Here is a 509,144-nt window from a genome sequence, read left to right as displayed (position 1 = left end):
AATGCTCAAATATGCGGAAGAGAGTAAGTAGGTAGTGTCGAGGCTGGGTTAGTAACATTTTAAAAGGATATCATCGGCGTAGAGCGAGATCCACTCTTCGTGTTCTGTCCCTCTGCCCGCTGTTAATCCTCTTATGCCTGGGTGGGCTTTGACTATACAGGCTAACAGCTCCAGTGTTAGGGGTGTCCGTTTTCCCCACTGATATTCACCCTGTCTGGTGCTCCGTTCTACTGGGAACTCAGCCGACATTGTTCCATTGACCCGAACTCTTGCCTGAGGGGACTTGTAGAACAGCTCGATCCAAGCCAGGAATCTTGGCCCGAACCCAAACCTTCTTAGTGTCTGCCACATGAACGGCCAGTGAAAAGCATCAAATGCCTTTTTGGCGTCAAGTGATAATAGTAGGCGAGGGTCCTGTCTGTCCTTAATCTTATCTAGCCAGTTTGCTAGACGACGCAGGTTAAACCTTTTCGCACTTTTGAGCATGGATCCCGACTGGTTGGGGTGCATGAGGGAGGTGATAACTGGTATCAATCTGTTCGCTAAGATATTTGGCATATCTTAGCTTCTACATTTAGCAGCGAGATTGGTCGGTAGGACCAGCATTCCGTAGAGGGTTTATGAATTCCCACCACTGTAGTGCTGCAGAGGTCAGGGGGAAGTATACCCTCTGCCGGTACGGCCAGATACATCTCAAGTAAATGTGGGATTAACAGGCGGGAATTCGCCTTCAAGAATTCCGCTGGCAGGCCGTTAGGCCCCGGGGTCTTCTCTGTTTTTTCTTTACTTATAGCCTCTGCAACTTCCTCTAATGTGAGCTCCTCGTCTAGGGTTTCCCGATCTTCCTGTGACAGGGTGGAGAGGTCTATCTCTCGGAGATAGTTGAGAATTTGTGATTCCTCTGCCAGTGCTCTGGCTTGGTAGAGGTCAGCGTAGTAACTTACGAAGGCGTCTGCTATGTCTTGAGCCGCAGTAAGGATGTCTCCACCCCTATGTATAACAGTCACCCACTTGGATTCCATCTCTTTTTTGACCACCCAAGCCAAGAGCCTCCCCGCCCTGTCTCCCGCCTCATACAAGCAATGGTGTGTGGCTAGGAGTCGCGCCCTTGCCTCTCGTTGTGCCAGTGCTTGGCACTCTCTACGGGTAACTGCTATCTGGCATATAGCGGAGTGGTCGGTGGTTTTGTCGATGCCCTTCTGCAGCTCCTGGTGCCTATTTTCAAAGGCAACAATCTCTTGTGATTCTCTCTCTTGCGTTTATGCGCAATTGCATTTTGTGCTCTGTCCCGTAGCACGGGTTTGAAGGCTTCCCAGAGGACCACTGCTGACGACACGGAGCCGTCGTTTTTGCGGAAGTATAGATCGGAGTCGAACCCGAGTTCACTTGTTGTCGTTGTGTCCTGGAGATCCCATGCATTGAGCCTCCACCCATTTGGCGTTCCTCAGGGTTTTCCTCCCACTGAGAGCGATGAGGGAAGTGTTATGATAAGCCCCTTGCCAAATATTCCACTTTGTTCACTATCCCCAATTCTACCACTGGGGTGAAGAGGTAGTCCAACCTGGAGAACACCTTGTGTGCACCGGAAAAGTATGAATATGCGCGCTCGGTGGGGTGATGTCGGCGCCAAATATCTAATAGCCCTAAGGTGTGTATGAATTCGGCTAATGGTGTGTTCCCTCATTGTCCAGCTGTCACCCCGTGCGGTCAATGGAAAGGTCTGCTACGTCATTGAAATCTCCCCCCATTGTGTGTAATGGGGAGCCCGAGTCTAGGAGGATCTCTGTTACTTTATTCAGCCTCTGTTGCTGCAATTGTGGGGGTGCGTAAACGCAGATTAGTGTGAGGTCTCTGCGCCCTCAAGTACCTTGTACCGCCACAAACGAGCCATTTGGCGCTTCCCAAGTTTTGTGGTTGTGAAAGGGTGTAGTTTTCCTAATAAGTATAGCCACTCCACTGGAACCCGAGGAGAATCCTGCGTGTGCTAAAGTAGTGTACGTGCCTCTCCCAAGAAAGGCGCAGTGCACACCCCCTCACCCCCCCCCCCCCCCCACCACCACCCCTCAGGAGTAAGTTAACAAATGAAAAACAAAAAAGGGTGTTTTTTGGTATCTGGGAGGCCTGGACCTAGGTCCCTATTGACCGTATTAAATAAGTCTCAAAAGGCACCTAGAGCTTTCTTACTGTCGGTTTGGCATCCGACATGCCTCAACCTTCTTTGTTTCCATCCTGTGTTGCTGGTCTGGGAGCATCTCCAGTGGCGCCCTCTGTGTTTAGCTCCTCCAGGCGCGTGATCTTTTGCATAAGCAGATGATTGCTGTCCGTTTCTTCCGAGCGTTCTTGGTCTGACAGGACTGGAGTGGCTTGTCTTTGGGGCAACTCCTTGCCGATGCTGTCCCTGCTTTGGTCTGTGTCGGCCCGTCATCCATGGCTGAGGTGTGAACCCTCTCTTCTAGACTCCTCTCGAGTCTCCGTGGTGTGCCTCGTTGTCACTTGGTCATCCGGCCTGGGCGACGTTTGATTTTTACTCTTTGCTCTTTAGGCCTTACTGTAGCCTCCATGGTAAGAAGTTGAGACTCTGTCAGTTACTTTCTCTGTGTCGCTGGGGGACCTTCCTCTATCCAGGTTCATGCCTCTTCTGCTGTCTGAAAGAAGAGTATTTTACCCTGGACTATGACTAAGTTCCACAGGGGAGAGCAACATGTATTGGATGGGAAGGCCCCTCAGCTTTTCCTTAATGGAGTCAAAGGTTCTTCTTTGTTTCTGGGCTTCTCGCAAATAGTCCGGAAAGACTTTTATTTTAGGGTTCGCCTATCGGACTTCCCTCTATGCGTCTCATCTTGCGTAGTATCAGGTCCCGATCTTGGTAATTTAAGAATTGTGCAATCAGAGGCCGGGGGGGGGGTTGAATTGAGAATCCTGTGAGCTCACATGGCAGGTTGAGAACTGAGCTTTTGGGGAGGTTTCTTTGAGCCAGTTGTATAGAAAGCTTCCTGCGTCTGTCTCCACTATTCCCTCCGGAAAACCTATAGAGCGTAGGTTGTTCCTGTCTGTGCAATTCTCGGCGTCATCCACTTTGTTATGTTATGTTAACCCGGTCTTATAAAGCGCACATCTACTCTACTGAGTGTCCCGGCGCTGGGTGAGTGTGACTGAACAAGACCGGAAAGGATAGTGTGCAGAGCAGAAAATGTTAAGTTATTGCTGAAACAGCCATGTTTTGAGGGCTTTTCTGAAAGGAAGAAGACCCTGAAGAAGTCTCACAGCAAGTGGCAGATCATTCCATAGTTTAGCCACTCTTAGCCGGAAGGAGCGGCCTCCAATTCGAGAGTATTTCACCATCTGAATACAAACTAACGCCAATGAAGCGGAGCGAAGAGAGCGTTGGGTATAATAAATTTAAACTCTCTTCCTCAGGTAGGGGGCACCATACCCTTGTAAGGCCTTAAAAGCCGGCACCAAGGCCTTAAACTGTGTCCGCTTTCCATGCGATCTTTCACGGAGGCTGTCAGGTTTGTAACTTCCATGCGCAGGATATGAGTTATGTCTTCCACCTCCGATAGACATTGCTCTGCTAGTCATACTTTCTCGGATACATTGCAAAGGTCTTGCCGTATTCGGGTAGGTCTGTGCGTACTTCTGCTATCCTTCACTCTAGTACTTCTCTGGATGATTGTAATGACAGCAGGAGGGTCGCATTGTCTGGGATGGGCGCAGGGTCGCCCTTTGCCCCAGGGGATGGGACCACCACTTTTGTCCATTTTGCCCTGTCCTTGGAGCTTTGGCTCCTTGTCTATGGCCATTGAATGTGGATGCACCACAGGGGTTCTGTGCTGCAAGAGAGTGGCTGTGTCATGCCTGGGTGAGGTAATAGGCTGTAGCCGCTGTCCCACTTACCCCTTTTGTGTGGGCGATCCCACACTGTTGCTTTAAATGTGTCCGGTGAGGTATCCAGATGTAGCTTCGGAAGCAGTCTTCTGTATGTAGGTCCTGCAACGGGTGAACTGCCCTGGCTTTGCTTCACCAGTAGTTTGCAATTTCTGACGGCCGCCTAGTCTTTCGTGCTACGGCGCTGTATCCCACCCTCGTGTGGAATTCGCTCAATCTGGGGCTATATACTAGCCCAGTGGGTTTTGCTGGAGCCCTCAATTTGTCGCACTCTTTCCTGCAAGTACGTCCTGCTCCTCCAGGGTCTCTCTGTCTCCTTCGCCGCTGTACAGCTCTCGCACCTCTACCTGTGATGTAATCATGTGTGTATCCGCTCTAGGGGGCAGCTCCACACCTGAGCACGGCCTTTCTTCAACTGCTCAGCTCGGCACTGTCGAGGTCCTGTATGCTGATGTGCGTGACAGCCGGTGTTCAGTACGTTATCTCGGGGCCCACCAAGAGTTGGGACAAAACGCTTTCATCGTGGGCCTTACATTGCTTGTGATGTAGCGCTTAGAAGGTTGAAAATCGTAGGGGTGCGTTATATTCACTGTTAGTCGGCACCCGCATATAATCAAATGTGTACTCAGGTATTTTGTGTGCAATGTATTAAAAATTGTATAACCTATGTCGATTTCAATAGAAGTGTTAGCTATGTACAAGCATCTTATGTATATATTGAAGCAATGCATAGAGCTTAGTCCCTTGAACAATGTGATGTTAAAACGTGTAGATTAGAATTCGTGTCTGTAGACTGTTTAGTTTGACCACACATGAAAGAAAGACGTAAATGTCTATACTGTGATTTAAACCTGCTTGTGTAACCAAAGTAGTGGCCAGAATTCGCATATATCGTTGAGGCGAAAGGCCTGGTATTTTCTTATGTTAGCCAAGGGCAATAGGCCAAAAAGGATTTATTCCAGTAAAGGTTTTAGGCTGTAGTAAATTGCAAGTTAAAAGATGTGAAGTATGTCTGCCTTGCATGATCTCACCCCAGGTGCAAGGACAGTTGCTCGTTAGTAGAGAAGCTCTTTGTTCACAAATTGACTTATGTAGAAAAAGCCAGACATGGGAGTGCATTGGAATGTGCCAATCGTAACTCCTAGTGCGGATGGCGTCTGGGACTCAAGGCCAAGCGATGGACGATGGAACTGGACAGCGCTCTGTGGAAAATTACTGAAAGTCGACCCCGCAGAAGAGGAGGCGCAAAGGGCGTGTTCTGAGATTTGGGGTTCTGTATTAGGGACAGCGCCCCGAGGGTGGAGGCAGATCAGAGCGGCCCTGAGCAGAGGAAGGCTAGGCGAAGAGATAGAGGGGGCAACTTAGACCAAGCTCTCTAAGTGAAGACTTCTTAGGAAGTTTCACTCTGACACCTTTTACTCGATTGAGGGTCTTGGGGATTGCTAAGTAGGGATGTCATCTGGTACAGAGTAGGGACAGAGATGGTATGGTCCAGTGTCCCTAATATCGACATTGGCTTGGTAGTTTTCTACCTCATGCTTTTAGAAATTGTGCTTTTAATTATTTTTAGCCTTATGCGGATTCTTCGTAGAGTAGCATTTGTGTTAGTGCCTATGTACTTGTTGTGCCTCGTATTGAGGACTCTGTATCTTCAAATCTTTATGCGGATAATAAAAGCCAGAGAGCCAAGAGATTAAGTTTAGCGTCCTTGATTATGGCAAATTGTGGACAGTAATTTTGATAATTGTGTTTATTCCCTCTACGCTATTGGGCAAGTAAAAAGTTCCATCCGACCAGAGTGGGTTCTAGTAGATAATTGCGAGATACTAAAATGGGCCGGAGCAGTTGGTAGCAGAAACGGATGGTTACTTCCGATAGCGAGGGACGATTAGATTAGATAAGGATAAGTGATCCTCGAGGCCCAAGAGACGATAAGTGATGCTGAATCATCAGATGGCGAGCAGCAGACGGCAGCGGATGAGCATCGACGGCGAGTAGCAGCGTGGCCGAAAGCAGCAGTTCCAGGAGTGAGTATGAAAAGGAGATGTTGTAGATTGCGGTGTTGATTTGTTGTGTGATGTCTTGCGGAGTTGATGTGTATGTCGTGTGGTTGTGAGATCAGGCTGTGAGCGCGCGCAGCCCGGGAATTGTGGTGTAGAAGACACCTGAGATAGATTTTGTTGATCACCCAAAGGAGATCGTGAGGTACCATCGATCACCTGGACCGAGATAGGGGGAGCGAACGTGTGTGTGTATGGCAACTTAACGCTGGTCGTGGGTTGTTGTGTGCGGATCGGAGTGTTAGTAACCTATCAGTGGCGATCTGTCTGGCCGGACGGGGGCAGACGGGCGCCAAACGAGGTCAACAAGGTCGAGAGACTGTGGACGAACAGTCAGAGGCTGTGGACGGACAGCCAGAGAAGTAACTTAATTGGTTATTTCAGTGTATGAATGGGACGAGAGCAAGCGTGAAACGTGTTTGGAGAAGGGAACTGCTGCGAACGGAGGAAGGTGACGTCAGAGGGTGTCGCGCTGTGATAGGCCGGTTGGTGTGAGTCGCGCTGTTATTGGAGGATTTAAGAACAAGAAGTAAACAGAGCGTGAGATCGAATTCGCGCATCATGAAGTGTCTCAGGGTTTTGCGAGAATTGTGTAGAGGCGATAAACATGTGGTCGTGCGAGAGGGAGAAGAAGCCCCTCCTGAGGACACCCCAGCACATTACATGGCGAAGAATGTGGGGTTACATACTATAGTTTGGATTGAGAATTGGCACAAGATTACACAAGGTGAAGGGGAATTAGCTTTCCCGAGGTATGGCTCATTTAGACTAGCAGTGCTGTACCAACTGAAGACGGTGATGGGGTCCTTAAGACCCTTGCCAAGACCGGCACAGTTCGAAGCATTACATGCGTGGATTAGAGCAGCGCATGATAAGGAAAAGGGAAGAAGTCAGGAGAGGATGAGGAAGTCGATTAGGGCATTTCAGGATGCCAAGTGGGACGCAGCGGAGAAAAGATGGAGAGTGCAGACAATTGAGGAAGAGAAATTGTATCCCGTGCTGATAGACTCGACGGGGATAAGGCATGTGAAGGCACAGGAAGAGGAGAGTGACTCCGACGATGGGGTATTGCAAAGACTGTTAGACGAGAGACCACCTCCTTATAATCCGGACGAAGAGGATGATAGGTGGGGTGAGAGGGGAGAAACTAGAAGGGTAACGATCCAACCCGAGACCCGAGTAGAAGGGTTGGTTTCGTTTGAAACAGCGAGTTCACAGGGTCAGTCTGAGGCTAGTGGGAGGATTGAAAGAGAGATGAGGTTACCGGATGCATTGAGGGTACCGGTCACCATTGGACCGATTGTGTCGATATACAGTCCGGAATCAGAGGAAAGAGAGAGGTCAGAACGAGTGGCAGAAAGAACGAGGAGAGAAAGCGGAGAAAGTGGGTTGGAAGGGGCAACGGCCCGACCTCCAAGCCCTGTACAATGGAGTACACCATTAGCAGCGGTGTCAGATACATCTAGGGGCGAAGAGGACCAGAGATCGGAGAGGCCGAGGACTCTGATGGAGTCGAGATCAGATTTAAGGTCATGGGTACCGTCGGAGAGGCACCTGAACAGGAATGTGGGTCAAGCAGAGAAAACTCGAGATGACTTTAAGAGTTATTCTGCTCCCATAGAAACACCAGAAGAGAGGAGAGGGAAGGAACCGGAATGCGAATATGACGAGGGACGTGGAGCAAGTTGTCAGGTGTTGAAAGGAGCCTTAAAGGCAGGGATGATAGACATAGTAAGGCTCAAGGCAGAGGTAGATGAAATTATATATGGAAGTCTACCTCTTGAGAGGATAGTATCTTACAATCCAGATGAGCTGTTTTTCGTGGCGAAAGATGTGACGCGGAAAGCCCGAATGGCACACGAGAAATTGAGGGGATTGGCGAAGGAATATGATGTGGATTTATCCAGGACTAGGGTGTTGCAAGGAAGCCATAGGATGCATTATACTGAGCGAGAGTTGGAGGAGAAGAGGGTTGTTGGATTGAGGTCACATGCCAGAGAACTGGTCCTAGCCATGCGGCCATGGCTGACGCTGGATAAATGGGAAGAGAAATGGTCAAAGAAAAAGACCTCTAGGGGAGCGGAAGGAGGGACCCCGGGTGAAGGGTTGTTACTAGCAAAGACCTTTCCCCTGAGGGAAGTGGCGAATGGAGGGTATGTGCATGTACCATGGAGCAGGGGGGATTTGACATCATTTACGAATGATTTTCCCAGGCTCAGGGAGAAGCCTGCAGTGTGGTACAAGCAAGTTGAGCGTTTTGTTAAGATTTCGAAGGTATTGTGGATAGACCTGAACACCTTATTTGATATTGTGGTTCCAGGAGATCTGTGGAACGCATGTAAAATTGCTGTTGATTGGCCGGACTATGAGCCTGAGAGGAATATGATTACAAATGGTCCGTCGCCTGCGGTGATGAGGCTGTATGAGAAAGTAATTACCTGGTTGAAATCGAAGGTTTCACCCCAAGACATTGATTGGGTGAAAATAGACAGGACGGTGCAGGAGCCTAAAGAGACAGTACACGAGTTTTATGAGAGACTTTTGAAGGCTTTTAAGCAATACAGTGGCCTAGATGAGCTGGAAACGAAGGATATGGGACAGTTTGTGTCTAAGTTCGTGCTGGGTTTGAAGCCCGAGGTTAGTCTCATGATACAGCAGCATTTAATTTGTTGGCAGAATAAACCCGTAGATGAAATCTTGCGGTACGCCAGGTACTGCACGGATGAGATTGAGTCGAAACACAAGAAGATGAAGGATAACCTATTGCTCATTCAGATGCAAGCTGCTCCGGGACCGCCGAATGGGGGTCCAATGGTAAGGAGACAGGGAAACTACCAGACAGGGAATCAGAACGTGCAGGGTCAGGGAAGGCCGAGGCCCGTAGACCCTAGGACAGGCATAGATGTAGCAATACTGAAAAAGACGACAGCTTGTCACCAGTGTCACCAGGTGGGACACTGGAGGCGCGAGTGTCCCTTGAACCCTTATAATCAGCCACAGATGGAGGGAGGAATGGGTCAGGTCCCTGGGGCGGAACAGGTACAGACGGTGACTGTACCGAGAATGATGCAAGGGGGGACCGGCATCTCGCAAGTGCAGGTTCCCCAGCCACCCAGAATACAGAACATACAGCAGGGAGCTCGAACTTATTTACAGATGCCCATGTTTGAAGTAAGCGAGGAGAAAGATGTGGATTTGCTGGCCCAGTTGAGTTTAGGCCAGGACGATGATTGCATACTTAGGGCTATTCTAGAGGTGGATCAGAGAGGACCCTTCGTGGAAGCAGAACTAGACGGACACCCTACTACCTTTTTGGTTGATACGGGGGCTACCAGGTCAACTATAAGATCAGCAGTAGTCCCGGGTGTAGCCCTTTCTGGAGAAAGCATACAAGTGGTTGGAGTAGCGAACAAAAGGCTAGTTAGCCCCTTGACAGAACCGATTCCAGTCAGGATAGGAAACTTTAGGGATCGACATCAGTTCGTGGTGTGCGATTCTAGTCCTGTTTGTTTGTTGGGGAGAGACTTATTGTGCAAGCTCAATTGCACAATTTACTGTACCCCGAAAGGAGTAGAGGTGCAGACAAGGGATGAGGATGCGACCTTTAAGGTTGCAAATCAGTGGGTGTGCGTGGAAATGTACCCAGCTTTGACGGTGGAGGAGCTTCCACAGGATTTGAGGGAATCAGTATCGGCTGACGTGTGGGACCTAAGTGGAGAGGAGATTGGCTTAGTCAGGGGAGTGGAACCAGTGAAGATTCAGGTTAAGCCAAACGTGGAATTCCCGAGAACACCTCAGTATAAATTATCCCCTGAAACGATTGCTGGGATCAAACCTGTGATCGAGTCTATGATTAGGCAGGGAATACTGGTGGAGATTATGGGTAGTCCATGTAATTCGCCCATTATGGGATTGCAGAAACCAAGTGGGAAGTTCAGGATAGTGCAAGACCTGCGGAAAATAAACGACATAGTCGTTCCATGTTGTCCAGTGGTACCGAATCCATCTGTGATACTGTTCCAGATCCCATGTGAAGCTGGATGGTTCACGGTGATTGACTTGTGTCAAGCATTTTTTTCGATTCCCCTACACGAAGAGAGCAGATTTCTTTTTGCATTTAGACTAGAAAATCGGATATTAACGTGGTGTCGTATCCCACAGGGGTATACGGAGAGCCCATCGATTTTTAATCAGCTCCTAAAGAAGAATCTCGAAAGTCTTGTGTTGCCGCGAAATTCTGTTTTGGTGCAATACATTGACGACCTGCTTGTTGCGTCAGAAACAGAAGACGCTTGCAGGACTGATACAATTGCGTTGCTGAATTTCTTGGGAGAAAATGGTCACAAGGTGTCTCCAAGCAAGTTGCAATACTGTTTACCTGAGGTACAGTATTTGGGGCACAGAATCGAAAAGGGTAAAAGGAAGGTGTCTCCAGATCGCATTGATGCGATTCTAAGAATGCCAGTTCCCTCGACGCAGAGGGAAGTTAGAATGTTTTTGGGAATGATGGGCTATTGTCGCCAGTGGATCCCAAACTTTTCCTTTGAAGCGAAGCCTTTACAGCGGCTGACGCGAAAGGATGTAAGTGATCCGGTACCATGGGACGACGACTGTTTGAAATCATTTCTGAGGCTGAGAGAAGCCTTATGTAGCGCTCCTGCGTTGGGAATGCCGGATTACAACAAGGCATTTGCATTGTTCTGCTGCGAAAGAGAAGGTTGCGCATTAGCAGTGTTAACTCAGAATCATGGAGGTGTCCGTAGACCAGTTGCCTATTTCTCAGCTACTTTAGATCCAGTAGCTTCTGCGTTGCCCGGATGTCTCAGATCCGTTGCGGCAACAGGTGTCAGCATCGAGAGATGTGAGAGCATTGTGATGGGTCATCCTCTTACTGTACATGTGCCACATTCTGTTGAATTGTTAATGACTAGGACTAAAACGCAGCACCTCACGAACAATAGGTTGACTCGGTATGAGCAAGTTATCCTTGCAGCCGATAATGTGACATTGAAGAGGTGTGCTGTTTTAAATCCTGCTACACTGTTACCTGTTCCCAAAATAGATGATAATGAAGATTGTGAGGACCATGATTGTCTCGACGTTACGGAACTATGCACCAAACCGAGACCTGACATTGTCGATGAACCACTCCCAGTTTCGGACGAGATTTTCTTTGTGGACGGTTCATGTTTAAGAGACAGTGTCGGTCGACTGAGAGCAGCGTTTGCTGTATGCACCATCACGGGTGTGGTTGAAGCCGCTTGTTTAGAAGGAGTACACTCCGCGCAGGTGGCCGAGCTCATTGCTTTGACTCGTGCCTGTTTGGCAGCTGAGAAGATCCGTGTAACGATTTACACGGACAGCCAATATGGGTTTGGTGTGGTTCATGACTTCGGACAGCTATGGTCCCAGAGAGGGTTTATGACGTCGTCAGGTTCACCCATAAGAAATGGTGACCATGTACGAAAATTGCTTGAGGCATTGCGAGGCCCTGATGAAATTGCCGTTGTTAAATGTGCTGCACATACGAAGGGGAATGATTTTGTTTCGTTGGGTAACAATTATGCTGATGAAGTAGCTCGGTTTTGTGCAGAGCAGGGATGCAATTTTACGGGGACTCACATTGAAGAAACTGAGAAGGAATTGGTGTATGATCAAATGTTAGCAATGGCAGACTCATGGGAAGAATTGAAACAGCTTCAGGAAGGGGTTTCTGATCAGGAGCGAGACAGTTGGATACGAGCTGGACGTGAGAAAGGAGATGTGGATATATGGGTTTCGAATGATGGACGAGCAGTGTTGCCGGAAAGTTTGTTGAACCCCATGGCGAGGCTGATACATGGTGCTGTGCATCTTGGGAGAGACGCAATGATGAGAGTGTTTCGTCAGACCTGGTACAACCCAAAGTTTCGGGCAGTGGCTGAAACCGTGTGCCAGAGGTGTGTTACGTGTCAACAGATGAATGTAGGAAAGAGGACAGCTGTGACGTTGAGCCACATAGGGAGGTCAGGAGGACCTTTCAATAGGATGCAGCTGGATTTTGTTGAAATGCCGAAGTGTAATGGTTTGAGGTACATATTAGTCATAGTATGTGTCTTTTCCAGGTGGGTGGAGGCATACCCTACACGTAGATGTGACACGCTCACAGTAGCAAAACTACTATTGAGAGAACTCATTCCAAGGTACGGGTTCCCGACGTCCTTTGAATCGGACAGAGGAACTCATTTCCATAGCGAAGTTATGAAGTTGCTTTGTGCTGCCCTGAATATAGATCAGAGACTACATTGTAGCTAGAGACCAGAAGCTTCAGGGATAGTGGAGCAGGTGAATGGAACTTTGAAGGCTCGGATGGCGAAAGTATGTTCGTCTACGTCTCTGAAGTGGCCTGATGCATTACCCTTGGTCCTTATGAGCCTCCGAAGTGTGCCTGATAGAAGAACTGGGTTGTCTCCCCATGAAATCCTCATGGGAAGAGTGATGTGTTTGCCTGCAATACCTGCCACTGCTCTGATAAATATCACTGATGATATGATCCTGGACTATTGTAAAGGCCTTGCTGACGTGGTCCGTTCTGTGTCTCAGCAGGTGAAGACAGCAACGGTTCCAGCTGCGAGTGACTTGTGCCACGACCTGTGTCCAGGCGACTGGGTCCTAGTTCGCAAGCACGTGAGGAAGAGTTGCTTGGATGCAAGGTGGCGCGGCCCATTTCAAGTGATCCTCATCACGAACACAGCAGTTAAGTGTGGAGGTTTACCGAACTGGGTGCATGCTTCCCATACCCGTAGAGTTCCAGCACCCTTAGAAGATACAGCCCCTCTCGAGATCGAAAGTCCAGCTGAGCCGATAGAATCACCTGAGAGGGCCAGTCAAGCTGTAAGGGTTGCTGAAGCGGCTGATGGTGCACTGAATCGAGTTGGGGAAGGACGTGAAGGAAGTACTGACCCAGAAACAGGCGAAGGAGAAAGAGGTGCAGTGGGTAGTACGGAATCGAGTTCTGCCGAAGAGGAGGAGATCAGTGCACAGGGTATCGAAGGGAAGACCGGAGGTGCCACCGAAGCAGAAAGGGTTTGGCCCGCAAGACAGAACCGGGTAAACCTGAGGTCGGTACCGGACACAGATCTTGCACCAGTTTCGGAGGAGCCAGAAGAAGAATCAGGCGACGAGGAGTATCCTCAAGGTGTGAGAAGATCAAATAGAACAAGAGTGCCAAGTCGGAAGTACGCTTCACCAGAGTGGGCATATCAAGTGACTGATGCCAGGGTTACCGAGCACGGGAAGATTGAGGTCGATGACATTGGTCAACAGTGTCCCGCTCCAGAGAGTGGAAGTGTTGTTGAAAGTTCCGGGATTGGAGATCGAAGGAATTCTGACAATTCATATTCCGAGTCCGCCTTTCCTGAGTGTCATTCGAGGTATGATCTTGGACAATTTGGAGTTCCCGACGTTCACTACCGTGCCAGACCCACAAGAACTGATCATTCTTAAGCTCGAAATATTGCAGGGAGTCCTGGAACTGTTGGGACCAGCAGTTATGTTGGACTGATTTGAGAGGGTTGCAAGCAGAGAAGAAGATAACCTAGACCCGAGCGGAAGAAGAACAAATTTAGGGATTTTTTCCGTTATAGAACGAAGAAAGGTTAGGGAGGTTTGCCTAAGTTCACGAAAGAGACATTAATGAGAAAGAGACTTACCTTTCCAGAGACTGTATTGGACACTGAGTATATTCCGAAGATGGCAGATCCTGCAAACACACATCGTAGGGCTAAATGGATAATAGGCACATTGATAGGAGTTGTGATAGTCACCATATTTGCAGTAGTGATAAGTTCGTACATGGTGGCTCACAGGCAAGAGGGAAAGGTTCAGGGAGCACCCACACCTATTACCCCAGAACAGAGAGGTGTCAGTATCAGAGAGCAGGGAACATCGAAATTGAGGGATGATCGCAGACTCCACATGGATTTGTCGAGGTGTGATTTTAAGCTTAACGCGTATGCAAAGCTGCTGTATGAGTATGTTGATGCGATGGATGTGAAAGATTGCTATGTGTGTATGCAGTTGCCTGCTTCAGTGGATGAAGGTATCAAGTATCATCATCTCCCATTGACATATGGGATTTCTTGTAGTTTATTGCTCAGTCTATTTTATGACAGGAGGCAGTTCGAGTATTTCTTTTCGAATTTTGATACGGTACTTCCTGAAGTTCCAGCAATAAAGCATTTGAACAAATACGATTATTATAAGAAAGAGGACAGACTCCTGAAGTATTTTAGACCGACTGTGAAGTTGGATACGGCGCATGCTCACAGGAATAACCTGACATGTGCGTTATCTGAGACGGAGAAGAAATTCATTGATCAAGTAGAGGACAGGTATAGAAAGTTGACCCAGACACGACACACCGGAGATAGTCCAGTAGATTGGACAGAGGAGGAGAGGGTTCACAGGTCAAAGGGAAGTTATGGACCAATAGCGTTAGATGAAGTGCAGAGAGGGAATTTGTGTATTGGACGGCCTCAATCGGCCACGGAGAAGGTTGCAGTAGGACATAGCACCTGTTCACAGACTTTCACTCTGGACGCTTCTGTTAAGGGCTTTATGCAAGGTCCAGTAGAAGTGATTCCGACAGTGTATTATGTCTGTGGGAAGAATGCTTATGTCAGGCTACCCGCGAATTGGTATGGCATATGCTATTTGGCTATCATATTCCCGAAGATTTATCACACAGAGGACTTGGAGTTGTTAGAGACGAAGCGACATTCTAGAAGACGGAGGGCTGCAAACGCAGGTGCAGTGATTGGGGACATATACGGAGCAATGATACCTAGTATGGGTGTGGTGTTGAATGACGTGAAGATCAGGAGGTTGGCGACTGTAGTTGATGAGTTGTCAATGAATACGGCGAGGTCGCTGTTGTTGGTGGCTGGAGAGATGTTGTCGATACGAAATATGGTTATGCAGAATCGCCTTGCGTTAGACGTGTTATTAGCCAAAGAAGGCGGAGTCTGCAAATTATTGAAGGTTCAAGAATGCTGCACATATATTCCAGACAACACGAAGGAGATAGGGAAGTACATAGATAACATCACAACTATTCACAAGGAGATTATGGACTTGACGGAGGAGAATGTATGGGAGAAGATTGGAAAAGGATTTGGAAGAGTGGGAACGTGGTTTGCGAATTTGGGAAGAGGATTTCTTGGATCAGTGCTGAAGCCAATTATCATTGCTGTAGTTTGCGTGATTTGTTTGTGGGGATGCGTGAAAGCATGGAAGTGGTATCAAGGAGGCAAGGTTGAGAGAGCTCTTAGGGCAAACGAGAAGAGGGTGGCGAAGCTCCAGGAGCAGCAATATGAGAGTCTTAAAAGAATGGAGGGAATTTGACATGGCGGAGCCATGACTAGTACGGTTTAAATCAGTTCTGAAAAGGGGATTGTAGTGGTGTGATGACAGATGTCATCAAAGGGGGGAACTGATGTAGCGCTTAGAAGGTTGAAAATCGTAGGGGTGCGTTATATTCACTGTTAGTCGGCACCCGCATATAATCAAATGTGTACTCAGGTATTTTGTGTGCAATGTATTAAAAATTGTATAACCTATGTCGATTTCAATAGAAGTGTTAGCTATGTACAAGCATCTTATGTATATATTGAAGCAATGCATAGAGCTTAGTCCCTTGAACAATGTGATGTTAAAACGTGTAGATTAGAATTCGTGTCTGTAGACTGTTTAGTTTGACCACACATGAAAGAAAGACGTAAATGTCAATACTGTGATTTAAACCTGCTTGTGTAACCAAAGTAGTGGCCAGAATTCGCATATATCGTTGAGGCGAAAGGCCTGGTATTTTCTTATGTTAGCCAAGGGCAATAGGCCAAAAAGGATTTATTCCAGTAAAGGTTTTAGGCTGTAGTAAATTGCAAGTTAAAAGATGTGAAGTATGTCTGCCTTGCATGATCTCACCCCAGGTGCAAGGACAGTTGCTCGTTAGTAGAGAAGCTCTTTGTTCACAAATTGACTTATGTAGAAAAAGCCAGACATGGGAGTGCATTGGAATGTGCCAATCATAACTCCTAGTGCGGATGGCGTCTGGGACTCAAGGCCAAGCGATGGACGATGGAACTGGACAGCGCTCTGTGGAAAATTACTGAAAGTCGACCCCGCAGAAGAGGAGGCGCAAAGGGCGTGTTCTGAGATTTGGGGTTCTGTATTAGGGACAGCGCCCCGAGGGTGGAGGCAGATCAGAGCGGCCCTGAGCAGAGGAAGGCTAGGCGAAGAGATAGAGGGGGCAACTTAGACCAAGCTCTCTAAGTGAAGACTTCTTAGGAAGTTTCACTCTGACACCTTTTACTCGATTGAGGGTCTTGGGGATTGCGAAGTAGGGATGTCATCTAGTACAGAGTAGGGACAGAGATGGTATGGTCCAGTGTCCCTAATATCGACATTGGCTTGGTAGTTTTCTACCTCATGCTTTTAGAAATTGTGCTTTTAATTATTTTTAGCCGTATGCGGATTCTTCGTAGAGTAGCATTTGTGTTAGTGCCTATGTACTTGTTGTGCCTCGTATTGAGGACTCTGTATCTTCAAATCTTTATGCTGATAATAAAAGCCAGAGAGCCAAGAGATTAAGTTTCGCGTCCTTGATTATGGCAAATTGTGGACAGTAATTTTGATAATTGTGTTTATTCCCTCTACGCTATTGGGCAAGTAAAAAGTTCCATCCGACCAGAGTGGGTTCTAGTAGATAATTGCGAGATACTAAAATGGGCCGGAGCACTTGTATGCTTTGGATTGCCTGGTGTCTCATTTTTGCTCTGGTCTGATCTTCCCCCCTTAGGCCGTCCTCCGCTCCCACAGTGCTTCCTAGTGTTTCTTAGTTCCCACTTCTGTGTTCTGCTGCCCGGCCCTTCCCCCGCTGTCACTGCAACCCGGTGCGGGCCCTGGGTGGTGTGAGTTACTCCGGGGTGCGTGGGCACCATTGCTCTGGCCGCCTTCTCTGTTGTGTGCCACGGACTTCCGGCCGCACCTATCAGGCAGGTGGTGTATGGGGTCGCCAGATGTTAGTTCTGCTTCCTCGCTCCGTTGCCGCCCCTGGATGAAGGGCGAGGCTGTGGCCGTGAGCCTGCGGGCGTGCAGTTTCCCCAGCTCCGATCGGCATGGCCACCTCTCCCTATTGCGGGGGGGCCGGGGGTTTAATGGTGCGATTAGACCGGTGTAGAGGGGCTCTGTAGTATGTACTATTATTGGTAAGTGTGTCTCTTTAAATGCATGTGTGCATCTTTAATGTATTGTAGCTTTTTAAATGTGTTTTCCATTCTATGTTCGATCTCAGAGTTGTAATGGAATGTTGCACGTTCTGCAGCGAGTCAGTTTCCTCCTGACAGCTGTTCGTGGTAGACGTGCTCATTTATTGGAATAAATTTACTTTCCTGGATTTAATCTAATTTGCTTCACTGGAGATTACCACATTCTCCTATGCTTGTCACCCTCCTGGAAAGGTTCGGCATGCCCACCTGGGTAGCGGTTCCCCAGGTTTACATCGCTAGTGTGGGCACGCTCTGCCGTTGGCCGCCGCCATTTTAAGATCTCAGTTTCAGGTTTCGGAGCAGTTTCAATACAAGCTGACTTTTTCCTTAGGTGCTTCAGTTGCTGGTTCGCTTGGTTGCTTTCGGTTTACTTTTCCTCACTCTCCTGCTCTGGAATAAAGTCCGGATGGTATTTGGAAGACAGGATTTGATCAGTATTAGTGTCTGGTTGTCAGATCCTCTGGGCCGCGTGTCTACTCAGCGATCACGCTGGCCACGCACCCTCCCACCACCCCCCCCCCCCCCCCTTCCCCAAATGATTGCATTTGTGAGAAAGTGCTGTTCAGGCCAAGTCTGTGCAGAGGCCTTTCTCACAGTGGGATCCACTTGTTTCACTTTTCGCCACATGAATCAGGGTTCCTGGACAAACATGTCTGAGTTTAGTCCCTTTTGTAAGAGAGCCTTTCCTCCCACCTTTATGGGTCCACATGGTGCCCTACTTGATCTTCCTTAGAACCTCCTCCTGGGGTTATGGTTTTGGTGCTGATCAAAGAAAGAGGTGAGGAATGAAAAATTGTCTAGCAAGCGCGACAAAGAATTTTCAATTCTATTAAGGACACGGAGGCGAGGATTATGCTTCTCTTTGCTTTACTGCAAAACACAGCAGCCAATAAAAACAACTTTAAACTCCAGCATACCCCGGAAGTACAACCCCCTCCAGTAGTATGCCCCAATCACTGTCAGTACTTTAGTATATAAAGTCCGAATCACGACATCACTTCCTCTTTCTTTGCATGAAAATTCTTAACACAGTCCACCAACTTGACCGTTGAACACTGGACCACCGATTTCCCCATCGACGTGCGTCCAAACTTGAACTTCGAACTTCCTCTCCGGAAAGTCAAGTCAAGTCAGAGAATTTATATAGCGCACTACATACCCAGAGGGTCTCAAGGCGCTTAGGGAGGGGTGGGGGATTACTTGTCAAATAGCCACGTTTTAAGTTGCTTTCTGAATGCTAGGTGGTTCTGGGTAAGGCGAAGGTAAGTGGGAAGTGAGTTCCAGGTTTTAGCTGCTAGGTAGGAGAAGGATCTACCTCCCATGGTGGTTTTGTTGATGCGAGGTACAGTGGCGAGGGCTTGGTTGGAAGATCGTAGTTGCCGGGGGGGGGGGGGGGGGGTGTAGAAGGACAGTCGTGTGTTGAGGCATTCTGGTCCGATTTCGTAGAGTGCTTTGTGTGCGTGGGTTAGGAGCCGGAAAGTGATCCTCTTATTGACGGGAAGCCAGTGGAGGTTTTTCAGGTGACCAGAGATGTGTTCTTTACGCGGGATGTCTAATATGATCCTGGCTGAGGCGTTTTGGATTCGTTGGAGTTTTTTCTGGAGTTTAGCGGTAGTACCGGCGTAGAGGGTGTTTCCATAGTCCAGTCGGCTCGTGACCAGAGCGTGGGTGACCGTTTTCCTAGTTTCGATGGAGATCCAACTAAATGTTTTTTTGAGCATGCGCAGAATGTTGAAGCAGGATGAGGAGACGGCGTTGACTTGTCTGTTCATTGAAAGTGAGGAATCCAGGATGACGCCTAGGTTCCGTGCGTGGTCTGTCGGGATGGGTGCTTTTCCAAGGGCTTCTGGCCACCAAGAGTCGTCCCATGCGGAGGGGGATGTACCTAAAATGAGGACTTCTGTTTTATCTGAGTTCAGTTTCAGACGGCTGTGCTTCATCCATTCGGCAACTTCTTTCATTCCTTCGTGAAGGTTAGTTTTGGCGGTGCTAGGGTCATTGGTGAGTGATAGGATCAGTTGAGTGTCATCCGCGTCATCTGTCCTCTGCCAAGATGAGTTGTCTCCCTGATGAGCCGTATCATCCTCGCCGATGCAAAACTCCAGAACCTCAAGGTTGCTCGGTCTGTTCTCCTGAAATGGAAACTGACATCGTAACGTCCATACAAAAAAGACGTTGAAGGCAATGTATAGGATTACCGGGTGGGTACAACATTATAGCCAATACACAATAATGCCATCATTACAACTGCTTGGGTGGGATAATCCTCGCCTCCGTGTCCTTAATAGAATTGAAAATTCTTTGTCGTGCTTGCTAGACAATTTTTCATTCTATGGCAGTCCACGGAGGCTCCGATTATGCTAGTTTAAAGTTGATTCACCACCACCGAAGCTACATCCACAATAGGTTTATGATAAAACGTTTTGAATGTGGAGTCAGCCGACCAGTCCGCCACAGTCATGATGTCTTGCAACCGGGAACCCGCCCCAAAAGACTTAGAGGCCATAGCTCCCCTAACGGAATGAGCTCCAAAAATGGAAACATCCACCCCCGCAAGACCCAGTAACCAAGTGACCCACCTGGCCAGAGTTGCAGATGTGACCGGGCGAAAAGGTCGCTGAAGAGCAATTAACAATTGTCCTGATACATCAGATCTAAATTCCCTAGTACAATCTTCATAAACCTTCAAACACTTGACCACACACAATTTGCTGTGATGAGGAAATGCAGGATATGTAATACACTGAGAATGCGTCTTAGTACGTCTGGAAATCGTAAAGGAAACTCCCGAAGGAGTAAATACTCTACCTGCCAAATCCAATGCTCGCACATCCGACACTCGTCTACAAGAGATTAGACACAGTAGAACTGTCAATTTTGCCGATAATTCTTTCCTAGACAGGGCTTCATTATTCGGCCAGTTCCTCAAAAAACGCAAAACCACCGAAACGTCCTAAAGTACGGTGTACTTGGGTTGAGGAGGGTTCACTAACCGAATCCCTCGCACCACCTTGCAAACCAAAGGGTGTTCCCCCACCGGTCTGCCCTCCACATGCGGATGGCCCGCTGAAATAGCCGATCTAAAGTTATTCACCGTCCGGTATGCCAAACCGGATTTGGCTAATTCTGACAAAAAATTCACGATTAGATGAATATCGGATCCCACGGGATCACTCTGTCGCTCACCACACCAACTAACCCATCGCTTCCAAGCCGATTCATATCGCTTGTGTGTGGAGGGTGCCCAAGCCTGGGATAAGAAAAAGAGAGTGTCTTGCGAAACTCCCGGTACCTGCCAGCGACGCCTGAAAGTCTCCAGGCCATGAGAACCAACTGGTTCTGCAACACTAACGGGTGGCGAAGCCCCTGAGGATCCGTGAGAATGTCCGGAAACGACCGAAGACGCACCGGAGGCGCACAGACCAAGGTCAAGGCGGTTGGAAACCATGCTTGCGCTTTCCAACAAGGAGTAACCAGGACTAGTTCCGCTTTCTGTCTGCGAGTGTGAGCCAACACTCTCGGGATCATGGCAAATGGTGGAAAGGCATATAGAATGCCCGTCGTCCACGAATGAAGAAAGGCGTCCGAGCCGACCGCTAGAGGGTCCGGCCGCCAACTGTAGAACCGTGGAAGCTGACTGTTGAGTCTGGACGCAAACAGGTCCAACACACAAGGTCCCCATTTGAGATTCAACGCTTCGAAACTGCTGGGATGCAGCTTCCAATCGCTGCTGTCCCGCAAATGTCGTGAATTCCAATCGGCAATCACGTTGGATGACCCGGGAATATATTCCGCCGTCACCACCAGACGATGGTCCAGGCAATAATGCCAGAAGTCCTTGGCTATCTCTGCCAAGAGACGAGATCGGGTCCCTCCGAGTCGATTTATGTATCTCACCGCGGACACATTGTCCATGCGTAGTAGAATGCAACAAGACATCTTCTGCGGGGCCAGAGTTCGAATCGCAAACGCTCCCGCCAGAAGTTCCAAGCAGTTGATATGTAATTTCAGCTCCTCCTGAGACCAACGACCCCCTGTCTCCATGGTCCCGCACCGCGCTCCCCAGCCCCAGCGACTCGCATCTGACTCTATCACTACATCCGGGCTGGAGGAGAAAATGGCTCTGCCGTTCCAGGCATCCATATGGTCTAACCACCAATTGATCTCCGTACGATCCTCCGCTGAAAGGGCTATCTGTTGCGCATACGAGAGACCCTTGCGTAGATGCAAAATCTTCAATCTCTGAAGGGCCCTGTAATGCAAGGGACCCGGGAATATCGCCTGAATGGACGCGGCCAACAGGCCTACGAGGCGAGCCAGTGTCCGTAATGATATTGTCGGAGAGGCAAGCGCTCTCCTCAATTCCTTCCTGATTGCCACTCTCTTCCTCAAGGGAAGAAGTAACTGGCACGTGAGAGAGTTGATCTGAAAGCCCAAAAAATCCATCGATTGCGATGGAGTCAGAACCGACTTCTCTAGATTCAAAAGGAAACCCAGTTCCTGCAACAGTCGGAGCGTCCAAGACAGGTGACTCATCAAGAGTTCTCTCGACTGTGCCATAATAAGAATGTCGTCGAGGTAAATTATCAGACGTACCCCTCGTTCTCTCAACCATTGGACCACCGGTCTCATGAGTTTGGTGAAACACCAAGGGGCGGAAGACAGACCAAAGGGCATCGCGGAAAACTCGAACCACTGGTCGCGCCAGAGAAACTGGAGAAACCTTCTGTGTGGCGGGAAAATAGGAACCGCCAGATAGGCGTCCTTCAGATCTAAGCGAACGAGCCAATCCTGTTCTAGAAGTATGTCCCTCAGTAAATGGATTCCCTCCATCTTGAAGTGGCGATACACCACCCAAGCGTTGAACTCCCTGAGATTCAACACTAAGCGAAACCCTTTGTCCTTCTTCGGGACCAAGAAAATCGTGCTTACAAAACCCCGAGGATGGGGGAATAGACCTCACTATCGCACCCTTTTGGAGTAGTGCTTCCACTTCCCTGTCGATAAAACTCTGTTCTTGTAGGGAAAAATGTAGGGAGCCGGGCACCTGACTCTGAGTCGGAGTGGCGTAGAACTCTATGTGGAAGCCCTGCACTGTTTGTAACACCCAGGGATTGACCGTAATCTCTTGCCACCTGTGAAGGAACAACGCAATGCGACCTCCCACCATGCATTCTGTGGTATTCAAAATCGTTACCTGAATAGGAGCTATCTCCGGAATTTTGTTGTCCTCTGTAGGCTCCTCTGTGGCCTCGACCTCGTCCACCCCTATTGCGGGAGGGGTAAAACTGCGACTTCTGACCACCTCTGCCTCTTTGTTCCGCACCTCGGGAGGTCTGGTTATAACCTCGGCCGGACCCTCGACCTCTAGCGCGTCCGGCCCTATCAAAAACACCAGTGTGGGACACCTTCTTGATATTAGCCTGCGCCTTGTCTAGGGCTGAGAACGTGGCCACGTATTTGCCCATCTCCTTGACAAATTTGTCGCCAAACAGCATGCCATTGGCCAAGGAACCCGGTTCGGTCGTGGCCATCTCCGCTAATTGAGAGTCTATTCTCATTAAGAAGGAGCGCCTCCTTTCTGTTGACAGCGCCACATTGGCATTACCTAAAAAGCACAGGGCCCGCTGAGCCCACTCCATAATATCAGAAGTGTCCAATGGAACGTTCTGGTTTTTAGCGTTGACCGCCGCATCTAATAGTTTAGTAAGGGGCCCCGAAACATCCAGCAGTTTATCCTGGCACCCCCGCCAGGCTCTATCCAACCCCTTTTTCGGGTCTTTTGCGAATTTTCGCATAAACGTAGCCATATTAGGGTCTAACTCTGGCGTGTCCGCCACTTTGCCAGTCAGCGATGGTCTCAGACATTCCGATCTTAAGGTGGCGCGCACCTCCTTCTCGAAACCCTGCCGTAAGTTTACCCCCACATAATGGGCCACTTCCGGACAGGGAACCCACTCAGAGGATCGCGGATGAATAAGACTCTGAGGGTCAAATAATAGATTTTTAGGGGCCTGGCTGTCATCCGCCTTATAAGCTGTATGTTTCACCTTTTTTGTTTTCTTTTTGGGCCTCACCGACTCCACCTCCGAGTCAGAGGTGTTAGTAGTAGATGGAAATGATTCATCCGTGGTATAAGCAGCCATGGATCCATGGTCTTTCATAACATTTTTTGCCATCCGCGCCAATACTTTGGCCGAAGACTGCAAAGTGCCAGCGTCACTATGCTGAGTCTTCATTTTCCTCTTGCCATACTTAAGGAGGAGTTTAGTAAAAGGTTTGAGGGCTTTTATCAAAGCCTTGTTAACCGAACCCTGGACGTGGGTATCCAGGGCTTCAACCAAATTCTCCTCCAAGTTTTCAGGTTCCTCATAGTCCTCATAATTATCACACTCTACCCACTGATCCTCCTCTTCGGCGTAGTACGCCATTGCGTGAAGCAGAGAGGGTTGGAGGAGATTCACGGGGGGGAGTAGCCCAGGGGTCTGTCAGAACCTGTTCACTAACAAGTGCACCAAAAAAGCAACCTATACTAAAGGTTCTGAGCCAAAGTCAAGGTGGAAGGAGAAACCCCAGTAAACTCCCCTAGAGCAAGGCTCTATTCCGGTCACACGCTCCGGTAAGTGTTCAGAATATGAGGCCAGAGATGGGTGCAGTCCTTGTGCTCTGTGCGCGAGGAGCCGTTACTTCAAAAGAGATGAAAACGAGTTCTCGCGCGCAGGCACAGCGTCCGGGGCAACGACGCGACCGCTCTCTGAGCACGAGCGTGTCGTGTCTGCCTCCTCCTTCTCCACCGCCCCCTAACGCTCGGAACAAGTCAGCGACGCGCGCGCGCGCTGCGAGACACAACGTCCTCAGCGGGACCGGAGCCGATAACGTATGCTTCGGGACCGATCCGCCGATCACGCTACAAGCTATCACACCGTCAACACAAACCTGAAATATAAACCATTAGCGACAAATATCATTCCAACAAATATTTCCCCACAATCTACCAGAACGATAAAAGGTAAGGAAAAACACTTATCTGCTGCTGCAGCAGCAGCAAAGAAAGAGGAAGTGATGTCGTGATTCGGACTTTATATACTAAAGTACTGACAGTGATTGGGGCATACTACTGGAGGGGGTTGTACTTCCGGAGTATGCTGGAGTTTAAAGTTGTTTTTATTGGCTGCTGTGTTTTGCAGTAAAGCAAAGAGAAGCATAATCGGAGCCTCCGTGGACTGCCATAGAATCTGCATCTAGAAATATCCATCAGAAGAATAAGTTAATTACCTTTGGTAACATTGTTTCTAGTGGGTCTACTCTCGCTGCAGATTTCTCACACATCCCACCCATCACCCTCTCACTGAGTCTGATGTACATGTAACAAGGATTCAAGTTAGTTGTGTGGATTGCTTCTTTGTCAATCTCGTCTTTGCCTCTCAGGAGGTGGAAAAACTATGGGCACTGATGCCAGGGTTGTGCCTTGTACGGCTCGGTGATGTTACATCTGCAGATGAACTGAAGTTGTGTTGGAGCTGCTGCGTCACCTGATGGCACGTGAGAGCTATTACAACTTTTCTGAATTTGGATTGGCATCTGGAGGATATTCAAGATGTGAGGAACCTGCAGCTAGATAGTTTCCACAATTTTACCGCAGGTATCTTAATTTATTCTTCTCCCTAAAGGTGAGCCATTTATGATTAAGCATCTTCCATAAGCATTGTATTCCATGTATTAGAGTTGGAGTTAAAGAGTTTCACTCTACTAAATTGCTCAAAAGAACGTACAAATTGTGTAGAGAATTTTTAGTGTATAATAGGACTGCATCATCAGTATATAACAATACCCTGTTTTTTTTAATAGCTAGAGCTTCTCGAGAGCTAGGCTTATAGATAAAACATCTGTGGAAACTAGGTATCTGAAAGATCATTTATGAATTTGTAAACAGTATTGGGTGTATCAAACAGCTCTGCCTCAGCTGTTTTCTCACTAAGAATGATTTAAGTGCTTTCATTTTATCATACATTAACCCAGTCTGGTAGCTCTGTGAGCTAATGCTTCCTCTCCATAGATCTGTATGTGGCTTAATGAACACAGGTCAGAGTTCTGACGGGTCGACTCAGCCTTTCGCCCTTTTGAGATTGACAAAATGATGTCCATTGAGCTGGGTAAAAGTAATCATTCACTTTATCTAGCAGTAGCATCAAGAGACCTTCTGGGGGTGAAGATGTTCTTCACAGATTCAGCGGTCACTATTTGAACTATAAAGATATGAGCCATTCAACATACTTCTGATATTCAGGTACAGTTCATTGACAACCTTTAAATGACCCTTAAAACATGATTGAAGGCCACTTTAAGATTTAAAAAGCTTAGGAACAATCACCCGTACTTGTAACATAGTTCATCATCCGATGAATACTTCTAACCACAGATGCCTCACATTAGAATATCCCCCAGGCACCAGTCTGGATCCAGAGCCTTTAAAGCAGTATGCCCTATCACTGCTAGGTGGTGTTGCGTGACTTCGCGTTGACTTCATATTAGCGCCACCCTAGCATGCTAACGTCAGTTAATTTCTTTCCATGTCTTCAAACAGATCTGGTGCTCTTCTCCTTACTTTGTCGGTCTTCTAACAACTTAAAAAAAAAACATATTCATAGCATGTTAGGGAAACCAAGTCCCCACCTAAAATGACAAGCTTCAAGTCATGCCATTATTGCACGAAACAGATGTCATTCACGGACCCGTACAAGGTGTGCCTTTGCTGTTTGGGCTTCAGTATAACTCCAAGTTATGTGACAATTGCACCCTAATGCACCTGGAGGCAGTCAGAGACTGGGAGGCAGAGTTGTGCACCTCTCAACACAAGCAGTTGCAACCTCCGTGCAGACCCCACTCTGGTTCTAAGTCACTGGTCTGGTCTCGGTTCTGGGGCCACTCTCAATCATTCCACCACCCAATTAAAGTCCACTGGGAAGTTCAACTCCAATTGCAAATGTAAGAAAGCAAGGTGGGAGTCAACGCCATTCGGCAACTCTGACTCCAAAGAGAGGTGGCAAGAGCATCAAGGTATAATTTGTAGATGCGGACCTAAAGTGAACTAAAGCTCACTGCTACTACAAGAGTCCTTTTGGACACTTGTTCATCATTTGCGACGCCGGATCTGTTTGGAACTGCCTACAATGACCCAATATGTGACTTTGCCCTGAGGAAGCCTGTAATAAGAAGAAACACATTGGTTACGCTTATCTCTATTCCGTGATGAAGAATTTCATTGAAGAGTAACAAAAACAAGCAAAGGACCTACTCGTCTAATTGCCTCTTGGAGTTCTAAGTGCGAATTCTTTCATATGTACTCTGTTTTGTTGCCACTCAATTGTGTCTAAATATATTGAATGTATGACCAACTGGTATCTAGTCATTAGAGGTGGGCATCATGCGCTTGATACAATGAACACTGCTGGTAGTGTGGTAAGGCGTCCCCTAGCTGCCAATATTTGCTCAATTTCCATTGAGAAAGGACTGAATGTTACAGAGAAATGGTGAGAATTTGAGACATTAACCAATGACTAAAACCTGATAAATTTCCAGTGACTGATATACATTGAATGATTACCAGGATGGGTCAAAAAGGAAGACGTAGTTCATTTACGAATAGGTACATCTCTGTAATTATTCCATAAATATGTGTTGTTTGCCTAATTGTTCTTGTGACAATATGTTGAATAATTTTGAATTTTAGAATTGTGACTCATGCTAACAGTATATTACCCTCACAGTTTGGGCATTATCTGTGATATTTATGACTAGAAATAATTGAGCAGACCCTAAAATATGATCCTTAAAGTCTGATTAATGTTCCCATCTAACCAATCATGGACCCCTTCTAACACAGATAAGGATATCAACTGATTGGCACTCATCTGCGTCCTTGCCACACCAGACTACATCAACTTGGCTAGCATTGTCTCCACCCACACGCGTTCCAATAAGGAGTTTACAATTTTACGTCGTGCCAGATTGAGTTCTGGATGTGTTCCATGCCTTTGCAGTTGCTCCGTGCAGACCGCCATTTACACTGACGTTTTGCCTGTAGAACGCATGCCGCTTTCCTAGCCTCGGTGTCGAGGCCGCCGGTGAATCAATCAATCAATCAAGGCATTTGTAAAGCGCACTACATATCTGCGAGGGTCTCAAGGCGCTGGGGGGGGAGCTGCTACTGTTCGAGGAGACAGGTCTTGAGGAGTCTTCTGAAGGTCAGAAGGTCTTCCGCAGGCGAATGGGAAGGGTGTTCCATGTCTTGGCGGCGAGGTGGGAGAATGATCTGCCGCTGGCGGTCACTCTTCGGATGCGGGGAACGGTGGAGAGGGCGCGGTCTGCGGAGCGGAGCGGAGCTGGCAGGTGGGGGTGTAGAGGCTGAGTCGGCGGTTGAGGTACGTTGGACCAGTGTTGTGGAGTGCCTTGTGTGCGTGGATGAGGAGTTTGACGGTTATCCTCTTGTTGACAGGGAGCCAGTGCGAGTTTCTCAGGTGGGGTGTGATGTGGCTGCAGCGAGGGATGTCGAGGATCAGGCGTGCGGAGGTGTTCTGGATGCGTTTAAGCCGTTTCAGGAGTTTAGCCGGGGCTCCTGCGTAGAGTGCGTTTCCGTAGTCCAGTCTACTGCTGACAAGGGCCTGGGTGACTGTCCTTGTTTCAGTGGGGATCCACTTGAAGATCCTGTGAAGCATGCGGAGGGTGTTGAAGCAGCAGGAGGAGGAGACGGCGTTGACCTGCTTCGTCATGGAGAGGGTGGAGTCGAGGGTGACCCCTAGGTTGCGTGCGTGGTCGGTGGGTGTTCCTAATGCAGTCGGCCACCAGGAGTCGTCCCAGGCCGAGGGGGTGGATCTGAGGATGAGGACCTCCATCTTGTCCGAGTTCAGCTTCAGTCGGCTGTTACTCATCCAGTCGGCGACTGCCTTCATTCCTTCGTGGAGGTTGGTTTTGGCGGTGTGGGGGTCCTTGGTGAGGGAGAGGATCAGCTGGGTGCCGTCGGCGTAGGAGATGATGTTGAATTTGTGCCGTCGTGCGATATGGGCGAGTGGTGCCATGTAGACGTTGAACAACGTTGGGCTGAGGGATGAGCCTTGGGGTACGCCACAGATGATCTCAGTGGCTTTGGAGCAGAAGGGGGGAGGCGGACGCTCTGTGTTCTGCCGGAGAGGAAGGAGGTGGTCCAGTCCAGGGCCTTCTCTTGGATTCCAGAGTCGTAGAGGCGTGTTCATAGTGTGCGGTGGCAGACCGTGTTGAAGGCGGTTGACAGGTCCAGGAGGATGAGGGCCGCGGTTCTCCGTTGTCTAGCAGGGTCCTGAGGTCATCGGTGGCGGCGATGAGGGCAGTTTCGGTGCTGTGGTTGCTGCGGAACCCGGACTTCAACCAGTAAGGGATTCGCACACGTAGAAAGGCAGTCCTGGTTTGCTTTTCTTCCCACGATCCTCGCATGAATTGCAGCTTTGTAAAATTTATGAAGGCAGTGGACAAAAAGATGCCAAAAATTAACTTATAACGGTCCCTGTATCACTGACTCAACACTGCTTGTCGACTGACATTATTGACCATACGAACTCATGAGGAAAACAAAGAAAGAAGAAATAACCCTACTAACATGAAGCATGCAAATTTTATTCTGTTTTTACCTAGAATTGTCATTTTTGTATTTTTATCATACCTGTTCTTAATCAACTTTGTACAGCAATGGTTTTAAGTAACTATGCTAATAAAATTACTTACTTACGGACTGGGACAGGTCCAGGATGCTGTTCTCCTCGAGGAAGCTGGTCAGTTGTTTGTTGACGGCCTTTTAGATGATCTTTGCCGGGAACGGGAACAGGGAGATGGGTCGGTAGTTCTTGAGGTCCTTGGGGTCTGCCTTGGGTTTCTTCAGTAAGGCGTTGATCTCTGCGTGCTTCCAGCTCTCCGGGAAGGTCGCTGTCTCGAAGGAGATGTTTATGGTTTTCCGGAGATGGCGTGCGATGATGCTGCTGGCTTTGTTGAAGATGTGGTGTGGGCAGGGGTCTTCCGGGGATCCGGAGTGGACGGTGTTCATGATCTTGATGGTGTCGTCATCGTTGATGTTGGTCCAGGCGATCAGGCGGTTGGTGCGGGTGGTGGTCATGGGAGCGGGGGTCTCAGTTGTTGCCGGGGTGGTGACGGCGTTAAAGCTGTCATGGATGTCTGCGATTTTGCAATGGAAGAAGGTGGCCAGCAAGTCGCACAGGTCTTGTGAGGGTGGGATGTCGTTGGTGTTGGAGCTGGGGTTGGAGAGTTCCTTCACGATGTTGAAGAGCTCTTTGCTGTTGTGTGCGTTGTTGTCTAGGCGGTCTTTGAAGGAGGTCTTTTTGGTGGATCTGATGAGGTGGTGGTGTCTGCGGGTGGCGTTCTTGTGGGCTGTGTAGCTTTCCAGTGTTCGTTCACGGATCCAGTTTTTTTCAAGTTTTCGGCAGGTTCGCTTGGAGGCCTGGAGGTCTTCGGTGAACCAGCTGGCTTTCCTGCTAGTGTGGGTGTTGGAGGGCTTCTTGAGCAGGGCGGGGGTGTTGGCGCAGTCGTTGATCCACTGTTTGAGGTTGCGAGCGGCGGTGTCGGGCTCGGTCGGATCTGCAGGTGGGCTCCGGGCGCGGGCGGTGGAAAGCTGGTCCTCGGTGACTTTGCTCCAGCAGCGGTGCGGCATCTGTTGGGTGCGGTGGTGCGTGGTGGGTTTCCGGAAGGTGAAGTGGATGCAGCGGTGATCGGTCCAGTGGAGCTCAGTGGTGTGGTTGAAGGAGACGTGGGAGCTTGCGGAGAAGATGGGGTCAAGCGTGTGGCCGGCGGAGTGGGTGGGTGTAGTGACGAGTTGTCTGAGTCTGAGGTTGGCGAGGTTGCCGACCAGGGTGGATGAGTTGGTGTCGTGATTGTTGTTCTCGAGGTGGAAGTTCAGGTTCCCGAGGAAGATGTAGTCCGTGGAGGTGAGGGCGTGTGTGCTGACGAGGTCGGTGATGGAGTCGCTGAACTGTGCTCGTGGTCGGGGGGGTCTCTAGATGAGGGTTCCTCTGGAGGTGGTGTTGGGATCGGTGTGAATCTGGAAGTGCAGGTGTTCGGAGGTGCTGAGGGTGTCATCGGTGTTGGTTGAGACTTTGAGAGAGTTCCTGTGGACGATGGTGATTAGTCCTCCTACTCCATTGGTGCGGTCCCTGTGGGTGATCTTATAGCCTTCCAGGACGGCTATGACGACGTCGGGTGCCGAGGCGGGGTTCAGCAAGGTCTCTGTCAGGAAGGCGACGTCTGGGGTGTTGGGAATCCAGTAGGTCCCAGAGTTCCATGGCGTGTTTGCGTGCGGAGCGGGTGTTGAGAAGGATGCATCTGAGGTGGTTAGGTTCTTTGGTAGGTGGGTTGGCGGGCCGGATGCTGGTGAAGCTGCAGTTCCGGCAGGAGAAGGGTCCTTGGGTGCGCTTCAGGTGGCCAGGCAGCAGGTGCGTGATCGTCCAGTGTAGAGTGCGTGGAGGGGGCTGAAGTCGTAGCAGAGGCGGGCGTCGTGGCGATCGCGGGGGCCAGGGGTCCTGGCGCTGGGCGCGGTCCAGGCACAGACGGGCTTGCCTTAGGCACGCCCGCTGCGCGCGGCCGGCATATATGGGGAGGTGGGAGGGAGGAGCAGCTGGGAGGCGGGAGGCAGGGGCAGCGAATGGGCAGTCAAGGGGGCGGGGCCTCAGGGGACACAGCGGCAGGAGCGGTGGGGGAACGACAAAAGATACAGAAAGCAAAAACAGGCACAGTCACAGGGGCAACATAAGGAACAGAAGGCAAAGAGGGCACAGAGTCACAGGGGCAACGAAAGGAACAGGAGGCAAAACGGGCAGGGAAACTCGGGGACAGCTGGGGGAGCAGAAAAAAAGAAATGGGCACAGACCAAGTACAGGCAGCGGGGGGGAAACAGACAACAGCAGTCACAGACACTGAGTAACAATAAAGGCTATACAATGAACAGAAAGATACTAGCCTACGGCCTACCACTGGCCACCAGGAATGAGGCGCAGGTGGTGGCCTTCGGGTGGTGGAGGGCCTCGAACTTCCTCGGCAGCTGGGGCAGGGACACAGGCCATGCTGTCCGGAGGGGGAGCGACCTACCTGGTAGGGTCAAGGGTCGCTCTCTTCACCGCGCAGCAGCCGGCATATATGGGGAGGTGGGAGGGAGGAGCAGCTGGGAGGCGTGAGGCAGAAGCAGCGAATGGGCAGTCAGGGGGGCGGGACCGCAGGGGACGCAGCGGCAGGAGCGGTGGGGGAACGAGGAAAGGAACAGAAAGCAAAAACAGGCACAGAGTCACAGGGGCAAAGTAAGGAACAGAAAGCAAAACGGGCAGAGGGGCAACGAAAGGAACAGAAGGCAAGACGGACACAGAGTCACAGGGGCAACGTAAGGAACAGAAAGCAAAACGGGCAGAGGGGCAACGTAAGGAACAGAAAGCAAAACGGGCAGAGAGGCAACGAAAGGAACAGAAGGCAAAAAGGGCACAGAGTCACAGGGGCAACGAAAGGAACAGAAGGCAAAGAGGGCACAAAGTCACAGGGGCAACGAAAGGAACAGGAGGCAAAACGGGAAGAGAAACACGGGGACAGCGGGGGGAACAGAAGAAAAGAAACGGGCACAGACCAAGTACAGGCAGCGGGGGAAACAGACAACAGCAGTCACAGACACTGAGTAACAATAAAGGTAATACAATGAACAGAAGGAGATACTAACCTACGGCCTACCACCGGCCACCAGGGATGAGGCGCAGGTGGTGGCCTGCGGGTGGTGAAGGGCCTCGAACTTCCTCAGCAGCGGCAGCTGGGGCAGGGACACACAGGCGGTGCTGTGCGGAGGGGGAGCGACTTACCTGGTCGGGTCAAGGGTCGCTCTCCTCACCGCGCAGCGGCCGGCATATATAGGGAGGTGGGAGGGAGGAGCAGCTGGGAGGCAGGGGCAGCGAATGGGCAGTCAGGGGGGCAGGGCCGCAGGGGACGCAGCGGCGGGAGTGGTGGGGGAACGACGAAAGGAACAGAAAGCAAAAACGGGCAATACAATGAACAGAAGGAGATACTAACCTACGGCCTACCACTGGCCATCAGGGATGAGGTGCAGGTGGTGGCCTGCGGGTGGTGGAGGGCCTCAAACTTCCTCAGCAGCGGCAGGGACACACAGGTGGTGCTGTGCGGAGGGGGAGCGACCTACCTGGTAGGGTCAAGGGTCACAAAGGAACGCAAAGCTCAGTCAACGTCTTCGCGCTGTTATCGACGTACTACGCTATCTCCCTGACTGAGGAAGGGCTGAGCAAAGACATCACAGATTGCATGTTTGTGATTATCCTGCCCTCGCTCCATTAGAGCGGGAATCACTCTTTTGCGGGCATTATTTCAATAGTCATCAAAGAGCGCCCCAAACTGAGCCTTCAGCCACAAGACTCGGCGGTATACAGACTACACTCTGACATGATTTTTACAAATTATTCGTTTTTCGTAACAAAGAATCATGATTTTCTTACCTTTGCTAATGACAGGTTGCTATATTGTACCCCTGAGTGAGTATAATTATCTGTTTCACTTCTATGTTCATCAATATGGGTATCAATCACCATTTAAGATAATGAGACCTGTGCACATTTGCATACACCTTAAGCTAATGATGGAGCAGGAAAAACAAAATTTTGTATACCTCCTCTATTTTGCATGAAATTAATTACGTAATCATTCTAAGTATTAACTTGTACTAACTAGTGTGAAATGGCATGACTAATCAACCTTTGCACCTTGATAAACACGAGATTCACATGGGACTAAAATGCTAATTGCATGGCAGACAATTAAAATAAATAACTGTGGTACGCAAACTAACCTTAGAATGTGATGAAACAGAGAATTGCACGATTCATTTTGCTTTTATGATGGTTTGTGCTTCCAGTGTTGCAGAATGGTGAGTATTATTGCTTTAAATGTTGCTACAAGCTAGGAAAATACTAATATATATTGGGATTAGCGTGGACTAACATTAGAATCTTCATTTCTATATTTTAATTACTGTTATGTTTGTTTTTGCTTAAGTTGGCTTTCGGGCCTACTAGGTCGCAGTACTTAAGATGGAATCCTGAAGATGCCACCGTCATGTGAGCGCGATGTCTACTGCGCAGAAGCGGATGGCTCTGGAGATCTCCAAGCGACCTCCAACATGAACCAGAGTGTTCAAGGATAGGAACGTTGAGGACTGCCAAAATAGAGGATGGTGCGAACGATCGAGGGTACAAAGAAGGACCTGTAGAAGAAGGCTTGCATGTTGTTACTTCAGAACTTTTTGCCTGTGAATTACCAAAAATAAAACAATTGAGAAATGTCATGCCCAGTCTTATGGGAAACAGGCAAACCTGGAAACATTTGGGAGACTTGCAAGTTGAAATTGGTTTAGCCAATCAGAACACTTCCTACCCCTAAATTGTTGCACATTGACCTAAAAGTAAGGAGAAAAAAGGTATAAAAAGTCCATGATCTGGCAGAGGGGGGTCGTTTATTCTTTGGTTGATTCGTTGGTTCTTTAGAATGACCATCTTTGGCGTGGGGACTGCGTCGAACTGAAGGAGATTTCCTGGTTTACCTGAGTTTTCTTTTAATGCAAGAGGACGATTCCAGCTGAAGGGTTTTGATTATTGCTGCTGGTTGACGGGTTCTTCTGAAGATTGTCCCAGAGACTGCAATAATATTCTGGGTGGTCGGAAGGTCGCCAATGTTCAAAATTCGGTAAATATAAATGGTATGTAACATTTTATGCTAAAGATCAAAAGATTGGAGGTCTCTTAAATAGATGAATTATTTGACCTGTAACCCTGAACATGCTAATGCAGAGTGAACTAAATTAGATAAACAAAAATTGGATTAATAAGAAGTTAGTTTGTGATTCTTTAATAAGGTATTGAAAGTTAACCGAATGTTTCCGAAACTTTGATTGTGTTTTAGCTGGTTCTAAATCACCATCAACCAGTCCAACTAATTGGTCCATCGACAAAGTGGTGGAATGCCTTGATGTCAAAGTTAGGATTCTATAGGTGCAGATGTATATAATGTAAAGGAATTACCCCCGATAGGTAACAAGGTACCCCCACATGTCCAGCGCTTCTTTTTCCTCCTGTGCACAGATTCTAGTGAGACGTGTTGGTGTTATGGGCCCCACCAATGAATGAATGTATGAATGAGTTAGTTTGGTGATGAGTCTGTGACATAGGGGGAATATGTAAATGTGCCATTTTCCGCTGGAGCAGTTTTCTGGTAGCAGGGAACGGTTATTCTTGGCTAGTTTGGTGATTATTGATTTATGTTCTAACACTTTGTGTTGAGTTGTGTTGCGTTTTATGGCGTCAAATTGTTTGAAAGACTTCCAGGAAGTAGGAAGTTGGTTGCCCTGTATGTAGACGGGGAAATGTGTGGCAAGTGAAGTCGCACAATGCATTGTTTGGTTTCAAGTGGATAACATCGTCGTGTGTTATCGGTAGGGACATTTTCCGTATGAATGTGTGTGGGTGAAATAGCAACAGGTTCTCGCGTGAAACTCTGGCCTTAATTCTCAGGAGCATTCGAGTCTCCACATGTGTTTTATCCCCAGAGAAATGGTTAGCCTTTTTGCTTGTTAGAAGGGTAAGGTAGAGGGAAGTGCTACTTTATCGGGAAAACTGAATAATTCTGTGGTGGGGTAGAGGTAAGTGCTGCCTACTGGAAATACAGAATTCTTGTGTCTAAATGAACAAAACTATCTCTTTGGTTTAGCGAAACGGGCAATGGTGGTGTTTTTATGTTGTTACTAACAGATCTGATTGAAGAAAACGTAAGAAAAAAGTTTGCCGATAAAATTTGTAAAGGAGGGGTCAGCAGAAGCAGGAGTAGCAAGAAAAGCTGACGTCAGAAAGACCGCGCTGGGATTGGCCAGCCGTAGAGAGACGAAGCTTTCACGGATTGGTGCGTTGGTGTGAGCCGCGCTAGGAGTGAAGAATTTGCCAGTGTGACGTAGACACCCCGGATTGGTGCATTAGTGTGAGTCGCGCTGGGATTGGAGAACTTTTGGGGTGACTTAGACGCACAGGATTGGTGCGTTAGTGTTAAGCGCGCTGGGATTGGTGAGCATACGGAATAGTCGCAAGGGAAGTGATTTGAAAAGTCTAGTGATTCAGAACTAGGAAAAAATAAAAATGATGTACTACGAGCCACCTGAGAAAGAGAAAATATCATGGTTTGGGAAAATTAAAAATCTATTTAAAAGGGATAACCCGATTGTGACTAGGGAAGGACAGATACTTCCTCCACCGAAATCGCCTTCATCTTTTAAGGTAGCGAAATATGGGTACCATACATGTATTTGGTTAGAGAATTAGGCAAAGTATACAAAATAGGATGGAGTTCTAGCGTTTCCAGAAAGTGGTTCGTTTAGTTTGGCTGTATTAAGAAACTTAAGAGAAAGAATGATGAGGTTAGAACCGAGACCTAGACCTACTCAGTTTGAGGCTTTGACGGAGTGGGAAGAAGAGATGTATGAAAGGGAACAGCATCGGAGTGGAAGAAGGTATAATTACATGTTTGGTAGACTGTGTAGGCAGGAAAGTCAAGATGACAGAATGAGAAGATGGCGGAAAGCAAATATGACTGATGGTATATTTCCTTTGAGAAATACTGAAAAGACAAGTGGCAGAAAGTGTACAGAAAAGAGAAACAATACAGGGTCAGAAGGTTGTAAATATGGTGTGAGTGAACCGAAGGATGAAGTGCTAGAGGACATGTTTTATAAAAATCCTCCCCCGTATCAACCAAATTCTACATTGCTGATGCCGAGTGCGCCGGTAAAAGAAACCATGCTAAATAAAAACATTGAGCAAACGCCACCCGATTTGGGAAATTTGTATCCATTTAGAGAATCTGAAATGCCACAACCCGTTAGGACTGGAAATGAAAATTCAGTTGAACTAGCAAGAACTACTCTGGAATTAACTGAGAAAATTGGAGAATTAACCAAAAATATGGAAGCAGTGACCGTACCTGTAACTATAGGGCCGGTGATGCCTGTCTTTGATAAACAGAAAGATAGTGAGCATTGTTTAACGGTTCCCTACAATTGCGGTAGACAAATCGAGACAGAAAGAAGTGGATCTGGAGAAAATGCATAGAAAAATATGGCAGGAACATCAGGTTTAAGTACTCCTAAAAATTTGACTGTAAATCAAAGTCCAGCAAGTAAGACTCTGATGACAATAGAATCAGCAACAGAAACCCCAGAGAGAAATACAGATAGAATAAGTAGTGAGACAACCCCTGTAGGTCCCACTTCTGAAGAATTAAGTGATTGGTTAAGAAGTTTACAGCGAAAAGATACAGAACCTCAACCTTTAGATGTGGCAAAATTAAAGGTAACTTTGGAAGATTTAATAGTACGGACTATTCCAACTGAAAAATTAAAAGCATATCAGGATGAGGAGCTAATGTTCCTCTGCAAAAGTATAACTTGGAGAGTGAGGAATTTGCATGAGAAACTGGAAGAGACAGCGAGTGAAATGGGTATTGACTTTGAGAAAATAAGATCATTACAGAAACCATATAGGGTAGATTTTTCTGAAAAGGATATTGAAAATCTGAATACTGCGGAGAGATTGACTCAAATTAAAGAACTGATTGCCTTGTTAAGGAAATGGGGTGATGTAGATAGGTGGGAAAGTAGATGGTTCCGAAAGAGAGAGGATACGACAGATAAGGCTTTTTCGGCATTTCCGGTAAGAGAAAAGGAGCCAGTAGTAACTGAATGTCCCATGAGGGAGATCCCAGGATGGGGTTATGTGTCTGTTCCCTGGACTAGGCAGGATATTTTGTCATTTACCAATGATTTTCCGAGGTTAAGAGAAAAACCAGTTGAATGGTACCGACAGGTCGAAAGATTTGTTAAACTGTCGAAAGTGTTGTGGATAGATCTGAATGGTCTTTTTGATATAATTGTACCTGCAGATTTATGGGCAGAATGTAAAATTACAATAGGTTGGCCAACTCAAGAGTGCCCTAGGGATCCTAAGACGGGAGCCCCTGTTCCGGAGGTAATGAGGAAATATGAACAGGTAATTACCTTTTTGAAAAATAAAGTGCCGCCAAAAGAAACTGATTGGGTAAAAATTGACAGAACTCACCAAGAGGTTAAAGAATCTGTTCATGCTTACTATGAAAGGTTACTGTTAGCCTTTAAGCAATACAGTGGAGATGAGAAATTAAGTGAGAAGGACTTAAGTCATTTTGTATATCGATTTGTCTATGGTTTAAGACCGGAGGTAAGCGAAATGATCAAACAACATACAGTGGATTGGCAGAATAAAAAGATAGATGAAGTGTTACGACATGCAAAATATTTTAGTGATGAAATCGAAGCTAAACAACGTAAACTGAAAGAGAAGGCAATGTGGGCACAAGTTAAGGTAGCGGAGAGACAAGAAGCCCAGCTGATTGAGCAAGCTAATGGCATGGGCCAAGCTAGACAAAAACCTAATATTGGAAAAGGAAAGTGACAAATCAGCCTAGAGGAAGCTAAAAAGAAATGGCCATGTCATAATTGCGGAAAATTAGGGCATTGTAAATCAGAGTGTAAATTGCCCCCAAGTGCTAATGGTGATAATGCATCATTGAATCCACAGGTGCAGAATGAGGTGAGTTGTCAACCGCTGCGACAGCAGCAGGTTGTTATCCAACAGTGTCAGGTGCCAAAGCCACCTTTTCCACAGAGCGTAAATCCTCAGAGATACAGTAATGAGACAGGATTCTACACCGAGGAACAGGTAACGAAGCTACCGCGCGCTAGTGCTGTTTCGCAGTATTGGCTGCAGCGCGATGAGAGTGAGTCAGAAGAGAGTTATTAACGGTGCCTAGGAGAGGAAGAGGAGTGCGTACTTGGCGCAACTCTAGAGGTAGACCAGACAGGACCTTTTGTGGATGGAAAGGTAAATGATGAAAATATTACTTTCCTAGTGGATACTGGGGCTACTCGTTCAACTGTTAGATCAGCTGACGTTAAAAATCTTCCTCTCTCTGGTTACACAATCCAAGTAGTTGGAGTTTCAAATAGACAGATAAAGACTTATCTTACCGATCCCATTAAAGTTAAAATAGGGAAATTCACCGACATGCATCGATTTGTCGTGTGTGATACTAGCCCTTTAAATCTGTTAGGGAGAGATTTGTTGTGCAAAATGAATTGCATTATTTTCTGTACCCCTGCTGGCATAGCTTTTGAAACTCCTGATGAGGATGCCCTGTATAGAATGACAATGGCAAACTTAGAACCTGAAACTACTGAGGTATTTGTTGCATTTGATCCGGAGAAATTGCCTCAGGAATTGAAGAAAACAGTAAAACCCGAAGTATGGGATTTCACAGGAGAAGATATGAAATTGATGAACAGAGTAGATCCTGTGAAAATAACTGTAAAAGAAGGAGTAAACTACCCGAATATTCCTCAGTATAAACTGACACCAGAAATAATTGCAGGATTAACACCTGTAAAAAAACAAGATGATTGAACAAGGAATTTTGAGAGAAATAATGAGTAGTCGATGTAATTCTCCGATCATGGGTTTAAAGAAGCCCAATGGGACTTTCAGGATAGTGCAAGAGTTGAGAAAAGTGAATAAAATCGTTGTTCCATGCTGTCCTATTGTACCGAACCCCTCGGTAATCCTATATCAGATTCCCCATGATGCGGAATGGTACACAGTCATCGACCTGTGTCATGCTTTCTTTTCTATCCCATTGCACCCCGATAGCCAACAAATGTTAGCGTTCCGGTTTGGCGAACGTACTTTGGAATGGTGCCATATCCCACAGGGGTATACAGAAAGTCCATCGATATTTAATCAGATTCTAAAGTCCTTAGAAGATTTGAAGATGCCCGAAAGTTCAGTGCTCGTGCAATACATCGATGACCTATTGGTGGCATCGAAGACGCGAGAGGCATGTGTGGTGGACACAGTTGCACTGTTGAATCATTTGGCAGATGGAGGACTCAAAGTATCCCCATCAAAATTAAAATTTTGTAAGAAGGAAGTACAATACTTAGGTCATAAGATTGAAAAGGGCCTGAGGAAAGTGACTGCAGACAGGATCAGAATAATAAAAGGAATGAGAGCACCAATGACTCAGAGAGAAGTGAGAATGTTTCTTGGGATGGTGGGATATTGTCGCCAGTGGATCAGCAACTTTTCGCTGATTGCGAAACCCTTGGTACGCTATACAAAAAGTGATGTGAAAGATCCCCTTGAACTGAATAAAGAGGAGATGGAAGCTTTTAGACAACTGAGAGACAGTTTGTGTGAAGCACCAGCTCTTGGAATACCTGATTACAAAAAGGAATTAGATTTCTATTGCAGTGAGAGAGATGGATGTGCACACTCTGTGCTAGTACAAAGACATGGAAAACTAAGACGACCGGTTGCATACTTTTCGGTTGTACTAGATCCCATAGCCGTAGCTTTGCCTGGTTGCTTGAAAGCAGTGGCTGCTACATGTAAGAGTTTGGAACAGAGTGAAGGAATTGTGATGGGATATCCTGTGAGTGTGTTTGTTCCCCATGATGTTGCGATCCTTTTGACAAGGAGCCAAACTCAATTTATGACGCATAGTCGTCTAACTAAATATGAAAAGTTCATTCTGGGTGCTACAAATGTGAGCCTTGTGAGATACCTTAATGTAAATCCATCGACATTGCTACCCGATGCTGTGAATGTAGAAGTGAAGGATGATGTGGATCATGACTGCTTGGAAGTGCTTGATTTTTGCACTAAGCCGCGTCCGGACATAAAAGATGTGCCTCTGAAAGAAAGTGACTATGTGATGTTTGTGGATGGGTCATGTCTGAGAACTGGAGAGGGAATTTTGAGTGCTGCATATGCTGTATGTACTGTAGCGGCTGTGTTGGAAGCATCTTGCCTGAAAGGAGTCAAATCAGCTCAAGTTGCTGAATTGTTTGCACTGATCCGAGCATGCAAGTTGAGAAAGAACCTACGAGTCACTGTGGTTACTGATAGTCAGTATGGGTTTGGAGTGGTGCATGATTTTGGACAGATCTGGTCCCAAAGAGGTTTCCTGACGTCGAGTGGAACTCCAATCAGAAATGCTGAAGTGGTTGGAAAATTGCTTGAGGCGATACAGCTGCCTAAGCAAGTCGCAGTTATAAAATGTGCGGCACATTCAAGGGGCACAGACTACGTGTCTGCAGGCAATGAATTTGCGAATGACATAGCGCAGTATTGTGCGCGGAATCAAAATTCCTTAAACCGGAATCGGGAAAAGGAAATGAACTCATGTCCCTTGCTTTTTACTAACACTGTAAGTACATGGGATGAGGAGAGGCAGTTACAGGAAGAGGCAGGAGAAGAGGAAAAGAAACAGTGGATAAAATCAGGATGTGCACCACGTGAGGTAGACAGAGTTTGGGTTTATCGTGATGGAAGACCGGTAATGCCTGATAGCATGATCTCTACCATGGCACGGATGTACCATGGGCAGGCTCACATAGGTAGAGCTACCATGATTAGACTTTTCAAACAGACCTGGCATAATGCCAAGTTCCGGCTTGTAGCTGAAAGCCTTTGTCAAAGATGCCTTATATGTCAGCAATATAATCCAGGAATAAAACGGGTGGTGAGTTTAGGAACTATAGGACGGGAGGGAGGTCCTTTCACCAGAATGCAGATTGATTTCATTGAAATGCCCCTGTGTAATCGGCTAAGATATATCTTAGTAATCGTTTATCTGTTTTCACGTTGGGTGGAGGCTTACCCGACTAGAAGGAGTGATGGAGTTACTGTAGCGAAACTTCTATTGAGGGAGTTCATTTCTAGGTTTGGTTTCCCAGTAACGATTGATTCAGATAGAGGAAAGCATTTCCAAAATGAAATTATAAAATTGATTTGTGAAGCATTGAATGTACAACAGAAACTACATTGTGCCTATCGCCCAGAGGCTTCTGGAGTAGTGGAACAAATGAATGGCACCATTAAAAACAGATTGGGAAAAATGTGTTTGGCCACAGGTCTAAAATGCCCAGATGTCTTGCCTCTTGTGCTCATGACTATTAGGTCGATTCCTGATAGGAGCACCGGTCTGAGCCCCCATGAAAGTATAATGGGTAGAGCAATGAGACATGTTTTCATTCCTGTCAACAAACTACTGCCTATATCTGATGACTTCGTTTTGGATTATTGCAAGGGTTGGCTGATACCGTTCATTCTGTGTTTCATCAGGTTGGACCAGATGCAACCACCCTTGAAAAGTAGTCAGCTCATGACTTAAGTCCTGGAGAATGGGTACGAATCAAAGTACATAGAAGGAGAAATTGTCTGGTTCCACGCTGGGGGAAACTACGTCAAGTGATTCTGACCACAACGACTGCTGTGAAGTGTGCCAAGGTAAACAATTGGATTCATGCTAGTCACACTCTTCGAGCCCCTGGTCCTATAAATAGACCTGAAGAAGAATATTTGGAAGAGTCTCAAACCAGTTCTGAGTCAGAATCAGAAGAAACAAGAACAAAACACGAGAACGGGAGAAGCGGATTTGAGCCAAGTTGCGGAGCAGGAGAATATACCACTAAGGAGACGACTGGAAATTTCCGATACTAGCTCCGAATCAGAGACGGAACAGGTGGGAATACAAGAAAGGATAAAAGAAAATATTGAAGAAACTGAACAAGTAATTTTTGATAAAGAAGCACCATGTACAAGCACAAGAGAAATTCTGCCTGAAATCATAGAAATAGAACGTGAGAAATTAGATACAGAGAGAGAGGTGAGGGTAAGATTATTGCGGAAGACTCCCGAGGAGGTGTAGGGACGACACACATCCAGGTAGAAAAAGGGACAGTTAGTCAGCAGGAAGATTGCGTGGAAGAAACACGAGGAGGGATAAACGTAGATAGTGAACCTGAGGTCCTGAGAACAAAATCTAAAGAAAGTAAAAGTCAGACCAATACGGAATATGAAGAGAGTGAAGAAGAAAGCCAAGGAGGAAGAACTTTGAGGAAAAGAGCTTGGAAAACGGAGTGAGGAGAGAAGGGAAAAAAGTTGAAGAGGCCATCGAGAGAAGAGATTTGGCCTAATAAACTTAAAAGATTGAGATACCGACTAACAAGAATAAAATCTTCTAATGCTGAACAAGTGAATGAAGTGTCTAGTCAAGAGAAATCAGAAGACACTGATCAGGCACACTTGAAAGGAGCAAAGAGCATAAAGAAACCAAACCAGAAGTACAATTCACCAGAGTGGACGTATGTGGCAATTCCTGATATACAAGAGGAAGCAGATAGCCAAGAAAGTTTAGGAGTGACTGTGCAGGAAGTGGTTGAAGAAGAAGAAGATTCGGAAATCCTGAGAGTTATCTTAACTGATATCAGAGAAGAGACAGATGATCAGGAAGTTCTGAACCAAGATTGTGAAAACAGATACAAAGACAATCCATGCACGGATTGAAATGACAAAGAAAGATGCAAGGAGTTAAAACGCCGGACAAGGCACGTGACTGAAAGAACCAAGTAGGCAATCGAAGCCTCAGGTTTAGACAAAAATAAATTGTGAATAAAAAGAGGCTAAGTCAAAAGACACTGATCATTTCCGAATTGGCAAACACAGAAGGTAGGAAACCTACATGTGTGTTTCTCCGAAGATGGTGTAAAATGTGTTTTTGTTGTACAGGATTACTAATGCTTGTATGGATCATATTAGCAATAACGGTTTCATTTAGAGTAACATTTGAAGAGGTAGAAAAGCACATCGAGAACAGGACTAATAGAGGAGAGATTGATGATACTCCTGTTACTAAAGTGATAGATAGAACAGATTTTTACAAGGATAAGTCTATAAATGATTTCTCTAATAATGTTTTTTCAAAGTTGCTGTGCGAATATGTAAAGACTATGGAAGTTAGAGATTGTTATGTTTGTATGCAGTTACCTGCATCTGTGTCAGAGGTGTCACCTATCATCACCTTCCTTTGACCTATGGGATAACTTGTAGTGTGTTAGCAAGTTTGCTCAAAGGGAAATTAGAATACTATTATAATAATGAAGATAATGTTCTCACAGATACCTGTAGTCCCCGAACTCAACAAGGTGATTCCTGGTAGAATTTTAGGTGAATTTTTCTTAGAAACACGAGAATTAACTTTAGAAGAAGTGTTTAAGAATAATCTTACTTGTAGTCTGAGAACAGAAGAAAAAACATTCCTGAACATGGTAGAGGAGAGGAGAATTAAGATGCAAAGAAAAGTGTCTGGGGAAAAGATGGAAACAACATTTTGGGATGCTGAAAAAGAAAACCATTTATGATAATTACTTTGTAGGTGCAAGTGAATGCCATGACTTATATAAAATCATGGGAGGATGGGGATTTAAAGGAGGAAATTATCCGGTATTCCCTGGAATATATTACATCTGTGGGAACAGGGCTTATTATAGGTTACCGGACCACTGGTATGGTACATGCTACCTAGGCTTGGTCTTCCCAAAAATATTTCATGTGGGAAGGGGAGAGGACGGTTTGCATGAAATAGGTAGACAACTAACACGTAGAAGGAGGGAGAGTTGTTCAGAAATTATAGGCATATCCACAAGCGATGTGTACAAGTCTTCTTTTATTGTTCTTGAGTACGACAATTCCCAGCAACAAGTGAATAACAGGCCTACACGTGTTTCGTCTGTACCACAATAGGTATGCAGACATTTTCAAGGCTGGAAAAATGAAAATATACATCAGTAGTGAGACTTAAAAAGCAAGTAATGAGCATGTGAATACTAAAATAAAAAGAATATTCTAAACCCATATATAAGGTTTGGAAGAACAATGGTGAACAGTAAAAACAGTAAAAATTGAAAAGTGAAAAAGTCCCAGTATAAAATGAGAAGAGATAGAGGTGATATGTAATATAATAATGGTGACAAAAAGAGCCAAAGTAAAGGAAGAGCCAAGACACACCTAGCACTGTGAACAAATACATAAGAAAACCTTGTGTAGGGTGGAAAGTGAAGCAGGTATCAGACGGGCTATAGTATAGTAGAACAGCGAAAAAAACCCTGCCACCTCAAGTGGTAAGAGAAAGGAAGCAAATGTAGCAGTAGAGATAAGCCTGATAATATAGGTAGAGAATGGTAAGAAAGAAGAATAAAGTTGCGCCAAAGTAACACGCACCAAATTGATCAGTAGTAGAAAACCGCAAAAAGTCAGTAGTCTTGCAGAATAAGGTGATGCGTCAGAACCTAAGGAGGAATGAGTAAAAATAAACAAGAAGAACTAGCATAAGAGACTAATAAAACCAGTAAAGTAGCTGTACAGGAAACCGTATCTAAGACCAACAGGTAGTAACCAGAGAAGCTGGTAGAGAATGGAGAAAGTATAATAATAATAAGGTTCGGTGGATCCTGAAAAATAAAATAAATAAATCAAGGATCCATGGTAAGGTAGACTCATGACAAGTAGTATTGAAAAATATCTAATAAGAAAATAAAAAGTAACGCATAAGGTGTCACATATAGACAACCTATAGCTGGTTACCGGAGAGTAACACACAAGAAAGGTAGTGTGTGCAAAGTGTGACAAATAATCACAGTGGTAAAGACAGGAAAATGAAATACTGGTAGAAAAAAACATCGAAAATGGACGGGAGCACAATAGCGATAACCATTAACCGAACGTAGTGAGCCAGACACATCAGAATAGTCTCTTAAGCACTATTTGGAAATATAAAGTGTTGATAATGCGAGAAATCAGAACCTGAAAAAATAATAGGTGATTTGTGTAAGAAAGAGACCAGTATGTGAAAAAACACAGTAAGTGGCTGAGGTGTATAGAAGCAAAACACTAACCAAAATGTTCAAAATAAATAGTATGGCTTGAAAAGTTCTCGTACGGTGGGTCCTTGCTGAGGTACTGATGCAAGTGGAAATAACAGTAGAGTGAAGCATATGATAATGAGTCAGCAATCTACAAGGAAAAATAAAATAAAAAATCCTGGTGTTAGCGTGATCCGTAATTAAAGGCAATAAATAGAAGGGTAGAAAATGAGAATTGGCGCAAGGGGGGTTGAAGAAATGAGCTCCAAGAGAATCAAGTATAAGCAAAGCACCACATACCTGTAGAAGTCAAAAGAAAGGCGAAACAGTTCTTCACAAATAGTGATTAGAAGAGGGAAGACCACGCCATGATAAGCCGGCTCCCTAAAGGTACACAATAAAAAATAAAGAAATCTAAGCTCCAAAGTAACGAACGTACTGAGCACGTAAAGTGTCAAAAACAAAGAAAAAAGCCAGTAAAAAACTGAAGCCAGCATGTACAGTATGTAACACCACGTACATTCAACGTAAAAGGCTGTAGTCACCAAGAGCGCTAAACCAAGTCCCACTCTTAAATAAAGCGAGAAAAATGCGTAAATCACGTGTGGACGTTACCACGTGAGCAAGACGCCCAATAGTGCAAGTAAGTAAAGGCCTGAGCGGAAAAATAGGGCGCCATCTTAAGATGGTGTTGAATATAAAGAGCACATAGTAATGAGAAACGATGTGGTGAATTACCTAAATAACAAGCATATAACGCTAGAAACGTAGTCCAGCGAAAATATATCAGAGGACCTGAACAGTGTCTCAGAAATGGTGAAAGCTAGACCCCCAACGGTGCAAAAAAGTAAGAACCTGAGCGGAAAAGTAGGGCGCCATATTAGGATGGTCTATAAATGTAAAAAGCACATAATAAGCCGCTAAAAAAGTTTTTTATAGTCCAGCGAAAACTAGTAAAAAGATCACAACAATATTGCAAGAAGTGGTGAAAACTGACATGAGAATATTACAAAAAAAGAAGAGGAACAAGGATAGAGGGTATAAGGCAAGATTATATAGCTAGGAAAAACAGATAGATGCAAAGAAATAAAGTGAAGGAATAACATATGTTTACAATGACATTGAGAATGAAAATGTCTCACAGTGCACAAATATCAGACATATCAGTATACAAAAACGAAGATAACAATTATAATAGGATATACAACATCAAGTCAAACAAATGATAATAAATAATAGTGTGCAGAGATTGTAATAGACATATAGGGACCAGAACCAAAATGTATAACAAACTCAACTCCCTTGTTGAAAGATGACAAATGACAGTTTGGCAGATACAGAACTGGAATACAGGAATTAGAGCAAATATAGAATGAGGATCAATCTCTTAGGAAAACATGCAGATCTCTATCTACGTTGAGTCCCATGTCAACTGATCTAAGTCTAATGAGCCATTGAGCCTCCAGTTTTCTTAGTCTAGAGACTCTATCACCACCTCGAGGATCTACGGAGACAGTTGCAATGCCATGGAATCTAATATTGAGTTTCTCTACACATGGGTGCATAGTGTTGTAGTGAACCGCCAGGGGATAGTCTCGGTTATTATTCCGAATGGCCCTAACATGCTCTTGAATCCTTTCTTTGAGGGGTCTGATGGTGCTCCCAACATATATGAGGTCACATTGGCAGATAATGCAGTAGACTACGAATTTGGTGTTGCAGTTGATAAACTCAACAATCTTATGAGATTGATTAGTATTGTATTTAAAGGTTTTCGTGTTGTTACAGGCGAATTGACAAATATTACAAAGCGAACATCTGTAAAACCCATTGGGTTTAGCTGGTAACCAGTTATGTCGTTGGTGTGCTGTTAGGTCTGAGGTGGTTGTGCTGAGAATATTCCTAAGAGTTCTGCCTCTTTGATATGTGACAAAAGGTTTCTGCTTAATGAATGAAACTAGATCACTGTCTAGTTGTAATAGGTGCCAATGTTTGTGCAGGAGTTTGTAAATGTCATTGATGGAGGAATGAAATTGAGTAATAAAAGCCACATGAGTGGTTTTTGTTGCACGTTTATGAGTAGCTTTAGGTTTAAGAAGTGCTGTCCTCTGGGTTCTATTAATCCTAGTGTGAGCACATTCAAGTATTCTGCGGTCATAGCCCCGAATCAAAAATCTCTTTTTAAGTTTCACAATCTCGTCTTGAAAGGACAAGTCCTGGCTGCAATTCCGGCGGAGACGAGTCATTTCTCCGAACGGGATGGCCCTGATTTGAGAGTATGGATGTGAACTAGTGGCGTGTAGCAGAGAATTGCAAGCAATAGTTTTGCGAAATAGTTTGGATTGTAGTAGACCTTCTTGAACAAATAGTGTCACGTCAAGAAAGTCAATGTGATCATTACTGGAAGTATGTGTGAAATTAAGATTATATGTATTATTGTTCAAGTGCAGAATAAAGTCATGTAGACTACACTCAGTGCCATGCCAGATCATAAGGATATCGTCAATATAACGACCCCAATACATTATACTGTCAGTAAGTCCAATTGGGCATGTGTTCCATATGTGATGTTGCTCGAAAAAACCCATATAAATATTCGCAAATGACAAGGAAAATTTAGCCCCCATCGCTACACCTGAATGTTGTTTATACCATTTGTCTTGAAATTTGAAAAAATTGTTTTCTAGTGTCAAGTTTGTCAGTTCTAGTATCATTTTGGTGTGATCATAAAGTGTAGCGTCCCGTTTGGAAAGATAGTATGTAAGAGCCATTCAGGACTCAGGACATGTGGAACAGTGTCCTGAGTCCTGAATGGCAGTGACCCCAAGTCTGTGGCAGTGGCCACAGCACAAGACTCCCTTCGATCAGTGAGGCATAATCCCATATCGCAGGCCTGCGACTCGTGGTGCCACTAACCCTGTGCGCCATGAGTGACCGTCATCCTCCGGCAGTACATCGTTGGTGTCTGAGCCTGTTACCTGGGGATTGTCATCAGCAATGGACAGGTACGGATTTGGTGTCTGGACAGGGTCTGTGTCATTCATATCCGCTATGTTGCCGGACACAGCTGGGCCCGTGTCGGCTGCTGTGCATCGGGGGCCAGTAGCCCTGTGAGACTCGAGTCAATCCCCCTTGTAGTTTTGACATTGCATTTCTGAGTGCCTGATGACTGTTGGAGTTGTTGCCAGCATCAGCTACTCCCTGAGGGCTTACTTACACTCACCCCACACACAGCCAGCACAGGCGTCACTGTATTAGTGGGCCTGACATCACATCCTGCCGAACCAAGTATTGACTCTTTTCTCCCTGCACTGTCACAGGTGATCAAAGATATGCACTCTGCCCTTGGATGATAACACCCCTCCGAGACCCGAACACACCCGCTCAGAGGCAGTACAATGCGGCCCACATACGCACCAGGGGCATCATTGAATGCACATTTGGCATGTTGAAGTCACGTTTCAGGTGCCTGGACGGCACAGATGGAAAGCTCCTGTACAGCCCGGACATCGTGTGTAAGATGATCGTTGCATGTTGTGTGTTGCACAACATCTGTGTTTGCACCAATGCCCCATGGATCCCAGTTCCAGAGGTACCGGACGATGATGGTGACGATGGGGCAGGTGGCCCACATCCCACTGCAGCTGCGGCAGGAATGGCCCGTAGGAACACCATCATTGACACTTCTCTTGAGCACGTCACATTGTGGCCGTCCATGGCAATCATGGGACAATAGAAGATGTCCAATTGCACTGCATGTGTGATTAAAACATATTTGCAGGTTACAGGTTGTACTTGTACATTGTCATGTTACATTTTCCTGCGGTTTCAGGTGTGATTTGCCAGGTTGTGCACATTTGCGGAACCAGTGTGTTCTGCGTTTAGTTGTGGAGGGGTTGCTGTTTGTACCGGGATGTTGTCAATGTCGAGGTGCACTTCTGCTTATGTGCGTATGCTGCACGGTGGGGGAGTCGCTCCTGCGGCTCTGATTTGTCTGCCACTGGTCTCTTTCATGCGGTGTGCCTGTCGGTTCTGTTCTTCCACGGTGCTTGGATGTTGTGGTGTACATGTTGTCCTCTCAGTCGGTCAGGGTGCATCCGTGGTACTCCGCTGTTGATGTATTTTGTTCTGTGGCATTTTCCGTATGCTGTTCTTGTGCTTTTTCCCCGCATTACGTGTGAGTATTGCTGCCCTCGCGCTGGTTGTCACTGTTTTCTTATCGCGCTTTGGCCCATCGCAGGTTTTATCTCCGTCGAGGTGGTTGTATCGTGGGCATTGGCCGCGGTTTCGGCAAACTATCGCATGGGGCCACTTTGTTGTGAATTACACATTGACAAAGGGTTATTTTCTCGCTATAGGCTGTGATGTTGAGAGTTGCGTTAAGCTACTCTTGCGGTAGTTATCACACGTTCTTGTGAATATACCCCACTGTATTTTAACTCGAGAACATTCACTGTGCCATTGTCATACAAACAAACATACATCACATAGCATGCAGGACTAAGTACAATTTCCTTTGTCTAAATTATGCTTAAACGTTTTTGATATTATTGTGGAAACTGCCTGTTATGTTTTTTACAGTAAAATACATCCTTGCATCCATTTTGGGTGTAAAATAGGGCAAAATTGCTTGTGACAAGAAAAAAAAAGCAGCTTTGCGTTCTGTTCATTTTGCTCGCACAATAGGATTTTTATACAAACGAAATCTCAATTCCTCTATGTCACGTAATGGCAAAAACTCTCTGGCATTTCACATCACAAGAGTAATGCGACATGCCAGAAATTATGTGTGATTACATCAGCATAATCAATATTTCACCTGGACCTAAATGCCATAGACCACAGGGTGGGAGTAAGGACCAAGTTACGTGATCTGCAACTGATTTTACAGCAGAGAGACACATGTACTGTCTCCTTCAGGGGTCAAAAGGCCATGTGAAGAATCCTGTCTCTGTACATAGCTTTTTTAAAGTTTGGTTGGATTCTGTCTCCGTTAAGCTGGTTTCTTGCTATTTTATGCCTCCAATCACGTTTTAAAGTTTTAGGAGCTGCACTGTACGTTTCCTTTTTAAGTGTTGTATATTATTACAGCAAAATTAATAATCAACAAAATACAATAATTTGAAGGGTTTGAGTAGGATGCAAACACAGAACAAAACAATACATGTATGGTATATGTACAGAAAGCTTGGTTCTATTACAATCATAAAAAGTCTTAAAAGGATGTGATAAAATAGGGGAAAGGGCCACACAAAGGGAAAAAATAGGGTAAACTAATGCAAAGAACATAATGGTCTGTACTGGTTTAGAGCACATCACTAATATTGAGAGAATACCCTCAAATCAATGCCTTCCACACATTTGTGATAAATCATAGAGATCAAAATCGTTTACCTACATAACAGCAGATCAGGTCCCTCATTGACTTAGCAGCTTACAACACTACAATACTCGACTCCACTCTCCTATCCTACTACTCCCTTTGACAAACTACTCTGCTCTACAACACTCTGCTTTACACCACTCCACAACTCTATGCCACTCCACTCAACTCTGCACTACTCCATAAAACTACAGTTTACAACACTACACACCACACCACTCTCCTTTACCCCACTAACTTTTAGACATGCTGAACAGCATCCACGTTGCGGTGCGATACAGATAAAACATAATGACAAAGCCAATAGCTCTTGCACAGGCACTGCTTTTTTAGCACTGTTACACACCCTGTCCGAAAAATCAACATATCCTCCATATCAGAAAAAAAATCTAGTCATGATAGCCCCTGAGTTTCTATTTGAAGGGTGTCTGTAAGCTAAAGAGGGAGTCTATCGGATCTGAAATAACCATTATAACATTACATATTACATGCTGGGTGTAGGAAGCTGACTCTCTATATAGTGCACTAAAACGAAGTACACTGTGTAGAGAGTCCAGGTAACCCTTATTGGTTTACAGGGGCTTGCTTTACCAATTCCAAAGTGCTCTCTTAGTGGGAGTGTGGGCGAGCGTCTTTAGGTGTATCAGAGAGGAGTGTTGAGCATTTGTTGTACACCCACATTCAACAAGCATTAAAAATGCAATAGGTCTCTCCTTTTATTAAGTTAAAGCCATTTGCTTTGCTATACAATACCATTAGCAAAGCAAATGGCTTTAATTTAATCAAAGACATTTGCATTCCCTTATTTGCCCCATGCAAATAAGTGAGTGGTCTCTTGAGATAGCGTGTGTGTTACATGTGCCCCAGTGCTATCAGTGTTACAGAAGTGTCCCTTCGCTAATACCAAAGTGCACTGGGGGCACACATGCCCATTGCGCCCCCAGTGCACTTTGTATAATACTGCCTCAATTGTCCAGAACAACTAATTTGTGGGAAGGTAAAAATAAAAAAGATGAATTTTATTATAAACATTATTTGCTTATTCCCAAGCTATTTAAATCTCAATTTGGTTGTTATGAAAGGGTATTTCGTTTGAATACATTGGGCTGAATCACGCAGAAGGCACCAGTGCTGGTACAACTGTGCACCAACATTCCTAGATTACAAAGTTTTCACTAGTCACAGTGACATTTCACATTGACTTTTACATCACCTCATACGGGCAAACAAAATTTGCTTTGAGTGCTATAAAAAAACTACATTTTGCACAGGTTGTTTGCTCCAAATATTGATGCAAAAGTCCACCAGCATTAGTGCAAACCCTGTAATCTGAAAACATTTGTGAAATCTATTTAAAGTGGCCACTCTTCTTATTAAAACTGGAAGAATCCTTCACTGTTTTAAGCACCGTGCACTGTTATAAATGGCCAAAAAAGGATACAGATAAAATAAAGTGTAAACAAGAATAATGAATTGCTCCTTCTTTTCTTCTCCAACGCATTGCTGCTGCACACAACACTCAGGAGGGAAACGCGAACGAACTAGAGGCTGTGAACATATTTAGTAATTTATTACACAAATGCTTTTTTCGCTTTAGAAAGATTGTCCTAAGCCTTCCCACTTCATTGCTGAGAAAACACTGCTCGTTATGTAATGCTCTGCTACTTCTGTGAATGGACGGCTTTCCTCAGGGCAGACACTGAAGCACTCAGCTACTTACTTAGTTATATTTGTTACATAAAGGTGAGACAGACTCTGGCTTGGATCAAGCAGCAAACCAAATCACAGTTTCTTCACATAAAGGACAACTACCAATCCAGTTTTTCCCTAGCTCCTGGTGGCCAGTCATGAATAGTTAAGAGGACTACACTTGTGAGGTCACATTGCACATCAGATATGTTCTTCTGATGTCTGTCGGACAAAAGCTAGTATATCTCAGCGGTACTGCCACAGACCTGATTTCAAAGGCTTTTTTGTACCTATTGGGGATCTAATTTTTTACAAACATAGATTATAGTGTTTTCTTTGTGCTTCCTATATTGTTGGAATTCTATATCTTTCCAACCCTCTTGGTGTTCTTCTATTTCCTCACAGCATGTCACTTCTTTAAAAAGGCTCAAACATATCTTTGATTGTTCAATGTTTTTAACAGAATTCTGTCCCTGGCTGTCAATGGCACCTTTAAAGTCAATCTCAATTTCGATTATGAAATTACATTTGGGAAAAATGATTCCCTGCTGTTCATTCACACGATATGGAAAGTCACAGAGGAGTTCCATGAACATTTAGAGGAATGAGGTTACAAAATAACAGGAAGGCGTAGACCTTAGGCTGAATGGAGTCCTCGTACAGTAACCTTCTGGCAGGCTTCCTCAAGGAAAACGTGCACTTCCGGTGGCCACAGAAAGCACATTAGACGGTTTGTCTGCAGTGTGCACTTCTGCCCCCTCGCCTCATTACCGCGGGTGAAATGCCGGGAGCCAGCAGTCACGGCTAACAAATGGAAGTGTCATAATAACTCAAACTGTGACTGACAGCAGAAGGCCAAGCAACGATAATTCACCGGAGAGGTTAAAACATTGCCATCAAACCACCGTCTGTCAGCCACACTGCACTGCCTAATGTATGAGCTGTCATAACAGAACCATATCCCATGTACTTATGTACAGCAGTAAACGGGTTTGTGCAGTCAACACAGCCGCGCAACAAAACACCCATTCTATTGATTCCCACTAGTAACCATTATCTGTTTAGCTGCCGTTTTATGAGCTGCAGTGGGCCTTTATTCCAGCAAGTTCTCCTCGTTTAAAGGGGCTGTGATGTTTTTTTGATTTCTAGTGAGTTCATATTTTTATTTACACAAAGCTTTTGCTGAAAAGTCAGAGCTGTCACGTTCTGCATTTTGTGAGTGTGTTTTTTAATCCGGTCTGACGGGTAACAGCCCATCACGCAGCTCTGTGTGTTGATATTAACTGAAGGGAGGCACGGCTGCTCTTCAGTGGAAAAAACATCCCTTGGCAGGGCGTGGTGTATAGATCTCTTTGTAATCATGTGGGGCGACGCGGTAGTTAACAGTATTGAGTAGTGTTTGGAAAACAGAACCGAGAGAAAAGATTGAGCACTTTAACCCTTTCATACAAATACAACACAAAGCATAGAAATACGTTTAAAAAAAAGCAAGTCACCTTTAAAACAAGCGCTCGCATGGGGATCTCTTGTCTTTATGGGGCCATGTGTTTTGAACACATGGCCCCATAAAGATAAGAAAGCTTTCACGACGCACGGAAGGCAAATGGGACGGCTCAAAAAGCCAAAAGTAAACGTCACGAAGAGCTCTTTTCCAATGGCTGGCCACCGTTTAGCATAAACGGTGACGCCAGCCAATGGAAAAGAGGGGCGGGGCTTAAAGCCCTTTACAGAAAATACCCAAAACGTTAAATTTCGCCAGCGAGTCTGCGCATGTGCGCAGCCCACGCTAACCGAGACCTAATAAATGGGACACACACTCAAAGAAATCCTACACCAATTTATAAAAATAATACAGATTTTTATATTATTTTAGGCAACAAGATCTTCGTGATCGGGTAAGTACTTTTTTAGATTGTTTTTCAGCATTTAAATAGACAATATTGTATTTGCGGTAATGTTAACCAGTGGGAGAAAACTTACACTGCATATAGCCACTTGTCAGCGACTTACAGGACTGTTCTTCTGGACTTAAAGTAAGTAGAGGCTAAGGCAGCATCAACAGGTCATTCACCTCAGTCGGCTCTGGGGTGTCCGGATGCAGAGGTGATTTTCAGTGTTGGTTGCCTTTTTTTAAGTCAACGGGAAAAGTACCTGGAAGTAAGATGCTGCAAGTAGGGACTGGGGGGGACAGTCCGGTTGAACCAAAAGGGGGGCTCAGGTCTTGAGGGTCTCTATGTCCGAGGGACACCATAAGTTCACCTGTACTCAGGCTGGGGGGCTCGTGTGCAGTGTTGCTTTGTCCGGCAGAGTCGCAATGCGGAAGACTCTTGCGGTTGTCGGTTCCCCTGCAAAAGAGTCTGCAGGTGGGGACTGGGGGACCAGTCCGGCTAAACTTAAAGGGGGTTCAGCTCTTCAGGGTCTCAGGACCCTGTAGGCACCCTCGGTTCACTTGTCTTCGAGCTGTTGGGTTTGGGTGCAGAGGTGCTTTGAGGTGTCAGGTCGCGGTGGTCAGAGACTCTTACTTCATGGATCGACCTGGAGATGGGGATCAAAACAGGACAGCTGGACCACTTGGTGCTGACATCTCTTGTCGATTGGTCAGTTCTTGTATGGTCAGTGTCTGGATTGGATCACCAACAAGTCTTGGCTACTGCAAGGTGTCCGGTACCCCAGGTATTGGTGCTGGAGGGCTCCTGGAGGATCTAGCGTCTCGTTAGTAGCTGTAGAAACAGGGTTAACCTAGGTGCATGGAACACTTCCTCCTGGGTGGTTGCTGCGTCGGAGAGTCCGGTGGTCAGCAGTCCGGTAAACCGGAGCTTGCGTTTCAGTGCCTGCATGATGCAGGGAAGTAGCTCTGCACTTCCACAGGGGTGATGCTGGCTGTTTTTCAAGGGGCTGGCAGTCCTCACAGGCTTTTGGAGGTTGCACAGCAGCAGGAAGAGTCGTCACAACTGTCGAGAGCAGCACACAGGCTGGCAGGGTTGGCTTCAAGTCAGTCACGGGTTCTCAGTTCTTGCTTCTTTCAGCTCTTCTTTGTCCTTTTACTTGAGGCAGTTGATTCTGCTTTTCTGGTGCCAGGGGCTCCCCTAAATACTAGATTTAGGGGCATTAAGGGAAGTGAAGTGTTGTAGCCAATGGGCTACTTACCCTTGGGGTCACTACCCCCCTCCCTATGTGACCACTTCCTGCAAGGAGTGGGCATAAACCTGTCCCAGAGTTCCTCGTTCCACCAAAAATAATGAGATGGAACCCTTCCTTCGTTGAGCATATCAGGTAGTCCACCATAGGGATGTGACTAGCCAGTGTGTGCAACACGCCTACTGCATAGCTAATTCCCTGCCTGGCCTGGTGCCAAATGGTCCTCAGGGCATGGGGTGGCATTGTCCAGGTCTGGAGGAAGCCGGGTTGCACATCCAAGGTGGAAGAAGCTTTGAGACCTCTGGCCTTGATATGCAGATCCACTAGGATGAGGAGGTGATAACACCTCTGGTCAGAACAGGCATTGTTCCTGACCTCATGAAAGCATGGGCTGTCACCCCTCAGGGTTAGAAACTCGTCTGTGGTGGCAGCCTGGATAGGCCCAGTCTGCCAGCACACTAGAGGACTCGTAGGTTTCAGGGACACCTCTAAGGTGCATTGTGGGTGCATGTCATAATAAATCCAATTCTGGAATCAGTATGGATTTATTAGGACAAGGTGTTTGATACCAAACAGCATAGTTTTCAGTGAAGCCATTATGTAGCTCAGTAACTCGCAATGACCAGTGCCCAGTACATATCTTAACATGGCTTCCTTGTTCACTTACAAATGCTAATAATCTGGACTAGACATCACAGGGGCATATCTGCTCATGCAGACATGTCCTTACATTGGATATAACGCTCCCTGCCTTAGGGCTGTAAAGCCTGCTGTCGGGGCGGTGACTTACATATATGATATGCAGTGACTTGGGCATGGCACACAGGGGTGTATGCCATGTCATGTTTTCACTATGGTTTGCACCATGTCGCGCAGTCTGCATGCAAATTGAATGGCGTGGGGTCCCTTAGAGTGGCATAAGACATGCTGCAGCCCTTAGGGACCCTCTGTGGTACCCCTGCCCTAGGTAGGAGGGGGTACCATTTACTAGGGACTTGACAAGGGTGCTACAGTGTGGGCCAATTGTATCAGTGTACCTTCTTTAGGGAAAGAGCATTAGCACCGGGCCTGGTTAGCAGGCTTCCACTGCACTTCTAGTTGAAAACTTTGCTATTGGTGAGCAAAAAGTGAGGGTGACCATGACAAAAAGGGACACTTTCCTGCGCTGGGAAGTATACCTCTATGGTTGTGACACGCTTCTCAACCATTATGCTGTACTTTGAGGGCATGCCCTGCCAAACTCAGCACAGAAAAGACATGCTCCACTTAGGGGCAATGTGTGAAGTGTTTATGGAGCATCAAAACAGTAATAAAGTCCAAATGCAAAACAATAAAAACCCCAAACCAAATTAGAAAAATAAAGGAAAATTCAGTAAACAAATGATATTAAAAAAAGCCAATAGGGGAACCAGAGATATGCATTTTGAAAAGTTTAAGTAAAAATAGCTTCAAGAAGCACGAGGTGCCAATGATCGCGGTAGACCGGGAACTAAGTGCCATTTGAAGCTGGCTGCAATGAAACACAAGTCAGATACACCAACCAGGTTAATCGTGATCAAAAGTTTTACCTTCTGACTTTAGTCCAGGACCTCAGGGGAGACTTAGCAATTCACAGGGTGTCAGGTAAAGGCCAAACAGCAGGGTCCAGTTGTTACTGATCTGGTAGTTGCAAGCAAAGGCGTCTTCGTAGCTTGTTGTGCCCCTCTAGCCTTAACATGAGGTCGACTGTATGACACTTGGAGTCCATTTCTCTATACTGGGTAGAAGAGAAAACAGGCCTGAAACAGGCCCAGTCTTTTCGGGGATCTTCTCAGGTCGCTGGGAGCAGGCTCAGTCATCTTCTGATCTTCCTCATGTCCAGGAGTGTTCTGAAGTTAGTGCATCTATGCCCATTTAGGTCAGCCTATTGTTTGCTCCTGGGAAGCATGTCACACCTTTTCAAATGCTAATTGCTAGCTGGCAGAAGTGTGAGAGCACATGTAAACAGCATTCCAGAGATTTTAGGCACAGAAAATGTACTTTTAAAAAGTACACCTTTCTTAATATTTAACAAAAACCTGGATTTTTCTTTTCAAGAACAACCTTTATTGGCATTTTTTTACCCACAATATGACCAAAAACAATGGTGCATGTGTATACAGTGGGAAATAGTATTGACATTCATAAGCAATATTATGCATTTTATGTGAAAAAAAGGAGGAAGAAACAAAACCAGACACAATGAAAAAAACGGCTGCGTTTCAGAAGGTGGGAGTATTGTCCTAAGGAAATGTCCAAGTCTCCATCCGCTATTCAGATGATACAATCTCATCAGCAATTCAGTAGCAATGTACATACACCTCTGTTAATTGTGGGGCAGAACCTCCAAATCTAACGGTGTGGGCTGTGATGGCGTTACCAAAAGAACTCCTCTGAAATCCGCCCAGCGATGCCATATGCGGGTGTGTTTGTGGGGGCAGCCACGAGCTTTGAAGACTGGTTCCTCCAACTCCATGCAGAAGTCCAACCCACACTTCCATACCCCCAATGGGGGTGGGGATGGTGCCTTCCATAATTGGAGGTATTTGTAAAACTGGGTATGTGGGATGGAGTATTCTTTTTAAAGGTCTGTGGAGGATTTGAGAGATGGACCCTGGAGAACGTCTGGTAGTGTAGAGATACCAATTTGGTCCCAACCCCGGAACCCTTGTAACTGTAGCAGCTGGGGAAGAAGACGATTGCACCCTAGCGGGCCGTGCCTGTCAGACGATTCAGCCAACCTATACTGTGAAGAGACTGTCGCCATAGCGCCAATACCACAGTGTTAACCAGGGGAAGAGCTTGGAGACTAGCACAGCCTTACAAGAATTTATAGAGTGATGGATCGCCTAGTAGCCATCGCTCTAGCGTGTAGACCGGTTCGTCTCTGGGGCAATACCACCAATCATTAAGCACCTGTAAGTGAGAAGCGGCGTAGTAAGACTGGATGTCGGCGGTCGCAATGCCCTCACAGTAGGTAGAGAGGAAACCTGTATGGAGCGCAATTCTGATCGCTACTCCACCCCAAAGAAACTCATTAAGCATAATGTTCAGCTGCCTAAACAATGTCTGTGAGATCGGGTAGGGGTGGTTGTGTAATTGATATAAAAGCCGGGGAAGGGTTATCATTTTTAAAACGGCCGAGCCGCGGTACAAGGATTAGGGCAAACCCGCCCACGACTTCAGCTCTACTTTGACTCTAGCGAGAACTGTATCAATGTTGTGTGCTCTTGATATCTCCTGTTGGTTGGTTATAAAGACCAAAGGAAATGATGGACGGAGTGTTGAACATTGCAAGCACTCACCCCCAGTCAACTGATCTGGGTTTAATCCATCACCGTTCTTTAGCCCACTCTGCCACCCCAGTTTAGACATGGCCATATGCAAATCAGTCTGACCCTGTGCCTCAGGGGAACAGTCCAGCCCGAACTGCCAAGCCATGTCTTCCCTGGACCGGAAACAAGCTTCCTAGGACCTAGGATGACTCTTTCTTTGATGCCACACACAGCACAACAAATGAGAAAGAGTTTTATTTTAGTTTCCATGCATAACAAAACAGTGCACCAGAATTGGCTAAAAAGTCAATAGCATTCTTCATTAACACAGAAGATTGTAAAGATGCTTTCAGCATACCATCTAACAAGTGGCACAAGGAAGCACTTCAGCTCAGGTATCGATTTTGACAGGTCAATTTTTTCATATATGTAGCTGAATTATTGCAAATACAAACAATATCACTTCAATCTTTGTTGAACTTTCTAAGAACTTTTTGCAACAGCATTCCAAGTGGCACTGCGTTCCATGTTTTCCAAAAGTTTGGTGTCATGTTTTCACCACCATTCCAGACACTTGGCGGCACTACTCTTTTCACATACACTTGTCACTACACCTTGCAATGAATGCTTAAAGTCTGGGGTGTTTGGCAATTCACCTACTATCAATACTGACTCGCTAGAAAAGGGGGCTGATGTAACAAAGGGTTTCACCCATTCTCTGTCTGTGGGTAAATGTGATGGTACATATTGGGAAAGATTCTTATAAAACCAGCCATTTTACCTATCAGTGAAAGAATCCCTGAATCTCTAGTTTATAAAATAAATAAGACCTAAAACCTGCTTCTAAACCATGCATCTTTAGACCAAAGCCGCCTAAACTGAAAAAGCAAAAGGAAGAAGAAACAATAATTTTGTGACATCCCTAAACAACAAAACACAAGCAGAATACTGTTAGCCCAGTCTATCTTCCTGCTGCCTTGTATAACAAAGTTACATTGTATTGGCCCCTTCAAGAAGAAATAAAAATGACACTTTCACTCACCTTTTCCTTTCTTTGAATGGCATTTAGTTTGTGGTTACTAAGGTTTTTTTTCAGTGTTTATATGTTTACACAGGTGAGGGCTATTTTCCTTTCGGTGGGGTTTTATCAGTTATTATAGGTTTAAACCTAAAACAGGATAGCCTATCTATACAGGAGTTTCCCGGACTTATCGCCCCACTGATATATTCTGCTTTGTGTAGCAAGCCATACCCCGCGCCTCATCCATCAACATGTTATGATCCTGCTGCTGGAACAAGCGCAGCTGCCAGTGTGCCACAGCCCCGTCTTCACCATGGGCTTGACGTTCCGTGGCCATAATTTTTGCTTCTAGCTGAATAAGCGACTGTCTGCTTTCAGTGGTACAAAAACTAATACCAACTTCGCGCAGCGTGGGCTTCATAGCCTCCCAGAAAGTACTAGCCGAGGTCACTGACCCCTCATTATGGGAGATGTAGTCTGAAAGCGTGCAATGGAGTTGAGCTCGGTATGTCGGGTTCTGTAAATTCCAGGTCGAAAGCCGCCACCTGAAAGGGGGCCGGTCCGGGCCTATCAGAAGATGAATGCCACAGGCGAATGGTCCGGCAAAGCCAGAGGTAGAATCGTCGCTGCGGGTACCCGATGAACATGTATGCCTGGCAAAAATATATAATCAAGCCTCGAGTATGATGTGCGGGAGAAGTAGGTGTAGCTAGCCTCCGTGGGTTTATGTACCCACCATGTATCAACCATCCCACCATGTTCACTAGGGTCCATTGTTTAGTATCTGGGTCCCGACGATCGCCCCTGCAGGTTGCCATCTATCTATCTATGACTGGAGACATGACATCATTCCAATCACCACGAGTTCCCCCGGCAGAGAACCCTACACCCCCACCAGGTGGTCCAGAAAGCTCTGACCGAGGGGCGGGGGCGTAAACACTGCCAAACACCATGTACTCCCCATCCACTGTCCAATGCACGAAGATATAACGACCGTGTATATCAGCCCATTTCTGGATTAGTGTGAAGGCAACCCTATGATGAATCAAAGTGGCAACATGGCTAGAAGCCCTAGTAAATCCCGCATGGAAGGCATGGGGGAATCCGCATGGGGATAGACAGGGGGCCCTAGTACCAAGCATGTTTGTCCCCTACAACAGAAGAACATCAGCACCAATGTGCTTGGCCTGTCGTAGGACTGCCCCTCCCCCCTTGATCTTATCCTGCATGCCTCTAGTGTTCTAGCTCACTATGTGAAGTTGCCCCGAGGAGAGTACTGTAGGTTCTACTGCCATTGTATTGTGATGAGGTGAATCATTGTGTCAAACAAACCTGGACTAAAGAATTCTAATGGTTTTTTTGCTACGCAGCACTTAACTAAGAGAACGAGGCAAACCAGAACATAGACAACAACCCCCCCTCCCTTCCCACCCCAATACCTCAAAACAGCAGAAGTATCTGCAGCAGGAAGTAATGCATCCCACCCCCAACAGGGGAGCCGGTGCAGCCTTTCCAATGGATCCTCATAGTCCCTAAAGTGTCCCAAGTCCTACTGAGGGGATTGGAGCAAACCCATGCAATCGGCTCATACTACACCTGTACACCAGTGTATAGATAAGAGAAGCACCCAGGCTACCCTTCTTAGGGGTCCGAACAATAAAGATCACAACATTATTCTTGGAGGGCGGCATGGTCTCTGGATCTTGTTCATTGTTTTTGGATCGCCATGTAGATCTGGATCTGTGGTGTCTTTTGTCTTTGGGTTTCGGCTGCGTGCAGCCTGGATCACCTGTCAAGGAGTCAGAGTCTCTATGTGGTGGAGAGTGTGGTTTAACAGGTCGTCGTTCGTCCATCCAGACAAAAGCCTCCTCCGGGGTGTCAAAACAAATGGTGCGAGAGTTGAAAACTACTCTCAGGTGGGCCGGGTATAGAGGCATATAAGGGATTTTGAGGACTCGCAGCTGTGCCTTGGTAGCGGTAAACGACTGGCGTTGTTGTTGGACTATTTTAGTATAGTCTGGAAAGATCATGATTCGGTGAGATTCGTATGTAAGATCTGCCTTAAGCTGTGCCTGCTGTAGAATCACATCACGATCATGGAAATTCAGGATTCGTGCGATCATGGACCGCGATACGGCACCTGGCGGAGCTTTGACTGCAGGACCCTATGGGCATGCTTGATCACAAAGCCATTTTTTTTTTTTACCATTTCATTAAGTCTTTATTTCGATTAAAATAATCATGAAAGACAAGTCATACAAGAAAGCTAAAAAGAGACTTTCTGAGTAAAAACACAGTGCCATATGAATAATCAAAACCAAATATCAAATCAGTAATTAATACAGTGTGTATATCAGATGAAAATAATTAACATCCAAGGACCACTATAAAACCATGTAAGTACAAAAATACAATATAAAACCAATTAATCATATAGCTAAAAATGTATTAATTTAATAAACCGTACTGAAGTTAGAACACATTGTTGTGGCCACAGCTAGGCCTGCTTTTCTCCTAGTTTTTTGCAGCGAATAAGCCATGCCCATCTTAGGAATTTAGCCACAGCTACAACTATAGGAACATCAATAGATGTCCGCAAAATCCTTAATGCCACCATGGCCGATATAGTACCCATGTTCATACAAATTGGTTTGAGCCATTTGAGCCTGGGGGATTTGTAAGCCGGGCACGCCAACAGGAAATGGGATATGGATTCCAACGAGGCTGGACAGAAGGGACAATGGTCAGACCCATTCAACCGCCAATTGGAAGTAAAGGCATTGATTTTGAGTGAACCAACCCTAAACTGGTGGTATAGTTTTCTATCCACCGGTCTGAAATGATATCCCAGTATGCTTCAAATACAAAATCCTGTTTGAGCATCAGATAGTCCGAGGATAAGGTAGACCTAGTGGAAGAGAAAAAATACTTGTTCTTGACCATATCCCAATAGGCGGCCTTGAGTTCCTTATTGGACGGAAATGGATTTTCATCGGGGTGCGTCCACAAGCCACTCATCCCCATCCCACACAGGGAGTTTTTTACATCCTGTAACCATTTAATCTTCTCAGTACAGCAAACCCCCCTGAAATCCATAAGGGATTTCGCATATTGGGAAAGCTCAGGAGTAACCCAAAGACGCCGCCAAAACGCTATTGGTCTAAAGCTAGCTAAATCCTCGATTCGAAAGCAACCCAGATCCAAAAAGAGTGGCAATAGTGGAGTGGATTGCGGGAGACTCGTGATAGCTCTGACGAATTTATTCTGGGCTAGTGCCAAGGTGGAAATGTTCTCGAAACCCCATAATTCTGCTCCATAAAGAATTGAGGTAATAACCTTGGTATTATATAACTTTAAAACAGGGGCCATAGGCTTGGTAAATGAAAGCTTGTGTTCTTTAACAAGGGCTCCTGCCAGCTGGGCATGTTTCAAAGCTAAGAGATCAATATGTGGTTTCCAGCTAAGTTTCTTACCCAGAGTAATCCCCAGGTATGCAAAAGCTTCGGTCTGTTCTAAAAGGGCATTGTTCATGAATACAGAGCTTTGAATGGTCTTATGATGATGAAAGACCATAAACTTGGTCTTGTCCACATTAACCACAAGCCCATGATCGCGGCAGAACTCCTCAAACCTGAACAATGCAGCCTGTAGTCCCTTCTGCGTCTTGGATAGGATCAGGGTATCGTCCGCGAACATGAGCAGAGGCATCCTAAGCCCCCCCCAGGCTAGGGGCGTCCGTGTGATATGTGGAATAGTATTGAACCACCCTGTTAATAAACAGGGAGAACAATGTCGGCGCCAGGACGCATCCTTGGCGCACACCCTTTAGGACGGGGAAACTAGCTGTAATCTCTCCCTTTGAGTCCCATCGCACCTGAGCATAATTCATATTGTGCAACTTAATTATCAAGGCTAATAGCTCCTGGGGCATCCCTACTTCCAAAAAGGCGTGCCACATCTTGTTACGAGGCACCAGATCAAAAGCAGACTTAAGGTCAATAAATGCTGCATATAGGGACCATCCTCCTATAATGACTACCTTCCAGTATATCATAGTGAACCTAAAAACCTGGTCAATGGTGCTGTTAAAAGGGCGAAAGCCTGCCTGCAACGGTGACAAAATCTCATTCCCCTCAATCCACGCTTGGATTCGACAAAGGACCAATCTAGCGATTATTTTCTGCATAGAGTCAATGAGGCTAATCAGCCTATAGTTGGCAGGAGATGAGTGATCACCCTTTTTATATATCGGTAATATAATAGCTCCAGACCAGGTATCGGGGAGAGGTGCACCACCGGCTATGGCATTGGCTATGTATGTAATATATTTGACCCAATTCTCTTTGTCATTGTGGAACAAATCAGCCAGTATACAGTCCGGACCAGGAGCCCTCCCTTTAGGCAACAAAGAGAGCACATTCTCAACCTCGAGGTTGTCAAACAGTAAGGTGTTAGGCGTTAAACCTGGTAGCTGGTAAATATCAATGGTATTTGCATTAGAGAATTGGGCTTTAAAGAACTCAACCCACGAGTCAGGTGCTACATGGTTCACTGGTATATGTGGTGTCCCGTTACTACCCCACTTGACTAACTGCCAAAATGTAGTCATGTCTCTCTCAAGACTAGCATCAAGTAGGTCGAGCCAACGTTTTTCATCCCAATCCTTCTTAGCTACTTTTAGAGCTGCTTTGTACCTGGACCTAGCCAATCTTACCATGCCCACATTTCTTGATCTAATAGCTTTTGTTAACTCCTGATATGACTCTCTACAAGGCTTATTATACCAGGTAGTCATCTTGGCACTTGGATTACTTTTCCTAGAGTTACATTTGATAAAAAATGGTTTTAGACTAGTAAATAGTTCCCTATGTACAATCGGAGCAGTGCGATTCATGGCCTCCTGAGAGTGACAACTATTAAGAATAGCAACCGAGTGGTCAACAATAGACTTTATCTCAAGATCCCCCTCTCTTTCGATAAGCCTGGCCCATCTAACTCTTCTTTCATCATTCGTGACAGTGGCTTCCACTAGGTCGTGTGCCTCAGCCATATTGGGATTGACTATTAAGCTTGATGCCAATAAAGATAGTACTAGTGGGTCATGATCACTTTCGGCCCGCTCAACGACCGTCATGTCATGTAAGTGTACCCAAAAATCGACACTAACAAGGATGTAATCTATCCTACTTGATCTTAGGCCGTTATTATAAGTAGGTGCACCCCTCCGATCCGACTGGGTCCTTCCATTTGCTGCCCTTACTCCCTTCTCCAGACACACCCCTTAAGCTGCAAAGCAGCTTCAGTCCATTTTTTAATTGGTCTGAGTTCTAAGGAGGGGATCTTCCATTGGGAGTCCTCGTCGGAGGTTAGATTACCATCCTCAAAGCCAAGGGGTTCAAAACAACAATTAAAATCCCCACTATGATCAAATGGTGCCCCACTTTCCAACTGTCTAGAAACCTATCAAGGATTTCGACAGTCTCAGATCGCCTGCCCCCCGGTTGGCCTCTTGCATAGATGTTAATTAGCAAAATATCCCTAGCATGGCCCGAGCATAAACAAAGGGCCAAGATATTGGGGCTGTCAATAAATACATCCTTGACAGTGTAGCTCGCTTGTTGTCTCACCCAGCATGTTAAACCGCCCAAAGGCCTCCCCTTTCGCCCCCCTAGTGCTGGTTTAAAAAAGTTAAGAAACCCAGGGTGATGGACTTGATCCATGGCCCATGTCTCCTGAAATACCCGGATATCATGCTGATCATTGAAAGTTGACCAGTCACTGGATTCAGTTTTGGGCAAAAGCCCCGTGATGTTCCAGGAGCCCAATGAAAGGCCCACAGCCCCGTCTGCCTGCATAGGCCGTAATACATGCCCATCAAAAGAATCTCTGGTTGGGGAACCTTGTTCGAATCCCCCGTCCCCCTCTGTTGGGGTTGCTATAGTTGTTATAGGACCCCCCTCATAGCCGAGTCAATCATTACTATCCAGAGTAGAGAGGGCATCGAATCGATTACTCACGGGCACTAAAAGTTCAAACAACCCGTGTGATTGAGGAGCCCCTCTCGTATTAACACCACTAGGTTCAATGGTGGGTTGGTAAAAGAAGCCCAATGGTAATACGGAAATGGAATCCCTTACAGCGCGATGCCCTGCCCTCGACAAGATGTATTGTACCAGGCTTGGTGATCCAAAACTCAGGACCACACAATCCCCCCTAAACATTTTCTGAGACTTCCCCACCCAAGGAACCCTGCGCACCATTTTAAATTCGGTAAACAAATCTGTTGTTAGTCCAGTTCTTAAACTAAGAAAGTGTAGGGCCTTGTTGCGTGGGGTGGACCAGTTTTCCCTTGCCTGTGGTCCGAGCTCCGGGACATTACCCAAAACAACATTATAAGGGGGGGCCTCTGGTGGTAGGTGTAAAGAAGTTGGTGGGTAGAGTGTCTCTGTTGGCGAATGGTGGAATGATTGCAATCTACCCAATCTCTGAGCCTGAGGGGCTAGGGGGACACCATGTGGGTCAGGACCACCTACAATTGGGGGGTTTGAATGGTTATTAGCCGAGGCTTCAGTGGAAGAATTAGTTATAGTATTTGCAAGCCGCTCTCTTTGCTGACACCCCCCAGTCGATTGTAGTCCACCCGCCCATCCCTTGGTTGGACATTATGACTTGGTAGTGTAATGTGGTTGGATGGGGGATTTCTAAGGGACCCTTGCTCTATTTTAGTGAGTCTGTCTTCAATTGAAGCCAATTTCATCAACACAGGGTCAATTAGAAAAGACATTTTCTGCAATAGTAGTTTGCTAAAATCTTTCTTACTGCAGTATTCTGGGTCGGAAGTAGCGTCAGCAATGGAACAATCACTAGGGGGTTGCTGGCACACCCCAGCCCCCTAAGTGGGAGCCTTCCGAGTTATACCTCCAGTCTGGTAAGATTGTGTTTTGACTAGGGCACGAGCTTTCTTTTTCTTTGGTAGAGGTTCTCCCCCTACTCCCACCAACCCCAGCTTAGATTGTTTAGCTTTCCGACCCCTACTAGTAACAGGAGAGACTATGTGAGAAATATCTGGACTAACTGGGGTGGAATCAGGTGGCACCGATGGGACGGGAGTGACCTGTCTCTGCAAGCCTATAGGAGCATCTATAGGGGCGTTAGTTTGGATTGGCAAGATGGAAGGGGCAGAGTTACCTTGACCTACTGGTGCTTGGGGTTCTAACGATAGCCTGCGCTCCGTAAGTTGTATCTCGTGCATGAGCGCAGATTCAGCCCTAGTTAGAAACGCATCAAGGGTTCCGACTACTCTGCCCCCTACCCCCGATTTTCGTTTCCCCAAGAGACTAACCCCAACTGGGGGCATGGTGACCCGGAATGAAGCTAAACTGCCCCACCTAGTAAGATACCTAGTATAGGTGGGTTAGCTTAGCTCAGCCTCTTCCGAGCTACCGCCGAGCAGCGACCCACGCCGTGATGGAAGAGGCAGTGCTTCAGCGCAGATGACACACCTCCCTCTCGCTTGCGTCAGCTGAAATAGTCGGGGGATACTCAGGGGGTTTAAATCCTATCCCAGGGTGTCAGAAAAATGACAATAAATTGCTGCCGGCCTTTAACCCCTGGGACCTCGACCCACCAATGTTTTTACAGCAGCGGTAAAAAGGGTCACACCTCGCTGTGTCGATAGAGCTGTACTCCGTCCACAAGTCTCTTGATACAACAATCGGGTCAGTAGCAACAAGCGCAATTGTCAGCTGAAGTCAACATATAAAGAGGACTAATCCAACCATATAAGGAAATCACCCCTACCAACAGGGAGCCTAAAGCAGCATCTAGCCACAAAGCTATAGTGACTAGTCGACCGATCAAAGGCTCACCTCGGGTGCCTCTAGATGCCAACCAAGAGCCCTGGCCCAGCCCAGCCTCTTCCGGGCCCTTGGCCCGGCCCCGCATTGTGGGCTTGCGCTATTTAGCGCTGCAGTCAGGAAGCTCCTCCCTCCTGGAGGAGGCGCTGGATACACAGGTTGCTGTTGGAACAGGTAGTCCCCACCGGAGGCAAGAGTTAGTGGCGTTGTGATCACAAAGCACGAAGAGAGGAGGTCGCCCGGGATGCATGAGGGGAGCCAGTTTGTGAGGAACTTCCCTGCATCATTTCTTTCTCAATTTTCAGGGAAGCCCACAAAGCGGAGATTGTTTCTTCTTGCCCCTCCCTCTGCATCTTCCACCCGCATGGCCAGGCCCTTGGTCAGCTGCTCCAGGGCGTTAACTTTACGTTGTAATGTGGACACCGCGTCTTCAACCCCAGAGACCCTGGTCTATGTTTCGGTTATGCGGTCGACTGCGTTGCAAAGGTCCTGGAGCAGGAGGGTGACCTCAGACCCACTGCACCAATCTGTGTCTCCAGGATCTGACTGCACAGTGATGGCCTTCAGGAGGGCGGCATTATCTGGTAAGCTAGGTGAGGCATCAGGACCGTCCGTGTGCTGTGCCGTCGTGGCCATGAAGCGATCCAGGGTGCTCTGCTTCGGGCGGAGCCTTATGATTTTTCTTTAGACATGATGGGCTGTCAGTGTCTTGAAAATCTGTGTAGCAATCTCCTATTGTATATTTGACACTACAGCACTCTCTGTCGGCCACTCCAGCAGAGCACGCTGCTCCTGCACCGCATATCAATACGGCCTGGGACTGTGCAGCTTATCACAGGGCCGCAGCCACTGAAGGCTGCCGATGTCTCAGCCCAGGGGCCCGAGCGCCCCCACCGGTTGCCCCTGCCGTAGACCTCTGAGCAATTCCCAGTCAATCTGTGTACCTTCCCAGTCGAGCCCTCAGCTCAGCACCATCAGCCAGGTCCAGAAGGAGGCCACCCCCAGTATCTCTCTGCAGGCCGGAGCCCCGAACGAAGAGTAAGAGAGGCCGCCCACCTGCCGCAAGCCGCACCGGAGCCTGGTCCGGCTACCTTCGTGACCGGGAGCACAATCCCCCCCCTTAACAGGCGCCTCACCTGGATGTGTAGGAGACTCCCCGATGTAGCAGTCTAGTTGTTCCCATTAAGACTGCCCCCATGGCCCGGAAGCATCTGCACACTTTGTATCACTCTCTGGCCAGGCATGGCCAGAGAGCTTAAATAAACGGGCGGAGGTCGCACGGGACTTCCGGCCCATACTGTGAACTATGTGTATGCCTCGTCAATTCAGGGTCCCGCTTTATATACGCAGATGCTGCATGTAGCACAGTATTACATTGGCGACGGAGGGTGGGCGCCTTTGCCCAGCGAATGCTGTCTCCCTACCTCCGTATGCTCCTGACCGGCACCGACGTCCAAGCGCCTGCTCCCCGCACAGAAGATCGCTGCACTCCAGGTACCCGGCGGATGTCTGTGTGTTTGCCCGCTGCCTCCACCGAGCAAGTGTAAGCACGGATGCGACGCTGCCTACATCACGCGCATCAGCTTGCTGAAGCCGTCTGGCTATCCTGCTGCAACATTGCCTGCATCGCGCGCACACACGCATCGTCATACCCAGGCCCTCTGACTGCTCCTCTCTACCATGCCAGGTCATGTCAAGTCAACCCACCTGCTGGTCCCTTTAAGATTGCCCCATGGCCCGGAAGCATCTGCACACTATGTATCACTCTCTGGCTTAAATAAACAGGTGGAGGTCGCATGGGACTTCCGGCCCATACTGTGAACTATGTGTATGCCTCGTCAATTCAGGGTCCCGCTTTATATACGCAGATGCTGCATGTAGCACAGTATTACACCCGAGGAGGCTGTCCCAGACGCCACCGGTAGGGCCGCGGTCCTGTCCCACTGCTCCAGACAGCTCAATTTACAGGCCCCAGTGCTGCTCCAGACCCAGACTGCCAACTACACATGGGCCCAATGGGGTCGCAGGCCCCATCTTGTTACGGGTAGGGTGCCACCACCGATCCCCCTGATGAGCCGTTCCAGACGATCGGACAGCCGGTCCGGCCGTGGGGACATTCTAAAAAAGTCCCCGGCTCCGCATCACGCTTCAGGCCGCAGATTGTTCACCAGTCCACAGCCGCCTGCAGTCGCAGCCCCTGCAACGGGCCCCACTCTTGTTGCTGCGTCGACTCTGGCCTCGTCGCATCTATCCAGGAGGGCCTCTGGAGTTTTCAGGGATGGCTGTTCACCCCTTCTATCAATAAAGTGCCCTGGGTCCGCCGGTCTCTGGCCGAATACACCGGTCAGGCCCCGGCAATCCAGACGGCAGCTGGCCCGGCCTACACTCCGGGGCCCTGGAACCGGACCGTTCGTCATCTCCGGAGTTCACCGGGTACAGGCTACCGTCGCAGCGGCGATCCCAGGAAGATGTTGGATAGGATTATGCAGGATTATTGAAAGGCCGACGGAGCTCTCTCAGCGCACGTCCGCCATGATGGGCTACTTTGGCTCAGCCCCGTTGAATTAGATTTTTAATACATATTAAAAAGATTTGGGTTTGTTCGAAGCTGTTTTGTAACCGAAATTTTCATTATTAAATGTAATTCTGAATCTGAAAATGTAATAATGTAACACGCTCCCTGCTGTATGGGCAATAAGGCCTTTATAGGGAGTCACATGAATATTTAAAAGGATGGTTTTGACAGGTCAAAAGGGCTTATTGGTTTAATTTACAGTTTAAAACTGCAACAGCTAGGCTGCAAATTTTAGGCCTGCAGTCATGTTTGCACGGTCACTCTATTAGGATGCACAATGGGTGCTGCAGTTCACTCAGGACATTAACGTTACAGGCCCTTTTACCCTTTGTACCATATACTAAGGACTTACAGCCAAGTTAAAAATGCCACTCAGTTGTATATAATTTCATTATGTTGAAAGGGGGAGCACAGGAACTTTACCTTTGGTTAGCAGGGGTAAAGTGCACAACGTTCTACAACCAGCAACAACACTTAATGCAAAAATTTGGGTTTACACCTGACAAATCATAGCCAATTACTACAGCCTCAAATGATAGTAAATATCTGTGCCCAACCCTTCTTAAAATGTGAACAATGTTACTCACAGATTGTTTGACTTTTAAATTTGAATTATGGTTAACAAAGATTTCCTGCTAGCTTAATTTTCTTCTATCTTACAGCATCTGTTTTTGTTTTATGTAATTGGTAATGATATATTGACTGAAACCAACTGGGTATGTGTCAGGAACACAATCGAAGCAATCAGAACTAGCTCTGATGGCATGAAATCTCCTAACTCAAAGAAATAACCTTTCTAGAAATAATAGAGATCATCTTCAAGAATTTTGTTCAAAAACATACTGAAAATCTTGGCTGCAAGCCTGAGAGACTTTCAAAATAGTGGACGCAAGTATGGAGCACTTCAAGGTGTGGTCTAGTTGTTTTATTTCAAGCGCGAGCAGCTTAAAAAGTTTAATATGCATGTGCAAGGTTCGCGCTGCACACTTCAAACATTTACCTGAAAAGAACAGCGTCTCCTTATAGCGCATCTTCCAAACTTATATTTTTAGAGTAAAAGCCTTTCATCAGCATTCCTCATTTGTCCCCATTTTCGGAGTTCTTTCCAGTCAGTGTGCGTTGAATACGAAGTTAAGAAGACAAGACTGATCAATGATGAAACAGCAAGTCAATAAGACAGTTTATCGTTATTAAAGAAACTTTTTTTCAGAGGAAAAGCTTAATCGCCACTGTAGGAGAGTAGGGTCTGCTATCCTATGGTCACCCCAAATTTTTGCTTTTTGCTTCACTGGTTTTTGACATATTGAGGCTGTGGGCCTGCCAATCAGACCCCCAGCCTGCTGTTCTCTCTACTAAATTAAAACTATGCACCCTAGGTGCATAACCAATTGGAAGTGGATCACCCTGTCAGCCCCTGTACCAGTGTACACTAGGTACCCAGGGCATTGGTGTACCCAAGGCCTGCCAGGGGCTGAAGCATGTATTATGCCACCCCAGGCTTGGCCTAACAATCTGACACAACTGGCTGATCACTCAGCTGGGGTAAGTTGGTGTAATCACCTCTTACTTAGGTGTAGTATACCTATACATAACCTTAAATGGGACACATGTTAACCTATAAGTCACTCCTATGGCAGGCCTTAACAATCCTGAAGGCAGAGTGCTTGGTTCCATGTGAGATGGTGCTCTAGCATGAGCTGAGCCTGTCTGCAGTGGTCGGAACAACTTCCTTCTACTGTTTCCAGATATCGTCATACCATATACTCTTAAGTGCATTATGAACCTCGCGGTTAAATGCTATCTTTGGTTTGGCTTTATCAAAACATGTCGAGTGAGGTGTCATACGAATTGGAATACTAACCCCCTCGCCAATTCTGGCGACGGGGTTAACATTCCACCCTTCTAGAGGGGCACGACATGTACAGTACCTGAAACCCGGGTAAAATCAGACATAGCCTCAGCTCCACAAAATGGATGCTGCCACCACAGACACAAGTCTGCCCTCCTGCTGCTGGGAGTCCTTCCAGCTTGGGAGGTGTGGACAAAGGGTTTCCTGCCAGGGGAGGTGCATGCACCACCCCAGACAGGATTGTGTGTATTGGTCAGGTAGGGCTTGAAAGAAACCAGACATGCCTGTGGCTCACAAGGAGCCTCGGTGCATATGCCAGTTCAAACCGGTCCTGGGGCACACCAGTCCCGGGCCTGGGGCGAGCTGGACAAAGGATTGGGGGTGTAATCACCCCCCTTCCTGGTCCCACCCATAGGGAGGGACCTAGCAGGTAGTCCGGCCCCTAGAATCCGCTTAAAGGTAGGAGCTGTGTCCTAAGACTTCAGACATCCTGGAATCAACTTGAAACTAAGAAGAAGACGGGAACTTCGACATTCTGCTGCACAGAAGACTGAAGGAAATCTCCCCTGTGGTCAGGGAGTGACCACCTTGCTAACGCAAGCACCATCCAGAGAATCAATGTCTGCTTTGCCGCCGCCTCCCGCTGGAGCCCGAGCCCAGAGACTGACAAGACCTGGACCTCCATTCTTCTCACCGCCCGATCCACAGTCCCTGAAAAGAGGAGACCCGTGGAGGCACCGAGACACGTGGAACCAGCCATCTTGAAACGACCACGACAAGCTGACAAGTGCAACAACCGAGGCTCCCTCCAAGTTGTGCTTTGGGATCTGAGAAGCCATACCCTCGAGCAGCATCTGCACCAAAGGTGAGCCCTCCAGCATCTCCATGATCTGCGTGGGGCCCTTCTGCATTTTGCCACTTGACGCGCCTAACCGGTTGCTGGCCTGCTGGCTAGTAGCCATCTTGGCGACGAACTTTACAAAATACACCACTGGTCTGGTTGCTCCAGACTGGCCCTTGCTCCCCTCCAAAGGAGCAGTCCCTCTGACCTTGCTGGCCAGAACCATCAGCTTATTTCATCTCCTACAACAATTGCTTTTGCCAAGGCTTGTTTGCTTCGATCAAGTCGCCGACACCGCCGACAGCGAGAGCCTGCGTGGGACAGCTCGTGAACTGACTCCTGGACGCCGTTGACCTCCAGGGACCACGTGGCTGCAGAGACAAGCTACACCTTTCTTTCTGTTTGCACCCGACATTGCCTGGTACCCACCTGGTGCCACGCTGGTCACTGGCTATTGACTGTGAACACTGTCCCCTCTGCTTACAGGTCTTCAACATCTCCGATCCACTCTTGGATCCACCGCATCTCTCCCGGACCGACCGCCTGCAGCATCTTTGTCTTCAGGCTCCACGGAACAGATAGAAGAAACCCGACGCACTTCGAGGCCTATGCACCCGCTTCCTGTGGGTGAGGTAAAGCTGGCACTCCTGTGCCCAAGTGTAGTATTACATCTCTAGTGCCTGTGTTCCAAATCTTGAGTTCCTAGTCCATCCGGAAGATCCTCTTTGCAGTAACTTTGTACTTTTTACGCACCCATTGAAACCTATGGGAGCACGCGTGTGACTATTTGCTCTGCACACGCCACCCGTGGACCTCCTGGTCACTAACTGAAGTTAGCTCCTTGTAGGCCCAGCGATTCTAGAGGCCCTAGGCCTTTACCCTTTTCTGTTCGTGATACTTATACCACTATTTTAGTATATGGTTTGAGCGGCCACCAGGGCCTATCCATATAAAGTGCAACTTCTGTGTATTCTACTGTAATCTTGTTTGACGATTTGTGCTCCTGTGCTCATAAAGAGACTAGGGGTTACTTTGAGAAATAAATACATATATATTTTGAATATATATCTGTGTGGTGTCCTTTCATTGGTATAAAAGGGGGTTGCATTTGGTAAAACAGCTGGCTTAACACGCTTCACGAGTTTAGCCTCAAAGACTGCTTAGCCCACGCTACCACTAGGGCAGCTAGTCCGAAAAGGTTGACTTACAACCACACCATAAGGGTTGCTTGGCATGGTACAAGGTGATCACTTTAACTAGTGAGCATCATATACCAGGCCAACTTCTCACATTGGTGAGCAGCGGTTGGATTTGAGCTTGCTGTGTTTTACCATTGTAATCTCTTGGTTACCAATTGAAAGATCACATAGGTACCTGTAGGTACATATAAAACAAGATTAGATATACATAAGTTCTACTGAACTTAGTTGTTGTAGAGCAAAGGGAGTAGCACACCCTGACTACAACTACTAGATAGGTTTAGTAGGTAAACCGAAGTGTAGGTAGATTGCAACACATCCACCCACACTTAAGAGCAATGGCTGGGGCAGAGGGGTCCACTGTACCCATCTCTGTTGAGAGTGACCCCCAGAGGGCACCATCCATCTTTGCTACCCTTAATCAGAATGAGCTCAGGCATTTGGCAACTCTTAGAGGCCTTAAACAGCCCAAGAACCCTACCTCTGCTGAGCTCAGAGAACTCTTGCAAAATGATGAAAATCAGAGAGAGCTCAAGAAAGCTTCCCAGTTAGCCCCCTTAGGGTCAGGAACAGGAGGCCCCCCTTCTGAAGATCTCACAGAAGTACCCCTTTCCAATAGCCATCCCTTAGATGAGAACCATACTACAGAGGAGGAAAGTGGGGAGGATACAGAAAGTAGTGATGATGAAGGGAGAACTAGCCCAGTGCCAAGTGTTATACTTGGCCCAGCTAAACTAAGGCTATTGGGGACTGACAATGGGATCATCCCATTGGATCTCCCCAGTGGACTTAACCAGGGGCTTGGGAGGCAAAGGAATCGCTCAGGTGACTCTAATGCTTCTCATGCCTCTAGAGGCTCTCAAGGTCACTCCAGGAAAAGGATGACCACCCCTCAGAGGAGGGAACATGAGGCCAGAATGCAGGAAGCCCAGCTGAGGATCAGGAAGCAGGAGCTAGAAGTAGCCCTGATGGAAGAAAAACTGAACAAGGCTAGGCAACCTAGAGAGAGTGGGTCTATACCCACGGGTGGCAGCATTGTCCCTAAGGACAAAGATAGGGTCTTTGATAATAGGAACCTGTCTAAGGTTGTGCCCCCCTACAAAAGTGGGGATGACATCCACAAATGGATAACTGCTCTTGAGAGAGCCTGCAAAGTACAGCAGGTTCCTGAAGACCAGTGGGCAGCAATCCTCTGGCTCTCCTTTGAAGGAAGAGGCAGAGACAGACTCCTCACTGTTAGAGAAGAGGATGTCAGAAACTACAGAGTCCTGAAGAGTGTTCTGGTTGATGGGTTAGGCTTAACCACTGAACAGTACAGGTAATGTTCAGAGACACCCAAAAGACACAGACTCAGGACTGGTCTGAATATGTTGAATGTGCCACTAAGGCTTTGGAGGGTTGGTTGCTGGGAAGTAAGGTATCTGATTTTACAGGATTGTATAATTTGATGATGAGAGAACAGATTTTAAATAACTGTCAAAACCAGCAACTGCATCAACACTTGGTTGACTGTGATCTGACCTCTCCCCAAGAATTGGGAAAGAAGGCAGACAAATGGGTCAGTACCAGGGTTAAGCAAAAGAACCAGAACCAGGGCCAAGGGGGTGATCAGAAGAAAACAGACCAAAAGGGTGGAGATCAGAAACCTAAAGACCAGAAGTCTTCAACAGGGCCCCAAACTACTGCTAAGGAGGGTGGGTCCCAACAGTCCAAAAAGAAGAAAGAAGGTCAAAAGAAACCCTGGTGCAATCATTGCAAAAATACAACTCACTGGACTAGTGATTGCAAAAAGGGTGGAGCCCCCAACACTGTTGCCCCTAAGGCACCTGCTCCCAGTACTACTGTTAGCAGTGTTGGTCCCCAGACAAAGGGTGTAGTGGGAATCACTATGGGAACTGAAGGAGATTCTGACTTAGACAGAACCCTGACACAGGCAGTCTTGATCTGTGATGGGGACATTGATGTGTCCCTGACTGTGAGCCCCAGTAACCTGGGCAAGTACAGACAGACTCCTTTAATTAATGAAAAAGTGGCTCAAGCCTACAGGGACACATGTGCCAGTGTCACTATGGTGACACCAGGCTTTGTGGACCCTGGACAGTACATACCAGGTGAGAATTACCTGGTGAGCAATGCCAGCAATGCCACTACTTCACATAGTGTGGCAGTTGTTAACTTCTCATGGGGAGGGGTAACTGGCCTCAAAAGGGTTGTGGTTAGTGCAGACCTCCCAGTAGAATGTTTGTTGGGCAATGACCTAGAGAGTTCTCTATGGTCAGAAGTGGAGTACAGGACTCATGCAGAGATGTTAGGTATATCATCACATGTCCTTGCTGTGACCAGGTCACAGGCCAAAAAGTGCCTCACTGAACCTCAGGTCTTGGATCCTGGAACAATGGACCAAGCACCTACCAAGAAGAAGAACAGGAGGGTCAAGGCTGTGCCTTTCCCCCTGCCTCAGAGTGATGATCAGCCTTCCCAGGAAGCTGATCTAGAGGACCCTGAAGGAACTGTCCCTGAAGAGCTTGAACCTGATCAGGTTGAGTTTCTGGGGACAGGGGGACCTTCAAGGGCTGACTTGAGGCAGGCTCAGTTATCCTGTCCCTCTCTTGAACCCCTCAGACAGCTGGCTGCTGCTGAGGCTGCTGGGAATGCTCAAGGTACCCATAAAGTGTATTGGGATGAAGGGCTCCTTTATTCAGAGGCTAGAGACCCCAAGCCTGGTGCTACCAGGAGGTTGGTTATACCTCTGCAATTTAGGGGCTTCCTTCTTACCTTGGCCCATGATATTCCTTTAGCAGGACACTTAGGCCAGAATAAGACTTGGGACAGGCTTGTCCCTCACTTTCACTGGCCTCATATGAATGAAGATACAAAGGAGTTTTGTCGCTCCTGTGTGACCTGCCAAGCCAGTGGCAAATCAGGTGGCACAACAAAGGCCCCCCTAATACCACTACCTGTGGTGGGGGTCCCCTTTGAAAGAGTGGGAATAGACATAGTGGGTCCCATGGATCCTCCCACTGCATCTGGGCACAGATTTATACTGGTGGTAGTGGATCATGCCACCAGGTATCCAGAGGCAATTCCCATTAGGACCACTACAGCTCCTGTTGTGGCCAGGGCCCTGCTGGGAGTATTCTCCAGAATGGGGTTTCCTAAGGAGGTAGTATCTGACAGAGGTACCAACTTTATGTCAGGATACTTGACAGCTATGTGGAAGGAATGTGGTGTCAACTACAAGTTCACCACCCCTTATCACCCACAATGCAATGGGCTTGTTGAGAGATTCAACAAGACCCTAAAGGGTATGATCAAAGGATTACCTGAAAAGCTCAGGCGAAGATGGGACATCCTTCTACCCTGCCTTCTGTTTGCTTACAGAGAGGTCCCACAAAAAGGAGTTGGCTACAGCCCCTTTGAATTGTTGTTTGGGCACCCTGTAAGAGGCCCACTGTGTTTAGTGAAGGAAGGATGGGAGTTACCTCTCAAAAAGCCTAAGCAAGACATAGTGGACTATGTACTTGGTCTCCGCTCCAGGATGGCTGAGTATATGGAGAAGGCATCCAAAAACCTTGAGGCAAGCCAGGCCTTACAGAAAGCTTGGCATGACCAAAAGGCTGTCTTGGTTGAGTTTCAGCCAGGACAGAAGGTATGGGTGTTGGAGCCAGTGGCCCCAGCAGCACTCCAAGACAAATGGTCTGGACCCCATACAATCCTGGAAAAGAAGGGAGAGGTCACCTACTTGGTGGACCTAGGAACTCCCAGGAGTCCCCACAGGGTACTCCATGTTAACAGGCTTAAAGCATATGTTGACAGGGCAGACATGGGCTTGCTCATGGCTACAGATGAGGGACAGGAGGAAGAGAGTGACCCTCTCCCAGACCTGTTGTCTCAGAACCCTGAAGATGGCTCAGTTGAAGGAGTGACCCTTGGAGGCAACCTCACTGCCCATCAGCAGACTGAATGTAGACAGGTTCTACAATCATTTTCACATATGTTTTCCTTAATACCTAGTCAAACTGACTGGTGTACCCATGTGGTGGACACTGGTGACAGTCTGCCTGTAAAGAACAAGCTTTACAGACAACCTGACCACGTCAGGGACTGTATAAAGGCTGAGGTACATAAAATGCTGGAATTAGGTGTCATTGAACCCTCAGAGAGCCCCTGGGCTAGCCCAGTGGTTCTGGTCCCCAAACCTCACACCAAAGATGGCAAGAGAGAGATGAGGTTCTGTGTGGACTACAGGGGTCTCAATGCTGTCACCAGGACAGATGCACACCCTATTCCAAGGGCAGATGAGCTCATAGACAAACTAGCTTCTGCTAAGTTTTTGAGCACATTTGACTTAACAGCTGGCTATTGGCAAATCAGATTAGCTGAGGAGTCTAAGTCCAAAACAGCATTCTCAACCCCAGGTGGGCACTTCCAGTTTGTGGTGATGCCCTTTGGTCTGAAGAATGCACCTGCCACCTTCCAAAGGCTGGTGAACCAAGTCCTTACTGGGTTGGATGACTTTTGCGCAGCATATCTTGATGACATTGCTGTCTTTAGCTCCACCTGGGAGGATCACCTGATCCACCTGAAGAAGGCTCTTGAGGCTCTGCAAAGGGCAGGCTTATATATTTGGGCCACCTTGTAGGTGGAGGCCAAGTTCAACCACTGGAGAGTAATATACAATCCATCAAGGACTGGTCCCCTCCAACCACCCAGACTCAAGTTCGAGCTTTCTTGGGCTTGACTGGGTACTACAGGAAGTTTGTTAAGAACTATGGGTCCATTGTGACTCCTCTTAATGATCTGACATCCAAGAAGATGCCCAAAAAGGTTCAGTGGACAGTAAGCTGTCAAAAGGCATTTGATGACCTGAAGGAGGCCATGTGCTCTGCACCTATACTGAAAAGTCCTGACTACTCCAAAGAGTTTATTGTCCAAACAGATGCTTCTGAGTTGGGTGTGGGAGCTGTGCTGTCACAACTTAATGTAGATGGTCAAGACCAACCCATTGCTTTTATTAGCAGAAGGTTGACCCCCAGAGAGAAGAATTGGTCAGCTATTGAGAGGGAGGCCTTTGCTGTGGTGTGGGCCCTGAAGAAGCTGAGGCCATACTTGTTTGGCACTCACTTCAAGATTCAGACCGACCATAAGCCCCTCTTATGGCTAAATCAGATGAAGGGTGAAAACCCCAAACTGCTTAGGTGGTCCATTTCCCTACAGGGGATGGACTTTACAGTGGAGCACCGGCCAGGTACTGACCATGGGAATGCAGATGGTCTCTCCAGGTACTTCCACTTAGGACATGAAGACGAGACTGGTCAAGGCTAGTTTAATGTCCCAGCGTTTGGGGGGGGGTTGTGTAGGAGAGTAGGGTCTGCTATCCTATGGTCACCCCAAATTTTTGCTTTTTGCTTCACTGGTTTTTGACATATTGAGGCTGTGGGCCTGCCAATCAGACCCCCAGCCTGCTCCTTCTCTCTACTAAATTAAAACTATGCACCCTAGGTGCATAACCAATTGGAAGTGGATCACCCTGTCAGCCCCTGTACCAGTGTACACTAGGTACCCAGGGCATTGGTGTACCCAAGGCCTGCCAGGGGCTGAAGCATGTATTATGCCACCCCAGGCTTGGCCTAACAATCTGACACAACTGGCTGATCACTCAGCTGGGGTAAGTTGGTGTAATCACCTCTTACTTAGGTGTAGTATACCTATACCTAACCTTAAATGGGACACATGTTAACCTATAAGTCACTCCTATGGCAGGCCTTAACAATCCTGAAGGCAGAGTGCTTGGTTCCATGTGAGATGGTGCTCTAGCATGAGCTGAGCCTGTCTGCAGTGGTCGGAACAACTTCCTTCTACTGTTTCCAGATATCGTCATACCATATACTCTTAAGTGCATTATGAACCTCGCGGTTAAATGCTATCTTTGGTTTGGCTTTATCAAAACATGTCGAGTGAGGTGTCATACAAATTGGAATACTAACCCCTCGCCAATTCTGGCGACGGGGTTAGCATTCCACCCTTCTAGAGGGACACGACATGTACAGTACCTGAAACCCGGGTAAAATCAGACATAGCCTCAGCTCCACAAAATGGATGCTGCCACCACAGACACAAGTCTGCCCTCCTGCTGCTGGGAGTCCTTCCAGCTTGGGAGGTGTGGACAAAGGGTTTCCTGCCAGGGGAGGTGCATGCACCACCCCAGACAGGATTTTGTGTATTGGTCAGGAAGGGCTTGAAAGAAAACAGACATGCCTGTGGCTCACAAGGAGCCTCGGTGCATATGCCAGTTCAAACCGGTCCTGGGGCACACCAGTCCCGGGCCTGGGGTGAGCTGGACAAAGGATTGGGGGTGTAATCACCCCCCTTCCTGGTCCCACCCATAGGGAGGGACCTAGCAGGTAGTCCGGCCCCTAGAATCCGCTTAAAGGTAGGAGCTGTGTCCTAAGACTTCAGACATCCTGGAATCAACTTGAAACTAAGAAGAAGACGGGAACTTCGACATTCTGCTGCACAGAAGACTGAAGGAAATCTCCCCTGTGGTCAGGGAGTGACCACCTTGCTAACGCAAGCACCATCCAGCGAATCAACGTCTGCTTTGCCGCCGCCTCCCGCTGGAGCCCGAGCCCAGAGACTGACAAGACCTGGACCTCCAGACCTCTCACCGCCCGATCCACAGTCCCTGAAAAGAGGAGACCCGTGGAGGCACCGAGACACGTGGAGCCAGCCATCTTGAAACGACCACGACAAGCTGACAAGTGCAACAACCGAGGCTCCCTCCAAGTTGTGCTTTGGGATCTGAGAAGCCATACCCTCGAGCAGCATCTGCACCAAAGGTGAGCCCTCCAGCATCTCCACGATCTGCGTGGGGCCCTTCTGCATTTTGCCACTCGACGCGCCTAACCGGTTGCTGGCCCGCTGGCTAGTAGCCATCTTGGCGACGAACTTTACAAAATACACCGCTGGTCTGATTGCTCCAGACTGGCCCTTGCTCCCCTCCAAAGGAGCAGTCCCTCTGACCTTGCTGGCCAGAACCATCAGCTTTATTTCATCTCCTACAACAATTGCTTTTGCCAAGGCTTGTTTGCTTCGATCAAGTCGCCGACACAGCCGACAGCGAGAGCCTGCGTGGGACAGCTCGTGAACTGACTCCTGGACGTCGTTGACCTCCAGGGACCACGTGGCTGCAGAGACAAGCTACACCTTTCTTTCTGTTTGCACCCGACATTGCCTGGTACCCACCTGGTGCCACGCTGGTCACTGGCTATTGACTGTGAACACTGTCCCCTCTGCTTACAGGTCTTCAACATCTCCGATCCACTCTTGGATCCACCGCATCTCTCCCGGACCGACCGCCTGCAGCATCTTTGTCTTCAGGCTCCACGGAACAGATAGAAGAAACCCGACGCACTTCGAGGCCTATGCACCCGCTTCCTGTGGGTGAGGTAAAGCTGGCACTCCTGTGCCCAAGTGTAGTATTACATCTCTAGTGCCTGTGTTCCAAATCTTGAGTTCCTAGTCCATCCGGAAGATCCTCTTTGCAGTAACTTTGTACTTTTTACGCACCCATTGAAACCTATGGGAGCACGCGTGTGACTATTTGCTCTGCACACGCCACCCGTGGACCTCCTGGTCACTAACTGAAGTTAGCTCCTTGTAGGCCCAGCGATTCTAGAGGCCCTAGGCCTTTTCCCTTTTCTGTTCGTGATACTTATACCACTATTTTAGTATATGGTTTGAGCGGCCACCAGGGCCTATCCATATAAAGTGCAACTTCTGTGTATTCTACTGTAATCTTGTTTGACGATTTGTGCTCCTGTGCTCATAAAGAGACTAGGGGTTACTTTGAGAAATAAATACATATATATTTTGAATATATATCTGTGTGGTGTCCTTTCATTGGTATAAAAGGGGGTTGCATTTGGTAAAACAGCTGGCTTAACACGCTTCACGAGTTTAGCCTCAAAGACTGCTTAGCCTACGCTACCACTAGGGCAGCTAGTCCGAAAAGGTTGACTTACAACCACACCATAAGGGTTGCTTGGCATGGTACAAGGTGATCACTTTAACTAGTGAGCATCATATACCAGGCCAACTTCTCACAGCCACCATCATCGCATCAAGCATTGAACAGTGTTCCCCTCTGAGACACTGGTTACCTGGGGCTGCCTCAGGTGGAGTTTCAGAGTCCTGGTTGCTGTTCTTGACCACCGGGAACGGCGCGGCCCAGCATCGCCACGATAGGGGCCGCAGGTGAGCCTAAGGTCAAGCCCATTGGGCTTGTTGGGTGCGCGCCATCGCCCCTAGATCGGCTTTGCGTTGTTTAGCCTGGGGGCCCTCTCTGCTCTTGCTGCCTCTCATTACACCCCGCAGCCTCTCTATGCGTGTTCCACGGGGACAATGGGTCGCTCAGACTCCAAGCAACACAGATTGACCTTCAGCCAAGCAAAACCTGCCAAGGACACTGGCTCCCACTCTGTCGGGGAGGAGATGGCGGACCACGACATGGATAACACTACGGCCAGTGACATGACTGCCATCCTGGCGGAGCTCAAATCCGGCTTCCGGGCAATGGATTCCCGTTTCAATGCGCTTGCTGGACGCATGGACCGGTTGGAGGAGTGCTTAGGTCGTCAGGGGCGAGGATAGATGGGGCTGAGGAGCCGATCTGGGGGCTTGAGGACAGTAGCTCTACCATGCTGAAATAGCTGGACAAAATGGAGCGCGTTTTGAAGCAAGTTGCAATGAAAAATGAGGACCTTGAGGCCACGTCCAGATTAAATACCTTACACATAGCTGGTATCGTAGAGATCACCAACATGGGACATCCAGTTGTCTTCATCGAGCATCGCCTTTCAGAATTATTTGACTGCTCCAGCTTCTCCCACATGTTTACGGTGGATCGGGTCCACCGGTCCCTCGGGCCTCCCCCCCCCCAGAGGGGGCCCCTCCTCGGTTCATCATTGCCCGCTTCCTAAATTGCAGGGACACCGCCCACCACCTGGCCAGTGAGAGGGGGAGCTCTCCGTTATCAGAGTGCTAACATCTCCTTCTACCCGGACTTTACTCCCTTGGTGCAAGATGCCCGCCGTAAATTTAGTGACGTATAGAACTCACTTAAACAACTGGGCATTGGATACGCAATGCTCTACCCAGCATGCCTGGGCGTTAAGACGAAGGGAAAACTCACATCTTCGATGCCCGTCAAATGTCTCTGTTTTTTGCAAATCTCTGCGGGCCAAGTCTCCCTAACCCGGACCCTCTGACACTGACAAGACTGGAGGTGCGGGATGCTCGCGGTATGCCACTCCTGACTGCTTCTTTCCGGTGTGACTGCTCCGCTCCGGCCTGTTCACTGCAGGATAGCCATGTTCCTGCTGGTACTCCGGTGCCATTTACAACCTGCGCTCTTCTTTTCTTATTCTTTGTGTTCTCTGCAATTCATGGCTCAGTATAATTGCGACAGATTAAGCTCTATCCTTGCATGCCAATTTCTTTGTATTGGGGCCACTGACTGCCGTGTTGTCGCAATGCCCTCCATGGTGTCTACCACTAACTGGTTGTTGGGTTTTTGTTGTTTTTTTGGTTTGGCTCAATGGGATTCGCTGGACACCTTACGTTTTAGTGTGTGTGGGGGGGGAGGGGTATTCGTGTTTAGACTTAGAGTTTTTTTTTTTTTACCTTTCTCCGTCTCTCTGACCAACACCTCATACGTTTCATTTATATGTATTGCTATGCCACACTAACATGCTCTCTTTGAGGCAAGGTCATGCCCCCCCATCAGGGTAACAGGCCACTTGACCTCTCCTTTATCACCTGGAACATCCAGGAATTAACATCCCCAGGAAGGTGAAACAAGTTATGTCCTACCTGAACAGGCATGGAATCAGATTTGCCTTTCTGCAGGAGACTCATCTGCCTCTCATGACAGACTGCCCGCTCTCCATGCCGTGGGGTACACAGCTACTTTTCCTGCTAGAGTTCCTACTCCCAGGGCACCTGCATCCTTATACACAAAAACGTCCCTTTTACTATTCAATCTAGTTACTTAGTCTTGGAGGGCTGATATGTCCTTCTTCAGGGAATCCTTGCAGAGAAACGGGTAATGCTGCTAAAATATTTATGCCCCCAATGTGGACGACCCTGACTTTTTCCACGACCTTTCTGCGCATATGGACTGTGTGGAGGTGGACTATGTAGTGCTGGGGGAGACCTGAATATGCCGATATGCGCTTGTGTTGACTCTACCAATGTGCATCCTAGCGGTAAGCACCGGGCTTCACTGCGGTACTTAGCTGATACCCACATTTTCTTTAGCGCTTGCCGCTCTCGCCACCCCTCCACTTCCGGATTTACATTTTATTCTGCTCCCCACTTAGTCTGGACCAGGTTGGATAATTGGCGGCTCTCGGCCAATGTTGACCCTTGGCTGCAAGAGATCGTGGTCTTACCGTGTACTCTGTCAGACCATAGCCCAGTTCTTCTCCGGCTGCAGGTTCCCTATGGGTGCAAGGTGGAACACACTTGGAGGCTTCCGAGCGAGTCCCTTAGTGATCCAGTGCTCCAAGGGGAGGTGCTCACAGCCATAACTGACTATTTTGAGCTGAATGTCTTGTCGGTAGAAACACAGACTACGCTATGGGAAGCCTTCAAGGTGTTCATTCGCGGAGAATTTATCTTTAAACGTATGGGTATGCTGCGTGACATATGCACACAATTGCACAGTATTGAATCCACCTAACAAGACATTGATGAAACAGCTGCCGCGTGTGAAGACCCCTGTTTAGGTCATCACTCTACCCTATTGACGGAATTTCGGGATCTTGCGGACAGAGATCGCCTACACAGGGACGCATGTCAGGGCTTGCCAATTATGGGCAGGGTGAGTGTCCAGGCTATACTCTTGCTAGACTTATGAGACCCAATCACTCCCCAAAAAAATACATCACTGAGCAAATCTCGGAGTCAGGACAACGAGTGTCCGGCCACGAGAAAGTTGTGGCGGAGCTTTATCAGTATTATTTGAATTTATACTCTTCGTGAGTCACGAACCTCCCTCTGAAATATCTTTTCGAGGAGGTGGCGATGGTCTGGCTTTCGGGTGGTCAACGCCAATTCTGTGCTGAACCCATCACCGTCAAGGAGGTCTCCTTGGCCATTCATTCATTTGATGTCTCGAAGGCACCTGTTTCAGACGGCCTGATGAGTGCTTTCTACAAGACCTATAAGCAAATTCTAGCCCCTCATCTCCTAGCGCTATACAATGAATCTCAAGCTACTGGCATTCTATCCTGGAAAAGACCTACTATTATGCCCTATCTCTCCTGAACCTCAACAACAAGATATTGGCTGAAGTCCTCACCACAAGATTATCCCACCTGTATGTTTCAGCAATGTACAGCACCGTTCTACTGCCCTTAATCTGCACACCATATTTACTGTGCTCAATAGGTTCGCGCCATCCACTCTTGCGGTTATGGCGCTGTTGGATGCTGAGAAAGCCTTCTGGAATGACCTTTTTTTTAGAGTAATTCTGGGTGTTGGAAAGTAGGATCTGCTTTTATGGATAACCCAACTTTTTACCTGATGCTCTGCTGGGTCTGACTGCGATACTGCTAACCAGGACCCCCGTCTATATGCTTTCTCCCCTGAATTGGTTATGGTAAGTACTTCGGTACATCCCAGATTGGATATGGTCAAACCTTATAAGTCCCTAGCATTTGGTACTGAGGTGCCTAGGGCATAGGTACACCAGGGGTCCGTCATGGGCTGAAACATGTATTATGCCACCCATGGGAGATCACTAAAACTGTAACTACAGGTCTGCCGTTGCAGCCTGTGTAAGCTGGTGCTAGCACCACTTACGACAGATGTAGGTTTTCCTATATCTGCGGTCACTGCACTTAAAACCTACAAGTCATCATTAAGGCAGGCCTTTCAATCTTGAAGACAGGGTGCTCGGTTTTAAGTGTGAGGGTGCCCCTGCATGAGCAGGACACCCCTACAACTTTCAGACTCCATTTTCCCGGGTTGTGAGTGCATAAGCCATTACGATACATAGAGTGACCATGCGTTATTATGCGCTGATGATCTCTAGACTGGCTGTAACAAACCCGTCATGTTTGGTATCAAACATGTTGGTCATACTCCCACACAGGTATGATTCCATGCAATGTAAAGCTCCTCCGGGAGGCCCTCAGTGCTCCTGGTACCAGTCTTCTAGACCCAGACAGCACAACATGGATGCTACCGGCCAGAGACACGAATCTGCCCTCCTACTCCTGAGCCAAGCTCGAGAAGGGGAAGGCAGAACAATAGGTATCCTGTCACAGGGAGGTGTGACCACCTTCCGGACAGGGTTTAGTTTATTGGGGCCTGGTAGGAGCGCTTGCCAGTGCCACTCAGTCTGCTTGAGGGGCACATTCTGATGGATACATCTGCCTGTGGATTCCTCACTTTTTGAATTACCCCTGCGCCAGCATTCTGCAGAAACCTTTTCTAGTTCTCCCACGTCGACGATGACATCACAATGGCACGGCTCTGCTCGCGACTCCGTATGACGTCACCGGAGCCACAAGTAGACCTCATCGGCGTGCTGACGTCAGTTCCCTTTTTTCCGCGCCGTCGACGGGTAACGGTCTTCTGGGACTCAACATTTTCTTGAGTTACTTTGTAATTTGCTGTTTCCCTTTGTGTAGCAGGGCTATGGCGACATCGAAGAAGTCGGGTTTCAAGCCCTGCAGAGAGTGTGGGGGTCATATGTCTATTACTGACCCTCATGAAGACTGTTTGTGGTGTCTTTCTTCGGACCACGACGTCGGAGACTGCTCCTGTTGTCGGAAGATGAATCCGAAGGCTTTGAAGGAGCATGAGGCTAAGCTTTTAATGGAAAGGGCTGAAAAGGAGAAGAGTGGCCGTAAGAGATCGCAGTCAAAATCGAAATCGTCGACCTCGCATGCTTCGAAGTCGAGGAAACATAAGAAGAAGAGAAGGCACGGTTGCCAACGTCGTTCATGGAAGTATAGAGTTTGGAAGACGCTGTCTCCGGCTTTGCGACGTCGTTCTAAGGACTTCATCTTGCCATCGCCTTCTCCTCAGGCGACTCCGGCTCGCTCTCAGACGCCGAGGAGTTCTCCGGCGCAGTCACCAACGTTGAGGGGTTCTCCGGTGCCAAGGTCATCTCCGGCGCCAAGAGATTCACAGGGGCCTAGGTCATCTTCTCCTGTACCTGCGACCTCACTTGTTTTGGGTCCAATGGCCCCGATGCCAACTCGGCCTTGAGTGGATTCAGATTCGGCTCCTTATCCACCCTTTCCTGGATCCGGGTTGGATCCTTCTTCATTTTCCTAATGCGATGTATGGCATGTTTGCCAGAGCAGCTTACCCTACCGGTGCACCCTCGGGCCCCATGGGTACGCTTACTTACAATCTGGGCGTTCCACAGCAATATGCTCAGGCACCTTTCATGCCCTTTATGCTGATGGCGCCGTCCTGGCAGTTTCTGGCCCCAAGGTTCTCAAAGCCGTTTTCTCAGTCTCCGGCGCCATCTGGTGGACCTTCTTCCTCTTGGCTTCGTCGGTGCTGCCTTCATCGGAGGCTCTTCCATCGACGCCGGTGTTTCCGACGCCGTGCTGGGTGCCAGTCCCGAAGTTGCGATCAAGAATAGAGGCCCAAAGTCTGTTGGAAGAGGAAGCATTTCAGTGGGAGGAAGCCGAAGAAGGTAAAATTGATGAGACTGTGATTTGTTTGAAGGCCTACAAGAGGCGAGTGGTCTGGACACTTCCCCAGAGTGGTAGCTTTCATCACCTAAGGCCTCTCCTTCTCATGATGTGGCGCCTTATCATGCTGTGATCAGGAAGGCTGCTCAACTTTTAGACCTTCAATTGCCCACAGCTGAGTTCAGGCCTAATATTCTTACGGAAGTTTTATATTCCCCATCTTCTGTGATTGAGCCTCTTTTACCTTTTAATGAGGCTTTGACTGAGCCAGGTCTTGAAGTGTGGCGGAAGCCCTTTTCTGCTCCTGTTGTTTCAAGGTCGGTGGCAAGGAGGTACAGGCCTGCTCCTGGTGATCCTGCTTTTATTACTGCACATCCTTCACCGGAAAGTTTAGTTGTGCAGGCTTCCTGTTCTAAGCAGTCGACGGGATCATTTCCTCAGGCTCCTGCAGACAGAGACAAAATTGGAACAGTCTGCCAAGAAGGTCTTCTTTTCCTCCAGTATGGCGTTGTAGTCCACCAATGCTATGTACTTGTTGGGGATGTATATTCACGTCCTAATGGATTCGGCCAAGCAGTTGGCTCCCGAATTACTGGATGGTGATCATGGCCCCTTTTTAGAGGTACTGGCGGATACGCAGGCTGCAGCTCGTCAGGTCATCCAGTCTGGTCTGGATACTGCTGATTTGGTGGCCAGGGTGATGGGTTCCTCTATTGACACCAGGAGGCAGGCCTGGTTCAGGTCTTCTGGATTTTCACCGGATGTGCAAGCTACTCTCCTCGATCTGCCGTTCGATGGGTCCAAGTTGTTTGGAGACAAGGCTGATTCCGCACTGCAGAGGTTTAAAGATGAATGCAAAAACAACAGTTAATGGACAGAATGCAGAACAATGTCATTCATTCACCCCAGTACAGAGCTGGGCATAAATCCATCGTTTTTTTGCTCACCATGCCATTCCAGTTTGAACCCAGCCATATGCAAATCAGTCTTGACCCTGTGCCTCATGGGAACAGTCCAGCCCAAACTGCCAAGCCAAGTCCTCCCTGGACTGGAAACAAGCATCCTAGGACCGGTTTCGGGGTTTCACCCCTCTTCAGCCAGGATAGCTTGATTCCAGTGGCATGGAGAGCACAGGGCATATGGCTGGGTCCAAACTGGGGTGGCATAGTGGGCATAAGAACAATGGATTTAATCCAGATCTTTTAACTGGGGGAGAATGTTCGCATTGTCAGCATTCCGTCCATCATTTGTTTACTGTAACACTTTTCGCCCTAAGTGGAATGGGTATGCCCAGACGTGGGTCCCTTGCTCACTGTGCCACTGGATTCAAGCTAGCCTGGCTGAAGAAGGGTGACATATCCTGAAACCGGTCCCAGGATGCTTGTTTCTGGTCCAGGGAGGACCGGGCCTGGCAGTTCGGTCTGGACTGTTCCCATGAGGCACAGGGTCAAGACTGATTTGCATATAGCTGGGTCCAAACTGGGGTGGCATAGTGGGCATAAGAACGATGGATTTAACCCAGATCTTTTGACTGGGGGAGAATGTTTGCATTGTCAGCATTCCGTCCGTCATTTGTTTGCTGAGGTTTAAAAACAGTAGAGCCACTGCAAAATCATTGGGTCTTCTGTATCAAACCAGGGGTTTTGGTTATAAAAGATACCGTGGTTCTGGTAAGGCGGCTTCCTTTTGTGGCCGGCAGCAGACTCAACAGCAACAGCAGCAGAATCCTCTGTACAGATCTTACAGAGGCAAGGGCGGTGGTCGTCTGCGAGGTGCATCCTGTCAACTCTCCTCCTCTTCTTCCTCTCCTGCCCCCACCGCTGGTGCCACAGGAAAGCAGCTTTAGATCCCCCATCTTGGAGCATGCTGGTCCTGTAGGGGGTCGGGTGTCCCATTTTCATCTAGATTGGGAATCTATCACTTCAGACCTTTGGGTTTTGAATCTTGTGGAAAATGGGTACACCCTTCCCTTCCGGGAGTTGCCTCCTCCTTACCATCCTCGCCAGGGCTGCTGTTCAGAGGATCATTTGTTGCTTCTGCAGCAGGAAGTTCTTGCCTTATTGCAGAAAGGTGCGATAGAGGTGGTTCCAGAGCAGGAAAGGGGTCAGGGATGCTACTCCCGGTATTTCCCGATTCCCAAGAAGGATGGCAGATTAAGGCCTATCCTGAACCTCAGGGCCTTGAATTTTTGTCTCAAACAGGAAAAAAACAAGATGTTGACCCTAGCTCAGGTTCTTCAAGCACTGCAACAGGAGGACTGGATGGTGTTGATCGACTTGTAGGATGCTTATTTTCACATCCCCATCCTGAAGTCGCACAGGAAGTATCTCCGTTTTACGGTGGGGTCTCAGCACTACCAGTTTGCAGTCCTTCTGTTCAGTCTTACTTCCTCACCTCGAGTTTTCACAAAGGAGATGGCGGTGGTAGCAGCTCATCTCAGAAAGTCGCGGATTCCGGTTTTCCCCTATCTGGACGGCTGGCTGCTCAAAGCAAAGTCACCGGAGATGGTGCTTCATCATCTCCTCGTGACAGCACGGCTGCTGTTTGGCTTGGGCTTTTCGATAAATGTGCCTAATTCTCACCTGGTGCCCTCACAGCGCAACCTGTTCATAAGGGCAGTACTGGACATGGTTGTGTGTCGAGATTTCCCGTCTCCGCAGACGATTCTCGACATTCAAGAGAGGATTCCTTTGTTTCACGATGGAGCGGTTGTTCCAGTCCTGAAGGTTCTATGCCTCCTCGGTCTGTTCGCTTCCTGCATTCTGTTGGTCAATTATGCACGCTGGTACATGAGGGCTCTCCAGTGGTGCCTCCGCAGGCAGTGGTATCAGCACAACGGAGCTGTCAGGGAGACGGTCAGAATCTCCAGAGACACTGCAGCGGAGCCGTCTTGATGGAGTGTGGAGAGCAATCTGTCTCAAGGGAAGCTCTTTTATCTTCCTCCACCGGTGGCCACAGTGATTACGGATGTCTCCACTCTAGGGTGGGGTGCTCATCTGGGGGATCTGGAGATCAAAGGCCTTTGGTCTCTGGAGGAAAGGTTGTTTCATATCAACCTTATGGAACTGCCGGCGATCCGTTTAGCTCTCAAGGCCTTTCTTCCCTCCTTTCGCGGTCAGTCGGTTCAGGTCCTGATGGACAACACTACTGCGATGTGGTATATAAACAAACAGGGAGGGGTAGGGTTGTGTCGTCTCTGCAGAGAGTCTCTGCGACTCTGATCCTGGGATCAGGACCATCAGATTTGTGTTACGGCAAATCATCTGGCAGGAGTGCTAAATGTTCGTGCGGACAGTCTCAGTCAGCGCTTTTCGGCCGATCACGAGTGGCGGCTTCATCCGGAGGTGGCCCTTCTCATCTTCAGGATGTGGGGATTTCCTCGGTTGGACGTCTTTGCCACTCGCGAGAACGTGCACTGCCTGTCGTTCTGCAGTCTCCAGTTTCCGATGCAGGGCGTGTTGGGGGGACGCGTTTCAGTTGGATTGGGGTTCTCAGCTTCTTTACGCCTTTCCTACCATACCATTGTTTCCTCAGGTTCTGAGGAAGATTCGCCAAGACTAGGCCCAAGTCATATAGATCACCCCGGATTGGCCAAGAAGGGTGTGGTACACAGATCTACTTCATCTCTCCTCCACCCTTCGCTGAGTCTCACTCTAAGGGCAGATCTCTCGCAGTCGCAGAGGCAGGTTCTACACCCCTCCACATCCAGAGCCTGCACCTTCATGCCTGGAGATTGAACGGGGCAACCTGAGTTCTTTCTCTCTCCCACCAGATGTGGTGGACGTTATTTTATCTTCCAGGAGACACTCCACCAAATCTATTTATTCCTCCAGGTGGTCCAAATTTGTGAAATGGTGTAGAGAGAGGTCCATTGATTCTTTAAAGGCCTGTTTGTCTGATGTGCTGAGTTTCTCTCTTTTCTTGGCTCACCAGGGTTGTGCTGTGGCCACTATAAAGGGTTATTTGTTGACTTTCCTTTGTTTGCCGGACCAGACGTCTTTATTTAAATCTCCAGTTGTTATGAGGTTCATTAAGGGCCTCACCAATAGGTTTCCCCGCACTCCCTTCATTATGCCTCAGTGGGATGTAAATTGTGTGTTCAGTTTCCTTATGGGTTCCCCGTTTGAGCCTTTTCATAGTTGTCCGTTGAGGCTTCTCTCTTTCAAAACAGTCTTTCTGATCGCTATTACCTCGGCCAGGAAGGTAAGTGAGCTTCAGGCTCTTAGTTCCAAACCTCCGTTTTTAACCATTAATGCAGACAAGATGGTTCTCAGGACCAGGGCTGCTTTCCTGCCTAAGGTGGTTACTCCTTTCCATCTAGGGCAATTCATTACCTTACATACCTTCTATCCTCCCCCTCACGCTTCCAAGGAGGAGGAGAGCCTTAATCGCCTGGATCCTAAGAGAGCTGTCAGTTTCTACCTGGACAGAACCAAGGATCTGAGACTGGACGATCAGCTCTCAGTGGGCTACGTTGGACGAATGAAGGGCAAGGCTGTTCTCAAGCGGACTCTATCCAGATGGATCATCTTGGGCATCAAGATCTGCTAAACCTTGGCCAAGAAGGAACTGCCTGAAGATATTAGAGCTCATTTCACCAGAGCTAAGTCTCCTTCTGCTTTGGCTAGAGGTGTTCCTGTTGTTGACGTTTGTAAGGCAGCAACTTGGGCCTCCATCCACACCTTTGCGAAGCATTACTGCTTGGATTCGGAGGGATGGCCATTTTGCATGCTCTGTGCTGCAGGATTTTTTGGTATGAGTTGGTGGACACCCTTCTCCGGGAGTGGGACTGCTGTGGGATTCAATTGAAAAGGTGAGGAATTCACAGGAGATGTATCCATCAGAAGAACCAGTTACTTACCTTCGGTAACGTTTTTTCTGGTGGATACAGTATCTGCCTGTGGATACAGTATTTGCCTGTGGAATCCTCACAGACCCACCCTCCGCCCCGTTGTCCCACTTTCGAATACTAAGAGTTTTACTTTATTTGACATGGTTGTTTCTCTATGTCTTTTGATTGCCTTGTTATTGGTGTTTAGGAAATGCTTTGTTTCTTTAGCTTTTCCTATTTCTCTTTATGCTGTCTGTATTTATGTATATCGGTCCACCCGTTCACCTCGGAGGCACGGAAAAAATGGGTGGAACTGACGTCAGCACGCCAATGAGGTCTACTTGTTGCTCCAGTGACGTCATACGGAGTCGCAAGCGGAGCCGTGCCATTGTGATGTCCTTGTCGACGTAAGAGAGCTAGAAAAAAGTTTCTGTGGAATGCTGGCGTGGGGGTAATTCAAAAGGTTAGGAATTCACAGGCAGATACTGTATCCACCAGAAAAAGCGTTACCAAAGGTAAGTAACTTCTTCTTTGTGCATAGTCCGGTTCAACCCAGCCGTTGGCTCCCTCTCTGGCACGAAACTGGACAAGGGACATGGGAGTATCCTCCCCACTGTCAGACCCCTCCCCTGGGAGGAAACCCTGAATTGTCCCAACCCTTTCCTTAGGGTACTTAAGGGTTTACCTTTAGGTGGGTCCCTAGATTCGTTGTAGGACAAGATTCATTTCAAGACCCCACTTCTTCGACCGTCTGGGTACTCTGGACTTTGCTAGACCTTGCTCTGGGCTCCGAGACTGCAACTGGGAAGACTCCTGCTGCTCCTGGTTCCGTCGTCCTTCAAGTTTGCTGCATCTTCTGTGCCCCTGCTCCATACAGGAACCTTGCAAGGCCAGTGGACATCCAAGACACCTGAATGAATCTCCTTTGAAGTGAAGGAGTCACTTCCCTGCATCTGCAGGCACTGCAACAAGTCAGCTGATCCAGAACTCCCACGGACTCCGAAAGGCTCAGCAACCGAGGTGGTCTCACCAAGTTTGAGGCCGGTATCCTTCGTCAGAGCCGCAGGAACCAAACCCCTGTGCACCCCTTCGACTTGCCGTTGCAAAAGCTTGTTGGCTTTCTTCATCCAAGATCTTCGGGCCCCAATCTGCCCCAACATCAAGCATCCCCTAGATCTTCATCCTCACCGCATCACTTGCACCATGGGCCTGCATCTTTGGTGAGCTGCTTGAGGTCCTTTTGAGACTCCAGTGCCTCCGGCCTTCGGGTTCTCTTGGGGGTCTTCTTTGATTTCGGCGGGCTCCCCCGATTGCTCGGGGTCTGCTCCACTCCCCTGCTTGTGGTGAGTCACCTGGACCCTGCTGGTCCCAACACTGCACCTTCTTTGCTTTCCACAGTTTGTGGTTGCCAAGGCTTGTTGGTGCTCCCGACAGACACCGACCCCTCAACTACATTGGACATGGGACAGCTCGTGAACGGCTCCTGGTCTTCTACAGGTTCGCCTGGTCCTCACAGCGGCAGCCCCAAGGTCATAGTCCACTCTCCTGCACCACCCGACACCGGTGGGCATTCGTCTTCCGTGCCTCCTGGTCATTCCTGAGTAGCATAGACTCTGTCTCCTCAGCTTGCAGGTACTTCTCATCTTGAATCCACCTTTGGGTTCCATAGGAAACTTTCACCTTCTCCTGCAGCGGCATCTTCCTGAAGTCCTCCATTGGATTAGCTGGCGGTTTCCGAAGCCACTTCACACCTATGCACCTGGCTTCCCTGGTGTAGGTATCCTGGTTCCCAGGGTATCCACGGGTGGGGTGGCTCTCCAACCTTCTATCTTCCATGGGGTTTCTTCAGGGTCCACTGGGAAGGGTCCTTCTTTAAAATTGCAGCTGCGACTTACCCATTGACTTGTATTGAGCCCACGGTCATGTTCCCACTCAGCACACGGCCTCCATGGGGTTCCTGGTTACTTACTTCAGGTGGTTTCTCGGGTCCCTGGTACTTCTATGTCTTCTGGGTACAGTCTTGACTTGAGTCGTGGTTCGCATACCACTATTTTAGTATATGGTTTGGTCTCCCCCTGGCGTCCACTGTGTATCTGTGCTAATTACCTGTTCTGTTTCCAAAGTATTGTGTATGTCTCGGGACAGGAGATATTTATATATTAGTGAGGGTCATAATAAATACTTATTTTTATAAATATAGTGTGTCGTTCTTTTCCACACCTGGACTGCTCTCCACAGCTACCACTTAGAGAGCTTTCTAAGATTGTCTAAGACCACTAAAATCACCATAAGAGATGTCTGGATCAGTGCAGGGTGTTCACTTACATAAGTGTGTACCATATACTAAGCCAGATTCTCCCACTGGGCAAACAGGGCATTCCTCAGATTTCCATCCTGCTGTGGAACCTCCCATGCTTGACATACCCTTTATGGACTGGTTAATCTTTCGAAGGCTCCATAATATATTGCATTCTTTACTTCCTTCTTTCCCACTGCCCCCTGAGGAGTTCCTCCCTTTGATGCTCGTTGTGACAGACGCAGATCGACTTGTCTCCCGCTTAAGCACCACTTGCATCTCCCTCAAACCAGATCCCACCGTTAGGGTCCGCCAGGATTGGGTGAATGAACTCGTGTCCCTCTTACCGAAAAAAATTTGGTTGTATTGCTGCTCGCCAATTAGATATGTCTCAGGAAACTACAGGCACAAACTACTGCATTTCCAATTTCTCCATTGTACTCATCTCTCTCCCTCCGATGTTGTTAAATTTGATCCCAGCAGATCTGACAGATGCGTAAAATGCCATGCCCCTGGTGCTGATTTCATCCATCTAACCTGGATATGCCCTGCAATACACGGCTCTGCACGTCTCGACCACGGTGGAGGTAGAGCTCTCACTGTCCCCTCTTCTAGCACTTATGGGTTATACCAGACATATTCCGCGCCCTGTGCGCTGCTTAGTTTCCATGTGCCTCCTTCTGGCTAAGCGAGATAACGCTTCATTGGGGTGGCACCCGCTCAACTGCCTGGCTCCGGAGCTTCTCCTATTACAAACTACCTAGCGAAGATTATGCAGACCTACAACCCCCATCATCCCCCCCCAAACGTATCTGGGGACCTCTACGCAATTACCATAGCACATAAGAACCTGATTCCACACCATAATACTGGCTCCCTTCTGTCTTCGCAGGACTACCCCCTTGACTATCTCCCTTTCCTGTTTTCCCCTGGGGTTCATTCAGTCCCTGGCATGACTGTCTCATGATTTTTGTTCCTATTCATATTATGGACATTGATTGTGTTTTTTAACTATATCATGGTGTACTAGTATGGCTGACTTCATTTTGGAGATGTACTTGCAAGCAATATTGCACTCTTTTTCTTTTCCTGTTCTTTTTAGGCCTCGCCTAGCAGCGTGCATGTGCTACTTGGAAAAAGATATTTAGCCATCGATGCAGCTTTTGCCCTAAAAACGTGCACGAGTTTCATTGCCTTCAATGGCAATGCGTGCACGTCTGGCGATTCCCTTGCGAGAGCGAGCTTGACACCATGTTTGTAATTAACTTACAAACACATGGTGCCCCTGGCTCGCTCCCGCTTTGTGTGCTCTTGCACTCCCCCCAACCCTCCCACTTGTAGCACGCGCTTGTTTAAGCAGAAACTGTCAATGAAAGCAAATGTTTTCTCACTCACCCCTAGCGTGCGCAGTCAGGTAATTATTGGGGACAAACGCATGTGAAATAGTCATACTTAAAAAAAAATGCGAACGATGTCCTAGATCTGCCGAGCGACAACAGAATTTCTTAATGGTTTCTGTGGTTCTTGGGTTTGACAAAACTTTATCAGCCATCTGCAGCCAGAAGCCCGTTTTCATATCAGGCTGTTTAAGCGGAAAAGCAGCAGACTGCGTAAAAGTGGCTGTTGCAAGGAGCACGGCAACAGCGCGAGGTAATTATTTTTATTAGAGAGGCAAATTATAGGCCGCGGCGACAGCACTCAGTGCGAGCCCGCGGCATTCTGCGCATTACGAAGAGGAGGCCGAGCCGGCGACCTCGTCCACCTGCGAGGGCCGCCCGTCCACGCTTCCGTAAATGTCCAGTTTTCCCCCATAGTTCTTTGTATGTTTCTAAGTGCTCGTTTGGCACATTAAGGCACTGACGCATAGGAAGATTAAGTGGGTAGCAAAGAGACTCCAAGAGGCCCATACCTGCGTGGCAATTGGAACCAACCCAGGCTTTTCAGATAACTGCACGGTGCATTTTGGGATTTGTAGTTTAGCCTTTTACATAGGTAAACATCGTCTCAAAATAGAAGCATTCACGGTACTTTTGGGTAAGAAGCTATTCTTCCCTGAAGATGGCACGCATTACGTGGGGCCTCTTGCAGCTATAATTGTGTCAAGACTCAGGACGGTATGCAGAGTACGAAAGTCATGTCTCTTGCTTTCACAGTCTGAAATATATCCACCACGTTTCATTGCAAACATTAGGTGTCCTCACAGAATACAATCATCTTATGAGCACTCTGGTATGAACTGTCTGCTGGTAAAACACCTGACCCTGGTCACAGGGCTCTTTAAGTTTCCCAGGCCCATGCATGAGTAGCTAATCCAGTCCGGGTTTGTGCTTTGCATTCTGGTTCTTTTCATGGTGATTTTATAATGGGATGAAGCTTGACTGGATGAGTGACTCATGCATGGACTAATAAAGTTGGGAGATCTGAGGTTGTGGGTAGTCTGCCTTAGCAAGGAAACGGAAGGGTTAAGTGGAGATCCTTGTCTAGGGTCAGTCCATAAATAGCATCACCAGCTGTCAAATCCTGTTCAAGGCACCACAGTCTAGGCAGTAGTTACTGGGCCACAGCTGTGGTGGTTGAGGTAGTTTCTCTGGTGCCGTGGGGTCCATCCTACTATGGCTCTGCAAAGTACACCCCTTCCACAAGTGGCTCTCGGGGTAGCGAGTACGAGCACTCTAGGGCTTCACAGGGAGATAGTGTGGGGTTCAGAAACAGAGAACGCTCACAGTCAAGTAAGAGACCAATTAATTGTCGAGCCCAGCGTCTGTATTTTGGTTAAAAAATAGTCCTTTAATATCACAGCAAAACGGAGTACTCCACAATTAGATGGGGTTACAACTACAAGGCTAACAATCTCACTCACAGGGTTTTAGTTAAGCACTACAACATCTAGGGTACCCTTCTCGCAGCTCAGCTGTGTCCACCAATGTCTATGATGACTACCCAAAGATTCGGTCTCAGGGAAGATTAGGCACCGGTGCAAATATACTAAGACCTCACCCCACTGGCAGGTAACCAATAGAGAAATTAGAACAGTTACTTAGCCCAAAGAGTTCTCACTGGTAAAGGTAACTTCCTAAGGCTTGAATATTAGTGAATTAGTGCCACAATCTTTCAGTCTTTTGAAGACTAGCTCAGCAGAGACGTGGCTTGGGTGGAAGTGAATCGCACACTTGTCAGGTCGCATCATTGGCATATACTTCGGTGCAGGGCACAAGTCTTCAAAAACAGAAGTAGGGGGAATAACCGAATTAATCAGTATGCAGGTGGCATCACGGCGCGACACATCACGGTGCGTGAGGCGCGTGATATCACACGAAGTGGCATCTCAAGAAGTGATATCAGATCTTAAGCCCTCACATATATGTTTAGGAGGTCTATCATGAGTACATTTTGAGTATACTCGCAAACCCTCCTGATTTAGGCAGAAGATTCACACTTGTAAGCTTCACATGAACCAATTTTACCTTTTGTCAGCGTAAAGCTTCCTCCACCCATAGCGCTTTAAAAGGCAAAATAGTGATATTTAACTTATTACAACACCTCCTCCGGGCTAGTAAGTGCTATATAAATGCTATGTATTTTGTGCAAATACTGGGAAAGATCAACACGTGATATTCTTACAGAGCATGCATATCTCCTAAACAGGGAACTGAACAAAGTGAAAAGCTGCCTCTCAAGTATATGTGAAGTGCTAACAAGGTGTGAGCCTTTGTTTCCCCTCTGCTGCATTTGCTTCTAGGTGTGAGGCTCCTGACTGCTGCCAGCCAGGAGACTCGAACAAAAGGAGGTCTGATGAACCCTCAAATTCTGCCTTTCTTATGGGCCCAGCTGAAGTCAGAAATAAGAGAATCCCATACCCTCCCTGCCTGCACGTTGTTGCCGATGAAAAGCAGTTATCAACATGCAGGCGCTGCTGAAAGTGTCCCGGTGTTTGGAACGAATTCAGCATCTTTTTCAGTGAGGGCCCAACTTCTTGGCAGGGTGGACGGTGTCCACCCTGTGAAAAAAGTGGGTGGACACCATCCTCCCGCGTGTACCCCCGACCCGTGCCCTGCTCCGGTGCCACTTAATGGCAGCAGTGGCCTAGCTTATGACAGGTCGCTGAGTGGATCAAGGTGGCAGACTAGATCAATAGGTGCTCATCTTCTGCAGTTGCAAACTTCAGGCTGGGGTAATGTCTTCCAGTTTGGCAGCAACAAGGGCTCCCTAAGGGAATGTGCCACACATCAGCAGTGGCAAACCCCGTCCTCAGACACTCTGCAAGAGTGCTGGACAAGATGCTACTGTTAGGTTTAAAGTTTCTTTGCGCAGTTTGCGACATGAATTATGCTCTGAGTGATCAGAGAGCCGATCACAAATCAGTTCAGTCAAAAGACGCCCTCACTTTGCAGTCAGCTTCTTCTGGGTGCTGCTCTACATGCTGGGAACACTGCTGGGCTAGAGTAATTCCTCGGTTAAGAAGAACTTGGAACTAAGTGCAGTGGCATGAGTCCCACTTTAAGACACATTTTCCAATTGGGGCAGGTGGATCCACTGTCTAAGATTCTGGAACCAGGTTGCTGTGTTTCCCCTTCAAATTTTATTTCCTGGTTGTACTAGACACACAATCTTTGTGTAAAGTGGTTGCTCTATCCATAGATTGTGATTGATGATCCAAGCAAGAGTATCCACAACAATTAAGTGTGAAGTTACTGTAACTGGTTGTCATGAACCTTCCTGGAGTAGCGTTAGGTGGGGTCCTACTGGGGAACTTACAAAAGCTATTCCAATAAAAAGGGGAGTTTGCCAGGGGTGTGTACTGGCACCGACTTTATTTTCCCTGTTTGTTAATGATATTCCGTCATACATGGAGTGTAGTGACAATGATTCACCAAGACTAGGGGGCGAACGGGTTTCGTCCCTTCTGTTCGCAGATGATACCATTCTAATCTCCCAAACACCACGGGGCCTTCAAAAGTTATTAGATAGGTTTCAGTTGTATTGTTCCTCGAAGGGCTTAGAAATTAATACTAAAAAAACGAAATATATGGCACTGAGCCCACATAGAAATTTTAAGAAAAATCTAATGTTAAACGGACATAAGTATGATTATGTGCAGAATTTTATTTATTTAGGTGTCTCTATAGATTCTTCTTTAGCATGGAGATCACAGCTAGAAAAGAATAAAATAGTCTTTAAACAAAACTGTCTCCCAATTCTCAAGAGACATAAAAAATTCTTGTACAAGGCTGTGACCCCGGCCCTAGAGATTTTCAAGTATAAAGTTCAACTAGCGGTATTATATGGGGCAGAACTATGGGGACCTGCATGTAGAAATACATTTGAAAGCCTTGAGAACAAGTTCCTTAGGGGGTTGTTAAAAATATCTACTAATACCCCATTGACACCCCTTCTTCTGGATCTAAACTTGAAACGAACAGATCAACACGCAATATTAAGACCATTATTGCTGTGGGTTAGACTGTGGACGACTCCCGAATTACTTGACTACAAGAAAGGCCTGAAAGAAGTTATGGATCTCGATAGTTGTAACAAAGTTTATTGGTTCAAGCATGTTAGAAATTGGTTTGGCATGATCGGATTAGCCCATTTTTGGAATGATCCTGAGGCTATGAACTCGTGCTCTAGGAAAATTGTTAAATTATCCTTTTGGTCATACGTGAGCTACGAGTCAGTGTATATAAGAATCCATGGACCACTAACTGAAATTTTTTTATTGTTTAAGGATGTAGCATCTTTCGAACCCTTTCTAGACGAGATTCATCCGCCATTATCAAAAACTTTGTACCTAAAATTTAGATATGGTACACTTAGAACGAAGGCGCTTGAAAAAAGCTGGGCAAAATCAGGAAGTGATCCTTGTACTTCATGTACCCATGGTACTAAGGAAGATGACCTACATATACTTCTATTTTGCTCCAGCTATGCAATACCAAGGAAAAAGTGGATAGTGCCGCTTTGTCTTAAAATTGGTTCAAGATCCTACAAGGAGGCTGGCAGAATTCTAAAAACCGATACTAGCCAGGTGATAGTTTTTGGAGTTAGTAGATTTCTTCTCGCTGCAAACTTTACTAGAACAAAGTTGGGCTTACTTTTTTTTAAAAAAGGGGAAAAAATATATATAAACGCACAACTATTGTTCACTAGATATCTCCAAAATGACCACGACAATCAAACATTTAAATCGCATGTTTAATTACCCAACCATGAGGATGTTGTTGTTGTTTTTATGAACTTTTTTATAAAAATGCCCTAGCGGTTAGTGATTTAATACTATTTTAATAGTTTTTAAATTGTATTTATTATTAACTATATTTTTAACTATTGTAAATTTTCGCCCAGGTAAAATGTGTTGATAAAGAATTCTGTAATTAGATATTGTGTACTCGGATGCAATGGATACATATGAATAGGTTAGCTTAATTGATCCTCTTACTCTTTTTTGAGCTAGTAAATGTTAAATTGTTAGAATAACAAATGTTTTTTTATTGTATCTTTTATGATGCTAATGCGTCGAAATAAAGATTTAAATGAATGAATTCCTGGAGTAGCAATCAGGGAGAGGCAAAAGGGCAGGCCCTGAATAGAAACTTCCCTGTCTTTAACAGATTCTGTGGGCTCACCACTTCTCCATCACCTTTCACCAAATGGCAGTGCTGAGGAAGGATTAATCGGCAAGCTTTTGCTAAAAGGTCCTCAAAGAATTTCTACAGGTAACACTCTCTCCATCCTCTCTCACTTCAGTGTCTTGGTCTCCACCATGAAGCCTGAGGAATGCAAGCAATATATTTCCAGCATCTGGGAAGCTGTAGCCACTTGCCAACTTGTTATATATGAATCCCTCTGGGCCCAGCAAACATAAATTGGCGACCTTAACACCAGGTCCTCTCCCATTGTAATCTCCTGTTGGGCTCCTAAATGCCATAATGGCTGTTGCTGGGCCTTTATTGAACACACTGATAGCCTCAAATCAAAGCCATTCTTCAAGAACTGCAGGACAGCATACAATGGGCAATCAAAATGATAAATATCTCTATTTCCACCAGTTCTGAAAAGATGATAATGTGTCTACAAAATCGAGGGAAAGCTGGATTGTTGAATCTGGATAGTTAGTTTATCTATTATTATTAATTATTTTTTATATTATCTATTTGTTTTTTATTTCACAATCCAGGCCCCCTAGGGCAGACTATCTTTTTACAAAGCAGAAGGCATATTTACAAAAAACAACAAGCATTGGCATAGCCAATAGGTCTCGCATTTGGGACCTTTTAAGTGTTTAGCCATGCAACAGTTGGTGTTGTTGCACCAAGGTAATTCTGCTGCATTACTAAATACTTATACAGTCCAAAAAGCGAGACCTATTGGCTATGCCAATGCTTGTTCTTTCTTACTCCTTTCTCTTCTTGAAAATCAATTAAGACATTTAAAAAAAAAAAACATTCATCAGAATAAAAAGGTTTTGCTATAGAGAATACAGCACGCTTATTGTTATACATGATATAAATGTTACACAGTTAAGCAGACTTTAGAGTTTAGATTTAGAAATGTATTGTAGTATAACTATGTTTTGTATTTAGTTCTAGATTACAGAATCACACACTAGCGAATTCATTCAGACGTTAATATAAGATGGTGATAGAATCAGAACATCCTGGATGCGACTGAGATCCCTGAGGCACTCTCTCATCTTCCATTTTCCCCCTAATGTTATGCTACAACAAATTACCTTAATTTTGGCATGTGCAGTGGTGGTGGGGCATTGAGAATTATCTTCTGCTCCTCTGGAATTCACTTGCACATGGTTGGTTTCACACTAAGAGTTGGAACTAAATGCAATAACTAGACTCTCTGAAATTGGGGATGGTGTATTGGGGCCCAGAGATGTTCACCTGCGCTTTGTCAACTCCTCCCTTTCAATATTACATATTATTGATATTGGCTTAACAAAGCTAGATTGTTGGACTACAGTATACCACAACCCTTTTTAGGTCGAGGACTACCGGTCTGCCGAAGGCAGAACTGGAAGTCGGAGATTTAATGTTTCCTAGAGTGGCTATTTAGCCCGCCTCTCTTTTTGCTTCTCCTCCATTGGCTGGCTTCCTAAACGGAGGCCAGCCATTGGAGGAGAGAGCCGTCCCTCCAAATAGGCTCCGTCTTTTTCAGATTCGGGGGCGTGTTTCTTGCTGTTCTTTCCACTTTTTAGCAACGCCCTTTTTAGGCGTGTTTTTCTCTCCTCCTGCCAATGGCAAGAGGAGAGAAAAAGAAACACGCCCCCGAATCTGAAACCGCCGCTGCGTTTCTCCGAGGCATTTCTGCTTTGCCTCGGAGAAAGGCAGTGGTGTACTTGCCTTTTGCTCTGCCTTGTTCCTGTGGTCCCAGCGTTCCCAGCGTGTATAGATCATCTCGGGGGCGCCCGAGGGCTTCAGAGCGCGTCTCCCGGAGAGCGAAAACAGTCCCAAGTGCCATCTTCCTTCAGACCCCGCAGGGTAGCAGGGAGGCCTACAGAGTTGCGCCCCGGCAGTCGCTGCAGCCACCACCAGAGTCCCCTACTTCTACGCGCCGCGTCATCACCAGGGAGCGCGACAATGACCCCAGGCCGGACGTGCTACAGACCCTCTAGATGTCAAAATCCGGGGGGCAGAAAGGTCTCAGCCCGGAGTGATGCAAAAGCAGATAGGAGATCAGGGGGGGACCTCCACCACCCGTCCGCACCTGCTCCTCGTAGCGCCAGATCACCCAGCGGGCCAGAACGCCAGGAACGGATCACGCGTCACTCCGGTCCTCCGCGAGCGAGAGGGGCACACCTCCCCATCATCGAGGCGCTCACTGGAGGCAGGATCAAAGGCAGGTTCCGCTGGAAGGCGCCTCGCAGCTCTGTTACTATCGGCGTTTGGGCATCGGAGATGGCATTCTCGTGTCCCCTGGGTCGCTCTAAATCCGCAGCTGCCCTCGGTTGTCTCCCGCGGAAGGAGCCCCGGGGCGAGAAGGTTGAATTAGCCCACCTATGCCTTCACCAGTGTCAGGGAGCGCCAGCTGTACCTCCTCTGATAGCCGCCGCTCCTCCGCCTCTGCTCTAGGCTCGCGCGCCCCGCTGTCGGCAGGGAGTACCCGCCATACCTCCTCTGGTAGCCGCCCCGCCTCCGCTATAGGCCTTCGCGCCTCACTGTCAGCAGGAAGCGGGTCGGGCAAGGCGCCATCTTGTTGAAAGGCCCGCTGCACACCACGGCTTAATATGCAAATTTCGGAGCACCCGCTCAAATCTGTGGGTCTCGCCGCTCACCATCAGTCCCCAGGAGTCTCCGACACAGGTAGGAGTGGATGGCATTAGTCAACCAGCCCCCAAATGTGGCTTTGAAACAGACCTATACTGAACATGGTCATGTCTTGTGGGTAGCACCGCTGCTCCTCTCCGAGAATGCCACACCGCAACCTGGTTACAAAACACGCATGGATTTTCTAAAACGAGACTTATCCCCGCATTAGTCTGTATTTGAACATGCATATGGTAATAGCGTCACTATCTGATTTGTACATTGGCTCAAAGTTTTCCATCTAAACCGACTTTTGCACTATACTACACTCTTTCTCACTAACTCTCTACCTCACTCTCTAACTCACTACTCAACTCTCTCTTTCTCAAAGCAACACAATATCACTACCACAGTAACTATCTCTCACTCTAACACACTACTTAGAAACTTCACTCTCTCTCTATCTCACTACCTCACTCTATCACTACATCACTATCTATTTCTATCTCACTACCTCACTATATCACAACACACTCTCTCAAAACTTCACTACATCACTCTCTCACTACCTCGCAAATTCACTCTCTCTTTCTAACTCACTAATTCACTCTCTCACTACCTCACTCTCTCTCTCTCAAATACACTAAGTCACTTACACTCACTCTTTCACTACATCACTCTATCTCACTACTTCACTACATCACTCTGTTTCTATCTTAATACCTCACAACATCCCTCACTACCTCACTCTCTCTTTCACTACCTCAATCTTTCGCTCTCACAACATCACTCACTGTTTCTATCTCACTACGTCAGAAAATACCTCACTCACTAACTCACTCTTTCACTACCTCACTCTCTATCTACCTCACTCTCTCACTACCTCACTCTCTCTTTCAATACCTCACTCTCTCTCTATCTCACTACCTCACTCTCTCTCTGCTAATGCAATAGGTATCACATATGCAAAAAAAACTAATGCCAATAGAAATGACAATGCCATTTATTTAGGGATACAAAAATGATAAACAAATAATGAGCAATACCAATAGCTCTACCTATAATATTGCCGAGACCATTGCATTGTAAATGCTTGTTACATCTGTGCCTTAGACAGAATACCAGGCAGGAAGTAGGAATTGGAATACAGACTCTTGATTCTTTGTATACCAGCATTAATAGGGGAAGTTCAATGTGGACTTCTGGCCATACAGTGAGTTGCTCTACAATCTCCATCCTTGGAACAAACATACCTGCTGAACAATTTTATTGTTAAGTAATCTCCACACAGCTCTATTAGGGGTTGCTTTCATCACACAGTCTTCCCATACATTTGTTTGTTTTCCTATGTGGGAAGGACAAGAGAGCAGAAAAAAAATGCATTTACTTTTTAAAGCAAGTAGGTCAGGATTTCCTGCAATATAAAGTGATCTTTAGAGTTGCCATTTCTTGCTATCGGCGACCCTTCCTATCCATGTACAAAACAATAACAGCGCCATTTCAGCTTTCCCAAATCCAGGATTACTTCCTTAAAGCTTTTTAAACTTTTAAAGAGCTAAAGCCCCCTTGAAACATCACTTCCTCTGAACTTGATTCTCCCACAGTATTAATTAACTGTATTATTTTGACTGAAGGACGCCATCCTCCTTAAATGTTAAGAGCTAGTGGAAATACCGAGAATGGGAAGAATAATTTAAACTATGCTTTTTTCTTGCATAACATGATCTTTTTCTCAAACTGTGCAGTTCCTGCCACAAAATAGTTATGTTATCCTGGGACAGAGACTTGCATTATACATGGAACATGTCTTTTGGGCTGTGGGCAATGAAGCTAGGACTAGATCCAATCTCAGCTCCCGGCAATGAACAAGACAATATGTATCTGATATTTCCACCACTATACAACCGGTGGGATTGGACTTTGGAACCAGCATTGCAGTTGTGTCAGTTGTTATAGGCAAATTTCCTCCTGTTCTTAAAAAGTGATCATACATCACCTAAAAAAGCAGAAACAAACTGAGAACCATTTTCATAGCAAGGAAATCTTTAATCACATTAAAAAGTACAAAATTATCTCTTCTTGAGGTTAATTCTCTCAGAATTACTGTCTTTTTGATTTTAAACTTGCATTAAACAGTAAGAAATATTCAGTAGTTAAAAGCTCCGATTGAAGATTGAAGAGAGCATCACGGCAGTCCCTGGTACCGGGCCTCCTGCACTTGTCCCTCCCATGGGGGGAGTGAGATTGACAGCTCTGAGAATTCATATTGCCAAGACAGCTGTGGTCCCAAATCCTTCATCACACAAACTGTGGCTTCTTTTTGGAGGCTGCCTTGCTAGCCAAGTCCTTGGCTTTCTCTTTTGCTGCCAGTGCGGTTTCTCTGGCTTTCCCAGTTGCTTCTTTTGCTGTTTCCACTAGGGTTTTTGATGGAGATTCCCCTGCAATGAACATGGCAATAAAGTGACTTCAATAACTTCAGAAACATCACATTAACTAACAGCAGCACAATCCCACACAAACTAAACTCCTCTTTCTAATGCATCAGATTCAATTCAAGCATGGCCTGAAATTAGTCACCCTGGTGACAACAAGTGTGATTTGATCCCAGGAATCAATCTTCCCAACATGATACTGGAGGAAAATTCACCAAGGAGTAATCTGACAATCCAGGACTCCATGTAGATAAAAACCAAACTATTGAGAATATAAGATCTTTGAATGCAAATAATGTAATACTGATGATTTGAATTTGATGCTATATTATAAGAGAGTCTAAAGGCCTGATACTGAAATATTAAATGAAAATTACAGTCTAATCTCAATGCTTATATTGTGAAACTTGTCATCTGGACTAAAATGAACTTTTCCAACTGGAATCCATGAATCCCCGTAACCTGCATTAAGGTAAAGCGGGCAACATTCCATCTCGATTCTTGTATGTGCCCAGAGTGAGTAGGTCTGAGCTTGATTATACTTTTGCAGTCTGAGCATTATATAAAAGTGAGTCTAGCATCATACTGATCACACACTTCCACAGCATGAGCTCATACTACCAATCTGTGGAGACTGGAAAATGTGGCCACATGAACGTGATATTTCCTTTCTATATGCTAGCAACGATGTTTAATGATTTAGAAACTAATATAAAGACTGATGACTGAAAACAGAGTTGTTAGAACGTACAACTGGCCCTTGGGCTAGGCCAATCAGGTACTTTGAGGTATGGCAAAAATATTTGCTTAAAAAAATGTGAACACTTTATTATTGAATTAAACATAAGCACATGAAATACATGAAAGCAAGATAAACTTTGCAGTTCAGCTACCCATATCAGTTTTACTCTGACTGGGGCTCTACAGTCGGGTGTAGCTTGGCTCCAATGGCACAGCGAGCACAGGACCCACAACTGACTGAGCATACCCATGCCAATTAGAGCAGTACTTCAAAACACACAAAATGTGATGGGAGGAATTATTGCAATTTGTCTAACCACTTGCAATCAGTGCAAAACTGGTCTTGGGTTGCTTGTTTTTCCCAGTTCAGGGAGGACCTGGCCTGGCAGTTTGGGATGATTTGTTCCTATTGCAGCAGGGTCAAGACTGATTGGCATGTGGCTGTGTTCAAACTGAGGTGGCATGTTAAGCAAAATAAAACTAGGCTGGAATGCTACCAAGTTATTGCAAGTATCCTCCTATCACCTTTTGTGTGTTTAGTTAATTGAAAAGTCAGCTCTTCGGCTTCTTGCGGAATTCAAGAAGCAAGGAGGATACTCTAATGTGGAGTGGGAGGTTGTTCCGTGCTTTAGGAGCAATGTAAGAAAACACCCACCCTCCTGATCTGGTTCTATGAATGTGTGTGAGTAGTAGTCTGGCAGAAGGGAGATGTCTCAGTGGATGCTGGAAGGGGAAATGCAATTGTTCAGGTAGGTAAGGCCAAAGTTGTGTAGTACGTTGAATGTGTGCGAAGACTTTGAAATTAGCATATTTATGTATCGGGAGCCACTTGAGCTCCCCGAGGTGTAGTGTGAGTTCTGTGTGGGAGATCGAGGAGGGGTTTGGTGGCTGAGTTCTGGGTGGTTTGTAGCCTTCTGGTGAGTTGCTTGGTGATCTCGCCATAGAGGGTTTTCACATAGTTCAACTTACTGGTGACTAGGGCATGACTGTTAAGAAACTGTTACTATCTGCACTTCTGTTTATCTCTGTTACACTTTGTAAACTACTTATCACCTCACCCCATTCTTCCTCCGTCTTTTCCACAAAATTGTATTTACTACAATACTTGCATATGTACTTTACAGCCATGAGGAAGTCAATGAGACGAAACGCGTCAGTCCATTCCTACTAAAGGGGTTTTCGAGAACTATTGTATCAACATTTGGTTGTCTTTTGTGACATTGTGAATTGGACCTAGATCCAATTCATTCATTGTGGACTGTTTACTTCATACTTCTTTTACTTGTATTTACCCATTTGGTTTGCTCCAGGCTATTTTCCAGTTTCAGTGAGTGAGACATTGCACCCTTTTAGTAGCAAAGGTGCTTTATGACGAGGCACCATTATGAATGTATTTCTGTATCACTACAGTTGAATTCTCTTTTTTATTGCTTGAATACTAATGAGGATGTGTGGGTAACTGTACCCAGTGCTACCATTTGTAAAGTTGACATCACTACTCTGTGCTTCCCCAACAATAACGCCATATTACCTTTATGGTTTAGAAATATTTTAACATAGTCCAGCAGTGCCAACATCTGAGAGGGTTTCAGCCTACACGCAATCATTTCACAGTGGGTTACAAACGAAAACTTGAAGTTTCTGGCAATGCCCAAATACTCTTATGAAAGGTGTAAGAAGCCCCCTTTGGGGTGCCACATCTCCTACAGGCAGAGGTTTTCTGCCAGTCCCAATTTATAAACTGTTTTACATATACAATATATCCTATTCAGAAACCTAAAGTAGGCGAGCAAAAGCATTTCCTTAATATATATACTTCAAACATAATTCCAATTTTGATAAACTATATGATCAAATTAAAGAAAGAAATTAAAGAAAGAAATTCCAATCATGAAAATAAGTTGTTCTAGTATAAATGTTTATGCCAACAAAACAAAGGAAGTAATGGAGGTTACCCAAGGCAACAGTGTTTAGATATTCAGGCAACTGAGGTTACGGGCAAAATGTGAATATCTTTCCCTTATGTGCAGGCTTGCTAGAATAGGAGAGCTGTATGAATAGTTTTTTTTTCCTGGGAGCCTAAAGACAACAGAGGCCCCCAAATGCCAGCACAGTTTTGAATGATGCTGGAAAAAAATATTATCTAATTCAACAACTACAGACATTATGCTACTGTGGCCTTTTTAAAGATGTATGACAGACTTTCCGGCAGGAACACTGTTATTGGTCTATGATTCTAAAGTAAGGGTTCCAATAATGCTTTTTTCCTGTAAAAGGAGTATTTATATCCCTATTTTTAAACCAGCAATGACCTTCAAGATAATAGTACCAAGCCATTGGCTGTTGAAAAAACATGGTTTATAAAAAGGGGGAAAAGGGATTTCAAAAGAGTGGAGGAAAAGCAAGCAAAAATCTCAAAACTGTACTTAAATTGAGTATTTTCAATCTATAAATGGAATGGTTTATTTTGTAAATAGTTTTCAATCAGGAAATTCTGAACAATATTTAAAGAGAACAAGGTAGTTTAAAAGAAAATGCTTGCTGAGACCTAATGTACTTTCCACAAGACTCCGAACTGGAGCATGCGCCAACCAGTTTGTCCTTTGCAGTAGCCCAAGGAGCAGATTTATAGCTCTATGGAGAAGAGGCATCAACTTTTCAAGCACGCAAATTACACCTTCTGCCCGAGAAGCCAGCTGAATGGGAGCTTTAGCCAGCTCTTCCCCAGCACAATAAAAGCGGCGTTCTAGTGCAATATGTGGATTGTGGCAGTCAGGGGTTTAATCTTCCATTTTAAAAATTCGAGATCGGTCGGTTAAGAAAAAGCAGAGCCAGTTTAAAACCAGGCCCGGGGTTCCAAACCTTTGTCCTAACAGGGAGAAAAACTACGTAAAATAATAGTCTCAAACAAGACTCTGAGGTCTGGAACTTGAGAGGCATAAGTCACCACTATCCAAGAGCAGTAAACCTGAATGATTTTTAGAGGTGCAGTTTTTATGCAGGTGTCATACTCTGAGGACCTACTGAAGAGAGATGAGCAAGTATTCAGTGTTGATATAGTTGGTTTCTTGTAAGGAGTCCCATTTTTTCACTGTCTCATACAACAATGAGACATTGAGGACAGGATGGTAGATGGACAGCACCTTTTTGTTGAGACTTTTTTTTTTTAGTAGTGGAAAGATTTGTCCACATTGCAGGGTGCTTCGGAAGATACCCTTTTCAGGTGATCCACTCCTAATTTTGCAACAAGTATGAGCAAATCTAGTTAAGTTATCTTTGATAATATTTTATGGCGACGGACAAACATTCCCCTAGTATTTAGCGTTTCCGAAGTTATTGATTTGGTGTTGTAGGTCGTGGAATGCAGTCTATTTCAGATTATAAGACCTTGCTGCTTCAATCTTCTAGGAACTCTCTTCATTTGATTGTGGAGGTATTGCGAATAGATTTGCTAGTGGAAAGGATGTTAAAATGGATACATTGAAACAGCACTTTGAGTGGGTTTGCTGACTAATCTATTTGTGTTTCTAAAAGCTGGCTTTAGTTACAGTGTAGTGGTTATTGCCTTTATTTTTTCTCTCAACGATTTGATTTTTGTGGAAAATAATGCGAATTAGGACAGTCGCAAGGCATTTAGAAGCTTGCAGATCTCTCACCTGTTAGGAGTTTGGTTAATTGGAGACATATGGTTGGGACGGTTTCTGTCACTGTTTTTTCAATTTCAAATGAGTTATCTGCCATATACCTCTTTGACATGTGGGCAAAGGGGGGGCAGCAGGGGGTTGCTCTTCCAAGATAAGTAAACATTATAATGGCTAAAACAGGATTGTGAGTTCCATCACTCAGGTTGAACTCAAAGGGTTTTAGATTTCAGAGCAGGACCCCAACATGTCTTTCCACAACACTTAGAGCACAACTCAATATGCTGATGGCAGATTCTATTCGATCGTACTAAAGTATAGTTGCAGCAACTGTTGAATATTTTGGAAGCCTATAATGAACACAACACAATGTTCCAAATTTAAAGATAATGATTTTGAATAGTAAATAGTTTAAATACAGCAGGTTTATAACAAGACAACAAATTAAGGGAGCAAAAATGTATTGTAAATCACTATTTAATTGTGAATTATTTAGTAGAACCCCTACTGAATGGTAGCCAAATATTAGACCACAAACACAAATGTAAAATCTGTTATGGCGTGTTCACATGGAAAGACTAATTTCATGTTAGTTAAGATCCAATCTGAGTGATTTCTATGTAAACGTATTTGAGATTGTTAAGGCATTCTATTATGTAACCCAACGACTGTGATGCTGTTTGAAAGGTTTCTGTCAGTGCATCATCCCCGAAGGGTATGAGCCCAATTTTTCAATATTTTTATTGATACAAGAAATTTGAAAAGCTTGCGAGCCATGTGAACAAAATCTAGAAATATTATGTATGAATTATTTTGTTTCTTGTAAGAGTTATGAAACAGTAGTTTAAAGTATGTGGAATCAGAATAGTAAAGGAAGCCTATTTTTATTCTAAGAAATGTGTTTTAAAATTTTACATTTTCCAATGTATAACTATTAGTGAGTGATATTCTTTAAAAAAAAAGTGCATGTTAATTTACATTTTTGTAATACATATATTATGTTAAATAGCGGATTCTCTTCAAGCCAAACTCCCTAGTACCCTTCAAATTTCACTCCAATATTTGAGATTTAGCTGGTACGACCCCAACTGCCAGCAGAGGCCACTAAAGAAAAAGCCATCAGTCATCCCTAAATTTCAGCGCAAAATGGTTGGAGGTAGGTTCTTTTGCAGCTGCTTCTATTTGTAATGTACTACTATGTTTACCAAAATTTCTGAAAACCTGGTTGTTTCCTGGCAAGGTTTCCTTTTCAGTTTCTGTTCCCTTTCTGTGTCTTGATGATCATTTCTCTTTAGCCCCAAGATAGTTTGGGTAAACATCAAAACTACACTAAATAACTGAATATGCAAAAAGTATTTAATTCATTATTCATGTTCACCTATGAAGAATCCACAGAAAGGGCGGAACAGTAATCCAAGAAATATCAGATGCCCTGCAATTGGCTGCTATTTTAACCACCGTCTTGCTCAAAGAACCAGAGTACTACGTCATTAAAAGATAAATTCACCCCCTCCCCCACCAGTGGTAAGCATTGAACCTCTGTCCGCTCCATAAAGCTGTAAATAGAAGCACTTTAACATACCTTGCATTTTTGCCAAAATGTATTCATATCCTTTCATAGCCTTGTGAACGTTGCTCTTGAATCTTGCAAGACCGAATTCCTGCAAACCGTGAATCAAAAGAATTAAGCATAGATCACATACAGAGCATTTAGAGCAGTGAGTCACATGGTTAACTGTTTCTCAGTATCTTAACACTCTGTATAGCAGCCAATCTATTCCTACTTCTAACTGCATAATAACATGTCCACATCAACTATTAAGTAATAACTTAATCTTCTGGGAGGTAGGTTTAAGTAGTCCCAAATACATTCTTAAGAAATGCTCAGCTCACCTATGTATTGTCTAGTCTCCGGACAAAAATAAGAGTGTTTGACAAATGTTTTGAGTCCGGAGTAGTATTTCTGCTCATCTCCTATAGTGGGCTTTTTGCAACTAGGGTACGTAATGCCGATTTTGTCAGTTTTAGCGAAACTAAAAACCACTGGTTTCATACAAAGAAACTGTTAGCAACTAAGGTAAGAATTTAGAATGGTGAAGTTGTGTTTTTTTTGTATGTTTGCGCCACAGGAACTTTGTTTAAATGAAGTGTGGGAAAGTGCTGCTTTTCAACATGGTCCCCCCCACTTTATGCTTGGTATCTGATGCAATTTTGACTGTAGTGCACTGGGTTCCTGCTAACCAGGTCCCCAGTGCCCTTTCCCGAAAACAAGGTAACTGTTCGATTGTACCCCAACTGCCAAGACCTTTAGCACCTTTGCAAGTCTCTAGTAAATGGTGGGTACTAAAGTATGTATTGTGCCACCCTAAGGGACCGACCACCAAACTCGTGCAGACTGCCTTTGCAGGCTGCATGAAAAGGTGCAAACAAATGTGAAAACACGACATGGCACATACCCTGTGTGCCATGCCCACAGACACTGCATGCAGTATATGCAAGTCATCCCTGCAGCACGACTTATAGCCCTATGGCAGTGTGGATTATACTACATGTGAGGACATATCTGCATGAACAGCTATGCCCCTGTGCTTTCTAGTTCAATCACTAGATAGTACAAGTGAACAGGGAAGCCATTTTAAGTATATGTACTGGGCACTGGTCATTGCGAGTTCCCCAGCTACATGATGGCTTTACTGAAACCTATGGTGTTTGGTATCAAACACTGTGTCTTGATAAATCCATAAGGATTCCAGTAGTGGATTTATCAAAACATGCACCCAGAGGGCACCTTAGAGATGCCCCCTGAAAACCTACTAGCCTCTGTTGGCTGACTGGTATTGTCCAGCCTGCTACCACAGACATGTTTCTGACTCCCCTGCAGGTGAGAGCCCACCTTGACCGAGGCCAGAAACAATGCCTGCTCTGGAGGAAGGTGTTCACATCTTCTCCAGCAGGATGGCTAGTGATTTAGCGTATCAATACCAGGAGCTTCAAAGCCTTGCCGCCTTTGATATGCGACATGGGCTTCCCCCAGACCTGGGAGAGGCCACCTCCTGCCCCGAGGCCCATTTGGCACCAGGACAGAAGGGAAATTAGCTTTGCGTGTTGCACCACCAGGTTAGTTACACCCCTAAGGTGGGCTGCCTGATGTACTCCACGAGAGAAGGATTCCACCATCTTGTTTTTGCTGGAATTAGGACCTTGGGATAGGGTTATGCCCACTTCCTACAGGAAGGTGTCATATAGGGGGATATAGTGACCCCAAGGGTAAGTAGCCCATTGGCTACTGGCATTCACTCCCCTTAACGTCCCATAATTCCCTATTTAGGTGGCCCCATGACTCCAGGAACTCCGATTCGACGGACCTTAAAAGAAGAATGACAAAGAAGAGATGAAGAACATGAGAACTGAGGACTAGCTGTGGAGTTTGGCACTAATTCCTGCCTCCCTGCTCCTGTCCCGAATATTGCCCAGACTGGACTCGTCCAGCAGCTGTGCATCTTCCAAAAGCCTCGATAAGCAGCCAGCACTTTGGCAACCAGCCAGCATCTCCTTTGAAGTGAAGGAGCCACTTGCCTGCAGGCACTGACCACAACATCCGATACACCATCAGCTGACCACGGGGTCTACCATGCAGCAGTCACCCAGGAAGAGGTCAACGTGCTCCAGAAGGTCAGATCTGTCACTCCGCCAAATTTGGAGACACCAGGGCCCTCTGGAGCCACCCTGCACCAATACCCAGGGTTCTGGAGCCTTTTGGGAGCACCAAGGCTTGCTTGTGTTCAGTCCGAACACCACCACCAGCAAAATCGACCTGCACGTCGAGGGCCTTCACCAGAGGCCAGTTCCATGCCAGAAGTGGTTTTACTGTGTCTCGCCCCCTTCTGCATGTGCACTGAGAACCGTGGGAGCCTCAAACTTGATGATTCACCAGACAAAACACCTATACCCGAGCCCACGAGCCTGAGCCCATTAAAAACTGGCAGTTTATTTGTGTCCCTGTGACCCCCTTACTTTGGGTTTTGCCAGACTGGTTCCCCATTCCCTCCTTTCAGCCTCTTTTCTACAGGTACTTTTCCCATTAACTACAGAGTGTAGCATCCGTGGCTACCACTGCTGAAAGCACCTCTACACCCGGACACCCCAGGGCAGGTAAAACTGAATTCTTGGTGCTTTCTTGGACCTTGGCCCCTTCTCACCTTACTAAGTCCAGAAGAACATTCCAGTAAGGTGTTAGCAAGTGACTATGCTTCAAATCTGACATCTGTCATTTTCTACTGTCTAATTTGATAGCGTCTAAAGTACTTACCCAATTATAAAGTAAAAAATTATTTACAAATGTTATTTTTTTCTAAATTGGTCTCAAGCTTCTTGATTGTGTCATTTATTGACTCTTTGTGTACAACAAATGCGTATCACTACCCTGTGACAAGCCTAAACTGCTCGCCCACGCTGCCACAAAAGACAGCATTTGAGATTATTAATTTAAGCCCTGTACGCCATAAGCCTTGTCTGGACATTCTACATAGTGTACCTCATTTTGGTACACTGCTTAAACAGCCATCTTCCTACATGGAGTGTTAGTGTGTGCCATCGAGTAAGTGTGTGTGCGATTGGTTAGCAGGGCCAAGAAGTCATGGCTTACTCCATGCAGTGGATATACAGAATAAATAGAAACATTCATTAAAATCAGTGTCCATCAGTGCTTTATCTCCATAAAAATGTATTGGACATTTATTTGAGAAGATAGTTAAAACCAACATACAGACAAAAGTAAAGAAGGTCCTATCACCTTGGGGATAAAGATACAATGGCAAATGCTTTTGCAATAGGTGAATGTCTGCCGTACCCTGGTAAAAAGCTATATTTTAGATGAGTTAGTGATCCAAAAGCAGTGGCCCTGGAAATGCAATGCAAAGGAGAACAGCCACAAACATTTTGTGGTAGTTCCAACTGCAAGGTAATCTGCACCATGAGAACACTTTCAAAACAACTGTGGTGATAAATAATCAAGACATGTATATATTGTCTGCAACAGGACTCCACAGTAAAACAGCATAGTAGAACTCCCTGGCACTATGCTGCTCTTAGTTTTTAGTTACAGTTTTCAGCTATTTCCTCAATCCCTTCCATCTGCCGCCCAGCTGGTGTCAGGTATTGTCTTGACTGGCCTGAAGACCCATGTGATAGGCTTCACTTGTTCCCTCACCTCTCACTTAGGATCTATGCTCTTCCCTCCACTACCACCATCTTTACATTGATAGCATGGAGGACAATACGTGTCCCTTATGCCACTGGGTTCACCAATGTCTGTAGCGCTTTGTGTAACCCCCAACCCCACTTTTGTGTGGACCCATTAAAATGTATAGTCACCTTGGGCTACATTATCTCTGGTGTGCCATCTCCATCTCATATTGGAGTGTTTTTATCTACCATAGCTTCAAGCCATCACCTCCTGGTTGATCCCACAGGACCCGCAGTAAGGGATCTGTAAATTCTCCAAGGCTTGCAATATCCCACTGCTGGGTGTATTTTACTCATCCCCATGGGGGCTACCTCAGTGCTTTGCCAAGTTAAGGCATGTCAAAATCCAGAAGATGCATTGGACTACAAACAACCAATTGTTCATACACCTGTTAACAGGGGTACTGCTACTCCAGACCCATCACCACAGATTTCTTATCATAAGTGCTAGAAATTACCTAAGTCAAGATCGCCTTCAAAATCAACTAATGCCAATGTAGAATATAAATTAAAAGTGAGCTGCACAGATATTCTTGGTGTAGAGTACAGAAGCACTTGTCAGTAGGTCATTAGAACGAAATCTTTTTGGAGAGAAACCAACCTTAATTGGGGAATACCAGAATACATGTTTATGTAGATGCAGGTAACATGTTGGCTGATGAAGAGCATCAGCTACCACACTCCTCCCGAGACTGAATACACAGCCAATATTAAAAGGTAACCTAGTTCTCCTGTGCAAATATGTTTTATGTTACGGCTTAACAGGTGTATAAGGCTTCATGCAATTAGAAATAGTTCCAGCTTGTAAAACACAAAAGTAAGTAAAATGCGCAATAGTTCAGCCTTATACAGTGAAAAGCAATATGCGGGGCAGCCGATGTCTTAAAGCAGAAACTGCTAGTTTGCATTCTTCCAGGGTCAACACAGAATGAAAAGTGAGCAGCACATATATTCTTGGTGTGGACTAGAGAAGCACTGGCCAGGAGGTCATTGAACACAAGTTTAAATCTGTGCGCACATACATTTTTTCATGAGCACAGTTCTGTTTTTTATTTATCTTTCACAATCCCCTCTTTTGTGTTTCCTCAAGCACAACTGAAAGCATTGTTGATGACCTGTTAGTTTCTCTAGTTTTTTGTTATACAACTCTTTTGTTCTACCACTACATCACATGGAGTGCAGGCTTCGCAAGCCGCTTCTGCTGCGTGCCTTGTTTAGCACTGCAACAAGCACCCATTCAACCTTTCAGGCAATGATATATGCCCGAAACCTGTAGGCCTACAGATGCTGGAGCCTATACAAAACTCTGCAAACCTCAAACCCTTTGTTTTTAATCTTGCCAAGGGATCCGGGAATAAATAGAATAGTATATGCAATACCTGCAGGCACTTTTACTTTTGAGATCCATCCCTGAATAACTAAGTGCTCCGCAGGTTGTCAACGTAGAGCCTGCCCAGGAACACAAGGTATCCATGGCGAGGACCAGAGGATGAAACATGCCATTAGTGACCCTAGTGGGTGAGGGTCCTTTGAAACAACAATGGGTGACCCTGCTTGGTCGTATAGAGAGACTTAAGCATGAAATTAGTGACTTCTCTCTCCTTTGGTAATAACTATCCATGAAGAACCATTACACAGGTCGCCAACAAAAAGGTTCCCTCTTGCACCAATAGAAAGCCCTACTTCTTTTATATCCTCAACCCCTTTTCCACAACATCTTTCTCTATATAATCCTTCCCCTTAACCAGAGTCAATTTACTCTGATTGCCTCTGCAGAGACCTTTTTAACAGTTAACTTATTACTACACTCTTTTGTTAGTCTAAGTACATTCTAACACACCCTCGCGCTGATCTATTCATTTCTGCAATCTAACAACCACCTTAGTTTTCACGTTTTTCTCTCTAGACAGATTTCAAAAACACCTCAAAGATGACTTGCAACCATCTACCCCAACTCATGCCCCTTGTCATAATGACAGTCAAAAAAGACCAAGACCAGACTCGCCAACATACCCTTTTTCACCCCAACCAGATTGTCTTTCTGCTGCCTATCCTATCTTCCGCTCCCTCCTTTACCAGACCTCTCTCACAGCTTTCTAATTTGATTTGATTTCAGAATTTGTAAAGCGCATGGCTGCCCTAAGGCTTTCCAGCACTGATGATGAGTGCGAGGATCGGTACAATGCAGATTAATGGTCTAAGGAAAACAGCCAGGTTTTACTTTTTTTCCTAAAGGACAGTTCATTTTGCGTTGCTCTTAGGCCAAGAGGGAGCTCGTTCCACAGTTTGGGTATCAGGTGTGCAAAGGACCTTCCTCCCCATCTGGATTTTTTGATTCTGGTGGTGCAGAGGAGGTGTAGATGGGAGAATCTTAGTGGTCTGAGGGGAACGTGAGCGGCTTTCAGATTTCGAAGTTTTTCCGGGCCTTTGTAATTTACTGCCCTGTGAGCAATGCATAGAGATTTAAATTTGACTCTTGCTGCAATCGGCTTTTAGGGATTCCCTTACCGAGACGGGTCTAGGCAGTTTAAGCAGGAGCCTTGCTACCGCGTTCTGCACCGTCTGGAGTCTCTTGATCACGTACTTTGGTGATCCTAGAAAATGCCAATTACCACAGTCCAGGCGAGAGACTATGAGAGACTGCAGAACGGTTTTCCTTAGCCTCTCTGGGATAAGCTCTAGTACTTTTCTGAGCATTCTTAGAAGCCTGAAATATCTAACTATCAACCGTACCTCAATCCATTTCTTGCCTACTTCTCTATAAGTATCCACGTCTTACACCACCCAGATTAACCCTGGGGAAAAACAACACTGCATGCAACCTACAGCAACAAGTAGAACCTACTACTACATCACGCTCACTGTGAGAGGACACACCAGATGATTCAATGGATTAAACTGTGGCTAAGTAAGCTACTTAAACATCCACTTCATCATCTTCATCTCTAGTCGGACCAGTCAGCATCAAAAACATCTCTTTATCTTGACCTGACAAACAGACCAGGAGGCTGGCAATTTTATCCCCACAACTACACCAATACCGCTGAGAGGTAGGTGTCAAACAAACCATTACATGGCCCAGCTACTGACTTGCTAATAGCTAAGCCGAAACCCAACACAACAGCTCAATATTCGAATCCTTTGGGGCATAGCATACCTTTATTGAAGTAGCCACACTGTTGGCCAAAACAGAAATCACCCGTACCTGGAAACTGCTGCAGTCCCCTTCGTTGAAAGTATGGAAGAGCTCCTCTATTCCATACTTTCAACGAAGGGGACTGCAGCAGTGTGCTCACCAGGAAAAAACGATCTATGAGGCACAGGGATTCCCGAGAAAACACAATAAGATATCGAGCGGATTGTTGGCACATCATGCATAATGTGGTGGTCTTGATTGAATGTTGGTGGGTAATGCGGATACTTGTTAAAACTAATAAAAACTGGTTATAAAAAATAAAAATCACAGTAACAAAACAATCCTTGAGCACAAACGGCACTGTAGCAAAGTACATCCCTGGTGTGTTATTTATTATTCATCATAAGTATTCTTTTCAAGAAACAACTTCCATCTTCTACCCAATACGTCTACGATCCCATATTCATGGTTTTGGCATGCGGCATTTAATTTTTGCTCTCTTAGTGGCCCACTGGAAGTCTTCTTTCCCCTATTTTGCTCAGGGAAAAAAGAGACATCTGCCAACGGTTTGTTATCTGGTGGGTCAGTCACCCCTGCTGTTCGAGCTTTGGGTCATTTGCAAGTTTCTTAACTGTTTTGTTCGCTTCATCTGCGACTCTTCAGCAACTGACCCACCCAATCATATCTTTCATCCATGTCTGTAATCGAGGTTCCAGAGTCCTTAACCAGTAGACTGATTTTCGTCTTTTAAAAGGTATGGCTCCTAAAGCCAGAAATGTATACACCATTTCCATTTTCTGTGCAGGGACCACATCCAACAGACATTGATAGTGCATGTAGCTCCTGTTATATGATGCAATTTTGCCAATACCTCCATCCAGAATCTATGTTTAACAATACCAAGTCATATGCCGAAAGTCTGCTCTTGCCCCCACAACTTGGGAATACCATGTAGGAGATGAAGAACCTTGGCAAGATCACATAATCCAAGGTTTCATCCCAACCCCAAGTCAACAAAGCTTGCTCCAGTACAAGAACACTGACTTTTCATTCCTCACTTAAGCCTTTTAAACAGTATTCAGTTATCAATAGCTCTAATGTTGTCCCATCATCCATAGTCTCTACAACAAACTCTGTATGCACCTAACTGGCAACCAACAGCAGCTTAAGAATGTTGCAACTATGCATGTCCTAACTGCGTGCAGATGGGACCACTTTACCTCTGCTCTCCAGACTCTGTATTGGTTAACTGTTGCAAGAAAAATCCCTTATGCCTTGCTCACTGGCGATCCATTGCACAGGATCAATATTGATAAAACTGGACTAAAACTGTATAGTCAAAGAAGAAACTGTAGATCTAGAATTGCTCCACTCATTGCACTTTCCGTCAATCAAAATACCTGCATTGGCGGGAATTCTTTTCTGTAGTGATAAGTAATAACCACTGACACACACTCAAACAGAATAAGGGCCAGCATCTTACGTTGAAATCACACACAAGCAAAAGTCTAGGATCTTCCATAAATCAGTACAACTCTATCAGAACGAGAGGACAAACTGTTTTGTATATGCAACCTTAAAATATATCCCTCACTCTTCTCTGCATATCCCACTTCGTGTGCAAAATGCTGCTATTCCCCTGTGACAAGTCTGATGTATATTATCCAAAGCACATGCATGACACCACAACATCCTACTTTTATACTTCTCCCAAACAATCTTTCAGACCATGCACAACATACGGACTAGTTACTAACTTGACCAACTGGAAAGTGATTTGGGGCCTCATCAAGGGGTAGGAAAGTACTACAGAAATGCTCCAATACTGTAATCACACAAAAGTGCAGGAAACTGAGACGAGTCGACATTCTCCCTCAATCCCAAGCATTTATAAAGGCAATTTACCATTCACAGCAGTAAACTATACCTATGATAAATTACTTTTTGGTGAATAGGATTGAAAAAGGCCACCAAGCAGTTAAGCTAAGTTCTCAAAGACACTGCAGAAGTTCTAAAATGGAAAAAGCAATCTTAAGATGGAGCAAAATGAAAGTGGAATGGCCCGTTACATTGACTGGAACAGAAGAGTTAAATGTACAGAAATGCCACAACGTCTATGTCTACTAAGTCTACCTATACTAATATATATCACAGTCATGCTTAAAAATATGTTCATATTGTCCTCAAAGGCACACCGTAGTTTTAGCCCTTCATACTGCATTTGTACATTGATGGACGGGAGACCCAACACATTACGTACCTGAATGGCCATGCTGAAACCAATCATGCGAGACGACACCCAAGCTTCCCGCCGAATCTCAGTCCAGCCACTGTTCACTGGATCTACATGATAAACACAGCGTTCCTCTACCATCTGTGATGGAAATAAAAGTTATCAGTATTAAGATAGCAAAGCAACACACAAGAAGAGCTCTCTCTGGAGATATGGGCTACCAAGTAAATAGATCCTCCCAGGGTGGAATAGTGGAAGCCCTGCTCTGAAAGTAAGAGAGACTGCTTATTGAGTGTCTTATCAAAGGTACTATGATGCAAGAACACCAATCTCCTTGCTACTCACCATAAAGCGTGCATGGTTGATATTCCATGTATAAGTGGTCAGTGTTTGGTTAAGAGGATCAACAATCGAATCTTCCAGTACATAAACTGAGCGGGCGACATTGGCAGGAACAAATTTTTCTGCCCAGCGTGGTAGGCGATTGGTCTTGGTAAGCAACCGACGGGAAATCAGCTTGTGGTCTGGGGTGACTTCCCGATGTATAATGTCTTCTGTTAGGACATGCTTGCTTTATAAAAAAAAAATATATATATACACATCAAAAAGAGATTTTTTTCCAACCCATTGCTGTACAAAGTAGCAATAACTGAGGTAGAAAAATACTAAGACCCCCAAAACCTAGATGCTCCTGTTCCAAGCATTCAAATGAGGCTCTTCCGAAAGGTTGAATCTGTGGTGGTAGGGGTTCATTCTACACAAGTATTTACTGCTGGTGTTTAGGAAAGAGGTAACCACTTGGCCTCTTCATTACTATTGTAGAGGATATGTAATACATAAAAAGGAACCATGTGCTAAGGCTCAAAGTCATCATATCTTCTTGTAGTATCACAATTCATGAGCTTGAATGTAGAGTAGTTTATAAGGTCTGTCGTGACATTACAGGAACAGAAACAGCCCTACCCATTATTTTTTTAATTTCTAATCTTTCACTACATCACATACATGTCGAAAATCTGTAACTCGTGAACCCATGCCCGCAAATTACATCTTGCACTTAGGGAGTAGAACATCTTTCCTATGATCTATAAGTTATTGCAGTCTTTGCACCATAGTACAGCACAGATAAATCACTTGGAACAGTTGGGGAGTTGGTGGGGAGGTAGTAAATTAACTGTTTTCTGGTCCATGACCATATGTCAACTCATTATTACTACAGTTCTTAAAAAGTAGGACATCTCGAATACTACCAGCAGCACAAGACTGGGAATAAACCTGCAGGAGAACCCATACAAGAAACAAAGGCACAAAGACAGGGGAGAAAAAAGTGTAAACACCTGCCTGAAACCCCCCCCCCCCTCCCAATTCGAGTGCCCTTGCTCATCCTGTTGTCTCAACTCGGTCTGCGAAGTGTGCCTTTTTCTCGATTTACAGCTTTTAGTAATTGGATGCCGGGGGGTGTTTTTGTCTTGTGGGAATGTGAAATGCTGGTTATCACATAGTGAGACATCAAAGGATGCCGCACAAAGCTACCTTTGTGAGAACACTAGGTGAACATTAGGTATTGAACCAACACAGAAACGCTTTCAGAACGTTTTGGGTGCCACTCGTGTTGGGTGTCAGAGCTACAGTAGCATGTGTAATTCCCATACTATTTCCCAAACAAGGGCTCCAATTTTATATTCACCTGTAGGGGTTTGGGTACCGCTGCCAAAAAGCAGTGAATACTTGGTCCCAGGAACTCTTCAGCTCGCTCAGGCCTAGGAAGTACTTCATGGCTCCTACTCAGTTATCTGGCATAGCATGAGATGGGCAGATACTGGATGGTTCCCTTGGAGATCTTATGATTACAGTACCTAAAGAGAAACAGAATATAATGTGAGACCAACTCTATCAAGCCCTTATGTTCTGCCTGTTCCTTGCTATACAAATGCAAAGACCTGGAATGGTCTCCTGTGGTGACCTTCATTACTGATGATTATTGATATCCTGTGCCTGCGCTTGGCCTCTTTGAATTAATTTACTCTTTTTTTTTTTTTTTTTTTTTTGAAACCGTTTATTACAATCTCAAATAATTACAAGTATGGGCCTACAACCGTCTGGCCGGCCGCTAGAGTGGCAGAAGCATACGACATACATACAGAAAAATCTCTTGGCGGTGCAAAAAGGGTAAATCAGGAGATATCAGTAGTGCAGGCCACATAACTCCAAACCCACAATACGGTTTCCTTTTGTCGAAACACAACAACACAAAAACAACCACACCCGCATAATTTACTCTTTTTGACTTGCGCTGCCTCTGCTGGGGTTGTTCCAGCTATTCATAGCTCCTTTTAGACATTTGTCAGGCAGAGTATATAGGTATCATCAAGACCAAACGATATATTAAAGCCATGCACTGGAGGCTTCAGTGGATAAGGACGTGGAGAAGAAGGTAAGAGAGTGAAAAGTCAGACAAAAGAAAGGCAACTTTTAGTCAACTACTATTTGCCATTAATTAGCCTAGTATGCTATGGATGAGAGAACTGATACCAAGGGTTACAAACAAGAGGAAGATGTGGAAGTAAAATACATAATTGATCATTTCTCTAAATAGCCCAAGTTACAGGTGGTGGAAAAGCGGATGCTGACGTAGTTACAAAAAATCCTCGAAAGTCTTTTTGGGTTAAGTATTGTAAAATATGGTAGTCCGCAGTTCATGCCAGAGTAAGAGAAATTTTTTTTAATGACTCGTTTGGTTTATAACACTACTTCTGTTTATCACCTTGTAGGTAATGGAGGAGTGGAAAGGTTTAACAGAGTTTTCAATGGGGTCAAATAGTTGGCTAGGAGCAACAATTTGAATTGGAAAACTGAAGAGCAATAAAAAAATAAAAAAAAGCATTTGCAAAGCAATAGGTCTCGCATTTACGCCGGTTTTAGCTATTGGCATTGTAAATGCAATGCCTTTTATTTAGGTGGTGGTTTTTAAAACATAAATAAAAGGCATTGTCATATCCTCCATGCCACCCCCATGCGGCGGGGAGGATAGAAACCCAGCCGAAATGGAGAGGGCGGTGAAGAAGCCTCTGAATAGCTTTACAATAATCAGGGATACTTTGTGGCTCTGTGCCAGAGCAACGTTTGTTTCCGGATGTCTGCTTTTATTTTCCCCATCAATGCATTCTGGAACTTGTAGTTTTAGTGTAGTTCATTCAAAGCCATTAGAGCTTCACACATGCAATGCAATGAGTTGTAAAAGGAAAGTCAGGGACCGGAGCAGCAGAGGCCTCTTGACATGGAATGAATCTACAGTGCCCTGAAACCCCAGCTAAAATCCAGAAACGTAGGCACTGTCTAAAGAGAAGGAGTAAGTTTGCTGCTGGACACGTTTCTTAGCATTGTATGTGGGGCCAGTGATCTATAATATTAAAATAATGCCCCATGCACCCCACATACAAATGTAATACATTGCATGTTACATTTGCAAAATGCAGTAGCATAAAACCCGTATTGCACAGTGAACCGTGAAACATGGGACTATTTGACGGTTCCCTGTAAAATCCGCCCTGCTTCATTGTAATGACGGGCCTCAAACCACTTTACAGAGGTTTCCGTTACCTGGGCTCCTACAATTATGTGGCATGGAGGACCAAATAACCCTGCACATGCCCTACAAAAACAAACAGAACTAAAAAAAAAAAAAATATTGAAAAAAATGTGGGGATAATCATCTGATCCGTGGCTTGTAGAATACAGTAAAGGCCGGGCAAGTCCGAGGAGGGGACAAGGCGACTGCACCAATTTGGCCCCCAGAGCCAGCAGCTGTCACCCCATAATCCTGGACAAATGGGCTCTGTGTTATCTGTAAATGGCAACAGCCCTCGAGAAATGTCACACTGCAGCGTCGAGGGAAGCCAACGAGAGGGGGGCTAACTAATGGAGTGAAGGGGTAAGAAGAGGCGGTAATTATACTCCCCTCGAAAACGACAATTTTCCGAGAATCGTTTTACAACGCTCATTTACAATAAACCATATGTTAGCATTTAAGATGGGTGGCTTTATGTTTGCTTAGTCCGCACGTCTGATACAATTGAGCTCGTCATCCTTCCAAAGTCGATACACAGGCACCAAGTAATTCAATACCATAAAACTCATTATATAAAGCACTTAGAAAAAACACATAGCACAAAGCGGTGTTATCGTTTGTGGTAACCTTTCTCTAAGTAATTGCTGTGTAAAATGGTACAAACTGGCACATGGTAGTGACGCAGCGGTGACGTGGATACGTTTAAATCTAGGCCATCTTAGTTGGTCAGCTAAGGTGCCCCAAAGTCAGGTGTGACACCTTATACCAGCCCCGTTTTTTATCCAGCAGCATGCTGCGAGTATGCCATACTTACAGCTGTATAGAAAAAAACTACAAGTCCCAGAATGCTGTTTGCTAATAGCCAATAATGGCCGTCAGTGTTACATGGGACTTCTTGGAGCCTTATGTTGTGACAGATGTGATTTAAAACACCACCCATGTGTGGTAAGATCCTGGGAGTCCCCTGCCCTACCCTCGTTCTCCAAAACATTATGTTGTGAGCACAACACATGCCAGACTGACTGAAAGCAGGCGCTGCGATCAAAGTGCTGACCGTTGACCTGTTGGGTTCAACCGAATGTTCATGTCCAGCATCAGCATTTTGCCGCATTTTGTTTACAACCTAACCTGAATAGCAAAACAAAACAAAAAAATGATAATAAAGGGAAGGATTTAATTGAAATTATTCTGGTTAGAAAGTCAGTTGCTATGACTATGTATTTATTGTGTTAAAGATCATATTGCGGTAACATCTCACAAAGGTTTCACCCCTAATACACAATAAGCCTAGGTAGGGCGACCAGATCACTCCACGTCAGCATGAGACAACTTTGTCAGTTTTGCACTTTGATTTAGCATATCGGTGCATTCTGGGAATTGTAGTCTTGGTTCATTTTCATTGAGCCAATTGGACTAACACAGCTCATAATGGAATGTAAAAACGAAGTCCAGCAAAGGAAACGTGTATCATGTGATGGAGCCTTCTGGTACCCCTAAATATGGGACTTTTTTTAAGGCTTCCACATGGTAGGGATCAAGTCGGTCCGTGAGCGCCCGGGACAAGAAGTCGTCCATTCGGTAAGGGTGGAGAGCCTCTGCAGCTAGGCTGGTCTGTTAGTTCTTGATCTGCTGGATGCGTGGCTGAAGGTGGCATGCCGCGCTCCGCCGCTGGCACATTTTCTCACTGAGCTATCTTTCTAGCTTGTGAGTATTAGCATTTCTAATGCAGTTCTAATGCTCCCCCCCACGAGGTTTGCGCTGCCCAAGCCGTATGCTGTTGAAATATGGAGATATATTCAACGTCTATGGCGCTTAGTTTTCAAATGTATCGCCTTGAAAGGGGGTAGTAAGTGCTATATAAATAAAAAGAAGAAAGACTCCTGAACAGACCGGCTGACCAGTTATACTGAGTGAAAAGTTAGTGTTTACCGTAGCCAGCAAGTCATGAGCATAGCTTCTGACGGAGAATGTGGCGTAACGGCCAGAGCGGCCGACTTTGGAGCTGGGATCCAGGTTCGAGCCTTGCCCTCGGCTCAACTTCCTGTGATTCTGGGAAAATCACTTAAATCTCCCAGTGCCTACCCAAAACAAGCATTTGCCGTGCAGCCGCGAAAGTGACGCAGCAGCGCGGCCGTGAAAGTGATCGCGATCGGTGGGGTTGTGTGGACTTACGGAGGGCGGGGTGGGAGAAAGCAACTTATGGCTGGGAGCAACTAGGGGGTTCAAGTGGGAGGAATCAGCACAGAGAAGGCAAGAAACCGAGAGGCAGCAATGGGGAGGGGGGTACTAATGGATGAGAGAGAGAACAACGTGGAGCAGGGAAAGAGGCAGCAAGCAGCGGGGCTGGAGATTTGGGGGGGGAAGAAGCAGCACACAAGGGCAAGAGCATCACAGGGAGGCAGATGAGACTCGCACGAGGGAGACATTGGGAAAACACATGCACACTCGAGTGCTTAAACATAAACAAGCATTGGCCTCACGGCCGTGAAAGTAACGCGGCTGTGAAAGTGATCGCGCGCTGTAATGGTGCCCGCGAGCCATGCGCTTAATGAGCCATGACGAGAGAGGAAAGCCAGATGGCACCTGTGCGCGTAACTGTGCGTGTAACCGCAAGCTTTAGGCCACATGCAAAAGCGTGTGGTCGGATTTTTGAAGCCCGCTTACTAAAAGTCTCGCCAGAGCAGCGCATGCGCTGGCTCAGGCGAGACCTAAAAATGGTGTGGGCATACAGAATTCAGGCCTCGAAAAAAAAATCACAAAAATGTTGCTAGACCTTCAGGTCTAGTGACTAAAATAATCCACTCAACCTATCTGTAATGCTCTTGACCCATAAACTGGTTTCAAATGATGTGATTGTGAAAAAATATTTTTTAATTCATTGAGCTGCCATTTTCTTAGTTATCACATGAGAGCACCTCCAAATGTGTGAGTTCAGAATGTTTCCTGTCCAAAAAACTATTTTGTTTGATTTAATAGACTAAACTTTTTTTCCATATATAATACAAATCTAGCCACATACACGAGATACACATGACCTCTAACTTGCCTCTTAGTTCATTAACAGCATTGTCATCAGGGAAGGGGCAGGAAAGTTTCTCAAATCATGTTTAAAACCCATCACTTTTAATAAATACATAACGTGGTAGCACACCGTCATTTGTAATCAGCAGATTAAATATTGAAATGGCCTCAAACTTTCCCATTGACATGCAGCATTACTGATAAAACTACATAGTGTACAAACAATGTTTTGGAAATAGAGTTTCTGCAAATGTGTGTCATGTGCACATCACCAAGTAAAGGGTTCTGGTTTGTTTTGCTCCTATTTAACTCTTTGTTTGGATCACACTTCAAAATTACAAAAAAAGTTTGCTTTTGCAATTCCTGATATATTTTGAAGTATTTGTAATATTAATTTACAGGCTGTTTATTTAAATGTTATCTATTAGAGAAAAATAACCGACATCTTCAGCCAGCTCTCTAAACAAAAGCCTTTAACAAAGAGAAAAATAAACCTCATTTTCCAAGCAGCAATTAGCAAAAAGACAAACTGACATTTGACCTCTTTCCTTGAACAGACAACAAATATGTCAAGATAAAAACAAGATTTAATGGCATCTTTATTGTGCATTCACTTTCTGAATGAACAGAAACACATATTCCTTTCCAGACTAAGTTTACTCGCCAGATGGGACTAGTAGGTGCTATAAATAGCTTGTCTTGATAACATTGTACTCGCAATTGCAAGTAGATTTTTCGAGGCCTGGAATTACACCTAGTCGAGGTTACAGGTTTCAGTATGTTTGTAATTATGAAAGGAATTATGCTGTTTGCGAAGGATACTCTAAAGTGGCTGGCCAGATCAAGGCAAATATGATGGCCTCCAGAAGAAAAACTACAAAGTTGAAGTTGATGTATATGAGACTTTAGGATTGTACACATGGTGGTAAGGAAGTTGATTTAGAAGTTGAGCAATGGGTAAGAAATGATGGAATAGTGAAGCGTATTGGAGTTTGTTTTCGGATCCACTGAGGCTGGAAAAGTGTTGTGCACTTATGCTTTAGAGAGTGACGGAAAGGTGTGGCAAATGGGATGTCTAGATTTAAGTGTGAGGTCAAGGAGATGGAACAAGTAATAGGGTTTTATTAAATGGAAAATTCAACTTGGAGAGCATGCTGAAGCGCATGAAAAAGATCAAGCCGGAATGCATGAATGTCTGAAGAAGTGGAAGTAGCTGGTATTTTCTGCACTGGGCAGACTGAGAAAGGAAGGTATGGCCAGGTATCTATTAAATCCTATAAATTGGATGGTTATGAATGTGAGAAAATCTTTACATCACCATGGACAGCTTTTTAACAGTGCTGTGCATAATGTACATACACAGTTGATTCACACATCAATCTGCAACTTGAGCGCTACATATTGTACTATCCTATATATTGTTGTTAAATCTTCTAGCTGTCGTTTCTTTTAGATTTATTTGGTGTTAATGTGAATGAGTGCGTAGCATTGGCTTACATTGCAAGCCCAGCTTGTGGAGTTTAGTTAAGTGAATTCTATGTTCCAAGTTCTATGTTCTGTATATAAGTTCCAAGTTCTTAGCCTTCCCAGACAGTGGCAGGTGGGGCAAGAGATGCTCTGTGGTCCAGGCCTGCAATAAAAAGGACTTCGAAGCAACGTTGAACGTGTGTTGTGTGGTAACCAGATACTACGTGCATTAATCCGAAACGGTTAATAACATTGAGTCTATGTACGATTATCTCCTAGTTGTATGTTCCCACCGTCGCTCCAATGAAGCCACTGTTCAGCTTTCATCCTACTTCACCATCAGCATTCTGGACAGATTGATTTTTCTCTCTAGCAGGGCTCATCTATCAATCGTGCAGCTGGTCCAGTGGCAGAGGTGCCCCATGGCCCCCCTCTACCCATAGTTATTTTGTTATATTAAACCAGAAAATAAGATTACAATTTTCCGTGCTTGCACTAGGCCCTAGGCACCCTTGCTATACCACTGTTCCCTATACTTTAAATTGCAATTCTGTGCAATGTAAAAATGTACAATGTATGGAATGCAGTCAATGTATTTTCCCATTCAGCACCAACCAATTTCGCCTGGTAACTATTCTGCCACATTGACGTAATGTGCTACTTTTTCTACAAAGTATATTTTTCTAGAACAAGCGCTTCATCCATACTTGACATAGATATTAGAAATCGCCCTAGTTCTACAGTTAAAGTGCTCTCATGAAGCTCCTCCTCCCTGATACACTCATCACCTTGAGCCGCACTTCCTCTTCACGAGCCCTCTCGCATGCACTCTACGTCCTGCGCTCCCCGCGCGCCCTCTGCCCCATCTCACCTCTCATACTCTCTCACGTTGCCTCTTCATTCATCCTCTGGAGCTCATCTGGGCTCAGCCGCTTCAGCGGGAAGGACCCGAGGCTCCCTCCTGTTCCGGAATACCCTCGCGCACACTTCCGGGGCACGCGCCGTTACTTCCGGGAGATCCACCGGAAACGTTTCTTACAGCCAGCGAAGTATACTAAATACGAGCATGCGTAGAGAACTGATGCAGTAGCAACAGCGCCAGCTTCCTTGTGGTTTCTGGAGAGGAAGAGCCTCATAAAGCGAAGGTGACGAAAAGGAGCAGAGAGAAAGAAGTAGAAGAGGTAAAGCAGCTTTGTGTAGTCGACTTTGAGATAGAAAATGGGTAGGGAGAAAGAGCCTGGGTGTAAGGTGTAGAAAAAAATGATGTGAACGAAAGAGTAAGGGGGAGCATTTTGGGGAAGGTAACTGTAGGCACGATGAGGACATTGGAGGGCAGTCTAGGGGATTCGCTGTTTGACGGTGGAGATGTTTCTGGAGGTGGCGTATCGCCTGATGTATGGGGGCGGGGTTCGTTTTGCATGATAGGGCAGGTGGTAGAAGAAAGTGATGCTGTGAATGCCCAGGGTAGAGACGTCTGATTTGTTGATGGTGGCTATGTTTTGGCGGTGGGAGTCTTTTATGCGGCATCAGTGGTGGCTGTAAACGGGTTGTGTATGGCAGTCATAGACGTTAGATGGTCCACTTGGCATGGACCAAAATTCTGGACAGTAACTATAAAAAATTAGGACATGATGTTAGTTTTGCAGACACATCTCAGAAGGTCAGGCAGTAAGTAAGTACATAGAAGACCAATACAGAGACACGTCAAAGTAGGTTCATGCTCATTGGTTTGTATAATACATGGCAGCATTGAGCAAACATTCACTGCCTTTTTTAAGTAAGCTTATTTAAAGATGAGAAACTAGCTAACGTAGGTACACTAAGAAAAGTTTGACATAAAGGGCAGTTGTCACACAATTCTGGTCCCTTACCGTAAGTGATACTAACGGAAGCAGTGGTCGGTTAATCGACGTCGAGTTCCGGTATATAGTCTGTAGTGCTGCTACTAGAAACGGGACCTTCATAACAGGACAGCAATCGGGATCATTTGAGTCAGGCAATGCTCTTTTCAGGGTCTCGTGCTGGCAACAATATATCTATTTATAGAGCACAGAGTCGGGCGTTGCCTGCATTTATGATACATTCTCGAAGGCAGGTATCCTTACCTAACTGTAATATGTCACTATAAAACCAGATAAGGGGCAGTGTCTCGTTGGTGACCTTCTCTCGACAGAAGAGTCTCACAATCGTGACTAGATAGGGAGAGACATGTCACGTGGTTACAGCACATTTTATGGGAGCCAATACGTGCGTATGCATGTGAATTTTGCCATGATTGTTTTCTGACAAAACTGGTAAATGTTTGTCAGCCTCCTCTCTCTGCTATTTGCCGGGTACCCTTGCCTCTACCATTCTAGAAATGAATCAGTACAGGTCTTGACTTTTACTGACCTGTAGCCTGACGTCAAAATCGTAGCTGCGTGGAGACATAAGGTATGTGTACTTAGCCTGACTATCGCTTTTCTCTTGATCTCGGATCACACACGTCTGTTTTGTCAGCCTACTTGGCAGTGCCCTGGCATTGCGGAGTGACAGTCTTACAGGCAGAACTTCAAGTCTGGGCAGACTAGACTGCTGCAAAAGCCTGCTGTTCATCATCACATGACTCTCTGTGGAAAATGGAACAGTGCCGAAATTGCAGAAAAATACTGCATGTTGTGAGATAAATAGTGGACAGTAGAGTCATTTTAGGAAAGGCCTCGAAAAATCATACAAATGTTACTAGACAAGCAGGTCCAGAGACTTAAATCTACTCGACCTCTTTGTAATGCTCTTGACCCATAAACTGATTTCAAATGATGTGATCGTGGGCAAATATTTGAATTCATTGAGCCGCCATTTTCTTTATTATCACATGTGAGAGCACCTTCAAATGTGCAAGTTCAGCATGCCTGCTGTACAAAAAACTCTTTTGTTTGATTTAATAGACGAAACATTTTTCCATATATAATACAAATCTAGCCACACATTGGATACACATGACCCCTGACTTGCCTCTTAGTTCATTAATAGCATTGACATCAGGGCGGGGGCAGGAATGTTTCTCAAATCATGTTTAAAAACTATCACTTTTAATAAATACATAACTAATGCATGAAGTGGTAGCACACTGTCATTTGTAATCAGCAGATTTTACATTGAAATGGCCTCAAACATTTCCACTGACATGTGGCTTTACTGATAAAACTATATAGTGTACAAACAATAATGTTTGGAAATAGTTTCTGCAAATCTGTCATTTGCACATCACCAAGTAAAATGTTCTGGTTTGTTTTACTCCTGTTTAACTCTTTGTGTGCTTCACACTTCTTGATTACTAAAAAAAATGCTTTTGTAATTCCTGATATATTTTGGAATATTTGTAATATTTACAGGCTATTTATATAAATGTTATGTGTTAGAAAAAAAACTGACTTCTTCAGACAGCTCACTAGACAAAAACCTCTAACTCTAGTAAGAGAGAGAGAAAAAGAAACCTAATTTTCCAAGCCGCAATTAGTTAAAAGACAAATTGACATTTGACCGCTTTTCTTGAACAGACAGCAAATGTGTCAAGATAAAAACAAGATGTAATGGCATCTTTATTGCTCATTCACTTTCTGAACAAACATAACACATGTTCCTTTCCAGCCTTAGTTTACTCACCAGCTGGGACTAGAAAGTGCTGAAAATAGCTCTACCTAATAAAATGTATTCGTAATTGCGAGTGGGCGGCTAGATTTCTTGAGGCTCGTAGGGGCATTCTGTAATTAGTGAACAGGTGGTTGTCCTGTAAGATAAAAATTGACAAATACCAAGAATAGTAGTGTCTCACCTTATGCTCACACTTCTGATATCTAATGTGACCTACAGCTACACTATCAGATATCCAATTTAAATTTCACATTTCCATATTTTAGCGCCAAGTTCTCCTCCAGTTATACACAAACTAGACTATTATTGTTTTTCTTTACTGAAGGCAAGAAACAGTAGTCACTTTCCAGGGTCAATAAGGACTGTAGTTACTACTCAAGAAAGACATTCAGCCATAGAACTTGTACAAAAATCAGTTTCAGAAGGCTACATTGCAGTATTTGCTGTATCCCAAGACTATTACACATTACATAGGGATACACTTGCACATTACATACCTCATGGTGTATAGAAAAGACCACCCTAAGGTATTTCTTCTAACCGGGGGTTGAATTCCATTAATATGCTGTCACTAGAATCGTTCTGTGTCATTTTGATCATTTTATTCTGTTTCTCTTCTGCAGGTAAATTTGCTAGGTTGGTCCTTCTATCCCCTTATCAAGAATAAAGCTTTGAAAGTTGTTTTCTAAACTACCCCAAACAGACTGTGTAATACTCTCCGTTGCTGCTGTGGAGGAGCAAGGAAGTGTGAAGCACTGGCCCTTCCAGGCTGTGCTGCAGAAATGAGTGGACAGCGTGTGGATGCGAAGGTGGTGATGCTGGGGAAGGAATGTGTGGGCAAGACCAGCCTTGTGGAGCGATACGTCCATCACCGTTTTCTCATGGGGCCTTATCAGAATGTAAGTGTTTCTATCAACCCCTGTTTCTCTATTGAGTGCTTCTGCCTGAATATGACCTCCCCTACCACTTTGTCTGTATTGTTCTCTTTTCACTTTTGTTTAAAGGTAAGGGGTCTCACTAATTTGTATGACTTTTGCTTTAAGTCCGCCTTGGGTCCACCTTGACCAAAAAAACAGCTGGCTCACTGATCTCATCTAGTCTTGCTTAGCTTTATACTTTAAGATTCTTGAATATATTGACATTGAGAAACTGTATATTCCCTGTCTTTATGTGGCTAAACTCAAGTCATAGCCTAACCCCCTCTAGGTGGGTGCCCCCTAAGGTGCATTGGTGGGCTTGCTACTTTTCTTGCTTTCTGCCTAATTGCTCAGTACTGTTATTTCTTCCTTTATCTTCTCATGCCATACTCGCTAGTTGTTCTCAAAATCTTTTTAAATTATTGTCCTTGACTCAGCGCATTCTCACACTGATCTCTGCCGTCCTGTATTAGATATGCCTGCACTTACCCATGCTCAGTTCTTCAATAGCAGAAATGCTATATTTCTGTGATTTCTCCAGCCATCATTATTAACTCTACTCGTATCCTTCCTCTCGGAGGCTCTTCCTCTTCTCTAGCTGCCGAAAACTGTTCATGTTGGTTGACTCTCAGATGTGGCTCAATTCCTTCATTGCCAGATACCCATTTTAAATTTCACAATTCCTTTTTTTTTTTTTTAGTGCTAAGTAATCCTCCAGTTTTGAGAAAACTAGACTTTTTTAACAGCCTACTAAAAGAACTTCCAGCGTACACTTTGTTCCCCATGGACCAGGTTACCAGATTGGCCACATGCTTACATTTTTCTCTCTCTGTCTGTAGTACCCACCCACTCTACCTTAGAGGTGCCAGCCAGCTATCTGCTAGTAGTAGCGCTGACCTAAAACTTCATAGCATTATGGTTGGGGTAATTCAAGGTCTATTTACCCACCGACCCCATATGATTGTGATAGTGTCCAGACACACACACACACACACACCTACAGAAGCCACAAGTACTGCCCACCATTGTCATCTCATTCTCCCCATACCACCTTGTGCATCATTTTGCTTCAGCTTCATTCAGTTCCTTTGTTCTCATCACATAAATGTCCTTGGACTGTATTGCGGAGTGTGCTCTCTGTAACAGAATTCAAAGATGTTCAACTCAAATGTTTACGTTCTGGTTGATAGTTATATTAACAGTCTAAGCCAAAATTCAAGTGCTGGGATCACATACATTTCGGCTTAGACTGTTAATATAACTATCAACTAGAATGTAAACCAATTGATGCAGTGCTTCATCTGTTTGTATGCTCCAGTCCTCACCTTCCTTTTTTAACTCTCCTTAAACATGGTTGATGTATATTCATAACAGCATTTCAGTAAGTTATGTTCCTTATTTCTGCCAATTTTGTAAGAGCATATCTGATTTGAAACTTTCATGTCTGTGTTCCTTTACCAAAAAGAATTATAAAATGCATTCCCCAAATCTAAACTTCTCTTAACCATGTTCTTTGTACACAACTGTCTACACCAAAACACAAGCCTTCTTTCACCTTGTGTGACTAGCCCTAACAAAGTGGTTGTCCTCCTTTACCCTTTAAGTGTGACATTTCTGCCTCCATCATGTTGGATGCTCCCTGTCTGTGTTGTCTTATCAGTTACAGCCTGTATCAGAAGATAAGTTCCATTACCAACTCAGACTATGTGTAACTGCTCAGAGCAAAATGCAAGTTTCTGGACTGCCATCATCTAAACATGAGGTCATGTTACGTCCCGTTCTCTAGTTGTATAGCAGCAGTATAATGGGATATGAGTGTTTATGGAGTGTGTTCATCACCATGGGCTCCTATCTTTACAAATACATAGGTCTTGTTACTAAATAGTCTGAAAGATGTTGTTTTTATGGCCATGCACTTGGAGGCTTTGACCCTGTATTTTTGTGCATATTCCTTTTTAGGTCGAGCCTAGACAGCGCATGCGATGTCTCTCGACATGCTGTATTCACTCTGTGGGCTTACAGCCCGCCTCTAGCTTCTTATTGGCTTTTGTCTGTGTCCTTTAAAAATGTTGCTTATGTGCTCGTGTTACGTCATCAGCATTTCTATAGATTCGTTTTTGGTGGCTCGACGACCGTAGTCTCTTCACATACAGACTTGTTTTTGAGCGAAGGTCAATGTACACACATGTACATTCTTGTATATGGCTCGATGCATGCAGACCTGTATGTGCTTCGATATTCGTACCCATAGACTTTCATATAAATCAATATGTCTTCTAATCAATTTGTTTTGCGAAATAGAATCATATTCAGGGCTATGCGTGTATGGAACAATATGTGTACAAACATGTTTGCGTAAGTATGATGAATACATAAATGAGTATTGTAAATTGATCACTATATCCTCAGGCCGATTTGGAGATTATCAATCTATGCACACTCGATACACGATTTATAAATGTCTGCATTCATGCATACGCATTTATAAATTGGATGTAGACTTGTATACTGATTTGGTATATTGACAAACATACTCGTATAGCGATAGATTTATCCACATGCAGGCGTGTATACCGATCGGTGTATGCACATACAGTTATCTGAGGGTCGCCAAATAGACATGTATAGCCATTTGCAGTGCTTTGAATGGGCCGCTACTGGGTACAGACACTTTTTTATTTTGAGAGGGAAAGTACCTGCACTTCTCAAGAAAAACGTAATACTTTTAATTGGGAAGTACCAGCAGTTCTCAGAAACAAGCAGGTACTCTGGTGCAGGCTACCTGCTCTTCTTCTATTTTTCCATTTCAAGCACTGGCCAAATAATCTGCACACAGATAGGTGTGCCATGGTGCTCAGTATTTGCACATTTTATGCACACATGTAATTTTGGAAAACTGCCCCTTCCAGTATTTGTATTTAATTCAATTAAGGAGTGATATTTAATTTGGGTTTCTTGTGGCTTTTTTTTGGGTTGGAGGAGGTTGGGGCGACAATATTAGAACTTTACTGTAGAGTCCTTATAAATCTGCATTGCATGTACAGATTACAGACTAGAGATGACCCATACAGTGGGCCAGCACTAGCTCTAATTAAACGTGTAATAAAACAGAGGAATTCACAGTGGGTAGAAACATCCCAGGTGCACAATGTGTGTGTTCAACATACATCGCCACACGCAGGCACATATCTTGGGCACGCAGTGTGTGTGATAATTGCACATGTACATATTTTAAATGTTAAATGCAGAAATCCATTTGTAATAGGCACATCTCAGGTGCTCATTACCCCACAGGTGTGTTAAATGTACTGAACATTTGTGTCTGCTCCTCCCTGTGCACACAGCGTGTTCTAAATATAGGTGGTAATTCATCATTTAGAGTGAAATCCCGGGAGCAGGCAGCAAGGAAAATGGGCGCAGGTTCCCCAATTGACACACCCCAGGTACACAGGGTGTTTGTTACATGACCATATACATTAAGTTAACTTAGGCAGTTCCCAGGTGCTCACATAGATACACACGGATATGTAAAACCAAACGCATTAACAAGTTGTATATCAAAAGCGCATGCAAATTCCCCTCTAAACATATCCCAGGTGCACACGTTGTGTTAACTGTACACCTGCAAACACAGACAGGTCTCCGGTAAATACAGTGTGAAAATCCAATAGCTCTTGCTAAACACTTATAAGGTTTCGAAGTCGAGACCTGTTGGCTATGCCAATGCTTTTTTTTCCCCCCGTTTGTGGAGTGCTCAACTAATTCTTAGAGAGGTGCTATAAAATCACAGCTGTAGTTCACCTGCAACAATCCCATGTATACTGTACAGAACTGTACTGCTTCCTAACTAGGTTTTCACTATATATAACTACCAGTACATACATACTTCAGTGCAAATTAGCACAGGTTCAGAAAGTAGTATTAGCCCAGTCGGCTTATGTTGTAACTCGCTGGAAAAATCCCACATTAACACTAAAATATTCCTGCTTACTCTTCCCTCTTCACCTCAGCTTTCCTCTTGCTTTCCCAGCATTGTGTTCTACTGTTAACACATTTTGACCTCTGTTGATTTGAGCACCCCGAGATTCACTCATTGTCCCCTTTTGCGTTCACAGTGGTTAAACACCTGCTGTGGTGAGATGAGTGCAACCATCAGTCTCTTGGTCAACCTCGGCAGGGCCAATTCACTCTTTCCTGCTTGGACTCGATAAAACAAGTTCCATTAATCTTTTCATAATGTGCTATAAGTGGCATAATGTCATTCAGTTTTTGGTTTTAACCAGCATATGTATTAGTCAATATTTTATTACAATGACTTCTTTCATAGAGATTACACCATTTGTGAGACTCTTATAAATATTACCTATTTCATCGAAAGCAGATGTTTTAATTTAAAAGACGTAAATTAGATTAACTGATCTACCAGAAACTCAGGGATGAAAAATGCCACCAAGCAACTGAGCGACCGGTTCGGAAAAGGTTACATAGATGAATATTTTGTATATTATTAAATAAAGCGTGAACTCTGGTGGGGAAGTGACACGTGGAAACCTGTCCACCCTACGTATGCTCTCTTGCAGGGTGTGCTGAAAAGATGAAGGTTTGGGAGTATTCTCTTTTCCAAAAGATCCACCAAACACACTGAACCCTACTGCCGGACACACTGAAGAGAATTTAGCTTTTTAGATAGCTCAACGGACCCCTGCACTGGCTGAAGCAATATGTGCAGTAACTTATTTTTAATACAGGCTTCATACCTCACTCCTGTTTCTAAGCACTGTAAATAAGTTGTTACTTTTGCCCATAATAATGAAGCAGAGTTTACCTACCAGAAGAATGAAAGGCTGAATTGAACTTCCTGCAGTTTGAACCTGTGACCTGCAGATCACTGCATGTTTCTGTGGCAAAGTTAACGCAATTGGCCACTCTGACAGCATTAAGGTCTAGGCTGTAGGCAGGGCCACTGCATTTATAAGACAAGAGAGGACCAAATTATGCAGCAGGGTTTACTGAATTATGCAGCAAGAAAATGCATATTATGCTGCATAATTGGGATCGAATCAGTTCAATAGCTTGTCATTTATACATATAGTAACACTGTCTGGACAAAGATTTCACTTTATTAGCTCTAGTTTGACTCCCAAATAGACTAATATGCAAATGAAAGGTGAGCAGTCAACTTTTACGACTCGCCTTCCGCTGCACAGCAACACACATTGCTGCATTATTAATAACGTTGATCTGTTTGAGCTAGAAACAGTTTTTTATATTTAAAATCTACAAATTATGCACCAGATGACGGATTATGTGGCAAATCCATAATTGTGCAAGGACTCCGTGGCTGCAGAATCGCATAATTCCAGTGGCCCTGGCTATAGGTGTGAATCTTAGCAGGGCAATTCATATTTCGTCCTTTTTGAGGTTGATAAAATTATTATAACCCATTTCCTATTCATTAGTCTAATTGCAGTGGTATGCAATCATTTGTGTGTACACTTCAACTATTTACTTGGCAGAAATCATTGGAATGGGACTATTATCCAGTAGAAAGATCTTTTTTATATTTTACTTCTATTCAGTTTGTCAGTGTATCTTTGCAGGTGCTGCCATCAGACACACTATAAGGTGTGTTTAGGTCTTGTCTAGTAAACCGCGCATTGTCCACTAGAGTGCATGTGTTTCACAGATGTCTCCTAAGTGTGCTTCTTATTCCCTCTCCGTGATTCTCTGTTGCCCATGTTGTTCTCCCCCATCCCCTCCATGCTGCACTTGTTTGTTTGCTCACCAAACTCACATTGCTTTTTCGTCCATGTGCATCTCCCCCTTCTGACTCCACGTTGCTCGCACCCGTTTTGCTTTTCTCCCCGCTCCATGTTGCTCTCTCTCTCTCTCTCTCTCTCTCTCTCTCTCTCTCTCTCTCATCCTTTTGCCCACCCCACGCCCCCTGCGTTGCTTCGCCCACCCACATTCTCAGTGTTTCTTCCGGCCCCTGTGTTGCTGCAGTTCCCACTCATCCCCATGGTGCTTCCGTGCCCCCCTTCCATGCTCCTTTCATTGCCTGCTTTGCACCCATGTCGCTATGCTGCTTCTGTTCTCCTGCCTGTGATGATGAGCCCCACCCCCTTCTTCCAAAAACAATATATAAACGCTTCTGTGCATTTTCTTTGTTTGCTAATTTTTTTTCTTATATAGCAACGCTGCACAGCAATGTGGATTTTGGTAGCATGAGTAACAGGTATTGGCAAACCATTAAGTCCCAAAGGCGAGACCTATTGGCTTTGCCAATACTTGTTTTCTGTGTGATCTGAGGGAGGGAAGTTTTTCTGTGGAATGTTTTTCAGGGTTGGTTTGTTTGTTCTTTTGGGTGTTAGTGCAAAAGTTTACAAATTGTAATCCTGTCTTTTTGCTGATGTTTCATTTTAGACTATTGGTGCTGCTTTTGTTGCCAAAACGGTTTCCGTTGATGGGAAAGTAATAACCCTGGGAATCTGGGTAAGTACCCGTTTCTGGGAAGGGCTGTGATAACTGGAATAGTGCCACATGCTTATAGTTGATAATTGCTTTGACGGAGATTAGCTTTTGCTCTGTGTCAACAGGAATAATAATTGACGCTCTTTTAACTTTCTAAAAATCATGTTTCTTTGTCCATGTCAGTTTCTTTGTATCTGGCATTTTATGCTTGTTAAGGTACTGCAAATTATACATACCGTAGGAGGCCTTGCTCCAGATGTTTAGGACATTCGTGTAATGTCTCTGAGATGTTGTTACCAGTTGCCCATTCCCTTCTGGGTGATTGTTTGACATTGCAGGTTTAAGGAAAAGGTTCCCTCAATTTCATTATTTTTAGATATTTGTTAAATCTGGGGTTCAATTTGGTTCACCTGTTATCACATTTTTGAGGACTGGCATCTTTTGTGACTTGCCTGTTTGTTGCCTGGGTTCCTGAAATTTTGGGCAGTGACATTCTTATAAGATGTGGAGAATGGTGCGGTTTGTGAATAGTTGGTGCCACTATGGTACAGTTTACAGGAATACACAGAAATCTTTCCCCAGTTTGATTTCTGACAGAATAGAACACTCTAATGCATGTTGGTGGACCTGTCTATCACTCGTACAACATTGTGTAAACAAACTAGTGTAGACTGAGAGCTGCAAACCTTACTTCTCTAGCAATTGGGGATTACTTTAGAGGACAAACCAGAGCTAGGTTTTAGAGGCTAGTTTGTTCAGTTATGTTTTTTACTGTGTACTGGTGGTGTTTCAGGTGGTTGGATTTAAATGTGCTAATTATCTATACGCTTGAATCCGCATCAGAGGTTGTCTGGGTGCTTGCTTGGACATTGTAGCAACGTTCATATGTTGTTTGTGTTTTGCATTTTTTTTTTTCTGCAAACGTGTGTTGTATGAGCTGGATAATTTGTTTGAAGGTGGTTTCTGGGTTGTCTGGACTGCAGTACGCCCTGAAAAGCACAGTGAAGATTTGGACTAACCTTATGTTTAGGTCTTGACTGAAAACAGTTGACTGTGCTATTAGGCGTTGGGAAATCATGTTTTTTGGCAGATATGAGGATAGAGCATTACGTTAGTTTATTACCTTTCTAGCTCTAATGGTCTTTTGGCTCTTTTGCAGCAAGGTGTGAAAACTCAGTTGTTGATTACTACCCAAGGAATCTTATGTTTTTGTATAGCATGTTATGCACCATTTACATGGTTTCTTCCTGCTATTGGTGCCTCACGAGTTCATCATAGATGAGGGTGCTCCTTTCAGGAGAGCAGCTTTGCAACCTTCCAGCAAACCGATCTGTGCTGGTAGTATCCCGTGTTTGGAATGGTATATGTTCTGCTTTGCATGTTTCTAAGTTAGCATTGTTGAATTACGGGGTAGAAGCAATTTATATGGCTTTGCGAGGTGTACATGCCTGTTTTCTCTCTGCATGGAGTTTTTCCTAGCCAGTGTCTCTTTCGGGGTATTGGGCTGTGCCACCTTTGGACTAATCTGAGCACGTTACGTATATTAGTTGTTACCATGTGAAGAACGCGCTATGTGTCTGTGGGTGAGTAGCTCAATGAGAGGAATAATAGAACTTGTGGAGGCCCCTTGTTGCTAGAACAAATGGAGGAGCCGAGGATGTGATATAAGTAAAGATAAGAATTGAATCCTGTTTTAAAACTTGTGGGTTGCGCTAGGTACAAGGAGAGAAATGGACAGACTCCAACAGATCTAGCAGGAGGTGGCCGACATAAACCCTTTGTTTGGTAAAATAACAAATACAATGCTTATATAAGTATAACTTGGGTAATCTGCCTAATGCAGTGAGACCGTATTGTTTTTAGGTCTCGCCTAGAGCATAGCGCTGCTCTAGGAGTGACCTTTAGGAATCGGTCAGCTCTTTTCAAGCACTCGTGCTTGTGCTGGCATCCACCTTGCGGGAGCGAGCAGCGGTGCGCAACCTAATTGAAAACAGATGGCCAGCGCACGCTGCTCGCTCCTGCAAGGTGGATGCCAGCACGAGTGCTTGAAAACAGCTGTTTGCATTTGCCTGGTTTTTTTCTCCCCATGTTTTGTCTTGCCTTCGCTATCCCTTCTGAACTGCTTGTCTTGCAGTCGCTTTGCCGAACTGTCTGTCGGTTTAATTTCAAAATTAGATGTTTAGGTACATGTTTTCATGCACCCAAAAAACAGGAACAGTTTTGCATATTTGTGATTTCCTCTGCTAATACTGAATCATTTTCTGTATTTATGCTGTCCATGTTATGTTATGTTATACAAACTTATAAAGTGCACTGTTACCCGAGGGTGTCCTGGCGCTGCACACTGTTTTCCTGGAAGAGAGTCCACCCTCCCGAATGAGACCTGGTATTAGTCTGTAAACAGCCAGGTCTTCAAGTTTCGTCTGAAGGTTTGGGAGTTCCGTAGCAGACCTTAAATAAAATGGAAGTTTATTCCAGGCGGTGGTAGCTTTGAGCACAATGCTCTTGCCACCCCAGTTAGCCTTGTTTACCCTAGGAACTGCTGCCCTTTTGGCTTCTGATGACCGCAGAGCTCTCCCCGGGATGTACCAATGGATCCGTTCTCTTAGATCTTTGGGTCCTGTTCCCTGTAGGGCTCTGAAAACCGCGTAGAGAGCCTTAAATTGGGCTTTTTTTTTTTTTAATTGGGAGCCAATGAAGGTGGGAAATCCCTTTCTTAATTGATACCGATCTCGGAGTGCCAGTAAGCAGTCTTGCTGCTGCGTTCTGAGCCATCTGGAGTCTGTTAAGATGTTTATTGTTTATAGTCAAATAAAGACTGTTGCAGTAATCTAGACAGGATAAAATTAATGCAGAGACAACCGTTCTAAAACTATCTTCCTCCAGAAGGGGTTTAATTTTTTTCAGAGTCCTAAGGATAAAAAAGCAAGTGGATACAACTTTACTAACCTGATCCCCGAAAGAGAGGGTGTTATCCACCATCACACCCAGGTTTTTTACAGAGCGTGCGGGTTCTGGCAAGAGCCCCATCTCACTAGGCCACCACGCTGGGGACCATAGGTTGGGGTTATTTCCAAAGCTTATCACCTCTGTTTTGCCAGAGTTCAATTTTAGGCAATTGGCTGCCATCCAGCTAGTAATGGCCGCCATACAGTCTTGACAGCTAGAGGCCAATCCCTTTTCCTTCCCATTCTGTATGGATAGCACAATTTGGGTATTGTCCGCATAAGGGGTAATAAGCAGGCCAAAGGACCGTATAAGGGCAGCCAACGGTATTACATAAATATTAAAAAGCGAGGGGCTAAGGGAAGAGACCCCACAGGGAAGGACAAAAGGTTTCGATGTTTCCCCATCCAGGTCCACCGTTTGTGTTCTGTCAGTCAAAAAGGATTTCAATAGGTCCCAAGCAACACCTTGGACCCCCGACTTTCAACAATCGATCCAGTAATAAATCATGATGAACCGTGTCGAAGGCCGCTGACAGATCTAACATGATCAGGATGGCGGACCCACCCTGGTCAACTGCCTCACGTATTTCTTCCGTGGCTTTTATCAAGGCAGACTCCGTGCTATGCCCTGCCTGAAATCCATACTGGGAGTGATCCAGCAAATCATTAGTTTTCAGGAACCGGCTTAACTGCATATTCATAGCCTTCTCCAGGATCTTGGCCGGCAAGGGGAGGCGTGAGATGGGCCGATAGTTGTTGGGATCACTAGGCTCTAAGTTGTTCTTTTTAGGAGAGGTAGTATGGAGGCAGTTTTCCAGGATATCGGATAGTGCCCGTACCAAGAATTTGATTAAGTATCGGGGTCAAGGAATTAGTAATGGTTGCCGGAGACATCTTCAGTATGGAGGCCGGACAGGGGTCCTTGGGGGACCCGGATCTACAGCCCCTGAGCAGGTTGCAGACCTCCAGATTGGTCAGAGGGGAGAAAGCATTAAATATGGGGGCAGGGGGCGTTCTATTAGTCACAGGACTTCCAACACTAGCTGTTCTTGCTTGGTTATTAAAGGAGGAGAAGATGGTATCTACTTTATTTAAGAAGAAAGTGGCGAGCGTATTACAAAACTCCGCATCTCCATGAGCGATTGGCTTGGAGGGAGTCATAAGCAAGGTTACTGTATTGAACAGTTCTTTAGCTGAAGTTTTGGCATTTGTGATTTTATCTGAAAAATAAGCCTTTTTTTTTCTTCCTGCAGTGTTTTCTTATAGGCTAAGAGGCTAATTGTGTAGAGTCCTCTGTCATTTAAGTTAAAGCCCTTTCTCCATCGGCGCTCCAATTTCTTACACTCTGATTTGAGTTCTTGCAGTTTGTGTGAGAACCAAGGGGCAGATGGAATCAGTCGACTGGGGGAACACCATTTGACCGGGGCCAGTCTGTGGCAAGCTGCACTGATCCAGTCCTCATACATTGTTGTTGCTTCCTCTATATTGGAGGAAAGAGGAGGGACTGAGTCTGTCAGGGTTGAATCGAGATTAACTGGGTTTATACTTTTCCATGTCCGAATGGCTATTTTACCTTTGGGTTTGGGGTTAGACAATGAGGTGAGGGAGGAGGAAATTCCGAAGATAATGGCTGCATGATCAGTCCAGGGAAGAGGTAGGATATCTAGAATGGACAGAGTGGAGGAATTGGTAAAAATTCCATCTAAGGACAGAGACAGCCAGCAGCAACGTTGCTCAAAAGCCTACTGCACCCCCAATTATATGACAGCTTTCAATAGTGATACCCAACGGAAGGGAATGATCAGAATTAACCCTGGAATGTGAATGGGATGGGTAGCAAGATTGAAAGGGGTATGGCTAGTGTACCACTTTCTCAAGAAGACATGGTCCCGATCTGGCACTCCTACAGGAGGCCCATCTAAAAGGTACAACCTGCTAGCGATCGGGGGAAGCTACAGACTTTTGGCTCATGCAGACTATGCCTTCGACTCAGGGGGGGTGCGTGTAGCCATTTTAGGGAAGAAACCTACTCCCCTATTGGTGCACCACACAATAATGGACTCACAGGGCTGCCATGTGGTGCTGGCAGTTAGGTGAAGCAATAATAATCGTATCCGTCTATTTTCCACCCAGACTGCAGTCTGTGGCACAAGAAGATCTGGGAGCACTTTTACTATAGCTGCAGACTGGACTGTTACTGATGGGAGGGGGCTTTAACCATATGTATACAAATGTGTTATTCTTTGTCAGAAGAATCTCTGATCATTTGCCATTGGGGGCACATATAAGAGAACAGAAGCTAAGGAATAGCAGTGGATGGACTTAAAGTAGCTAGCTATTGACCGGAATGGTGTGGTAGATTTATTACAATTCCTAAAGGGGAATAACTTGGTGGAAAAAAACAGGGACAGTGGACTTGGAAGTGACGATATGGTAAGCATATAACATGGCAATAAGAGGACCTATTATCTCCCTGAACACTGCACTCAAAAGTTGAGGAGGATTTTCTGAAACTTGAACATCGCTGTCTACAAGATGGAAACCTTGAGATACCTAATCAACTTGACCCTAAAAGGCATTAATGTCAGACGCTCGTCTGCAATGAGGCCCAAAAATATTTTTTAGCAACACAATTTCTTTAATAAAAAAGGTGATAAAGCACATGAGATGCTTGTGTGTCTAGGGAAAAGAGACAAAACCACTACGTGGATAAGTGTATTCTGTGACACTTGGGAATAGTGTGACAGGAAATGATAACCTAGTAACTGCTTTCTTGTAATATTATCGGTCCTGCTATACATCCAAGTGTGACCTCATGGAGACTGAAATACACTATTTCTTATTGGAATTATCACTTTGCTTTTGACCAAGACATATTAGATTCTGACATAACAGTGGAGGGGCTAGAAGACCTGATGAAATCCTTACAGAATGGCAAAACACCAGACACTAATTGCCTCCAGGTGAAATTTCCTAAATACCTGTCCAGGAAACCGCCAGGAGCACTGTTCAAGATGTGCTTAGTGGCTAGGAGTGAAGATTTCCTGCCGCAAGACTTCGAATGGCCACTACTTTGGTTATTAAGAAGTCAGGATATCACCAAAAATTGCTTTTTTTTTTATGGACCTATTTTCTGAATGTTGAGATGAAGATGTTGGTGGCCCGATTGAGAGCGTATAGAGCAATTCATATTATAAAGAGTGATAAATGGGTATAAAGGAAACCGATGTATTCTGAAATAGACACAAGCTATGGAGTTTAGAAGTAGGGGTTATTTGCACATCTCTAAATTTGTGGTTACCCATCCAATCTAGCTTGTGAATTGGAGGGGACTTCTCAAAATGTATTTTTTCTTACACACTGGCTTACATTTGGAAAGTACAAATGCAGAGAAATACCATTGGACACATCACATTTTCCCACTGAAAACTGATTCTTTTTCTCCAGTATGTCTAGCTGTGGATGTGGGCCCTAGCTCGGCCTTCACCTAGGGAAACCTAGCAAATCTCCACATTTTTTAAAAACTAGACACCCAGGGAAATCCAGTGTGGGGTGACTTGCATTGTTCTCACCAAGTTTTTTTTTTTTTTTACCCAGAAGCCCTTTCAAATCTCAAACTTTGACTAAAAAAGCACATTTCCCTCACATTTCTGTGGATGGAAAGGTCTGGAATCTGTAGGGAGCAACACATTTCCTACCATTCTCTCGAGTATCCCGATTAAAATAGTACCTCACTCGTGGGGCCTAGTGGCCGCGACTGAAACTGATCAAACCGAGGTCGAGTGCCCCTTTTCGAGGATTCCACTGACCTTAGTTTGATCCATTCCTGTCATGGGCACTAGGCCCAGCTGCACAAGTAGGACAGCATTTGTATCGGGAGAAGCAGGGGAACTCTGGGTGTTAGGAATTTTGGGGATTCCTTCTGATATGTCGCAGAAATGCAAGGAAAAAGTGTGATTTTAGGCACATTTTGAGGTTTGCAGGGCATTGTGGGTAAGAACTTTTTAGGATCTAAAAGAGGCACACCACCTTGTATTCCCCTGGGTGACTAGTTTTCAGAAATGTCTGGGTTTGGTTGGTTTTCCTGGGTGTCAGCCGAGCCCAAGCCCAAAAACTGTAGCTACTCCTTATGTTGATGTTGATGCATTTAGTCTTGCAACCCACCCTTTTGCTAGGCCTCCTCACTCAGGTGAAGTACTATTTTTGTGTAAACTCTTGCTTGCAGGAAATTCGTGGTTCCCTGCAGATTCAAGTACTTTGAGTCCTAGAAATATTAAGAAAAGGTGTGTTTTTAGTCTGTTTGAGGATTGCAAGGACTTCTAGGTGAGAAAACATTGTCGGATTCATGCAAGACACACCACTCTGGAGTCCCCCTGGTGTCTAGTTTATGAAAATATCTGGGGTTTGTGGATTTTCCCTAGAAACAATGTACAATCTGGCAGAGAAACACAGAAAAGACAAATATCACTGCACCACCATCTACTGCTCACGTTCACACACATACTGGTTGGAATTGGCATGATGGCGAGAGAAAAGTTCAAAATGTTCATTTCTGAAAGGTTTCCTGAAAATTAAAACGTGGAAATCACTGTTAATAAGATAATTTTTTAACACTGATCCAGTGACTCACAGCTCATGATTTGTAAAGCCACGACAAGGCACCGACCGCTTTACAGGCAATTAACACACCTTTCATGTGTCACCTACACAAAACCATTCACAGCGCCAGCTGCGGGCATCTGCACCACAGGACTGACACAGCAATCACATCGACTGGCAGCTGGTGAAGTGTGTGGACTAGTCTTAGGCTTCCAGTGTGTGTGGTGTAACCAGCAGCTAGTCGCTACACACACACAGTCAGCCAAACGCTAGTTCACACATACCGCCAGCCAGATGCCAGTTCGGTCACAGCAATCACACCGTCAGGCAGCTGGCGGAATGTGTGGACTGGCATTTTGATGACCATTTGTGTAGGAAGCTGGCTCTATATGTGATATATTAAGAACTTGATATACCGTGGAAAGAGTCCAGGGGTTCCTTTGAGTAAACAGGGGCTTGCTATGCTATCCCAATGTGCTCTATTAGGAGGTAGTGTGGTCGAGCAGCCTTAGGCTTAACACAGAGGAGTGCAAGACATTTGCAAATATACACACAGTGATTAATAAATGACACACACTACTCAAAAAGGAGTTCCACACTAATTTTTAGGTCTCCCCTGCGTTGCAGCGCAAAGCGTTGCTCGCTGGGCGAGAGATTTTGTAGGAGAGTAGATTTGAGAAGGGGACAAGAAGCCCCGCCCCTCATTTTCATTGGCTGGCATCACCGTTCATGCTAAACGGTGGCCTGCCATTGGAAATGAGGGGTTTTTGGTGACGCCTTTTCGTCCGGCCGTCTGCTTTGCGGCTGTCGCAAAGCACTTTCTTATCTTTATGGGGCCATGTGTTTCTAATTAGCGTGGAGGAGCGCACTGCCCCAACCTCTCAAAGGAAAAAAATCTTGGTTTTGTCAAGAATTTTTTCCTTTGAGAGGTCGGGGGCAGTGCGCGCCTCCACGCTAATTAGAAACACATGTCCTTATAGAGATAAGAGATCGATGCTTGTTAATGGAAAGTTGAAGAATTATGATGTCCTGTTACAAATTATTTTGTCATTTAAGAAAGCACAGACTGTACACACTGAATCTAATTTCAGCTGTGGCTATGTACATATATGCCAAAAAAGGCGTCCGCGAAGGGATGAGATCTTTTCATATTGTTTTTTTTATTGTCAATCAAAGATTTAGTGGCAAACTTGAACAGGTTGTTTATTGTTTTTTTTAAAATTATTATTTTATTATGAAATAGAGGAATGTTTTCAAACGAACGCACTGATAGGTTAATCAACCGGAATATCCAACATACGATTAATTTGATTACCTCCAATGAGTAGACACGTGTGCGTGGAGCGTCAAAATACAACCTTCGGCCGGCGCTTGTCGGATCGGTTTTCAGTCTCCACCATATGAATCAAAATTGAGCACAATACGGATTCAAAGAGGCACGACTTCTTTAAAGAAATAAGAAGTGGCATGCATGAACGAGTTTTTCAACTCTGTCAATTCTTCGTGAACCGTCATTAAAACGTAGACGGTTGCCCCGGTAATTGTACGTACACGCGGTTGAGCGCACACTGAGCTGGTGGCTCAATGGAGACGGATGGCCATGACTAAGTGCATACATTGCGGCTCTTTCGGTAAGATATCCTCCCCACTAACCCCAAAAACCGCATGCCTCGATCCGTTGTTCGAGCTTCGTTCGATTTCCCTAATTTTAATTCCCTTTACAGCCCTGATTGAATTATACGTCTCGGCGACAAGCACACTGAGTGGGTGATCCAACGGAGACGGATTACCTTTGGCCGAGCGCATACATTGCGGCTAACGTGGTAAGATGTTCTGCTCAAATGATATTCTCCATTAATCGCATAACTCAAACCCATTCGAACCCCGTTTGATTTCCCTAATTGTAATCTATTTTTCGTTTGAACTCACAGCCCTGATTGAAATATACGTCACGATCTTAGTTCTATCACTAAGGTAAAGAAACTCCCTCGCGGCTGTGTGCATTCCTTTACTGTGAACTCGGCGACACGACTCTTCCAAGGTGATCCCCTTAGTTTAATTGATATTCGTAGGTTGTACTCCGCCAATTTTGAATCATTTCTAGTTTCATTATCTTTTTTCTTGACAGCTCGAATTGATTTTCTTAAAACACCATGAAGTCCCTGACCCTTGATATTTAGCCCTCCATCTATTGGAACGTGGGACATCGTTTTCGATTTAATTGGACCCTGAATCTGATCAGGTAAATGATCCATGAGGCTGTCTCTCGTTTTTTAACAAATTTGTTTAATTTAGGACAACATCCTCATTCCTCCCTGTTTTTAATGTTCTAGGTGCATGATTAACACCACCATCCAGTCAGGTTGCCCCCTTTTGGTCCTGATGAAGACCCGCACGGCCAATGTTTAAATTCCCTTAAGGCTATCAAGACGGGTCGAAACGTCGACACCCTCCCCTTACCGCCTGGGACACATAACATGTTTCTGTGCTAGACCATTCATTGGGTCTCTTATTTGAATCATAACAATGTGTATTGGTAATTTATGAATGTGACCAGGCTTTGGATTGTGGACGGTGAATTATAACCGATCCCTTTTGTTAACTCAATTGAATGTCCTCATTACTATGTACCTATCATTCTCTGTCTCAATCACTCACCCTTTAATCACTTTCTTTTGATGCACGTTCCCTCTGGAGCAACCCCGTACTGGTTTATTAGTAAACAAATTATTTCAAATTGTATAAAATAATAAACATATGTATAGTGATTTACAATTTCTGGATGTAGCCCTCCTTTTGATTGAATTGGTATATTGAATATTGTGAGCCACTTTAAAAAGATTTCTGTTCCTGAGCTCATAATTAGGTAAATTATTTAACTAAGTGAGAACGAAGTTGCTCTGATGTATTAATAATTGGTCCAGGACCACTGTTTTTGGTATCATGCATGAACGGGTGGCATCACTCGGGCGAAAACATTCTTGCGTGACTAGTGCATGCCATGCACTGTTTTACATGGAAATATAGAAGTGCAGGTACTCCCTCTCTATGGTGCTGCTTGCTTCTGAGACGGGCCGGTACTCTCCCATTAAATATATTGCAGCAGTACTGAGAAATCCAGGTACTGTTCCTTTCAAATTAAAGAAGGACATGTACTCCGTGCGGGCAGTACCTGCCTATTTAAGGCACTGATGCATTTAGAATCCTAGAAATGCAGGCATTCACTCCCCCCAGAGGACCTGCCTGCTATTTGAAAGGGCTGGTACTCGCCCGTTCAAAGTATCACACCCCTACCGAGAAACTGAGGTACTCTCCCTGTTGAGTTCTAGAGGTGCAGGCACTGAGTGCCTGGAAGTACCTGTCCACTTTCGTCACTATGCTTAACCGGAAGCTTTATGGAAATGCACGTGCGTATGTTCTTTCACATATGGAGCAGAGGTTTGATGTCTGCAACGCCTCGCCATCTCCTCTAGCTCTACTTTTAAAATAGGTGCAATATTGTGATTTCGTTATTTTGTGTCTAATGTCTGAAACAGAAATGTTGAAAACTGCAGTGTATCAATGTGTACAGCACACTCCGCCAACATAGAGGCATATATTTATTTCCAGTTTATACATTGTCACGTCTGTTGACAAGAATTTGACGGAAATTACAAAAACGTACAGAGGGAATTGCATGCAGACGCGCTTTCAAATTAACTCTTTCAACAGAATGTTGATTTTTTTTTTTTGCACATTTTGTATAGTGTGAACTTGACCCGAATGCTCTGGAGCAGTGTACAGGAGCACCGGTTGCTTTACACAACGGCACATTCATTCGTTTTTTTTGTTGTTTTTTTAGGCATCAGAAGTTTAAGTGATTTGCCCAGAATCACAGGATGTTGAGCTGCGGAGATTCAAGCCTTTCTCCCCACTTCTAAAATTAGCACCTCTGGCCGTAACCCCACATTTTCTGGCCATTTTCTATGAACTTTTTTTCCTCACCAGTGCACTATATGGAAACATTCTTCCATTTCAGCAGACTTTGCACTTATCCTCCCACAGTAATCAAAAACGTAATTTGCCATCTCGGCGCTTAAAAATAAGTGAGATTAAAAACTCACTTCTACACTCTATATCAAAGGTTTCCTGCCACCATAAATGATTCTCAATAAATAGCCGACATTAAGAATACAAAGATAATGTGTCTGGCGAACAGAGGGACTTTTTTTCGTTTTTCTGGGTGCAAGGTGAGTGGGTGGGGTCTCTTGTAGTGAATTGGTCCCTCAGCACCCCGCACGGCTTCACATGCCAGGCCTGCTCACCCAGGAGCCCCCTCCGCTGCCCCTCAGAGGGCCTGGAAGTGGGTGAATAATTGGCGCAACACAGCCTAATTAGGGCCAATTGGGCATGAGCTCTTCTCTTAGAGTACGTGTAATGAGGGCACTGTTTAGCCAACACGGCTTTAATAGATGCCATTAGGCGCCGCAAAGGTGTCTGGGAAGGCGCACTGAGGAACACCGTGTTCAGGTAGGTGATGGTGCAGTTGCCTTGCAGTGGGAACGGCCCATCTCTTTGCCCTGACCCCGCGAGCTCCCCAGGTCTGCAGCCAGGCTGCGAGTGGAAATTAAGGGAGGGCTAGTAAAAAACAAATACAGGGGGAAGGCTAGTGGAGGTAAATATATATATTCTGTGAGGTCAGGCCAGACAGCGATAGGCATAGTCATTTACAATGCCAATAGCTTAAAGTCGCCTAAATGCGAGACCTATTGCATTGCAAATGCTTGTTTAAAATAGCAAGTATCTTTATATATGTTTAGGCATTCGAGAAAAATCGTTCAAGTAAGTACGTTTTTGAATATAATTTTTTTTTTTTTTTTAAATTTTTTTTTTAACAAACCTTTATTGACCTCATTCAGATCTGACCCAGCCGGGTGCCTACATCCCAACGGGCCGGCACAGCGGTACGTGACATTCTTTGCAAAGGACAGTGGGGAAGCAAACACAGCAAGCCGCCTACATCCCCAGTGGGCCGGCCGCGTCAGGTGGGCAAGCATAACGGGTGATCATCAACTCGGGTCTCTAAACAAGTAGCCCCAAAACATCAAGGTTAAAAAGTCACAGTAGTACCGCAATCTTTCGCTTGTTATGCCAAAGCATTGTCAATTCAGTCTCCACTCAAAGTTCATCTCCGAAGTTCCTTTGCCCCTCATTTTCTGCCCCTATCACTACGACACAAGAAAGTGGTCAGTGCATCCCCATTTCCGGGAGGCCCTCTGCCTCATCACGTCCCTCCCCATCGTTTCCCTCGCTCTCCCCTCGGCCAGGGTCAGGGTCCCCAGTGTCAGTATGTGCCAAGAGATATGTTTGAAGAGGGGCCCATATATCTCTAGGGCGTGAGGTGGGTGGCATAAGTTCAGCATATGTGTGTAACTGGTCCTGGCAATATATGAGATCTTTCAGCCAGTCTTTGAATTTGGGAGCTCGGCCGCGCCCCCATCGACAGGCTATTCGTCGTTTCGCCAGAAGAAGGGCCAAGGAAGCATATCTCCGTATCCTGACCGGGACTTGTTCCGTGTACCCCAAGAGAACAGTGAGGGGGTCGTCGGGCACATGTGCCCCAGACATTTCGTCCAGCGCATGCAGTACTTCCCTCCAGTATTCCTGAACAGACGCGCAGTCCCAAGCCAAGTGCACAAAGTCAGCTCACCCCCGCCCGCATCTATCACAGCAGTCAGTGTCGCGCAAATGCAAACGGTGTAGCCGAGCCGGCGTGTAGTATAGTCGGTGAATATATTTATAATGTATAAGGCGTAATCTGCTATTGGCGGATATGGCGCCCGTTTGGCGACAGCAAAAGGACCATTGTTCCGTCGCGATGGAAGTTCCCAATTCCGCCTCCCATTTACCCTTGGCTGGGGTCGGATCCCTCTCCCATTCCCCTTGAGTTGAGCGATATAGCCGCGACTCTACATGTTCCGTGGGAGTGTGCTGTAAGAGAGTGTGTAGCATAATTGGGGGTTCTAACGGAAAGCACTGAGTCAAAGAACGCATGTCTTGCCCAAACCTCACATAATAGAACCGCTCCAAGGGAGTGGGGGTCATGGTACCAAAGAAGACCTCACTAGTTCTAAACTTTCCATTTGTGTACATTTGGCCCCAAGTAAGGCAGGACAGTTTCCGCAGCATGTGGCGGCATACCCCCTCTGTCGTGACTGGTAGGTCATGTCTCCCCTGTAATGGCGAGTAGACTATAGGGCATTTGAGTTTGTGCGCCAGATCGCGCCAGGCGCTGGTAGTGCATTGTACGGTTGTAGATGCTAGGTGTCTAGGGACTGCAGTAGTGCTTAGATATGCTGTACAAGGTGTGGGGGCCATATATCCATCTTCAATTGCTAGGTGAGCCATGTATGGGGGGGTTGCATCCAGTAAGCCGCAAAGTGCGCCTGGGCGCTGATTAAATATAATTCCATATCTGGGACTTCGAGTCCTCCAGACTCAAAGGGCCGAGTAAGAATGTCCCACGCCAATCTGGGTTGCCTTCCACCCCACGCTAATCGGATCAGCTGGGTTTTGATACGTTTAAAGAAATGACGGCTAGGAGCATGAGGAATGTTGGTAAAAAGGTAGAGTAGTTTGGGCAATATTACCATCTTGATCAAAGATACTCTGGCTGCCATGGAGAGAGGCATTGCGATCCATCTGGTGATCTTATCCGATAAAGATAAATGATCGTATCTCCACACCACGTCAGAAAGAAATCGGGAGCAAACGCCAATGTGGCATCTGTTAGTGGGAATATTTGGGATTTCCCCCAGTTCACGTTTATCCCACATAGTTGACCAAAAAGGATGAGCAACCGGAGAATGGGATTGAGGCTGACCGCAGCATCCCGCAGGTGTAATGTGAGATCGTCAACATACAGAGAAATTAGAATCTGCCTCTCTGGGTATATCAATGCATGCTCCCGAAAGTGTTGTCTGACTTTGGCTGCCAGAGGCTCGATGGCCATGGCAAAGAGAAGGGGTTACAGGGGGCATCCCTGCCGGGTGCCCCGTGTGATCGTGAAGGGAGCCGACTGAACTCCATTAACCATCACTCTAGCTCGTACCCCTGAATATAATAAATTGATCCATTCTAGGAAGGGGGCGGGGAACCCCATACGTTGTAAAACAAAGGCTAGGTAGTCCCACTCCAGGAAATCGAACGCCTTGGTGGCGTCGAGAAATATAGCCGCAGCGTTGATATCCGGGTCTATGTCGTGTAGGAGCGCGAATATGTGCCCAAGTTATGGGAGGTGCCTCTAGTGGGCACAAAGCCTGATTGATCAGGGAGCACCAACGCTGCCATAAGGGGACTAATCCGATTAGCAATCAATTTGGCTCAAATTTTTGCCTCCACATTTATTAAAGATAGGGGCCTGTACGAATCACAGTAGGTAGATGGTTTCCCCGGTTTAGGTAGAGATATGATACGCGCCTCTCGCATGGAAGGGGAAGTATACCAGTCTCACGAGCTTCCTCGTAGACGTGTCGCAGTACCTCAATGAGTAGGTGGTGGAAATTCGTCCGGGAGGCCATCCGGGCCTGGCGCTTTTCCTGATTGCAATAATTTCCTCATCCTCGTGATGTCTCAGAAGAAATTCCCTCTGCCCATCCCCCAACCAGGCGATCGCCGTATCCTCAAAAAAGAGGGCAAAGTCTATTGGCTGAGCTCTGAGTCTTGTAGAGACCTCCGTAGAACCTACGAAACGTCTCCACGATCTCAGTCGTGTTACTATGCCTTTGGCTGACCTCATCCTCCACTTCAAGAACAATGTTTGAAAATTGCGGAGGTCGAATTAAGGACGCCAGCGTTTTTCCAGGTCTGTCCCCCTCTCGTCGTGCCCTATGATATTTCCCTTTGTATTTGCATTTGCTTTCCGCTGTCTCTTGATATTTGCTAAGCACGCTGCGCAACTTATCTTGTAATTCAGGTGTGGGGCTAGTTTGCAACTCCGCCTCAATATTTTTTAGTTCCGTCTCCAATCTACGTAGGGTAGAACGGATGTCTCTCAAAATTCCCCCGCTTTTTGCAATACACAAGCCACGTATGGTCACTTTGAAAGCTTCCAACACCGTGGAGTATTGCGTCACCGAATTCTCATTGCGAGGGAAAAAGTCTGTGATCTCCTGCTTGAGTTCCTGCTTGAATACTGGGTCTAATAAGGAGAGTGGATTGAAACACCAAAATAGGAAAGGAGAGTCCACATGCGGGGGGGTTATAACGACCAGCACTGGAGAGTGGTCCGAATATGTCCGGGGAAGATGGGAGGTGTGTGTCACCCATGGGATAAGGCCTTTGGTAATGAGCCATGCATCACTTCTGGACCAGGAGGACCGGGCCGTGGTGTAACAAGTACCCTCCCGCCTCGATGGGTGTTTATGTCGCCATGCATCAATCAGCACATAGTCAGCGATTATCATTTTTAGGGTGGCTTGTGATTGGGAGTAGTGGTGTGGTTGTGGGTGTGAACGGTCCAGTGTGGGATTAACTGTGACATTGAAATCCGCCCCCTATAGTAGGTGTGTAGAACCAATCTCTAGGATCTTTCCCCAGAGCACGCGGAAAAATTCTGGGTCGTCCGTATTCGGCCCATAACATGAAACGAATGTAAAGGATTGGGTGGCGAGTCTTCCCCAGAGAATAGAATACCGGCCCTGCTTGTCTGTGACGGAGCCTATTGGTGTATATGGAAGGGACTTCCTTACTAGGATGCATGTGCCTCGAGCATATGATGAATAGGAGGAGAAACTAGTATATCTGGCCCATTGAGTGGCAAATGTGGAAGGGGTGGTGGGATTAAAGTGCGTTTCCTGCAGCATCGCACAGTGTACGTCATGACGGTCTAAGTAAGATAATATGTGCCTACGCTTGTGTGGTTCCCCCAGTCCTCGTACATTCCAAGTGAGGAAGTGGTATGTGGGGGGGTCTAGAATGTTCAGCCATGGTAGTGATTGGGATTACACATGTTTAAGCAGTGGTCTGGGACAAATTGGCAGAGATATCTAGGCATTAAAGTGGTAGTTAGGACTATGGCATGTGACGTGTCGCAACATCGTTCACTTCTCGCATGTTCAATCAAAACATTCCCTCCCACCTCCTACATCAGCAGCCCAATCCTGCCGTGGTCCTCGTTAGGACTATGGCATGTGACGTGTCGCAACGTCGTTCGCTTCTCGCATGTTCAATCACAACATTCTCTCCCTCCTACTACATCAGCAGCCCAATTCAGTCACCCCTAATCGAGCATAGACTCTGTTACATTTCCGTGTGGCATGGTCTCTATGGTCTCTATGTGAAAAGCAAATCTAGATCGCATTTGTTCATTCGACATCTGAAGTGTTTCCCCCACCGCCTGGGCGATGGGGCGGGGAGGCGCGTCCCGCCACCGGCTTCGGCAAGGATTTAAGGAAGTCCTGCGCAAGTTGTGGGGTATTGAAGAAGTGCTGCTTACTTTGATGTGTCACTTTGAGTCGGACGGGAAAGAGCATCGCATAGGGAATATTGAGCTGTTGTAATTTCTTCTTCACAGGGAGAAATTTCCGTCTCTGCTCTTGCACGGTCAAGGTAAAGTCGGGATACAGTGAGATATCCGTTCCCTCGTGGCGGAGTTGACCCCACTCCCTAGATAAGCAGAGGGCTGTATACTGATCCCGGTAATTGAGTAACCGAGCGATTATCGGACGAGGCGTGGCTCCGGGCAAGCCGCCAGCGAGCGGTAAGCCCGCTCAACCACCAATACCGGTGAAAAGACTTCCCTCCCAAATAGTGCAATGAGGAGGCGCTCTACGTATTCCTCCATCCTGCCGGTAGCTGTTGATTCTGGTATTCCTAAGATGCGGAGGTTGTTTCTTCGAGAGCGGGATTCTAAGTCCTCGTTCTTGGCCGCAACCACTCTCAGGACCCTCTCCATTTCCAGCGTTCGGGACGTTGTTGCAGTAGAGGTGTCCTCCAGGTCCGATATTCCCCGTTCCGTCTCCTTCAGCCTCTCCTCATGTTTGTCTACTGCTCTATGTGTGACACCATCTAGCCGCGCAGACATAGAGTCCATCTTGGATTCTATGGAGATCAGGCTGGATTGCACAGCCAGTAGTAGGTCCTTCAAATCTGCATTAGAGGGTGCCGGAGCTTCCGCCTGTTCTTCTTCCAGATCCATTTCGGAGCGGGTACATTTGCGTGCCTCAAAATTAAGCTTTGGATGCCGCCCGTCTGGTTTTCCCATTTTGCTTAAAGGCACAGAGTGTCACCGAGGAAAGGGCCAACTCTCCGCTGCGTGGCGCGTATTGAGGGGAGTAGGAGGTCAAACACCGGCAGCCCAGACCGCCGTCAGCGCGCCAACTCCAGAACCGGGTCCCCGATCACGTCTTCTCCTCCCGGCGCCAAACCTCCACGCTCTCCGGTTAGGGGGCGGGCCAGTAGTCGCAGTGTGTTCACCTTGTCAGCAGGGGCACTTCAGGTCGCCTGGGGTTCTTCTCAGTGCTGGGATATGTGCCCGCGTCCGCAGAATGGTATCATCAAATGGCATAGGCGGACTGCAGCCTAGACTTGCTCCAGCAGACGCTCCGCCACCCAGACCTGCAGGCCGCACCTCTCCGCAGACCCCTTCCCCCTTTAAGTACTTTCCAACCTGGTCTCAATGCTGTCTCCAAATAGGGGGGGTGGGGGTGGGGGGGGGGGGTAAAATGTCCGATCAGGGGCGCTGCACAGGCTGTAACAAGATCGAACCCCAGTTCGGGCCCCTGCTCATGTGGCCCTCTCGCTCGCTATATCCTCCCTAATCCAAGTCAGAGGAGGGGAAGGGGGGGGGGTCCCACTGCCTAGCGCTCCTCACCCCAGGGATCCAGCGCACTTCTGGTATCAGAGCCAGCACAGCTTCAAACAGCGGTCAGCGCCTTGCCGCAATCAGCGCATCACGAGCAGCTGGGACACAGTCCGCGCTCGGATATACTGCGTCTCCCCTGTCACAGCGCCACACAGGTCAGACAGCGTCCGACGAGCAGATCGGACCGCACCTCAGAGATTGCCGGGCGCTCATCTGTCACTGCTCCGGGTACGCCCCCGGGTCCGCGGCACATCCACACAGCGGCCCCCGCTATCGCAACAGCAGCCCAGCAGGTCGCGGCAGTCCGTCTTAAGTCCCGCAGCTCCGAGACCGGGGATGAAGAGCTCAATACTTCTCCGAGCCCGGGGATGAACAGCCCAATTCTTATCCCGGTCAACAAGTGGGCTCCAATCCCACGCAGGATCCTCCAAGCTACCAAGTTAGGGCAGGTCACTTCTGCCGATCCGCATTTCGCTGCCCATCCCCGAGGCTCAGGCCGCCACCGCCGCCATGTTGTGTGCGCCAGGGGTCATCCGCGATTTCCAAAGGACAGCGGGCAGGTACATCTGCTTTTTAGAGGAGCTTGCACTGCTGTCTCATTCCGATGCACATTTCTTTGCTTTGCTCTCTGTAGCCTGTCCAGATGACCAGGATATTTGACGGATAAGGGCCCGAACCGCAAGAGCCTCACGCGAGTGCGGCCATCTTGCTTGGCGCCCTCTAGCCGAATATAAATTATTTTCCCGTTAAAAAGTGCTCACTTGGTACAATTTCTTAGTTCTGCAATGTTATCCTATGGAAAGGAGAAACGGTTCTGCAAACAGGTATAGAACAGCGACTTACAAGGCCAATCTCCAAGAGTTAAGGTGAGGGGTGGGCAAGGTTCAAGGCAGCACCAATAGAACACCACCAGCGGCACCAGGGCAGCCGGGTGCAAAACAGTGTCTGAAGTCAGGAGGCCTGAACATGCAAGTGGTCTCAGGCCTTGTAATGCTCAGGGACAGGGGGACATCTTTGGTCCTCTTCTCGAAGGCCCTGGAGCAACAGGTGCAGGGATGTCCTTAGGCATAAAGAGCAGTCGTGGCTGAGGGGGGCCTGTGTGCAGAGGCTGCAGGCGACATCTGGGAGTATAGGAGGGGTAAAACCATAATGGACTCGAGCTCTAGACTGGGGGACCTTGTTGACACTATTGGCCAACTTCAACTCGGGCTTGAGGGGACGACTGCAGTGGTGAATTTGGGTGTTGGGTTTTGGCAGTTCCGGGGGACTCGGAGTCCTCTCTTTTCGAGTTTCCTCAAAATCTGTCTGCTATTCACAGGAGGTCTTGAGTTTTTTTCGAAGGCAGGCAGTCCTCCCAGGTTTCTGGTGTCAACAGCTGCAAGACGAGTCGACTTTGGTGCAGTTTTCGACAAGGTATGCAGAGCAGTCGGCAGGGTTGGTTCCCGATCAGCTGCTGCGTCTCTCTGCTTTTGCAGCTCTCCTGTGTCCTCTCTCGTCTTAGGTCATCAGAATCTGCTTCTCTGGCACCAGGCACTACCTTAAATACTGAATTTAGGGATGTTACGGGGGGCGAAGGGTAGTAGCCAGTGGGCTACTGACCCTTGGAATCACTACACCCCCTATGTGACCACTTCCTGTGGGAGTTGGGCAAAACCCTGTCCCAGAATTCCTAAGTATGCCATCATAAATATATATACTTCTGAAAAATCGTGTCCACCTCACAGTAGCCCACCTTAGGGGCGGTACTAGCTTCGATGTGGCACACCTACCCAACTAACTAATTTTCCTGGCTGTCCAGGTGCCAAAGGGGAAGCAGATTTGCATTCCAAAGGCAGCATCTCTTTGAAGCTTACCGACCCAAAAAGGCTAATCAGTAGGTCATCCTATGGGAGGGAGTGTTGCATCCTCTTCTTTTGTTATGGGTCTCCTGAGAGCAAAAGGCTCACACCGTAGGAGGTCAGAACAGCGTCTCAGGTGGTAGGCTGGCAGAAACCAGTCAGCAAGGTCACACCAGAGGCCGGTAGGTTTTCAGGGGCCACCTCTAAGATGCCCTCTGGGTGCATACATTGGTAAATCCAACACTGGCATCAGTGTGAGTTTACCAATACGAGATGTTCAATAGCAAACATTCCTATTTTCAGTGAAGCCATCATGTAGCTGGTGAACCCGCTTTCACCAGTGTCCAGCACATGTTTTAAAATGGCTTCCCTGGTCACTTGTACTGACAGTAATAGGCCTAACCAGCACAGGGGCATACCTGCATGCTCATCACATAATCAGAGCCCAGTCTTAGGGCTGTCAGGCCTGCTGTAGGGGTGACTTACAAATATTACATGCAGTGTTAGAGGACATGGCACACAGGGCTATGTCACATGTTGTGTTTTCACTTTTGTCTGCCCCAAGACACGCATCCTGCGATAGCATTCCTGCATGAGCTTGGTGGGGGTTCCATAGGATGGCACAATTCATGCTTTTGCCCTTGGGGGCCCTCTTTAATACCTCAGGCCCTAGGTACCAGGGGTACCATTTACTAGGGACTTACAGAGGGTGCTAAACCTTTTGCTAATTGAGGAAAACAATGGAACCTTTTTAGGGAAAGAAGACTGGTACATGGGACCTGGTTAGAAGGAACTAGGCCTGGGCTAAATTTCCGTTCCGCTCGTGGAAATTGCGATAATTTGACTTTTTCGCGTTCCGCGGAGAGCGAGAAAATTTCAAAATTTCCGCATTCCGCAGCTTAGCGATAATTTTGTTTCTTGCTCGCGCTGTAAAATAATACATGCGCGCGCGATCGCCTTACCTGAATCTTAGCGTTCGCCGTCAAGTTTTCCCGATCCGGTCGCGTTCTCCACGAGATGTTGGATTGTTGGTAGCCATTTGCGCTGTCTCGCGACAGTTTGCGCCCACAGTAATGTCATTGGTCGCGCGATCACGTCTTTCTTCTCGCGATCATGCACTGCGAGAAGAGTGAAAACAAGCTGGCCGCGCCCGCGAGCAACCGCATGGGTAAGTTGGCGAGCCGCGACCACACAGAAAATACCGCAAACGGGCGGGAAAAAAACTTCCGCATCTTTGCGATTATTTCCGCGTGTTTGCGGAGATTTTTAACATTTTCGCGATAATTTGCGAAAGTCACTTTCGCAAATTCCGCCCACCCCTAGAAGGAACCCAGTACACTTCAGTCAAAGTTGCATCAAATACTAAACAAAGAGTGTGTGGGGGAAGGGTCCTGGAACAAAAAAACTGTTTCCTGTGTAGTGACTTTCTGCTGGTCACTCCACACACACTGGCAGCCAAATGCCAGCTAACATGCATCGCCTGCCAAACATTACTCCGACATCACCTTGAATCTTTCATTTCTAAAATGCCCCCAATGAACAGATTGCACAAACAAAAAGCGCAGATCGGGAAAAAATAAAAATTCCAACTAAAAAGGGCACATTTTTTCACATAGAAATAACCAACCTATTGGTAGTATATGAAATACTTAATATGACAGCATACTCGCATCAGGTGTTACTAAGCACATCAAACTGCTGCCAACCAGCCATGTAATCAGAAAATATGTAGCAATACAGACCACAGCCAGAAGGACACTCTGAGCAGTACATACAACTCTCCTTTCGTACTTCTCTTCGGACACAGACTCTACATCTCCGACAAGGAAAGTCTTTTTTGGGTGTTGGAGGATTGTACTCAGGAAAATGTTGCTCTTTCAGTTTAGCCACATCCTTCACCACTCCGACTCTAGGAACACTTGCCTGTTGAACTGCAACAAGGCTGCCTTATACAGACTGCAGAAATTGTACAATAGTCATCTTGGATTCTGGAAAACTAACTAAGCATGCTAAATGAAATAAATGAACCGCCAACTTTTTGTGTCAGATATAGTACAAGCGCCCATTTAATTAGACCAGAGACTCATTCACAGATATAACTTTCCCTGAGACATAGATCTCTGAGAAACGATCTACTAAATGACCAAGGACAGGCCAAATCTTGAAGGAACATTCACAATTGGGGTGATCTTGTGGCAATGCTGTATCTTTATCCATATAATGCAGCATCCACTGCAGGAGCAAATATTGATTCTGACTCCTAGTTGCTGGAAATATAGCAGTTTTCATCAAGGGACTAGTAGACCAATATAAAGACAATGGTGGCTTCCTTATCAATCCCATCAGGAAAGTTAAGCCCCAGAACTGCCAAATCTCATGGAGATTTGTTGGAGTCCACCGGGTAGCTCTTGAGTGGGTCTTAAGTGTGGCACAGATGTCCCTCAAAAACTGTTCTGCATACAAATTAGTCTGCTCAACAAGTTCATCCAAAAACACATAATTAACAAACAGTTGAAAGAAATTGAAAGGCAAAAAGTTCTCTGTGTTGACTTTATACCCTGAAAGACCACTAAAGGTAGGCAAAACAGGCTGCACCTTGTTGGGGGCAAATTAGGGTTCAGCACATCCAATGGGAAGCCTTCCAGCTCCTGGCTGCAGTTCAGCTTGCTCTTGCTGTTCTACTGGCATACCTCTGTTCTAGAAAGAAAAGCACTTCACCTCTAATAGTGAAGTCATCATCAGATGATTCCCCTCAAACAAAAAATTCTCTGCCAGAATCTCCGTCTCAGAGCCATGTTCAGTGGCAGGTTCAAAAGACAAACCTACGACCTGCTGGAAGGTCAGATTGCGGGCAGCCATAATGCTTACTAATGAAACTAACACACAAAACAAAACCATCTCCTCCCCTTTTTTAAAAACCTTTTGCGCATTGCTGGCTCCGTTGCTGGTGAGGGTGTACAACTCGGTTGGAGCGGATAACCCCCCTCCCGTGATCAATGTTGGAGGCACTGATCACGGTGATTCCTAAAGCAGGCAAGGACAAACGACAGTGTGCATCCTTTCGTCCCATTTCTCTTCTTAACGTGGAGCTTCAAATGTTTACCTGAATCTTGGCGCACAGACACTTCCCACCCCACCTACCTGGTCTGATAGACCCTGACCAGTCGGGTTTTGTCCCCGGGCGTGAATGTTCTGACAATACAAAACGCCTCTTGTGGACAAATCTGAACATTTCCCTGTTGAGCACATGATATTCTCTGTTGACGCTGAGAAGGCGACCCTATCTCACTTCGGCCTCCCTCAGCGTTTTATAGATTGGGTGCTTAGTAGTTATACTAATCCTGTTGCTTCCGTGAGAGTGAATGGGCTCACCTCTAACACCTTCTCATCCAGCAAGGAACGAGACGGGGTTGCCCATTATCACCAATTTTGTTCGCCATGGCTCAGCGGGTTCGAGGCGATCCCCTAATTGCAGGAGTGCAATTTGGGGGCGAAGAGCATAAAATCGGTCTCTACGCTGACTAAGTGGTGGCCACATTAGAGAAGCTTAGGGGGTCCCTCCCAGCAGTACTGGCAGAGCTTGAGCGTTTCGCACTAGCGTTAGGCTTCAAGATCATTGTGCATAAGTCACAGGCTCTTAATCTTTCTCTCGGCCCTAATACCTTGGGAGCACTTAAGAGATCTTACCATATTCTTTGGGCACAAGAGGAGATTACCTACCTGGGCCTGCACCTCACGGCCAGTATTCAAGAAACCAACTCGTGAAATTACACAACGTTGCTGCAGCATGTGAGGGATTGTCTTCGCAAGTGGAGGCCTCACTCGCTGTCGTGGCTGGGCCGGATAGGGGCCATAAAAATTACCATCCTTCCTAAAATAATTTATTTATTCCAGACACTCCCCCTGGTTCCCCCTTCGGGTGCTCTACACTCCCTACAAAGGGACTTGGAGCGCTTTATATGGCGTGACCAGAAACCGCGACTGCGTAGGGAGCTAAGCTACAGGGACCCTGCTAAGGGGGGGTTGGTAGTCCCCAACTTGCAAGCTTACTGGTGGGCAGTTCAGCTGAGACCCTTGGTTTAGTGGTCTTGTCCGGAGTCTGAGAAACGATGGCTGTTCATGGATAGGTCTCTAGTCAGACAGCCCCTTGGGGAGTCTCCTTTCTTACGAAAACTGCCAGGCCACGGAATCCATCTCTCTCTAAGGTGACTCACCCTACCCTCCAAGCTTGGGATAGGGTAACTGGCCCCTGGGGACTCACGACCTTCCCATCCCCAATCACGCCCATTGCGAACAACCCAGATTTTGCACCAGGTCTAGACATGCAGGAGTTCACACAGTGGACTAAAGAAGGCCGGCGCTCCATTGGAAACCTCTTCGACACAGCAGGCCCCCTGACATTTGCTGACTTCCGCAGGGATCATGATCTCCCAGAGACGGAGCGCTACCATTATTTACATATCCGGCACTGGGTGATGCATCCGGAGGTGCGGGAAGGGGCAGAAAGACGACTCGCAACTTTCGAAAAAATGGCTACTCACAAGACACACAGATGCTTACCCGACTTCAGACTCGTAAAAATTCACCAAGAGCGTCCCTGGTATTGGGAAATCTCCTGGCAAGTTGCGCTGGGAAGCGGAGCTTGGCAGATCACTGACGCAGAAAGAATGGTCCGACATATACTACAGAGCTTGACACACAGCGCGAAACATGGCAAGTATTGAAACAACCATGAAAATTAACACCTGTTGGTACTTAACTCCCCCCTCCCCCCCCTCCGACTCCATAGGGGCAACCCATCACAAAGTTCTCAATTTTGGAGGGCCTGTGGCTCCGTAGGTACTCTTACTCATTTATTATTGGATTGCCCTCATCTGGTGGATTACTGGAAGCAGATAATTGATGACATTGATTCTCATTTTGATACCCAAATTCCCCCGATTCCTTGCTTACATTCTTTTGGGTCTCCCTAATCAGATCACCTTTCCACTCAAGGCGCGCAGAGGCAGACAAATGGCATTAGCACTGGGGGCAGCTGTACAAAATACTCTCTCTCCAATTGGGGCACCACAACAATCCCGACTCTTCTGGGATGGCTACACAGACTGTGGGGCATACTTGGGATGGACAAAACTTCATTATCACTCATGAACCCAGGCGCCTCCTTTCATAAAACGTGGGAGCTGTTCCTAAAACTGTTGACCTCAGAATTCACAGAACTTACCTGCCCCAAATATTTGGGACTACTGCGACTGGCCCGCCTCTAGAGGCAAAGGGGGTTCTAGCTTGCCTAATTTTTAGTCTAGTCCGCCAGGGACAAGCGATTATTGAACAGTCTAGTAGAATATTGATCCGGCCAAGGTCTTCGATAGGAGGAAGGGGTGGGAAGGGGGTTACTTTCTTGTTCTTTGTTTTACTTCTCATTTGGGGCAGTCCCCCTAGTGGGCTATACAAGATATGTACAGCTCAATTGTTTTGCCATTTCATTGATCTGAAATCAATAAAAGAAATCTAAACATAAAAACAAAACTGCACTAAACAACACTTTGTCAAATTACAACTCCACGAACTCCGCTGTATCAAAGAGTAAATATAACAATTGGCATATAATGATCCTGAGAACTATAAATACAATGCACTCGATACTCTAAAAAGATACCTCTTGCTTGCCATAGACAGCTAGGCAGAAGATCAACTGCACCTACTCTGCACAGACACAGCAAGCATCACCAACATTCCACTAGAAAGGAAAAACAAAAATTACACTCGAGGTAAGACAATATAGATCTTGCACAAATCAGAACGTGAATTTGGGGAAAGAAATCATAAGCTAAATATGCTACGACTATTCCAACCGTTAAAAATACATTCAAGCAGGGCAATGATACTCATTTAAAGTACATATTACAAAAAGGTTTCCTTTTTTAAAAATATTATTTTAATTCTAAAGAGCATACATAGATTAATGATGTATGTATAGTTAGCATGTAGCATGACACAGACCAAATATAGTCATGTAATATAAAGAAATGTCACAAGTCAATTAGTCATGGTTACAAATGAGCATTTTAAGATTCTGAATTTTGCGAGCAGCTAAAGATAACCTACGTGGTTGGGTACAGCCATTAATGGGCCAGCACATCTCTCCAAGTAGAGAACTCTCTGGTACTCCCCACAGCAAGAATGAATAGCAGACATAACCAGCAACTCTCTAGTCCACCCATCCCAATGTACAGGTTGTGTACCAAGCAGTCCTAATATTCATCACGGCCCACTGTGCCCTTGCAAGTCTGCTGGCCTGCTTTCCCCATCATCAGACACCACCTCCTCCCAAGGCCAAGCCAAGCAGACCTATTAAGGCCCCTCTACATCTCTCAGGCGACTGCAGACCGGTAGTAATTTGTGGTAAATATCCGATTGTGTATTGCAGTTTGCCATGTCCACATGCCAGTCCTACTAAGTCGGAAACGGCCCTCAGAGCCCAGCCTAGCGTTAACAAAAAAGTTTCCTTACCAAACATATGCAAATATACAACCTGCAGATCTTCCAGTTCCGGAACCGCAAGCAGGAGTCGCCACCAAGGAAATCAAAAGCTTTGCATTTGACTAAAAAGGAGAAATTGAACATTAAGATTGAAAAAGATGGCAAGAAATACAATAGTTAACATTGTAAAAGACTATGAAGTCTGCCCTTGGGGACAAATCGGCATCAGAAACATCCAATCTGCCCCCAAGGGGGGCACAAATCGAAGGCATAAAATTGACACCCTAGTGGGGGCATGACTCTTACCTCAGCCAAACACTAGTTCACACACACCACAATCCAAACGTCACCCACATACATCGCAAGCCAGAAGCCAGTCAACACGCACCATCAGCGAAACACCAGTCCAAACTCGCCTCCAGACAAAATGCCAGTACACATACACACACAGCCAAACAACGGTACATCGAGACCGCCAGTCAAACTCCAGTGCGCGCGCACACAGAAATTCATTCCCTGGTGTCTAGTGGTTCCTCCTCCCTAAGGGTGGCAGATTGGCCTAAAAATGCCTGACCTGCCCTAAAGAGGGGCGAGGGGGGGTTATGAGAGCAGAATACAGCCAAAACTAGTAGTAATATTTTTGGGCAGCACCCAAGACCCGAGGAGCCGCTCCTTGACATGTATTTAAATGTACCCCTGGTGTCTAGTGGTTTTCTGCCCTCTTGGGGGCGGATCCGCCTAGAAATATGACCAATTTCCTCCCGATTGGTTGGGGGGGTGGAGAAAATGGGCAAAAGCTGAAATATTTCCCCAATGTTGGTGAGCGACCCTTGCCCAAGGCTCTTTCCTTTCTCCCGGTGCCTCTCTGCTGTCGTGTTACCTCCCCGGAGGAAAAAACGTACCTCCTCCAGTGCTGTGCTGGAAGCAAATAGCTTCCAGTGCATCCCCATCGTGTTTTGATAATGTCAGTGCGCTATGTGCAAGCTCCCATCATCAGATTGCTGGGGGAGGGGTCAGGGGTAGCAGTGAAACAGCTTCTGCTGCCATCCCTGGTGGGGGCATGAGGTTGGGGGGCTCGCAGGGGGAGCGCTAGCATTTTCCTCGTGGTGGGGTGCTAGGACGTGCTGGACACATCCTTAGCACCCGAGCCCGGTGCTGAGGCCTGCCAAGTACCTCCTTGGCAGCGAAGGAGTTAAACTTGAGGTGGTTATTTGTTTGTATTGCAGTATCAGTCAATGAGTCTGCCCTGGTGGGGTCGCTTGATGATTACAGTGGCTTTCATTCTCTGGAATGGAAATGCCTATTTGTGGTGCTGGAAAAAAATGAACTTTGGCCCAGCTATACAGTATAGGTCCTACTACTTAGTCAGCAACCGATGGCCAGTGTCAAAGTTATGAGATGTACTCTGGTCCCTTCTCCTCAAAAAGGGGCACTCGTAGGGCTGCTTACTGTTCCCTCATGTATTTAGCTCTTGCCTTAAAGCCCCTAGTGTTTTGAATAAGGATCAGCATGTTGGTTAGTGGCCTAAGGTGGGGAAGTGGGTGGGATGAAAGAGTGTTGTATGCTGATGACATTTCGTTATTTAGTTCTGCATCATCTGGGCAAATCTGTACCTTACACACTTACATCCTGGACCCCCTGAAACACCTATCAGAGAATTACACTAATTGGGTGTTTGTCACATGAAACCAAGAGCACTTCCACCTGGAAAATCTTTATAAAATCCTCTCTAAATTCAGGGAAGACACTGCACATGGGAAAGAGCTGCCCCTCCCACTATTGAGAAGGGTGGTTTTGTTTAAAATAATTATGCTTCCAAGTTAAAATGTGTCCTTCAAAACAAACCGTACCAGACGTATTTAAATAAAAACAAAATAATAAGAGGCATAGAGTTAAGGCCGCTATTGTGGAATGATGGACCTCTGTTGATTCCACTTGAAAAACGAACTGGCAGGCTATATGAAGTTAGAATTGCCCTCCCAGATAATAAAAAGTACTACTGAGTGACGCAGTTGGTAGTAGTCAATGACTGGTTGTATTTGCCACAGGTGAAGCCTCCAGTCAGAATAGACAGATAATTAATGGGGAGTAGAGGATACAGTGCTGCTGTATATGGCAACCTTTGATGCTGGAAATGGCTCGCCTATTTAATGGTGATGTTGAAGGTGTGGAAAGCGGAATTTAACACACAGCTAGCATGACAAACAAACTAAAAAGACCCTTCTATGGGGCTCTTACAAGAAGTGGGGAAACTATCTGGATTCCAGATATGGGACCCGACTGGGATTACGAAACTCTGAGAAGTATGCAGTCAGTCTGATGTTGAATTCTTGAAATCCACAAGGAAGGATATGAGCTGTCGGAAGGGGCTGTTTTAGATATCTATAACTCCGACACGCCCTCTTGGCAAAGGTGCTGAGGGCATGCTTATGCATTGAGACTACAGGCCTCAAGGTGGATAGACTCCTACTAGAACACCTCCAAAGAAAGTCCATGGCCCTTACATAAAAAGAAATTCTTCTCAACACACCTGACACCTTTGGTGAACTAAGGGGTCAGTGGACGAGCAGCCTAGGTGAGCTGACGGTTGAGGACTAGGACAAGAATTTGCAGGGGCCAAGAGAGGTGGCAATCCAGGGAGGGTTCTAGCTGGTTCATTTAAATATACTTAATAGAGCCTACTTTTACTAGGACATTGCTAGCCAGGGTAGGCCGAGCTGACACCAAGGTTTGTCTCTATAGATTTAGGCAGACCGTAACATTTCTATACCACTTCTGGGAGTGCCCAGAAGAGACGAAATTCTGGGGGAAAATAGTAACTTGTTTGGCCACAGTCATTGAAACCCCACTAAACTCAAATAAAAAAACCCTGCTTTCTCTTGTGTGAGGACAGTGTACCTAGGGACCAAAAGTTATTCTGTAATTTAGGAATGATAGTTGTCTAATGTAATGTCAGCAGTTTACGGGGGGCCTCTGCAACCTGGAATTCAAACAAAGGGAATTGGACATGGAATGATGTATTGGGGTGGAAATGTTTGTCTATGAAGGTCAGGGATGTCCTCATAAATTGAAAACAGCCTGGGAAGCCTGGAAAAAATTCAGAGACTATCTCTAAACCAGATAGGAAGTGATGCTAGTGGGCCTAACCACAGGAGTATAGAGCGAAAATGTAGATCACACAAGACTGTCCGATTTTATATTAAGATACAAGTCTTCATTTCAATATACAGAATATAGGAAGCTGCCTCTGTATATGGTATGCCACTAGGTGGTTATACCGTTCAGGCGTTCCCCAAAAGTTGTCTCTAGGATGAACTCATTGCTGGAATCCCTATCACAGTTTTGCGACTTCTTTTTGCGTCCTATAGTGCAAAACATTTCGGCATACCTGAAGGACACGAGGGAAGTACTCCGCCTTATTAAGGACATTGAATTTGACCCCAACAAAGAAATCATTGTCGGTCTTGACATTGAGTCCTTTATATACGAACATCCCCCAAAGATAGACTCTGAGTGGTGGAGAACCTCTTTTTTTCAGAAAATTGGATCTACCAGACACCAAGATCGTTTATCCTGTATCTAGTGGAAATCGCTCTTACAATTATTTTTTCTCCAATATAACCTTTTACCTACAAGTCCATGGTACATCTATGAGGAATTCTTTTTCCCCCAGCTTGGCATGCGTGTATGTTTCATTCTTCGAGGGAGAGAACATCTACACACGGAAAAATCCATTCTTTGATCAGATAAGAATTTGGAGAAGATGTATAGATGATGTGATTGTAATTTGGATGGGGGACAAGGCCACAGCTGAGAAATTTCTGACATGGCTAAACCAGAGAAACCCTAATCTGTTCTCCACATCAACTGATTCCCTCCCATTTCTAGATCTGAACAACAAGGCAGAAAACGGGATCCTAGTGAGCAGTGTATTCCACAAACCAACAGATGGGAACAACCTGCTCTCATTCAAGAGCTTTCACCCGAAATCCCTGAGAGAAAATCTGTCCTATGGGCAGTTCCTACTCCTACGTAGGAATTGCTCAGCCCTAAATGATTACAAGAAAGAGGCAGAATTGTTGAGCCAAAAACTCAGAGAACGTGACTACCTAGACCAAGGATTTAAACAAGCATGGAAGCAGGCCAAAAACAACAATAGGGAGGCCCTGCTTGAAACTCGCCCACGATAACTGGAAAGTAGGAGTATATGCGTGACTACATTCAATACAGCATACAATGATGTGACGAGGATGATCAGGAGGAATTGGTGAATACTGAACTCAAACGGGCTGAACCAACTAAGTCCCCTATTCTCTTATTTAAAAAGCTCAATTATAAGAGACCTGGTTGTGCACACATGGCCAAGGAGCTCAAAACATACAGGAAAACGGGCAGACCCACCATGGGGCTTACCAACTATTAACGGACATTGTGCTTGTGGTTATTGTACAGCCTGTCCACTTACTGTCCATGGCAGAAGGGCTGACATAGGCTTACGTGACCCATGGGATCTCAGAAATCACACCACCTGCAGGTCTGAAAACGTGATTTTTCTCATTAGGTGACTGTATGGGCTCCCGTATGTAGGCATGACCACTCGGCGAGTGATGGTCTGAATACTGAAGCACATGAGTAGTATAAGATGTGGGAGGTACTACACAAAACTAACCACACCATACAAAGAAAAGACTCGCACAGAGAAAGATTCGAAGTGGATTGTGATTGATAAACGGAATCTTCCGCTTACAGCCAGGGACGTCACAGACCTACTTTTTCTGAGGGAGCAAAGGTGGGTGCATAGATTGAACAGCTGTAGAGTGGGGTTGAATGACTCCATTCCATGACATTAGTTGAATAACATGATAAAAACTTAGAACATGTCAATCACTACTTTGAAATAATAGGATCTGAATCCAGAAGACTAAGATATTGTGGGTTCGCCAGTTATCAGTTCCCAAGGAAACAGAAGAAACATAAACTGTCATTACTATTGCGCAGGACTGACCAATCGGGTTAAAATGAACTAGGTACTTAGGTCAACAGGTATATAATACTAGTGCCTGATTCTAATTATAGGGGCACTTACCCACTTTTTGTTTTTTGTTGAGACAATAGTCCATCATTCCGGATTCAGAATTGCTGAATTATAAGGGCACTCACTCACTCCATTATTCAAATTAGTGACCGCATGTTTTTTAACAGAGTGGAGTTAAGGACATTTTTCCCGAGTGAAGTTGAAACATGAACTTCAAAAGGGCCGCGCTGCCGAGACTGGTAGGAACGCTGGTTATGGGTCTAGTCTTTCGAAACCTTTGACAGGAACCGGAAGCCAACACAAGGCCAGGGCCCAGGCACACACTCTCTAAATATGCAGACGCAGCAGTACACAGTTATCGTCGGAGGACACGGAGTGGCTCAAAAGGGTACACCGACCCTTGACGAAGCAAGTGGGGGACTGGTTAGGTACATTTTGGACTAATGGGTTTACCTACCGGCAACGGAATGAAGTTGCAGAAAAGGCAAACCTGACTAACCGAGTTCAGACGGGAAGACTTTCCCCCTCATTTGTAAAAACGTCAACCTTTGTAGAGCGGCTAACGGCATCTACCGTATCTCCAAGCAGTAAGATTCCTCGCGGCATAACCACCTGGATCACAAATGAGTTTGGGAATGCTTACTAAAAAAGGATCCAGGTTGGAGAGCAAGTAGTTGACTAATTATTTCCAACACAACTACTTATCTCTTTGACATTGGGCACATTTTGGGGAAATGTAATCTATACCACTGCACTACCATTGCATCTCTAAACAGCACTACTTCGGCGGTATGACTGCTTTAGAAAGGAGGGCAGTGCCATAGGTACACCATTGAGAGTTTGAATCTGAGCATGGGCTAATGATCAATAATACCAGAAGTATACATTTCTTTGGGATGAACAGTATGAACAACAACATACCACATAGTCTGAATTGAGCAGTTTTTTTAGATACGGATTTGTTTGAGCATTTGATTTATCATGCAGTCTTAGGCCTAACACAGAGGCGTGTATGACATTTATTGCACAACATTGACCAATAATGGATACACAACTCAAATTAGATCCACACCAATTTTAGGAAAATGAGCTTTGTTTTTACTTTATTTTAAGACCAAGATCTTCGCAATAAGGTAAGTATGTTTTTTTTCCTAATAACAAATTTTATTTGGTCTTATAATGGTACAACACATCTGTAAATGTCCATGTGCATGTTGTCGTGTAGCAATGGGAAAAAGACAGAAAATAATAGAAAGAGAGTAACAAATAACGGTAAGTATGTTTTTAAAATAAAAATACTTTTCGGTTTCAAAAGTCGACACTGCAATTTCTGAAAAGTTCAATGTTCTTCTATGGGGAAAACATTATTACAGGTAAGTGTCACACTTACAGTTCCAGTCTTTGCGATCAAAGGTCACCAAGGGGGCAAGGGTCAAGTGAGTACCAAAACTGCACCACCAGGGGCACACGGGCTACTGGGTGAAGAGGGCAAAATCCGAGCTCAGCCCAATGCGTTTCAGTGGAGACTGGGGGGTGTTCGAAGCCACACTGCTTGTAGGTAAATAAATCGGTTGTAGGGGGCCAAGCTTTGGGGGTTGGGTTAAGCATGGGGCCACAAAGCAGCACCCAACATACACCACTAGCGGCACAGAGGTGGCCGGGTGCAATTTGAGCATCGGGCGCCCAGTGCTCTTCAATGAGGATTCTGTTGTCGACAAACGGGCTGCAGGCTTTGCATCGGAGGTTGCAGAAGGGAGACCAACGATAGCAGTGGTAAGTAGGGATGTAGGTCGTAGGGGCACCGTTGGTTCAGCTCACCAAGGCCGAGGAGCTTTGGATGCAGGGGTGCCTTTCAATGTCCTAGTCTTACCGGAGCCGGTCACGGTCAAGGGAGCCTCTGGATTCACACTGCAGGCGCCGTCGTAGATGCCAAGGAGGTCAGCCAACGCTGGACTTGTGGTTGGGATCGCTGGGTAGACTTTACTGGGCAGGTGAGCCCCTCATAATCGGGCCGTGTGCGTCTGGTGCTGATTGGGCAGGAGTCGCTGTTCTAGCTGGATCCGGAGCCGTTGGAGTTAATTTCTTATTGACTGGTCCACTGTCCACTGGAGATTGGAGTCTTTTTCGAAGGCAGCAGTCCTCCCGGGGGTTTCAGAGGTCGCTGGCTGTAAGACAGGTTGCCTTTTGGTCGCAGGCTCTTCGAAGCTGGAGACAGGCCGGTAGGGCTCGGTCAAGGCAGTCGCTGTCTTCATGCTTTTCTGCAGGGTCGGCTTCGGGGATGTCTTCTTTTTTCTTAGGTCGTCGCTGATCTAGTTTCCAGGTCTGGGGGAGCCACCTGAATATGAAATTTAGGGGTGCTTTAAAGGAGTTGCAGGTAGGTAGGGCTAATGGCACCTTACTTGGGGAGATTACACCTTCAGTAATGCCACCCTCCTGTGGGTGAGGGCTTAGACCTAGCCCTGATTGGAGGGGTCTCTACACCTTTCAGATGACGGCGGCTAAAAAAATGTGCTTCACATCGCCTCCCCTGCCTTAGGGTTGGACTTGGCAAAGGTAGACACACCTCCTATTCTTCTAGGGTTTCCTTCCCAAAGTGGGGATGTAAACTAGAGGCTGCTATCTGATGCTAGCAGCAGAGACTGGGGGTCACATTAAAAAGGCTACAGGCCTTTGAAGCTTCCCCTTCGAGCAGTAGTCCATCCTGGGGGAGGAGGTGTGACACCTCTGCCCAGGATGTACAATGTTTCTGGTCCCAGAGAGCAGAGGCTCCCCAACCAGGGGTCTAGAATCGTGTCTGTGTGTGGCCAGCTGCCTAAAGCCAGTCTGTGCCCACACCAGGGCCGGTAGGTTTTCAGGGGGCACCTCTGAGGTGCCCTCTGAATACATGTTTTAATAAATCTCACACTGGCATCAATGTGGCTTTATTACAAGGAGCTGTTCGGTACCAAACACTCCTGGTTTCAGGGAAGTCATTCTAGTGCTGGGGAACAAGAGTTGTCGAGCTTCCAGCCTATGTACTCCTTATGGCTTTCCCGGCACTTACAATATCTAAGAATGGACTGAAGTATTGCAGGGGCATATCTACTCATGCAGATATGCCCTCACCTGTGGTATAGATTCCACTGCTTTAGGGCTGTAAGGCCTGCTACAGGTGTGTAATGACGGGTCAGGGACAGACGACACACTTCTTTTTGTCAAACAGGGTTTTATTGATATATAGCTTTTCTTTTTTCTACTGGTCAGTCTTTCGCGGGCAAATGCGGCCGGGTCCGTGGTGCGGGGTGACGGGGAGTCTTCCTTCCCGAGTGATTGGGATTCCGGGTCGTCAGACGACACTTTTCTGACGTCCGTGTTCTCCGGGAACGTGGCAGGCCCCAAAAGCAAGGAAAAAGAATCTGGTCAGTGGTGCGATTTTAGCACGACAACGCCTGACCCTAGGACAGGGAGTGAGGAGACCCCTAATAGTGCACAGTGTTCGCCCCCCTCCCTTTGTACTTGACCCAGCAGTGCAACAAGTGACTTCCCCTGATAACGTGAGGAAAAAAACAAATCGGGGTAGGGAAGAAAGAAATACTCCTAACGAAACCCGCTTCTCTGCGACCAGTTGAAGGGTGTAGTACGGTCTAGGGAGGCTTCGGTTCCCGTATCCCCACCCAGCCCGCTAAGCGGTCTCGTACCTGTCCTAGCCACGCTCCTCCCCTGGGAACGTGGCGGGGCGCTGCGTGGTGTCCTGATTCTTCTCCTGGTCTGGTCTCGTCTTCTTCTTTGTTCGGTCCTGAATCCTCGCCTTCACTCCTCCTCGTTCTTCCTTCCGCCGCTCCGCTCGTCTCCTCTCCGCTGCTCCGCTCTCCTACTGCACTCCTCCGGGAATCGCCGTCAGTCCACTTCCTGGAGTCTTGTCCTTTTGACGCTGCGCACGTTGGGACGTCCTCAGGCGGCGTGTCTGGTGTTGTATCCTCCGCCCAATTAAAGGGAACCTGGCCGTCACTTTGAATCCAAGTCGAGGTATCGGGAGCCGGATACCAATCTTTCTGCGATAAGGGGATAAGAGGGGGTGAAAATGGTACATATGTCCACCAATCTTCCTTTGTGGTTCTGCCGTCTCCGTTACAAGGTGTGACTTAATTATATCACCAGGATTGCTGGCTGGAATGGCACAGGGGACCTGGCTGCCAGGGACCCTGTACACTACAATCAAAACCACATCCATTACCAGGCAGAAAGTTTGGGCTATCCATGTCGAAAAAGGCACTTTCTCACGCAATTATTTTTTTAAAGATACGAAAGATTAATTTGCAAGCGGTTTCAGGTTTTTGGGGTTTGAGAGATTAAGAGATGAGTTTGACAGAGCCATGAATTCTTCAAGCATTTAGATGGAAGTTAAGGTAAAATTGAGGGTGTCTCCATCTTTGGAGGATTGATTCTTTCAAGTGGTTGAGGTGTTTGCATGGCTCAGAGACCTGGAAAGCTATTTTTCTGGGAGTTTAGACTTCTGGCAGGGTCACCCAGCTGGCCAGTCCAAAGGGTACAGACCAGACAAAGCTGGATCCACTGGTCCTCCAGGTTGGGTATTGGGCAGAAGGCTAGCAACCAGGTCTTATAAAAAAAAGCATTTGTTTCAGAAAGGGCAAGAAGAACCTCTTGATCTTCTGGGCGCAAAGGAAATCCAGAGTGTCTGCATGAGACTTGCATGATTGACAGTAGTCAAAGTCGCAAGGAAACAACTGAGCCGATGACAGAAGTTCTGAGTGCCAAGTGCAAGACCAGAATCTGAATCTGGAATGTACGCACTATGTATGAAGCAGGATATTTGGCTCAAGTAACATCTGTATGAAACAAAAAGTCTGATTTTGGAGCGTAGGTCCTCTGAGATTTTCAAGAGACTCAAACTTGAGAAAATTAACCATTGCCTCTGTTTTGGTGATTGTAGTGTGAGCATAACGAGTCACTAAACTGTACTTAAAGCACCTAGAGAATGAAGGAAGTTTTACGTGGGGCATTCATGATCTTTTGTGTAGATTCTATGATTGTTCGCTTGAGGCGAAAGTTAATGGCATGGTGGTCACTCCTGGTAAGAACATGCAACAATAATGGACCTGGAAAGAAATATTGTGTCCAGTGAGTATCCATTAGATTAGTTAGGGTCAGTTATCAGCTAGTATAAATGTATCAGTTTTAAGTTCAATAAGACAGACCTAGATAAGGTGGATTATAAAAGCAAATGATGTCTAGGGCAGTGGAGTCAAGAAAGGCTTCAGCAAAGGCCGAGTTGTGTGGATATGTAGTTCAGCATGAACAAGTACGCAGATATGTAAGAACGCGAGGCCCTCGCCAATGTGTATTCACACTCTGTGCACATAACTTTGGGACACTGATGGTGGCTAAGGTGCTCTTAATGACATCTCATACTTATCTGCTGCCTTAATCATTTTGTGGTTTCAGATGAGGATTTTGTAACCTGGAGGTTCCCTCCCAGAGCGCCGGGGCAGTATCTTCTTTGAGCCAAATCTCCCTTTGCGAGAGTCCATTGGGAAATCTATAATTAAGATTGGAGTCTCTTTTGTACGCTATGTCATTGCAATCTGCTATTCTGTACGGCACCTTATACAAAACCGAAAAATAAAGTAATAAAAGGACCAGAGTATCATCTATCCATGCTCATCATGCATTAATGAGGATGCAGGATAGCGAGTGATTCGGAAAGAGGAAAGATAGGATGTTTGGGTGAGGTGGAACAAGATTGCAATGTGTACTCGCAGGCTGCACAGCATGCAGTAAGATACAAGAATTCTTTCCAGCATTCACAAATTCACATAATGTATAATAATATTCTAAATCTCAAAGTAACCACAGTGCATCAAATGTAATTATTGTTCATTAGAGCTCTTACAGAGGCAGTTTCAAGTAATTATAATGTAAGCAACAAAGTTTCCATGTAGATAGAAATACTTGTAACAGTGTAACATTGTTTAGATGCTACTTAAGTGCTCACTGAAACTTGCTCTAAACAGGAATAATAGAACACATTCAACAGCAGATGTTGTAACTCCAGCATGGATAAAAATAACTAAATCAAGCGTCCAAGTAATCAACAAGGCAAACTATCCAAAATAAACAAAACAAACCTACAGGAGCTCCATGTCCCATGTCTCGTCACATGCTCCCAAACAATGAGACATTCACGCCAATAAAAATCTTTGCTGTATCCCTTGTGACCTTTTCATTTCTCCTATATCTGCAAAAGTACATTAAAATCATGCTGTGAGTAGAATTCTGTTTATTGTAGAAAGAAAAGTGGGTAAAAATTTGCCTCATTTTTGGGGATTAATTCAATATTGCAACTCTTTCGCTCTAAAGGCGTCTGCCAGGTAAAATTTAACAGTTGCAGTTAGAACTAGTCCTATTTTTATTCCACTGTCTAAACTTGTGAACACAAAGAATATCTGAGTTTCAGAAATTCCTTTTTTTGTTTATCTATAAGACCCCAAAAGGGGAATAAGTCTGTTTACAACCTCTTAAGTGAACCCGGTACTGCATATATTGGTCCACATCGATGTGCACTTCTGAGAAATATCTATATGCATACATTTTGGTATCTGTTGTTTGTGATAAACCCACTTACTGCAGAATTAATGTATTGAAATTAAACCCAAATATTTGTGTTATGCTGTTATATTAATGAGCAATCTCAGTGCATTAAGATTCATGGAGATTATAGTGGAGGAAACTCCAAGTTTACCATCATTATATCAACTTCTAGTAGTGGAAAAGTGAAATGAAAGAATGAAAAAAAAGTGAGACAAACATGTCATTTGGAGCGATATAATGTACAGTGAAATAGAGTTCTGGTATGGAGAGATGCAGTTCCTAATTTGTGAAAGACAGAGTGCCATGCCCGAAACTCTGCTCAGAAGCTGGCAGCCGGTGCAATTAAACACCAGAGCGCCAGATACCAAGTCCAGTAGCCTTTAATATACTACAAGATGCTCCCTTCTCATTTTTTTCATACTTGCAGGTTCCTGCTTTTTGTTTCTGACAGTTTTGCTATCTTTTTGTTAACCGTCTATCCAATCTGTCCCCTCACCTGCATTCGCTAAATCGGTGAGACAGGAAAAGTAAGTGCTGGTCACCAAAAATAAGTGTGTCCCCCGCTCGCTCAAATTAAGCACTGAAGAGGTGTGTAATATGGAGTGGTAAGGGTTTTTGAGGGATATATCTGATGTGGTGGTCATTGAACCGTCTTGGGATTTGTTTCATGGCAAAAAGCAACTGTAGTTTGCTTTGAAGTGTTGTAGTGTATAAAGCAGTCTACTACCCAATCTCTGATGTTTTAATAAATATGCTTGGGTCTGCTTTATCAGAAAATGGTGTTGTTGAGCCATGTGATGACCTAGTTACTTCTAGTCTTTCTTCATTTCTCATTGGACCAGGAAATCAACTACAGCAAGAGTGTCACACCACTGGCCTGTAGGAAGTATCTCCATCCTTACAATGCTGGAGTATGCTGAGAGAAGGCAAAATTCGGAGCCAGCTTATGTTATACCTGGATGTATTTTACATATGCTTTGAATTATATTTTATTATTTTGTATAGAATCATCTTAGGGCTGTTCTGCATCGCTTGGAGCTTTTTAGTTGTGGGGTCAGTTCAGAAGTCTTCAGCTGTGGAAGATGGAGGGTGTTGTCTTACAATGTTTGAAGTAAAAACGGATAGACATGGGTTCATTATGCAGCTGGTTGTGGTGTACTGTGACATTTTCAGATGGGTGTGGCCCCTGTGTAGTCCAGAAGCAAGATGAAAAATTCCTAGAAAATTCTGATCTTCAGTCCTCTCTCAGACAAATGCAGGCAGTCTTGGCTCCTCAGAAGTGTGCTCAAGGCTTTGCAGGGTTCTGGAACCATTGCTTTTTCTCCAATTGCTCTCTTACCTGATCTGTGTCATTAACTTTGTTTTTTTTTAACCCATACTCTACAGCAAGTGGTGTAGGTAAGTTATAGCTTCTAAGAGGTTTTTCACCAGAAGCTTGGAAAGTATTTCAGTATTTTTATGATTTTAAAATAAAAAAAATGTATATATCACTCGATATCCGCTGTTTCCCAGGTATGCCCAAGTAACGGAGACGGGCCCAATATTCGTGCTTATTTCTTTATTGTTGCTTGTGCGAAATCGGCATGACTCGTTTCCGCTCAAACAGGAGCCTTGATCACATGACAGAGTCCTACGTTCATCTCAATCTTTTTAAAGTGCCCTGTGCAATTACAAACTACATTGAATTCACCTGTGCAATCGTTCACCATAGACATAGAAGAGTTACATTGGTGTTTATCCAGTTAGAATACATTTTCTTTCGTAGGAGACAATTATGCGACAATGATATAAAGCAATTCTATAAAAAATTCATACTTAAACGGTTGATTTCAATGAATGCCTAAATGATTTTATAAATATAATTATATATATATATATATATATATATATATATATATATATATATAAATATTTGATTCAGTATATAAAATCAAAAAATAAAAACAACCGTTTTTATATAAAAACCATGGTAGTCCATTCATTGTAATCCTTTAACAGAAAAAAACACACAAAATGAGGTTGTCTCCTTATTCTGTATATATGAACGCCTCTAATGTCAGGTTTATATCTATATATCCCTATAATGTGCAAAATGTGCTAATAAATTAAACCGTCAGTGTAGTGAATTTTCTACTAATTCATTCTCCATAAGAATATAGAGATAAAATAGAGTATTCCATCAAAGTCATATGTTTTCATATACTTAAAATACCCCGTTCATTGTTTCATAAAATTAATGCGCTAATGTGGTATTGGAGCCCCAACACCCTCCATTTGAGATGTAATGTATCTGCTACAAGTATAATTTTATTGACTATGGGAAACCTTCAAATACTTTATCCCTGAATATCACTTTATATTATTTATTTTGCGATTTACTTTTGAATTATCTGGATTTTTTTATACTTCAGTACTCGTGGTCCTCTTGTCCACTACTGGGACGATTTTGTTGTTATTTGGCTCACTTTACCGACCCGTTTTCTTACTGTCCTTGTGTCATAAAATTGAATACATTCATGAGCTGTCAATGTCATTGTTGACATGTTTAATACTAAATATTTGTTAAAACATATTGGCCTAAATGCCATTTAGACAGCTTGACAACTGGGATGAGGTAGTAATGTGGCACTGTATTTCTGGATTTCTATCACAGATTTTACTAATTTGGTTGCCTAATCTTAACTTGACTATATCATTATATATATAGATGACGCACAAAATGGGGACGGACATTAGTTTAAATACTATACAATATATTAAATACATTATGGCAATCTCTAAGATTCTAGATAAAAAACCCTTTCTTCTGTTCTAAAATAAATTTATATTTTCACAACCAGAGTATCAAAATTCTAAAAGCCCATAAAAATCTCGTTATAGCAAAATTAAATTTCAAAGTTTAAAGATTTAAGTTTTGAAGACCTCCCTAATACAATCAATTATAGGTATGTATACATATATTCTGTTATGTTAAGACCATTTGGATGTTTAGAATTTAATTCCATTATGTATCTAGTCTCAAGTTGGCTTAACTGCTGTTCTCTATTCCCACTGCGTCTACTTGGTGGTACTGAATCGATCACAAAATATTTCAAGTCCTGACTTCCAGAGTTTTTTTTTTTTTTTTTTGAAACCGTTTATTGCAGTTTATAGAAGTTACAGGTATGGGCCTACAACCACACGGCCGGCCGCTAGAGCATCAAAAGCATTTTACAGACATACAGCAAAAAACTTTCTCAGCGGTGCACAGTAGGAAGACAGGAGTGATCAATGGTGCAGGCCTCACAACTCCATGCCCACAGTACGGTTCCATTTTCTTAAAGCAAAACAACGTAAACAAACCACAACCGCAAGGCAACCCTCGATCCAAAGCGACAACACGTGCTCCATAAGTGGGGGATCCAAACCAGCAGCAAAATTCTGAAGAGGGGGACGGGAGTAGATCAGGGACTGGGGGACCGCGCGCCCGCGACCAAGGGAGGGGCGCCATCTAGGGAGACTGAGCCGGCGAGGCCGCCGGTAGCAGCGGCGGCTCACAAATACCCCCGCGGTAGGCGTTCCAGGGGCCCCAGAGTTTCATCCACGCCCCAGGCTTACCCCTCGCCACATACACCACCTTTTCACGAAACATACACCAATCCATATGCTCTTTCCAGGCCGACACCGCAGGGGGCCTCTGGGATCCCCACAATTGGGCAATATCACGCTTGGCTATCATGTATCCCAGGGTCACCCACCGCGCCTGCGGGACCGAGTAGTCATTTGGTTCCCAGACATTCAGCAGGCATCTCCTCGCTTCAGGCAGCAGCGCGACACGCGTAACCATTCGTAGAACCTCATGCACACCACGCCAGAATCGCTCCACCTTCGGGCACTCCCACAGTATATGCATGAAAGTCGCCAACGCACCACAGCCACGCTTACACGTTCCATCACCGGCAAAACCCATACGTAAAAGCCTTGGCCCCGTCACGTAGACCCGGTGAAGGATCTTGAGCTGGACGAAACGAAGGCGAGCCGGGATGGCCACCTCTTTCGGAGAGGCCACCGCGGAGATCCAATCCTCGTCGTCCAGCTCCAGCCCGTCGGCAACCCAAGCCTCGCGGAGACTAGTCAGCAGACACGATCTATCGTTAATCAATTTGTTGTAAATGAGGGAGATCGTACTGTCCGGGACATGGCCATCTAGCACTCTGTCCTCCAGGGGGGAAGACTCCGGAATGGATGCAACATCCGGGAAGACGGAGCCCAGCGCATGGCGGACCTGTAGGTACCGAAAGTACTCACTGCCCTGCAGCTGAAACTCCGCCTGCAGCATCTCAAAAGTTTTGAATCCCCCCCTCGTCCAGAGATCTCCCACCGTGCTGATTCCGATCGTGTCCCACTTCTCGAAGCCCTTCGACGTCCACAGGGAGCCCAACCTCTCAGATGCATACAGCGGAGACGCTCGGGTCAAACGGTCCTTCCACCCCATAGCTGCATTAGCCGCGTGCCAGACACGCACCATGACACGCGTCGGTCCCGTCAAACGGGAGTCGGGCGCGCCAGAGTAGAGCGCTCGATTATAATCGGCACCGGGCAGAAGCGTCCTGTCCATCTCAAATGCCGGGTTCAAGGCGGGCCCGTAAAGGCCATGATTAATAGCAGCTAGTTGGGAGGCCCAGTAATACCGTTTGATGTCCGGGAGGGCGACCCCTCCATCGTACCACGGGAGCGTCAATTTAGCCAGAGCAATACGCGGCCTCCCGTCCCAGAACAGGCGCCGCTGGAGGCCCTCCACCTCGCGAAAGTAGCGTGCCGGGACCAGGTCCATGGTATTCTGGAGGGCGTAGAGGAAGCGCGGCAGGGACATCATTTTAAATAAGGCCGCTCGGCCGAGCGGCGAGAGCGGCAGCCGCCGCCAGCGCACCACGTCCTCCCTCAGACGCTGGAGGGGGGGCAGCAAGTTACGCTCATAGCGGGCCTCCGGGTCAAGAGTGATATATATACCCAGGTATCGGAAACCCTGGGAGGCAATCTGGATCGGACAGTCCCGTGGCAAGACCGGGGCCTCCCCGGAGAGCACATACACACAGGATTTCGCCCAGTTGATGACCAGGCCTGAGTTGCGACCGAAGGAGCGCAAAACATCAACCAGGACGATCAGTGACTTGCGCGGGGAGGCGAGATACAAAAGGATATCGTCAGCATAGAGGGACACACGGTCCTCATGCTCGGGGGTCCAGCGGAGACCACGGATAGAAGGGTGCCACCGCAACCACTCCGCCAGGGGCTCCATGGCCAGGGCGAACAGGAGAGGCGACAGGGGACAACCCTGTCGCGTGCCCCGCCCCAGCGCAAATGGGGCAGACACTCGCCCATTCACCACCACCTGCGCCAACGGGCCCGAATATAGCAATTTGACCCAGCTGACGAAACCCGGGCCGAACCCAAACTTCGCCAGCATCGCCCAAATATATGGCCATTCGAGCGTATCAAACGCCATGGTGGCGTCCAAGGACGCCAAGATGGCCGGCTCCCGCACAAATGGGACACGCGCGAGCACCCCGTGTAAGCGCCGCAGATTAAGCGCCGTGTTGCGGTGTGGTATAAAGCCCGATTGGTCTTGGTGGACCAAATCGCCCACCACGCCAACCAACCGGTTGGCCAACACCTTGGCGAGGATTTTGGGCTCCGCGTTCAGAAGCGAAATCGGCCTGTAGGATGTGACCCGCTCACGGGGCTTCCCCTCCTTATGGATCACCACAATTGTAGCCAGACGCTGGTCCGGCGGGAGGGAGCCCTGCGAGTGGGCCGCAAGGAACATCGCGCGCAGGTGGGGCGCCAACACATCCGGGCGTAGCTTGTATAGCTCAATGGGAATACCATTGGGGCCCATGGCCTTGCCGGATGCAACCGAGCGAATAGCCGAGGCAATTTCGTCCGAGGTGGGCGGGGCATCCAGCGAATCCCTGTCCTCCACCGTAAGGGAGGGCAGTGCGATGTCCCGAAGCAAGGCATGGGAATCTTCCTCCGAGCAGGGGGAAACCGGGGAGTAGACTTCGCGGAAATAATCCGCGAAGCAGGAGACAATGGCTTCCGGCTCAGTGACGCACACACCATCCACGCTCTCAATCAAAGGCACCACGCGACTCGCTCTTTCCCTCTTGTCCAACCACGCAATCAATTTGCCAGCCTTATCACCCACATCATACAATCGCCCCTGCTGCTCTCTACTGAGGCCCCTGGCCGCCTCCGTGACGAGGGCCCGATAGGCCGCCTGCTTTAAGTGCAAAACATGCAACTTGGCGTCTGTTACCCCGCTCCCCAGGTCACCCTCCAGTTCTGCAATCTCGGCCTCAACCCGGGTCACCTCCTCCCGCTCGCGCCGCCGGGCATTGGAAATAAAGGAGAGGGCCTCCCCTCTAAGAACCACCTTGAAAGCCTCCCACAGGGAGATGGCAGACGGGACCGACCCCACATTCTCATCGAAATAACGCTGTAAGGATTTGATCAAGTCGGCACGAATGGTGGGGTCGCGCAAATACCATGCATTGATCGGGGCCACTCTGCCATCCCCCCTCGGGAAGACATCGATATGCAACAACAATGGGGAGTGGTCTGAGATACCCCGTGCCAAATGGCGCACCTCCCCCACCCTCCCTGCCTGGGCCGCCGGGACAAGGATGTAATCAAGCCGCGAGAGGCTACCATGGGCCCCCGAGTGGAAGGTGTACTGTTGCAATACGGGATGCTTTAAGCGCCAACAATCCACCAGGCCCAGCGTGTCTAAGAGGCCGGGCAGCCACGCCTGTGCCCGGGGGAGGTCCCTAGGGGGATAGCGATCCATAGACCCAGAGGCAACCGCGTTAAAGTCCCCTCCAACCACCAACAGGCCACCCGGGAGGTCCAGGAGGAGGCGCCCCAGGTCCGCAAATGTAGTGGCTTGTAACCCAGGCGGGACGTACACTGATATAAAGATAAACACTCTACCCTCCATTCGTCCCACCAGAACAGTGTAACGTCCCCTCTCATCATGGCGCACCTCGTCAATCTCCAACGGGAGCGAGGTCTTGACCATAATACCCACCCCCCGCGAGCCCGAAGTGAAGCCGGAATGGGCCGCCAAACGATATCCCCGCCGATTCATTGCATGAAAGGTGTTACCTATAAGGTGTGTCTCCTGCAGGAAGACAACATCTGGAGAGATACGTTTTAAATACTGCAGGACCACACCACGCTTAATCCTATCCCCCAGGCCGTTAACATTCCAGGACAACACAATCAAATCCCTACCCCCCATCATACGGCAAAACAATCGGTGGCCCCCCACCGAGCATCTTAAAAACAACAAAACCGTTGCGGGTTTGCCTTGCGGTGCTAACAAACAACACACCCCCCCCACCCCCCGGTCCCAACAGAACTCCCCCCTCCCTGCACCCCTGCATGAGCCCAGACAGCCCCCCCAAAGTGCAGTGTGCCTGTCGCCCCATAGCTAAGTACTAACTAGTCCCCCCGAGGAGGAGGGAAGCCCCCAGCAGACCCCACCCGACCTCCATGGGAGGGGAACATACGAAAGCAATATATGGTAAAGGAACAATAACCAGAGCAAGGCCTATACAGTCACCCCTCAATTCTGATCCGGCGGGCCCTCCCCGCCAGCCGCGCCCCCCCCACCCCGATCTCCAGGCAAAGTATCTAACCAGTCCCCAGCCACCTCGGGCCGGTCGAAGAAGTGCGTACGGCCATCCACCTCCACCCTCAGCTTAGCCGAAAAGAGCATTGAGTACTTGAGGTTTAGGTCCCTTAGGCGACGTTTAATACCAAGAAAGCTCTGTCGCTGCTTCTGGACCGCCGGAGTAAAGTCTGGGTAGAAGTGTACATCCATGTTGTCCAGCCTGACCGGTCCCTGTTGCCTGGAGGTCTGGAGGATGGCGTCCCTGTCCCGGAAATTAAAAATCCGGGCAATAATAGGCCGCGGCGGGGCACCGGTCTTAGGGCGGCCCCCAGGGACCCGGTGGGCACGCTCCACCGCAAAAAGCTTACTCAGCCCCCGGGGCTGGAGATGGGTCAGGATCAGTTCTTCCACGAAGAGATCTGCCGCCTCCGCCTCTCGGCCCTCCGGCACACCAATAATGCGAACATTGTTCCTCCGGGCCCGACCCTCGGAATCCTCCAGTCGCCGGTCCATCAGGGCGCTCGCTTGGCCAAGCCGGCGCACCTCCTTCTGGAGGGCCACCACGTCCGTAGTGAGGCTCGTCGTGGTGTGGGCCAGGGAGTCAACTCGGTCGTTCGTTTTTGACAAGTCTGCCCTCACAAGGCCCACATCCACCAGGACCGAGTCAATTTTTTGCGCCAAGGTATCGAAACGCTGGTCCACTGAGGCCTTCATCTCTGCGATGGCGCCCATGACGTCCCGGAGGGTCAGATCCACCGGTTGGGCAGGCGCCTCCGTCGGGCCCACCAGGGATGACCGCGATGTCTCCGGAGAACCCTTCTGGAGCGTATAGCGATCCATACTATTGGCCTGGTGCGCCGTGCCACGGCGGGTTGTCTTCATCTTCGCCCGGTCGCCATCTTGTTTGGTGGACATGCTGGCCCTTCTACCGTCGTGCCAAGATCTCCAAACGGGCCGCCACACCAAGTCACGGGTGCCAGGGGGGGGGCAGGGGCGACCACCGAACCGCGGGTCAACCCACCGCCGGTGGGTCAGCCGGGCACCTGGACAAGGCAACACCACCGCACCCCGCTCCGCAGCCCGACCCCGCCTGAGGCAAGGAGGGCGCTAAAGCGAAAGTGAAAGTGCGGGGTACGCAAGTCGCCCAGCCCCGCTCGCCGCTGTTATTCACTTCGTCCCCGGATCGCCCCACTACTCCAATCCGGGGGGCCGGCGAGGAGAAGGCCGCAACCTTCAATCGATGCTCCCACCGGTGTTCGGGGTCCGATTCGAGCCCAAAAAACGGGTGGCGCCTCAGCTCGGGTTCACCGACACAGTCCCCTCAACAAGGACAGGATATCGCCAGGATTAATTCAGGAGGTCGCGGAGGTCCTCGGGAGCCTCGCACCTACGCGGCCATCTTGGTTGCGCGCTAGGCTCCTCCTCCCTGACTTCCAGAGTTATGCTTGCTTTTAAAATGGCGTGCCACGGGGGTAGGTATTATCCTGATTGTTTATTGCCCTTAAATGCTACAAAATTCTCTTGTGCACCGGTAATTTGCTGCTCCCCACATATTGTAGGTTGCAGGGGCAAATTAAAACATAAACCGCATATTCAGTTTTGCACGTCATGAGTTTAGATATTTTGATCTTCAATGTGCTAAATGGTGTCACATATATTATGCGATTCTCCCCTTGTTGGCATGCTTTGCAGGTTTTACACCTGAAAAAAACGCTATGAGTTTGTAGCCAATTGGTGTTGTCAATGACTTCTGGACTCGTCTTCACTAGCTCATCTCCCATCGATAAGCCTCTACTGTATGTAATAGAGGGACGAGTTGGTAAAGTTTTCCTTATGATAGGGTCACTTAGCACCATTGGCCAATTACATGTGATGATCGATTTAATTTGTTTATGTTGTTGACTAAACTGCAGTATCCATCTAAAATCCTCCTTGTTAATATGTGCTGGCTTTTGAATCATAGTCTAGTTCATAGGAGCAACCTTGGACAGTAGATCATATCTGTCCTTCCACATGGATTTAGAAATAGCACTGTTAATCACGTTCCTATGGTATCCCCTCTCTAGAAATCTTATTCTACTTATGGCTTGAGCTTCCTTTAGATCATCATCATCATTACTATGGATCCTTCTTAAGCGTAGCATCTCCCCATAGGGGATACTATTGAACAAATGTTTAGCATGGGAACCACTCGCATGTAGCGTGGAATTCCCGCTGTTTCCTTGCGGTACAATTTAGATTCTCTTTTTTCACCACGTACATATATTTTTATATCAAGGAAGCTTATTTCTGTTTCACTGATATTGGCTGTGAATGACAGATTTAGATTGTTGATATTCAGTGCCCTAATGAACTCATTGGCATCTCCGGTGCTACCTTCCCATATTACAAACAGGTCATCTATGAATCGTAGCCATATCTTGATGTTGTTGTTCATGATGTGTCGATATTGGGTATTGAGTACCAGCTCCTCCCACCAGCCCATATGCAAACAAGCATAGCTGGGAGAGAAGCTGGCACCCATGGCTACTCCTCTGACCTGTATGTATATGAGGTTATTGAACATAAATCTGTTATTCATTAGGCTGAATTCCACCATTGTAATCAACATAGTTTTTTGTGCTTCTGTCATTCCAACCAACTTATTCAGATAAAATTGCAGTGCCGTCAAAACATCCTGAGGTTGAATACTGGTATACAGTGCACAGACATCAAGGGCTATAAACAGATACCCAGGTTTCCATGCAAAATCCTTGAGCTTGTTTAAAAAATCCCCAGTATCACGTACATATGATTTCAATGACTTTAGAATCCTGGAGAAAAAAGTCAACATATTTGGACGTGTGTTCAAGTAGGCTGTTTCTCGCTGAACTGATAGGTCTGCCTGGTGGTTTGAGTGGATCCTTGTGGATCTTGGGAATAAAGTACATCGTTGGTCCCACCGGATAGTCATTTTTAAGATATTTGAATTCTTGGGTGGTTATTGTTCCCTCATTTTTCCATTTCGATAAAAGAGAATAATACCTTGTGTTGGTCAATTTGATTTCTGCAGTTGAGCTTTTGACATAACATGAATTGTCACGTAATTGGCTATATGCTTCGTTGGTATAGTCACCTTTGGACATTAAGACGATGTTCCCACCTTTATCAGAATTCCCAATGATTGTCATTGTTCTCCTTTAGTTTTCTCATTAGGAGATTGTATTCATGGTTTTGTTTGTTGAATTTCCATTTGGTATTCCGTATTGTCGTGTTGAGGTATTTTAAATCCTCTACCACCGTCTCATGAAATCCATCTATGGAATCCCGTGTCATGATTGGATTGAAGGTGAATTTCGCCTTGAAATTTGTCGTTCTTGATTTTTGTGATTTTACACTGACATTTGATTCACTGGGTTGAGTCATGTTAGTTCGTATATCAGGATCCATCATTGTGTCCTCGTTTAGCCATAATTCTTGCATTTCCATGAAAAAAGAGGAATCTGATTGTTGAGATACCATCCCGTGAGATGAATGATTATTAATAGTAATATCACCAGTGGTATCTGCAATATCACGATGATTTAAAGCATGGAATTTTTAAAGTTTTAATTTTCTCACTCCTTTGAACACGTCAAGTCTGGTTTTGGAGTAGTTGAAGTTTTTAGCTGGACAAAAGGATAGACCCAAGCTCAAGATCTTATTTTCTTTATCATTGAGACTTAGGTTGATAATCGTCCTGTTGGTATCTATTTGCCCCTCCTCCAACCTCCTCGTTTCCTGTTGTTTTGACCTGGATCTCTTGGCCTTTCTTCTCTGTCCACGTTTGTGGTTTTTGCTTAGCCGTAATTTGTTCGCTTGATTCTTGGTCGGAGGGTCTGTCTTCTGTCGTTGCATAAAAAACTAAATTCTTCATCAAGCGAATGTTTCGATTTGACATTTGCCCTTGTGTCTTGTTCCGTGTCACTATCAACGGCAGAGCTTAGGTCAGATTGTGAGGTGCTGGGGCTTGCTTCACCTGTTTTAGAAGGGCCTGATCTTTGAACTGACTTTGTATTGCCACCTTTCTGTGTTCGCATTGCCTCATATTTCTTTGCAAACGTAAATATTTGACCCAATTCATAATCTATTTTATCACGATGAAATGTAAAAGCTTTTCTTTCTTTAATCTTTTCCTCCTCTCTTTTTAATCGAACCAACATATCTTGCCTTAATTTTAATTGAACATAATCTTCTCCAAGGACCTTCAGTTCTTCATTGATTTATTTCAATTTCTTCCAATAATTTTGCTCTGTCAATGTCCGCGTATTTAATTAGTATTATCACAATTTTTTTAGATGATTCCAGGTTGCATTGAGCTAATTCACGCATCATAGCTGGATTTGGAGATTCATAACTTTGGGCCAGTAGTATGCGCAGGCCACGCGGTATTCAATCAACATCCAAGTATCTTTGGAGCGAACGGGACTCCCACCATTTGCTTTGTTCTGCGCGCATCTTTTTTTCTAATATTTTATATTTTTCTTTTATTGATTTATTATGACCATTGGTGTTATTAGTTACGCTTGTTGTTGTAGTTGTAACTTGTCTGCAGGCATCTAACATTGTCAGTGCTGCCACCTCCTTCTCTGGGACTGTCAGCCGACATCATTGCACACATATAGCTAAAGATTAATTAGGAGTTATTCTTTATACTGTTTCGCATAACTCATGAATGCACACCTTTCTACCCCTTAATGCCAATGTTCCGTACCTTAGTGCAAATTCGGTTCGTTCAAATCCTCCGACTCTTCCCGCTCCGCTTTGCCTTGGTATCCCGGCTTTTCTTGGCTCAGGGGGTCACGACCATGTTATTCCTTCTGGATTTCATTGTGTACTTCCGGGTCGCCCAGGAAGTTATTTCTCTTCACCTCGGTCGTTCCTTTGGAGAAAGGGGGTCCGTTTTCAAGCCGTGAAGAGATCTTTTCGGCTTCAAATATCACTCGATATCCGCTGTTTCCCAGGTATGCCCAAGTAAAGGAGACTGACCCAATATTCGTGCTTATTCCTTTATTGTTGCTTGTGCGAAATCGTCATGACGTGTTTCAGCTCACACGGGAGCCTTCATCACATGACAGAGTCCTACGTTTATCTCGATCTTTTTAAAGTGCCCTGTGCAATTACAAACGACATTGAATTCACCTGTGCAATCGTTCACCATAGACATGGAGGAGTTACATTGGTGTTTATCCAGTTAGAATACATTTTCTTTCGTATGAGACAATTATGCGACCATGATATAAAAAAATTCTATAAAAAATTCATGCTTAAACGGTTGATTTCAATGAATGCCTAAATGCATTTTACAAATATAAATATACATATATATATAAATATTTGATTCCGTATATAAAATCAAAAAATAAAAACAACCCTTTTTATATAAAAACCATGGTAGTCCATTCATTGTAATCCTTTAACACAAAAAAACCTCATTTTGTGTGTTGTCTCCTTATTCTTTATATAGGAACGCCTCTAATGTCAGGTTTATATCTATATATCCCTATAATGTGCAAAATGTGCTAATAAATTAAACCGTCAGTGTAGCGAATTTTCTACTAATTCATTCACCATAAGTATATAAAGATAAAATAGAGTATTCTATCAGTCATATGTTTTCATATACTTAAAATGCCCCGTTCATTGTTTCATAAAATTAATGTGCTAATTTGGTATTGGAGCCCCAACACCCTCCATTTGAGATGTAGTGTATCTGCTACAAGTATAATTTTATTGACTATGGGAAACCTTCAAATACTTTATCCCTAAATATCACTTTATATTTATTTTCCGATTTACTTTTGAATTATCTGGATTTTTTTATACTTCAGTACTTGTGGTCCTCTTGTCCACTAGTGGGACGATTTTGTTATTTGGCTCATTTTACCGACCCGTTTTCTTACTGTCCTTGTGTCATAAAATTGAATACATTCATGAGCTGTCAATGTCATTGTTGACATGTTTAATACTAAATATTAAATATTTGTTAAAACATATTGGCCTAAATGCCATTTAGACAGCTTGACAACTGGGATGAGGTAGTAATGTGGCACTGGATTTCTGGATTTCTATCACGGATTTTACCAATTTGGTTGCCTAATCTTAAAAACGTGACTATATCATTATATATATTCACAGCGAGGACTCGTTGTTGGCGGCATTTGACGCTCTTGGCGGTGCGGGAATTGTGGAGACGGCAGAGTCAGCCGTTGTAAGATTCAATCAAAGCTCCTGGGTTTTCAGGAAAAAATCCACACGCACTCCCTGGTATGGTGCAGTTCCAAATCAATTTAATAATATCCCAAGCATGGCAAGCAGGTTTACAGAACCCAACGCGTTTCAGTCAGCTTTGACCTTGTTCACGGGTAACAGTGATTTTTCACTCTTCTGTTTTTATACTAGTCACATGATGTTACATTTCGCATAGCCTTATGGTCCTTGTAGTTCAGCGACCATAGCGGGATTATTATTAACCATTTTGTCAGGTGTAAGATTCATATATTTTAAACACGTTTGTATAATCAATAATGCCAAATTATAAGTGATAAAAATGGCCGACAAAGGCGGAAATATTATCATACAAGACAAAGATCTCTATGCGGAAGAAGCCCATTTACAATTAAACAATACACAATTTTATGAAAGACTAAAAGAAAACCCAACCACACAAATCAAAAATGAAGTGGACATAAAACTGAAAGAATGGAGAGATAAACAGCTAATTGATCAAGATGAATTCAAATACCTCTCCACGGACAACCCGATAATGGCAACAATTTACTTTCTCCCCAAGATTCACAAAAATCCCACGAAACCACCAGGGAGACCAATCGTATCTGCGAAGGGTTCGCTATTAGAGCCAATCGCGAACTTTGTGGATAAATTTCTCTTTCCATATGTAAAAGAACTAACGTCATACTTAAGGGATACAAAAGACCTATTAAGAATTCTTGCAGAAATGGTATGGAAACCAACATATAAATTGATATCCATGGACGTCATCTCGTTGTATACCAATATCAACAACAAAATTGGATTAATGGCATGCAAATATTTCCTTAAGGAAAGGAATATCCACTACACAAATCACAATACTATGATAACAGATATGATCGAACTATGCCTAACAAAGAATGTTTTCTTATTTGGGGAAGAAATCTACTTACAAAAGAATGGAACCGCGATGGGTTTTTCTTTTAGCCCAAGCTACGCATGTCTCACAATGGGCTGGTGGGAGCAGAAAGTAGCTTGGGACAGTCAAAATGAACACCATGTGGAGCGAATAGTATCTTGGATGAGATACATCGATGATCTCCTTATAATCTGGGATGGATCGGAACAAGAATTTGAATCATACTTCAACATCCTAAACAACACAGATACGGATTTGCACTTCACATATAACATCAGTGACAACAGAATTGTGTTTCTTGACACAGAGATCTATGTCAAAGAGGGAAAGTTACAGACCACATTACACCGTAAAAGTACAGCCAGCAATGCTACCCTACATGCGGAGAGTTTCCATCAACCATCTCTAATAAGGAATATTCCCTATGGAGAACTATTAAGAATACGTCGAATCTGCTCTGATGACAGTGAATGGAGAAAACACAGTCAACAATCAATCAGGAGATTTAAAAAACGTAATTACAACAACAAAATCTTATCGGATTGTCTAAAAAGAACTGAAAAAACAAAACAGGGAAGATATCATCAAAGACCATAAGCCCTGTGAGAAACAGGAAGAGAATCCCATTCGATTGATCACGACATTATCGACTCAATCCAAACAAATCGAACAGATTCTACGTAAACATTGGAACATATTGACACTGGACCCTACGATGGCAAAAATAGTGGGAAATCACCCAAAAATAACATACAGACGAGCCAAAAATCTCAAGGACGAGCTGGTACACAGTCACTTTGTAACAACAGTAAAACAACCAACGTGGCTACAACTGAAAGGGTTTTATAAATGCTCGACGTGTAAAGTATGTCAAATTGCGCAAAACATCAAAGTAATTAAAATGGCAAACAACAAGAAGTGGACAATCAACCAAATGATCAATTGTAAAAGCCAATATGTGGTATATATTATTGAATGTCCATGTAAGCTAAAATACATAGGAAGCACAGTGTGCGAACTGAAAAAACGTATTTTAGAACACGTAAGAGCAACGATTAATAAAGACCGCAGCTACGCAGTAGCGGAACACATGGAAAAATACCATTCAAGTGACTGGAAACAATTGAAATTTTATGCTGTCGAAACGGTGGGTTGTCATGTGAGAGGTGGCAACCGTGAAAAGACACTGAGACAAAAAGAATCACGCCACATCTTAGGGTTCAGGACTTTGACCCCGTATGGTTTGAATAAAGACGAGGAGATGCACTCACACCTATGAGGAGAATCAAATGATCTGAACACAGTCTTAAACACCCCGTTATGAAATCCGTGTTTCTCCCCCCTTTTTTTCATCTAAAGTTTCTCTTTTTTCCTGGAAGCAACAGGAAAATGGTTATAAAAATTGATTTTCTCAGAATCAGGTGTACTAAAAGTATATTGTTTAAAAAGTTTAAAAAGTATATCACTCACCAGAGAGATAAAATATGTGGATACTTTCAATCTCGGCCCACTAGAGGGCTAAAGTGCAAGGTATAAGTTGATTAAAAGAAATTAGTCAATATGACTATTGGATTACTAAAATGTTTAATTAATACATGCACTTATAATTTGGCATTATTGATTATACAAACGTGTTTAAAATATATGAATCTTACACCTGACAAAATGGTTAATAATAATCCCGCTATGGTCGCTGAACTACAAGGACCATAAGGCTATGCGAAATGTAACATCATGTGACTAGTATAAAAACAGAAGAGTGAAAAATCACTGTTACCCGTGAACAAGGTCAAAGCTGACTGAAACGCGTTGGGTTCTGTAAACCTGCTTGCCATGCTTGGGATATTATTAAATTGATTTGGAACTGCACCATACCAGGGAGTGCGTGTGGATTTTTTCCTGAAAACCCAGGAGCTTTGATTGAATCATTATATATATATATATATATGTATATAGATGACGTCCAAAATGGGGACGTACATTAGTTTAAATACTATACAATATATTAAATACATGATGGCAGTCTCTAAGATTCTAGATAAAAAACCTTTCTTCTGTTCTAAAATAAATTTATATTTTCACAACCAGAGTATCAAAATTCTAAAAGCCCATAAAAATATCTCGTTATAGCAAAATTAAATTTCAAAGTTTACAGATTTAAGTTTTGAAGACCTCCCTAATACAATCAATTATAGGCATGTATACATATCTTCTGTTATGTTAAGACCATTTGGATGTTTAGAATTTAATCAAGTCTCAAGTTGGCGTAACTGCTGTTCTCTATTCCCACCGCGTCTACTTGGTGGTACTGAATCGATCACAAAATATTTCAAGTCCTGACTTCTAGAGTTATGCTTGCTATTAAAACGGCGTGCCAAGGGGTAGGTATTATCCTGATTGTTTATTGCCCTTAAATGCTGCAAAATTCTCTTGTGCACCGGTAATTTATTTATTCATATATATTTATATATTCCAAATGTCAAGGCGGGTTTTACTGAGTTCAATCCCGTTGTCAGGTGGTGCGTGGGGTGCCGATAACCCAGACCGGTTTGCCAATATACATCCAAGGATAAGTAATCGCGCACTCTCAGGGATCCAAATATTCAAACCATATGTTTTATTTTCAACCGCTACGCGTTTCGACACTCCTGTATATATATTTCATTATTATTGTTATTATTTATATATATTTATTTTTTTACCGGGTGGTAGTAATGATTTAATTTAAATGCTTTTCATTTCGGGCATAAACTTGTTAATTGATCTCGAATTCACCATAGCATCTGTATATTTTCTTTGGGTTACCCCAACATTGACTAGTGTGAGAATACAGCTGAGATACCACCATTGCCCCAGTGAATGTGATGAAGTGTCTCATCTCTTAGTAGTAAAAGGACTGTTTTCGGCCTCATGACGCATAGGGTATTTGTTGTATCTGCTGCTCGGCCAGTGTGTCTGTAGTATGGAATGTTGGTATGTGATGATGCTGTAGAATGTTGGATGTGAGAGAGTCAGTTGAATGATGGGCTGAGCAGCAGGTAGGCTGCTCCTGGTCGGGTTCCTTATTACAGCTTGGATCCTAACATCTTTATAAAGCAACGTACCTTTTCTACACTTGGACTACCGGATATCATCATTTGATGCACAAAGGAAAACTCTGACTCAAACCATACTCTTAAGATATCTGACTGACTTTGCAGGAAAGAGTATAGTTAACTGCACTTAGGCAAAGGAAATGTTGGGCTTGTCAACTGGGTGCCAGTAACCAGTGTCTCACTGTTTGAGCTATTCAGGCATGTCTCGTTCATCCAATTTTATATGTGTATAGGACAACATATTTGTTTTTAAGCTGATATTAGTCATTTTTATCCGGCCAGAGAGCTGGATGGTCTGCATACAGTTGTCTAACATTCGGTGTTCTTTTAGGTTGAAGATTCTTGGCATATTAAGAATGATAAGCATGCCTGCAACCATTATTTGAAGTTATTAGAAGTGTCTAGGTGTGCACAGCCTCACGTGGGAATCCCAACCTGGAACTACAACAACTTCTTGCCTACATCAAGTCCTTGAACGTAGATTTGTGGAAAAGTGGAAAAATCTGAGCCTTTCTTGAATCCAAATCTGATATAACATGGCCCCTCCCTTAATTAAAGTGGCTATTATGGGAGCTCTGCTCTACAGAGACGCTGCCATACTTTGTCATATCACTGTACAGAACCAAAAGGGATAAGGAGATTTCTTAAGTATACTTAATACATTTCAATCTTGCCAGTGCCAGAGTACATGCAGAATATCATATTAAGCCTTGAAGCATCTCTAATATTCATTATTCACTGCTTACCCTGCCTCAAAAGCCATACCCATGGTTCCTGAATTACTCTCTATCATCTTAAGTTGTATGCAGGGCTTTTCCCTTAATAAGGCTTGGGTGAGATTTGCCTCTTTTACTTAAATGAGTTCCCAAGCTAACTTGGGAGTGCACCCTTGCTTTTATTTCGCTGCTTCTCATATAGTCTCATTTAATGCTGTACTTTCCTATAACTTTGCTATAACTCTGCTTTGTGGTCCTTTCTTTACAATTCTTCTGCTCGTAGGTTTATCTTGTGGTATGGCTATGCATTATAAAAGTAGTTCTAGTTGTTTTTATGTGTGAAGTTAAGTGCATTGCTGTGTAGAAGCTGTTGTCAAATCCTGTAGCTTGAAAATGTTTTATTATGATTATTGAAGAGGTTATCATCCTCTTTAGCTCTGGATTATGTTACAAAATGTTTCACTGCAAGAAGCAGGCATGATGTTGACTGATGCGATAACCAGTCCATGGTTTTTAAAAGCGAGTTTTAGATGAGGGTTACTAAGCATAAAAGCAGCGCTGGTGCAGGTGTACAATTTTGTTACTGGCAATTGGAAATAGATGCTGGTTGAAGATGAGATGCACACCCTGACCAGCTAAGATTTACCTCTTGGGCGAATGGACATCACATGGTGACTCCAGTGTTTGGGCTACATTAAATGTCTGATTCATAGCTATGAGAGGGCTAAGTGTATGTTGTGTGTGAAATGTAGGTAATGGTGTACATAATGTGCAGTGGAAGTATATATATACTCCATTAAATAGATTCTTATCTTCATCCTCCAGATGGATGTGGGGCTCACACGAGGGAATGTGTGTTCCTCACATGTACAGAATTCACGTTCTTTCCCACTCATACGTAACCTTTGCAGCACACATGCAGGGTGACCCATATTCCAAAATCCCCACAATCCTTTGCATTCCAAACCATATATTGTGCTTGAGGACTAAAGGCTAGATCAAAAAGATAAGCGAATAGATCTAGACGGAACCTGCAGCCACCAAAGTAGCTCTATGGCCTTTTTCTCCTGTCTTAATGCTGATTGGGATCATGGTGGGTCTACCTCCTGCATAGAAGGTAGATGAGGGGCCACTCCTAAAGTCCTCTCTGATCACTGATTTGCCTTTCAGGTTGGGATCCCAGCAGTTACTTGTCTTATCTGGTTGTCCTACTCTGCATCAACATCTGGTATTTTATACACCCAATGTTCAAGCTTTGACTCGTCCTAATGCTTCACTGTTATAATTATGAATGACCTGTAAATGGCACAGGTCTTGGGTGAGAGGGGGGGCACAACAGGAGAGTGAATGCTGCATACCTTGAGATTTGAATTAGTCTCTTCAGCTTTCCGTTCACAACTGCTTGCTTTCACTTGCGCTGTAGTCATTAAACTAATCCAACTAACCAATCTCAGTCACCAGTTAACCTCCAGTCACGCACCCTTTTCTAAAGAAGAAATAATTGGCGCCATTGAGGCACTAAATAGCTCCACCGACCCTGGGCTTGATGGTTTCACGGGCATATTCTATAAAACATACAAAGACATATTAGCCCCATACCTCCTCGAAGTGTACAATGAAGCACTAGAGAAAAAGCTATTTCCTCCTAAGCTGCGCGAAGCAGTTGTAGTTCTCCTCTCCAAAGTAAGGACCCTCTATGCTGTGGATCCTATAGGCCCCTGTCCCTATTAAACTTAGACTATAAAATTCTAGCTAAAATGATTGCTTTGAGACTGGCGTTGCTTCTGGACCAAGTCATATTCCCGGCTCAGTCAGGATTTGTTCCCCACAGATCCACGGCGCTGAATTTGCGCACGCTGTTCGTAGTATTACACAGAATAGTCCCGGAGGTCCCAGCCGCAGCGATCATGTTAGATACGGAAAAGGCCTTTGACTCCTTGGAGTGGTCCTTCATGTTGAAAGTGATGCGCAAATTGGAAGTCCCCAAGGGGTTCATTGACCTGACGGCCCTATTATACACTGCCCATACCGCAAAAATTCGCCTGAATGGCACACTGTCCTCAGCATTTGCTCTCACTTGTGGGACTAGGCATGGAAGCCCCCTGCCCCCACTGCTCTCTATATTGGCTCTTGACCCCCTGGTCAGAAATTTCCAGGAAAAGCACCGCCATAGAGGCTTGCAATTTAACATGGGTCCGCTCCTGATCTTGTTATATGCAGACAACATTGTTCTTTATGTCCGCCACCCTCAGGAGAATTTAGACCCCTTAATCAGAGAAGTATTCGGGGTTAGGTATAAACTGAAGTAAGTCTGAAATCCTTCCCCTGACAACGGGCACAGTTCGATGGGACTGCGAGTTTCCGCTGGCATGGTGCGATGAATCGGTCCGGTGCTTTGGAATTCATATACACCGCTATATGGAACAGATCATTCGCCGAAACTATCGTCCGGCGATGCACAGTTTGGAAATACAGATCGAGCGATGGTTAAAACTCCCGCTGTCCATGGCTGGCAGAATTGCATTAATTAAAATGATTGTGCTACCTAAATTCCTGTACCTTTTCCACAACATCCCTATCCCACTTCCAAACAGATTCTTTAATACTCTGAAATCACTCCTTGTTAGGCTGGCGTGGGGCGGTAAGAGGCCAAGAGTCCGCTGGGACACCATGACATTACCGTACGAGAGAGGTGGTTTCTGAGCCCCAGACTTCAGGCTTTATTATTTAGTAGCACAGTGCAGCTTCGCACACAGCTGGTACTATCTGGATGCTCGAATCCCCTATAGTAAACCAGAAGCTGATCTGGTGCTTCCGGCCCCCTCGCTTGCTTTATTGCCTTAGGGGTTCCCTTGGGGCCCCCACGACATACAGACAGACCGTGTCAACCACGAGCTGGGCTTGGTGCAAATTGTTGCGAATTACTGGGGGTACCACCCTCTACTCCTCCAAAATACCGATTGCAAATAATGTGTGGGTTCCCGTGCTTGAGGAGAAATTGGTCCTGCGCACACTGTCATCTCACTCTCTCAGCAAGTTCGGAGACCTGTTTCCAGATGGCCACGTTTTCTCTATCACAGAAGAGGAGCGATTTGGGGGAGTGTCATTTATGGACCGATTGGTCTTCGCAAGAGTCCACAGTGCTCTTCGAGACAAAATTGTGGAGTTCACGCTGGAGACACGTCCTTTGCCCCACTGACGTTAATAGCTAGCCCAAGCGGGGATCGGCTCCTCTCTAAAATGTAGAAAGCAAGCATGGCCGTTATCCTGACTCACAGCACTAAAATTCACGAGAGGAGGGAGCGAGACTTTGGACATCCTATATTGGACGACCAATGGTCATACTTTTGTGCTCAGATTAAAGAGGTTTCACTCAATCATAGGCACAAATTAATACATTTTAAATATCTATGGAGAGTTTACATGTCTCCTGAGAAACTACACGCCATTGACCCCACCCGCCCCCACAGTTGCTTGAAGTGTGGCAGCCCATACGCTGACTTTTCTCACATGGAATTGCCCTAAAATCGGCGATTTTTGGATAAAAAGATTTAGAATAATTTCCAAGAGGACACATTTGGAGAGAGCTCCCACGCCCGAAGTTGCGCTGCTGGGCTATGTGCAAAACATGCTGAAGAATAGACGCAAATACATTGCCATGACACTGTTACTCGCTAAATGAGAGAGAGCACTCAAAGGACATATAGGAACCACTCGGGGACTATCTAGAGAACTCCGATTCACACTCTCCCACGTCACAGCCCCCAGGAATTGTCCCGTCAGGATAGGCTAACCTGGTTGTCTGAAACATAGTGCATTGATATAAGTAACCGTCCTTCACTTGTGAATCCAGGCCTGGTTGCTGAATGGGGAGTGGGGTGAGGCAATCTATGCTATGCAAAGGAAATTGTGAATACAACATTGCCATGTCTCTTTTTGTTCAATGACCGACCGCCTTATGTACATGTTAACTTATTGTCAACATGTAGATTTGTGAATGCATTTTATTGTAGTAAATTACAACAGTCGGTGGTTGTCAGAAAATGATAAAATAACATTTAAAAAAATAAATATAAACCTCCAGTCACGAAGATGCACCTAGGCTGACTCTAGCTCTCCAGCCCTCTATCTAAGGAAGATTTAACCTTCTTCCTCAACCCCAGGATGGGCTCTTGTAGCACTGCTACCTTAAGGAGCTGGCTCTTATTCCTACACTCATCACTTACCCTATGTGTGGGTAAAAGTAAATTGGTAGAAGAAAAATCATAGCTGAAATAATATTGTGCAGTTTTTCTGCCAAAGTATTTTCCTGTGTGAACTGGTGAATGTCGTCGGTACAAATTTAAACAAACTATTCTCATTTCAAAGTATGCAGGCAGTTGAATTTAGACTTTTTGCATCTGACCCACAAGCCATTTTTCTTACAAAAAAAAAAATGAGAATCAAATGTGAAAAAAACTGTTTCTGTAGGCCATGGGTCTCCAACAGGTAGCCCGAGAGCTACCGGTAGCTGTCCAGCACCCTTGAGGTAGCTCTTCAAAGAGCAGCTCAGCCTAGTACCTCAGTTAGACAATTTATACACATAAAAGAAAACAGCACTGCTTTTCAAGACCCTTTGGGTGTCTGCCAGCCAACACAATCAAGGGGCCTTATGCTAAGACACAAACACACACTGTGTCGGCCTATGGAGCCTGCAATATGACCAAACGTATCACAAGGAGAGTGGACATGTTGCAGGCTCCACAAACCGTAACACTGGGTGAGATCAATAGGCCAGGAAAGAATTGGCCAGAAAGAGATAAAGTGTGTGAGTTTGGTGCATTGCCATCTCATGAGCTGAGGACTATAGGGGCTGCATCCAGAGCTGAGATCCTCTCCTGTCCCTCACTGTGCATGCATCTTTTTTCTTTCCATTATATGGATTCATCTCTGGCACAGTTATCTGGTCCTGGCATTGTAGCCCTGGCCTAATTGTTATCCTTGACCTATATTTGGCATTCTTGGTCTTGTTGTGCATTCTGGCAGCCATCACCAACCTACTTTAGGCATGAGTGACCTAAGTTTGGCCACCCGTGACATAATGGTGGCTGCCTCAGGCATAATAATGGCCATGACTGAGCATCCTCGCTGTTATGGTGTCACAGCTTTATCATAGTGGTGCCTCTGGTATAATAGTGAGCATTAATTTCATATTATAGGCTTTATGGCATTAGAGGGAACATCCGTGTGGTGTGATCGTAAAGTCTGGGCATTTGAAGCAGATTTTGTGCATGTGAATCATGTGTACATGTGAGTACTTGATGAAAATGACAAGCAGAGGTTTTGGGACTTCGTATATACTGAAAATCGAAACTGGTATTTTGAAGGCAACATTTAAGTTTCTTTCATAAAAGAAATTTGGGGAAATTATTTTGTTTGCCAGAATTAGAAGAGGTATTTGATTAAAAAAAAAAAAAAAAAAGTTTATCTTCAGAAAATGATAAGTTGTTGAAGCCAAAATGGCTGCATCTTTAAAGGTGCTAGTTGAATAATTCAAGCTGAGGTGGGATAGCGTATTGCTGTGATTATGTCTTTTGTGCCGAGGGAGTGTGATGCTTCGGCTATTCATACATTTGTCATGTGAAATCATTTCTTATTAATAATACTTTTTCTGACATTTTTGCTGGTAACCCTCCTGAAAGTTTTGAGTAATCAGTAGTGTTTTGTTAATACACGTGGCCATATTATACAGGGATTAGTGCAAACTGATTTTGCTTGAGCAAAAGTAGCTGTCATTGTACAAGAATTTGGAGACCCCTCCTCTAAACAGTATAAAGGGTTAGGAATATGTCATAAATACCTGCTGCATTTACTGAACTACAGAGCTCGCTCAAATCAAGCAGAAGTCCTAAATCATTGTGTATGTGAATGAATGTGTTAAAGGACTTTTTCCTGATCCAACTGTGTACAAGGGCATGACTCAACTCTGAAGCACTCGTGCTTTTTTCATGGTATGCACCTATGCTTGGTGTATCTTAGGTGTAGGTTCTTGGGTACTGCTGTTATGTTTGTAATATGCTTCAGTGTGACAGACTCTCTCTCCAACTGTATAACACAGAGGTTGTTGAGGCTGTAACTAAGAATTGCATAATATATCATTGAAATCAGTCCTTACCACTTATGCTTTTACCACATAGCACTCGTGTAATAGAACTGGTTGACATTTAAAATGCATTGTATTACATTGTTGTGCTAACTAGACAAAAGTGGTGGTATTGTTTTTTATATACAGTCTACCCCCCCCCCCATTTAAAGTAAAAATATATTTATATCGAATAATGAAATTTCCTCTTCCCATCCCTAAAAAACCCTACTCATCCCGTAAACTCTATAAAAAGAAAAGAAAAAAAACCCTTCTTACCCTTACCCCCTGAACTGTAGAAACCACTTGCTACCTTTTACCAATCTCTAATCCCTTAGACCCCCTTCCTACCATTTACCCCTACCCATCACTGAACATACGTATATATGTATGTCACCAGTAGGTAGTTATAGTTAGGACCATGTTCCCACAGAAAAAGTGGTTTTTTACTTGCCGATATCTTTGGCACTGTTTGATGAATCTTCAAGAAAGTTTCCAAAAGGTGTCATTGTGAGTAATATATAATAATCCACATTTGTAAAGCGCGAACAATCACCCGTAAGGGTCTCTAGGCGCTGGGGGCCGGCGGGAAGATTAAGCAAGCTATTGCCCAGAGTCACATGGTGCTGGGCTAATCTGCCACCGGCGCCGGTGATCGAACCGTGATCCCCAGATTCCGGAGTCAGTCGCCCTGGCCGCGGCGCCACACCTCTTCCATAGTCCTGAGTCTTGTTGTACATCACAATCTTTGGGATGATCTGTCAAGCGGGAGTCGAGAATAAGGGGTGTAAAAAAAAAAAAAAAAAGTGTGTTTTCCCATGTTAATTCGGACAGGGCCTTTAAACAAGACTACAGCCTGAACTGTTGGAATAAAAAGCACCAAATTTGGCAGACATCTAGCTTTTGGTCCGCAGGTAGTCCTTTTCAGGTCTCGCCTGAGCCAGCGCACGCGCTGCTCTGCGAGACATTTAGTAAGTGGGTTTTCAAAGTGCTACCACATGCTTTTGCTGGCCTCAAGCTTGCGGTTACGCGCGCGGCCGCCATCTGCCTTTCCGTCATACCTCATTAAGCACATCGCTTGCGGCACCCTTACAGCGTGATCACTTTCTTCTGCTGACGCGCGCGCATCACTCGCGTGCTGTCATGGCTCATTAGCAAGCGATCACTTTCACTTTTGCGTCTTCTGTTTCAGCACTGCGCGCGCCTCTCTTCAGTGCCCCTCCCCCACCACAGAGTGCCAGTCCAACAAGTGCACACATCGTGCAGAGTTTCGAAGCATACAAAACTGAAAATGTGGAGTCACAGAAGGAGTTACTGGGTTATCCGTCGATGCTTTCACCGTACCAAATGGTTTACAAAAGTTTCTTCAAACTTTGCAGTGAGAAAGGTCACGGCTTAACAACGCGATTAACACTTAACTGTCCAATTGTTACCTCCATGCAGCCGCCTCCAACAACTGTCCTTAATCTCCGCGGTGCCCCTCCAGCACCCCAGCAGCGCCCGACAACTGCCGCACGCCCACCGTGCAGCTGCCATTCTACCCCCCTGGGCGGACTAACTCAGTACTGTTTTCAGGGGGGTGGAATGAAACACGCGAGTGAACGGACTAACTGCGCGCCTGTGATCCCTTTTTGTATTTGATAACTACGCCCTCTATACTGTTCCAAACGCAAGCCGTGAATTTCGGAAAAGTAGCCTGCACCTTTGTTGCCACGTGGGCACTTAGCACATTCCAAGATGGCGGCCTCCATGATGCGGCGGTGCTGGCTGTCAAGCCGGGGTGCTTTTGTTGCATTAGCAGCCCCTCATCCTCTGTGTGCAGGTAACGGATTTCGGTTCACCACAAGCAGCCACTGTGCATACTAGGTGACCAAAAACAACCTCTGCGCTACTCCTGTCCATTGCATAGGAGACCGATGAAATTATCCCTGGCCCAGCGCCCTTGTCCTGCTGAGCTGCTTTATTGAGAAAAGAGCGTGTTTCTGGTTGCTTAGTGTGTAAGTGCTGTAAAAAAGTGCTCACGTTGTTTTATTTATGTTTTATTTAGCTCTGACATTTCCCAACACCTTTTTGATTTTAGTTTCCGTGTGTGTGTAATTTATTTACATAGGCTATGTGCCAGCCCTCTTAATGGGTCTATTGTGTCATTCACATTCTTCTGCCCACTATAGCATGGAGCAACGGACAATCCACTTCAGCTGACCTCACCCTGAGTGGCACCATTCTGCTGTTTAATAAGCAGACGACACTCACACAATGTAGTTCCGTTCTGTTTCAGGGACTTCTGTTGCAATGTGTCCGTTTCGATACAAAATGCCATTGCCACTTCCCTCCATTCCTCCATGACCATCTTGTGTACCCACCGCATTTGGGACATTTTTCAAATGTTCACGTCTCACGACTCTTTAAGAAACTGCAGGAAGGAAATCCAAATTAGTAACACACAGATCTTTCATCTAGGATTGTCCGTACTCTCAATGAAAACGAATCAAACTACCTCACAGAGGATTTAATAGGCCAGTACAAAATAACACAATGCCATTTTCAAAGTGAAAAGTATTTTTTTCTACGGACCAAATAGACAAAGAAATACATCATTCAAAGATAGCTTCATGTTCTGAAAGTCTTGCAAATTATATTTCCCTACAATCGAGGTCCGGTATACGTGTAGTTACGCAACTGAACTGCACCATTTTCTGTATGTAAAGTAAACACTTTAACTCCTTTTTCACCAACGAATCCAACATCAAACATAATACTAAACTGAAAAAAAAATGCCAAATACCATTTTCAGACCCAGTTTTCAACCCCATTTTCGAAAACCCGTGCAAATGCTGATAAAGGGTACTTTTACCCTCCCGTTTGACTCCTGCTTGACCTCCTTCTCCTGAGACTTAAAAACCCGGTAAGCAGGGTGAAGATCAGCTACTGCGTTTTACTTGTTCTCTGCATCAACCCTCTGGTACCAGACCTGCCACCTTGAACAACAAGCATTGGCATAGCCAATAGATCTCGCTTTTGGGACCTTATAAGTGTTTAGCTATGCAACAGTTGATGTTGTTGCACCAAGGATATTGTCCTGCATAACTAAATACTTATAAGTTCCCAAAAGCAAGACCTATTGGATATGCCAATGCTTGTTGATATTTGGTGTAAATCCATTCAGTAGTTGAGAAATTTAAGAGAATCCAGTTAGTGATACCTGTGGGAACAGATCTTTTGCGAATAATCACAAAAAATGATGAGCTTGTGCAGGGAAATGGAGAGCTCTGATTGGCTGCCAACACTTCAACTGGGAAGTGTTGGCAGCTGTCTTGGGACTCTTCCTCAGCCGAGTCCCACAAAAAAAGGTAACAAAATAAAGAAAAGGGTGCAGGGTAGGTATACCCTGACCCCCAAGACTTGGTCCTGGGGGGGTCCTCCTGAGATGCATGGAATAAAAAAGAAAAAAATTCCCACTCAATTGCGATATTCACAACAAAAAGCAAGCATGGGTGCCGAGCTTGCTTTTAAGTAACCCCAGGTGGGCCAGGGGTACATCAGAAAAATAGGACCGGGGCATGACCCCCCCCCCCCAACTAGGGCTTATGAAAGTCCATGGGACCGCCACCTCCCTGGGACCTTGTATGCATGCGGGGGTGCCCTCACAGGCCCCCACAGCCCCATGGAATTGCACTTCCCCGGGGCTAAATTTCAAATTGATATGGGGGGCCCACAAGGCACCCCTGGGTCTAGTCACCTCCCTGGGCTAAATATTAATGTGGAAGGCCTGCAGGGCACCCCCGGGGACCAGCACCTCCCCGGGGCAGTTTGTTTACATTAAGGGGGGGTCTGCCCCCGCTGCCCCGGGGACCACCACCACCCCGGAGCTATGTAGTGCAATAGAGGGGTGCCGTGCTGTCCACCTCCTGGAGCCATAGATGGCCCTGGGGACCGCCATGGGCAACTTCTGCTATGTGCCTGGGTACCCACCCCCAGGACATTGTTTGCGGTGGCTTGGTGGGAATTTTTACCGCTCCCGCCAACCCACAACAAACACTCTGGTATTAGCAAGTGAGATATGTGGAAATGCTCTTGCTTACTGAAAGCGGTCCATTCATCTGTTTCCATGCCCGTTCTCAAGGCAAAATCTTATAGTGTCTTTAGAGAGGGTTTTTTTTTCTTATCTGATGCTGAGACCAGAGATTGTGTTCTAAACTTTTACAAACTGGAAGTATGTAAATTTTGCCTACAAGCCCCACTTGTTTCACCCCGCTCCATATACGTTAGCGGTATGCAACGTCTTCCCACCTTTTTCTAAAGATGATGGTCAGCTTACAAAAAGAACACCCCCCCCCCCCCCCGCACGTGTTTCCTGTCCATTTTGGAGACTTATTCCTCAAGCCTAGAAATACGATTGCATTTCCCCTAAACAAAGAAAGCATTGCTTCTGCAAAGTACAAATCATCCAAGTGTGTTTTTCTTGCAGTTCCACTTTCTAAAGATATTCGGTGACTATGCACGGCGAACAACCACATTGGGAATGTTAGACACACAAGGTCACTAGAAACCTTTCATCAGCGTCCTTTTCACATTTGTTTGTTGAAAATGCACAGAGAAACAACCACTTATACAGTTTTGCTGTAAATATATCTTCATATCCATCTGGAGAACTATGTGCAGTATAACATTTTGATCAACCATTTTTGCACACCCAAAAGCTTTTAATTGGGGTACAGGTCCCCTTCTCGTATTTGTATCTTTATCCTACGGCATGCCCTTATGTTTTCTGTTTCATCCATAATTTCTCCCATTTCATAGGGTATCCCCAACACACATATACTTTTCTGACATTAGTGTATGTCTGAGGAGTTAAACACCAGTCATATCTCTGGTGCCAATGGTTCAACAAGTGAGGTTAGCGTCACAAAAAGTACGGAAATTAAGGAATATCCCTTATTTGTGAAAGTAAAGCCTGGTATGAGTAAGGGGGCAGACCTGTCGGAGAATTTTCAGTTTTTTGCTCCACAATGTACACTTCAATCTCTGTTATTCCATCTGGCCGTGACTCCAATATCTCCCAGCCATTGATGCCCTTGATGCAGAAGCCTCTGACTTTGTGTTCACCAAGAGTTACCAACCAGGCTGATCTGGGGATGGAAAAGGAACAAAATGAGTCCGGGCCCGTCTTGCCACACAAGAGTTCGCTACATGGGGGCACGTCATTCATTATGCAATGTGACGCCAAAAGTATGCTTAATCTTACCCTGGAGGAGATTGGGGATCTTAAAGCCTCACAAATTACAGAAATTGCAGCTCTTCATGCTATGCTTTCTAAGATTGAGGATACTGTGGCCCATATCCCTGAGAGGCTAATGAAGCGGAGGCTACGATCTCACAGCTAGAGGATCAGGTTACCATAATGCGTCCTTTTCACAGTGATAGTGTAGGAGATGCACTATACATTTACCCAACGAGGTAGCACTTAGCCAGTAGAAAGTACTCCAGTTGGGTAGACGTGTTGCAGAAAATGGTGGTGTTTCTTAGATTAATATCGAAATAAGGAGAGGGGAGAGGAGGATATGGCTAGATTCGTCCTCCTAGGTGCTAATAACGCAAAAAAAGATCCGACATCAGAGAACCTAGCTAGATGGGAAGGGAGGGGTCTAATTAGTGAGTAAGACGCACCTGAAATAGAGAAAAGAAAATACTTTTCTTGAGTCCCCTCACTCACCAAAGGTTTCCCCTAGGTGACGTGCTTCATCAATTACCTAGCTAGTCAGCGTAAATGAGTTTATTCGTGCTCCTAGGAGCACGAATAAACTCATTGACTAGCTAGGTAATTTTTAATTTAAACCCACACCACTCCCCTCTCACTGCACTACACATAGTCTTCACTAAATAGTGCTCCTACGTAACTGTCGCAAGTCGCAACACGCCCCAAGCAGTAGATGCTTGGGATGGCCCCAATGATGAAGCATGTCACCTAGGGGAAACCTTTGGTGAGTGAGGGGACTCAAGAAAAGTATTTTCTTTTCTCTATTTGAGGTGCGTCTTACTCACTAAGTAGACCCCTCCCTTTCCATCTAGCTAGGTTCTCTGATCACTGATGTCAGATCTTTTTTTGCGTTTCTTAGATTAATACATAAGGCAGGATTAATTCTGATCAACAGGTTACAGATGAGAAATTGAATTTTAAAAAACCTTACGAATTCACTGACAAAACCAAAGGTTACAAGGATGTTAGTTATGCTCACATTTCACTCATACAAAACCAGAGAATGTCAGCAGTTATAGTTACCTAAGCTAACTATAACTTGCGCCCCCACAATGCCCTGCTCATGACCTCACATATTACATCACTTATGACATGGTCAGTGACATCACTGATGACATCTCAAATGACAACCACAGAACCACTCGCGCCCACTGGCACCCACTCACCCAATGACATTTCCATTCACAAACCCATACAAATAGTCACACACCTACTCACTGACTCATAGAGCCACTTGCGCATCAACTAACCCATACAGCCTCTAACGCAAACAATAACTCACATATACAGCCACTCATGCTCCTACTCATTGACCAATACAACCACTCACACATCCAGTTATACAGTTGCTTACCCACCCACTCATGCACCCATACAGTCATTCTGACACTGAATCAGTCAAACATACACCTAGTTACACACATACTGACTTATCGCTACAGTCAGTCACACAGCCACTGTAGGAAGCTGGGTTTCTGTTGCAGTAAAACCCCCCCCCACACTTTTTGCCAGACTGCTGATGCACTTTGACTTGATGTGCCCTGGGTCCCTGCCAATCAGGTTCACAGGGCCTGTGTTCTTTCCCAAAACTGTACCTTGTACCCCCAATTGGCCCCTCTCTGGCCACATGTCAGTCCCTTGTAAAATATACCATGGGTACCAAGGGCACTGTGGCCAGGGAAGGCCTCTAAGGGCTGCAGCACTTATTGTGTCACCCTTAGAGGCCCTATACCTTCACACACACGCACACACTGCCATTGCAGGCTGCGTGTTTTGGAGCAGGACAATGAGTCGACATGGCACACATCCCTGTTTGCCAATCCTACAACCCACTGCCCTGGCATAGGTCAGTCACCCCTCTAGCTTGGTGCACTATACCAGTGGTAAGGGTACAGGTGCATAAGCTCTGTAACCCTACAGTGTCTAGACCAATTCTTAAACATTATAGGTGCAGTAATTCCATAAAGAGTATATGGTGCTGGGAGTTTGTCATTACAAACTCCACTGCACCATAATGGCTTTACTGAAAACTGGGAAGTTTGGTATCAAACTTCTCAGCACATTAAACCCACATTGATGCCAGTGTGGGATTTACTGAAAAATGCACTCAGAGGGCATCTTAGAGATGCCTCCTGAAAAACGACCAGCCTCTGGTGGATTCTCTGACTGTTACACACCAGCCTGCAAACACGAGACATGTTTCTGGACCCCTGGGGGTGGGAGCCTTCGCTTCCTGGGCCCAGGAACAAAGTCTTTCCTGGGCGGAGGTGATCACACCTCTCCCAGGCCAGGAAGAGCCATCTGTGGCAGGGTGAGCTTCAAAGGGCTTGCCGCCTTAGTAAGGAGAGGCTGGGGGTCGCATTACAATCCGAAGCAGCCCCCCTTCCTGTCTTCCCTCCTTTTCGACAGGAAGACAGGTGGGAAAAATTAGCACAGCCCAGAAGGTGGGCCCACCTCTGCCAACCCCACCCCTCAGGTGGGGGAGGCGAGGTGAAGCCCACTCTTTAGTGCCTGCCATCTTGTAGATGGTAGGCACTCTCCAATCAAGATTAGGGATGTGCCCACTCCCCCACATGGGGTGAGCACACCAGGGGTGTAGCCACCCTATTGTCAGTAGCCCATTGGCTACTGACCTCGAGACCCCAAAAAACGCCCATTGAAAACAAGAGGGCACCCGATGCCAACACAGCACCCAGCCGCCCCTGCTCCGCTGTGGGTCCACCTTGTGTGCTAACTCTGATCTCCCTTTGCCCTGAGCCTAACACCAGGAGCTCCACCAAAACCTTGCGGCCTGCTCCTGAGCACCCACCAACCGGAGGCCCGCTATCCCTCATTGGATAACTTTGGGCCTCAACGCTCTGCACCTGGCCGACCTAGTGCTGCTGAGGGTGCTTGAAGAGTGCATCCTCGACCCTGGGGAACCCTGGTTCTAACCCCAGAATACCAACTCCCACAAACTTGTACATACCTGAAAACCGTTAGCTACATTTTTCTAAATAGGAGTACATTGACTGTTTTTCCTTGATAATTGTTTAAAAAGTGTGGAGTTTGTTTGTATGAAACTCTGAAAAACTGCAAATGTACAAACACTGATTTACTTACCTTTTCTTTAGGAAATGTCCCAGTGTGATTTCTAGGCATATCACACTGAGTAGAAAAAGTTATTTAAAAAGTAAACTAAAAAGTAAAGTACAAAGTAATCTGTAAAGTAACTGAAAAGAAATTTCGAAACATTGACTTGCCTGTTACTCAATCAACTGCATTTGAACCTGCTTTCAACAGTAAAACATTGCTTAAGATTTTGCAAAGCCTTTATTTCACTTAACTGCACCAGGCTTGGCTTTGTTCTATAAATTAAATAACTAAATACTATTTTTGATACAAACAAATTGGCCTGAGTTCAGTCTTTGAGTGTGTGCGATGGATTTAGGCCCAGATCTCTGTACTGGGGTGAATGTATGACATTGTTATGCATTCTCTCTATCAATAGTTCTTTTTTGCATTTGTCACCCCGAGTGGGACGGGTATGCTCAGACGTGAGTCCCGTGCTCTCCATGCCACTGGAATCAAGCTATCCTGGCTGAAGAGGGGTGAAACCCCGAAACTGTTCCTAGGATGCTCGTTTCCAGTCCAGGGAGGACCTGGCCTGGCTGTTCGGCCTGGACTGTTCCCATTGGGCACAGGGTCAAGACTGATTTGCATATGGCTGGGTCCAAACTGGAATGGCATGGTGAGCAAAATAACGATGGATTTAGGCCCAGATCTCTGTACTGAGGTGAATGTATGACATTGTTCTGCATTCTGTCAATCAATAGTTCTTTTTGCATTTTTTTTTTTTTTTTTTTTTTTTTTTTTTTAAAAACCTTTATTCGTGCATCTTAAAAGAACAAATACGGGCCTACAACCGTCAGGCCGGCCACGATACAGTAAAGCACTGATACCCACATTACAGCCCCCGTGCATCAACGGTCAGGATTAACAACCGGTTATGAGTCACATACTGGAGATATCTTTGAAACCCGGGGAAGGAGAGGTGAAGGTTAATTTTAAGTTTTTTGATAATTTTCTCAGAGAAAAAAAAGTCAATGAAGGATAAGAGCAAAGTAGATTCGAGTCCGCAAGATAGCTTCACCACACGGGCGAGCAGCAACATCAGTAAGAACAACAATGGGAGTAAAATCTCAATCAGTGAGGCGGTGCAGAGATATATCAGGATAGTCACATGAGCAAGTACGCACCCCTCCAGAGCCGCCCCCACTCGATCCACCCCACACCCGGACCCCGAATCGAAGAAAGTAGAGCACAGAGACATAAAAGAAAAAAGGCCCATAGAACTAATTGAGAACAGAGTATTACCCCCCCACCCTACACCAATGCGGAGGCTACGGCCTACCCCCCCCCCAGCATAGTGCCTGTCGCCCAAGGAACCCGAAATATAGAGAAGAGAGAAAGTAGGAACAGAGTAAAGAAGGGAAGAAAACAAAAAAGAAGGTGGGGAGGAGCCCACTGGACACCAGAGCGCCCCGAACCATCAGCCAGTTATGGCCCCCACACACTGAGAGCCCTCTACGCCAAAAAACGGCATGCAAAGATACCATGGCACCACAGTTTAAGCAAGAGATACAAGTCGCGACGAGTGCGCGCAAAACCTACATACAGTCCCAGTCCCAGGCCAGCCCGTCCATAAACCATAGCGATAGAAGTCAGTCTAGCCCTGGCCCGATCGCGGGCTTGGGATTAAACCAGCTCCTGCGTGAAGGCCCCGTGTCCCGAGCAGACAAAGACAAGATGGCCGCTTGTGAGAGGATGGTGAAGTAGGATCACGAAATGGCCGCCGACCATCGATTGAGGTCCCTCGTTGCACCACATAAAATCCAAACCTGGCAAGTAAGGTACAGGAGTTCCACAAAAAGGCAGCAGTGGGCCACCGCGGACGGTCCCTCGAGGCCGTTAGGTATCGCTCAGCAGGATAGCCTCGCGGACGCGGTGAGGCAGGGAACAATAAAGCAGGCAGCCATGACCAGGGGGACAAAATATCCGCGGTTGAGGTGGAGAGCGGTGGACCCTGGGCGCCGGGAGCGCTAGATGAAGGCACCAGTGTAGCACAGTCATACACCGCCGCTGCTTCCCCGCAAGCGGACAAGAGCACCGAAGGACCCACGCCCTGTGGATGACAAACAGTGCGCCCACGGCCCGCAGCCGACAGTATGGGGTCAAACCTCTCACTCAGCGCCTGCAGGCCAGCGCACATCTGTAGTTGAAAGTCCCGCAGGACAGCCAGAACGGAGCCGCATGTCAGCGGAAGCCGGGCCCCAACATCGGCAGCAATCCGGGACGGCACTGTGGAGCTGGTGTCCGGAAGAGGGAGGGCGAAGTGAGCAGCGGGCGAGACCGGAGTGTCACCCCCCAGCCGCGAGCAGGCACTCAACGCCATGTTTTGCCGCTATACGGTGCAGTGGCCAGGGGGGGGGGTCGTGGCAAGGGGTCAATTCCCCTCAGGTCTACGCCGCAACAGGAAAGGCCGACAGTCGCTTATCTTCTCGCCGGTCCCCCTCGCCGCTGGCTAGGCAATAGGCAAAGGGGGCAGCAGCCCCCCACAGCTCGGTCCTCAGAGCGGGGCAGGAGACTCACCGCACCGGGGCCCACCCCACAGCTCCAGCCCGTCAGGCACAGGGTGCAGAAGGTGTCCGGCCGTCTCTCCCCGGGCTCATCAGGCAACGATCCATGGTGCGAGGCGAGATCGGGACCGCGGGGCTCAGGTTAGCGCTAGCTGGTCCGGTAACTGCGGAGCTTCCAGGAGGCAGGCAAAGGCCGTAAGGGCGCAGGGTTTCAGTGCCGAGGACAAAAGCACCCAGAACTCGGGCATCCGGGCGGGTTAAGACTCCGGGAAAGCAGCAGCGCGGTCAGCGCGTCTTCGCACACGGTGCACCTCGAGAATCGGCGAGGATGGGCATCAGGATAGTAGTCCGAGGCCACGGACCGACGGAGCCGGGCGCTCAAGCGTCTGCTCCGGTCGCCATCTTGGCTCCTCCCCCCGTTCTTTTTGCATTTGACATCATTTGCTGCCTGAGTGTGTAAAACAAATGCTTAACACTACTCTCTGATAAAGCCTTACTGCTCGCCCACACTACCACAAATAGTAAGCAAGCTGCTATCTACTTATACCTCTGCCTACCTTTGGGATTCCACTGGACTCTGTGCACACTATACCTCCTTTTGGTATAGTATATACAGAGCCATCTTCATACAGCCACTCACACCATCATGTAATCACTCACCTATAGTCACAGAGACCAGCACGTTCTCTCCTATACAACCTCGCTTGCATTCACTTACCCATACAGCCACTCACACCCGCCCATACAGCCACTTACTCAGCCATACACCCACCGACGCACCCATACACCCACCGACGCACCCATACACCCATGTACACACCCATTCAGCCACTCATGTGCCCTGTCACTCACCCATACAGACACTTATATACCTGCTCTGTCACCCATTCAGGCACTTATTCACAGCCACTGGCACACCCACTTTCACCCATAGAAAAACTCACACCCACTCACTCATGTATACAATCTCTCATACCCCCTGACTCTTCTATACAGCACTTACTCACCTACTCACTCACCGATACAGGCACTCCCACAGCCAGTTATCTTAGTATATATGTTTAACACTCAGTAACTTTTAAAAAACACTCACATTCACTGAACGATCTAATCAGTGATGTTATTTAAGATGTCATCAATGATGTTTCAGGCCGCAGCACAAGCCTCAATACTAAGACATGTTTCCGACAGCGCAGGACCGCGGACTCCCTGTTCGCCGGTCCCGTTCTTGACAGGATGGTGGTCGGACGCTCATCCAACCTCCATCATAATCAGCCCCTAAGTTTTTGCAATTTTAACATTCCGCCCATGTGGGCAATATCTCCTATACATTATATACAGCTGACATTGTACATAGAAAATGTTCCCTTTCATATGAACATATATATACATGTTACTAATTCACATATTATCCTAAGCATGCCATTGTACCGATCGTCGATTCGTTGATTATGTATGTGTGTGTGTGTGTGTGGGGGTGTGTCTGTATGTATGTATATATATATATATAGAGAGAGAGAGTATGCAGCAATGTTACTGATCTCAAAGCAGCACAGGTTCTGAGTAAACAAAGGTTCAGGGAAAGAGGCTATTCTATTGGTATTATTGATAGTGCCATAGCAAGAACTAATAACCTCAATCGTGATGAATTGTTAAAACCCACTATTAGTACTACATGTGTTGCAACAATACAAAATAATCAAGTGAGGAAAGACAAAAATTCAGTTGATGCCTTTAGAATTATCATGGGCTATAGTAAACAACAAGCAGATTTACGCAGGATCATAAACAGAAATTGGCCCATTGTACAGAGTGATCCTATCATTGGCCCTTTGCTCCCTCATCGAGCATTGATCACTTACAGTAGGGCCCCTACCATAAGAGAAGCCTTGGTTAACACAAATCAAGAAACTATTGACAAGACTTCCTGGTTACAACTCCATAGCGGGTTCTAGAAGTGTAAGACATGTAAGACATGTACCCATGGTACCAATACTAAAACATTCACTGAACCATTCAGCAACAGACAACACAAGATCAATAAGTTGTTGACTTGTAAAACCGAATATGCGATTTATGTCCTCACTTGCCCATGTAAACTCCGTTATGTGGGTAGCACAAAATTACCAGTACACAAACGTATATTGCAACACTTACGTGCTATTTCCAACCAAGATAACACCTACCCTGTTGTGAGACACTTCAAGGAAGCCCATAAAAGTGACACTAGGGGACTCAATTACTATGTAATTGATACTATTGAGCCTAGCCGTAGGGGAGGGGACCGTGAGACTAGTTTGCGTAGATTGGAAACACGCTACATTTTACAACTTAATACCAAGGCACCATCAGGTCTCAATATGACGGAGGATTTACACACATGTTTAGGCTAAATTCATCTACACTGTTTGGTTTGAACCTTTATGTATAATGATACCATTTGGTGATGATTGCATACTTTGTTATTTTGTATTGGATTTTATCCATAATACTTTTGACAAGAATTGGAATCTGATGTATATATGGCAATTTTTATCCTTTTAGCCATTTGTCTTAAACCTATTTATTAGTTTTATTTTATGGCTATTTATGTAGTATTTTACTATTTATTATGGATTAATTGTACTTTATATGAATATTCTGCGTATTTGCACATCTGTACTCACCAACCATTCCGTTAAACAAATGTATTGTTTTGGGGTGGATAATGATGATTCCCAATTGGCCAAAACCGTATCACCAACATCATTGTGCTAATTTTAAAAGCCCCACCTGACTCCGACTCCTTAAATTTATGAATTTTTGTATTTGTGATTATTTTGATGTTATTTTATGGGTCATTTTGACTTCATGTGATGCACTGTTGGTTATGACTATATTCGAATATGAGCATCCATTATATTCTATGGATTTTTTATTAACACAGGCACTGATACACTTTAAAATTGCACTTTAAACTATTTTCGTCACATTGAACATGGGGAGGTTGTTGTACCACCAACAGTAATTGTCACCAGGTTGCATTATTGACCTTGTCGACGGTACACTGTAGAATATGAACATGATGCTGTCTAACTATTTTAGTATTATTTAGTGGGGACAAATCGGCATTCATGCCGTTAGGTTCGAGCATGTTCTTTATTTCTCAGTACCCAATACGTCGTGTACAATATAAGTTTATTCCCGTGTGGTTTATATGCCATTACTGTGTAGATATCCATTGTGTATATATATTTTTTCTATGTCTATGATGACTCCCCCATGTGACGATATACGTAATCAACACTGGCACTTTAAATATGTGACACTATTGGTTAAACGCTGTCATGTGAACAAGACTCTAGGGAGCCGAAACGTTATGGCCGTCGCTCTGGGCAAATAAATTGACTTGCACTTTAAATTGGTTCGTGTACTTACTTCGCAAAGCTCCGGAAGGATTATCGAGGCTGGTGAATGTGGTATCTAAGATATATATATATGAAAAACCAAGAGTTGCCCCAAATGAAGAAGCCACACGCAAACAAGCTCAGTCCTTATATTTGCAAAGTGGATGAACATAAAAACCTCTTGCCCCCTACACAAATAAAATCAGCCAAACGCGTTTCGGGCATTGTCCAGCCCTTGATCACTGGCGGTGGAGAACCGCAACAAAGTGGAATCACCTACGCACTGTTTAAATATCCCCGCCCATGTGGGCGTGTGCGCTACGAATGTTGGTTAATGTAGTTCTACCATAATCAACCCAAGTGGGTGTTGCCGTGCCACCAAATGTTAATGTTAAACCCCAGTGGGCATGTTAGGGGCTCCAGGGCTTACTGTCCAACCAATATCCAATCCACAAAGCGGGCTTGTTGCTCTACAGCGCCTCTTTGTTCCCGGCACTGTAGACCCGCTGAATCGGCGGTGGGGCTTCCTCGCGGCTAGGCTGGCCGCAAACATGAAAAACCAAGAGTTGCCCAAAATGAAGAAGCCACACGCAAACAAGCTCAGTCCTTATATTTGCAGAGTGGATGAACATAAAAACCTCTTGCTCCCAACACAAATAAAATCAGCCAAACGCGTTTCACCAGGGCAACACTTGCGGTATTTTGTGTCGAATTAAATAATAAGGAGTTTAGTATTCATTGCGTATTTACGTAGGGTAATTTAAAAGTACATGAACTATCTTGATTTTTTTATTGACACAAATTCCGTTATGTCTGTTCTTGCTTTGATGGTGAATTTTAAATGAACTACGAGTCTGTTCTCCATTGCACTTCATGTGCACAGCTTTAAAATGGTGTTTTTTTTGGCAAAACTGTTGGTGAACAAGCCTGCTGGTTCAGGCGAAACGCGTCCGACACTGCCGAAGATTAAAATCTGATATAGATTGTCAAGACGTGGTGTTGTCATTCCTTTTCTGAGTGAGGAGTGTTTGTGTGTGTGTGTGTGTGTGTGTGTGTGTGTGTGTACATATATATATATATATATATATATATATATATATATATATATATATATATATATATACACACACACTCACACACACATTGTTAAAACTTGGTACAAATTACGAACTGAAAATCATGAATTAACTGCCTCTTTAAATTCAGTTTGGAAGCATGGACTGATGTCCCTTTTCAATGTCTAAAAGTCACGTTATTTAAACTCTAACGAACCCACCGATACAACATCACGGCATATGATTAAGAGTCTGCTGACTCGAAACGCGTCATGCCTATTATTCTTAAATAAAGGAAATGTTTTTAACAAGCATTTGTTGGTGTGGCCCGGATTACGCTGCTGCAGGAGCGCGTGTTGCTTTGAATATATATATATATATATATATATATATATATCCATGTCATGAATGATGTAATATGTGACGTCATCAGCAGTGGATTGCGGGCGCGCGAGTTATAGTTAGCAGAACTAACTATAACGGAGGAATTTCAATGGTTTTGTACGAGTGAAATGTCCAACTAACTATAACCCCCCTGAAAACTATGGTTTTTTCAGTGAATTTCTAAGATTTTTAAATGCTAATTTGTAATTATAACGTGCCTGAAACCTATGTTTTTTTCAGTTCATTTCTAAGGTGTTTTAAATGCTAGTTTCTAACTACGCCTACGGAGGTAGGACATGTGAAGAAAGAAGAAAAAACACATAGAAAGAAGGAAAAGAAATGCAGAAAGAAGCAAAAGAAGTACACAAAGACGAACAAAAGTGCAGGAAGAAGGAAGACCTGCAGAAAGAACAGAGGAGCAGAAAGAGGCCTTGTTGCAAAATCATCCAGTACCCTCAACTTTTTCAGATGGGTACTGGTGGTAACTGACTCTGACTAACCAATCCTAGAGCCAGTGCTATGCTAAAAGACACTTAGAATACAGCTAAAACACCTACATACACTAGGGAACACTATGCGTTGGGGTAACCCTGTGATAGAATGGCCTCCTCTGTAAGCTCCTAGTACATATTAGGGCAGGGGGATTAAAACTACCTCTTAAAATGCACCACAGGGCGCGTTTGCTATTTTAATTTGGGGGATAAAGTCCCCTTGAATCCTCAGTGTCCCTTGGGTCCAACTAGCTCACCAGGTATCTCCAGTTAGCGCCACAGAGCTACGTTGCAGAGAGGTGTAAAAAGTGTCACAGCCTGGACCACCTCTCCAACGCAGCGAAGTGGCGCTTACTGGAAGCACCTGGTGGGCTAATTGGCCCCTAGGGGCCCTCCGGATTGACGGGGAATTAATTCCCCAACTTAAAACAAGCCAAAGGGCGTGTTTGCACATGTCTCCTCTGGCCGCGCCCCCGCCCTTCACCACTGTGCAAACGCGCACGTGGTGCGTTTTAAGTTGGGGGATTCATTCCCCTTCAATCCTGTGGGTCCCTGGGGTGCAACTAGCCCACCAGCTACCTCCATTAAGCGCCACAGAGCTGCGTTGCAGAGAGGTGTAAAAAGGGGCATGGCCTCAGAATACCTCTCTGCAACGAAGCCCCCTGGCGCATACTGGAGGTTCCTGGTGGGCTAGTTGGCCCCCAGGGACCCCCAGTATTGAAGGGGAATTAATTCCCCACTTTAAAACGAGACACAGGGCGTGTTTCCAGATTGTTTTTGTGAGGGGGCGGGGCCTAGGGACGATCACGTCTTTTTTCAAAAAATTTTTGAAAGGGGGGCTGTGTGGCCCCCCTTCCTTTTACTTTTTTGGGGTCCTGGGGACCCCATCCCCCAGGGCCCGACCCCCTAGTTAAAAAAAAATAATATATATATATATATATTTACGGGAAGGGGGCCACGTGGCCCCCCTCCTGTGGCCAATTCCGGTCCCCGGGGACCCCATCCCCCGGGGCATGGCCAATTTTTAAAATATTTTTATGGAGGGGGGCTACGTAGCCCCCCTCTTCAGGCCATTTATGACCCCGGGGACCCCATCTCCCAGGGCCGGCCTGCCTCCTTTTTTTTTTTTTTTTAAATTGGGGAGGGGGGCTGCATGGCCCCCCTCCCGGGCCAATTCTGGCTCCGAGAACCCAATCCCCCGGGGCCTGGCCACCTCTGTTGGGGACCGTGGGGGGCTAACATGCTGCTCCCCACGTGGAAAGGCAATCTGCTTTGCTTCATTGAAGCGAGAGCAGGTTTCCCTGCAATCACTTCAATGAAGCAAAGCAGTTTGCAATGACAGGGTGGGAGCCGCGAGGCTCACTCCCTGTCATTGTAAACTACAGTGTCGCGGGGGTGGGCACCCAGGGACATTGCAGGAGCCGGCCCTGAGGGGTGGCGGTCCCCAGGCACACGACAAGGCTCCAGGAGGGGGGCCGTCATTTAAAGTCCCAGGGGTGGTGGTCCCCAGGGCTTGGGGGTCCATAATGGGTCCCCTATGTTAAATATTTAGTGCCCCATGAAGGTGGCCGTCACCGGGGTGTGCCCCCCAAAGGTTTATTTTTAAAAATAAAAGCCCCGGGGCTGGTGGTCCCCAGGGCTTGGGGGTCCGTAATGTTTAGTATTTAGTGCCCCGGGAAGGTGGTGGTCCCGGGGCGTGTGGGGGGGCTCAAGCCCCCCGTACAGGTTTATTTTTAAAAATAAAAGCCCCAGTGGTGGTGGTCCCCGGGGCTTGGGGGGGCCTTTGAGCCCCCCCACCTATGTATATTAAAGCCCCGGGGGTGACGGGCCCCGGGGGTGACGGATCCCGGGGCTGGGGGGGGGGAGCGGAGAGCCCCCCCCATAATTCACTAAAGCCCCGGGGGCGCCTCTGGGCCCCCCATTCAAATAGGCATATTGCCCCCGGGACTTGGCCCCCCCGGGGGCTAATTAAAAACGAAGCGCGGTTGACCGCGCTTTTTTCTTTTTTTTTTTCTTTTCACTGCGGGATGAGCGGATCCTAAGCGCATCCCTTGTGGGACCCCCTGAGCAGGCCTAGGGGGTCAGGGTGTTTCTACCCTGCCCCCTTTTTGCGTTTGTTTTGTTTTTTTCACTGCTTTCTTGTGCCTCGGTTACCGATGCACAAGATGGCTGCCAACACTTCCTGGTTGAAGTTTTGACCGCCAATTAGCATAAAGCTCGTGCTCTGGAGGATCCGCGGCCACTAGATATATCTATCTTTTTACTTTTGAATATCTCGGGGAACTACTGAACGGATTTTACCATTTAACCAAAAGGCACGAGTGTGAACCAAGGGCTACCTCTTTGCCAAATTTGGTGTAATTCCGTTCAGCAGTTCGGGCTGTAGCTGCGACTAACGGTCCCAATGGAAAATTGCATGGGGAAAACACGTTTTGGGACCCCAGTTTTTTTTCTCGGCCCCCGCTTGATGAATCACCCCGAGACTTTCAGGATAGGAACCGAGCGGGCCAAGAGTTTTGAAAAGTTATTCCAAATAGAATGTTGCGGATTTCCCGTAGATAATGGGTCCTAGCTATTACTACCTACTGGCGAACGCCAGTAGGATATGGAGATATATATCAACGCTCCACTTTCTGCCAAAGTGGTGGGTGGCCACTTCATTACAACACTACATCGAAGTCAACAGAGTGCCTAGGGGACTTAGGATCTACACGGTCCCGGCGTATGAAAACCCGGACCCCTAGACGAGTGGGCGGAATACACGGCTGATTCTTCAAAGGGGATGCTGGCAATCCTCGTGAAGTTTGCCCGGAGTGACAGAGACCAGGCAGTAAAAGCAATAGAAGAAGCCAAAAAAAAAATTCACCGGTGAGGGTGACAAAGCTACACATGATGAGCTGCGGGCACAAATGAAAAAACGCCTGGAAAATTATGAAATCAAGATCAAACAAAGGAAACTGCAACAGTTTGACTGCGACGCGCGGGACTACGAGCAGGGTAGAATTCTCACATTTACCAGAAAGTACGACGTGCCAAGACGAGATCTGCGGAACAATAGGTCCCGCAAGGTGGTTGAACCAAGAGACACGTCGGTATCAGAAGTTTCCAACGCAGAGCATTCTGAGGAGGAAAGTGGTGGAGCAAGAGCAAGTGGTCCAATACCGCCCCATTTTCACGAGGAATTCAACCTCATTCGGCAGACATGGCTACAGGGAGGCAAAGGAAGACCCCCGGAGCAGCCAACAACAGACGGACAAGAAGGGGGCGGATGGCAACCGAGGATGGGGCAATGCAGGCCCAAACGCAACCAGAAATTCAGACAGAGAACGGGGTTGATGAGGAGAACTTCACGAGCATCAATCTGACACCGAAAGAACTGACACCGGTGGAAGAATCTGTCCTTAAGCTAGGACTCTCATTCTGTCCAACAAGCAGGTTTGAATATGCTCAAACGCTGATCGACGTTTTCAAATTCGTGAGGAACAAAAAATTATTTAAATTCTTCAAAATGAGAGGCACAGACTCTGGAGCAGGCAATAGCATGACTCCGCCCACCGGAACAAATCTCTTTAGCGGGCAAGATCTAGAAATGCTTGCAGTCCTCGAGGAGTTGGGTTATGAGGGGACACAGAGAGAAGAGATGCACCCGGAAGCAGTGGAATAGGTGGCCAAGTTGGGGATCAGACAAGAGCGATCACCAAGCCCCTTTAGACCAACCTCCATATTTTATCCGCAAACACCAGTGCATACTATAGATGTCTTCTGCGATAAAGTGAACCAAGGTCTATTAAAACTGAGAGCGAGCTTGGAAGAACCTAAAAGTAAATGGAACCTTACTTAGGCATAAAGACAGGCACTCAAAGACTTAGAGGCAGATTCAGCCATTGTGATTAAACCCTCAGACAAGGGTGGAAATGTAGTGTTGCAAACTCGAACCAACTACTGCAATGAAGCTCTCCTCCAACTGAATAATCAAGAGAACTATTTACCGATCGCAGCCATGGAATATACGAACAGTATAACTGAATTCGAACAATTGATCATGAAGTGGCAAACTAAAGGCATGCGCTCAATGGAAGAGTTCAACTTCCTATCAACACCTTATCCTAGGCTACCAACATTCTATCATTTACCGAAAGTTCATAAGAACAATTTGAACCCTCCGGGCCGACCAATAATTTCATCGATTGGTGGCCTTCTTAAACAAAAGTCAAAATTCATTGACTACTTTTTGTTCCCCTTTGTACTAGAATTACCTTCGTACACTAGGGATACAAAGGACTTCTTGAGATGCATTGAGGTCACTGTATGAGAGCCAGATTTCCTAATGATAACTCTCGACGTAGCTAGCTTCTACACTAGCATAGCGCATGAAGATGGTATCTTTGCCATCAGATATTTCCTGAGAAATCGCCCTCTAAAGTTTCTGGAACACAGTGAAATGTTATTAGAGTTCCTACATTTCTGTCTGCACAACAACATATTTATTTTTCAGGACCAGATCTTTAGACAATGGTGAGGGCCTGCCATGGGAGCCTGCTTCACCCCCAGTTATATGAACTTGTTCATAGGCTGGTGGAAGAGGCAGGCCGCATGGGCAGACACTTGTGATAAATGGGTAGAGAGGACTGTCAGTTGGAGGCGTTACATCGACGAACTCTTTCTGATCTGGTGTGGCACTAGGAAGTCAGCAGCCCAATATATTGAATATTTAAATTCCTACGATCTTAACCTTCAGTTTACGAGCGATATCCGCTCAACTGAGGTTACATTTCTGGACCTGAGGATCTATGTAGCTGATGGCAAAATTCAGACAGCTCTGTTTAGGAAGCCTATGGCTGGGAACTCTGTACTGCACGCCAGAGTAGTCACCCAGATAACTTAAAGAACAGTATCCCATACTGGGAATTGTTGCGTATTAAACACAATAGCACCAGGGAAGTTGACTTCAGACAAGATGCATTGAAAAGTATAAAGAGATTCAAAGCGAGAGGGTACCGGAAGGGGATCCTGAAAGGAGCAATGAATAGAACAGAAGAGAAGTCCAGACTAGATTTATTGAAGGATGAGCCCAAAAAGGAAGATCTAGGGACGACAAACAATCTTAGACTGATAACAAGTTTTTCCTGTGCAGCCAATAAGGTGAGGAGAATACTTCAGGCCAACTGGAATATAGGAAAATCAGATATTGTCATAGGTCGGGAGCTGCCAACATACCCATCACTGACCTTTTGAAAAACACGTTCCATCAAAGATCACCTAGTTGTTAGTCACTTGCCACCTTTGAAGGTCCAGAGAGGACTACAAGGGATTGCAGGTTCTTATCCCTGTGGCGAGTGCAAGGCGTGTGCCAACTGTAGAAAGGGAATAACATACATGATTGGAGGTCTTAAGGACCCGATACATATCTGAAAGTTCATGAACTAAAACACACCGTATGTAGTTTACTGTCTAATATGCACCCGTGTGGCCTGAGGTACGTGGGCAGCACTATACACCCTGCCAAAATCTGTGTTTTGGAGCATCAGAGAGCCATTCAAAACAAGGATGTCAGTTACCCTGTCGCAAGACACTTTCAGTCGCACCATAATAGCAATAGGAAAATTGTGAAATACTTTTGCATTGACCACGTGGCTCGTAATTTGAGGGGTGGAGATAGAGAGAAACGCTTGCGGAGACTGGAATCACGCTATATTGTAGATCTGGCAATGAAATAACCGGTAGGACTCAATATGGGGGAGGAACGTGGGGTCCACTTGTAAATATGTATAGCACTTGAAGGATAACAGGCAGAGTAGGTGCTGTTAGGAAGTGGAGTGGCATTTTGGCCACACTTGCCATGCATGCTGCAGCAAATAGGAGGTCCATAGACAAATGGGGCTGCTAGGGAAACCTTCCGGCGCACTGGGAAGGTACATTGGTTCATGGCCCATACAGGGCCCAAATATGCGACATGTAAGACAATCATAAAATGTTGAAATGTTGAGTGCCAGAGGAAGCGATCCCAGATAGGGCGTAATTAGGCTGCACTGACACTTGTGTATACGGCCCATTTAGGGCACAAATATGTGACCTGTTTTCTGTATAATCACAAAATATTAAAATGCTGAGCGCGAAAGGAAGCGAGCCGATATGGGGTGTAGTTAATTTGCATTGCGCCATGGGGTCAGTGATCGGAATGTATATTTGTAAGCCTCGCTAGGGCATACAGGCTTCACATGCGCTGTGCGCGAGTGTTAACAGTAACATGCACAGCCTTAGTAACATACCACTTCGTATAAGGAAGCACCATGGTAACAGGACGCAATGTGAGCCGGATGGCCTGGCATTGTAATGACTTACCTTGCATGACCTTCAATTAGCTATGAGTGATGATGTATATATGATGAGTTTCAAACGCGGGGGTCTCCAACACTGAGGAAGGCTTACCGCTGAAACGTGTTTGTTTTGTAAAATTGTGTGCCATTAAAATCTGAACGAGGATTTACCCCCCACGAGTGCTGGTAATTTTTGTGGGAGCGTGGATATATATGTGTGTGTGTGTGTGTGTGTGTGTGTGTGTGTGTGTACATATATATGTATGTACATTTACTTACACACACACACACAAATGTTTGTCATTTAAAAAAATAAAAGTATGATGTGGTAAAGTCCCAAATTGTGAAGTACCTACAAAAGGCATGCATAGTATTTACCTGCGAGGTAAAGGCTGGGTTGTAAGAGAACGTACCATTCTTAGTTCACCGAAATGAGAGAATTCTTCCACTGTCTGCTCTAGTTGCAAAGTAGTCCTTCAAAGCTAGTAATATCATCTATTCTTTTGATCTATTCAGGACACAGCCGGCTCTGAGCGATATGAGGCCATGAGTCGCATTTACTACCGCGGAGCAAGAGCTGCTGTTGTGTGCTATGGTAAGTTATGTAGAACTAGGCTCCTAAATATGTATAATAGGTGATTTTTTTTTTGCTGCTCAGTGATTAGTTCATAAATCATAATAAAAGTGGTCAGATGAGGTTTTAGGAAAGGGGTAATGTTTCACAGTACTGAAACTAGCAACATAGTAAAGAATTCGGTCACTTGGGTCAAGTGATATACTTGCTCTTCCTGTAGTATTTGTGACATAATTTTGTATGGGCTTGGATAGCCATAACCTCTTTTCTACAAATCGGGCTCTGTCATCTCTTCTCTATTTTTTTTTTTTTAAACATGTTTTTATTGCAGCATTTTAAACAAAACATCCATTAGGGCAACCGGCACCCGCGTATAATCTCAAATCACACCCCTCGTTATAGCAATGCACACAGCCGTTTAGCCCACATCCCGGGGGCCGAGCGGCGTATTAAGACAGTGATTCAAATTATCATAACGATCTCCTCATAGCGAAGCCCGGTCCATGTCCCATGATAGCCTCTGCATTTATTCCTATCAGATTCTCTCCCCAAATCCAACTCGTCGTAACACTACAACCATACTCCAGTAACTCCCCCCCCCCCCCCCCCCCCCCAACCCACCCCACCCCCTAACTGCTGCTGATGTGGGCCCTACCAGTGGTTCCTAACACTAATGCGTGCCAGTCATCGGGGTTTGCATATAGTCTCCCCAGCCTCAAGGAACTCCGCTCTCCGAACGCTCGTACTCCGCACGCTCCAGCCGGTGATCCTGCAGAGCTTGTACGATCATCTCCCAAGCCCTTACCCACTCCAACCCCTTCTCGTTATCCGCCTTGGTGGCCTGCCGCCTTCTAATCACACTCTCGCATCTAGACCATTTCAGCAGCTCGGATATCCATCGCCCGACTGATGGGCCCTCCCGGGATTTCCAGTGCCATGTAATTTCTCTCTGGGCCAACATGAGACCTAAGTCAATGAATTTGCTCGTCACCTTCGTCTTTGCCGTGTGAGGGAACCAAAGCAGTAAACATGCCGCCATGTCAAACTCCACCTCCTGGTCAGCTACTGCATTCAGAAGCTCCCCCACCTCAGCCCAGTACGTCCCAAGCTTCGGGCACCCCCACAGCATGTGGTCGAGTTCGGCTCCCAGTGCTAAGCATCTCGGGCAAGCGGCATCCCGCCCCTTAAAGTATCGCTCTGTCATCTCTTCTCTATATGGGATGTCCCGTTGCCTCCGTGGTAGGCATGTGTTACTAATGCAGACCCTTTTGATCTTTTCTCTGAATGGATTACCCTGTTTGCATGTCCATACATTGCTCACCACATCTATGTGTACGGTTTTATCCTGGAACCTCTGTGACGTTGACCTTTTCTCTCCATACCAGCCAAATATTATTGATGACTGTAGCCCATTAACTATTGCGGTTCCCAGTGATCTTCATCTGGCATCAAACATGCTAACCAACAGAACTGTGCCATAACAAGTTTAATCACTCTGTACAGGGTTGCAATTTCAATCGATAGTCATGAAGCCCCTTTTAGATAAGAGTAGCTCCGTCTCTAGCTCTTATATGGCTTCCTGTATCTAGTTTCCAATTTAAACAAAAAAGATAAAGGTGAATTAGCTAGTTAAATATCTTGTAGGTTCTTTAGTGAGTAATAAAACGGCCAGACAATTATGGGTCTGTATTTATTCTCTATTAGCACTTTGTCTGGAACTGAAATGCAGGTGTGTCTACTTAGAGAGGTATCCAGGCCTGCTTGCTACAAAATGTAATAACCTCTCTGCATGGCTGAGTTCATATAACACCTGGCAGGCTGCATTGGCTACCTGTGTAAGCACAAGTGTACTTCAAAGCTTTTCCAACTGTGCAGAAAGCCACCTTTTACCTCACACCAGGTTACCTTAAAAAAGAGACCGTCTCCTTACACCTGCAAAAACTGTTTGGTCCAAAGATTATTTGCTTCTGAAAGTTTCTAGCATAAACCTAGCCAGACCAGGAAGGGTATGATTTCCCCTCTTCAGGCTAGAATTTGCTATAATGGCTGTCTATGTTGGTTTGAGAGAACGGTTCTCTGTGTGGTTCCAGAAACAATTAAAATCGTGTTTTTTGGTCCGGTCATCATGTTGGCGGTTCCAAAGTGTTTGGCTACATTTTGGGGGGTGTTAGTAGCAGTATGTAAGAAATATGTAGATGACCTTCCATTGTATCTTTTAGAAAGTGTCAGAATTACAAAGTAGTATTGCACAGCTAGGATGTGAACAAATAGATTTAGTTGGGTCATACATTTATGTTGAACAAGAAGCAGGAAAGTTGGCTAACAGAGAAGCATATATCTTGTGGAATCCCAAATCCACATCCTAAGGCATATTATTGACCTTTAAGTATGTTTAATGGTTCTAATACAAACAACTTTGACTTTATTTACAAGAATGTTGAATGTTTGTTTAGTATAAATATGTTAGTTGTTAAAATATACAGTATTTATAACCATTATTGCCTGATACTGATCATACCAAATAATCCTGCAGCTATGCTGTCCGTCCTTAATAATGTCCCAGCTTAGATAAAACTCTGCTTGTTGTATGTCTTTGCTGTTGTTGTGCTCTCTGTTATCAATGCTCTATTGTAGCAAACAAGATCGGATGGAAGGAGTGCCTAAATGAATTTCAGCCACTAGCGATTGCTTGAAGCCGTATTCTAGTACATTGTCCCCCACTATGCCATTCTAGACGGAGACCATGTCTTAGCGTACTTGTCGCGATTAGGGCATCCAATGGAACAGAATCTGGCTCGAGCAGTTGGCAGTGACTGAGATTAATTCGAACATTCATTCCATCACCTTGTTGTCTGTTGCAGTAGATACCCTAAGAATGATGGGTATGGCCAGATCTGCTTCCCTTGCTCCTTGTGCCACAGAACACAAGCTGTACCTCACTGATGAGGTCTAGGTAGGCCAGAACCAGCCTGGTGATCCTGGCTGGTGTAAACATGGCCTGGCAGTTCAGAACTGTTCCTGTTGGAGCAGTACCAAGACTAATTTGCATGTGACTGGTTTAGTTCTAGAGTGGCTTAGTGGGTGAAAATAATGGGCTAGAATACAGGAACAAATGATCACTATTTGTTGTGATTCATTCAAGCGTTCTTTTCATCACCATGCTCTTACTTGTAATGATTGCTTTTTCCCACTATGGTAGCATTGTTGATACTGTGCTCCCTAGTGTGTTGGCTGTGTTCACAATCTGGAACCATGCATTTTGAGGTGTTTGCTCTGGTGACATTTTTGTCTTCCTAATATACTAGCTGTAATGACAGTACATATTACTATAGTTGTTCTACACTTAAACAGAGAAGACATGATTTGTGGTATAAAGACCTTTAATTTTTTACTTTAATGTTTCCCTGTTATCGTATAGTTACTGATGCTGCCACCTATTACATAATCTCTGCTGACACTCTGCTTTCAGTTGGTATAGTTCTGCTTGTGTCCTGTTATTGTATATCTGCTTACAGTGTGCTACCCGTTGCAGATCTCACAGACAGCACCAGTTTCCAGCGTGTCAAATTTTGGGTGAATGAACTGAAGAGCTGTGAGGAGGTAAGTTGGGGCATAGGGTCAGACTGGGGTGTGTGCTTTGATCGGTTTCTGTCTTCGCTGGTGCTTACTCTGAGCACTTTGAGAGAGAGCGACAGAGGGGGAGAGTATCCTAGGCTCAGCTTGCTCTTTTCTCTTCGTAGCATTGCCGTATTTATTTATGTGGGACAAAGAGTGACCTGGTCGAGAGTGACAAAAGTCGGCGGCAGGTGGACTTTCATGATGTTCAAGATTTTACCGAAGGTATGTTCTATGCCCATCACTTCCTGCCCAGTTAGTGCTGAGGTTGCAATGACAGTATTATGTTACTGTTCTTCCCCCTCCAACCCAATGCCCATATGTATTCGTGATGCTGACTTCGATGCCGGTCTTTCCCAAGCAGCTCCTTTGCACCCCACACACGAGCTTGGAACGGTTTTGTGCATTGTCCTACACATATGACCCACCCACCAAATTCTGATCAGTGCCCACAATGTGACTTTATTACACACAAATACCCAACTCTAGTCACCAGGAACAGGCATGGTCCAGTCTAAGTTTTGCGCTTTGTCTGCCACATAGTGATACGAACCTGCACATCTGCACTCTTGAATTGCAGATCTGCAGCCAAACAGAACTCATACTTGATCTTTATATCTGATCAATAATTCAGCAGTTGCTTTGTAGATTCTCTGTCCTATAAGCAAGATGTGCTTTTTAACAGTGGATTGTGGTACCTTGACCTAGAGAGGTTGAGCTGAAAATGAAGTGTCTGTTTTCCTGTTTTACTAATCCTTAAGGCAGTAGAATTATTTTTTCCAGCCTGTTCGTCCTATTATTCCTAGTCCGTTTTAAAAGACGACTTTGCTTGTTGTATGTAATGTTGTTTGGAATTTTTAATTAACACTAAGAAATTGTTATCTCTGTAGAGATCAAAGCTGAACTCTTTGAAACCTCCAGCAAAACCGGACAGAGTGTTGGTGAGTATTGCATCCAAAGAATTGTATAGATGCAAAAAATGTTCTATGTATGAAGTATGTTGCGAGAGAAAATTGTGTGTATTTGCTTAAATGGAGCTTCTTTGTAGACAAGTTATCGCCAATCTTTTCTTGAATAACCGCTTTTTAGGTCTTTCCTGAGCGCTAGCGCATGCGCTAGCTCAGGCAAGACCTTTAGTTAGCGGGTTTTCAAAGTGCTTCTCGAGTGGCCTAAAGCCTGCGTGCATGTGAGCGTGAACGTGCACAGGCCTCTCCTTTCGCGCGCACCACTTGCGGGTTTTTTTTTTTGCGTGCGCACACGACTCCCTTGCTTAATTGCTTTCACTTTCCTTTTCCCGCTTGGCCAATGTTTGTTTCTTTTTCATTCTACACTATGAGGGTGCATTCGTTTTCTAGCTCTCTCATTCGTGTGCTGCTTTCTTCTCTCAAACACCTGACTGTCCCACATGCTGTGTTCTCTTTCACTTGTCTTTTATGCATTCCTTCTGCAGTGCAGGGTGACTGGCAGAAGGTCAGTAACTTGGCCGAAGGGTAAATCAAAACACAGTTTGACGTTCCAAACCTAAAGCGTTCACTTAAATGAAACTTGACCCATGCTCACGTTCACAAGTATTATTTGTTTCTAAATGCATCTTACAGGGCATTTTGCGAACACTGATCCACTGGTTGCACAGCAAAACGGCAGTGTTTTTAAGAGTTCTACTAATAATTTTGTCATCTTTGTCCACCTGGAATTTAGTTCAAACATTTTTATGCACATTTGTCATAGTCGAACATTCCAAATACAATGAGCTCATCTAGTAAGTCTGGTTAGCAGTGTTCGACAGAGTAGAAGTCCAGGAGATAAAATGCAAACAGATGTACCGCGAAGTCCGTGTGTACAATAAACGGAGCACAAAAACAGCACTTAATATCGCACCCGCACGTTCGTACTGATGATGCGCATCAATTAAATACCTCAGTAGCAACGGAAGTAGAAGCAACCTACACTACTGAAACCTGAAAAAAATACAATGTGTATACACACATCTGTACAAGCCTACAAAGCCAAGATATCTCAATCCAGATGCAAGAGGCTAAAAGGGACATGATAATATGCAAAGAACATGTATCATAAGCAAACTCGTTCTAAAACACAAAGATACAACATTAGTGAGATACTTTGGGGAAAATACTGTAAAGGAATAGCCAACCCAAGGCTGAATACCTATCAGGACTCTAGGCTGTATTACCAGCAGACACACACATAAGTTGAAGTACAAAAAGTGCACCATGACACAGTCTAACTAGTAACAGAGATCTATAGCTCTTCTTACAAAACTCAATGCCCACTGACTACCACAATTAACTGCCTCGCCAAAAACAGAAGCACCGAAGCTGCTAGGTGATACTCCTGGAAGGAACTCCCATACAACTGTGGGATGACAACAGGAGTGAACACACAGTATGAGTGCAATGCGTACAGATATAATGATTAGTAATGCGTGCCACAACTACCTTTTTGGTTCATTATAGTAACCATGCTGTAAAAACCTCCATCTCCCACACTAAACTTCGAAAACGTTTGACCCAGGGCTGGGCACCACGTTTGAAACCAAATGTAAAAATCAATTGCCAAATAATTACAAACTCGTCCGCATGCTCCACAATGTATGCACCTTCACCAATACACCTCTAGAGAACTTGTATTGTAAATTTACCTTACATGGAAGGCAGCTCTCAAGAAGCAAACATCTGCACATAACTGAACAGCTTCTATTTGCACCCAACCACCACCCCCCCTAGGCCTTATCACCTGTACTTCACTGCCACCACTGTATGCTGTTTCCTTCTGCTTTACCACGCTAAAAAAAAGTTGCCGTTCTTATATATTCCTGTTTAAAGTTCATTGTAACGCTCACAAGTATATGTCACAATCAGTTTATGTGCAGACCTTCATTTGAATATCCACAAGACATCTTCGGGGTTTGTTAACTCCACTGTTGCTACAAACGTTTTGGTTTACATGGTTTGGTTAAGTAGATCTGAGCTCGGTTTTAGAGTCATGAAGGCTGAATACCTTAGCATGTGTATTATGTGACTTCTAGTTCGCCTAATTTACATGCAAAGACATAAATAAACATGCATATCTGTAGCTAGATGCATTTTCCCTAACAAGCTATTTTCTTTGTATTTTTCATATACGGTGTCATATTGTGTGGTTTCATAGTTTATTTATTGCGACTGGTATAGCCACGTTTGTTGGAAGTATAATTTAATCAGTGTGGTCATTAGCTTGCATGACCATACAGTTGATATTGGATTTTTCTCTAACAGATATTGGGCGTTGGAGGCTGTGAGACGAGGATCTTGTATAATAAGCTATATAGCCTCTAAGAAATTGCAAGTATGCATATTAGTAAGCACACTACTTGTACGTTTGTGGTCACAGCTGCACTCTGATTTTGCCATTTAGCCATATGTGTCCATTGGTTTTAATGTGCAGTTTAATATACAATACTACCATGGTCGCTGTAAAGATACCAATCCACAACACAAAATACCATTCCACATAATTACACCCCATAACACATAAACCCACTGCCCATTATCCACTTACTACCACATAATTACTATCGACATAACTCCACAGCACACCATGGCACATAATTCCACGACACACTGTACAATTCCACAACTAACTAATCCAATGCAACCCACATAATTCCACTACACCACATACATACACTCAGTAACACATAGGTAAAAGACATTGCCATTTACAACTCCAATTGCTACTCCAAGAAATACGAGACCTATTGCATTTTCAATGCTTGTATTAACTTGTGTGGAGTACAGAACAAACGTCTTTGTGGAGCTTCCTCTTGTGTGGTTCGAGGCTTCGTCTGGTACAAAACTTGTGGCTAGTTCTTTTTCTACCACAACACCTTCTGTACAATAGCTGTACAGTCTTCCTTTGAGAGGTTGGTATAAGTACAAGATTGCTTTGATGGCTTACAAAGCACTGCTCAATTTCCGATCTGCCTGTTTTTATAGACCTGGCACTTATTTTAATTATAATGTTCTGTTCACTATGCTTATTTTTTTACAGGTAATAAGGGATTTAGAGCATGCTTCCCCAATTTTCTATAACTTAATGAGCACGTGGGCCAATTTAAGGATCTTTTCTGTGCACCTGCCTTCCAATTTCTTGCTTACTTTTATTAACACAATTTTGTGGCGTACGTTGATGCTCCCTTGGATGCGGAAAACTGTCTTCAATTTCTTTTTTTAGATAATTAATTGCATGTCTTGTTTTCTGATGAATTGGTTCCTCATCAGACGGTAATCTTATTTTCCACCTCATCTGATCAGTTTTTAGGTTTCGCTTGCGCGGTGCTTGCGAAATTTCTTGTTAATAAAAATAAAATCTTAATATAGGCTTACAGCCCACCCTTTTTTTTTTTTTAACATGTCGTAGAGCTGAGCAAGCGGCTGTGCAACATGGCTTAAAGAGCGGAAAAAAAGGCGAAAGTGCTATGACTCCGACGCCTACAGCGTAAGCTATTTTTTTAACCCAACTGCTGTCTGTTGTTCCCCACCCTCATCTCAATGTCCATTGGCCATACTGCCCCCCCCCCCCCCCCCACCCCCACTTTCCACCTTCGAGTTGCTTCCTGCCCTCCCAGTATATCTGCGCTGTTTGCTTTTTAAAAAGTATTATAACATGTACAGCAGCGCGGGCAGTAATGCAACATGGCTAACCAGCATTGGCATAGCCAATAGGTCTCGCCTTTGGGACCTTATAAGTGTTTAGCCATGCAACAGTTAATGTTGTTGCACCAAGGATATTGTGCTGCATAACTAAATCCTTATAAGGTCCCAAAGGCGAGACCTAGTGGCTATGCCATTGCTTGTTATATTGAATGAAAATGATCCTGATTTACTAACCTAATTAGTGTATTAAATCGTGACCACATCAGGCAAGATTACTTTACTGGCCATTATATGCACAATTACCAGCACTGATCGCCTTAGTGCACCAGGCACAGTTGCCAGCAGTAATGAAAGAAAAAAAAGAAAATCCTTAATCAATTTAAAATGCCTCGACAGGGGTACTACGTAACAACCATAGATGGAATGCCCCTGGCACCTATGTTATGTTATTAGTAATAACCATCCCAAAAGCCACATGATTTATCACTCAAATATCCACTTTAAATATATATTGGAAAGTCAAACATTTTTCTGTAAACATTAGCATATGAGTTGCGAAAATACACACATTTTCATTTCAAACACAAGATTTGCAAATTTGATGTTCATGTAGTCAAGCAAAAGCTTTTAATTTAATAGGCTGGCCTGCACCTGAACAGCTTAAGTGTGCTTTTCAGTACTCCACTAGCATTAAGCTTTCACCGATGAACAACTGTATCCGGGTTTCTCTACATTTAAATGTTGAGAGTGGGAAGTATGACATCAAATAAAGTGTTGTATGAAAAAGTATGTCAGAAAAGACACAGAAATTAGAGAAGAAATTATTCAAAGTGAATGTTAAGTGAAAAGTGTAGAACATTAATCCAGTGACTAGAAAGGATAGTTCTAAACAAATAAGGCAACCAACACATGGGCTCAAATGAAATTTGTAATCCTTTAAGGCAAACAATCGAATAGGATAGTTATAATGAAAAGTAAGAGACACCTACAAAGGACGTTTATGGCACCCAAGAAGGGAAAAAATTCATGTTTTAGCTGTAGTAACGAAGGGAGCAACATAATTCAAAAACTGTAACTAATCAATCAACTGAATGGAAATACATGTTCGAGGCATGTGTACAGTAGATACACATGCTTTGCATAAATCCGCCATCTAGTGTTTGTAGGAAGCTGGCTCGGTATATACTATAACAAAATGAGGTATAGTGTGCACAGAGTCCAGTGGAACCCCAAAGGTAGGCAGAGGTAAAAGTAGATAGCATCTTACTCTCTATTTGTGGTAATGTGGGCAAGCAGTAAGGCTTTATCAGAGGGTAGTCTTATGCATTTGTTGTACACACTCAATCAGCAAATTATGTCACACACTCGAACTGAACTCTGACCAATTTGATTTGTACAAAAATATTATTTAGTTATTTATTTTCTAGAACCAAGCCAGGCCTGGTGTAGGTAAGTGTAAATGGTACTTTTCAAGGCAGGATGAATAATACAAGCAAGCTGAATAAAAATGACTTTGTTACAGGTTTGTAAATGGTTTCAATGCAGTGGAAATTACTGTTAGAATACTTTTGATTACTTTATGGATTACCTTTTCTACTCTGTGTGATATGCCTAGATATAACTCTGAGAAAAGGTAAGTTAAACTGTTTTTAGTTATTTGCAGTTTTTCAAGTTCTCATATAAAACCAACTCCGCACTTGAAACATTTTCAGGAAAAAGCAGTCAATGCAATCATATGGAAGGAAATTGAGTTATCGGTTTACAGGTAAGTACAAATTTGTGGGTGTTGGTATTCTGGGGTTAGATCCAGGGTTCCCTCAGGGTCAAGGATGAACTCTTAAATGACCCTCAGCGGCACTAGAGCGGCCGGGTGCAGAGCGCTGAGGCCCAGTGTTATCCAATGGGGGATAGGGGACCTCCGGTTGGTAGCGGATCACGAGCAGGCCACAAGGTTGTGGGAGCAAAGCTCCTGATGTTAGGCTCAGGGCCAAGGTGGATCCGAGTTAGCACCCAAAGTATGCCCAGAGCGGTGCAGGGGAGGCTGGGTGCAAAGTGCTGGTTTGGCGTCGGGTGGCCTGTTCCCACCTCGAACCTGCTCCAGCAACATCCTGGTGTGTCCTGCAGCCAGCAGCCTCAAGGACCTGACCCGCCCTGCAAGTTGGGATGCTGAGAGACCGTCGGTTGGGCCACCCAAGGCCTTTGGACGTCGGGTGGAGGTGTGTCTTTAGGCATCCGGTTTTCCTTACCAGCTCCGGTCGCGGTTGTGGGGGATCCTAAGAGGCTGCAGGCTTCACTTGGAGATTTGAGGCAGGTCAGAGATCTCAGGTCAGGATCGCCGGGGAGACCTCCTCATGGTGTTGGGCCACTCGAACTCCGTCAGTAGGCGTCTGGTGCAGACTTGTGGATTTGGCCGGAGACAGAGTCTGTGGGCGAACAATTTCAAGAACAGCTCGATCCGAAAGAAAAAAGACTCCAAATTCAGCCTGGAGCCAAGAGAATAGTGATCCAGCCACCAAAACAACACGCTTCTAAAAGGCAGTTAACTTTTAAATAGGCTCCAGAGATTACTGTTCAACCTGTGAAAAAGAAAAGAAAGGATGCTGCAACTAGTCTATTGCACATTCCCATTCCATTTCAACTTCACCTACACCACCTCCATCCACCATCTACTCCACTACCTCACTCACCATGTTTATCTAAGGCAGGTAAGTCTCCTCAATCAATAAGTGAAGAAGATCCCAGTAGAGACACAACCAGGGGATGCTTGGGATGATGATGACATTGAGCCTCAAGGCGACACTGACCCCGACTTGTATCCCACTCGCCCATCGCCAACTGATGATACCTCTGCTTATCAGGATCTGATAGCACGAGCAGCTACCTTCCATCACTTACCCTTATATAGAGATTCAATAGAGGAGGATTTTCTTTTGAAAACTTTATCTAATGCACATAGAGAGGCACGATTCTTACCATTACTTAAGGGTATGACACGTCCTACAGACGACATTTTTAAAGACTCTGTCAAAGCCAGAATACTAACACCACGGTGAGAGCCAGTGGTTGATAGCAGCAAAAGGCTGGGGGCAGCTAACAAAGGTGGCAGACCTTTGAAGCTCCCTATTCGAGAACCCTGCCCATCGTGAGGGAGGAGTCATGACACATGTGCCCAGGATGTGCCTTGTTTCCAGACCTAGAGAGCGGAGGCTCTATACTCGGGGATCCAGAAACCTGCCTGGTGGTGGCAGATGGTTGGGAGCCAGTCTTGGTTGTTTTTCCGGGGCATCTCTAAGATGCCTTCTGAGTGCATTTTTCATTAAATCCCACACTGGCATCATTGTGTTTTTTTTATTTTATTTTTATTTTTATTTTTTTATTTTGTTTTTTGTTTTTTTTAAAATCTGTTTATTGAACAAAACATCAAAACATTGCATCAGTATTGCATAGACACGTCTCACTGGACATAGCAAATGTTTACAGCCTCTAAGACATCTTGTACACTCGTACATTAAGATTCCCTCTTCCATTCTCATCCGGGGTGGCATAATGGAATGGGAAGCTTGATACCAAACTTCCCAGATTTTAGTAAAGCCATCATGGAGCGGTGGAGTTTGTGTGGACGAACGTCCAGCCCATGCACTCAAAATGGCTCCACTGCACTTGCAATAATATCTGTAATTGGCACAGATACTGTAGGGGCATATCTGAAAGAAACACGTTAGTGATAGATTCCTTACCTTGGAATATCCCCAGGCGTCAGACTGTATCCGGAATGTTTTCATCAGCAGTACCCCTGCGCGTCTGTAGGCGTCGTCGTACGGCTCCGCGTACGCCGCTGGCGTCATGGGTGCCGAGATGATGATGATGACGTCGTCAGAGCTACTTAGACGCGCCCACACGCGCTGATGTCAGTTCTTTCTTTTTCCGCGCCAGCAAGCGCAGATCCGAGAGAGAGCGGCACTCCTAGTCAATAAATTTGACTTATTTATGAGACTTGGATGCCCGGGTTAAGTCCTGTTGGGACTGCCGTCGGACCATGTCGGTGACTGACCCGCTCAACGTGTGTCTCTTCTGCTTGGGGCAAGCCATCTCCCCGAGACGTGCCCCGATTGTCGGGCCATGGCGCAGACGGCTTGCGGGAGTGTTCCCAGTAGTTGTTGGAGGCCCGGCACTCGGTACCACGCACTCAAGGTCCCACTCCCGTGGGAGGTTGAGGGATCGCTGGCGCAGCCGACACCATCATTCATCGGAATCGGGGACAGGTATGTCACAAGTGCCATTAAAGGTCGAAGGAGCGGCGTTGCTCCTCATCTACCCCTCACCGGTCGCGGGACTCGGTGATGGGGGCGGGTGGTCACTCCCCCGCGGCTCCTTTGGGGCCTCCGTTGTTGCCTGCGGCTTACCCGCATTTTTGGGGACCGTACGTGCCTCCGGAAGAAGTACAGGTACTTCTGTCGGCCATGGGCCGTTTCTTTGTCCCATCGGGACCCTCTGGAGCGCCTTTGGGCCCTGTGGACCCCTTGGGTGGGTTTGGCCCCGGTTATGCCATCAATTTACCATGTGGCGCCGTTGGCTCCGGCCTCGTCGCTACCGTTATTGGCTCCAGCCTCGTCGCTACCGCCATTGGCTCCGGCCTCGTCGCTGCTGCCGTTGGCTCCGGCCTCGGCATGTCGGGGGATAACATGACACTTTGCAATCAGGAAGTTGCGGCACCCTTGGCGTAGGGGGCCATCGAGCGTGTTTTAGACCTTCGAAACGTCAATCGTTTCCTAGACCCGCAAGACTGGTAGAAGTGTTAGACTTGCAGGACACCTACTTTCACGTCCTGCCGGGCCACCGGCGTTACCCGTGGTTCACGGTTGGCCACGAGCACTTTCAGTTCACCGGGCTCCATTTTTGGGCCTTACCAGCGCCCCTCGGGTGTTCACTAAAGTGATGGAGGTGGTCGCAGCTTGTCTGCGCAGATCAGGGTTTTGTCTTCCCTTATCTCAACGACTGGTTGTTGAAGGCGGGCTCGCCCCAGGCAGTCGTCTCCCACCTACAGACTACGGTCGACCTCCTGCATTTGCGGGGGTTCTCCATCAACGTGCCGAAGTCTCATCTGATTCCCTCTCAGAAGCTCCTTTTCATCGTAGCGGTTCTGGACACGGTGCAATTTCGGGTTTGTCCTCCCGAACAGCGTGTCCGGGACATTCAGGCTATGATTCCGATCTTTCAGCCCTTATCCTAGGTTTCGGTCAGGAAGACCCTTATCTCAACGACTGGTTGTTGAAGGCGGGCTCGCCCCAGGCAGTCGTCTCCCACCTCCAGACTACGGTCGACCTCCTGCATTTGCGGGGGTTCTCCATCAACGTGCCGAAGTCTCATCTGATTCCCTCTCAGAAGCTCCTCTTCATCGTAGCGGTTCTGGACACGGTGCAATTTCGGGTTTGTCCTCCCGAACAGCGTGTCCGGGACATTCAGGCTATGATTCCGATCTTTCAGCCCTTATCCTAGGTTTCGGTCAGGAAGACACTGAGGCTGCTGGGCCTCATGGCCTCCTGCATCCTGCTGTTCAATCATGCCAGATGGCAGATGCGGGCTCTGCAGTGGAACCTGAAGTTCCAGTGGATGCAGTGTCAGGGACTCCTGTCTGACTACGTCCAGATCTCAGAGGGCACTGCACAAAACTTGCAGTGGTAGTTCCCTGGCCAGCGCTGGGTCAGCGGCAGATCCCTCTCCCTTCCCCAGCCGGAGCACACAGTGGTGACGGATGCGTCCCTCCTGGGATAGGGCGGCCACATGGGAGAGGCAGAGATCAGAGGTCTCTGGTCTCAGGTGGAGTTCAAGCTCAATAACAATCTTTTGGAGCTCAGGGCGATCCTACTTGCACTGAAAGCATTCCTTCCCTCTGTCAAGGGGAGTGTAGTGCAGGTGTTCACAGACTACACCACCGCCATGTGATACTGCTACCAGCAAGGCGGGGTGAGGTCGTGGACCCTCTTTCAGGTGGCTCTGCGCCTCTGGACATGGCTGGAACGCCAGGGCATTCTCCTGGTGGTGCAACACTTGGCAGGTTCTTTGAACGCCAGAGCGGACGAATTCAGCCGCAGGTGCATGATGGATCACGAATGGCGTCTTCACTCTGAGGTGGCGCAAGGTCTCTTTCAGCAGTGAGGAGAACCTTGGTTAGATCTATTCGCCACCGAAGAGAACGCGCAATGTCCGCAGTTCTGCGCGTTGGAGTTTCCAAGGCGGCACTCGCTAGGCGACGCTTTTCATCGCGAGTGGCATTGCGATCGGTTGTACGCCTTTCTGCCTATTCCACTTCTGCCCAGAGTGCTGAAGAAGATCAGGCTTGACCGGGCCCAAGTCATTCTTGTGGTACCGGACTGGTCTCGAAGAGTTTGGTATCCCGAGCTACTCCGTATGAGCGTAGATCCCCCGATCTAACTACTTCTTCGGGAGGATCTCCTGTCGCAGCAACAGGGGACGGTCCTCCACCCGAACCTGTCCAGCCTCCACCTCCTTGCGTGGAGACTGAGCGGCGACAGCTGATTCCAATTGACTTGCTTCCCGAAGTCTGTAATGTGATTCTCGCAGCCAGACGTCCCTCCACTAAAACGGTATACGCCTGTCAGTGGAAAAAATGTGTGGCATGGTGCACAGCGAAATCTGTTGATCCTCTTGCTGCCCCTCTTTCTGAGGTAGGTCCTATTGTTTCTTCTTTCTTTGACCCAGCAGGGCTCTGCTCTGGGCACTATCAAGGGCTACCTTTCTGCTCTTTCAGCCTTTCTTAGGCTCCTGGATCAGCCCTCTCTTTTCATGTCCCCAGTTGTCAATAGGTTTGTCAAAGGCATTACTCACCTTTTCCCTCCTATTCCTTTTGTGATGCCTCAATGGGACTTGAACCTGGTCCTCACATACTTGATGTGCGCTCCCTTTGAGCCTCTTCATAACTGTCCTTTGCGGTTATTAACTTTGAAAACTGTCTTCCTGGTGGCCATCACCTCCGCTCGGTGGGTGAGTGGGCTCCAGGCTCTTCCCTGCAAACCTCCTTTCCTGGCGATTCATCCGGACAAGGTTGTGCTTTGACCGCGTCCCTCCTTTCTTCCAAAAGTAGTCTCTGCCTTTCTTCTCGGGCAAACTGTCACTCTGCCCACCTTCTTTCTACCTCCGCACCCTTCAAGAGAAGAGGAGAGGCTCCACCGTCTGGACCCAAAACGTGCGCTTTCGTTCTATCTCAACCGCACACAACAGTTCCGGCTGGATGACCAGCTCTTTGTTGGCTACATGGGCGCCAAGAAAGGCCGGGCTGGGGACAAGCAAACTATCTCCCGATGGGTTGTCTTGTGCATTAAAGCCTGTCACTCTCTGGCTAAAAAGGAACCTCTGGTTGGGCTGCGCGCCCATTCTACCAGGGCGACAGCAGCTACTACAGCATTGGGACACGGTGTCCCCCTGTAAGACCTCTGTCAGGCGGCCACTTGGGCCTCGTTGCATACTTTCACTAAGCACTATTGCCTTGACAGTCCTGTCCGGAGAGATGGCTTCTTTGGCCGTTCAGTTCTCTGTGACTTTCTGGTGTAATCTCACTTTGCAGACCCACCACCGGGGTTAGTATTGCTTGGGTATGTATTCTAAGGTAAGGAATCTATCACGAACGTGTCTCTTTCAGATGCACAACTTACTTACTTGTGTAACGATATAGCTGTAAGAGACATTAGTTAGTGATAGATTCCTTACCACCCGCCCATCCTCCCCGTTCTGCCATCTGTTCTCTAGGGTTCAAGTCATCCCTTTCAGGGCCCTAGTTCTAGTGCACCAGTAGTCGGTCTCTTGCATGGCTCTGCGCTTCTGGCGTGGAAAAGTTTTGTACAGAACTGACGTCAGCGTGCGTGGGCGCGTCTAAGTAGCTCGTACGACGTAATCTCGGTGGCCATGACGCCAGTGATGTCGGCGGAGCCATACGACGCCACCTACTGACGCGCAGGGGTACTGCAGCCGAAAACTTTCCGGATCCAGTCTGACGCCTGGGGATATTCTAAGGTAAGGAATCGATCACTAACTAATGTCCCTTACAGATATATCTTTACACAAGTAAGTAACTTGTGCATTGCTCATGCAGCTATACCCGCACCTGGGTATGGTGCACCCTGCCTTTAGGGCTGTAAGGTCTGTTAAAGGGGTGACTTACACATGCCACAGGCAGTGTTGGTGGGCATGTGACACAGGGATGTGTGCAATGTCGACTCTACAGTTTGGTCTGCACCAAACACGCATCCTTCAATGGAAGAGTAGAGGTGTTGAGGTGAGGGGTCCTCGAGGGTGGCAGAAATACATGCTGTAGCCCTCCGAGGCTATCTCTGATCACAAGGCCCTTGGTACCAGGGGTACCTTTTACAAGGGACTTGCATGTGGCCCAGAGGTGTGGTAACTATGAGTACAAAGTTACAGTTTTTGGAAAGAACACAGGTGCTGGGGCCTGTTTAGCAGGATCCCAGCACACAGTCAGTCAAGTTGGCATCTGGTATCTGGCAAAAAGTTAAAGGGTACCCATGCAAAAAGGGGCACTTTCCTACATGCGCCTCCTCAAGAGGGGCTGGCAGGCTCCGAGACTACGAGAGTCACGGCTCAATTATGGAGGCCCTGCTGGGAATGCTTGGTGCTGCCACCGGGTGAGGGTCAGGCAGACCCAAGCCAACTAAAGATGGCAAAACATAAACCTGCACTTCAGCAAAGTAAACTTGACAAATGTTCTAAAACGCTACCATATAACAAGGAATCCATGGACCTCCCACAAACAACATGCTGCACCGATGGAGGCTGCAGCACTGGGATCAGCAGTCGCTATCAAAGCCCTCCTATTGGCCATCCAAGAATTTAGACTTTCCTTGGAAGCCAGAACTGGCGAGGTCAGAGTGGAGCGCTCGCTCCTCCGGCAGGACCTATGAAATACTATGGGACAATGACCGAGTCTTAGGGGTGTATCTTGGCCCTCAAACCCATTGTAACAACACTGCAGCAGATGACTCTCAAGCAACAGGCTCCGATATTGTAGCGAGATTAGAAGATGCACTGGGACGCTCCTGCTACAACAATTTTAGATTAATGGGCTCCCTGGAGGGCAACAAGTTTGCCAATCTGAAGACATTCCTTGAGACATGGCTCCACCAATGGACCAGATCTCCACCTTATTCGTCATTGAGCTTACACATCAGGCACTTACCCAACAGTCACTCCCCTGGGCCCCACCATGATCCAACTTTGCTTGGTTCCTTAATTATCAGAACAGGGGCTTCATCCTACGTGCGGCCATAACCAAAGGGTAAAGGCGACACCGCTTATGAAAATCCCCCCCCCATCTTTCCAGATTACACTAGGTCTTTCCAGGCTCACCAAAAATCCTTCAACCAGATGAATCAAACTGCGAACCATGGGCTTGAAATGGATTTTCCTTTTCCTGGCCAAACTGAAGGTACTCTTTCACGGAAAAACGTTTTTTTTTTTTTAGCACCTGGATAGAGCATGGGAATGGATTGAAGAGCGCCCCCCCCTATGTAATGGTTCTGGTGGCCCATGTTCAAGCAGAGACGGGCCATTGAGAGAGCCCTGGAGTGGCGAAAAGTGGCTGCAGACACACGCAGACACCAGAGACTTGGTCTAGAGACGGAGATCCCGATGATGTTTAAAATAATAAATGGGTGACATACTTCCAAGTGGGAAGTGTAGGGAGGGGGCTGTTTGGGAGCAACAGGGGTTTTTCTACTTTTTGTTTGGTTTCATTCTTTTACATTAGTTTATCGATATGCAAGGCATACACCATTATCTCATTTCAGGCACCAACGAACCATGCCTCATACACTGACAAGACTTTCTGATGGGCTCAAAGCTTAAGGTGCTATCCTGGAATGTCAGTGGTTTACTGAACAAAATTAAAAGGCTTGCAGATGTAAAGTACTCGAAAAGGTAGGCCCTCGTGGTTGATATGGCTACACCGAGTGTTCCATGCTGGATTTACACGCCGAGCGAGAGGAGTAGCGGCTCTTCTCCACCACTCATGCCCTTTAATTGTTACCAGGTACCACCTGGTCACGCCAGGTAGATCTAGCTTCCTGACGGGACGGCGTGGAGATGTAGGAAAGGGCCCCTTTTTGACATGGCCGCTCCCACTTTTTTGTCTGGTAAATGACGAATTTTGACTGAAAGTGTACTGGGTTACTGCTAATCAGGTCCACAGAGCCAGAGCTCTTTCCCAAAACAGTACAATTGTTCCCCCAATTGGCAAAACCTTTAGCACCCTCTGTAAGTCCCCAATAAATGGCACCCAGGGGCCTGAGGTACTGAAGAGGGCCCCTAAGGGCTGCAGCACAAATTGTCACCATAAGCTACCCCTCACCAAGCACATGCAAGACTGCCATTGCAGGCTGCATGTCTTGGTGCAGACAAAAGTGAAAACACGATATGTCTCACATTCCTGTGTGCCATGTCTCCTACCACTGTGTGTGATATTTGGAAGTTACTGCTACGGCAGGCCTGAAAGCCCTAAGGCAGGGTGCTTAGTACTACACGTGAGGGCAGACCTGCATGAGCAAATATGCCCCAGTGCTGATCATTTCCATTACTGCCAGTACAAGTGACCTGGGAAGCCATTTTAGAACATATGCTGGACACTGGTGAAAACGAGTTCCCCAGCTTCACGATGGCTTTACTGATGCCAGTGTTGGATTTACCATTACATGCACTCAGAGGGCACCTAAGAGGTGCCTCCTGGAAACTTACCAGCCTCTGGTGTCCTTGCTGGCTGTTTTGTGCCAGCCAAGACGCTGTTCTGACCTCCTAGGTAGAGTGCCTTTTGCTTTGTTGAGATCCAGAACAAAAGCCTGTCTGGGAAGAGGGTGTAACACCTCTTCCCACAGGATAACCTGCTGATTAGCCTCCTTAGACTGGTGAGCTTCAAAGAAGCTGCCGCCTTTGGAAAGCAAATCTGGCTCCCCTCAAAGGAGAGGAAGCCGCCCCTATGTCTAGAGCCCCTTTGGCACCTGGGCAGGTCGGAAAATTAGCTAGTCAGGTAGGCGTGCCACCTCCAGGCTACTGTGAGGTGGACACAATTTTTCTGAAGTTGCCATCTCGTGATCCCAAGGGTCAGTAGCATATTTACTACTATCCTACACTCTTCTAAAACCCGTAAATTCAGTATTTAGAAGAGCCTCAAAAGCAGAAGAGAAGAAGCAGCTGACCTGGTATCAGCCCCGCCAGCCTGTCTGCATCCCTCGTCGAAAACTGCACCAAAGTCAACTCATCCTGCAACACCTGACTCCAGAAACCTGGGAGGACTGCCTTCCTTCGAAAAAGACTCCTGACCTCTCCAGAACTGCCAAAACCAACACCTAAAGTCGCCACAGCACCTATCACCTCAAGCCAGAGTTGTAGTGTGCCAATGATGCCAACAAAGTTCCTTAGCCCTCCAGAGCTCGAGTCTACTGTGGTTTCACCCCTCGTGGACTCCCCGACATCGCCTTCAGCCTCTGCATGCAGGTCCCCACACCCGCGACTGCTCCTAGTGGGAAAACCTGATGTTTAAAGACACCTCTGTATCTGTCACCCCGGGCCATGAAGAAGAGGACCCTAGATGGTGCTACGTCCCCGAACATCAAAGCCTTGAACCCCCCTGTTTCACCTCGACTTGCTTCCCAGCCAAAGCCTACAGCCTCGTTTTGCAGTGACCGATCCCCATTGAAACGTATTGGGCTTCCGAAGTTGATTTGTACCCCGACCGCCCTCATGCCTCTGATGGTGTACTGCTGGACCTTGTTCACGGCTAGGTACAAATTGATACGGTAATTACATTAGTTAATATGTTCTTACAAGATGCAAACATTTGTTAACAGCGTAAACAAATGTGCTCCCAGGGTAAGTGTGAAACTATGGGTAGAATTATCCATAGATGGTATCATCAGGCTATAGTGTACTATCAAACACCGTGAGGTGTGGTGAGCACTAGCCATATCATATCAGTTGGTGATTGCCAGATTTCCTATATACTAACGTGTGAGTGATATATGTGAGATAATCCTGTGTGTGCCGGAACTTTAATCCAGTCCGCATTTAATCCAAAATTGCATGCGGTATGAACAGTCTAGTAAGGTAGAAAATGAGTTTCAGTGTAATAACTCTTATTGTAAAGATTTCTTCTTTATGAGTAAAAATAAAGGTGTGCCAAATGGAAAAAAGGGGGTGATGCAAAAAAGACAACTGACCTGTTTACGGTTTAAAATGCAGAGTCTGTGAAGTATAATCAATGCAAAGAGAAGTGTCAAAATGGTGACTATATAGACACTTTGTCAAACGTATTAGGAAATGGAGAAGTATTATGTTCAAAATCATATACATACGTCTAGTATGACGATAATTCCTGGTCATACAATCCGACGACGAGGGGGGGGTTTTAATTGGTCAATTATATCCAAATGAAATGTTATCACATTTCCGCATGTGCCCCAGATCTGAGCACCACGTCTGTAATAGAAAGGTAGAGAATCTAATTATAGGGCACAGCCTAGCATACATGGTCCGTTTAACCGAAATTGCATTATTGCGGCAATGTCGAAATCAGCTATGTATAGGTATATGAGGTCTGTATACGTCTCGTCTGCGTATACTATCAATAGCCAAGGAAACTACAAGTTCCTAATCTCCTAAGGATCGATACATGACTTCGGTTTCAGTATGTACGAAAACAGTCTCTGTGTACCCATTTACATAAGTTCTTCGCAATGGTATAAGTAGACTTCTTGCGCATGGTTATTAAGTTAATTCAAAAAAGTCAAACTCGTTGGAGCCCAAGTAGAGATCCTGATACTCCCACCGTCTGGCTCATAATCTATCCGTTTGTCTATTTAGGTAAGGAGTTAAGGACTAGGATAAGGTGACACGGCGTGCTCCGTGACTCGTTCTCCTTACGGCATAATTACAAGGTGTATCACGTTAATCGATACCCTCTTACCTCTCGGTCTGTATATTTGTATCTCCCCCAACCGCGTCTGGCTCCGAATCAGAGTTGCCGGTATGCGTATAGCTGTCAAGTATATACGTGGTTGTGAAGTCATGTGACCGGAAGTCGGACTGATGCGGATGTCAAACCGCTTTCGAACACAAGCGCCATATTCGAGAGGGTTGCGACATTAAGAATGGGTCTTAATTACCCTGAATCCATTCTTTCAGTAAATGTGGAATGCTTTAAACCAGTATATCAGTATACCAGTGTTTCCAAATTCATATTGGTGTGAACGACATTGCTGTAATCCTAACCGATTCGAGAAAATATTAACGTAATATAAAATTAATTTGCGTTGTTTAGACAGAAGGACCATAGCTCGGCGTATCCAATTGTGAGGATAACACTGATTCCAAAAACATTAGGGTGTATATAGAGTTTCTAAGTCTGGCAGCCATCTTAGGTCAGGACACGCCAAAGGTATTGAAAGCAAAAAAAACTTTATAAATGTCAAAATGCCCAGAGACCACGACTCCACTTTAGATAGTCGTTGAATACATAATATTCAGGCATAATTTCATGGACAAGTCAAATTCCATATAATTTATCAGAATTACGGAACAAAGCGCGTGCCTGTAGTGAGAAAAAACTTTATTTGTGTGGTGTCTGAAATGTTTCTAAACTCAAAGACTGGACATACCGTGATGTGTGTAAAGTTGATGGTGGCTTACCATATACAATCCAGAGTGAATTATGGTGAATGGGTGAGTGACATCATGAAACATATACTCTGCAGAAATTCCCATATTCTCCTCAATGGAGCCATATCTATATCACAATCAAAAGGTTTTCAAAGGAAAAAAACCATAGGTTTGTGCATTATCCAATACACTCAGGAGATGATACAGTAATATGGTCATGTACATTGTCTGGTTTCATTTACCTAGAAAATAATGCATTTCATCATCAACATTAATCCCTAGCTCTGTCGTGCGTAATTTCAATATCCAGGAGGCTTCGTTCCTACGAAGCATTAGTTCTCTGTTACCCCCTCTGGGGTTCCTCATGGTTTGTTCTATACCATAGAATTTAAAGTCACTGTGTGTAACCTGCGAGTGGCATTCCAGGATGTGTGTTGCAATTGGGTATCTTTCATCACCCTGTTTTACTGCCCTCATGTGTTCCCCTATCCTGACACGTAAGGGGCGTATCGTGCTGCCCACATATTTTTTGTTACACCTACACTCAATGATGTATACAACAAAATTTGTATTACAATTGATGTTTGTCTTAATCTTGTAACTTTTCTCGTTTGGACCCATGAATTCCGATTTTTTATTGTACGCCCATTTGCACGCTGAGCAGTGTCCACATCTGTGGAAACCCTCCATATGTGTAGCCAACCAGTTTCTTCCGGTGGTGGCTATTGGATAGCTGGGGCTAAGGAGACCTCTAAGGGAGTTTCCTTTTCTATAGGTGATTTCTGGTTTGTTGCCAATAATCCCTGTCATGGTGTCGTCTTTTTTGAGGATATGCCAGTGTCTGTTGAGACTTTTAACTAGCACACCCGAAATGTCATTGTAGTTTGTGATAAATCTCACTTTGTCATCCTCTGTCTTCTTGTTAGTATTGTCCCTGAGGGTCGTTTCCCTTTTGATCTTCATGATCCTAGTTTTAGCTTTTTTTAGGATGTTGGTATTGTAACCCCTGGATTTGAAACGTTCGGTCATTTCCTCAGTGCATTTTGTAAATTCAGAGTCCAGACTGCAGTTGCGTCTGGCTCTGACAAATTCTCCATAGGGTATTGCATTGATCTGATGTCTAGGGTGCGCGCTGGTGGCATGCAATACTGCATTGCACGCCGTCTCTTTGCGATACAATCTACTGTTGATCTGATTGTTCTCTACATACAGTTCTATGTCAAGGAATGTAACTTTCATTTTGCTATACTCGTGTGTGAATCTGATATTCCATGTGTTACTGTTGAGGTGTTCAACAAATTTCATGAGTGTTTCTACATCTCCTGTCCAGATCATTAGGCAGTCGTCGATATACCTGCCCCAAAACAGAATAAACTCTATCCATTCTGAACCATGCTGGCCCCAGATCCACTCCTCCTCAAGCCATCCCATGAACAGATTGGCGTATGAAGGAGAGAATCTGGAGCCCATGGCAACTCCCTGTTTCTGACGGTACCACTTATCCTTAAATAGAAATACATTATTGTCAAGGATGAGTTCTATCATGGTAATTAGCATTTCTGTGTGTTCCCATGTACTTGCTGATCTGGTGCTAAGGATTTTTTTGATAGCTTTCAATCCACATTCTCTATTGATGCTGGTGTAGAGGGCCGTGACGTCTAGTGTAACTAGTATCATCTCTGGTCCCCATGTAATGTCCGATAGGAGTCCCAAGATGTGTTTTGTGTCCCGTATATACGATGGGAGGTTGCAAACCAATGGTTTTATGAAAATGTCGACATATTCTGACAGCCTTTCTGTTGGGCCCTCTATCCCTGAGATGATGGGTCTACCCGGAGGGAAAGGAAGGTTTTTGTGTATTTTGGGCAGTGTGTACAGGCAAGGGTATCTTGGTTTATTAACCTGCAGATAGCTGTACTCATCATGATCTAAAATACCCATGCCATACCATTGTTTTAGATGTCTATTAATGTGTTCTGTCAATTTCCAAATTGGATTGCTGGGAAGATGTTCATAGCACTCCAAATCTCCTAATTGAGAGAGAATTTCTTTTTCATATGCAAGGTTGGACATGATGACAATGTTGCCCCCTTTGTCTGCTTCCTTTATAATAATGTCGTCATCCGTTCTTAACTTGTGTAGTGCTTGTCTTTCCCCATATGTTAAGTTATCATTCAGTAATCGTGGTGTGTGCTTCTTTAGATCAAATCTGTCTAAATCACTGCTAACAAGTTTGTGAAAAATGTCTATACTGTTCCCACTCTGTAGCGTTGGTACCCATTTGGATTTCTCTTTTAGGCCACTTTCTATTCGTACATCACTTATTACATTCAAATCACGCATGACAATATCTGCAGTGGTAATTTCATCTTCACAATCTGTTAGTGATAACAGTAGCCTAGTATCAATAATTTCTTGAATAGTAACCGCACTCAGAGGATGTGGTTGCTGATCAATAGTATCTTTTTTATTCATTTCATTTGTGAACATAAAGTGTTTCTTGATTTTCATTTTCCTAACAAATTTAAACAAATCAATTTTCACATCCACCACATTACCATGACTCTTGGGACAGAAGCTAAGGCCTTTTTTCAAAAGTGTTTCGTCATCGTTTGTAAGAGTTCTGGTTGACAAGTTAACTATATTCACAGTATTTACTTTCTCTTGTTCCAAGATCTCGTCTTCATTCCTGCCTTTTCCTCTCTTCCTGCCTCCTCTCTTCCCTCTCCTTGTTTTGGGCTTATAATAGGGCGTTTGTTCTGTTCCCTGTTCCCTTTCTTGATGCGTAACACCTCTTGTAAAAAACGATTCCCTAACTCTGATGGGTCTGTCCGGGTATCTCCCTGTTCTGATTCGCTAGTTATTGGTGTATCTAGTGAGGTGTTACTTGAGCTTACGGGAGTTGCCTGTTTTGATTTCACGGAATCATCCTTGGATACAAGGTGATCATATTTAGCTGCGAAGGTAAAGATTCTACCATTACGGTAGTCAGCCTCATCTCTTAAGTTTTTTGGTTTTCCGTGCTTTAATTTCTGAGATGTGGTATTTCAAGATGTCATTCAAGATGTTATAGTTTTTTTCAGTTGGTTCTGGAAGATTTAGAGATTTAATTTCTGCCTCTAGGGTTTCTATCTCTGTTTGTAATTTAGCTGTTTTCCTATCGCAATTCTCAATCAGTATCTCCATAAGCTTATTAGAATTCTCTGCAAGTTCCTGTTCCCATGCTTTTAGTAAGTCTGGGTCTAGGTCATCGTAAGTAGGCAGAATTTGGGAACGGAGTCCCCTAGGTATTTGCTTGATCTTAATGTATTGTTTTAGGGTGGCCCCATCCCACCATTTGGAAGCCTCATTCTTCCGTAGTTTCTCAAGACGTTGGAATTTACTCTTGAGACCCTCATTCGGTCTAGATGTAGCCCCTGGGTTGGACGGAAAAGATGATGTATTATCATCCCTATTGTTAAAGAGATCATCCGCTTCTTTGTCTCTACTGCTTCTCATGTTTTCAAAAGTATTCATGGTGCACCACAGCAGCCTTCTATTCTGTTAAGTAGTTAACGTTTCGCACAGTGGTATTTATAATAGAAGTTAGGCGCTTATGGTGAGTACACCTGGTATCTATGAGCTTAATAAATCAGTGACGGTGCTCAAGGGTAGGGGAGAACCACCAGCCTCCCTAAAAACTGCGGTCAAACCACATATAATCAAGAAAAGGGTACCCAAGCACACGTTAAATCAAAGTAAAATACGGTTAGTATAAACATAAACAAATAACACAAATGGATCTTTGTTTCTTTCTTTTGGGTTTCTTCGGTTTATTGTTCTTTTCTCAAAGTGTATTTCATACTCTTCAAAACGTTCCCAAGCCAACACGTGTTTCGTCGCCTTTAGTAGTTTTTTACATGCGACTTGTTCACGGCTAGGTACAAATTGATACGGTAATTACATTAGTTAATATGTTCTTACAAGATGCAAACATTTGTTAACAGCGTAAACAAATGTGCTCCCAGGGTAAGTGTGAAACTATGGGTAGAATTATCCATAGATGGTATCATCAGGCTATAGTGTACTATCAAACACCGTGAGGTGTGGTGAGCACTAGCCATATCATATCAGTTGGTGATTGCCAGATTTCCTACTTTTTCTCACTACAGGCACGCGCTTTGTTCCGTAATTCTGATAAATTATATGGAATTTGACTTGTCCATGAAATTATGCCTGAATATTATGTATTCAACGACTATCTAAAGTGGAGTCGTGGTCTCTGGGCATTTTGACATTTATAAAGTTTTTTTGCTTTCAATACCTTTGGCGTGTCCTGACCTAAGATGGCTGCCAGACTTAGAAACTCTATATACACCCTAATGTTTTTGGAATCAGTGTTATCCTCACAATTGGATACGCCGAGCTATGGTCCTTCTGTCTAAACAACGCAAATTAATTTTATATTACGTTAATATTTTCTCGAATCGGTTAGGATTACAGCAATGTCGTTCACACTAATATGAATTTGGAAACACTGGTATACTGATATACTGGTTTAAAGCATTCCACATTTACTGAAAGAATGGATTCAGGGTAATTAAGACCCATTCTTAATGTCGCAACCCTCTCGAATATGGCGCTTGTGTTCGAAAGCGGTTTGACATCCGCATCAGTCCGACTTCCGGTCACATGACTTCACAACCACGTATATACTTGACAGCTATACGCATACCGGCAACTCTGATTCGGAGCCAGACGCGGTTGGGGGAGATACATATATACAGACCGAGAGGTAAGAGGGTATCGATTAACGTGATACACCTTGTAATTATGCCGTAAGGAGAACGAGTCACGGAGCACGCCGTGTCACCTTATCCTAGTCCTTAACTCCTTACCTAAATAGACAAACGGATAGATTATGAGCCAGACGGTGGGAGTATCAGGATCTCTACTTGGGCTTCAACGAGTTTGACTTTTTTGAATTAACTTAATAACCATGCGCAAGAAGTCTACTTATACCATTGCGAAGAACTTATGTAAATGGGTACACAGAGACTGTTTTCGTACATACTGAAACCGAAGTCATGTATCGATCCTTAGGAGATTAGGAACTTGTAGTTTCCTTGGCTATTGATAGTATACGCAGACGAGACGTATACAGACCTCATATACATAGCTGATTTCGACATTGCCGCAATAATGCAATTTCGGTTAAACGGACCATGTATGCTAGGCTGTGCCCTATAATTAGATTCTCTACCTTTCTATTACAGACGTGGTGCTCAGATCTGGGGCACATGCGGAAATGTGATAACATTTCATTTGGATATAATTGACCAATTAAAACCCCCCCCTCGTCGTCGGATTGTATGACCAGGAATTATCGTCATACTAGACGTATGTATATGATTTTGAACATAATACTTCTCCATTTCCTAATACGTTTGACAAAGTGTCTATATAGTCACCATTTTGACACTTCTCTTTGCATTGATTATACTTCACAGACTCTGCATTTTAAACCGTAAACAGGTCAGTTGTCTTTTTTGCATCACCCCCTTTTTTCCATTTGGCACACCTTTATTTTTACTCATAAAGAAGAAATCTTTACAATAAGAGTTATTACACTGAAACTCATTTTCTACCTTACTAGACTGTTCATACCGCATGCAATTTTGGATTAAATGCGGACTGGATTAAAGTTCCGGCACACACAGGATTATCTCACATATATCACTCACACGTTAGTATATAGGAAATCTGGCAATCACCAACTGATATGATATGGCTAGTGCTCACCACACCTCACGGTGTTTGATAGTACACTATAGCCTGATGATACCATCTATGGATAATTCTACCCATAGTTTCACACTTACCCTGGGAGCACATTTGTTTACGCTGTTAACAAATGTTTGCATCTTGTAAGAACATATTAACTAATGTAATTACCGTATCAATTTGTACCTAGCCGTGAACAAGTCGCATGTAAAAAACTACTAAAGGCGACGAAACACGTGTTGGCTTGGGAACGTTTTGAAGAGTATGAAATACACTTTGAGAAAAGAACAATAAACCGAAGAAACCCAAAAGAAAGAAACAAAGATCCATTTGTGTTATTTGTTTATGTTTATACTAACCGTATTTTACTTTGATTTAACGTGTGCTTGGGTACCCTTTTCTTGATTATATGTGGTTTGACCGCAGTTTTTAGGGAGGCTGGTGGTTCTCCCCTACCCTTGAGCACCGTCACTGATTTATTAAGCTCATAGATACCAGGTGTACTCACCATAAGCGCCTAACTTCTATTATAAATACCACTGTGCGAAACGTTAACTACTGCTGTACCTTGCCCACCACTCACTTAACTCCTGGAGGCTGGTCCTGTAAGTCGATGTACTGTACTTGTTCTTCCTTCCATAGGATAACAATGCAGAACTCGGAAATTGCACTGTGGGCACTTTTCAAAAGTGAGAAGAATTTTTATTTAAAAACTTACTTACCTGAATGATTTTTCTCTGATGCCTAATAATATAGAAAGATGCTTGCTATTTTTATAAATTGGTGTTGATCTCCTTCTTGAGTTGTGAAGTCATTTATCGATCATTGTGTGTATTTGCAAATGTCTTGCACTCTGTGTCGAGCCTAAGGCTGCTCGACCACACTACCCACTAACAGAGCACTTTGGGATTGCATAGCAAACCCATACCACTTATAATGGAACCCCTGGAATCATTACACAGTATATCAACTTTTTGATACATCACACAAAGAGCCAGCTTCCTACAGGAGACTTCAATGCGATCATGGACACATCCAAAGACACTACCTCACTGGCCCCCTCTGCTAGAAACCAGGACCTAGTAGAGGGGCGCACTCCTTTGGCATAGTAGACATATGGCACAGGTGGCATCCCCATGATACTACATTTACATACTACTTGGCATCGCACAAGACCTGATCTAGACTCAACTACTTTTTTATGCCACCAGACTCACTAACATTAGTCCAGGGCACTGCTGTCCTCCTCGGGGACACTCAGATCATATGCCAGTAGAGGTCAAAGTGGGGGCTATGCCTTCCACAGTGGGAGACATTTGGAGACTTCAACTGATTGTGGCTCAGAGAACACACCTTGGTTGACCTTCGCAATATTGTAAATTTGGACTACATCGACTTAAACCAACACTTTGACCTCTAAGACGTGCATGTGAGAAGCAATTAACACAGTTATAAAGGGAAGGGCGCTTGGGGACGTTCTTGGGCGCAAACGTGAAAAAGAGCAAGAGATTACACTCCTAGACACCCTAATACTTGCACTGGAACAAAACACTGAGATGACTACAATATCTGATCGCACACAACGACTTGAAGACCTCAGCGAGGCACTAAAACGCAAACTGCTCGACTCAAACTGTACTGCCGCATCACTGGCACATTACCAACTTTATTAGCTTGGTAATAAAGCAGGCAAATTGATATACTGTCTCTCTCAGAAACGCAAGGGACCCCATGTTGTCCCGGTGCTACTATTCTCTGAAGGTAGAGTTACGCATGACTTGAGAGTGGGATCGGGGGGGAGGGGGTTGGAATTCGCCTATACCTTTTAAGGCATACTATTGTACTTTATATAGTCTCAGATCTCTGCTACCTTGGGAAACCACCCATCCAATTGCCGTTGACCTCCCTATCCGTGCCCTTTCACAGACTCAGCCCAACAAACTTGAGGAACCCTTCACACTGGAAGAGAGCTGCAGGCATCCATTACCACTGCCGCCCTCTCTGGGAACACCCCAGGCCCAAAGGGTTTTCCACCCAAACTCTATAAAACTTTTCATCCCTCTTGGCACCCCACTTATTGCTCCTTTTTGAGGAGGGTACAAGTTCCATGCCACTTGACCATAGAATTGCCATCATTACCACAATTATCAAACCTGGCTAACCAACAACACCATGTTCTTCTTATAGATCCATCTCCCTCTTAAACACAGAAAAACTATTGGCCAAAATGCTGGTGACAGGCCTCACTGCGGTTATTAAAAAATACTATACGAAGACCAAAACGGCTTCATGCTTGGTAGAAGCCCGCGCCACTGCCTGCGTAGGCTTCATAAACCCTTCTCAACTAGACAAATTCCACAGTCAGCAGCACTACTACTGGAGGACTATGAAAAGGCATTCAACACTGTCCACTGAACCTACCTATTTCAGATACCCGCACAAATTAATTTTGGTTAAACATTTCTTGCCCTGGTCCAGGCATTATGCAACTGTCCAAGCACGAGAGTCCGTCTTAACAGGACACTCTCTATACCCTTCCCCATTCAGCCGGGCACAAGGCAAGGGTGCCCTTTGTCGCTTCTTGTCTTTGCCATGGTGATTGAACCACTTGCAAATTGTGTCAGAGCAGACACCCACGTCCAGGGCTTCTTTTGGTCTCCGCACCACGAAGACTGAGCCACCCTATATGCTGATGACCTGTTATTATATATGTAGTCAACCCCTCTCAACCAAATGTTAGACTTGATGGAGTGGCAACTGGGTTGAGGGATAATTGGAAAAAATCTGAATGTATACACGTGATTGAGATATACTCTATGGGAATTCCCCTCCCACCGACCTACCTACCTCAGATATCAGTGATCCCCTTCATATGCTGGCAGGCACTAGCAAACATGACTGGGGGAAGCCGAAGGAGCTAACCTCCCTATGGGGAAGGGCGTGGCTGAGACAAGTTACCCGACCAGAGGGCTTTAGAGCTTGGGACCGAATAGGGATCTCAACATTGGAGGACTTGTGGGACACATATCATATAGTCTCCTTCAATCACCTTAAAACTGAATATAGTCTACACAATCCTTTAAATACCTGCAAGTACGACATGGCTCTGAGTCAAATAGAGAGCTGCTTACAGAAGTCCCTGTATGTGATGCATTAGAGATTAAACTAACAGTGGCCCCATTTGGCCGCCAAAGGCCCTCCCGGCTATACAGGTGCTTCCTACTCCGTGCCCCAGGCCCTTTCTCACAAGTTCGAGCAAGCTGGGTAATGGATTTTGGGGGAATATTTTTGGCTCCCATACACATAATAAACATGGATATATTCTGAGTCTCTGTGCTGTTTTATAAACACACTCCAATTGTAATCTCTGTCTCCCAAAATTACAAGGCAATCTTGAACTGTCTCTGGGCCAGTTACTGTTATTTGGACTTGCAAGGCACTCTGATGATGTTACTCCACTGGATTTTCTTCGTTGGTATTTTCTCTGGAATTTCCTACTAAGAATCCATTGGGTATGCTTCTTTTGTTGATGGGCCTTTAACCTTGAAACTATAGTTACGGGCCAAACTGTGAGACCTCCACCAAAGCCTCTGCACAACTAGCTCTGGTGCAGGCAGCTATCTCTCTATACCTAAAACACAGCTAGATACAGCTACAGATGATTTTGAGGCAAAATGCTGTTAGCCAAAGACCAAACTTGATCTGAAGGATGCTGTTTTAGATTATAGGACACAATTCTCTGGATTTACACATTAAGAAGGACCCATGTGCACTTATTTTTAGAAGCCAGCAGTCCCTGGTTGTGACTGATTAGATTTGCGTAGTTTTCAGTAAATGTGCAGGATCATAGAAATATCAGTAGGGATTATTATATAAAAATATCTTTGGTATAGTCTTTGATACCAACATCCAGCTTTGGGGGCAGAGTATACGCAGCCGTTGCACAAACTGAATGAATGGTTGCCGAGATTGTAATATAGTTGATGGCTGTGTTTAGTGCTGCACCTCTATCTATAATAGATTAAATGTCGCCAGTGCAAATACTGCTGATAGATTGGATGGCAGAGTATGTGCAACCTCACTGACTCCTGCGTTTTGTTGTTTCAGATGAACTCTTTCAGAAGATAGCTGAAGATTATGTGAATTTTACTGCTTTCCAAGTGATTCCAGGTGAGAATCATAGAGTTCCGGTCAACTATTGCATGTGGATTGTATTTGTGTTTCTATCCAGGCAGCATTCTACTGTGTGAATTCAAAAATAACTTTATTCGGCACCATGGCCACAAAAGTATAGCAGACAAACAATACAATTGTTAAAAAGTTTAAATTCTTATTTAGGAGATAAAATCACAGTTAAAATTAATAAAAATAGGCACCTCATTAGTCATAGAAATTCATGTTTTTTAAAATGAGCTATACCATGTGTATCATGTCCCGGCCGGTTACTGAGCTTCATAACGTTTCCTAATGCCCATTGCAGTTTTAATAAAATTTGTCACCACACTACAGATAACGGGACTGGTCAGGGATTGCAAGTATCTAAACCCCGCCTCGTAAGTACAGGGGCGAATGGTCTTTAATAAGGGTACCAGAAATCTCCTCCTCGGTTTCTTATAAAGTGCATGGTGCTCTGGGATGCCATGTTATCACAAGGGCAAGGAGTAAGGAAGTCCATCCACCCAGATTGTCTGGGGAAAGCCACTAAAAAGTGCAAGGTGCCTAAGCGGAGTCTTGTTAATAAAAAACTTATCTGACTATTAGTAGTAAAGGATAGGTAAAATTGCTGTTTAGGCATAAAAGGGCAACTAGGACTAGCCGCCTCCAATTGAGAATGGCGCAAGGATGCCCAGATGTTATGCGCCTCTTTAATTGTTACCTTGGCATTTATGGGACTACTCAACAGGGTATCGAAGTACTCACCCAGCCCAATCTCACATAGCCTATCCCTCACAAAACGAAGCCAGGGGATCTTCAATGACTTGTCCAAATTGATACAGTCTTCGATGATCTTCCTAGAAAACTGTAACTTTTCGGACACCCACATTTTAGACCATAAGAGCAGGGGAGCAGAGCCTATACGGTCTTCTACATATTCCATCCCCACTTCTTGATGAGAGAAAGAAGTGACGGAGCTATTTGGGATCATCAATATGCGTTTTATAAACTTATTTTCAACCACTTGTAGTGCACGTTTTTTTTGGTTGCCCCATACTCCCGCACCGTAAGAAGCAACCGACAGGCATTTTGATTTATATAAAGTCACAAGCTCTGGCACTGGCTTATGACCCAACTTACAGGCAAACCTAAACAACCCCTCCACAGCTCTACTTGTTTGCTGAGCCCTTGACGTAACCAAGGAATCCAATTTGAATGCCTTATTGAACATATTCCCCAGATATGTAAAGGTTTCCACCTTTTTTATGGTATTACCCCCTTACATTAAAACTTCAGGTTTTTGTCTTTTTTGGACCGCAGGCCATTATAAACGACTTTGAAAAATTAACCTTCAGGTCTAGGGTCGACGTACTGTGTGTCACTATGATAGATGTTTCGTCTCTGGAAGCATCAGTCTCTCAACCACTAGGTGCTGAGCTCTAGACTCAAACCCAGCCTGTGAGATCAAGATAGGTCACTGATCATATGCCTAAAACACATTTAGCAGGGGTAGTCTCCAATGGACAGTTTAAGCTGAATTGTATAGATGTGCTCATACGGTGATGTCTGCACCATCTTACTAATGTCAGCTAAGGGAACTTATTTACGCTTTCCAAGCCTTGGGTGTGCCAGGGTAATGTTGTCATATTTTCTGTTTGCGCTACTGCTGCTCCATTTGAGGATGGCACACCCATCTCTACTGGAGAGGGTTTCCAAAAGCCCACACAGGTTTACCCCCTCTCACTTCACATTCACACACTAATTGCTAGCCCATCATGTTTCTGCCTGTTCAAATGCAGTATGATTTGGGCTATGACAGGCACCCTTCGAGTTACAGTCTCACAAGTCTCTGTAGATAAGTGAGTCAAGAAATATCTATACAAAGCTTAAGAGGTCCGAATCACCTAGCTATCTTTAAGCAGTTTCAGATTAAGGAAAAGCTTTTATGTAAAATCTCGATAGCTGTTTATTTTTCTCCAGAGTTGTACTGAATTGATTCTGAATTTGAAGACATTGCCCTATATCCTATTTTGATTTTATGCTGAACACTCTTAACAGGAGCTGTATCAGCAGAATTATAAAAGATGAAGGATTATGCCTTTATTGAAAGAATTTACAAGCAATATTAAAAGCTTTTTGCAAAATAGTGAGTAGTTTCTAGGAAATTTACATAGAGTTGAGAGTTTAAACGCACAGCTCTTTGTTTCTTATATATTATCACAAGATTGAAATTTAATATGTATCAGGAAAGTCCCAACCGACTTGTTTGGTTCCAGTGCACCTAATGATTCCCGATTCTGGCCATGCATGATAAATCATCGCCCAACAATAAGAGACTGTATAACCTGTAAATAACTCTACAGACCCAAGGTCAAAATCTAATCTTTCCTGATCGACAGCTCTGTCCTTTATTTTCAGAGACCAGGGGTGTGAACCTGAGGGAGAAGAAGGATTCCTATGTTAATTCCTGCTGCCACCACTAAGGGAATGTGAGCATAATGTGCTATAACAAGGGCTTGAAGGAAAAGCTGTGGCACAACCAGCATGCCTGCCTCACAAGAGACCGCTTCTTTTCCTTTGTTGTACTTGAGGTGGAGAGCACGTCCTATTGACTCTACCCACCAAGCACTGGTTTTATTTGCAGTGCCTTGAACTGGCACACAAGGAACTTGGCGGGAGAGTTGTACTGTACAGCACACTCTGCACTTCCCAGTTGCTTGGCTTCTTGAGGTATTGGCCTTGCTTGGTATTCAGCAGGGATGACTGAAGCTTCCTGGTGTAGTGCCTTGCACTATTGTGCTGAGAAAGAACAATTTTTTGGAAGATCCCTGGGGCGCTTATACTATTTGGATTTTGATTGTGCTCCAGGGCATTGTCCTTCATCATTTCTCCATGCCAAGAGAACATTTTGTGACTGAAACAATGAAGTGCACATATTATTTCAAATGGAATGAAATATTCAGAAGAAAGTATTAAAGGAAAAGATCTAAGGAGGTTTTAAATAATTATTATTTGAATTATGATGCGTTTCCTTCCTTTCATAGGGAATTCTGTGGCCTTGTTTTTAACACTGCCATTGTTACCTGCTCTGTGCCTCGCTCCTTTTGTGTGTATTTGTTGCTCAGCTACACAAGCAGCTGCTAGGGTTTTAAGCTTATTGTGCTTTTATAGCAGACAAGCTCTGTTTACCCGTTCAGTGAGTGGAGGCAAAGGTGGATGTACATGATCATAATGTTATATGAGGGTGGATAAAGGTCTTGCCTTTGTAGACAGTGTACCAGCATGCACAACCTCTCTGCCTGTATGCAGCTGGTGTGGGCCAGCTTGGATTACATACTCTACAGCTCACCATGAGAAATCTGTTTTCGTTCATGAGTTCTTAAGGACTATTTTCAGGATTGAAATAAAACATTGTGAGTTTCAAGTGTAGTAACTCACATCCTTGCACCTTATCTTGCAAGTCATAAGCCAGGACATTTCATTAGAACAAATCTGTTAAATATATGTACAAATGTGTAAAATATTGAGTTGATCCATAAGATGTCGCATTGCAGTATGTTTTTTTGCAACAATGGTGGCAATATTAAATAATTTTGCCAAACGTTTTAGAGATTTATAAATCTTAATAGAGACCACAACATGGCTACATGGGAACCTAATATGTGGTACGCCAGTTTGATATTCAATTCTAAAATGATTGAGTGATTTTTCTGTTTACCTTCCACACTTTTCAGTGGTCACAGATCTGCAATTCTCGAGGATAACTAACCCTTCTTGATTTTTAACTTTTAATCTTTAAAAAGCAGGCAATAAAACACCCAAATCCGCATCTGTATTATATGGCCCCTAGATGTTTGCGTCACCTGGGTTGCAGTAAAAAAAATATACATATTTTGTACAATAGAATAGTTTAGTCAAGTTTAAAAGCATGAAACATTTCCTGCCTTGATTTGTGTGTGGCAGTATACATACATACATATATAGATAGTCCCAGATGTACAACCAATAAAATTTACGACTCCTAAATTGCGAGTCATAAAACGATACCTACGTACCCAAGAGGTACCATGATTGAGAGTCGCTAATGACTCGCATCGCTATTTTGCGTCGCGGCTATTTGCGAGTCAGTAACCGCTCACAACTAGCGTCCTCATCTGAAAAGGACATTTAGCGTGCACAAATAGCGAGAGCAGAAACATTTAGTGCACGCAAATTGCGACACTTCCTGGTAGAGCTGAAGGGCCCCAAAACAGGAAGTGGTGTCCCAGGAGATTTCTGAGCATATTATCTAGCACATGGTTAGGTGCAGCACAATAGTTCAACACTGCAGGCAGCCTCTCAGAAAAACAATGAGCAGCAAAGCCAGTAACATGGCTGAAAAGGAGCGTCTGAGGAAGCTCGAATTCTCTGAAAAGGCGATAGAAATCCTAATGGAGGAATGCTGCAATAATTATGAGGAGCTGTTTGGCAGGACATCGCACAGTGTCCCTGAAGTGGACAAGTGTAAGAACTTGAGAGGAATACAGCAGCGCTTCAATGTCCTGGGTGTGGCACACAGGTCCCTGGACGACATCAAGAAAAAGATGGTATGATCTGCGCTCCAGGGCCAAGGAGAGGGTGGCAGCACGCCTGCGAGAAGTACAAGGGACAGGAGGAGGGCCATCTACCGCATCGTAACCATCTGCAGCAGAGGCCATGGTGGAGAGCACCCTGGAGAGGGTGGCAGTTGTCGGTTTGGGACCATTGACTCATCACAGCCACCACCAAACCCTGATAAGTGTGAAATGCGTAAGAAATGTTGAATTCACCACTAAAGCATATTCTGCACATACTAATCATCCAAACCCACAATTCCATTGCCACACAAAATAAACCCAAATGGTGCTTTATGGGAAACTTAGTCAGTGACATATACAGTGTAGTTACGGAACGACATGAGCTGATAAACATTGCAACACCACTGAGATAGTGACTCACAATTCATTTCTCCTTACATCTTTTGCCCCATAGATTCACCACTGCGAGGAAAGCACAGTGCAGATGACACTGAGGGAAGCCAGGATTAGGTCCAGATGGAGGAAGGGCAGGATGGGGGAGCATCAGATTGGCCAAGTTGTCCTGAAGTCCCAGACACTGTTGCAGTAACCTCAACACAGGATACAGCCAGTGTGCCAGCATCACGGGAGACAGCAGCATCAATATGCACTCCTGTCACCAGGGTCCGTCTAGTGCGTACAACCCTGCATTCCATACGGCGAATGCAAGCCAGTCTGCACACTCAGCCCCCTGCTGGAGTACCCAATCAGGTGTTGTTTGGAGGCCTGGAACAGGTGATGCTCTGGATCCAGTGCCTGCAACAACAACCACAACAAAGGCAGATGAACCTTAAGTTGACCCAGGTATTCAGGGACATCCCACAAAAGATGACTGATAACCACTGCCGCCTGGAAGCTACATTTGATGCCCTCCCAGGTGCTATTGGCGATCTGTGCAAATATTTGGCTGAGGAATGGGGGCAGCACAGACGCATGGAGCGCAGCAGGGGACACAAAATGGACGCTTTGCCTAGGGCCATTGGTAGACTCGCTCATGCAACTACCCAACACACAAGGCACACCCTAGGTCTCCAGATGGAGATGGGCCACTACACTGGTGATGTGGCACACGGCCTGCAACAAATAACTGCAGCAGTGGAGACACTGCATACTAGTATGTTTGCCAGTGGTGGTGCAACAGAGGGTGCTGACAGTGAGGTTCCCAGCTGCAGTAGCCTCTCTGCTGTGGAAACTCCAATTCTGTGAAGAAGCAGCAGCCGCCAGGCTGGTATTCCAAGTTGCAGCTCTACCCAGGCTGGACATAGAGGTTGAAAGTTAATTGTGAAGACTAACTGCACAGTCGTTTGCCCACATCTTTGTCAACATTTGTGGTGATTTTAACCACAATACAGTTATGCATTTGTTTTATCATGCGTTTTGTGATGAACAGGTTGTCCTGAATTTGTTTGTGCAAGCTTGCACAATAAAGCTAAAATTCAAAGTCGATTTCACAATTTGTACTGTCTTATGTAGAGGGTAGTGTGTCATTACTTTGGACGTACCTTTAAAAATAATGCTTATGTGGTCCCTGCGCCTTCTCCCCCCTCTGCTGAAGAGCTCCCATCCCTCTGCTGTTGGGCAGTTGGTCCTGGTTCCTCATCCTCAATTCTGATTGACATCCATGTGCACTCCAACCCTGCAGGCTATATTGTGGAGCATGGCACATGACACCACTATTTTGCAGACTGTCTCAGGTGCATACTGCAGGGCTCTGCCACTCTTGTGCAGGCACATGAAGCACGATTTTAGGATGCCAAATGTGCGCTCAATCACAATCCTGGGTCACCTATGTGCCCAGTTGTACCGCCTTTCAAGTTCCTTGTTGGGAGACGGTACAGTGTGAGGATCTATGGCCGCAGGGCATACACACTGTCACCTGGTGAGAGATATATGATGGTGAGACAACATGCACACATACAGTAAAGTGCAAATTAATTTCCCTGTGGACATGACATTTCTGTACCTAGTAGGTATCCTTCATCAAAGTCACATCTTTCTAATTTCTGGTATATGCCACTGTCTGAAGATGTGAGAGTCATGAGTGCTGCTAGGATATTTGGCAACAATTTCTATGATGATTTTGTTTGCGTCCCAGACAACTTGGATGTTGAGGGAATGTGTGCTTTTCCTATTAAGGAATATGTATTCTATGCGGGATGGGGGACATATGGGCACATGGGTCCCATCTATGCACTCTGACCTGTGGAAACCTAGCTATTCTGTACAATTGTAGTTTTGTATTTTCAAGTTCCACATCATCCCTGGGCAGGTAGATGTGTTGATGGATGTGGTGTAGCATGGCATCTAGGAAATTGTTGAAGAAACGCGAAAGCGCACTCTGCGACACAACTCCGGCCACTGCGATGACCTCTTGGTAGCTACCAGTGGCCAGTAGGTGGAAGGAGCACAACACCTGCACATGTGTGCGGATTGCATTGCTGCGCAGGGTTCTACTTTCCATTTGTGGCTTCAGAGCGTCTATGAGGTCTAGGATGACAGTGCTACTCAGCCTGTACTGGTCCTAAATCTCTTCCTCTGTCTTCGCAAACAATGTTAGCCTGACTCTGAATATCCTCTCTTGTCTCCGCCTCTTATGCTGAGCAGCCAGTGTTTGCATCCTCCTCGCTATTGCGTACAGGGCAGCCATTGTGGTAAGGTTTCTGATGCATTCTGGGCCTGTTTTTATAGGTTGGGCCCGGTTTTCACCGGGTTCTGATTAGTGGTAATTTGCATGCGCAAAGGAGCCTTTTTGCGCATTTTCGCTATTTGCGACTGGTCTGTACATTAGAATTAGTGATTCGCAAATGAACGCAAATACCGGTCGCATTTTTTTGCGAGTCAGTATTCATTTGCTTTGCAAAATTCGGGTTTGCGAGTGCCTTTCATACGTTGCGTACAACCAATTTTGCATGTGCCAATCGGTTTGCGACCGCTTTTTGAGACGACTAAAAGGTCGTACATCTTGGCCAGAGTACTGTGTAATATGTTGTTTATTACCATTGTTGCCCCACTGTGCACAGCCAAAGGTCATGCAAAGCCTAACCGGGTTAGGCGCAGGTTGCCCGAGGGGGTTGGGCAATTGCACAATTTAGAAAATGACCAAAAGACCACAGAAGTTCACTGGAAAAAAACAAAAGTTAAAGTGACATTATACTTGGATGTTAAAAAGAGAAAAGAGCTAACATTTAAAAAAAAAAAAAATGCTGACATTCACCAGTTCTAGTTTAGAGAACTAACTAGAACTCACACTGGTGTCATGCACTGCTTATGACCTCCCATATTAAATCACTCATGACAAATCAGTTGATATAATTGATGAAATCTCTAATCACCTCAAATTACATACATGATGACACCGCTGATGACATCATTCATGATATTGCTGTTCACATGAATCCATAAATCCTTACATCATTTAAAACAAGCATTTGCATTGCAATAGGTCTAGCATTTACAAGAGCTGAAGCTATTGGCATTGTAAAGGACAATGTATTTTATTTATGTGTTTGGAAAACCTGCAAGTGGTGCGTAAATACCACTTTGTACTTGTAGCCCTTGCTTACAAGAAACAAGGCTGGCAGTAAAAGAGACTCCGTTACTGCCAGCCTTGCTTCTTGTAAGCAACGACCATAAGTACAAAGTGGGTGTTTATGTACAGCTTGCAGGTTTTCAAAACACATAAATAAAAGGCTTGGTCATTTACAATGCCAATAGCTCAAACTCTCACAAATACTAAAATCGGACTGTAGGTTAAAATATCCCAGTGGAGTAAAGCACCTTCTGCAAAGAACAGGTAAGCTATGATTCCATGACTATTGCTACTGTTCAGTGGTACTAGAATGTAATAGCAGGCCTTTACAAAGCAAACGAAACAAACGCAATTACCTCCCTTTGACTATACATTACGTGATTCTGATGCCTAGCTACATTGTTCTCAGATTTCTTTTTCTATTAGGAAGGATCGAATTCTTTCCTAGTCTGCTGTGACCATAACATGAACATAGGAGGCTGCAGATGGGCTGCATGCTTTTAAAGTGGTGCAGTTCTAAAAACCGATACTTTCTCAAAATCTGGTTAGGTTGAAATGTCTTGTTCGAGGCATATGAGCTGCAGATTATACACTGTGCATAGATCGCCATCTGGTGTTGGGCCCGGATGTTTGCAGTTTGTTTTTCCTCTTGGAAAGTCTTTGGAAGTCACGAGGTCGGTGACTCCTCCTTTGGTTCGTATTGCGCATGGGCGCTCCATCCTCAGATTGTTTTTTTCCGCCATCGGGCTCGGATGTAATACTTCGCGCTCCGGTTCCGAACTTTTCCAGTTCAACGATCGACGCAGATAATAAATCATCTTAATCACCTTCTCTTCGGCACTTCTTCGATTCCGGTCGTCGACGGCGGCCTTCGGGCCTATTCCGGCTCCGGTCTCGGCTGATGGAAAGAACTCCCTTCAAGAAGTGCCCTCGATGTGGGTCCAAGTTTCCCCACACCGATCTTCATGAGATGTGCAACCTCTGCCTCTCCCCTGAACACGAGGCCCGAGACTGTCCCGCCTGCAAGTCTTTTCGCTCTAAAAAGACTATTCGAGATCGACGGGCTAGACGCAACATGGCGCACTCCTCGACCTCCGCTCCAGTCGACATATTCGGGGACGACGTCGAAGCTCCGGGACAGCAGAACATCGAAGAAGAGGACGACTACCTCGTCAGTGCTTCCGAGGCCGACGACTCCGATGTGGAGGACATCACCCCGGCGCAGAGGGTCGTGAGTACAATACCCCCTCCCACGCCGATACCCAAAAAGGCATCGGTCACACCTTCGCCTTCGGGCCTAGGCAAGACCATGGATACTGCTTCTCACACCCCACCTTCGGGCCCGGTAAAGAAGCCTATTAAGCCTTCCGGCAGCTCGGGCTCGAGCCAGCCGACCAGCGGTACCGAAAAACACCCTTCGGCACCGAAGAAAAGATCGGCCTCCATCTCCACACCGAACCCAGTACCAAAGCCTTCGGTGTCGAAACCTGCCCTTCCGGTGCCGACCAAACATCACAAGGTCCTCTGCACCGACACTCCTGTGCCGAAACCTTCTTCGGCACCGACCCAAAAATTGGAGATCCCAAAGAAGCACAGCTTAGACAAGCCTAAAAAGCCGTCGCCCCGAAAACTTCGGCGCCGACCGAACAACCAGTGTCGCAAGAACTTTTCACACCGGATCCTCTGCAAAAGACACTCACCAAGAATCCAAAAACTGGACATTTGACATTGTCTTCGAAAAAGAGACACTTGGACAAACCAGCTCCACCTCCAAAGAGGAAAGACACTGCTACCTCCCCTTTCAGAGTGCCTTCCCCACCTCCTCCACCTCCTCCACCCTCCCCACCCTCTCCACCCCTGCCTCATCGTTCCCCAACCTTGTCTCCTGTCCCAGACGATTTAGAAGACCCTTATTATGATCCAGCAGATGTGCCACAAGACCCCACCCCTACTGGATCTCCAGACCCATGGGACGACTATAACAATCCGGACATCCCAGATGTCCCACAGGATGACCTTTACCCATCTAGGCCATCCCCACCTGAAGATTCCTTAGGCTTTCACCACCTATTACAAAGGGCGGCACACTACCACGGGGTGGAGTTACATACTGACCCAGTGGAGGAAGATTTTCTCCTAGACACCTTCGACAATGCACATAGGTCTACTGCCATTCTACCTATGTTAAAGGGAGTAATTAAACATGCACCGGAGGTTTTTAAAGACCCAGTCAGGGCCAGGGTCCTAAACCCCCGTATAGAAAAAAAATACAAAGCCGCCCCCACAGACCCTTCATACATTAAAGGTCCTGCACCATTGGATTCCCTAGTGGTATCTACAGCTAGGAAGCGCTCAAATTCTCAGGCGTCAGGCGAAGCACCACCACCTGACAAAGAGTCCAAGCTCCTAGACGCGTCAGGGAAGCGCACTGCGTCACAAGCCGCCAATATATGGCGTATCGTCAACACGCAAGCGCTATTGGCCAGATACGACAGGGCACATTATGATGAGTTAGAGACCATCATGCACCATCTCCCTGAAAAATACAAGAATAGGGCTAATGAATTGATCCAAGAGGGAAAAACAATAACTAATACCTCTATACGCTGTGCCCTAGATGCAGCAGATGCAGCCTCCAGGGCCATAAACACCAGTGTCCTTCTCCGTCGCCATGCCTGGCTCAGAGTTTCAGGTTCCACCATTCGACCAAGATCATCTATTTGGCCCAAAAGTTGATGAAGCCCTCGAAGATGAAAAAAGATACTGACACGGCGAAATCCATGGGAGCCCTACAGTCACACACTCCTAGGCGCTCTTTTCGCCGCTCTTCCTTTCGGGGCACGGGCAGAGGCTACTCCTCGGATAGTGCATCCACGTCATACAAATCCCCTCCTCAATCTACCTTCACAAAGGGTTATCAAAGAGGCGGATACAGAGGCAATAATAATAAGGGCAGAGGCAAGACAAATACCGCCCGCTCTGCCACACCTCCTACCCAATGACTTTCCCCCGCTCCCTCCAGACCATTCCACTCCGGTCGGGGGCAGAATACAACATTTCCTTCACGTCTGGGAGACAATCACCTCAGACAGATGGGTGACCCAAATTATTCATTCAGGGTATTGCCTAGAATTAACATCTACCCCCCCCCCCCAAACATTCCACCCAGGCAACGCCCTATGTCTCAAGAACATGCTATGTTATTAAAACAGGAGGTGATCTCCCTCCTGCAAAAACAAGCCATAGAGCAGGTCCCCATAAATCAACAAAATTTAGGGGTCTACTCCCTGTACTTTCTGATTCCAAAGAGAGACGAGACTCTACGACCTATCCTAGATCTCAGACCTCTAAATACTTACATACATTCAGACCATTTTCACATGGTAACCCTTCAACAGGTTCTTCCACTCCTCTCCCAGAACGACTTCCTCACCACTCTGGACTTGAAAGACGCATACTTTCACATCCCAGTACACCAGGCTCACAGAACGTACCTCAGATTTGTGGTGGACGGGCAACCCTACCAGTTCAAGGTGCTCCCGTTCGGGGTAACGACAGCACCAAGGGTATTCACCAAGTGCCTAGCAGTAGTGGCTGCACACCTCAGAAGACAGCACATTCACGTCTTCCCATACTTGGACGACTGGCTAATAAAAGCCACGTTCTACGAACAATGTGTGCAACACACGGCGGCTACAATCCAACTGCATTACCACCAGCTAGGGTTCACAGTGAACCATCAAAAGTCCCACCTGGTATCATCACACACACAACAATACCTCGGTGCTACCATAGACACCTCAAAAGCCATAGCCTATCCCAATCCTGCCAGGATTGCAAACATACAAGCTCTGCGTCAGAAATTCATATTTCAACACTCTCTCCCAGCAAGAGTGTTTACGCAACTGATAGGGATGATGGCCTCTTGCATTTTCATAGTGCCCCATGCAAGACTCCAGATGCGTCCACTCCAAGAGTGCTTAGCGCGCCAGTGGAACCAGGCCCAGGGGCAACTGACAGATCTGGTGTTGGTAGACTGTCGCACCCATCGCTCTCTGCAGTGGTGGAACACCACAAACCTTTCCAGAAGTCGACCGTTCCTGGACCCGGTTCCACAAATAATCCTGACAACAGACGCATCGCTCTCCGGCTGGGGAGCTCATCTATTACATCTCACAGTACAGGGCACATGGACGCCGCAACAGAAGTTACTCCACATCAACCATCTGGAGTTACTGGCAATCTTCCTCGCCCTAAAATCCTTCCAGACGCAGATTTCAGGCAAGGCAGTCCTCATTCGCTCAGACAACATGACTGCCATGTACTACATTCAAAAACAGGGGGGCACACACTCTCCACAGCTCTCTCAATTAGCACAGAGCATATGGAGATGGGCAATTCCACAAAAAATCTTTCTCCTGGCCCAACACGTCCCAGGAGTCCAAAACACCGTGGCAGATCTGCTCAGCAGACAAACGCAGCAGCTCCACGAGTGGGAACTTCACCCACAGGTTCTTCACCCGTTCTTTCAGATGTGGGGGCATCCACAGATAGACCTCTTCGCCACCCACGAAAACAAAAAATGCCCAAGCTTCGCCGCCAGATACCCACACCCATTGTCCAAAGGCAATGCGATATGGATGAACTGGTCAAACAAATTTGCATACGCTTTTCCACCTCTCCCACTAATTCCATTAGTGGTGCGAAAGCTACAACAGCATTCCCTAACACTGATCCTAGAAGCTCCAACATGGGCCAGACAACCGTGGTACACCACACTGCTGGAACTCTCGGTAGTACCACACCAAAAGCTGCACCTCTCACCATGCCTCCTAACCCAGAACCATGGAGAGATCAGACACCCGGACCCAGCTCAGCTCAACCTTGCAATCTGGCTCCTGAGGTCCTAGAATTCAGATACCTTAACCTTCCCCCTGATTGCATGAATATTATCAGGGAAGCTAGACGCCCTACTACTAGGGCATGCTATGCTGCAAAGTGGAAAAGATTTGTTGTTTACTGCCACAACAACACAATCAATCCTTTAAATGTGTCCATACAGCACATCAGTCATAGCATATACTTCCATTCGTTTACACCTCGCAGCAATTGCTGCTTATTTACAGAACAGGCAGCACCTATCACTTTTCAGGGTGCCTGCTATCAAGGCCTTTATGGAAGGCCTCAAAAGAGTAATTCCACCCAGAGTAACACCCTCACCTGTCTGGAACTTGAATATAGTTCTCACAAGGTTAATGGGACCCCCTTTCGAACCATTACATAAATGTGAGCTGCAATTTCTCACATGGAAAACAGCTTTTCTAGTGGCCATCACTACCCTCAGAAGGGTTAGTGAAATACAAGCACTCGCTATACAGGAACCTTTTCTCCAAATGCATCAGAACAAGGTTGTACTATGCACCAACCCAAAATTTCTACCCAAAGTCATTTCTCCATTCCATTTAAACCAGTCGGTAGAATTACCAGTCTTTTTCTCACAACCTCAAACCGTTGCGGAAAGGGCTTTACACACACTGGATGTTAAAAGGGCCTTACTTTACTACATCCAAAGAACACAACCTTTCAGAAAAACCAAACAGCTATTTGTCTCTTTCTCTCCACCACATAAAGGCAACCCTATTTCTAAATCAGGGATAGCTAGGTGGATTGTAAAATGCATACAGATTTGCTACCACAAAGCAAAACGAACGCTATCTGTTCCCCCTAAAGCCCACTCTACAAGGAAGATAGGGGCTTCTATGGCTTTTCTAGGAAACATACCACTAGATGACATCTGCAAAGCAGCGACATGGTCAACACCGCACACTTTCACAAAACATTACTGTGTAGATGTGCAAACCAAGCAACAAGCTAGTGTGGGGAGGAGCCTAGCGCGCATCCAAGATGGTCGCGTGAGCACAGGGCTCCCCGGACCCTCGCTGCTCCTCGGAATTTATCCTGACAATATCCTGATTTGGTTTATGGAATCTGGGAGATGACGACCGGCTGAGCACGTATCTCTTTTCAGAAATTTAATCGGACCCGGGAACCCTGAGTTATCGTTGTTTGAACTTTTGGGACCCACCCGACGGAGGTGCCCGGGGCGAAGGTGAGCCGTGGGGCCGTGTCGCAGTTGAACAACAACGGCTGCGGCGTGGTGCCAGGGGCCGCTCGGCCACTTTCGGTTTCACTTTTAGACCTCCGGGGGCTGGCCGGTGGAGCGATTGAGGTGGCGGGGTGTTTCCCTGACCTCTGCACAAAGCTTTGTCTCCGCCTGCCACTAGAGTGCCTATCGCCTTGGGTCCCCCCGCACCGCCATATTGTGGCCTCGGGTGAGGCGCTGGTTTCCAGGGCCGGTATCCCAACTACTTTTGACCGGCGGTCCCCCTCGGAGTCCGTGGCCGCATGGGGGGCAAGGGGGGCCCCGAGGGGCGTAAGACTAAATCCTCCCTCCGTGGAGGATCGGTCCAGACCAACAACATGGACCGCTACACTCAGGGCAGAGGCTCTCCTGGAACGGCCGGTCCCCCCTCAGACGTCGCCGGTGGTGGCACATCCGTCCCTTCGGAACTTTCCCTACAGGACATCATGGGCGCCATTGATGGCATCCGGGAGACCATCGCCACGCAATACGAGGCCCTGGCCCACAAGATCGATACGGTGGCGATTGATGTCACCTTAATACGGGCGGACCTCTCCAAAACAAACGAGAGGGTTCAAACTCTCGATGCGCGGACCTCCACCCTGGGTGCGGATGTGTCGGACCTGCAGGCCGCGCTTGGCGACATCAAGGTGGTCAATGAGCAGATGGCCCGGCGGCTGGAGGACTTCGAGGGACGGGCCCGACGCAACAACATCCGTGTCATCGGCGTACCGGAGTCCTCCGACGACCGCCCGGTTGACCTCCTGGTCGAGGAACTCATCCTCCAACAGCTGACCCCTGCGGGCTTGAGTAAATTTTTTGCCGTTGAACGGGCTCATCGAGTTCCGGGCGGGCGGCCACGGCCGGGGGCCCCCCCGAGGCCTATCGTGGCCAAACTGTTTTACTACAGAGACCGGGATGCGATTCTGCAGGCCTCGCGGGTCCATGGCCCGGTTCGACATGAGAACTCATCCATTAACTTTTATCCGGACTTTACTCAACTTGTCCAGAAACAGCGGATGGGATTCCAGGGGGTGAAACGTCGTCTTCGTGAGCTGGGCCTAAAGTACTCTATGCTCTACCCTGCCAAACTCCGAGTGGAACATGAGGATCGGACTGCCTTCTTTGACTCTCCTGTGGCCGTGAGTGACTGGTTGGACTCGCTGCCGGACAGAGGTGGCCATCCCGGGCCCTCTGCGGGTGCCAACGGTGACGGGTCCCCTTTGGAGTGACTCTTGGTCCTTGATTTTGCCAATTTGCACTGCTCAGCTGGGTTGTACTTCTTTGGTTCAGTGTGTTTTGCTAGTACCTGTATGGGGGGCGGGCGGGGACGGGTCCCTTTCCTCCTCCGGGGTCTTTTTGTAGACTGGGGTTAGTTGGGCGACAGGCACACTGCAATTTGGGGGGGTTTTTTGGCCCGCAGGGGTGCAGGGTGGGGGGAGTTGGGTGTTGGGTGTTGGGGGGGGTGGGGGGGGAAGGAGGGGTTGTTTTGTAGTGTGGTTTTTGTTTACAGGGCGAGGTATTGATTTTCTGCCACCTTTGGGACTTGTGCTACTTGCGGGGGGACCTCTGATCTATTGGAAGGGATGGGGGGGGACGGGTTGAAGCTGATGTCATGGAACGTCAATGGGTTGGGGGACCGTATCAAACGGGGTGTAGTTCTGCAGTATTTGCGCCGTCTGACTCCTGATGTGGTGTTTATCCAGGAGACGCATTTGGTTGGTAATGTCTGCCATGCAATGAACAGGGGGGGATACCGCCTCGTGGCTCACTCTGGTTTCACAACTGGCTCCAGGGGGGTGGGCATTCTCCTGCGATCCTCACTTCCGTTGGAGATCACGAGGGTGGTCTCAGATGACAGAGGGCGTTATGTTTGCCTGACTGGGAGGTGGGAGGGGCATCCCCTTGCCCTGGTCTCAATTTACGTCCCACCGGGCCTCCAGAACTCCACCTTCGCGGACTTGGGTCGAATGCTGCTTGAACTTCCGGATGGCCTTTTGCTTATGGGCGGGGATTTTAATTCGGTGGTTTCGGGTGACCTGGATCGTCACCCACCCAGGGCCCTCCCCGCTGCCCAGGCTTGGCTAGGTGGTCTGTTGGAGACCTTCGGTCTGGTGGATAGTTGGCGATTAATGCATCCGACCCAATGTCAATACACCTTTCACTCTGGGGCACATGGGAGTCTTTCTAGGTTAGACTATTTCCTTATGCCCGCGGTGCAGACGGGTCGAATTCGAGAGGTCAGGCACCTGGCGAGGGGTATCTCCGATCATTCCCCGCTGTGGCTTCTCTTTGACACCGAGTCGCGGTCTGCAGGGCGGATCGCTCCCATTAACCCGTGGTACCTGCGAGACCCTACGACCCGCGAGAGTCTGGTTAAGGCTATGGACCATTACTTTCTTGAAAACGAGGGGTCTGTGTTGTCTGCAATGTCCCTGTGGGAAGCCTTTAAAACCGTAATCCGCGGACACGCTCTCTCCCAGATAGTGGTGGCTAAGAAGCTCAGGAGTGAGGCGGTGGTGAAGCTGGAGACTGACATCTCGGGGCTGGAGTCGGCCTTGGAGGCGGGTGTCACTCCGGACGGGCTCCATGCCCTCAGCCTGAAACAGTTTGAATACAGATCTCTTGTCACCGACGCTGCCAAAACTATGTATAGGGAGCAGCAGGGTCGGTTGTATGATGCCGGGGACAAGGCGGGAAAGCTGATTGCGTGGCTGGACAAGAAGGAGAGAGTGAATCGTGTGGTCCCGGAGTTGCGTGTCTCGGATGGAGTGTGTGTGACTGAGCCTGGTGAGATTGTGGAATGTTTTGCCGACCACCTCCGGACGGTGTACTCCCCGGTGACTGATAGGGATGAGGAAGATTCTCGCCTTCTCCTGAGGGACATTGCTTTGCCTGGCCTTTCTGCCGAGGACCGTGAGCAGCTGGACGCTCCCTTGTCGGTAGATGAAATCGCGACTGCGATTCGGTCCCTTCGCTCGGGCAAGGCCATGGGTCCCAACGGTCTACCTATCGAATTATATAAGTTGCGCCCGGATAAACTAGCGCCCTTCCTCCGTCGTATGTTTCAGGAGTCCCTTGAGGCCGGTTCCCTTCTGGTCGACCAGCGACTGGCCACGATAGTCGTGATCCCTAAGGAAGGTAAGCCACGGGACCGCTGTGCCTCTTACAGGCCTATCTCACTGCTAAATGCAGAGCCTAAAATCCTGGCTAAAGTCCTTGCCAATCGTTTGTTGAGCGTCATCTGCGATCTGATTCATCCTGATCAATGCGGCTTCATCCCACATCGCAACACCGCCCTCAACTTGCGGCGTCTCCATGGCGCCCTCGCCAGGGCAGAGTACCTCTCCGAACCGGCCGTGCTGGTTTCTTTAGATGCCACGATGGCCTTTGACACCATCGAGTGGCCATTCCTCTGGGCTGTCTTGACCAAATTCGGCTTTGGGGAGGGATTTCTTGGCTGGGTGAAGCTTCTCTACACGGGACCCATGGCTCAGGTGGTGGTTAATGGGCGGGTCTCTCGGCCCTTCGCTCTCGGTAGGGGTACGAGGCAGGGGTGCCCGTTGTCCCCTCTGCTCTTTGCTCTCGCCCTGGAGCCACTCGCCGCTTGGCTCCGCTGGGAGCCCTCGATCAGGGGGATCCGGTGGGCCCCGGGCTTTGAGGATCGGGTCTCGTTATATGCTGACGATATCCTCCTGTATCTCACCTCGCCGCGGCAGTCGCTTAACGTTCTCTTCGATGTTCTGACTTCCTACGGGAGAAATTCGGGTCTCACGATTAACTGGTCTAAATCCTGTGTCTATCCTATCTCCGGTGGCCCCCCTCTCCTGCCGCCTCGGCTTCCGATCCAAATATCTCTGTCCGGCTTTAAATACCTGGGGATACACATCTCGTTGGACCCGGTAGCTCGCTATGAGCACAATCTCCTGCTTCCACTTCGGCGTTTGAGGGAGGACACAGCTCGGTGGTGTAGGCTGCCCCTGTCCCCACTGGGTCGGGCCGCATTGTTTAAAATGATGTCCCTTCCCCGGTTCCTCTATGCACTTCAGAACTCCTTCGACATCATTCCAGTGGCCTACTTTCGGGAAGTAGAGAGCCTGCAGAGGAGACTGGTGTGGGACGGACGGGCGCGTATCGCCCTGGCCAAACTCACTCTCCCCTGGTACGACGGGGGCATCGCGCTTCCCGACATTCGCAGGTATTATTGGGCCTCACAGCTATCAGCCATTAACCATGCCACGTATGCGCCTGGCTTGAACCCGGCGTATGAGATGGATAAATTCCTGCTTCCCGGCGGTAACTATAACAGGGCGCTCTACTCCCGCTCGGCTGGACGGACGCTGACGGGCCCCACTAAGATCGCGGTACGGATTTGGAAGGCGGCCAATGTAGCCATGGGCTGGAGTGAGCGACTAACATGCGCTACTCCTTTATTTGCCTCCGACCGACTGGGAAGCCTCTGGACAACGAAGGGGTTTGACCGTTGGGACACGATTGGCATCAGTAGAGTGGGAGACTTATGGATGAAGGGCGCGGTTAAGACCTTCGCGGCGCTCCAGAGCGAATACGAACTCACGGAAAAGGAGTTCTTCCGATACGCCCAGGTTCGGCATGCCCTGCTCTCTGTCTTTGGGGAGGGGACCAAGATCCCGGCCTCTTCGCCCCTCGAGGACCGCATACTTGATGGTCATGTTCCCGACAGTACTATCTCCTTAATCTATAAAAAACTCATTAATAATCGGGCTGACCTATTGGTGCGCCTTCGGGAGATGTGGACGGGGGACGGGGTGGAATTAGACGACGAGGACTGGCAGTCCGCACTATCGTCCCCCAAGGAAGTTGCCATTCCAGCCCGTCTCCGCCTGGTCCAGTTAAAGATTCTCCACCGGGTGTATGTGACGGGCCCCCGTCTGGTCGCGATGGGATTCTCGGAAGATGGGCTCTGCAAGCGGGGGTGTGGGCTCAGTGCCACCTTTCTCCATATCCTTTGGGAGTGCCGGGAGGTGGCGGAATACTGGCGTCGGGTTCATGGGGTCATGGGACAAGTCACCGGGGTGGCGCTGCTGCCGGAGGTGCGTCGCTGTGTCTTGAATGTGTGGGAGCCCAATGATTATAACGCGGCGCAGACTCGGTGGGCGGCCCTGGGCTACATGATTGCTAAGAGGGATATAGCGCAGCTTTGGGGCTCCCAGCGGCCACCCACCGTGTCAGTATGGAAGGAAAACATGGACTGGTGTATGTTCAGGGAGAAGACTGTATATGTGGCCCGCGGTAAACCCGGGGCATGGGGTAGAATTTGGGGGCAATGGAACGAGTATCGTGGGGGTATCTGTACGCCCCCCCTAGTGGACACCGATATTGCCTTGTCCCCCTGACCCTTGATGGTTCCTTGCAACTGATTGTAATAATCGAATATAGATGTTCCTTTCCCGTTGCCCCCCCCGATCTTTCAGTACTCCCTCCTGTTGATAGCTAATTGAAGGTTTGGAGTAAAAGTCCCCCGGATGTAGCCTGACCCACGCTTTTTGCCCGTATGCCTCGCCTTTTGTTTTTTGTTGTTATTTATGTTAAATGTATGTCTCCTGCTTTTTTCGAGCTATCCTGAGCCATTTACGGGGCTGGGCCCCAGGTGTCGCCTACTGCTTTAACTAATGTACGACCCTTTCTGAATCTAGCGGCCGGCCCTGGTGGTTGTAGGCCCATGCTTGTAACTGATTTATTGTTTCAATAAAAACTTTTGAAAAAAAAAAAAACAAGCTAGTGTGGGCCAGGCTGTACTAAAAACACTGTTCCAAACAACTGCAACGGATGCCGGTGGTCGCCGCTAGGGTTGGGTACTGCTATATAATCTATGTACAGTGTATAATCTGCAGCTCATATGCCTCGAACGGAATATGCTACTTACCAGTATGCATCTGTTCTTGGCATGTAGAGCTGCAGATCTATACACGCCCACCCGCCTCCCCGGCTACCTGTATCCGTTCCAGTTTATCTTATTTAGATACAACACACATGGGTTTCTTTACTGGTTCGAGGCATGTGGGCTGCTGAATTCATATCTGTGCATAGATCGCCGCCTAGTGCTGGGTCCGGATGATTGCATATTGTTGTCCTGGAAGAGTCTTCGAAGTATCACGAGATAGGTGGCTCCTCCCCTGGACTACAGTGCGCATGGGCATCCTCTCCATCCTCAGATTGTTTTTTTCCGCCATTGGGTTCGGATGTGCTTATCTTAGCTCAAGTTAGGAAACTTTATTTAAGGCCAAAAGCCTTTAGATATCGTCGGTATTGTTTGCGTTCGGTATCGATAAATTATTATACTTGTTCTCGAACTTATTCACCCTTCTCAGACCGAGTTTCGGTCCGAACATCGATCGACGTTCGAAGATGGAATCGAGGACTCCCTTCAAGAGATGTCCTCTATGTCACGCAAAATATCCACACGTTGATGTCCATCTGGTGTGTAACAAATGTTTATCACCGGATCCTGATGAGACCAGGTGTATGGCCTGCGCCCGGTTCCGGTCAAAAAAGACCCTTCGGAATAGACGAGCGGCTAGATTGGAGGCCAAAAAATCGGCGCCTAACCCGGTTAACATATTCAGCACAGAGGATGAAGAAGTCGAGAGCGTCGAAGAGGTAGAATCGGGCCCTGCTTCGGAGCATGAATCCCAATATGACGACGATGATGAGGAGATCTTCGAGGACGAAGACGTCGTCGACGAGGTAGGAGACGACGATGAGGCCCTTGGGGCCGAGGAAGATAGCTCTGGCGAGGAGCTAGGCCAATCCGTCGATGCGTAGGCCGATGGAGATAGTCTTGATAAGGCTCAGGTCGAGGGATCGCCTGCGGGCCTTACCCAAGATCGGTCGGATCGTTCTACAGCCCCGCCTGAAGGCCCAGCTTCAAACATTTCAAAAGAGCCAGAATTATCAAAAAAGACGGGAGTCGATTCCGTGAAATCGAAACCAAACCCTGCACCGGTCAAATCGAAACCGAAAGTGCAACTGGTTCAGGTCGGGTCAAAGGCATCGAAACCTTCCAATCCGTCGACACAAAAGAAGGACATCGGAGCCGAACGAACAAAGAAGGACTTCGGTACCGAGAAACCAAAAAAGGACTTTGGCACCGAGAAACAGAAGAAGGCCCTCTGTCCCGAGAAGTCGCAGAGGCCTATAGCACCGAAGGTTGGGGCACCAACGACCACGGTCAAGGTGGTCGATCCGACTACATCAACACCGAGGAGTGCTGAGACTGCCAAAATACCGGATCAACAAGGCGTCGATCCCAAACTTCGGATCGAAGCCCCGAAGACTGGAAAGAAACCGGAGACCGCGTCGAGGCCTGTCTCCAAAGAGCCTGTCGGATCAAAAGCACCGTCGGCATTCACGTTGCAACAGGTGTCGGAGTCCCTAAAGCGCATCAGGGAACGGGTCACTCTCGAACCGAAAACGGGTCCCGAACCGAACAAGGCCGCCAAGGCTCACTCGGCGCCGGCACCGATCAAGTTTGGATTGCCACCACCAGGGGCACCTAAGATGTTCGAACTTAGGAAGAGTATCGAACAACCAAGAACAGTGTCCACAGAAAGAACTGATGTCGAAGACTCACCGGACCAGTTTATCGACGTCGACACTGGTAGACTGTTGTTCTGCAAGCGGAGAATTGTTCCAGAAAAGGCTTTGGACTCATACAAAATTCCACTAAAAAGGAAAATGGCGTCCGGGTCGACACCAGTGCTTGTAGAACCTTACCACACATATGATCAGGAACCACCATCCTTTTCTCCCGCACACTCGGAGGCGGATGCAGGAGAGGGCTATACTGAGGATACCACTTATCCTGTGGATAATGACCCTGATGAACAACAGCATGACCAGGATCAAGCATGGGGAGACCCTAATGACCCAGGAGACCCACAAAATGCTCCTGACACTCCTCTTTATAATCTAAAACCATCTCCCGCTGAAGATACTGCTGCTTTTAACGCCCTCATTGAAAGAGCGGCTGCCAATCACGGAGTGGAACTTCATTCTGACTCTGTGGAGGAGGATTTCTTGGTGAACACGTTCTCCACATCAGAAAGAACGGTCAAGACTCTACCAATGTTGGTCTGTCTGGGGGAGGAGCCAAGATGGCGATCGGGACGGCAGCGTAGGCTCCCGGCTCCGTGAACCTCCGCATCCCGCACAGATATCCTGCATGAGATCCTTAGCCTGCACTACATGCCCGTGTTGGTGATTGAGAGCGGCAACCGATCGCGTGATTCTGAAGTTTCTGACGGCGGTACCGCCGGAGAAATGTTCACCTGAAGTTTGCGGCCTGTGCAACCCTGAAACCGGGACCTCGAGTGGACAACATGGCCGGGCAGCAGTTCAACAACAGCGGCCATTGGTGACTGGGTGGAGTCGGAATACCGGAGCGGTGCGGATATTGGCCTGAATTCCGCCGTGGTCACTCCTACCACTGGGCGTAGCGGAACGAGTGCATGCCCGAGGTGACAATTCCGAGATTCTTCGGTAATTGCCTGAGCCCTCGCCGGTGAGCTGCTCGGACGCTGCCTGTAACTCGTCCCGGTTTTCGCGGGCTGCTCCCGGATTTTTGCGGGCGCCCGTCCAGGGTGAGGATAACTGTTATCTGTGACCATACACCGGGTACATATTTTGCCTGCCCCCGGAACCCTGTTTGCAGTACCATGGAACTTGATGCGCTTGTGCCTGATTCCCGGTCCCAATCTGGGGTGGAACTACCCTGCGGCCATCTTGATAGGATGGATTCTATCATCCTGTACGCTGGGTCGCAGCAAGATTGGGAGTGTGTGGCTAAGAGGAGCGTAGCACAACGGGTGCGAGGTGCTGTTCTGGGGTACGGTGACCTTCTCGAAGCTCTCGGTGCCCTTCGTTCCACCCTGGTCCACGGTGCCTGGGTACTGGGGAGAAAGCTTGATGGTATTGCGTCAGCGTCGGAACAGTTGAGATCGGCCTGTCCCCAGGTAACCAGGGACTCGTTTTACTTCCCACAGGAGGACAGTGTCGTGGCCACCCCTGTGAATAGGGGACAGCCGGATATTCCTGACAATGCGCCAACGTGTGGTCGGCTGGCTGTTGGTCGGGTCTGTTCCGGAGGTCTTAGAGTTGAGCAGAAGGTGGTGGCTTTGTCTCACGCGCAGCCTCCGGCGACCCAGGCAATAATCAAGCAATGTTCGCCTGCTCTGGCTGATTTCTACATCCTGGACCTTGTGTGCAGGGCATGTCCTGGGGCAGTACTGGGAAAGATGATCCTCCACGATGATGACTGTGTTGGTATTCAGAGACGTCCACTCTACATGTGCGTGTCGCTTCTGGTTCCTTTTCGGACGCTCCCTTTCCTTGTAACATTGGACATGGCACTGGGTCGATGGGTGTGCATCGGTGGATTCGCAAAGAGAGGCCAAGGATAAGACTGATCCCTCAGAGGGGGTCATCTAATAGGCGGGCGGGCACAGGGGTTGCGTGCTCTCACGGCATAACTAATAGTGTAATAGGTGCATAACTCTCCCCATTTTTCTTGGACATGGGGAAAATTTTTTGTTGATTACTGTCTGCTGTGGGGAGGAACACATTGTGCGGGAGGGAGAAGCCGGGGGCATGTTTGAAGGCCCTCCTCCAGTTTATTAATACTCTCTCCACTCCCCCGTTAGGTGGGGTTTCTTTTCTTTCTCCTTTTTCTCTGTTTCTTCTATATTTCGGTTCTGGTTCTGGGGCGACAGGCACACTGCTGGGGGGGGGGGGGGCCGTAGTCATCTGCAGAGGTGCAGGGTGGGAGGCTGGGGGAGGAGATTTTTTAGTTTTTCTTTTTACTTTGTTTCTATGGCCTCTTTCCTCTTCTCTTATCTTTCTTTTGTCTTTCTATTCTGGGGTCAGTACAGTATGTTTCCTTCGCTGTCAATCGCTGCTTTTCATTTGTGCCTCAATTTCCGTGGTGCTTTCTGGGTCTTAGGGCAGGGGACTGCAGGCGCAAATGGCTCGTGATATTCTTCCACATCCTGAACCTCCTGTTTGTGCGCCATGGACTTGATAGATTGCTGTTTATTGTTGACGTTTACTATTCTGCCCGCCATTTTTCGCTACTGGGAAATTGTTCGGCACCTGATCCTTCCATTCTCTATTATAAAATGAAGACCTTTTATATCCTGGGTTCCTACTTGGGCTGCTAAGTGGCCAAGAGTATACTAGCATGGAGATTCTGCTCCCCGAGGGGCTGCCTGTGATTAAAATTTGTTTTTTTTGTTAATCCAACTGCTTAGCGGCCGGCCCCGGGGGTTGTAGGCCCATACTTGTCTTTGGTTGAAATGTCAATAAAGGTTTTTACAAAAAAAAAAAAAAAGACTCTACCAATGTTAAAAGGGGTTATTAAACATGCTAAGGACATCTTTAAGGAGACAACCAGAGCACGGGTATTGAACCCGAGAATAGAGAAAAAATACAAACCAGCCCCAGGAGACCCAATTTACATTAAGGGTCAATTACCGTTGGACTCCATGGTAGTTTCTAATGCTCGCAAGAGAGCTAACTCGCAAACTACCGGTGATGCTCCTCCTCCGGACAAGGAGTCCAAGGTGCTAGAAACATCAGGAAAAAGGATAGCAGCACAAGCAGCAAACATCTGGCGCATTGCCAACACTCAGGCACTCCTGGCCAGATACGACAGATCACACTACGATACCCTAGAAACACTGCTAGAACACCTACCAGATGACTACAGAGATGGAGCGGCTCTCCTCATCAGAGAGGGACAACTCATTACAAATGCGTCCATCAAATACGCACTAGATGCAGCTGACACTGCAGCAAGGGCAATCAACACTAGTGTGATGTTGAGGAGGCACGCATGGCTGAGAATATCAGGTTTCAAACCTGAAATTCAAAATAATATCTTGAATCAACCAGTCAACCCAGAATTTTTATTTGGCCCCCGAGGTTGACACTACACTAGAGAAGATTAAAAAGGACACTGAAACTGCTAAATCTATGGGGGCTCTACAGTCGCAGCAGTTTCGGAGTGGCTCCTTTCGTCGCCCCGGGAATAGAGGAGCAGCTAGAGGTCAGGGGTTCCAGCAGCAGTACAATAAAGGAGGTACCCAGAGTACCTATAATAAGAACAATAGGGGTGGATATCGTGGATCCAGCACCAAAGGCAGAGGATGAGGACACAACATTACCAGGTCCTCCGCCAATAACAAACAATGACATCTTGTCACTGCCCCCCGACTACATAACACCGGTCGGGGGCAGACTCCCAACAGTTCCTGCCAGTCTGGAGATCCATCACCACAGACAGGTGGGTCAGAGAAATTGTCCAGTACGGTTATTGTCTGGAATTAACATCCAATCCACCCAACATACCACCAAGACACCGTCCTATGTCCGCAGAGCACTTGGCATTATTGCAGCAGGAAGTACTAAGTATGCTGCAGAAAGGAGCCATAGAGCTCGTGCCTGTAGAACAACGAGGGTCAGGGGTGTACTCTCTGTACTTCTTGATCCCAAAAAAGGACGGGTCTCTCAGACCTATACTGGACCTGAGACCTCTCAACCAATACATTCTGTCAGAGCATTTTCATATGCTCACCCTCCAGCAGATTCTGCCGTTACTCAGTCAGGGAGACTTCCTAGCAACACTGGATTTGAAGGATGCGTATTTCCACATACCCATACACCCATCACACAGAAAATATCTCAGGTTCACTCTTCAGGATCAGCATTATCAGTTCAAAGTACTCCCTTTCGGAGTAACAACGGCGCCCAGAGTCTTTACCAAGTGCCTAGCGACAGTGGCTGCACACTTAAGGAGACAGCACATTCACGTCTTCCCTTACCTGGACGACTGGCTTGTTCAGGCAAAGTCAGCCCAGCAGTGTGCCAGCCACATATCCCACACCATTCACCTTCTTCACAGTCTGGGATTCTCACTAAATTATCCAAAGTCACATCTTCAACCCGCCCACGTACGGCAGTACCTGGGCGCGACCATAGACACTCTGGCAGCCAAAGCTCAGCCAAATTTAGTGAGGATCAACAGCATGCAACTGCTGATAAAAAAGTTCAGACCTCAACACTCCCTTCCAGCGCGAGTGTTCATGCAGTTGATAGGCATGATGGCCTCCTGCATCTTCATAGTCCCGCACGCGAGACTACATATGCGCCCGCTTCAGGAGTGCTTGGCACGTCAATGGAATCAGACTCAAGGACAGTTGAAAGACCTAGTGTTGGTGAGCGGTCGGGCATACAACTCTCTGCATTGGTGGAATCCACAAAACCTTTGCAAGGGCCGACCGTTCCAAGAGCCTGTTCCACAAATAATACGGCGGACGCGTCTCTCCAGGGATGGGGAGCTCATGTACTCAATTACACAGTGCAGGGACTATGGACGACACAGCAACAGAAGATGCACATCAACCTTCTGGAACTGATGGCAATCTTCCTGGCAATGAAGGCATTCAAAGTACACTTGTGCAACAAAGTCGTGTTGATCCGGACGGACAACATGACTGCCATGTACTACATACAGAAGCAGGGAGGAACACACTCTCCACAGTTGTCTCATCTGGCTCCGAGCATGTGGAGGTGGGCCATTCAGAGGAACATGTTCCTCATGGCAGAACACCTCCCGGGCAAGGACAACCAAATGGCGGATCTGCTCACCAGACACAGCCACCAAATGCACGAGTGGGAGCTACATCCATCAGTACTCCAACCGTACTTCCAGCAGTGGGGTCATCCAGAGATAGACCTATTCGCCACAAGGGAAAACGCAAAATGCCAAAGCTTTGCCGCCAGGTTCCCGCATCCACAGTCGCAGGGCAATGCGATATGGATGAACTGGTCAGGCAGATTTGCGTACGCTTTTCCCCCAGCGCCATTAATACCGCTAGTGGCACGCAAACTAAGGCAACACTCAATGACACTCATCCTGGTTGCTCCAATGTGGGCACGCCAGCCATGGTACACCACGTTACTAGAACTTTCCATGGTGCCGCCTCAAAGACTGCGGCTAACACCCAAACTTTTAACACAGAACCATGGCGAAATTCAGCACCCAGATCCGCAACAGCTGGACCTGGCGATCTGGCTCCTGAAGTCTGAGTTTGGCTACCTGAACCTGCCTTCAGAATGTATGAATATCATCAAGGAGGCCAGGAGACCCACCACCAGAGCTTGCTATGCGGCTAAATGGAAAAGATTTGTCATTTACTGTAAAAACAATGACATTAATCCGCTGGATGCATCCATTCAGAAGATCATCTGTTACACTTATACCGATGCAATCTGGCATACAGCTCCATCCGTATACATCTAACCGCAATAGCAGCCTATCTTCAGAACAGGCAGCACCTCTCTTTATTCAGAGTGCCTGCCATCAAAGCCTTCTTAGAGGGACTCAAAAGAGTGATTCCTCCAACACACCCACTGGCACCGGTGTGGAACCTGAATGTGGTACTCACCAGATTGATGGGTCCACCTTTTGAACCTCTACATTCATGTGAGATTCAATTCCTCACCTGGAAAGTATCTTTCTTAGTGGCAATCACTTCGTTGAGAAGAGTTAGTGAACTCCAGGCACTAACCATTCAAGAGCCATTCATACAGGTTCACGCAAACAGAGTTGTACTACGTACCAACCCCACATTCATGCCTGAAGTGATAGCGCAGTTCCACATGAATCAGACTATTGAACTGCCTGTTTTCTTTCCAAATCCAGAAAAGGTCGCAGAGAGAATGCTCCATACACTAGATGTAAAGAGGGCCCTCATGTACTATATAGACAGAACAAAGGATTTTAGGAATACAAAACAACTGTTCGTTGCCTTTTCTCCACAACACAAGGGCAACGCCATTTTCAAAGCAGGGATAGCCAGATGGATCGTTAAATGTATTCAAATTTGCTATGAAAAAGCTAAACGCACATTAACGATTCCCCCAAGAGCCCACTCAACACGAAAGTTAGGGGCGTCCATGGCTTTCCTAGGGAACATTCCTTTAGAGGAAATATGTAGAGCAGCCACATGGTCCACTATACATACATTTACTAAACACTACTGTGTAGATGTACATTCAAAACAGCAGGCAGCTGTAGGACAGGCTGTTCTCAAGACCCTTTTTCAGACGGCTGCAGCTGACACGGGCTGCCGCCGCTAATGGAGGGACTGCTATATAGTCTATGCACAGATATGAATTCAGCAGCCCACATGCCTCGAACCGAATATGCTACTTACCAGTATGCATCTGTTCTTGGCATGTAGGGCTGCTGACCTTCATATCGCCCACCCTCCTCCCCGGCGCCTGTAGCGGCTGCAGCACTCAGAATTACTGTATAGCATGGTCATCACTTACTGTATCTACTCCATCACTGCCACAATGGCGAAAAACAATCTGAGGATGCCCATGCTCACTGTAGTCCAGGGGAGGAACCACCTATCTCGTGATACTTCGAAGACTCTTCCAGGACAACAATATGCAATCATCCGGACCCAACACTAGGCGGCGATCTATGCACAGATATGAATGTCAGCAGCCCTACATGCCAAGAACAGATGCATACTGGTAAGTAGCATATTCGTTACTACTACGCTCCATCTTTCCCTGCTGGCGCAAAACAATCGGAGGATGGAGCCGAAGCCCATGCGCAATACGAACCAAAGGAGGAGTCACCGACCTCGTGACTTCCAAAGACTTTCCAAGAGGAAAAACAAACTGCAAACATCCGGGCCCAACACCAGATGGCAATCTATGCACAGTGTATAGATCTGCAGCTCTACATGCCAAGAACAGATGCATACTGGTAAGTAGCATATTCCTTTTTGAGCATATACCTAACAAAGGACATACAATATCATTAAAAATAAAAAAATTCTGTACATGTTGAGAAACTGACTGTTCGGAGGTTGTTATTTTCCTGTCCATGCAGGAGCCAGTTTTTTCAAGTGGCCTTAATCTCTTTCCTGTAGATGAGCTCCTGTCACTCACCAGATAACTGGTTTCTATCACACCTACTCCCATTTGAGGATAGGTGCTTCAAACCCACTATTCAAAGCTTTTCAGAGACAAAGCCTTGCTGTCTGTCACTGTCCTTCTTAACTGTCCTCCTTAACAGACCGCCACCTGTCAAGGCAAGTTCCTGACGATGGTCTTCTCTGAATTCTTACAAATGAAAACCGAGGACTGTTGTTTGGAGAACTGGTTTGTAGATCTGAATTTTTATTCTTCAGATACTTTGCACACTATGGCCTTAGCTGTTATGAGTGAAACTGATTTAAGACAGCTGCTCACTTTTAAACAAAGGGGGCATTGCTGTGCTCAGCTAAAATGGTCCTCAATTAAGAGTTGATCTCTAAATCAAATTTTCTTGATGATTGTGTTATTTTAATAATTAAAAGTGCTTTCTTCTGAACTAATTTGGTTTTCACATTTAATCTTGTTTATTTCATAACGCTAATGTAGTTTTGGAATCACTGTTTGGATATCGCTGCAATGATATTGTTGAAGTCCTTTCTGTTTTTGCCGAGCTACCCAAAGAAATCCAGTTATTCCTCTCAGAAACAGGTTTTACTTCTAGGTGCTAGACTGCTTTGACTGTGTGCAAATTCAGTGACCGCTCATTCAAGTCCAGGGCTTACCTCTGTCACAATCTGGTTTCCTAACCGAACCTGTGCTGCGAGTATGACAACTCTATCTTTGAGAGCCATGCTTTGACATGGTATTCTGCAAGGCTTTCTCTAGGTGCTGAGAGTTGCCAAACATTTTGGAGGTTTGGACAGAGGGGGGAATTGTGTATTAAATGGTTAACTACTGAACAATATGTAGTCAGTCTTGCACCGGTTTATGGGTTACGTTAACAAATAGCCCTGCAAGGAAAATTGACTCAATGCTAAAGAATTTGTCAAAGGAAGGGCAAACGCCAAGAGGAACAGTTTCAGTACATTCAAATAAAGTAACAACAATTAAGAGAAAGGTCAGAGTCCTACTATGGCACTCTTAGGCCACAAATCATTCCACTAATTCTTACATGTTAATCACCTGAAGAACAAACATGTGCTCGTCCTCAACACTGCCTTCATGAAGCTGATATGACAGTGGTTTGTGACGAACAGGTCATGAAGCGAGAGATAGGTCATGCCATTTTTTTTTTTTTATGAAGGAGTGCGATTGCATGCCAAAGTGATGACTTAGAATCATGAAGCAGGAAAGAAAGCCCCTGCAAGCCGAGCGACAGTGGTGTAATTCACCCACAAGATTAGCACATGGTATTTGACGAACTACTGAATTTTCCAGTACCCCATCATGTCCCTGGGTTCCTTTTTCTGTATGTTCGTGAATCTGAATTAGAATCTTTAACCATTTCCAAACCCAATAGTTGGCTAATGCCTACACTCCTTCAGGACTGGATTAGTGGTTGGTGACTGTGACAGTTACCATCTTGCTTGTTCCTCTTTAAGTACACTGAACTCTCCTGTAACCTTCATTGTGAAATGAAATGTTTAAATCTGTACTGCAGGAAGAGGGTTCCTGCTATGAAACCAGCCGCTTGCTAAAAATGCTCTGTACTATGATAAATGTAGTTTATTTTATTTTATAATTAAATCTCACTGGCACGGAAACACACAATGAACAGTGGCAAACACAATAAACCCTTGCGGGCCCCATTTAAATTAAGGTACAGCTCAAATTTGGTTACACCGTTAAGGAAGAACTGCTGTGGGGTTCAGTGAGAGCAGGGACTTTGTGCATGTATGGACGGGCATGAGAGAAAAAAGTGGAGTAAGGAAACTCATTAATAAAACGCAAACCATCAGACTTGCATGCGAACGCTGAGAAGTAAGCGAGAAAAAGACTAATTGTATGAGCAGGCTTATGAAAGAGCAAAGTTCTTTCGAGTAAACTAAAAATTAACCCGAAACAACAATCTAGAGGAGGAGAACTAATATGAGTGGGTAAATCAAGCAGGTAAGCAAGGTGAGAACTTCAGAGACACTGTATTATAAGATAAATACTAAAGTGATGCCAGGAGATATCGCAACCCAAACACAATCGAACACCGAAAAACCCTATACCCCCTGAGTAAGAGTAAGCTCAAATGATGTAATACCATTCATGGCTCATAAAATGTAGGAATACAGCAATTTTATCAAGGATGCCTTAAGGCACTATCGTGGCAAAATAACAAGAACTTCTTAACGATAATTTGACATAACAGAAGGATTCTAAGTTAGTGTGCCTAAACCTTGCAGGTATGACACACTTCGTTCAAGAACAATGCCGTCTTCAGAATCTGCTGTACACTCCTCTTCTGTGTCAGTTTCAACATCTTTTCTCCGATACTGGGCTGGTGGGTATAGGCTACATTACTTTAAATAAGTTGCTGAATAAACAAGAATGAAAAGACCGAAACAAAAAGTAACGCCAGACAAAAACAACGCAAAATAATTTGTTGAAGTATAAAATGTACAAAAAAATAATAATTCAGGCGTAAAACAAGATTATTTTTTTAAACCCGACTGATCCACAATGCAAATGGTCTAATATTTTATTTTAGTGCAAACCGAGGCATACAGCAATTAAAGCGGCTGTCTTAAGAGCAGGCTTCGACTAGTGTAAGAAAGCACACAAGATACTAGTTTCAAGAAGGTACGAGACGCTGCTGCAGCAGACCGATCCTCTGAACAGGAACACTGAGCATGACCGCTGCTTCGGCGACACTGAATCTCCTGCCTGCTACCTATTGGACCCCTACAACGTCTTCTGTGGGCCACCTCCAAAATATAAACAACATTGGACGACCATTTTGGAATGAAACTTATCATACACTGTTACTACAATGGCAGCAGAGGAAAGTTAGCCTTTAGGAAAACAAACCTCATTCACTTCAGCTTTAGCAGTAAACATCTTAAGCTAAAGCGCGGGTGCCGTGGTTGCATAAAAGGTAAAGAAATAGAAAAAACATGTTTTCTATTTCTATACTTTTGATGCAATCGCAGCACCCGTGTTTTAGCTTAAACACCTGAAAGCTGAAGCGCGGGTGCCGCCATTGTATAAAAAAAGTAAATAAATAGGAAAAAAGGCATGTGGCCGTGCTGGATGCAAGTAACAAAAGAAAAGCGTGGCTGCCATTATCAGTTCTGAGGCTGATTCCATGTTATATAAAAAAAAAAAAGTGTTGCGAGAGCAAAGCCCTTTAAGAAAATAGTGCTCCAAGTCTGAAATGAAAACCTAGGAGTAACAACACATGTAACCGGGGGTGTTGTCATGGGAGGTTACAAGAAGAGATCAGGCGGTACCAAGGAGGGACTACTAAGCCTATTTACCAATGAATACAGCATATCTCGAAGAACCAGCGCAAAACCTGCCTAGGTGAGACAAAAAATGAAGTAGTTAGTAAAGGTCCTATAGTCATATATAGCATAGAATGACTGTGTATGCACAGCGTGATAGGGTTAGGTGCTGGTTGCCCCAGCGGGTTGGGCATATATAGATAGATCGATAGATGGAGTGTAATATGCTATTTATTACCATTGTTCCCCCCACTGTGTACAGCCAAAGGGGGTTGGGCAATAAAAAATGACCAACAGACAACAGATTTTCACTGAAGACATCAAAGGTTAAAGTGACATTCTTGTTGGGTGTTAAAATGACATAAGAGCTTACGTTTAAAAACAAAAAAATGCTTAAATTCACCAGTTCTAGATTTGAGAACTAACTATAACTCGCACCTTTGTCATGCACTGCTTATGACCTCACATATTACATCACTCATGACATATAAGGTTTAAATCCGTTTTATTGATTTTAGTCAATTCTTCAATACAACATTCATCCCACCTACATCCAAAGGCCAGTGGGGAACAATAAGAAAATCACGATAACAGGGCGATTGGTAGGTAGGGAGGGGAGAGGAAAAAGTGGAGAAGATGGGGAGAGGGGGATAGGGAATAAACTCCCTCAACAGCTCACTGCAGATGAGAATGTAGAGCATCTTGTACTAAAGACAGGGAAGAAACGGGGGATGCGGCCCTTAGCACCTCATTAAGTTTCATGGTCCAAGCAGGTAAGGCCAAGAACTTGTAAGTAGGCTGGGCAAGTAAGCTCCCTGAATTCATTGGACAGGAATCTTTTGCATGGCCCCCATGTTTTATCAAAGGGTGGTAGGGTACTGGATATGGCAGCTGTTACTTTCTCCATCCCCAGTAGATTCCAAAACTTGTGAAGCCTGTCCAGGCGCGATAGCGCCAAGTCCGAGCCCAGCGGCCAAGAGGTCCTGTTAGGCCACACCAAGCTTGTGAGAAGTGCCTCTTTTGCATTGTTGGCCCCCCACTTTTTTGCCTGGTTTTCATGTGGTTTCAGTTCTAGTGCACATGGTCATTGCCAACCAGGTCCCATGTGTCAGTACGTCTACTCCCTGTAAGTCCCTAGTAAATGGTACCCTGAGTACCTAGGGCCTGGGAACTGAAGAGGGTCTCCTGGGACCCCCTCACTGGGATATTGCCACTGCCCTTGCATGCCCTTGTGAGGGAGCAAAGCGACAGTCAACATGGCACCCTGCCTGTGTGCCATGCCAACCAGCCCATCGGTAAGTCACCCTTGTAGCAGGCCTCACAGTCCTAAGGCAGGGTGCACTATACCACAGGTGAGGGCATATCTGCAGGAGCAAATATGCCCCTACAATATTGGGGTCCATTCCTTAATATTGTAAGTGCCAGGAAAGTCATAGAGTATATTGCTGGAAACTCGAGTTCCACAGCACCATGATGACTCCACTGAACACAGTAGTGTTTGGTCCCAAACTACTCCTTTCAATGAATCCACACTGATGCCCTGGTGGGTTTATATTGTACCATGTACTCGGAGAGCACCTCGGAGGTGCCCCCTGAAAACCTACCAACCCTGGTGTGGTCTCCGACTGGCTGTAGGCAGGCAGCCACCACCAGACTTGTTTCTGGACTCCTGGGTAGAGAGCCCCTGCTCTCTGGGACCAAAAAACTTGCATATCCTGGGCAGAGGTATCACACCACCTTCCCCAGGATGGGCCAGTGCTCGAGGAGTGAAACTTCAAAGGCCTGCAGTCTTTGTAATGCGACCCCCAGCCTTTTTTTCTAGCAGCAGATGGCAGCCCCTGGTTTACACCCCTATTTTGGGCTGGAAAACAGGAAGGAAAACTTAGAAATATAGGTGATGTGCCAACCTCTGCCAACTCCACCCCTAAGGTCGGGGAGGCGAAGTGAAGCACATCTTTCAGTCTTTGTGAGGCTTTAACATTGTATGGATGGTTGTGTAAATAACTGTATTGGTGTGTGAGTGGGAGTATCAATGTATAGCTGGGTGTATGAGTGGCTGTATCAGTGTGTGAGTGGCTGTATGCGTGGGTGTGGTGGGGATGACTATGGGTGTGTGAGTCAAAGATATCTTTTCAAATTTATATAGAAATTCATGAGTCTATGTAAGTAGGTGCTTGCATGTGTAAATTGGTGTGTGACTAACTGTATGGGATCTTGAGTAGGTGTGCCAGTTCCTGTGTGAACAACTGTCTAGGTGGGTGAGTTCTTGTATGAGTACCTGTATGGTTGGGTTGTGACCTATAAGTTAACTTAATAATATACATTTTATCACTTTACAAATACATTTTATTAACGCATTACAATACCATATAAACCTAAAATGTATTAAGGAACATAAAATAACTTACAACTATTTATACATATATATATATATTTTTTTTTTTTAGGTCTCGCCTACGAAGCGCGCAAGTGCTGCTTTTGGAGTGACCTCTTAGAATCACTCCGTACTTTTTTGGAAACTCGTGCATGTACAGCACTGTTTTCAATGAGCACTCGTGCATGTATGACGTTTACCTTGCGGGAGCAAGCAGCGGCGCCATCTGTTTGCAATTATCAATGCTGTACATGGACTGAGCCTCGAAGCTCCGCCCCCGTTCCCCACCATGGCGTTGCCGGCCCCGCTCCACTCAAACCCCCTTGGGTTTGCCTAGAAGCACGTATGGCTTTCAGTGTGCTCTACACAAACGAATAAACATGGTAATGTCTGGCCTTTGTTTAAGCGAGCTGTGTCTCGCCTCACACCTCTCACCTCTCTCCTCCTCCTCCCCTCAGCGTGGTTCGCTCACACCCGTCTCCTCCTCCCCTCAGCGTGGTTCGCTCACACCTGTCTCCTCCTCCCCTCAGCGCTACTCGCTCACACCTCTCTCCTCCTCTCAGCGTTGCTTGGTGCTCAGTATTTCGTCCGTCTGCACCAAACTAGATTTGCTCAGACCCATAACTTTTTAGGTCTCGCCTAGGCAGATTGCTATAATATTATGCAGGCTCTGCTGCAATGTTGTTCCAGCCCTGGTGCTGGCTTGTACCAGAGGCGCTGCTTGAAGGTGACTGCTTCTTCGGCAAATGCTCATAGCCTATATTTCTGGCAGTTGTTCTCAAGCTCTTTTATACACTTCAATTTTCTAACAGACCTGAAAGATGTCTATATATTTTTTTTTATAAAGTATTTTATTGAGTTTTTCCAACCAACGTACCAATAAATCACTGTTACATACAATAGCATCTTATATAAGACCCAACCATCAATGCGCATATCAGGAGAAACCAGTTCTTCAACATTTACTACCCTAACTCCCCCCTACCACCCTCTCTACCCCCACCCCCTCTCTGTCAGCGTGCCCGCGTCAACCCCTCTTAGGTTTAGACTTTAAGCACCACGGTGTCCGAGACAGCCTAGCTCAAAGCAATAGAAAAGACATCATCAATGTTCTCACAGGACCGGAGGCTCCATATTCCCACCCATATACACTTCATGCTTCCGCCCCGACCACCCAAGCGCTCCTCAGCACTTTGTGCGGACTTAGACCCCTCCAAAGCATGCCTAAACGGCCTCATCCGGCGCAGTCTCCCCAGCAGTCCCAGAGGGCCCCGCCCCGGATCCCATACTCCGGTCAACGTCTACAGAATCCCTGTCCTCCTCATCCAGCTCCTCCAAAGAACGAAGCCCCTCTACCAGCGCTCCCCACACCCTTGCCGCATCCAGCGCCTTGTCATTAGCCGCCCGCCGGGCCAGCTGCAGCCGAAGCGTCCCTTCGCTCCCCTCCCAGGACAAGAAACTCGCCTTCCACCTCCGAAAGCTCGGCCCAGCCTTTGCCTTCCAGTGCATGGTGAGCTCCTCTTCGCCATTATCAAACCCAGATCATAGAATTTGCTCGTAATTTTAGTACTGGGGGTGTGCGGGAACCAAAGCAGAAGGCAAGTCCCCATCTCCGCTACCAGCTCGCGCTCAGTCACTCGATTCAGACATGCCACCACATCCGTCCAATAAGAGCCCAATCCCCGACAAGACCAAAACATATGACCGAAATCAGCACCTTCTGCCCCGCACCGGGGGCATGAGGAGTGGGAACCTCCAAAGTACTGCAAAATTTTGACCGGAGTTAAGTAAGCCCTGTGGAGAGTGAAAAATTGGACCAATTGAAATCTAGCGTTGCGTGTGCCCTTCCAGGCCCGTCGCAACAGCTGTGGCCATGTCGTCTCAGGAATGGGCCTACCAAGATCCCCCCTCCCATTTACCCCGCAAGGCATCCAAGGGTGTAAGCTTCTCTGTGGACAGTCGCCTATAAAGACAGGTAATGGCCTTGAACGTACCTGCCGCCATAGTGACGTATTGGCACCCCAAAGAGGTTGGGGGTTCTGACAGGCCCATCTTCCATTGTTTCTGAATCCCTGACACCAAGGCGGCGTGTAAAAGATAATCCCCCCTCGGTAGATCATAAGCCTCCTGCAAATCCTGAAATGGCAACAAGTCGCCATCTCTGTATAAGTCCCCGATCATATGAACCCCACACTCTTCCCAACCAGCCAAAGCCGACCAATCCCCACCATGTGGGAGGGCCGTACACATGCCCAGAGGAAGCTCCAGGGCATATGGAACTACAAATCCTGCCCGTTTCTGACTACGAGTCCAGCATAGCCGGAGGGTGCGCTCCTCGAGGGTGAGCTGATCCAACCGGAGCCGCTGTCGAAGCACAATAAAGGACAACACATGTCGAGGGATGAACCTGCCCCGGGGACCAACCATCAGGGCCCCTGAACTCACGCGCCACAGCCTGTGTAATCCATTGCAGCTGTGCCGCCAAATAGTACCACTCAAAATCTGGGGCCGCCAGACCCCCCTCCTCTCTTGGTCTCATCAGAGTGGCCAATGCCACCCGCCGTCTGCCAGATCCCCAGATAAACCCTGTCATCAATGTCCGAAGCGTCTTAAAAAAGGGGGCCGGGATACATATCGGCAAGGTACGGAAAAAGTATAGCAACCGCGGCAGCGCTATCATCTTCAGCATCGCTATCCTCCCAACTACCGAGAGAGGGAGAGTGCGCCAGAACGCCATACTACCCTTGAGCCCCCTCAGCGTGCCAAACTGAAAAATGTCTATAATAGTCGTTATTTTGCAGAATACCATCCGCCCGGCTCCTCTAAAACTCCGAGCCCCCGCTCACTCTACACCTCTCCACACACACATACCATCCATAGAGGGATACACTGCATGCTTGTCGGGAAATCTCGACTCAACTTCTATCGCCCACTACCCAACCTAGTCCCAGACCGCCGCCCCCAAAACTTGTGCTGGTCGGGACTGAACAGCCCACCCCCACCTCACTCCCGTTACACCACTGCCCAGCACACTGCCTCACCGGGGGATCTCCCAACTCCAAAAAATCTCAGACACTAAAATACGGCCCTAGTTATAAACCGTGTTATTAGCGGTTAAAGCGCTCCATTTGTTATTAATTTCTGGCACCTAAATGTATTTAAGAAACTTGCCATGGGCTCACAGGCTCAGACTGCACACCGACCGAATACTCAGATGATGCCAAAGGGAGTCCAGTCTGGGCATAGACATAGGGTAACACATACTGAAAGATTTAAAATTCACATACTTCTAAATGGTATGCTCAGGAGCAGAAGCCTTGCAAGTTCGAGGACAGAGGACTCCCAACTGCAGATGCTCAAAGGCTTCCGGATTACTGGCTTGATTACCATCCAAGTGGGCAAAATCTAGGAAACCGCATTGTTGAGGACTAAATTCAGAGGCTGCGGTTTTACAAGTTCAGTCACCGCAGACACAGTGTACAGACACAATCCTATTTTTTTAAAGGTTTTTACATATATTTTCTTTTTTTTTAGACTATAACCTAAAGGGCCACTAAATCACAGGCAGGTGATAGTAGGCCCGTAGACAACACACAAGCATTGGCCTAGCCAATAGGTCTCACCTTTGGGACCTTATAAGTGTTTAGCCATGCAACAGTTGATGTTGTTGCACCAAGAATATTGTGCTGGATAACTAACTAAACACTTATAAGGTCCCAAAGGCGAGACCTATTGGCTATGCCAATGCTTGTTTTTATATATATTGGGAGGATTTATTTACCATCAGCAAGGGGGTAGGCTCATGTGCCCATCAACTTTGTGCTTCTCTGGAGGGTCCTCTCTACTGCATACAATGCGGCTGTAACTCTCTGGTAGCTGCAACTTGCATACCTCCCCCTTTACACACTGTTAAACTCCTTAGCCTGAATTGCCGCTCGCTGGTGGAACATTTTGCCGAAATCTTTGACCTACCCCGTGATCAGACACCGGACATTCTTTTTCTTACAGAGACGTGGCTCACCGCCAATACGGTGGTGGAGCCTGGTCTGGCCTTGCCTCAGGGTTATAATATTGTGACACTGAACAGAGGGGCCTGGGGTGGCGGCATCGCAATTGTCTTCAAAATTGGTTATGCTTGCATCCTGGGTAAAGAGGCCCTGATAGGCAGCGAGTGTGCACGTTTCAGGATCTCCTTCAATGCCAATTTCACACTGTCTGGGCTCCTGATCTATCGCCCTCCAGGACTTTCCAAAGAGTTCAGGGATGCGCTCACTGCAGCTTCTGGTATATTAGCCATCAGGTTGGTCAATTTCAGCATCATTGGAGATCTTAACGTGCATTTAGATGCCAGTCAAGACAGTGAGATTGGCATATTCTTAGCTAATCTTGCTGCCCTCCAACTTACTTGACGTGTCCCAGGTTGTACACACTCAGCTGGACATCTATTGGATCCTGTCTTTTCGACCTACCTGCTCTCACAGTCAATATACCTATGCCTACGAGCTGGTCCGACCACTACCTGGTATCCATGGTACTACAAGGAGTCTGGCCCCGTCCAGGATGCTGCTCGTAAAGCGGTCTTAAAACGCCCATGGCATAAACTCGATGCCGAGCAGTTTCGCGCCCTCCTCCTGAGTCGCACACCCAGCCTTCCTGATAACCGTGAGGAGGCTGAAAGTACTCTATACAACTGGCTCACGCACTCCCTCGACACCCTTATTCCCGCCAGGTGGTCCCAGAGTCGAAGTACCCAGTCTAGCCCGTGGTACAATGGCAACCTTTCCTCTAATCAGCAATGCGAGTTCCTCGCCGCCTTCTTTATTAAGAATTCATGCAAAGGTAGCTTGTATTGGACATATTAAACTTCATATGTACAAGTACATGGGAAGGTAGCACTGCGTTACATTAATGGACATGTAACCAACAAGATACTGTGCACAAGTGCTTGTCACATGTCACTTGCACCGTCACAAACTTCACGAGCACTTGTGCAAAGTATCTTGTTGGTTACATGTCCATTAATGTAACGCAGTGCTACCTTCCCATGTACTTTTACATATGAAGTCCAACATGTCCAATACAAGCTACCTTTACATGAATGTGTCTCCCTGTGTTTCTCCTCCTTTGGATCAAATCCGCTGCAATTTATTGTGCCGTCTATATTTGCTCTTTAAATGATACCCATGTTCAAGACATTGTTGTTTGATATAGTTAGGCTGTCCGGAATTCGGTTTAAACCGATTGTGCTCGAAAATACCCTACCGGACGAAAATAAGATGACTCGGTTTAAACCGAGTATCACTGAGTTTTCACATTTGCACAACTTGGCCACTTGAGGGAGCCAAAGCAGTACAAAAAAGAACTGCGCTGGACGCGATCTATGCAAAATATATGGAAATTGCATCGACAAACGGCCTCGTTGTGCGCCCTGAGCAGGAGCCAGGCCCGGCTCAGGTTATCATTGGGGAGCCTTGTGCACCAGCGCCTTTGTCTCTAGGCGGTACACTGACACACTGTAGGAGAAAAGACGTGGCAACTCCTCAGCCGACTTCATTTTAGAAGTTCATTTACAATTGTGCAGAACTCTATGGGTCTGGTTTCCAAATTCAGATACATTTCTTAAAGCGTAGCTATATCCAACAATGCAGTTCCTGTTCGAAATATAGATGGAATTATGCTTACTCCAACAATTGTGCAAAAATAAAAACAGGTGTATGAGTGGAAGAAAAGATTGACGTGAGAAAGTATTTAAAAGCGTCTCCGAGAATGAACAACAAAGCCTCTTCCGTGCAGTGTGCAGAAGGTACACAGGTTCTCGCCTTTACTTTTGTCTATAAAACGGACGAGTGACCCTGACTCTGGCGCGATTGACCGCCTGCGCCCCCGGGGACAAATTAATGGAGACCTATCAGTTAATTAACAAGCCCTCACCGAGGGAACCGCAATCGTAATCATAGCGTGTGAGCTCCAGCAGCAGTTTACAGGGCTAGCTTCGCACGCACACAAAGCACGCACACACGTTACAGCCACTGTGTAGACGGCAGATGCACACAGCAGTCTCCTGCAACTCACCGGATGTGGTAATTGGCATGGGGGCCGAGGGGATAGAAATACAGTCAGAGTGAAGGAAGAGCTGATAGATCGATAAGTAAATCGATAGATCAATATGTGACACAAACATACATAATCCTACCTATATGTGGGTATAAATAGGCGCGTGAGTAAATCGTGGACTGTCGAGAGTCTGCGTGCGGCTTACAGCTCACAGACCTGGCCTTGGCCGGCCTTTTGTCTCATGCAGGCGGGCAGGGGGAACTTGCCTTTGGGGCTCCTAGTGCAAGCACGAGGACGTGCTTCGCTTACATTCAGCGCGCCGTGCCTGCGCAATCTGGCAGCACCCGAAGGGCTGGGCTAACCACTCTGTTTGGCCGGGTTTTACCAGATTGTGGGCCTGTTTAAGTTCAGGTGGGCCTATTTTCTTTTTTGTTTATTTCCCTCATATTACCACGAATACTACCTGCAGCAGCAAGCACAAACACGTCTCACACACCTTGCACAGCAGGTCTCTACCAGTTCACATATTCCTCATTTTGCAAATATGGGCCCTGTTTTCAATGTTTGGTTCGCTAGTGGTGGCCACTTTTTTAGTGTCCGGTGGATTACACGACTTTCCTGTTAGATTTCAGGAGAGAGAAGAGCGTTTGTGAGTGGCACCCGAGGCGGCCCGATCTCACCACTCACCCTTCAGCATCTACATCACTCGAGTAGCTCCCTGAAGCCAGCATGCCCTAGGTAAACAATGCGCAGTGAGTAGCACAGCGCCCGCACCGTCACGGGCACACACAGCCACCCCACCTCCATCCACACCACGCAGCTAGCCCGATTAAACAGCGCACACTGTACAACACGGCTGTCACAGGCACACACAGCCGCCCTCGCCACCCACCCACACCAGGCAGCCAGCACGACTTAGGTAAACAGCGCACAATGTACAACACTGCTATCTATAGCCGCCCCACCACCCACACCAGGCAGCCGCAACACTAAGGTAAACAGTGCACACTGTACAACACGGCTGACTCTAAATGTGTGTGTGCCTCGCTTGCACCAGTGTGAATGTCAGAGTTCTGCGTTTTCGGGTTATATAAAAACCAAAGAAAATAAATGGCAAAACTGGGAGTGCAGCATTATTTGCTGATGTTGGTGCGGCGTTAACTTTGCTCTGGTGATGCGTAGGGTGTTTGCTCTTCGGGATGCAGCCACTCGCTGTATTACCACACCGAGGCATTATTTATTCCAGAAGGCAGCCTCCAATGTTAAATGAATATTTCAATGTTTCCCTGGTATCTCTGCAGTGGCTCCGCGGGCTCTTTCCTCTGACCAGGGAGTCGGCATCACAAGCAGGGAAGCAGCTTCTCTGTGGGGTTTTAGACTCAGATCTGATGAGAGAGAAAAGAGCCTGATCTTTAAGGGCTTGATGGAGATGTGCAAAACGGTAGGCCCCAGAAGCTGAACAAAGGGGCGCCATGATACCCCCTGGCCTCTGTGGGACTGCAGGGGGCTGACATGCCCCATTTAGAAATAGCTGTATTCTCACTGCTGGAAAAGGGTACAACGCGGTTGTAACTCGTCCCGAGCAGACTCAAAATCCGGCATTTCATTCTCCGCACAAATTGACAGGTGAAGTTTGTGGGAGTTTAAAACAAAAATATCACACAATGCTGAGTTTCTTTCTGTAGGGTCCCTGAGTAGGAACGCTTTAAAGAAGGAGAAAGACAGATTCTCTGTACTCAAGGCGGGGCCTGTAGAAAACCTCATCAAGGAGAAGTTAAGGAATGTCTTTCGGATGGCTAAGGATTGTAAAACACATTTGATAGACTTGGCATCAAATTATCATCAAATGATACTGGCACAACTGGACCTCTCTTGAATGAACTCATAGAAAAACAAATTGCAACCACAATTCTAGGATTAAAATGTGTCGGGTTTAAGGAGAATGCCTTGTGCCAAGTGACTGTGGGTTTGGGGGCGCCGTCTTCGTGTTCTGATTATTATGGAAACGTACGGGCATCCAAGCTATGCATCAGTAGAAGCAGGCGCGCAAATCTCATTGGAGTCACAGGGCTTCAGCTCCCCCGTTGTGTGTGACGCCCGGGCTGAGACAGCTTCCCGGGCGAACACACAGACAGTTTTTGAGTTGCTGTGGGCTGGCGTCCGTTTTCTTGCAGCCGCACCTGAGCACTTCACACGTCTTTAAAAGACCATTCACTTGCTAACGAGCCTTTGTTGTTTTTCACCCCATCTTAGAGCCCCTGCATCTCCACTCTGCATATTGCTGGAAGAGTCAGTCCCCCTCCATACCCCCCCTCCCCCTCCGAAATGTCGCTCTAGTTGCGCCTCTGCCTAGATGCCGTTAGTATACAAAATCTAATATATTTCCCAAGAGGCCAGTATATTGTATTTATATAGTGCCTACCACCCCTGATGAGGCATTGAGTTGGTGTTTTCCAGTTCCCAAAACCATCCCCTTCCCAACATTAAGCTACATAGTGCAGTTGTATGTTTAGGAGTGTAAACCGTAAATGCCATCACTAGGTGGTAACACATTTCTAAATGTAATATGCCTACCATGGTTACAGAAATACACATTATTCCCTTCATAACCCACTATAATACAAGGCCCAACAGTAGAGACTGTGCTAGACATTAAAGAGCATTCATGATTTTTCCAAAATGTGTTATAATAGCAGAGTATTTAGCATTACAGTCAAAGAATAATTTTGGTAATAAAGCATTGGCAAAATCAAATGTCAGTTACCACAGCGAGTATCAGGCATTTCCAGGTCCCGAGATAAGATTAGATAACCACCCCAAGACTGACGCCTATGAGCTACTTTCTTAACACTTTACATAAAAATGCACTTCAAGGAAATCTCCAATACAAGTTACAGTTAGTATGCAAGGAAAGTCTCAAAGAATGATACCATGTGAGTCCCATGTTAGAATGCTTGCCACGCAAAGAAATGTTGAGGAGCAATTCAGGAAATGTTGTTTTACAATGCATGAGAAATGGCTTTCAATGATGCATAGGAATGTCCCTTCACCAACCCTCCCTGAGGTACTCTGCACAAGTTCTAGATCCCTTCCGTAAAGGGAAATTTCTCAGGACTTTGAAAAGTACTGCTTCATTTTTGACCGCTTCAATAACTCTGAGGGCATATGCACCCAGTTCAACACATATGTTGCAGAACTTGTCCCAGAGAATGTCAACCTTCTGGTGCACCAGTATTGGCATGGAAAGCTATGTCAGTGGCCAGAGTTGGCAAATTGTGTACTGGCTGTTTTGGCGTTGCCAGTCTCAAGTGCCAATGTCGTGAGGGCCTTTTCACAAATAAAAGTTTACATGGGAAGGAAAGAGAGAGCACGAATGACCAAAGACTCATGGAAGAAGTATTGTATGGTGTACTACAATAAGTTCGACTTGTAAGAATGTATTTGGACCTCATATACACTGTACGTACACTGTCTATATTCCATGTATCAATGAAGAAAGCAAGCAATAATAAAAGCAAAGCGTTCCATAAACACCGCTAAAACACTGTTTCAGTTGTTTTTTATGGCGCGAAAATGAGTAACCACTGAAAAGCACTGTTTTTTTGAGGTATTGAAATCACTGGAAAACACTGAAAAAACACCACCGGAATTGACCAAAAATAGAAACTGAAAACAGGAAAGCCTAGATATAGTTTACCGCCCCAGTCTCCTTGTGGTTTACGGCAACCTCCTGCGGTCTGATATTGATTCTTTATTAAGAAGGTAGAGAACATCTACAAGACTTTCTCCCTCACTGAGATTAGGACTGACCCCTCCCCGCGGCCTAGCGACACTCCTACACTTTGTTTTCCTAGCACTCTCCCAAGAAGCGATGCGCTTGATTGGCATCAAACTTAAATCGGGATCTCCTGCAGACCCTCTCAAATCGGATCAATTTGTTAAATTTCTACCTCGGCTTCTTTCTCCTTTCTGTAAACTTATCAGCCTATCTATGTCCTCCGCGATAGTCGCCTTGGCCAAGAAACATGATGAAGTGCTTCCTTTACTTAAAAAACCTACACTAGATGCTTTTAAACCGGATAATTTTGGCCCTATTTCTCTCCCCCGTTGGTATCTAAGATCACTGAAGCCTACATCAATTCTATTCTCACAACATTCATCGAAGATAACTTGCTGGACCCTTCCCAGAATGGCTTCCGCCCCATCACAGCACTGAAGCCACCCTCCTGGCTGTAACAGAATATCTAAGGGGCACATTAGATGTCGAACGCACCTCCACGCTGATCTTATTGGATCTAAGCGTTGCGTTTGACACAGTGTCCCATCAAATCCTGCTGCAGCGCTTGGAGGATATCGGCATAGGTGGCCACGCCCTGGGCTGGTTTGCCTCCTTTTTGTCGGAGAGAACCTTCCAAGTGTCCGTATCCCCCGCCCCCCCCCCCCCCTTCTGCTTCCAGGTACATGCTGTCCACCAGGGCGTTCCCCAAGGCTCTGCTGTGAGCCCAACCCTATTTAACATCTATATTCAACCCCTAGCAGCAGTAGTCCGGAGCAGAGGGTTAATTGTGGTGTCCTACGCAGATGACACACAGTTGGTGGTAGCACTATCAGATGACTCCCCGCAGGATATGATCAAGTTTAAGGAAGATCTAACTGCCATCGCAGGCTGGATGACTGCCAACTGTCTCCAACTTAATGCCAGTAAATCCGAAATATTGTTGGTGGGCAAAGATACTCATCTGTGGGGCGAGCATTGCTGGCCATCCACTTTGGGTCTTCCGATGCCCCAATGCAGGCAGTTAAAAATCTGGGAGTATGGGTGGACTCCGCTCTGTTTCAGGCTCAAACAAAGGTGGTAAGGAGGGGCTGTTTCGGGCTCCTATGAGGGCTTAAACTGGTGTTGGGCTTCTTTGACCCTACCATCCGCCGGTGATCATCCAGGCCACAACACTTTCCAGGCTGGACTATGCTAGTTCCCTATATCTAAGGGCTAACAGAGCTGTGGTACTTTGTTTTCAAAGGGCACAAAATGCTGCGGTTCGGACACTTCTCGGCTTGCCAAGATCTTGTTTCACCACGATCCTATTCGTAGACTGCATTGGCTGCCAGTGGAGAAACGTATCCAATTCAAAACTCTCTGTATTGCCCATAGAATCATGTATCCTCAATCCTCTGATATCTTGGTCAATCTTCTTACGCCCTACACACCCACCCGCCAGCTGAGCTCCATGGGCAGCATCGAGCGCACATCCCCCGGGTTAATAGAGCATGGGCTGTAGGGCACTCTTTCCTTGCTCGCACTCCGAAGTTATGGAACTCTCTCCCTGTGAGTAATAGAAGTATCCAAAACCACTCAATATTCCGTAAAGCCATAAAAACGCATCTTTTCTCTGCATAATCGGCTGCTCGGTTTGCCTATGACAGTTGCATTTCAGTGCTGGGATGCTCCTATGCTGGGGCAGCTGTTCACTCTATAAAACTTATACCGAACACAGGAACACACCCAAGCCGGAATGTCTGATTAGCTACACTAGGATCCCAACCATGTACTTGCAGTGCTGCTGTCTATTTACTTTACATCTCCAAATTTGATTGCCGGCGTGGGACTTATGAGCCCTGGTATCGTCGTCCTGGTGAGCTCAAGTGCACATATACTTTACCACTCTTTAGCAGTGGTAAACTGTTCACATTCCTGAGGCGAACTGGGTGTCAGTATGTGAGTGAGCGTCTTAGTGGCTGATTGGGTGGAAGTGACTGTATGGATTAGTAACTGAGAGGGTTTGGGTGTGTAACTGTGTGCAAGTGGCTCTATAATAAGTGGATATATGTGTTGTGTGCGTGGATCTGTAAGTGATTCTGTCCCTGAGTGGATGTGACAGTGGCTGAATGGTTTTCTAAATAGGTATGTTTGTGGCTGTATAGGTGGGTGACTGGTTCTAAAACTGGGTGTATGGGTCTGTAATTGCATGTGTAAGTGACTGAAACTTAAACGTTAATGTCTTAACTTTTGATTACAGAGCATCTCTGGCGTACCTTAGTGGTGACTTATGTGTAAAAAGATTAGAGTGTAAACATTGGCAAGAGGTATTAAACGCCAAGTCGGCTTGGCAGGAACACTGCACACACAGGCTCTGCTTTAACAGTCCAGAGACATATTCAAAGGGCTATTTGTCTGGATGGGTGACTAGGAGTGTCAGTACATATCTTAGTGACTGTGTCAGATTCTCTGTGGGTGTGTCACTGGATGTGTAAGTAACGATGTTGCTATATAACTGTCTCTCCTATTAACTCTATGGGTCGGTAAGTGTGTATGTAAGTGGCTATATGGATTGCTTACTGGCTGTCTTAGTGAGTGTTGGGGTTTGTAACTATGCAACTGACACTGTTACTGCTGGATACATAAGTGCTGTGTGTGTGAGTGAATGTGTAACTGTCGCTGTCTGAGTGTATTAGTGGCTCTATGCTTTTGTACATAGGTATGCGAGTCACAGTGTGTGAGAGAATAAATGTATAACCCGGCGCATGGGTCTGTAAGTGTGCTTATATCTCACTGAAACTACAAAGAATGTCTTACTTTGTAAGCACATAGCACCCTGCCCTATGTCCTACCCACGGCCCACCTTAGGGGTGACGTGTATGTAATAGAAGAGGAGTTTAAGGCTTGACAAGGGTTTCTAAATGCCAATTTAACATGGTAGTAAAACTGCACCCGCAGGCTCTGCAGTAGCACGCCCAAGACATGTTTAAACGGCTGTTTATCAGGAAGGGTGGCTATAAGTGTCAGTACATGAGTACGTATCTAAATAAGTGTATCAGTCCCTCTGTGAGTGTATCACTGGCTATGTAAGTAACTATGCCCGCATATGACTGGCTCTTTTAGTAACTCTATGGAGACTGTAAATATGTATGTAAGTGGCTGTGTGGATTGCTTACAGGCTGTGTTGTTTAGTATTGGGGTATGAAACTGTGCAACTAGCTTAGTTACTACTAGATACATAAGTGCTGTGTAGGTGTGTGAATGCATGTGTAAGTGCCTCTGTTGCACTCTCACTGGGTATGCAAGTGACTGGTTTTGTAAATGGGTATGCAAGTATCTGTATGGGTGGGTGACTGGGTGTATAACTGGGTTTATAGGTGTGTAAGTGCATTTGTAAATGACTGTGCTCGGTACATGAATGCCTGTACAGGTGTGTGAGTGGGTATGCCAGTGCCTTTGAGTGTGTAAATAATTAGATAAGGGTATAGGTGAGTACATTGGTATTTTAATGGTTTTATAGGTGTGTGACTGAGTGTGACAGTCACTGTCTGGCTATGCGAGTGATGGGTTCATAAGTGCTTTTATGGGAGTGTAACTGGGTGTGTTTAAGTGCTTGCCAGACTGTGAGTGGATACAAATTACATACTGTTAAATTATATACTGTAGGCAAACACCCACATCTAATTTCAAACACATTTATTTGTACTGGCTTCATAAAATTACTATATTTTTAGTCTACCAATTCCTCTTTCTCCTTTCGTGCTCACTCTACTTTTAGTTAATGTTCTCATTTAAACAAACTTCTATCTTGCCTTATAGAAGTTACATATTTTCTGACATCTTCTATAACTCACATTTTTTATCTAAATATTCTTTTTTATACTACAGCGTAATTAACATACCTGTAAAAGCTATTTGCTGTTTGCCAACTTTAATTTCTGTTAACATTTGTTTTAATTGAAAATCTCAAGTCAGAACTATAGCTATCCTTACTCCACTCTCAGTACAAAAGCAGCTAAAATGGCTACCCTTCACCCTTGGTTCTTACTTATACTCCTGTAGTTAACAAATCACACGCTTTCTTTCATCTTTTATTTTTGTTATACTGCTTTTAAATGGTCAGTATTTTAACCTTTCCCATGCTTCCGGGAAAGAAGCTCCATTTGCTTGTTTTTCTTCAGCAAATAGGCGGATCTACCGCGACGCTCAGCACAGCCCTCGTGTATCTTCACGGTGGACCCGGAAGCCTGAGAAGGTTTTAATAATCTACTATTATTAGTTTGCATTTATGTTTTAATTTGTAAAAACTACTCAATTAAATGGCAAATACTCCCAAATTAGCAATGTTTCAATACCACTCTTTTTGAGTTTCACAGTGCAGTCATTTTTGTTCCCTTCCCCCGTATTCTTTTAGCTCCGTGTCCATTGTGACCATGTTCGCAATACTCTCTACCTACCACTAGGTCAAAAGTACACATTACTTTCGCTGAGCAGCATACCAGCTTTAAATTAAACTGTAGCAGATGTGGTTGACTGGTTGCAATTTGCAGCAAATCACAAATTTCAAGAATATTCTCTACCACATTTTTGTTTGTTTTCAAAACCAATCACAAATGGAGTTACTTTTTGTCCAAATCACTACCTAATTTTAGTTCCATGCACATCTCCACCATACAATTAAATATATTCTTTTATGTTCTACTTGCTGTCCCCCATTTTAACTCCCTTTCATCTTCAAAACTGCCTGCTTGTACTACAGCCTTCTCCTATATACTACTCCTCCTTCCCTCCCAAATGGTCATAATGCATATTATTGGTCATAGTTTACTGTTTTGAGCATTGCGTATTCCAAACCAAAGCACACATTCAAAACATAATAGCAAAAGGTTTTCCTCAACTAAAACCATTTATGTAAAACAACACATTTAATACAGTAGGTGTGTAACTGGTTACATAGGTATCCAAGAGAGTGTCTCTATAGATCTGTCAATAGGTGTCCGTGGTTTTGATGTGTAAGTGCGTGTATAAGAAGGTGTATTAGGTCTCTAACTGGGTGTGTGAGTGGTGGTATGGGTCGCTGAGTGAGTTGGAGTGTGTGGCTAGGTGAGTGAGTAGGTGTTTAGCTGTGTGAGTAGGTGTGTCATGGACAAGATAAGTGTGTGACTGGTTGTGTGAGTATGTAACTGGGTTTGTCAATGGTTGTTAGAGATGTAATATGGGTATATGAGTCGCTGGGTGAGTGGCTATATGGGTGTGCGAGTGGTGCTATGGGTCTGTGAGTGGCTCTGGGTCTGTGAGAGGGTGTGCAATTGTGGATCTGTGAGTGGGTGTGTGAGTGTCTTTCTATATATCTGAGTGGGTTTGTGAGTGTGTTTTGTGAGTGGGTGTGTTAGTATCTGGGTCTGTGAGTGGGTATGTGGGTTTGTGAGTGTGGGTGGTTCTGTGAGTGGGTGTAGTTCTTTGAGTGGGTATACAAGTGCTTGTTTGGGTCTGTGAGTGGGTGTGAAATTGCCTCTGTGGGACTCTGAGTGGTTCTGCGAGTACCTCCATAGCTTGCTAAATAGTTGTGTGAGTGACTATGTGGGTCTGTGAGAAGGTGTGTGAGTGGACGCATTAGACTGTGAGTGCCTGTGTCAGTCTCTTGAGTGGGTGTGCAAGTGGCTGTGGGGGCTGTGAGTGGCTGTAATAGTACCTGTGTGGGTCTGTGAGTGGGTGTGTCAAAGTGCCTTTGTGGGACTCTTAAGTAGTTCTGTGAGTGGATGAATGGGCCTCTGAGTTGGTTTGTGAGTGGATGTGTGAGTACCTGGATGGGTCTGTGAGCGAGTGTGTGAGTGCCTGCATTTGTATGTCAATGGATGGGTTAGTGGCTGTGTGAGTTTGTGAGTGGGTCTGAGAGTGCTTGCATGACACTGTGAGTGGGTGTGTGAATATAGGTCTGTGAGTGGGTACGTGACTGCCTGTGCAGGTCTCCAAATAGGTGTATGAGCACCTCTGTGGGTGTCTGAGTGGGTTTGATAGGGTTTTTTTCCCCCCCCAAAGTGCACCAAGATTCGTGAATGCTTGCAGGGGGATATGCGGTTTCTTGAAGTGTATATAAAAAACGATATAACTTATTTTCAAACCCAACATAGGTACCCCTGCCTTTTTTTCTCTGCTCCTGCTTGATGGATCACTCCGAAACTTTCCAAGCAGAACTAGACAAGGTGCACCATTTTGGGGGTGGGGGATTTTGGGTTGGGGGGGGATTTTGTAAAGATTCGGCAAGCTGCGCCAAAGTTATAAGTAAGCCAAAAAACACTAGGTCCTAACTGCCAGTAGAGAGGGAGGGAGGGGTGTGTGTGTTCACTGAGAAAAACAAATGTTACAGGGACTTTATAGTTAGGCTCAGATTTAATTCGTACAAATCCAGTGACATTCAGCAGGTATAGGTAACTGAGCTAACTATAACTTATGCCCCACAATGCACTGCTCATGACTTCATCTACCTCCCTCATGACATGGTCTGTGACATCACTGATCAAAGGTGTGGGTATGCGAGTAGCTGTACAGATAAGTTTGTGGCTGTGTGAGTTGTTATATGGATGAGTGAATGGTTGTGGAGTAGCTGTATGGGTGAGTAAGTGGCTGTGTGAGTGACTGCATAGGTAAGTGAGTGGGTGGGTGTGTGAGTGGCTCTATGGTTGAGTCAGTGGTTGTATGGGTCTGGGAATGTGTGAGTGGTTCGGTGTGGGTGTGTGAGCGGGAGTATGAGAGGTTGTGTGGGGGTGTGAGTGGGTGTGTAAGTGGTTCTGTGGATGATGTCAACAGTGATGTCATCAGAGATGTCACTGACCATGTCATGAGTGATGTAATATGTGAGATCATAAGCAGGGCATTGCGGGGGTGTAAATTATAGTTAAATCAGGTAACTATAACTGCTGAATTTCTATGTTTTTGTACGACTAAAATCTGAGCCTAACTACTACAGCCTGAACCACTGACTTACACCAAATCACAAAAAGCACGCTTTTGGGTCAATCCTTGGAGTTTTTTCAGAAATATTTAAGGTGAAAGAATATAGATATCTAGGGACGCGAGTCCTTGCAGTGGACTCATGGATCCTACTCTCACACCCACATATCCATACAGTTATTAGCACACCCACTCACTTGCCCGTACAGCCTGTCTATACAGCCACTCATCTACCCATACAACCTCTCACACACCCAAACAGCCACTTACATACCCATTCACGCATCCATACAGCCACTCCCACTCACTCACTCATACAGCCACTCGCATAGACACTCTCCATTGTAGCACACCATGTCACTTAACCAAACACCCACTCAAACAGCCACTCACTCACCCACACAGCGACTTACACACTCAGTCATTCACTCAAACAACCACTCACATAGCCACTCAGTAACCCACATAGCCACACTAACACTCACTCTACTACCTATACAGCAACTCACACAGCCACTCATTCACGTAATTACATTTGTCATTTGAGATGTCATCAGTGATGTAATATCTGAGGTCATAAGAAGTACATTGCGGGGATGTAAGTTGTAGTCCGCTCCGGTAGCTCTAACTGCTGAATTTCTATGGTTTTGTTCAGCTAAAATCTGAGTCTAACTAGAATGTCCGTCTACCCTTTGTTTTTTTTCTGTGAATTTTTAAGTTTTTTTAATTCTATTTCCTAACTATACCATCCCTGTACCTTCCGTTTTTTTCCAGTGAATATAAATATTTTTGACTGATTCTTTATTTATTCCATATTAGTGAAAATAAATGTGGCCCAATAATGCGTTATTTACTTTATACTGGGGAAACCGCTCTCATAGTTATGAGGGGTTCTGGTGGAAAGCGGTGAAGGAGGTTCGTACTGGGGATAGCCAGTAGGGAAAAACAGTTCCTTGTATGACTTCTGACAACCAGCCAAAAAAATCAGTTTGCAGTTAAAAATAAAAAAAGGACAAAAATAGACTTTTAAAAAATCATACCAAAAGTGTTTAAACTCAAAAAATAGAATTACAGGGGGTGTGGCTAGCAGTCAACTGTAATGGCCGAGGCCTAGAGGAGCTCCGAGATTCAGCCGACATTCCCGCCGATCCGCTCATTAATCCGCCTGCGCTCTGCAACAAGACGCTGTGGTTTCAACGTCGAAGGTGTCTGGGCGCCCTAGGATCCTCCTTTGGGGCTTCTGCAGAGTGGCGCAGGGACCTACATTGTATCTCCGGGACGCGGCCTGTACCTGAGAGGAAAGCCTGGACCTCGCGTGATCTCCTGATCCGCTTACGAGGACGCGGTGAGGAGGCGCTACTGAGGAGGCGGTGGTGTGCCCAGACGCCCAGTGGACAGCTTGGTGGGACTGCGCGGGGTGCTGTAGCGGTGCGCTTTCCCCTGGGACCCGACAGGAAGACAGAGGGCAGGCTGGCAGGCGTGGGGCAGAGCCTGTGCCACATGCAACCCCCGGGTGCAACACGCCTTTGATCCGGGACTGTAAAGGTGGGCCTGGCGTCTGGGACACTGCAACGCCGATGCGCGAAGACATTCCGCCGGCCGCAACACATCGCGGGGGGCCTGCACGACCCCCCCCCCTCCCCAGCGAGATCAGCCAGGATTGAGGAGCGCACAACCCCCAGTGGTGCTTGGCGCCATCAACGTGCTGAACCGCGCCTTGACTGCGACGGCGCCAAGACTGTCCAAAACTGGCCACAACATAGGTAAATGACACTGGTGTCTGATAGCAGTGGCGCCTGCCCCTGGGGGCCCCCGGGGGCTTGTTGGGAGAACCCTGCAATTTGCTCATCAGCCTGCCTGGTCTCCATCACGTTTCAGTCTGATCGCCTTGAAGACATAGCCCCTTGCTGTGCCTAGGGCCACGTGGCAGAAAACCCGAAAGGCCGTGCGTGGCTACCAGCCACAAAGGCAGGCAGCGGCGACTACTGCCATGAGCACCCCACCGCCCCCTCGCACCATGGGATGCCAGGGTCAACGCACGGCGCAAGAAATGAAACTGGACAAATACGCATACGCCAAAGATCAACCGGTCCTGGCGGATAGAAACACGGCACAGGAAAAGACCCCAATGCCTGAGGGCCCAGCGGAGGTCACACTGCAGGACATAATGTTCGCCCTCATCAAGGTCCAAACCACTGTGGGGACGATTTCCACCGACATCTCGCTGCTGAGGGCGGACTTTCAGAAAATGGCCGCAAGAGTGTCCGAAGTCAAAAGTACTACGACGGCCCTTTCCACTGACACGGCGGCCCTGCAGCGACAGGTGCGCCAACTGGAAACGGACAATAAATTGATACTGGTTAAGCTGGACGACCAAGAAGGCCGCTCCCGCCGCAAAAACGTCCGAATCGTGGGCGTGCCAGAAAGTAACGGGGATCCTGCAATGGATTTATTTGTTGAAGACCTTATCAAGACCCATCTCCAGTCCAGAGGACTTTCAGCCTTATTCTCGGTGGAGGGGGCCCACCGTGTACCAGGAGGCAAGCCCCCCCCCCCCCCCCCCGGGCCATCCTAGCCCGCATTTTTTACTTCCGCGACACCATATTACAAACTGCGTGAGTGGCTCCCCCGCTGCGCCCAGAGAACTCTGTAATTTCATTCTTTCCGGATTACATGGCAACAGTCACCAGACAACGGCGTAGCTTCTTGGAGGTGAAGAAGGAACTCCGCCGACGAGAACTTGCCTACTCAATGCTTTTCCCCGCAAGATTGAGGGTAGTGGCCGATGACAAAACGTGGTTCTTTGAGATGCTGGAAGAGGCCCAGCACTGGCTGGAGGGCTGGAGACTGGCATCAGGGCCTCAGCAAGACCCAAGGTCAACGGCAACGAGAGCTGATGCCACAGGGCTCGAAAGACGCAGACTACGCAACCGACTCTACACAGCCAGAGACCCGAAAATGAAGGCGTTCGGACCACCCAGGCTCCCGTCCAGCAGCAAAGCAGAAATCCTGGGAGACGCGCGCCAAGACAGCACCCACATAGGGGTGTATCTGAGGGGCGGACCTCTCCGACATGAGGGGCCCTGAGTCGCCCAACAGCGGGACGCCCAGCCGCCGACGCTTTTCCTTTTTTTGAACTTGGACAGAATAGAGCAAACAATTATGGTATTGACGGAGGGGCTGGATCGGGGTGATCTCTGGACTACTCTCCCTCACAAGCAAGTAACAGTTAATGGGGACTAAGCACGCTGCGAAGTTGGGGTGGCAGGTAGTTATGTGTCTTGCAGGGAGGGGGGTGGGGAGTAGTTCAAGTTAATGTTCACAGTTCTCTCACACACATACACCGTTTGCTATTCACGCCAACTTGCCGCAGCTCACTAGCCACATCATGTTGCCCTCTGCACACCGACCCCACTGATACACCCACTGACGTGAAGGGTCACATTGACCGAACTCATGCAAGCACAACCAGAGCCTTCTGAAACAAAAGGCCCCCCTTTGGTGATTATCTCTTGGAACGTCAATGGACTATCTGACAAGATAACGAGGGGTCTGGTATTACACTATCTCAAGCGCCATGCACCGGCAGTGGACCTCCTCCAGGAGACACACTTATCGGGCTCGGCCACTAAAGCTCTGGACAGGTGGCGATTCAAAATGGTGGCACACTCTGAGTTTACCACCGGGTCAAGAGGGGTGGGTATTCTGGTTCACAAAAGTTTCACACTCGTCATAACTGGGTCCTGGACAGACATTCAGGGGCGCTTCACAGCTGTCTCATGTAAGTGGGAGGGACAACCATATAACCTACTCTCAGTTTATATCCCTCCCCGCACTTGGTGAATTCCTGCTCACACTCCCACGGAGTGAACTGGTTGTGGGGGGCGACTTTAATGCAACACTCGACGGACTCCCCGCTAGGGACCACTGTGGGGTCCAGCGACGTATGGAGGAGTTCCTTGACGGCTTCGGCCTGATAGATGTCTGGCGTCGGCGTTTCCCCCAGGTAAAACAGTACACTTTCCACTCCGGTGCTCACAATAACTCCTCCAGGATAGATTATATTTTGACACACGGGTCTGCACTGGAGGGTGTGTTGGAGATCTCGCACCTCCTCAGGGGTATCGCCGACCATTCACCTGTTATGATCAAATTTACGTCTTCCTTCTCGGGACGGCGTCGCACTTACTCTATATACCCGGAGTTTCTGAATGATCCAGACATCTGGAAGTGCCTACGCTCTGCCACGAAACACTATTTCCAAGACAACGAACACTCAGTAACTTCCCCGACTATCCTGCATGGGCAGGCAATATCTCTTCTTACATCTCACAAAGGAGATGAGAAGACGCGTGCAGACACTTGAACAGGCGGTGAGCCAGGCCGAAGCCGAACACTCCCTCGACTCTACCGATGCCAATGCTCATAAACTCAATTTAGCAAGACAGGAGTACAGGGATTACACATGGGAGGAGGCCAAAGCCAGGGTCTCCAAGACACAGCACACTATATACGAAGTGGGCGACAAAGCTAGACAGGAGGGAGTGCGCAAGTCGCTGGGTGCCACAATTACAGACAGACACCGGGGGGACGATCACGGATCCACAAGAAATAGTACAAGCTTTCGCCACTCACTATGAACGAATATACACCCCGGAGGCCACATCCACCCTGGAGGAGAACTTAGCATTCCTCCACGATATCCAGCTACCTAAACTTGCGCCACACAAGGCACAGGCCCTGGAGTCAGACCTGACACCAGAGGAGTTAACGCTGGCCATTAATGGGCTCCAATCGGGAAAGGCTCTGGGACCGAACGACATTCCCGTGGAAGTCTACAAAAAAGCCGCAAATACACTCACCTCACCTACTTAGAATGTATGAAGCTAGCCTGGAGCCGGGGCGTTCTGCCTCGGGATCAACGCATAGCGACAATTGTAACGATTCCGAAACCTGGCAAATCCCCCCAGGAGTACTCCTCCTATCGACCAATTTCACTGCTTAATGCATAAGCCAAAATATTGGCAAAGGCACTGGCCACCAGACTCCAACCATACCTTACAACACTAATGCACCCCGATCAGTCCGGCTTTATGCCAGGCCGCAATACGGCTCTTCACTTGAGATGGCTCCATGCCGTGATGGCCCGCATTCCCACTATCCAGGAGGAGGCCATAATACTCTCTCTTGATGCACGTATGGCCTTCGACTTAGTGGAGTGGCCCTTTCTTTTCGCGGTCCTACAACATATGGGCTTCGGGCCCATATTCTGTGCCTGGGTTCACCTTCTCTACACGCAACCGATGGCACACGTGGTGGTGAATGGGCGTGTCTCAGCGGAGTTTCCCTGGGTCGCAGAACTAGGCAGGGCTGTCCGCTCTCTCCCCTCCTGTTTGCTCTGGTGCTGGAGCCTTTGGTGGCCTGGGTTAGGAGGGATCCTGTCATACGCGGACTAGCGTGGACGGAGGGATGGGAAGATCGCATTTCCCTCTATGCGATGACATCCTCCTATACATGGCATCCCCAAAACGATCGATTATTGGATTGTTAGACATCTGTGCCTCCTATGGCAGGGTATCTGGCTATACTATAAATTGGGCCAAATCTGTTATTTTTGTCCTTAATGGCCAGCCTCCACGGCTGCCGCCCAACTGCCCACTGCTGGTCGCGCCCGAAGGGTTCAAATATCTAGAAATATACATTACTCCTATACCTGCACAATTTATCAATCAGAACCTCATGGTCCCCCTGAAGAGACTCCAGCGCGATGTTAAATATCGGCACTCCCTGCCATTGACTCTCCTGGGCCGCGCAACCCTGTTTAAAATGATGGCACTTCCCAGATTTCTGTACGAGCTGCAAAATACTCCATTCCCTGTCCCTCCCTCATACTTCAAGGCGATCGACGCTGAAGTTAGCCATCTCCTCTGGGAGGGGAGACCTGCTCGCATAGCCCAACTCAAACTAGTGCGGGGCTGGTACGATGGAGGCATAGCTCTACCCAACATTAAAACATTATTGGGCCTCACAGCTCACTGTGATAAACCAATGGGTACACGCTCCCCAGGACGAACCAGCGTTCTGTTTGGACAGACACACGCTTGAGACCGGGGGGTTCAGGGTGCAATCTACAACAAACCGCGCCATCGCGCACTTCTGGGACCCACTGCACATACCATCCAAGTTTGGTTTACGGCACTCCGGGCCCTCGTTGGAAGGGGGTATTAACGCAACACACACCACCCTGGGGCACCCAGCGCCTGGGACGCCTCTGTAACAGTAAAGGCTTCGCTAAGTGGGACCTTATAGGCATATTAAGGGTGGGGGACCTGCGGAAAAAAGGTGAGATCATTCCATTCTCACAACTGCAGAAAACCTACGAGATGGCTTCCACGGAACATTACCGCTACCTACAGATCAAACACGCGCTCACAAAAGCCATTCTGCCAGGCACCGACCTCCCCGAGTCCTCACCGCTCGAGGACAGACTGCTGACTGACCACTTGACAAAAAAGACCATTTCCCTGACCTATCGCAAAATAATCAATAACTGGAGAGACCCTACGGTGGCCCTCCGCGAGAAGTGGCAGGCTGAACTGGGGGAACTTGAGGAAACAGACTGGCAAGGAGCCCTTGCGTCCCCATGAGAAGTAGCCATACCCGCCAAATTGCAACTAGTACAACTCAAAATACTCCACAGGACTTACTACACATGAGTGTCACTACACAGAATGGGCAGGGCCGACGACCCAATGTGCTTGAGGGTTTTGTGGGTCGCAGGGCACCTTCTATCACACCTTGTGGGAATGCCCCGAAATCACGCAATACTGGGAGGCGGTTATGAACACCATCACACAGGTTTGTGGCCCCACTGTCCCCCCGGACCCGAGGCGTTGCCTCCGCAATATTTGGGAACCAACCGACCTTAACCACGCAACACAGGATTGGGTGACCTTGGGTATGATGTTGGCTAAACGTAACATAGCGCAGAAACGGGGCTCACAAGCAACCCCAACGCTTAGACAATGGTCCGGGGACATGGATAGAGCAATGGTGGCAGAGATAGCTGTTTTTGTCCACAGAAAATGCCCCAAAAAATGGACTTGGATATAGGGCAAGTAGAATGCATACAGAGAGAATATTTGCACTCCTCTTCTCGAGGAAACAGACTCGGACCTAAGTGCATAGTGGATATTCTCACCTTTGGCAAAACCCACGAGACCGATGTATTCAGAGTATATGAGAAAATGAGGCTTACAGGCGAAATGTACTGATGGTAATATTATTGATGTATTAGCACGGGTGTACCTTCTGTGTGTATTTCTATTGTGTTAATTCTTTGACTCACTTTCAATTACTCGAAAAGAACAATAAAAACTTTTTTTTTTTTAAATAGAAGTACAGACATCATTAAGATCTAAAAATTGAAAAATGTTGTGTAAGAACAGCGAATTGTCACCCATCCCCAAAAATCCCAACACCATTAAAAAGGGCACCATTGGACAGCTCAGAAATCATTGATTTTCCTTTAATACAAGCCTGGCGGTATAACTTTAATTACCTTTACTGATGGATGCATGCAGTTGATAATTCTCACCATACTAATAAAAAACTGTACAGAGATGATAATAGTTACACAGTAACTTGCTCGGGCTTAAAGAACAGAAACAGTTGGAAAGGCTGCAAGAGGCCATTGCTATTTTTTCAGTGTGTGATGGCAGCTCACATTCATAACGAGTTAAAAAATACAAGGTTGGCTCTTCCAGCACCCCACCCCTGAGATGCTGGTGGTCCAGGTCTCAGCCTCCTGGATAAATCCCAGGGCATTCCCTGCCACACCACCGGATAGGAAATCCAAGGGGAAACAGCCATCACATTGCATGCGTTACAACGCATGCAATGTAAACTACTATATTCAATTCAAGAGGCTAGATAACTTCAGTAAGAAAGTTTTCTCTTCCACCACCCTGGCACTGCAGTAGAACACTGTGTGGTTTTTAGGGCATTTTCCCACACAGTGTGAGATAAGGTTGCAAGTGCTGCCTATTGTCCCGGGTGATGCCCAGGCCATACTCTGCCAAGCAGCTGCTGATAGAGATGTAGTAAAGTTTACAATAAGATGCGGATTGGATACGACAAACTTGCTGTGCAGAGCTATTGCTTCAATGGTGGCACTTCAACAACACGCCTGGCTGAGAAATACTAGATTTTCGTAGAATGTTCAGGCCTCCCTATTTGACATGTCCTTCAATGGGACTCGTCTTTTCAGTAACAAGATGGATTCAGCTCTGGAAAGATTTAAAGACGGTAGGGGGGGGCTCTCTATGGCTTCATGACAGCTGCACTTCATTTTCCAACCCCCCATGGCTACGGTAGGGGCTATCAGTTGTGTCCATTACCCGCTAGCCACCACAGCCAGCAGGCACCACAGTCCTTTCGTAGCCACAACTCCCACAGATCTTGTGGGAGCCAGAGGATGACCCAATTGCCACCCCCCTCCCCACCCGACAACCACACCTTTATTCCAGCATGGGCATGTGGTTGGTGGCAGGATTCGGTACCACCTACATCAATGACGGGTAAATAACTTCAGATAAGTGGGTGCTTCAAATTGTCCGGTGGGGCTGTGCATTCCCATTCCAACAGACCCTCTGCCCCCACCTTTGCCTCCATCCTCTGATCGGCGAAGGGAGAACAACCGCTCGCTCATGCGACAGAAAATATTGGCACTTCTGGCCGAAGGAGCCATTGAGAGTGTACTGGCATCGGAAGTAGGTCTTGGTTTCTATTCTTGCTACTTTCTGGTTCCGAAGAAGGACTGAGGCCTCTGTCCCATATTTGACCTACACCCTCTAAAACTACTTCCTGAATAAGGAAAAATTAATCATGCTCACCTTGGCTCAGGTCATATCTGCCCTAGACCTAGCAGACTGAATAGAAGCATTGGACTTACAGGACACTTACTTCCATATCCCTGTCCTACCTCCCACAGACGGTATCTGCGGTTCACAGTTGATCAAGAACACTTTCAATTCACTGTGCTCCCCTTTGACACCCCACCCAGCCCTTGGGTGTTCACAAGGGTGATGGCGGTGGTCGCAGCACATTTTTGGATGTTAGGGATTCCAGTCTTCCCCTACATCAATGACTGGCTGTTGAAAGCCGGATCATCCCAGGCAGTAGTCCCCCACCTTAAGACTACAGCAAACCTCCTGCACTCGCTGTGGTTCAATATAAACGTTCCAAACTCACACCTGACTCCCTCTCAGATGCTCCTTTTCATCGGAGCTGTTCTCGACACAGCTCAGTATCGGGCTTATGCCCTGGATAAGCTAGACAACGTTATGATTTGATGTTTCAGGGAGGGGGGCGTGGCTTGGCGCCGATGTGAGCGGACCCCTCGCCCATAACTATCCTGACTGTGTGAGTGAGCCCTCACCCCAAAAAAGGTGTCCGAACAACTGGTGCTGCTGATGAATGCCCGCAGGGCGACAGAGGTGTCCCTGTGAAGGAGAAAAAGTTGAAATATCTCTGGATCGGCTCCGGGCACGGAGCTCTCAAGATGGCGACCGGACGCTGGTGAGCCCGATGCTCCTGCCGGTGTGCTGTACCGCGGCTTCCAGTCGTGCCGCGGCGCGGAAGACGAACTGTAGACCGATTGCCAAGGCGAGGAGACCCCTGGGTGTTAGCGGTGCAACGAGGATTGACCGGCGCGGCTCTGAGCGGGTAGCCCACCAGATGGTGGCCGCGAGCTGGTGCAGGGAATTGGCCGCGATAGGATCCTGTGACCGCTTGATCAGGTGTGTGCTATCTGCCTGCTGCACCGCTCATCATCGTGAATTAGAGGCGCAGTACGAGAGGGACTGGAGACCGGAGTGGGATCGACCTTCTGTAGGCCTGGAGAGAGTTCGGAAAGGGACGGTGACTGGGAGGATCCCAGGAGGATCTCATTCATCAGTCCGGAGCCCACCCGCAGGTACGGGGACGACTGCGGCTGGATTGCTGCTCCCTCTGCTGTCTGACTCCTCGTCTTGGGGGCCTTCGAGAATACCTTGGTGAAGCTGTGGAGCGGGGGAACTATCGCCGATGGGGCCCTGATGCGACAGAGGTGAGTGGCGGAGATTGACGCAGCGCGAGAGAGGACAGAACTGTGACAACCACCGCTGCGCTATCTGAGAGGTGCGAGGACTGTATTGAGTTGCTCATGAGGGTTGGAGGACCTCAGGAGCATGTATTGGGACACTGGGGGAGAGGGGCGCCCGCCCTATTGCCCTTCAGGCTTGGTGCTCCTGCGTACCCCTTTCTCCCTGTTGGCGGAACGGCCAGCAGCGTTGGTGTGCCTTCCCTGAACTTCCCTGTGTGCCCTGCTTTCCACAACATTTTCTTCACTTCTCAGTGCTCATTGCCTGGAGGACCTGCACGGCCCCTTGCAACCTGCCAAGATGGGGAGGGTATCCCGCCGGAAGGGTTTCACGGCCCTGCAAGTGGACGCGACGGGGCAACAGTCTGAAGATGAGGAGGAAGTGGTTGACCAGCTGCGGAGCGAGATATCAGGGGGGCCCCACGCTGGTGGACATAATGCAGGCTATCACCTCCTTGAGGGAGGCCTTGGAGACCAAGATGGACGCCATAGGGGTTGATCTCAACCTACTGAAAGACGACCACTGCAAACTCAAAGACCGGGTGAAAGTCAATGAGAAAGGCTTGGAGGTGCTCCCGGACGCAGTCTCAACCTTGCAGCGCTCTCTCAAGTTGGTGGAAGACGGGGTCAAGATCTTGGAGGCGAGGGCGGAGGACAGCGAAGGGCGCTCTCGCAGGAACAATCTCCACATAGTGGGAGTCCCGGAACGGGAGGAAGGAGATGACGTCGTTCAGTACATGGAGCACTGGCTCAGGACCGTATTGGCCCCGGAGGGGCTGTCCATCTTCTTCACCCTCGAATGCGTGCACAGGGTCCCAGCCAGACCTCCCAAGCCGGGAGCGCCTCTGCGGCCGATGGTTGTGCGCTTGCTCCATTATCGCGACAGAGACTACATCTTGCAGCAGGCGAGGGGGAGACCGGAACTTCAGATCGCGAACTCCAGGGTCATGATCTTCCCGGACTTCACCAGGGAGGTGCAGAGGCAGCGCGCTTCCTTCCTTGCACTAATGCGGAGACTCCGGCAACTGCAGTTACCGTACGCCATGCTGTTCCCGGCGCGGCTGAGGATAGTGGACGGGGCTGCTATACACTTCTTCACTAACCGGCAAGAAGCATGGCAGTGGCTGGAGGCCCGCACACCAAGAACACGGAATGCTTCTCCTTCGAGTACTGCGGTACGAGGATCACCTGTTCCTTTGGGGTCGCAGAGGTCTGTGATGCCGCTGGGACTCCAGCTTGAGAGAGATAGGGCTGTGCAGGCGGTTGCAGAGATCAGCCGGGACGAGGCTAGCCCGAACACCACTATCACTAACCGTAGCATGGACAGGCCTGCGGCTTCTCCTACCAGCAGAACGACTGGGCACTCTGGGCCTGAGCTTCCCGAAGTTACACCTCAGACGGCGGATTTACTCCTGTGAGATGGGCGTATGCAGCAGGCTGGGGAAAAGGATATGGTGTCGCCCGGGGCTGGCTCCTGAATGCACTGTATTCCGGGGACTGTGGGACGATGGCCCCAGACATGAGCTGTAGTCGAGGGCTCCCCTGCTTACTGCGGGCGGGGGTTGGCCGGGAGGGATCTGGGTTCTAGTGGGTCAACACACGCCTCACCGTATTTTGTGACCAGTTGATTGTTGCACTAGTTTGGATGGGAACTAGTTAGTTTGTACCTTTCCTGGGGAATGGAAGTTGGGGAATTCAGGGGGTTGACAAGGTTTCTGTTGGGAGCAGGCATGCCGCTGGGGGTGGGGGGGGGGGGGGTCAAGACGGGAAGACGCTGAAGAATGATCTATGGGATCCACCATAGGTATTAAATGTATGACCTGGAATGTCAGGGGAATGCACACTATGTCACGTGGCCATAAGATACATGTATACGTTGTGAGGAGAGGGGTGCAGATTGCACTACTACAGGAGACGCATCTCACGAAACGAGGGGGCATCTCTGCAGCGCAGATGGCGGGGGGCAGGTGTTCTCCATGGCTTATTCGGCCTTTGCAAGGGGCACGTTAATATGGATCCATGCGGGGGTCCCCTTTCAGTGTGCTGGACAGCTGGTATGACGGTATGTAGTGGTCGCGGGGCACCTTGACGGCAGGGACATTGTGTTGGGCAGCATTTACACCCCCAACATAGACCAAGCTGCATTTTTTGCGCATTTATCACGACAGCTGGCGACTATACTGATGGGGTCGGTGCTGTTAGGGGGAGACTTTAATTGTACTGCGGATGTTGACCTGGACCGATCGCATCCTCCACTTGCGGTTGCCCTGGCGGCGGCGAGACGGGCATGGCAGTAACACTGGGGACTGACGGACACTTGGAGGGCTTCTCATCCAGAAGATAAGGATTTTTCCTATTTTTCCTCGTTGCATGACTTGCATGTTCGCCTGGATTCGATTCTCTGTTCGCCAGACGTACATGGGGCGATCACCCATAGTGACTATTTGACTAGGACGATATCAGATCACAACCCGCTGTTGGTATCGCTAAATTGGTCGCCCCGCCATTCCCACCTGGAGACTGAGACCAGAGGCATTAGAGGATCCAATGTTCAGGGCAACAATAGGTACAGCGATAGAAGACTATTTCGGGGTCAACAATGGGTCCGCGACGGCTCCACTCATACAATGGGATGCCTTTAAGGTGGTGATCAGAGGGTGATGAATAGGGGAAGTGGTGGGAGTGAGAAGGGTGCTGTTGCAGGATGTCCACGGCGCAGAGCGTAAACTTAGAGAGGTGGAGAAAGAGAGGCCGGAATGACCTGATAAGCAGGAAGATCTCCTTGCGGCTCGCGAGGCCCTGGTTGTACAAATAGAACGCTTGTGAGCCATTGATTATAAGGCCGACACTGCATGGGCGCATGCCGACCGGGATAAATCTGGTGTGCTGCTGGCGTGGCTGGCCAATCCGGCGAGGAGGGGGACGTCGATATTGGAATTGAGGGATCCAGGGGGTAATGCAGTGTATACCCAGTGTGCCATTAATGAGCAATTTCTGCAGTACTACATGGGACTATATCAGAGTAAGTTTGCCCCAGGACTTCCCGGTGATGGGGACTTTCTGGCTGCAGTGGAGCTCCCCAGGATAGAGGAGGAGACGGCGGAAGAGCTTGGCGGGGACATAGAGGTGGGGGAAGTGCGTACCGCCATCAAGCACATGGCTAGGAACAAGACACCGGGGACGGATGGGCTTCCGGTGGAATTTTATTCCACATAAGTAGACACCCTGGCCCCTCGCTTAGTAGCTCTGTATAATAGAGCGAGACAAGAGGGTTTCCTCCCGGCGACTACGCGAGAGGCAATAATTGTCCCCCTTCTGAAACCGGCCTGGGATAGGACCTCCTATAGGCCACTGGCCATGCTTAACCTGGACTACAAGATATTGAGTCGTGTGTTGGCGAGTAGATTGCTGGTTCATATGATGACCCTAATTCACGTGGATCAGGCGGGTTTTTTCCCGTCTTGAAACACAGCGATGAATGTTCGGAAACTCCTGCGCATTCTAGGGGCAGACACTTATTGCAAGGAGGATTCCTGTGTTATCATGGTCGACATTGAGAAGGCTTTTGATAGTCTCGAATGGCCGGACCTTTTTTATGTCCTGAGGGCGTTTGGACTGAGGGACCGCTATGTTGAATGGTGGCGATCCTGTACAATAACTCCACTACCAGGGTCCGAACGGGAGGACTGATATCTGCCACATGTAGAGTAGGTAGGGGTACGAGGCAGGGGTGCCCGCTGTCCCCTCTGCTATTTGCTCTGGCAATGGAGCCCATGGCTGTCCATGCCAGGACAGTTCGTCACTATCAGGGGCTGTTAGTGGAAAGACAGGTGCAGCATATAGCGCTCTATGCAGACGATTTGCTTTTGTTTCTGGCCAACTCGGGTACTGCGCTACGTGGAGCTAAGAAATTATTAGACACACTGGGGAGGATTGCGGGCCTCCGCGTCAACTGGACCAAATCGTGCCTGTTTCCTGCCAACCCTGGCAGAATCGGAGAGCAAAGTGCGGAAGGGGTCCCATGGGAAACCAGTCGCTTGCCGTATCTGGGGACCCGGATCTATCACGACTCTGCGGACCTCTTGGAGGGCAATGTAGGGCGGGCGGTGCGCAGCGTTAAGAGCTGCTTCGAATTCTGGAGCACACTCCCGCTTCTGTTGCAGGTAGGGTCGCACTTGTGAAGATGGTTACCTTACCCAGGCTTCTTTATCTCTTTGGGACGCTCCCCATTTGGATCCTACGTAAAATCTTTGTGCAGCTTAATGCCATGCTCACGGAGGCCTAATATCATGCGGCGCAGCTTCAATGGTTTACCAAATGGGTGGCGAGAAGAATCCAGGACGCAGAAGATTTGGGGGCCCAGGATCCCACCTTAACTCAATTTTCCCGGGTGCTGTTGAGGTTGCCTGTGAGAGATAGCACGATTCCCCCTGATTTGCGAATGGTGAGACAGTGTTAGAATCGCCTGGCTAGAAGGGTGCGGATACGTACTCCGTATGCGCCCAAGATCCCATCACAGATATGTGAGGCGCTGCCGCATGGGGGTGATTGGAGCAGGTTGCGTCAGTGGGAAGACGCGGGGCTCATCACTATTGGTGACTTGTTTGAGGATAGAACACCCAGGTTTCAGAACACCCACCATCCACAGACACCAGCACCTGCTCCCACGAAGAAACTGGACCAGAATAACCGACGACCAGCTAGCCTCATCACTCAGCAACTCCACCCCAACCATCGTGGAAAACGACGACCCCAACACCGCAGCCCAAACCCTGCACAGATGGATCTCCGACAGCGCCAACACCATAGCGCCCCTCAAGAAAAACAACAACACCCACGCCAAGAAAGCTAGATGGTTCACCACCGAACTTCGAGAGTCCAGACGCACTTGCCACCGCCTCGAAAAGGCCTGGAGGAACACCAAATCCACAGAAGCCCACAACAACTTCAGAGCTGCCACCAACGCCCACCACCAACTCATCAGAAAATCGAGGAAAAAAGCGATTGAAGACAGAATCTCCACTCATGCACACAACAGCAAAGAACTCTTCAACATCATCAAGGAGTTCGCCCAACCCACCAGCAAGTCCACCGACATCCCTCCCTCACAAGACCTCTGCGACAAACTCAGCACCTTTTTCCACCACAAAATCAAGACCATCTACGACAACTTCGACGAATACTATACAGAGCCAGCTTCCTACAAACATGGCATACAAAATGGCCAACTCTTGAAGTTTTATCTTGACAGGTGCAACCTTGCAACGTGCATCCTGCACACGCTGAGTAAGTCTGGGAGAACAATAGGGTCATACCTTCATTGTGGATTGTGTGCTGCTTCTCCTGCAAGTCTTAAGATGGTAGCCAGGTCCTTGGTCTTCATCTCCCAAAGAAAAGATGGGACCTCATGGGATGACAATCCCTCTCAGCCGCCCTTCCTCCTTCTGCATCTTGGCAGTCAGTATCTTGTGGCTGTCTCTAGCTTTTACGGGCCTCAATATTCAGCCTGGATTGCCTGTCAGGCTTTCCCATGATCAAAGCGTTCCCACTGCGTCACAGTTTTGTACCCAAGGGATTTGGGAGGCACCTTAAGGTAGGGGCTCCTCGTCACTATCCCAGTAGGCTCCCCAGATCACAATGGAATGCCTGCAGTCACCGGTGTGGCGCTGAGTCTCCAGGGTCCCTAGTTTGCCATGCCACAGCGCACCATTGTGAGCAGCTTCACATTTCCTTATGGGTCCCAAGTGCTCCAGGCAGAGGAAAGGAATCTTTCAAGTGCCAGTTGCTGAAAAGGAGATGTGGTGCGGGGTTCGCACATACACTTATGGACCGCTCCCTTTCCCCCTCTGCTAGGCAGTGGCCCTCCAGGGGAGTCTCATAGGTTAGTACGATCTGCCAGTGCTGCATATGGGAACCAGTTGCCAGATCCCCTGGCAACGCCTGCTCCATTACCGGAAAAAGCAGAGAAGGCCACAGTGTGCTGTTTCCTTCCTCCGACTCTGCGGTGTCTCCCACGCCCGGGAGCAGAAATCGCAGTATGGGTTGCTCCTTTGGTTCTCGTCCTCAGATCGGGTAATACATGGTGGTGGCTGTGGGTTTTACAACTATATTGCTGTAGGGTGAGAGCTCCGGACCATGAAGCAAATTCAAGTAGCTGCCATCTTTCTTCAGGCTCTCTTGAGCCCCCCGGAGTTGACCCTTTTCTCCCCTCCTGGCCGGGCCATAGAAGAATCTGCATCCTACATTATGGTTATGAGTTGGATGGCTGAGGTCCTTTAAGGTGGTGATCAGAGGGTGATGAATAGGGGAAGTGGTGGGAGTGCGAAGGGTGCTGTTGCAGGATGTCCACGGCGCAGAGCGTAAACTTAGAGAGGTGGAGAAAGAGAGGCCGGAATGACCTGATAAGCAGGAAGATCTCCTTGCGGCTCGCGAGGCCCTGGTTGTACAAATAGAACGCTTGTGAGCCATTGATTATAAGGCCGACACTGCATGGGCGCATGCCGACCGGGATAAATCTGGTGTGCTGCTGGCGTGGCTGGCCAATCCGGCGAGGAGGGGGACGTCGATATTGGAATTGAGGGATCCAGGGGGTAATGCAGTGTATACCCAGTGTGCCATTAATGAGCAATTTCTGCAGTACTACATGGGACTATATCAGAGTAAGTTTGCCCCAGGACTTCCCGGTGATGGGGACTTTCTGGCTGCAGTGGAGCTCCCCAGGATAGAGGAGGAGACGGCGGAAGAGCTTGGCGGGGACATAGAGGTGGGGGAAGTGCGTACCGCCATCAAGCACATGGCTAGGAACAAGACACCGGGGACGGATGGGCTTCCGGTGGAATTTTATTCCACATAAGTAGACACCCTGGCCCCTCGCTTAGTAGCTCTGTATAATAGAGCGAGACAAGAGGGTTTCCTCCCGGCGACTACGCGAGAGGCAATAATTGTCCCCCTTCTGAAACCGGCCTGGGATAGGACCTCCTATAGGCCACTGGCCATGCTTAACCTGGACTACAAGATATTGAGTCGTGTGTTGGCGAGTAGATTGCTGGTTCATATGATGACCCTAATTCACGTGGATCAGGCGGGTTTTTTCCCGTCTTGAAACACAGCGATGAATGTTCGGAAACTCCTGCGCATTCTAGGGGCAGACACTTATTGCAAGGAGGATTCCTGTGTTTTCATGGTCGACATTGAGAAGGCTTTTGATAGTCTCGAATGGCCGGACCTTTTTTATGTCCTGAGGGCGTTTGGACTGAGGGACCGCTATGTTGAATGGTGGCGATCCTGTACAATAACTCCACTACCAGGGTCCGAACGGGAGGACTGATATCTGCCACATGTAGAGTAGGTAGGGGTACGAGGCAGGGGTGCCCGCTGTCCCCTCTGCTATTTGCTCTGGCAATGGAGCCCATGGCTGTCCATGCCAGGACAGTTCGTCACTATCAGGAGCTGTTAGTGGAAAGACAGGTGCAGCATATAGCGCTCTATGCAGACGATTTGCTTTTGTTTCTGGCCAACTCGGGTACTGCGCTACGTGGAGCTAAGAAATTATTAGACACACTGGGGAGGATTGCGGGCCTCCGCGTCAACTGGACCAAATCGTGCCTGTTTCCTGCCAACCCTGGCAGAATCGGAGAGCAAAGTGCGGAAGGGGTCCCATGGAAAACCAGTCGCTTGCCGTATCTGGGGACCCGGATCTATCACGACTCTGCGGACCTCTTGGAGGGCAATGTAGGGCGGGCGGTGCGCAGCGTTAAGAGCTGCTTCGAATTCTGGAGCACACTCCCGCTTCTGTTGCAGGTAGGGTCGCACTTGTGAAGATGGTTACCTTACCCAGGCTTCTTTATCTCTTTGGGACGCTCCCCATTTGGATCCCACGTAAAATCTTTGTGCAGCTTAATGCCATGCCCACGGAGGCCTAATATCATGCGGCGCAGCTTCAATGGTTTACCAAATGGGCGGCGAGAAGAATCCGGGACGCAGAAGATTTGGGGGCCCAGGATCCCACCTTAACTCAATTTTCCCGGGTGCTGTTGAGGTTGCCTGTGAGAGATAGCACGATTCCCCCTGATTTGCGAATGGTGAGACAGTGTTAGAATCGCCTGGCTAGAAGGGTGCGGATACGTACTCCGTATGCGCCCAAGATCCCATCACAGATATGTGAGGCGCTGCCGCATGGGGGTGATTGGAGCAGGTTGCGTCAGTGGGAAGACGCGGGGGTCATCACTATTGGTGACTTGTTTGAGGATAGAACACCCAGGTTTCAGAACACCCACCATCCACAGACACCAGCACCTGCTCCCACGAAGAAACTGGACCAGAATAACCGACGACCAGCTAACCTCATCACTCAGCAACTCCACCCCAACCATCGTGGAAAACGACGACCCCAACACCGCAGCCCAAACCCTGCACAGATGGATCTCCGACAGCGCCAACACCATAGCGCCCCTCAAGAAAAACAACAACACCCACGCCAAGAAAGCTAGATGGTTCACCACCGAACTTCGAGAGTCCAGACGCACTTGCCACCGCCTCGAAAAGGCCTGGAGGAACACCAAATCCACAGAAGCCCACAACAACTTCAGAGCTGCCACCAACGCCCACCACCAACTCATCAGAAAATCGAGGAAAAAAGCGATTGAAGACAGAATCTCCACTCATGCACACAACAGCAAAGAACTCTTCAACATCATCAAGGAGTTCGCCCAACCCACCAGCAAGTCCACCGACATCCCTCCCTCACAAGACCTCTGCGACAAACTCAGCACCTTTTTCCACCACAAAATCAAGACCATCTACGACAACTTCGACGAATACTATACAGAGCCAGCTTCCTACAAACATGGCATACAAAATGGCCAACTCTTGAAGTTTTATCTTGACAGGTGCAACCTTGCAACGTGCATCCTGCACACGCTGAGTAAGTCTGGGAGAACAATAGGGTCATACCTTCATTGTGGATTGTGTGCTGCTTCTCCTGCAAGTCTTAAGATGGTAGCCAGGTCCTTGGTCTTCATCTCCCAAAGAAAAGATGGGACCTCATGGGATGACAATCCCTCTCAGCCGCCCTTCCTCCTTCTGCATCTTGGCAGTCAGTATCTTGTGGCTGTCTCTAGCTTTTACGGGCCTCAATATTCAGCCTGGATTGCCTGTCAGGCTTTCCCATGATCAAAGCGTTCCCACTGCGTCACAGTTTTGTACCCAAGGGATTTGGGAGGCACCTTAAGGTAGGGGCTCCTCGTCACTATCCCAGTAGGCTCCCCAGATCACAATGGAATGCCTGCAGTCACCGGTGTGGCGCTGAGTCTCCAGGGTCCCTAGTTTGCCATGCCACAGCGCACCATTGTGAGCAGCTTCACATTTCCTTATGGGTCCCAAGTGCTCCAGGCAGAGGAAAGGAATCTTTCAAGTGCCAGTTGCTGAAAAGGAGATGTGGTGCGGGGTTCGCACATACACTTATGGACCGCTCCCTTTCCCCCTCTGCTAGACAGTGGCCCTCCAGGGGAGTCTCATAGGTTAGTACGATCTGCCAGTGCTGCATATTGGAACCAATTGCCAGATCCCCTGTGAATCAAGCAGGAGCCGGGCACCGCCTGTCACTGGGCCCCTGCTGCGCAGGGACCGTTCCCCTTCCTCAATTCCTTAGTTTAAATTCGGTCCCTCTCTGTGCTGCAGGGATTCTGTAACACCGATCATCACCGCCTCGGGAGGCATGCAAGCACGCCTGCTCCATTACCAGAAAAAGCAGAGAAGGCCACAGTGTGCTGTTTCCTTCCTCCGACTCTGCGGTGTCTCCCACGCCCGGGAGCAGAAATCGCAGTATGGGTTGCTCCTTTGGTTCTCGTCCTCAGATCGGGTAATACATGGTGGTGGCTGTGGGTTTTACAACTATATTGCTGTAGGGTGAGAGCTCCGGACCATGAAGCAAATTCAAGTAGCTGCCATCTTTCTTCAGGCTCTCTTGAGCCCCCCCGGAGTTGACCCTTTTCTCCCCTCCTGGCCGGGCCATAGAAGAATCTGCATCCTACATTATGGTTATGAGTTGGATGGCTGAGGTCCTTGACCATCAGTTTCCCACTACGGAGGTGAAAACCAACATCCTGACAGAAGTTCTGCGGACTGGCCAGACTGCTTCTGAGCCTCTCCACCCTTTTATTGAGGCCTTGGCCAATTCCCTCTGTGGGGTGTGGGTCAAATCTTGTACCGGTCTCGTGGTTAACTGGCAAATTGTTGATCGCCCTGCTCCAGGTGACCCAGCTTTTCTGACACAGCACCCTTCTCTGGAGAGTCTTGTGGAGCAGGCCCCCACCGGCAGGTCTAACCCCAACAATTTCCCTACCCCTCCCCCTGACAGGGAATCAAAGCGAGTGGATACATTTGGGAAATGCCTTTTCTCATCTGCCTGTTTGGCCCTTCGCTCCATTAATGCTTCATGCTTACTAGACTGCTACAGTCATGCCCTCTGGGACTCTGTAGCATAGTCCTCCCTGGTGTTTCTGAGGATCTTTGCCTTGTTCTATCACAGGCCATTCAAGATGATCGTGATGCTGCCTAGATCACAATTAATTGTGGCTTGAACACCACCAACTCCATCACAGGGGCTATAGGCACCAGTGTAGCTATTTGCCGCCATGCGTGGCTACGTAAAACCTGATTCTTGAGCGACGTCCAGTCCTCCCTGATGGACATGTTGTTCGATGGGACTCGCTCATTTGGGGACGAGGCTGACTCTGCCATTGAACATCTTAAAGAGATTAGGGCTACCGCCCGCTCTCTGGGCCTCACCAGCAATTCTTCCAATGTTCGTTTTGTGGCTTCGGTCATGGCATACCCTACGGCCAGCCTATCCCACACCAGCAGTGAACCCACCAGTTTTGCAGGAGAGGCAGTGTGCCCCCCACCCCGGCTGCCAAGGTCAGCATGCCTTCCAGTCCACCATCCCCCTGCTGTCCCACCTGCCAAACCCTTTTAGTGTACCTTTGCAGGGTCACAGCCACCTGGTGGGAGGCAGAATGAACCGCATCTACTTGGGTTGGCAAGCGATAACATCGGACAGGTGGGTTCTCCAGATTGTTTGCAAGAGCTATTTCTTGCCCTTCCTCTCGACCCCGCCGCACATTCCACCATCGACCCTTTGACTGATGGAGGACCACCTCTCCACTTTGTGTCAGGAAGTACAAGACCTTTTGGCCAAAGGGGCTATTGTGAGGGTACGAGGGCTAGAAGTAGGGCGTGGTTGTTAATTCCGCTGTTGTCTGGTGCCCAAGAAGGACTGCGGTCTTCACCCTATTTTAGACTTGTGCGATCTCAATTTCTTCCTTTGCAAGAAGAAATTCCGAATGCTCTCCTTGGCCCAGGTCTTGTCTGCCCTTGACCCTGGCGACTGAATGGCAGGACACCTATTTCCGTATTCCAGTCCTGCAGGGCCATCAGCGTTACCTGTAGTTCGTGTTGGAAGAGGAGCATTTTTAGTTCTTTGTGCTCCCCTTTGGTCTCTGTGCCCCTTTGGTGTCAGCGCCCCTTAGATATTCATGAGAGTGATGGCGGTGGTAGCAGCAAACCTTCAGAAATATGGGGTGTCAGTCTTCCTCCCCTACTTCGATGACTGGCTGTTGAAAGCTGCTCGCCCCAGGCAGTCGTCAACCAGCTCTAGATGACAGCGAACCTCCTGTCATCTTTAGGGTTCATTATCAACATGCCGAAGTCACACCTGACTATCTCAGATGCTCCCCTTCATCTGAGCCATTCTGGTCATGGTTTGTGTTTGTGCCTTTCCCCCAGGGAAAGAGAGTCTGGGACATTCAGTCTTGGATTTTGATCTTTCAGCCTCTGTTCTGGATTTCAGTGAGGTCAACTCTAAGCTCCTGGGACTAATGGCCTCTTGCATCCTACTGGTCGAGGAAGCTAGGCGGCAAATACGGGTTCTGCAGTGGGATTTGATGTCCCATTAGGTACAACATCAAGGGGACCTCTCGGATCACATCCAGATCTGCAATGGTGGCTGCTAGACAGTGATTGGGTCACAATGGCAGGTCTCTCTACCTTCCTCACTCAGAGTTGCAAGTGGTGACTGATGTATCCCTTCTGGGTTGGGGGGGTGCCATCTGAGAGAGGTTGAGGCCAGAAGTCTCTGGTGTCCAGCAGAGACCCAGCTCTGTGTCGGTTTTCACCCATTGTCAGCGCTTCTGCACATTGGAGATTCTAAGGCATCTCTCACTAGGATACGTGTTCCGCCCTAAGTCTGGACTCCTGTATGCCTTTCCGCCACTGAGCAAAGAGAGTGCTGTATCCAGAACTCCTGGGATTGAGCATCTGGCCTCCAATCAGGCTGCCCCTCCGGAAGGATCTGCTTTTGCAGCAGAACAGCCGGGTTCTCCAGCCTGGGCTTTGCAGCCTCCACTTTCTCATGTGGAGATTGAGAAGCAACAGCTGAATACCTTTGGCCTTCCTATGGAGGTGGCTTTCCTCGATGAATACTGTATACACCTGTCATTGGGACAAATTTGTGGTTTGTTGTGGCGCTCGCCGGATTGACCCCCTCCAGGCCAAACTGTCTGATGTGTTATCATTTGTTCTATCCCTCACTCGGTGAGACCTTGCTCTGGACACAGTTACAGGTTATCTTTCAGTTGCCTGATCAGCCTTCTTAATTTAAATCACCTGTTGTGATGTGTTTTTGGAAGCGGGTGCAACATCTGTTTCTTTCTCCTTTCATGATGCCCCAGTGAGATCTCAACCGCGTCCTTACTTATCTTGTGTACTCATTTGAGCGGCTTCACAGTTGTCCCTTACGGCCCCTCACCATCAAAACTGTGTTCCTCGTTGTAGGAAGCTGGCTTTTTATGTGGTGTACCAAAATGACGTACACTAAGTAGAAAGTCCAGAGGACCCTTATTGGCTTACAGATCTTAAATTATTAATCCCAAATGCTCTCTTTGTGGTAGTGTTTGCAAGCAGTTTAGGCTTATCAGAGTAATGTTAAGCATTTGTTGTACACACAGAGTCAATAAATGAGACACACACACAAGAAGAAACTTGAGACCAATTTAGAAAAATAACACAGGTTTTTATATCATTATTGACATCAAGATTATCGGAATAAGGTAAGTACTTTAGATGTTATTATTTTTTACAGTTTAACAGTAGAACATGAAAGCTGTCGAATTTGAGGCATGAGCCTCGAACACGGTAATGTTAAGTAGGGGCCAAGGTCGAAGAAAGCACCAACAATTCAAGTTTTTTTGCTTTGCAGTGTCCGGGTGTAGAGGTACTGTACGTGATGGTAGCCTTAAATGCTACCTGCTAAAGTCAATGGGAAAAGTACTGTAAGAAAAAGGCTGCAAGTGGGTACTGGGGGACCAGTCCAGCAGAACACAATGTAGAACTCGGCTCTTGAGGCTCTCAGGACCATAGAGACACCGTTGGTTTACTTGAGTCCAGGCTGGGGAGTTGGGGAGCAGTGGTGTTTTGTCCGGTGGGTCGGTGAGTTATCTGTCCTGGTGCCAAATGGGCCTCAGGGCAGGAGTGGCATCTCCCAGATCTGGGGGAAGCCGGAGTCACATATCAAAGGCGGCAGGTGCTTTGAAGCCCCTGGCCTTGGTATACTAAATCACTCTCCATCCTGGTGGAGGAGTGAACTCCTTCCTCTGGAGCAGGCATTGTTTCTTACCTCGGAGAGTGTGGGCTTTCACCTGCAGGGGTCTGAAACTTGTCTCTTGTGGCAGGCTGGACGATAGCAGTCATCCAGCACACTAGATATTGATATGTTTTTCAGTGGGCACCTCTAAGGTGCCCTCTGGGTGCATGTCATAATAAATCTAGTACTAATAGTACAGATTTATTAAGACAAGGTGTTTGATACCAAACACCTTAGGATTCAGTAAAGCCATCATGTGGCTGGGTAACTCGTAATGACCAGTTCATATTCTTAAGATGGCTTCCCTGTTCACTTGTACCATCTAGTAATTGAACTAGACAGCACAAGGGCATAGCTGCTCATACAGATATCCCCTCACATGTACTATAATGCACCCTGACTTAAAGCTTAAAGGCTTGCTGTAGGGGTGACTTGCATTTATTATATGCAGTGACTTTGGCATGGGACACAGTGAGTGTGCTATTTCTGGTTTTCCCACATGGTTTGCACCATGTCATACAGCCTGCATGTAACTTGTATGGGGGTCCCTTAGGGTGGCATAATACATGCTGCAGCCCTTAAGGGCCCTCTTAAGTAGCCATGCCCTAGGTGCCTGGGACTAAACCATTTACTAGGGACTTACAAGAGTGCTAAAGCGTGTGCCAATTGGAGTACAATTAGACAATTTTACCTTGTTTATAAAGGAAAGAGAATTGAGGCCAGATTACCAAAAACCCATTGCACATCAGTCGTAAGAGATCAGTACAATTGGCAAAAGTGGGGGTGACCATGACAAGAAAGGGCACTTTCCTAAACTCATTGCCATCACCTCTGCAAGGCGTATGAGTGAGCTTCAGGCTCTGCATTTTCATACACCTTACACCACCTTCTCCCCTGACAAGCTGGTTCTCTTTACTAGGGCATCCTTTCTCCCAAATATTGTGAAGCTGCTCATGTCAGCCAAACCATCACCTTGCTGGCATTCTATGCTCTGCCTCACCCTTCTAAGGAGGAGGAGAGGCTCCATCGCTTGAACCGTAAGAGAGCATTTAGCTTCTGCATCAATTGTACCAAAGACCAATGGGTGGACGATCAGATCTTTGTGGGATTCGATGGAGGGAAGAAATGCAAGCCCATGCAGAAGTGTACCACCTTGTGCTGGATCATGCTTTGTATTAAGATCTGCTGGCGAAGAAGCAACCTCCAGAAGAGCTGCGTGCCCATTCCACCAGGCCCAAAGCTGCTATCACCGCGCTAGCAGGCTAAGTTTCTGTCCTGGTCATCTGCCAGGCAGCTATGCCTATTTCTCTCTATGTGTTCATGAAGCACTATTGTCTGGGCAGTCAGGTTCGCTGAGAGGAGTGTTGTGTAGTTCCTATAAACCTATATAGGATCTGCGCGTTTAGACAATATACACTGTAGGATTGGTGTTCGGGCTGATTCTAGACACCCCCACCGGGTATGTTAGCCTGTGTACCAGCTAGCTCACAGTGCCACTAGAAACCCCTCTTACCAATGAGAGAATAGTTCTTGGCAACTATCGAACATGACAACCCTGATCCCTCAGGATCGTGGAAACAGTGCAATACTTTTCGCTCAGTCACTCGTGCTTCTAACATCGTGCTAAAACAAAGGTCAGGCAAGTGTATAAAATATATGACAGTAATAAATGCATACTCCTACGATGCAACCCTAACTAGATGTACCTAAGTGTATCTAGCATGTATGCAGGTGTAAAGCCAAGAATCCCTCTAGGATAATGTCAACCCCTTTACCTGAAGTGAGAGACTGTGGGACCCCGTCTTGGTCTTGAGATGGACACCTCACTAGGGATGTCAGACCACTGCGAGCTGGAGTGTCTGCATGTAGGAACCTCAGCGTCTCAGGTCAGTGTGTCAGCATGGAAGTCCTTTTCTCCTCTGACTCCCTCAGTAAGATGTGGTGTTTATATACCCAAAGTGGTACCCTCAGGGGTTCTACCTTGCTGTGTCATGTCGGACCTAGGATGACGTAAGGAATGACCCTTATATATAGTTATTATGCGGAGATGGTAGTCCTGCTGAGTTTCCAAAAATCCTCATGTATTATGGATGAGGCTAGTTTTCAGGGAAAACCCTACGTCCTGTAAGCAGTATCGTAACTAGGTAAAAGGTCAGTCCCAAGAACCGTTATGTAGTGTAATGGTAGGTGAGAATATAGGTGAAAGGTTAGGTGACTACCTGAGCTTATATTGGGTTTCCTATATGAAACATAACACCCACTCCTCATCCGAATGGATGTCATACTAAAAAATTAACGTACTTCTAGGCATTTGTACGCAAACAACTAATCAGTTCGAAACATTAGTGCGTTTAAAAAATATTTAAACAAATGCTAAAATCCTATTTTAAGCGGTAGAAATTTTACTAATATATGTTCGTATGTATAGTTCGAACAACTATGAGTGACTGAAAGCCATGCAGTTTTGACAAAAGTTTCTGTTTGTTGAAAATTCCAAATTTGGATGTTTTTGAAAAAGCCAAGTTTTTCCCAGCACCCGATGAGCCAAATGTTTGTATCCTGGCTGGGAGACGTAACATCATTGTTGCCTGCAATCGCAGACGTCAGTCCCTGCAACAACTTGCAGATCAGGTCAATCGAGCACAGATGTTCATCCGTATTCTCCCCAGCCGCCGATGGGGATGCCTGTGTGACAACCAAGGCGAGAATACTTGATGAGGAGCCGGTATCCATTCAAATAGGAGCTGAAGCATCCTGTGGTGGCTCAAAGAATGCAGACATCAAAATTGGAATATGCTGAGGACACTGCAAAACATGGCCCGTTATCGGGTCCGGTAAAGTGGAGTAACTGATTGAAGTGTTAGAAAGAGGTCCAACGCGCATTCTTGTCCGCAGAACAAGCATCGGAGGACAGGCAGAATACCGTTGATCCAGACTGGTCTAAATGATACGAACCAAGATTCACTTAGTTCCCAAAGGCGAGGTGTATCCAGATGGAGTACCATGCTATAACGGTATCTGCGCTTCAAGAGCGTTTTGTCCATCTCCTTGGTGACTGGGACGTCCATTGCGTAGCAGAAAAATGACAATCAGGATACCTGTTATTAGGAAAAGGATCAGCGGAAGCCCTCCAAAAATGCTTCCGAATACGGAGTGTATGAAGTTGGGAATAACTCCGAGGATTGTCTGAAAGGTGCTTAACAGTCCAGAACCTATGATCTTAAATAGGTGTACTATACCCGTCGTATCAGACATGTTAAAGACACGTTGTACCATTTCTGTGAAATGGAAAAGGCAGTTTGTTTGAACTAGTGTCTGTATCTTAGCTGAGGACCTTGCATCCTGGAGATCATAAGTTTCTCAAGCAGAGGTTAAGGGCACAGTTTGCTGTAAAAGCATGGCTTTCATTCGGTTCAGAGTATCAAGCCGCATAAAGGAAACATTCAACGAAGGCCATAACGGGGCGTCTCTGACTGTATGAGTCGGTGAAAACAATACTTGGATACAGCAAGTAACACTGGAGCTTACAGTGACAAGATATGTGATGCGTGGGAGCATCCAACAACAACCTTGATCATTCAGCATCAAGTAACTCCCATTTGAAAGCAACTTGAACACCGGATTAATCACAGCAGCCGGGAACCCTTTCAAGTGACAGGATAAGTTAGCAACTGAACCATTACAGGTCCCATGAAGCATGATATCCTGGCACATGAGAGATCCACTTACAGAGTTCTCGCACTTTGTACCGCTTAGAAACCCTTCCAGGTCCCCATTCCGGCATCGAAATCTGTAAGGTAATTCCCAAGATTCCTTGAATTCCCTACCCATCCCTTCATACCTGCCCACCTGTTGTTGTTCTAGGCAGTACTGAAACTGGAAAGTTGTGACCGGTATTGTTATATGGCCATGGATTAACCATTCTGTGGATGGTGACTCAGTAAAAGGTAATTGGTCCAGTTTTTCAATAAGCAGCATTGTAGATTTTGCTCCCCTTTGTGCCATTGTTACCTGCTTCTCAGTTAGATTGTATACAGAAAATAGGGACATACTGTTGATAAATCGCCAAGGCACATAACCAGCGCTCAATGATTGCAGCGTCCAGCTTAATAACATAATAGAACGTAATTGGGATTGTCCGTTTTGTAGTATGGACAAGTCCTGTTATTGTACATCTATAGCAGAAGATACAATGTTGCCCAGTGAATAAATCCTGGATGTTAATGTAGTCATACCATTGTCAACTACAGCTAACGCCTTTTCTAGGTTAATTCTTTCTATTTCACAAAGTCTGTCCGCAGCTTCTTGTTGAGAGATCTTACAGAAATCACCATAGACAGCGTATAAGAAACGTTTCTGACGTGGCTTTTGGGGACCTAATAAAAAATCCCTTAGATCCACCTCATCTGAGTTTAGGTATAAGTGCTGTTTCACCTGGGAGAGTGTCAAGGTTTTTAGCCAGTTGAGGCACAACTTCCCAACACAGTATGATGTCACCACCCCCGGATTTTCTCTTTGTACATAGCGTTGGTCCGGCCTGTGGATACTAAACCCATCAGTGGTACCCCTGAATCTTGTTTGACATCTGTTTGTGTCTGTGGGCCAAACTAACCATCCCTTCCAATTGGGGTCTGATTAATTGTACTGAATTATGTAAACTATTGTATCCTCTCCACGTGATGTCAAGTTTTGCCACCCCTCCAAGTGTGATGGTATTGGAATCTGAGGTGTGTTCAAATCCTCTTTCTTGGCTAGTCCAAGACAGGAATTCTGCTGCACAGTGTCATTCAGAAATATTATCTGCTGTGGAGTGAGGCACACTCTAAATAGTGCTTCTGTTCCTTGGACTTGCCATTGTTTGAACCCCAGCCTGATTTTATGTCTTTAGTGTACCTCCATAAGTCGAAACCCTCTGCAGACAGTTGGGCTATAAAGGATGAAGAATATATCTGTTTGGTGTTAGTTAGAATATTTTTCTGTGCAGTTGTAGGTGCTACCTTATAGTAATATGAGGTTGGGTCAGAAGTGTTAAACCCTGAAAAATAAGAACATTTCTGCGCAAACGTTTTTGAACTACCTTTTGGTGGTGTTGGGCAATGTTTCAATTGGTGGCTTGTGAAAACATTTCGTGGGATACTGGATTTGTGTAAAAAGTGATGACCACATTGATGGTCACGGTACATAGTGTCAAAATCAATCAATCAATCACAGACATTTATATAGCGCGCTACCTACCCGGAGGGTCTCAAGGCGCTAGGGGGTGGGGGGGAGTGCCGCTACTGCTCGAATAGCCAGGTCTTGAGCTTCTTCCTGAAGGAGAGGTGGTCTTGGGTCAGGCGCAGGTCGGTCGGGAGGGAGTTCCAAGTCTTGGCGGCCAGGTAGGAGAAGGATCTTCCTCCTGTTGTCGTTCTTCGGATACGGGGGACGGCGGCGAGGGCGTGGCTGGCTGATCGGAGATGTCGTTTGGGAGCGTAGAAGTTGATGCGGTTGTTGAGGTAGCTCGGGCATTGATCGTGTAGGGCTTTGTGTGCGTGGGTGAGGAGGCGGAAGGTGATTCTTTTGTTGACGGGGAGCCAATGCAGGTCTTTCAGATGTCCGGAGATGTGGCTGTGACGTGGGATGTCGAGGATGAGTCTGGCTGAGGCGTTCTGGATCCGCTGGAGTCTCTTCTGGAGCTTGGCGGTGGTTCCGGCGTAGAGGGCGTTGCCGTAGTCCAGTCGGCTGGTGACGAGGGCCTGAGTGACCGTCTTCCTGGTCTCGGTGGGGATCCACCGGAAGATCTTCCGTAGCATGCGCAGGATGTAGAAGCATGACGAGGAGACGGCGTTGACTTGTCTGGTCATGGAGAGGGAGGAGTCCAGGATGAAGCCCAGGTTGCGTGCGTGGTCTGTCGGTTTGGGTGCGCAGCCCAGGGCGGGGGGCCACCAGGAGTCGTCCCAGGCGGAGGGCGAGGAGCCCAGGATGAGGACTTCCGTCTTGTCTGAGTTCAGTTTCAGGCGGCTGGTCGTCATCCACTCGGCTACGTCTTTCATCCCTTCGTGAAGGTTGGCTCTGGCGGCGGCGGGGTCGTTGGTCAGGGAGAGGATCAGCTGGGTGTCATCGGCGTAGGAGATGATGTTGAGGTTGTGTTGGCGTGCGATGGCCGCGAGGGGACACATGTAGACGTTGAAGAGGGTGGGGCTCAGCGAGGATCCTTGAGGGACGCCGCAGATGACTTCGGTGGCCTCTGACTTGTACGGTGGTAGACGGACTCTCTGTGTTCTTCCGTCGAGGAAGGAGATGATCCATTCCAGTGCCTTCTCCTGGATTCTGACGTTGCTGAGGCGCTGCACTAGGGTGCGGTGGCAGACAGTGTCGAATGCCGCGGAGAGGTCTAGGAGGATGAGGGCCGCTGTTTCTCCGTTGTCCATCAGGGCTCGGATGTCATCGGTGGCAGCGATGAGGGCGGTTTCGGTGCTGTGGTTGGCTCGGAAGCCAGACTGGGAGGGGTCGAGGGATCCATTCGTCTCGAGGAAGGCGGCCAGCTGCTTGTTGACGGTCTTCTCTATGACTTTGGCTGGGAACGGGAGGAGCGAGATGGGGCGGTAATTCTTGAGTTCGGTGGGGTCCGCTGTAGGTTTCTTTAGAAGGGCGCTGAGTTCGGCGTGCTTCCAGCTCTCCGGGAAGGTGGCGGTGTCGAAGGAGGTGTTGATGATGTCCCGTAGGTGGGGTGCGATGACCGCGTCGGCCTTGTTGAAGACGTGGTGAGGGCAGGGGTCGGTCGGAGATCCGGAGTGGATGGAGTTCATCATGCGAATGGTGTCTTCGGTGCTGATTGGAGTCCAGGCGTGGAGGGTGGTGGTGGGGGGCGGTGGTTCGGTTGTGGCGTGCGTCGGTTGAGTGCTGAAGCTGTTGTGTATGTCCGCGATCTTGTTGTGGAAGTAGGAGGCGAGGGAATTGCAGAGGTCTTGCGATGGGGTGATGTCGTTGTTTCCGGCGTTGGGGTTGGAGAGCTCTTTGACGATGTTGAAGAGTTCCTTGCAATTGTGTGCGTTGTTGTCCAGCCGGTCCTTGAATGCAGTTTTCTTGGTGGCGCGGATCAGTTGGTGGTGCTTCCGGGTGGCCAGCTTGAGGGCGGTCGTGTTGTCTGGTGTTGGTTCTCTTCTCCAGGCTTTCTCGAGGGCTCGGCAGTTCGTCTTGGAGCTCTTGAGTTCGTCGGTGAACCATGGGGCTTTCTTGCTGCCGGGTCTGCAAGGCGGGGTCCTCAGTGGGGCGAGTTTGTCCGTGCAGTTGTTGATCCACTTCGTGAGGTTGTCGGCGGCCTGGCTGGGGTTCGCTGAGCTGGCGGGGGGGGTGCTGGCTCAGGGAAGCGGCGAGCTGGTCGGCTGAGATCTTGTTCCAGCTTCTTCGAGCAACCGGTTGCTGGTGGTGGTGGATCGTCGTTCTTTGGAAGGTGAAGTGGACGCAGCTGTGGTCCGTCCAGTGGAGTCCAGTGGCGTGGTTGAAGGCGATGTCTTTGCTGGATGAAAAGACTGCGTCGAGTGTGTGTCCGGCGAGGTGGGTGGGGGTGGATACCAGCTGCTTGAGTCCGAGGTTGGCGAGGTTGTCGAGCAGGGTGGTGGTGTTGCGGTCGTTGTTGTTCTCCAGGTGGAAGTTGAGGTCCCCCAGGAGGATGTAGTCAGCGGAGGGGAGGGCATGCGGGCTGACGAAGTCGGCGATGTTCTCGCTGAATTGTGTGCGTGGTCCCGGGGGTCGGTAGATCAGGGTCCCCCTGAGGGTGGTCTTCGGGTCGGTGTGGATCTGGAAGTGCAGGTGTTCGGCTGTTTTCAGGGTGTCGTCGGTGTTGGTCGAGATGTGGATGGTGTCCCTGTGGATGATGGCGATGCCTCCTCCAGTCTGGTTGTCGCGGTCTCTCCAGGTGATCTTGTATCCCTCTGGGATGGCGATGGCGATGTCGGGTGCTGAGGAGTCGTTCATCCAGGTTTCCGTGAGGAAGGCAACGTCAGGAGCTGTGGTGTCGAGGAGTTTCCAGAGTTCGATGGCGTGCCTGTGGATGGAGCGGGTGTTGAGCAGGATGCACTTGAGGTGGTTGCTGCTGGTGTTCGGCTTGGCGAGTGCTGGTGTGGGGCAGGTCCGGATGCAGGTGAACTTGCAGGCGTGGCAGCTGAAGGGTCCGTGGGTGTGCTTCGGGGTGGCTCGGTAACATCCAGGGATGCCGCCGGTGTTGAGTGCGCTGAGTTCGGTGGCCTTGTAGGACAATCGGGTCGTCTTCCGTCTGTGGGGGCCAGGGGTCCTGGCACTGGGCGCGGTCCAGGCGCGGACGGGCGCAGACGGGCTTACCTTTGGCGCGCCTTCGGCGCGCCCGCTGCGCGTTCGCACGGTCGCCATATATGGCGAAGTGCGAGGGGGGGCGGAGCAGCTGGGAGGCGGGAGCGGGGAGGGTACAGAAGGAGAAAAGGGGCATGGTTAGCGGCGGTGGCGGGAAGCGGGGAGCGGGGAGGGAAGAGACGGGGGCAACAAGAAAACAGGCAAACAGGCACTACAGAAATACAAATTTACAATACAATACAATAAATACAGGGGCACAGGGCAAGAAAGCGGGGCCCAGGAGCCTGCAGGTCAGGCGAGCACGGACCACGCCGCTCGGTGGCAGGGGGCGTGGTCACGCGGCGGCAGCCGGGGCAGCGAGGCAGGCAGGCTGGAGGCACACGCAGCAGCTGGTGGCCGTGCGGCGCGGGGGGGTGTCCTAAACTAGGTCATGATGTGTCCTCTAACATTTGAATGCTCAAATGCAGCGGATTGTTTTAAATCAGACAACATATTATTTACAGTTTCAAAATCTCAATCATCAGAAAATGTACTGGAGGTAATGATATCATTTAGAGAAATTTTAAATAAATGTGGTATTTTTAAAAGTTCAGTGGGACCAAATACACCATAATCAACCTTGTCTCAAACTATACCATCAGGAATTTGAACAGCTGTATTATTCACGAAAAACAGGTCTTTTTGTTCACGATGAGATGATGTATGAGGTTTCATGACCAAGTTCACATTTGATACTGCATATCGTTCTGGGAGATATTTTTCATTCATGAGTAAGTAAAAACAGTCACTAGGCCAATCCAGAACAGAAAAAAAAAATATTCCAGTTATTATCCAGAGCTGGAGCCAAGGTGATACTAAGTACGTCTTAGGCACAAATTTGTTGCTTATGGGAAACTGGAGCTGGCGTTGTCTTGGGTGCACTGGGATCAAGAGAGTAGGTATCAAAATCGGTGAAGTAGCCAGATGCACTTCGATCTATCTTTGGTAGCTCAGCAGGTTTTGTGGAACTGGCACATGTCTCTTGTAGAGACATATTGATGTAGACCTCGGTGTTAGGCCGAATTGATATTTTTCTTTCAGTTGTGTTCTGAAGTTCTGTTTCAAGGGGAACGAGTTCCATTTCATTGTTGGAAATTCCATCATGTTGTATTGGCGACTCTTCAAATGTTATGAGTCTTTCTGTCTGAACTTCCTGTATGGTAGCGAGAGGAGAGCGTCGGCTACCCAGGAGCCCCCAAGGCCTACTATTCAGTATTGGGCACATAGTGTGGTTTGAACAGATCAATGAAGACTAATCGCTTTTCTTTTTTTCCGGCAAGAGGCGGAAGAAGTACTGTTCTTGTTCCTTCGACAGCCAGGACAGGTACCGGCTTTCTGTATGATGGCTCAATTTTTTTCTTGTCCTCAATCTTTTCTATGACCAGATCCCTGACTTTTGGGATCCAGACAGGTCTTGCTGTGACTGATTTGACTTCCCCAGTGGCGGTGCGTTTTACTTGCACTTTCCTTAGTAGTGCCCGGGATTCATCCAAATCCTGTAAAACAGCCAAACGTTTATTGATGTCAAATAGTTTTTCATCCGCCACTGTGCATTCAAAATCGAGATCAGGTACCCACATTCTCTTCCCAAACAGGAACTCGTAAGGAGTGACACCTCCTAGGGAATTTCTTGGCATATTATTAAGGGCTCGTTGCACCCCGTATAAGTGATTGACCCAACTACCACCCAAACCTAATACTCTCGCCGTTAAAGGCTGCTTTAAATCTCGTTTTTTCCTCTCCACTACCGAATTTCCCTCGGGATGGTACGGAGAGGAGTCCCACAGTGCAACACCCAGACTTCCCATGGCTTCCTTGTAAGCCCTAGAGCTAAACGCGCGGCCACAGTCAGAATGTAATGTGCCAACTGCGTATGCGCCTATAAAGACTCACAAATCTTTTATAACAGTTTGAGCGTCAGCCGAGCGCTGAGGCAATACACATAGGAATCTAGAGCATGAATCCACTGCCACCAAGATATACTTGTAAACCCCATCCGGTTGTAGGGGGCCACAGTAGTCCAAATAGGCACAAGCGAGTGGTCTGTCTGATATTAGCAAATGTGTCTGTGCTGGACGTGCCACGGTGGAACCCTTCATCTTCTGGCAGATGTCGCAATTAAGGACAAAATTCTTTGTTTGTTTAGTTAACCCTGGCCACCAATAGCGCTGTTTCAATAATGAAACTTTCGCTGTAACCCCTGCGTGTGCAGAACCTAGACCTTCGTGTGCAGCTAGTATTAAGCCTAATCTGTGATCCATGTTTGGTATTACTCTATCCCCCACTCCGGGAATCTTAACATACTGAATGTGGTTCGCATCTAACTTGTAGGAGTACTTGAGTGGAAAACCGTTCAGGAAGACTGTGCTGTTTTTACGTAAAGCAATGACAGCTACCATTATCTGTCTGTCTATTCTCATTTTCGAACAAGTGATTGCAGCTAAGGCAGCAGTTCGTACTGCTCCCTTTGCGGCTTCATCAGCCAATGAATTCCCTTCAACGTGAACGCCATTGCGTTGATGACTCAGCATGTGTATCACATGAGCTCTTGGTAGTTTGTTTTTCAACTCCGCTACCTGTTCCCATAGCATTCTATGCTTAATTGTGTCACCTTTTGAATTTTTAAACCCATTTTGACCCCAGTAGTGAAGATATTCGTTGTATGGCTGGACACAATAAAAAGAAATCGCGCACAATCAGTGTGGGGAATTCTTAATCCGTATTTATTAGTGCCAGTAACAGGGCTTTTAATTCTGCTAGCTGTGCCGTGCAGTCTCTCAGAGTCTGTGTTTTCGTACTGCTGGGATGGAACTTGCTATCCTGCATACAACCCTTCACAATCGCACACGCAGCGCTGTATTGCTGTTTACTTTCTATGGCCAGCTGAGCAGATCCGTCAGTGTAAATGATATATTCATACTGATCTAGAGGCATTATTTCATTTGGTAGATGATATTCTTGTTCATATTGCAGGAATGCTTGTGTTTTTAGACTAGGGTCATATCTGTATTCTACATCTGTTGCAGTGAGAGAATTTGCCCATTGTATCCATCTTGGATGTAAGGCTTTAGCATTAGGAATGCTTGCCTTTGTAGCAGCCTCTAAGGCTGGTACGGGAGTTATGACAAATATTCCTTTCTCCTGAGCCAGTGCTCTTTCCCATACTACACTGATCTGTACCGCTGCCAGGATTTTTTCTGTAGAAGCAAAACTCATTTCAGTGTTTGTGTACAAGTGTGATTTGTCTGCTATGGGTACCGTTCCTCCTTCATTGAATGTTAGGTAAGTATACCCAGATTGACCTGCTATAACACGGATCACAAGATTGCGGAGATTTATACGTGTGCAAGTGTTTTGATGCTATCATGTTAGCTTGTACGGAACAAAGGATATCTGTGCCTTCCTGTGTCCAATGCCTAACTGAAAAATAAGGTCTTATTAAGTCGTAGAAAGGTTTTATTTTTTAGCGTAATCTAAAATCTGTGTTCTCCCAAAATGTAGGAATCCCAATAAGGATTGTAAGTTTTTCAAAGATTTAGGAGGTTGGAGCAGCGCACGCTTTTCTAAAAAGTTAGTTGCCAGGCTTTTCCCTTCACTTGATCGCTCATATACCAAAAATAGAACACTCAGGTGGGCTATTTTTGATTTTGTAAAGTTCAATTTGTAGCCCTCAGAGGCGAACCCCAAAATTATGTTGCTCACCCTGGTCAAGTGATCCTGTAAATCATCATCCGTCAGATAAATATCATCTACATAGGACAATGCCTCTTCATCCAAATTCTGAAGTAACTCTGTTACCCTAGTGGAGAACAACCCATGGCTATTCTTATACCCTTAGAGGAGTCGACATAATTTTTTTTTTTTTTTTTAAACCTTTATTTAGCACTGTGTACAAGACAAATACGGGCCTACAACCATCCGGCTGGCCTCGACACTTCTGAAGCTTGATAGCAAAGTATACGTCCACTCGGTGGCACGGCAGCACATAAAAGCATACGACCTATGTTACAATAAATCCACGTGCACCGAGTGGCAGGAGACAGTAAGGTTAATTTTAAAAATTTGTATGTAAGGAGATACAGAAGCTAGAACGGATCAGTGTACAGAACAGACGATCATATGATAAATGGGTAACAGCCAACAGGAGAGTCAACTAACAGTGAACACATCTAAAATGGCGGCACGAAACTATAATACCAGGATATAGATACGCAGCGAAGTGTGCCTCCCAGCCGCTACCCTCCTAACACCAGTCCCCCCCACTGACCCTAGAAAAAGACGTAAGAAAAGGACGGAAAAAAGAAAAAGAAGGCCCATAGAAACAAAAAACGTGCCGAAGAAGACCCCCCACCCTACACGCATGCCGAGGCTATGGCCTACCCCCCCCTAGCTACGTGTCTGTCGCCCCATAGGAACCCGAAATGTAGAATGAAGGAAAGAAGAAAGGAAAAAGAACCATAAAATCACGGTTGAACCCAGGGAGAAAAAGAAGAGTGCACTACCCTACTACTCCCAGGAAAAGGAAAAGCGGGGAGGAGCCCACCCCACTGCCGAACTCCCGGACTCCCGCGCCGCCCATACATCCTGCGCCATGTACAGCACAGTATCAAAAGACCCACGTAAACCCGGTGGTCCCGAGTCAATACCACCCAGCACTTCAGCACTTCACAAGTCCTCCCCCCGGCAGAAGAAGGAAACAGGAGGCGAAATCACAGCGACATGTAGCAAAAAACAGGTCATTAAAAACTCAGCCAATATTGCAAAACGTGTATCAGTCCAGATCCCCGTCCGCCGATCCAACCAAAGCGACAACGAGCATGCCATCACCCCTGTCCGGACCGGCAGATGTGGCTCAGGCCCGTCCATTGCTGCGAGTCACCTTCAGCCAGGACAAAGAGACAAGATGGCCGCTCTCGAGGAAAGGGGACAATGAAGCCGTATCGTACCGCAGGGTCCCAAACGCAGCAGTAACATGCCACAGAAGCTCCAGCGATAGGTGCATTCAGGGTAACATCTGGCAAGGGAAGTGAAAGGCTAGGTCTCAACAGGTAGTTCGTAGGCAGAGTCACAGCGTTCAAAGTGAAGGGTGTCCCTGCAACTGTATCCGTGTCGATGGATTGACGCGTTACATTGTAGCCAGGAGGACTCCGCGCCACCGTCCCTCCGCTCTGCAACATTGTTTCACCTCCAGGAGAAAACATGGGCGGCGGGGGATCCTCCAGCCGGGAACGTCCCGTTGCAAACAGTGCCTCATCGATTCTCCGGGTCAGCGCCCGGCAAGTACTCTGCATTGCCACTTTTAACGCCACGAGGGCGGCCAATACATCCCCACAGGTCGGGTCTCTCTGTACCAAGCATCGGTCCGCCCTATCCCGCTGCTCCTCCGATGCGGCAATCAGCTCCGGGGCACATGGGCGCGCAGACACTGCGAGTCCAGGGTCAGCCAGCGTCTCAGCAAGAAGAGCAGTCGCCATTGTCATCTCCACTGCAGGCAATTAGTGGCGGGACAAAAGTGACAATGTATACCGGAGATCCGAGGATGTAGACACCGGAAAAGCTTCGTGCTCCACTCGGGAACTGCACAGGGCGAGAGCGCCCCACGGTTGCCGTGAGGACCGGCCGTTCGCCGCAGGAAGACACTTCAAAATGGAGTCCGCTCGCTTTTCTTCAGGGTGGCGGAGGAGAGCTAGTATTAGGGGGCCCCAACGTCGTCCACACCACTGCCAGCGCGAGGGGGAGTCCGACCCGGACGTAAGGGTCCGACTCCAGTCGCACAGCCAGCGTTTTCACCCCCGCGACCACCCGCAGTATTCCAGCTCAGCACCCCGTCCACATCCCTCGGCGTCCAGCGGCGGCCATCTACGCAGGGACCAGGGGGAGCGCCGGAGGTCGAAGTAAACACCGAGTCTGCTACCAAACCCGCCGACAAAGGTGTCAGGAGAACGCCAGTCACTTCAGTGCCGGTAATCCGCGGCGGTAGAGCGGCGCAGGTCAGGAGGATTGATCAGGATTAACAAAGGAAGCCAGACGGTCCACGGAGCCGGGAGCTCAAGCGTCCGTCCCGTCGGCCATCTTGGCTCCTCCCAGGAGTCGACATAATTGACGCTGGGAACCTAGCGCTGAGAATGCTGTTAAATATCTGCTCTCAGGCGCTATATTTTGGCAGAAAAATCCATTTGAGACATCCAATGTGGTTTTGTATTTTTTCTGCACAATGTTATTCATGAATGCGGCACGGTGTGCATTTTGTACTGCAAATGTTTTAGTGCATGTGTTCAGATGTCTGTGGTCTAAAACTAGACAGTATGAATTATCAGGTTTCATTCCGGGAAACAAAGGATTATTCATTGGAGAAGTGCAAATTTCAATTACACCCTGGTATTCAAGTTGATCTAGGATCTCCCTGACCTGTTTTTTCGCTTCTTGTTTTATTGGGTACTGTCTCTGTGGAGTTGGGGCCGTTTTTACTGGGATTGTATGGTGAGGTGACTCAGCATCCCACCCAACATGGTTGCTATATAGTGCTGGAACAAGGGCTACCGCCCACTCCTGTGCGTAGGTGTGTTTTAAGTATATTGGAACGAGGTCGGAAAAAGCTGGTAAAATTACAGTTTCTCCCTTTGGGCAATCCATAACAATTTCAGGCGGTCAATCTCTTTCAGTTTAAAGGATGTCATAGCCAAAAGTCAGGTTCTCCCAAAAGAGACCTTTCATTTTTCTGGGTTTTCCCCCTCCATTTGGAGTGTTATCTCATGTAACCTATGTGGGACACTCACCCTTGTATCAGGTGTTTCCACCTTGATATGCTCATTCAACTCCACTGTCACCAGAAATTATATCAGGTTCTGGCAAGCTATTGTTACTTCTGCTGCGCTGTCTAGCATAGTCAGAGCCCATTCCCTGTTCAGAAAGAGTCCTCAGAATTCTGGGCATGTCGAACTTTAAGACCTGCTACTTTCTTCTTTTTAAATTAAGGTTTTGATTTTGGCTTCTCTTCTTTTTTGGAAGTATAATCTGAAGTGCGTGGTGTGTCTCTGGACTTTGTACGCTTTTCTTGTCTGTGTTCTGACCGTCCTTCCCTCTCGAAGTTTTTTGATGAACCCTCAAAGGAACGAGAGTAATGTGAATCTGATACCATTCAGGTTTTTTTAAGGTTATCACAATTCCAAAGGTTGTACCGCCTTTCGGAGGGCTCCTTTTGAGGAGACCCACCCATGGAGTGTGATCTATTCTCTCTATACTTTTGTTTTTTATTATTATTATCCCATTTCTTCTTGGAAAAATCAGGTGCTTGCTTGATGTTATCCTTTTCAGGACCTCCCATCAGTTGAGGTTTTGTTGCTCTAGCTCCCAAACTATCTCTACCTAATTCAGCTTTGGTGTCTTCAATAATTTTAGGTAATTCACGTTCCTGTTGTAAAGGAGTGAAATCCCTCAGGCGTTGGCGTATTGCCATTGCTGCTGCATCCCCTTTAATGTTAGCTTATTTGATAGCTGATACTTGGGCAAAATTACCTAATAATTTTATCCTTAAGTTCAGAGCAGGTTCAGCTCCATACTCCATCTGAATTTGTCTTAATACATCTGGTATTACTGCTAATGACGGGATACCATGAGTTCTGGTATACATGGCAGCGGACACTGTACCCCAGTGGTACAACTCTCCATCTGGGGAGCTATCCCCATTAGCAAGCAGATTGTTAACATTCTTTGTTTTTCTTGAGGGCTTGTGTTTGGAAATACTGCCTCTAAGTGTGTTATTTTCTGAGCTATCCAGAATGGCATTGGCTAACGTTTAGTGGGGATTTTACCCATAACTGCGTGTAGCGTTTGTGATGTTATTTTAGTTGTAGATCCCTGAATTTGTCATGTTTGTGTAGCATTTTGTTGGCTGAAGTGTGAGCGTTCTCATCACGAACTGTGTCAGGTTTCTGTAAAGTTTTATTATTTCGTTATGAAGTGGACGTAAGTCTGCCACTGGCATTGAGTCAATGTCTGGATGTGGTGTGTGAGCTGAAAGGACTGGCCAAGTGGCTCCATCTCGTCCGAGCTCACCTAGTCATACTTTATCTTTTATGTGGGGTAGGGCACCTTTATGGTTCAAATCTTTTATTATTATTGTTGATAGTTTTAAAAATAGAAAACCGTGCCAACAGCAGACCTGGCGCAATTCTGGGCTACGCAGAGCCCGGCGTTGAATAACTTACAAGCCAGGATCTTATAGGCAGATGAACTCCTACCCTTCCCACGCCCCACGCCCCACCCACCCTCCATTCACCAATGTTTTAGCTTTGAAATGCAGATCTGAAAGAGACACGTTAGTGATAGATTCCTTACGTTAGAATATCCCCAGGCGTCAGACTGGATCTGGAAAGTTTTGCTAGCAGTACCCCTGCACGTCAGTAGGTGGTGTTGTGCGGTTCCATGTCTGTCGCTGGCGTCGTAAGCACCGAGATGACGACACGGAGACTACTTAGGCGCCACCCATGCATGCTGATGTCAGTTCTTTTCTTTTTCAGCGCCAGCGCAGATCTGGTTAGAGCACGTACCTTAGTCACTTTTTGACTACCCTTTTTGAGACTTTTTGTTTCCTTTTCTCCTTGGTGCACGTAGGGATGCCTGGATTTAAGTCTTGTGGGCCAGCTGTCGCAATATGTCGGTGGCGGACCCCCACGATGTCTGCCTCTACTGGCTGGAGACGGACCATGACTCCCGGGACTGTCGGGCCATGGCCCGAAGGCCTTGGGGGAGCGGCGCCGGAAGCTGCTGGAGGTCCGGCACTCGTCCCAGTGCTGTTCCAGGTCCAGGGACCGTTCCCGGCAACGCTTGCGGGGCCGCAGTCGTTGCTCCTCGGGCTCTAAGTCTTCGCCCTCGGATCCGGGTAAGTGACAACATAAAAAGAAGTCGAACAAGGGAGTTCGCTCTCCGACGTCCCCCCCTGCGGCTCCTTTGGAGCCTGAGAGTCCCGCAGCCTACCCGCCTTACCCGGGTCAGTCGGCGACTCCCGAAGAGGTGCAAGAATTTCTTGCTACCATGGACCTCCTTTTTAGGCCTCGGGCTCCCGCCGGCGCGCCTTCGTGCCCCGCGGTCCTGTGTCCGGATCCTGTTTGACCACCGGCGTCGCTGGCAGATCCAGCTTCGGCGCCACAGGATCCTGGCCCTGGCACCACAAGGTCCAGCGCTGCCGGCTCCGGCCCCAGCGCCACCCTCGGCTCCGCCTCCAGCGCTGCAGTGGGTGCCTTTTGTCCCGCCCTTGCCCCGGTTCCAGGACTATTTTATTCCTACCTGGGATCCGCATTGGGACGCGGCGCCGGCTTAGCCCCGGCTGGCACCGTTCCCGGTGCCGTTTCTGACGCTGTATGGTTCTTCTCCGGCTCCAGCTCTACCGCCGTGGTCTGTTCCCCATGCAACAGAGGTGGAGGACGACTGGGAGGGGTCCGAGGACCCTCTTGCCCGTCAGTGTGACTCCGAGCAGGACTGGGTGGACGACTTGGAGGGCGCCGGCGACCTCGACGTCTCTTCTGACCCGGGGCCTCTCCCCCGCCTACCATGGAGGAGGGCGCCTCCTACACAATGGTGCTCCGTTGGGCAGCTGAGGTCCTCAAATTCGATCTTCCTACGGTGGCCCTCAAAACTAATCTCCTCATCGCCCGGTGCCTGGTGACCCAGCGTTTTTGACCACTCATCCTACACCTGAGAGCATGGTCATCCAAGCCTCAACGTCACAGAGTGCTTTTCCCACGGCTCTGCCGGATAAGGACTCTAAGAAGCTAGAGTAGTTCGGTAAGCGGTTGTTCTCTTCGGCCAGTTTGGTGCTGCGGTTAGTGAACACCGCCTGATTATTGGACCGCTATTCCCACGCGGTGTGGGATACAGTTGCACAGGTGTTGCTTCAGTGTCCTGAGGAGGTCCACGCTGTGCTGTCCCAAGCTGTTGCTGAGGGTAAAGATGCGGCTAAGTTCGCCATTCGGTGTGGTTTGGACACCGCAGACTCACTGGGTAGGGTGATTTCTACGACTGTGGCGCTGCGTCGCCACCCCTGGTTGCGATCTACCGGGTTCTCGCCCGATGTCCAGAGCTCGCTCATGGACATGCCCTTTGATGGCACTCGCCTGTTTGGAGATAAGGCCGACAGTGGACTGGAGCGTTTTAAGGACTAGCGAGCCACGGCCAAGTCCTTGGGTCTTTCTGCAAAGAGCCCGGCCACTCCTGGTTTTCGTTCCTTTCGAGGCCACGGCAGAGGCACCCAGGCGCGTTCCTTCAGCAAGCCTGTGCAGACCCAGCCTCAGCGCGGCCGCGGCTTCCGCAGGGGCGGGTCTGGGAATCAGCGTGGGGGTCAGTCCACCTCCGCCCCTCTGCTTCTACCTCCAAACCTTCCTAATCCAAGCTTTGTGGAGCACCCCACGCCGTTGGGTGGTAGGGTCCGCCACCACCTCCCCCACTGGCGTGATATCACATCGGACAAGTCGGTGTTGCAGATCATCTGCAGGGGTTACTCCCTTCCCTTTCAGTCCTTCACTCCAGTCATGCCACCTTGGTGCCACCGCATGTCGGGGGATCACTTGGTGCTTCTCCAGCAGGAAGTCACGGCCCTCTTGGCCAAGGGGGCCATCGAGTGCGTTCCTGGGCCGGAAGTAGGGAGTGGTTGTTATTCCCACTACTTTCTGGTCCCCAAGAAGGACAAAGGGGGCCTGCGCCCCATCTTGGACCTCTGGAACGTCAATCGCTTCCGCCGGAAGGAGAAGTTCAAAATGCTGACTCTGGCTCAGGTCCTGGCTGCCCTCGACCCTGGAGACTGGATGGTAGCATTGGACTTGCAGGACGCATATTTTCACATCCCCGTCCTGCCGGCCCTTCGGCATTACCTGCGGTTCACGGTCGGCCAGGAGCATTTTCAGTTTGCCGTGCTCCCCTTCGGGCTTACCAGCACCCCTCGGGTGTTCACGAAGGTGATGGTGGTGGTCGCAACTCACCTGCGCAGGTCGGGGTTGTCAGTCTTCCCTTACCTCGACGACTGGTTGTTGAAGGTGGGCTCACCCCAGGCAGTCGTCAACCACCTTCAGACTACGGCCGTCCTCCTGCATTTGCTGGGGTTCTCCATCAACGTACCGAAGTCGCACAAGAGTCCCTCTCAGAAGCTCCCCTTCATCGGAGCAGTTCTGGATTCAACACTGTTTCGGGTTTATCCTCCCGAGCAGCGAGTCTGGAATATTCAGGCTATGATTCCGCTCTTTCAGCCTCTGTCCCGGGTTTCAGTCAGGATGACCCTCCGGCTACTGGGCCTGATGGCCTCCTACATCCTGCTGGTGACACATGCCAGATGGCATATGCGGGCTCTGCAGTGGGACCTGAAGTTCCAGTGGGCGCAGCATCAGGGCAACCTGTCCGATCATGTCCAGATCTCAGAGGGCACTGCACTGCAATTGCAGTGGTGGCTCACGAATCGCGATTGGGTCAATGGCAGATCCCTCTACCTTCCCCAACTGGAGCACACTGTAGTGACGGATGCGTCCCTCCTGGGATGGGGAGGCCACTTGGGAGAGGCGGAGATCAGAGGCCTCTGGTCTCCGGCAGAGTCCTGGCTCCATATCAATCTGTTGGAGCTTCGGGCGATCCGACTTGCACTGAAGGCCTTCCTTCCCTCTGTCCGGGGAAGTGTGGTGCAGGTGTTCACGGACAACACCACTGTCAGGTGGTATTGCAACAAATAGGGCGGGGTCCTGGACCCTATGCCAGGAGGCTCTGCGCCTCTGGACATGGCTGGAACATCACGGCATCACCTTGATGGTTCAACACCTGGAAGGTTCTCTGAACGCTAGGGCAGACAAACTCAGCTGCCGGTGCTTGATGGATCACGAATGGCGTCTTCACTCGGAAGTGGTGCAAGGTCGCTTTCTGCAGTGGGGAGAGCCTTGGTTAGATCTATTCGCCACCAAAGAGAACGCGCAATGTCTTCAGTTCTGCGCGTTGGAATTTCCAAGGCGGCACTCGCTAGGCGACGCTTTTCGTCGCGAGTGGAGTTGCTGTCTATTGTACGCCTTTCTGCCTATACCACTTCTGCCCAGAGTGCTGAAGAAGATTCGGTGCGACCGGGCCCAAGTCATCCTTGTGGCTCCGGATTGGGCACGAAGATACTGGTACCCTGAGCTACTCAGCATGGCGATCGATCCCCCGATCCGACTGCCTCTTCGGGAGGATCTCCTGTCGCAGCAGCAGGGGACGGTCCTCCACCTGAACCTGTCCAGCCTCCACCTCCATGCGTGGAGATTGAGCGGCGACAGTTGACAGCTTTTGATCTTCCTCCCGAAGTCTGTGATGTCATTCTGGCAGCCAGGCGTCCCTCCACTAAAACGGTATACGCCTGCAGGTGGAACAAGTTTGTGGTATGGTGCACAGCTAAGGCTGTGGATCCCCTTTCTGCCCCTCTTTCCGAAGTCCTTCTGTTCCTTCTTTCTTTAGCCCAGCAGGGCTCTGCTCTGGGCACTATCAAAGGATATCTTTCGGCCATCTCCGCCTTTTTACGGCTTCTAGACCAGCCTTCTCATTTAAGTCCCCGGTTGTTAACCGTTTCCTAAAAGGCATTACGCACACGTTACCTCCTGTGCCGTTCATAATGCCTCAATGGGACTTGAACCTTGTCTTGACACATCTGATGTGTGCTCCCTTCGAACCCCTTCATACCTGTCCTTTGCGTCTTCTCACTCTCAAAACGGCTTTCCTGGTAGTTATCACCTCTGCCAGAAGAGTGAGTGAGCTCCAGGCTCTTTCTTCCAAACTTCCTTTCCTTTCTGTTTATCCGGACAAGGTGGTTTTAAGGAACCGTCCTCTTTTGCCAAAGGTTGTCACGCCCTTCCACATCAAGCAGACCATCACTTTGCCCACCTTTTTTCCACCTCCGCATCCTTCGAAAGAGGAATGAGGCTCCACCGTCTGGACCCAAAACTCTGCCTGCAGCGCACACGACAGTTCCAGGTGGATGACCAGCTCTTTGTTGGCTACGTGGGCGCAAAAAGAGGTCGGGCTGTGCACGAGCGGACCATCTCTCGGTGGGTAGTTCTCTGCATCAAGGCGTGTTACTCATTGGCTAAGAAGGAGCCTCCTGTGGGGCTGCGTGCCCATTCTACCAGGGCAACGGTAGCCACTACTGCCTTGGGACGCGGCGTCCCCTTGCAGGACATTTGTCAGGCAGCTACGTGGGCTTCGCTGCACACATTTACCAAGCATTACTGCCTTGACAGTCAGGTCCAGAGAGATGGCTTCTTTGGCCGTTCTGTTCTCCGTGACTTTCTGGTGTAATCTTTTCGCAGACCCACCACCAGGGTTGGTATTGCTGGGGTATTTATTCTAAGGTAAGGAATCTATCACGAAAATGTCTCTTTCAGATGCACAAGTTACTACTTGTGTAACGATATATCTGTAAGAGACATAGATTCCTTACCGCCCCACCCATCCTCCCCGTTCTGCGAACTGATTTCTAGGGTTAAGGTCATCCCTTTCAGGGCCCTAGTTTCTTGGCACCAGTGGTCCGTTTTTTGCATGGCTCTGCGTTCCTGGTGTGGAAAGTTGTGTACAGAACTGACATCAGCACGCATGAGTGGCGCCTAAGTAGTCTCTGTGACGTCATCTCGGCGCTTACGACGCCAGCGACGGATGCGGAGCCGCACGATGCCACCTACTGACGCGCAGGGGTACTGCTAGCAAAACTTTGTGGATCCAGTCCGACGCCTGGGGATATTCTAAGGTAAGGAATCTATCACTAACTAATGTCTCTTACAGATATATCGTTACACAAGTAGTAACTTGTGCATTAGGTTCGATATGTGCTATTGCTGCTCAGGGGATGATGGCATAGGTGTCTCGGGTAGGCGTACCAAGCGCAGATACCTGGGGCAAGTGAGTTCCCAGAATTCCTGTGATAGCAGAGACAGGAAGGGTCGCCATGTCTCTCTGAAAGCCGTGCCCTGCCCGGCGAGCATGAGTGTTACTTTTTCCATTCCCAGAATGTGCCATCGCTGGGTTAGCCAACCTGTGTGTGTAGGAAGTTGGAGAGTGCCCCAGTGGGCGAGTATGTTCTGCATGGCTGTTCCCAGAGCCAGTCCGATCAGTCGCCCTCTCCTAGATTTTAATGGGTAAGTCAGTGGGTCAGGGACCCCTAGTAGAATGTGTGCGGGGAATCTAAGTAGATGGATGTCTAGGTGTGTGTCAATCTCGTCTAGCACATGAGTCCAGTATTGTTGAATCTGGGGACATTCCCATCTTGTGCGCCGCAGTTTCGCCAACAGTCTGCTCTTACTGAGGGTTTAATCTTGTGTACTCTCGTTGGTGTTTAGTACCAATAGGTGGCTACCTTTGTGAGGGTGTCGGTTAAGGCTATGTTACTGGCCGTGTGGCGAGTCCTGTTGCATATTCCATCCCACTCCTTGTTACTTAGAGTTCTCCCTATGTCCTTTTCCCATCTGCTTAGCCCTGCATTGTACATGTTTTTTTCCGCGCGTTCAGCATCTTGTATAGTTCCGAATTCACCTTCTTGTCCGAGGTCTTGGTCAGAAGCTATCTCTCATAGTGAGTGAGGTGACGTTGCGCTGCAGTTTTGTTTTGTGGCTGTAGTATCCAGTGTCTGAGCTGTAAATATCTGGGATGCCATATTCTGCCTTAATCTTCTGAAATGACAGTACCCCTTCGACATCAAAAAAGTGACCTATGGCACAGCACTCCGAGCAGCGCCACAAAATGAATTGGGTCTCACCCACCCTGATTCAAAATCTGAGTTGTTGAATAGTGGAGTGATAGGAGAAGGAAACGTCGTCAGATTGTGTTTAATACTGGTCTGGTCCCACACCACAGTTATCGCCTGTGTAATGGGGGACAAAAACAGGCTTCGCGGTCTGTGTGCTTTCTTTAAAAAGGGGATTCTCATCAGTAATGTTCCCGCTACCGCCCTATCCTGGAATAACCAGTGCTTTTCGGATTCGGAGCGGCTCCATTCTACTAAGTATCTTAGTTGCGCCGCTTGAAAATACAGTTGAAGGTTAGATATTCCCAACCCACCCTTGCTAGGCGGCAGAAAGCTGAGATTCTTTTTCATCTTGGGCTTGCGGCCCTGCCTTATGAAATGCATGATCTCTGCCTGTAGTTTGTGAATCATGCCTTTGGGTGGTTGTAGACGGAGTGTTTGAAACAAGTATAGGATTTTGGGAAGGACTATCATATTAATAGCTGCAACCTTACCCAGCCATGAAATTTGGTGGTATTTCCATCTATGTAGGTCAGTGCGGATTTGTCTATGTAGGTTATTGTAGTTGACAGTGACAGTGGCTTGTGTAGTTGGGGCTATTTGGACTCCCAGATAGAGAATAGTGTCATGGGACCATTGTTCCACCATATGTGGCAGGAGGGAAAGGTTCAGTGCTAAGGATTTCCCTACATTGACTTTGAACCCGGATGCCCTACCAAAGGAATCTAGTTCTGCGAGAAAGGCTCCAAGAGATGTGTCAGGGTTGTTAAGAGTCACTAAAACGTCATCTGCATAGAGGCTTATGATGTGTTTGTCCCCACTAAATGGAACTCCAGAGATCTGTGGGTGTGTTCGTACTTTTTGCGTCAGCGCCTGCATATATAACGCGAATAGCAAGGGTGATAGGGGACATCCCTGTCTCGTGCCTTGAGCTATTCAGAGAGGGGAAGATGTGTTGCCATTGACTCTCACTGTTGCTGTGGGAAAGCGGTAACAGTTTAAGATCAGAGTCCTGAATCGCTCCCCCAGACCAAAGTGGGACAGAACTTGTTCAAGGTAAGGCCAGTGGACCCTGTCAAAGGCTTTTTCAGCGTCTATATTTATTAGCATATAGTTGCCCGGGAATCTAGAAGCCTTATCTAGTATGTGTAGGACCCTTTTGGTGTTGTCGCTTGTCTACCTCTGGGGGATGAAGCCTGCCTGGTCGGGGTAAATCAGGCTGGCATGTACCTGCTCAGTCTGTGGGCCAGTATTCCTGTGAATAATTTTAAGTCTAAATTAAGTAATGAGATGGGCCAGTATTAGCTGTAATGTGTTTTGTCCTTCCCGGGTTTGGGGATAACTATGATGGTGGCCTCCAGCATCGAGGCTGGGATCGCACCTAGATTAGTAAAGGTGTTGAAAAGTCGAGTCAATAGAGGTGCCAATTCTGGACAACAGGTTTTATAAAAAGTCGCTGTAAAGCCATCTGGGCCTGGGGATTTAGCCAGTTTTAGCCGGGAGATTGCAGAGATTACTTCCTCAATTCGAATCTCTCCCTCTAGTGTTGACCTTTGGTCCTTAGTCAGTCTAGATGTTTGCATGTCATAAAGGTATCTAGTGCTCTCTGTATTGTCTAGCGTTTGGCCCGAGTAGAAATGTTCATAGAAGTCTCGGAATGTCTCGGCTATCTCAGTATCTGCCATCACTGGGTTTCCCTTTCGATCATTTATTACTTGGGTGCCTTGCTGCTGTCGGTTCTCGCGCAGGTTATATGCTAGGTGTTGACTGCATTTCCCCCCCCACCCTCATAGAAGGAATGGCGTAAGGGGAGGGCTGCATACTCCGCCCTGTCCAAGTCTAATGCAGCCATCTGGGAGTTCAATGTTGAGATTTTGCGCCATATCCTGGGGGCACTGTCCTCTGGTGTATGTGCTCCAATTCCCGGATCTGTAGGGCGAAACATTCTCTCTTCTTATCCAGAGTTTGTTGTCAGCAGCGGATATCGCCATGAACTCGCCCTGTACTACTGTTTTGAGTGCTTCCCATAAGGTAGATGTGCTGACCTCTGGAGTGTCGTTATGTGCAAGTTAATCCCCCAGTGTTCACTTAATTTGCTCCACTACTTCTATGCGTTTTAATAGTGAGTCTCTTAGGTGCCACTGCCTATAAGGGCGGGCCTGAGGGGGGAGCGACACCGTGGTCACCACCGCTGCGTGGTCCGAGAGTGTCGCCATGAGTATCTCCGTGTCTGTAGCCAGTGCATTTATATCTCTGGTGCCAAGGAGGGAGCCCAGTCTGGCATATGTTTTGCGGGCGCTAGGATAATAGGAAAATTCCCTTGTCTGGGGATGGGATGCCCTCCAGAGATCTACTAGACCCAATTCCTTTAGCCTGGCGTGTCCTATCTTGGTTAGAACTCCCACCTGGCTGTATCGTTGGGCTGTTCTGTATGTGCTGTTATCGAATACTAGGTTGAGCCCCCCCCCCCCAGTAGTATGTGGCGTTCTTCTGTGGCCAACACTTCCACCAATGCTCTGAGTAGGAATCCTTTCTGTCCCTCATTCGGGGTGTAAATTGTTCCCACTATCAACCCCTGGCCTCCCACTGTAAAGCGGTAAGTAAACAGTCTCCCTCTGATTTCCGCCTCTTTCTGTACCACCTTCCCCTGGAAGGTTTGAGACACCAAGATAACCACCTCCGCCGTTTTGGTAGCGCTTGAAGAAAACAGTTGGGTGGTGAACACACGCGCTTTAAGCCGATGACAGTCCATGGCTAGAAGGTGGGTTTCCTGCAGGAGACAGATGTCTGCCTTCGTATGTTCTAGGCATGATATGATCGCTTGTCGTTTAACCGGGTTATTGAGTCCCCTCACATTGAGGGTAAGAATTTTGAGACTAGTGGGTTGCATTCTTGGCACGTGAACATTGATCTAGCGTGAACCTTCCTAATCCTAAGTGTTCTAGCCAATCTGTGGCCCTATCCCGAGTACGCTTGAGTGTGTGTGCGATATGCCCTTTGGAGAAATTACACGGTGATTGGAGGCCCCAAAAACTATCCCCAACGACAGAAAGAGAAAAGGAGGAGGAGAAAAGGATGAATCCTATCTAAACATGAACTATGTTAAGCCACAAAAAGATCACGGTCGGTCCTTCGGCCATTCTTGGCCACCAGGGGATGTGTATGGGATGTGTATGGGGTCCATGTTGTGGCCAAGCTCCCATCGTACCCCATCCCCCCGGCCGCCCGCTGGTAACTTCTCAGTGAGACATCCCCCACTGGACTCCAAAGCCTCTTGCTGGCCTTAAGCAATTTCTGCTTGGTCTGCTTTGCTCGGACTTTGTCGGCGTCCCTGTCTTCGCCAGCGTGATTGCTGTTCTCCTTGGGCAGGTGACCCTGGCTTTTCTATCAAAGTTCTCCAGTGGGTCTAGTCCCAGCAGTCAGTAGGTCTCTGACAAGGAGTGTAGCTGCTGTAGTCTGCCTCCCCAGTGGAAAATGAGCCTGAAGGGATGGCCCCACGACTAGGCAATATTCTGATTACGTAGGTAGGTGGTGACTGGGCGAAAGTCCCTATGCTTTTGCAACATCAGAGAGGCAAGGTCCTGAAACAATGTAGGGGTCTTATCTCGAAATGTGATTGGGTGCTTTGCCCGTGCTTTACGTATTATCTCTTCCTTGGTTTGAAAATTGTGTAAACAGACCAAGATATCTTCTAGAGGGGCCTTGTCAGAGCGGGGTGTGCCGACTCTGTGCGCTCTATCTTGTTTGAGTATCGTGTCTTGGAGGTTGCTGAGCACGTGGTAAAACAAGTTCCGCACATAACCAAAGATGTCGCTGCCCTCTGCTTTCGGCACCACTCCTCGGATCCGAACGTTTTTCATTCAGGAACGATTCTCGAAGTCTTCCAGGTGCGACTATAGGTCTATATGCTGCTCTTGAAGACGGATAACTTCCTGCTTCAGTGCCCCCGTTTCTTCGTCCCGCTTGTCTCCTTAGTCTTCTTGTGCTGCAACTCTATCGCCTAGAGCGTCTGTGTCCCTTCGGATCTCTTTACTCTCTAGTGTGAGGTCTTTCTTGACCGTTTGCAGGTCCTCCTTCAGTGACATAAACAGTGATTCTATGCCGGGCTGACCGCTAGCGCTCGCAGCGCCTCCTCAGTGGATAGTGACTCCATCTTGCTGCTGCCTGAGGGCCGCGTTAGCATGTCCTTAAGTAAGTGGTCTTTCTTCACTCGACTGGTGTTCATTATCGCTCCGCGTCTCCCTCACTGTCTGCATCGGAGCTGGTTCCCAAGGGCCTGCTCTGTGGACCCCAACGTAGGGCCTGTAATTTCCCAGTCGTTTCTTGGGCCTGGAAGCATGTAGGATCACGTCTCTTGGTACGGCCTTCACCCTCTAGCATGTCGCAGGGGCAGTCGGGCGGGCCCGGCCGATCCGATCCGCTGGGGCGCTTCTCGTCAGTTGGTTCGTATGCCAGGCTATCTCCCCGAGTTAGTCCTTGTCTCTGTTCTGCTGCGCCACTCCGCCCCAGAGTCCTCACTGCCGGCGCCGCGGGGGCCCCGGGGCTCCCGGTGGTCGCTGCTTGGGCCCGACGGAGTTGAGCCAGTCAACCCCGTGTTGGGTCCCGCAAGGTCGACACAGCCATAGTGTTCCGCTCTTCAGCTAAGGGGCCAGGGCCCCGGGACCTCCACCAAGCAGCGAGTAGTACCTGCCTCTGCTGCAGTTGTAGTCTAGAGAGCCCGCACAGCTCTGCTTCTGCCCCTGGGTAGCTCCGTGAGGTCCCTGAAAATGCCTCTTTTCTGGGTGCCCTCGTTGCCACGCCTGAACCAAGTCAAGAATCTCTGGTGGATCTCATCTTAGTCCTTCTGAGGCCGGGGCCTATTGAGGGTGCGCCGGGGAAGCTCTGGTGCTGTTTCTCTTCAGCTCTTCATTTCCCTGATACGGGCCTCGGCGTCCACCTCCCAGCCACAGTATTGCGCTACTCACCTCAGGGCCCGGGGTGGTCCTCGATAGCTCAGCAGCACCTTCGGTCCGTGGAGTCTCGGGTGCCTCCGCTGGATCACACCAGGCCAGTAGGCTGCTCAGGCCTGCGGGCAGCACCTGCTTTCAGCTCCAGTGTAAGCCTCCCCCAGCGTCTCTCGCCACACTGCTTCGCCAGTCCCAGTTTCGTCAGGGCCCTCCATCCGCCGTAGGTCGGCGCTCACTGGTGTTCCTGGGAAGGGGCCTTTGGCATTTGCACTTTCCAGCCAGCTGCCCACGTAGGGCGGTCACGTCCTCACTGGTTCCGTCGCCTTCCCCGCCTCGAGACGATGCACGGTCTGAGGCCGTCAATCGGAGCTCTGCTTCTCTTGACTTGTGGCCCCCCACTAAATATGGGACTCTGCTGTCCCTGCCACCGCTTCCACGGCGTTTCTCCCTGAGGATAATGCTATTAGGCCGGCGGCAGGTGTGAGCAACGATGTAGAGTGCCCTACCTCGCTGCCAACTTGGCCACGCCCCCTTTTAGGGCGCCTTTAAACCAGTTTATGTGCTCCTGGTAGGTGAGCGGAACTTCAGTGTCCTCATATGGACAGTATTCATCTGGTATTTCATATTCAGTGTAAGAATGAAATGTATTTGATTGTACATCTGCTTGTGAGAATTTGACCCATGACTAGAATACCTCTGTTCTATATGACTTGTGAGCCTCAATCACGAATGTTACTGTCCCACCCCTATCTGTGACTCCATAGTCTGCTAGTTTTAAAGTAAGGGCAGTTCTAACATTTTCTGAAATGTTTATACCATCTTCCTCTCCTTCTTCCCTAACTATAGCACATTCTGCTCGCACAGCGGCGTCTTCGTCAGTCATTGTTTTTGAAAGAAGAAATTTCAAGGAAACTGAGATAAGGTTTTATGCACAATAGGAACCGTTCGTTCTACAAGCTTGATAAACCTACAGCCAATACATAGGATATGCCTACTCAGCTGTGGCGGATGGTTGCCTTCCCACTTAAGACATCCTTGGAGAAATGTGAGTAGGGGTATCTGAGAATAGCACGACTGAACTATTCAGATTTGACGGTCAAATAAGTACCAAACCAATGTTGGTGACGCCGTTTCGTGTAGTTCCTATAAACCTATATAGGATCTGCACGTTTAAACAACATACACTGTAGGATTGGTGTTCAAACTGATTCTAGACACCCCCACCCGGTATGTTAGCCTGTGTACCAGCTAGCTCACAATGCCACTAGAAAGCCCTCTTACCGAGGAGAGAATAGTTCTTAGCAACTATTGAACATGACATCCCTGATCCCTCAGGATCGTAGAAACAGTGTGATACTTTTCATTCAGTCACTCGTGCTCACTTTGTCTCTTAGAGATACACAGAATAAACGGTGGGAATGTTTTTCAATAAGCATTTATCGAACCAGCATCATGCTAGTATAAAATAGGTGTGCTGAAACAACCAGTAGACAGAAACAGATATAAATGATTAGAAGCAGTAACAAAGTAAAAGGATGGTAGATTTCTACCATTGTGCTAAAACAAGTATATAAAATACATGACAGTAATAAATGCGTACTCCTACGATGAGACCCCCAACTAGATTAACCTAAGTGTACCTAGCATGTATGTAGGTGTGAAGTCAAGAATCCCTCTAGGATAAAGTCAACCCTATTACCGTAAGTGAGAGACTGTGGGACCCCGTCTTGGTCTCAAGATGGACACCCCGCGAGGGATGTCAGACCACTGCGAGCTGGAGTGTCTGCGTGCAGGAACCTCTGCATCTCGCATCAGTGTGTCAGCATGGAAGTCCTTTTCTCCTCTGACTCCCTCAGTAAGATATGGTGTTTATATACCCAAAGTGGTACCCTCAGGGGTTCTACCTTGCTGTGTCAAGTCAGATTTAGGATGACAGAAGGAATGACCCTTATACATAGTTATTATGCAGGACATGGTAGTCCCGCTGAGTTTCCAAGAATCCTCATGCAAAATGGATGAGGCTAGTTTTGAGGGAAAACCCTACGTCCAGTAAGCGGTATCCTAACTAGGTAAAATGTCAGTCCCAAGAACCGTTATGTAGTGTAATGGTAGGGGAGAATATAGGTGAAAGGTTAGGTGACTATATGAAACATAACAGGAGCACTTTGCCCACTCGGTTTTACAGGACTTTCTGGTTTGAGTCCATCTACAGCACTCCTCTCGTTAGATACTGCTTTGGTATCTATTCAAAAGGTGAGGAATCCGTGGCTAGAGTTTCTGTCAGAAGAACAAGTTACTTACCTTTGGTAATGCTCTCTCTGGTAGAGACTCTGTCTAACTGCAGATTCCTCACCAACCCTCCCATTCTCCCCATTTTATTGTTGGACTCTAACTTTAATAAGATCCCAAGTCTAGGAATCAGCACTCTGCCTACCAATTTGTTTTTGGGGCTCTGCATCTGGAGTCGCATACAATCGCGAAAACAACTGACGTCAGTGCCTGGGAGTGGCGCCTTTATAGTGCTTTCAAGTAATTTCTGGAGCATTGGAACAGCGTTGATGTGAAGCTGCAGCCGTACTATGAAAAACTTTCCAGATCCAGTGTGACAGCTAAGGAATGAACTGAATCCACATGCTTGCCCAGTCCCAAATAGGAAATTGAAGTTAGCGTGTGAACTCTTGTAATAGCTCCTGCGTGTCAGCGGGTGGCACTATTGGCTTCTGTCATGACTCCATGTCACCTCTCGACTTGACAACACAAAGCCCCATAAAGGCACCACCACTGAGTACTGACGTCAGTTTATTCATTAATTATTTATAGTACCCCCAGATGCGAACCATAACTGACAGATTAAGAAACCCTGACAGTGTGCAAGCCTAAATTGGAACCTTATTAACCACATAAGGGAGAAAAGGGTGGTCGTTGAGCAATCTTCTGTTAGAGTGTCCACCAGAAAGAATGTTACCAAATGAACGTATTATTTTGATGAATACTTGTAGCTGCAGATTCCTCACCTTTTGGATCGGTACCAAAGCAATGACTCCTTCTAAGGAGGGGAGGGGGGGTCTAAGAAGTGGACTTTACCCCAAGAAGTCTTGCATGAGCCACTGGGAAACATTACCCTCCTTGCGGACCTGAGACTCAATAAAGTATTGTCTGGTGAAAGTATTAGTGTAACCCCAAATGGCTACCTTATAAATGCCCAAAACAAAGACACCCCAACCCAAGGCAGTGGTTGGGTCTTTGTGCTGGTGGAATGAGCCTAAAAGCCCTCACGAGGATACCTTTTGGCCATGAAAAACTACAGTGTAATGCATATGACAATCCATCAAAATTAGATCCATTTCCGGTCCAGTTTTCCTTTTTTCACACCAGTGAATCGAACAAAGAGCTGAGTGCCCAACCCTGTACTCCCCTTGACCTATCAATGTAGAAACCAAGGGCCCACTTGGGACCCAACCAGTGCAGCCTCTTTTCCTCCTTGAAGGGATGTGTCAGAGAGAAAGCTTGGAACATGATGGCCTGCTGTACATTCTTTTATTTTTTTTATAGAGTTTTATATAGCACGTACTAGACCCGAGACATCGGGTATCAGAGCGCTTTACATAGCACCAGTTTTGTTACAAAAGGACACATTCATTTTTGTTAGGCACGGGAAGATTAAGTGATTTGCCCAGACTCACAGGATGTTGAGCGTCGTTTCCGAGACTCGAACCCGGTTCCCCAGCTTCGATGTCGACCGCTCTCGCCATAAGGCTACATCCTAAGATCACACCACTTTCAGAAGAAAGGAAAAACAAGTCCAAATTACCACCTTGTAAGGAATAAAGGAAGTGTACAGAGGTTAGACCGACAGTGCTTGTAGTTCTTTGATGCAACGCACTATAGTGATAGCAATGAGAAATGGTCTCCAGATAAGAGCCTCGGAGTACACAACTGTGAAGAAACGTGAATGGAGCCCATATCAAGACCGATAGGCGGTCCAACTGAGACATAACAGAGCAGGCAGTGAGAAATGTGTATAAGCTCTTCTAGAAAGCACATGCCAATGGGTGACTTGAATAATGAGGGCTGATCATGCAAAAGAAGAAAGGCTGAAAGTGCTGAAAAGTAACCTTGAACTGAGCCACAGTAAATCTTTGCAGGTCCAATGACAAGACAAACAGAGCATCAGAGAGTTTCACCTTTAGTAGTCAGCTTGCTTCCTTTCACAACAGGTTACAAATTTAGCCCCACAGCCTGAATATACAGACTTGGGGGAGGCGAGCAGAGCAACCAGAGTGACATATGCCCCTTTCGAGAGATCAAAACCTGTTAGTTGGTTCTGATCAATCTCCATTAATAAATGTGTAGTTTGTGTAGGTTGATCTTTAGGGACAGCAGGTCCTCCTGAAGAGGAAGATGAAGAAGATGGCAGATGCTGACGGCCAGCATTTTATACTAAAAGGCCCTCCTTGTCTAATTCAGGTCCACCATAATCAGCTCTGCGCAGTACCACATTACATCTTTCTGGGCCTGCAGGATCAGAGGTAGAGGTAGAAATGCGTAGAGGAGGCTCAAATCCCATCAATCCGTGATAGGCAATAACAGGACTACCCTGTGCTCCTCAGAGCCTGGGCTTATTACAGTACAAATTCTCATGTGTTTCTGTCGGATTAGCTTATAGTATTTCACAGCTTCAGTGGGAGGTATGCACAATCCTCCCATATGCACATTCATTGAATTTAGAGAAAGTCAAAGTACACAAGAGTGTGTATATATATATATATATGTATATATATATATATTATCTACTGGCGGTCGCCAGTAGATAGTTATAGTTAGGACCGTGTTTCCATAGGAAATCTCAAAATTTTATTTTGAATAACTTTGGCGCCGGTTGACGAATCCTCGCGAAATTTTCAAAACTAATGGGGCGCTCCGTGCAGCTCCTACCCTGAAAGTCTCGGGGTGATTCGTCAAGCGGGGGCCGAGAAAAAAGGGGGGTCCCAAAACACGTTTACCCCATGCATTTTTCCATAGGACCTTTAGACGCAGCTACAGCCCGAACGGCTGAACAGAATTACTTGAAATTTGGCAGAGAGGTAGCCATAAGGTCAAGGAAGTGCCTTTTGCAGGTCTGGTGTAAATCTGTTCAGTATTTCCTGAGAAAATAGCATTTAAAAGCATATCAATATCTATACGCGCGCACCGTGCGAGCACCCTAACGTGCGCGAGCGTAATTCAGATTGGTGGTTACATGTTAGTCAACGTTCGAATCGGTCGAAATCAGGAAGTGTCGCCGCCATTTTGTTTGTTTTCAGTGCAAGAGTGAAAAAGGAAGGTGGCGAACGTGAAAAGGGGGCAGGGTAGATAGTTCCTGACCCCCTAGCCTTTGTCAGGGGGTCCCTGAAGGACCCCGAAGACAGAATTTTGTTTTTTTTCTTTTAAATCGCGGGGGTGCGCGCACGGTGAAAACCCCCCCAAAAAAAACCATTTAAAAAAAAAAATCGCGGGGGAGCGCGCATGGTGAAAACCAAAAAAAATAAATACTTTTTTTAATACGTAGTTTATTGTAAAATAAATATATAAAAATAATAATAATACATAAATAAATTAGCATTTAAAAAACCGTACAAATTCACTGAAAAAACCATAGGTTTCACACACGTTATAGTTAGGAATTAGCATTTAAAAAACCTTGCAAATTCACTTAAAAAACCATAGGTTTCACACATGTTATAGTTAGGTGGATATTTCACTCGTAAAAAACCAATGACATTCCCCCGTTATAGTTAGTTCAGATAACTATAACTCGCGCGACCGCCACTCTATCACAAGGATGATGTCATCAGTGATGTCATGAGTGATGCCACTGACCATGTCATGAGTGATGTAATATGTGACCTCATGAGCAGTGGATTGCGGGCGCGCGAGTTATAGTTATCTGAACTAACTATAACGGGGGAATTTCATTGTTTTTTTACGAGTGAACTATCCACCTAACTATAACATGTGTGAAACCTATGGTTTTTTAAGTGAATATATATATATATATATATATATATATATATACATACATACATACATACACATACACATACACATATACATACATACACATACACATACACATATACATACATACATACATACATGAACAAGGCTGCGTATGGCAGCCAAAACGCGTAGATGCTGTCACTGTACCAATAAAGTCGATTGGAAATTACCCCTTGGAGTGCTGGATTATTGCCCGTTACAGAGCGGTGATTTTCGTGTGATATACGTATGTGTATATATATATATATCTATATGGGGAGAAATGACGTGGTGGGTCATGTGATCAAGAACCCTTGGAGGTTCAAAACGCGTCATGGCGGCCATGCACTGAAGAAATAAAACACATAATCGCACTGAAAAAGGTGGAGTTCGTGCTTTTCTTGGTTCCGGGGGATTGGACCGTTGGGAGAAAGGAATACGGAATACGGAAAATTTTCAACCAAAGGCGGCTTCTTTGGATTACGCGAACCCCCTCTCGCTTCAGGGCTGTACGGCAAGAAGTCGGATCCGGTGTATACTGGAATACTCTAATTCTCCTGGAGGAGAAAGACGATCGAGCCCCCGGATAAAGGAATACAACCTCCGGACTGCGGCCGAGCAGTGGACTGGTGTCGGAGGACGCCGGTAGTGCGAGCGGAGGTCCGAGAGGAGGAAGAGCAATCCTAGAAAAATCCAGTGAGAGGTGTGCAAGAACGAGTGTCTGGTAAGACAGCGTACAGACATATCGTGAAATAACTTTAATAGTGCAGAATAATAATGGCCGCCGACATACTACGAGGGAGGGAGGAGGCAGCAGACAAGATGTTTTCAGATACAGCATGTGCCCCATTGCAAGCCGTAGCAAGTGTCATGAGTGACAGGAATGGGGGGGAGCAATACCAATGTGAAAGAACTCGATAAGAAATTGGAAAAGTCGATGCGCGCCGAACAGGAAAAATGGTGGGAACACAAATCACTCTCCAGATATCTGGAAGTGGGTAGGATCCCCCGTGGTTTGCGCATCATGCTTGCCCTCAGCTATGACAGCCCTAATCCAAATATGCTACGCGAATGGGGAGAATGCAATTTAGAGTCCTCAAGAAGATTGGTTGAAATTTTAGTGAAATATGCTGATATTGACAGGAGCGAATTATTGGCACAGATTGACAGTTTGAATCAACAAATAAACCAGTTCGAGATCAGTGGTCCAAATTTAAAAATGCGTGAAGAGATGTTGGCACGTCTAAAAAAAGAAGAAGAAATAATAAAAACGAGAAAAACCTATACATTTCAAAGGGACAAAAATGATTATGACTTAGGTCAGATATTCACCTTCTCTCGCAAGTTTGATGAAACTAGGGCAGTGCAAAAAAGAGATCAAAGGAGAAAAGGCCCAGTATCGTCAGCAGATATGAACAAGGATTTACCGACGACTCCGTCTGTATCAGACTTAAGTTCATCAGTGGAAACGGAGTCAGAAACAGAGTCCAATTTAAGATCAACTGATGGGGCAAATCAACATATCCCCAAACGAACAATAGGGGAAGAACTGAATTTTTTAAGGGAATCAAGACGACAGACCTTACGCCCCCGGAAAGAAAAATACAGAACAGAAAAAGGAGGAACACAAAACGAAGAGAGAGAAGGAGGTGCCAAAACAGTAAACAAAGAGAACAACAAGGGTAGGCGCTGTTAACAATCCCTATGAATGAAAATGCCAACACAGTCATCAACTTGTCAACTGTAAATTTGGACACAGCGGAGCAACAACTGTTGGCATTGGGGCTCACATACTGCGTTGAGAGTAACTTTAATTATCCACAAACCCATGCAGATATATATAAATTTATCAGAAAATTAAAGTTACAAAAATACCATCAGCTCAGGCAGGAGAAAAATAGCATCTGTACAGGTTCAGAAACAGCAAATGAGGCGGAAGATCCACTTACAGGCTCTGATGTGAACTTATTTCGTGATGTCCATGAGCTACAAAGTGAGAATAATGAGCCCCTGCTCCTGGATTCAACACAACAACTAATGTCACATCACAGAGTAAACATCAATAGGGCACCAACAACTACATTCAAACCCAAATCAAAATTCATCCCAGTATCAACAAGAGACTCTATTGATACATTCAATGACATTTTAATAAGGGAAGTGAGAACACTAAATTTTAAGACACAAGCAACAAAGAGAAAACTTGATGTGTACCAACTAAAAAACCAACAATTAATTAAGAAATTACGTGACAATGAAAACGTGATAGTACTTAATTCGGACAAAGGAGGCAACGTGGTTGTGTGGCCAAAGACCTTATACATGGAAGAAGTGTCAAAACAGCTAGAAGATCGCAGTTGCTACAGGATTAGCAACAAAATGACAACCGAAACTGCCGAGAATGAATTACACGCAAAGCTTTTAGCATGGAAAAGCAGTGGCCTAATCAATCAAGATGAACTGAAATTACTAAAAAATGATTATCCAATATTGCCGGTAATGTACTTCATTCCGAAAATACATAAAGACAGTACCAACCCACCCGGTAGACCAATAATCTCTGCTATTCAAAGTTTGACAGAATGTTTCAATATACATTGATTCATTTTTACAGGAACAGGTGAAAAAGTTGCCGTCATATATACAGGATACGAGTGATTTTTTGAGGCAAATACATGGATTTCAGTGGCAACAAGATTTCTTACTGATTTCTATGGATGTCAGCAACCTCTACACTTCTATCCACCATCAAGATGGAATAAAAGCTTTGGAACACTTTCTGGGAAAGAGATCTATTGAGTACCACACCCATAACAAAATGCTATTAGACTTGACTAAGTTTTGCTTGTATAATAATTATTTCCTATTTCAGCAACAGGTCTAGTGAGAGGCGTAGCAATGGGTGCGAGTTTTTCACCCAGCTACGCCTGTCTCCACATGGGGTGGTGGGAAGAAGTAACAGTAAAGACAGAATTTGCAGAGATTTGGTCTAAAAACATAATCAAGTGGAATAGGTTCATAGACGATCTGTTTCTAATATGGCAGGGTGATAAACACAGTGCTGAGGAATTTATAAGATGTTTAAACAACAACAATGTTAACATCCAGCTTACTTATACTATCAGTGAAAGCACCATCTGTTTCTTAGATGTAGAAGTGTATGTTTCCAACAACACTCTGGAAACTCGTCTAGATCGAAGACCAACAGCTGGGAATACAATACTGCACTCGAATAGTTTTCACCCTAAACATACAATTCTCAGCATCCCCTAAGGGGAGATGTTGAGAATTCGTAGAATATGCAGTAACGAAATTGATTTGAAAAAGGCACAGGATGAGTGTAAAATCCGCTTCCTAGCAAGAGGTTATAAAGAGAAGGTGATCGATGACGCTATAAGACAAACTAGAGCCAAAACACGGGAAGATTTACTCTTCAAACCATCAGCCAGTAAGATAAAAAAAAATGAAAATCTCTGCCACAGAGAGTAGCCCTCATTTAATACTTACATATAATAAACAGAAGGACAGCCTGAGAAAAATAATCAAGGACAACTGGCATTTAGTGCAGAGTGATCCGATCACAGGGAGTCAAATGCCAGCATTTCCCATGATAACATACAGGAAGGCACAAAGTACAGGAGATCACTTAGTCAGTAGCAATCCAGAGGTCACCACAAGTACCAACTGGTTGACCAATCGCAAAGGATTTGTCCGCTGTATGATAGGTAAGGCATGTAAACATGGGGAGAACAGAACGTCGTTTTTAACAGCTTTTAAAGACAAGCCCTCTGTCATTAACACATTTTTAACCTGTAAATCAGATTTTGTTGTGTATGTGCTGGAGTGCTCTTGTGGACTGCGATATGTGGGAAGCACAAAATTGCAGGTCCACAAGAGAATACTCCAGCACATGCGGGCCATCATAAATAAAGATATCACCTATCCGGTAGCCCGCCATTTTGAGGAGGTCCATTCCAGTAATTTGGACCACTTAAAATTTTACGCAATAGACAGGGTGCCATCTCCAAGAAGAGGAGGGAACAGGGAAGCCATGTTGAGGCGATTAGAAACTAAATATATTCTAGAATTAGACAGCAAAAGCCCTCATGGTCTAAATACGACGGAGGATCTACATACGTGGCTATAACAATAATAATTTTGGTATTTGGTTGGTAACAGGAAATCTATACTGATCCACAGCGCGCGTCAGTGGGGGTGGGCCCGGATACAGGATAGGGCAGGGCCCTTGATCCTCTAAGCCTGTGAGATCCGCTGACTATAATAGTAACATCTGTATACGATGGTCCAAGGGTACATGTTTACTGTAACTCCATAAGTGCATATATTTGCTATGTGTTTACTACAAATGCCAATAAAAAGAATTTTCAAAAAAAAAAACAGGAATACTATACTGGTACATGAATAAAATCTACAGGTATCTGTCTGATAATCATTATGATTTTAAAAATCTGAACCTCCAACAACACACAAAAAAAATCCCCCCCGATTCGTTTTTTCCTTTTAAGTGTTGTTGTAAAAACATGGGCTCATGTGTACAACACACTTTTAGACAAGATAGTTATAAGTACAATTTAGGGTATATTGCACTAGCACTTTTTTCTTACATCTTGCACAAATATAAGATTCATTTTACAATTAAAAATTGATTGTTTACATAAGTAGGAAATGTTTACATCCATTAGCGTACTTTGCACAGACATAACAAAATTACAATATTGTAGCTAAATCGGTATTATGTCATGATTTTAAAATATGTATTTATACTGTTTTAACAATCAATTGTCCATTTTATATAGAATTGATAATAATGTGCTTTGTTCAATATGATCTTTTGCATTATGCGTACATGTAGACAAGCTTTGAGGGGTGATAAAGCACAAAGCGTGAAGTGGTACTGAGTAACAGATAATACATAAAATCAGTACCAGGATAAAAATAACATTTCTGTTTTTCAAAATTTGTTGCATTTATGCAAATATATGGAATGTAAACACACTTATTAGTAAATGAATAACGTTTTCTGCTAGTTGTAGAAAGCACACAGATAGTCTGTTTTCTAGTTTCATGATGAGAGTGAAAGAGAAAAAAACTATGCACTTGTCACTTTAAAATGGGGAGAAATGATGTGGTGGGTCATGTGATCAAGAACCCTTGGAGGTTCGAAACGCGTCATAGCGGCCATGCACTGAAGAAATAAAACGTATAATCGCACTGAAAAAAGTGAAGTTCGTGCCTTTCTTGGTTCCGGGGGATTGGACCGTTGGGAGAAAGGAATACGGAAAATATATACATATATATATATATATATTTACATACATACACATTTTCTAATGATTAGAAATATATATATATATAAAGAGAGAGAGTGAGAGTATATATTACACAATAGTTTGTTTGCCAACAATATATCGCAGACATGCTGCTCTGTGCGCAGTAAAAAGAAGAGTGCTCATGCAATGTGCGAACGCATGTGAACAGAGTTCAAATACGTTTCTTGATTTAGTCAGTCTTGATTTGTCTCAAGCCTGGTTACAAAGCTGTTTTATATTTTGAAGTTGGGTAGGCAAGGATATTCATCAGCTTCTATACAAACCAATTCATCAGGTTGTACACAGCAAATTTTATGATCTGTCAGCATTTTGACCCGTTAAAAATATATGTGCTGTTTAGTTGTCCAGTTGGGTCTTCCTCAGGACAGCATGAAGGTTATGACATGCATGGTAAATTAAGTGTGTAAATTCTTGTGCATTCATTTTGTGATTATCTATATTAACTTATATACTTAAGATGCAACTCACCTACCTTTCGTGACCTTAAGTCTCCCCCCCACCCCACTTATGCTGCAGCACCTATATGCAGTCCTATTTCGTCATGTCCTAAAGTGAGACAATGGCTCTGCCTGCCAGCATGCAGAAGCTATTGCAAGAGTTTCTGGATCCAGTCTGGTGCCTGAGGAGAGTCACATTGTGAGGAATCCTCAATTAGAAGTATCAATCAGGGAAATGTTTCTGATCAGAAAGTAACTGCTAAAAAGTAATGGAGTTATTTGAACATTGGCAATAAGACCCTCATTAAGACTGTGTACTATCAATTTCCCAATTACATGCTTTAAATTAGCACAGGAACGTTCTCGTTGTGATTGGCCATTGAAAAATCCAGAACCTAAGAAGGTAAGACTTGTAAGGTCCTCATGCGAGCTTCCCCACGCTGCTGCAGTCCCACTCTGCACCTGCCAGCGTTTTGTTTCTTTGTGCATTTGCTACCTCTAAAATTGTCTCCCCTGCATAGCCAATACTTACTTTGTATTTCTTACTTTCTATTATCCCATGTTCTTTTGTTGCCACTGTGTCTGTTATAGGTCCTGTTAGCCCCTCATAGTCCTGTTTGTCTGTTGTTCTCTTGTGCTATTTTGATTGACTGTTACTTTGTCTGTTTGCTGTGCCTGTGTTTTTGCCACCTCTACCTGCAGCCCGCTCTCTCTTTCTCGCCGGTTTTCCCTGCTATGACCCTACTGTTTCCCGCCTCTTGACTGCACTGCCCACCACCTGCCAACACCCCTCTCTGCTCCCAAAACCAACTTATGGAGGCAGCACAGCCCCATTGAGCAGGTGCTTGTGCCAGCATCCCCAAGCTGCTGTGGTCCCACCCTTGGCCTGCCAGCATTTTGTTCCTTTGTGCGTTTGCTGCCGCTAAGTTTGTCTCCCCTCCTACATAGCCAATATCTACTTTGTATTTCTTACTTTCTGTTATCTCTTGTTCTTTTGTTGCCACTAATTCTCTGTTATTTTTACTGTGTGCCGCTCGAAGGCCTGTTTAAGTCTGTTGTCTGCTGTTCTCTTGTATTATTTTAATTGATTATTAGTGTATTTGTTTGCTGTGCCTGAGATTTTGCCTTCTCTCCCCCACTGTCTGCTCACTTTGTCCCGCTGTTTTTCCCTGCTCCCACCCTCCAATGTCTCGCCTTTTGCCTGCCCCACCCACCCCTATCTCCTTCCAGGGCCTATTTATTGAGGGCACAGCGCGGTCACATCAAAGGCGTGCCATAGGCAAGCCCATCAGCGCGTCCATTCCTGGACCCACCCAGCATCAGGAACCCTGGCTCTCCCACCACCCGTAGCTACTTCGCCACGGAACTCCGAACTCCAAGCACTGGACATGGGGTGCCACAAAAACAACTGCTGTGCACCTCTCCCTGATCCACGGTAGGACCTTTCACCTGCTGGCACTGCCTCTTCCCCTGCAACACCGGAGCATTAGCACATATGGCGGTCACAACCACTCCTACTACAACTACCCCAGACCATCTCCACTGCCAGCGGCTCGTGCACGATCTTTCTGCGAGCACGCTATTTAGATATGGGATGCCAATATATCCGTCACCCCAACGTCATCTTCCTCCCCGAACCCTGACTCAACCTCAGTTCCGCGCCCAACATCGCCACAGCTATGCTCAACGGCTATAAGATAACACTCTGAGACAATATCAACTAACACAGAGGTGGAATTCCCATCATCCACAAGCTCACCATATACTGCACCCCCACCACAGATGTGTCACCCAATCATGGAATACCGAAACTTCCAACTCTAAACTGAGCGGCAAAACCACCACCAGAGGCACCCTAGCCTAAAGACCTCTAGGACCTAGCCCTAGTTTCTAGGATGCCATTTCCAAATGTATCTCTCTTCTCCCATTGACTCCAAACACCACATCTTCCTCACCAACCTCAATTTTCACCATGACGACCTCAATGATACCAACATTGGAACCTTCTCTAGAGCATGTACATCATCAGCCTCCCCCAACTGGTCACCAACCCCGCACACATCGCAGGACAAACACTTGACCCGATCTTCACAGCCAGTGACAGATTCAAGTAGAGCCATGTCACCGAGCTCACCTGGACCGACTGCTCCATGTTCCACTTCACTGTCTTGGGACCCCCAAGCACAGCACAAAGTTGCCCAGCTCTTCACACCACAGCTGGGACAAAGTCTCATAGAGCCAATAGACCGAGGTCCTCAACACCTGCGTGTTAGACCTGGCACCATTGGCGTGAGTCTCCCTTCCATTTTTTCACTGTGCCTCCTCTGTTTTTTCTGGTGATAGATGCTCTGGGCGCTGCGCCACTGCCATTCAGTGCCGCAGCGCAGATGCTCCCTGTATAAAGATGACACATAGATTGGTGTATCCCTGATTGGCTTATTTGGTCTACCTGTTAGTCCCTAGTAATGTGGCCTGTGTGTGCCCAGGGCTGGTAACCCAAGTGCTACTGGTGGGCCTGCAGCAGCGCTGATTTGCGCCACCCACAGAAGCAGCTTGTAAAGTATGTCTCAGGCCTGCCACTGCAGTGTCTGTGTGCAGTCTAGAACTGCCATCTTGGCTGTGAAGTGCACCCACTTCCCAGCCCCTGAACCTTCCCTTGGCATCATGTAAGCCACCCCTATGGTAAGGTGCATTGTATGTGTAAGGTAGGACATGCTCTGATGTGTGTAGCATGTCCTGGTAGTGAATTACACCCAATTTCGTTTTTAACTACTGTAAGGCTACCTGTTCTCCATAGGCTAGAATGGGAGGTTTTGGCAATTACATTCTATAGTCCTAACTGACCCATAGAACATGGTAGAAAAACGAATTTAGTATGCCTGAGCTCAGAATATTAAAATACATCTTTTAGTGAAGGTTATTTTTATATCCTGTGTTTGAAACTACCACTTTTAGAATGTAGGTACTTTCTTGCCTAAGCCTTCCAGTGTGCTCTGCTATTATGTGTATTGGCTGTCTGGTTTTGGAGGGACAGGGCAGGCTGAGTCAGACCTAGGTTGAATAGAGAGATCTGCCTTGGAGTGAGGGGAGGGGTAGCTCCTGCACTTGAATAGGGCTGTGCCTGGCAAGGTGAATGCTGGCTCCACCTCCCACTGTGCGTCTGAGGGCAGGCCCCCTCTTTCTGAAAGGAAGGATGTAGCCTGGTAAACAAAGTGCTCCAGGGCTGGGCAGAACTGGTTCTGGCTGGGTTCAGTGACTTGTAGCTTCTAAGATCAAAGACTTTGGGGGTATAAATATTTGTGCCCAAACCCCTACAATTGGTATTGCCCCTGGATTTCAAGACGAACCTCTGTCTGTGGAACTGAAGAAAGCTGCAGGAGAGGACTGTCCTGGTGTTGTGTGCTGTTCCCTGGATTGGCATGCAGTAGTTTTCATTAGACTGGAAAAAGGAGGGAAAAGGAGCTGTAAGAGAACTTTTTAATCTTGACCCTGCAATCACCCAAGGGCTAGAGAGAGAATTAGCCTCCTGACTGAAGTCTCAGGACCAGTAGACTTCATTTTCCACGCTAAGGCCTGTTAGCGAGCCGCCGCAGCCGAGGAGCATGAAGAAAATCATCGGTGCACTTGCTGAGCATGAAGAAAATCATCGCATCGCTGCAGCTGAAGGCTCGCTGGCCAGATCATCGCCCCGCACGTTTGCGGCAAGAAAATCATCGCTGCAACTACTAAGCGTGAAGAAAATCGTCTCATCGCTGCCGACGAAGGCTCGCTGGCCTGATCTTCGCCCCGCACGTTTGCGGCCAGAAAATCATCGCTACAGCTGCTGAGCGTGAGGAAAAACATCGCTACCCGCCGGAGCGACATTTCTTGTCGATTATTTGTCAACATCTCAGAACTGAGTAGAGGGGTCGCAGAGACCACTGTCCTGAACTGAACCTTACCTTACCCCATGAAACTATTTTTGCAGCATCCAGAGGGAACTATTTTTGTACAGTATTGTGATTTCCTCGTTATTTGGTCTTGTGATAAGTCTCTATAAATATAACTATTTCCTTTGATAACTACCTGTGTTGTGTCCATTTGTAGTGTTCCTCACTGTATTTACTGTGTATGATTATCAACGCTTTACACATTGCCTCTGAGATTAGCCTAACTGCTCGTGCTACGTTACCACAGGGTGGAGCAGTGGTTGTCAAGGGGGTGCAGCCCTTCACTCTGACTTAGAAAGAAGGGTCCCTGCTTGGATAGTGGCCATCCACTGCCAACCAGAGACCCCCATTTCTTACACTGCCCAAGCACCACAAACAACCTAGAACAGCCTATCAAGACCTTCTCTGTCTGGGTCACTGACTGCACCAACAGAGTCACCCCCATTAAACCCACCAGGCCCAAGAGAGAGGTCCACCAAGCAAGCCAGCTGGTACATCATGGAACTAAGAACCATAGCTGCAAACGACTCGAAAGGAACTGGCGTACTAGCATATAACCCACAGACCGAGCCACATTCAAGACATCCCTCAACCAATACCACCAAATTCATTAAAAAGACAAAAGAAGCACCCTGGCCAACCACATTGAAGCAAGTTTCAACCACAGCAAAGAACTCTTCAACATCGTCGGAGAGTTCTCCAGCCCCTCAGCCACCGAAAACATCATCACACCCTTTCTCAGGAACTCTGCGACACCATGGCAGAATTCTTCCACCACAAGATCGCCACCATCGACAGAAATTTCGAACCCCAACCCACCACCCCCGATATCCTCAGCCATTTCGCCCCCACAAATGAAAAAAAGGACCGCCTGCTTACCACCTGGGACCAGCTCACCACACAAGACACCAGAGCCTTTGTGAACTCTGTGCACTCAGGAGTGCCCATGGACGCCTATTTCAACATCTTCAACCTAGGGAGGAAGACGATCAGCGGCGAACTCACCGCCATCTTCAAAGCATCTAACACCACGGCCACCTTCCCTGAAGATGAAAACATACAGAAGTCAGGCTCCTACTCAAGAAACCATCCTCCGACCCCCAATGAACTCAAGAACTACTGCCCCATCTCGCTGCTGTCCTTTCCTGCCAAAGTCCTTGAGAAAGCTTCAACCACCAACTCACAGAACACCTGGAGAACAACAGTCTTCTAGACACCTCTCAATCTGGATTCTGCACCAACCACAGCACCAAACTGCCCTGATCGCAGCCACAGACGACATCAGATCCCTCCTTGACCAGGGAAATTCGGTGACCCTGATCCTACTTGACCTCTCAGCTGCACTCGACACAGTATCACACTACACCCTGATCAAGAGGCTTCAACACATTGGAATCCAAGGAGACACCCTCAAACGCATCGCATATTTTCTCACCGGAAGAACCCAGATAATCCGCCTTCCTCTCTTCACTTCAGAACCAAAGAACACAATCTGCGGCGTCCCTCAATGCTCGTCCCTCTGTCCCACTCTGTTGAACACCTACAATACTCCCGTGGCCAACTTCGTCAGAATGCATGGACTGAACATATCTTACTCTGACGATACCCAGCTCATCCTCTTGCTTTCAGATGATCCCTCAGCCTCGCTAACCAACTTCTGCAGATGCAGGATGAGCATCGCTGACCGTATGAAAGACATCTGTCTAAAACTTGACACAGACAAGACAGAAGTGCTGAATTTTGGGAACACCACCTTCCAGTGGAACGACACCTGGTGGCTTCCTGAACTAAAACCTTCACCCACTCTGACTGACCTCGCCCATTACCTCGGCATCATCTTGGATAGTAAGATCACCATGAAAAGACAGATCAACCTAGTCTCATCTGCCTGCTTCCTCACCCTTCGCATGCTGTGTAAGATCTTCAAGTGGCTATTCATCAACACCAGGCAGAACGTCACCCAAGCCCCTGTCACCAGCCGACTAGGACTATGGCAATGCGCTCTACGTAGGAATCACCATGAACATCCTAAAGAGACTACAAACCATACAGAACTCAGCGGCCAGACTCATCCTAGACCTCTCAAGACAGACCCACATCACCCCCAATTCATGAAGCTCCAATGGCTTCCCATTTAGATGAAATGTCAGTTCAAGATGTTGATCCACACCTTCAAAGCCCTACACAACCTGGGACCAGCATGTGAGAAAGTGGCTCTGTATATACTGTCCCCAAATAGGTACAGGGTGTACAGAGTCCACAGTCCCCAGAGGTTTGGCAGAGGTTAAAGTTAGATATAACCTTACTCTCTAAAGTGGTAGCTTGGTCGAGCAGTAAGGCAGTATCAGAGGACAGTGTAAAAGATTTGTTGCACACACTCAGTCAGCAAATGGTCTCACACACTCAATAACTGAACTCTAGGCCAAAGGTTTTTATATAAAAAATATATGCTTGTTTTATTTTAGAACCAACAATAGGTATTAAAATATACTTTCGCAGAATGAGATGCTTTATATAAATACTTTTGCAATATGCAATTGGCTTTGGTAGAAAGTTACAAGTTGTTGCAATAGGCAACACAATTTTAAACACAATAATGCATTGAGTTCAATGGAAGATTCAAGTTATTTGCAATAGATTACTTTCAGGATTACTTTTGGGATTCCAGGACTGGATCCTAGATTCAGTCCTGGGACAGTACTTAGAAACAAGTGATAAAAGTCGACTTAGTTACTGTTATGATTTTTAGACAAAATTTTGCTATTTTAAAAGTTGACACTTAGAAAATATTTAATAGAAAACAGTCAATGATTCCCTATGGAAGAAAATTCAAGTTGCAGGTATAGTATGTTTTCGTCACTTTTGTAATCCAGTACTGGGTGCCTAGAATTCAGTACTGGGACCTTTATCCAAAACAGGTAAGTAATTACGTTGTCACAGTTTATACGATTCTTAAAGAATATTTAAAGTTTGCAGAAAGCGACACTTAGAAGAAATTTCACAGAAAAACAGTCAATGGTTTCCTATGGAAGAAAATTGGGTTACTGGTAAGTACGGTTGTGAATATTTTTCAGGGTCAGTGCTGGGCACCAAGATCCAGCACTGGGAGCTCACCTAATAGCAAGTGAGTATTTTCGTTTTCGTTACTCGGCTGATTTTTGGTGAATATTATAAGTTTTGAAAACTCCACACTTAGAAGAAATTGCAGAAGAAACCAGTCTATGTTACCCTATGGAGAAAATTGAGTTATCGGCTTTAAGGTAAGTAATCGACTGGCAAAGTTAAGGTTCTGGGCATAGACACAGGGGTCTCCCAGGGTCAGGTAGGTATAGTTGTTTTACCCTCAGCGGCACAGGGGCAGCCGAGTGCAGAGAGAGTTAGGCCCAATGTTATCCTATGGGAGGCAGGGGACCCTTGGTTGGTGGCTGCTGACTAGCAGGCCACGCGGTTGTGGGAGCTGGGCTCCTGGTCACTTGCTCAGGGCAAATGGGGAAGTAGATAGGTGTAGAGGTTACACTGCCAGGGCCACTCGGGCGGCTGGGTGCAGGGTGCTTTTGAGCCTTCGGGCGCTCAATTGATTTCAATGGGAAAGCTCCGGTTTAGAAAAAGACTGCAAGCTCGGGGACGAAGATTCTTCAGGTGCCACCACCACTTCGAGAGGTAAGTTGGGTAGTTGGAGGATAGGTAGGTACCCCGGAGTTGGGCACAGGGGGCCGCAGGGCGCCGGGTGCAGGGGTGCCTTTTGGTGTCGGGAAATCTTACCCTCTGTTGGGGGGGCACCTGGTTCTGAGGCTGCAGGCGTCGTCAGGAGCGTCGAGGGAAGTCCTTGGGTGCCGGACTCAGGGTCACAGTCGCCGTGGATCATCCTCGTGGTCTTTGTTCACTCCGGCACAGGCCAGGCTTGGCGGGTGCAGAGTGTGAAGGGTTCGCGGTTCCGGGCTGATGCCAGGGATTAGAAGCAGATTTTGAGTAGAGCCTCTACTCATGGGAGTCCCAGGTGCTTAGAGCCAAAAGGTAGCCAGGTACTTCGGGGTTTGTGAGGTTGCTGGCCACAAGAGGTGCCGGGTTGTAACAGGAGCAGGTTCGAGGGTCGACAGGCCGGTAGGGCTGGGGCCAAAGCAGTTTGTGTCTTCATCTTCTTAGCAGCTGCAGGGCAGGTCTTCTTTCTTCTTGCTCTTCTTTGTATTTCGGAATCTGGAATCTGGGGAAGGAAGGTTCAGGGTGCCCCTAAATACTAGATTTAGGGGTGTTACAGGTAGGTAAAGGGCAGGGTCCCTGTCCTGGGGTGGGTACACCCCCTATTCTGCCACTCTCCTGTGGGAGGGGGGCAGTAGCCTAGTCCTGATTGGGTAGGGCCTCCCATCTTCAAGATGGCGAGCGCCCGGAGATGTGCTTCACCTCGCCTCCCCCACCTGAGGGTTGGTGTTGGCAGGCTGGCACATCCCCTGTCCTTATTTGGGGTTTCCGGCCAAGCTTCCTGACAGAGTGGGGGGTTGCAAGTGGCCTGGGGACGCTCACAGAGGCGGCATGCCTTTGAAGCTTCCCCCTGCCCATCCTGGGGGAGGAGATCTAGCACCTCACCCAGGATGTGCATTGTTTCAGGCCCAGGAGAGCAGGGGCTCTCCTACCCAGGGGTCCAGCAACATGTCTGCTGTGTGGCAGCCTAGGCAGCCTCTTAGACCAGACGTGGATTGTAGGTTAGGTTTCAGGGGGCCTCTCTAAAATGCCCTCTGTGGTGCTTGGTACATTAAATCCCACACTGGCATCAGTGTGGGTTTAATGTGCTGAGCAGTTTGATACCAAACTTCTCAGTCTTCAGTGTTGCCATTATGGTGCTGTGGAGTTCGTGTTTGACAAGCTCCCAGCACCATGTACTCTTAAATGGCAGCACTGCACTTACAGGGCCCAGGAATAGACCTGGGTACTGTAGGGTCACAGAGCTCATGCTCCTGTGCCCACACCACTGGCATAGGGCACCCAGCTAGAGGGGTGGCTGATGTATGCCAGGGCAGTGAAGGTTGTGGGCATGGCACACAGGGATGTGTGCCATGCCGTCTCTCTGTTTTGTCCTGTATCCAGACACTCAGCCTGCAAGGGCAGTGTGTGTGTGTTAGGGTACAGGGCCTCTAAGGGTGGCACAATGAGTGCTGCAGCCCTTAGAGGCCTTCCCTGGTCACAAGGCCCTGGTTACCTAGGGTACCATTTACCAGGGGCTGACATGTGGCCAGGGTTTGCCAATTTGGGTTGGAGGTTTTGGTTTAGGGAAGGAACATAGGCCCTGGGCACCTGATTGGCAGGAGCCCAGGGCACACTTAGTCAAAGTACATTCAGTAATTCAGCAAAAAGTGGGGGCATACCATGCAAGAAAGATGGCACTTTCTCACACAGCATACTTCAACCACCACCTGAACTTCCACCTTCCCTCCAGACTCCTGTGCTTCCCTTCTTTCTAACTCGCCCACACCCCTTGCATCTGCCACAGCAGCACGCCTCATCCTCTCTGCTGGAATTCAGGAAAGGACTCAAGACTTGGCTGTTCAACTGAACCCCCAAACTACCCTCCCAACCCCCTTAATCACCCCCCTCCAGCAGCAGTATTCTCAGCGCCTGGATACCTTCACAGGGGATTAACAGCGCTATACAAACGCTGATTGATTGAAAAGGTGTTACTTCTTCAGCCTCTGTCTCTACGCTTCCATATTCAACCATACCCTGGAAGAGGTTAGCTTGAAGGTCTGGCACAAATCCATTACGGGTGCTCGTTTTTAGGTCGAGGACTACCGGTCTGCCGAAAGGCAGAACCGGAAGTCGGAGATTTGATGACTTGGAGAAGAGGGGCTTGAACCAGCCCCTCTTCTCCCCTGTTCTCCATTGGCTGGCCTCGTAAATGCTGGCCAGCCACTGGAGAAGAGGTCAGTCACTCTGATTAGGCCCCGTCCTTTTCGGATCGGGGGGCGTGTTTTTTGCAGAAAGTCTCATTCTCTCCTCCAGCCAATGGCTGGAGGAGAGAAAGGACAAACACGCCCCCGAATCCGAAAAGGACGCTGCGTTTCTCCGAGGCATTTCTGCTCTGCCTCGGAGAAAGGCGGTGCTGTCTTCCGGTGCCCTCGGCTTGTTTAATTCGGTATTTCTCTTAGCTGTTTAAAGGCTTGCATACGAATTTGATACAAGTCATGGTAAGCGAGGCCCGCACTGTTTGCTCCTGTTAGTGAGATTAATTGAGGGCTCGTCCTCTTGAGAAAGCAACAATTAGAAATCGGGCTCGTGCATGAATCGTAGTAACGATATTAACCCAGACTGGCTGAATGGCTGAATACACATGCAGAGCGAAGGGGTGAGATCTGTGGGGGCTAGAGGACGAGGTATACCAGGGGTTTCACTATTCTTGCCTGTTTACTTGAAAAAATGTGACGTCCGTAACCACTGTTGAAAGCAGGGATTCCATTCTATGGGAAGGCGGTCTGATCTCCAGAAAGCATCCAGTGCGGTTGGGTGAACGCGATACGCACCCTCGCCGCCAGGCCCATCTCGTGGAGGGCTGGTTGGTGGATACATCTGTTTCAGGGAGGATAGAATTAAATTCCTGCGGATCCTGGTCTCCTTAAAAGCCGGGGATATTGCTGCCGGGGCGAGATACAAACTCGCTTTCTGGGCTGCCTGGGGCAGTTGGGGACTTTGTTTAAAATACTTTTATTTAGGGCAGAATGCTGACGGTTTTGTGCCACATGATGGCACTGTGCCAGGAAGTGGTAATTCGGCACTAGCGAGCCCCTCTTCCACAGTCCGGTCAGCCCGCGGCTGCGCTGAAGCAGCGAGGTTGGGAGGGGGTACCTCCATGGCAGAGCGTCTGCCCCCTGGATTCTAATTGTGTCTTTGAGTTGGCGGGATATGTCGGGCCGCCGAGAGGCGCCCTCTCTCTCCCAGAGCGAACCTCACATGGTAGACGTGGGACTGCTTCCGCGCTGTTGACGTGCAACTGCTGCCATGGGACTCGCATTTGTGCGTGTCTTACTTGTGCTTCCAGTGCAAATCCTGTGTATGTAATCGCATATGAGAGATACTCGGCCTAAAAGCACAATGCAGACACATGCAGGCATTGCAATGCAAATCAATGCGCACGGTCACCACATTTCTGCTGTCTGCGCTCTAGCCCACCCTGCAAACATCTGTGTGGCGTGCACTAGTGAATCTTTTAACCTCTTTTTATAATTTTTTTTCCATTAAAAATTATTAAATTATGTATTACATGCAACCTGCAACGACGGTTGATACTCCTACAGACCTGACGCGCAACACCCATTGGACTCACAGGGCTTCAGAGCCCCCCCCCCCCCCCCTCCCCGTCGTGTGTGGCAGCCCGGGATGAGACCGCTTCCCGGGCAGACACAAAGCCGCGCCCGAGCACCTCACAGGTCTTTGAAAGACCATTTACATGTTAATGAGGCTTCGCTGTTGTTTCACCCCTTCTAAGAGCCCCTGCAGCTCCACTCTGCCTAGATTCAGCCCCCCCACCCCCGAAATCAGCGCCACTCTGCTGACTGTTTAAAGATTCAGCCCCCCCCCCCCGAAATTTTTGCTTAGCCCCCCCCGAAATTTGGCTCTAGTTGCGCCTCTGGTTCATGGAGACGTTATAATACACATACCACGGGTATAACACTCCTTGAATAGCAGCGCTCCACTTCTGTAGCAATCCAGGCGCCCCTGCATCTTTGTAAGATTTATGGAAGTAGTAAAACATTTTTACACAGTTCGGAAGCTCAGGTTGAACAATAAAAGTGAAGCTGATAGAACAGTTATCTTTAGGCTTGAAGGAAATGTTCTCTTTAATATTACATTTTCTCATCACCCTGCCAGCCCCGTGCAGATAGTAACTGTTCTCATGTGCATCGCCTCGGGGCTGGTTATTTTTCAATATGTTCTGTCGTCTGAAATCTGCTGCAGTCTTTACAGTTTTTCAATCTCAGGTCTTCTCCATCAACAGACCAGTTCATTTTGTTGTCTAAAGACACTTTGTATACACAGCGCCTTTATAGGGTTAGAGAAGTAGACTTAAAACGTTTTAATGCCACGCCCCCTAGTGGAAAAAAAACAGCAGCACCCCCTCAACATTTTCGCAATTATTCTATTTAACTAGCAATGTTTAAACAATGCAGTTAAGTTATGTTACCGTTTTAAAAACGCAATCAAATACATGATTGCCAAACCTAGTATTCTGGTCAAGCGGCCCTTACTAGCGTGTAAACCACCGTGTGATTATTGGGGGTGGGGGTTTTGAAGAATTTTTGGAATCTCTTTCCTTGCAGAAATTGGGTGGATATTTTGTCCCTCATCAGTACAAGGAAGGGTAGAGGTGTGACATTGCTAGTTCCAGGGGCCTAGTTATCAATAGTGCACCATTTGCAAGTCAAAACACACGGGCCCAGAGGACTGAGGGGCCCACTGCAGGTCAGTTATAGTATTTTTCTTTTTTTAACTTCCAAACTAGGGCACTGGAGGCCCATTTCCCTATTTTGCATTAGGGGCGATGGCACCCTTGCTTCGCTACTGTTCGGCCTTGCCCCTAGGGCATAGACTCAGGGTTTCAGCTCTCAATGCCTTCCAACCTACCAGTTTTTCTCCCTACTTTTGAAATGCCTTAAGCAAATTATGATAGATTTTTTTTAAATGACAGATATTTCTGAGAGTTTTATTCCCTATGTGTTTTATGGGTTATCAACATTTTACAGTTTTTAAGAGTACCACACATCCTGTCGTCTATATAGATATTAGATGTGTGACCCAACCTGGTCCAGGATCGGATGCAGCCTCTGCGAGCATTGGACATAGTGTTTACTCTGGGGCCCTCACTACCAAAGGTAACCTTAACTGAAGCCTCGCTTAGGCACAGTTTCATGTAGGAAACATCAAACGTGACCAAGCGGGTCTAATTATGGGAGATGTGATGGAAGGTGGAGCAGTTTTCATTCATTAGTGTGCCAAGGGTACAGATTCATAATAGAGTTAAACAATTCTGGACTGTATCAAATTTGCATTTTTCTGAAAGGTCAACCCCAGATTTGTTGCCTCTCTGTGCACTTTGACCGCTGCTAACTAGTTATATAGTGTCCTTGCATCCCAATTAAAACATGTGCTGTACATTGAAACTCTTTATTTTGCCTATGTAACTTACCTATAAGTCCATTGTAAATGGTACCTAAAGTGTATCTGTGGCATGGGAAGTTCAACGTCATACATGGGCTGCAGTGTATTTTCACACCACCCACATAAGTGACTTAACATATTTCTGCCAGCAGTGCCACTGTTCGCTGCCTATGCTGCAGTTTAAATGCACTGCAGTAGACTCAGAGTGATAAAGATACTTGTCATTTCCAAGGTAGAAAACTATTACTATATAGTTTCTCAGGTCAAAAAAATAGCTTTCAGCCCCAGTAATGTGTTTGATAAATCAGGGTGGACAATGAGGACTTATTTAGGGTGGCAATGATTCCAGGTTGTGTCTGCGAGGACGGAGGGCATGGAGGAGGGAGTGGCTCTCATGTTAATGGGAGGCATGCATGGAATTGTTTTGGCCACCTTGAGGCTGTTACTTAAAGAACTAAATGCAGGTAAAAACCATTTATACCTAAATGCACTGCAGTGACACATGACAAACTGCCTTTGCTATGTGGAAAAAAGCTATTTTTATATATAACCATAAATCACCCGTAAAGTGTGCCTAGTTAGCCCATAGATCAGGGTGCTAATATATAATAAAATTAGGGTACACCACCTATTGGGGTTAGTGTGCCCTCACAGTTAAATAAAAGTCAAGTGCTGTTTAAGTCAGTAGGCTGAACTTCACTTTTCTCGTATAGGTATGAGTCGGATCAAACTCTTCATTTCCCATCTCCACTGAGGAACGGGCAAAACAGTAGTTTTCTGATTATTTTTACAATCTGACTTAATGATGAAATCAAATTTTAGATAACTTAAGCAGAAAATTACCTTTATAAAAAAATTAGTTAAGGCTGCCTGAGCCAGAATTGACTTAAAACCAGTTCTGCCACCTTCAGTGCTGAATACAAATCCTTGGCTGGGAGACTTAACCACCCTGACTCACAGAGCATTGGCTTGCTCTTGGGCCAAAGAAAGGCCAGTGGGTGTTAAATGCGGATGCTGCGCTTTGCCATGCCTATCACTCTCCTGTACCGGTTACTAAGAGGAATCGCATCTGGTCCAAACTTAATATTGAGGAGTTAAAGGATGCTCCTGAAGTCTCATACGTAAGTCTATCATAATCATCACAGTACAAAGAACCACGCGTCTACACAGCACGCAGTGCTTCCATAGGGAAAAGCATACCTGTCATCTGAATGTCAACATGTGTATTCTGGGGAAAAATAGCATTAACTCCAGTGACAGTCCCAGTCGGCTAAGAATAAGGGCTGATTATAAAGGGCCCATCCAGCAGTGAATCCTGCACTACACACATAAATCCCCACGCGTACGAGGACCTGCTCAAGAACTTGCTTTGTGAATTGTAAATAACAATGCCGTTTCTTTAAATGTTTTAATAACAAAAACATAAACAAAAATAATGTCATGAGCAATGCCAATAGCTCTAACTTTACCAATGCCGAGACCATTGCATTGTAAATGCTTGTTCCACTCCTCTCCGAACACCCAGCTGTCCTCATCCCCTGAGATGTCGACCATGGACGCTCAGCGATTGTGGGTTGTCCTGCTTCCTGCTCCAGCACCCAACGTCATTCCCAACATTTCATTCAATGCCCCTTCTGATGACTATGGTTTTGCCTCCACCAATATGTATGTCGCCAGCTTTTTGTTTTCTTTTTGCACAATTGCGTACTTGCCTGATGATTCCTACATCAGAAACTCAGTTACATTCAATGACGAGCGATCACCCATCATCCGCTTCACTTTGTGACGCTGGAAAGTCCATGCCAGTAATATTGACATGAGACGCCAGTATAAATAAGCATTGTCAAAGTCAATAGGACACACCTTTGGGACCGACTGTCGTTGCCAATGTTTTTTTTGTTGTTGTCAAAACTGTCTTTATTATGTTTTCAACTATACAAATAGCAGGACAGGTCATATAGTACAGTTCCTCCGCCAGAGTACACCTCTAATGGCAGATTCAGGGTCTCGTAACATACGGAACCAGCCAGTATCAGGTAATATGCCAATCGTCTGCATCAGCCATCACAAAAGATACAACCATTCTTCAATCCCCAACACCCTCCCACCAAACCTAACCGCCAACTAACTACGGTACATAAGGACTCATGTAATTATATAAATGGGGTCCTCAAATCCAAACTGGGATACAGCTAGCAAGCACCGGGGCGGCATAATCCTGCGCCCCCTTCTCCCCACACACATAGTGCAACGCCCCCATCAGAACAGAAAGTGATGTAGGGCTCTCCTTCAGGTAGGGCAGGCACATAGCAGCAGACCCACAGTGAGATACTGTACAAGAGGACCCCAGATATACTCGAAATTTGTATAAGTATCTGATAATATATCTGTCATGCTCTCCATAGTAACCGCTCTCCATGCCAATGGTTTTTAGCCATATACAACATCACTGATGCTGAGAAGCACATCTGAAGTTTTTTTAACACTGGCCTGCTGCCATTCGACAGAGTCCTATTCACATAGATTGACACATAGTTACCGAGGACCACCCTTTGAATTCAATCAAATAATTTTTGTAAGTAGCCTGGTAGAATCACTGGGCCATCAATGAGGCTCTTTAAAAGCTGTACCTAGAATGCCAAAAAAGCTGATAAAATATGTTTTGCAGTTTTGATTTCAGAATAGTATTTCTCATTTTTATAACTCTCTTAATAAATCTTGTTTGGCTACTTCTAGCTGCACCCATTTCAAAAACAGAAAGGAACTGAGCCGGACAGACAAAAGTGATTTGCCCTGGATTCCACAGTGTTGGTCTGGTGAGGAAGCTGGAATTAAAACTACAGTTTCCTCCCTCCAAAGTCGACATCTTCAGTCCACTGTAGCACATCACCTCCCTTCGACACTACCAAAACAACCAATGTGGGTAGTTTACACTCCAGTGCCAGATTTTTAACCAACAACACAGTGCATGATGGGAATTGTAGTTTTGCACTCCTGTTATAAGTATAGATGTGGCCTCTCCTGGCACAGGGCCAGCTAATAGCCATGCCACATGTGGACTGTTTATAAGACAAAGAGCTGAAGTAGTAAAGTAGTACAAAAATATACAAAGTGGGATAAACTTAATACAACAAACAGCCCAGTAATACGGCCACAATTTAGGACTTTATGTATATTTATTGTATTTATTTGCATGTGAGTATTGCACAGCGCTGCCCCATCACCCTAAAGTAAGGGGCTATTTATGTCAAAGTAATGCAGCGCAGCAAATCACCTTGCTGCATGCTCTACAGGGAAAGGGCAGGCATGTGCCGTGTTTATTACAGTACGGTGCATTCCTGTCCTTTCCCCAGCGCTGTTGAACAATCGGCTGCATAGTGCCTACACAGGCGCTCCTGTGCCAGGGTGCCTGTGTTGCATGCAGGATAGTTTTTGTGCAGGAAATGGCACCTTCCTGCACACAAACAATATTGAGAAGCATATTCCAATTTTATGTGTTCTGTAGAACGCAGCATACATGGAAAGAGGAATTAAGAGCACAAATGATGATATTTCTCTTCATTATGCGTCCCATGAGAAAGCGTATCTTTTTGGTGCATTCCCATTCAACCAGCAATGGTAAATCTGGGAATGCACCAAAATCCATGGGAGCTGTGTGGGAACACCTATGCAATGCCTATGAAATGCCTTTTCAGGGCAGAATAACGCAACTCATCGATTTGTGCTGCATTGCATTAATCCTGATTTATCAAGCCACGCAGGCCAACGCAAAGAGGCCCTACGTAAGTTGATAAATCGTATTTTATCGTTTGCATTGTGCAGGAACCTCATTGTCTGGTGCAAACGTGACATAAACCCTTGATATATAGGGCCTTAACTTCCCAGTGCTAGGTTTACAGTGGGAACAAGGAATTTGACAAGGGTATTTTAGAGCCAACCAGATACAAGGAATGAATGACCCTAAGCAGCATTCTGCATTCACTTTATTTTATCTAGATGGCAAGTACCTTTGTAAAGATATTAAAACCTAAAGTGTTAAGTTATCAGCATTTATGTTGCAATGAAACACTTTTGGACTCTGGGCGGCCTTTCCAGGAAAATTAGTCTGGGAGTGTTTGTTAGTGGATATTGCTTTGTTCAACGTATTATAGAGCAACGGTTATTGTTGCTGGTTAATGTGAAAAACAAATACATCTGATTACCGGGACACAACTATACTTGAACTTCGGGGGCGGGGGGGGGTGGGGGCTGTCCAAAATAAGGTTGCATACCCAAGAGCTCAAACAGTGGTGGCATTCACAATGCATAATAAGGGGAATACCTGTTCACAATTTAAAAACAAGCATTGGCATAGCCAATAGGTCTCGCCTTTGGGACCTTATAAGTGTTTAGCCTTGCAACAGTTGCATAACTAAATACTTATAAGGTCCCTAAAGCGAGACCTATTGGCTATGCCAAGCGGCCGCAAAAGTGAAAGTAATCGCGGTAAAGCGCGGCGTGCGCGCTCGTGCACATGCTCTGTGGCTCTAGGCTGGCCTGGTAGCACTGTTTGGAGCCCTCTCAATAAGCCTGCGCTGGGTCAGGCGAGACCTAACAAGTATGTGTTGATATTTAAATTGCACTAGCCTAGCTGGTTAGCAACAGAGCACTGTATATTATGGAAGGTGGTCTCAAGTGGAGGCTTAAATCTTTGAATTATAATTGATAAGCGACAAAGAGAGAATATAAAAGACAGAAACCAATAGATTAAGTAAAGCCTAGACTAATACTGCCCAGTTCCTCTCGCGCCAGTCCACACCTTATGTACATCAAATCAATGTATAGTATACAACATGAATGACACAATTTGTTTTATATCTCAGTGGGTGGGGGACCTCCGCAGGGGGTGGGTATCTGCTACATCAAAGGCATTCAGAAACATGAGGTGTAATGGCCGACTCCCACACTCACGCTAGTGGGTCATCAGTTTCTTGCTTGCTGGTGATTGGATGTGCCAGCGAGTATGTCCGGAGTGGGCCACATATGTCCCTGGGGCGTGAGGCAGTCGGGAGCAGTTCGGCATATAGGCATGTCTGATCCTGCCTTAGAATCATGTCACCAATCCAGTCCTTGAATTTAGGTACCCTCCTGCGACCCCACCGACAAGCAACCCATCTTTTTGCCAACATAAGACCAAAGGACACAAAGTTGCGATATTTTGCCGGGATCTGCTCGGTATATCCGAGTAGTGCCACCAGGGGAGATCACCGGATTGATATGGTAACCATGTGGTCCAATGCTGTGAATACCATGTTCCAGTATGCGTAAACGCCAGGACAATCCCAAGCGAGGTGGAGGAAGTCTGCAGACTCCGCCCTACATCTGTCGCATTTACTTGTGTCACGCAGCCCAAATTTATGTACCTTTAGTGGAGTGTAATAGCTACGCTGAAGGAATTTATAGTGAGTGATGCGTAGGCGGCTGTTCGAGGAGATTTGTTCTGTTTGTTTACAAGAATTCCCATTGCATGTCAGTGATAGGATGTTCCAGTTCAGCCGACCATCTTTCCCGGGCAGGTGAAAGGAAAGATTTTCCTCAACATTCTTAAAAGACAAAAACAAGAGGAAGACAACTTGTTGAACAGATCAGAATCTCCACAGTGGCCGCCACGAAAGCCGATTCTGTACTATGATTTTTCCTAAAACCATATTGTGCACCATCTAAAATTTCATTTTGATCTAAGTAATCAGAAAGAGCCATATTAAGATGCTTTTCAAGAATATTTGGTGATATAGGCACTCGTGAAATTGGACACAATGTATTTTTCTCCTTAGGATTGAGATTTTCTTTTTAATATAGGGAGTATAGAAGCCTTTTACCAGAGAGTTGGAAAGTATCTGGATAAGATAATATTGTTCAGAAGGGAGGTGAGAGGACCTGTAATTTTGTGGAGGAGGTTAGGGGGCAAGGGTCAGAGGGGGGACCTGACTTAGTGTCAAGTATAAGTTTAATCACTCCCTTTTCAGTAAGAAGTGGGAAGTTCAAGAACTTAGTAACCCTGGCGTCTGGAATCTCAGTACCTGTGCAGGAACATTAACATTACAACTAATGTCAAATTTCTCATAGACTATCTCTACTATTTTTTTAAAGAAGCAGGCTTGTTTATCACTTAAGGATTGACTAGGCGTCGGGGCATTCATTGAATTAAAGCCAGAGAGAATTTTTATAGTCTTAAAAAGTTCTTTTGATGAGTTTTAGCAGAGTCGATTTTCTCGGTAAAGATTTTATTTCTCTAGTATAATCCAACTCCTTATACTCTTGGATAAGTAATTTATATTTGTCTCTTTCAGCTAAGCTACAATATCTCCACTTTTTCTCTTGTCTATGACTCTTTTGTTTGAAGACCCTGAATTTAGTCGAATACCATGGAGCCGTTGGCTTATTTCTATGACTTTTGGCAGATTTGAGTGGAGGCAATTTGATAACTGCAAAATTGATCCACTCCACATAATTAACTGAAGCTATATTAGGATAATTCGAGAGAAGGGGCATAGTAACAGTTAAAAGAGCTGTGAAATCAGTTTTGTTGATCTTATTCCAGGACCAGTATTGAATGGCCTGTGCACTATTCTTAACTGGCTGGTTAGTGACTGGAAGAATTAAACTAAAATTTGCTGTATGGTCTGACCAGATTAACGGCTGCATGACTGACCGTGTGTGTAGATGAGAGAGAAAACGGGCTTGGGTAGCAAAGCAAAAAGGAACTAATAAATGTTTAAAAGTTGAAGTTTTGTCTGCGGACCAGGCTTGAGCTTTAAAATCCACTCTTTGTGCAGACATTAAAAAATGGCAAGTTACCTTGTCTGTGTCACAGTAGCCAGTGTGTTAACCCACAGGATGACACTTTCTGGTTTGAAAGTGGCATAGAGTTGTAGAAGGTGAAGCAGGCACCAGCGTACTGCAAAAATGGATACGTTTGAGGAACAACAGCAAGGCCCAGCAACTGCACAGCGTATATGCATTTCAAGCGAGCCTTTGAAATGTATGTGTGTCTCAGATCTAGAGCATGGCACCCTCCTCCCTTCATCTCAAGGTTTTCTAAGCACCAGCTGTCACTTGCAGAGATGAGAAAGATGACCAAGAGGTAGACCTCACAATTGCAGAGCTGTCTGGGGCATACCATGCTGTTGCAGCAGACATCTTCAGTAGATGCAGTGCCAGGTCTTGTCCATGCACTGTGCCAAGCTGATCCACCTCTTCAGTCTATTATGTGTTGCTCATCAAATACAAAAGGGGACAGGCACACAAGGATCTTCTGTGAAGTGGACTATGAGAGGTTGCCACCCAGTTGTCCTTAACAAGGCATAATGGAATATTGCACCTCATGTATGTCCCTTCTGTAGTGTGAATGTTCTGCTCTAGCCATACGTAGCCAAAGAGCATATTTTTGGCAGAGGAGCACAGTGGCGGCCTGCTCTGCACTACTGTCTGTGTATTCACTATTAGAGTAACTGTGTGACATGACGTTATATTCAAGCCGTCAACCTGAAGCCAATACTGCATGACAGTCTCACAGGCAACATCAGTGCTTGGGCCTTAGCTGGCCTTGCTTCTGAGATAGAACAAAAAGCCAGAGATATTTTACTCAGAGGATCTTCACTGCTGGACCATTTTTTTAAATACCCTGTCCCCACTAATAAATAGTGCCACTGGTATTATGCAATTCTGTGACCCCCCCAGTCTTTTTTTGCATCATTATCGATTTGCTTTTGCCTCATATTACAGATTTTAATGTATTTCCATGTCGAATGGATTAAACGTTACTGAAAATGCAGCGACGTGTTGCTGCACAGTGGAAGGCTTTACACAAAGGTTGACTGGCCATCATTCGTTGTTTATACCTGTATTTGGGTCATAGGCTTGTACTAGCGAAGCCAAACCTTAGCTCAGACATGAAAAAATGTTGAGCTCATGAAGTATTATTATCACAAAATGTGCCACATTACACCGCATAGTATCCCTATTCTTGCCGCATAATTTAGTAAACCCTTCCCTATAATTTGGTCATTCCCTGTCGCATAATTCCAGTGACCCTGTTCACTAGCAACCACAGACACAAAGTAATGCCCCTAACCCTATTTGCTGATAGTACTTTTCAGGTTCATATTTTTTTGCCTCTATTTGGCTTTGTTTTACAAGGAAAACCACAAGCCTCTTCCGCCCCAACAGAATTCTAGATGCAATGCAATTGACAGAAAAGTCTGTACTCTCTGGTGGACCCTGAGCGACTGCAAGCCCATTTAAAAAGGAAAACGATTCTCCCCTTCCTTGTATTTATATAGTGCTTGTACCGCTATTCAAGGGCAATAAGCGCTATATATAAATGCAAATGCACAAAATACAATTTGTCATTTTCAGCCTTGCGTTCAAGGTGCAGATTGTCTCTTTCATGCCTGTGCTAATAGGCAGTCAGTAGCTCTCCTTTAAAACAATATGAAGGCTCAAACACTTTGCCCTGCACAGCGAGAGCCCCCAGCATTAGGTCTGCACCATAGGATATTGTGAAACTCAAGTAACCTCCGCTCTTTTCGAAGAAAACATGTTGTAACAGAAGGAAGAGGATTAACTTGTCTTTTTTAAGAAAATGAAATGCCTTCTCCGAAGCTGCTTCCCGAACAGAGCCCCGAGCTCAGCTGTGCATGGCCGGGCTTTCACTGAGACCAGGGTCGGATTGGTAATGCGGGCACTCAGGAAATGGCCGAAGTTCTAGCTGTGGGCTGCTTTTACGGTCTCGTCTAGCGTTGCAGCGCATGCGCTGCTCAATCGGCGAGACATGTAGTGAGAGAGAAGATTTATGAAGGGGACTTGAAGCCCCGCCCATCATTTATTTTCATTGGGTCGAATCAGCGTTTATGCTAAATGCTGGCTTCCCATTGAAAATTATGCTTTGTGGCCACTGCCCTTTCTCCCTTTTGGACGGCCCATCCGGACTGGGTCGTCTGCTTCACGGCTGTCGTGAAGCACTTTCTTATCTTTAGGGGGGCCATCTATTTCTAATTAGCATGGCCTTAGCGCGGCCATGCTAATTAGAAACAGATGGCCCCCCCTAAAGATAAGAAAGTCTGCAGGCAATACCCTGCACACTGAGGTCTCCTCGCTTCAGCGTCCCCCCCTTCCCTTCTCGGAGCACACGTCTGCTCAGGGAGCCTCTCCTCGCTTTAGCCCCCTGCCCCGCTTCGGAGCACACGTAACTTGTTTTTGGAAGCCTCCGTTGATTTTGCACTGCCCGTGCATCCATCTGAGCTCAAGAGACACTGCTTCACGCAGATTCTACCTTGGGAAACAGTGCTCGCCGCACTTTGCTGTTGGGAAATATTGCGCCCGCTCCCCCACCCACACAACTCAGCTGAGAGTACCCTCCCCCACACTCCTGGGAAAACACTGTCCTCTCTCTCTCGCTCTCGCTCTCTCTCTCTCTCTCTCTCCCTCTGACGGAAACCGATGTAGATATACCTTTCAGAAGGGGGGGCAGGAGGAGCAAAACGAAGTTCAGAAAGAGCACTTTATTTCTTGCTTGTAGTTTGTACTACAGGCTTACAGGGGAGTAAGGGTTGAAATGACGGGCTCTTCTGTGACGGTCAGTCGTGTTTTCCCATTGTGTCATCGGGAATGCCGGCAAGCACCATAGCGCACAATGAGACGCTGGAAAAGTGAAACTGTTTTACTGCATCGTGACGCTGGATAATAGTAGCTGGTCGCTGTTTAAGAGCAGAAAAAGCTGCAGTGCTGTTCCCAGTGCAGAGAAGCACTTTGACTGGCATGCAACCTTCTAATTCGTGCTTAATTTCAGCCAGTGGGTAGGCCGGCACTTATTTTCCTCACAGATACTTACTGAGCGCAAGAGAATCAGGGTCGGTATTCGGCACGCCAACGTTTAATTGAATTGGCTGCGGTCTTGAGGGGGAAAATGAGGAGTTGGGCAGTAGTGGCTCATTAATCTCAGCCAGGGACAAGAGATGAGAAGAGACTTCGGACCTCCCCCAGACTTGGAGTCGCTGTAACAGGGTGGGGGGCAGTGTGAGGCTCCCACCCCATTCCAGGTGTACCACTAAATGCATGTACCTTCCTGATACGGCTTGTTAATACTGTAACCCGTGTCAAAAATGTAAATTCACTACGTGTTATGTATATGTCATCCAATGCTGGCCACCTTTGTGTTAAAAGTAGAAAGAAAAAAAAATGAGGCGGGAAGTCCACACGAGTCTCCCTCTAAACATCAGAGTTCATGCCTGGTCGGTGAAAGGTTGACATGCTTAGTGCCAGCCCTCAACACCGAGGCTGGGATTGCAGAGAGTCGAATGCAAACCTATAATTTAAATCCTTTTCGAAGAGGTTGGCACCTGTGTGCCTGTCTAGAGCATAGCTACTTAGGCTGCGGTGAGGCTGCTGCAAATAACAATGTCCTACTAGGTTTCTGCAATATCTCAATACATGAAAAATTAAGGAATCACCACAAACAGCATGTATCTGAGTGACAGCAGCAGGATTTTTAGGGTGCTGGCGTGGAATATCACCTTTGTGAGAATGATGTCTGAACTCGCATATTCACTCTCTCATGCTGCTATGTATTCCTCTCAGTGGGTTAAACACCTACTCTAGATATCTGTCTGTAAGCTATCAAACAAGACCAATCACCCATGAGGGTAACCAGGCGCTGAGGATCTTGTTGCATAGGCTCAGTGGAACAGCCAGGCCTTGAGCCCCTTCCTGAATTCTAGCAGAGGGTGAGGTTCGGAGGTGGAGAAGGAGGTAGTTCCAGGACCGGGCCACAAGGTAGGAGAATGAATGACTCCATCTTTCGCTTTGACATTTGTGATAGGTGTGAGCGAGGTGAAGGGAGGCATAGAGCAGGTGTCTGGGGGGGGGGGGGGGTTGGTGTAGGCTGGTCCGTTCCTTGGCTGTGCAGGGCCTTGTAGATGTGAATCAGCATCTTGAAGTGACATCTCTTCTGAATGTAGAGTCAGTATAGTTTCCTGAGGTGGCGGGTCGTGTGGGGCCGCTTGGCGAGGTCGAGGATGAGTCTGTCTGCTGAATTCTATAGTCTCTTCAGGAGTCGCGAGGCCTTAAGTGTACATGTTTTCTGACCAATGGAAGCTTGTACTAGTCTGCCCTGCTGGGAATGTAAGACTGCACTGTGAAAGTGAGAAGCTTGCTTGACTACTGCCAAACTCAAACAGGTCTGTGAGGCAGTGAAGCTTGCACTTCCGTTGCCAGATTTTTACCTGTCCTGTTATGGGAAAAGCTTGGGCTGATTCCAGCCTACCCACTGAAGGAGGGAAACTGTTTTGCCCAAGTTGTAGCTGTTCTATGAAGAGGGGTGTTTCAACTGCTATTGCCCAGTCTCGTAAAAACAAAGGTTATTTTGAATGCACTTACCTGCCCAGGCCAGTCAGAAACCTTTATTGAAACCAGGGCAAAACTAGTAGTGGGTCTTTTCAGTGACCATAACATTTGAGAGAACCTGGAATAATTCACTTAAGATGTGAACTGTACAAAAACATCTCGGGCCCGATTCACAGAACTAACTTAAGACAAAATCCTAAACTTACTACCATTTTGGTATTCACAGAAGGCACTTACTCATTTTGGTATTCACAGAAGGCACTTACTCATTTCGGTATTCACAGAAGTTAGGAGTCCTAACTTTAGGACTCCTAAATGCCTTCTGTGAATACCGAAAGTCTTAAAATTAGGATTTTTCTCAGTTTAGTAGTAGTATAGTTAGGACTCCTAACTTTAGGACTCCTAAATGCCTTCTGTGAATACCGAAAGTCTTAAAATTAGGATTTTTCTCAATTTAGTAGTCCTAAGTCTAAACTTAGGACTACTAAACTGAGAAAAATCCTAATTTTAAGACTTTCGGTATTCACAGAAGGCATTTAGGAGTCCTAAAGTTAGGAGTCCTAAATTTAGGACTACTAAATTGAGAAAAATCCTAATTTTAAGACTTTCGGTATTCACAGAAGGCATTTAGGAGTCCTAAAGTTAGGAGTCCTAACTATACTACTACTAAACTGAGAAAAATCCTAATTTTAAGACTTTCGGTATTCACAGAAGGAATTTAGGAGTCCTAAAGTTAGGACTCCTAACTTCTGTGAATACCGAAATGAGTAAGTGCCTTCTGTGAATACCAAAATGAGTAAGTGCCTTCTGTGAATACCAAAATGGTAGTAAGTTTAGGATTTTGTCTTAAGTTAGTTCTGTGAATCGGGCCCCTCATGTATATAGTTTAATATACCGTAAATTAGGCTTTCCTGTTTTCAGTTTCTATTTTTGGTAAATTCTGGTGGGGTTTTTTCAGTGTTTTCAAGTTATTTCAATACCTTAAAAAAACAGTGGTTATCAGTGGTTTCACATTGTCGCGCCATTAAAAACTACAGAAACAGTGTTTTTCTGGTGTTTATGGAATGTTTTGCTTTTATTATTGCTTGCTTTCTGCACTGATAGAGCATGATATATAGACAGTGTAGTTCTGCAACATTTGCGCTGATCTGGGCGCTTATGCCCTCAGTTGTCGAAGCGGTACCAGTGAGGTTTTATTGACTTCAAATGCCATTGGTGGTGAAGGGACATTTCTATGCATCATTGCAAGTAATTTCTCTTACATTGTAAAATAAAAGTTCCTGAATTGCTCTTTACTATTGCTTTGCTTGCCAAGCGGCAAGCACTCTAACATGGAACATGTTGCAGTGCAAAGTCACTAAAGGTGTCGCCCAGCCTACCCTCAAGGAGATGTTTCACATCTACACCAATTATGCTGAACACTTGGCAGACAAGAGTGTTTTCCGACTTTAGATTTTTTTATTATGTTCACTACAGCAGTTATGTTTTCCTGTAAAAATCTAAGAATGCAGTATAGTGTACTTTTTCACATCACTATCAATATGTGACCAAAGATCCTCACATTTCTTGCCTTTGGCATCCTCACTCAGCACAAAATCTGAAAACAGTTGCCACATGGATAATATAGCATTCATAGCCCCTTGGACTGAGAACCATCAGCTAAGGGACACAGTTGGGATGGCTCTTTCTTTGATGCCTCACAAAGCACAAAATGATAAATATTTAAATTTTACTTCTTGTCCATAAGAAAACAGTGCACCGGAATGGACTAAAAAGTCAATAGCATTACTCATTAACTCTGAAGATTGTAAGGATGCTTTCAGCATACCATCTAACAAGTGGCAAGGATCTCTTACAGGGAGGCACTTCAGCTCAGGTATCAATTTTGACAGGTCATCACAAAACTTTTTCATACACGTAGCTGAATCACTGCAAATACAAACAATATCACTCCAATCTTTGTTGAACTTGGAAAGAACCTTTTTTGCAGAGCATTCCAAGTGACACTGTGTTCCATGTTTTCTAAAAGTCTGGTGTCATGTTTTAACCACTATCCCAGATGCTTGGTGATAGCACTCTTTTAACATATACTTGTCACTATACCTTGCATTGAATGTTTAAAGACTGAGGTGTTAGCAATTCGCCTGATATCAATACTGACTCACTAGCAAGTGGGAGCTGATGTATTAAGGGTTTTTACCCATTCTCTTTGGGTAAATGTGATGACACATATTAGGAGAGATTCTTGTGAAACTAGCCATTTTACCTATCAGTGAAAGAGCCAAAATATCAAATATGATTTAGATATTTCCTGCTTCTTTACAGTTTATAAAATAATTAAACAAGACCTAAAACATGCTTCTAAAACCTGCATCTTTAGACCAAAGACCACAAAACTGACAAAAAAATAAAAGAAAAAAGAAACAATATTTTAGTGGCATCCCTAAACAACAAAACTCAAGCAGACTAATGCTAGCCCAGACATTCTTTCTGCTAGCTTGTATAACAAAGTTACAATGTGTTGGCCCCTTCAGGAAGAAAGAAAATGACTCTTTCACTCTCTTTTTCCTTTCTTTGAATTGCATTTAGTTTGTGGTTGTGCAGGTGTTTTTTCAGTGTTTATATGTTTTCACCGGTGAAAGCTATTTCTCTTTCAGTGGGGTTTTATCAGTTATTATAGGTTTAAACCTAAAACCGGACAGCCTAACCGTAATGTTGCTCTATATTTAACTACAATAAAGGCCTTGTATTTGAGGCACTAGATAACTGACTTGCATCAGGGGTAACTAATAAAATGGTCCTCAGGACTGAAGGGAGAAATAATGTATTAACTACTCAGGATTTGAATTGCACAATGTCTAATCGGGAAACCTGGTTTCAATCCCAGCTTCAAAGCATAAGGAAACAGTGTGACCCTGCGAAATTACATTTCATCATTGGGCCTCCATTTCAATGATCTTCACATTTGAGAGAATCTTGAAATAGTTCAGGATGTACTCTGTACATCATTCTCTCTTGTGTATAGTTTAATAGACCATAATCTTTGATCCATTTATTAAAAACAAATACAAATAAATGCTTATTCAGAATAAACAGGATAGCTGGAATCATTAATACAATTGTCACAGCACAATGGGTGTGGCTCACCAATTTTAATAAAGGCCATTCAGTGCAGTGATATAATCTAAGATGCGAAAGTGAAACAGTCCAAAATGCACTTTTTACATAAAAGGCATAAAGCGGCACTCAGTGATACTTCAGCAGAGCAGAAGGTCCAAGCTGAGCTATGAGCTATTCCCCTCACCCTTCATGAAGCTGCTTTTCCAGACAGGCTCAGCACGGATGGGGCCATGCAGAATTATGAGACCTGCCGTCACCGCCTCACTTCCACTGCCCTATTGGCACTCGTAGCAAGGTAGGACATGCTTTGGTGTTTGGTGCGTAGTTTGCAGTCTCAATGCCTATACATTCCAGTCTGATCACACCCAGTAAGCTACAAGTGTGACTCGGCGACGTGGGCATGGCCTGTCTCATAGCTTAGGCTACAGTTACAGTGACTAGACATGTGAAACATGCTGCACGTGCTGACAGCCTCACCGATAGCAAGTTGTGAGACCTCTTCAAGCGAGTGGGACATCAGGAAATTTGTCCCATCGCCCGGCCACCCTTCCGAGACTGGTTTACATGCCCTATGAAGCAGGGATTATTTCACAATATTTGATGGGGAGGACACCTGATGGGGAAGACTCCTGAACCTATGGGGGCCATATTGAAGCAAAGTAATGATAATGGAAAGGAGAAGTAGGGGGTCTTCTGCTTGCCCCTCCTGTTTTTAATTTTGAAGTAGGGAGACACCTGTGTAGGAAGCTGGCTCTGTATATACTATACCAAAGTGAGGTATAGTGTGCACAGAGACTAGTGCAACCCCAAAGGTAGGCAGTAGTAAAATTAGATAGCACCTCACTCTCTATTTGTGGTAGTGTGGTCGAGCAGTAAGGCTTTATCAGAGGGCAGTGTTAACCCTTTGTTGTACACACTCAGTCAGCAAATGAATTCACACACCCAAAGACTGAACTTCAGACCAATTGTTTTTGTATAGAAATATTCTTTTAGTTATTTTATTTCCTAGAACCAAGCAAGCCTGGCCCAGATACGTGATAAATACTTTGCAGTAAATATACAGTTTGTAAACAGTTTGAATTGCAATTGTAAATGTACTTTGATTTGATTACAGTAGTGTCACTGGTAATGCAATGCTTTTCAGAATACAGTACATATACTTTGTATGGGAGTTTTAGTAAAATGACAGGTAAGTTACTTTTGAGATTGCTTTTCTTACACAGTGCAGTATGCCTGGATACTGCACAGGGACATTTCCTGTAAACAGGTAAGTAAAAGCGTTTTTGTTAGTTAGTGCAATTTTAAAGAATTTCTTTATGTTTTTCAACTCCACACTTAAAAACTTTTCATAGAAAAACAGTCAATGTTATCCTATGGAGGAAAATAGTGTTATCGGTTTAAAGGCAAGTACTTTGTTGTGGGAGTTAGTGTTCTGGGGTTAGACTCTGGGGTCCCCCATGGTCAAGGATGCACTCTTGTTACACGGTCAGCGGCACTAGGGCGGCCGGGTGCACAGGGCTGAGTGCTATCCCCCATTGTTATCCAATAGGGGATAGGGGGCATCCGGTTGGTGGCTGCTGACGAGCAGGCCACTGGGTTGTGGGAGCCAAGCTCCTGGACTTAAGCTCAGGGCAAATGGGGGTTTAGGCCAGCACAAAAGATGCACCCTCATCGGCACTGGGCCGGCCGGGTGACAGAGGGCTGTTTTGGCGTCAGAAGCCCTGTATCTTTCAATGGGGAGTCTCCGGATTACAAAAGCACTGCAGGCTCGGGACGAAGGTCTTCCCGGTGCGACGACCACATGGAGAGGTAAGTTGGGATCTTGGGGGTTGGTTAGGCACCGTCTGTTGGGCCACCCAAAGCCGTGGGGCGTCGGGTGCAGGGGTGCCTTTTAGGGCCAGATCTTCTTACCAGCTCCTGGTAGCGGGTAGTGGGACCTTCCGGTCTGAGGCTGCAGACATCGGCTAGAGGCAGGTCAGGGGTTGCCGGATCTTGGGTCAGGATCGCCGGATCTTGGGTCAGGATAGCCGGGGGGGACCTCCTCTTGGTGTTGGGCCACTCGAACTCGGGCCGGGGCGTCGGGTGCAGATTGGTGCAGACCCGTGGATCCTTGCAGAACTGAAGTCTGTTGTTTTAACAAATCCGGTGCTCACGGGAGACAAGGTCTTTGGGATTGAAGGCAGGCAGGTCCTCTGGGTTTGTCGAGGTTGCTGGCTGGAGGACACACCAGGATTTTGCTGGAGCAGGTTCGAGGTGGGGACAGGCCGGTAGGGCTGGGGCCAAGTCAGTGGGTGTCCTCCTCTTGTTAGCTTCGGCACGGCTGTTCAGTCCTTCTTCTTCTTTTCTTCTTGCAGGTTCTTGTCTGCCTTCTTGGTTCAGGGCTACCCCCTAAATACAGTATTTAGGGGGCGTTTTAGTGCCTGCCATCTGCAAGATGGTGGGCACTGAAGAGTGGGCTTCACCTCGCCTCCCCCACCTGAGGGGTGGGGTTGGCAGAGGTGGGCACACCTTCTGGGCTGACTAATTTTTCCCGCCTGTCTTCCAGTCGAAAAGGAGGGGAGACAGGAAGGGGGCCTACTCCTGATAGCAGGAGAGGCTGGGAGTCGCACTTCAAAGGATGCCAGGCCGTTCAAGCTCCCCTGCCACAGATGGCTCTTCCTGGCCTGGGGGAGGTGTGAACACCTCCGCCCAGGAAAGGTTTTGTTTCTGGGCTCAGGGAGCAAAGGCTCCCACCCTACGGATCCAGAAACATGTCTCATGGTGGCAGACTAGTGTGTACCTGTCAGGGAACCCACCAGAGGCTGGCCGTCTTTCAGGGGGCATCTCTACGATGCCCTCTGAGTGCATTTTTCATTAAATCCCACACTGGCATCAGTGTGGGTTTAATGTGCTGAGAAGTTTGATACCAAACTTCTCAGTTTTCAGTGTGGCCATTGTGGTGCTGTGGAGTTTGTAAAGACAAACTCCCAGCACCATATACTCGTAATGGCAGCACTGCACTTACAATGTCTAAGAATGGACTTAGACACTGTAGGGGTACAGGGCTCATGCACCTGTACCCTCACCACTGGTATAGGGCACCTAGCTAGAGGGGTGACTGATCTATGCCAGGGCAGTGGGTTGTAGGCATGGCACACAGGGATGTGTGCCATGTCGACTCTTCACTTTGTACTGCACCAAAACACGCAGCCTGCAAAGGCAGTGTGTGTGTGTGTAGAGGTACAGGGCCTCTAAGGGTGGCACAATAAGTGCTCCATCCCTTAGAGGCCTTCCCTGGTCACAGTGCCCAGGGTACCTGTGGTACCATTTACCAGGGGCTGACCTGTGGCCAGAGAGAGCCAATTGGGTGTAAAAGGTACAGTTTTGGGGAAAGAACACAGGCCCTGTGAACCTGATTGGCAGGGACACAGGGCACATCAAGTCAAAGTGCATCAGTTGTTTGACAAAAAGCAGGGGGTTACTACAACAGAAACCCAGCTTCTTACAACCTGTAAAACAAATCTTTGGCTCACCTACATATAATTTTAATATAGATATGACAATCTAACAAAGGGAGAAATACATTTTGACATAAGTGACATAACCTTACCCAACCTAGAGAACCCATATCTAAGAGACTGTACAACCAGTGAACAGTAGTGCTCTTGAATGTTTCTCCGTGCTAGATGTTGAACCCACTGGTGAAGAACACAGTGAGTGTTTATCATGCGATGTGAATAAACGCGGGTTTTTTCCAGAAGAGGTTTGGCAATGTCTTTGAGGAGTTTTGTACTTCTTGTATATTTGTCTGTTTACTAAAATCATACAAAGGTCCTGTAACGCCTCTCATTCCTCTTACGTGTCTTAGATACCTCTGTTGTACCTGTCCTGTATAAGAGATAAAATTGTGGGCTGTTCCTTCTACTACTGCCACCCATCCTTAACTTATACTTTGCGTTAGGGAAGGTTGAGCTGCAGCTCACCATGTTGTACCATTGTTGTGTTGTGAAGCTCAGATTAAAAACATTCCACTGCACATAAGAAAAATCGATTTATATTGCCAAAGCTTGTTTTAATGCATGATGTGAGTGAATTCTCACAAAACATGTGAGCAATACTTACTTTTGATTTTACACGTCAAACAAGCAGTTTTGAAAATGGTGTAGACAACTTTGCATAATTTAGAAACCTAACTGGCAAGTAGCTCCATGTCATGTTCAACACATTCAGCCAATTGTGGCATTCTAGCCACCAGCACTTTGCATGCTCAGGTTATGAGCCTATTATGAAATTGTTAAAAGCAAAACTACAAGCCCCACAATGCAATATGGTGTTGGCTGAAACAAATATGTGTTGGTGTCCCGTGCCATAGTGCCAAAGCGCAGAATTGTGAAATGCAAAATAACATTTAGTTCCTGGCTTTCAGTCTGTTTTCTTGTAGGCGGTCACAGGTTAAACAGGTCAGGTGATGAGAGGGCAGAGACGGCTCTTCAGATGCAAATAAAAGCATTTCCTGTTACAAATAACACTCTTTGGAAACCTGCTTGCTAAGAGACCCTATTTACCACAACAGTTAGATCATCAGCAGTCAGACTGCCTAGAGTCACAGAGAAAGGAAAATGAATGACGTCACCCCCTCTTCTTGAGCCTATCAATGGGATTTGGGTGGCACATTTACAACACCACTATGATTTGCCTTGCCCTCAACAAGTGCAGCACATGCTGCAGGCACTGCCCCGTGAGGGCCACCTGTGGACATTCTGGTGATAATCTTGGACTGATTGAGAAACGTGCATGTGTCGGGGTGCCCAAGGTGGCCAGTGCTGTTCCCACAGCGACAAGTCAGGTGGCCAAAACGGGCTCTGGATTACAACAAAAGACTTTTGACTACAGCAAATGGAGTGCTGAACACCAAAATGCCATTCAAAAGTCCTTATGCTGCAGCCAGTGCCTACATTTGGGGTGGATCTGAGAGATTGAAAGAGAAAGCGACAGAGAATAAAGAGGAAAGGAACCCCGGATAAACCAAAAACAGGAACAGAAACAAACTGAGTAAGCAGCTGCAAGCATACAAGTGCTTGTGTTCACGCAGCGTGCTATTTGTTGCTACGTCGGGCCAGTAAACAAGTACATTATTTTGGTCCTAAATACTTATGCTGAAGAAGTGTTACTAATCTGAGTCTGCCTGAATTGAGTATGCACCTCAAAGGAAAAGGTGTGTGGTTTGTGCAAGTTTGCACTGTGAGTGCATGATGTGCTTTACATACAAGTCATTTATAAGTAATTTATGAACGATCCAAAGAAAGACAGAGGAAAAAGCAACACAGACGGCAAGGAGGAAGCATATGTGTGAGCACAAGAAGAAATGGGACATGGAGAAGTAGATGGGTGGCAAAGAGCAACATGGACTGCAAGGGAAGAGACTATGGGCCATATGTAGGTAGCCCAATACCGGTCGGTAACGGCCGATTTTCGGTAATTATACCGTTACCAACCGGTATTTAGGCTTTTGATATGTAGGGGGATCTTTTCTGTATTCGGTAATTTACCGAATCGGTAAAATTACCAAATCGGTAATTTTACCGATTCGGTAAATACCGAATACAGAAATGAGATGTAGGGGGAGTGTGTGGTGGGTGTGGGGATTCGTTATTTACCACCAACTGAAAGTTGGTGGTAAATGACGAATGACTCAGTAAATGCATTTTGTGGCCCTTAGATGTGTGCAATGTGGCAGACACACATGCCCTCAGGGCATGTATGTGTGCCACATGTGCACACATGCAGGAATCAGGGGTGCAACAGGGTGTCAATGTGACACCCTGCCACCCTTGATTGAGCTCCCCCCATTACCGATTCGGTATTTACCGATTCGGTAATGGTAACTGGCTTCCCATTGATTCCTATGGGCCACCTGGCCCATAGGAATCAATGAGATACAGGTTACCATTACCGAATCGGTAAATACCGATTCTAAAATACCGACACTTACCGAATCGGTATTTTTTTACCTACATTACATTTACCGATTCATAAATACCGAATCGGTAAAATTCGGTATTTAAGAATCGGTAAATGTAATTTACCTACATAAGGCCCAAAATGAGGAAGACAATGAAACCACAAGGACTCTCATAGCTGAATTAATCCAAAAGAAAAAAATTAGTGCTTGAAAAGCAAGCAGTGGAAGCAAAGATGTCAGCCAATGAAAGAGATTGTAAAGAGGCAGTGCTCCGTGGGAGGGATTAACAGGCGATTGACATGTTGGGACACAAATAAGAAGCAGGCAAATGAGAGTGATGAGGAAAACCAATCAATGGTAAGCAATGAGCGGTCGCCAAGCCCCTTTATTCACTTTGTAAGTCACTGTGTGTCTCACAGCTGACAGTGCACTGCACACCCTGTCTAATAAGTAGATTCGACCTAAAAAGGTAACAGCTTCAAATAAGACACATCAACAAATGAATGTTGAAACAAAAAAAAAATCGGAAAGAAAGAAGCAAAGAGATGAAATAATGAAAATGACAAATTCTGTCTGAAAGAAAGATGTTTGCTATTTGAGCAGCAGAACTTCAACATGGTACTGCGAGCTTAGTACAGTTCCAGCACAAAAACAATAGACAGCGAAGTACACACATACTGTATGGTAGCTTCCAGCAGAAAATGGGGGCAATGCGGGTGTGCCAATAGAATCTCCAGTAGAGAGAAGTCTGTTTCGGACTCCATAGAAGAGAGAGCAGTTGGACACCAATCCACATTAAGCCCTTTATGCAGAGTAGGAACGACAGTCACTCGTGGAGAATGTATATGACATACCTCGTAACCAAGAGTAATTTTTAGACGTTATACCAGCAGGGCAACATTATCCATGGGAGATGCTGCTCCCGAAGGTAAACTTATAGTGACCGACCCCGCTTAGATCTTACTGCTGTGAAGATTCTGCAACATATTTGCCATTAATGCAATTGATAGCAGAGGAATCGAGGTTGCTTAAGAAGTAAGATTCCAAAGAGCAGGTTTTAATTTACTCCAGAAGGGTTGAAAAGAATGCTTTTTACATCCACATTATATATATAAGTGTCGGGACACAGCCCCACTTTGCCTGGAAAAAACACTGAAACTGTTCAATGCCATCAGTAACATTGGGGCCAGATACGAAATTAAAGGCACTTGCTCCTGTCTGTCTTACCTTAGCTCTGTTGTGATGGCGATGCCTAGAAGATGCTCAGTCTGCCCAGTCTCTATAACTCTGGTTCATTTGGAGAAGGAGCGTACAAAAAAGGAATGAAGGTTTCAGCACTCCCTCTGGTAGGGCGTTGTTGAACTGTTAGAGAGTCAACAGTGCAATTGACCAAACCCATCCCTTTTCCCAGGTGACTGACAGATATCCTTTAAGAGGGATTAGCCTCTTAACTGATAAGTCCTCCCTTGAGCTAGCAGATGCAGGCTTCCTTTAGATCTATAAGTGGGATGTCATGACTCGAGAACAAGCCACCATTTTAGACTTGCAATTTAACAGTGTGTACTTGTTCTTTTATTTCGTAGTTAGATGTTGGCTGTAGAAGTCCACGTATATACAAAAACACAGATATGTATGAAATCATTAAAGAGCACATCATTTATAAATTGAGGGCAACAATAACATCCCTTAGAAAATTCAAAAATGTATGCATCTCTAGAACAGGTACCATACGATGCATATATATTCTCCTTCTCCACACTCCCAGCTATAGATGTTTATGTACCAGCACTCGTATAATCAAAGTTTTGAACAGGATTATTGATCAGCCCACAAAACCTGAAGGGGCAGTGCCTAGAAGCAGGGGACACTTCAGGTTAAAGACGCCTGACTCCAATCACATACTCTGCTCACATACTCCCGTCCACTAACGCGCAACACACGGAAATAAAGAAATTCTCAAGTTAATTTCATTACGAATGTAGATGAACAATTTATAATGGACCGTAGACTGAGAAGACAGGTTGCTGTTGCTTCAGACTATTCTGTATTATAATAGTTAATTGTTTAGAAACAACTGAATTAACGTGTAAAATTCTACAGGAGGAAGGTAACAAGTAACTCTTGATATTGAAGCAAATAGGAGCTAGTTGTAAACATGCAAAGGAATGCCTAGCGAGCTTGGACTGTAGACTATTGCCTGGCTAATTTTAAAATACCATATAGTGGTACGTCTATAGAGCCTTTGAAAATATCCTATAGTAAGAAAGTTTCACTGCAAGCTCTCCAAGGCAGTATGTGTTTATAAGTGATGAAAGGTGGTTTTGTTTTACTAGACTTGTAGAATGGAAGTGTTTGAAGCATACAACTGGAACATGAAATACACTACCTCAAGGTACAGGTAGAAGCCTTAAACTCAAAATGAATCCTAGAAGAAGACAATTAATCATACATTTACTGTTTTCTGGTACTATACAATAGAGCTGAAGTCTGGAGTCACGGATAGTGGCATGAATGAGCCAGTAATCAAAAAAGGTATAGGAGATATTATAAGGAGAAGAGATTGCAAATCGGCTTCAACTTTGATTATTATATTCAAGAAGTAAGAGCTAACTGAAGATGCTAATGAAATACAAAGAGGAATTGAGTTCAAGTTCATTTCTTAGAACCATGTATGACCCTTCTTTCTTTTCATTGCAAACTTAAGCCAGTTAGCTATACTGTTTATAAATTATGTAAATGATACGTGCTCATTTACAAAGAACATGCCGATGCGTTATTAAGTTGTTGCAAAACACTGTCCGCATGTTGTCTACATACTCCGAACTTCCTGTCTGTTAAGATTACTTAAGTCATTGTTTTTATCAGATAATATTGAAACTGTGGAAAGGGCTTTGGAATCCCTGTTTAAAATGGAAATGGACGGAAGGTACCTGCAAAACAGATGCAATAGTGTTAAAATGTAAATTTATCTGAAATTAAGTTAATATTTTTATTTTAGGTTGATCAGAAAATGTTTTCAATAAAATAACCAACTGTTTTATAGAACAATAACGATATGGGTATAATAATGAAATAACCAGAAACTTCTTTACCTGGGCCCATAAAACACAGTTTTTTTTAAATGCCCACACGTCATCTGCAGATGCACCTATAAGGGTTTAAATGGGGCACTGTTTACATTGAGCTAGTGTAGCGATTATTTGCATGTTTTTCCTGTACTGTCCCTCCCAAACTGATACTCATATGCAGGACGTCGCCATACAATGGGATTCTGATAAGCACCATGTGGACAAGGCAAATGTGATGAACATTGACCCTTCAATATGCACACCAATTTACTCTACAGGAATTTAGGCTGGCTGAGTGGGCCTATCTTAGAATTTGGTCATTTGTAGTTGTTCCAACGGTAGCTCCATCCAGGCCAAATCTATAGAACCACCCAATACATAAACTGCAAACTAATGTATGTTAGGATCCTGAACAAAAACCTTAATCTTGCAATCCACCTGGCAACTTCACGCTCACATCATTGCACCATGCTTGCATTAGAGTGCATTTGGCAGCAACATCACATTTACATAAGCAACTATATCAAGAAACATTTGAACTCATGCACAAAACTCGTCTGCGATCACAAAGTCTGTGAAATGCAAACAAATTAGCCATAGGCAAATAAAGAATATTTTGTTATATTTTGTTATATACAAAACCTCTTTTACAAGCACAAATGTTTTTTGACTCTTGGGTGTAGGCCCATAAAATAGTATTTTGTTATATACAACCCCCCTTTTACGAGTCACAAAAGCTTTTCTGATTCGTAAAATAGGTTTTAGCGCGCATTACAAACTGCAAATAGAAGGGTGCATACCCCTCCAAACCTGGGTGTCACAATGTGATATATTAATGCATTGTGACCACAGTTGTGGTCGCAAACCATTTATCAGATACCGCACACCATAAAACCAATGATATCTGAATCAAAAATGAGAAGCTGTCCCTGAAGGACATCTTCCTCTTGGGATTTTTGTAGGGTCCTCAAACTGACTAGACAATTGTTGAGGGGGCCATAGCACCCTCCCCACCAATGCATTCTCAATAAATGTTTTTTTAAAACACCACCTGTCCCATTAATGGATACCAGCTGCTTTAAAAAATCCCTTTTTTGGTAAAGCAAACACTAGGATGCTGGTCTGCTGTGCCTTGACAGTCACCATACCTTTATTTGCAGCCATTCACACGAGGCTGCAAATTGTGACCTTCCAATATTAGAAATACACTTTTGTGACCACAGATAATGTACAATTAGCAATGTAACCTATTAATACATAGTTTGCATTCCAAAGTGCACAGCCATTCGCAAACTAGTCGATGTGCATATTGTACACCCAGATTTGCCAATGGGTCATTGTATATGAGAACCCTAGTTCGCGCATTGCAGTGTTAGGTTTTTCCTAGAAAGATCACTTCCGGGTTTAAGATTCCTGCTCCAAGGCTTATGATCACTTCTTTCTTGCTTGTGCATTGTTATAATGTTTAATTTAGGGTGTGAAAAATGGCTTTTATCAACCACTGGCTACTAAATCAACCAAGAGTCAGAGAAATTCAAGTACTATCATCAGACGTCTTTTATCAGATTCAAGAATGGTTGTTTCCACCAGGATCCAACATCCGGCTTATGGCCAAGATTAAGTAAGACTGTCTTAAATAGGATGGTGTCTCTTCTGGTGTTCTTTAAATATGTAGATGAGATCCCTACACAAAGTACTTGTAAAGAGGGCCCCTAGTCATTACATTAAGACAACAAGAGATGTTTTCACCACCCCAGAAATATTCATTGCTTGCGGCTCTGCAGAGAAGGGGGAAACTGTAGCTATGGCTGCTATTGTCAAATTTATTAAGGCATGGATCAAGTTTGCATATGCAAAGATTAATCGGATGATTGAATGCTCATTAAACACCACTCTTTTATAAAACACTGAATTTGTTAAGATCTGCAAAGCAACAACATGGAAATCTTTGAATTTGTTCTGCTGCCACTATTCTCAGTAGTAATGGAAGAAAGGACAAAAAGGTTAAGGACCTATTCAAGTGCAATCAACCTCTAGCTCTTTCTCAGGTGTTCACTGATTTGTATTCTATTAAAAACCATTAAGTGAATTTCTAAAAGATCCAATCCTAAAATATAGTTACCTATTTGTAAATACAGTAGGGCAGCACTGGCCTCTTTTTTAATTTTTTTTATTGATTTAGGTAAGAAAAGCAATCTAAAACACAACTCAGCAAAAATGCATAGTGAAATAAATATAAGGCTAATACTGTAAGGAAAGAGGCGATCCACTTGGGGGAATCTTGCTGTATGCCTATGTTGTAGAGTCTGGTTATGAGGGTGTTGTGGGAGACGATGTCGAACGCCGCAAAGAGGTCGAAGAGGATCAGTGCCACAGTTTCTCCACAGTCGAAGAGTGTTCTGATATTGTCTGTGGTGGCAATCAGTGCTGTCTCAGTGCTGTGGTTGGCACGGAATCCTGATTGTGACTCGTCCAGTAGGTGGTTTTGTTCCACTCGTCCAGTAGGTGGTTTTGTTCCAGGAATTAGGTGAGCTGCTTGTTGATGACTTTCTCAAGTCCTTTGGCCAGGTAGGGGAGCAGGGAGATCAATTGATAATTTTTGAGACCGCTGGGGTTGGCAGATGCTTTCTTTAGGAGGGGTCTGAAGTCTGTGTGTTTTACCATCTGTCCCGGAAGGTTACTGTGGAGATGGAGGTGTTGAGGATGCTGGTGAGTTGCATGCTGATTGTGTTTATTACGAGGCGGTAGAGGTGGTGGGGGCCAGAGTCACTGGGCATCCCGTGATGGATGGAAGACATGATGGCTGGGTGGTCTGGGCAGTGAGCAAAGACCAAGTGGTAATGGCTTGGCTCATGATGGCTGGTTGGTAGAGGTCTTTAGGGTTGAGGATTGCAGGTTGGAGATTGAATTTGTTGTAGATGTTGGTGATCTTGCTGTGGAAGAGGGTGTTGAAGAGTTATTGGAAGGGGTGGATGGTCCTCTCTATGGCTGTTGGGTTGAGAAACTATTTGACTATTTTGAAGAGTTCCTTTGTGTGGTTGGCTGCGAAGTCGATACGGGTGGGGATGGGTGCTTCCTTGGCTTCTTTAATGTGCTTGTGATAGTTTTTTTTATTTTAATTTTTTATATTTATTTAGCAAATTCATGAGCAATTGAAGACAGAGAAAAACATTGAATACAAATGGATAGTAATCAACAATATACTCCATGAAGTTACAAAATTAGAACCAGATGTTATTTCAGATGGAACCAGACATTTAAAAACAGTATTACCCTGCACAGAAATAAAGTGCCTTAATGCCAAACTCAGATTTCTAGCTAACTAGTTCCTCGCCCTTAAATAAATTGCCCAAAAAGATTTGTGGCTACCAAATAGGGTGAAAAAAGAAACAATTCCCTAAGGTACGGAAAATCAGGGCTTCTGTAGTCTTCATCCTCCAGGTCACCCAGGCCTACATCCCATCGCTTCTTCAGCCGTGCCGGTGCGTCCAGTGTGTTGTTAAGCAGTTGCTGGTATGTTAGTGATGTGGATTTGCGCTGCATCTACTCATCAAGCAACCTGTCCTCTAGGGGTGAAGACTCCGGTAGCATTGTTCCCTTTGGCAAAGCCACCCTCAAGGTGTTACGAACCTGTATGCAGCGGTATGTTTCGGTTGACGCTAGTTGGTAATCATGTTGATTTACTTATGTTTTTGGGCCAACTGTCATAGTTTAGTTTTAACCCTCCATGGTAGAGAGTCACTTTTGGCCTAATGGTTAAGGTTTTAGACTCTGTTATCTTATGTTATATTTTGTTATTTTACGTGTATTTTTAAAGCGTACTATCACCGGCGAGGGTGTCCTGGCACTGAGCAGGTGTTCTGCCTAGCCCTGCCTATGGAATGTTGATTATTAAAAGGCCATGTCTTCAGCTTCTTTCAGAATTCAAGAAGAGAGGAGGAGGGTCTGATGTGGAGTGGGAGGCAGTTTCATGCTTTAGGGGGTTACGAGTTTGAGTTCTGGTGTTTCAAAGGTCATGTGTCTTGTGAAATACAGAGGGTTGAAATGTTTATCATATACTGGGAAGGATGATTTCTTTTTTCCTGACTGTTAGATATTTTTCTTCTCAATTTGCTTCAAAATGCCTCTTCTTCAGTAAATCATGTCTCAAAGCTTAAACAAAAATTCTCTTCCCCTCTACCTCGCCTTTCATACAATTCTGTAAATGAGGTAGCTGTCAATTTACACTCACCTATAGCACTGACTTCTGTTTTTATATCAAATGTCATATTTATGTTTTCACTCACAATAGCAAAGAGTCATTTGTGGCCTAATGGTTAAGGTCTAAGGGGCAGATTTTCAAAACTGTCATGCAACGCAGCAGCCACAAATGCTGCGCTGCATTACAGGGAGGGAGCAGGAGAGCACCATATCTACAGAGATATGGCTCTCTCCGCCCCCTCTCCCTAGCGCCGGTGCTGATTTCAGCTGTGGTGTGTCAGGCACACACCTTAGCGCCATAGCGCTAAGGTGTGTGCCTGAGTCTAGCATAGGTTTTGTACAGGAAGGGTACCCTTCCTGTACAAAATACTTTGCCTAGAAAAGTTCATTTTTCCCACTTTGTATGTGTGCTGCACAGTGCAGCACACATGCGAAGTAGAAAAAGAAAGGAGAAAAGAAAATATTCCTCCTTTTTACGCTTCCTTTCAGATGGCGTTAACTTTAGGCACTAAACCCTGTCTATAGTTGTTCGTAGATAGGGTTTTGCACCCAAAAGCATGGGTGGTTGCATGGGAACACCCATGTACCACCCATGTAACTCCCTCTTGGCGCTAAGTAATGCAAAGCAATGCTTTACGCTGCTTTATGCTACTTGTAAGGTACTGGTACGTAAATTGGTAAAATAAACATTTTTTGCTGGTTAGCGTCACTTAGCGCAAAATGTTTGAAAATCTACCCCTTAGTCTCTTACTCAGAAGGTTCAGCTTTTAAGTCCTGATGTTTTACAAGTCAAATGTCCAGTCAAATTCAAAGGGTTCCAATGTTTATCACATACAGGGAAAGATGAATGATTTCTTACTGATTGTCAGATATGTTTCCTTCTAAGTTTTGCAGAAAATACCTCTTTTTGAAGAAATCTTGCCCCACAGCTAAAACAAAATTTCTCTCTCCCTCCACCTTACTTTCCATATCACTCTGTAAATGGCCTAGCTGTCAAAGTACTCTCACCTTTGGCACCATACTTGTTGCATCCTGCAAGCCCAGGTACGCGCCAATAACTGCGCCACACACGTACAGTAGTTTGTACATGTCTTTATTACGCTGCATGTAAGTTCGAACGCAACATTCTAAGCCTTCCTTCAACTCATCTCTCCACCGCTCATATCACAGGCCTATGGTGTACAGTGGGAACCAAAAGAGTTCCAGCATTCCTTTATTTACAAGACACTACGGGCCAGATGTGTCAAACAGTTTTACCCATTCTGTGGCTATGGTAAAATGCGTTCATACATCTGGCCCTACATCTCCTGTTTTGTTAAATTAAAAGTTGTAAATTTTTCAAAATAGATAAATAAGCAAATAAATAGATAAATGCACATAATAAATACATCAATAAAAACACAGATAATCATAGAAATACAGGCAGTCACAATTCTTCAATTAAGAGTCAGGTGAGGTGGAATTATCAGTGAACACAGAGTCATCAACCATCTGTCGGTACCCGGTCTCGACATTGACTTCGATGTTTGGTGGGTGATGTGCCAAATGTTGAAAATGTAAGGAATCTCTCATAAGGGACTTCCCAAGATGCTGGGCCATCACCATGTATCCTTTGGTGTTAGTGATGGTAAAGGGTTCAGCTTCAAAAGAAGCATCAGACTTTTCTTTTTCTGTGTTGTCTGACAAGCACTCGATCTTTTCTTGTAAAGGTGACAACTTTTACATGACGTTGTCTATCGGCATATATTTTCATCTTCTGTTTGCAACCAAAGTCTGCAGTGTGAATATCTTCCTCATTTTTAGATCCGAGGTTAGTCCATTGAGGCAGCTTGGTTGTCATGGTTCTTCCAAATATAAGAGTTGCAGGATTTTCCCCTGTTGTTCAGTGAGGGGTGGAATGGTAAGCTTGAAGAGTAGTGTTCAAAACAACTTTGAGGTCGAGCTTCTCCAGTGCAGCATGCTGAACAGCTTTCTTCAGAGTGCTCATTAACCGTTCTAACCGACCATTGGCCTGGGGCCAAAGAGAAGTGTTTTTTATGCTTTATATTGAGGTGATTTAGAAATTCTTTGAATTCTCAACTATTAAAAGGTGGGCTATTGTAAGATTTTAAGATTGTAGGTTCACATCATGTCTCAAAGATGCTATCAAACTTTTGAATACCCTTTTCATATATAGTGAGTGAAAGGTCTTCTACAAATGGAAAACAGGAGTATTCATCAACGATAACTAGAAGATGATGAACATTCTCAAGAGGACCGAACAAATAGCAATTTTCTCCCAAGCATGATGTGGCAAATCTGACATGTTCACGGGGTGCTGAATAACTTAAAGTGAAAGACAGTTGAATATATGACAAGTCTTTGTCTCGTTTTCGACCTTTTTGTTGAGATACAGAAACCAGACTCGATCATGGAGAGCTCTCTTAGTGGCAACTATTCCTCAATGTTCCTCATGGGCATCGTCGATTACTTGTTGTTGGAGACTCTCTGGAATAACAATCAGTGTACCTCGCAGAATGGGGCCTTCTTAAGTCACTGAAAGTTCATCTCTTAAATTTTTTAACTTCACATACACACTGACATTAGTGACAGGTTTAGAGTGCTGGTCCCACAATGATGAGCAATAATGTCTTTTAACTTAAACATGTCACTATCTTGGCTCGTGGCTTTGACAATTTGTTTTAAAAACATGGCAGCTGGTGTGCTCAATTTCATGATAAAATTGATGAAAGCCTCGCCTGTCTTTGATGGGTTATCAGGGCATTGTAATGGTACTCTTGAAAAATAATCAGCAGATTTGTGATCTTTCCCTGGACGATGAAGAATCGTATAGTTGTATTCTTGTAACCTCAACCCCCAACATTGAATTCTAGGAGACATTTTGGCTTTGGGATTGCCAAATATCGTCAACAGTCTTTGATGGTCCATCACTTCTCTTAATTGCTTTCCATACAAAAACACATGAAAATATTTGCAAACCCAGACCACTGCCAAACTTTCTTTTTCAGGTTGCGAGTAAGCACGTTCTGTTTGTGACAGGCTTTTACTCGCATATGCCACGATATGTCTCATACCATTTATCTGTCCATTGTGCTGTTCAATTATTGTGCCTAACCTGACACTGCTACCGTAAACTACAACTTCTGTGTGAAGTTTAGAATCAAAGTACACCATTTCAGTGGCACTCTCCATAGCTTGTCTGATCTTTTGAAAGCTCTTCTCACATTCTCCTGGCCTATGAAAAGACACATTCTTTTTCGTTAGTTTTCATAACAGTGCACTGTCTATAGCAAAGTCTTGTATGTATCTAGAACAGTAACTGGCCATTCCAAGAATAATTGTAAAATAGAAATGTCTTGTGGGGGATTTGCAGTAGACAAGGCTTGTACTTTTCTTGTGAAAATCACATTTGTCAGCATGAAGTGTTGAACCCGCATCATTCAGCAAACAACATACTTGCATGAGAGTTTTGTCATGTTCTTTCTGTATAGCTCTGAAAACCAATCTGTCATCACTATAGTTAAATGCATTTAATACAAGCTGCATGCTACGGGGAATGATGTCTTGGAAATGTTTGGCAGCAGAGGATATACCAAAACTCAATTGCTTGTAGCAAAACAAACCAATATGTGCAGCAATGGTTGTAATGCACCTGGATTCTCCTTCAAGCTCCAATTGATGATATCCTTTATTTAAGTCGAACCGAGAGAAGAACTTCGCACTATTCAACTGAGTTATCATAACAGCAATTTGGGGGCCAAGATGTCTCCCCCACTCAGTTACCTTGTTGGCCTGACGCATTTCAATGCATATGCGTACAGCTTCTTCACAGTCTCTTTTAGGCACGAATACAATGGGGGACACACATGGTGTCGGACCAGTGGAGCGTTCAATGATGTCATGTTTAAGCAACAAATTAAGTTGCTTTTCAACAGCTTCTTGCAAGTGAAACGCAACTTGTCTGTGTCTTTGAGAAAAAGTATGAACATCCTCATTTATTTGTACCTTTACTTTAATTATTTTGAGTTTTCCTAACACATGAAATAATTAGGGAAATTGACTTACAATTTCATGATGAGCTTTCATATTGTAGTTAACTGATATCAGTCCCATATAAGCACAAATGTTAAAACTCAGCAAAAAAGCACTTGAAGCTGTTCCTTAAAGTATATAAATAGGCACTTGTATCACAGTTTTCTTATGTTTCATCATGGCTACAAATGAATTTTGACTCTAAGAGCGTTGAGGCAGCCCATGTGTTTACTTTAGTCTTTGCGTTCATAAATTGTAGTAACGAAGAAAATTCTTGACACTTCTCCTCAGGCATGATATTTATCTACGCACCACTATCAATTATGAATGGAACCGAGCACCTGTTTATCTATAGAGCGATCTTCGGACAATGTTTGACTATTTGTGGTGCTTTTTCATGTTGATTTTTCTTCACTTTGGATTTTGCTTCACATTAGACTACTCTCACATTTGCATGCCTTTTTAGAAGTGGTCTCAGCCCACAAGACCACTACGGCTGAAAGAGAAACACCTTCCCCGTTGGTTTATTTGCTCTGTGTATCTGTGTCAGTGTTGTGATATGGTTTGCTAGGATGGTATGATAGGTATGTTTGCAGTATGTATGAGTGAATGCAGGATGGGGGTTATAGTATAATTTTTTGTAACTTTTGTGTAGTATGTCTCATGTTCAGATTTTGTTAAGGAAAATGCTATTTTTTTAGATGTTGACTAAATGAAGTGTCAAATATTGTAAAATCAATAGATATATGAGAATAATACATTTATTGATGGTACTAAGTTGACAAAAAAAATGACCAAATAAAATAACTTTCAATAGAAAACCATTTCTACAAAGTGTGTATATTGTGTAGTGTCTTCGAGGTCAGAACACAGTACTATCCAGACGTAACAGAAGAAATACAGGTCAAGCAGGATTTTTTTCTTGTTCATTTGCCTTTTTGAAGTAAACATCGACATTGCACAATTATCATTGTCACTTTCACTGGAAACTGATACTGAGGAATTCTTTGTTGATGATTTAGATGACGATCGACTTCATTTGGTGTCAATTTGCCTCAGTTGGTTTGACCGGTTGGTCTTGTGGGAGTGCGTCGAATGTCGCTGAGGTAGCATTGTGTCGTCCATTTTCACTTCATGCTCCGACGCACATCCTTTTCTGTTCGCCTTGCAAGTCGTCAAGAAATTGTACACTTTACCATAGCCGATGCCTATCTGTCCAATTACGGGACATTTGCTTTCATGTAGAAACGACAGTCCACATCTGTAATATGTTTTCTTTTTTTGTGGAGACATCACCATGTGTTCCTCGGCCTTGTACTTTGGCTTACTTTTCATCCTCATGACTGATGCATTTTGGGCGCCTTCGGACTTCATGTCAGTCGCTTAATAATCAGCACGGTCAGCCTTGAGGACTTGTTCTAAATTTAAAGTTTCTTTCATCATTCATTGGCGAATGAATCTGACAGACATCCATCGACTACCCTGAGGATGGTAGCTTTGTCATCAATAAATTCATTGAATTTACAGTGTTTCACCAGAACATCCAGTCTCTCGACAATCTCATCGATTGCATCACCTGGTCTCTGGCGTTCTTGACTGAATATGTATCTTTCCTAATCCATAATCCACATTTGGCACTGTACTAAATGTGGCATTCAAGGCTGTTTTGATTTGATTGTGTGTCACTTTCCCTTCTTGTGGTAACTTTTTCATGGCTTCTTTCACTCCTTCACCAGCCATGTTCTTCAGCCACTTTATAATCTTTTTATAATCTTTTTCAATTATTGCATCTAGGAAATCTTCAAAAGTCTCTATCCATGCAGTTCATCTATTGCCAGTGTTGTGTTTCTTGGCTGTATCAAATGCAGATGGCTGTTTTAAGAATGCAGCAGCTGTATATACATTGAGGAACACTAGTGGTCTCTCAGGCACTTCTTGTGGAGATTGATAAAACAGATTTTCTCTAGCGCCATGTGATGTGCTGGCTTCGGGGTCAGCCCTAACAACTTTTGGAGCTTAGATCTCACCTTGGCTCTCCATCGAAGCTCTTTACTGATGGCAGTCCGTGGAGTTATTCTGGGCCCCTATAAGGCAGCTTTGGTGGTGGGGTGACTTCTTCGGGGGAACAGCTCCAGAAGTACAACCCTCCTTCTGGGCCTGCTCCACAGCACGTTGTGATACGATTATTCGTTAATGGTTTTGGTAAGTAGATAAACCTTGTACACTAATAGTCCATAAAAGAAGATAACCTTATGATATTTGGTTAGCTTTGTGCTTAAATGTTTCTTCACAAACACCTAGTCAATCTCTGTTTCATACCACATGAATTTCAGTTTGACTTGTGCTGAACTATGGCTGTGCACTGATTTAGTAACCTGATTGCATCCGCCTTTAGCATTCTTACTCCGTATAGCATATGGCATTCATTTGTGTATTGGTGAAGTACCTTTTCTTCACGGCCTTTTCATTCAGTTCCTGGCCACTGACATGTGGACTTTCAATGTCCCTTTCTTTTTCTTTAAGCATTTTATACTGACTGGCGTTGCGCTGAGACTCCACCGGATCTAGCGTCAATTCTGCACTTCGACTGCGGCACACGTAGCACGCACTAGCAGTTTGCTGGACCACGGCAAACTCTCAGGAAGAGTGTTTGTAGTGTAGGGGCTTTGTATCCCCTACCTTCTTACCAGTTGTAGCATCTTGCCAGCCCAGGTACTCGCCTATAAACATGCCCCACATGGAGAGTAGTTTGTACACTTCTTTATTTGTTTGAGTAAGAACTCAACAGTCTAAGCCTGCCTTCACCTCATCTCTCCAATGCTTACATCACAGGCCTATGGAGTACAGTAGGAACCAAAAGAGTTCTAGCGTTTTTCCCATTTGCAAGACACTACAACACTGACTCGTGTTTTTGAGTTGAATGTCATGATCATGTTTTGACCCGCAAGAGTAAAGAGTCACTTGTCGCCTAATGGTTAAGGTCTTTGACTCTCATTCTGAAGTTTAAACAATTGAGACCTTGTATTTCAAAGGTCAGGTGTCTGATAAACATTGAAACCCTTTGCATGTGAACAAACTCAAGAAACAATTATTTGTTTCATCCTGATCACTAAATATTTTTCCTTTTTCTTTTGGCTGAAAACACTTCTTTTTAACTAAACCATGTCCTAAAGTTAAAACAAACATTCTCCCTGCCTCTCCCTCGCCTTCCATGCCATTCTGTAAATGATGTAGTTGTCAGTGTACCTTTAGGTATGGCATCACACTGACTTTTGTTTTTCAGGGCGAATGTCATACTTCTATTTTGACCTTTCATGTTAAAGAATATACAGATTGGGTGTAAGGGGTAACCTAGCGCTCCAACAAGATTCCACACGGTTTATTACTAATACTAACAGTACCATGCGGTGCTTTCAAACTCGGAGAATAACACCCAAATCCTCAAAAGCTCAATCAAAGATTGATTACATTATTTACTCATGTTGCCGCACACGCAGATTATTATAAATTACAATATGACATTAAATTAGAATAGAACAATAATCATTTGGGCTTCTGTTCTTTTTATTCATCCTCAATAAAGTCTTCCACTCCCTATTGAGTGGAAGACTTTATTGAGAATAAAAAGAAGAACAGAAGCCCAAATGACTATTGTTCTATTCTGATTTAATGTCATATTGTGATTTATAATAATCTGCGTGTGCGTCAACATGATTAAATACTTTCATGTTAAAGAGTCTCTTTTGGCCTGATGGTTAAGGTCTTAAATGCTAACTCCGAAGGTTAGTAATTTACGTCCTAGTGATTCAATTGTCATGTCTATGGTGAATATAAATTATTCCAATGTTAATCAGATGCAGGGACAGATGATTTCTTTCTTCCCGATCGTCAGATATTTTTCCATCTCACTTTGGCAACCATTAAGTGCTAACTTCTATTTGGGACCACCAAATATAGTACTTCAAGGTATCAAATTAATTGCTTCTTTAAATCGGACTTAATGCTGAAGAAGGATTTAAGGAAACTTTCAAAATAAAGATGACTTTGCAAAGTCACCATGTTCTTGCTTCAAGGTTCCAATAGCCCTTTCTGATTCACTACAGCAATTGTCACCTAAGACAGCTTGCTGCCCTCCTTCCAGGAGGTGTAAGTGGCTCATGGGAAAGGGGTAAAAAAATGCCTGTTGGTGTGACTTTTTCTTGACAGGATGGCCAGGTCTGTGGCCATAAATGGACCAGCATGAAAGAGGCAGCCACCTCTTATAGCGAAATGCGAGCCTGCCCTGTCCTTTGTTGAGGTGGACAGGCGGCATCTCCCCCAAATGGGAAAAAACCTATTGGTGAACTGTTTGGCCTGGGGGAGTTGCTCATTATGCTGGACACAACTCAGGGCTGTACCCACACCTCTGACCAAGGGAAGAAAGGTCCTGACATCTTAGATTTGAGTAGAAAGATGCACTGTGGGAGTTTTTAGTGCTAACCTCACTGGCAATGATGTAAGAGTGGGCAGGGTTGGTTCATGGGAATTTTGATCCCATTGGTTAGGGAGTCCTCCTCACTCACAAACTTGAAATTAGCATAAAAGTGGCACCCATAGCTTTCAGTCTCAGAAGACTACTGGACTCTGAAAGAAATTAAGAAGGACTACACCTTTTGAACCATTGAGATAGACTTGGCAAACCTGCCCAACCTGTTACTCTGGGAGCTGAAAGGCCAGTGCAAGGACAAGATCTCAAGATGGACAGTAGGGGTACCAAAGCCAATTTCCAGAGAGCCCTTTGGGTCTGGGAGTAAGCCAGGCTAGCCAAGGTCACCTCTGAAACAGAAGAAGTCACAGAGGTGATATACCGACCTGCTGACCACCTCACTTGCCTATAGACGTCCCCCCAGAAGTGGTGAGGCATCTGGGGAACTGCAGCGGGGCTCAGCTGCACACGGCCGTGGTTGACAGTGCTGTCAACACTGGGCCTACCACCCCGACTGTGAAGGAGATGGACCACCGCAATACATTCAGGCCGGATCCCGCCTCGATAGTGGGATCGCGCCAGAGTGACTCGCTCCATAGAGGGAGCCACCACGAGGCGCTGGCTGCTTGATTCTGTGCTCCCAACGGGGTCCCCCACCTGCAACCAGGACTGGCTCCAAGGCGGTGCGATCAGTGCCACTCACTGCACCGGGCACGGACTTGGGGGGTGGGGGTGTGTTTTCAAGTACAATATGGTTTTAAAAGCATCTGCTGGTGCGTTCCTTGCCTCCAGCAATTTTCAGACAACCATAAAAATGCCAAGATATCTCTGGTGATTGATGGACCTGCTGCAGAGAGATCAGAGTTTTGTCTAGTGGAAGTTTTGACTCATCATAAAGTAGCGCAGGAGGTTAAAATGCCTGCTGCAAAGCACATGTACCATGCAGATCACAAAGTGCATACAATGTAAATAGGTCAGTGCGTTACTGCTGCTGTCAGAGAGATCCTTTTGCTATTTGCAGTTTGTAAGTTTAAATTCTAATATAGAACCGTGAACTATTAACTATCATCAAAGAGCTGCATGAGAATTTCAAGGTATAGATTAGAGTGTTATGATTTTTCCTCCAGTCTTTCATTATTCTAATGCTGCAAAAAAACGTGGGTAGAAATCGATTCTTATTAGTAAAGCCAACCCCCTACAATGGTGTTACGTTTTAAATTCGGAGTTTGTGCTTCTTCAGACCGAGAACTCTTAAGCTATACTGTCTACCAGGAGGGATGACCTATGACTCCTACACCTTGTAATCCTCTGTCTGATGTAACATTTCCTACAACCTAATTTTCACACTTATAATTGATTGTCTCTGTGTAATGTGTATGTGATGTAAAGTGCTCTGACACCTTACACTTGTATGAGTGACACTATAAAACAAAAGAAATGCATGAGAGAGAGAGAGAGAGGGTGGTAGTGAGGGAATCCGTGGAGAAGGTCATTGGGGAGTGCTAACAAACACTGTCGCACCGGGCGTCACCAGCGCTAAAGCCGCCCCTGCCTGCAACAAGTGCTCTGCCTATGGGTCGAGTCCTCTCTACGACCCCTGCAAAATCGGCATCATCGCAGGTCGCAATCGGTGGCGGGACCGTCATCCGGAACCTGCTGCGGCCGGGGAGGTGAGGCCCTACCGGGCAGTGGTATTTTTGCGCAGACATGGGGGCGTATTCGCCAGCGGAGCCGCACTATGGGTGGGGTCGGTTCTCCGGAGGGTCCCGCACCAACGCTGGAAATAGTGTGAACCACCTGAACGGGGTTCCCCGTTTCTCTGCCATGCTTCAGGGCACTCACTCCTGCTGTTGACCCAACTGGGAATGGATGAAACTGGTTCGCCTGCTGTGTTCCTCCTTTTGTGAGCACTGAACTGCGGTGGCCCTGGGGGGCGGGGGAATACCCCCATATCTCTGTGATTGCTTGACTGTGCTTCCGTGCCCCACGGATCTATATGTATGACGGAGGGGCCAGAGGAACTCAATTTCCCCCCTGAGACCATGTGTTGACGCCTTGAGCCCTGCCGATACCCCTGGAGGTAGAGCCCCTGCGCAATGAGGCCCCCACGACAGTCATATGGGCTCAAACCCGTCAACACCTGATCACAGGCCCGACTGTCCTAGAGGGTCGGGGACCTGCGTGACTGCGCCTGAGCGGAGAGACATGCTTAGTGCTTAGCGAGCTTGCTCTGGTCTTCTTGTGCTACCTCTCTGAAAGACTGTCTGACTGCTGCTTTGTCCAGGTGTAGGGACCTCACGCTCATAGCGTCAGGGACCTTCGCTCCTGACCACTACCCCCCACCTGCTGGGACTACTTGCCGCTTTTCAACCACAGGTATCATGATGGGGAAACCCTGGGGCCCTCAGAAGCCAGACCCGACTGCTGAGGAGTCAGCCCTGTCGTCTGCCACGGACCTACCTGGGAATACTCTTCAAAGCCTGAGCGACGGTCTCTGAGCACCCAGCGCACTTTGAAAAAATCCTCCACGCTATTTTAGACAGTAAAACTTTGCTGAAAGCGAAAATAGACACAGTATCGTCGGATGTAACCCTGCTCAGGGCGGACCACGGGAAATAAGCAGACCCTGTGAAGGATGCAGAATCTACTGTAACGTCCATGCACCCCACGGTCCAGGACCCACAACAACAACTATGGGGCATATTAACAAGGGCTTTTTCTCCGCTTTTTTGGCTTTAAAAGCCAAAGAAGCGGAGATAAAAATATCGCCCTATCAACAACAGTGCAAAATCGCATGTTAGCACCCTTTTGCACTACGCTTCCCTTTGCATCTCTAATGAGATGCAAAGTGGGCGTTCCAGAGCAAAATAATAGGAGAAATGTCACTAAGCGACATTTCTCCTATTAGCAAGCTTCACGCTAACCCTGTTCGAGACAAAAAAAGCAGCCCTAATCACGGTTAACGCTGCTTTTTTACATCTGCTAATTTTCAGATTTAGCCATGTAATCCAATGGGAGGTGGATTGCATGGCTAACTCCACCATGGGCTATCAACAAGGATATCCCTATAGTTTTATTGCTGCATTACCAGCGATAACCTCCCAAAATGCCGCTATCGCTGGATTTTTTATCGCCTAGGCAGTTAGCGTTGTTAATAACGCGATAACCAGCCGATATTATCCAGCAATACCGGGCGTTAAAAAAATTAACGCTAAGTGCCCTTAGCGTTAATTTTTCCTGTTCCTTGTTAATATGCCCCTATGTGTCATGAAAGAGGAGTTAGCCATGTTGCACCCTAGAGTAGAAGATGCACAGGGCCGCCCAAGACGCAATAATATCCTGTTCCCGTTTATTACGGAACACGCCGAGGGACCTAGTGCTGCGCTCCTTATTGAGTCATGGCTGATGATGCCGGTTTTGGAGACTTAAGTGCCGAACTTGTTTTCTGTGGATGGGCTTACCGCATCCTTGGAAGGCCCCGCCGCCCCTCCCCGGCCTTTCATTGCCCGTCTGCTCAATTATAGGGACTGAGACCTGATCCTGCAAAGCTTCTGGACAAAAAGCTCCTGGTGATATGAAAATGTAGTGATATTAGCCTATCCCGACCTCACGACCGAAGTGCAGCATCTACGGGGATCCTACACAAAGGTCAAGCGGGGCCTCAGAGAGCTTCACTTCAAATATGCTCTACTCTTCCCTGCAAAGCTCAAGGTTATGGAGGGGGAGACCGCCCGCATCTTTAACTCCCCTGAGGATGTGTGGACCTGGCTCCAAGCGAAAGATTTGATCCTCACCACTGCTGAGTCTCAGGAGGAGGAAATATGGGTGACCCACACCCAAAACGCTGGAGATGCAGAGTTGCCAGGTCTCATCCTACACAATCCCAGGTGGCCAAGGAGCGGGTTTGTGTGATGGAAGTGGCTTCTCAACACAGCATGAACACTTTCACCGTCCTGCGTTTTAGACATTTATCGGAGTCTGGCTCAGACACGCCTGATTCGGCAGCCTCAACAGTCACTGTGTTTCGACGACAGGGCCCGGCCTTCAGTGACCATGGGACAGAGGCGCAACAATAGCCAAATTTAGGGAGGGGCTACGAAAAATTTCATGGGGGGACTATGAAAAATTTCGGGTGTGGGGGGTTGACTCTTTCAGTAATATGCAGAGTGAAGATGCAGGGGCTCTAAGTGGTGAAAAGTAACAAAGCCTCATTAACTCGTAAATGGTCTTTTAACGACCAGTGGAGTACTCGGGTGCGGCTGTGTGTGTGCCCGGGAAGCTGTCTCAGCCCGGGCTGCCACACACGACGAGGGGGGGGGGGGGGGGGGCTGAAGCCCTTTGAGCACAATGGGCGTTGCTCGCCTGCCGTGGGGAGCACTGGTTCCAAGCCCCACATGGTCTCCAATGTGGATTTGTTTTCTATGTTCTTGTGTTCTGTAGGTTTCTGTTACAAGTTTTGAGACTTCTGCCCTGGGTGGGAATTGGTCACTTGGGTCCTTTGATGTTTACATTATTGTATATCAGCTTACATAGAGTCGACTTCCGAAATTTTAGGGCAACAACAAACCATTACGAGACACAAATGGGCACAATGCGTTGGCTTCCCATTCAAAGCCCAGTATCACTTATTGCATTGTGCCATTGAAAGCACAGTCGTGCTGAAGTGTTCTACTGTCCCACTCAAAGCGCAGAAAAACTTTAGGCCACACTTTTTTTTTAAGCAATTGAAGCAACGTGCATCTGAATATAAAGAATCCAGGCCGTACAAATTCAAGGGATCACCTCACAGGGACTTTAAAGCTATATTGTCCAAAATAAAGCACAGTGAAACATAACTTTTGTAGAATACGAAAGATGGAAAAAAGAAAATGAGGGAAAGTGTCCATTTTACACTGAGCATTACCCAGCACTGGCCCGGTCACTCCTGCTCCCCCTCGCATGTGCTTCGAGGGCAAGCAATAGTCCTCGCCCCAGCCAGCAAATGCGCAGGAGGTCTCTGACCTCATCCGTTCCTAAAAAAACAAGCATTTGCAATGCAATAGGTCTCGCATTTACGCTAGTTTGAGCTATTGGCATTGTAAATGACAATGCCTTTTATTTTTGTTTTTAAAACATAAATAAAAGGCATTATTATTTACAATGCCAAAAGCTTAAACTCGCTTACATGTGAGACCTATTGCATTGCAAATGCTTGTTATGTTAAGCACGGGGGTTTTTTGTTGGGCACGGGGAGATTAAGTGATTTGCCCAGAATCACAGGGTGTTGAGTGTCAATGCCGAGACTCGAACGTGGATCACCAGCTTCGAGGTCGACTGCTCTAGCCGTTAGGCTACATCCAGGAGGGAGGGTTGCCTAGTCCTGTGTGCAGGTAGAACGATCTGAACCTTACGCCTTTGCGTGCCTCATACTACCATGTGTGCAGAGAGAGATGTGTATAAGCAGATCTCCATGAAACTGAAATGTGTAAACACAGCCCTGGGTTCTAAGAGTGTGTGCCCCAGCCGTCTGTGCCGGCGGAGTTGTATATAGTCTTTTTTTGTAAATCTTTTTACTTGAAAACTAGTTGCAGAATATAAACATTCTATTTCCATCTGGTACAGTGCATGCTTACAGTTTCAAATATACAATTACATAGGATATTTATACATTGTATGTATATACAATCTTGAGTGCAAGGACGGAGGTGCAAAGTTCACTGTACCAGGAGAGAAGTTCGTAAACACAGCCTTGTTTGCCAGGCGGGTAGTGTGAAGTTATGTGCTGGATGAGAGCTGTGTGCAGACAGTCCAGTGTGCCAGGAAGCAGGGTCCGTATAAACGCCTGTGCCAATATTGCGTGATATGAGGTAGCTGTAAGCCCGTGTGCAGGGAGGCAGGTGTACAGTACAATCACTGTCAGCTGCATGTGCTAAAGAGGTTTGTACACATAGCTTTGTGTGCCAGGAGACTGTGTCTCAAGAATATTGCCGGCCATGATTCAGTTGTACACAAGTTTTATGTGCCAAGGAGAAGGTGAACAGCCTCTTGTGCCAAGTGGGAGGTGTACCCCCGGGCGAGAGGGTGAAATAAGTGTGCCCTGGGTTCGTCTCGGAGTTCACACAGGAAGCGGAGGGTGGCACCCAGGTGAGGGAGGCAGATCTCCAGGAAGGGGCGGAGGCTCCCGACCAAAGCTCCTTTCCCCCGCTCCTTCCACACACTCTGAGGGGGCAATCGGGTACTCGCGCCTGATCCCGTCACCACCATGCCCGAAGATGTGCCCCCCTCCCATCTGTACCGCTTCCAGGAGCTCTTACAAGCAAACTCCCTGCGCTTTGTCACCCTGGTGGAACTATAACTTAACAACAAGAGCAACAAGCACATAAACGTGAACACAGAGTGTCCCCAGAAAAGACATCACAGCGCAATGGAGCCAGAGTTGAAGGAAGCCGGCGTGTTTAAAGTGAATGCACGCCACCATGCACCCGCACGTGCTCATCTCTTGAGGGAGCCAGAGTTGAAGGAAGCCGGCGTGTTTAAAGTGAAAGCACGCCGCCATGCGCGCGCGCGTGCACATCTCTTGACGGAGCCAGAGCTGAAGGAAGCTGGCGTGTTTAAAGTGAAAACACGCCGGCATGCGCACCCGCGTGCACATCTCTTGTCCATACACGTGCACATTTTGTCCACCCGTACGCGTGAATCCGTATTGATCACAAAAGGCCTTCGCATGGCGAGGGCAGCGCATGTGCGCTGCTAACGCTAGGCGAGACCTAAAAATACGGAATTTGTAATCAACACGAAGCAGTGAGCACTTCATTAGAAGCTGCTGCATTGCGTACAGTCTCTCTTATTTCCTCCCCAGTCCTAGTCCCGAAGCTAGTAGGGCAATGCCTCTTTCGCCCGTTAACAGCCGCCCCTGCCTTTGGCATCCTCCCTCCTGCGTGCCTGTCTCTCCTGCTCTGCCCAGGTCATGACGTTCCTCTCCCAAGTCTCTAGTTTTGGCCCTCTGTCTGATTTCCATGCCATTGCTATTCTATGGCGAGCTAAGGCCAGTGCCAGTTCAATGCATCTAGAGCCCATTTTACGTGCCCCGAGTCTGGGGATGCCCCCGCAGGGACAGATCTGTATATCGTACCGGGAAGGGTCTGCCTCAGGGTGGTCTGAAACCGCTGTTGTATTGCGGTCCAAAAGGACTGCAGGGCTTGGCATCCGCAAGCCATATGACAAAAGTCAGCATCAAACGCTTCACAGAACGTCCGGCATTGAGGTTCTCCTCCATGTATGAACTGTAGCCTGTGTGCGGTAAGGTACGTCATGTGTAGAAAGTTAAACTGTATATATTTTAGCTTGGTATTGCGGGAGAACTTCTTGAGGTATGCTATTACCCTTTCCCATTCTTTATTCGTGATATCATGCACCAGTATCGCTTCCCAACAAGCCCTCAGTGTCTCTAATGGTTTCCTCCCCATCTCATTCAGTGCTCGGTAGAACCATGGCACTGGGTGTTGTGCAGAGCCCATTGACAGCAGGAGTTGAAGGACCGTGTGGGGTGTGGGTTTTTCCCGATCCTTGGCCCACAGATCAACAAACGTCCGTGCTAGTGCTTCTTAGGTCAGAAATTGACCTCTAGGTAGGGCATGGGTGTCCGAAAAGTTCTCTAATGGGACTAGGACTCCCTGCACAAAACGATTTCCCACTGTACTGAGCACCACTTCCATCCACTGTAAGAGTTGGACTGCAGTGAAAAATATGAGGGAGGCCCACCAGCAGCAAAGCTGGTGCATACAAGGGAGCCCTCTGGTTTCACACAAGACATCGATGCCAACACTGCAATGCCACTTGTAACAGAACACTAGGCTGTGAAATGGATACCTCGGGGCAGACCATGCAGGCCAGCAAAAGTCCCCGAAATGGAGTTAGTCCCAAGAGGTCCAAGGCGGGTGCATGAGTGTCATCCAGCTATCTAGCTACCCATTGCAGCTGTGCCACCAGATAGTAGAGCTAAAAATCCCGCACTCCCAGACCCCTAGCATTTGGCGGGCATCTCACGATTTCCAGGGACACTCTATGGCGACTGCCATCCTTTATCAGGTCGCAAAGGAAGTATCAAGGTATTTAAACAACGTCACGTGTATCTTAACCGATAGATTCATAAAAAGGTATAATAAGCAGGGGCCATCACCATTTTGGGGAGCAACACCTGCTCGATAAGGGACTGATAAAAATATCTCTAAAAAGTCACACATGACCGAAGGGACCAGAGAGCTGTTCCCAAGTTCCTTTCTTGCATGTCGTCCAGGCCATGGCACACCCTCACTCTCAAATATTTTAAGTTGGTGGGGAATCATGTGAAGTCCGACGGAAGATCCAGTGGCCAAGTGGTCCTCCTTACGCACAGGAATATATACGTATTAGCTCGTTTAACCTTTAAGCTCGACATAGTCCAGAAATCTTCCAGGAGCTGAGAGACCCTCAGCACTCCAGCTGATCCGCCCAGCAAATATAGTAGAAGATTGTCAGCGTAGAGTGAGATGATGTGTTCATGGTCGTCTATCAATATACCAGTACCCCTGCCCTCCTTCCGGGACAGTTCTGTCAATGGCTCTATGGCCAACACAAAAAGAAGGGGCAACAGTGGGCAGCCCTGCCTGGTTCCCCTAAATATGCTGTATGCGGTGGAAAATGTGGAACCAGTCTTCACTCGGGCTGTCAAATCTGCATAAAGGAGGGAAATCCATTTAATACACAGCTCCCCCAACCCCATCTTGTTCATAACCTTTATGAGAAAGTCCCACCGAATAGAGCCGAAGACCATCTCGAGGTATACTGACATGATAAGAGCCTCCCAAACAGCCTCTACCTCAGGGTGATAAAGTATATAGTCCATCTCCTCAGGTTGAGTGATGTGCTACGGTTCAGGATAAAACCATTCTGGTCTCTGTGTATCAGCTTCTGCATGTATGGGAGAAACCTACTCACCAATATTTTGTTAAGGCGTTTGAAGTCCATATTTAACATGGACAGTGGGAGAAACACTGATGGGGGCACACCTGGTACAGCAGTCTTAGGCAGGGGAATCACTGTTGTACTCTGTGTGGAATCCGGAAGGTGGCCTATCCGGAAAAAATCAGCTTGGAGTATAACAAATCTGAAAGCCAGAGTGCCTGCGAAGGATGAGTAAAACTCTGCCGAGAGACCACCTAGAACCAGAGTCTACCCTTGGTGAGGTCCTTCAGTGCATCACATGCTTCCTGAGCTGTCACAGGGCCTCCTATGTTTTCTTGGGCCTCTGGTGGCAGAGACGAGAGAGTAATTGGGTCCAGGAATCGGTCTTGCGCCCCCTCAGGCAGCCTCCCTGGGCTACAGTACAGTGTTTCATAATACTTGCGGAACCCATTGTTGAAATCACCTGGTGCATGGATTTGTGTCCCAGTGGAGGAGTTGATGCGTGTGATGGGTGCACCCTGTAATTCCAATTGGATAAGCCATGCCAGAAATCTCCCAGGTCTACCCTCCTCTGCATGTACCCTAGCTAGTATTTTTAGTCATGGCAACTCAAATGCTCCAGTATAGTGCTGTAGCATTCTTTTGCATCAACTAGCTGTTTATTGGCATCTGGGTCCTTTCCCAGAGTACCCTCTAAAGTGTGGAGCGTATTATCTAAGGTGGCCTGTTCTGGAAGGAGCTCCCTAGTTACACCCACGGAATTGCTTATACAACGCCCTTGCACTACCACATCAAATGCCTCCCATTTGGTCAAAGAGGACAATTCGGAGCCCTGATTGTGTTCATAATAGTCAATAATACATGCATGAAGGGACTCCCTGTAACAGATGTCTTCAAGAGTTGCCGGCTGGAGACACCATGACGGGATAGCCGGTCTGTCATCAATGGGCCTAAACAATAGGGGGCTGTGGACAGAAAGTGTATGCCCAAGGTATTCAGTAAAGGTGGCATATTGACTCAGCCTCTCTGAGCATAAGAATTTTTCCAGTCAGGTATGGAGTGTGTAAATGGGTGAAATGTATGTATGTATGTTTGTATCCGGTATTGGTAAAGCACAAACTAATCACCCTTAGGGGTCTCAAGGCGCGGGGGGCTGTCAGGGGGGATTAAGTAAGCTATTGCCCAAAGTCACAGGGTGCTGAGCTGAGCTGCTGTCGGTGCCGGGGATCGAATCGTGAACCCTGTACTCCGGAGTCAGCCGCTCTGGCCACTGCACCACACCTCTCTCCCGAAAAGTAGGAATAGTCACGCATGGGTCATGTTGGGCATGCCAAAGGTCTTACAGCCCCCACTGTTGCGTCCAGTCCCGAAAGCCTGTTGCTAGGTTATGAGCTGCGGCTCCCGGCATGGTGGGGTGGAGTGGTTTAGGTCTACATCTTCAACACAGTTAAAATCCCCACCCAATATCAGATCGCTGCCCCATGTCTGTCCCAGTGACGCCGATAGTGAGTGAAAGTATGCCCATTGGACTTTGTTAGGGGCATAAATGCATCCCAGTGTGATCTCTTTCCCTAGTAATATACATCTCAGTAGTACATATCAACCTTCTTTGTCGCTGAGCGAGTGCAAACACTCAAAAAGGGTCCCGGCTCAAACTCATATCAGTGGTGCTCTCGCATATGCAGAGTAGGACGTTGCATGTAATTGAGCATGCCATCTGCGGCGTAATCGCTCCACTTCCACCCCAGTAAGATGAGTTTCTTGAAACATGGTAATTTGTACTCTCCTAAACCTCGGATAGCTGTGTATATTATGCCTTTTGGTGGTAGACCCCATCCCCGGACATTCCATGTCATACATTTAAAGCCTTGGGCCCTGGTGGCCATTATAGTGCCATAGACACTGATGGTGACTGCTTTGAACAGGCTGTCCCAAGGCCTACTCCCTCCCCCCTCCCACCATGCAGAGACAAACAAAAAGAATAACAATGAATTCCCCAACATAAGACTCCCCACCCCACAGAAAGAGCAGCAAACACTTTACAACCTGGGAGCAACAACATTAATAAGGTCCCACCAGACTCCTAAATGGAGTCAGGTGATAGGGGCAGGCAAAATCAGACCAACTGATGCTATGGCCACTCCCCCCACCAAGGTGCATCCATGGAGATTGGAAAGGGCCCTCCCGATCCCCTCCGCAGAAAACTGTTGCTGAACGTCCGCTTTAGGGAATGGTGTCCATTCCATCTCCAGCAATCTCCTCAGGCCCTCATCAATTCACAGTCTTGCAAGTGACAAGGTCAGAGACCAAGGACAACCCTCATGTCCTAAGTGTTAATCATCCAAGACGAGCCCATAACCCTTGTGCACAGCATTCTCCGTACATGTTGGCCACAAATCAAATAAGGTCCTCAACAGACTGCAGGTCACCACGGGGATCCCCTCACCATCCATCAGTGAGCTTGCTTGTTCCGAATCTATGGCCTGACTCCCAGAGGTGAAGTCACGTCCAGGTTTCAGCCCCGTCTGTGCAGCTATGTCTGCTGCCACCTGCAGTGCCCCGGCCTGCTACTCCCACAGAACTAAAGCAGGATATTGTAGACTATGTACTGTCTGTGGTCACACATGGCGCACTTTATGAAAAAGGCAAATAACAATTTGGAGGCAAGTCAGAAGCTTGTAAAGCACTGGTATGACCAGAAGGCTGCTTTGGTTGAGTACCAGCCAGGTTAAAAGGTATGGATGTTGGATCATATGGCTCCCAGGGCCCTCCAGGACAAGTGGCTGGGATTGACCAAATCTCTATCAAACAATAGAAAACTACCAGTTGACTGTCAAGGTGAAGGCCATCATCAAAGCTGAGGTTGCTAAGCTGCTGGAGGAGGGGGGGGGGGGTGATTGAGCCCTCATGTAGTCCTAGGTCTAGCCCAGTGGCGCAAACCGGACCCAAACCGGTGGGGAGCTACAATTTTTGGGGACTACCGGGGGCTCAATGCAGTAACCAAAACTCATGCTCCACTCACCCCAAAAACTGATGCACTCATAAACTGAGCACTTTTTACCTTACTGCAGATTGCCCTAACAGAGGGAGCCAAGGAGATGTCTACGTTCTTCACACCAGAGGGCCACTTGCAGTTTGAGGTGGTTTGAAGAATGCTCCCGTCATCATCCAAAGGTTGGTGAAGTGTTCTGTCTGGGCTGTCAGCATTCAGTGTAGCATATGTGGATGATCTTTCTATATTTACCTTCACCTGGCAGGATCACCTCACCCATGTGAAGGAAGTGCTTCAGGTCTGGCAGCAAGCAGGCCTGACCATTTAGCCAAGTAAGTGCTAAATATGGCAAGGGACTGTTGTGTACCTGGGCCATCATGCAGGTGGGGGGCATGTATAGCCTCTCTCAGCCAAGATCCAGATCATTTTGGCTTGGAAACCTTCCAAAACCACGCTAAAGCCTTCCTTGGCATGACTTGGTACTACAGGAGGTTTATAAGAAAGTATAGCTCTACTGCAGACAGAACTCATTTCCAAGAAACAGCCCAAAAGAAGTTGTTTGGACTGTAGAGTGTGCGAAAAGTTGATTATTAGTCAGTGTGGTTGTGAGACCTCACCATGTAATAATGTCACTAATCCATATGAGGTCCATTTACGTTTCTTTAGATCAAACCTTAGCTCAATCCTGGGTAGCTGTGGCACAGAGCAGTCAGGCTTAACTCAAAGGATAACATGTGCAAATCATTTATCATCACGAGAACAGTCAATAGTAAGAAACATGACACAATGAAAATCCCACTCCAATTTATATAAATAGACCACGTTTTTGTCTTTAATTAGACACCAAAATGACAAATATCAGATGAAGGGAATCGGAGTTATGAATTCTGCAACATTTTAATAAATCACTACTTTTCACTGTAAAAGTTTGGTAAATCACTGCTTTTCACTCTTAGTAGTACTCTATGAGACTGAAATGTGAGGGTCTGGGGCAAAGTCAAAGTTTCAGGCCGACCCCGGTGGAAGTCGGAGTTGGAGGTGGGTGCCAGGTTGGTCCCGATCCCAATTTTACCTTTGCACTTAGAGAAACAATTCTGTTTCTTTATTTCACCAACGGGAAGTTTAGGGGCATCCTATGCAGCTGGAGTTCAGGCTTGGGTTCAACGTTGATGGATGAATTAAGTCCAAGGGTCTGGTGGATGACTTGGTTCTCAACGGTATTCTAGGCAACCCACCAACTGGCATGTAGAGATGGTCCTCGGACTCTGTGTTTAAAAAACAATATTTTTGGCTACAGCTCACAAGCTGCAGTCCAGTGCCAAGAAAGTGCACACTCTAGCATTAGCCAAGGGTTTCAGGACCTAAAAGGAACCTCTTGGGGGCTAGGACTTGATTTCTTGGTTACATCAGCGGAGTGTTGTGCAAGTCCAGGGCAAACTGGTCAGCTGAATACTTTTCAGGTGGAGGGCTTCTTTAGTGTTTATGTTTCTGAAGCTTACCAGGAGGCTAGCCAACTAGCCCCTGAAGTCCACTCACTGGTCCGTGGCACAAGAGGTAGCAGGACCAGCTCTTAGGGTCTCTCTCCACAGGTTCAACAGCAGGAGCAGTCCATCTTTCTCTGAAATCCTGGCTTGGTCCAGCAAGTGCAGCAGGTGTAGTCTCGCTTGGTGCAGCCTTTCCTACTGGGGTCCACAGGTTCAACAGATGCAGTCCCACTTCTGTTCTTTTCAAGTCCAGAAGTGTTCTGAGGCTGGAGCCAGGGATGGCACTTTTATGCCAATTTCCAGTATGTGGTTGGGGAGGACTCGCAAGACAATGGGGAGACAATTCCCATAGGGCAACCCTACCCACTTTTACATCATTTTGTGCGGGGTTGGCACTAAACAATTGCACAGTGCAACTCTTTACCCATACGCAAGGTGTTGGAACACTTTTTCACTGGGACAGAGCCATGGGCTCACACCAGACATGAGTCCAGTATAATAAGCCACCCCTCCTGGAAAACCAGTTCTGCAACAGGTTGTCCCCTTCTGGAGGAGGGAGATGTTGGCATGTCCACCAGCATAAAGGAGCAGGCAGGCTAAGGTGTGACTCACATTTGCCTCTCAGAGTCGGAAGCCCCTTTGAAGCTGAGCCATCTGTGGCCACCTGGCAGTAGGTTGTCACACGTCCTCCCTCCAGCCAAACCTTTGTTGCCCTTTCCTCAGAGCCCTTCACACCTCTTAGAAGGAAGGCTGCAGGTTTTCTCGGGTGACAACTGCTGCAGTTAATCTGAAGCGGCTATTAGACGTTTGGGTCTAGAAAGCAGTGATTTTCTAAAGTCATCTTTGTGTTAAAATTACCTTTATTCCAAATTCAGCATTGTCAGGTTTAATGTAAAGAATATTTTGACTTGGAGTTCTAGGTTTGGTAGTCCCAAATAGAAGATAGCTGTTAGCTTGTGGGCTAGTGAAACCCCATATTAACCAATGTGGCCACCGGCCTTGCTATAGTGAAAAAGACAATTTCGAGTTTTCACTGTCAGGGTATGTGTCTTATGAAAGGAACATGTCCTTCTCCTTTAACATTTAGAAACCTCCTTTGTGGGCTACTAAGGCCTTCCCTAGGGGTAATTTATAAATGTTAGAAAGGAAGCTTTTGATTTGGCAAAAGGGTTTATTTTGCCAAGTTGGGGTGGCAGTTTAAAGGCTGCCCTGTCAAACCTAGAGTCATGTTTTCACATTGTCATTGTAGTGGTGGCACAATAAGTGCTCCAGTCCATGGAGTATGGGATGTATGTTAAATATGCCAATAAGTTATTAGCCAATTATAAATACACATTTGAAATTTAGAGCACTGGCACTTGGGCCTGGCCAGCAAGGCCCTGTGCATTTCAGCATTGAAACAACAGCAGCATCATTCTAAAAACGCGAGGGTGATCATACAAAAAGAGGCACTTTCTTACATTGCCCTGTCAGGATGAAAGGTGAAGAGCGACAAACCCACACCCTGGTAGTTCTTATCATCTAAGTGAAAAAACCTGGAAAAGCCATCTGCATTGCCAAGGCACTCCCTGGTCTGTGTTCTTTTGTCAAGTCCATTTCCTGCAGGAAGATGGACCACCTCAACAGCTTGGGACTTTACCCACTCATCTGCATGTGTCACCTGAGAGATCTGTGGTCAGTTTGAAATGTGAAGTGAGACTCAAACAGGTGGGGTCTCAGCTTCTTCATGGACCAGACCACAGCATAGGCTTCCCCTCTATGCACTCCAACTCTGCTCTCTGGGAATGAATCGCCTACTAATAAAGGCTCTCATAATTTACGTGTGCCAACACTGTCCCAATCCCATGTTCAGAATCATCAGACTGGACGATATACTCTCTGCTATAGTTAGGTATTTTTAGGATAGGTGCTGAGAAAATTGCTTCTTTCAGGGTGTTAAATGGCCTTCAGAGACTCTGGGGTCCAAACAGCCTTCTTTAACTGTTTCATGGAAGTGAGTTCTGTCAGGGGTGGTACAATAGAGGATACCCTTTTACAAACCTCCTGTAGTATCCAGTCAGGCTAAAGAACACTCTGACCTGGGTTTTAGTCTTGGGAGGGTTGCAAGCCAGAATTGTCTGGATTTTGGTCTGCAGACGCTGTACATGGCTTCCACCTACAAGATGACCCGGGCACACAATGGTTTCTTGCCCTATTTGACACTTTCCTGCTTTAATAGTCAGGCCTGCCTGCTACAGGGCATGTATCATTTCCTTCAGGTGGGTGAGGTGATCCTGCCAGATAGAGCGAAATCGTCAATATCATCTAGATATGCTGCACTGAATGCTTCCAGCCCAGATCGAACTCTGTTCACCAACCTTTGGAAGGTGGCAGGGGAATTCTTCAAACCAAATGGGATCACCGTAAAATGAAAATGGCCCGCTGGTGTGGAGAATGTATTTGCAGGCTTAAGTTTATCTATGAGCACATCAGCTCGTGGGGTGAGCATCCATCTTGGTTACTACATTGAGTCCCTTGTAATCCACACAAATCTTAACTCTGGGTTCCCACCATTTGGATTGGGTTTGGGTACCAGCACCACTGGGCTGAACCAAGGACTACTAGATGGCTCAATCGCACCGAGCTCCAGCATTTTTGCATCTCAACTTTGATGCTGGCCTTACCTGGTCAGACACCCTGTAGATTTTACTTTTGACAGGTAAACTGTCACCTGTATCTGTTCCATGAACTCACCACTGGATGTCGCCTGGTTTTGTAGAGAACAAACCAGCCAACTGCCCTAACAGGTTATGATCGTCTCTCTGCTGTTGTTCTGTCGGTGTAGCGGAGAGCACTACCGCCTCCACTGAACCATCCTTTACAGTCTGTGACAGGCGGTCTGTTAGAGGCTCACTTTCCACTTCCTCTCCTCCACCTGTCACACTGAGTGTTGTAATGTCAGCCCTGTCATAGTGCAGTTTCAATCGGTTGAGGTGGATTACCCTGTGAGGGTTTCTAGGTGTGCCTAGGTCCACCAGGTAGGTAACCTCCCCCTTGATTTTCAGTATCTTGGAGGGCCCTGACCTCTTGTCCTTTGAAGGCCCCGGGAGCCACAAGCTACAACACCCACACCATGTGACCTGGGTGGTACTCCACCAAGGCAGTCTTCTGGCCATACCAGTGCTTCATAAGCTCCTGACTAGTCTCAAATTCTGGTTTGCCTTCTTCATGTACTCTGACATTCATAATCGCAGGCCCAGTACATAGTCCACAATGTCCAGTTCAGGTTCTCTGGGAGGTTTTTACCAACCTGGCTCAAGGGAACTCTCACAGGGTGTCCAAACAATAGCTCAAAGGTATTGAAGCCTACTCTGGATTTAGGCCCAGATCTCTGTACTGGGGTGAATGTTTGACATTGTTGAGCATTCTGTCCATCAATTCTTCTTTTTAATTTGTTTTGTGACACTTACCTGTAGGCAAACATTAGGCAAGGCAGTAGGACATCCCACATTATTCTCAGTTTGTCAGACAAACCCATAATCATGCCTTCTATGTTCTTTTTGAATCTCTCAACTAAATCATTGGCCTGAGGATGATAAAGGGTGGTAAACCCGTACATTACTCCACATTCATCCCACATAACCTTCAGGAAGTAGACATGAAATGTGTCCTACAATCAGCTACAACCTCCTTAAGAAATCCCACACTGGTGAAGACACCAAGTAAGGCTCTGGCCACTGTGGGCACAGTCACACTCCTAAGGGGTATTGTATTGGCTCTGGAAATCTTGTTGCATGATCCACTACAACTAGGATGAACTATTGCCAGAAGCAGTTGGATCTCCACCCTCTTAAAAGGTGTCCCAACCACAGGGAGTGAAGTGAAGGGAGCCTTTGGCCTTTACCCCATCTTCCTATTGGCTTGACAGGTTGGACGGGAGTGTAAGGAAAGCAGTTTATGATATGGTGTGGTTGTGAAACCTCATTGTGTAATAAACCCACTACCTGTACTGGGTTCAGTCGGATTTGTTTGAAAACCTTAATCAGATTCGTTTGAAAAACCTTAGCTCAACCCTGGGTAGCTGTGGCTCTGATCAGTCAGGCTTTAACAAAGGAACCTAGTGTAAAACATTAAGAAGTACCAAAAGAGCGGAATAAGAAAGAAACAGGACACAGTAAAAATCTAACACCAATTTATAAAAATAGGATATATTTTACCTTCAAATAGGTACATCAACAACAAAAATCCACTGGAGGATTCTGGACGTAAGAATTTTTAAAGGCACAAAAAAATCACTGCTTTGTCCTTCAGCTCAATAAATCATTGTAATGGACAACGCTCATGGTCAAATTTTGCAAACTTTGGAAAACATTTATAAAGTTGTGAAATACTAATCTGGCCCTCTTTGGGTGACCACCTCAGGCAGGGTGCCAGGCACATGGGTCAGAGAGGCCTTGTTGGACAGTTACTTTGTAGTCAGAGCAGTCACCAATCCAGTTCCAGGCTCTATAGGTAAACCACAATATACTTCAATGGAGTGGTCCTGATGCAAGGGATACAAGATGCTGAAGGATACTGAGAATGGTGATCCGTTGTCGGGGGGTCTTCCTGGGGCTGCCCCTAGTCGACAGTCATCATGGCGGTGACTTTGGCCACAGGGATCAAGGTTCCTCAAAGTCTGGGTGAAATCCAGCCAAAAAACTGTTGCCACCAGTCTACAGGTCTCCGGTTACACCGAAACCAGCGGTTTCCGTTAACTGGTGATAATTTCCATCTTGGATGACCAAACTCTATTCAGATGACTCTCCTGGGGTCTGCAGACTCTGATGCAACTTTTGAGGGTCGGGACATGGTCTCCCAGGCTGCACATAGGTGGTCAGCTGTGATCAGGCGTTCTTGGATACCAACTCGCCAAGGCAGGCTTCTTCAGCTTTTGTGGCCCTGTAGCTGTGACAGGAAGTCAGCCAACTGACTCTTGGAGTCACTTCTTCTGTCTGAGGCTCAGGAATGACTTTTGTGGAGCAGGGCACCTCAGGCACAGTCCTGTCTTTGTTAGCCCAGGGAGCAGCAGGTGCAGTCTCTCTTTGCTGCATCCAGGGATCAGCAGGGCAGTCCTTCTTCAGTCCATTCTTCCGTACAGATATATGAGACCTGGATGCCAGGGGTGCTACTTTTATGACCTGTCTGTACCCTCGGTGGCTGTGGTGACTACCAGCAATGGGCTACCAGGTCTCCTTCCACCTAGTGTGGTCTTTCTGTGAAGCTCAGAATGCACTATTCTGCCCACACCGAAGATGGCAGAAACCTTCTCTTGGTGTGTTGAGCTCCCTGGCTCACCCAGAGGAATGGCTACCTAGGGGCTACACATCCATGGAAAAAACGATTTAGCCATGTCCAACATTTAAACATAATGCACACTGCCTTTAGGGCTTGGTAGGCCTGACTTTGGGGTGACTTATAAATATTTAAAAAAAAGGTTTGGGCTTTGCCATTGCTTTCAATGGCAAAGTTGTAAGCAGTTATAAAATAGGGACTGGGGAGGCATACCTTCCTTTGTCTCACTTGGGGTGGCACATGAGAGACACTTCAACTTACAGGCCCTGGGTACCCCGGTACTATATACTAGGGACTTATAAGAAAGTTAACTTTCAATGGTCAGAGCACTGGTACTAGGGGGTCTGTTAAACAGGCCTCAGTGCACTTTAAGAGCTAAAAAGCAAGGGGCATCAGTCCAAGAACATGGGGGTAATCATGCATATGCAAACATGGCATTTCCTTACAAGGAGCGACATACACTTTCACTTTTTCTGATATCTGGGCCCAGTAAAAATGGCTGACCAACCTATCCCAGGTCTTGGTCTGCCCCAGATACCCAGCCAAGGGAATGTCATGGGCCAGATTGAAGAAGAATGCCCTGTACTGTTGGGGGACCACCAGTCTCTTAGCTGCTCCAAGCGTAGGCTCATTTGCCTCACTAAACAGAATACCATCCTCCCAATAGACCCTGTGGGTTCCACTGACATGTCCCCTTTTTCTTGGTTCTGAGCCTGCTGCCGAAGACCTAAAGAGAAGGAGAGGTCCTCTGTCCTAGGCAGAAATCCTCCCTGGAGGGTCCTCCTGCCATTTGCAGTTCTTCAAGCTCTGGCAGATCTCTCAGTAGGGGAGTTTCCCCTTCAGGCTCCAAGTCCTGTCTTTGAGGTTCAGACTCGTTCTGGGCCATAGGACTCTCTGAGGTTGGTTTACCATACTTACTGTTCTTCCTCTTGTTTCTAAATTATTTCCTAGCAGATACTACATAGGGATGACAGGGGTCAAAGCAACCTTCTTCAGGTTAGTAACCCCTCTCCACTCAAGGTTTACTATAGCCATGGGGTGAAACTTTACCTCATTGTCAGCCCCAGAGTGGCCATTATGGCTGCTGTATCCTTCAGAGCCTCTTGGAATTGATGATTTGCCACTGCCTGTACTTCACCCTGCTGGGAGGTATGGCAAACAGTATCTCAGATTACACCCCACCGACGGATACTAAGTTGACGTTAGTGTATCCCTTGGTTTTGTGCAAAACCCCCTCCCAATCCCTATACTAACAATCCCTGTGGACTGCCCACCTGTGGGGACTTCTTAGAAGAAATAGGGTCTCCTCTCATGTCCAGACTGCCAACAGTCATAGTACACTCCAGCCTTTCGAGGGTCAAAATTCTTTCCCTAGCACCCCCACCCCTTGAACGTGGGTGGGTCACGGGACTACCGCTCTTTGGCAGACTTTTTGGGTCCTTTAGAGAAATCCTTCTTTTTGTCTTTAATGTTCCTCCTCTTGGGGGGGGGGGCTGACCCCCTTTCTTAGGATCGCCCACTTGGGACGCTTTGGGTACCCTAGTATGTACCCATTCATCAGCTATCTTACCCAGCTGTCTGGGGCTTAACAGTATTATGAGACAAGAACCGCCCATAAACCTTTGGGAACCTGGGCTACCAATACTTCTAATTTACAATGGTTTTCATTCAAATCATTTAGACATTTAGCAGTCAAATTAGCTGTATACAGTTAATGTAAACGGGAAATGAACATTATGACCACCATGTATTATACATAATAGCATAACATATTTATACGCTTCACATATTACAATTTCTGATAGAAGTGCAATGTTTCCCAGTGAAAAAGAAAAACCACAACCAAGTGCATCAAAAACAAGTGAAAACAAATTGCAATCACAATTCCACTTGTGTGTTTATTTTGGAAAAACAAGCAATATAAATCAATAACTATTAGGCCAATGCCCAATCTCTTTGTTTGTTTGCTCTATGTCGACGACGTTTCAACCCTCAACGTGATACAGGGGTCTAATCCGGTGAGGAATAATGCCTGGGACATCTGAAAGAATTAATCATAGTCAAGGGTGGTCAAAAGGTATAAGTCAGAATGGATAAGTAATTATTAGGGAATCCACCTCCATTGGCTGAGTAGTGAATGACTACAGTCCGGATCAAGAGTAAGAGGTACCAGTTGGTATGTGACTAATTATTTACACACTGCAAGGCTGTAGTGCCTGGTTGGGAGTAATGTGTGAAATAATAGGTAATGGCAAGTTGGCTAGATGCAGTTAGGCAAAATGGCACATAATTAAAGCTCTTCATATATCAACTAACCCTTAGGGGCAGTAGTAAGTATGCCAATGCAGGCAAGAGGGATGTTGCAGCTGTATGGGAGTGCCTCAGGGTGTTTGGCCACCAATTGCTTATCAGATGCAGGCTCTCAATGGGGCCCGGCACCGCTGCGAATTAGCGATAAGATGAAGCACACTATGGTGCGATAACGAGTTGGCGTGTATGCGGATGGTGACGCCCGACCCAAATGCTCATGGTATATAAGGTGGGGGCCGGCCGGAGCATGCATACACTCCCACCATAGAACGTCACTGTCTTTAGGGATACAGTGACGGAAACTACACCGCTAACCATGGTGTTCATCAAAGGCTCAATTGGGCTTCTCTGATTTGGATCTTGTGTTGCATTTGAATATTATACAGTCATATGGAAGTGGAAAGATGGAAATTAAAATGGATTCAAGATTTTAAGAACACTTTAAAAATAAAATTAATAGAATTACTAAGTTGGATTGTTGGTATAGACAATGACCCTAAGTAGGCTGAACGATAGCAATCACTATCTTCAAGTGTATATATGTCAGAGGCTGAATGGGCGTCTCTGGCTTCAGAATTGTATTTCATTTGATTTAATGAATGTGGCAAAACTAAATATTCTATATTAAGGAAGGGACTTAGGTAAATAAAAGATTAATTACTGTTGAGTTGGAATATTAGTATGGGTGGCAGACAGTGACTGCAAGTGGGACGAGCATTGGTCACCACTTTTGGGCCGGGATACTGCGAAGAGTTATGCACTGCTACCGCAGTATCTGTCACTGGCCGCAGCAGACAGAAGGGGCAGATTGATGGGTAGGTGTGCATAGTTGGCATGCCAGAGGGTATTGAAGATGAATAATAATTATGAAGACTAGACACCATTCATAATGTGTTGGAGACCTATTGCCAGCTTGACAGCTTAAAATCTATGAGATGCTGATGTAAATTCTCCAAAGTACAATAAGTGAAAATGTGTTTACAGTCAAATTGTGCAGCCCATCATATGTTCTAACTTCATTGTCCTTCAATCAACTTCCTAGTGTCTTTACCGTTACATCTACAAAGTCCACCCAGGCCTGCTGTGCCTCTTTGTGAGTGTCCCTAAACTTTTTTTTTGTTATTCCTCTGGGATAAGACCAAACATTTTGACTAGGGAAATTTGTCATGTGGGGATAAGACGTTGCTACCTCCTCCTCTGAAGTCAGAAGCCTATCCCTCCCACCAACTGGAACCAGCTCCCATAATAAGGATTCCCAGTGTTGTCTGCCCACCATTCTCATCCTAAGGGCTCTCTCAAAGGAGGCAAACCACTTGTCGATGTCATTCACAATCAAAAACCTTGCCACAATCCCTTTGGGCAACCTAGGGTCACGCGACCCCCCCCTGTAGACACATCATGTTCGCTGCTACCATCTTTCTCGGTCTTCAGGCCTAATTTGGTCCTTTTCTCTTCCAGGGCCAGTTTCTTCTCCTCAAGTGTCAGCCTCTTCTCCTCCAGGGCCAGGATGGCCACTTACTCCTCTAGCTCCTTTCAAGCTCTGTCAGACTGGCTGGTGCCAGCTGAACTTCATTCACTGCCAGCAATGAATGGTGACCTTGCAGGATTGCCTTGGGACAGACTGTCCACCTCCTCATCGTCCTCCAAGTAGGGATGCTGTCTTTTCCCCCCTCTATGGCTTCTTCTATTCCAGATGTGGCTTTGACTAAGGTCTCTCTGGAAATCAGTCTTACTGTCCCTGTTGCCTATTCTGAGATTCCTATCCTTGCACAGGGCTTTCAGCTCCCATGGAAACAGGTTGTGCAGGTTAGTCAGGTCTAGCTCCATACTCCCCTTAAACTTTAAAAGTGGCAAAAACTGGGATAAAAAGTATTTGGAAGAATCAAAAATGACCCAGGCACGTATTTAGACCCAATTACAATTCTAAAACAAATAGTTTTTGCCAAGTGGCAATTTATGAATCTTTAATTTATTAGCTTACTAGCTGAATGGTACTGCTAAACACAAGTTCCTGATCCCACCTCTGAAACACCAATGTGAGAAACATGGATTATTAGTTGGGGTGGTTGTGAGCTCTCACAAAGTAATAATGTCACTAATCTGTATCAAATCCAGTTAGTTTTTTAAAAACCAAACCTTAGCTCAGTCCTGGGTAGCTGTGGCACTGAGAAGTCAGGCTTAACTGAAAGGAAAACAAGTGCAAAGCATTTATGAATACCAGAACAGTCAATCAGTAAACAACATGGCACAATAAAACTTCCACTCCAATGAATAAAAATAGAATATATTTCCATCTTTAATTAGACACCAAAATGACAAACACCAGATGAAGGGAAGCTCAGTTATGATTTTTGCAAGGTTTTCATAAATGATTGCTTTTCACTCTAAAAATTTTTAAAAGTTGCAAGTCCAGGGCAAAATGGTTATCTGGGTACTTAGGCAGGTGTAGGGCTTCTTTAGCTTTTGTGTCCCTAAAGTTTAACAGGAGGCTAGCCAACTAGTCCTTGAAGTCCGCACACTATCCTTGGCACAAGTAGGAGCAGGCCCAGCCCTTGGGGGTCTTTCTCCACGAGTTCAACAGCAGGAGCAGCCCTTCTCTTTCTGAATTCCTGTCTTGGCCCAGTAGGTGCAGCATTCTCTGGTGAAGCCTTTCTTCCTGGGATTTACAAATTCAGCAGGTGCAGTCCTTCTTCTGTTCTTCTCGAGACCAGCAGTGTTCTGAGGCAGGAAGCCAGGGATGTCACTGTTATGCCAATTTTGAGTCTGTGGTTGGGAGGACTCACTAGCCAATGGGGCCACAAGTCCTTCGAGGAAATTCTACCCACTTTTACCTAATTTCCTGTGGGGCTGGCACTAAACAATCCCACAGTGCAACTCTGCCCAAATCCAAGCTGTCGCTGGGACAGAGCCATGGGCACAACCCTGCAGTGTCCAGAATAATCAGCCACCCTTCCTGGAAAAAACAGTTCTGCTATGTGTTTTCCCCTCTGGAGGAAATGCTACCCTTTCTACCTATACAAAGAAGTGGATAAGTTAAGGTGTGACTCATATTTGCCTTTCAGATGCGGTAGCCCCTTGGAAACTAGGCCATCTGTGGCCACCGCCCTTGTCTATCAGGGGAAGGAGGAGGTCACACAACCTCCTTCCAGCGGACGCTAAGATTCCCATTCATGGGAGTGCTTCATACGTCTTAGCAGGAGGGCAGCAGGTTGTCTCCAGTGGGTACACTTCGTACCATATACTTGGGACTTATAGGTACGTTTAATATGCAAATCAAGTGTTAACCAATTGCACATACACTTTGAGGTGTCACATGAACTGGGGCCAGGTCAGCAGGGCCCGCTGCACATCAGAGTCAGAAAACAAGCAAATTCGGTCCAAACATTTGGGATGGGGGGGAAGGGCTATTGTACAAAAAGAGGCATTTTCATACATGGCTCCCATCCACAGGAATAGTGATAAGCAACTAACCTACACCCTAGTAGTTATCATCATCTTAGTGGATAAACCTCGAAAGGCCATCTGCAAAGGCATGGTCACTCCCTGCTCTGTGTTCCAGTGTAAACACCATACTCTGTAGGGAGATGAACCACCTCAACAGTTTGGGGTTATCCCTGCTCATCTGCATGAGTCACCTGAGAGGCCTGTGGTCGCTTTGTACTTTGAAGTGAGTCCAAATCAGCTTCATCAGGGATGAAACCACAGCAAAGGCTTCCCTTTCAATGCAAGTCTGACGCTGTTCCCTGGGGAGGAGCCACCTACTAATAAAGGCAACTAACTGATCCTGGCCCTCATTATTTACCTGTGCCAACCCTGCCCCAATCCCATGTTCAGAAGCATCTGTCTGGACAATAAACGCTCTGCTATAGTCAGGTGCTTCAGGACAGATGCGGAGCACATGGCTTATTTCAGGGTGTCCAAGGCCTCTGACACTCTTTTAAGAAAGTTCCTCTTTTTATAAGACCGCGCCCCCTGCCCCCCCCCACCCCAACTGATGCTACTCTGAAATGCCCTATGCCCTGCTGACCAGGCCCTCAAAGGTATATCTGCAATTGGAAAATACCTGATTGGCAAATTGAACTTATCTACAAGTCCCTAGTATATGGTACATAGTGTACCCACGGCTAGTAAGTTAAATGTCACTAATGGACTGCAGAACTTATTGTGCCACCACTAGCGCAACAAGATGAGAATATGGCTCCAGATCTACCACTGCAGCCTAGTCACGCAGTTTTTAAACTGACACCCAAGCATGGCAAAATAAACCTCCTTGCCAGGTCCAGACCTTCCTTTTCAATATTTATAAGTCACTAATAGGTAAGGCTTTAGTAGCCCACAAGGCAAGGTGCTAAATATTAAAGAGAAAGATATTCTCCATTCATATGTTACTTGTCCTGACAGTGAAAACTCAAATTGACATTATCACTGTAGCAAGGCCGATGGCCCCATTGGGTTGTATGAAATTTCACTAGACCAGACACAAAGGACCTGAATTAGATCTCAGAAGACAGGTTACTCTGTCAAAATGCTGATTGATAACCTGTCCACCGACATATAAATCCCATAGAATAGAACAGGATTTATATTTCGGCTCACAGGATATGCAACACCATATTGACAGAGTAACCCGTCCACCTAAATCTAAATCGGGCCCGAAGTGCTAACTTTCATTTGGGACCATCAAACCTTGTAATCCAAAATATCTCATTGCTACATTAAACCAGACATTGCTGAATTTGGATTTAAGGTTACTTTTAATATAAAGGTGACTTTAGAAAGTCACCACTTTCTTGCCCCAAAGTTCTAGTAGCTGTTTCTGATTAACTACAACAGTTGTCACCTGAGACAGCCTGCTGCCCTCCTACCAAGAGAATGAATAGTGTCCAGGAAATGGGAACAAAGAGCCTGTTGGTGAGAGGCGGTGTGACCTCCTCTTGACAGGATGGTCAGAGGGATGTTGCCACAGATGGCCCAGCTTCAAAGAGGCAACTGCCTCTGATGGGCAAATTCAAGTCACACTGTAGCCTGCCCTGTCCTTTGTTGAGGTAGACAGAATGGCATCACCCACCCAGATGGGAAAACCTGTTGCAAGGTTTGCCAGGGGGAGTTGTTCATTATTCTGGACACACCTCAGGGGTGTGCCCATAGCTCTGACCCAGGGAAGAAGGGTTCTAACATCTTGTATTTGGGCAGAGATGCACTTTGGGATTGTTTTGTTCCAACTCTACAGAAAGCACTGTGGCACCTGCTGCCACTTGGTCAGTGCTACAGAGAATTCTTTAGCCCCACAAAACTGCAACTTTTGAGCCTAAAGCTAAAGATAATGAATTTTGGGCACAGACTTTGAGGCTCATACACTACTGCTACTTGACGGTTTGTAGATGTCCTCGAACACTGCTGAGAACTAAGGCTTCCACCCGACCCCTGGACTTCACATGTCTGTTGACATTAAACCCACCGCCAATCTAAAGCTGCTGAGTATCCTGTTGAGGAGCCAGTCAACGGGAAAAAAAAGCAGAAATTGTTCTAAGTGAGAATGTAAATGTTTGACTGGGACAAATCCACCGTCGGCTTGAAACTTTGACTTTAGCCCAACATAATTCGAGGCTCATAGACTACCGCTACACGTGAAAAGCAGTGATAAAACCTTTTAGAGAGAATTGCAGTGATTTACAAAAACATTCAAAAATCATAACTTCGGTTCCCTTCATCAGCTTTTTGTCATTTTGGTGTCTATGAAAAGATAAAATATATATACCGTTAAGTAAATTGGAGTGGGATTTGTATTGTGTCACATCTCTTACTTATTGACTGTTTTGATTCTGCTAAATTCTTTACATTAGTTCTTTCTTTGATTTAAGCCTGACTGCTCCGTGCAACAGCTGCCCAGGACTGAGCTAAGGTTGGATTTAAAGAAAACTATCTGGACCGGATACAAAATAGTGACATTATTACTTGGCAATGACTACCACAACTATTAATTCACTTTTCGCACACTAATGGTTACACTCTTACACTGTCACTCTGGTGGTTAGAGTTCTGGTGTTTCAAAGGTCATGTATCTGGTCAAAGAAATTGTTCTAATGCTTATCAAATTCAAGGAAAGATGACTACTTTTCTCCCAGATTGTCAAATATTTTTCATTTCCCTTTGGCCGAAATGATCTCTTTGTAAGTAAATCATGCCTCAAAGCTTAAACTAAAATGTTCTCGCCTTCACCTTCCATGCTATTCTTTAAATGATGTAGCTGTCAATAACACTTACCTATGGCACTAGACATTTGTGTTTGGGAGTCAAATGTCATAGTTATGTTTTGAGCAACAATAGTAAAGAGTCACTTGTGGCCTAATGGTCAAGGTTTTAGACGCTCCTTCTGAAGGTTGAAGGTTTGAGTACTGGTGTTTCAAAGTGCATGTGTCTGGTCAAGTACAAAGGGTTCCAAAGTTTATCAAATACCAGAAAAGATTATTTCTTTTTTCCTGATTGTCAAATATTTTTCCGTTTCAATTACGCTTAAATTACCTCTTTTTAACTAAATCATGCCCCATAGCTAAAACAAAAATTCTCTCTTCCTCGCCCTTACCTTTCATGCCATTCTGTAAATGATGTAGCTGTCAATCTACACTCATCTATGGCACCACACTGATTTGTGGTTTAGGTCGAGTGTCATAGTTATGTGTTGTCACCCCATTGTAAAGAGTCTCTTGTGGCCTAATGGTTCAGGTTAGACTTTCACTCTGAAGGTTAAGAGTTCGAGTCCTGGTGTTTTAAAGGTCTTGTGTCTGATCAAATACCAGGGATACCAATGTTTATCAAATATAAGGAATGATGATTTATTTTCTTCCCGATTGTCAAATATTTTTAATTTCCCTTTGGCCGAAAATACCTCTTTATAAGTAAATAATACCCCAAAGCTAATGCAAAATTCTCTGGCCTTTTCCCTCCCTTCCATGTCATTATTTAAATGATGTAGATGTCAATGTACGCTCGCTTATGGCACCACACTGACTGTGTTTTTCAGCCAAATGTTATAGTTATGTTTTGACCCATCATGGTAAAGTCTATCATGTGGCCCAATAATTAAGGTCTCAGACTCTCACGTTGAAGGTTAAAAGTTTGGGTCCTGGTGTTTCATATGTCTAGTCAAATATAAAGAGTTTGATTGTTTATCAAATACAGGGAAAGATGATTTCTTTTTTATTGATTGCGAAAGCCCTCACATACACAATCTTTGTCAGACTTCAAAATTCCATAACCCTACAACTTTCCCTCCAACCCAAACTGAAACCAGAGTACTAACCTCCCTACCAACACCAATACTGACTATGCCTTTGTTCCTTCCTCCCATTGTAGAACACACACCCCCCTTAAAGTACTGCTTCAAGAGGAAAGAAACACAACAACTAAAATGCTTACTCTTCGATGCAAGATCCAAGAACAAAAATGGTTCACTATTTCTTATATACGCTCAGAAAACCATACCAGACCTCACCTTTATGACAGAAATATGGCGCAGCAAAGACACCCACATGCCACAAATCCATCCCACCTGAATGTGGCATCATCAACTAAACCTGTATTGGCAAAATCTGAGGAGAGCTGGCCCTCATCCATAAAAAATCACTAAAAATAGCATATATTGTAAACCAAACCACGGACCACCCAAACCTATACATTATAGGAAATCTCAAAATATGGTTTGACAACAAGACTAACCATGGCTCTCAGAACTAACTGTGAGGCCTTCAACCTCCAACAAATTGTTTCTGGCCCAATTCATTCCACTGCACACACTGGATATCATAACTTCCCCCCATGGGGCTACAGATGCAGACAATTCCTCTGTAAGCTGAAGCAACCAAAACCTTCAAAAGGACAAAACTTCAAAGACACCAAAACCGAAGAGCATCAAACACAGACAATGGGAAAAACGGGATCTCCACAAACTGAGCAGTCAAATTGAAAGAAATCTAATAAATATATAACCTCAAAATATACACACCTTGTACAGCTGGATCTCCATTGCACTGGGCAAACAGATACCAATAAAAACCACATCCAGAGTTAACCACAAAAAGGACACTGTATGGATTAATGACAACATCAAAAGAATGAATACACTGCTCAACATACTAAACTGCAAGTGGAGAAAATGAAGAGATGAAATGGACACTATCACACTCCACCACTATAATATACAGAAGAGCCATCAGAACCATAAAAAGACAACACTGCTCTATGTAATATAGACCCATATGGTCAGGGACCAAAGAAAATGATACGCTCACGTAGGTGGCAGTCCACCCTTTAGCTATACCGCTGCTGACCCCTGAGCATTTAGCTGTGGGAGGGGTGGGCTGGCGCAGACAAAATGGAACATCCATGGTCCCTCGTGATGACAATATTTACATACAATATATGGGCTCCGTTATTGAAATGTGGATGTAATATGAGTGTGCTGTACTTTTTCAAATGCCAATCAAGATATGTTTAAAAAACAATGCTGCAATACAATACAATGTTAAGCCAGTTAACATCAAAATTTATAGAATTTTCCTTTTTCTTAAAACAGAATTGATTGCTTTTTCAAATGACACGGTTAAATAAAATTTCAGGTATCATTCGGATTGTTTGTGAACCCCAAGGGATCAGGTTAACACAGTAACCCCATGTTTCCGACTGCAATTGTCCAGCAGTATCTCTTATAAGATGGAAGGGTAATAGTCATTGCAGTCCCAGGTCCTGCTTTTAGGCTGCTGCCTTCCGTCGTCAATTTATAGAATTTTCATGTCAGGATCCAGGAAGAACATTCGGGTCACACAATCCAGTTCACTGACCTAAAAACTTATATACGGATATCCAAAAGCAACTGAGTTGCTGTTGATCCTGGCAGTTAAATTAAGTTCTAGGACGAGGCACCATTTTGGAGTTGGTAGACGGACTATCTGTTACTGGCTTGTAGAGATTCTGCAGTGAAATAGATGCTGGTCTTATAGCCTCAAATTACCTGAATTTGTAACAAGGTATTTAGGTCATTGTCAGCAACACAATGTGCTACTTAAAACTGTTAATGAGAACCACTCTGTGGACACAGCACAGGATGAGATAACTAACACGCGCATATGCCATCTTGAGTCACTGGTCGTGGAGTTCACAGGTGGTGAAAATAGGTTTTCTTAATTGATAAGGCCATCAAACAAATTTCCCCCTTCAGTAGGTCATGGCAAACCATCTGCCTCGCTTCCTCACACATATTCTCCTCTGTGCTCTCTGGAGGTATAAAAGTCTGGGGACATTATTGTAATAGTTAACAAGCACCATCTTGAATTGCCTCATCTATTTGTCAATTAGGACAAACATTCTTAATACCGAGGTGGGTCTTCTGAAGGTAAGTGCGCTACATTGGTCAGTTTAAATTATTCATCTAAAGTGGTGAAATCCATTCAGGTTTGCTTCATTAAGGATCCTGGATGAGACAATCCAAATGAATAGTAAAGTTCAGATGGGAATGGCTTGAACTGCTCTATAATTCAGAACCAGTGTCTTTTTTCCCTTTCTGTACTTTTCTTATCACACCTATAATTGAACCTATACTAATAAATTATTTAAATTATATTAAGCACATGTATGATTGATTGATGATTGGTTAAGCTAACTTTCCATTAGTCAAGGGAATTTCATCCGAAGTAAGGAGATTGTTATTTTCTATGCTTCCTGTTCGCTCTGAAAAAGTGAAGATCACAGTAAAAATAAGGTTAATGCAATTCACAATATATCTTTTAGAAATAGCCTATTCGCTTCATATTGGGTTCTTATCTTTTATTAAGTACAGAAACGAGAATATAAAACTCTTAAAAGTTATTACATAATAATAAATATAGAATCTACTGCAGTAGAGGTCATTTTATTACAGTCACCTTCACCCACACTTCCTTTTTATGCCTGGCAACTGTTCCAAGCAAAATAATGCTATTTTGGTGATGGCAATTTGAAGGTTCGACTAAAGTCGTTTCTCAATTTAGGTCAGGCAACTTAGCTGTAAAACAGCTAGTCAGTGCATACTGCTTACATAATGTGTGAGTGTAGCCTAGGAATCTGCTACGAGGATTGCTTCGTGAGAAATAGTGTGAAAGAGGCATTTGCTGTTTGAATGCTTTATGACGGAAACTTGAATCAGGGGCAAAGGTAAGGGGGCTGCTGTAGAGAATGATGTACAAGACAAATACCATCCAACAGACAATAGAATCCATGGAAACCTGATTCCCAAAATGAAGGCCACCCCTGTTAACAAAAGGTATGCTTGAATAACACCAATACGTTTTTTTTTCCCAATCTAGGTGACATACGGCTTGGAATTAGGTTTTCTAGACCCTCTGGCAAAGTGTATGCTCCATGCCAATTTAAGGCAGGAAATCTGGTAGATTGTAACCCACAAACCACCTACACATTTTATAAGAATGGTACGTTCTCTGCAATGATCATTCCTATGAGACTCACAAGGATGTGTTGTCAGAGAGCTGCAAATCTCTGTTCACCACGAATAGACACACTCAAGAATACACACTATGGGGGGTTTGGCCAAGTCAGTCAGTCAGTCAGAAATGCTTTATTCGGTTTGTACAAGTACAACCATATAGCAACATACATCAAGACAGTTAAGATTCAAATTTATGAAAGTTAAATAATGAAACATTTAAAATTACATCACTATCCATGCCAATATTGTTAAATCAATAAAGTATATCACTTTGTGTACAGAGTTAAATTTGATCATTAAATACATTTTAGCAGTAGTTGTTAAGGGGGGAGTTAATTCAGTTTTGATTAAGTCTCTGTATCCGCTATGGGCCATACGCAGAACAGAGGCATGTTCACCTAGAACTACATGATCACTAGCACAGAACTCAGTCAGTGCAGTGGATATCAAGGTCACGAGTCCACCCTTGGCTCGACCAGCTTGGGATGCCACAGCCTGCACGTTAAAGGAAGTATAGCCCTCAACGTGTACTTCGGCCCTATCCCAAGTTTCTTGCAGGCAAATAATATCATAACCCTGTTTAATAAAGTCAGCCCATATAGGGGTGTTTACCTTAGAGGCTAGCCCAGCTATATTCCACGTAATAGCCCTCAGGTTCTCTTCTAAGGCTATTTGGGGTGGGTTGGTAACTATTGTGCCTGATGGTATTATTGGGTTTATCATGCATATTTCGGCAGTACATATGGTGGTATCTAACACAGTTGGATCATTAGAACTTCTTATAGTAATGTCTATTGAGGATTCCTCAACTGTATTAACAGCCATCAGCCTGGGGTCCTCAGTTACAGATGGTTCTTCGACACGGGTATCCCCGAGTCAGTCATTTTCGTCTAAGGAATTGAATATCTGAAATCTATTCGATGTTGGGACTGCATATTGACCATAAATGTTAGTTCCCGGCCCAGGGACGTTATGGTTATTAAAATAGTTAGGGTTTGGCAATCTAAATAAGTTTAGTGTTTGCTGCGGAGCATACTGGTTATTTGGGTCATAAAAGGACAAAGGGTACCCAACTGATTGCACTAATGCCTGCTGTGCTAGTGGATACGGCGTATTAGTTACTCTGGGGTGTTTAAAGTTCTGCATGGGAATCTTAAATCCCACCAGGTTTCTGTAAAAGTAGTCCAATGGGAACAAGGTGGTATTGTAATCATTGTCTGAGGGGATGGGCGCGTTCAAGATGGAATCTCTTGCCCATTCAATGGTTTTGAAATTAATGATTACGCAGTCCCCACTAATTTCCTTTTTGCTGGGGCCCACCCACCCTACCCTTTGGGTTGAGAGGATCTGGCTAGCCCCACTTAAGGGGAATCCACAATTATGGGTAAGCCAGTACAAGATTTTATTTTTGAGTGTTTCGCTGTTTTCATATTTGGAGGGTTTAAGTTTTGGGACATTGGCAAGAATTGCCACATATGGTCTACTTTCTGGCGGGAGATTAATCACTGCAGGGATGATATTATTATAATGGCTGCGTGCTGGTGAATTCCCACTTACTGTAGTATGGCCCGTTGGCACTCCTCCTCTTACCCCAGAGAAAGAGGAAGAGGAGGAGGAAGGGCCACTTGTGATATTACCTAAGGTATGGGTATGTAAGTTGGTGGGCTTGTCGGGAGCTGCCGTGGGGGTCACATTTCTAATAGAAGGGAACTGTGATTTAGTTGTATTTGTGGCAGTCATAATAACCTTATTCACAGTGGGTACATGCAAAGGGGTTGGGGTAACTTGAGGACCCAGATGTTCAAGGATATCTAATTTAGCTAAACCCAATTTCTCCAGATTTTCCACTTTTTTACATATCTGCTCAAGTTTGTCATGTAGGGGGGCAATAAGGAGCTTCATAGCATCCATAATGTGGCCCATTGTAGGCTCCCCATTGCCACTGAGACCCAGTTTTGAGCTTGACTGTGGTGGTTCTCTTCCATTGGTCTGTTCAAATGATGGCAGAGTTACCTTCTTTCTTCTACCCCTTTGTTTAGCACTCCCCCTACTAGGGGCCAATAATTTTCTATTATGCATGCGTCTAGGTCTACGGTGAACAAAGCCGTGATCGGTTGTACTATCGACACAACTATTATTTGGTGAACCTATTGGGGGGACAGGGTCATCATTATCGCAGGGAATCAAGATTGTACTGGTCTCAGGCGCCTTACTAGGCTCTGGTTCCTCTGATGATATCGCAATAATCTGCAAATTAGGACTTAGGGACAACCGACTATCCCTATCTTGAAACACTGCAGGAAGCGAGGGTGGGTCTGCCGCGTGGGTTGGCACAGCCCCAGGGAGACCTGTATACGATTGCATTAGTATAGAATCATTTGATAATGATGTTACATTTATATTATGTTCATTACAATCAGCAGGTTGTAATATCTGCTGAACTAGACAGGTACTGGGTGGGAACGACAATCGTCTCTCGGTATTTTCAATGGCGTTTGCTACCACCACAATTGTTTGTTGAAGCATGCGGTCAATTGCAGTTAGCGTTGGTAGCGGTGTTTTAGTTTGAGCAGTATTCCTTGTAACTGAGCGTGTATGGATAGGTGTTTTTTTAACCGAGTTCTTAGCGGTAAGCTTGGACTCCGTGGGGGCCATTGCAAATATACTTATCAATGGGTGGCTGATCGGCCAGGGGTAGTGCCCAGCCCAGACTCCTCAGGCCACAGAGGGCCCGCCCTTGTCCCGGGCTTCTCCCGGCGCCGACCCGCGCGCGATCCCGCGTCGCGGGGGCTCCCGCTGGCTTTATGCGCCTTCAAGCGCGCTACTGATGACGTGGGCGGGTTCGTCCCGCAAGAGTTGCTGGGAGCAGTAGTTTCCCTGCGCACAGCGGCCGTGTGGGTGGTGAATACGGCAGCGGCAGGGAAACGCTAAGGTGCGCTTGTGTGGGCGTCCTCCGGTGATACAGGGACAGCGTGGCACAAGGAGCAGGTAGGCTGTGGGACAGCTTCAGCAAGGTTAAAAAAAGTCACCCCCGCTCTGCCGGGGCTCCCGCTGGCTTTATGCGCCTTCAAGCGCGCTTCTGATGACGTGGGCGGGTTCGTCCCGCAAGAGTTGCTGGGAGCAGTAGTTTCCCTGCGCACAGCGGCCGTGTGGGTGGTGAATACGGCAGCGGCAGGGAAACGCTAAGGTGCGCTTGTGTGGGCGTCCTCCGGTGATACAGGGACAGCGTGGCACAAGGAGCAGGTAGGCTGTGGGACAGCTTCAGCAAGGTTTTAGAAAAGTCACACCCCCTCACCTCACCTCGATCAAGTGGGAGCCGGGTGAGTGACTCCCACGCTCTCCCCTCCTGGGAGGTAGTGCAGGCAGTAGTAGTAGCCGGAGCGAAGCGGGAACAAGACCGGGGCTTAAAGTCCGCTGCCCGCAGCTTTCCCGGTTTCCTCCCAGCTTTTTTCCGGCTGCTCGCTCTGTTCCACTGTTCAACACCGAGAGTTACTCAGCTGTCAGCTGTCACCTTCCAACATAACCTAGCGATTTCTGCCGGGAGAACCCAGAAATCGGAGACGAAGATCTCGGGAGGGAGTGCTCAGAAAGCAAGGCAGTTCCCTCCCTCAGCCCCTTCGTTACCTCGAGTACACCTCTCAGCTGCCTCCACCAGTCCGGGATCAGAATGCTGGTTTTCGCCACTGCAAAAAGCTTCAGTCCTCCGCTTCCTGCCACGGCCACCACAACCAGGGCACAATCACCAGCCTATCCGCCAGAGTAAGCACCTTGGGGCAGTTTGGCCAAGTCGAGCATCAAGATGGCCGCCAAGTCCGTCGGCTCTGCCAACCGAGCATCAAATCCGCCGATAATCCGTTCAATTTCGCCCAAACTCGGGCTTCTTCTCTCAGAACTGTAACCGGAAGGGCTCCGGAATCGATCGCTACCTCCTGCGACTGGAACGAAGATGTGGAACATCCATGGCGAGAACAAAGTCATTGCAACAGAGAAACTGCCGTGCGGCCTGGCGGCTGTGTGGGCCCTGATACTGTGCGTGACCATTGGGGCGCCTGCCCCTGCACCAAGATTGCTGTGAGCCTGAAAATGGCACCCAGCCGAGTCTAGCGGGGAGATCCTAGACCGCCGCTGTCATCTACTGCGGGCCGCGACTCATTGGGGGCGTGCCACCGATGCCCCAGTGTGAAGATGGGCTGGTAGCGGAGTGAGTTTTAGAGCGACCTGCGGCTGCAGCGTCCGTCACCGGCGCCCGCATTGGCCGTCGCAGCGGCTCGCGGTGCCAGTGGTGTGATCGCGGTGCAGTGACGGCCCGGCGCCAGCCGGGAGTAATTTATGGGACTGGGCTGCTCGTTGTGCCACTGGAGGGACGTCCCGCGGCTCTGTGCATCAAGAAAGCATGGGGCTGTTGTTGCAGCGCCGTTGCGCTGCCAAACCACCCACACAGCATAGCGCCTGCCACGAGTGTTTATAACGAAGGCTGGCTGGGGCCTGGAACTGCTTATTGGAACTGGTGACATACCTGTATAGGGGTTCGTTAGCCCGGACGCTACTGTGACCCCTACTGCTGCTTCGCACCATCACATTGCAGCCCTGCTTTATTGGCCTCATGGTCGCTGTGGGGAGGTGAACTGACCTCCGCTGAATTGCTCCTGTGGTGCATATCCTCCCTCCCTACTTGCGTCAGCTCCGTTGTTGGGATCTGCCTCTATCATGGCGGGAGGCCGCAATTCGAAGTCGGCGCTCCAGACCAAGCTGTCTAAATATGCCTGGGAGGGGGACCTGGTGCCAGCCCCCAAGGAGGACTCCCTACATCCGACAAATCTGAGTCCGGTGGGAAGACAAAGGAGCCAACACTTCAGGAAATTCTGGAAGCCATCACTCCTGTCCGCACGTCTTTGGAGTTCCGCATCGACTCGGTGTCCACGGAGGTGTCCCTCAACAGGGAAGATATGCGATCAAAAAACTCGCTCCTCAAAGATGTCGAAATCATGGCGACCTACCTGGTTGAGGACATGTCAGAGTTGCAGAAGAAGGTGGAGGACCTGCAAAGGCACGCTACGAAGCTCGAAGCACAGTTAGATGACTATAAGGGATGCTCCAGGCGCAATAATGTCCGCATTATTGTGGTCCCAGAACGCGCAGAGGAGCCTTCGGCGGATCTTTTCGTGGAAGAACTGATCACTACTTACCTCAAGCCGCGTGGTTTCTCCAACTTCTTCTCGGTGGAGCGGGCGCACCGGGTCCCTGGGGTCGGCCGAGGCCTGGAGCCCCCCGCGACCGCTCCTTGCCAGGATCTTCGACTTCCGCGACAGAGATGTCATCCTGCAATGTGCCCACTCTGCCCCACCAGTAGAATTCCAAAACAGTTGCATCTCCTTCTTCCCGGACTCCACCCTCAAGGTGCAGAGACAACGACGAAGCTTCTTGGAAGTTAAAAAGGTGCTCCGTGACAAAGACTTGAAATATGCAATGATGTTCCCAGCCAAGCTGAGAGTGGAGTCGGATGGAAAATCCTGGTTCTTCTCCTCCCCAGAGGAGACCTGAGACTGGCTCGAGGGCTGGCGTACGGCGAGCCACCACAACAATCATGGCTGTGGTGTGAGGAGGGACGGAGACGGCCAAGCTTCTGGTGGTGGCTCACCACTGCAAGACTTGAATGGTGCGGCGGGAGGTGCAGAATGACTGGTCTGTATGTTTTTCCCTGGGGATGATGGAACGGTCCGGTTGGCCAGAGGAGTGCGGGGATAGACTTTTTACCGCCACAAGTGTCGAACCCTGTTATTTTGAGCTGTTCTGTCATATACGACTTGGTTGAATTGTTCTCCCCAAGTTTGCTTGTTCCCCGATTCAGCACGTGGGCATCGTGGGATGTACCCTGGGCCCTAGCTACTGCTCTAGTATAAGCATGTTAGACGTTTACGGTTACTGTTGATATAGCGACCATTTCTCAAACATGTATGCTCGGTCCGGCTGCACGACCCCGTAAGTTTTTGGACGGGTGGGCGATAGGCACTCTGCTAGTTTGGGGGGCGGGAGGTTTTGTTACCGCCGAGCAGGGAGGCAGGGAGGGGGGTTGGTGGAAGGTATGTTGGGTCTGTGGGGAAGGGGGGGTGGTGTTTGCATTGGAGTTTCGATTTTGGTATTGTTTTTAATTCAGGTATGTCATATTCAATTGGTTTTGTTTTTGTTATGTTTTACACGGGTACACGCTATTGCTCACCTCTCCACTCTCATACTCCACTCATCTGTCATTGACGAAAGGGGCATCCACCCGACTATTCCCAGCCATGCTTGACTATCCGACACCACTCGATTCCCATTAGATGGACGTGATGACACGAGGACTGAAACTTAACTTGTCCAGTTGGAATGTTAACGGATTGGGTGACAAAATTAAGAGGGGCATTTTGTTGCAGTACGTCAAGTGTAATGAGCTTGATCTGGTGTTATTGCAGGAGAGGAGTACACAAGGTAGGGGGAGGTGGAGGGTGTAAGACTAGGTCGCCCTCCTTACGCATACAAAAAAACAAGGCATTGGGTTTTGAGACCTAGTCCAAGAATGTGGATCCTAACCAGTGTGATCAGGAAAAACCAGAAAGAAAGAAAAAAAAAATTCCTACTCATCATAGTCAGGTTTCCCAGTGCAACCCCCCTTTTAGACATACCAACCTAGGAGCAACAATAAAAGTTTTTTAGGCCCACTAGCAAGGTATTTTTAATCACTTTCTAACCACTCCACCACACACTGTACCACACATAGTCTTCCACTAAAAGTGCTCCTACGTAATTCCGCAAGTCGTAGCACGCCCCAGTTCATAGAGAACTGGGATGGCCCCAATGATGAAGCATGTCACCGTGGGGAAACTCTGGTGAGTGAGGGGACTCAAGAAATACATTTTTTTCCCTTTCTTTCTGGTTTTTCCTGATCACACTGGTTAGGAGCCACATTCTTGGACTAGGTCTCAAAACCCAATACCTTGGTTTTTTTTTGTTTTTTATTTCAGGAGACACATTTGATTGGGAACTCCTGTGGCGCCCTGAACAGGAAAGGATACAAAATGGTGGTCCACTCCAGCTTCACTTCAGGCTCCAGGGGGGTGGGGGTTTTGCTTTGGAGGGGTTGTCCCTACATCATCCATAGATACGCGGCGGCTTCGGGCTCCTGGGAAGGATGGGTTGTTAACGTCGTCTCTGTCTATGCACCCCACGGTCTGCAGCTCCCGACGCTATGTGACTTAGGGACCCTGCTACTGGACCTGCCACTCAGGTTGTTGGGGGGGATTTCAATCTCATGATGGAGGGTTCTCTCGACCGTCTACCTCCCCGGGAGGACCCATCGAGAGGATCGCACTTGTTGGAGTTTGGTATTGCTCTGGGGGTTGTGGACGTGTGGCGGTGGTTTAACCCGTCGTACACCCGTTTCACGTTTCAATCCGGGGTGCACTGTAGTCAGTCGAGGATAGACTATGTATTTACTCATGCCCAAAACATTCAGCATTTCATGAGATCCAGTTGCCTGGCCCGTGGGATCTCTGACCACTCTCCCGTCCTGGCGACTCTGGGTTCTCGCAGTGGGGGACGCCCCTGCTCCATTTCCGTACACCCGTGGGCATTAAAAATTCCGCACATCAGAGACGCTCCGCAAAGACACTGGAAATAATTTTGCTGAAAATATTGGTTCGGTCGACTCTGCAGTGACACTGTGGGGGGCCTTCGGGCGGTCATAAAGGGCAGGGCTTTATCACTGATGGTGGGTCACAGGGTGGAGCGAACCAAGAAAGTATTGGAATTGGAGGCCGAGGTCTTACGATTGGAGGAGTCGGTAGCCTGGGATCCTGACCCCGCTACACGCCACAGCCTTGCACTTACGAGGCAGGACTATCGACAGCTCCTCTTCCTAGACGTCATGGTGCGCTCGCTAGCCTCCTGACAGGTAAACTCTTGGCGTGGCTTGAACGACGGGAACAGGCTGCTAGATGGGTCCTCGCGATAGCAAATTCGGAGGTTACCCTTATTACTGACCCTCAATAAATAGCTGGCATATTTGCTAGCTACTATGAGGAGGTATACACTAGCTCCCCCACGTCTCAGGCCTCACTGTCTGCTGACCTTTTGGTTACGCTCGATATTCCCACTATTTCTCCGCAAGACAGAGAGACCTTGGAGGCGGACATCACAGTGACGGAGGTTCAAAAGGCTATTCAAGACGTTCGTTCCGGGACGGCTATGGGCCCTAACGGGCTTCCCATTGAGCTATTCAAGCCCATGTCAACTCTATTGGCTCCCCACCTGTTAAATCTATACACTGAATGCTTCGAGTCGGGAGTCCTCCCCGCAGAGATCAGCACTGCAGCTATTGTGATCATCCATAAACCGAACAAGCCTGTTGAGGAGTGCAAATCGTATCGCCCCATATCCCTTTTGACGGTTGAGGCTATAATCCTGGCCAAACTCCTCGCAAATTGCCTCCTCCACTATATCACTGACCTAGTCCACCCGGATCAATCAAGGCTGCCCCTTGTCACTGCTACTTTTCGCCCTTGTCTTGGAACCGCTCGAGCGTTGGGTTCGAGGTGATCCGGAGATACGGGGGCTTAAGTGGACAGCATATCACGAGGACTGCATCTCGCTGTATGCCGACGATATCCTTTTATACTTGGCTTCCCCGGCGCGGTCGCTGCGACGGGTGCTCCACATCGTTCACATTTTCAGCGCCCACTCTGGATATCAGATAAATTGGTCTAAGTCCCAGATGTATGCGCTGTGGGGTCCTCCCCCGGCGAGTCCTCAGGGCTTTTATATTCCGGTGGCCCCTCAGGGTTTTCAGGACCTGGGCGTTTTCGTCACTCCCGACCCGATCTCTTTTTCGAACACAATCTACTCTGGCCTCTCCAACGTTTCAAATCCAACGCTGCACACCGGCGCTCTCTCCCTGTCACTCTTCTTGGACGTGCGTCCCTGTTCAAAATGTTAGCACTTCCACGTTTTATTTATACCCTACAGAATACCCCTATACCGATCCCAGATACTTATTTTTCCCAAATTGACGGTGTATTGCGGGGACGGCTGTGGGAGAGCCGTACGCCGCGTGTCACCATGAACAAGCTTACCATGGGATGGTATGACGGGGGCATTGGTCTACCGGATCTCAGACTATATTATCAAGCGTCCCAGTTGATTGTAGTCAATCGCTGGGTGTTTGAACCTCATGATGAGCCTAATTTCCGCACAGATCATTGGCTCCTGGGATGGGCGGTTATAACAGAGCACTCTACACCAACTCCCGCAAACTTAACTTAACAGGCCCCACGGCGCGCACGGTTGAGATTTGGCATGACGTTACCAAAATGTTGGGTTGACACAGGCGCCTGACGAAAGCGACCCCCTTGTGGGAACCCGATATTTTAGGTAATCTCAGCACTTCTCCAGGGTTTGACAAATGGGATTTAATCTGAATCTCCACGGTTAGAAAAATCTGGGTAAGGGGAGGCTAGCATCGTTTCCGGAGCTCCAAGCTAAATACCAATTGGCTCCTTCCGAGATGTTTAGGTACTTGCAGATGAAACACGCTGTGTCATCCGCCCTGCCGAGTGATGGCTCCCTCCCTGACTCGTCCCCTCTGGAAGACCGTCTGTTGTCAGATCCCATGGACCGCAAAACCATCTTGCTTACCTACAAGAAGCTGGTCAACAACCGTGCTGACCCGATGATGAAACTGAGGGAGAGGTGGGAGGGAGATCTGGGAGTGATGGGAGGACGACATGTGGCGGCACTCTCTAGCTTCACCCTGAGAAATAGCCATCCCCATGCGCATGTGGCTTCTCCAATTCAAGATCCTCCATCGAGCATATTTTGATGCCAAACTTTTGTTCAAATTAGGTAGACGCCCGATCCGTTCTGTCTCCGACATTGCAAACAGGAGGGTACTTTTCTTCACATCTTATGGGACTGCCCACATATTCAGGACTATTGGATGACAATTGCTCGTCAACATTAGGGGGGACGTCTGACCTCACACATGCTGACCAGACATGGTCCTCTATGGGCTTCATTATCGCGAAACAGAATATCAAGGGACGAGGTTGCCCCAAGAAATGGGATCGGAAGTGGAATAAGTACAGAGGGGACATCTGCATCTCCCCGACAGTGGAGCTTCGTAGAGAAAGACGAACACTGATGGCCCAGTTGACGGCAGAGATGCTGGCTTCTCCCCCTTAGGTGTGGGGTTCTTGTTCTCTCCAGTCCCAGCTGCCTGCTGCTATCTGTTTGTACTGTATGTATATCCTGGTTTCTTATTGCTGCTGGGGAATTGTATAAGCATATTGCTCTGCGTGGATCCCTATTCCACCACGGGTTGAATGGCACTACAATACTGTATGTATGTATTGGAGGGGGTATTTCTTACAGTGACTTGACTTTGTATGTACCGGTCTTTGGTTTGTGTGAAAATGCAATAAAAAGTTTTTTTTAAAGAATACACACTATGAATACATTATATGATTATTATTTTTTTTAAATGTCTTATTTTAGTGCAAATAATGGTTATCTTTATAATTATAAAAAATAAACAATAATGGCATTGAAAGTGATTATTAAACAGCATATATAAAAAAATTGCAACACTACAACAGTGTCAGAATTTCCTTGCATGAAATGCTACCTCTGTTCTCCAGTGAATCTATTCTTATCACTAGCTAAGTTGTCTTAGCATGAAAAGGGGCTGTATGAGTTTCGAATGTGGCCTTTCACCTGCATACCTTAGACGAACAATGGTCATGTTGTTATGTACTGAGAAGGTCGTTCTAGGTCTCTGTGCTCAGTAATTTGTTGAGTTCCCGGCAAGCCCATAAAGCCATCTGACTCAGACTAGCTTGCCTGTGGCCTTCACAAAGAATATTTATAGCTGTGCTTGCTCGAACCAAGTCTCACAGGAAGTCGAAGATTTCCCTCTGTCCTAATACTTGTCTGTATCCAGCTTAACTTTACTTTTTAAAGTGATTATTTTGACAAGAGTAGGCCTCACACTGAATTATGTCAAGTGCAAGAATTAACATGTTAATGGTATTGAACCTTCACCTTCTTCTGTAAAAACCATACAAATACATATATAAATAACTGATCAGCTGGCAAACACTAATAAAGCATATGTTATACTTAGGCAAACAATACTAAATGCAGAATGCATTTATAAACGAGAAATGTGCACTCAAATAAATGAATATGTGGAATATATTAGGTTCTATGGGGGCACATAGAAAATGCAAAGATTACGTCAATACAGACTTGGTAAGTCAAAATGTTTTAAAAAAAATCATGATTAATATGGGAGTCTGAGAATAAAATAAGCAGAAAAGTAGGAAAAACTTGGAGATTCCCTTATTCTTCTGTAACACTTTAAAGGGTTCTTAGCAGATTACACATGTAACTTGCTCTAAAGCAAAGTAAGATATCACATAGCCATCAAGGAGATTGTCTACCCTGTCACTACATTTGAATGGGTTGAAGCCCATGTAGGACTACCAGTCAGATCTTCCGGACATCTATCAGGTTACAGTCTAAAGAGCAAGTTACTTAGATTGGTAAGGATTTTTTTTCTGGAGGATACTCTAACCAAAGATTCCTCAATCTTTGAATTCTCTCCCGCACCCCAGAACTGATGCATTTTTTTCCCAGCAATCACTCTTGCATGTCGATCGATGGGATCATCGTACTCTGCAGCAGTCTAATCCTGCTTCCGGAAGTAACAGCATGAGCCATATACATAGGTGCCATCCCTGCCCGCTGATGTTAGTTTACAATCAAGCATTCTCCCACATTATATGCGAACAGCCAGGAACAGATTGAGAACCACAACAGTGCGAAAAAACTAAATTGAAAACTTATTAACAGCAACAAGAAGGCCCCTCCAACCGGCAGGTTAGATATCGGTGTCAGGGTCAGATCCAGAACTAGTACCTCTGAGCTAGTGGTAGCCCTGGCCTGGCCTAACTGGGACAGGTATAGCCTCTGCCAAAGCAGGAGAGGTGTGGGCCTGGAGCCAGTGAGGGACCAAACTGAGTCTAACAAGGGTCAGTCAGCACTGATGCGGGACCTGCCAGTAAAAGTCCAACTGTGGGATTGTTGCATGGGCAGACCTCATAGAACAAATTACACAGCAGTACACCTGTTTGTTTTAGTAAGTTGAATCTCTTTTATGAATCTCCATAAAAGTATTAGACAAGGTGAAAATATCACTTGCTGACGCTTGCCTTCAAAGTGTCCTTGTTCTTCTCCTTGCTCCAGGTGACAGTCAATGGTGGGCTGACCTCCGGCAATTCCCAAGCGGCAAGGTAGGCACAAAAGCCATTCCATACGGGCGCAACTGCTCCTCTTAAGTACCGCTGGGACCCGCCGTTGAGGCACTCCATCTCACTCAAAGGGGTAATAAACAGGAACACTACTATTGAAGTGTTCCCCTGAGTACTATCACTCAAGCAGAGCCTCAATTGAGGTACTATGGGATTATAGGGGTTTAGCTCCATGCTCCCATTTTTATTCTTCTTTTTTTCACGCACTTTATCACTTCACAAGGTCCTGAAGAAGAGCATTGGGATACACTAGGGACCCCCTCCCCAGTGCGAAACATGTCGACCAGTCTTCACTTTCACTAAACACACACGGGACTGAGAGCAGCAGAGTAACACCTCGACCTCTACCTCATTTGTTTTTAAGAGGTGCTCTAGTCTCCTACCACTTGGCTTTTATTCTTACCCCACAGACCTACAAATAAAATTCATTTAATGGTACCAATGGGTTAATTTTAACACCCCTACACCACATCTTCCCTTTAGGCCCACACACACACATGCACAACTGCAGCGTCTCCTAAAAGATCTCCGATAAAAAGCCCACTCGCGGGGCTCGTGGAGGACAGCAGCACCACCCCCACGAGGAGCAACGCCCGATGATGAAGCATGACACTAGCAAGAGTGTGTGAGGGCACTAATTTCCAAAGGAGAAATTCCCCATCTTCATCAGAGCAGTAACACACTAAGAGACCATTTATGCACATTTGTTTCTTGTAACCTAATGGGTTACCGCTTTCTTTAATAGGAACAGTTACCATCCAGTGAGTACACTTTTTTTTATAGAGCACAACCATAGCGACACTCCCCCATGTTGGTCCTTAAAAGAGATTCGATAGGTAAGTAGACATTAAAAAATCCTAAAGACTAAAGCCCACAAATATAGCCCTACACAAATCCTGACTGTTCTTACTTAAGATATTATCATATGGTTCTTTTCTCTTTTTTGTTCTTTCTACTTCTTCTGGTGCAGCCTTTCTGAACTAATTCCCATAGTACGAAAGAGTTTCTGCCTCGTTACTTTCTTTATTCCTCTTTTCAGCAAACAAATAAACCTCCCTTTCGCTACTAGGGTACTTGGTTCATAGAACAGGTTCTTGTAGTGGTTATACAGGTTAAGAGGGTTCCCATGCAATAACCCTCTTCTTGGGGTTCGTACCCATCTTTATTCTGTTACCTTTTCAAGGAAAATATAAATTCCGACAAACCCTGTGAAAAATAAATTACATTTGTGCTATTTGCTTTGATCCTGTTCTGAGCCCCACCATCCACCTGAGTAAGCAACAGCTCTCCTGAGCCATCATGTGAAGTTTCTCCTCATGGAGTAAGCCCATTGAAGAAGTCCTCCTCCAGCTCGTCGTCCTCACCTTCCCTCTACTCTCGTGGTGAAGCCGGCAAGTTGCTGTGCCCAGTTCTCTCTTTCTCAGTTGTTGTCAGTGCTCAGCCTTCCTCTGAAGGCCCATTTAGGTGAGTCTCTGATCTATGTGACATTTATGCCCTGTTGCAGCCTTTCCATGGAGTCGTCGCCACTCCTTGAGTTCTCTTCCTGCCATTTCATAGCTTGATCTTTCAGGATAATTACTTTTGTAGTCTGTTTTTATACGTTTCTGCTCCCTTTGTCCTATCCAGTCTTTCTTCCCTTCTTGTTCTTAGTTACTTTATCTGTCTTTCTTTCCTCTTCTTCTTGCACCTAGTTTTTCTCCTCTTTCCGACTGTTTACTACTAAGCCCTTCCTCTTTCTAACCTCATTTTACTCCCCAGCAATCTTCTCCTCCTATACGGTTGCATTGAGAAATCTAACCGGGAGGTGCATGAAAATCGCGCTAGTGGATGCAAATTCTCACTTGCGCTCGCCAACGTAATGTTGGCGAACTGTGCGCGGGAAAAAACTGTGCCACTCGCCGGAGTTATGCCGGGACCCACTTTCCAAGCAGAAAGCGGAGTGGGCAACACTGTTCAAAGTCCGCGGGCAGAGTGGAATTTTCACTCACCCCTAAACAAAAAGAGCTGACAGCAAGTATGGGTGACACTTATATATGGATCCACAACTTCCAGAGGTGCAACAAGGCTGCTGCAGAGTCCAATGGTATCACCTACAGGCATGCAGGAGCAATTACCAGAAAAGGTTTCCTGACCCACTCTGGCACCTGGGGGGAATTCAAAAGGTGAAAGGTTTGCAGTTAGAAGTATCCATCAGAAGAACAAGTTACATTCAGTAACGCTCTTTATGGTGACAATTCTAGCTAACCAAGGATTCCTCACCTTGTGAACCTTCCCAAGCAGCAGACTGGAAAACATTCTTCAATTGCTCCTGCAGTCCAATGGGTGGCACCATCAGGCACTGTTGCAAGTCTGCCCTGCCTCCACAAGTGACAATAGTGAGCAGCATATAGGTGCCACTCCTGCATATGGGCAATATGTTATAAAATGACAATTGACGTAGAGTATTACTGACAAATAGAGAACATTGGCATTGTGTGCAATCTAACTTGGAACCTTATTAATTCTGCAAAATCCAATACATAGAACAGGGAGGAGGTTTGGCAGTGAGGAATATTTACCACAGCAATGCCCCCTGATAGAGGTGATTCTGAGGAGCAGACTTTAAACCAGATGTCCTGCAGGGCCGAGTGGTCAGAATGACTGTCCTCAGACCCAAGAGTTGATATTGTAGTGGCTGAAGAAAGTATGGACAGATGCCCACAGGGCAGCTTTATTGATTCCCAAAGCAGAAACACTAAGAGCCAGGGTTACAGTAACAGCCTCCACCCTGGTAGAATCCTATTTGACTAAGCCGTAACACAAAGGACAAATATAAAGCGAACAACAACCCACAGTAATAAGATCTGTTTTGGACTGACTTTACTTTCTTCATACCAGCAAATCCAACAAAGAGCTGATCACCCACTCTTACTTAGTCCTATAAGTGGGGAAAGGATGTAGCCTTACGGCTAGGGCAGTCCACTTCGAAGCTGGGGAACCGGGTTCGAGTCTCGGCAGCGGCGCTCAACATCCGTGATTCTGGGCAAATCACTTAACCTCCCCGTGCCTTACAAAAATGAATGTGTCCATCTGTAACGAAACTGGTGCTCATGTAAAGCGCTCTGATACCCAATATCTTCGGGTCTAGTTCGCGGTATATAAAACTCCAAAAAAATAAATATAATTTTTTCAAAAAGTGTAGAAATGAAGTGCCCGTTTAGGATTCAAAGAATGTAACCACTTCTCATTAGAGAAGTAAAGATACTATTCAAATCCCACTGCAGCATTGTAAGGAAATGCCTCTTTTTGCATGATCACCCCAGTGTTTTGGACTGATGCTGCTGGTATTTCGACAGAGGACTGCTAACCAAACCTCAGTTCCAGTGCTCTAACCCTTAAAGGTGTAATGTTTGATTGGCTTATACACAATTGACATAATTTAACTGACTTATATGTCCCTGGTGTATGGTACCAGGGATACCTAGGACGTGTAAGTTAATTTGTCCCTGAAGGGTGCAGCACTCATTGTCCCTCCCTGAGTGTGGCAAAGTAAAACATGTCTCCCAGCCAGCCACTGCAGACTGGATGAAGCTGTTTTAGACTGCTAACTCGACTTGTCAATTTAAACTACTGACAAAGTCCACACCTCTCTTTTTAATATATACATTGGTCACCCTGCTTCATTTTAAAAAGTAGGACATGTATTTTTATGTCCTTAAAAAAAAACTAAAACTGTAATCTTTACTGTGGAAACGCTAGTAGGCCCATTGGCGAGTACAGGGTTACACGGTAATAACCCAGCATGCTAATAGGACCACTAAAGTTGGTACTGCAAGGTATCAAAATAATCGCTACATTAAACTCGACTTAATTCCTTAGTCAAATTTAATATACCTTTTGAATAAATTGAGCTTTTAGTACGTTGCTACGCTGTTGCCCAAGTTTTCCGATGGCCATTCGAAGATGCTGGCCACAAGACAGACTTCTGCCCTCCTAGGGAGAAGACTAAACGACTCCCAGGAAAGGAAACAATAGAGGCCTGCAGCTGGAAGAAGTGTCACCTCTCCCTGGCATTAAGCCACACAGGATATATGTCACTGAGGTTTCCTTGCTGTTTGGACACACTGTAAAATACACAGAAAAGCACTGGTAGCAGGAAACTTCAGTTAAGAACTGCATGGTATTCTGAAAATAGTCCCCAATGTGGTAAATTGTATTAAAACAAGACCAATGAAAGCAAGATATTTTGCTAAACTGTGTGATGACATGGGTGCCAAACACCCATGTTCATGCCTCATGTTCTACAGCAGTTTCCAGTGACTGTCTTTCGGTAACGCCCTGCTTAGAGTGTATGAGCCGAGGAAAAAAATATACTCATATCTACGTGATGATGAACATTTTTTCACTGACAAATTTATTAATGCAGACTTTCTAATACAAGTGGCTTTTCTTTCTGATCGATTTGAAAAACTGATTTCACTGAACAAGTCCTTGCAAGGCAATAATATGAACATCTTGCAATTTTCAGACTAAGAGCCTTATTTACAAGAAAGTGCTGCAGCGTAGCACCACAAGCCCTTAGGCTGCGCCATGCTGTGGTACTTTCAAAGCACAGGGATGCGTCATATCTACAAGGAGATGTCGGATTCCTGTCCTTTCCCCTGCGCTGGCACACAATTGAATGCCATGCGCCGATTCAGGCACCCTTACACCATGGTGCAAGTATGCCTGCCTCACGGGGATGATTGCTTATGTGCAGGAAGGGACACCTTCCTGTACATCAAAAATCACCAGAGGTGATTTCCTCATTCTATGTGTGCTGCAGAACGCAGCACACATAGAAAGAGATAAAAACAAGCACTGGCATAGCCAATAGGTCTCGCCTTTGGGACCTTATAAGTTTTTAGCCATGCAACAGTTGATCTTGTTGCACCAAGGATATTGTGCTGGAAAACGAAACACTTGTATGTCTTGCAGAGCAACGCATGCGCTGGCTCAGGCGAGACCTAATAATGGAAGAAATGAATACATTTCTCCTCGTTGTGCCTCTCTATGCCTTCCTCAGGAAGGCGTAGTATTCAGACGCATTTCCAGGTTCACAATTTCTCGTAAATCTGGAAATGTGTCAGGGTCCTTGGGTGTTGCGGGGTAACACCCACAGCAATACCCATAGAATGCTTCTTTCACGCAAAGTGCTGCATGTAAAGGGGCCGTATTTACAAGGAAAGGAAAACCACACAGGGTGGCTTTTCCTGACCTTGTAAATACGGTTTCAGGCTTTAAGAAGAAAGTGATTCTTTGGAAAAGCAGTGTTAGCAAAGGTGACTTTAAATGTTTTTAGTCAACCAGAAAAAGCCTCCTTATCATTTTTGCTGCTGTCAAAAGTTAATGAAAAGAACTTACGGCAGCATATATATGGATACAGCTCTCTAAACAATAAATGTGAGTTGTTTAACCATGACCACTATTATAAAAAATTATGTCTTTTTATGAAAATCGAATCTGACAGGGTGGTTGATTCCTCAAGAGCGTTAGTAAAGTATTAACATGCCCTACAACAGAAATGATAGCGTAGAAATTTAAATGCATAGAGTGAAAACAATTAGGACGTCCAGATGATAAATCCTATCTGGTTCTTAGCACCACCATAGGTGTATGTACTAACAGGACAGGTCTGTCTGTAGTGATATTAAGTGGTGTCTCCACTAATACAATAATAAAAAGAATTTTTCAAGATAATTTATACCTAGAATGTTGAAACTGACTGGCGTGTCTGTAGCATTTGCTTGGATTTGTGGGATAGTCTTTTTGAACAGTAGGATTGGTCAGAAATTGAGAGAATAAATTGAGTGTGCGAGTGACTAAAAATATGTTATGTATGTTTTTTTCCAGATCACTCGTTTTTATACATGATTGTTATTGGGAATTTATTTTAAATTTCCTGAAGAAGGTGATGGCAAGGAATCAGTGTCCACCGAAACGCGTCGATGCTCTCAAAGAGGAAACCACATAAAATCTTTGATTACAGTTTTTTGTGACATGTATAACTGAAAGCAATATTAATTGAGGTCGCAATTGATGAATCGTTGATTTGGTGATTTCCCTCTGTGAATAGGACTTATTGTCCTTTTTTAGATTGTTCCCAATCGTATGTTTTATGGTGTTCCTAAATTGTTACTGTGGATATTTTCGTCAATATTATTCTGATACTTAGGTATTATATTGTAATCGCTTCAAAATTAGCCTTATAACAATATATAGTATTGTATTTACAGAATCTTTGATAAAATTGTGTACAGAATTTTTAATGAAATCGTGAATAAATTTCTATGCCATATTTTTTCTCTCAATTGTTTTGACTATATCTGTGCTGTTCATTCTTATCCCGTCAGTGTGAAAGGTGTGTTGATTGTTGTGCATTCATGACAAGGAGGCTTTTTCTGGTTGACCAAGGTCATAATTGGTACCCCTCTCCTGTGTCTTTGGGGTCCCTCTCACTTCTCTAATGACTTTAAATGTTTTCCTTCATTGGACTAGTTCCTGCAAGACAATGAGATGGCGTTAAAGGAGGCACTGAGGACAGTTTTTGTTCTGTATTTGTCACAACTGCGTTTATACCGTCACAAATATTTTCCAGAGGATGAAGTAGAGCCAATAAAATGGGTAAGAGACCCCTTCAATGATGAGACACCTCAGCCTTTCAGTAACGAGGAAGCAGGACAGTTTATTGATGTTTCAGGTGACTCAACATTGAAAGTAAGGTTCCAGTCTCAGTCACTGCTTGAGTTCTGGTGCCAAACTGAAGCTGAATACCCAATGAAAAGCAAGAGAGCCCTGTGTGTTTTGATCCCGTTTGCTACTTCTTACCCTTGGGAAGCTGGTTTCTCAGCAGTTGCAGTGGTAAAGTGAAATATAGGAAAAAAAATTAACCTTGAAAAAGAAATGCGTGTTGTGATCTAAAAAAATAACACCAATGGTTCAGGAGGTATGTAAGGAAAAACATGCACATCTATCTCACTAGGATTTTTAAGATACATTCAGACCCCGTGGTTTTTCCTGTTCATTGAAAAACATATTTTCTACAGAAGTTTTTTAAATATTGTTGTGTGAACATGGAAACATTTTTGGCAAATAATATTGTATTGTTTCTTACTTAACCAATTAAGGTGTGTTACAATTATGATTATAATCCTCCCACCGGTAAAAAAAAAAGAAAAGTGACATGGTGGGGAGCTGCGGCAAACTGCCAATTAGGTCAAGGGAGTCAGGGTTGAAAACGTTTGGGAAACACTGCCTTAAGCCCTCAGGAGGCTGCTTTTTAGTCAGGGCATAGCAGATGTCTATACAGAATGACACTTGTTGTATAGATAATGGGGAAACCCTGTGTCCCTCAGAACCTGAGTACGTATAAGTAAAGCTACAGTGGTTACGTCGGGGAAGGAACACTTACTTTGTACAAGTCGAGGTTGCCACAAGGATCTGTACTTGTCTGAAAGGCTCAGGTAGGTAAACTCTCTGAGAAGAGGTAAAGTGAGTAATTCGCCTTGGAAGACAGCGGGGTGGTGCCCTATGTCCGGTGGGAAGATCCTTGTGGCAGCCTTGACTTCACGAGGGACGCCTAGGGGTACGTCCCACCTGTTGGGCTGTCTTTTGTCCTGAAGAAGACCCACTTTGACACCAGACTAACGCATTACCAGGGTTGAAACGTTGACGATAACACATGGCTCAGTCTTAGCAAATCTCTGGGTGTACACTAATGAGCGGCCCTGCCATAACCAGAGATATTGGCTCCGTTGTTGTTCTGACCATTCTACAACTTGTACATAAATAGCTTTACTCTTGTATATATGCCCTGCACCACTAGCACTGGGCACCCACTGTCACTTTGCAATATTTGTCACTTTATTTTTATGCCTCACTTTGACAGCCCCTGAAAAATGCTTTGAAAAAAACTGGAAAATAACAAATATTAATAACTTGTGAAAACTATTTGAATTTTCTTGTTGCACTGTTGTGTTGCATCATTTGTTTGGCTGCGTGCTGCGATTTAGCCCATTTTCACTCTCCAACTAATTAGTTAAGCAGACAGTAACAAGATACTATTTATAAATTGTTGGTTTCAAGATTCAAGGTCATGTACAAAGTAATTGTTCCTTCCCCGACAGACCCACTGTAGCTTTACTTATACAGAATGACCCAGCGCAAAATAGACCGCTTCTGTACTGCTCGACCATTTTTAGCCCAGGAAGAGTTGATTGTCCACCCGGAGCTCTTTTGTGCGATCGAGGTAGAACGACAACACTCTTTTTGATGTGAAGGAGCATAAAAGGAGGCCAGTGAAATCGATTGACCCAAATGGAATGGGGTCACCACTTTAAGTAGGAGAGAGGCCTGGGCGCGAAGCACCACCGTATCCAGAAATACCATAAGATAGGGAGGCTTGGATGATAGAGCCTGCAGCTCACTCACCTTCTGGGCACATGATATTGCCATTAGAAATGCTGTCTTGATGGTCAGCAACCGTAGGGGACAATTATGTTGTGGCTCAAAGGGAGCACACATGAGGTAAGTGAGAACCAGGTTCAGATCCCACTGAGGCATAAAGAAGGGCGTAGGGGGAAACACGTACATGCCCTTTCAGGAAACTATTTACAATAGGGGACTTGAATAAAGAGAGTTGGTCAGGCAGCCGCAGGAAAGCGGACAGAGCAGATAGATAATCCTTAAGAGTGCCTAAAGCAGAGCCCTGCCGGGGCAAGGGTAAGGATAAAGAGAAGAATATCAGAAAGAAGGTCAATAGAATTTTCTGTACATTATTTTACAATTTTTTGCCAACGGCAGGCGTATACCATTTTGGTGGAGGGCCGCCTGGCCGCCAGAATAAATGTACATACTGCGGGAGGAAGGTCCAAAGTTATCAACTGTTGCCGCTTAATCGCCACACAAGCAGGTGGAGAGTTGACAGGTTCGAATGGAGAACCCTCCCCCTGCTGCTGCGATAGAAGATCCTCCGGAAGGGGCAGCCTGGTTGGAGGATCGACGCTTCAGATTCCAAACTCTCCAGCTCAGTCGGGAGCCACAAGAATGACTTGGGCCTGGTCGCTCCTGATCTTCTTGAGAACTCTGGGCAGGAGTGGTATGGGTAGGAAGGCATACATGAGGCCTGAGCTTCACTTGCGAGGAAAAGTGTTGCAGAGCGATAGCCGTCTAGGAAACTCCAACGCGCAATACTGCTGACATTGCGTGTTCTCTTCGGAGGTGAACAGATCTAACCAAGGCTCTCCCCACTGCTGAAAGAGACCTTGCACCACCTCTGCCTGGAGACGCCATTCGTGACCCGCTAGGCGTCGACGGCTGAGTTTTTCCAACTTGGAATTTAGAGAACCTGCCAGGTGTTGAACCACCAGGTGTAGGAAGCTGGCTCTGTATATACTATACAAAAGTAAGGTATAGTGTGCACAGAGTCCAGTGGAACCCCAAAGGTAGATAGAGGTAAAAGTAGATAATACCTTACTATTTGTGGTAGTGCTGGCAAGCAGTAAGGCTTTATTGGAGGGTAGTGTTACGCATTTATTGTACACACTCAGGCAAAAAATGTTGTCACACACTCAAAGATTGAACTCAGACCAATTTGTTTGTATAAAAATATTATTTAGTTGTATTTTATTTCTGGAATCAAGCCAGGCCTGGTGCAGGTATGTGAAATAACACTTTGCAAGAATAATGTAGTTGAAATGCAGTAGAATGCAATTGGTTTGTTTACAGGTGTCAACAGTTAAAATTACTTTTAAGTTACTATTGCAATTGCTTTACAGTTACTATTGGGATTACTATTTTAGTTACTTTTCAGATAACTTTTCTTACTCAGTGTGGTATACCTAGATACCACACTGGGAAATTTTCTGGATGAAGGTAAGTAATGCAATTCGTTATCACAACACACGTGTATGCTTTTTCATAGAACTCCGAACTCCACACTTTGAACTTTTTATAGAAAGCAGTCAATGCAGTGCTATGGGAAGAAATTAAGTTATCGGTTTCAAAGTAAGTACTTTGTTCAGGGAGTTGGGTTTTTGGGGTTAGACCAAAGCACCCTTAGCGGCACTAGGGTGGCTAGGTGCACAGTGCTGAGGCCCAATGTTATCCAGTGGGAGATAGGGGGGCCTCTGGTTGGTGGCTGCTCACTAGCAGGCCACAGGGTTGTGGGAGCAAAGCTCCTGGACTTAAGCTCAGGGCAAAGGGGGATCCGATTTGGCGCCCACAGGGGCTGCTGGGTGCAGGGTGCTGTTTTGGCATCGGGTGCCCCGTTGTTTTCGTTGGGCATTCTCCGGTTGCAACAAACACTGCAGGCTCGGGGACGAAGATCTTCTGGAGGCAACCACTGGTTGGAGAGGTAAGATGGGATGTCAGAACACCGTCGGTTGGGCCACCCAAGGCCATGGGGCATTGTGTGCAGGGGTGTCTTTTGGCGTCGGATTCTACTTACCGGATCCGGTCGTGGGGATCCTCCAGAAAGGAGCTGCAGGCGTTGGCTGGAGACTTGAGGTAGGTCAGGAATCACCAGATCCCAGGTCAGGATTGCCGAGGAGACCTCCTCGTGGTGTTGGGGCACTCAAACTCGGGTCGTGGGTGTCGGGTGCAGAGTGGTGCAGACTCACGAATTTGGCCGGAGCCAGAGTCTGTTGGTGAGCAAATCCGGTGCTCATAGGAGATAAAGTCTGGTTTGGGAAGGCTTGGCAGGTCCTCCTCCAGTTCTAGGGGGCTGTTGACTGCAGGACACACTAGGATTTAGCTGAAGCAGATAGAGGTCTGCGACAGGCCGGTAGGGCTGGCGCCAAGTCAGTTGGTGTCCTCCTCTTCTTCTTTCAGCACGGCTTCTTTTGTCCTTCTTCTCTCTTCTTGTCTGAGGAGGCAAAGTTCGGGGTTGCTCCTAAATACTACATTTAGGGGCGTTACAGGTTAGGACCAATGGGTCCCTTCCTGGGGATGGGTACACCCTCTATTATGCCACCCTCCAGTGGGAAGGGGGCATAAGCCTCACTCTGGTTGGCTGGGTCCCCCCATCTTCAAGATGGCTGGGACTGAGAGTTGTGCTTCACCTCGCCTCCCCCACCTGAGGGGTGGGGTTGACAAAGATGGCACACCTCTCCTCCTAACTTGGTTTTCCCACTGATTCTCCCGTTCAAAGTGGGGGCCAGTTGCTGGGAGCAGCAAATGGCTGGGGTAGCTCACAAAAGTTGACCCTTCGTGGACCCTATCCATCCTGGGGGAGGAAGCTTGGCACCTCGACCCAGGATGTGCTTTGTTTCAGGACCCGGAAAGCGGCATGCTCTCGATGCAGGAGTCCAGAAACATGTCTGGTGGTAGCAGCTGGTGAGCAGCCACTCAGCCAGGACACTAGAGTTAGGTCGTTTTTCAGGGGGCATCCCTAAGATGCCCACTGAGTGCATTTGTCATTAAATCCCACACTGGCATCAGTGTCGGTTTAATGTGCGGAGAAGTTTGATATCAAACTTCACAGTTTTCAGTAAAGCCATTATGGTGCTGTGGAGTTCGTAATGACAAACTCCCAGACCATTTACTCTTTATGGCTGTACCGCACTTACAATGTCTAAGAATGGACTTAGTCACTTTAGGGGTACAGGACTCATGCACCAGTACCCTCACCATTGGTATAGTGCACCCAGCTAGAGGGTTGGCTTACCTATGCCTTGTAGGCATGGCACATGTGTGCCAAGTCGACTCTTCACTTTGTTCTGCACCAAAACACGCAGCCTGCAATTGGGGTGGGGGGTGGGTTGGGTGTGTGTGTGTGTGTGTGTGCGTGTGTGTGTGTGTGTGTGTGTGCATGTGCGTGTATATATATATATATATATATATTCACTGAAAAAACCATAGGTTTCAGGCACGTTATAGTTAGGAATTGGCATTTAAAAAACCTTAGAAATTCACTGAAAAAAACATAGGTTTCAGGGGCGTTATAGTTAGCTGGACATTTCCCTCGTACAAACCCTAGAAATTCCCCTGTTATAGTTAGTTCAGCTAACTATAATTCGTGCCCCCGCAATGCACTGCTGATGACGTCACATATTACATCACTCATGACATGGTCAGTGACATCACTGATGACATCACTGATGACATCTCAAATGACATCACTGATGACATCATCCATTGAGTATGTGTTTCTGAACAGTTTTAATATGTTTAATATATATAGGGAAAGGCCTGTTGAAGAATAAGTGGGTGTACAAGCGTGTGAATGGATGATTTTCTAGGTGCGTAACTGACTCTATAAGTGAGTCATTAAATTTATCTTACTGCAGACTAGTGACTAAACTGTGTGAATGTCTGTATGTGTCTGTGTGTTGGTGTATAAGTGGCTGCATGGTTTTGTGAATAGCTATATGAGTGTCTATATGGGTTATTGATTGGTTGTCTGAGTATCTGTATGGGTGCCTGAGTGTTTGTGTGGGTAGGGTGTGTGTGACTCTGTGACTAGATGTGTGAGTAGGTGATTCACTGGGTGCATGGTTTTAAAAGTGCATCTGTGATGGACTGTATGGTTGGGTGAGTGTATTTATGGGTGTGTTAGTGATTGAATGTATATCTCAGTTATACATGTGTCCCTAACTACATATGTGAAACGCAGTGTATATATGTGTAAGAGTATATAACTATCTATATGTGAGTGTGTGTGATTTTGGGAGTGGCTGTATGCGCCATAGTGCAAGGATATCTGTGTCATGTGCTGTTTGTTTTTTCTGCAGGAAGACACAGAATTTGTTAGTATTTTTATGAGTAAGTGAACTTGAGTGTGTTTAACTGTATAGGTGAGTAAATTGGACTGTGATTAATTATTTGCATGACTGACTAGATGTGTCAGTACCTCAATGGATGATTGGCGGTGTGTGAGTGTCTATATAGGTGTATAAATGCACAGAGTGACTGTAAGTATGAGTGACTGCAGAGGTGAGTGAGTCGACATGTATGTAGACCTAAAAGTCAATGAGTGGGTGAGTAGTTATTGGTATTGGAGTATCTATGGTTGTCAAAAGGGCCGTCTGAAATTTTGAGTCGGTGTATCAAAGGTTATATTAGGGTGTGAGAAGATGCACTAATTTATCACATGGATGACATCATCAGTGATGTCATTTGAGATGTCATCAGTGATGTCATCGGTGATGTCACTGACCATGTCATGAGTGATGTAATATGTGACGTCATCAGCAGTGCATTGCGGGGGCGCGAGTTATAGTTAGCTGAACTAACTATAACAGGGGAATTTCTAGGGTTTTGTACGAGGGAAATGTCCAGCTAACTATAACGCCCCTGAAACCTATGGTTTTTTCAGTGAATTTCAAAGGTTTTTTAAATGCCACTTCCTAACTATAACGTGCATGAAACCTATGGTTTTATCAGTGAATTTCAAAGGTTTTTTAAATTCTAATTCCTATCTATAACTTATCTCTGAAGATATCATGTTTAATGATTTTGATTGGATTTCTATATTTTTCAAATTCAGTGTGTCATTTCATTAATTACATTTTTTTAAAAATACTTTTTTATCACCATTTTTAAATGTATTTTTTCAATTAATTCTTTTAAAAATTAAAAAATACTATTTGAACTTAATGGGTTTTTCAAACATATTTTTTTATATTTTTCAAAATATTTTTTTAACTATATGTGCAAAACTTTATTTTATATATTTTTTTTCCATGTTTTTGGATCCGCGCACCCTAAGCGCACCGTTCTCGATCCCTACGCGATAGCATCCGCGCATAGTATGCGTTGGGTACGTGGTTAGTGCGCGATTCCAATGCGACCGGTACGCGACTCCCAGCCTATACGCGACACGTTCGGTGTACGTAACGCGACGTTTACACGCTTCCGCGATGCGTAACCTGCGTCTATGACGCGGTGGGTGCGCGGATCCCGCGAAGTATTTAACATTTAAAAAAACATATTTATGTATTTCATGTGAATATTAATTGAAGACAAACTCTAAACTAGTCTTAAAAGTAATATATTTTGACATCTAATCCTATATTTCTTTTTAATTTAATTTCGCGGATGCGCGCTGGGTGCGTGCTGCGTACGCGCTGGGTGCGCGGATCCCATGTGACCTGCAAAAAAAGAGATTTGATTGGGTCATTACACTTCCTGTTCTAACTACTGAAATCATTCTTCTTTGAGCTTCTTTGGAGAACCACCTCTTTGGAGAGAAGAAGATTTTTTAGACTAAGTTTACACTTAGCTCTAACTTTTTTCAACCAAAAATAGCTTCAGGGCAGCAGGCATCACCTGCATCACCTCATACTTCTGAGGATGAATTTTTGCCGGAGTTACCACGCAAAGAACATTTCTCTTCAGTGGTGTGGAAATTTTTTACTTTTCCAGAGGGGCAGAATAAGACCAATGCCACCTTGGTCACATGCAAGATTTGCAAAAGAGTCCTATCGAGAGGGGATCCTAACAAGAAATACTCTTGCGGCACGGCAAGTATGATGAAGCACATGAGGACCCTTCATCCAAACAATCTTGCACGAGAAGAGTGCCGACGGATGAGAAACACTCCTGCTCCTGCGCCATCCACCTCATCGCAGCCGAGCACATTAAGAGTGCATCCATCAGACTAAACCTTGGAAATCCGTCCTCAATTTCAATTTTTAAAAGTGCTCTGCACCAAGTGCAATAAGACTTTGTGCTATGGCGAGCAGTCGATCGATCTGATCTGCCGCCGCCAAGAAAGTCACATTTGCTAGGTTTTTTTTAGTTTTTTTTTTATTGTTCCCTGAAGTTCATTGTTTGGTTTCTCCCGGTTTTTTTTTTTCAGAAAAACCCAAAAAAATCACAAAATTGTTAGAAAAACCCAAAAAAATATATAAAAGAAAGAAGAAAAAAAAAAGGTTCCTGGTTTAAAAAAAGAGCTAAATTTCTTTGTTAGTGTGTCAAAGTTTAGATGAATGTATGTGTAGTACGTAATTGACTGAATGAATGCATTAGTAGCATATGGTGAATGTATAAGTGCAGAACTATAAGGAAGTGCTGCAGCATCACACAGTAACCTCTTTAACTGCAGAGTGCTGTAGTACTTCCGAAGCACAGGGATGCAACATATGTACATAAATATGTTGCAAATCTATGCTTCTGTCTGCACGGCTGCTTAAACTGCAGCCATGTGGTGACACAGGCACCCTTGCACCATAGTGCAAGGATATCTGTGTCATGTGCTGTTTGTTTTTCTACAGGAAGACACACCTTCCTGCACAAAAACAATGAGAAAATGCATTTTTCTCCTTCAATGTATGCTGAACATTTCAGCATGCATTGAAGATATAAAAATGTGGAGAAATTAAAACAATTCTCTTTGTTGTGCTTTCCTACACAAATTGTAGAATGGTGCAACATTCACACACATATCGAGGTTTATGATTTCTGATAAATCTAGACATGTGTCTTGTTCTATGAGAATTAAGTGCAATCATGCACAACGACACTTATAGAACACCCTTTCAACACAAAGTGGTCTAAATGATGAGGTTGTATTTACATGGAGTATAAAAAGTGCACAGAGTGCCTTTTCCTCTCTTTGTAAATATAGAAGAGTATCTTGCACAATAACTATGTTACAAAAAGTGAAATATTTCAGGTTTTAAATTTCCTTGCGAATGATAGAAGGTAAGCACAGAGTTTTGTCTCCAAAGATGTTCAAAGAAGAATGATTGAAATGATTGTGGTCCTTCAACAGCTAAAAAGGTGAAATATTATGAACCCCTCAAATCTCTTTTTTTGCAGGTCACATGATATCTGATTATGGTCAGATTTTCAAAACTACATAAACAGAGTGTTCTTAGAAACGTGTTTCAACTTTGTAGCTTCTTGCAGGCCTCTTCATTCTGCATATTAAACTTACCTTCACAGTAATAGGAATAAAAATGGTATTCATTTTTTGCTGTTTTTCATTCAAATATAAATTCTTAAAAATTGCTTATTTTAAAATTTGGATCTGTGAAAGAAAAGAAAAAAAAATTATAACATATAATAATACATTTTTTACAACACAACATAATTTCCACAAAGTAATTTGTTTGCCTTTTTTGCTGTTCTCAGAATATATTGAATTTCACTCGAAATAGTGATTTCAATGGTACTCATCACTTAACAGCGGGCAAAAAAAAAACAATCAGAAAGATTGTTAAAAAAAAAAACAACATACTATTGTCAGTAAAATACCAGAAAATACAAATCATACATATATGAAATGCTTACAGATTACAAAATGTTATAACTTTAACTTATAAAAACTGTAAATTATGCTGCATTAAAATAATCACCGAATAAATGACCACCAAAAAGTCCATAATTCAAAAATATACCTTTCCTTGAGGCCAAATGGTATTTTTGCACTTCTTCTTTATGTAAATTGTCCAATGGCAGTCCTATTAAATTATAATAATAAATTCCTCAGAGAGTGAATTATCTTCCTAAAACTATGGCTTTAAAAATATTAGGTAGGAATTTTGTAATTCCCTAGGCAAACGTTGTTTGAAAACCAACTGGGCATCATTACAAAGTGTCCAGCCTTTGTCACATTTTAGATAGGCAGTGTAATGTCCAGATGTGGTGGAAGGACCATCATGGAAAATTATTGCAATTGCTACAAAAGTCCTTCTTGATATTGATAGTTGAGCTGCTACAAATTGTTTTATTAAAGTATCCAATTTTCTTCTGTCAGCTGTACAACGTTGCATCATTAAAATGATGTATTTTCCATATTTTGTTAAGAATAATGTGCATAACATTTCTGATTTACATTGGCTACACTCCATGTTTTGAATTGCACCTTTCACTAATTTATTGAAAGACACTGATTTACAGTCTGGTAATGTTAAATACAGAAATCTCTCAGTGTCTACATTGGTGCTACATGTATACATGCAATTTTCACAATAATGTTCCCATTTGTAAGAAAGGCCAAAAATATTTTCTATTTCTACACTTTCATTTTCAAAAATTGTAAGCATATACATTAAAAATTCCTGAGCATCTTGTTGGATATTTTGTGTAAATTGTGTAGAACCAGAACACACATCCAACAGATTACGAACATCTGAAACAGATTGTATTTTACTTCTATCTGTTGTCAATTTTTCATAAACAGAATGCAACAGAGAACAAAATCTTTTTTCCCGATTCTGCATAATTTGTGCTTGCAAACCTTCCAGATATAAAACAACATTGACCACTACATTAGCATAGCAGTTGACATCAGAACTATTTTCAAACTGATAACCAACAATCTCTTCAACAGTGTCCAATTTGTTTTTACCTGCAATCGCAACATTATCTTGTTCTTTTCCCTTCTTGACATCTTCAGTACAGATATTCTCTAACCTTCTTTTTCGACCAACCACACGCTTTTCAAATACAGGATATTGACCTAAATTTGGAGCATACACCCTTCTTAACCTATTATACTCTTTTACACAGTTTGCATCTGCAGTAACCTTTGTCTCATCAAAATCAATCAAAAACAAACCAGATAATGTTCTGACTCGCGACAAAGCAACATATGCCATACCCTCTTTAAACACAGTAGATCCAATGTTCACCAATGCACTGTCTACACTTAATCCGTGAGATTTATGAATAGTCACTGCATATGCCAGAGAAAATGGAAATTGTTTCCTACGGACATATAAATCTTTAACAAGTAAAAAACGAACTGAACAACGACCAATTTCTTTAACTTCATCAATCTGATCAAATTTAATTTTTAAAAATTAAATTCCTTCTTTTTTCTGATAATTCACAAAATCCACCACTTTACCCATTGCACCAATTAACTAAACCTTTCTCTACATCCAAATTACACCTTAAAATTACTCAACAGTTTACACACACATACAGTGTCTTTTCCAAACCAGCAGTTTTAGATCTTTTTTTTTCTAAACAATCTAGTTTTGATCTCAACTTACCCGTCAAAATAATAGTGATTCCTTCATGTAGTATTTTATCGATGGCTTCCATTTTAACAATTTCTTCATTTTCCAATTTTACTAATTCTTCGTTGAATATTGAACACTCACGCAGTGTCGGCATTAAGCAAATCACTGACTTATTTTTAGCAATTTCCACGTACACTTTTGCAGCAACTGCATTTTTGTTTGGAAAGACATTGCAAAGTAATCGACTCTTCAAAGCTTCTTTCCCTTTTTTTGAAAGAATTCCAATTCTTATATCTTGAAGAATACTTCCATATTCAGCATCATTTGCCTGTCGCATATTTGTTGTCAGTTCTTTGTATTCAAAATTACTCCAAATGTTCACATTACCAACACTGCCAAGAGACTTTCTGGTATCTTCATGGGAAAGTGTTTTAAATACCGGTTGTCCTTTTACCGGTGTCAGTTGCAGTAGATCTCCAAAAACTATGACGTGTTTTCCTCCAAATAACACGTCATACTCTGTTTTAAGAATTTGCTGCATTCTTAAATGCACAAAGGCAAGCATCAAGTTTGAAACCATGCTCACCTCATCAATAATGAGAAGTTTCATTTTCTTCAGCACTCTTGAAACTTCACAACAAGCTTCTCCAGATAGCTTGTGGTATTCCAATTTGTTCTCATGCTCTACTGGCAGCATTAGTAAACAATGTAAAGTAATTCCTTTAATGTTATGTGCTGCCAACCCAGTTGGAGCAGTGACAACACAAGACAAATGCGACACAGTTGTTTTTTGCAGATAACTTGTAATTACTTTAATTAAGAAACTCTTTCCTGTTCCAGCTTGACCACTCACATACATTTGGATAGGTTGAAATGATGTACATGAGCACACACTCTTTTCATGAAGTAATCCATGATCAATCTGCTCTTTCACTTGCTGATATATTTGTTTCTGTTCAACATTTAGTTGCTCTTCCAAGTTTCCTAACTGTATTGCATCTTCTTGTGCTTGATACATTGCTGTTTCCACCTCATTCATTGCAATCGCTGCTTCATTTTCAACAATTGGTTGTCCTAGTGGATCTTGACTCAGTGCAGCAGAACTTTGACTGTTTTGAGAACTGTCTCTAGCAATCTCAACTACAATTGTAGCTTCTTGATCAATTTCATCATTCAACATTTTCACATAATTTGCGAAAGCACTGCATTGTATGCTATCTTTACAAGCATTAAATGAATCTTCATAGCTGGGAAAATCTCCAAGTAATTCCAGTTCAGAACGCCATGGTTTGAACATTTGCAAAAGGGCTAAATAGTAAAATTCCCTTTTGTCAGCAGTGTCGCAACTCAGTTTTCTGTGATTAATTAAATTTCCTTTCCTTTGTTTCACCAGACATCCTTCAGAACCAATCACTCCATACTTTCCATCGTTGATGTTCTCTGTAATATTCCGTTTAAAAGTGTAGTTTTGCATTACTTCATAGAGACACATGTTCTCAAGATGATGACTTCTCTTTGGATAGTATGTGTCCAACATATTGGTTTTCAAAATATCTGTACTTTCAGGGTCATTTTCTGCTAAATATTCAATTTCTTGAACAGATTTCAGTGCCCGATTTCGCATTCCTGCAAGACCTAGACTCACCCAAATGATTCTTCTACTTTTGGAATATAGACTTGCAGATGATAACCAATCTGAACATTCATATGCTCCAATTTCACGATGCGATAACATCTTCAAACTGAAACTGTATAATTTCTTACTTAGAGTCTTCTCGTGAGAAATCTCTTCCCACATTTCTTACAATTCAGTTTTTTCTGATTTAGGAATGTAAGACGTTACATATCAAGCAACAGCAATGGAATTGTCCGCAACATACTGAATATCCATGTTAGCGTTCCACATGGATAAAATAACTGGATTATAGTCATTTATGTATTTTGATTCTTTGCTTCTTCTTAAGTTGTAGGTGTTTTTCGGAGACTTTCTTGTGATGGTATGTCGTACAGCTGACATAAAACTGTTCACTCTTCCTTTGGCTAATACAGGACGTAGAAATCCAAAATGACATTTGGTATACAACTTATCCTTTGACTTGTACTTTCGTCGACAGTATTTTCCACACCTATGGCTTTGAAATCGTAAGACTTGTTGTTTTTAAGTTTTTCTCTTCTCTGCTATTTGGAAGAGCACATGTAGCATAATCTTCAATGAAAGACAAAACAGTTTCATCTGAATCTGTTCCAAATTTGGTGGCGTCCTTGACCCATAACAACATATGTATGTGAGGAGCACCTCTTGCTTGATACTCCTTTCTCCAAAAGAAATCCACAACTTCTCCAAGAGGAGGATTCTTTTTATTGCAGATGAAAGACATCATAGCTTCAAATCTATGATTGAAATATCTGATTACATTGACAGGATCCAAAGAGCACAATTCTCCAGGTGTCTTGTGTTCAATATTTTTATATTGGAATTTGCCTCTCGAAGAAATTCAAGTAAATCATCCCAAGCATACTCAGCACAGCTTAGTGTAACAAACCATGTAGGAGTTCCCAAGTTCCGTAGCATGCATTTCAGTTCTCCATGTCGACGGTACCAATATTCATTAGTCCCACGCTGACATGCCATCAGATTAATCAACTGAGATTCTAAATGATCATCTCTCTGATGCACTTTATCCATAAAATCCTTTGCAGTTACATTTTGAAGATGCATTCCAGTTTTTAAAATGTGATTTACTGCATATGAAAGTCCAGACAAGTCACTTTCAAACATAAGATGAAACATATAAGTGATACATTGTCAAAATCTTGGATCTTCTGCATATAATCTTGTTGTCCGATATTCAGATGCAGGAATCTGCACAGGACGTTCATCATATCGTCCACCTTTTCCTGTTGGAAACAACTGCGGGAAACAACGAGCTTCCAAGCTCTCTTCCCATACACTCATGGGACTTCCTGTTGCTTTTTTCATTTGAAACAACTCAATTGTATTCCCCATCACCTCTTTGGAATGAAGTGAATGCACACTGTAATGTTCATAGATCTCTTCACATCTGGACATGTCCACTTTTCCAATTTGTCCACTTAATGTTTCACTATCTTCTGCTAAATCAATTTCTTCTTCTCCAACAAACACATTTGGGCTCCATACGAACAATAGCCTGAAACGGGTGAACACATTGTATCGGAATAGACGCATACGTATTTAAATCAATCAGCTCTGAAGGAATAGCAACCAACTCTAGATTATTATGAACAGCTCTAGCAGGCATTTTATTCTCATCTAATTTATTATAACAATATTTGCAAATACGCTGCTCACATCCCAAATCAAAACAATCCTCTACCAACAAATAAGATGCAAATTCCATCCACTTATCATTATCTTCTATTTCACTTTTTAAATACAGATTGACACCCCTAGTCTGATTTTTATAGTGACTTCGCCGACAACAAATACAAGAAACATTTGGTTTTTCACCTGAAATTACCTTAAACTTTGTGATTTCATCATCAAATTTTTCTGTAATTACAGGTTCTACATTGTCTTCAACATTTTGTTCTACTAATCTGTGTCAGTTTCTTCACTCTCTTGCTGAGGCCCAAAGTAACAAAACTCACAGACCTGCTTCACATCTGAAACTGACCCACGTAAAAGAGCACTGTTCAACTCACTTAACTTTAGTGCTGGACTGTTTGCATAATACAACCTTCTCACTAACTTCCGCATTTGAGTATGATGTACTGCCAGCATTCTGAAATGGTGAAAAACACTTTCACAAACTTTCCTAGAAAGACAAGCCAGAGAATGACCTTGAAAACCAGTATGTTTTCTCACTCTGCAAGGGTCTAGTCCTTGCAACAGCTTAATCTTTTGTTTTACACTTTTTTAGTATAGACTCATAAAAAACGACATAATTTTTCAATAGATTCCTGTCGTACACTACAAACACTACTGCAATCCCAAGTGTACACGGGGTTTTTAGCACGTCTCCCTAAAACTTCATCAGCTATCACTTCTTCTGCATGTCTTTCAACCATTTTCTCTTTATCCATTGGACAACCATCACTAACCTCATAACCTCTACCACTGGTGTCAACTGCATGCAATAATTTTTCACTTAGTGAATAACTCTCTTCATTAAAAAAAGGCTCTGAACTAGAACTGTGTTTCCATTCTCCCAAAAAAACATCACAATTCTTTTTTATTAATAACTCTTTTCCTCCTACTTTTGGCCTTCATTACACATATTGGTTTATCTAGTGATCGAATTCTGTTTAACAGTAAAATAAACAGTTTCCTTTTTACTTCAAAAGCCTTTTCCACAATGCTTTCAATATGCTTCTTCATTTTATAAAATAAAGCTCTCTTTTTATATTTCTTCATCTTTCAGCAAATTATGCACTACTCTCTTGTAAAATATTTGTTTGTGTAATTCCTTATACTGATTTTGTCTTCTTTTACCATACTTTATCTCCTTTGACTGAACATTTGCTTTTTTACTTTTCCTCTTATTTTGATTTTTTTTCTTACTTAAAATTTTTTCTGAAGTTGCAGCATTCTCTACATTCTGTTTGCTCCTACAAACATTTTTAATAAATTGCTTCGTGATCTTACCAGATTTTTTTTTCCTTTTAGCCACATTATCTTGTTCATTCAATACTTGTGGTTGATGTTTCTTCAAATAATCATCCTGTCTCTGTTCTTTTTCCTTCTTGCATAATTTCTCTCTTTTAACGTTGAAAAACAGTATCTGCAAAAAAGAATCACAAATAAATGTATATTAATAACTTTCAAATTTACAGTATTCCATTACTGTACAAACACATTTTATATAAAAACAGACTAAGAAATTATAGCCCTGAACCACAAGTGTGACGATGATTAAAACACTACATACATAGTGCATACTACTTTGAAGCAGTTCATGCCCTAAAGCCTACCTCACTAAAAGACTACATGCTAAGTGACTGAATGATTACAGTACTAAAAGGAGACACACTGGGTGAGTAACAGGGTGTTTACTAGAAGTATATGAATACTAACTGGGGAATTGAAGGTGCAAAAGACAACTGTGTAGCTGATTAGAGAACTGAATGCATACTGGATCGGCATTTAAAGCAGTCCATGTGCTAAGGCCCGGCTCACTGCATGAGTACTTGGGTACTGACTGAATGATTAGACTACAGCAAGGAGACTGCCTGGATGAATTTATAAGTGGTAGGCTTTTTGCACTGGGAATGGATTAGTACTTGGTACTGAATGGGTCACTAGAAGAGTGCAAAGGGAGTGACAGGATGTTTGCTGGACTATATGGATACTGACTAGGGAATTGAAAGTGTAAAAGACAAGTCTGTAGGTGGTAAGAAGACTACATGCATAGTGCATAGGGGTTTGAAGCAGTCCATGTGCTAAGGCCTGGCTCAGTGCATGAATACTTAGACAGTGACTGAATCATTAGAGTACTGTAAAGAGAGTGTCTTAGTGAATTTATAAGTGTTTGGGTTTTGGCACAGTGAATGGATTACTACATGGTGCTGAATGGGTCACTAGAAGACTGCAAAGGGACTGACAGGGTGTTTCCTAGAAGTGTATGGATACTGACTAGGGAATTGAAGTTTTGAAAACAACTGTGTAGGTGGTTAGAGAACTACATGCATACTGCATAGACATTTGAAGCAGTCTATTTGGTAATGAATGGTTCACAACATAAGTACTTAGAAACTGACTAAATCATCAGACTACTTCTAGGACAGTGCCTGGGTAAAAATTTTACATTTTCAGCTCTGGTGCAGTGAAGACAATACTACATGTTACTGCACTTTAGTGTCAAATCATGACTCATTTTATCAATGCATAAGCAAACACTGGCTTTTAATGCTACTAAAACTTGACAACATGACAGGTTTTATAACAGTTATCTGTCAGCAAATACACGATGTTACCAAACGCTTCTCTCACAGTGGTTCCCAAATGTACACAGACTCACAGTGTGATTCTAGACAAGCAGCACTAACCCTAGGAGTTTACCAAAACTCATTCACTACACTGGAAGTGGTAAGGGAACTGCACACAATCTACATATTTCACGACTACACTTTACTGTCAATACCTAACTCATTTAATGGAAGCATAAGCCATAACTGTCTTCTAATGCTACTAAAACTTCACAACATGACATGTTTTAAAACAGTTATCTGTCAGCAAATACACGATGTTACCAAACGCTTCTCTCACAGTGGTTCCCAAATGTACACAGACTCACAGTGTGATTCTAGACAAGCACCACTATCCCTAGGAGTTTACCAAAACTCATTCACTACAGTGGAAGAGGTAAGGGAACTGCACACAATCTACATATTTCACGACTGCACTTTAGTGTCAATGCCTGACTCTTTTAATCAACGCATAAGCAAAGGCTGCCTTCTAATGCTACTAAAACTTGACAACATGACAGGTTTTAAAACAGTTATCTGTCAGCAAATACACAATGTTACCAAACGCTTCTCTCACAGTGGTTCCCAAATGCACACAGACTCACAGTGTGATTCTACACAAGCACCACTATCCCTAGGAGTTTACCAAAACTCATTCACTACAGTGGAAGAGATAAGGGAACTGCACACAATCTACATATTTCACGACTGCACTTTAATGTCAATGCCTGACCCATTTAATCAACGCATAAGCAATGACTGGCTTCTAATGCTACTAAAACTTGACAACATGACAGGATTTAAAATAGTTATCTGTCAGCAAATAAACAATGTTACCATATACTTCTCTCACATTGGTTCCCAAATGCACACAGACTCACAGTGGGATTCTAGACAACAACCACTATCCCTACGAGCTTACCAAACCTTATTTACTACTATGGAAGTGGTAAGAGAACTGCACACAATGTGCATATTTCAAAAGTGCACTTTTGTATCATTGCCTGACTCATTTAATCAACGCATAAGCAAACACTGGCTTCTAATGCTACTAAAACTTGACAACATGACAGGTTTTAAAAGAGTTATCTGTCAGCAAATACAAGATATTACTAAATGCTTCTCTCGCAGTGGTTCCCAAATGCACACAGGCTCTCTGTGTGATTCTAGACAAACAACACTATCCCTTGCACTATACCAAAACACATTTCTTCATCTACAAGGAGTACTACATTTTACTGCAGAAACATAACTCATTTCACAAATTCATAAACAATGACTGGTTTCTAATTCTACCAAAATATAAAAACTGCATAGTTATCTGTCTACAAACAGATCCTTATCACAAAATGGTTTCTACATTCACACACACTGTCAATAAGATTGTAGAGAAAAAAAAGTACTCCCTACACTTTAGCAGAAGAAATACATTAGTCTGATTAAAATAAAAATAGTCTACATACATCCCCTCACAATTAAATAACTCACCTTTCAACATGTTTTGTAGATTAAGAAGTATATCAGTCACACACCAGATATCAGTCACACACCAGATTTTCTTATACAGAATCTCTGCACTGTGCACCTGTCAGCAGAACCAAAGAATGGCAAAGTTTCCCTCTCATTTTCCACACATATACATGTAAACATCAAATCACATTCCTTCCCACATAAATTCAAAAGCAAACACACATTTCTATTGGTTAAACATTTCAACCCTTTCCAAATGACAAACTTCAACCCTTCCCCCCAATCTGCCTTCTGCCCGTTACCATAGAAACAGGTCATGGAACACTGTACTGAGCACACAGGTCACAAGTTCAGCACACACAATGTTGCTAATCAAAACAGCAAGTGTGCTTGACTTCTCAACATATCAGCTTTTCATATATAATGTTCCTTTCACGCACTTTTTGTTAACCAATAAGAATCATGCGTTTAAAAAACAGAAACATGCACCCTACCTTTCAGTGTTGAAGGTTGTTAAACAACCAATGATTTCTTGTCTTTTTTCAAAATTGCATCTTAGCCACCATTTTAGAAACATCTTACTTTCCAAACTGCCATTTCATTTACAGAGACCATCTGAGTGCATCCAGACCTCCTTACAAGATGCTTACAGTGTGGATCAACACATGGTAGCTCAAGATAGAGACGCACTCGGACTCTGGCGTAAGGTTACCAGGCGATCATGTGGGGGTCCACCCAGGGCTTCACATGCAGTTATTAGTGCGCTGGATTTTAACTGAATGTTCGGCACTACAACTCCCACAAGTCTCTACGAATTGAAGGCGGGACTTTGTACATATTTTGGGAGTTCGCCCACGACAGCACGAACTTTCCACATATCCCCTGACGATGAGGAAACTCGAAACGCGTAGGGAGCAAGGAAAGCTGCATAACTCACCTACATGGGATACTTGTCCGTACCTGATGAAATAAAGGCTGGTAACCTTACGCCAGAGTCCGTGTGCGTCTCTATCTTGAGCTACCATGTGTTGATCCATTGTCAGGCGGAGGCTCATCCGCCAGAGACTGCACCACCCCAGGATTACGAGGGGGCCACGAGGAAGAGATTCACTGTCCTCAAGTGGGGCAACGACGCAGGATTGAGGGCAGGCGATCATGTGGGGGTCCACCCAGGGCTTCACATGCAGTTATTAGTGCGCTGGATTTTAACTGAATGTTGCGGCACTACAACTCCCGAAAGTCTCTACGAATTGAAGGCGGGACTTTATACATATTTTGGGAGTTCGCCCACGACAGCACGAACTTTCCACATATCCCCTGACGAAGAGGAAACTCGAAACGCGTAGGGAGCAAGGAAAGCTGCATAACTCACCTACATGGGATACTTGTCCGTACCTGATGATATAAAGGCTGGTAACCTTACGCCAGAGTCCGAGTGCGTCTCTATCTTGAGCTACCATGTGTTGATCCATTGTCAGGCGGAGGCTCATCCGCCAGAGACTGCACCACCCCAGGATTACGAGGGGGCCACGAGGAAGAGATTCACTGTCCTCAAGTGGGGCGACGACGCAGGATTGAGGGCAGGCGATCATGTGGGGGTCCACCCAGGGCTTCACATGCAGTTATTAGTGCGCTGGATTTTAACTGAATGTTGCGGCACTACAACTCCCACAAGTCTCTACGAATTGAAGGCGGGACTTTGTACATATTTTGGGAGTTCGCCCACGACAGCACGAACTTTCCACATATCCCCTGACGAAGAGGAAACTCGAAACGCGTAGGGAGCAAGGAAAGCTGCATAACTCACCTACATGGGATACTTGTCCGTACCTGATGAAATAAAGGCTGGTAACCTTACGCCAGAGTCCGAGTGCGTCTTTATCTAGAGCTACCATGTGTTGATCCATTGTCAGGCGGAGGCTCATCCGCCAGAGACTGCACCACCCCAGGATTACGAGGGGGCCACGAGGAAGAGATTCACTGTCCTCAAGTGGGGCGACGACGCAGGATTGAGGGCAGGCGATCATGTGGGGGTCCACCCAGGGCTTCACATGCAGTTATTAGTGCGCTGGATTTTAACTGAATGTTGCGGCACTACAACTCCCACAAGTCTCTACGAATTGAAGGCGGGACTTTGTACATATTTTGGGAGTTCGCCCACGACAGCACAAACTTTCCACATATCCCCTGACGAAGAGGAAACTCGAAACGCGTAGGGAGCAAGGAAAGCTGCATAACTCACCTACATGGGATACTTGTCCGTACCTGATGAAATAAAGGCTGGTAACCTTACGCCAGAGTCCGAGTGCGTCTCTATCTTGAGCTACCATGTGTTGATCCATTGTCAGGCGGAGGCTCATCCGCCAGAGACTGCACCACCCCAGGATTACGAGGGGGCCACGAGGAAGAGATTCACTGTCCTCAAGTGGGGCGACGACGCAGGATTGAGGGCAGGCGATCATGTGGGGGTCCACCCAGGGCTTCACATGCAGTTATTAGTGCGCTGGATTTTAACTGAATGTTGCGGCACTACAACTCCCACAAGTCTCTACGAATTGAAGGCGGGACTTTGTACATATTTTGGGAGTTCGCCCACGACAGCACGAACTTTCCACATATCCCCTGACGAAGAGGAAACTCGAAACGCGTAGGGAGCAAGGAAAGCTGCATAACTCACCTACATGGGATACTTGTCCGTACCTGATGAAATAAAGGCTGGTAACCTTACGCCAGAGTCCGAGTGCGTCTCTATCTTGAGCTACCATGTGTTGATCCATATATATATATATATATATATATATAAATTTATGCCACGGAACGATCTGAAATTCACCAAAAAGGGGAGGGACACAGCGGGGAATAGGGAAAGGATTTATTTTCACTAAAAAAAGCTTAAGGCATGACGCGTTTCGGAGCAATTTCCTTTTTCAAATGCCAGCTTCAACAAAGGCACTCCCACCAGATCTTTGAAATAGCCCCAGTCATTCCGCCATTGGTGGCCATCCAGGTGGGCTGGGTCAAAGTTCCAAACGGACCTGCAGTCGCGTTGGCTGACTACAAGTCCCAACATGCAATTCTCACCGCATGCCAGGTAAGTTCCTTTGCTCAGCCTCTTGTGTCCCATCTGGGATACCGGATGAAATGTAGACCGCTGCTGTGATCTGAGGTGAAAGCAATTTCCTCTCCCAAGTCCCCAACACCTTCAACCGCATAGATTCCCGTTGCTTCTGGCCTGCAAAAAACAAGGATACAATGTTCCATGTCGACTCTTCACTTTGATCTGCACCAAAACACGCAGCCTGCAATAGGGGTGTGTGGGGTGTGTGTGTGTGTGTGTGTGTGCGCGCGCATATATATGTGTACAGGGCCTCTAAGGGTGGCACAAAAAGTGATGCAGCCCTTAGAGGCCTTCCCTGGTCACAGTGCCTTTGGTACCCATGGTACCTTTTACAAGAGACTTACATGTGGCCAGAGAGTTGCCAATTAGGTTTTGCAACTGTACAGTTTAGGGCAAGAACATAGGCCCTGGGTACCTGGTTGTCAGGAACCCAGGGCACACTCAGTCAAAGTGCATCAACATTGGGCAAAAAGTGGGGGGCACCCATGCAAAAAGGGACACTTTCATACAACAGGGTTATGCCCTGCTGTTCCAGCCATGTCCAGAGACGCAGGGCCTCTTGACAAGGGGCCCATGATCCCACCCTGCTCTGCTTGTTGCAGTACCACATGAACGAGTGTTGTCCATAAACACCTGCACTTCCCCTTAACGTAGGGAAGAAATGCAGGTCAAATCACCCGGAGCTCCAACAAGGTGATGTGGAGTCCCGATACGGGAGGAGACCAGAGTTCTCTGATCAGCACCTCTCTCAAATGGCAGCCCCATCACAGAAGTGATGTATCTGTTATATCTGTGAGATCTGTTTGGGGAAGGGATTGGGGTCTGCCTCTGACCCAATCACAGTTCATAAGCCACTGCTGGTCCTTTGTAGTTCCTTTGAGATCTGGACCACATTGGCGATTCCCCTGAGCCCGCATACGCCATCTGGCATGATTTACCAACAGGATGCAGGAGGCCATCACCTTGGTGAATACCTTAGGGGCACTGGTAAGGCCAAAGGGCCGTACAGTGAACGGAAAGTGCTCGTGGCCTACCTTAAACTGCTGGTGACGCCTGATGGCAGGCAGGATGGGGATGTAAAAATGTGCAGTCCAGTGCTACCAGCCAGCCTCCTTGGTCTAGGGCAGACAAAACCAGAGCCAATTTGAGCATCTTAAATTTCTCCTTTTTTTTAATTTCAGGAGAATTTTATTGAGAAAAGTTTGGTCAACAAATGAACAGAGAGAATGGGACAATCAGAGAATACAATGGTCCAGTTTAAAATATACATTACAAATGCTTACATTCCTGGAGGATTGATCGAGACCTGAGGATCTAGATCTACAAACAAAATCCAGGAGACTGATGATAAATAAGAGGAAAACATCAAATGGAGATTCGATAAACCCAAAGATGTGTAGTATGGCGTAAAAATAAGAGATAGAAGTAAAGTAAAATGAGTAAGATGAAAGGGGGGAAGAGGGGGGCACTTGTAGGTATGGAGACAATCACATGTTACAACTGTGTAAAATCCAAAGAGATCTTTACGAGTTTTAAGTGCAGGTGCAATCCCGATCATATGTTCCATTCAGTCAAAGGCTCAGTCCAGGGTTTTGAAAGGTGGTGCTAACAGTTTTAAATATCTCTCATATTTGTACACATGTGGTAGAGGAAAGGTGAATAAGAGTATAGGGGTAGACAGGAGAGAATCACTGTGGTTTTGTAGTGGCAAAATAGTTATCCAGGGAGTTCCATATAGATGTGCTGAGCTTAATCCATGGGGAGTTTTGTAATTAGATGTTATCTGCCCCTCTCAGGAAGGAGATCCAGTTTAGCCAAGGACGGAAGGAGGTGGCGGCTGTGTTTTTCCAGTTCGTTAGAATAGATTTGCAGGCAGCCGTAAGGAGGATATCAATTAGTAGGCTGTTGTTGCGAGATCTGATGTTTGGGTCTAGAAATCCCTTTAGTAGTGTTAAGAAAGATTTTCTCCTTTTTGAGGAAGAGATTGACGGTTAGGAGGTCTAGAACAGGACAAAATCTTTTGTTCCTTTTGGGTATCAGAAAGTAGCGGGAATAACAACCAATTCCTACTTCTGATGTCGGAACCCTTTCTATTGCCCCTTGGCCAGTAGAGCTGTAACTTCCTCTCAGACCAAGATAATATAATCCTCTGCCAGCCGTTCGTAAGATGGCAGTGAAGGGGGAGAGAAAGACTGAAAAGGGAGGGAGTAACCCCTCCGAATGCAAGACCCATTCATCTGATGTTATGGACTGCCAGTGGAGAAGATAATGTTGGATTCTCCAACTGGACACCCATGGTCTTGCAGAACCAAACTAGAAGTATGTAGAGCCTGCAGATACCGGGAGGTTGGTGGCAGACGACTTATGGCTACCATTCCTACAAGGTCGGAATGCACTGCGTCCACGTTTTCACACAACTTAGGAAGTCTGTGCAAGACAGTGGCTGACGTGGTTGAAAGCATGCTCCATTGGGAAGAAAGGCAGTCTGGGGGTGAGGTGTCATTGAGAGGCCAAGGACCTTGCGAGTTCTTGAAGTGCTCCAGCGCCAGGTCTGCCTTCTCTCCAAAGAGACGAGTCCCATTGAATTACATGTCCATGAGGTTGGCTTAGACATCCCTCGAAAAGCCAGATGTGATCTGGCAAGGCCACTGTCGACAAAACCACTCCACCCAGCGAATGAGTCGTATCCAGACCACACCTCATGGTGAACCTTTCTGCATCACCCCCATCTTTCACTGCTTGGCAGAGCACGGCCTGGGCTGCCTCCGGGACCTGTGGCAGCACTTGCGCAACCGTTTCCCATAAGGAATGCAAGAAATGGACCAAAAGGCAGCGATGTTCACCAACAGCAATGCTAGACTGGCGTAAGAAAACATCTCCTTCCAAAGTGTGTCCTACCCCTTGGATTCCCGGTCTGAGGGAGCAGAAGGAAATGCGTCATGGGATGTCGAGGCTTGAGCTACCAAGCTCTCAGGGGTAGGATGTTGGCTAAGGAAATTTGGATCACCCAGGGAAGGTCAATGGCGGCGTGCTCTTGTCCTGTTCACAGGAGCCCCTGTGCTAGACTTGGACCAAGTGCCTAGAAGAACTCCTGTCAGTGCTTCATTGAAGGGCAAAAGGGGTTCGGATGAGGAAGCCCTAGGCTGAAGCACGTAGGGCAAGAGGTTAGTCTTGACCAGCACCGAGGGCAGTTCCAGGTCAAGGAACTTCGCTGCCCTATTCACCACCATAGCATAAGACGCTCCCCTCTCCATAGTCACAGTTGGTGGAGAGAGCATACCAGTATCTGGAGAGGTGTCCAGTCCACTAGCTTCTGCAAGCTGCTCATACCAGTCCAATTCCTCAACAGAAGTGTCTAACTGGTGTTCTAAAGGGTCCAGATACCACTCTCACTCTTCTTCCATGCCTGTTACCTCCTCAAAACGTTCAGGCAACGACCTAGAGCTCCTGGGTTCCATCGGCACCTAATCAGCATTGATCGACGCTGTTCATACTCCGTGTCATTGGGAATCAGAATGCTGCTGGAGCCGGAAGCATCTACTTCAAGTCTGGGAAAGGTCATGTTGGCACAACCGGCGTCGATCTGGGATCGGATACATGAGACCCACCAGGCCGGAGCCAAGGCGCAGAACCTGATGGGGTCCCTTCTGACTCCAAGGGGCCCGGAGACGCATGGAGGGGTTTGCCCGCTCAAATACTTGGTGCATAGCCTCGTAAAACTCTTTTATTTGAGCGTTTCCGGAAATGGGGAGGGGCGCAGATTCGTATCTGGCAATGGCTCCACAGAACCGCACCTGGAACGTCGATGTTCTTCATGAGGTGAAGTCGATGTCCGTCTAGACTACTACTTCTTCTTGTGCTTCTTTCCCAAGTGTCCCAAGGATCTCGAGTGCGAAGAAGATGACTTGGGGCTCCTGGAGCGATCATGCAACCTTCTCTTCCTCGATCGGAGCCGAGATCTCCTAGGAGCTATGCTAGATGGCCATGACTACCAGGCTACAAGCAGCTTTTGGTACCGCTCCCTCAAAGCCTTCGGGCACCATGGCTTGGCAGTCCGAGCATGACTTCGAGACATGGTCGTGCTCAAGACACCATAAGCACACAAGGTGCGGGTCAGTAACCGACATGGCATGGTGCCAGGAGCCACACGGTTAAACCCTACCTTTCTAGAGGTCATCCCCTGACAGACAAAGCAAAAAAGAGAGGGGTAGCTCTTTTCTGGATCAGCGCTCACTGGCACGGAAAGAAAAGAACTGACATCTGCATGCCTTGGTGGCATCTATATAGGTGACTGCGACGTCACATCCGGCGCCAATGATGCCACATGGAACCGATTGGAGGCACACACAAAAAAATTCCGGATCCAGTCTGATGCCTGGGAAATTCAAAGGTAAGGAATCTGAAGCTAGAAGTCTCCATCAGATTATTTGAAACAAATGGTAAGTCTCTATGTTGATCAGTATCTACAAATAGTTCCTATATCAATATGGATCCCACTTATAGAAGGATATGTGGATGCCTTTGATTCAAACTAATTATCTGTCGATGTAAACATCCTTCAAACTCTAAAATAAATTTGAAGGATGACTTCATGATCTATCTATGTGTGTAGTTGTCCCAAGCAAAGTGACCCAGATTTTGTAATCTTATGTAAGTGCCCTAAAGGTATCAACCATAATAAGGCACCATTAGTTAGGAAACTGGGAGCCTACATGAGAAAGAGTGCTTTCGCTATTTAAACCTATACACAGAACATATTTGAATAGACCTAGATACCTTTAAACCATTGAAGTAAACAAGTCTAATATCTACCACAGTTCTGTGGGATGTCTTAATTATCAAACTATTGTATATAGTTGCCACCTATCGTGTGACGCAGTTGTTACCATTTTGTCAAGTGGCCTGGAGGTACACAACATGGTGATGGATCATTAATTAGACAACCAGCCACAAACTAGAGTTTGTGCATGTATATTTGAAACAAACGGTAAGTCTCTATGTTGATCAGTATCTACAAATAGTTCCTTTATCAATATGGATTCAACGTATAGAAGGATATGTGGATGACATCAGCATTTGAACAGCTGCATGTTTAGAGGTATCAGGTGGGACTAGGTCTTGTTGTGGTTTCCAGGATGAAGTCAGATTCCATCTGCGACTCAGATTTGTTGTCTAGAAAGGCAGATAACTCCATAGGGTGTGAAAAATTTCTTATCTGAACTTAGAACGTGATTTGAAACTTAGAAGGGCCAGAGAACGTATATGGAATTTCCATTTCTTTAAGTCTTTTCTGTAGGGCCAGAAAGCCTTTCTGACGGATGACAGTGTAGCCCTGGGAAATGGAGATTGTATGTTCTTTCCACTTAATCATTTTTTCCTATGGGCTAAAATCTGTTCAGTTTGTTAATGGCGTAGAGGTTTGAAGATCAGCGGTCTTGGAGATGACCTATTTCTAGGTTTGAAGGTTGGAACCCTATGGGCTTTTTCAATCTCAAAGTCTTTGTTGAACGAGATTTAGTACTTCTGGGATCCATGTGATTAAAAAGTCAGCCACCGATTTGGATGTGCTTTCAATTCCTTCTGGTAATCCAAAGATGTGAAGGTTACTCCTTCGATTACGATCTTCCAGTTCCATGAATTCTCGCTTCAGAGAGGATATTGAGCTTTCTAATCCTTGTAGGCATTTTGATTGGGCATTACTGTAGTCTTCGACAGAACTTATGATCGATTCAGCATTAGAGATTCTTATTGATAAGTCTTTATGATCTTTATGGATCCCAGTACCTTGGACCTGAAGCAAGCCAGTGTTTGCTGAGGTGCTCTACGCTATTTTGCACCCTGTATTCAGTTTGTGAAGATTGGCGTCTAATGTGGAGGAAAAGTCAGTTTTTTCCTTTACTGGTGATTCTACATAGGGGGAGATTTTTTGGAACGTTTCAGGTTAGCATTGGTTTCTCTCACATTCATATTGGTTTCTCAGAGGTCTGTCATGTTGAGCTTGTAGGACAGCATTCCCATTTGGAGAGGCAAAACTCACAGGTCTTAAGAAGGGCTTATTGTGACAAGATCTACAGTGAAACAGTAAACAGACTGCACTTGGGTGGTGTTTAGGCTTAGGCTGGACTGTGACATCCAAATGTTGAGGATTGATTGTTCTTGCTCACATGAATTGCCACATTTACTCAGTGCTTAATTTGTGCCGGTGCTTTCCGGTGCTCAGCACCGGCACTTATTTCACGGGGCCGGGTCTATGCGATCTTTCTCCTCCAGCAGATGGCCCGGTAATTATAAAAAATTAATTTGTGCTCTTCCTCGGTTGCTGCCTTGCAAAAAAAATAATTTGTGCTCTTCCTCGGTTGCTGCCTTGTATGTCCTCATAGGAAGGCCCACCCGGTCCAGGCATATTAAAAGAGTGACATCATCACGTTGGTGATGTTACGTCAGCAGATCGCGCCTGAGTTACTCAAGGAACAAGGTTTAATTTCCGGTGGGGAACTGCTTGAGGGCGGGCTTTTGGCTGTACTGGGGCAAGGCAGGCAAGAAGTGCGAAGTGCGCAGTACTGCAGGTAAAATGTTTTACAGTAACGTAAAACGTCCAGCAGAAGAGAATTTAAACAAGCGCCCACAGGTATGAGTTTTGTTGATTGGATTTACTTGCTTCATACAAGCAACAAGAGCCACACTGCCTGATTTATATTGCTTTGTATCAGAGCACACGCGACGGGGGGGGGGGGGGTGGCTGAAGCCCTGTGAGTCCAATGGGTGTTGCGCGCCTGCCTTGTATCATCCAACCCATGGTTGCCAGAGGCTGCGCTTGATTCACATAGTTTCATGTTTAACCTGTGTCAAGAACATTTTTAAAGCGTAGTATTCTACTGCTCTAGGGGCGGCGTGGGGTGAAGTGGGCTGCAAGGGTCTAAAAAGCGTGCTCCGTTCAAGCTAGCACAAGGGACAGTAATGAAAATGCCAGATCAAATGACCGGAATTTCAGATTCGTGCTGTTGTCCTTGTCGAATAAGTTTGAGCTATTTTTTTTCCCCTCAAAGTGTCCGTGCACCTGCGTGAATGGTCGCTCATTTTTCCGCATGTGGTATTAATTTTCCTCCAAAAATGTCAATCTCTGTAACCCACCCTCAACTGTGGATGATTACGTGGCTAACTCAAATGCATATTGATTTTCTGGATTTTCTAAAGAAGTGCCATCTCTTATGTAAGCCCAGAAAGTAGAGACTGTTCTTTGTTTTTATTCTCGCCAGAGGGGCAACTGAGGCTTCCCGACTTGAAATGGGTCTTTAGCCGCCGCCTCCACCAGATCCATACAGGTTGACATAACTTATGTACAAGCTCGACAGGGCAGAATGGATGTTCTAAATGCTCTTGCCAAGGTACTTATGGCCTCATTTTCAGTTTGACACGTATGACGCACAGGCAATGTCGGTTAGGTCTGCGGTAACTTTCATTCTGCAGCAGGTAACGGTCTCAAACGTCCTGCTGTTTTCTGCAATCTTCCTCTTGGTTGGCGATTGTGTTAAAAAGAGGGCGCCGAAGAATTACCCCCCAGGACCCTTCTCCTGGCCCATTATTAGACGTTACCATACCTCGACTTGGCTCAGCCTCATGTCTCTAAAAACGAGTTAGGATTACAGAAGCAATTTTAACGAACTGTGACAGACCCAAAGCTTTTGTCTTTTGTTTAAAGAAAATGATTTTTTATGACGTTTTAATTACAAGTGGGTGGCAGCAATACAAGTTTACGTACTCCAAGGAGACCATAAGAAGTACAGTGCAAGTCACACTCTCGTGAGCAGACTTTGCACAGAGCAGCAGCGCCAGCTTCGCTCCATACTACCCATCAGACATCCAATTTGTTTTTTCCCCTCTGAAAGGTGGTCTCACAGTGAGGCTAATACAAGAGCACCCTATCCCCCCTCCCATCCCTCCCAAACAAGGCTAAAAAGATTTGACAACACTCCTAGGTAGGCTACTTCTCTTACTTACCTCTTCCCCAGCTCACTATAGACTAAGGGCCATGAACTGGGATGGGTCATGGTCCAGCGGGGGATGATACGGTTTCTGGCAGGGAAAGTTACACACGGGGGGGTTGCGAAACACAGTGGTTAGGGTTACATTTACTAATAAGAATTTACTTCTACCCAAACAAACCCTTTTAAGCAACATTAGGATAATGAAAGACTGAAAAAAACATAACTTTCTAACCTGTACTAAGTAGTTTGCATGCAGCTCTTTTTGATGGTAGTTCATAGCTCACTGGGCAAGATTACTATTGTAACATGAACTGTACAGAAACAAAAGGATATTTTGTGACAAAAGCAGTAACCCACAGAGCTGTGCACATAAAATACATTTATGTGATCTGCAAGGTGCACATTCTTGCAGCAGGCATATTCCCCTCTGCGTTACTTTGTAGATGAGTTAAAACTGCCACTAGACAAAACTCAAAGAACTCTGCAGCTACTGCTTTTAAAAAGCAGGGAGGCTGGAAACAAAAGTGATTGCTGTGTTAGTTATGCTAGTATGCTAATTTTGTTACTGGGGGCCGAGAGTGCAGCACTGCAAAACTTGCCTCCCAGTAACAAAACTGGCCTTCCATCCTCCCAAGGAAACACCCGATGCCTGGTACGGAAGTCTGGCCTTGATTCATAGAGGTGGGACTGGATACGAGTGGTCTGATAGGTGCCCCGTGTGCTGTATGGCCCGCCTTACGTTCCTGGGTTCTACCCAGAGCTCTTGGTCTTCCCAGGGCGAGCCTGATGTTGTTGGTCAGTGAGCCTCTTTTTATGCCGCTATTGCACCGTCTAAAGCAAATACAGTTAATTCAGAATTTGCCCTTGTTAATGCTCGAGTGGATTCACAGCTCATGAACACTGAGCACTGATTGCTTCTTGTCGTTTGAGCTATGCTCTCTGTAGGTCATGCACTAACTCAGAGAAATTCCCAGTTAAATGTTTATGCTGCAAAGCGTGCACTCACATACAACTAGGCTACAGCTGAGTTCTCTGTCAATGAACACCTTCGTCCTGAGGCTCCAGTTTTAAGTGATTGCCTTTGAGTAAAGTGCAGACCTTTAACTAGAAATTTCTCTGTATTAGTGCATGAGCTGCTACAGCGCCACTTTGAAAGAAGGATTTTTATTCATTTGATCTTCTTTTTCAGAACATTTTGGTTTATTTTGTGCCAGAAGATATATAAAAGTTGCATCTTTGAACTCATGACACACAAATATACTCTACTAAAAATGACAACACAAAGCACCTTTGCACATATCCCAGTATTGTCCTTTCCCCAAATCGGCACATGGAGCACTGGAATATTTCACGTGCCCCCTTTCAATGCATTTATGATTGTAGCTAATTTATTCCAAACTTATGCTTTAAATTCACTTTTGATTTAATCTTTTTAAAACTTTTCGCGGGGCAGTGGACTTCATATCAAATCTTTACTTGAGGAAGGCTCCTATGCTGAAATTCAGATCAGGAATTACATCTGTCTTTCAGCAGTGCCAGTTGAGGATGTGGGTGGAGCCAATAGTGAGTGGGTGGAGCCGGGGAAAGTGGGTGTTGGCCTCCAACAAATATTTGAGCACCTGGACTTCATATTTTACAAATTAAGCACTGCATTTACTGTGGATGCTGAACTGTATCTAGGTGATTGGTCAAGCAGTTGTTTTCGTATACCGCGTTTGTATCCTTGGCACATGTGGCTCTTTTAAGATGTAGTAGTAAGGAGTGCCCCCAATTCGTCAATAAGTGCTCCTGATTGCAGAGAGGGCCGATTGGGTAGAGCGCTGCAAGCTTGTCGTGATCCCAAATGTGGTCTGTTCAGGCGCGGATTCACATAGCAGGCTGGTGGCATTGGGATTGGAAGTAAAGGTAAGAGGTGGACGACTTTCACTGTTATAGCTGGATTTGAAAAAGGGATTATCAGGGGAAGGTGAGCGATGTTGCTCGTACAATGAGGTATGTTTGGTGCAGTTTTCTCACCGCTGGAGATTGAAGTCGGCTGCAGGAGTGACAGGGTGATTTCAGGGGATCAATGAGGTAGAATCGCATCTCCTAACCTAGCCTCCTCGCATCCGTTTATGTCTCCCAGCCCAGACCTTTGAGTACTATCTGGCGCAGCAGTGGGGATGGTCACAGCAGGACTAGGTGGTCGCAGCCATTTTGTTAGTACATGTGCACAAGCATGGCTCAGAGGCCCAAGAAAATCATGGTCTCAGAATGATCTTGAGGATCGAGAGTATTACTGCTGTTATTATGGAATTCCGCTGCATGGTTGTACGATAGAAAAATTCAGGTGAAGGCTTTTATTTCATGTCTTGTGGCAGAATCTCGGGATTTAGTCTAGGTGTGCGCTACGTACTGCTAGAGCTCTAGATGGTGTGCTGTTGTAGCAGGTGAGCTTCATTGGGTAATCGATTTCACTATCCGGCCTCACGACAGTCTCTTAGTTCAAGGCCCCTTCCTCTGACCTTATTAGGTGCTGCAGAGTTCAGCGATCAACGGGGACCCCGATGGGTCAGGCAGTCTCCGCCAACTTGATTGTGCTTGAATGTGGGTGCAGGAGTTGGTTTAAAGAAAAACTACAGTATCTGTGTAGTCTGGAAGTCCACAGGCACTCCCTTTGATCTCTAGGTGTTCTGCCGCATGATTATGTCTTTGAACAGTTCAGTAGAAGCATCCAGCCCAAAAGACATGCCGGAATCTCGAGAGAGCTTAGAGTCGAGTTACCATCTTAGCCGTGCACCTAGCCACGCCGAAAGGTACCCTTTAACTAAGCCCACAGCAAGGCTTTGCCAGGCTAATAAAAGAACAAATATCAACACCTCTGATAAAGGTGCAGAATTTAGTAGCACACCAAATCACAGTTTTGTCGCAACAGCAGGCATATACAGTCTTGGTTGAGGTACACCGCTCAATCTCTATGCATGAAGGCAGAGCGTGCGCAGGTTCGGGTGCAGGACCCTTCCCTGTTGCTGCGACCGAAGATCCTCCCAAATGTGGCATCGAACGGAGGACTGATGCTCTTGCTCAGGAGTTTGGGTAAACCATACTCTCCGTGCCCAATCCATAGTCACAAACATGACTTGGGCCCAGTCATTCTTGATCTTCTTGAGAAGTCTGGGCAGCAATGATGTTGGTGGATAGGCATACAGAAAGCCTGAGCTCCACTCGAGATAAAACGGGTCTCCGAGCGAGAGTTGCCTAGGAAACTCCAGCACGCAGAAGTGCTGACATTGCATGTTCTCAGCGCTGGCAAACAGATCTAACCAAGGTTCTCCCCAGTCATGGAAGAGACCTTGTAACTTCTCCGAATGGAGACGCCATTGGTGATTCACTAGGCATCGATGGCTGAGTTCATCCGTTCACAGATCCCACCAAAGAGTAGTGGGAATAGCAAGCACGACCTGCCGGCACTTCCTCAATGGCTCCTTTGGCCAAAAGAACCTGCACTTCCTGAGGGAGGAAGGAGAGGTGGTCTGAGGAAGCTGGCATTAGTGGTGGGGTTTCCATGAAAAGGTTGGAGTAACCCCGATGAACAATTTGAAGTACCTACTCGTCTGATATTATTGAATTACAGTGGGGCAGGTGGTGTCGGATCCTGCTGCTAACCAGTTGCCCGTGCTGGTGAGAGGGCACACTAAAGGGGTTTGGAGGTTGCGGCTGCTGGAGGTCTGACAGACGGGGTAGATCTCCGACTGGGTGTCCTGCGGAGGTTGTGTGAGCCATGTTTGTAGCCATGAAAGTACTGGGGAGCCTGTTGGACTGTTGGACTTGGTAGCTGGGCGGGAATGGATAACGCTGATAGCCCCTTGCCTTAGCCACAGAAGGGGTGAAAGGCAAAATGGGGTTGGCGTGGAGCCATAGAGAGACCTAACAACTGGGCAGTGGCTCTGCGGTCCTGAACGCACTCCGTATCAAGTATGCAGCAAATGGTGATCTCTGCTTCATCCCTGCCATCTGCAATAACCTCTGAGACCATGGGCAGCACTTACGCACCTGAATCCCAAACTGTGTGGGTTTATCTGCCCAAGAGGCATGTGGTGTTCATTAACCGCAGTGAAAGGCTGGCAGAAGAGAATATCTTTTTCACAAATGTATCCATCCTCTTGGGCTCCCTATTCGGTGGTGTGATAGGGAATGTGCTAGGGTTGACCTTAGAGGGCAGGCCTGGACAACCAGGCTCTCCAGGATGGAGTGCTGGGTGAGGAAAGCTGGGTACCCAGGAGAGGTGTGGTGGTAGCCGACAACTGTCCTATGCACAGCAGCTCCTGTGCAGGGCTTGGCCCATGCTCCCAGCAGGAAATTTGCGAGGGCTTCATTTAAAGAGAGAAATTCTGTAGAGGTGACTCCCAGCTGAAGCACCGGTCAAGACGTTCGTCTTGACTGCCACTGAGGTGCAACGTAAGGTCTAGGACCTCAGCCACCCTCTTCACCACTGTGTCAAAGGAAGCTCCTTCCTCTGTAGCCACACAAGGAGAAGAGACCAAGCCAGTGCTAGGATGTTTCCAGACCACTGGCATCCACCAGTTCCTCATAGCAGTTGTCTTCAGGCTCTTCCAAGGGGTTCTGGTAACCGTAAGAATCCTCAGATCCTCCCTAATCCTACTCCTCACAGGGCATGTCGAGAAAAGAAGGCCCTGGCTTCGACTCAGAAGGTCCAGTTTCGGCCAGCACCAGAGTCATCGGATGACACCGATCCGGTTCCATATCAGTCAGGTATGATGATCGGGTCAGAGCCATTGTGGGGCATCAGCGCTGCCAGGAATAACGTTACTGGAACGGGCTCCAGGGAAGGCCACAGTCTCGAGACCGGAGCCATTCCAGATCCAGGGGCACAACTGGTGCCAAGGACAGACTGGTCCATGGAAATCCAGTGTGGGCATCCCCCAAAGGCGCTCCAAAGGGGTCCGCTTGCCCAAAAATTAGGTGCATGGCATCATAAAACCTCCTTAGCTGGCTGGAGTTCGCTACAGCTCCTGGAAATCCTGAGAAGCATAAAGCGGACCCAGAAACAGGCCCCATGGCAGAAACGTGGGCACAGGCCTAGACTAATAGTGTTGCTCCAGCACCTCTTCCAATGGCCTGGCGCAGTGAAGTCGAAGAGCGCTTAGATTTTTTTTTTTGTGAGACTTACCCAACAACTTTGAGCACAATGACTAGTGCTGAGGACAGCTATGTGAACGGGCCCGGGTCCTTCCACGTAACCAGGACCTGGAGCATCGCAGAGTCAACTTGTGTCGGGCGACCAGGAGCTCCAGGGATCCTTCTTGTAGCACCTTGGGATTCATGGCACAACAGTCTTCATAGGTCTTGGAGTCATGGCCTGGCTCCAGAGGCAAACCGGATAGGGGTCTGTGACAAGAACCACAAGGTTTAAGCCCCACAGGTGCCCCACAGGTTTTTGGGGGGACATCCATATTATACTGGGAGACAAAGATCAAAAGAATCCGAAAACATTTCTAATGGTGTCCAAAATTATGGTAGTGCTAGCTCTCACTGGATCTGTGCTGATCACGGAAAGAAAAGAACTCATGTTAACGCGCTAGGGTGGCGCCTATACAGGCACCGCTCACCTGACGCTACCTACCCGTGCAGAGGTACTGCTAAAAAATTTCCAGATCCAGTCTGACACCTGGGGAA

General features: G+C 46.1%; 2 protein-coding genes and 2 long non-coding RNA genes across 8 annotated transcripts; 2 read left to right on the top strand and 2 right to left on the bottom strand.

The window, feature by feature from the left end:
* Positions 1-105,035: 105,035 nt before the first annotated feature.
* On the bottom strand, positions 105,036-130,540 carry PRELID1 (PRELI domain containing 1). The gene is made up of 6 exons (XM_085618318.1): positions 130,405-130,540; positions 123,165-123,333; positions 121,823-122,048; positions 121,505-121,618; positions 112,447-112,525; positions 105,036-106,488 (listed from the first exon to the last, which is right to left on the bottom strand). Exons 2-6 carry the CDS (start codon positions 123,251-123,253, stop codon positions 106,349-106,351), a joined length of 648 nt encoding a protein of 215 aa, XP_085474444.1. The 5' UTR covers positions 123,254-123,333; positions 130,405-130,540; the 3' UTR covers positions 105,036-106,348.
* A 26-nt stretch (positions 130,541-130,566) lies between these two features.
* Positions 130,567-264,620, top strand: RAB24 (RAB24, member RAS oncogene family). Of its 4 annotated transcripts, none has more exons than XM_085618321.1 (9): positions 130,567-130,714; positions 133,790-134,065; positions 140,507-140,575; positions 226,652-226,730; positions 230,242-230,309; positions 230,450-230,549; positions 231,215-231,265; positions 258,527-258,589; positions 260,974-264,620. In XM_085618321.1, the coding sequence occupies exons 2-9, from the start codon at positions 133,949-133,951 to the stop codon at positions 261,036-261,038; spliced, it is 612 nt and encodes a 203-aa protein (XP_085474447.1). In that variant the 5' UTR covers positions 130,567-130,714; positions 133,790-133,948; the 3' UTR covers positions 261,039-264,620. The 4 variants fall into 4 exon arrangements, with proteins under 4 accessions (XP_085474447.1, XP_085474448.1, XP_085474446.1 ...); XM_085618320.1 differs by having other exon boundaries at positions 130,576-130,714; positions 133,870-134,065; positions 260,993-264,620; XM_085618319.1 differs by having other exon boundaries at positions 130,580-130,714; positions 260,993-264,620.
* On the top strand, positions 148,140-150,870 carry LOC146811257 (uncharacterized). Its single transcript, XR_014966704.1, has 3 exons — positions 148,140-150,142; positions 150,230-150,343; positions 150,435-150,870. It is a non-coding gene; the product is annotated as an uncharacterized LOC146811257 (long non-coding RNA).
* LOC146811255 (uncharacterized) lies at positions 166,442-408,776 on the bottom strand. Of its 2 annotated transcripts, XR_014966705.1 has the most exons (4): positions 408,637-408,776; positions 208,605-208,756; positions 167,296-167,387; positions 166,442-166,522 (listed from the first exon to the last, which is right to left on the bottom strand). It is a non-coding gene; the product is annotated as an uncharacterized LOC146811255 (long non-coding RNA). The 2 variants fall into 2 exon arrangements; XR_014966706.1 differs by lacking the exon at positions 208,605-208,756.
* Positions 408,777-509,144: the final 100,368 nt, after the last annotated feature.

The sequence above is a fragment of the Triturus cristatus genome, chromosome 7 (genome assembly GCF_964204655.1).
Source record: "Triturus cristatus chromosome 7, aTriCri1.1, whole genome shotgun sequence".
Taxonomy (NCBI): Eukaryota; Metazoa; Chordata; class Amphibia; order Caudata; family Salamandridae; genus Triturus; species Triturus cristatus.
Note: the sequence above shows the minus strand (reverse complement) of the source record. Positions and strands in the feature narration are given on the sequence as shown.

What these genes read in the sequence shown, in the direction of transcription:
- PRELID1 (XM_085618318.1), bottom strand. Translation starts at nt 123,253, where the DNA reads ATGAAGTACTTCCTAGGCCTGAGCGAGCTGAAGAGTTCCTGGGACCAA. An exon ending in CGGTACCCAAACCCCTACAG is followed by an intron (nt 122,049 to 123,164) that starts GTGAATATAAAA and finishes TTTTTTATAAAG; the next exon opens with CAAGCATGTCCTAACAGAAG. An exon ending in CATTTTGGCAAAAATGCAAG is followed by an intron (nt 106,489 to 112,446) that starts GTATGTTAAAGT and finishes TGTTCATTGCAG; the next exon opens with GGGAATCTCCATCAAAAACC.
- RAB24 (XM_085618321.1), top strand. Translation starts at nt 133,949, where the DNA reads ATGAGTGGACAGCGTGTGGATGCGAAGGTGGTGATGCTGGGGAAGGAA. An exon ending in TAATAACCCTGGGAATCTGG is followed by an intron (nt 140,576 to 226,651) that starts GTAAGTACCCGT and finishes TGATCTATTCAG; the next exon opens with GACACAGCCGGCTCTGAGCG. An exon ending in CAAAACCGGACAGAGTGTTG is followed by an intron (nt 231,266 to 258,526) that starts GTGAGTATTGCA and finishes TTGTTGTTTCAG; the next exon opens with ATGAACTCTTTCAGAAGATA.